General features: G+C 39.9%; 2 protein-coding genes across 2 annotated transcripts; both read left to right on the plus strand.

The window, feature by feature from the left end:
* Window positions 1-1,240: 1,240 nt before the first annotated feature.
* Window positions 1,241-2,149, plus strand: LOC145536015 (protein phosphatase inhibitor 2 family member C-like). Its single transcript, XM_081564380.1, has one exon. It carries the CDS (start codon window positions 1,324-1,326, stop codon window positions 1,963-1,965), a length of 642 nt encoding a protein of 213 aa, XP_081420506.1. The 5' UTR covers window positions 1,241-1,323; the 3' UTR covers window positions 1,966-2,149.
* Window positions 2,150-7,424: 5,275 nt separating this feature from the next.
* On the plus strand, window positions 7,425-8,333 carry LOC145535885 (protein phosphatase inhibitor 2 family member C-like). The gene has a single exon (XM_081564230.1). The coding sequence runs from the start codon at window positions 7,508-7,510 to the stop codon at window positions 8,147-8,149; it is 642 nt and encodes a 213-aa protein (XP_081420356.1). The 5' UTR covers window positions 7,425-7,507; the 3' UTR covers window positions 8,150-8,333.
* The last annotated feature ends 568,383 nt before the right edge of the window (window positions 8,334-576,716 follow it).

Below are 576,716 nucleotides of genomic sequence, written 5' to 3' on the forward strand. Positions count from 1 at the left end.
TCCTTTCCTGCAATGCTGAGTTTTGAACTTATTTGAATGAGGAATTGTAGACACTTTGTCTCAGAAGTGAAGCAGTTATGTAAAATGTGAACCATGCTTCCTTTTCTTTTTTTGGCTCCTGCTTTATGCCACTGTATTGTCCTCTTTTGGAACATTGGGGCTCATGGTTGAAACTGGGGGTTGGGGAAGGTGCTGGCTTTTGCTGGGAGGAGAGAGGGACCCATCTTCATCCCTTCATCCCTCCCCAGATGGCTGGGTAGGAGGGGTGGAGGAAACCCAGGAGAGTGGCAGCAGGAGAGGCCAGCCAGGCTGGAGCCTGACAGAAGGAAAACACTAAGGGAGGAAAACAGAAGACGAAAGACTCCAGTCGTGTAGGGAAAGACTGAGGTAGAAATGATAACATTCAATGCCATAAAGGTCTTGCATTTTTCTTCTGTGCTAAAAGTTTACGTCCCTTACTTGGGCCACTGAGCCAGCTCCTGTCTGTTTTACAAAGGAGTTCTGCCACTCCAGTGCTACCTTGGTGACAAATCAGGTCTTTGAGGAGGGCCCCCTGGCAAGAGGCTGGCAAGTGGGGACAAAAGTGAGGAGTGGGGAAGACCCAAGGTGGACAAAATGAGGTGGCTGGATAGGTGATCTGGGAGTCTCAGGGGAGTAAGATGATGTCCTGGGTAGGGCCACAGCACTCAGGAGCCACTTTTTTAAAATTGAAGTATAGTTGATTTACAGTGTTGTGTTAGTTTCTGGTGTACAGGAAAGTGATTCAGTTATATAACTATATACTATGAAGTAAAAGTGAAAGTGTTAGTTGATCAGTTGTGTCCGACTCTTTGCCACCCCATGGTTTATGTGGTTCACCAGGCTCCTCTGTCCATGGGATTCTCCAGGCAAGAATACTGGAGTGGACTGGCACGCCCTTCTCCAGATTTCCTAATCTTACACTTAAAAAAAAAAGAGGTCAGCTTGGGCGGTGCCCACTCTCCTGCCCACTTCCACTATGCGCTGACTGCGGTGCTGACAGCGTGCTGAAGGCGGCGCTGTCGGCGTGCTGAAGTCGGCGCTGTCGGCGTGCTGAGGGCGTGCTCTGTCGGCGTGCTGAAGGCGGCGCTGTCGGCGTGCTGAGGGCGTGCTGACGGCGGTGCTGACGAGGGGTGCGACCATTGTGGCGTCACCCACGGGGTACTTTGTGACTCAGGAGCTGGCGCGAGGCCTTTAGTGCAGGCGGCACAGTCCGGCAGCCAGACCGCGCAGCAGTTTGTGCCTGAAGCACAGCGGGCCGCTGTGGTGACCCGACACTCCGCAGCGGCCCTTCACTCTCCAAACATGTCAGGCTCCACCAGCTCTCGCCGACCCATCAAGGGAATCCTGAAAAAGAGAAGTCCCACGGCTTCCTCAGTCGCAGGCTCGGCCCAGCAGTCCGGTGCACCACTCCCGGAGGTCCATAGAAAGAAATCCCAGAAGTGGGATGAGTCGAGCATCTTGGCTACCTGCCGTCCAGAGTACAGAGACTGCGATTTCATGAAGGTGAATGAGCCCAGCACCCCCCAGTTCGGTCTGCAGGATTATGGGGAAGGAAGTTCAGAAACTTCTTTCGACGCGACTCTCGACAACTTAGCCAAGAGATTAGCCGCCATCTACACCTCCGATTCCGACTATCCAGCGCGGGAGCCCGAACTGGATGGAGCGCATAGCAGCAAACTCTACCTTGACAGGCAAGAGAAACATCGGCAGTTCGAAAGGAAAAGGAAACTTCACTACAGCGATGGAAAGACCATCAAACTCGCCAGACTACTGATTTCCACAGATCTACTGCATGACGACGAGGATGAAGAAAGTTGGCACGTCGTCAGCCACGACAAGACTACCACCCAGGAAGACGCAGAGCAAGGTGCCACCAGCGACGAAGGCCTGAAGACCCAGACCGCCTGGTACACCAATGATGATGACGAAGACGACGACAAGTAGACCGCATTTGATACAGTAGACAATGGTGGATCTCCACGCGGCAGTTGTTGCATCCACATCTTGTTCCTCTAGTCCACGGCTGCTTCTTCTGTGCAGCTCGGGCAAGTACTGAAATACTTAACAGTTACATTGCACTGTGATAATTCAATGGTAAACATCGCAAATAATAGCTTAACTGGAAAAATCTCTGCTTGGTACTCTGGTTCTTTGCCGTAAATACCGATTCTGGTATTCCTCTAAAACCTCATTACTTTGAGAAAAGTGTTCCTTAATGTAAATGTATATAGTATATAGCTTTTCATGTGTTAAAGGTTTCAAAGGGGTGCGGGGGGGGGCACTAATTTATATTCACTTCTAACCATACTACCTTTAATTGAAATGGTTTTGTTATAAAGGGAAAAGGCGATTGGTACAGTGGGGTATAAAGTCTGATGAATATTCAGGCTGTAAAACACTTGTCTTCAGGGTGATCGGCCTGTTTACTTGAGAGGGAATACATTATGTGATTGTTGCATTTTAACTTTAAATTTTATCTTACTTTGCTTTCAGTGTTTACAAGAAAAGGAGTAAATGTTTTGTTGATTAAAAAAAGTCCTTTTCCTGTGAATTATCAGGTTCAAATTGTCCCAATAGTCTACTCTGTGCACTATATGGGCAGATTTGATATCGATTATAACTCTTTCTTTCCTCATCCCCAGGAAGTCTTGCCCTCTCTATCCTTTATTACCACATGCCCCAGGAGGACTGAGGAAACAATGGGTGGAGAGAGTAAGACAGGTTTGAGAAGGAACCACCGAGATAATATTAGACTTTTAAGAATAACTGATATCAAGTCTGCCCATATAGTGCACACAGGCAGAGTAGACACTGGAACAATTTAACCTGATGATTCATGGAAAAAGGACTAGTTTTTATAAGAAAACATTTAGTCATTTTCTTGTAAACACTGAAAGCAAATTAAGATAAAATTCACTTTCACTTTTCTGGGGCATACACAGCACAGTTTTTATGGAGTATCATAGATGATCAAAACATCAGAAACACTTGTTGCCACAGTGTCACTTCCGTTTCAACCATCACGGCCCCTCCAATCTTCTAAGATGTAGTGAAAATAGACTGCATAGCAGAAGTGTAATAGTCAGGAAATAGAATTCAGTTGCTAAATTTCTACCCCTTTTTTGTTTACACCCTGCTAAACAATTTTCTATTATTAGTTCATCATTTGTTCTCATTACCTTTTAGAGAACAACTGAGATTTTTTTTTTCACAACAGACTCCTGTGCAACTGGTGACATGGTTACAGTCCCAGAATGTATGTGGACAGAAGACAGCACAAAGGTTTTGTGTGTGTGTGTGTGTGTGTGTGTGTGTGTGTATTTCCATTTTGCTCTTTGGAACATTACTGAGGTAATTGTGGGTTCACATGCTGTTGTGAGAAATCATACAGAGAGAGCCTGTGTACCCTTCACCCAGATTCCCTATGGTAACATATCGAAAAACTAGTGCAACGCCACAACAAGATATTGACATCATCACTACAATCAAGATACAGAACATTCCATCACAGCAAGAATCCCTCAGGTTGGCCATTTGCAGCCACATGGTCTCCATTTCTATAATTTTGTCATTTCAAGAATATTATATAAACGAAAACATGTAGCATGTAACCTTTTGGGATATACCAGATTTTTTAGCCTTTTATCCATTCAAGGACATATGGACTAGTTCCAGGTTTTGGTATTACAAATGAAGCTGCTATGAACATTCGTGTACAGGTTTTTGTGTGAGCATATGTTTTCACTTCTCTGGGATAAATGCCCAGGAGTGCAATTGCTGGCTTGCATGGTAGTTGCAGTTTCCTAAGAAACTGCCAAATTGTTTTACAGAGTGACTGTGCCATTTTACATTCCCACCAGCACCCAGCAACGTGTGAGCATTCCGGGTTCTCTGCATCCTCACCAGCATTTCGTGTTACCTCTATTTTTTATTTGTCATTTTTAATACATGTGTACTGCTGTCTTAATTTGCCTTTTGCTAATAGATAATGATGTTGAACATCTTTCCATGTGCTTATTTGCAATCTGTAGATCCTCTTTGGTGAAATGCTTTCTGCTCATTTTCTATTTTGATTATTTTACTATTCAGCCTTGAGAGTTCTTTGCAATTTTTTTTCACAATCGGTAGCTTACTATTATCCTCTTACAGACACTTTTGCAAAGCAAAAGATTTTTTATTTTGATGTGATTCACTTGATCAAGTTTTCCTTTTCTTTGTGGTGATTTTGGTACCCTTGTCAAATGTAATCTCGAAAGATTTTTTTTTCCAAATCATGATTTCCTAATTAAGTGACATGGTATTAGGATGCATAGAAAATGGACCTTTATTATTTAAGTTTGATTTTCCTTTGCAAAAATGTATCTGAAAATGTTCAGTTCCAGTTTCAACTTTTTATCGACATCACCTCCCCTGCTTAACTCCTTTGATGTCACCATTTGTTCACTCATTTTTAAGTAGGAAATTCAGCCAGGCTGGCTATTTAAAACCTGGGACAGAAAATGGTATAAATGGATTGCTAAAAAAGAGTAACTTCTACTTGAAGGTCAAAGCGAATCCATTTTCCCCCCTAGACTTTCAAATTGCTTCCATTGTTTCCCCTCTACGTTAGTACACTAAATAACATGCTCTAATAAGGCAGAGTATTATTTTTTTAAAAATGATAGTCACGAGCCAATAAATTGGTTCCTTGAAATTGCAACCTCAATTTGACAAATACTGAACTCAAAGGAGCAGAATTTTTTTCTCTTAAAGGATTTTGTTCTGGGAGTAACCCTATAGGTACTTATCATCCCTTCATACTTTAGAGTAAATGAAGAACACGGTATGAATATGGATGAAAGGGAGGGGACTATGAAAGTGAGACAAAGAGGTACCCAGAAGCAAAGAGCTGGGAAGGGAGGGGGAAAAATAAGAAAAAAAAAAAAGAGTGGAGGTTTAAGCTCACTAGTTTTAAAAGTTCTGACTTGCTCTCAATGAGTCATTAACTCTGAACCGTCATCAAGAGGACACAAAATCTTAGTGAAGAAATGATGAAGAAAAGAAGAGTTCTCCACTCAGCCAAATAATTAAAGCAATGCTATTACCCCTGCCACTACTAATCACCATTTATTGAGTATATGCAGTGTATCAGACAGGGTACCAGGGCTTTGAAAGCCTTATCTCTTTCAGTGATGCCAATGATCCTCTGAAATAGTATTTTGTCCATTTGAGAAAGGAGAAAATTTCAAATAAATAACATTGCATAGTTGGCCCAAATGTATAGCTGCTAGGTGGTAGAATCAGGATTCATACCCAAGCCTGTCTGGCAGACTCAGGCATGGTGTTTTCCCCACCGTACAGTACTGGCTCTGTGCAGGTCCTTAATGGTGGTGGAAGGCACCTCACCCCACCCCACCCCTCCCCCCTAATCACACACATCTGTCCTCACCTTGTAGCAGGGGCTGCTTTTCTGTACAGACAGTGCAACTGGTCTAAGGAGAATATCCTCCAGTCTATTCTAGGAGGGGCCTGTGACCTCTGCCACACTGCCCACGTCCTCCTGCTACCACCTCCCATCCCCTGCTCCGAGCTTGTGCTCGGCCAGGAGCCTGAGACACTCATTCATACAAAGATGCCACCAGGGACAAGTATATGTGTCAATTGCACTTTGAAGGGCACACATTTTTTGTGTGTGCATTTACCAAGTACAGCCCTGTGTCAGGTGCAGTAGCCAGGGAAAGAAAGATGAATGAAACACAATCTCTGCCCTCAAGGAGGTCTAAGTCTAGTGCGGGAGACCTGTATGGTTCTGAAATGTTCATTGATGGGAACACTTTCAAAGAAGAGGATGCCTGTATTTAAAGAGGGACAAGTCCTGACTTAGATTACGTAACGTCTTGAAGCAACGAAGGGATTTCCACATGCCTGGGAAGCAAGCCACACGCAGCCTTCAGAGGAGCTCCAGTCTCCTGAAGGTGAGGACAGAGGGAGCCTAGCCCTTGAGACCTGGTCTAGTTCAGCAGCAGCAGCCGCCCTGCTCACAGCTGGCTGGGGTTGGGGTGGCGGGCAGTAAAGAGGGATTATGGACCAACCATGGGAGGAGTCACAAGTAGTGAGCTGAACAGAGAGAGATGAGGACCCCTGAGGAAATAACAAATGGTTCTGCATTGTTTTCTGGCAGAATCCTTTCCTGCGATGCTGAGTTTTGAACTTATTTGAATGAGGAATTGTAGACACTTTGTCTCAGAAATGAAGCAGTTATGTAAAATGTGAACCATGCTTCCTTTTCTTTTTTTTTTGGCTCCTGCTTTATGCCACTGTATTGTCCTCTTTTGGAACATTGGGGCTCATGGTTGAAACTGGGGGTTGGGGAAGGTGCTGGCTTGTGCTGGGAGGAGAGAGGGACCCATCTTCATCCCTTCATCCCTCCCCAGATGGCTGGGGAGGAGGGGTGGAGGAAACCCAGGAGAGTGGCAGCAGGAGAGGCCAGCCAGGCTGGAGCCTGACAGAAGGAAAACACTAAGGGAGGAAAACAGAAGACGAAAGACTCCAGTCGTGTAGGGAAAGACTGAGGTAGAAATGATAACATTCAATGCCATAAAGGTCTTGCATTTTTCTTCTGTGCTAAAAGTTTACGTCCCTTACTTGGGCCACTGAGCCAGCTCCTGTCTGTTTTACAAAGGAGTTCTGCCACTCCAGTGCTACCTTGGTGACAAATCAGGTCTTTGAGGAGGGCCCCCTGGCAAGAGGCTGGCAAGTGGGGACAAAAGTGAGGAGTGGGGAAGACCCAAGGTGGACAAAATGAGGTGCTGGATAGGTGATCTGGGAGTCTCAGGGGAGTAAGATGATGTCCTGGGTAGGGCCACAGCACTCAGGAGCCACTTTTTTAAAATTGAAATATAGTTGATTTACAGTGTTGTGTTAGTTTCTGGTGTACAGGAAAGTGATTAAGTTATATAACTATATACTATGAAGTAAAAGTGAAAGTGTTAGTTGATCAGTTGTGTCCGACTCTTTGCGACCCCATGGTTTATGTGGTTCACAAGGCTCCTCTGTCCATGGGATTATCCTGGCAAGAATACTGGAGTGGGCTGGCATGCCCTTCTCCAGATTTCCTAATCTTACACTTAAAAAAAAAGAGGTCAGCTTGGGCGGTGCCCACTCTCCTGCCCTCTTCCGCTATGCACTGACTGGGGCGGCTGTTGGCCTGCTGAAGGCGGCGCTGTGGGCGTGCTGAGGGCATGCTGTGTCGGCGTGCTGAGGGCGGCGCTGTTGTCGTGCTGAGGGCGGGCTGTCAGCGTGGTGAGGGCGTGCTGACGGCGGTGCTGACCAGGGGTGCGACCATTGTGGCGTCACCCGCGGGGTACTTTGTGACTCAGGAGCTGGGGCGAGGCCTTTAGTGCAGGCGGCACAGTCCGGCAGCCAGACCGCGCAGCAGTTTGTGCCTGAAGCACAGCGGGCCGCTGTGGTGACCCAACACTCCGCAGCGGCCCTTCACTCTCCAAACATGTCAGGCTCCACCAGCTCTCGCCGACCCATCAAGGGAATCCTGAAAAAGAGAAGTCCCACGGCTTCCTCAGTCGCAGGCTCGGCCCAGCAGTCCGGTGCACCACTCCCGGAGGTCCATAGAAAGAAATCCCAGAAGTGGGACGAGTCGAGCATCTTGGCTACCTGCCGTCCAGAGTACAGAGACTGCGATTTCATGAAGGTGAATGAGCCCAGCACCCCCCAGTTCGGTCTGCAGGATTATGGGGAAGGAAGTTCAGAAACTTCTTTCGACGCGACTCTCGACAACTTAGCCAAGAGATTAGCCGCCATCTACACCTCCGATTCCGACTATCCAGCGCGGGAGCCCGAACTGGATGGAGCGCATAGCAGCAAACTCTACCTTGACAGGCAAGAGAAACATCGGCAGTTCGAAAGGAAAAGGAAACTTCACTACAGCGAAGGAAAGAACATCGAACTCGCCAGACAACTGATTTCCACAGATCTACTGCATGACGACGAGGATGAAGAAAGTTGGCACGTCGTCAGCCACGACAAGACTACCACCCAGGAAGATGCAGAGCAAGGTGCCACCAGCGACGAAGGCCTGAAGACCCAGACCGCCTGGTACACCAATGATGATGATGAAGACGACGACAAGTAGACCGCATTTGATACAGTAGACAATGGTGGATCTCCACGCGGCAGTTGTTGCATCCACATCTTGTTCCTGTAGTCCGCGGCTGCTTCTTATGGGCAGCTCGGGCAAGTACTGAAATACTTAACAGTTGCATTGCACTGTGATGATTCAATGGTAAACATCTCAAATAATAGCTTAACTGGAAAAATCTCTGCTTGGTACTCTGGTTCTTTGCCGTAAATACCGATTCTGGTATTCCTCTAAAACCGCATTACTTTGAGAAAAGTGTTCCTTAATGTAAATGTATATAGTATATAGCTTTTCATGTGTTAAAGGTTTCAAAGAGGTGCGGCGCTAATTTATATTCACTTCTAACCATACTACCTTTAATTGAAATGTTTTGTTATAAAGGGAAAAGGCGATTGGTACAGTGGGTTATGTAGTCTGACGAATATTCAGGCTGTAAAACACTTGTCTTCAAGGTGATCAGCCTGTTTAATTGAGAGGGAATATATTATGTGATTGTTGCATTTTAACTTTAAATTTTATCTTACTTTGCTTTCGGTGTTTACAAGAAAAGGACTAAATGATTTGTTGATTTAAAAAAAGTCCTTTTCCTGTGAATTATAAGGTTCAAATTGTTCCAATAGTCTACTCTGTGCACTATATGGGCAGATTTGATATCGATTATAACTCTTTCTTTCCTCATCCCCAGGAAGTCTTGCCCTCTCCACCATTTATTACCTCATACCCCAGCAGGACTGAGGAAACAAAGGGTGGAGAGAGTAAGACAGGTTTGAGAAGGAACCACCGAGATAATATTAGACTTTTAGGAATAACTGATATCAAATCTGCCCATATAGTGCACACAGGCAGAGTAGACACTGGAACAATTTAACCGGATCATTCATCGAAAAAGGACTAGTTTTTATAAGAAAATATTTAGTCATTTTCTTGTAAACACTGAAAGCAAATTAAGATAAAATTCACTTTCACTTTTCTGGGGCATACACAGCACAGTTTTTATGGAGTATCATAGATGATCAAAACATCAGAAACACTTGTTGCCACAGTGTCACTTCCATTTCAACCATCATGGCCCCTTCAGTCTTCTAAGATGTGGAGAAAATAGACTGCATAGCAGAAGTGTAATAGTCAGGAAATATAATTCAGTTGCTCAATTTCTACACCTTTTTGGTTTACAGCCTGCTAAACAATTTTCTATTATTAGTTCATCATTTGTTCTAAATACCTTTTAGAGAACAACTGAGATTTTTTTTTCACAACAGACTCCTGTGCAACTGGTGACATGGTTACAGTCCCAGAATGTATGTGGACAGAAGACAGCTGAAAGGTTTTGTGTGTGTGTGTGTGTGTGTGTGTGTGTGTGTGTATTTCCATTTTTCTCTTTGGAACATTACTGAGGTAATTGTGGGTTCACATGCTGTTGTGAGAAATCATACAGAGAGAGCCTGTGTACCCTTCACCCAGATTCCCTATGGTAACATATCGAAAAACTAGTGCAACGCCACAACAAGATATTGACATCATCACTACAATCAAGATACAGAACATTCCATCACAGCATGAATCCCTCAGGTTGCCCGTTTGCAGCCACATGTTCTCCATTTCTATAATTTTGTCATTTCAAGAATATTATATAAATGAAAACATGTAGCATGTAACCTTTTGGGATATACCAGAATTTTTAGCCTTTTATCCATTCAAGGACATATGGACTAGTTCCAGGTTTTGGTATTAACAAATGAAGCTCCTATGAACATTCATGTACAGGTTTTTGTGTGAGCATATGTTTTCACTTCTCTGGGATAAATGCCCAGGAGTGCAATTGCTGGCTTGCATGGTAGTTGCAGTTTCCTAAGAAACTGCCAAATTGTTTTACAGAGTGACTGTGCCATTTTACATTCCCACCAGCACCCAGCAACGTGTGAGCATTCCGGGTTCTCTGCATCCTCACCAGCATTTCGTGTTACCTCTATTTTTTATTTGTCATTTTTAATACATGTGTACTGCTGTCTTAATTTGCCTTTTGCTAATAGTTAATGATGTTGAACATCTTTCCATGTGCTTATTTGCAATCTGTAGATCCTCTTTGGTGAAATGCTTTCTGCTCATTTTCTATTTTGATTATTTTACTATTCAGCTTTGAGGGTTCTTTGCAATTTTTTTTCACAATCGGTAGCTTACTCTTATCCTCTTACAGACACTTTTGCAAAGCAAAATATTTTTATTTTGATGTGATTCACTTGATCAAGTTTTCCTTTTCTTTGTGGTGATTTTGGTACCCTTGTCAAATGTAATCTCGAAAGATTTTTTTTTCCAAATCATGATTTCCTAATTAAGTGACATGGTATTAGGATGCATAGATTATGGACCTTTATTATTTAAGTTTGATTTTCCTTTGGAAAAAGGTATCTGAAAATGTTGAGTTCCAGGTTCAACTTTTTATCAACATCACCTCCCCTGCTTAACTCCTTTGATGTCACCATTTGTTCACTCATTTTTAAGTAGGAAATTCAGCCAGGCTGGCTATTTAAAACCTGGGACAGAAAATGGTATAAATGGGTTGCTAAAAAAGAGTAACTTCTACTTGAAGGTCAAAGCGAATCCATTTTCCCCCTAGACTTTGAAATTGCTTCCATTGTTTCCCCTCTACGTTAGTACACTAAATAACATGCTCTAATAAGGCAGAGTATTATTTTTTAAAAAATGATAGTCAAGAGCCACTAAACTGGTTCCTTGAAATTACAACCTCAATTTGACAAATACTGAACTCAAAGGAGCAGAATTTTTTTCTCTTAAAGGATTTTGTTCTGGGAGTAACCCTGTAGGTACTTATCAACCCTTCACACTTTAGAGTAAAGGAAGAACACGGTATGAATATTGATGAAAGGGAGGGGACTATGAAAGTGAGACAAAGAGGTACCCAGAAGCAAAGAGCTGGGAAGGGAGGGGGAAAAATAAGAAAAGAAAAAAAAGAGTGGAGGTTTAAGCTCACTAGTTTTAAAAGTTCTGACTTGCTCTCAATGAGTCATTAACTCTGAACCGTCATCAAGAGGACACAAAATCTTAGTGAAGAAATGATGAAGAAAAGAATAGTTCTCCACTCAGCCAAATAATTAAAGCAATGCTATTACCCCTGCCACTACTAATCACCATTTATTGAGTATATGCAGTGTATCAGACAAGGTACCAGGGCTTTGAAAGCCTTATCTCTTTCAGTGATGCCAATGATCCTCTGAAATAGTATTTTGTCCATTTGAGAAAGGAGAAAATTTCAAATAAATAACATTGCATAGTTGGCCCAAATGTATAGCTGCTAGGTGGTAGAATCAGGATTCACACCCAAGCCTGTCTGGCAGACTCAGGCATGGTGTTTTTCCCACCGTACAGTACTGGCTCTGTGCAGGTCCTTAATGGTGGTGGAAGCCACCCCACCCCACCCCACCCCTCCCCCCTAATCACACACATCTGTCCTCACCTTGTAGCAGGGGCTGCTTTTCTGTACAGACAGTGCAACTGGTCTAAGGAGAATGTCCTCCAGTCTATTCTAGGAGGTGCCTGTGACCTCTGCCACACTGCCCACGTCCTCCTGCTACCACCTCCCATCCCCTGCTCCGAGCTTGTGCTCGGCCAGGAGCCTGAGACATTCATTCATACAAAGATGCCAGCAGGGACAAGTATATGTGTCAATTGCACTTTGAAGGGCACACATTTTTTGTGTGTGCATTTACCAAGTACAGCCCTGTGTCAGGTGCAGTAGCCAGGGAAAGAAAGATGAATGAAACACAATCTCTGCCCTCAAGGAGGTCTAAGTCTAGTGCGGGAGGCCTGTATGGTTCTGAAATGTTCATTGATGGGAACACTTTCAAAGAAGAGGATGCCTGTATTTAAAGAGGGACAAGTCCTGACTTAGATTACATAACGTCTTGAAGCAACGAAGGGATTTCCACATGCCTGGGAAGCAAGCCACACGCAGCCTTCAGAGGAGCTCCAGTCTCCTGAAGGTGAGGACAGAGGGAGCCTAGCCCTTGAGACCTGGTCTAGTTCAGCAGCAGCAGCCGCCCTGCTCACAGCTGGCTGGGGTTGGGGTGGCGGGCAGTAAAGAGGGATTATGGACCAACCATGGGAGGAGTCACGAGTAGTGAGCTCAACAGAGAGAGATGAGGACCCCTGAGGAAATAACAAATGGTTCTGCATTGTTTTCTGGCAGAATCCTTTCCTGCGATGCTGAGTTTTGAACTTATTTGAATGAGGAATTGTAGACACTTTGTCTCAGAAATGAAGCAGTTATGTAAAATGTGAACCATGCTTCCTTTTCTTTTTTTTGGCTCCTGCTTTATGCCACTGTATTGTCCTCTTTTGGAACATTGGGGCTCATGGTTGAAACTGGGGGTTGGGGAAGGTGCTGGCTTGTGCTGGGAGGAGAGAGGGACCCATCTTCATCCCTTCATCCCTCCCCAGATGGCTGGGGAGGAGGGGTGGAGGAAACCCAGGAGAGTGGCAGCAGGAGAGGCCAGCCAGGCTGGAGCCTGACAGAAGGAAAACACTAAGGGAGGAAAACAGAAGACGAAAGACTCCAGTCGTGTAGGGAAAGACTGAGGTAGAAATGATAACATTCAATGCCATAAAGGTCTTGCATTTTTCTTCTGTGCTAAAAGTTTACGTCCCTTACTTGGGCCACTGAGCCAGCTCCTGTCTGTTTTACAAAGGAGTTCTGCCACTCCAGTGCTACCTTGGTGACAAATCAGGTCTTTGAGGAGGGCCCCCTGGCAAGAGGCTGGCAAGTGGGGACAAAAGTGAGGAGTGGGGAAGACCCAAGGTGGACAAAATGAGGTGGCTGGATAGGTGATCTGGGAGTCTCAGGGGAGTAAGATGATGTCCTGTGTAGGGCCACACCACTCAGGAGCCACTTTTTTAAAATTGAAGTATAGTTTATTTACAGTGTTGTGTTAGTTTCTGGTGTACAGGAAAGTGATTCAGTTATACAACTATACTATGAAGTAAAAGTGAAAGTGTTAGTTGATCAGTTGTGTCCCACTCTTTGCAACCCCTGGACTGTAGTCCGCAATGGTCCCTGTCCTTAGGATTCTCCAGGCAAGAATTGTTGAGTGGTTTGCCATGCCCTCCTACAGTCGATCCTCCTGACCCAGGCAGGGATCAAACCCAGGTCTTCATTGCAGGCAGTTTCTTTACCATCTGAGCTACCAGTGAAGCTCTATATAGTATACTTCAATTAAATTTGCATATTCTTTCCATTATGGCGTATAATAGGATATTGACTCTAGTTCCTCGTGGTATACAGTAGTAGGTCCTTGTTTATCTATTTTATCTGTAGTAGTTTGTATCTGCTAATCCCCAGGAGCCACTTCTGTGCACTGCCCTTCTCCCCAACTTGCTCTGGCTTCTTTCCTGCCCCTCAACTCCATCTCAGTTGGCAGCCTACACTTTCCCCCAGGGGTGTTGTTGACTGATTACATTATTGTTGGCCCAACAAAATACCATGGATGCGTGCATGCTTGCGTGCTCACTGCTGTCTGACTGTTTGCCACCCCATGGTATGTAGCCTGCTAAGCTTCTCTGTCCATTGCATTTTCCAGGCAAGAATACTGGAGTGGGTTGCCATTTCCTCCTCCAGGAGATCTTCCCTACCCAAGGATCGAACCCACCCCTCTTGTGTCTCCTGCATTGCAGATGGATTCTTTACTGCTTGAGCCATCAGGGAAGCCCGACAATACCATACTTCAATCATTAAGATTATTAGGGAGAAAGGTGGGCAAGGAGAAGGATGAGGGTTGGAACCTCCAAAACCCAAATGTAAGGAAGAATACACCCAGAAATCTTGATAAGAAACTTGATCAAATTATCACTATCATTTTAAAATGGAAAAGTCAGTCCCTAAGCTGCAAGAGGCAGCATTTATATATATATTCGTAGGTGATGGGTTGGGGGGAGGAGAGGTTGAACTCTTTGCTGGTGTCCACATGGGTTGGGCTTTAGCAGCTGAAGCTGCATGTGCAGGGGCTTTTGGGGGATTTAAGGATGCAGGCTGCAAAAAGTCTGGGGAAAACTGAAAATTGCTGTTGTGTGTCTGTGTTTGTGGTGGGGAGGGGGACTGGGGTTAAAGCTGCCTTAGGCATTTTTTCTCACCAGTATAAACACAGTTCTCTAATATAAGGTTTTACATTATTAGCTCTTAAAAATATAAAAAATTGTTTCTATCATTGTGTAGGCAGAGCATATTTGCATCACCGAACCTGTCTATGCATGCTGGGTACAAATATCTTATTCTTTCCTCTTCTTTTTTTTTCTTGTTTTTTTTTTTGTTTGTTTTTTTTGTTTTTTTTTTTCACTTTACAATGTTTTTATTTTGTACTTTTTAGTGATATAGAGAATTATAAAGCTTCTTACATTTAATGCTGTATTTAAGTCAATAAAATATAGCAGACTTCATAATAGAATTCAAGAGAATTTTAGAGGCATTTCTTTTTTTTTTTTTTCACTTTACAATATTGTAATAGTTTTTGCCATACATTGACATGAATCAGCCATGGGTTTACATGTGTTCCCCTTCCTGGACCCCCCACCCACCTCCCTCCCCATCCCATCCCTCTGGGTCATCCCATTGCCCCGGCCCTGAGCCCTTGTCTCATGCATCGAACATGGAATGGTGTTCTGTTTCACATATGATAATATACATGTTTCAATGCTATTCTCCCAGAACGTCCCACCCTCACCTTCTCCCTCAGAGTCCATAAAATTGTTCTATGCATCTGTGCCTCTTATTCTGTCTCGCATATAGGGTTATCGTTACCATCTTTCAAATTCCATATATATGCATTTTTTCTTGTTTTAAAGCAGTCTCTGAAAGGTGCATATGAACCCAGTTTCCATAGCAATTGCAAGCATCAGTGATAACCCAGAGCTTCTAAGTTATAATATACAGGCTACCCTATTAATGAGTTTCAAACTGCATTTCCCTGAGACAATGGCTCAGCCATTGATAGATAAGGTCAAACCCCATCTCCAAACTTTAAATTAAATCAGGATAGATCAAAATGCAACAGAAGGAGTGTCCTTTTGGAAAGTGTGCTGTTAAAAAAAATACATTCTTTGTGGAGGCAAAACAGTTGCTTTTCTGGTTTGTAGTGCCCAGATGGAAAAATCCTAAAACAGATACTGCTTCTTCTGGGTTATTAATGGCATGTTGTCATTTCCTTATGCTATTTGTGAGTGAGTTTTTCCCATGGTAGCTCAGACTCTAAGAAAGCACATAATCCTTTACCCCAGGAAGAGCAGATATGATGGTTAATACTTGGTAGATCTGAAATAACACTAGTTCAACTGTAATTTATCAACCTGTTTATTCATGTACTTAGTGCCAAGACTCAGTGCCTGCCTTCAAGGAGCCCCTGGATTAGTGACAACTCAGCCTTGTCCCCAGACCATTTCTATACTGTGCAAGTGATCTTTACAGAGGCCTTCAAGGGGCATTGCCAAGGTCTTAAAAGCCCTTCTCATGGATTTGATTTCCAAGTCAAGTAGAACTTAGCCAAATGAAGAAAGGTGGGCCGGGCCAAGGGAGATTGGCATTCCAGATGTAGGTCAAAGGCAATGTGGTTTCTTTCAGGGACCTTCATGGTGTCTTATGAAAGAGAATGTGAGGGATTAAAGAGGTAAGAAGGGTGCTAAAAGGTTTCACCTACAGTGCCAAGGTCAAGGGAGCCACTGCCATTTTATTTATTTATTTTTAATTTTAGAAGACAATAATTTTACAATGCTGTGGTGGTTTCTGCCATACATCAACATGAATCAGTATACGTATGTCCCCTCCCTCATGAACCTCCCTCCCAACTCGTACGCCATCCCACCACTCTAGGTGGTCATAGAGCACCAGATTTGAGCTCCCTGCATCACACAGCAAATTTCCACTGGCTATCTAATTTTACATATGGTAATATATATGTTTCAATTCTACTCTCTCAATTCATCCCACCTTCTCCTCCCACCCCTGCCCCCACGTCCACAAGTGTGCCACTGCCATTTTTAAGAAGGAGGATGATGTAATCATACTCTTGCTTTTGAAACACTGTATGCTGCAAGGTGGGGCCTGGAAAGGAACAGGGCGGAGAGGGTAAAGCCAGAGACAGGAACACAGACCTGACATTGGTCTCAGGAAGCTGATGATTTTTAACCTTCTAATGTGGACCCTCTTCATTTCTCACTCACAGCAAAGGCACACCCCACTCTCCACCAGCACCAGGCAAAGCTTGGTCCCCAGGACAGCAGCATCAGCATCACCCAGAAGCTGGTTAGAAATGCAAATTCTCAGGGCCCACCCCAGACTTGTGAAATCAGCATCTCCAGGGCTAGTGCCCAGCAATCTCAGCAGGCTTTAACAAGCTTCCCGGGGGATACTCATGGATGTTCAAGTTGGAGAACCTTTGCCGTACTGTACAGCTTTTTAATGAGCTAAGCTCAACTCTCTGTGGGACAGATCTCACTGTTACTCTGTGTGTGTGTGTGTGTGTGTGTGTGTGTGTGTGTGTGTGTGTGTAAAGTGTATACAGTTTTGCAAAAATTCATCACATTAGGTGTCATGACAACACGCAGATTTGGTGAGAATGAACAGGTATGCGTCCTGATTCAGATTACAGCTCTACTCCAGCTGTCCCCAACCTATCCTTTTGTAACTCTTCCCCAGCCCCTCCTCCTCATCTTTCTGTATAAGCTCCCCCATACACATCTACACACTCACTTGTGCAGTGGATGTCCCTGTCGCCCCCTGCTCAGAGTCCCAGGATTTATATGTATTTTCATCTTCTCTTGGGCTATTCATTTGGCCCAGAATATGTGTCTTCCTGTTTTTATCACATATCTTATTCAGTCTTCCACATTTCGTATCAACCACACCTCAATCTCATAAGTCAGAATAGTAGGTGCCCACCTTGGGGGAATGCAGAAGAATATAGTAATTGACAGTGAAACATTTAGAATCAAAAAAATCTAGGTGTGCCCTATGTTCATAGCAGCACTATTCACAATAGCCAAGACATGGAAACAACCTAAATGTCCATTGACAGATGGATGGATAAACAAGATGTGGTTCATATACACAACTGAATACTCCTCAGCTGCAAAAAAAGGAATGAAATAATGCCATTTGCAGCAACATGGATGGAGCTAGAGATTATCATGCTAAGTGAAATAAGTCATAAAGAGAAAAACAAATGTCATGTGATATCACTTATTTGTAGAATCTAAAATATAACACAAATGAACTATCTACAAAACAGAAAAAGACTCACAGAAACAGAGAACAGAATTGTGGTTGCCAAGAGGAAGGGGAGAGATGGACTAGGACTCTGGGGTTAGTAGATGGAAACTATTATGTATAGGACAGATAAACAACAAGGTCCTACTGTATAGCACAGGAAACTATATTCAATATCCTGGGATAAATCATAATGGGAAAGAATATAGGAAAGAATTATATATGTGTATAACTGAGTCATCTTGCTGTACAGCAGGTTAATACAACATACAGTTCATTTCAGTTCAGTCGCTCAGTCATGTCCGACTCTTTGCGACCCCACGAACCATAGCACGCCAGGCCTCCCTGTCCATCACCAACTCTCTGAGTCCACCCAAACCCATGTCCATTGAGTCAGTGATGCCATCCAACCATCTCATCCTCTGTCATCCCCTTCTCCTCCCGCCTTCAATCCTTCTCAGCATCAGGGTCTTTTCCAATGAGTCAACTCTTCGCATGAGGTGGCCAAAGTGTTGGAGTTTCAGCTTCAACATCAGCCCTTCCAATGAAAACCCAGGGTTGATCTCCTTTATGATGGGATGGTTGGATCTCCTTGCAGTCCAAGAGACACTCAAGAGTCTCTCCAACACCACAGTTCAAAAGCATCAATTCTTCGGTGCTCAGCTTTCTTTATAGTCCAGCTCTCACATCCATACATGACTACTGGAAAAACCATAGCCTTGACTAGATGGACCTTTGTTGACAAAGTAATGTCTCTGCTTTTTAATACAACATTGTAAATTATAATTCAATAAAAATAGATTTATTTTACACATAGTATATATGTCAATACTACTCTCTCAATTAGTCCCACCCTTTCTTTCCCCCACTGTGTCCACAGTCTGTTCTCTATGCCTGCATCTCTATTCCTGCCCTGCAAACAGGTTCATCAGTACCATCTTTCTAGTTTCCATATATATATAATTTATTTCTCTATTTCTGACTTACTTTACTCTGTATAATAGGCTCTAGGTTCATCCAGTGAGAAGAGGCTATATGAGCACAGGAAGCTTAACCTGGTCCTCTGTGACAACCCAGAGGGGTGGGATGGGGTGGGAGAGGGGAGAGATTCAGGAGGGAGGTAACATATGTGTACTTGTGGCTGACTCACGTTGTTGTATGGTAGAAGTCAACACAACATTGTAAAGCAATATCCTCCAATTAAAAAAAAGAATAATTCATGCTTTAGCAGGATAGTTCTCAGACAAACAAAACAAAACTAATACATTTTAACAATCGAGGTTTGAATCCAAGCTTTACCATAAATTAGGTGAGTGACCCAAGGGAAATCATGTTACCTCTTTAAAACAAGTTTAATAATAACAGTGGCTTTCATGTATGATTGTTGGAATGATTAAGTGAAAAGAGGTTAGTAAAACACATGGCCTCTAATAAGTACTCCATAAATGGGGGCCGTTATTGTTATTTTTCTCATCTGCCCACACTCCTTTTCTCCATCTGTTAAACTGCCGATCATTTCTGGAAGAGTGCTGGACATACCCGAGTCTGTCTCTTATCTCCCCCTAGACTGAGGACCACTTGAAGATAGGAACTGTGACCACGTGTCTGATGCCCTCCAGCACAGTGCCTTCTACCCAATAGATGTGAGAGAACTGAGCTGAGAAGTTGCATCTGGAAATTTCTTCCTCCTGTCCAAATTGGATTCTCTCATTCACCTACCATTTACCTACTCAAACACAGTTTTTTATTCCCTGAGGCTCCTCAAGCTTTAGCACCATGAGCTGTGAGGGGCACAGGTGAAAACAAAGTGAAAATGTGGCAGTCCCCAAAGCCAGGCTTGAGTGGCAGCTGCTTCAAGTAACCTTCTCTTTGAAGATGTCCTTGGTGTTTTCATCACCACTAAGTCTGCAAAGTAGGAGATGAAATGGAAGGGCAGTAAGCAGGATTTAGATATAAAGCCAGTCTCAATTTTAACTTTAAAATGCATTGAAACATCTAGGACACAGCCAAGTTTATGAAATAAAGGAATTAATTCTGTCTCATGAATCCAAACCACTGGTAAGAACCACATTCTGTTATTAATAGCAATACCTGACACTTTATATTCTCAGGGTATTTCTAAATCTTTTTTCTTCTGAACTTGCTTTATTAATTGTTATCAACTTTGATAGCAACATAAATTTTTTAGAGCTGGGAGGAGTCTTAAAGTCCCTTTAGTCCGACTACAGGGTTACCTCTAGCTTACCTTAGAGGTTAGTTTCTCCATTTCATAAGTACTTACAGAGACCCAAAAGTCACCCAAGGCATATGAAGCCAAGGGGAAGTGATATTTGTATATAGCCACACAATCTCTCCCTTTATATCTGGGGAACATAAGTTGAAGACAGATTGAAGCATGTTTTCAAATTGATTGGGGCACCACTCTTGTATTTAGAACTCAGAAAAGCCTTCAGGGAGACTGTCCTTTCTCATAAAGCCTGACTCCAGACCAGCCCCTTATACATTCTCTACCTGACATTCTGCCTCTTCCAGCTGTGCAGGGAGGAGCACCTTGGTACTCTGGGAGTATCCAAGCATAAAGACAATGTGGGAAAATAAGAAATATGGGCAGTGCACATGGGACCATGCATGACTCCTGAATTCCTCATCTTCTCTGAGTGAGGGAAGAGGAGACACCCCTGGTCCCTTCCCTGCCTGTGTCCCTTCAACTTCCTTAACAAATGTGAGATGCAAAACTACCTGTGTCATGGGGTTGTGCAGAAGATTTGTGAAGTAACACCTGGAGATGGCATAGGACAGTGTCATACACCATTAGCATAACTTAATATTCTCACTGTTGTGAGAACTGTCATGAAGTGCTCCATGGAGCTCTGGGATCAGTCCCAGTCATCTGGGGCCCTACCTTTAGATGTGGCCTTAAACAAAGGCAAAGTTTGCTGCTCACAGTTAGGGCAGTGCACATCCCAGGAGCCAGTGTTAGTTAGAGTTAGTCGCTCAGTCATATCCATCTCTTTGTGACCTCCATGGGCTGTAGTCCACCAGACTCCTCTGTCCATGGGGTTTTCCAGGCAGGAATACTGGAGTGGGTAGCCATTGCCTTCTCCAAATCTTCCTGACCCAGGGATCAAACCCTGGTCTCCTGCATTGCAGGTGGATTCTTTACCATCTGAGCCACCAGGAAAGCCCTGTATGCTAATGTCTAAATCAGAATTTCCTTCCCCAGGGAAACCAACCTGGGACTGACCTCGACCACATGCTGAGCTGAGTATGATCTAATATCAAACCCGAAGCTCTGCCCAGTCCTCAGAAATGGGCCATCTGAAGTCCATTCTAGCTGCTGAAGTTTCAGAGGTATGTCTGGCTACTGGGTTTTTCATAGCAGAGCAGCACAAAAAGCTAGGACTAGAAGGTTGTTAGCAGCAGGAAACAAACAAGGGACAGATCACCCACCTTAAGCATTGCTACACTTAAGTACTACTTTGACAAGACCCTCCTGCCCCCAAATCTTGACATGGGATCCAGGAAAAACCAATACTGCTTTTTCCCAGTTGGCTCTGTTGGAGCTTTAATCAGTTTGTTCTCAGGACCCTCCACTTTCCTTTTATCCAGAATTTATTAGGGATTTCTGACCCATTAGTTCTTCAGACTCTGGTTGAGTTGTGGTTGTTAGTATGGACACTGTTTTGATGACAATCTTAAGTTCAATTGACAATAAATAAATACCAGCTACATTTTTAAAAATCCCTCCAACATACATAAAAATGTGGATGGCCATGCCATCTGTTAGAAAGTATATGCAAGTTATCATCATGAGATGGAAGCTCTTCCATGTTTTGAAATTTTAGTTTTAGTTTTGAAATTCACTAAAAGTTTCTCACCATATTTGAATGCTATTTATAGCTTTGATGTATCAATTCCAAGACTCTAATCTGTGCCCTTTTGATCCTCTGTGATAAGGAAGAAAAATTAGAAAAATTATATTCTAATGTTCTGTCTGCCTCTTCTATTGCTAAAAATGATCTTCTGTCTGTGACATAGGATTTAGGGGAAAATATGATGGAGAAGAGTGAAAGTAATGCGCGTGCTCTTTAGACATACTTATTTATTTTCATGCAACATCATTAATATCCCTGGAGTATCCAAACCTGTTTATACCCCATCTGTTTTCTTCCTGCCACAAACAAAACTTCCGTGCCCTGGAAAACTTTGATTCCACTGTTCTGAAGCTTCAGAGACAATGTGTGCAAACATTCTGTATTATATCAGCATCATGTGAGCAGAAGAAAAAAATTGGAAAAGAAAAACAATGAAAGCAAAAGAATTCTAGAATCTATAAAGTTAAGTCTCATCTTAGGATCAGAAATGAGAGCAAGCACAAGTGGAAGATCATACGTGCACTGGTGGGTTCTTGACCAGTTGAGCCTACAACCATTTTGTTTGCTTAAACATTAATCCTTCACGTATTGATGTGCTGCAAGTTTAGCTCATCTGGGTTCGTAGTGGCATGTAGTGGCATGCCACTTTCCTAAAGAACAGCAATGGAATGAACTTTCCTAAAAAGTCCACATAGTGAGTCTCACTTTTTTAAGTTCATTGTCTCTAGAGGGCCCAAGAATGTAGAAGTGAGTACATAGATTTGGTATTGTCACTAATGTCCCTTTGGCTAAGTAACTTTCATCAAATATCCTTAAACTTGAAATGTTATGTATGTTTTGTTTATGTGGCTCTGAGAATGCAAAAATGAATGATCAGATCCACGCTCTAAATGAGCTCCTTTAACTAGGGCAAAGGTTTGCTTAATAGATAGAGCATGTTGTGGCAAATATTTAATAGGTCAGTGTTGAGGAAGCACAGATAAAGGATATTGAATGTCTATTTCAAATAGACTACCTCCCCTCTCCCTAGCCAAATTTCTATCTGTAGCAGCACATCTTTGCTAAATGATTAAAGACAGCAGAATTTTCTGATCACCCCCAATTTCCATCTTTAATCTTCTTAGCATGTTGAAGCAACATGTTGTATTAGAAACAACTTGAATTTGGAGTCAGAACACATTAATTTGTATCCAGGATCTGTGTCTTATTAACTGAGCCTAAGACTTAACTGATGTCACGTAATTTTGTCATATGTTAAAGGGTATAAGAGACAATTATGAAGAAAAATAATAACAATAGGTAATATTTCTTGAGTGCTTACTATGTACCGGGCCCTGTTCTAAGTGTTTACAGGTGTTTGCCTTTCTTATCATAATCCTTTGAGGGAACTATATTAATCTAAATTTGCTGTGCTGGGTGCTGTACTTAGTTGCTCAGTTGTGTCTGACTCTTTGCAATCCCATGGATTATAGCCCGCCAGTCTCCTCTGCCCATGGGATTCTCCAGACAAGAATACAGGAGTGGGTTGCCATGTCCTCCCCCAGGGGATCTTCCCAAACCAGGGATTGAACCCAGGTTTCCTGCATTGCAGGCAGATTCTTTACCAGCTGAGCTACCAGGGAAGTCCAATCTAATAAGTTTACAGATGAGAAATTGGATGTAAGAAAAGTTAACTAATTTATAGGACATTAAGATAGTTTTCTGCAAGTTAACTGGCTACTCCAGGACTAGAAACAAGACAGTCTAATTGTCTTCACCACTATGCAGAAGCTAATATAACCTGATATACCTATCTCAAAGGCTTGTAATGATGCTCAACTGAGATATATGTAAATACTTTGTGAGTTATAAACTTTATAAACATGTGAATACAGATTTTAATAGTGAAGTATGCAGTATGAGTAGTTTAACAACAATTAGCATTTGCATACAATTGTTAAATTTGCATCATGTATAATTTAGTAATAGAGTATGCCAACCAGCATTTTAATATTTAGAATGCCACGGGACCTTCCAGAAACAGAATTTGAAAGATGGAACTACTACATAAAAATTAGCATAAATAGCCTGACTACTTTCTGTAATTCTCTTTCCCTTGGAGCAGACTTCAATAGAATGAGGTTTATCTAAAATTCATTCAGCTTGCTTCAGGATGGCAGGCTTTACTTCTTTTTTTCCCAAACCTCACTGAAATGATAGTAAGGAAGTATAAAAGGGAATACATTTATAATAGAACTAAAAAGGGGACAAAGGACCAAGGATTGACCAGAGATTTTGACAAATGTCTGAAAGACTGAAAACATATGGAGTTATTTAACAGATGAACTAGTTGTGGAAGTAACAGCTCACAACACAGAAGGCAGATGGGGAAGAGGCAGCTGAAGGTGGAGGAATTCTGAACAAGGAGCTCGTAGATACAAAGAGTTGAATTGAGAAATGGTACGGAACTCACAGTGATTAATTGAAATACTACGTCAAAAGTAGTTATACCATGTCCTTCACCCCCACATCCTCATGTGAAGAGGCTGTCTCTACTTTCAAACAGGAGAATAGTTCTATAAAGGAATTGAAAGGTCTGGAGTCCTATTGTGGTTCTTGGGTACCCTATGGTAAAGGTCTCTTTGTTTTGACTATATGGAAGACGTCCAACCTGCCTCCCTTATTTCTGTCCCTTCACCCTCCAAAATAAAGCTTCCCAACAAATGATGTGCCTTCCCTTTCAGGTGGAGAAATATCTACTAAGCACCAAAGAAAATCAATGCCAATTATTTTTTTTTAAATCAACCTATTTCTATACTTTTTTAAAAAATACTTTTTTTGGCTGCCCTGCAGGGCATGTGGGATCTTAGGTCCCTAATCAGGGATTGAAGCTGTGCCCCTTGCATTGGAAGCACTGAGTCTCAACAACTGGACTGCCAGGGAAGTCTCTATTCCCACATTTCTAAGTCCAAATATACAATGTAGGATGACATGACATTTGAAGAAACCAACAACTCACATTAGAAGAACCTAATGTAATGTTTTTAACCCAGAGGAGAGAATTGAAGGAATAGAAAATAAGTTAAAACAAAATCTATTAAAAATCCTTCAAGAGATTTGAGAAAATATTGCATAGGTAAAATAATAATAAGATGTTGTAAAGAGGAACATGCAAAAAGTAAACAGTCATGGAAGTTTAAAATATGATTTGTTAAATACATATTAGAAAAGAGAAAAAAGAAAAAGAAAACTAAGATATAAAGAAAATCACAAATTGGAGGCTGGATATCTAATCAGAGTTCCAGAAAGATGGAGCAAGAAAATGTAGAGAAGGAAATCACCAGAGAAATAATAGAAGAGAATTTCCTAGAGTTTAATTAAATATTATCAACTTTAAGGAGCCCAATAAATGTTCAGCAGAATAAGCACAGAAAAGCTCACACTGAGACATGTAACTAAAATTTTGTAATAACAGTGATAAAGGCATGATCCTAAAAGCTTCTGGTGATAAAAGTTCAGTGGGGAATGGAAAAAGAAACCATCGTGATAAATAATATTACAAACACCACTTGCTAGAAGACAATAGGACAATGTCTCAAAATTTCAAAGGAACATTCTTTCAACATACTATTCTTTATCCTAAATAAAGACCTTTTCAGACAAGCAAGGACTGAGGAAGTTTAACAACTACACACACTTCAGAAAAAAAATTAAAAGTTGCTTAAGAATGTGGTTCAAAAAAAAAAAAAAAAAAGAATGTGGTTCAGCAAAATCCGAAATAGAAGAGATCCAAGAATAAGAAAAATTAGCAAGACTTGAGAGCCAAGGATCAACACAACGAAAAGAAATTCCAGGGCAACAATTCTATAACAAACCTCTAACACAACAAGTCATTAAATACAGACATATGAGGGCTCTATAAAGAATTTCTAAGCACATGGATTTATTTTAACAAAGTGTATGATTTTGAAGTGGCTAGTCTTGTTGTTCAGGTGAAAACATGGGCTGCATTTGTGAACAAGGAAAAAACTGGACAATTAAAAACACAAAGAAAAAAAATCAAAAAGAACATGGTCAATGGGAGTTCCCTGGTAGTCTGCTGATTAGGACTCTGCACTCTCACTGCCGAGCGCCCCAGTTTAATCCCTGGTTGGAGGAAAGAAAAGAAAGTACCACCAAATTTGATATAGCTTTTACTAGGTGAGATAGGGAAGGCAACAGAGGGCAGAGGTTTTAAGGGTGTGTTTTGGTGGGAAGGGAAAAGTTGTGAAATAATAGTGTTCTAACAAGTGCTAATGCATTTCCTTTTATCTAAAATGTTATTAATAGGAATCAAATGTCCACTAGCTAGAAATTAACTACACCACAGTTGTGTCCGACTCTTTATAATCCCCTGTACTGTAGCCCCTCTGTCCATGGGGTTTCCCAGGCAAAAATATTGGAGTAGGTTGCCATTTCCTCCTGCAGGGGATCTTCCGGACATAGGATCAAACCTATGTCTCCCGCGTCTCCTGCATTGCAGGCGGATTCTTTACCACTGAGCCACTAGGAAAGTGCAACTACACCTCATAGACATTTACAACTTTGCAAAGAAGTGATATGTAGAAAAATGCATTTAACACTAAAACCACTTTGAATGTAATTTAGTCTTGGATAATGCAGAAGAAATTCTAAGATCAGGTGTTGATCAAAGGTCATGACTGTGAATGTATTATCCTGATGCAGTACAGACGTATTGGATAGTTTGTCTGGAGGATAAAAAGCTAGAAAGAGGTCTTTATTTTATGGTACATATACACACACACACATACAGATAGATATTGAGGAACAGCATTCAAGACTATCAGAGTTTTCTAAACAATGACTGGTGCTGTGAACACTCACACATGTTCTCCACAGACATTGCACTCTAGAATGTTCTAATCATAAATTCATCAGTGGCAGGAAGACTGGGAACCATCTGCTTCAACTCTTCACCCCACTATCACCTCCACAAATGCTTTCATCTGCTCTTGAGCAGCAGAGAATTTTTTTTTTCAAAGAATAACCCATGGAACATAGAAATGGCATAGAAGGGAGTCAGGTGCTCAGATTTTGGAATGGGTGGAGAAACACCTAATCTATTCATCTCTACTACTTCTTAATTAACAGGGAGGGAACACAGTCCCACCCATCAACAGAAAATTGGATTAAAGATATACTGAGCATGGCCCTGCCCATCAGAACAAGACCCAGTTTCCCCTGCAGTCAATCTCTCCCATCAGGAAGCTTCTATAGGTCTCTTATCCTTCTCCAACAGAGGGCAGACAGACTGAAAGCCACAAACACAGAAAACTAATCAGTCTCATCACATGGACCACAACCTTGTCTAACTCAATGAAACTATGAGCCATGCCATGTAGGGCCACCCAAGATGAACAGGTCATGGTGGAGATTTCTGACAAAACGTGGTCCATTGGAGAAGGGAATGGTAAAGCACTTCAGTATTCTTGCCTTGAGAACCCCATGAGCACTGTGAAAAGGCAAAAGGATAGGAAACTGAAAGAGGAATTCCCCAGGTCAGTAGGTGCCCAATATGATACTGGAGTGGAGCAATATGATACTGGAGAAGAGTGGAGAAATAACTCCAGAAAGAATAAAGAGATAGAGCCAAAGCAAAAACAACATCCAGTTGTGGATGTGACTGGTTATGGGAGTAAAGTCTGATGCTGTAAGAGCAATATTGCATAGGAACCTGGAATGTTAGGTCCAAGAATCAAGGCAAATTGGAAGTGGTCAAACAGGAGATGGCAAGAGTGAACACTGACAGTTTAGAAATCAGCAAACTAAAGTGGACTGGAATGGGTGAATTTAACTCAGATGACCATTATATCTACTACTATGGGCAAGAATCCCTTAGAAGAAATGGAGTAGCCATCACAGTCAACAAGAGTCTGAAATGCAGTACTTGGATGCGATCTCAAAAACAACACAATGATCTCTGTTCGTTTCCAAGGCAAACCATTCAATATCACAGTAATCCAAGTCTATCCCCCAACTAGTAATGCTGAAGAAGCTGAAGTTGAACAGTTCTATGAAGACCTACAAGACCTTCTAGAACTAACACCCCCAAAAAGATGTCCTTTTTATTATAGGGGACTGAAATGCAAAAGTAGGAAGTCAAGAAACACCTGGCGTAACAGGCAAATTTGGCCTTGGAGTACAGAAAGAAGCAGGGCAAAGGCTAATAGAGTTTTGCCAAGAGAACACACTGGTCATAGCAAACACCCTCTTCCAACAACAAAAGAGAAGACTCTACACGTGGACATCACCAGATAGATGGTCAATACCAAAATCAGACTGATTGTATTATTTGCAGCCAAAGATGGAGAAGCTTGATACAGTCAGCAAAAACAAGACCAGGAGCTGACTGTGGCTCAGATCATGAACTCCTTATTGCCAAATTCAGACTTAAATTGAAGAAAGTAAGGAAAACCACTAGACCACTCAGGTATGACCTAAATCAAATCCCTTACAATTATACAGTGGAAGTGACAAATAGATTCAAGGAATTCGATCTGATAGAGTGCCTAAAGAACTATGGACAGAAGTTTGTGACCTTGTACAGGCAGCAGGGATCAAGACCATCCCCAAGAAAAAGAAATGCAAAAGAAACAGCGGTTGTCTGAGGAGGCCTTACAAATAGCTGTGAAAAGAAGAGAAGCTAAAGGCAAAGCCTTACGTGGACATCACCAGATGGTCAACACTGAAATCAGATTGATTATATTCTTTGCAGCCAAAGATGGAGAAGCTCTATACAGTCAGCAAAAACAAGACCGGGAGCAGACTGTGGCTCGGATCATAAACTGCTTATTGCCAAATTCAGACTTAAATTGAAGAAAGTAGGGAAAACCACTAGACCATTCAGGTATGACCTAGGTCAAATCCCTTATGAGTATACCGTGGAAGTGACAAATACATTTAAGGGTCTAGACCTGATAGACAGAGTGCCTGATGAACTATGGACAGAGGTTCGTGACATGGTACAGGAGACAGGGATCAAGAAAATCCCCATGGAAAAGAAATGCGAAAAAGCAAAATGGCTGTCTGAGGAGGCCTTACAGATAGCTTGGAAGAGAAGAGAAGCGAAAAGCAAAGGAGAAGAGGAAAGATATTCCCATCTGAATGCAGAGTTCCAAAGAATAGCAAGGAGAGATAAGAAAGCCTTCCTCAACAATCAGTGCAAAGAAATAGAGGAAAACAACAGATTGGGAAAGACTAGACATCTCTTCAAGAAAATTAGAGATACCAAAGGAACATTTCATGCAAAGATGGGCTCGATAAAGGACAGAAATGGTATGGACCTAACAGAAGCAGAAGATATTAAGAAGAGGTGGCAAGAATACACAGAAGAACTCTACAAGAAAGATCTTCATGACCCAGATAATCACGATGGTGTGATCACTCACCTAGAGCCAGACATCCTGGAATGTGAAGTCAAGTGGGCCTTAGAAAGCATCACTACGAACAAAGCTAGTGGAGGTGATGGAATTCCAGCTGAGCTATTTCAAATCCTCAAAGGTGATGCTGTGAAAGTGCTGCACTCGATATGCCAGCAAACCTGGAAAACTCAGCAGTGGCCACAGGACTGGAAGAGGTCAGTCTTCGTTTCAATCCCAAAGAAAGGCAATGCCAAAGAATGCTCAAACTACCGCACAATTGCACTCATCTCACATGCTAGTAAAGTAATGCTCAAAATTCTCCAAGACAGGCTTCAGCAATATGTGAACCGTGAACTTCCAGATGTTCAAGCTGGTTTTAGAAAAGGCAGAGGAACCAGAGATCAAATTGCCAATATCTGCTGGATCATCGAAAAAGCAAGAGAGTTCCAGAAAAACATCTATTTCTGCTTTATTGACTATGCCAAAGCCTTCGACTGTGGGGATCACAATAAACTGTGGAAAATTCTGAAAGAGATGGGCATACCAGACCATCTGACCTGTCTCTTGAGAAACCTGTATGCAGGTCAGGAAGCAACAGTTAGAACTGGACATGGAACAACAGACTGGTTCCAAATAGGAAAAGGAGTATGTCAAGGCTGTCTATTGTCACCCTGCTTATTTAACTTATATGCAGAGTACATCATGAGAAATGCTGGGCTAGAAGTAACACAAGCTGGAATCAAGATTGCCGGGAGAAATATCAATAACCTCAGATATGCAGATGACACCACCCTTATGGCAGAGAGTGAAGAAGAACTAAAGAGCCTCTTGATGAAGGTGAAGGAGGAGAGTGGAAAAGTTGGCTTAAAGCTCAACGTTCAGAAAACTAAGATCATGGCATCTGGTCCCATCACTTCATGGGAAATAGATGGGGAAACAGTGGAAACAGTGTCAGACTTTATTTTTTTGGGCTCCAGAATCACTGCTGATGGTGATTGCCCCCATGAAATTAAAAGACACTTACTCCTTGGAAGGAAGGTTATGGCCAACCTAGATAGCATATTTAAAAGCAGAGACATTACTTTGCCAACAAAAGTCTGTCTAGTCAAGGCTATGGTTTTTCCAGTGGTCATGTATGGATGTGAGAGTTGGACGATGAAGAAAGCTGAGCGCCGAAGAATTGATGCGTTTGAACTGTGGTGTTGGAGAAGACTCTTGAGAGTCCCTTGGACTGCAAGGAGATCCAATCAATCCATCCTAAAAGAGATCAATCCTGGGTGTTCATTGGAAGGACTGATGTTGAAGCTGAAACTCCAATACTTTGGGCACCTCATGCGAAGGGTTGACTCATTGGAAAAGACCCTAATGCTAGGTAGGATTGAGGGCGGGAGGAGAAGGGGACGACAGAGGATGAGATGGTTGGATGGCATCACCGACTCGATGGACATGGGTTTGGGTAGACTCCGGGAGTTGGTAATGGACAGAGAGGCCTGGGGTGCTGCAATTCATGGGGTCACAAAGAGTCGGATACGACTGAGCGACTGAACCACAAAGGCAAAGCAGAAAAGGAAAGATATACCCATTTGAATGCAGAGTTCCAAAGAACAGCAAGGAGAGATAAGAAAGCCTTCCTCAGTGATCAGTGCAAAGAAATAGAGGGAAACAATAGAATGGGAAAGACTAGAGGTCTCTTCAAGAAAATCAGAGATACCAAGGGAACATTTCATGCAAAGATGGCACAATAAAGGACAGAAATGGTATGGACGTAACAGAAGCAGAAGATATTAAGAAGAGGTGACAGGAATACACAGAAGAACGATACATTAAAAATATCTTCACAACCCAGATAATCATGATGGTATGATCACTCACCTAGAGCCAGACACCCTGGAGTGCAAAGTCAAGTGAGCCTTAGGAAGCATCACTATGTACAAAGCTAATGGTGGTGATGGAATTCCAGTTAACATATTTCAAATCTTAAAAGATGATGCTGTGAAAGTGCTGCCCTCAATATGCCAGCAAATTTGGAAAACTCAGCAGTGGCCACAGGACTGGAAAAGGTCAGTTTTCATTCCAGTCGCAAAGAAAGGCAATGGCAAGCAATGCTCAAACTACTGCACAATTGCACTCATCTCAAAGCTAGCAAAGTAATGCTCAAAATTCTCCAAGCCAGGCTTCAACAGTACTTGAACTGTGAACTTCTAGATGTTCAAGCTGGATTTAGAAAAGGCAAAAGAACCAGAGATCAAATTGCCAACATCTGTTGGATCATAGAAAAAGCAAGAGAGTTTCAGAAAAACATCTACTTCTGCTTTATTGATTACACCAATGCCTTTGACTGTGTGGATCACAATAAATTGTGGAAAATTCTGAAAGAAGTGGAAATACCAGACCACCTGACCTGCCTCCTGAGAAATCTGTATGCAGGTCAAGAAGCAACAGTTAGAACTGGACATGGAACAACAGACTGGTTCCAAATTGGGAAATGATTACAGCAAGGCTATATATTATCACCATGCCTATTTAACTTATATGCAGAGTACATCATGAGAAATGCTGGGCTGAATGAAGCACAAGCTGGAATCAAGATTGCCAGGAGAAATATCAATAACTTCAGATACACAGATGACACCACCCTTATGGCAGAAAGCGAAGAAGAACTAAAGAGCTTCTTGATGAAAGTGAAAGAGGAGAGTGAAAAAGTTGCCTTAAAACTCAACATTCAGAAAACTAAGACCGTGGCATCTGGTCCCATCACTTCATGGCAAATAGATGGGAAAACAGTGGCAGACTTTATTTTAGGGGCTCAAATATCCCTGCAGATGGTGACTGCAGCCATGAAATTAAAAGCTGCTTACTCCATGCAAGAAAAGTTATGACCAACCTAGATAGCATATTAAAAAGCAGAGACATTACTTCACCAACAGAGGTCCATCTAGTCAAAACTATGTTTTCTCCAGTAGCCATGTATAGATATGAGAGTTGGTCTATAAAGAAAGCTGAGCGCCGAAGTATTGATGCTTTTTTTAAAAAAATTTATTTATTTATCTATTTTTTTACTTTACAATATTGTATTGGTTATGCCATACATTGACATGAATCCACCATGGGTGTACATGTGTTCCCCTTCCAGAACCCGCCTCCCACCTCCCTCCCCATCTCATCCCTCTGGGTCATCCCAGTGCACCAGCCCTGAGCACCCTGTATCATGCATCGAAAGTGGACTGGCGATTTGTTTCACATATGATAATTTACATGCTTCAATGCCATTCTCCCATATTATCCTGCCCTCGCCCTCTCCCATAGAGCCCAAAATACAGTTCTATACATCTGTGTCTCTTTTGCTGTCTCGTATACAGGGTTATCTTTATCGATTTACTAAATTCCATATATGTGTGTTAGTATACTGTAATGATGCTTTTGAACTGTGGTGTTGGAGAAGATTCTTCAGAGTCCCTTGGACTGCAAAGAGATCGAACCAGTCAATCATAAAGGAATTCAGTCCTGAATATTCATTGGAAGGACTGAAGCTGAAGCTGAAACTCCAATACTTTGACCACCTGATGCAAAGAAGTGATTCACTGGAAAAGACCCTGATGCTGGGAAAGATTGAAGGCAGGAGGAGAAGGGGACAACAGATGATGAGAGGATTGGATGGCATCACTGACTCGATGGATATGAGTCTGAGCATGCTCCAGGAGTTGGTTATAGATGGGGAATCCTGGTGTGCTGCAGTCTATGGGGTGGCAAAGAGTCGGACATGACTGAGAGACTGAACTGAAACTGAAATCATGAATTACTGTACTGTGAGTCTGTCTCCAACATGGAAATCTAGAACATATTGTTTGACTTAGGGCAGTATCTCTGCTGACTCTGGTCCTTTGAATCACATGGAGCCGCCCAGTTCCATAGGGGCTTCCCCTATAGCTCAGTGGTAAAGAATTTGCCTGCCAATGTAGGAGATGCAAGGAGTGTGGATTCAGGTTTGATTTCTGGGTCGGGAAGATCTGCTGGAGAAGGGCATGGCAACCGACTCCAGTATTCTTGCCTGGGAAATCTCATGGACAGAAGACCCTTGCTGGCTACGGTCCAGGGGCTTTCAAAAGAGTCAGACATGACTGAGAAACTGAGCATGCACTCAGTTCTATAAATACACAGCCACAGAGAGGATCATTCTGAAGATCGTACTATACAGGTTCCCTTTCCTTTGCCCCTTAAGACTGTCTCTTTCTTGAATTCCTTCTTGAGCACTTCCTACCATTGGCACTGTACATTGGTCTCAGGACCTACCTTTGGATTTCCTGCTATGACATCCCATTGAGCTGTTGTCAGCTCACATCACTCAAATTTCTCCTTTGCCCCAACAGTTTGGCATTGCTCCAGACTGGGGGTATCCCTTAAGAACCACAGACTCAACTCTGCCTCCCCTAAGGTTTCACTAAGACGGCTGATCAAACACAATGATGAGCTCCCTCTGAAAACTCAGTTTGTGGCAGGCATGGGAAGAGAACCAGAAAGCATCCATCCACATGGATATGAGAATTCTGCAGGCTTCCTTCTGCCTGACATAGTCTGGGATTCATGAAGTCATGCAGGCTGAGCATCCTCCAGGGGCCACAGGTCCGCCTACACGATCGCATTCCCTGAAAGGCAAACTCTGCCCTACTTATTCTATGACTCACTCGGCGCCTGTTCCCTCTTGGAATTCACCCAAGAAAAAGAGTCCTCTCAGCAAAACAAAGTTTGCCTGCTTCCTTGTGTGTGGCCTGCTTATGTTATTTTTTTGGAGCTTTACTTTAGAAGTGTTCGTTCAGCAGCCTGAGGGTCCTTTCTCTCCATTTTGTTTTGTGTATCTTCTTCAAATTGGATCTTGGCTAGAACTACTTTTTCTTCCTTGGTGGTTTTAAAACTCACAAGGTGAACTGTGACCCTGAAAGATCAAAAGGAATCCCCTCAGGATAAGTAAAAAGAGTATCAGGTATCTGATAAACATGCTTCCCAGGGCTAGAATGAGGACCTCAGGAAGAAGGATTCCAATTCTTTCTTAGTTATTGGAAAATTGGACCAAGAGGACTAGAAGTATTAATATTTCAGGGTAACCTCATGGCAGAGTTTAAAACCCAGTAGATACCTGAGGCCAGGGAGAAGCATATTTGAAAAATGCTCTGTGTGTGGGAATGAGATGACAAGACTATTTCCTCATTCCTCTGAATGGCAAATTCTGATGGTTGGATTTTACAGGTCTTAGCCTGGGCTATGTAGGGAACAGAATTTTAGGCAAAAAGCTTATATGGCGACTTTATCAGAGGGAGCAAATCCGAGAATCCTGGAGTGAGGAGAAAGGGAAGAAGTACTTCCCTGAAGTAGGGAAGACAGGACACAAATAAAAGAGATCATGTTTTCAAGCTAGTCACAGCTTCACAACTAGTAGAAGCAATTGCCTGATCTTATGAGGCCTCTTCAGAAAGGTTGTATGAGCTATTGCATTTCAGAACAGTTCATCATGATGGAAGAAAGGAAAAAAATGTATCCTCTGGACAAAGCAGACCCCTGTCATGTGAGAAGGTCTCAAACGAAGAGATACAGATGCTGGCAGTTGGAAGCCAGGCCAGGCAGGATGCACTAAAACTGTTTGCACATAGGGGAATACGAAGGAGATTTCATTAGTATCTGCCAGGCTGATTTGGGAAATGTGTTCATTTTCCATTTCTATTAGTTATGTTTTAGAGATCATTTTTGGGTTCTGGAACAATTGTGATGGAGAGATTCCAAGATGGCTCCCAATTTTCCCTGCTTCTTGCTATTCATATCTTTGTGTAACCCCCTCCACTCTAGTGAACGAGGGACCTGTGACTTTCTTCCGACTGCTGGGATCATTGATGGGCTGGCCCTTCCACAATCAGGCCACACAAAATTGTGACTTCTATCAGCTTAGCACATTTTCTGCCTTTCTGTATTTGATGGAGTAAGCCAGCATGTTGGAGAGGTCCACACAGCAAGGAAACATACGTGGTCTTTTGGCTAACAGCCCCCAAGGAACTGAATCCTGTCACAATACATGCACCTAGTGTTACACAGTGTTAACACCTAGAGTTACCGATCTTGGGACTGGTCACCTGTGCATAGTAAAGCCAACTGACTGACATCGGGCTGTGGTGAAGGAAAGTGCCATGTTTATTGTAAGGCGCCATATGAGTCATCTGGGCCAGCTAGTGCTAAAAAATCCCCAACCCCCCAGTGGCTTTCAGCAAAGCATTTTTAAAGGCCAGGTGAGGCAAGGGAGTCCCAGGGTATGAGGTCAGCTCAGGCACAATTCTCTGATTGGTCCATGGGGAGATAACCGGGCAGTTTCACAGGTGTTAACATTATCTACCCCTTGCCACCAGTAGGTCTACGGGCTCATAGTCATGACGTAGTTACCATCTTCCATTTAGTGGGAGTTTTAGTATCTGTAAAACAACTCAGGAAATGTGCATCAGATACTGTTATCTAGGTACTTCAGAGAGGAGCTACAGCGGAGGATCTGGGGGAGAAGTCTATCCAGGGAAGGCCCCCATAATATCCCGCTCAATTATACTAGAAGCAGATCCTTCCCATTTGAGCTTCAGATGAGACATTAGCTCTGGCCAACACCCAGGCTTCATGATGCAATGTTGTTGTTATTTAGTCGCTCAGTCGTGTCTGACTCTTTGCAACCCCATAGACTGTAGCCTGTTCTATCTATGGAACTTTCCAGCCAAGAATACTGAAGTGGGCTGTCATTCCCTTCTCCAGGGGATCTTCCCAACTCAAGGATCAAACCCACTTCTCCTGCATTCACAGGCAGATTCTTTACCACTGAGCCACCAGGGAAGCCCTTCATGACACACAGAACCCAGCTAAGCCGTGCTGGATTCCTGATCTATAGACAGTGAGATAATAAGTGTGCATTGTTTTAAGCTGCTAAGTTTGTGGTAATAATGTTATTCAGCAACAGATAACTAATGTAGAAGGAGGCATGGCTAAGAAGTTTGGTTACAGGACAAGATGAGCCTCTGGTGAATATTAGGAAATATAAAATAAAAAAGACCTGGAGAATGGAACAGGCTGGAGATCAAGTGAAGACATGATGATCCTTTCAGCAACAGGAAGGATCCTGAAATGCTACTGCCAAGTGGAAAGACATTTTTAGGACATTGTAATTAGCAATGCTCAATGGACAGAAACAGACTCACAGACATAGAAAACAAACTTATGGTCACCAAAGGGGGAAGGGGGTGGGGGAGGGATAAATTAGGAGTTTGAGATTATCAGATATACACTATTATATGCAAAAAAGATAACCAGCAAAATCCTACTGTATAGCATAAGAAACTGCATTCAATATACTGTGTAACCTATAAGGAAAATGAATATGAAAAAGAATATATGTATGTATAACTGAATCACTTTGCTATACACTAGAAACTAACACAACATTGGAAATCAACAATACTTCAATTTTTAAAAAGGAAATACTCAATGACAAGAGTGTTCAGTGAGAACGTGTGATTCATGTGTTAGAGCTCATTAGACACTGAAGAAGAAACAAGTTTGGAGGACTTCCCTGGTGGTCCAGTGGCTAAAACTGTGAGCTCCCAATGCAGGGGGCCCAGGTTCAATCCCTGGTCAGGGAATTAAAGCCCACATGCTGCAACTAAGAGTTTGAATGCCACAACTAAAGACTATACATGCCACAATGAAATGTTTACACCAAGACGTGCAAGTAGTAAGACTTCTACAGATGGTTTTAAGTTGACTGTGTCCCTTTGCTACAAGGAAATATAAGCTTACAGTAATGATGCAGCTGGGCTGGGGGTTCAATGAAGCAAAGATTTCCCAAAGCACATACCTTCTAGGAGAGACACTGAGAAAAGGGAAGTGCAGTAGTAAAAGGAAGACTGCACTTAAGGCTGAGTGTTGGAGAGTTGATGCTTTTGAACTGTGGTGTTGGAGAAGACTCTTGAGAGTCCCTTGGACTGCGAAGAGATCAAACCAGTCAATCCTAAAGGAAATCAAGCCTGAATATTCATTGGCAGGACTAATGCTGAAGCTGAAGCTCCAATACTTTGGTCACCTGATGAGCTGACTCATTGGACAAGACCCCAATGCTGGGAAAGATTGAAAGCAGGATAAGAAGGGAACGACAGAAGATGAGATGGTTGGATGGTATCACTGACTCAATGGACATGAGTTTGAGCAAGCTCTAGGAGATGGTGAAGGACAGGGAAACCTGGTGTGCTGCAGTCCGTGGGGTCGCAAAGAATCAGACATGTTTGAGCAACTAAACAACAACAACCTGTCCCAGGGGGACTCAGAAAAGAAGAGATGATGGAAGAGTCTCACTGGATGCATAGGACACAATATTGCAGCCCCGAAAGATGATGGTGCATGTGTGCATGCTCAGTCACTTCAGTAGTGTCTGACTCTTTGCGACCCTATGGACTGTAGCCTGCCAGGTTCCTCTGTCCATGGGATTCCCCAGGCAAGAACACTGGAGTAGGTTGCTGTGCCCTCCTCCAGGGGATCTTCCTGACCCAGGGATGGAACCAGGGTTTCCTGTGTCTGCTGCATTCCAGGCAGATTCTTTACGACTGAGCCACTGGGGAGGCCTGAAAGATGATGGTAGGATAATTAAAATTTTTTCCTGTATTTGATGCTGTAGTAAAATAATGCATACATGCAAAGGTTAATCTCTGGTCTCAGGAAGACATGGTATGGTAGTTAGGATCATGAGGGAATATTGTTTTATTCAGGCTTTCTTTAGCCACAGAATCCAGTAGCAATAAGGATTTTGTGTTCTCAGAAGGAGAGAAAGGGGAACTTTTTCACCTGTAATCCATATTTCCTACATATAGGCTGAAGCATCCTATTCTTTTTTCTCTGCCATTTTGTGATGGTTTGATTTCCTACAAACAGTTCTGAGGCTTAAGCTACAAAATAGTTGCTTTATAGCTAAATGAGGGATTTGAGGATTATCGAATATGGTATCCATGGTTGATTTGGGGCTAGGGAGTGGCCAGAGGGGGAGCATTCTAAATTCCAGAATACAGTGTTTTATTCCTTCCTCTAAGACTATGGCTGTTTATAAAATACTGTTGAAATTATAGAGTTCCTTCTATATTTGAAAGCACTGTCTTGGGCCTTCTAGAATAATCAAAGACATAGCTCAAGGTAAAAAAAAAAAAAAACAAGCGCTTAGCAAGCACCTGAAGCACTGAGCTAACACTATCAAATCACTTTGGGTTAGAACACTTGGTGGGGAAACCATCCCCAGAATAATTGATTTTTCAGTACATTCAACAACCGCCAAATAGTTATACCCATAAGCTTAATGGGGAAAATATACACTGCTGTATAAACTTTTGAATGTGTTTTACAATAGCTACAATTTGAGAGAAATGAGACCTTATTTAAAAGATGGATTCTTAAAACTGTTGCAATTTTTGAGTAACACAAATGAGCAGGGGAGGAGCTGGCTTCCATAATAGTGCTTTATTTAAAAAAAAATGCAACTCAACAGCCCACATCTTGCTTCTTGTTCTATACAATTCCTGTTACCCAAGGCAGGGTGCCAGGGAGAGGGGACAGATCTAACAGAAAGATCGAATCACAGAGGACCCCAGCAAACGGGACCCCTCCCGACACTCACCAGCCAGCCATCTTCCTATCCAATATTGTTTTTAGAATGTGAACAATGTACAGATGTCTCTTAAAGGGAAAGAAACAAAGACAAGTGTTATCTTCACTTATTTCTTCTTGTATTATTTAAATATGTAGGGAGATTATGCTAGGTATAAAAATCTGTTCATAAATATTGTTATTGTACAAATGCAAATCAAAACTAGCTTTACACATGAGATATGAGCAAAGCTACAAAATGACAAAATACAATTTAACAACATTAATGTGATAAATAAGGTAGATGTGATGAAGTCAAACTGGGACTCACAGTGCAGATATTCATTCACTCATGCATTTGTTCATTCATTCAACATGCAATCACAGAATACCTGTTTCCAATGGCATTCTCCTGGGGGCTGCAGATAAGTCAGTGAGTAAGACAAACTTTTCTACCTTCATGGAACTTACATTCTAGTGGGATAAGACAGATAATAAGCCAAATAAATGAGTGAAATATATAGTGTGTCTGATGAAAATGAGTGCTACGGAGAAAAATCTAGGGAAGGAGAGAGGAAGATGTGCGGGGCAAGGGAGTTTCAATATAAGAAAAACCTCACAGAGAAGGTGACATTTGTATAAAAACTTGAAGAAACTGGAAGAGTGAATATTTGGGTATTATTTGAGGGGGGGGCAGTGGTGAGTGTTATAGAGGGAATAGTGGGTGTGAAACTTCTCAGGCAGAGGTGAGCCTGTTTCTAAAGGGTTCTGTTATAAGGACAGGTGCTTTTGAGTTAAGCAATCTTTTATTGCCACTTGCCACAGGACAACTCAGTTTCCCCACAATTTTTCTTTTTTTTAAAGCTACTGTGAAACCTTTGCTTTTATTGGGTGGCTGTTAGGTCATTTGTATTTTACTGGAGGCTAAAGATGTTCTTATTACATCCATTTTTTTAAATTATGTAATGTAATGGTTGGGGCTTCCCTGGTGGCTCAGCCGATAAAGAATCTGTCTGCAATGCAGGAGACCCAGGTTCAACCCCTGGGTTGGGAAGATCCCCTGGAGAAGGGAATGGCAACCCACTCCAGTATTCTTGCCTGGAGAATCCCATGGACAGAGGAGCCAGGTGGCTACAGTCCATGGGGTCACAAAGAGTCAGACACGACTGGGTGACTAACACTTAATGTAATGGTTAATTGTGTGTCAACTTGACTGACCTCAAGGATGCCCAGACAGCTGGTAAAACATTACTTCTTGGTGCGTCTGTGAGAGTTTTTCTGGAAGAGATTAGCATTTGATTCAGCAGACTTGAGTGGAGAGATCCATCCTCACCAATGTGGGTGGGAAACATCCAACCTCCATGGGCCCAAATGAAACAAAAAGGAAAAAGAAAGGCAAATTCTCTCTTTTTAAGCTGGAATGTCCATCTTCTCCTGCCCTTGGACCTCAGAGCTCCTGGTATCAAATGATCAGACTCCTGGGATTACATCTGTGGCCCTGTGGTTCTCAGGCCTTTGGGACTGGGCTGAATTATATCACTGGCTTTCTCAGTCTTCCAGCTTGCAAATGGCATATTGTGGGACTTCTTGGCCTCCATAATTGCTTGAGCCAATTTCTATAATAAATTCCCTCTTATATCTATCTATTCCCTATTGATTGTTTCTCTGGAGAACCCTAATAGAGGTAATGACAGTACAGTGGTTGTGTAACATCAACATAAACTCTGTCACATATAGAGGCATTGAAACACAGTGACACGGCTCACCAGTAATTGGTCAGTGGGGTTATATGGATGATGCTTAATTTAATACTTTTTCATTACCATCAAAATTGAAATATTGAATTAGCAGAATTTCACAGAACATTCACAAACTTCTGATGATATGTCCCTGGATCCTCTATGATCTGGGGAGTCCCACTTTAATAAGCAAGGAGAGATTACTTTGAAGGTGGCCTTCTTATGGGCTAGATTGTGGCTGTGCATTACTCTAGTGAGTATGGATGATGATATGGGTGAATGATTCAACACATGGTTGGGGAATTTTCAGGTTGTGTGTCTAGAAAAGAAATCCAAAACAACATTCTTTGTTCTTTTTTGTCATACTCACCTGTGAGAAATGCTTCTGTGATTTAGACTATGTTATCACCCAGATCCTCTGTTCACAATCATTAGGGCAGGAAAAACTTCGTCAGTTTTTCAGCATAGAGAGATGAAAGTCTGGGCAAAGCAGCATCTGCACTTTTTCTATCGCACTGCAAATCTGTGGTTTAGACAGGATGGAGAGCCTGAAAGCAAATTTTGCCATGCTGCCCCATTAGTCAAATGGCAAGACCAGGTCTTGAGGGTGTGGGGGCAATGGCATGTCAGGTAATGAAAGCTCAGGCAGAATGTCTTTTTGCCCATATCTAAGGAGGCTCACAGTTCTGAAAAAAATTCTTTTCCAAAAAGCATAACATTAGAGTGGTAAGTAAGACCCCATCATTAGAAATGAATGTAGCTGGCAATATCTGTTACAATAACTGGTGCATATCTTTGACATTTAAGGTGAGATTGGAAGAACACCAAGATACTTTGTAAAGGAATTGAGCATAATTTAAAAAAAAAAACAATTTTTACCATAGTTACATGTTCTTGACCAAAGTTAACTTCACGTGAGAAGTTATTTTACAGATGAGTAAACTGAGGTACAGAGAAGGTTAAGTAATTCACTCAACTGTTTTTAGTAGCAGAGAATGGAGAAGCAGATTGTTTTGATAGGCTATTCAGATTAAACAAAACTGGATAGAACTGATTTAAGTTTCTGTCCTTAAATTTTTCTCATCAGGACTCATCTTAGACCAGTCCTCCTTAGACTAGTCCTTCTAACTTCTAGTGTAGGCTTCCATGATATTCTAGGGTATAATCTTGGCAGAACTATGTGATTATGGCCTTTTAGAATAAGAACATCAATTTTGTGGTATATATACACAATGGAATATTACTCTGACATAAAAAGGAAATTGTGCCATTTGCAGAGACACAGATGGACCTAGAGATTGTCATAGAATCAAGTAAGAGAGGGAAAAACAAACATGGTATATTAATGCATATATGCGGAATCTAGAAAAATGGTATAGATGAACTTATTTGCAAAGCAGAAATAGAGACACCAACATAGAGAACATATGGATATCAAAGGGGAAAGAGGGGTGAGATGGATTTGGAGATTGGTATCGGCATATATACACTACTATGTATAAAAGACATAATGAATAAGAACCAACTGTATAGCAACTGAATGCTCAAAAGACATAATGGATAAGAACCAACTGTATAGCAACTGAATGCTCAAACTACCGCACAATTGCACTCATCTCACACGCTAGTAAAGTAATGCTCAAAATTCTCCAAGCCAGGCTTCAGCAATACGTGAACCGTGAACTTCCAGATGTTCAAGCTGGTTTTAGAAAAGGCAGAGGAACCAGAGATCAAGTTGCCAACATCCACTGGATCATCGAAAAAGCAAGAGAGTTCCAGAAAAACATCTGTTTCTGCTTTATTGACTATGCCAAAGCCTTCGACTGTGTGGATCACAATAAACTGTGCAAAATTCTGAAAAAGATGGGAATACCAGACCATCTGACCTGTCTCTTGAGAAACCTGTATGCAGGTCAGAAAGCAACAGTTAGAACTGGACATGGAACAACGGACTGGTTCCAAATAGGAAAAGGAGTACGTCAAGGCTGTATATTGTCACCCTGCTTATTTAACTTATATGCAGAGTACATCATGAGAAACGCTGGGCTGGAAGAAACACAAGCTGGAATCAAGATTGCCGGGAGAAATATCAATAACCTCAGATATGCAGATGACACCACCCTTATGGCAGAAAGTGAAGAAGAACTAAAGAGCCTCTTGATGAAGGTGAAAGAGGAGAGTGAAAAACTTGGCTTAAAGCTCAACATTCAGAAAACTAAGACCATGGCATCTGGTCCCATCACTTCATGGGAAATAGATGGGGAAACAGTGGAAACAGTGTCAGACTTTATTTTTTGGGGCTCCAGAATCACTGCTGATGGTGATTGCCCCCATGAAATTAAAAGACGCTTACTCCTTGGAAGGAAGGTTATGGCCAACCTAGATAGCATATTTAAAAGCAGAGACATTACTTTGCCAACAAAAGTCTGTCTAGTCAAGGCTATGGTTTTTCCAGTGGTCATGTATGGATGTGAGAGTTGGACGATGAAGAAAAGCTGAGCGCCGAAGAATTGATGATTTTGAACTGTGGTGTTGGAGAAGACTCTTGAGAGTCCCTTGGACTGCAAGGAGATCCAATCAATCCATCCTAAAAGAGATCAATCCTGGGTGTTCATTGGAAGGTCTGATGTTGAAGCTGAAACTCCAATACTTTGGGCACCTCATGCAAAGGGTTGACTCATTGGAAAAGACCCTAATGCTGGGTAGGATTGGGGGCGGGAGGAGAAGGGGACGACAGAGGATGAGATGGTTGGATGGCATCACCGACTCGATGGACATGGGTTTGGGTAGACTCCAGGAGTTGGTGATGGACAGAGAGGCCTGGCGTGCTGCAATTCATGGGGTCACAAAGAGTCGGACACGACTCAGCGACTGAACTGAACTGAACTGTATAGCACAGGGAACTCTACTCAATGTTCTGTGCTCATTCAATCCTGTCGGACTCTGTGCAACCCCATGGACTGTAGCCTGCCAGGCTCCTCTGTCCATGGAATTTTCCAGGCAAGAATACTGAAGTAGGTTGCCATTTCCTCCTCCAGGGGATCTTCTCAACTCAGGGATCGAACCTGAGTGTCTTGCATCTCCTGCATTGACAGGTGGATTCTTTATCACTGGGCCACCTGGGAAGCCCTACTCAGTGTTCTACGGTGACCTAAATGGGAAGGAAATCCAAGGAGGAGTGGACATATGTATACATGTGACTAATTTATTTTTCTGTACAGCAGAAACTAACACAACATTGTAAAGCAACTATATTCCAGTAAAAAAAAAAAAAGAATATCAATTTCATCTGTGCAAAAATCTTTTATTTATATCCTCTGCTTATGCCCTTAACACCAGCACCACTTTCCTTCCAACACACACACATTGCATACACAATGTACATTTAAGAGATAGAACTCTCTGGGATCCCAAAGGATTAACATATCATTTGATCAGCTCTAAGAGGTGAGAAATGGAAATCTCATATTCAAGAGCTTACTTTTTCTTTCTTGTGGGGTATCAGAAGATACATGGCCTCAGCATTAGATATCATCAAGGAGCATAGCATAAGGATGAGGAGCAGGGACTCTAGAGATAGACTTACCTGTGTTGAAATCTCAGCTTTACTACTAACCAGGTGGGTGAGTTACTTAATCTTCTTTGTGCCTCAGTTTGCTCATCTGTAAAACGACTTTAATAATTTTACCTAATTCATCAGGTTATTATGAGAATTATATGAATTAATATTTGTGAAGAACATAGAGCAGTGCCTGGCACATCATACATACTATATAAGCAATACACACATGTAAACCCATGGCTGATTCATGTCAATGTATGGCAAAAACTATTACAATATTGTAAAGTAATTAGCCCCCAACTAAAATAAATAAATATATAAAAAAAAGAAAAAAATACACTGAAATAAATAAGTAAATAAATAATACACTGAAATAAATAAGCAAATAAATAAATGAAAAAAGTAAGGGAATTATTATAAATTGTGAATACACGACAGTGAGGTTGTCAGAAAGTGTCAGAAATACTGAAATAACAGTAGGTTTTTATTTTTCAATTTGTGTGGGGTTTTAGTTATGCAGATGGTATTGTTCTTGAGTAGAAAGCAATCAATGACCTCAGAACTATCAGAGATTTTTCCCCTTAAGGTGAAGCAAGAGTTGTAAGAAAAAAAAAATACATATTCATGAAAATACACTGATAGGCTGAGAAATCAACAATTGCTTGATATTCCTAAAATGTCTTCTTTCAGTATATCACAAAGGACCTCAGGAATGAGTAACATTTGTAGAATAAGAACTCAGTAGGCATTAAGATCCAGAAAGACCCAAATATCTTAATTGTTGCAGGAGTACTGGCTTTATACTTCATAAGAACTGTAGCACATGCTCTCATGCACTGCTAAGATGCTACCTGAAAGCTGAAGCACTTGTTCTCTCAACTTTTGGGACTGTTGGCAGCTAAAAGCCTTTAGCTGTTAGCCCACTCTAGAAATTGTCCTCTGCTGAAGATATCTGCCTCAATCAAGGTCACACCCCTTTCCTATGGGTCCTTCCTATGAGAGACCAGAATCCAATGACTGCTCAGATGGATATATAAAAACCTCTCCCACTTGATCCATTTTGGAACCATCCATTCTTCAGGGCCATCCTAGGTCTCCATCTCCCCCACAGGATTGGCTAAGGCCTTTGTTGTAATTGCTTCTCAATTCAATGGCTCCTTCTACCCAAACCTGCTTCTGTTCTCCCACAGTTGTTAATCCCCAAAGAACTCCCCAATAAACCTTCCTCATAGAAATCTCTGTCTCAGAGCCTAATTCTTGGGAACCTGACCTACAACAGGTACTTACTGAGTAGGGTGTATACCAGCTGCAGTGATACGAAGCCATGGGCATTCTGATATTTAATTTCCCTTTTATTTTAAAAGGATATCTTCATATTTTCAATCTTCTTTAAGGGTTTCCTTAGTTTCTTTAACCAGGTCATTATTTATTGGTCCCTGGATCAGATCTCATCAAAGCACCAGGCTACAGAATCCAAGAATGCAAGATCTCCATAGAACAATGGCCAAGTCCAGGGTGAATAGAATTTCCAATCAAAGGTCCTATACTTAAACTGATCTTTGATGAGTGAGTATTTAAGTGGTTCTGATTATGATTGTTAAAGAACAGCTAAGGTCCAATCATGCAACACCCTCCCCTCAAAAGTACACAAAGCAATTTTCAAATGGCCCAAAAAAGGGATAGTTCTGTTTAAATGCCTTGTTCTTTGAAGAGCTCACATAGTCACATCAAACTTACTCTTATCATTGAGCATAAATGGAAGGTATGATCAGTGTAGCTGAGAAAACTTGGACAATGTGTTTGGTTTAAAAACACCTTGTCTGAGTAAACGCTGAAGATTTTATTTTTCATCTTAGGCTTATAGAAACAGATATACTTCTATTCTTCATGTGAAGTGAGGCAAGATCTGCATCCAGCAGAAATGGATTTGTTTATCTTTGTGAGTTCCTACGTTCTCACACAGTGCCTTGAGAATGCTAGTACAAAATTCCTGAAGATACATAATTCTGACAGTAGTAATGACCTGAACCCTGATACCCAGTATGAGAAACCAGCCAGGTCACAAGTTTTCTGTAATCTTTTGAAACAACACATAGTATCAAACAGTATAAGTATATTGGATAAGTATCACTGTTCACTAAACACACAAAAGAATAGCAATGGTAGCAAAGTTAATTATGCCAATTTAGTGTAGATTATAGTCGCATGATACATTCATAAAGTTATGATGAATGATATCTTAGTATCTTGATGAATACTTGGTAATTCTAACAACACTGACAAATAACATTTTGTAAAAATAAGATTGAAAGATTGAAGATTACCAGTTATGGATTCAACACATCAGAGACACCTCCATTTGGAATCCAGAGCCGGTACTACACATTACTAAAAAATACCACATGGTGCAAAAGCATGCTGACAGTGAAGTGGGGTCATGTGACCTGCTCTCATACCTCTTGGACTGAATTTAACAGGTTTTGATTGGCATCATCTTTCAAAGACAGTCTAACTTCAGGTACAATCTGCATTTCACATCCTTGAAGGCATAAATATACACCTCCCTGTACCAGGATGGTTGATATATACCCAGGTTAATCAATAGACTTCCATGTTATGCCAGTCCAGATGACAAAAGGTCTAAGTCTCTGGCTTATGTACAACACTTACTCCATAAAACAAACTGTGTCTCATCTCTGACCCCTGCCCTCAATAGATTTTACATTCTGTTGAAAGTTATTTCAAATCTTGGTGAAGAATGAGTCTTCTCTCTTGCTGGATAATTTTGTTTAGCATCAAAAATTATAACATTTCCTTTCATCAAGAAACTCCATTGGATTGCTTTGTCGTCGACTCAATGTATAAGACATGCCTTTATATATTATGGAAGGATATTCTCTTGGATTACAGTGCTGAAATAAATGACACAGCACTGTGAGGTAAACAGCAATTCCTTTAGCAGACTGATTCTGTTTGTGACATTTAGGTCTCTACACCATGACTGATTGCACTAGGGAAGAGGGTGTGGCAGATTACATTTTTCAAAACTGGCCCACCCCACAGACTCTTCTGCAATGTGACCTTGCTCCTGCCTCAGCAAGAGGTGGAGTCTATTTCTTTACCTTTTAAATCTGTAGGCCCAGCGACTGTCTAGATCTTTAGAATATGGGAGAAGTGACATTGCCAATTCTAGGCAAAGTCATTAGTTGGCCTGGCAAATTCTTCTTCCTACATCCTGGAAGCCAGCCTCCAGGTTAGAAGCATAACAACACTGAAGGTATCATACTATGAGAAGTCGAAGCCACATGCAAGATGAAATCCCATGTGAAGACAGAGAGACGGAGAAAGAGAAAGAACAAAGCACCAAGCATGTATATGAAGAAGTCACCTTGGAAGTTTCTCTAGCACAAGTTACCCCAACTAATGCTGCATCGGTTCAGGAAGGGCCCAGCTAAACCTTCCCTGAATTTCTGACTCCTAAAATCATTAACAAAATAAAATAATTTTTTCCCATTCATGAAGTTTGGGGATAGCTTGTTACATAGCAACAGATAACTGAAGCAAAGGGCTTTGCTAATAACCTGATTAATGAAATGCTAAGGGATGTTGAACTGAACTAAGATCGAGAGACTGCCAACTTATTTTTTCCTGTGAACTTTTCACATATATTGGCAGCACTGATCTTTCTTTATTCATCTAACTTTGGGCCTGCTACCCAGTTTTCTAAAAATAAGCAATTAATTTACTTATGGATAAAAAAACCTGATTAATTGATTGGATATTCTGAAAAGTATAGGAGGTTAGGTGCATGATTGAGACAAAGAAGCCACATGCCTGCTTTTACATTCCGGCAGTGCCACTTGGAAGCTCTATGGTGTTAAGCAACTTGTGCTTTGCATCTATAAAATAGGGACAATAATAATAACTACTTCACAGGGTTGTTAAGAGGATTTAATTAATTGAAACTTACAATCATGTCTGGAACTTTGAAAGTGTTATATAGATTTTAGCTGGCATTACTTGTATATGTAGCTTGGCCTCTACAATGTTGACCACTGCAGTGCCCTTCTGTTCATCATTGTGGGAGTTTGTCTTCAGATTCAGACAGAGCTGAGGCTGAATCCTAGATCAACCATGTCTGTGTAAGTCTGGAACCCTGTCTGGGCCTCAATTTTCCCATCTGTAGTCTACGGATAGTAATATTAACTTCTCCAGGTTGTTGTGAAGATTAGATGTGCTCACCAGGCAAAGTACTGGGTTCAGAGCCTGACATGTGGGTTAGTGTGCCGTCCTTGTTGACTTCCTTGGCACCTCAACCTCTCTATTTGTTTACACATAGGATGAGACTCGAGGCTTTCCTGGTGGCTCAGATGGTAAAGAATCCTCCTGCAATGCGGGAGACCTGAGTTCAATCCCTGGGTTGGGAAGATCCCCTGGAGAAAGGAATGGCTACCCACTCCAGTATTCTTGCCTGGAAAATTTCCATGGGTAGAAGAGCCTGACAAGAAGAGGCTGACTGGTTTTCAATTTTTCAACCATGTTAGGCAGAGAGTGTATGTACTCAAGTCCATTCAGCCGTTTTCAAGAAAAACCTGGAAGCATACCTATTTCCAAGAGTAACCTGCTGATATCAGGTTTTCTTTTGACAGAACGCCATTCTTGTCATACAAAACTGTACCGTTTGAGTAGCAGTAACTGGCTGAGGATGAGCAGCATCAATTATCTATTACAACTCCAAGCTACCAATCAAAACACATGCTATTTCCTATGCCCCAGGCAACCAAAGGCATCAAACTAACAAGAACTCAGAGGAGCAAATAAACATGAATGTTGAGCTACAAAGTTCCCAGGAACACAAAGGCACAGTAGCAGTCTTTAGTCCCCATCAGCTCACTCTGGCTGGTACCAGATGCAGGTGGAAACAGAGGTATGGTGGTGGAGGAAGAATGGGGTGAAAAAAAGAAATCCCATGATGGGGGCTGGCATAAACTTAAAAGAGAATATAAACACTAACTCTCTGGCAGGGAATAAACAAAACCTCATTGAAATCAACTTAGGAGGGCTTGGCCAATGATTTCTGGAGACTTGCCCCACTGGACAAAAGCAGTAAGAAAACTGAGAATGATGTCTACTCATGAGCAAATAATGGCCAAGTCAGAAAAAATAGAGAAGTGGATCAGAATAAATCACCTTTTAAGTGAGCAGAGTCAGAGACCAGGAAGGGCAAAATTCCCAATACCTGTTTTGTATCAGCATGGGAAACTAGCTCATTTTAACCTGTCATGGTACATAAATCACTCTTAAAAGTTGGTGGAGGCAAGAATTCTCCCTCTAATACATCATATTTACCTGAAAATGGGCTTCCATAAAACTATAATGGCGATGTAAAACCTATAAGGATTAACCCCCAAGAGAAGATAATTTTGAGAGGAACAGGTGAAATATATTTTTTAAAGACATTAAAGCATGATCAAATTCTTGGTATAATGGGAAAAATAAAGAAAAATGTAAAATCACAGCATAGAGAGTTCTAACTAATAGTAGTAGGAGCACTAAATTCCAGATTCCTCCATCAGAAGTAATCTAGTGACCTCGACCCTACATCAAGATTCCAATAAATCATATAATGTAGTGTTTATTGAGGACCAATTGTGTGCTAGATTACATCCTCTTCTTTTCAAATGCCTGGCTTTATGTAATCCTTACAATAACTCTCTGGTGCAGGAAATGTTTCTAACTTTCATTAGGTAGGGAAATAACTGAGACAGAGAAATTAACTTACTTGCCCAAAATCACACCACTAAGTATCTAAGTCAGGATTTGAATTTAAAACTCCTTGATTCTACAGTCAATATTCTCAAGATCTGTGCTATACTACCTCTAGATAATACCTTCTAGATAATCTTTATATGCTTTATGAAGACTTCTCTAACTTGATTACCTAGATCATCCCATGTCATCAGATCACTTTTACTTTCTACATTCTATAACTATAGAGTAAATAAAACTAACTGTGAATATAAATTCCATGTATTATAACAGGAGAAGACAAGGCAAATGCTATAGGAAATATTCAAGCATATTTTATAGTATTCAAACACTTCCCACAAAGAAAAAATACACAACAGATATTGTTCACTGACCGACAAACCACTAGCTGGGCTTGGAAAAAATGTTTTTGCCAGGCTCAACAATGCAAACAGTGACAGATTTTATTTTCTTGGGTTCCAAAATCAATGCAGATGGTGACTGCAGCCATGAAATTAAAAGACACTTGCTCCTTGGAAGAAAAGCTACAACCAACCTAGACAGCATATTAAAAAGCAGAGACATTACTTTGCCAACAAAGGTCCATCTAGTCAAAGCTATGGTTTTTCCAGTAGTCACGTATGGATGTGAAAGTTGAACCATAAAGAAGATTGAGCACCGAAGCATTGATGCTTTTGAACTATGGTGTTGGAGAAGACTCTTGAGAGTCCCTTGGACTGCAAGGAGATCCAACCAGTCAATTTTAAAGGAAATCAGTCCTGGATATTCATTGGAAGGACTGATGCTGAAGCTGAAGCTCAAATACTTTGGCCACCTGATACGAAGAACTGACTCATTGGAAAAGACCCTGATGCTGGGAAAGATTGAAGGCAGGAAGAAAAGGGGACGACAGAGGGTGAGATGGTTGGATGGCATCATTGACTCAATGGACATGAGTTTGAGCAAGCTCCAGGAGATGGTGAAGGACAGGGAAGCCTGGCATGCTGCAGTCCATGGGTCTGTGGGACTCTTCACAATGGGGTTGTGAAGAGTTAGATATGACTGAGTGACTGAACAACAACAACAACAAACAAACAAAGTGAGTCAAGAGCCTGTGTTAGCCTCTAAGAAGGCCCCTAGTGACTCCTGTCTCCCGGAATGCATGCCTTTGTGTAACCCCTTCCCCTTGAAGGTGGGCTGGACCTAGAAGCTTTATTCTAATTAGTAGGGTATGACAGCAGTCATGAGATGTCCCTTGTGAGATGAGGTTACAGAAAGCCTTCTGTCTCTTTCTCTCAGAGTCCTCACCCTGGAGGAAGCAAACTGTCATGTTGTAAACTTCCCTATGGATATTTCCACATGGCAAGAAATTAAAGGTGGTCTCTGGTCAATAGCCAGCAAGAACCTGAACCATCATACAACTACCCAAATGGAATCTTGCCAAGAACTATGTGAGTGAGCTTAGAGTTTGATCCTCACAGAGGCAAGACACCTTGATTGCAGCCTTCGAGGGATCTGGAGTCAGAGGACCCAGTCTAGCTGCTCTGAGATTCCAGATCTACAGAAAGCAGGGGGTAATAAATGTTTGTCATTGGAAGCCACTAAGTTTTGGGGTAATTTGTTACTAAGCTATAGGTAATGAAAACGGTGCCCCTCTCTTCTTGTAAGTGTTGTGGCGCTGCAGATGTTTCCATCTAAGTAAGTCAAGTTAAGAAAAAAAAAAAAAAACACCTCTCAGAGGAAATCTTGTTGCCATGGCAACAGTTACTGTTTTTCTCTGTCCAGTGTAAACACTGAATAAGAATCCCAGTAGTTCTTAGCCCACGAATTTCCTCCATTAAAAGGGGAATTAAATGTTGAGGGAAGCATAACTAGTAGGCCTCTTATATGGCCTTTGGGCCAGGAATCATACCACAGTGGTTTCTCCCACATACCAGTACTTACTTCAGGACTGAGTAGAAGAAACAAACAAAGACTATTACTTAGTCTTTGGCCAGAAGAATGGCGGTAAATGCAAGCCAGTTAGATCTCCCACTTCCAGCCAAATAAAGAGGATATTGCTTTCAGAAGGAGAAATGGGAGTGGGGAAAACAAGCTGAATCCTTTGTATTTGTTAAATGCTCCGTCCACTGACATGATGCTGTCTCATTGGCCCCTCACTGATTTACACTTGAGGTGGTCAAAGTATATTTTTGTGATTTTGGCCTTGTATTCAAAATATTAAGAGTAACTATCAGAGAAGTGACCGTTCTGATACACAAATTTTGGGGCAACAGAAGTAGGGTGAGAACCGAGTGTTCATTTCCCCATAGCTAAGCCTTTCTTTTCCACGGCCCCTCTCTACTGAGTAGATATCTCTCCAACTAACATTTCTGTCCTTCTCTGGTAATACGGGAGTGCCACTTCAGGGACAGTGCCCCTGGGCCACCACCGACCCCACAAAGTTCATATGTCTTTCCCAGGAATTTCTGCCCTTACGTCCCAGAGGCTATTCACATTTTACAAATTGAGGTCATTCTTGAAACTTGTTTATACACCAGCACTTTTTAAAACTTGATGTGCCCAGAGCTACTCAGGAACAGAGTTAATGTTCAGAATCACAGGCCCTGCATCCCAGAGATTCTGACTCATTAGAACTGAAATGGGGCCCAAGACTGCATTTTTCCAAGCATTTCCATGCGATTGATACTGTTGGAGGTGATACACAGCCATCTTTGATGAATGTTGCCTGGAAAACTTCTTATCAGTACTGTGCTGTAACAAAGAGCTAAAAGATACACATGAGCATATATACGAACACACACACACACAGAGGAGTATCTTGTTATATGCAGTAAATTGTTTCTAAAAAGGTTGTATGTGTATCACATTTTACATATCAGTTCACATGTGAAATACTTGGCATTCACATGGCATTTCCTTTCAGGAAAAGGACTGTACCTTCAAGGTTATTTCATCCGTAGCACCTAGCATGGTGCCTGGCATTTGGTATTGGTTGAATCAGTATTCATTGAATGAATGAATGACTATCCAATTTGTTCAAAGTGAGGGTAAGTCCGAGGGTAATGGGAAGATAAGTCAGACACATTCAGCGTACAGCAGAATATCTTAACATCATCCACTCCTATCTCCATTTAATAATGGTAATGTACTGCTCTTATTTTATGTTTCAGAAGGGTGAAAACAAAATATAAGAGGGACACTGAAACAGCTCTATGAATGAGAAGCCTGCTTAGTGTCTTCTTTTCCTCTCTCATCTGAAAAGTTATAACCTAAGCCTTGCCAGGAGACTTTATGATCTATTATATTTGTAACTCCAAGGAGAAAGAGAAAGAATGTGATAAATGGAACCAATGTAAGGCCTCAAATTCCTCTTTTGCAAGTAACAGAGAGGACAAGCTTTCTTCTTTAACCAACAAATTACAAGATAGTAGAGAGCCAGGTGAATCAGATTCTCCCAAATAGGCATGGAACAGTGGTACAGATTCTAAAACAGAAACTGGTGAGAATTTTGCTAGCCAAGCATATGAAACTAAAAATTACCACAAAGAATTGCCTTTGGTTGGCCCCTGGAGCAGACTTTTTTTTTTAACTGCTAATAGGAGGTTTTTCAGCTAGTTTGTTTATGTGACAGCTTGCCTGTTAACAGAAAAATATTGATTCCTCTGGCTTAGCAATGAGGCCCCTAAAACATTTCATCCCCAAACTCATAAATTTGTAATAAAAAAATTAAGCTTTCCCAAGGAATTTGCTTGGCCTCAAATGTTTGATTGAACAAGGCACAGATATTTTTCCTGATTCTGCAGTTAAAAGCCAGAATTTCCACTTTCTCCGGTTTGACTTATTGAGTAAGCCTTTTGAAAAATGGAACTTGTACTCAGTGTGTTTTATTTTAACCTCACTGATGATCTGCATCTCAGCAGTAAATTTTTAAATAGCTGTGTTATATATGCTGAATAAATGATGAACCCGATTGTGCTTTGAGCTGTCCTCATAGAGCATCAGGCAGGGTCAAGATTGAGAGACAGAAAGAAAGGGAGGAAGAAAGATTTAATATATGGCATGTTCTGACAAGTGAAGAATTATTGATTGATGCCAAACTAGGCTCAAATAAACTAAAACCACCATATATGGTGCAATCATTAGTGAAATACTCACCACATGCCAAGAAGGGTCTTCTGAAAAATGTGTGTAAATAAACTTCATCGTCAACATTTAATAAAGGTGATCAGGTATAAGTGCAGATAATAACAGCTGCTCCCATTGTGTCCTTTCAAATAAGAGTTATGATCATTGTTTTTTTTTTTTTTTAATTTTCAACAGCTTTATTGAGACATAATTGACATACAATAGTCTGCACATCGGAGAAGGCAATGGCACCCCACTCCAGTACTCTTGCCTAGAAAATCCCATGGATGGAGGAGCCTGGTAGGCTACAGTCCATGGGGTCGCTAAGAGTCGGACACGACTGAGCGACTTCACTTTCACTTTTCCCTTTCATGCACTGGAGAAGGAAATGGCAACCCACTCCAGTATTCTTGCCTGGAGAATCCTAGGGAAGGCGGAGCCTGGTGGGCTGCCGTCTATGGGATCGCACATAGTCGGACACGACTGAAGCGACTTAGCAGCAGTAGCAGTAGCAGCAGTCTGCACATATTTTAAGTATATAATCTGATAAGTTTTGACATATGCACACACCTGTGAAGCTATCACCACAATCAGGAAGGTGAATGTATGTATCACCTCTGAAAGTTTTCTTATGCTGCTTTATAATCTCTCCCTTCACTCCTCCCACCCGTTGCTCAAGTAGCCATTACTCTGCTTTCTGTCATAATAGATTAGTTTGCATTTTCTAAAATTTTATTTAAATAGAATCGTATACTACATACTCTTCTTTTGTTGTTGCTGGGGCTCACTCAGCACAATTCTTTTGAGTTTCCACGTTGCTGTATGTATCAAATTTCATTAAGTTTTTTTTAAATTGTTGAGTAGCATTCCGTCATAAGGCCATATGACAATGTTTATACATTAACCTGTTGAGGACACTTGAGTGGTTTCCAGTTTGGGGCTATATTACAAATAAAGTTGCTAGGAACATTCATGCACACATCTCTGTAAGAATACATGCTTTCTTTTATCTCTTGGGTAAATGCTTGCTTGCAAAATACTTGCAGGAATCCAGACATGGCTTAGCTGGATGTCTCTGCTTCAGTGATTCTCATAAAGCTGTGATCAAGGTATTAGCTGTGTCTGTTGTTTAATCTGAAGTCTGAGTTTAGGGAGGATTTGTTTCCAAACTCACTCTTGTGGTTTCTGGCAGGTTCATTTCCTCACAGGCTGTTTGATTATGGGTGTAAGTCCCTCTCTGACTGTGGACCCAGGAATGCCATCAGTTCTTTGACACATGGGGATCTCCATAGGGCAGCTCATCTTCCCGTCAGAGCAAGCCAATAAGAGAGCAAGAGAGGGCAAGCAAGAAGGAAGTCACATTCATTTTATAAGCTTATCTCAGAAGTGTCATCCTATTGCTTTTGCAGAATTCTATTTATAAAAAGTGAGTCACCCCTGGGTCTGGCCCACACTCAGGGGAAGGGCTTATGTAGGAGATAAAGATCATTGGAAGCCATCTTAGAGTCAGTTGTCAGCCTACCACAATGCCCTTTATTGAGCTGAGAAAGTTTCCTCCTGTTCATTTTTTAAGGGGTTGCAGTTTTTATTTATTTTTAAAAGTTATTTACTTATTCATTAGCTTCAGATGTGCTGCTTGCAGGATCTTAGTTCCCTGACCAGGGAGTGAACCTCTGCCCTCAGCAATGAAAGCCTGGACTCCTAACCACTGCACTGTCAAGGAATTCCCAGAGTTTTTATCAGATAAGTATGTTAGATTATGTCAAATGAATTTTACTACTGTTGAAATAATCACTTTTTTTTTAGTTCATTAACATGGTGACATTTTGAAATTTGTTTACATTGACTGATTTTCAAATGTTACCAAAATGGAATCTCTGGGATAACATCACTCCATTGTGATGTGTTAGCCTGGAGAATCCCAGGGATGGGGGAGCCTGGTGGGCTGCCGTCTATGGGGTCGCACAGAGTCGGACAAGACTGAAGCAATTTAGCAGCCGCAGCACTATCAGTCTTTTTATATATTGTTTGATTCTACTGGATAAAATTTTGTTTATAGTTTTTTGCATCTATATTACTGCAGTATGAGGGATATTGGTCTGTACTTTTTTTTCTTGTAATATATTTGCCATGTTTTCATGAGAGGATGGTAGTTGTTGGCCCTATAGAACCAGTTAAGAAATTTAAGTGCTTTGTGCTTTGTCACTCAGTCATGTCCAACTCTACAGTCCATGGGGTCACAAAGAATCTGACATGACTGAGTGACAAAGCACAAAGCATCTCTTAAATTTTTGGGAAAAGTTTGTATAAAATTGATATTATTTCTTCCTTATATATTTGGTAGAATTTATCAGTGAAGTTATTTGGGACTAGAGTTTTCTTTGTGGGAAGTTTTTTCACTACAAGTTCAATTTTATTAACAGATATAGGCCCATTCGGGTCATCTATATCTTCTTGAGTAAGCTTGGTAGTCCAGATCCTTCAAGAAATCTTTTCATTTCATCTAGGTTGTCAAATGTATTAGCATAAAGTTGTTCATAACATTCTCTATTTGCCCTAGAGATTGTCATACTGAGTGAAGTCAGATAGAGAAAGACAAATATCTATGATAACTTTTATATGTGTGTCCTAAGTTGCTTCAGTCATGTCTGACTCTTTGCGACCCCATGGACTGTAGCCTGCCAGGCTCCTCTGTCCATGGGATTCTCCAGGTAAGAATATTGGAGTGGGTTGCTATTTCCTCCTCCAGGGGATCTTCCTGAGCTAGGGATAGAATCCGAGTCTCTGATGTCTCCTGCATTGGCAGGTGGGTTCTTTACCACTAGTGCCACCTGGGAAGCCAATAAATAAAATAGATAACCAATAAAAACCTGCTGAATAGCACAGGGAACTCTACTCAATACAATGTAATTATCTATATGGAAGGGCTTCCCTGGTGACTCAGTTAGTGAAGAATCTGCCTGCAATGCAGGAGACCTGGGTTTGATCCCTGGGTTGGGAAGATCCCCGGAGGAGCGCATGGCAACCCACTTCAGTATTCTTGCCTAGAGAAACCAATGGACAAAGGGGCCCAGCGGGCTATAGTCCACGGGGTTGCAAAGAGTCAGACACAGCAGAGCGACTAGGCACAAAGCACCTATATGGAGAAAGAATCTAAAAAAGAGTAGTATATGTATATGTTTAACTGAATCATTTTGCTATACACCTGAAACTAATACAACCTTATAAATCAATTATACTCCAATAAAAATTTAAAAAACAAGACAAAACATTCTCTTCTTACTCTTTTAATGTATATAAGATCTGTAATGCCACCTTTCTCATTTCTGATATTGGTAACTTGTGTCTTGTCTCTCATTTTCCTGAGTAGTCTGGGTAGAGGTTTATCAATCTTATCTTTTTTTTTCTTTAAGGAAATAATTACTGGTTTCATTGATTCACTTTTGTTTTTTGTTTTGTTTTCTATTTCACTGATTTTAGCTTTGATCTTTTATTAACTTCTTGCACTTACATTACTCTTTTTTTTCTAGTGTCTTAGGGTAGAGGCTTAGGTCATTGACTGAGGTTGCCTTTTCTAATATAAGCATTTAGTACTATACATTTATTGCTGAGAACTGCTTTGGCAGCAGCCCATGAATTCTAATATGTTGAGTTTTCATTCTCATTTAACACAAAATATTTTATAATTTCTCTTTTGCTTTCTTTTTTTAACCATAGGTTATTTAAAAGTGTGTTGTGTTATTTAGTTTCAAAATATCTGGGGATGTTACAAATATTTCTGTTATTGATTTTTAATTTAATTCCATTGCCATTACAGAATCTAATTTGTATGACTTAAATACTTTTAAATTTATTGACACTTGCATAATGAATGGCCCAAAATATGGTCTATCTTGGTAAATGTTCCTTGTGTACTTGAAAGAAAGATGTTTTGATGCTCCTATTGAGTGGATTGTTATATAAACATAAATCAAGTTGCTTGATAGTATTGTTCAAGTCTTCTATATCCTTGTTAATTTTCCATCTAATTGTTCTATTAATTATTGAGAGAGAAGTAGTTTTAAAAACTCCAGTTATAATTGTGTATTTGTCTATTTCTCCTTACAGCTCTATCAGTTTTTACTTCATGCATTTTAAAGCTGTTTTATCAGATTAATGCATGTTTAGAATTGTTGTGTCCTCTTGTTGAATTAACCCTGTTTTCATTGTGAAATGACCTTCTCTATCTCTGGTAATATTCTTTGCTCTAAAACCAAGTTTGCCACTACTGGACACTCCATTGCACTCCAGAGAAAAGAAATCCAGCTCCACCCACCAAAACACTGACACAAGCTTCCCCAACCAGGAAACCTTGATAAGCCACCCGTCCAACCCCACCCACAGTGAGGAATCTCCACAATAAAGAGGAACTTCAAACTACCAGAATACAGAAAGGCCACCCCAAATACAACAATCTAAACAAGATGAAAAGGCAGAGAAATACTCAGCAAGTAAAGGAAAATGATAAATGCCCACCAAACCAAACAAAAGAGGAGGAGATAGGGAATCTATCTGAAAAAGAATTCAGAATAATGATAATAAAAATGATCCAAAATCTTGAAAACAAAATAGAGTTACAGATAAATAGCCTGGAGACAAGGATTGAGAAGATGCAAGAAATGTTTAACAAGGACCTAGAAGAAATAAAAACGAGTCAATATATAATGAATAATGAAATAAATGAGATCAAAAACACTCTGGAGGGAACCAACAGTAGAATAATGGAGGCAGAAGATAGGATAAGTGAGGTAGAAGATAGAATGGTGGAAATAAATGAAGCAGAGAGGAAAAAAGAAAAAAGAATCGAAAGAAATGAGGAAAACATCAGGGACCTCTGGGACAATATGAAACGCCCCAACATTCGAATCATAGGAGTCCCAGAAGAAGAAGATAAAAGGAAAGGCCATGAAAAAATACTCGAGGAGATAATAGCTGAAAATTTCCCTAAAATGGGGAAGGAAATAGTCACAGAAGTCCAAGAAACCCAGAGAGTCCCAAACAGGATAAACCCAAGGCGAAACACCCCAAGACACATATTAATCAAATTAACAAAGATCAAACACAAAGAACAAATATTAAAAGCAGCAAGGGAAAAACAACAAATAACACACAAGGGGATCCCCATAAGGATAACAGCTGATCTTTCAATAGAAACTCTTCAGGCTAGAAGGGAATGGCAGGACATACTTAAAGTAATGAAAGAGAATAATCTACAACCCAGATTACTGTACCCAGCAAGGATCTCATTCAGATATGAAGGAGAATTCAAAAGCTTTACAGACAAGCAAGAGCTGAGGGAATTCAGCACCACCAAACCAGCTCTCCAACAAATGCTAAAGGATCTTCTCTAGACAGCAAACACAGAAAGGGTGCATAAACATGAACTCAAAACAACAAAGTCAATGGCAACGGGACCATACTACGCAATAATTACTTTAAATGTAAATGGGTTGAACGCCCCAACCAAAAGACAAATACTTGCTGAATGGATACAAAAACAAGACCCCTATATATGCTGTCTACAAGAGACCCACCTCAAGACAAGGGACACATACAGACTGAAAGTGAAGGGGTGGAAAAAGATATTTCACGCAAAAGGAGACCAAAAGAAAGCAGAAGTCGCAATACTCATTTCAGATAAAATAGACTTTAAAATAAAGGCTGTGAAAAGAGACAAAGAAGGACACTACATAATGATCAAAGGATCAATCCAAGAAGAAGATATAACAATTATAAATATATATGCACCCAACATAGGAGCACCACAATATGTAAGGCAAATGCTAACAAGTATGAAAGGGGAAATTAACAATAACACAATAATAGTGGGAGACTTTAATACCCCACTCACACATATGGATAGATCAACTAAACAGAAAATTAACAAGGAAACACAAACTTTAAATGATACAATAGACAAGTTAGATTTAATTGATATTTACAGGACATTTCACCCCAAAACAATCAATTCCACCTTTTTCACAAGTGCACACGGAACCTTCTCCAGGATAGATCACATCCTGGGCCATAAATCTAGCCTTGGTAAATTCAAAAAAATTGAAATCATCCCAAACATCTTCTCTGACCACAATGCAGTAAGATTAGACCTCAATTACAGGAAAAAAAAAACTATTAAAAATTCCAACATATGGAGGCTAAACAACACACTTCTGAATAACCAAAAAATCACAGAAGAAATCAAAAAAGAAATCAAAATATGCACAGAAATGAATGAAAATGAAAACACAACAACCCAAAACCTATGGGACACTGTAAAAGCAGTGATAAGGGAAAGTTTCATAGCAATACAGGCGTACCTCAAGAAACAAGAAAAAAAATCAAATAAATAACCTAACTCTACACCTAAAGCAACTAGAGAAGGAAGAAATGAAGAACCCCAGGGTTAGTAGAAGGAAAGAAATCTTAAAAATTAGGGCAGAAATAAATGCAAAAGAAACAAAAGAGACCATAGCAAAAATCAACAAAACTAAAAGCTGGTTTTTCGAGAAGATAAACAAAATTGACAAACCATTAGCCAGACTAATCAAGAAACAAAGGGAGAAGAATCAAATCAACAAAATTAGAAATGAAAATGGAGAGATCACAACAGACTACACAGAAATACAACGGATCATAAGAGACTACTACCAACAGCTATATGCCAATAAAATGGACAACTTGGAAGAAATGGACAAATTCTTAGAAAAGTAAAACTTTCTAAAACTGAACCAGGAAGAAATAGAAGATCTTAACAGACCCATCACAAGCACGGAAATCGAAAGTGTAATCAGGATTCTTCCAGCAAACAAAAGCCCAGGACCAGATGGCTTCACAGCTGAATTCTACCAAAAATTTAGAGAAGAGCCAACACCTATCTTACTCAAACTCTTCCAGAAAATTGCAGAAGAAGGTAAACTTCCAAACTCATTCTATGAGGCCACCATCACCCTAATTCCACAACCAGACAAAGATGCCACAAAAAAAGAAAACTACAGGCCAATATCACTGATGAACATAGATGCCAAAATCCTTAACAAAATCCTAGCAAACAGAATCCAACAACATATTAAAAAGATCATACACAATGATCAAGTGGGCTTTATCCCAGAAATGCAAGGTTTCTTTAATATCCACAAATCAATCAATGTAATGCACCACATTAACAAACTGAAAGATAAAAAACATATGATTATCTCAATAGATGCAGAAAAAGCCTTTGACAAAATTCAACATCCATTTATGATAAAAACCCTCCAGTAAGCAGGAATAGAAGGAACATACCTCAACATAATAAAAGCTATATATGACAAACCCACAGCAAACATTATCCTCAATGGTGAAAAATTGAAAGCATTTCCCCTAAAGTCAGGAACAAGGCAAGGATGCCCACTCTCACCACTACTATTCAACATAGTTTTGGAAGTTTTGGCCACAGCAATCAGAGCTGAAAAAGAAATAAAAGGAATACAGATAGGAAAAGAAGAAGTAAAACTCTCACTGTTTGCAGATGACATGATCCTCTATATAGATAACCCTAAAGATTCTACCAGAAAATTACTAGAGCTAATCAATGAATATAGTAAAGTTGCAGGATATAAAATTAACACATAGAAATCCCTTGCATTCCTATATACTAACAATGAAAAAATAGAAAGAGAAATTAAGGAAACAATACCATTCACCATTGCAACAAAAAGAATAAAATACTTAGGAATATATCTACCTAAAGAAACAAGAGTCTTATATAAAGAAAACTGTAAGACACTGATGAAAGAAATCAAAGAGGACACAAACAGATGGGGAAATATACCGTGTTCTTGGATTGGAAGAATTAATAGAGTGAAAATGAGTATACTACCCAAAGCAATCTATAGATTCAATGTAATCCCTATCAAGCTATCAACTGTATTTTTCATAGAACTAGAACAAATAATTTCACAATTTTTGTATGGAAATATAAAAAACCTTGAATAGCCAAAGCAATCTTGAGAAAGAATAATGGAACTGGAGGAATCAACCTGCCTGACTTCAGGCTCTATTACAAAGCCACAGTCATCAAGACAGTATGGTACTGGCACAAAGACAGAAATATAGATCAATGGAACAAAATAGAAAGCCCAGAGATAAATCCACACACCTATGGATACCTTATCTTCGACAAAGAAGGCAAGAATGTACAATAGAGAAAAGACAATCTCTTTAACAAGTGGTGCTGGGAAAACTGGTCAACCACTTGTAAAAGAATGAAACTAGAACACTTTCTAACACCATACACAAAAATAAACTCAAAATGGATTAAAGATCTAAATGTAAGACCAGAAACTACAAAACTCCTAGAGGAAAACATAGGCAAAACACTCTCTGACATAAACCACAGCAGGATCCTCCATGACCCACCTCCCAGAATATTGGAAATAAAAGCAAAAATAAACAAATGGGACCTAATTAAAATTAAAAGCTTTTGCACAACAAAGGAAACTATAAGCAAGGTGAAAAGACAGCCTTCAGAATGGGAGAAAATAATAGCAAACGAAGCAACAGGCAAACAATTAATCTCAAAAATGTACAAGCAACTCCTGCAGCTCAATTCCAGAAAAATAAATGACTCAATCAAAAAAAATGGGCGAAAGAACTAAACAGGCATTTCTCCAAAGAAGACATACAGATGGCTAATAAACACATGAAAAGATTCTCAACATCACTTATTATTAGAGAAATGCAAATCAAAACCATAATGAGGTACTATTTCACACCAGTCAGAATGGCTGCTATCCAAAAGTCTACAAGCAATAAATGCTGGAGAAGGTGTGGAGAAAAGGGAACCCTCTTACACTGTTGGTGGGAATACAAACTAGTACAGCCACTATGGAGAACAGTGTGGAGATTCCTTAAATATCTGGGAAGAGAACTGGCATATGACCCAGCAATCCCACTGCTGGGCATACACACCGAGGAAACCAGAATTGAAAGAGACACGTGTACCCCAATGTTCATCACTGCACTGTTTATAATTGCCAGGACATGGAAGCAACCTAGATGTCCATCAGCAGACGAATGGATAAGGAAGCTGTGGTACATATACACAATGGAATATTACTCAGCCGTTAAAAAGAATATGTTTGAATCAGTTCTATTGAGATGGATGAAACTGGAGCCCACTATAAAGAGTGAAGTAAGCCAGAAAGAAAACACCAAAACAGTATACTAATGCATATATATGGAATTTGAAAGATGGTAACGATAACCCTATATGCAAGACAGAATAAGAGACACAGATGCATAGAACAGTCTTATGGACTCTAAGGGAGAAGGTGAGGGTGGGACGTTCTGGGACAATAGCATTGAAGCATGTATATTATCATATGTGAAACAGAACACCATTCCAGGTTCGATGCATGAGACAAATGCTCAGGGCTGGGGCAATGGGATGACCCAGAGGGATGGGATGGGGAGGGAGGTGGGAGGGGGGTTCAGGATGGGTAGCACATGTAAACCCATGGTTGATTCATGTCAATGTATGGCAAAACCCACTACAATATTGTAAAGTAATTAGCCCCCAGCTAAAATAAATAAATTAGATTAAAAAAATTACCTACACCATTAAAAAAAAAAAAAGAGTTTGCTATTAATATAGCCCCTAAAGCTTTCTTTGGGCTTCCCAGGTGACTCAGTGGTAAAGAATCTGACTGCCAAGCCGGAAACATAGGTTTGATCCCTGGAGAAGGAAATGGCAAACCACTCCAGTAATCTTGCCTGGAGAATCCCATGGACAGAAGAGCCTGGCAGGCTACAGTCCATGAGGTCACAAAGAGTCGGACACAACTGAGCATGCACATGAGTTTTCTTTTGATCAGTGCTAGTATGATTAGTTTTCACTGTCCTTTTACTTTTAACCTATCTGTGTTATAACATAAAGCTGCATTTAAATTGGATTTTTAGACCCTTACATTTACGGTGATTATTGCCATTCTTTAGCTGATATATACTATCTTGCTATTAATATTTGTTTTCTATTATTTGTCCCACTTGTTCATTGTTTCCATCTTTCTTCTTTTTCTGCCTTCTTTATATTGTTTTTAAATTTTATATCTTCTGTTGACTTAGCAGCTGTGACTTTGTTTTTTTGCATTAGTAGTTGCTTTATGGTTTATACTATGCTTCTTTCATTTATCATAGTTTACCTTCATGTGATACTATGATACTTCACACACAATATAAGAATCTTACAATAGCACAGTTTCAACAATTCAACTTGATTAATTAATTGATTGATTAACTATTCTCCTCATTATGAGTCTTATTTTTCTGCTTCTTTACATGCCTTGCAATCTTTGACTTGATGCCAGTCATTGTGAATTTCACCTTGTTGGGTTCTGTATATTTTTGTATTCCTATAGTAATTCTTGAGTTTTGTTCAGGGATTTTTGTTATTCAGTCACTCAGTCGTGTCTGACTCTGCAACCACATGGACTGCAGCACACCAGGCTCCCCTGTCCTTCACTATCTCCCGGAGTTTGTCAAACTCACATCCATTGGGTCGGTGATGCTAGCTAACCATCTCATTTTCTGATGCCTGATTACATTATTTGAAAAGAGTCAAACCTTTTCAGGTAGTGCTTTTATAACTTGTTAGGCAGGTCTGGAGCAGTGTTCAATTGAGAACTAATTATTCCTTATTCCAGAGGCAAGAACTTCCTGAGTACTCTACCCAACACCCCATAAATTATGATTTTTCTCAGCCTGGCAGATGATAACACATTATCCTGGCTCAATGTGAGTATCAGGCACTGTTCTTCCTGATTCTTTCTGATGTTTTTTCCCCCAACCTCACTTCTACACTTATACCCTCCCTGGGGCTCTGCCCAGCTATCTCTAGTTGCCTTGAGCCCCCATACTCGAAGTTCTTTCTCTTCAACTCAGTCTCTGCCTGAGTTCCCCTTCCTGCACCACAGCCTGAAAACACTCTTAAATGGTGGGTTGGGGCTAATCACAGTTTTCACCTCATTTCTTTCCCTCTCTCAGGGATCATCATCCTTTACTGTCTGATTTCCAGTGACTTGAACAGTGTTGTTTCACATATTTTGTCTGGTTTCTGCAGTTGTTTCGGGCAGGAATACAAATCCTGTCCATCTTGTTCTTTCCTGGCTAGAGGTAGAGATATGATTGTTCCATTTTAAGATGAAGAAATGATCTCAAGTCTGAGAACTTCAAGATGACTTAGTGTGACAGTAAATGACAGTGCCGAAATTCATGTGCAGTTCTTTTGACCCCTTCTTTAAAAACATTATCTTGGAAGTATCTCTATGACCAGAAAAACTACAGGTTCTTTTCCTCCTAGTCTACAGTTTTTTGTTTGTTTGTTTTAATAATTGTTCACTTTATGCTTAACCCTTGGGTTGTTTGTTTTTAGGAATAAAGGTTAGTAGCTATTTGGGGCTGTTTATCTATTGTCCATCTTTCTTTTCAAGGAAAATAACAGCCTTAAGAGATCCATCCCTTAATACCTGGGGTTTGCTGTGAATCAATAGAGAAACTTTTCTATATGTGGACCTTGGGTAAAAGTTCAACCTCTGCTCTTACCTCTTAGGCTCCCTTATAGGTTATACCCTCGCCCAGTTCAGTTCCTTTGTTCATTCCTTCCACTGGTAGAGTACTCTTCTATCATTCTTCTCCACCAATTCCACCCATCACTTCAACCCCATCTGAAGCTCTATTTCTACTCTAAAGCTTTCCCAGCTACTTAGTCAAATCAGGATCATTTGGACCAGATACTATTGCGAGGTTCCTTCCAGCCCTGAAACAAGTTTTGTGAGGAGCTAATATGCTCTCCCCCTTCCTTAAATTACATCATGTGGCATTAATTGACCCTGTGCCGTGTGCTTAGTTGCTCAGTCGTGTCCTACTCTTTGCGACCTCATGGACTGTAGCCCGCCAGGCTCCTTGGTGCATGGGGATTCTCCAGGCAAGAATACTGAAGTGAGTTGCCATGCCCTCCTCGAGGGGATCTTCCCAACCAAAGGATAGAACCCAGGTCTCCTGCATTGCAGGCGGATTCTTTACCAGCTGAGCTACTAGGGAAGCCCTAATTGACCCTGAATTATATTCTAAAATTGAATCATGTATCTTTCCACTCTGTCTGGCAAACTGTGCATCATTAATAAGTTCTGAATAAATCTTGTTGAAAGAGTGAGTGAGTGACATTTATGTCCTTGTCATTAATTTCTTTTTTCCTTTTTAACCAGAAATCACATTTCCTGAGGGCAGATTTAGTGTCTCTTGCTTATTTTATGTTACATACAGGATCTACACTATGCTGGAAGTAGTGAGTGTCTGCGGGCGTGTGTGCTCAGTTGCTCAGTTGTGTCCAACCCTTTGCAGGCTTATGAACTGTAGCCCACCAGGATCCTCTGTCCATGGCAAGATTCTCCAGGCAACAATACTGGAGTGGGTTGCCATTTCCTACTCCAGGGGATAGTCCCAACCCAGGTATAGAACCTGCATCTCCCTCACCTCCAGGCAGATTCTTTACCACTGTGCCACCTGGGAAGACCATTGAGTGTCTTTGAGGATGCTAATTCCAAGAAACCACTGGCAATCTGATTTTCCAGAATTATGGTACTAAGCTCAACTGATAATATATAGTCCCAAAGTAAATATATGTTGAATGTACAATGAGATGGTTTTGGAATAGAGTTTAGCACGACATTCATGCTTACACAGAGAAACAAAGATGCAGATAGTGCAGACTCAGTCAAATTTTATTGTTTCTTTGATACATCTGCTGCTTTTAGGCTTATACTTAATGTGAGTCTGTTGAATGATTTACAGGTATACTCATGCACTGAGATGAAGGGCTTTATTATAAATCTTCCTCCTTGTGCTGTAGGATACTGTGCATTTTTCAATGCTGTAAACATAAATAGAAAAGTGTTTTGTCTGTGACAAGGACAAATGTCAGTTGGCAAAGCTCTTAAAAATGCAGTTTTGAATTTGAGTTCTCATTATTATAGTGTCCCAATTCAAGAGATAAGCATAACAAATGCCTTATTCTTATAAATTTTATTCCACAAACCTTTGCAATAAGAAAAATGTAATAAAAGTTATTATACAAAAGTAATACATGTAGAAAATAGTGTTAAGCAAAAATAAGAAAATCCATCTCTATCTCCAACACAGTTAACCATGGATAACATTTTAGAGCATATTCTCCCAATCTTTTTATATACATATTTCATTCAAAAATGTAATTATAGTGAACATATTATTTTGTTACATGATTTTTCATTTACTGACATGGAAACTATTCAGAATATATTCATAAAAATTCTCCAGATCATCATTTCTCACTGCTGCTTAGAATTTTAATGTATGGATCTACTGTAATTTACTTATCCAAACCCCTAATTTGGGTCATTTTGGTTGTTTTCAATATTTTTGCTGTCATGAAATTGGAGGACTATGTCCTTGCAGCTAAAGCTGATTATTTCCTTAAAATAAATCTCTAAAAGTAGAATTCTTGGGTCGAGAAATGTGCAAAATTCTAAGGCTTTTGACATCAAAACCACCCTCATTCCAATTTAATCTCCCAGCAATGCATGAAGCACCTTTTAAATGTGGGGAAGATCCTCTGGAGAAGGAAATGGCAACCCACTCCAGTACTTTTGCCTGGAAAATCCCATGGACAGAGGATCGTGGTAGGCTACAGCCCATGGGGTCACAAAGAGTCGGACATGACTGAGTGACTTCACTTTCACTTTCACGTGTATTTATAACCTTTATGCAGGAGAAGTTTAAAGCATTCACATTTAGTAGTTGGAGAAATCAGGGTGCAGAAGAATCAAGGGTACACAGCATCAAAAGTAGAACTATAACCCCACTTTCTACATTCCTTAGAATGTAGTCTTAGAACAGTGCTCATTGGATCTATCCAAGTAGTGCTTGGAAAAAGTGAGTTTTGGAGATTCTCTGAGCAAAATTAGGGTCTTTTAGTCAAACATGTATTGAAAAGTTAAACTAAGTTGCAAAGCCTATGGTGGTGATGATGGAATGAGTCATGTCTGTAGGGTAGTCTCTGCAATTTAAGTTATTTGCCACCAGGAGGCAGCAGAAAGTCACTTTTGTTCTTTTTCCAAGGATGAAGTGTGGTTTTCCTTTTTTTTAAAATAAATTTATTTATTTTAATTGGAGGCTAATTACTTTACAATATTGTAGTGGTTTTGCCATACATTGACATGAATCTGCCACAGGTGTACATGTGAAGTGTGGTTTTCCTGAGAAGATGGTCTCTTTTCCACCTTCCCACTTATGGCATAATCACAAGTTACAGAACTTGCCTTGTACCCATACTGATATTTATAAAATTAGGGCTTCCAGTTTGGTTCAGAAAGAGATATAAAAATAAGTTTATGTGTTTCCTTGTGAAATCTTAGCTCTTCTCAAACCTATTTTCTTTTAAATAAGGGATTATTTCACTATATGCTTTGCACTAGACTTAAGAAAGTTGATTTCTTTTTAAAAACAAGATTCTAACTCCAATATAATTTATTGCTCTTGATCTAGATAGTTTTATGACCTCTAATTTTCCTAGATGTAATGGCAAATGAAAAAAAAATGAAAATAAAAAGACACAGCATGAAATATAGATCAATGGAACAAAATAGAAAGCCCAGAGATAAATCCACCCACCTATGGGCACCTTAACTTCAACAAAGGAGGCAAGAATATACAATGGAGAAAAGACAATCTCTTTAACAAGTGGTGCTGGGAAAACTGATCAACCAACTGTAAAAGAATGAAACTAGAACACTTTCTGACACCATACACAAAAGTAAACTCAAAATGGATTAAAGTTCTAAATGTAAGACCAGAAACTATAAAACTCTTAGAGGAAAACATCGGAAGGACACTTTCTGACATAAATCACAGCAAGATCCTCTACAACCCACCTCCCAGAGTAATGGAAAAAATAAACAAATGGGACCTAATTAAACTTAAAAGCTTTTGCACAACTAAGGAAACTATAAGCAAGGTGAAAAAGCAGCCTTCAGAATGGGAGAAAATAATAGCAAATGAAGCAACTGACAAAGAACTAATCTCCAAAATATACAAGCATCTCAATACCAGAATGGAGAAGGAAATGGCAACCCACTCTGGTACTCTTGCCTAGAGAATTCCGTGGACAGAGGAGCCTTGTGGGCTGCTGTCCACGGAGTCACACAGAGTCAGACACGACTGAAGCGACTTAGCATGCATGCATGCATTGGAGAGGAAATGGCAACCCACTCCAGTATTCTTGCCTGGAGAATCCCAGGGAGAGAGGAGCTTGGTGGGCTGCCGTCTATGGGGTCACACAGAGTCAGATATGACTGAAGCAACTTAGCAGCAGAAGCAGCAGCAATACCAGAAAAATAAACGACCCAATCAAAAAATGGGCCAAAGAACTAAACAGACATTTCTCCAAAGAAGACATACAGATGGCTAACAAACACATGAAAAGATGTTCAACATCACTCATTACCAGAGAAATGCAAATCAAAACCACAATGAGGCACCATCTCACGCCAGTCAGAATGGCTGCTAGAATTGAAAGAGACACATGTACCCCAATGTTCATTGCAGCACTGTTTACAATAGCTAGGACATGGAAGCAACCTAGATGTCCATCGGCAGACGAATGGATAAGAAAGTTGTGATACATATACACAATAGAATATTACCCAGCTCTAAAAAAAGACCACATTTGAGTCAGTTCTAATGAGGTGGATGAAACTGGAGACTATTATACAGAGTGAAGCCAGAAAGAGAAACACCAATACAGTATATTAATGCATATATATGGAATTTAGAAAGACAATAATGACAACCCTATATGCAAGAGAGCAAAAGAGACACAGATGTAAAAAACAGGCATTTGTACTTCGTGGGAAAAGGTGAAGGTGGGACGATATGAGAGAACAGCATTGAAACAAGTATATTACCATATGTAAAATAGATGACCAGCGCAAGTTCGATGCATGAAGCATGGCACTCAAAACTGGTGCTCTGGGACAACCCAGAGGGATGGGGTGGGGAGGGAGGTGTGAGGGGCTTCAGGATGGTGGGACACATAAAAACCCGTGGCTGATTCATGTCAATGTATGGCAAAAACCACCACAATATTGTAAAGCAATTAGCTTCCAATTAAAATAAATTAATTAATTTACAAATATTTAAAAAAAGAAAAAAATAGGGGATTTTTTTTTACTATATACTTTGTGCTAGACTTGAGAAAGTTGATAGCTTTTTAAAAACAACAAGATTCTAACTCCAATATAATTTATTGCTCTTGATCTAGTTAGTTTTATGATCTCTAATATTCCTGGATGTGATGGCAAATGAAAAAATAAAAAGACACAGCATGATGCAATTCCTCACTAACAAACAATACCTTAATTATTTCCAACCTGGGAGACATATTCTTAACCTGAAAGGTGCATTTCAATATTAAACCTCCTATTCCAAGGTAGATTGATTGTAAAAATGGTACAACTATCCATGCCCCTCTTAATGCATGCCCCTTTCAACATAACTTTGAAACTTCCCCCATCAAGAAGTGGAGTTTATAGCCCACCCTTTGAAACTGTGCCAGCCCTGTGATTTGCTTTGCCAAGAGAATGCAGTGGATTGATGCAGTTCCAAGCCTAGTGGACCACATGGGGCCTTGCACACTTCTGATTGCTCTCTTGGACCCCAGAGATCTATGTGTATAAGACTGAACCAGCCTACAGGAGGAAGAGATCAGATGGAGGAGAACCGTTTCAAACAAGGCCATCAGAGATGTTCCAGTGCCCAAGAGATCAGCCAGCTAAGTACTGACACACTAATGCTTCCAGACAAGATCATCTTAGCCTGGTCTAGACCATAAGAACCACCCAACTGACCCATAGACCCAAGAGTTATAGATTTTTTTTGAGGGGGGAGAGAGTTATGCAGTATTATTTATGGTAACAGATAACTTTGAGTCTAAAACAATTGAGCTAATAATGATAATGTACCATTCTTACACCTGGAATTCAGGACAAAATAAGCCTGTGAGAAATAAGACTCTGTTTCTAATTTGGCAGGTTTTATGAACATAGATCAATGAAGTGGTTTGACTATATTTATATCGCTAGACACTTAGGACTTAATAATTCATTGGCCTGGTGTCCATCCATTCCCAATCATATGCCATGACTACATGAAACCAGTCCTTGTTCCCCAAACATAAGAAAGGCTATAACACTGGCACAGGCCCACATTTACACCTGATAATCTTTCCCTTCTTCTTTTTTTATCAAAATATTTTGGGTGATCTAAGGACCAGCTGAAGTCCTTAAGGTTCTTCTCCCCTGTGAAACATTCTTGATCACAGGTCTCCAACCTCCAGTACAATAAATTTCTCTTACTTCTCTGTTTAATAACTATTTTGTAGTGCCTATTTCAGTTTGACTTCACATCAAACATCTAAAATTCTACCAGTATTATCTAATCTGGGAGACTAAAAAAGAGTAAAGCAGGTTTTCAGATAGTGTTTTAAATATTTTCTTACAAAATATTGTCATGAATTTCTCCCAGGGTGGGGGGGGGAGAAGCAAAAGCATTTTAGCCATGTTTAGAGTTCAGAGAGTGAATATATTTTGCCTTAAAATATACCACAGAATCAGAATTAACTTAGTACTGACCATCATGACATTGCCAAAGAAGTGTTCTTATTTCTACTATTAAACTCTTATCTCCTTATGAAAAATGGAGCAGACCTCTACCACTAAACTACTGGCACTGAGAGAGAGAAACAAGAAAGACCTGGCTCAGTTCAAGTGGAGAGAAGTGACTCATGGAAACACTCATCAGTGTTTTGAATACTACAGCTGAAATTCCATCCATCTTGTTAATGAACCTAAACTCAAGGCTCTGACTCCACTGTAGTTCAAGGCCAGCACAGCTAAGCCTTGATCTTACAGAAAGACTTGAATGTCTCCATAACTGTGACCTACTTCTACCCTAAAAGTAAAAGGTCACAGTCTATAATCATATTTTGAAGTGAAAGTGAAAGTTGCTCAATTGTGCCTGACTCTTTGCAACCCCATGGACTATACATGGAATTCTTCAGGCCAGAATACTGGAGTGGGTAGCTTTCCCTTCTCCAGGGGATCTTCCCAACCCAGGGATCGAACCTCGGTCTCTGGCATTGCAGGCAGATTCTTTACCAGCTGAGTTATAAGGGAAGCCCAAGAATACTGGGTAGCCTATCCCTTCCCCAGCAGATCTTTCTGACCCAGGAATTGAACCGGGGCAGGGTCTCCTGCATTGCAGGTGGAATCTTTACCAACTGAGCTATCAGGGAAGCCCATAAACATATTTTATTGGTCATATTTTACCATATGACCAAGAGGAAAGAGTTAAGGGATGGATATTTGATGTTGATTTGTTTAAAACATACATCCAATTAAGTCTATTTTCCTTTGTTAAAGAACTTTTTATAAAAATGTTACATTTAATTGAAGCATGTTGGTTAACCAAGGAAGAATAAAATACATTCATAAATTGATAAGCAAAGCTAGAAGCCTTTTTGCAGGACAGAGTCAGGGAAACAATGTTTTGAAGTCCATTGGCTAGCATGATATAGTCCATAGTAAAGACTTAAAAAAGGTTTCTGTGTGCAAGTTTTAAATGATATCGAATAGAACATCAATAGTAAAAATAAGAAGAGAACTGATTAATATCACAAAGTCATTGTGGATCAATAATATACAATAACGTGGACATGAGAAGCAGTCAGTTACAGAAGACATTCAATGATTCATGAGCATATTAAGTTCCTGAAAATAATAAGCCCACACCATCACATATTATCATTTTCTGGACCAATAGCTATGCAATTGAATAAGTGAAAGTGGAACATTTTTTTAAAGGTACAACAATAAGGTTGACAAAGCTGCACAAAGCTACTTGCCTATATAGCATCATAAGTATAAAAATTAAAAGCTTTAGCATGGAATAAATCCAGAAATGTTCCCCATGCATGCAAGCTCAGTTGTTTCAGTCATGTCCAACTCTTTGTGACCCTGACTGTAGCCTGCCAGGATCCTGTATCCATGGAATTCTCCAGGCAAGAACACTCAAGTGGGTTGCCATGCCCTGCTCCAGGGGATCTTTCAGACCTATGGATCGAACCCGTGTCTCCTTTGTCTCCTGCGTGGCAGGCGGATTTTTTACCCACTGAGCCACCTGGGAAGCCCAGAAACATTCCCCATAACACAGTTATTAGTAGACACGTGGTTGGACCATGGTTAATTTTATGTGTCAAGGAATGGTTCTCTGCTTAAACATCTCTTTTACAGGACAGAAAAACTTCTGTTTATTTACCTACTTCTACTGGTTCATAAAGGAGACAGGGTGTTACTAGTAGTGCAAGTACCCCCAAGCCCCATCCCACTCCAGGAATTCTAACTAGTGTGAGACGAGGACAAACAGAGGACCGAGAAGATCTCCAAAGAGAGAAACGGCAGCTAGTGGAACCTATTTTCTGACCTCCACCACACAATGTTGTCTCTTTCAGCAACCAAATTTATTTTAAAAAGGGTACATTCAGAATCTCAAAATATTCCTTTCCTGAAATAGTCCTTACTCTGAATGAAGGTTTTCATCATACCTCTTATGTCAGTTCCTTTAGAAAGCCTTTCATTTTCTGTCTCTCTGTCTGTCTCTCTCATACAGATACACACACACACACACACACACACACACACACACACACACACACACACACACACACACACACACACACACACAGAAAACATCAGACTCTCAACTCCTAAACCAAGAAGAGATCATGAAGATCAAAAATGAAACATGATTTTAAAGAAATAGATACTTGTGTAACTGAATCACTTTGCTGTACATCTGAAACTAACACAATATTGTTAATCAACTATGCTCCAATATATATTAATATAAAAAATCTTTGCTAGATTATTCAGAAACAATACAAAACAGAGATTCTAAGCCACGGAAACCTATATCCAGGTCTTTATTTGGGTGTGTCTTTTTCTAGCTATTGTTTTACGTCCATGTGGGTTTCCATGTGTGTTCCTTTCTCTTCTGTTACTGTATTTAAATCCTTCCCCCAACCTATTTCTCCCTTTTTTAATCCCTTTTCTTATTCCTGTAACTATGGACAATAGAGAATGAAAATAAGAAAGTGCATATATATTTTATTTGTTCTATTTATTGAATTTTTAATATTCTCTATTCTTTATATATAATCCAGAAGATTCTAATGTTTTAAATTTCTCTTAAAAAATAAAAACCCATTTAAATTGTCTTTTTCATATTAATCATCAATGGTTTCTACCCTCTTTGAGTCACTGATCCTAAAAAGAAACAAAACTCATCTTCTGTTCTTAACTTATTCTTTTTAAATTTTTTTTTTAATGTGGACCGTTTTTTGTCTTGGCTGAATTTGCTACAATATTCTTTCTGTTTTATATTTTGGCTTTTGACCTTGAGGCATGTGGGATCTTAGCTCTCCAACCAGGGATCAAACCCATACCCCTTGCATTGGAAGGTGAAGTTTTAACCACTGGACTTCCAGGGAACTCCCTTAACTTATTTTTATGAAGTCAGAGTTTTCATTTTCAGAAAATAAAAAAAGTAGGGAGAACTTCCAGTTTTTTCTTGCACCCAGAATTTTGGTTATTACTACTTCTGGACTTCAGTTCTTGACTTTTCTTTCTTAAAAATGAGAATTAATATTTGTTTTTCTATAATTTGCTGCATACATCATTGTCTATGCCTAGCCTAAAATCCATTCTAGCCTTGCCATACTTTACCTCACCCTTTGAAATGAAGGATTCTGCTTAGGAGAAATTCTTTTCTCTCTTTTTACATTTTCATCCAGTCCAAACAATTTTCTTGCTTTTGAAGCTCTCATTCATTTCCTGATTTAAACAGAAAACAGCATGTTCTAAAAGTATAGCATCTTGGGGTTAGAAGGGATGAGTCACTATATCTAACTTTATTTTTATTTTTTTTTAATACCAAAAACATTTTGTATTGGGGTATAGCCAATATTGTGATAGTTTCAGGTGAACAGTGAAGGGACTCAGCCATACATATATACATGTATCCATTCTCCCCCAAACTCCCCTCCCATAAAAATAAAATTTAAAAAAAAACTTGTAACTTTCATAAAATTAAATAAATAAAAAATAAAATAATACATTTATGTATATATATGTATATACATATATCTAACTTGACTTAGTGGCCCCATAGTTTTAGCATCTTTGGCTTAAAGATGAGACAAGGAATAAGACCTAGTAATGATTTAACTCTACACACCTTTACAAAGCTAGGCACTGACGGACACTGGGGATGCAGAAATGAATAATACGTGGTTCCTATCTTCAGGAAGCCCATAATCTAGTGAGTGGAAAGATAAGTAAACACTCAATGTGTAAATAAAATCATTTCTATTAATATGAGAGATTTGGGGAGAATATAACCCAGGCTGTGGGATATTCTTAAGAAGGGGATGCCTGATCTGGGCCTTGAAGGATGAGGCCTCAAAAATCCTCAGACTCTTGAAAGACTATCTGTGTGAAAGCGTATGATGTTCAAAAAATGCAGTTGCAGTTGGAGAGGTTACTATAGGAAAAACTGTTAAAATGTCACCTTTATATTCAAGATAGCACGGCATGGTGTCTGTGTGGTTTATTGGCAATGGCAGGCTTATTACTTTTAATGCTGTAATTTTCCCAGGGTCACCGTTCTACTTTCCCTGTTATATGTGTTACATAAAACTGTACTTCTTTGCTGCTACTGGAAAAAGCAAAAATGCCAGCAGAGGAAGTTGCTTTTGGATAATAGCATACTTTCCATGAAGAAAATGAAACCCCCACACACTCCTTTTATTATGCTTTGCTCCCTCCTTCATGGCTGTTGCTCTCACATCACTCCTTCTTTCCTTCTCCCCTTCTCCTCAGCGGTGCCTTCCTGTTGCCCCGGTGATGCTGGCAGGACCAGGAAGCCCTATCCAGTGTTCTTGTTAAAGCTGTGACAACTCAATGTGTAGATGGATGATTTTCCAATTATCTTTTATGAATGGATATTTTAGCCAAAATATATCTACTCTCATTCAAGGCCATAAGAAGTGTCTGGACTTTTTGCAGGCTTTCTAGAATGCTATTCAGTGTCATAGGATACAGATGTTCTTGCTTACAAGCTTTGTACCAGCCTTTTAAAAAGTGAATTTATACAAGCAAGGACATTAGTTTCGATCAACTTTTGTTTTCATATTCACTAAAAAAAAAAAAAGAGAGAAAAGAAGTGACTGGAAAGCCAGGCTCGTTTCTGTGTCATTGGTGTCAGAGAGCAGGGGCTACCCAGATCAAACTTATTCTATATGTGGGATGTTAAGGACCATGAACCCATTCCAGGGCTGCGAAAAAGACAGAAGGATGTCATGGTGTAGGAAGATGAGTCTTGGGCACAGGAGTTTGAGTGGAATAGTGACTGGAAAATCGAGCCCTACTGACAAGGCTGCTGCGCTTATTGCAGCCTGGTGAGGAACAAAGATACTGACCAAGGTGGGAGATCAGGAGTGCTCACTAGGGGCGCTCGCCAACAGAGAACAGGCACGCAGGCTCTCTGGCACACCTCAGACGGCCATGCTGTCTGCAAAAGCCATCTTGCTCTCAACCATGCCAGTTTTGCATCCTCACACCCTCCTCGCTGGCAGGGCCAGGCACTGGACCCCATTCAAGCATAATGAGAAGGCTTCTATAATTATTGCTCCAGCCCTGGCATTTGCACACAGCTGCATTATCACACACTGATCGGCCCAGTCCCAGAGAGTGAGTTCCAAAGTACTTGATAATGCCCCTGTCTCCAGGGCCCTAGACCATGCCTGGTCCCCACTATGACCAAAGTGTGATACTGACCCAGGAACTGAGATGGTGGCTCTCTTATTTTGTATAGGGTTTAATTTGAAAAGAAAAAAAAAAAAAGAATAGTGAACTTGTCTAATATCCTAGAGAGCCAGGGATTAGCAGGCTGAAGGTTGGACGCTGGTAGAACCATTTCCTGGAACTCATTGTGGTCAGTGCCCTTCCTATGTCAGCTGGGGTGAGAGGAACGTAAACTCTAAAGCCCCATGTGTTCTCAGAGGTTCGAGTCTAGATGTGGCTCTGGTTTTCTAGGCCCAATAGGAGGGACTGGGAAAGAAGAAGATGCCTTTTTACTGCCCATTGTGAATGGTGGTGCATGAATTCTCAAACCTTTGTGTCTTATATCCCACTGTGGAACATGGGGGGCAGACCAGAGGGAATATCAGAATTTTCAAAATTTGATAGGATCACAGATGTCTCCCAGTCCAATTGTCCACTAAGTGCAGTCTTTCCCCTTGAAAACATCCTGGAGCTGTCACCCAGACTCTTTCTGCTTCCAGGAACTGGCTGCTCATGCCTTAGCAAGGCAACTTGATTTATATCTGAACAGCTTTGATTCTTAGACAGTCTTGCTCCCTTCCAGCTGTGATGGAAAAAGAAAGTCATACTGGGTGCCTCTTTTGCTTTAACACTTTCAAGGGGTTTCCATGGTCCTTGGGAACTTCCCTGGTGGCTCAGATGGTAAAGAATCAGCCTGCAATGCAGGAGACCCAGATTTGATTTCTGGGTTAGGAAGATCCCCTGGAATAGGAAATGGCAACCCACTTCAGTATTTCTCTCAGAGTCACTCAGTTGCGTCCAACTCTGTGACCCCATGGACTATAGCCCACCAAGCTCCTCTGTCCCTGGGATTTTTCAGGCCAGAAATACTGGAGTGAGTTGCCATTTCCTTTGCCGGGGGATCTTCCCAACCCAGGGATCGAACCTGCATCTCCTGTGTCTCCTGCACTGCAGGCAGATTCTTCACCCGCTTAGTATTCTTGCCCGGGAAATCCCATGGACACAGGAGCCTGGTGTGCTACAGTCCATGGAGTCGCAGAGTTGGGCAGGACTGAGTGACTAACACTTTCACTTTCACCCGAGATCCTTGGGATCAAGTCTGTGTTCACAGCAGCTCTGTGTGTTCGACCCTCCTCCCTCCCCCAGTCTCAAACCTTAATGTTCTCTTTCCAACTGAAAGTCAGAGAAACTAGACACTGGGGCTGTCTTTCACTTCCTAGAATAAGCCTCTTTTACTCTCATGTCTGGCCTTCTCATATATAAACTCCTCTTCCTGGAACATTCTGACCAAGCTCTCCTTTCTTTCCCCTTTAATCCTTACTCATCTTTTAGATCTTTTCCTGGGAGGCCTCCCCTATTTCTATCCAAGATTAACTCACTTCGTTATGAGCTTGTAGAGCACTACTTCATCCTTAACACAATTCTTGGTACATTGTAGAGGATTAATAAGATTAGATGAATGAATAAAGGAGCAGATGAATTCAATCTCCCATAGCTTCTACTCTCTCATCTTAATTCCACCCTCTTTCAGAGGACAGCCCTTGAAATATTTGAAAATAATTACCCTAATCATTCCAGCATCAGTATGAGTCTGGTCCCAGCAGGAAATAGATGACACACTCAGGCAGGGTAATTGAAGAGAGCATGATCAAAGGGTATTTATGAAGATGTGAGCAGGGTTAGGCAAACCCTAGCAACCTCCTCCCCACCACCCCTGCCCCAGAGCAAGCAAGGACAGGAGCTTAAGCCTGAAGGGTCATCTGAGATCAGAGAGGGTAGCTGAAGCTGGAGGAGAGAGCCACCCAGCAAGCCAGCAGGGAGGCTGCCAAGGGAACCCACCTTACTCTCCGCTTACCCTCTAATCTCCCTCAGTACCTTGCACTGGCAAATAAAGGGCAGGGAGCCTCCTAGGATACAAACCACAATGGAGAAGAATGGAGAATGAATGAACCGAGGGAAAGAAATGAAAAACATCCAGTATAATCATCTGCTCCCAACAGCCACCCAGAATCTACCGTTGCCAGACTAAACAGCTTGAGTTATTTCTACTATTGCTCAAAAGGTGGTGGTTGCTGGACTCCTTATTATCTAAGCCAATGCCATCTGGAAGGTTCTGGATTGCCTGTCCTGAAGCACACTGCCAGGAACATCACAGTGCTCCAGACACCCTCTGACTAGCATAGCGGCCAGGGAATGGATATGGATCTCTGCCACTCTGAACAGTACCCTTGTATCCAAGCAGAAGGCGAGGGTGGGATGATTTGAGAGAATAGCAATGAAACATACACATTACCCTATGTAAAACAGATGGCCAGTGCAAGTTTGATGCATGAAGCAGGGCACCCAAAGCCAGTGCTCTGGGACAACCCAGAGGGATAGGGTGGACACGACTGAGCGACTTAAAAAAAAAACAAAAAAACAGTTTTTAAATTAATTTATTTATTTTAATTGCAGGATAATGACTTTGCACTATTGTGATGGTTTTGCCATACATCAACATGAATCAGCCACAGGTATATCCTGAACCCTCCTCCCACCTTCCTGAACCCCCCTCCCATTGAAAGGGGAAAAAAATCACAATATTGCAAAGTCATTATCCTCCAATTAAAATAAATAAATTAATTTAAAAACTGGTTTTTTTTTAAGTTGCTCAGTCATGTCCGACTCTTTTCGACCCCATGGACTATACTACAGTCCATGGAATTCTCCAGGCCAGAATACTGGAGTGGGTAGCCTTTCCCTTCTCTAGGGGATCTTCCCAACCTAGGGACCAAATCCAGGTCTCCCACATTGCAGGAGGATTCTTTACCAGCTGAGCCACAAGGGAAGCCCAAGAATACTGGAGTGGGTAGCCTATCCCTTCTCCAGGGGATCTTCCCAACCCAGGAATCAAACTGGGGTCTCCTGCATTGCAGGCGGATTCTTTACCAACTGAGCTTGTACTTCCTTGCTTATTGAATACATTTCTATTGTTTCTTATTGTGTTTATGATCAATTAAATTCCCCAGGCTTCCTCACACAAGAACCTGTGAAATCAAGCTTTCTCCAAAATTGTACTCATATTATGGATTTTTGTTTTAACCTAACTTTCAGGTTTTAAATTTATCCCTGTCAGATGTATCTTTTTTTAAAATTTATTTTAGTTGGAGGCTAATTACTTTACAATATTGTAGTGGGTTTTGCCATACATTGATATGAATCAGCCATGGGTTTACATGTGTTTCCCATCCTGAACAGTTTGTATCTCATTACTCCTGTCCACCGTTCCAGGTTATTAAATCCTTATTTTGTTATCTAGTGCAGCAGCTTTTCTTCTCCACTTTGAGTCATGCGCTAATTTGATTAGGTCAGTCTCTTTGTTTACATCTGTATTGGTGATGAGTGAACAGAATCTCAGAGAGTTGGCCGTTGAAAACCTCCTCTGGTTGAGAGACTGAGTAGTATAGTACGGCAAGTGTGTGAAACAGAACACTATTTCTGCTGTCTGTTATTGGTACAGTGGAGAATAAAAGATCTATGATGAGTTGATTTGGGGAAAATCCTAGATTAAACAAGTTAAACAACTTTCTTTCCTAAAGTATCCCTCAGAGCTTTTAATATGCTAACATACATGAACGGTCTCTGGAACCAAATATTCAAGATTCTACTGGACTGATTTGACTATGGAACACACATGTGTTTGTGTTTATGTATATATTTGTACACATGTGTATGTGTAGTGTTTTGTGGGATAGTCTTTCATAAAACACACCTTGGAAAATGCTGGCTGTGGAATCTAAGAGAACTGAGTTTCAGTCCCAATTATACCACTTACCAGTCTAGGACAAATTGTTTAATCTCCCTAATCCTCAATTTTCTTATGTATTAAATGGGCATAAAATAAGATGTCATCTCATAGATTTGTGGTAAGAATAAAGTAAAATGATGCATAAATGAATGAATGCCTCTTACCATGCAAGAATAGTGAATACTTAATTGGTGTTAGCGAACATTAAACAATATCTTTAACATTATACTCATTATCATTAATGTTATTTTGACATTGATCCACTAATTAGACTTCTTATAGCAAGTATATAAAAATATAATAATCTAACCTAAAAAAGCTAAAATATACATAAAAACTAGAAATATGTTTCTAATTTATAACATATGACTGATAAATGATGAATATTAAGATCTGAAAAATTCTCATGAATCAACAGTAAGAAAAAAATATAGAACCTAACGAAAAATGGGAAAAGGACATGGGCAGATAATCTGCAAAGAAATATAAATGGCCTTAAGCAGAAATTTTTATTTTTAATGAAAATCCCCACGGGTAGCTATTGTGCTGAAAGATGGGCACTTTTATTTACTGCTAGTGCCACTGCAAAATGACAGCAACAATAATAATAGGCTGCTGGACTCCTTATTATCTAAGCCAATGCCATCTGGAAAGTTCTGGATTGCCAGTCATTGCCTGTCCCAAAGCATGATGCCAGGAACATCACAGTGCTCCAGACACCCTCTGACTAGCACAGTGGCTTGTTGGCTTGAGCTGCTACTGAGATTAGCATAAGATCCTAAGGTCCTACTGGTCAGTGGCCAGACCATGGACTCTTTGAATTGGAAAAACTCTATACTTAAAAAAAAAAAAAAATGTTTACAGAGTTCTCGTCACAAAGAATTGTCTGACTGGTACCGATGGAAAGATCAAATTTAAAAAAGGACACAAAAGATTATGATGGCTAGTCTTAAGGACTCCCTTCAAAAATGAAATTACAAATCTCTTTTTGCCTCCACTTTCAGAAGATTCTATCAAATTTACTGAGGAGTTAGAAAGATTATTGGCCATTCAGAAACCCTAGTCGCAGGTACCTTGATTGGCTGCTAAGGTCTGTTCTTCCTACCCTTGATTATACTATAGTTATCAGACAAGCAAAATGGCCCCTTGGGGAAAACCTCATTTCACAGAGGAAACAGATGACCAGAATTTACCCTAGGCCCTTATAGAAATGATCAGCTGAAGGATGATAAAATCAATAGTAGAGGTTTTCTCCCCTAAAGTGAGTTATTCCAAAGCTGAATTGCACTCAAAAAGGTCTTTGTTGAATGATTTATATAGACATTTTTAAAGGCATACTGCATCAAACCCTGAAGTTCTTGAGCATAGAAATATTTTGATTTACATCTTAGTTAGAAATCTCTCTGATATAAAGAAGTAAATTAAAGAAAATGTAGTTAGATGGGTGAATCAGCCTTTTGGTACCACTGAGGCTACAACTCAACTCTTTGAGAAACATGAAACAACTGTCTTTGTCTTGCACATCTGTATGAAACCAGAAATTCAATTCTAGAAGCAATTCAAAATCTACCTATCCTTTTGACCAATTCCCAAACCTTTCTTATTCATCTCAAAGTGTTTGCAGATATTGTAAAAGATTAGGACATTGAAAACAGAACTGTCCTGCACTTAAGAAAAATAATTAAAAAATTTAAAGAGTAATTACACTATACCTCTGATAACAGATAAATATATCTTAAAACTCCTTGGAAAAAAAACTTTCTCTGTGCTTCTTGAGATATAAATATTCTACCCCCATCTTCTCTAGGACCTACAAGAGAGCCATTCTTTGAAATGCAAACTGTAAAGAAATGTTTTTCAGCAGAAAAAAAAAAAGAGGAGCTGTTGGGCTATGGGCAAACATTCCAAAAATATTTATGGAAAAATATGGGAAAAATCTTAAATATCTTCTCTACAATTATTAGTTTAAACGAAACTTCAGCCCTCTGAGTGGGGAAGTTTATTCCAAACTGCCAGAAACAAAATTTGGATCCAACTATTACAGATAAACTAGTGAGTTTTGTATTATCCTACCTGAGTCATGACTAAAATTTTAGAACAATAGCTATAAGGTCTCTGTTGGCATCTGTCTGTATGTTTATTTGTGTTGATGTATATGTGATATTTTTCTACCTTCAGATGATATTGCCAAAATTAATTTTTAAAAGAGGTCTGTTTTCGTTGATTTGAAGGACAAGCTCTTGTAAGAAATGGGTGTCCCAAAACTCTCAGAAATAGAGAAACTAATTCAAATTTTTTGCAAGTTCACAATATCTGAGATAATCTTCAGTAAATAAAGCTTGTTTAAATTTGTTGATTAATTCAAATGGATACAAGGCAGGAGATAGATGGGCCCCAGGCTGAGCAGCTGGATTTTGTCCCCTGTGGACAGATATTCCAAAATAGCAAGAGTGAGAGAAGATCTGAGCTCTGCCAAGATAATAGATAAAAAATCACATATTCCTCATTCTCAAGGTCAAGGAGACCTTCCTAACTACACATGTGCAAAAAGGCTCCTTGGAGGTCAAAAGAAAGGGAGTATCACCTCATAGTAAATGATGTCAATCTACCCATAGGTCTCTTTGCCAGAATCCATCTTGGCTGAGAGATGCACGTGCACACATACACACACACACACACACACACACACACAAACACGGGAGGACGCTGAGATAAACCAAACATGGACTCAGAACCAGGCAAAGCAAGATGGTTAGACAAGGAAACCTGGAAGAAATGCCCCATGTGAGTGATTCAAACTCCCACATGGGTGCAACTCTCTCTGAATCTGCCTGTCCACACGTATATTTTTTCCTCCAAATAAACACTTTACTTGTTTCACTGCTTTCCATCTCTTTATGGAAATTCACTTCTATAAAGCCAAATGGGCCAGGGCCGTGTCACTGGCCAATAGTCTAGTGGCTAGGATTTGGTGCTCCTAGCCAGAACCTGACTTCAATTCTTTGACTGAGGAACTGAAATTCTGCTTCAAGCCACTATAGGCTGAGGCCACTTGAGATCGATACATCTTCAGAGGTATCAGCATCACATATAATGCAGACACACAACATTTATTCTGAGTTTACTAGCCATAAGTTCATATTAGCTCTGTTACAGAATCTATCAGGAAAAGAAAGAAAATAGCTCAAGATGATGGCTGACTTTGTCTAATGCCCCATGAAGTTTTTATGGGTAGTCTAAAGCTATGGTTTTTCCAGTAGTCATGTATGGATGTGAGAGTTGGACCATAAAGAAAGCTGAGCATCGAAGAACTGATGCTTTTGAACTGTGGTGTTGGATAAGACTCTTGAGAGTCCCTTGGACTGCAAGGAGATCCAACCAGTCAATCCTAAAGGAAATCAGTCCTGAATATTCATTGGAAGGACTGACGCTGAAGCTCCAATACTTTGGCCACCTGATGTGAAGAACTAACTCATTGGAAAAGACCCTGATGCTGGGAAAGATTGAAGGTAGGAGGAGAAGGGGATGACAGAGAATGAGATGGTTGGATGGCATCACCGATTCAATGGACATGAGTTTGAGCAAGCTCTGGGAGTCAGTGATGGACAGGGAAGCCTGGCGTGCTGCAGTCCATGAGGTCACAAAGAGTTGGACACAACTGAGAGACTGAACTGAATTGACTGAGACATAATTGTTAAGATCAGTGATTTAGCTACATATACGTGGGATAAGAATTTTTAGGTGAACTTTTCAGCAATAATTATGTTTTATGATATGTTTACTTAAAAATAGTTTCCCAAGTCTTTTGGTAATTTCCATCACCCAGAACTGTTGATATTGCTAAGTTCAGTTAAATGACAGCACTTATGCATGGAATCTAAAAAATGCAAAAACCACCATCTATGGCAAAAAACACCACAATATTGTGAAGTAATTGGCCTCCAATTAAAAAAAAAAAAAAACAGAGAGTAAAATGGTAGTTACCAGGGGTGGGGGTGTAAAAGTGATAGTGTTGAAGGTTACCAACTTGCAATGAGTAGTTAACAAGTTATAGAGATATAATGCATAGTACGATGAATACAGACAGTAATGTTGTACTATAACTATATAATGTGATAAATATTGCTTCAATGATAATCATTTTGCAATGTATAAATGTATCAAAGTAACAAGCTTAAATTTACAAAATGTAACATGTCACATTTATAAAAAAGAATGTAGTGTTTAGTATATTCTAGGTAATATTATAAGCATATTGTATTTACTCATTTAATTCTCACAATGAAAGTGCTATGAAGTAGATCTTTTTATTTCTATTCTACAGATGAAAAATCAGATATAAGAGATTAAGTATACCCTTGCTGGAACATTTTTTTTTTGGCTGTGCAGTTTGTGAGATCTTAGTTCTCTAACCAGGTATTGAACCTGGGCCCTGGGCAGTGAAAGCACAGAGTCCTAAACACTGGACCTCCAGGGAATTCCTGAATTGTGAAATTCTTGACAGTGGTCTATCAAGAGCCTTAAAATATGTGTCTGCTTTGATTCGGTCTATCAGAAGCCATTATACATTGCCTAGATCCCCTTCAGGTCTTATTTCTCCAGCCGCTCCCAGGTGATGGCCCTAAACAGCCCTCTCTAGATATTCCTCTCAGCTGGAGACATCTGGCTCTCCAATGTATGACTTTGGACCAAACTTCCACATGTTTATCTCTGTCTTAGAGTTTGTTTCCTAGAGAATACACACTGCAACACCTAGTAATCCAATACCTAAGGATATCAACTAAATAAAATCCAACTATGAACATGAATAATTATGTGTGGGCCCTAGTGGATAGCAAAACCACCAGAGAATGGAGCCTAGGTCTCTGAATAAATACATGTAAATTTTCACCCACCAGTTTAACCTTGGAGATGTAGAGGGCTGGAAAAAGTGTTGCTCCCATTCTTTCAACAACAACAAGGAAGGTGAACAAACTACAAATTAATGTTTTTAATTAAACACATGGGATGACTAAGGTTACAGGGCAAATGACTACCTGAAATCTAGAGATAGATGGATGGCTGTGAAGAAAAACAGGATGCTAGTACTAACCTGGCACAGAGGCTACCAAAAGCCATATGAGCCAGGAAGAGGATTTTGCCAGATTTTTAAAAAAATCAAATTGCTAAAGGCTGAATGTGGACTAGTATGAGAGTATGAGGTTCCCTGATGGCTGCAGATATAGAAAATTTCACACTTCCTAGTAGTACTTTTCCTATTGGAATCCTATAGGTGCTCACTAGGAAGATGGAGGGAATCCTGAGAAAGCTTCACCCTCTTCCTTGTGCTGCTGACTAGTGGAGAGGAGCAGCGGGCATTGCTGAAACTTCACCCAAATTCCATTCCTATCTCCTATAACAAACAGAAACAACCTGCAGTGACAAAGGCAACAAAAACTGTAGCCTGATGGCACCAATAGAAACCAGATTTCAGCTGGGAACAACTAAAAAGAGGACAAAAACTTCCCCTGGGATGAGACAAGAATGTGGGCTTGGCCCAGCATTATGTCTGAAAGAGAAGCAGGAATACTTCTGAAGGCCACACCCCCAACTCAGGTTCATAGCATCTGCCTAAGATTGGGGCTTACTCAGAATGTTGGAGAATAGCCCCCTCCCTCCTCAATACCATCACCACCATGCTAACAAGTGTCAAATAAAAATAACAAAGAAATAGAGCTGGACGAGAAGCACAAGAAAGATTCTCTTTGGGGAGCATGACAAGGAGAAGACCCAAAGCCAAGTGTAAAGCAAACTTCAAATCCAGCCCATCCCCTGATTATGTTACTACAAATATTCACACCAAAGGCATAGCAAAAGGAATGGCATGCTCCCCTCCAAGCATTAAAATATATATACCTTAGAATCTACTGTCTGATATAGCATTCCAAGCTTTCCACAAAAAATTTCAGAGGCATACAGAAGAAAGCTGGGGTAGCTACATTAATTACAACAAAAGTAAACCTTATAACAAGAAATATTATCAGGGATAAAAAGGGATATTACATAACGATAAAAAAGTCAATTCTCCAAATAGTCCTAAATGTTTATGTGCCTAACAGGAGAAATTCAAAATATATAAAGGGAAAAAGATGTTAGTCCTGAAAAGACAGATAGACAAATCCACAATTCTAGTTGGAATATATTGGTTAATATTTTACCTATAAAATACCAGTAAAGATATAGATGATTGGAGCAACACGATTAACCAACTTGACCTAGTTGACATTTATAGAATGCTCTAAATAAACAACAGCTGAATACACATTCTTCCTAAGTACACATGGAAAATTTACCAAGATAGACCGCATTCTGGGCCATAAAACAAACCTTATGAAATTTAAAATAGAAGTCCTACAAAGTATGTTCTTGGACCACACCAGAATTTAACTATAAATCAATAATGGAATGTTATTTATAAAATCATCAAATATTTGAAAAGTAAACAACATACTTCCAAGTAAGTTATGAGTCAAAGGAAGTCTCAGTGGAAGTTGAAAACATTTTGACTTAAACGAAAATGAAAATACAACATATGAAAATTTGTCTGATTCTAAGGTGCAGGTGGGAAATAATCCTGGAGCACCTTGTGATGATAACAGAAAGCAAGGGAGTTTATGAATTAATAAATAAATAAAAGTAAATAAGAAATAATTTAAGTGGAAGTATATCAAAAGGGCACAAGAGACAACCTGAAAGAGCTCCTAGAGCCCAAAGCTGCAACAGTTTGAACAACAAAATATAAATTTTGCATTATAAACCCAAAGAACAAATAAACATTCATGATTTCATATTGATATAAATGATTGAATAAATAAGTAAATGGGGAGATGGAAAAATGTGTTATAACATAACCCCAAATAATAATACATGTAGAAGGAATGAGAGAAATAGAAAGTCAGCATTAGAACAGCACAGTGATAATTTCTAAAGGCAGTCTCCTGATGAATGCAAAAATTAGCGGGAAAAACTTTCAAGGAGAAACAAAACATTTGCATATCTTCAAAGTGCATGTGTGCGTACTCAGTCTCATCCAACTCTTTGCAACCCCATGGACTGTAGTCTGCCAGGCTCCTCTGTCCATGGGATTTCCCAGGCAAGAATACTGGAGTGGGTCACCATTTCCTTCTCCAGTGGATCTTCCTGACTCAGGGATCGAACCTTTGCCTCCTGCATTGGCAGGTGGATTCTTTACCACTGAGCCACTAGGGAAGCCCAGCTTCAAAGTATCTTCCCCTAAATATTCAGTAATTATTGTGGTAGTTTTAACATATGTCCACAATTCCTTTCTGCTTCTTCCTCTAGAAAGTGGAGCTTAATTCTTTTCCCCTTGAACATGGGCTGGATTTAATGACTTGCTTGCAAAGAATAATGTATGGAATGGAAAAGGCAATAACTTTATAATGGAGAAAACCTGCAGACATTGCCTTAACCAAGGTGATGAAGGAAGCTGCTGCTGCTAAGTCGCTTCAGTCGTGTCCGACTCTGTGCGACCCCATAGACGGCAGACCACCAGGCTCCGCCATCCCTGGGATTCTCCAGGCAAGAATACTGGAGTGGGTTGCCATTTCCTTCTCCAGTGCATGAACAGGAAAAGTGAAAGCGAAGTCGCTCAGTCATGTCTGACTCTTAGCGACCCCATGGACTACAGCCTACCAGGCTCCTCCGTCCATGGGATTTTCCAGGCAAGAGTACTGGAGTGGGGTGCCATTGCCTTCTCTGATGAAGGAAGACATAATCAGTAATAAGTCATGTGGATATCAAATATTCCCTGATATGATGTAATGAGAAGTTATTCTTCTCCAAATTCCATAACCTTAGTCTAATCACAAGAATACCTCAGACAAACTCAAATTGCTGGATATTCTACAATCCATCTGTCTTCGAAAGTGCCAAGATTGGGTGGGGGGGGGGAGGGATAAATTAGGAGTTTGGGATTAACATATACACACTACTATATATAACATAGATAATTAAAAAGGACCTACTGTATAGCACGGGGAACTTCACTCAATATTTTGCAATAACCTATAAGGGAAAAGATTCTGAAAAAAAAAAAAAACAGGCATATATATGTATGTAAAAAAATGAAGTTTTTGTCTAGTTAAAAAAAAGATTGTAATTGAAGTAAAACTGTCACATGATCACCTATGTAGCAAATGTGATGAAGCCTACACCTTGGCTGAGTGATCCCCAGCCAAACAAACCACGCTGAGTTCAGCCCCATTAGCTGCTGAGGTTCCTTCCTGTTTCCAGGCATCTGTATAGCAGGCACCAGTGAGACTTTCTTCTGCTAACGCCATGGCCACAAGGACTGCCATAAGAATAGGGTTGGGGCATTTGGAGGATCCATAAACTCTACAGCACCTAGTAGCTGTTGCTCTCTGGGGGTATGTGTGGTTTCTATCCCCCTCCAGAGTTGGGACCAACATCCTAGAATTTCTCTCTCCTTGTATCTTTGTCACAGTGCCCAAGCATCCAGAGTCACAGACACAAGTAATTCAAATAGTAGCCATGCTTGGGAGAGATGCCCGCCTAACTTTGCAAAATGGCATTTTATGTTCCCCAACTTACACTCTACTCTGGCTCCCCTGGTTGCTCAGATGGTAAAGAATCTGCCTTGCAATGTGGGAGACCCGGGTTTGATCCCAGGGTTTGGAAAATCCCCTGGAGAAGGGGATGGAAACCTACTCCAATATTCTTGCCTGGAGAATCCCATGGACAGAGGAGCCTGGCGGGCTACAGTCCATGAGGTGGCAAAGAGTCAGACACGGCTGAGCAACTAACACTTTCACTTTCTTCACTTTTCTGCTACCTTGTCTGTCCACCTGCCTCTAAGCTAGCAATGAAGTAAACCATCACACATCCTTTAAACTTCTAACCACAGCTCTTCTTCCAACTTTCTAACTTGAACTTTTGCCTCTAGCTGGACATCAGTGGCCAGTGATCGGCCCACAGAGAGGCCAGCTGCTGTGCAGACATGCATCCCCATCTTTGCCACAGTGTGCCATGTGCAGCCCTTCCAACAAGCGCATCAATCCAGCTGGCTTTGGGAGTCTCTGTACTCACATGACAGTCCACAAGCCACCCCTCCCCAAACAGATATCAATGGTCAACTCAGGATTCCCCCCTTGCATGCACCTTTTTCAAAGCCCATGTCTTCTGTCTCCTTGGCTGGCTTGCCAACCTTTGCTTTTACAACCTAGCTCCTGCAAGGCAAAGAGGGACCAAAGAAGGAGGCAGATCACTCTAGATCAGCAGGTAGCAGCTTTAATAAGCAAGGGAACTTACCCAGGAGGCTTCTCTTGAGCAGCCGCAAACCAAGTAGATCTCTGCACTTGCCTGCCAGAATCTTAAAGTTTATACAGAGCTCTTGAAGGGGATTTCGGCTTCCCAGGTGGCACAGTGGTAAAGAACCCGCCTGCCAACACAGGAGACGCAGGAGATGTGGGTTTGATCCCTGGGTTGGGAAGATCCCCTGAAGTAGGAAATGACAAGTCACCCCAGTATTCTTGCCTGGAAAATTCCATGGACAGAGGAGCCTGGTGGGCTACAGTCCATGGGGTCGCAAAGAGTTGGCCAGGACTGAGCACGCACCCAGGTGCTTAATGGGATTCAGTCACGTATACCGTCCAGATGGTCTCAACATCACATCACTATCTCAAAGCTGGTTCCTAGAGGCAGCCTCTAATGCTTGGAAGGCAAGCAGAATGCATGACCTGGTCAAGCTCATGGGTCAACTGGCAGTCACGTCCTCTGTGTGACTTCTTCCAACAACTATTGATACATGAAACAGCAGGGATGAATCATAAAATAATTAGGCTGAGTTCAAGAAGCCAAATAAATAAAGAGGAATAGGAAGGAGAAATGACAGAAGGGCATAAAGAAATTTTTGAGAGTGATGGATATGTGTATTTCTTGACAATTCCATAGGGGTGTGTATGTGTATGTATCTATGTAAATACATATCTCAGATGTACCAAATTGTGCACTTCAGATGTGTGCAGTTTATTGAATGTCGAATATTCCTCATTAGAGATATTTTTTAGATATGGAAAGGCCAATTTTTCACCAAGTAACTGGCCCAAATAACTACTACTGTGTAGTATTTTTTAAAAAGTACCAAGATCATGAAAAACAAGTCAAGACTAAGAAATTGTCACAGATTGGAGGATACATGACAACTAAATGCAATGTGGTATTCTGGGTTGGACACTGGGACAGGAAAAGGATATAAATGGACAAACTGGTAAAATTTGATTAAAATCTGTAGTTTAGTTAATAGAGCTGTACCTATGATAATTCTATAGCTTTAATTAATGCACCATGATTATAAAACCTGTTAATATTAGCAAAAACTGAAGAAGGGTACCTGAGAACTCTCTGCTCGATCTTTGCCATTCTTCCATCAGCTTAAAATTCTTTTAAAATAAAAGATTTTTCAAAGTAATCCATATTCTAAGTACACCCACACAGGACCTGTATGTAAGAAATTAAATTCTATTGTGTCAAACCTTTGAAAATTTGAGAGTTTTTCTTAATTGAAATTAGTGTCATCTTAATATACTGCTGATTATGATTATTCCATGAACATATAGTTGGCCTCTCAATCAAGAAAAGATTGCATATTTGTTATAAGTTGTCATAAGACAGCCAGAAAATGTTGACCAGCTGTTCTCTTTTTTATAATTAGTTCTCCAAAATTAAACTTTAAGTTATTCTCCACTTTTTCAATTATTTTAATCTTTACAACTATATTGCAAGTATAAGAAGATCATTAAGATGAGAGGTACTAGGGAATTCTGAAAGCTAAATCTGAGCAGGACCTTGAATGACAGGTGACAGATCTAATATCATAAATTCAGATGCCTTTGGGGCCAGGGAAGTAATATGCATGCTTGACTTGAGTTTGAGTAAGTAGTAGGGAATAATAGGGCCTACCAGGAACTGAAGAATGCATGTTCATATATATATATATATAGTGCTAAAAGGCAAGAAGTCTGCCATTAAAATGGTCTAAGAGTGAGGGACAGTGACCACCAATAGAGATAAAAATGGAGAGGAGAAACCAGAATACCTTTCAAGTATGAGGAACCTCCAGATGAAAGTTAGGTATAAGGAGAGCAGGTTCAGAGGATGATGGAAATCCAGCCTGGATTTTTAAGGAGAGAAGGTAGCATGCCTATGGCATCAGACTCAAAAGGGATTTGGTGATCCTGTAATTGAGTAGTATGCAGTGTGACTTTTCATTGCCCAGGGGTTCACAGAACCCTCCCAAGCAAGGCCTGAGGAGAGGAATCCCACACTCACCTCTCAAATCTGTTTTTTTTTTTTTGATGGTATGTCCCTGTGAGAGGTTATTTGAATAAATAGTTCCATGGCAAAAAAAGGTTTGAAAAACATTAAGATCCCCTAAGTCTTTTCATCTGTTATAAGGAGGCCCAAGGAGTGACTTGTTCAAGGTTCCAAACTTATGTAGGTTTCCTTAGCCTTGACCTGCAAATCTGGCCCCAAGCCAGTGCTCTTTCTACTATTACAGGTCCAGATAGACCTGGAATAAATATGTTTCTTAGGAGGACTTTTATTTTACTATTCCTTGCTCTCTGAGTTCCACGGCAGGTGTTGATCAAGAATTTAGGAAGTAAGGTAAAACTTTGAATTAGTTTCATTTATTTTTTAGGCAAATGAAACATCTGAAAGCAGGTTTTAATAAATAGTAAAGAACAGTGGACATTTGCAGGACTGGCAATAACAACAACAGTAGTATCAATAATAAGTTAAATTTACTGAACACTTGTTATGCGTTCAGCACTATCTCAAGTACCTTATATTTCTTGTTTAATCCTCACAACAACCTTTCTAGGTAACAAGTGTTATCCCCATTTAATAGTAAGGAAATAACACCTAATCAGGGGCTTCTCTGGTGGCCCAGACTGTAACGAATTCTCCTGCAACTTGAGAGACCTGGGTTTGATCCCTGGGTTGGGAACATCCCCTGGAGGAGGGCATGGCAACCCATTCCAGTATTCTTGCCTGGAGAATCCCATGGACAGAGGAGTCTGGTGGGCTTTAGTCGGACTCGACTGAGCGACTAAGCACACAACACCTAATTAGAGAAGTTAAGAAATTTTCCCAAAGTCAAATTATATTATTATTAATTATAAAATTGTTAATATATTGTTGGAATTTGTTTGAAAGCAGCTCAGGGCCTGGATAAGCCTATTCTCCTTCACTGTTTTGTCCAGAGCTGTATCTACTGCTATGAGAATATTAGTCTTCTGTTAATGGGGCAGTTGCTCCCAGCCACCCCCCAGACACCCTCCTCCAGATAGCCTTTGGAAAATGGGCTCTTCTTGATTCCAATAAAAAGGGCTTAGCAGATATATGTGCAAACATTCCTATAGAGATAGCATGTCAATGTCAAGGCAATAAAGCCACAAGAACGCCAGGAAAGAGGGAACCCAGCTGTAGTTCGCCCTCATCAAATGACTCAGATAGTTTTCAGATGTGGTGGGTGGGATGAAACTCAAAGCTTGTTGAACATCAAACATTTCCCCCTCTGTTTAATACATCCCGTGTGTTCTCCAGCGGAAATGCAATCCCTTATAGTTCCGAGATTCAACACAGTTGTTGCTTTTAAGTATATTTGAAATCCCAGAGGCCCCTTGGGCAAATCCTTTTAAGTGAGAAAGCTACATTTTACTGAGTCAGATAACTCAATTTTGAGTTCCAAGAAGCTTGAGATGTGATTTGAAACTTCCAACCATTAAAGTATGAGCTGGTGTGAAAGGTGGAAAAGTGCATCTCATCTTTGTCTGACACCAGAAACTGGGAACGCCCCTCATCCACCTACCATTTCAATGTTTATGAAGCAAGAAAGGCCAATTCCCACACAGTCAGGATGGGAGACTTAGTTCCTGCTCCTTTTCTCTCATCCACTAGAGAAGGAAGTGGTAGGATTAGCACTCCTGGATCTAGATTGCAGCTTGATAGTGTCTGGACTACAACATCCTATGGTACACTGGTAGGGATTACTGTTTGAGGTGGAATCCAATTGCTGCCACTTTCAAACTGTGTGACTTAAAGAGTCACTGAACTCTCTGTACTTCAGCTTTCTCACATTTAAGATGAGGATAATAGTAGCTCCCACCTCATTAGGTTGTTGAGAAACTTCTATGAGTTAATCACATAATGTGCACAGGCCCATGCCTGGCACATTGTAGGAACTCAATAAAGGTTAATGATATTAAAGGTATAATAATCTATTTCTAAGAGGTTCTGGGGACACAGTGTGAACTAGGAAGTCACTGTAGGGTTATAAGCAAAGAAACGATATGTTCAGCCTATGCTTTATAAGACTACTTTGGCTACCATGTTTAGAAGACAAGGACAGAAGTAACAGAGGCTGTTGAAGCAATATAAGTGCAAAATAACAGTTGCTTGGGCTAGAGATATAGTAGTAAAGCTGGTAAGAACTGGTCAATTGGCAGATATATTTGAAAGAAGATCCATCAGGATTTTCTGATGAACTTGACATGCAGCGTGAAAAAGAGGAGTCAAGGATGCCTTCAAGGTTTCTGGCATGAATGACTAGAAGATTGCAACTGTCATAAACTGACTTTGATGGTGGAAGGGAAACTTCAGTAGGAAGAGATTAGGAGAAAAATATCAGAAGCTCAGTTAATTTGCATGGAGATGTCAGGCAGATGGACACATCTGAAGTTCAAGAGAAGTTCTGAGATAGAGATTCAAGGTAGAGACTCATAGAAAATTATGAGATTGAATGAGAACATCAAGGCAGTGAGCATATCCAGAAAGGAAAAGTTCAATGATAAAGCCCTGTGGCTTCATTTAGACATCAGTGGGAGGAGGACAAAGTAGCAAAAGGATGGGGAAGAAGCATCTAATAAGGTAGGAAGCAAGCAGGAGAGTGTGGTGTCCTGGAAACCAAGTGAAGAAAGTGTGTCAACAGGAAGAGAGCACTCGACTGGGTAAAATGCTGCTGATCTACCAAGTAAATGCAAACTCAGAATGGACCACTGGAGAATTCCATGGATTGTATAGTCCAGGGGGTCGCAAAGAGTTGGACACGACTGAGCTACCTCACTTTCACTTTCACGAGCTTCCTTAGTGGCTCAGTGGTAAAGAATCTGCCTGCAATGCAGGACACCCAGGTTTCATCCCTGGGTCAGGAAGATCTCCTGGAGAAGGGCATGGCAACCCACTCCAGTATTCTTGCCTGGAGAATCCCATGGACAGAGAAGCCAGGCGGGCTGCAGTCCATGGGGTTGCAAAGAGTCAGACATGACTGAAGCAACTAAACCAAGACAACAAAGGAAGAGATCATGGAAGAGATCATGAAGAGGAAGGATGACACCACCTCACATCTAGACTCAGTGATATGAAGGATCTGGGAGAGAAAACAGCCATCACTTGAGGAGGATGCAAGGAATCAGTGACCTCTGAGGAGAGCTAAGTTTCAGTTGGAGCAAGAAAATGAGGGGTCAGTCGAGGAAGTGTGAGGGGATATGGGGAATTTGCCTGATGATTGGTCCAGTACTTTCAGGAGATGGGGCAGAAGGAGGGGAGATGGAGTCTAGAGCAACAAGAAGGTTATATGCCACGGGATGGGGGTAGGGGGACTGAAGCTCTTGATTTATGCTGGTGACTGACGTGAGCAGGAATATAAAACTCGATGGTCCAAAGCAGATCGTGCTTGTAAGGTCAGGCATTCGAGAGGAGTGTTGGGAGAATACGAAATTTGGAAGCAATATCTTGACTCTTACTGGTTAAGGATGGAGCCTGCACAAATGAAACCTTGCTCTCAGCATGTGGGGCTTCCTCTCTCTGATGTAACTGAGGGACTAAAGGAGAGGTGATCTTACATCGAATTCACAGGAAATCTCTTGACCCCTGGTGATGGTTACTTGCTCAGCCAATACAAGAGCTGCATTTATTTCCTAACTTCAGCTGGTGAGGTGTTACCACTACAACGGGCACACTGGGCAGTCACTTATGCCCAATCTTCATTCTCAGACTTCTGACAAAAAGCCAATGTAGAACCATTCCCTTGATCATTGGACCTTATTCACTTCATAGGAATATTCCCTCTGGTCGTTCTCTGCCAGCTTTGTTCCAGACTTGTCCAAATGTATTTTCATGTGGCTGAAAGGGTTTAAACACTCTGACATTTCAATCTGGCAATATGGCTGAATGAACTTCCATAGTATTTGGCACAGAATTGTTTCTTAATTCTTATCTGACTCTGATCACCAAGCAGGAACCTAAGAAGTGCCAGGTACTTACTCCATAGGGAGATACAGAAAGCTAATGTTTGCTCATGATTACAGGGTACTGTGGATGCAGGGCTTCCCAGGTGGTGCTGGTGATAAAGAACCCGCCTGCAGAGATGGAAGAGACGCATGTTCGATCCCTGGGTCAGGGAGATCTCCTGGAGGAGAGCAGGGCAACCCACTCCAGTACTCTTGCCTGGAGAATCCCATGGACAAAGGAGCCTGGCAGTCCATAGGGCCGCAAAGAGTCAGACACAACTGAAGTGACTAGCATACAAGCACACACGTGGATGCAAAGATGTTCTGAGTTCAGTGGCAAATAGTGGGTATTACTTTGCCTGAAAATTATTAGAGATTCAGAATTTTGAGAGGTCTAAAGTCTTCAGGACACCAACACAACTTTTTGATTTTCCCCAAGATGTTCAAAAGTGCTTCACAGCTGACTCTCTCTCCTTAAGCTTCGACCCTATTATCAGAATACTGCTAACATAATACCAAAGCATAAAGTAACCTACTCAGAATATAATGGAGAACTTGCATGTGTCTAGCACATAGTAATTTAGAGTTTAAACAACTGAAGTATATTGTTTGGTAATAAGTGCAATATATACTAATCTTCATTTTACAGATGAGTAAATTTCTCTGTAACTCCTCAGGTGGGACTTACTTTCACTAAACTATACCATTTTTTCACTCATTCATTCATTTATTCAATATGGCTTCATTTAGTCTAATAAGGGCTCATCAATATTTTCATAGCCAATACTTCTGTTTAAGACTTGAACATTTAAACAAATAGCTACTCAATTCCTACTATTTATGATATTGTATTAAGAACTATTATTAGGAAGATACAAAGATGCCTAGAATATGGACTCTGTCCTAAATAAGCTCAAAGTCACATTTACAATGTTTATTCTAAACTTCTCAACTGAAACTCAAGCTGAGATGTATATCAGTTTTTTTTCAGGGCATCTGTATTGGTTAAAGTAACCCTAAATGCTGCAATAAATAAATCCAAACATATGTAATACTTCCAACATAATAGAAGTGAATTTCTTGCTATGTTAAGTACAAAATGGGTGGTCCACTTGGCAGGCAGCAATCCACCAAGTAGTCATTCAGAGATCTAGGCTTCTTCCATGATGGTAGGCACCTCAGCCTGCTGAGCTCATTTGTTTTAAGTTGGTTGAAAGGGAAACCACAGAGAGGGTAGCATGTGAGAGGATATTATGGGACGGATATGAAAGTGACACACAACAGTTCCCAACAAGCTATCAACTAGGACTTAGTCAAATGAGCATGCCTAACCTCAAGAGATGCTTGAAAATGTGATCCAGGGGTGTGCTCAAGAAGTCAAGGAAAAGGTTTAATGAATAGCTGATATTCTTCATGAGAGAGAGAATAGCTTTGGGCATGGGTGGGTTCATCTGGAGCAAGATGGATATAAGTGGGATAGCAGATATAGGTCAGTGGTCTTCTCCATAGACATCTCAAGTCTCCTGAGAGGAGTGAGTTGTGGTCATCTCCAGGATCAGGGAAATCTCCTCTTCATGAAGGTGATTCATGTTTGAGAAAGAATCCTCCAAGATGAAGGAACATTGCTGTAACTTCAAGTTCTTCTTGTCCCTGGTGCATTCATTCTTCTCTTGATATGATTTAATCTAATCTTTTGCCCTCCACCTTTGATACTCTTCTGGTTCCTGAAGGCTTTTACTTTCCATTCAAGGATGAAATTTCCAGACTTTCCTTGACTCTTCTGATCCTGGATCACAGATAGTCCTATCTTTCAGATCAACCTCAGCCTATGGGCCTGTGGGACAGACAGAAGTTACTAGGTTGAATTCATACATTTGTTAACAGGCATAGTCAGTTGGCTGATCACACAATAATAAAGACTTTTCTTTCTCAAGTTCTAGCAACTCATTAATGTCTCTAAGCAAGGTACTTCATCTTTCTCTATCTCTAGTTTTTTTATTTTTTTTTCTTGGGGAAAAATAGAAATGGCATTTTACACAGCATAGCTATCTTGAGGGCACATGGTGGTTTTCCAATAAATGCTGTCGACACACTAGCCTTCAGTAAAAAGTGACTCTGAAGCTTTCTGCAAATCCAAAAATACCAGAGAAGGGTTCCTTATTGCTGAGTCTGTGGGTTTTTCCAAGTGTTGGTTGAGGGAAAAAATAGCTTCTTCATACTGTTTATTTTGTAATTGGATGTTAAAATTGAAATTTCTGCCAAAACTCTAATAGATACCAGATACCAAAATAACTTGTGAGATAGACTTTTCTATAGGATTTGCTGAAAGATATGGCCCCAAACCAATTTTATGAGTTTTGTGACTCTCACATACACTATGGGCAAAAAGGGTTGAGGGTTAGAGTTTAGAGCAAGACTTTCTTAGGTATATTTTATTTCAGAAAGATCTATTGAAAAAGCCACAAAGTGCCTTGACTTCAAGTCAAGAGAGAGGGGCTTCTAGGAGACCCTTTGGTGGGGTAATAATCTGTTGTCTAACATTTAAGGGGGAGACCCAGTGGATTAATGTTTATCTCATATGTGGAATGAACAGACTGGCTGTTGTGGTGAGTGGTTACATTGGGATTGACCAATGCTCCTGGAATTTATTGGAGAAAAGGATGTATAAGTGTTTGCTGTGAAACATGTTTCAATTGGTGTGTGTGAGAGAGAGCGAGAGAGACAGAGACAGATGCAGAATGAACAAGCAGCATAGAATCAATTTAGGAAGTATTCAGGAGGACCTGCTTGGAAGAATGAAAGGATCTTCAGAGAATAAAGCTAACGATGAACCCAAGAGGGCAGCCAGCAACTGAGTAAACAGCAAAGAGATGAGACCACAGAGAGTCCATCACCTGGGATAAGAGGACTAAAGGTGAGAGATTCGCAGCATTTGGTCAGGGAAAGGATCTCCAAAAACCTCAGAAAAGCATTCAAGAAGAAAACAGTCAGTGTTTCATGCCAATCAGGCTCATAGAAGAAAGGGCTTATAAGTGTTCCAGTTGCTAAAGGGCTGTCTTTCTCTGTGTACTTCTCCTTCCCTGCACACCAGTGCAGGAGGGGTGAGGAGCCAGGTGAGCAGCTGCGGGGAAAAAAAAAAAAGAAGAAGAAGAAGAAGCACTGCTTTTTCTTCTCCAGATAAAAAGCTGACTATCTCTCCCTCCATGCAATCTCTGCTCCAGGCTTCCTATCAGAATCAAGTCATGTTTGGGAGTTCCCCAGTGGCCTACTGGTTAGGATTCCATGATTTCACTACCATGGCCTGGGTTCAATCTCTGGTCCAGGAACTGACATCCTGCAAGCCAAATAGTAATAATAATAGTATAAACTAAAATACATTAAAAGTTTTTTTACAAGAATAAAAAAATTCAGGCCATGTTTAAAGTTGTGATCATTACCTGGATGTAGAAATGACAGTTACTGATAATCATGGAAAAGAAAAAGTGCTTTGGGCTTAAAGTTGCCACAGGAATTTTTATTACCTAAGCACTCCAGAGGGCTTCCCATGTGGCACTTATGGTAAAGAATCCGTCTGCAATGCAGGAGACAGAGGAGATGCAGTTTCGAACCCTGGGTTGGGAAGATCCCTTGGAGGAGGGCATGGCAACCCACTCCAGTATTCTTGCCTGGAGGATCCCAATGGACAGAGGAGCCTGGCGGGCTACAGTCCTTAGGGTTGCATAGAGTCAGACATAACTGAATCGACTTAGCAGGCATGCAAGCACTCCAGGAAAGAAATCCAGCTTTTGTCTAGTGGCTAGGAAGGAATTATCCTTCTGAATAAATGTAAAGGAGTAGTGGGAGACCCAAAATAAGTTACCTTGTGTTTCTGTGATTACATGATTTCAATCCCTTCAGAATACATTGGTAGTGTTCATTATGACCTCCAGGACACAGATCCTGAATGGAGGCAGATTGCTCTCTTTTACAGCCATATAAATACCTCTCAACCTATATTGTATCATTTTTTCTCACCCTGATCTCCAAGGAAATGGAGATATCCTCATTTTTATTACCTGTGCTTATTATTATTTTGCTCATAGTGCTTAAAGGCATTATTTTGGAGTCAGTATCTAAATTTGGGGATGCTTAATTAAATAAATCCATGCAAATTTTAGGTTCATTGCTTCTGCTTAAACAAATGGCCACACATTTATTGCTGCAAAACTGTGCTTTTCTCCAGCATTTAACCATAGTTGTGAGCATCTCAGTATTGCACTCTAAAATGACACAATTATTTCAGCATCAGGCTCAATTTCAAACAATACTTCATATGCCAGTAGGTCTCCAAGGAATTATTTCCCCTCTCTCCTTATTTACTTATTTTATTTCTTTGTATTGCAGTAAAATTCAAGGCTGAGAAAGCGCTAGCTCTCTGAAGCCCAGGCTGGGAGTAAATAATTCAGCACAGTGTGGCACAGAAAATGCTTCCCTCTGTCTCATTTAAAAAAAAAAAAAAAAACAAATTTGTGTCTGTGTGGATTCAAGATCATGCTGAGCACTCTGATGTAGAGCAGGGCAGATGTCCTGGCTGCAATGGGGAGATACAGACTTAGTGAGGTGTAAGTCATGAGACGATTGGCTGTTCTGAAACTGGATGGAAAATGATACCGCCTTGAATGCTTTTGTTTTTAAGCAGAGTCAGGGCTTTTAGGTATCTTTTGCAGCCTGGTTAGAGCAATATACAGACATTCTATGCAAAGCAGCATGAGTTCTTTCTGGCTACTTTGCTTGGGTGTCCATGTTCCTCTTTTGCTTCTGGATTGAGAGTTTAGAATCCTGGGTGCTAATCATTTGTTAATTACCAACTGATATTTTGGCTACATTGCTCTCCCACCCACTTGGTAATATCTTTCCCCCTCACTCCCAGAACCTTAAAAAAGTACCCAAGTTTTTACCTCCTGTGTTTCACTACAAATTCCACTGTCCAATATGGTATTTGCCCAACAACGCTGTAACCTTCAAACCAACCATGTTGGCTTGATTTTGTGTCAAGTAGAATTCCATTTGGATTCAGCAATTTGGGGCACTGTATTAAGTGGGTAGAGACCATATGGATGATAAGTACTCTCCTGCAAATGACAATGTAGCAGGTGCTGCTGATGCCCCACCCATATCCAGTTCATCGCCCTCAAAATGACTTCTGACTACCAGCATTTGCATCAGGACCACAGTCAGGTGCCATTTCCAGAACTACACATGGTCACTCTGCCTGTGCACTCTTCCAGCCTGGGTACAGGCTGGAAGTGAGTTAATGTTAACATTAACGTTTCCCAAGAGTGACTGTCAACCAATGATGCTCAAGTGTTGATATACAAATACTCTAAACTGTCAACCAATGATGTTCAACAGTAGGCATACAAATATTCTAAATCCTTTGCCTCCTACATGGGAATGTTTCTGAGATGTGTATATTATACTAGTTCCCAGAATTTGCCCATGGAATTAGTGTCTGTCACTCAATTATTATTGATAGTTGGATTGATAATACCTCCTTTCTTGGTTTTCCTCCCTCACTTCACTCGAATTTCCATGCTGGTATTCTCTGAACCTCCCTAATAAATTACTTATACCCAAATTCTTCTCTCTTTGTGTCTGCTCTTTGGGAACTTAAACCAAAACCCAAAAGGCAGTTATACCCTGCTTAAAACCTGAAAAGGACTTCAAGCTCAATATCATTTAACCAGATATAGTAGGATAACTTCTTTAAACAAACAGGTCCTGGGGATGAAAGAGTGACTACCCTCCACAGCTCTTATGTGTCTTTCCTTGACCACTCTGTTCAGGACCACTGCAGTATGGACAGAAATGGAAGATGTTCTAAGTTCCACAGCATCCTTTTAACTGATCTCTGTGCCTTCAACTTCTCCTCCCTCTGATTTGCCCTGTATCACACTGCTTGGCCAATTCTTCTAATACCCCATTTTCATGGATTGCTCCCTGTTCAAACATCTGTAAAGACCTCCTATCAGACAGCAATGGTAAAATGTCTCCGCCTTATCCTAAACCTCTGTCATGTTTTGGGGAGAGAAGTTGGGTTGTTTCTAGCCCTACCCCCTTCCTCCTGGTCAGTGGGTTGGGAGTGGCTGCATTCTTCCAACGAAGGTCACAGCTCCTGATGGGTGTCCTTCTCGTGTAAGCTATAGCTGTAGCTACATCTCTCTTTCCAGGTGACATGAGCAACTATCTCCTCTTAACCATCCAGGCTAGTTTCCTGCCTCAAGGCACTTTACTACTGCTTGTTAGTTCTCTTCATTAAGCTCTCTTCAGTCATTCTTTTGACTGTGCCATCTGTTTCCTGCCAGAGCCCTGGGCAATACCAGCACTGATGTTCTGGGTTCCAGACTTACCTCTGCCACTTTCTACCTTGTGTCACTTTGCATCTTAATTATCTCTGAGTGTCTTTGAGGCTTGTAGTCATTTGTTAATGGGAATAATAAGGCCTCTGTAGCATGCCTCGTCGGAGAAGGCAATGGCACCCCACTACAGTACTCTTGCCTGGAAAATCCCATGGACGGAGGAGCCTGGTAGGCTATAGTCCATGGGGTCGCTAAGAGTCAGACACGACTGAGCGACTTCACTTTCACTTTTCCCTTTCATGCACTGGAGAAGGAAATGGCAATCCACTCCAGTATTCTTGCCTGGAGAATCCCAGGGACGGCGGAGCCTGGTGGGCTGCCATCTATGGGGTTGCACAGAGTCGGACACGACTGAAGCGACTTAGCAGCAGCAGCAGCATGTCTCGTAAAGTTGCTATGCTAATAAAATCCAGTTTTGTGATAGAAAAGACATTGTTTTATAAATGTGAAAAACAAGATAAATCTAAGGGTTTTTTAAAATCATAATATAGAGAAAAATCTTGAGTGAACCCCCAAAAGCTCATTACCAAAAAGGAAGGGACCAGGAATAAGGGCACAGGAGGAAACAGACACCTCGAGAGAAATGTACATGCCACTTACAAGTCACTTATAGCAGTGATTCATCTGGTATCGTCCTCACTCAGGGACTCAAGCACAGGGCGACCCTGTGTGTGTTGCCATAGCAACTACCAGCCAGAACCTGGAAATTCCAGCAGCTTATAATATCAATCACCATGAGAAAAGGGGTCACAGCAAACTGCAAAAAAAAAAAAAAATGTATATCACAGAGGCCACAGAAAGAAGAACTAGTAGTTCTCAAACACTGGCCCTGAACCAACAGCATCAACATCCCTGGGCATTTATTAAACATGTAGATCCTTGAATCACGCTCAATACCTACTGAATGGGAAACACTAGGGTCTCAAACAGTCTGTTTTAAAAAGCTCCCCAGGTGAGTATGATGCATGCTAAAATGTGAGAACCATGAATCTAAGGGTCAAGAAATTTGGCTTCAGCTCCCAATAGCCAAATGTGCAGAAGGTGGGTAGTAAAGAAACTAAAATAAAAGTTTTAAAATGGAAGGCAAATATGATCTCATAATTTCCCTGTGGTTTACATGACTAGGAATGGTGACTAAAATACAGCAATGGAAAATCTGACTGTATTAGTTTTCTATTTCTGCATAATGACCACACATTTAGTAGCTTAAAACAACACATGTTCATTATCTCATAGTTTCTGTGGGTCACAAGTCCAGGCACGACTTAACTGGGTTCTCTGCTTATTGTCTCACAAAGTTGCCATCAAGGTGTCGGCCAGGACTGGGTTCCCATTAGAGGCTTGAATGGAGAAGGATGTGCTTCCAAGTTCCTTTCAGTCGTTGGCAGAATTCATTGCCTTGTGGTCAAAGGATTGGTGGAAATTTGCTTCTTCAAAGCCAGCAATGGAGTGAGAGACTGTTAGCTAAATGAAGTCTTATATAACATAAGGCTTCCTGGGTGGCACTAGTGGCAAAGACCCCACCTGACAATACACCAGAAGACTTAAAGAGACGTGGGTTCAATCCTTGGGTTGGGAAGATCCCCTGGAGGAGGGCATGGCAACCCACTCTAGTATTCTTGCCTGGAGGGTTCCATGGACAGAGGAGCCTGGTGCACAACAGTCCATAGGGTCACAAAGAGTTGGACGCGACTGAAGCGACTTAGCAGGCACACATAACATAAGACAATCATGGGAGTGGCCATCCATCACCTTGCGATATTCTATTGATTAGAAGTAAGTCACAGGTTTCCCCTACCTGCAAGAAGAGTAGCAGTAGTAGCGTTAGCTGCTCAGTTGTATCTGACTCTTTGTGACCCCATGGACTGTAGCCCACCAGGCTCCTCTGTCCATGGAATTCTCCATGCAAGAATACTTGAGTGGGTTTCCATTCCCTCTTCCAGGGAATCTTTCTGACCCAGGGATCGAAGCTAGGTCTCCTGCATTGCAGGCGGATTCTTTACTATCCGAGCCACCAAGGAAGCCCCATATTCAAGAGAAGAGTAGGGGATTATCAAAGAGTATGAACATAAGGAGGTGGGGATCATAGGAGACACCTTCGAGTCTTCCCTAATCTGCCCTCTGGCATCCCACTGATGATCCATGTCTCTCTCACATGGAAAGTACATTGCAAATGTGTGCCCAGTCATGTCCAACTCTTTGCAGCCCCATGGACTGTGTAGCTCACCTCTGTTTCCTCTGTCCATGGGATTCTCCAGGCAAGAATACTGCCCATGTCCTCCTCAAGTGGATCTTCTCGATCCAGGGATTGAACCTGCATCTCTTGCATCTCCTACATTAGCAGGTGGATTCTTTACCACTAGTGTCACCTGGGAAGCCCCTGGAAAATACATTATCCATGTTCAAAGGTTCTCAAAGTCTCATCCCATTATAGCATCAGCTCAAAGTCCAACAGTTCATACTCTAAATCAAGTCCAGGTGTGAAGGAGGTTCCTGGCTCTAATTGTTTAAGTGCAGCTCCTGGGCTATAATTGCTTTCGACCTATGGACATGTAAAACCCAAGGGACCCATGATGTGCTCCCAATGCATCCAACATACAATGGTGCGATGAGCACAGCTTAACAGCTATAGATATTCCAGATAAAAAATGGGGGAAATGGAAAGTAAAAAGATGTCAATGAGCCACAACAGTTCTGGAGCCTAGTCAGGCAAATAATAGGGGTTACTTGATTCAATTTCAAAGTCTGGGAATCATTCTTCATGGCTCTCAGCTCCACCTGTTGGAGTTTTTGTTCTGTGTTAACAATCCTTCCATTTTCATGAAAGGTAGCATGTGTCTGCTGCTGATTCATTTTATTAGCCTGCTTCCTGTCACTATAATTTTGAAGATTCAATGGCCTCCCTTCATTGTATACTCTTTGGGTCCCCTTCAGTTCAAGCTGACAGTGTTTATTATAAAATAACTTTCTCAGAAACTTTGGGGGTCCCATGGATTTCAGTGGTCTTTACTCCTATGATCCCTATGGAGATTACCGGAATCATCTTAAGAATCTGTTTTCCACAATGACCCTTTTAAAGATAAACAGAACAAACAGAATTTGGAGGGAGAGAATCCCTTCAAGTTAAGAACACACGTAAATTGAAACCTAGGAACTCAAGGATGGAAGGAAAGAGAAAAGTCAATTATGTGTAGAAAGAAATTTTAAAATGTTTTCACTATAGACTGCTAAGAGAGGTGTGGAGGATGCTTTGCTAACACAGAGTCAAAATAAAGGAAAGATCATCAAGGATAACATGATTATGGAAAGATATATAGGTGAGGTAGAATTAAAATGTACTTAGAATAATGGATGGTATTTAGAGATGAAGAGACCATTCCATTACCTAGGGAAGGCATGAATGCTATTTAGAATTGCTAACAAGCATGGGATATACAGGAGACAACTAGGAGACCAAAGTGCCTCAAGGGTTTTCTACTTTGTCCACATATCAGAATCATCTTAGAAACTTTAGAAAATACTGATACCCAGGCCCATATCAGTTATTCTGTTTCCACTGGTAGAGGATGAAGCCCAGAAGTCAGTGGTTTATAAAAGCTCTTGAGGTAAACTTAGTGTACATCAGGGATGAGTCCCATAAGACTGATTAAAAGAGCAAACTCATGTGAAACAAAGTGGTAGGTTACACGTGTCAAGTAGTATTCATTGTCTATGACATGCATCATCTAGGACATGGAACACAAAGACTATTGTGGACGTACCCCAGTTCTTAATGATCATGGAACAGAGAAGTGTCAGAAATTTTGGAATTCCATTTCAGATTCTGTTGGCTTCATCAGTTTTGTTTTGTTTTCAGGTGCTGTGGGAATAGCCAGAGAGTTCCTTGCCTCCTACCTGCGCCTGAAGCCTCTTTCTTTGGTACTCTGTCCTGTACCCTCATCCTGGCCTGCATAAACCATCAGTGTAGGCAAGTTAATATCCTGTGGAGTAAACCTTTGTCCAATGGGAAGCAGAAACCAGTAGACAAATCATTTCCTCGTTATCAATACACTGTCCCCAATGGAGTCCTTGAGTGCATTTTATAGAGTTTCTTGGGCACTGAGTGCCAATTATCTAGCACTCTGTTGCACTTAGCAACAGCAAACAACAGCACAGTGTTATGTTTGTTCTCCATTAGCTGCTCCACTCTCTTTGTTCCTCTCCTGCTCCCCTGGAATAATATCCATGATAAAATACAAGCACACAAGCCTCAGGAGCCTCAAGCTCTTCTTTCTGCTAAAACCAAGTCACAAAGGCAGGGACCTTGAAGTAGGTCATTTGGGGGCTTATATGTCTATGAAGAAGGTGAAAGAGGAGAGTGAAAAACCTGGCTTAAAACTCAGCATTCAAAAAACTAAGATCATGGCATCCAGTCCCATCACTTCATGACAAATAGATGGGAAAACAATGGAAACAGTGAAAGACTTGATTTTCTTGGGCTCCAAAATCACTGCAGATGGTGACTGTAGCCATGAATTAAAAGACACCTGCTCCTTTGGAAGAAAAGCTATGACAAAGCTAGACATTGTATTAAAAAGCAGAGAGACATTACTTTGTCGACAAAGGTCTGTAGAGTCAAAGCTATGGTTTTTCCAGTAGTCAAGTATGGATGTGAGAGATGGACCATAAAGAAGAGTGAGCACCAAAGAATTGATGCTTTTGAACTGTGGTGCTGGAGAAGACTCCTGAGCATTCCTGGGACTGCAAGGAGATCAAACCAGTCAATCCTAAAGGAAATCAACTCTGAATATTCATTGGAAGGACTGATGCTGAAGCTGAAGTTCCAATACTTTGGCCACTTGATGTGAAGAGCCGACTCATTTGAAAAGACCCTGATGCAAGGAAAGATAGATGGCAGGAGGAGAAGGGAACAACAGAGGATGAGATGGTTGGATGGCATCACCGACTCAATGGATGTGAGTTTGAACAAACTCTAGGAAATAGTGAAGGACAGGGAAGCCTGGCGTGCTGCAGACCATGGGGTTGCAAAGAGTCAGACACAACTGAGTGAATGAACAACAACAATAAATGTCTATGTTAAAAATTATATTGAAAAAAATTTTTGCATTTAGATACTGGTAACATTTGAAAACAAAATACTGTGTGTGAGAAATCTTATGCAAGCTAAGTCACTTCAGTTGTGTCTGACTCTTTGCGACCCTATGGACTGGAGTCTGCCTGGATCCTCTGTCCATGGGATTCTTCAGGCAAGAATACTAGAGTGGGTTGCCATGCCCTTCTCCAGGAGATCTTCCCAACCCAGGGATCGAACCCATGTCTCTTAGTCTCCTGCATTGGCAGGCGAGTTCTTTACCACTAGTGCCACCTGTCAAGTTCTAAGTAACATTCTAAATAGTAGAATGTCATAATACATGAAGAAGACATTTTTAAAAGGACAATAAAAGGGATGTGAAACTAGCATATTGATACTAAGAAAAGCAAGGTAACTTTCAGGAACTCCAATTAAATGTGTATTAGTACACTTGCTGTTGTTACACAAATCATGGATGCTCTTTTCATTTCTATTCATTTTTTCCTCTGTGCTTTATTTTCTAGTTTCTTTTTATATCTTCAAATTTGCTAATTGTTTCTTCTGCAATGACTAATTTGCCATTAATTCTATCCTGCATATTTTGCATCTCTGACATTACAGGTTTCACTTCTAGAATTTTGAGTCATCTATTGTATCTTCCATATCTCTATTTAACTTTTTGAACATGGAATTCAATGATAATAACTGTTTAATGTCATTTTTTATTCTAACCACTTTATCAGTTCTGGTTCAGCTTATTTATTTATTTATTTATTTGACTGTGTTGGGTCTTAGTTGTGGCATGCAGGATTCTATGTTGTGGTACTTGGGCTTGTCTGTAGTTGTGGCGTGTGGGATCTACAGAGCACATGTTTAGTTGCCCCATGGCACGTGGATCTTAATTTCCCAACCGGAGATCAAACTTGTGTCCCCTTTGTTGCAAGACGGATTCTTAACCACTGGACCACCAGGGAAGTCCCTGGGTCATTTTTAATTGTGGGATCATTTTTGTCATTACAGACATACCTTATTTTATTGCACATCGCAGATATTGTGGTTTTTACAAATTAGAGGTTTGCAGCAACCCTACATCAAGCAAGTCTACTGGCACTATTTTTCCAACAGTATTTGCTCACTTCATGTTTCTGTCACACGTTGGTAGTTCTTGCCATATTTCAAACACTCTACCAGCAAAAAGATCACAATGCACTGAAGGTTCAGTTCAGTCGCTCCAACGTGTCCGACTCTTTGCAACCCCATGAACTGCAGCACGCCAGGCCTCCCTGACCATCACCAACTCCCGGAGTTTACCCAAACCCATGTCCATCAAGTCAGTGATGCCATCCAACCGTCTCATCCTCTGTCGTCCCCTTCTTCTCCTGCCCCCAATCTTTTCCAGCATCAGGGTCTTTTCCAATGAGTCAACTCTTCGCATGAGGTGGCCAAAGTATTGGAGTTTCAGCTTCAACATCAGTCCTTCCAATGAACACCCAGGACTGATCTCCTTTAGGATGGACTGGTTGGATCTCCTTGCAGTCCAAGGGACTCTCAAGAGTCTTTTCCAACACCACAGTTCAAAAGCATCAATTCTTTGGTGCTCAGCTTTCTTCACCGTCCAACTCTCACATCCATACATGACCACTGGAAAAACCATAGGCTTGACTAGATGGACTTTTGTTGGCAAAGTAATGTCTCTGCTTTTAAATATGCTATCTAGGTTGGTCATAACTTTCCTTCCAAGGAGTAAGCATGTTTTAATTCCATGGCTGCAATCACCATCAGCAGTGATTTTGGAGCCCCCCAAAAATAAAGTCTGACACTGTTTCCCCATCTATTTCCCATGAAGTGATGGGACCAGATGCCATGATCTTAGTTTTCTGAATGTTGAGCTTTAAGCCAACTTTTTCACTCTCCTCTTTCACTTTCATCAAGAGGCTCTTTAGTTCTTCTTCGCTTTCTGCCATAAGGGTGGTGTCATCTGCATATCTGAGGTTACTGATATTTCTCCCAGCAATCTTGATTCCAGCTTGTGTTTCTTCCAGCCCAGCGTTTCTCATGATGTACTCTGCATATAAGTTCAATAAGCAGGGTGACAATATACAGCCTTGACATACTCCTTTTCCTATTTGGAACCAGTCTGTTGTTCCATGTCCAGTTCTATCTGTTGCTTCCTGACCTGCATGCAGGTTTCTCAAGAGGCAGGTCAGATGGTCTGGTATTCCCATCTCTTTCAGAATTTTCCACAGTTTCTTGTGATCCACACAGTCAAAGGCTTTGGCATAGTCAATAAAGCAGAATTAGATGTTTTTTCTGGAACTCTCTTACTTTTTCGATGATCCAGTGGATGTTGGCAATTTGATCTCTGGTTCCTCTGCCTTTTCGAAAACCAGCTTGAACATCTGGAAGTTCACGGTTCACGTATTGCTGAAGCCTGGCTTGGAGAATTTTGAGCATTACTTTACTAGCGTGTGAGATGAGTGCAATTGTGCCGTAGTTTGAGCTTTCTTTGGCATTGCCTTCAGATGATGGTTAGCATTTTTTAGCAAATTAAGTATTTTTAAGTTAAGATATATACATCGGGGGCTTTTTCTTAAAAAAGATATAATGCTATTGCATACTTAATACACTACAGTATTGTATAAATATAACTTTTATATGCACTGGGAAACCAGAAACCTCATGTGACTCACTTTATTATGACATTTGCTTTATTGTGGTGGTCTTGAACTGAACCCACAGCATCTCCAAGGTATGCCTGTATAGGCCACGTATTCCTGTTTTTATGCCTGCCTGGTAATTTTGCATTAAATGCTATATATTCTGAGTTTTGCTTTTAAAATTCATTAGGTGGGACTGGAACAGTGCTGTCTGATAATAATTATTCTCCACTACTGAGATAAGACCCTTCTATGTCCCTTGCCTGATCCTTCATGCATGATGAAGTTTTCCAGTATAGCTAGCAGGATTATTCCTTACTCAGTGTGAGCACTGTACACTATTACTTGCAATCCTTTGGGGTGGTTCTCTCCTCAGCCTCCAGACTTTTCACATTTGCATGCACTGATCAGTACTCTGCTGAATACTCAAGAGTAATTGCTTGCAAATCATGACAGTTTTCTCTTTGTGCAGTTATCTCCTCTTTGATATTCTGTCTTGCAAACTCAAGCCATATTCTTCTTTCCAGACTCTCATGCACACCTCCTCAACTCAGGGAATCTTTTTGTTCCTGCCTTAGTCTCCACTCCCTGCATTTCAGCCTAGAAGTTCTTTCAAGTCAGTAAACTGGGCCAGTTCATTAAGCTTACCTCACTACTTTCTCATTCCTCAAGAAGCACTGTCTTTTGTTGCATAATGTCCAGTGTCCTAAAAACTGTTGTTTCATATATTTAGCCAAAGTTTAGGTTGTTTCTGTTGGGTGGATAAATCTGGTACCTGTTACTCCATTTCAGCTAGAAGTAAAAAGTCCAGTTTTTCATTGACTACACTGACTGTTTGCATGTCAGGAAGTGATAGTTTTGAGCATTTTACACCTCAACACAATTTATTGTTATTTACATGTTGGCATTTGACTGTGTTTTAGTTATGCTTTGAGAAATTTGTGAGCTGATTTTGGTTGACATCAACAATTAACCCATTTTTTTCCCTCATTTAAAATAATGGGAAATACGTTCCCAGTTAGCATTTTAATGTAGTATGTCTTAACTGCAATGGATTATTGATGTTAAGCGAGAACTGCTTATATTTAGCTTAGACTTATTTCTCTCACCTGAAAATAATCTAGAAGTAGCCTGTCCAGAGTTGTCATGGCAGGTCCATGAAGTTTTCAGAGACAAGTGCCTTCTGTTTTTCTGCTCCTTAGCGCATGAATTCTATCTCCCTAACTAACATCCATCAAGTCTACATTCCAGCTGCTCCTAGCTAAGCCAGCCACTTTTTAATAATTTTTTCTAGGAGCTTATCCAGTACTTTCTTCTTATGGGGATGAACAGGTCATTCATATCTTCAAAAAAGACTTATGTATCACTAGGCATCTTGCTGCCTGAAAAAAACTAGACCTCTCTTATTAAGGCACAAGGGGAAAAGAGACATGGATAAGTCATCAGGAGTGTCTGCCACATTTGGCAACGGACAGTAATGACAGGCTAGGTATTGTATATGCATTTTGAACATGGAAATGGCATAAGGTTTAAAGAAGATTTTTCTGGAAGCATAGGGTAAGAAACTGTGGACTGGGAGAGGCTGGAAACAGCTTTATATTTAGTATCTACGTGAAAATAATCCAGGAATTCAGTGCTAAGGACTGGCAATGGAAAAGATACAAGAAACACTTCAAAATACTTCTCTAAGGAAGAAACCTAAGAAAGAACTTGGTGGCAGATGGGATATAAAGAGCAGGTACAGCAAAGAGGGGATGCTGCAAGGCAAGAAAGGATTATAAAAGGAGTGTCAGAAAACTCATGGAAGCCACTAGTCTGTACAACTGGCAAGTTCAGCCCTGCTCAGGACTTGAGATAATGATGTTTGACTCATGCACTTAAGACTCTATTGGCCATAAGAGTGTTGATGAAGTCTGGCACCAACACATCTGGTGTCTTCAATGAGGTCAGATGGGCAGAGCACAATCTACTAATGTGTAGACTAACCCCCATCAAAGATGGTCAGCTCACTGGCATCTTGAATGCCCACGCCTTGCAGCCCTGAATGCCTTAGAGCAGATTAGCTTCTGTACCCAAAGCTGATTCTATCTTTTTCCATATCAAAGTAATAATAGGAAAACAATAAACATGCCATAGCAGAAGAGTAAGGAATCTTGGGTCAGACAGATCAGAACAGAGTTATTGTTCAGTATTTTGTTAGTTGGGTGATCTTGGGCAAGTTATGTTGTCTCTGAGCCACATTTACTGATCTGAAAAAAAAAAAGGAGAATTATTACAATTAATACCTGCCCTGTATAAATTTTTGTGAGGTTTAGTCATGTTTGTCAGGGGAAGGGAACATGACCATTAGAGAGCCCTGACTACCCTGGACTCAATTTATTTACTTCATGTGTCACCTTTCAAACCACTTCACCCCTCTGAATCTTGATTTTCTTATCTGGCCTTTTCCAGAGCTTCAAAACTAGTTTTGGGAATCTAGTATCTTCTCAATAATTATATGTTGAATAAAATTCTGTTGCATTATAAAATGAAGGGATTCATTTAGATTAGCATTTTCCAAAGTATGTGTTGTGAAAGTGAAAGTGTTAGTAACTCAGTCCTGTCCAACTCTTTGTGACCCCATGGACTGTAGCTCACTAGGCCTCTCTGTCCATGGGATTCTCCAGGCAAGAATACTGAAGTGGGTTGCCATTTCCTACTCTAGGGAATCTTCCTGACTCAGGGATCAAACTCAGTTCTCCTGCCTTGCTTTGCAGGTAGATTCTTTACCATCTGAGCTACTAGGGTTGTGAGATGTGTTCTGCTGCTGCTGCTGCTGCTAAGTCGCGTCAGTCGTGTCCGACTCTGTGCGACCCCATAGACGGCAGCCCACCAGGCTCCCCCGTCCCTGGGATTCTCCAGGCAAGAGTACTGGAGTGGGTTGCCATTTCCTTCTCCAGGGCATGAAAGTGAAAAGTGAAAGTGGAGTCGCTCAGTCGTGTCCGACTCAGTGACCCCATGGACTGCAGCTGGCCAGGCTCCTCCGTTCATGGGATTTTCTAGGCAAGAGTACTGGAGTGGGGCGCCATTGCCTTCTCCAGTGGAGATGTGTTGTGAGATGCTGATAAATTGATAACACATATTGTAAACCCATATGCTTGAGATGATGCAGCCAAAAAAGCCAAGGAGACAGTGTCCTTGACAACACCCACAAATTTGTCATACCTCTTTTTCTCTAGCTCTGAATTGAATGTTATCTGAAATAAAAATAAACCCCTTATCTTTGATAAGATGTTCTTATTTGGGTGCCTATTATTGCAGCCAAACCAAATTCTTTTTTTTTTAATTAGTTTATCTATTTTTAACTTTACAATATTGTATTTGTTTTGCCATACATTGACATGAATCCACCACGAGTGTACATGTTTTCCCCTTCCAGAACCCCCCCTCCCACCTCCCTCCCCATCCCATCCCTCCGGGTCATCCCGGTGCACCAGCCCCGAGTGCCTTGTATCATGCATAGAACCTGGGTTGGTGATTCGTTTCACGTATGATAATTTACATGCTTCAATGCCATTGTCCCATAGCATCCCGCCATCACCCTCTCCCTTAGAATCCATAATACTGTTCTATTTATCTGTTGTTTACTGATCCAAATTATTAATGTTTATCAATAGTATTTTACAAAAAGATTAACTATTTTCCCTCAACTTCTGCTCATTAACTTCTTTCGATCTTCAATCAATTTATTAATTAAATATCCTCAGACACTTATTATGTGTGTTATGTGCTAAATGGTACTGAAATGAAGCATAAAATCCCAATTCATGCCACTAAGAAACCTACAGTCTATTAGAATATAGGGGAATATTGACTCAGTTAAGTCATAATATTAGTTGATTACCGTAAATTAGACTGTAATTTTCCTGAAGGCAGTGACTGAGTTTTCATCAACCTATATGCTTGTCTATGCCCCTAATGTAAAGTATAATAGGAACATGAGACATGCATGCTCCACAGCTGTTTTAATTTGTACACCTTGTAGCCCAGTTGCTCAACCAATTGGCTTTCCTATTGAAATGACAGCTAATTTAAAAGAATAAATGGCTATTTAATAGAATGGAAAACCATTAAACTCAACCTTCTAATAAAGACTGATTCTTATGTAAGTCTTATGAAGTGCTAATTCTGGCTCCAGAGAAAAGAAAAGAATGAAAATTGTCTTTGAGAAAATTGTTACCTCCCTATGAAACCTGAAACTCTGAATAATACTGAAAATTCTAATCATAATAAAGATAGCGCTCAGGTTCCTTTATATTTCAGTAGTACTTTGTGGTTTACAAATGTTTTCATAAAAATTTGGAGAAATAACTGAATGTAAAGGAAAGTGAATAGGCTATGGATTCTGTTAGATCAGAGGTCAAATTCAACCTCTACTGTCTGTGCAATCAATTCTATCATCTGAAAATCAGAATGATAATACATATTGTCTGTGCTTTGGAACTAAATGGAAGACCCCCTTAAAAATTAGAAACCAGAAAAATTAAATTATAATCTAAAAATTAAGCTCTAATGTTAATACAATGACCCACTACCCAATAGCCCTAAAAAGAATGTCTGTAAGATCTGGTAACAAATGCCATCAGAATAGGACTCACAGTTAGCCACAGAAATATAGCAGAACATCACACACAATTGTCCTAATATTGGTAAATGGAGACAGAATGTAAGCCAACAATTTCTGAGTGTTCCTGGTCAACAGGATAGACCATTTCTAACATGGGTGTGGTAGATTGAAAGCTCCTTCCATAAAGAGGTAGAGTCTAGTCCTCCAAACTTGAATCTAGTTTTGTCAATGTGACTTTCTCTGACCAATATGATACTGGCATATATTACCCAAGTACAGGTACCCAAGCATAGTGGGGCTTGCCTTCCCTTGCTGCTGGGAACTCTTCCCCCATCATGTGAGCAAGCCTGGGCTAACCTCCTGGATGGTAAGAGCCTATCTGTACAGAGGCTTTAGCTATCTGGCCATCTCAGCTATCCAACTGTGAAGCACCTTATATGTGAGTGAGGCCATCCTAGACCATCTAGCACAAAAGAAGTTGCCAGCTCAGAAGAAGCACTCAGCTAACCTAAAGAATTATGAAAAATAATTGCTTATTGGTTTAAGTCACTAAGTTTTGGGATGGTTTCTTATGCAGCAATAAATACCAGAGGGCTTTTCAGCTTTCAGCATTCTAGTCCCAAGAATGAATTCATTTCTGTAATATGAATATATCAGGCAATCTTATATTGATATCATTAATTACTCCTATTTTCCCTTAGCAAATCCATGCTTACCAACATATTTCTAATTATGATCTGACCTTTCACATAGTCTGCCTACAGTGGGCAATGGGTTGACCACAGAAACTCCAAGGGTCCCTTGGTATGGTTATTGTTCATGATAAGTTGAAGTGAATTCTGACCAAGGTTTGGTTTAAGGAGAAGATATTAAATGCCTCTGAATATTTATTCTCCACCCTTCTCTACCATACTCTGTACTCGAGGCAGTTGACCTCCATAGATTGCCTCAAGGAAAAATCTTGCCTGTGGCTTCTTATTGGGCTTCTCCAATGAAGCCCTACCTGGAAACTGGAGAAGAGAAGAGTGATTTCAGAACATTTGTTTATTCCTACAGCTTTCTCCTTGTAAGATTGGTTTGTGTAGACTGAGTCCCTCAGGACAACATTGCGACTCCTGTCCAGGTGGTTCCTTCTCTAAAGCTGTCTCTTTAAGACCACTCCCTTCCCTCATCCTGTCAGGCCTAGAAGTGGAAATAGAGCAGTTTTTACTAGCCTTCAGTTCTGTACAATCCTGTATGGTTTTCCTATTCTTACCCACACTTTTGTAAGTAACTCCTTTATTCAACCCTCCTCCAATTATTGTAGTACCAGCATGCCATCTGTCTCCTGTTGAGCCCCTGATTGATAAATACATATGCTGAGCATGTGGGTTTGAGTATCTGGTGTGTCTCATGGTGATTTCTCTTTGGCTTATGATTTACCCCTGAAAGATAGCTCCACATTCATCGAATCAGTATAGTCAAGTTTATAGGCCAATGACCTGAGTCATGCTGAACTTCACAAAGGGAACAAATTCCTCTAGGAACCAGCTGGCTGACGTTTTCCCTCCGAAATGCGGAATAAGAACTACTTTTCTATATTTCTACAATACCTAATGCTATTAGGATTCGATAAACTACATGCCAATTGTTTTGTATCTTTGCATGTGCCTGCCACCTTGTGAGTTCCCAACATGTTAAGCATTGCTACTGTTTTGTTTAATATCCCTTTGATTGTATAATATAGTCTTTACTGATTAAACAATGTATAATATTTTTCTTGGACTTCTTTTTTGGATGTTTTTGTTAATTGAGATAATGGGAGTTGATGTAAAGAAAGAGAATATATGTGCAGCATGACTTATAAATAACAAACATAGCTTCTAAAGCCTTACAACAGAGCCACCAAATGGAAAGTATCCTGACTTAGCGATTGGCGCATAAACACATTTAATGAGTGCAACATGGAGCAGAAACGACACTCTAAGGAAAACAAATAGTCTTGCTAGTCCATTGAAACTAAGCCTTCAAGGGGCCTTTGGCTCACTTGTGCTCAGAAAGGTTGATATAAGACAACAAGGGGATGGCACCTGGGCACACTCTGGGTCACAGCTTGGTGGCAAGATGTGCAGGCTTCCTTGTTACCTACTAATGAGTAAGTCGAGTCAAGTAAAAAGACTCTCCAGCATTCTCTTCTTATCAGAGAAAGCCAGTATCCTGGATGACAAATTGGTGTACGCTATGGAGCGGGAATTATGCTTCTACCCTACCTCCCAGGCAGCCAGAGTAGATAGGTCCCTGGTAATATCACTTACATGTCTTCCCACTGGAGTTTCCGGTTAGTCTCTCCTCTGTGAGGTCCTGCCTCTGTTTCACTTCAGGCTGCAAATATTTTCCTACTCACCTACACACAGGCACACACCCTCCAGCATGTGTGGAGAGTCATTCAAAATAAATCTTAGGAGAGAGAACAAGATGGTGGAGTAATAGGTGGATATGGAGTTCATCTCTCTGCATGGATACATCAGGAATACACCTTCAGACACAGAAGTGCATGCAGAACACTAGCAGAGAGTGGACAGGAGGACCTGACCAGTTGAAAAGAATATATAGAACCACGCAAAACTTAGTAGGATGAAGGAACTAGAGGGAAAAACAGGAGTGTTAGTAGGACTGGACCTGCCCTCGGCAGGTGGGTAAACTGAAACAGGGGTTCGATCCCCACATTGGGGCAATTGTCTTAGTCAGAGGAGAAACATTTAAGGCTGAGAGTGAAGCAACTGATCTGTGGCAGCCTAAATGGAATGAGAATCAGACAGTCCTTGCCACAGCCATACATATCCCAGACAGGGACACAGGTCCCTTGGAAAGTGCAGCAGTTGGGAACTGGAGTTTAGGGATTGTGGAGTAATCCCAGGGTGAGGGCTGCTGTTGACTGTGGAGAGACAGATCGAGGGGAGGTTAGGAGGAAACCGTGGTGCGAAATGCCTGTGGAGGAAAGCCAGGCAGCCATGGAAGTAAGGCGATACTGCTGAGTCATGCATGGGGGTGGAGTCATCACCATAGAGTCTCTCTCTCCCTGGAAGCCAGCATCGGCAGTTGAACAATAGAGAGGCTAACCCATCAAACCTCTGATGCACTGAACTAATGAGTAGGACCCCACTCAGGGTGCCCCTTTAAGTGCCTGATGTGCCAATCTACACAATAGGACCCCAGCCAGGGGGGGCCCTCTATGTGCCTGATGTGCCAAACAACAGACAGACCCCAGGCAAGGGAGCCCTCTAAGTGTCTGAACAGGCAGAGCTATGGAGAAAGACTGCACAAAGAGGTCTTCTGATCGCCAGCTGCAAGAGGCTTGAAAAAAAAAAAAAAAAACTCTGATAGGGCCATTATTCCTGCGGCAGAGGCAGTCCGTGTTCCTGCACACTTGGCACCCCAGGGTCCCCACAAGCCAAGCAGCTGCACCACCTTCATGCTCAACTCTCACTGAGGCAGAGCTGCCACAGGCAAAAAAGTCTTGTGTCTATGCACACAGGGTCGCTTATGTTGTGTCTGGACTCATTGCAACCCTGTAGACTGTGGCCTACCAGGCGCCTCTGTCAGAGAGGGGGTTCTCCAGGCAAGAATACTGGAGCGTATTGGCCAATACTGGTTGCAATACCCTTCTAGAGCACTATATTACCCGCTGCCCTAGCCACCAACTCTCCTGAGTACCTGGTGCTGCCAGAACCCCTGCGACCCAAGCAGCTGCATCACCTCCACACCTGGCCCTCACAGGGGCAAACCCAAGTCCTCCAGGGCAGCCTCAGGAGCAAACCCCAGTGGATGACCCACATGCAGAGGTGGAAATAAAACCACAGTTGAAACCCAGGGGCAGGGTGGCTAAGGAAGAAGACCCAAAACCTTCCCACCAGATGTACAAGCTGCAGATTAAATCCACATGATCAACTAGGCAGACTCTGTGTCTATGGAATATATAAAAGGTCACTGAGAGCTCCCACAAAAGAAAACTCACTAGTTCTGATAGCTGTGGACAATGGAGGCAAGAACACACAGGAGTAGGACAAGATTAGAATCTGAGCTGCCTTCACAGCAGGTCCAGAGATCAGCACAATGTTGGAGGGCATCCTAGGGAGATGAGGTGGACTGTGACTCCCAGCAAGGGAAAGGCGTCTGGCAGCAGTGACTCAAGAAAAACATTTATTATTCTTCTCTTTTGACTTGTTCTGTAGATTCTTTTGGATTTTTCCCCGTTTTTCCCACCTCTGCTGTAGCTGTCAATTTTATTGGCACTATGAAATCGAATTAAGCTTTTTAGCTTTTTTATTTCTCAGTCACATTTTTTATTGTTGTTATAAATCTCAGTCTCTACATTGGACTTTTGCAGTTCTGTGGAGTTTTCCTCTTTTTTTTTCTTTTCTCTTTTTTTAATTTTAATTTGTTAAACCTATTATTAATTTTTTTACATTTATTCCTTTGTTTGCTTCTCCTACTGTTCCTTTTCCCTTGCAGTTAATCTTTAATGTATATAAATCTTCTTCATCTACCTCTATTTAACTTTGCATATCTATTCTTTCTTTTCTTTCTTCCCTTTCCTCTCAATATATTTGTTAGTTTTATTTTCATTGCTTTATTCTCCAGTTGGCACCTTACTTTAGTTTTGTTTTCAGTTTGTGCTTTAGTTAGTTTTGTTCTGGTCAATATAATTTGTGGTTTCCTTTGTTCACTAGGTCAATCTATTGTACTATATTTTTGTGGGACTGTTTTGATTTTGCTTATGGGTATATATGTATATGTGTATATTCAATCACACTTTTTATTGTTGCTAAAAACCTCTGCCTCTACATTGGGCTTTTGTAGTTCTGTGGAGTTTTCCTTTTTTTTTTCTTCTTTCTTTCTTCTTCTGTTTTATTTTTATTTTCCCTTTTTTATAATTTTAAGTTTTAATTTTTTAAAACCGATTATATTTTTCTATATTTATTCCTTCATTTGCCTTTCCTACTGTTCTTTTCCCTTTGCAGTTGATCCTTAATGTATATAAATCTTCTTCATCTACCTCTACTTAACTTTGAATATCTATTCTCTTTCTTTTCTTTCTTTCCTTTCCTCTCAATGTATTTGTTAGTTTTGTTTTCATTGCTTTATTCCCCACTTGGCACCTTGCTTTAGTTTTGTTTTCCAGTTTGTGCTTTAGTTACTTTTGTTCTTAACTGGTAAATATAATTTTTTATTTCCTTTGTTCACTGGGTAAATTGACTTTATTTTTGTTAGACTGTTTTGACTTTGCTCATGGGTGTATATGTATATGTGTATATTCCATTATTTTAATTATTATTTGCCTGATTTTGTAACTGCCATCTGTCTTGGGCTCATCTTTGGTTTCTCATTTTTGGATATTTGTTTTAATCTCACTTAATGCCATAAGAAACCACTTGTGGAATTTTCATTCCTGACTAGAGATCAAGCCCTGAGCCTTTTGAGTGTGAGCACTGGCTCCTAGACCCTAGACTACCAGAGAACTAACCCTAGGGACTCTCAAAGAGTGAGAACTCACACAAAGGAAACCACTTGAATATAAGACCTGGTATCACCCAACCACCAGTAGCACCCTGTGCAGGACGCATCAACTAAACAACAAACAGAACAAAAATACAAACTCAATCATGAGCAGACAGGAGTATCACCTCACTCAAACTTGCCCATCAGAGGAAAAACAAACATACAAACAAAAACTCAGCACAAATCTCACCCTATAGGGAGCCTACACAAACCACTGGACCAACCTTAGGAGGGCAGAAACTAAAAGGAAGAAAGAATTCAACCATGAAGCCTGGGAAAAGGAGACCTCAAATACAATCAGTTAAAAAAAATAATGAAAAGGCAGAGAAATACTACACAAATGAAGGAACAAACTAGAAACATAGAAGTTCAAATAAATGAAGAGGAAATAGGCAAACTACCTGAAAAAGAATTCAGAACAGTGATAGTAAAGATGATCAAAAACCTTGAAAACAAATGGAGAAAATGCAAGAATCAATTAAAAAGACATAGAAGAATTAAAGAATAAACATATAGAGACAAACAACACAATTACCAAAATTAAAAATACTCTGGAAGGAATCAATAGCAGAATATCTGAAGCAGAAGAACGAATCAGTGAGTGGGAAGATAAAATGGTGGAAATAACTTCTGAAGAGCAGAATAAAGTAAAAAGAATGAAAAGAACTGAGGATAGACTCAGATACCTCTGGGACAATATCAAACCCACCAACTTTCGAATTATAGGGGCCCCAGAAGAAGAAGGGAAAAATAAGGGTAAGAGAAAATTTTTGAAGAGATTATAGTTGAAAATTTCCCCACCATGGAAAAGGAAATAGCCAATCAAGTCCAAGAGGCACAAAGAGTCCCATACAGGATAAACCCAAGAAGAAACATGCCTAGACACATACTAATCAAACTAACAAAGACTAAACACAAAGAAAGAATATTAAAAGCAACAAGAGAGAAGCAACAAATAAAATACAAGGGAAATCCCATATGCTTAACAACTGATCTTTCAGCAGAAACTCTGCAGGCCAGAAGGGAATGGCAGGATATAAATATTGAAAGGGAAAAATCTACAGCCACAATTACTGTACCTGGCAAGGATCTCAATCAAAATTGATGGAGAAATAAAAAGCTTTTCAGACAAGCAAAAATTAACTGAATTCGGCACCACCTAACCAGCTTTACAACAAATATTAAAGGGACGTATATAGTCAAGAAATACAAGAGAAGAAAAAAGATCTACAAAATCAACCCCAAACAATTAGAAAATGGCAAGAGGAACATATATATCAATAATTACTTTAAATGTAAATGGATTAAATGCTCCAACCAAAAGACACAGACTGGCTGATTGGATATAAAAACAAGACCCATACATATGCTGTCTACAAGAAACCCACTTCAGACCTCAAGACACAAATAGACTGAAAGTGAGAGGATGGAAAAATATCTTCCATGCAAACGGGAAGCAAAAGAAAGCTGGAGTAGCAATCCTCATATCAGACAAAATAGACCTTAAAATAAGAAGGTTACAAGAGATAATTACATAATGATCAAGGGATCGATCCAAGAGGAAGACATAACAATTGTAAATATCTATGTACCCAACATAGGAGCACCTTAATACGTAAGACAAATACTTACAGACATAAAAGGAGAAATTGACAGTGACACAATAATAGTAGAAGACTTTAATACCCCACTCACACCAATGGACAGATCATCAAAACAGAAAAAAAAATTAATAAGGAAACAAAAGTCTTAAATGATATGTTAGATGAGATAGATCTCATTGATATGTTCAGGACATTCCTTCTAAATGCAGAAGAATGCACCTTCTTCTCAAGTGCACATTGAACATTCTCCAGGATAGATCGCATCTTGGGTCACAAATCAAGCCTCAGTAAATCTAAGAAAGTTGAAATTGTATCAAGCATCTTTTCTGACCACAACACAGTGAGACTAGATATCAATTACAAAAAAAAAAAAAACTGTAAGAAACACAAACACTTAGACATGAAACAACATGTTTCCAAATAATCTACAGGTTACTAAAGAAATCAAGAGGGAAATAAAACTATTTCTAGAAGCAAATGACAATGAAACAAGACAACTCAAAACCTATGGGATGCAGCAAAAGCAGTTCTAAGAGCAAAGTTTATAACAGTACAATTCTACCTCAAAAAAAACAAGAAAAACATCGAATAGACAACCTAACTTTACACCTAAAACAACTGGAAAAAGAAGAAGAAAAAAACACCAAAATTAGTAGAAGGAAAGAAATCATAAAGATCTGAGCAGAAATAAATGAAAAAGAAATGAAAGAAATAATAGTAAAGATTAATAAAATTAAAAGCTGGTTCTTTGAGAAGATAAACAAAATTGACAAACATTTAGCCAGACTCATCAAGAAAAGAGAGAATCAAACCAACAAAATTATAAATGAAAAAGGAGAGGTTACAACAGACAATGCAGAAATACAAAGGATTATAAGAGACTATTATGAACAACTATATGGCAATAAAGTGGATAACCTGGAGGAAATGGGCAGATTCCTAGAAAAGTTCAATCTTCCAAGACTGAATCAGGAAGAAATAGAAATTATAAACAACACAATTACAAGTATTGAAATTGAAGCTGTGACCAAAAATCTCCCAAGAAACAAAAGCCCAGGACCAGATGGCTTCACAGGAGAATTCTATCAAATATTTAGAGGAGAGCTAATGCCTATCCTTCTAAAACTCTTTCAACAAATTGCAGAGGAAGGAACACTTCCAAACTCATTCTATGAGGCCACCATCACCCTGATACCAAAACCAGACAAAGACAACACAAAAAAAGAATACTACAGGACAATATCACTGAGGAACACAGAAGCAAAAATCCTCAACAAAATTTTAGCAAACAGAATTCAGCAATACATCAAAAAGCTCATACACTATGATCAAGTTGGGTTTATTCCAGGGATGCAAGGATTCTTCAATATACAGAAATCAATCAATGTGATACACCATATTAACAAATTGAAAGATAAAAACCATACGAATGGCATTGAAGCATGTAAATTATCATATGTGAAACAAATTGCCTGTCCAGGTTTGATGCATGATACAGGGCGCTCAGGGCTGGTGCACTGGGATGACCCAGAGGGATGGGATGGGGAGGGAAGTGGGAGGCGGTTTCTGGAAGGGGAAAACATGTACACCCATGGTGGGGTCATGTCAATGTATGGCAAAACAAATACAATATTGTAAAGTTAAAAAATAGATAAATAAACTAATTTTAAAAAACCCATACGATCATCTCAATAGAGACACAAAAAGGCTTTGACAAAATTCAGCACCCATTTATGATTAAAACTCTTTAAAAAATGGGCACAGAAGGAACCTACCTCAACATAGTAAAGGCCATATATGATAAGCCTACACCAAACATTCTCAGTGGTGAAAAACTGAAAGTATCCCCCCTAAGATCAGGAACAAGACAGGGTTGTCCACTTTCACCACTATTATTAAACATAGTTTTGGAAGTCCTAGCTACAGCAATCAGAGAAGAAAAATAAATAAAAGGAATCCAGATCAGAAAAGAAGAACTAAAGCTCTCACTGTTTGCAGATGACATGATACTGTACGTAGAAGACCCTAAAATCAGTATAAGAAAATTGCTGGAGCTAATCAGTGAATTTAGCAAAGTTGCAGGATACAAAATCAGTACACAGAAACTACTTGTATTTCTATAAACTAACAATGAAAAATCAGACAGAAATTAAGGAATCAATCCCATTCACCACTGCAACAAAAAGAATTAAATATCTAGGAATAAACTTACCTAAGGAGACAAAAGAACTGTACACAGAAAACCAGAAGACACTAATGAAAGAAATCTGGCCTTCCCTTGTAGCTCAGTCAGTAAAGAATCTGCCTGCAGTACAGGAGACCCAAGTTTGATCCCTGGGTTGGGAAGATCCCCTGGAGAAGGAAGTGGCAACCCACTTTCAGTATCCTTGCCTGGAACATCTCACGGACAGAAGAGTCTGGTGGGCTGCAGTCCATGGGGTCGCAAAGAGTCGGGCACAACTGAGTGACTAACACTTACTTACTTACTTACTTAATGAAAGAAATCAAAGATGACATAAACAGATGTAGAGATATCCCATGTTCCTAAGTAAGAACCAGTATTGTGAAAATGACTATGCTACCAAAGGCAATCTACAGATTCAATGTGATCCCTATCAAATTACCAATGGCATTTTTTCACAAAACTAGAACAAAAAATATCATAATTCATATGGAAACACAAAAGACCCTGAATAGCCAAAGCAGTCTTGAGAAAGAAAAATGCAGCTGGAGGACTCAACCTTCCTGATTTCAGATTATACTACAAAGCTACAGTCATGAAGACAGTATGGCACTGGCACAAAAACAGAAATATAGACCAATGGAATGAGATAAAAAGCCCAGAAATAAACCCATGTACCTATGGGTACCTTATTTTTGACAAAGGAGGCAAGAATATACAATGGGACAAAGATAGCCTCTTCCATAAATGGTGATGGGAAAACTGGACAGCTACATGTAAAAGAATGAAATTAGAACACTTCCTAACACCATACACAAAGATAAACTCAAAATGGATTAAATACCTAAATGAAAGACCAGAAACCATAAAACTCTTAGAGGAAAACATAGGCAGAACACTCAGTGACATAAATCAAAGCAAGATCATCTATGACCCACCTCCTAGAGTAACATAAATAAAAACAAAAGTAAACAAGTGGGATCTGATTAAACTTAAAAGCTTTTGCACAGCAAAGGAAACTATAAGCAAGGTGAAAAGACAACCCTCAGAATGGGAGAAAATAATAGCAAATGAAACAACTGACAAAGGATTAATTTCCAAAATATACAAGCAGCTCATATAATTCAATGCCATAAAAACAAACAACCCAATCAAAAAGTGGGGAAAAGACCTAAACAGACATGTCTCCAAAGAATACATACAGATGGCTAACAAACACATGAAAAATGCTCAACATCGCTCATTATTAGAGAAATGCAAATCAAAACTACAATGAGATATCACCTCACACCGGTCAGAATGGCCCTCATCAAAAAGTCTACAAATAATAAATGCTGGAAAGGGTGTGGAGCAAAGGGAATACTCTGGCACTGTTGGTGGGAATGTAAACTGATACAGCCCCTCTGAAAGACCTTATGGAGATTCCTTAAAAAACTAGGAATAAAACCACCATATGACCCAGCAATCCCACTCCTAGGCATTTATCTTGAGGAAACCAAAATTGAAAAAGACACATGTATCCCACTGTTCATTGCAGCACTATTTACAATAGCTAGAACAAGGAAGCAACCTAGATGTCCATCGACAGATGAATGGATAAAGAATTTGTCGTACATATACACAAGGGAATATTACTCAGCTATAAAAAGGAACACATTTGAGTCAGTTCTGATGAGGTAGATGAACCTAGAACCTATTATACAGAGTGAAGTAAGTCAGAGAAAGATAAATATCGTATTCTAATGCATATATACGGAATCTAGAAAAATGGTATTGAAGAATGTATTTACAGGCTAGCAATGAAGAAATAGATATAGAGAATATATTGACTTATGGACATGGGGAGAGAGGAGGGGAGGGTGAGATGTATGTAAAGAGTAACATGGAAAATTACATTACCATATGTAAAATAGATAGCCAATGGGAACTTGCTGTATGGCTCAGAAAACTCAAACAGGGGCTCTGTATCGACCTAGAGGGGTGGGATGGGGAGGGAGATGGGAAAGAGTTTCAAAAGGGAGGGGATTATGTATACCTATGGCTGATTCGTGTTGAGGTTTGACAGTAAACAACAAAATTCTGTAAAGCAATTATCCTTCAATAAAAAAATAAATAAATAAAAATCTTGATCTTTTTTACTCTTGACAAATGCCATTCCTCTCTGATGCATGCTTGGGTAAACAGTTCCTTGTTGACTTTAGATGGTTTGTCATGGGGCCTCAATTTCATGTCCCTATCAATTCAAAACCAGATGTGACCTTGGAGGAACTCTAGGGTATCTCAGGAAGAGGCAGATAAGGAGCCTTCATGAATGGGAACAGAATGAGCAGAGATCCTCATGAAAATGTTGCTATAATTTGCATAGGGCCACAAGGTAGACATTGATCTGAAGTGTTCCTGTGAATGACCAGTGGACAGAACAGAGAAACAGACAGTAAATCAGAATGTGGTGTATAAGATGGAATATAAGCTTGGGGGAAGTAAATAAAGGGATGCCATGTCAAGGTCACCAGAACCTTGACAGATGTAGGTTAGAAAATTGATTCATAAATTCTGATACAAAACATAACCTCCAAAACTTGAAGTCAGGTGGGCACCAAGTGAAAAATAAAGAGGAATCTGATTCAGATAGGCAATTAAAAACTGGCCATGTTAAGGGGCCAAGAAATGTTAGCAACATTTATAAAGAAGAAAAAAATGAAAATTTTATAAAGAGTTTGAAACTGAGTGGGAACCTGTGGGGCCCCCCAGTGTACAAAGTCTTTCCATATCCCCTGTTTCCTATTTGCAGGATAAAGGTTTCAGCCTCTGGACCTTTCTGAATACCGAAGAGAAGATTCAGACAGTTACTAATCAGGGGAGTAAGGGAAAGCAGAAGCAAAGGAGGAGCATTCAAATAACAATAGTGCAGCCATTAAAGCACGATCTTGGTGCCTGCTCAAGGAGCATTCCATCACAATATCTCTGAGTTCTTCTACAGGACTAGGGCCCCCACTCAGGTGGAGGATGGTAAATTCAGGCTGAGAACAAGATTCCTAGAGCACCACTCTGTTACCTCACCTCAATGCATCAAGAAAGTCACATACCAAGCAGCCCTCACCCCAAATTTTGCCTAATAAAAAATTCTTCCTGAAAATCATCATGGAGTTTGGAGTTTCTGAGCATGAGCCACCATTTTTGCTTCGCCCTGCTATCAACCTTTCTCTACCCTGTGCATGCGTGTTCATTCGTGCCTGACTCCTTTGCAACACCATAGACTGTAGCCCACCAGATTTCTCTGTCCATGGGGTTTTCCAGGCAAGAATACTGGAGTGGGTTACCATTTTCTCCTCCAGGGAATCTTCCTGACCCAGGAATCAAAACCACGTCTCCTGTGTTTCCTGTATTGAAGGCAGGTTCTTTACTGTTTAAGCCATCGGGGAAGCCCTAACTCCTACAGTTTGGCTTGTTTGGCCTTACCGTGCATCAGGCACTCAAAGTTGCATTCAGTTACAAGTTAACTAGGAACCAGGTTAACCAAGGCAGGAAAAAAATATGAAAAAAGAAAAAAAAAAGAATACTATCAAAATTAATGTAGACTATCCAGTTTATAACACTTAATCCGCAGATGATCAAATGAACTTTTCTTTGAGGAATAAGAAGATAAGGGAATTCAGCCCTGAGTAGGTAAAATAACCTTAGCTAGTTATCTTGGTATCTTTTTAGCCTGAGAGGTATTACCTAACTCTAGAGTTCAGAGTCACAATTAAGTGGGGTTGTGAAAGTTAAATGAAAGTGTTAGTTGCTCAGTCATGTCCAGCTCTTTGTGATTCCATGGACTGTACCCACCAGGCTCCTCTGTCCATGGAATTCTCCAGGCAAGAATGCTGGAATGGGTTGCCATTCCCTTCTCTAGGGGATCTTCATAAACAAGGATTGAACCATGGTCTTCTGCATTGCAGGCAGATTCTTTACTGTCTGAGCCAACAGGGAAGCCCTAAGTAGGTTGTAGAGACACTGTTTTTTTCATTTCTTGAATTTCTTATTCCCTTCTTTTCTCAGAACTGTATTAACAACACAATTGCTCTGGAGAACAGGGCTCCTTTTCACATTTAAAATATGGGCTGCTGTTCTCTCTCTCCTTGCTTATTATTTCTAAGTCTGACCTGGGGCTCCATGGCTTTGGAGGAGCCAAGTGCTGACTCAGGAAAGGGAAAGGAGCCACGAGGCCAGTTCTCCAAGGAGCGGAAAGCACTGCAGATTAGGAAGGGCTTTGTCATCTGTAATCTGACTAAACCTACTTGAATAAGAAAGAACTGGAGGCCTTAGAGAAAATTTGTCCTCTTAAATGAACAATAATCATAGTGCAAAAGAGAAGAAGAAAAAAAAGAGGAAACAAAATGAGGATGCTTTTCTTTCTTTCTTTTTTCTCCACTGAGAATGCCTACGGTTTCATTAATGAAACTTGGATACTTTCTCAGTAAATAAGGTTCTGACTTGCTGGCAAAAGACCGATTCACAAATATCACATAATTAATAAAACCTTAAAGGGAAATGTGCTTTAGGTGTTTTATTCATTTAATGTGACTTTTCAATTATTTTTTATTTTTATTTTTTTAAATTGTGAAAGTACGATAACACATTTACAGGAAACTTGGAAAATAAAGAACAAGGTTACATATAGTTCCACTCTATATTAAAAATTGTTGTTTAAAATATATAATTAAGATTTTTTAGTCAGAACTTCAATACCAAACTCTCAAAAATTAACAGAATGAGTATACAGAGAAGTAGAAGGATATAATAGACCTGAAAAACACTGTGAAATAAATTATTTTTATGCCCACCTTGTTGTTGACTGATTTTAGGGTGACTTACATAAATACATTTAATAAGATAAGATGCAATTAAAAAGAAGCAAATAATAAAATCAAGGCAAAGGAAAAAATTCAAGTAGTTAAGGTATCATGGAGCCAGGGGTAATATTGGTACTGAAATGTATGTTCTAAGTCCTCAGAATTCCGACAGAGACATGAGATGTGAGAGACAAAACCAGACATGTGATTTACAACTGCCATAAGATAAAAATCAAACCTGATGCTCAGGAGAACCATAGGGAAATGTCTCCCTTGGGTCCTCGTAAACAGGAACATAATAGACAACTTCCTCAATAGCATTCTTACAGTAAGTATGGAAACAGGTTTCAGAGGGCAGTTTCTTATGTTTCCCTTGGTGCCACCATGGAAACATGATCCAGGAAGAGCCACTTGGCAAGGGAACCCACACACAACTCTAAGAGCCTGGCTTGCTTCGGGGAAGGATATTAGCATGTGCAAAGAATGGATGGATGCACTGCATATCACTGATTCAATAGCCCAGAAATATTTGTTTTTTCATTCAAGCTTGTGAGGAGCACAGAGTTCAGGCTGACACCCTGGACAAGAAACTGGAGAGCAACTGTTCTGTGTTGCCAGCTTGGCCAAGCTAGGAGCAAAGATGATTTCTTGGGGATGCTGAGGAACTCTGACTCCTGGGCCAACTTCCCTTTATGCATATAAGAAGCTTCTCCCTTCATTCACTCCACAATAAACCTGAATCATAAAACCAATTGGAGGAGAATCCCAGTTTATTAGGCCAAAAGCCTATAGAATTCTTAGAGTCACTTTAGAAGATGGATACAAAATCAACTACAAAAGTTAATTAAGAATAAGAAAAGGCAACATATTACAAAATTTTTAAAACCTGGCAAATATCACAAAAATCTCTAAAAATTAAATAATTTTTAAATGAATTAACTGCTCAACACACCTCTATAATATAATTTTCCTACATTTTCAGCCATACATTCCTTGAGTTTTTAGAGAATTCCTTTCTATATAGAAAAGAGAAAGATAACTCGTTCTCTCTTTCAGCATGGATGATAGAAATTTGGCTTTATCTTATTAATCTTTTAGGAAAAGTTTCTTTCCATTTCACAACTTTATTATAGACAGTCACATGTACATTTTAGGATTATTGTCAATTTAGGAAAATCTCTGTCATTTTTTTTCATAGATATTCATAGAGCAATTTTTCACAGATCAGGTTCAGTCTCCCTACATTTGTCTTTCCTCTATTACTTTCTACATACTTCTAGCTCCAGGCCCCACAACATATATGAAAGTCACTCAGTTGTGTCCAACTCTTTGAGATCCCATGGACTATATAATCCATGGAATTCTCCATACCAGGATACTAGAGTGGGTAGCAGTTCCCTTCTCCAGGGGACCTTCCCAACCCAGGGATCGAACCCAGGTCTCCTGAATTGCAGGCAGATTTTTTTTTTTTTTTTACCAACTGAGCCACCAGGGAAGTCCCCAGGCCCCACAGGGCAGGTTCATATCACAATATGGTCTTATACCTTTGTGTTACAATACGAGGTGAGTCAGCACCTTGGGGAGAAGGATTATTCTATCAGGATGCTTAGGAACAGCTTAACTGTACAAGGAAATGGGGCTTCAAATCTGCATAGATATATCCCACTAAGTATGACTAACAGTGTCCTATTGTAGGCTGAATCATGGGAACCAAAGGATATCAGGTCTTAATCCCTAGAATGTGCAGATGTTACTTGATAAGCAAAAAAGGCTCTAGAGGATATGATTTAGGATCCTGAGATAAGAAAATTATCCTGGACTATCCAGGTGAGCCCTAAAGACCATCACAAGTGCCCTTGTAAGAGACATCAAGATAGATCACACACACACAGAGGAGAAGGTGACATGAAGACAGAGGCAGAGATTGGAATGATGCAGTTACACTCCAAGGAACACCAAGGAAGACTGGCAGCCACCAGATGCTAGAAGAGGTAAGGAATGAGTTCTCCCCCAGAACCTCCAGAGGGTCCTGCTGCTGCCTTGATGTTGGACTTCTGGCCTCCAGAACTATAGAGAATACATTTCTATTGTTTCAAGCCACGAGATTTGTGACCATTTATTACAATGACCTGAGGGACCCAGGACGGATTCCTGGTTCATTTTCCTTGTAGCCAGAGCCAACACTGGGCCACAGCTTCTCCAGCACCGCTTTACATTAGGGCAAGTGGAGAAGAGAATTTGGAGAGGAAGGAGACAACGATCTTAAGCAATTGCTGTTGAAATATATACTTTTTGGAAACTGTATAAAATCATATGACAATGCCAGTCTATCATGGAGGCTCCTCTCAGTATCTTAGAAGGGGCTCCGGGGAATGAGAGGCTCTGAAACTTCAGATTCATGAGCTTTACAGTAAATCTCCTTCAGCTTCAGCACAGCCTCAGTGGTTGCGCTGAGGAAGGTCTAAAACAAAGGTTTTATATTTTTGTGGCAGGGAAGGATTGGTTTGGAAGAAAGCAGGATCTTCAGAGCCTGAGTATACTGGAAAGTAATTTATAGTGGGGGTGAAGATGACAGAATCTAGAAGAAATAGAGCGTGATAATAGCAAAGCAGAAATGGAGACACAGATGTAGAAAATAAGCATATGGACTCCAAGCAGTGGGGGATGAGATGGATTTGGAGACTGGGATTGACATATATACATCATATAGTATGGCATAGTGAAAGTCACTCAGTCGTGTCCAACTCTTTGCAACCCCATGGCCTATACAGTCCATGGAACTCTCCAGGCCAGAATACTGAAGTGGGTAGCCTTTCCCTTCTCCAGGGGATCTTCCCAAGCCAGGGATCAAACCCAGGCTTCCCACATTGCAGGTGGATTTTTTACCAGCTGAGCCACAGAGGAAGCCCAATATATACACTATTACGTATGTTAGGTAGTTAGAATAGGAAAAAAGAGTCCAGAATGGCAGTGGCTAAAAGAAGGGGAAAACCCGTGAAAATAGAACAAAGGAAGGTCTGAGGACTGGAGTGAGGACCTCAGGTAAAACAAACAGCCCTCCTGGCTAGCCCAATTTACATAGGGCAGGCTCAGGGGCAGGAGAAAAAAGCATATAAACAGAGGAGCCAAAATTGAGCCAGGGGCTTCTCTTCTCTTTTTGTCTTTTGGGTCAGCCCATCCTGATGCCTCAAGGATGTATTTTGCTTTGCTTTCTAAATAAAACTGAGCTATTACAATGGTCCATCCATCGCTTGAAATTTTTGCTGCAGTGAGACAGAACTGAGGAAATTACACACTCCTCTGACATATATGGTGCCATTTCTTGGATTTAAGGGACTTTCCCGGTGGCTCAGATGGAAAAGCGTCTTGCTAACAATGTGGGAGACCTGGGTTCGATCCCTGGGTCAGGAAGATCCTCTAGAGAACGAAATGGCAACCCACTCCAGTATTCTTGCCTGGGAAATCCCATGGATGGAGGAGCATGATAGGCTACAGTCCATGGGGTCGCAAAGAGTTGAACACGACTGAGCGACTTCACTTTCACTTTCTTGGATTTAACCTTGCTAAAACAATGTCAGCTTGGCCCCCACAAGGCGGAAGCCAAGCACAATAGAAGCCCAATTCAGTGAAAGTTCCCACGGTGGAAGCTGAACCTGAAGAAACCCCAGTGCAGGGAAAGTGACAAGAAGCCCAGCGTGTTAGAAACTGGGTCAGCAAAAACAAACTCAGCAGAAAGCTCACGTGACTCAGTCTCAGATTCCAGAAGACCTCCGGGTAAGGTAGGAGGTCCTCACTCCTATGGCTGGAAGGACATGTGGCTAGCAAAATCTTAATTCCTTTACAATCTTTTGTTTTATGTTTCCTTGAACCCCCACGAACAGGCAAGCGGCAGTGCGCGCAACTGAGGGACTCTAGCAGGGGCTACTTAGTAGCTGTTGCCCAAGTGTGTGGGGGTTCTTCTGTCCTTAATCTTTGTGGCAAGGATCAGGCCAATGAAAACTGTGAGCACAGGTCAGGTATTTACCAGATGTTCTGGCAGGTTACGAAGGGGATTCCTCAGCACATTTTTCCCACTGCTTTTTCCTCTCATCCTTCAGCTCCTCTCTCCATCTATGCCACTGCTTAAAAAGAATTGGGCAGGTCATCATCTTTCCATTTCTGAAAGTTGTGCTTGAAATCATTTACCTAAGATTGTAGGTAATCTTACCCACATGGTAGGGACTCTGTGTTATGCTTAGTCACTGAATCATATCTGACTGGGACTTGAGCCTGGCCAAAACCCATGGTGGCTGGTTTTAGGACCTAATGAAACTCAGGCTCTTGATGTCTCATTGCAAAAAGTTCAGTGAGAGACACAGCTATAGTTAAGAGATGGACTTGTTCGGATTCAGAGAGAAGCACACTCCACAGGGTGCGGGCCATTGCAGAGAGTGAGTGCAGAGGCCGTGGAATGTGGTGTGGTTAGTTTTCCTGAGTTGGGTGATTTCACATGCTAACTAGTGGGAGGATCATTCCAACAATTGGGGAACCACCCACTCCTAGGTCTTTTGACAGTGACTTGGAACTCTCCTGGCACCTTTGGGTGTGTCATTTAGCTTACAGATTGAGGATCAAGGTTTAGTTGAATTTGACTTGTCATCTTAGACTCATTTGATTTTACTTGGTTTATGTTATGCCCTTGGGCTATGTCATTCTTTCAAAAGTTGTGCCCTGCCCACTTCCCTCCTGTTTCAAGCTCTTCTCCTGAGCCACATCCGGGCCCACAATGTTGCCTTTACAATCTTCTTGAGGGATAACCAGAAAATAGCTGGCCCTTGGGAAGGAAATACTGTATAGTATCCTATCCATCTAGATATTCAGGCATTCAGCTTCCATGTTTCCTACAACATGTGCAAGGACAGCATCTCTCAGTGAACCTGCTAGGGTGGGTGGCAGGCACACAATGACTGCTAGAAGTCCATCTGTTGGTAGCATCCCTTCAAGGTCAATTGGGCTTCTGGGGATAATGTTTGCCACTTTGAGAGTTAGCCCTGCAGGCTGTTTGGGCCCAAACCCTTGCTAGCTTTCTCCTAAAGTTACAAATATACCCCCAGATCAAATCTCCACTCCACTTTTATGGGACATCTGGTCTATTGCCTCTTATCAATTTGTTCTTAAGCCACTTACTAACTCCTACAACCAGGACTTTGCCCCCTTGTAGGCAACATCTCTCCACCCCGCTTATTATTAAAATACTCTTAATGCCCCTAACAGGACCAGATAACCCACTCCTTTGTCATTAATTATGTTATTACCTAAAATGGGTCTATGACAATGAAATGTTTACCATTGGAAACCCCTGAACTGCTCTTATGGAGGACTAGGGGAAGAAATCAGTGATTTACATTCCCTCAGAGCAATAAGAGGGTAAGGCTTATGGCTATTTCACCAGGTTCCTAGTCTCAGGGCACAGGCTTAGATTGCTTCGCATCATGATATCTATTCCCATCTGTGGTGAACAAACTGGCAATAAGTTAAGATTACAATCTCTTAATCCTACCCAGCACTAGTCATGCTGGAGACCTTGGGGATGCCCAACTCCAGTCTGGAGGTTCTAGGAGGTCAACCTGCCTCTACCTGCCTAGGGATCTGGTCCTCGGGAGGTTGTCATGCCTTAGGCTGCTCGGGGATCCACCAGTCCAGGGGTCCCAGGAGGTCAACATGCCTCGACCTGCCCAGGGACCCAATTCTCGGGAAGCCAACCTGCCTCAACCTGCCCAGGAATTCGATCTCCAGGAGGCTGTCATGCCTTAGCCTGCCTGGGGATCTGCAACCTGACCTGGGGACCCATGGCTCTCAGGTTGCAACAGTACTGGGTAGAATAAGCTTCAGAAAGACTCATCCCTAAGGAAGTCCACTCATGGAAATAGAAGAAAATCTATTAGCTGTGGAACTATGCCTGGTCTCAGCAATAACTCAGGAGTCCAGTGAGAACCCCACTGCCTTTCTGGAAAGGCTAAAAGAGGCCCTCCAAAAGTTTACCAATCTGGACTTAGGCTCTTATGAGGGACAGGTGATTTTAAAGGACAAATTCCTGTCCCAGTGTGCATCAGACATCAGGATAAAGTTAAAACAGCTACAGCAGCAGGACCCTGCTGCCTCTTTGGATGAGATGGTCCAGACAGCCACCAATACCTTTTATAACAAAGAAGAGGAGAGGGAGGCCAAGGCCCAGGAAAGAGAGAAAAGAAAAGAGATAAGGCATGACCAGATGCTGGCCGCCCTCCAGGGAAGTCCTAGGGCAAACCCCAAGTCCCTGAAGGACAAGGCAAGAGCCAAATGCCTAATCTGTGGACAGGCAGGACATTGGTCCAAACAGTGACCAAGCCATGACAAGTCTAAAACAGCTTGCTACAAATGCCATCAATTGGGACATCAGGTGGCACTCTGCCCTCGGGACCCAAGAGCCTCAAGGTCAAGCGCCAAGCCTTCCCTCGTGATGGTTCAACAGGACTGAAGTGCCCCACTCCAGTCAGACTGCCTGTCACAGATAACCACCATGGGGCTGGAGACAAGGGTGCAACTGGATGTGGCAGGTAGGTCTGAGAATTTCTTGGTTGACACAGGGGCTACCTACTCTGTCTTGACCTCCTACTCTGGAATCTTCTCCTCCCAAACCTGTACAGTTTTGGGTACTAAAGGAAAAACAATTACAAAAAGATTCACCTGAGCACTTTGTTGCTGGGATGGACAAATATTCTCCCACTAGTTTTTGGTGGTTCCTGAGTTTCCTGTTCCCTTATTGGGAAGAGTTCTTTCCTGACTTTGAAATCTTGCAGCTATTGCAGTCCTGATAGAAGATGCTTTAAAACTCTCTGTTGGGGGCAAACTAACTATTTTTACCAGCCACTGAGTGAAACAACTCCTGAATGGGAGAGGCCATTTATGGATGTCTGATCAAAGGATCTGGAGAAGGCAATGGCACCCCACTCCAGTACTCTTGCCTGGAAAATCCCATGGACGGAGGAGCCTGGTAGGCTACAGTCCATGGGGTCGCTAAGAGTCGGACACGACTGAGCGACTTCACTTTCACTTTTCCCTTTCATGCACTGGAGAAGGAAATGGCAACCCACTCCAGTATTCTTGCCTGGAGAATCCCAGGGATGGCGGAGCCTGGTGGGCTGCCGTCTATGGGGTCGCACAGAGTCGGGCACGACTGAAGCGACTTAGCAGCAGCAGCAGCAGCAGATCAAAGGATCCTCAGATATCAAGTAGTGCTGATGGAAAATCCAGGCCTCACTATATCCCCTTGTGAGGTTCTTAATCCAGCTACCCTCCTGTCTACACCTGAGGGCTCTCTCCCATTTCACTCTTGCCTAGAAACCTTAGATCACTGGACAAAACCCTGAGAGGGATTGTCAGGAGATCCTCTGACCAATCCTGAGGAAATCTGATACACTGATGGAAGCAGCTTTGTCTTGGATGGAAACAGAAGAGCCATATATGCAGTAGTCTCCAATTTTGAGACCAGAGAGGCTAAACCTTTGCCACCAGGTACTTCAGCCCAATTAGCTGAGCTCATAGCCCTGACTCGAGTTTTAGAGCTGGGAAAAGGAAAAAGAGTAGCCATTGACACTGACTCCAAGTATGCCTTTCTGGTGCTACATGCACATGCAGCTATTTGGAAAGAAAGAGGCCAACTGACCACTCGAGTGTCCCCAGTCAAATATGATAATAAAATCCTTAGGCTCTTGGAGGCAGTCTTTCTCCCCTCTGAAGTTTCAGTCTCCCACTGTAAAGGACACCAAAAAGGGAGCATGGAAGTGGCACAAGGGAACCAAGCAGCTGATCAGGCAGCTAAGAAAGAAGCATTACAGAACAATGACCTAATATGGGTTGCCACCTTATTTCCACAGACTAATTTGCCAGAAACTCCTTCATATACTTAAGGTGAGACTCTTAAAGCTAAGAGTGAGGGCTTTCAAGAAGATCATATGGGGTGGTTCCATAAGGAGGGACTCCTTTTTCTGCCTGGGAACCTCTAGTGGAAGTTGGTTAACTCCTTACTTGCCACCACTCATTTAGGGGAAAAGGCCCTCCAAAGATTACTAGAAATGTCTTTCAGAGGAACAGACCTCCAAACAACTATAAGGCAAGTGGTCCCTTCTTGTCCCACTTGCCTATTAAACAACCCCCAAGGAGCTCAAAGACCCCAATTGGCCCAGCCCATTCAATGACGTGGGACCTATCCAGGAGAGGACTGGCAGATGGACTTCACCCAGATGCCAGTTTCTCAAGGGTATAAATACCTATTAGTCATGATAGACACATTCACAGGATGGGTTGAAGGCTTTCCCACCCAGACTGAGAAGACTGAGGAGGTGGTAAAAAAAAAAAAAATGCTCCATGAAATCATTCCAAGATTTGGTCTGCCCAGGTCATTACAAAGTGACAATGGGACATCATTTACTTCTAAGGTCACTCAAAGGGTCTCTAAAGCATTGGGCATTACTTATTATCTCCATTGTGCCTGGAGGCCTCAGTCTTCAGGAAAAGTAGAAAGAGCCAACCAATTCTTAAAATCAGTGATAAAAAAGATAGCCCAAGAGACTTCCCTGGGATGGAAGGAGGCTTTACCAATAGCTCTCCTCCGAACCCGTATTGCCCCTAAGGAACAGGTTGGTCTTAGTCCTCATGAGATGCCATATGGGAGATCTTTTGTTTATGCCAATGACCTCTTCCCAGATCTAGAGGCTCAGACCCTCTGGTCTTATACCATGGCCATTGGACAATTCCAACAGGATATATACTTGTGGGGTGTCAACCAGGACCCAAAAGATTCTAAAGAGTCACCACTATATTCTCCAGGGATTCAAGTCCTAATTAAAGTCTGGAAAGATGGGTCCCCAAAGGCTCAACTCCAGCCCACATGGAAGAGCCCCTACCTTGTAATACTTTCTACTCCCACAGCAGTCAAGGTACCAGGACACAACTCCTGGATTCACTACTTAGGAGTCAAACTGTGGAAGAAAATGGAAGAGGACACTCAATACACCTGTGAGCTCCTGGGAGATCTCAGATACCTATTCAGAACTACAAATGAGTGCCATTCTAATGAACACCCCCAAAATTAAGTTTCTGGAGATAAGATTTCTCAGGATAGTTCTAAAGAGCCAACACAGCTTGGCAGGGGTTGTACTCCAAAACAGACAAGAGATATATCTCCTGATACCTACACAAGGAGAGACTTGAGCCATCTTGAATGAGACGTGTTGCTTCTGTGTAAATACTTCCAGCTAAGTTAAAGAAAGTCTCGCAGTACTCAAGAAAAACATTCAGACCCTAGAGGATCTCAAAGAATGAGCTGGAGGGTTCTTGAGTGGCTACAATCTTTCTTTGGGGGATCCTCCTGATGAGGGGGAATTTGGAGTTGGCTAATGCCCCTACTAAGCCCTGTTATCACCATATTGATGCTGCTATGATTCCTCCATGTATTATCAATTGTCTAACCTGTTTTGTCTCTGCCCAGGTCAACAAGCTACAACATGCAGTGCCAGTTTAACAAGGATATATAAAACTACAGCCGGCCACAGAAAATATCACTCACCCTTAGATGATCATTGCTACAAGGACTCTGAGGCTTGAGACTAGCAAGAGGGGGAGGCCCAATGCCCCTCGCTGTTCCAGTTCAGCAGGAAGTAGCCAGAAAGACCTCAATGACCCTATTTCCAAAGAATTGGGCCTCCCATCTCTTGAAGGGGAAATGTCAGGTAGTTAGAATAGGAAAAAGGAGTCCAGAATGGCAGTGGCTAAAAGACAAAGAAGGGAAAGGCCTGTGAAAATAGAACAAAGGAAGGTCTGAGGACTGGAGTGAGGACTTCAGGTAAAACAAGCAGCCCTTCTGGCTAGCCCAATTTACATAGGGCAGGCTCAGGGGGAGGAGAAAAAAACATACAAAAAGAGGAGCCAAAATTGAGCCAGAGGCTTCTCTACTCTTTGCGTCTTTTGGGTCAGCCCATCCTGATGCCTCAAGGATGTATTTTGCTTTGCTTTCTAAATAAAACTGAGCTATAACACTGGTCCATCCATTGCTTCAAATTTTGCTGTAGTGAGACAGAACCGAGGAAATTACACACTCCCCCAACACGTATAAAATAGATAACTACTGAGAATCTTCTGTATAGCACAGGGAACTCTATTCAATGCTCTGTGGTGACCTAAATGGGAAAGAAATCCAAAAAAGAGGGGATGTATGCATACATATAACTGATTCACTTTGCTGTACAGCAGAAACTAACACAACATTGCAAAGCAACTATACTCCAATAAGATTTTTTTTTAAGTGCTGCATTAAAAAAAAAAAAAAGTCCTCTCCTTCCTGCTGGAAGAGGTGGGAAAGTTGAAGCTTTCTTCTTGTCTCTGCATGTTCCCAAGTCCAGGCTCATTCTGCTTGCCACATAACAGGACAATGAATCTGAGAGACGAGGTGTTGAGGCAAGGAAGAGACTTTAATCGGGGAGCCGGCTAGTGCCTCAAAATAATCATCATATTGGGGTCTGGATGCCAGGTTCTTTTATAGATCAGAGAGAATGAAGCAATGAGGAACTAAATTCAAAAGCCGGAATAGAGAGGGAGAGGCAGTGGGAAAGTAAAGTGAAAGGGTTTTCAGTCTTGCAAAACATCTACAAGGGAATGGCCAGCCTTTGGAAGGGGTGTATTAATCTCTTCTATTCACAGGTGGGCTGGGACAAAACTATCTCTCCAGGAGCTGAACAAAGGCACTTTAGTTTATAGTCAAGCAGAGGGGCAGGATCCTCCAGGTAAGCCATTGAGTGTGATTATAATCACAAGAGCAAAGAAACAGTTTTCAACATGAAGTCAGAATTGGCTTCCTCCCATCAAGTTGCACACCCTACCCACCCCACCCCCCAAGAGACACTGATTTCCTCTTCTTCTCCAGTAACAATTGCACTTCTTGTATTTAAATTTTAGCCATATGGTCTATAATTATTTCTTTGCATATCTATTCCTTCCCCAAAGGTTTTGAGCTCCAGGAGAATAAGAAATATGCCTGATTTACTTTGTTAAACTTGTTGAATTAAAAAGAATTGTAAGAGATTAAGAAAACCTGGGAAGGAGTCCTCAGTACATACTGAGACCACCCCCATCAGCCCATTTTCCATCTGAATGCCCTCTTCTATCACCCTGGCAATAGATTCTTTCTCAAGTCAGGGGAAGGAGAGCTGACCTTCTCAGCATGTATTATCACCAGTCTACTCTTTATAGCCTGAATATTAATCTTTGGTATTCAAAACACCATGCTGTTGGGACTCAAAATCCATTCTTTCAACTTACTGTTTCAGCTAGTAGCTTCAACCATCTATTTGGAAATCGCCCACCAATGCCCACCCCAGCTGAGGCATTATTCTTTTACTCTGCTGTATCTTTCCTTCACTGATTTAGTAACTCCTGGGTGGCCAAGGAGATGAGGTGAGATAGGAGTCATGGGCCAAAGGTACTTACAAAAAATTAAAACACATATCAGTTAATGTTAAACTATTACCCCACTACCATTATGTCTGTATATCAGATCATCTGTCCCCAAATCTCATACATCCAGCTGGTAGGCCAGCTTTGTCATATTTTGGAAACTTTACAATAGATCATGTGGAAGTTCAGGTAGTTTGTGATAGTTGTTCATGATCTTCACAAATGTTTCAGTTCTCTTTCCTTCCCAGTGCACATGACAAGAATTTTTTCATGCCACTTGAAATGAGTTGTACCCATTTGTGTTGCATTGGCCAGTGAAATGTGAGTGCACAGAGTGTGTCTGAGCTCAAAAAAGGAGCTCTTAGAGCTGCAGTGGGATTCACTGTGCTCTCTTTTCCTTAAGCCTGAGTAATGGAATGAGGAGACACAGAGCAGGGCTCCCAGCTGACTCTCAATAGTAGTACAAATGAGAACTGTTATTTGAGTGTTAGATTTCTTTCACAATCTTAGTGTCCCAGCCAGGGATGGAACCTGGCCCCTCAGTAGTAACAGTGTGGAGTCCTAACCACTGGGCTGCCAGGGAAGTCTCTAGACTCATTATTTGTACAGTCTCTGAACTAACTTCTCCTGATTATTACAAACATGAGAACACAGCTCTTCCACCAAATAGTCATAGCCTCAAGTCTTCAATACAGGAGACATTCCAATGCATTTCCAATGCAGGAGATGGGTTTGATCCTTGGGTTGGGAAGATCGTCTGGTGAAGGGAATGGCTACCCACTTTAGTATCCATGACTGGAGAATTCCATGGACAGAGTAGCCTGGTGGGTCCATGGGGTCGCAAGAGAGTGGGACATGACTGAGCAATTAACACACACACTTCCTTCATTTAAATGAAAAGACAGATATTTACAAAAGGTGTGCATGTATAGCTACTGGCACCTGGATATTACTGGAATTAAATAGATAACAAGGTAATTTGGGAGAAAAGGGGAAGCTGTGCTGCCAAAGAAACCACAAGCCTGGAAAAGAAAGTCTGTGACAGGTTGACATGACTGAGGAAAAACAGATTGAGAAAATTGCTCAAAGAAGGCATATTCTCTCATGTCTTTGTACATGAGGCCCAGGAGGATGACTAAAGGCTACGAAGTACAGTTAGGGCTGAATAATTATGACCTACCCCCCAATAGAAGCCTCCCACTGTCTGCCTGGTAGAATTTCTAAAGACCAAGGTCTTCCATGTTTCCAATGTTATTTATTTATTCATTTATTGGCTCCACCACACAGCATGCAGGATCTTAGTTCCCCGACCAGGGTTTGAACCCATGCATCCTGCAGTTGGAAGTGTGGAATCCTAAGCACTAGACCAGCAGGGGATTCTATTTTTAAATAAAAAGGTTTAGGGCTGTTAGCCTGCTTCTGTTCTAGCATATGGGTGGTCTATGTGTTTTAGTCGCTCAGTTGTGTCTGACTCTTTGCAACCCCATGGACTGTAGCCCAACAGGCCCCTCTGTCTGTGGGATTTCCCAGGCAAGAATATTGGAGTGGGTTGCATTTCCTTCTCCAGGGGATCTTCCCGACCCAGAGATGGAACCCGTATCTCTTATGTCTCCTGCATTGGCAGGCAGGTTCTTTAACACTGAGCTACCTAGCAAGCTCTAAGAGGAAAATTGGGGAGAGGAAATTCACAGAATTTTAAAATTTACAATAGAATGTTTCTTGGCTAAGACCAGTGTTTGATGTGTATAGAGGTTTAGCTTTATCTCTACTGGATGGACAAAGCCAAACAGGCTGAGCTGGGGGAGCATTGAATAAAGTGGTTTGCCATGCCCTCCTCCATGGGATCTTCCCAACCCAGGGATCAAACCCATATCTCCTGCGTCTTCTGCATTGCTGGTAGATTCTTTACTGCTGAGCCACTGGTTTAAGACATTTACCTTTGTTGGGATGGAACTCTACAGTTGTAAAATGGAGAAAATAATACCTCTCTTACAAGACTCTTATACGCATGACTCAGGTGACACTTATGCAAATTCTTTAGAAGCTTAAAGCCCTTGACCCTGAGCATGGATTTATTAGTTCTTCTGTCTCCCAAGAAAAAGATGGGACTAAAAAACTGTCTATTAACTCTTAAATTGGTACAAATATTCTGAGTGTTCCTTTTTCATAAAGATACATTTCATGTTACTGCAGTGAATGGAACATGTGATGCGTGCATAGTCTCTGACAGGTGTCTTTGTCCAAAACTTATGCCAGCTGATGTTCAATATTGGTTCTAAACCATAGGAAAAGACTTTCCCATTGATCTATCTCAATAAGGGATGGCGTTTTGGTTGGATCTCACCATAGCCGATCATTTCTGCTCTAGAAAAAACTATAAAAGGATTGAGAGTCCTGGTTTTAAAACAGATGCCCAGTGTAAGAGTAAAACTTCCTATGCTGTCCATCCACTCCATCAGGATGGCGATCTGCTTAGATATGTGACTAGGAGAACTCTCACATGCAAAAAGGCTGAAGCCACTAAGGGTCAGAGCCGGCTGTTATGTAATATTGTTCTAGTGGTAGTGTGCGTGCTCAGTCGTATCTGACTCTTTGCAACCCCAGGGACTGTAGCCCACCAGGCTCCTCTATCTATGGAATTTTCCAGTCAAGAATACTGGAGTAGGTAGCTATTTCCTCTTCCAGAGGATCTTCTGACCCAAGGATTGAACCCATCTCTCTTTGGCAAGTAGAATCTTTACCACCACACCACCTGAGAAACCCAATATTGTTCTAAGTAGATAATGAAAGACAATTAAAACACCTATCACCTATTGCCTATATTTTTGTTAGCCTAAAATTTCCATCTCCTTGCTTATCATAAAGATAAGCCCAGATTTCCAGTCCAGTATAGACCCCTTTTGCCTAGCTTCTCTCTATCAAGCACAACCATAAACCCTGGAGACTATGAAAGAAACCACTGAAGGAGAAGTTGGAAAGGTGGTAAGAAGAAGATAAACTCTTTTGAGACCCCTGGATTGGAGGAATAACTCAGTAACACAGTATCTTATGTGTTACTTCCTCCACCCCATGGAATAAGACAACCCAGAGCGAATATTTCCTACCCATGACCTAGCAACAGCAAATCGCCCAAGTAAGCTCCTCAGTCTCATTCCGTCCCCATATTGAAAGGGATTACATCTGAAAACATCAGTCAAGACATCATTCACAAGAGGTACCAATAGGAGTCTTACCAACAGTAAGCAGCCTGAAGAAGCCCTCTCCATCTTAACTGTGACTTTGATTCCCCTACCCCACAGAGAGATACTCAGGCTGGTGGGTGGAACCAGCAAGTGACAACTCAACTACAACAAGTGGCTCCATCCAGGAAGCTTCTTCAATCCCTCAAGCCTGAAACTCTCTTCTTTCACTCAGAGGGGCCCTGCAATTGAATTCTCAGGCATTTATTCTAGAGAAATGGACACTCATGTCCACACAACAACCTATACACAAATGTCAATAGCAGGGGTTTTTTGTTATATTCATGTATACTCTTCTTTTTTTATCAAACATTATCTTAGTGCAGTTAAGGTTTACAACAAAATTGCAAGAAAGGTACATATATTTCCCACATGCTCCCAGCTTCCACATGCTTTGCCTCCTCCATTACCAGCATCATTCAAGGGAATGGTGCTTTTTTTTTTAACAAGCTAAGTCTACATTGACATATCCCAATTCACCGAAGTCCACAGTTTATATTAATGTTCACCCTTGATGTTGTAAATTCTATGTACATGAACAATATCTTTTATCTTTAAGCTTTATGAATCATTCTAATGTAGATTTATCTGCTAAAGAGAATGGTGTCTATATGGCAGTATAATTGAAAAACGTCTTCTTTCCAGAAGTGCATTTACTATCATTGATGTAACAGATATGACTAATTTTATCTCATTTAAATTAATTTATTTATTTTAATTGGAGTCTAATTACTTCACAATATTGTGATGGTTTTTGCCATACATTGACATGAATCAGCCATGGATGTACATGTGTCCCCCATCCTGAACCCCTTTCCCATCCCCTTCCCCATCCCATCCCTCTGGGTTGTCCCAGGGCACTGGCTTTGAGTGTCCTGTTTCATGCATCAAACTTGGACGGGTCATCTATTTCACATATGGTAATATACATGTTTCATGCTAGTCTCTCAAATCATCCTACCCTCACCTTCTCCCATAGAGTCCAAAAGTCTGTTCTTAATGTCTGTGTTTCTTTTGCTGTCTTGCATATGGGGTTATTGTTACTATCTTTCTAAATTCCATATATATGTGTTGATATACTGTATTGCTGTTACTCTTTCTGACTTACTTCACTCTGTATAATAGGCTACAGTTTCATCCACATCATTAGAAATGATTCAAATGCATTCTTTTTAATAGCTGAGTAATACTCAATTCTGTTTATGTACCACAACTTTCTTATCCATTCATCTGCCAATGGACATCTAGGCTGCTTCCATGCCCTAGCTATTGTAAACAGTGCTGTGATGAACATTGGGGTATACGTGTTTCTTTCAATTCTGGTTTCCTTGGTGTGTATGTCCAGCAATGGGATTGCTGGGTCATATGGCAGATGTATTTTGAGTTTTTTAAGGTATCTCCACACTGTTCTCCATAGTGGCTGTACTAGTTTGCATTCCCACCAAAAGTGTGAGAGGGTTCCCTTTTCTCCACACCCTCTCCAGCATTTAGTGTTTGTAGACTTTTTGATAGCAGCCATTCTGACTGACATGAGATGGTACCTCATTGTGGTTTTGATTTGCATTTCTCTGATAGTGAGTGATGTTGAGCATCTTTTCATGTGTTTGTTAGCCATCTGTATGTCTTCTTTGGAGAAATGTCTGTTTAGTTCTTTGGCTCATTTTTTTGATTGGGTCATTTATTTTTCTGGTATTAAGCTGCATGAGTTGTTTGTATATTTTTGAGATTAATTCTTTGTCAGTTGCTTCATTTGCTATTATTTTCTCCCATTCTGAAGGCTGTCTTTTCACCTTGCTTATAGTTTCCTTTGTTGTGCAAAAGCTTCTAAATTTTGTTAGGTCACATTTGTTTATTTTAGCTTTTATTTCCATTACTCTGTGAGGTGGGTCATAGAGGATCTTGCTGTGATTTATGTCAGAGAGTGTTTTGCCTATGTTTTCCTCTAGGAGTTTTATAGGTTCTGGTCTTACATTTAGATCTTTAATGCATTTTGAGTTTATTTTTGTGTATGGTGTTAGAAAGTGTTTTAGTTTCATTCTTTTACTGTTGGTTGACCAGTTTTCCCAGCACCACTTGTAAAAGAGGTTTTCTTTTCTCCATTATATAATCTTGCCTCCTTTGTCAAAGATAAGGTATCCATAGGTGGGTGGATTTATCTCTGGGCTTTCTATTTTGTTCCATTGATCTATATTTCTATCTTTGTGCCAGTACCATACTGTCTTGATGACTGTAGCTTTGTAATATAGTCTGAAGTCAGGTAGATTGATTCCTCCAGTTCCATTCTTCTTTCTCAAGATTGCTTTGGCTATTCGAGGTTTTTTTGTATTTCCATACAAATTGTGAAGTTATTTGTTCTAGTTCTGAGAAAAATGCTGTTGGTTGCTTGATAGGGATTGCATTGAATCTATAGATTGCTTTGGATAGTATACTCATTTTCACTATATTGATTCTTCCAATCCATGAACATGGTATATTTCTCCATCTATTTATGTCATCTTTAATTTCTTTCAGCAGTGTTTTATAGTTTTCTATATATAAATCTTTTGTTTCTTCATGAAGATTTATTCCTAAGTATTTTATTCTTTTTGTCACAATGGTGAATGGGATTATTTCCTTAATTTCTCATTCTGTTTTCTCATTGTTAGTGTATAGGAATGCAAGTGATTTCTGTGTGTTGATTTTATATCCTGCAACTTTGCTATATTCACTGATTAGCTCTAGTAATTTTCTGGTGGTGTCTTTAGGTTTGTCCATGTAGAGGATCATGTCATCTGCCAACAGTGAGAGTTTTACTTCTTCTTTTTCAATCTGAATTCCTTTTATTTCTTTTTCTTCTCTGATTGCTGTGGCTAAAACTTCCAAAACTATGTTGAATAGTAGTGGTGAGAGTGGGCACCCTTGTCTTGTTCCTGACCTTAGGGAAAATGCTTTCAATTTTTTGCTATTGAGGATAATGTTTGCTGTGGGTTTATCATATATGGCTTTTATTATGTTGAGGTATGTTCCATATATGCCTGCTTTCTGAGAGTTTTTATCATAAATGGGTGTTGAATTTTGTCAAAGACTTTCTCTGTATCTATTGAGATAACCATATAGTTTAATCCTTCAATTTGTTAATGTGGTGTATCACATTGATTGATTTGCAAATACTGAGGAACCCTTGCATTCGTGGGATAAAGCATCATTTTTTTTAATATGTTGTTGGATTCTGTCTGCTAGAATTTTGTTGAGGATTTTTCCATCTATGTTCATCTATGTAGTTTTCTTTTTTCGTGGCATCTTTGTCTGGTTTTGGTATTAGGGTAATGGTGGCCTCATAGAATGAATTTGGGAGTTTATCTTCCTCTGCAATTTTCTGGAAGAGTTTAAATAGGATAGGTGTTAGCTCTTCTCTAAATTTTTGTTAGAATTCACCTGTGAAGTCATCTGGTCCTGGGATTTTGTTTGTTGGAAGAGTTTTTATTACAGTTTCTCTTTCCATGCTTGTGATGAGTCTGTTAAGATTTTCTATTTCTTCCTGGTTCAGTTTTGGAAGTTTATACTTTTCTAAGAATTTGTCCATTTTTTCCAAGCTGTTCATTTTATTGGCATATAGTTGCTGATAGTAATCTCTTATGATCCTTCATATTTCTGTGTTGTCTGTTGTGATTTCTCCATTTTCATTTCTAATTTTGGTGATTTGATTCTTCTCCCTTTGTTTCTTGATTAGTCTGGCTAATGGTTTGTCTATTTTATTTATCTTCTCAAGAATCAGCTTTTAGTTTTGTTGATTCTTGCTATAGTCTTCTTTGTTTCTTTTTCATTTATTTCTGCCCTAATTTTTAATAATTTGTTTCCTTCTACTAACCCTGAGGTTCTTCATTTCTTCTTTTTCTAGTTGCCTCAGGTGTCAAGTTAGGTTATTTATTTGATTTTTCTCTTGTTTCTTGAGGTAAGCTTGTATTGCTATGAATCTTCCCCTCAGCACTGCTTTCCTGAATCCCATAGGTTTTGCGTTGTCGTGTTTTCATTTTCATTTGTTTCTAAGCATAATTTTATTTCCTTTTTTATTTCTTCCATAATTTGTTGGTTATTCAGAAGTGTGTTATTTAGCCTTCATATGTTTGTATTTTTAATAGTTTTTTTCCCCTGTAGTTGACATCTAATCTTACCACATTGTGATCAGAAAAGATGCTTTAAATGATTTGAATTTTTTTGGATTTACTAAGGCTAGGTTTATGTCCCAGGATGTGATCTATCCTGGCGAATGTTTTGTGTGCACTTGAGACAAAGGTGAAATTCATTGTTTTGGGGTGAAATGTCCTGTAGATATCAATTAGGGCTAACTGGTCCATTGTATCATTTAAAGCTTGTGTTTCCTTGCTAATTTCCTGTTTAATTGATCTATCCATAGGTGTGAGTGGGGTATTGAAGTTTCCCACTATTATTGTGTTACTGTTAATTTCCCCTTTCATACTTGTTAGCATTTGCCTTATGTATTGAGGTGCTCCTGTGTTGGGTGCATACATATTTATAATTGTTATATCTTCTTCTTGGATTGATCCTTTGATCATTATGCAGTGTCCTTCTTTGTCTCTTTTCACGGCCTTTGTTTCAAAGTCTATTTTATCTGATATGAGTATTGCTACTCCTGCTTTCTTCTGGTCTCCATTTGCATGAAATATCTTTTTCCAGCCCTTCACTTTCAGTCTGCATGCGTCCCTTGGTTTGAGGTGGGTCTCTTGTAGACAGCATATATAGAGGTCTTGTTTTTCTATCCATTCAGCCAGTCTTTGTCTTTTGGTTGGGGCGTTCAACCAATTTACATTTCAGGTAATTATTTATAAGTATGATCCAACTGCCATTTACTTTGTTGTTATGGGTTCGAGTTTATAAACATTTTCTCTGTTTCCTGTCTTGAGAAGAGCGTTTAGCATTTGCTGAAGAGCTGGTTTGGTGGTGCTGAATTCTCTCAGCTTTTGCTTGTCTGTAAAGCTTTTGATTTTTCCTTCATATTTGAATGAGATCCTTGCTGGTTATAGTAATCTGGGTTGTAGGTTTTTCTCTTTCATCACTTTAAGTATGTCCTGCCATTCCCTTCTGGCCTGAAGAGTTACTATGGAAAGAACAGCTGTTATCTTTATGGGGGTTTCCTTGTGTGTTATTTGTTCCTTTTCCTTTGCTGCTTTTAATATTTGCTCTTTGTTTTTGATGTTTGTTAGCTTAATTAATATGTGTCTCTTGGGTGTTTCTCCTTGGGTTTAATCCTGTTTGGGACTCTCTGGGTTTCTTGACTCAGGTGGCTATTTCATTCTCCATTTTAGGGAAGTTTTCAACTATTATCTCCTCAAATATTTTCTTATGCCCTTCCTGTCTTTGTCTTCTGGGACTCCTATGACTCAAGTGTTGGAGCGTTTAACATTGTCCCAGAGGTCTCTGAGGTTGTCCTCATTTCTTTTAATTCTTTTTTCTTTTTTCCTCTCTGTTTCATTTATTTCCACAATTCTATCTTCCACCTCACTTATCCTATCTTCTGCCTGTTATTCTACTGTTGGTTATCTCCAGAGTTCTTTTGGTCTCAGTTATTGCATTATTCATTATTGATGGACTCTTTTTATTTCTTCTAGGTCCTTGTTAAACATCTCTTGCAACTTCTCAATCCTTGTCTCTAATATGTTTTTCTGTAATTCCATTTTATTTTCAAGATTTTGGATCATCTTTAGTATCATTATTGTGAATTCTTTTTCAGGTTGACTTCCTATCTCTTCCGTTTTTTTTTTTTTTGGTTTCATGGGCATTTATCATGTTCCTTTACCTGCTGAATATTTATCTGCTTTTCCATTTTGTTTAGATTGCTGTGTTTGGGGTGCCCATTCTGTAGGCTAGAAGTTTGTGGTTCCTCTTTATTGTGGAGCCTGCTCCCTGTGGGTGGGGTTGGACTAGTGGCTCGTCAAGTTTTCCTGGATAGGGGAGCTTGCATCTGTGTTCTGGTGGGTGGAGCTGGATCTTTTCTCTATGAAGTGCAATGAAGTGTCCAAGTAGTAAGTTTGAGGGTGTCTATGGGTTTGTCATGGCTTTGGGCAGCCTGTCTTTTAATGCTCAGGGCTGTGTTGCCACTTTGCTGGAGAATTAGTGTGGTATGTCTTGCTTGTCTTGCTCTGGAACTTGTTGGCTCTTGGATGGAGCTTTGTTTCAGTGTAGGTGTTAGGGTTTTGGATGAGCTCTTGTCTACTAATGTTCCCTGGAATCAGGAGTTCTCTGCTATTCTCAAGTTTTTGAGGTAAGCCTCCTGCCTCTGGCTTTTAGTCTTATTCTTACAGTAGCCTCAAGACCTCCCCATCCATACAGCACAGATGATAAAACATCTAGGTTAATGGTGAAACAATTCTCCACAGCAAGGGACATCCAGAGAGGTCCACAGAGTTTCATGGAGAAGAGAAGAGGGAGAAGGGAGATAGAGGTTACCAGGAGGAGAAGAGGGAGAGTCAAAAGGGGAGAGAGCAATCTAGCCAGTAATCAATTCCCTATGTGCTCTCCAAAGTCTGGAACAACAAGAGAGATTCACAGAGTTACATAGAGAAGAGAAGACAGAGGACAGAGATAGAGGTGGCCAGGAGGAGAAGAGGGGTTAGTCCAAAGGGGAAAAACCAGTCTAGCCAGTAATCAACTCCCTAAATGTTCTCCACAGCCCAGGACACCCAGAGAGATTAATAGAGTTAAGTAGAGAAGAGAAGGGGGAGGGAGGAGATAGAGGTGACCTGTGGGAGAAAGTTCCATTCAGTTCAGTCGCTCAGTCGTGTCCGACTGTTTGCGACCCCATGAACTGCAGCATGCCAGGCCTCCCTGATCATCACCAACTCCCAGAGTCAACCCAAACCCATGTCCATTGAGTCAGTGATGCCATCCAAACATCTCATCCTATGTTTTCCCCTTCTCTTCCTGCCCTCAATCTTTCCCAGCATCAGGGTCTTTTCAAATGAGTCAGCTCTTTGCATCAGGTGGCCAAAGGATTGGAGTTTCAGCTTCAACATCCGTCCTTCCAATGAACACCCAGGACTGATCTCCTTTAGGATGGACTGGCTGGATCCCCTTTCAGTCCAAGAGACTCTCAAGAGTCTTCTCCAACACCACAGTTCAAAAGCATCGATTCTTTGGCGCTCAGCTTTCTTTATAGTTCAATTCCCACATCCATACATGACCACTGGAAAAACCATAGCCTTGACTAGATGGACCTTTGTTGGCAAAGTGATGTCTCTGCTTTTTAATATGCTGTCTAGGTTGGTCATAACTTTCCTTCCAAGGAGTAAGTGTCTTTTAATTTCATGGCTGCAATCACCATCAGCAGTGATTTTGGAGCCCAGAAAAATAGAGTCAGCCACTGTTTCCACTGTGTCCCCATCTATTTGCCATGAAGTGATGGGACCAGATGCCATGATCTTCGTTTTCTGAATATTGAGCTTTAAGCCAACTTTTTGACTCTCCTCTTTCACTTTCATCAAGAGGCCCTTTAGTTATTCTTCACTTTCTGCCATAAGGGTGGTGTCATCTGCATATCTGAGGTTATTGATATTTCTCCTGGCCATCTTGATTCCAGCTTGTCCTTCTTCCAGCCCAGCATTTCTCATAATGTACTCTACATATAAGTTACACAAGCAGGGTGACAAGATACAGCTTTGACGTACTCCTTTCCCAGTTTGGAACCAGTCTGTTGTTCCATGTCCAGTTCTAACTGTTGCTTCCTGACCTGCATACAGGTTTCTCAAGCGGCAGGTCAGATGGTCTGGTCTTCCCATCTCTTTAAGAATTTTCCACAGTTTATTGTGATCCACACAGTCGAAGGCTTTGGCAGAGTCAATAAAGAAGAAATAGATGTTTTTCTGAAACTCTGTTGCTTTTTCGATGATCCAGTGGATGTTGGCAATTTGATCTCTGGTTCCTCTGCCTTTTCTAAAAGCAGCTTGAACATCTGGAAGTTCACAGTTCACGTATTGCTGAAGCCTGGCTTGGAGAATTTTGAGCATTACTGTGAGATGAGTGCAACTGTGCAGTAGTTTGAGCATTCTTTTGCATTGCCTTTCTTTGGGATTGGAATGAAAACTGACCTTTTCCAGTCCTGTGGCCACTGCTGAGTTTTCCAAATTTGCTGGCATATTGAGTGCAGCACTTTCATAGCATCATCTTTCAGGATTTGAAATATCTCAACTGTATTTACAGGGAGAGTCAAAAGGGGAGAGAGTAATCAAGCCAGTAATGACACCGCTAAGTGAAAATGGATACTGAAGATTAGATTCTTAAAGGTACAAAATTGATAAAAATACCAAAAAGCAAAGATTAAAAATCTAGAGTAGAGGTTAGACTCTCAAAAATGCAATATTAAAAATACAAAACAAAGTCAATCACAAAAATTATAAAATATATGTATATTTTATATATATATGAAATTTGCTTTAAAAATAGGGCCTTTTTTTGCAAGGTAATAGTAGGTTATAAAAGTGAAAACTAAAGGAGTAATAAAGAACTTAAACTTAAAAGAATTAAAAAGTGATAATAGTAAAAATATACCTAGCAATTTTTCTGTAGCTGTTGTGGGCAGTGTGGGGTCAGTTCAGTTTCAGATAGTTCCTTGTTCTAGCTTGTTCTTGTTCTTAAGGTCTATAGGCCCCTCCAATGCTTAGTCAATGTTAACTACAGGGTTTTAATCTGTTGCACCTGTCACTTCCAGAGCAGTTCCCTCTTCTTTTTTTATTTTGACTTCCTCTGTTTGCAAGTCTCTTCAGTGTCTAATTTCCGCCCTGACACAAGGGGGCGAAGGTGGTCACTTATTTAGGCTCACTTGTTCAGTTGTGTTGTGGGGAGGGAAGAACACTGCAAACAAATACTGCTGGCATGTGTGGGGAGTGCTCACAATGTATGGACCATATTGGGTTTTCCCCAGCTCACAGCGGTGTGTGCTTTCCGGGTTTATACTGCTCAGGCTCCAGGGTGCTCTGCAGGGCACTGTCCAAAGTGGGCCCTGTGCTTGTGCACTTCCCAGGTCTAAGCTGCTCAGATTCAGATTCTTGAGTACTCCACAAGGGCACAGACTCAGTTTGGCATGCGTTTTGTGCCCTTCCCAGGTCCGAGCAGCTCAGGTGACCAGGTGATTGGCGAGTGCACTGTCCCAGGTGGGCTGTGCATCTTAATCACCTCCCTGGTCCCAGCCACTTGGTTTCCTGGGTGCACCATAAGCGCACCATTTCAGGTGTGCCATGTGTGTCCTCTGGGGAGCTGATCTCAGGCTGTGACCCTCCTGGCAGATGTCAACCGTTGAAGATCCCAGGAAGATGTTGTTAGCAACTGGGAGCCTGCTCACAGTTTGGTGGAGGATACCAGTCTCTGGTGCTGAGATTGGAGCAGCCCCTTGCCTTCCAGCTCTGGCTGTCGCACACCTGCCTCTCTGCCTCTGGTAGAAGGGGGTGGGGTGGGGTGGAGGGGCCTATACGCAGCCGGCTAGCTCTCCTTTGGTATTTGCTCAATCTTTTGTTCTGTGAGCGGGCCAGACTGTGAGTTACAGCATTTCGCGGGAAAGTTCTCTCTCTCTCTTTTTTTTTTCCCCTCTCTGGTGATCCCACAGTTTGGGTTGCTATCTGACACTAGCTCCCTCAGATTGTCCTCAGGGCATTCAGGCCTGGTCCTTATCCTAAGGACCAATGATGCTGCTCACATCTCCCTGTCCAGCCCCCCCTCGCTGGTGGCAGATGCGAGCATCTGGGCTACTTCTCCACTGGCAATTGTGGTTAGGTAGGTGCCTATTCTGTGGGGTTTTTTTCCTTCCTCTCGGTGATGTTGCCCTGAGATTCCAAAACTCCCCACAGACCCGCCTGTGAGAGGGTTTCCTACTGTGGAAACTTCTCTTCCTTCATGACTCCCTCCCCAGGATGGGTCTCCATCCCTAACTCTTTTGTCTGTCTTTTATATTTTGCCCTATCTCCTTTTGAAGAGAATGGGCTGCTTTTCTGGATGCCTGGTGTCCTCTGCCAGCGTTCAGAAGTTGTTTTGTGGAAGTCACTCACCATTCAAATGATCTTCTGATGAATTTGTGGGGGAGAAAGTGGTCTCCCCACCCTATTCCTCCACCATCATGGGACTGCCCCCCTCAATAGCAGTTTTAATTGTGATAGCAAAGATTATAGAATTGGCCTAGATAACCTTCAACAGTTGAATGGCTAAACAAACTATGGTATATGTATATATATACATATGGAATACAATTCAGCAATGAAAAGGGATGAACTATTGATACCTGCAACAATTTGGATAAATATTTGAAACTACACTGAGAGAAAAAGCCAATCTCAAAGGGTTATATACCGTATGATTCCATTACTGTAACATTTTTTGAAATAACAAAATTTTAGAAAGGAAGGTTAGATTAGTCATTGTCAGGGATTCAGGAAAGGGAAGGATCTGGGGATGATATAAGAAGAGAACACAATGTATCCTTGTGTTGATTGAACTGCTTGTTCTGGGTCTTAACTGTGGTGGTGGATACACAAACCTATTCATTGAATAAAACTGCATAGAACCAAACACACACACACACACACACACACACACACACATACAGTTTACACTTTTTTATTCTCACTCAAAATCATGGAAGCTTATCAAATTGTCCTTCTCCCAGAATGCAATAAAACCAAGCCACAGAGTCCTGTACAAACTATAGCCCTAACACCCTTGCACTGGGTTGATTCCTGCTGTCTTCCAGGACTCTTCTACAATTAGCCTGATGCAGTACAGTCCTTGTAGCTGAACAGGTTACTGCAAGCTGCAAGGACCCTTGCCCAAATAGCCCTAGAGGTCACCAAGGAGCTCACTGCCAATAGACAAAAAATGACTCCTGTGTAATTAGAATAAATCCTATAAAAGAAGTTGATCATCTTTCAGAGGATGTATACAAGAAGGATTAAGGGAATGAGCTGTGGATTAATTCAGACCTGGGATTTAGTACTAAATCTATCTAAAATTATCAGAAGTGTAACTTCGTGTAAAATAAATCTCAGTTTCCACATAGGTAAAATGGGGAGGACAAGAGCATCTTCTTATCTCATGGAGCTGTTGAGAGGATTACATTAGATTTTTATGTAAAGTGGGTAATGCACTGTTCTGGACTAAATCATGTCCCTGCTAAATGCATATGGTGAAGTGGAAACCCCCAGAGTAACTTAATTTGGAGATGGAGCCTTTAAAGAAGCTATTAAGGTTAAATGTGGTCATAAGGGCAGGGCCTTAATCCAGTAAGACTGGTATCTTTATAAGAGGAGGCAGAGACACCAGGGATGAGCATGCACAGAGGAAAGACCATGTGAGGACACAGTGAGAAGGCAGCCACCTGCAAGCCAAGGAGAGAGGGCCCAGTAAAAACCAAACTGCTGGTACTTTGACCTTGGATGTCCAAACTCCCTAACTGTGAGAAATAAATTTCTATTCTTTAAGCCACACAGCCTATAGTATGTTGTTATGAAAATCCAAGCTGATTAATACATATACCATCAGACACAGAGTTACGTGCTCAATAAAGTGAAAGTGAAAGTGAAGTCACTCAGTCGGGCCCGACTCTTAGCGACCCCATGGACTGTAGCCTACCAGGCTCCTCTGTCCATGGGATTTTCCAGGCAAGAGTACTGGAGTGGGGTGCCATTGCCTTCTCCAGTGCATGAAAGGGAAAAGTGAAAGCGAAGTCGCTCAGTCGTGTCCGACTCTTAGCGACCCCATGGTCTGTAGCCTACCAGGCTCCTCCGTCCATGGGATTTTCCAGGCAAGAGTACTGGAGTGGGGTGCCATTGCCTTCTCCGATGTGCTCAATAAATATGAGCTTTAATAGTGATTTTTCTTGTTATAATTAATGTAAGTAAATTTTTAGGCCCTGTGGCAAAAGATATGTTTCCTACATTCTTAAAGGCTCAAGAGGCTTCTGTTGGTAGGTACTGGGCTGTGATCAAAAGAAAAGAGTTCAAAGGATGGAGAATAAGCAACATAAAGTGGGATGTGGGCTTTTCCAACATGTGCTCCTACAAAGAGGAGAAGACCACATAGAGCAACAGCAGAAGCTCAGTGGAAAGACAGACAGCTGGTGAAGCAGCCTCTAGTGGCAGGGAAGAGTCATGCAGGGAGGGCAGCACTGCAGCTGAGTTCTGGGACCAGAGCCAGTTTAGGGCTTCCTATGGCATAGCCATGAGCAGAAGGAGGAAAAGGCCAACATGAGTCAAAATTCCTAGAGAATGCTGAAGATCAATACTTGGAAGATCATGTTTAAAGGTCAAGTCCAAATTGCTGAGGCAGGGGAAAAATATGAGAGACAAGGACAAGGGTCAACATCAAGGAGAAATTGGAACACGTTCCACAGAAAACTGTGGAGAACAGCACTGACATATTCGCTGTTTGCTTTCGTTTGTGACTCCGTGCTGCACAGTGGGTATGACTAGTTGAAAATTACGAGGTTAGTGAGAGAGGTCCCAAGTCCAGGTTTTATGATAAGAAGAAACAACTAATGTGCTGCAAGGCACTACAATAGACTTTGAAATGAGCAAAAGGAATCACAGAAAAGGCGAGAATTCAATAGAACCTGCACACAAACTTACCTGAACAAAACTGACCCTAAATGATTGCTCATCACCTGGTAGCTAGCACAAACAATGTTAATGTAAGAAAATAGGCTACCAGCCCCACCAACATTAACTGGGCATTCCACGGATGACCTTTGGCTGTACTTCTTTGAGATAAAATGAGGGGTCAGAAAACTTTTTCTATAAGGACCAGCTAATAAATATTTTAGGCTTTGTGGGCTATATAATTTCTGTCACAATAAATCAACACTTAGAGACCGAAAACCACTGACTACATGTAAATGAATGCACAAGGCTATGTACCGATAAAACTCATGTGTGGACACTGAAATTTGAATTTCATATAATTTTTGTGTCCTGAAAGATTATTCTTGTTTTGATTCTTTTCAACCATTTAAAAATACAAAAACCATTCTTAGTTTGTGGACCACAAGAAAGCATGCAGCAGGCCAGATTTGTTTTATGGACTAGAGTTTGCTGATCTCAGATATAAAGAGTACACAGCCCACCAGAGATGAAACCAGGCAATCCTAAAGGAAATCGACCTTGAATATTCATTGGAAGGACTAATGCTGAAGCTGAAGCTCCAATACTTTGGCCACTTGATGCGAAGAGTCGACTCATTGGAAAAGACCCTGATGCTGGGAAAGATTGAAGGCAAAAGGAGAGGGGGAAGACAGAGGATCAGAAGGTTGGATGGCATCACTGACTCAATCGTCATGAGTTTGAGAAAACTCAGGGAGATAGTGATGAATCCTGGCATACTGTGGTCCATGGGGTCACAGAGAGTCAGACACCACTTAGTGAATGAATAACGACAAGCCCACCAGCATGAACTGGACACTTCACCAGGTAATTTTTGTTTCTGTGACATAAACAAACAATTCAGGTTATGAATATAAGAGGTGACTTGATTTTATTTGTAATTTAAACAATACTTGTGATTGTAAACTAGTTAGCCATGTGTATAATCAACTCTTTTGTTTCTGATGCTAATTGTTGAAGCTTATAGCTGCTTGGATGGGCTAAAGAGCATTGCTTGATCCTTTGAAGCTATGCTTTTAAAAAATACCCTGAACCCATTCATTTCTCATTTCTCTAGATTAATCATCTCTTGCCTAGATGACAATATCTTCGCAATTTTCTCTTTCCCCTCTACAGTTTCTTCTGCATACAAAAGCCAAGTAACCCCTTTAAAAGATAAGACTTTGAAAAAATGTCCACTTAGGTCTTCCATCCATTTTTTGATTGGGTTATTTGTTTTTTTGATACTGAGCTCTGTGAGCTGTTCGAATATTTTGGAGATTAATCCTTTGTCCATTGCTTCATTTGCAAATACTTTCTCCCATTCTGAGGGTTGTCTTTTCATTCTGTGTATGTTTTCCTTTGCTGTGCAAAAACTTTTAAGCTTAATTAGGTCTCATTTGTTTATTTTTGCTTTTTATTTTCATTACGCTAGGAGATGGATCAAAAAAGATCTTGCTGTGATTTATGTCAATCGGTTTTTTTCCTATGTTTTCCTCTAAGAGTTTTATAGTGTCTGGTCTTACATTTAGATCTTAAAGGGAGGGTAGGATGAATTAGGAGAATAGTATTGACATATATACACTACCATGTGTAAAATAGATAGCTAGTGGGAAGCTGCTGTATAGCACAGGGAGTCCAGCCTGGCTCTCTATGATGATCTGTAAAGGTGAGATTGGGGGTGTGTGGGAGGGAGGCTCAAGAGGGTGGGGATATATGTATACATGTCACTGATATACTTTGCTGTAAAGCAGAAACTAACACAACATTGTAAAGAAACTATACTCCAATAACAAAAACATAAGACTAATTGCATCATTCCTCTGCTTAGAATGGAGAAGAAAATGGCAATCCACTCCAGTACTCTTGCCTGGAAAATCCCATGGACGGAGGAGCATGGTAGGCTACAACCCATGGGGTCGCAAAGAGTGAGACACAACTGAGCAACTTCACTATCTTTCTTTCTTTATGCTTAGAACCCTACAGAATCTTTCCATAGTACTTCTAATTAACCTACATAAGTCCTTATCAAACTCTGTTGCAGTCTGGATTCCCCATCTGAGATGCAGTTTAGAGGGAGTGCCCTTGGGATCAGCACAAGTGGAAAGGAGGGCGACAAGGCAAATGTGGCAGAGGAAGACATTCAATTACAATAGTCCTGACCAATCTCATGGGGGAGCCCTGGAGCTGGAATGACCCTTTAGAGTTGTTCCAAGTTAGGCCAAGATGCCAGGCCTTTACACTCCAGTAATCACTCATCGAATGTAGACAGGTTGGGAAGGAGCATAGCCTTAGTTGACATGAAAGTGAAAAGTGAAAGTCACTCAGTCATGTCTGACTCTTTGCAACCCCATGGACTATACAGTCCATGGAATTCTCCAGGCCAGAATCCTGGAGTGGGTAGTCTTTCCCTTCCCCAGGGGATCTTCCCAAGCCAGGGATCAAACCCAGGTCTCCCGCATTGCAGGCAGATTCTTTACCAACTGAGCCACAAGGGAAGCCCAAGAATACAGGAGTGGGTAGTCTATCCCTTCTCCAGCGGATCTTCCCAACCCAGGAATCAAACTGGGGTCTCCTGCATTGCAGGCAGATTCTTTACCAATTGAGCTATCAGGGTTCTCAACAAATGGGGCAGTCCCCTAAAGGTCTGTCCATGGCACTCCTAGAGCTGGGGAAATGGGTCCATTAAAGAGGATTTGGTCAGCACTTTCCCTGATGGCTCAGTGGGTAAAGAATCAGCCTGCAATGCAGGACACAAAGGAGATGTGCATTGGATCCCTGGGTCAGGAAGATCCCCTAGAAGAGGAAATGGCAACCCACTCTGGTATTCTTGCATGGAAAATTCCAAGGACAGAGGAGCCTGGCGGGCTACAGTTCATGGGGTCATAAAGAGTTGGACACAACTGAGTGACTAAGTACACAGGCTTATAGTGCCCAACACACTGTTCTACCTCATCTCCCATCATTCTTCCCTTAGTCAGTCACCTCCACATAAAATAGACGTCTTGCAGCTGCTCAAGTCAGTCAAGTACAATATGTCTCAGAAACTTTTCCCTTGCTCGTCTTTCTCTGAAAGTGAAGTGAAAGTGTTAGTCACTCAGTTGTGTCCAACTCTTTGCAACCCCATGGACTGTAGCCCACCAGGCTCCTCTGTCCATGGAATTCTCCAGGCAAGAATACTGGTGGGTAGCCATTCTCTTCTCCAGGTGATCTTCCTGACCCAGGGATCAAACACGGTTTTTCTGCAGTGCAGGCAGATTCTTTCCTATCTAAGCCACCTGGAGCATCCTTATCTGCCTGAATTAACTTTATCCAAGTCTCTTCTCAAAAGAAGCCACCTCAGAGAGAAAACTTCTTTAACAGCTCTGCCTAAAACAGCAGGCCTTGTCACCCTCTGTCTTGCTATCCCACTTAATTTCTCTTCACAGTACTTATTACTATTTGATACCTAGAATATATTTTTGCTTCCTTGATGGCTTATTATCTCTCTTACTAGAATATAAGCTCCTTGAACAGACTTGTAGTTGCCAATGGGGAGGTGGGTGGGGGAGGGGGTTGATGCAAACTATAATATTATATATATAATGAATAAACAAGTTCCTATTATATTGCACAGGAAACTATATTTAATATCCTGTGATAAACTATAATGGAAAATAAAAAAATTAAATAAATAGAATATAAACTCCTTGAATTCAAGATTTTACCCATCTCATTCATTGTTCTATCTCCAGGGCCTAGAGCAATACATGACACAAAACAAGTCTTCAAACAATGATTGTAGAATGAACACAAAAAAGAATGAACTGCTTGACATTGATTCATAACACTGGCATCCAAAGGATCAGCTTCTGATTGTTTAAATGCAGATAATTGCTTCTCTGATGCTGGCCATTCTCCACCCCCTCCGCTGCAGCTGGCTAGCAGATTCCCCTCCCTAGAACACACAGTTCAGTCCATAGGTCCATTTTCATAGCCAACACAGTTTTCCAGATTTCTCTCTTACCATATTCTCTCCTCCATCTTTTCTTTAATCTCTTTGACACATAATCCCAAACCAACTTCCTCTGCCCTTATTGTATGAATGTGCTTGGGGAAGGAGAGAAGAAGGAAAGGAAGGGGGAGAGCATGAACTATTAGTCTAACAATGACATCAGATGAATGACATTGAAAATCCATCTTTTCATTCTTATTTTATCTAATTTTTGCCTGAAGGCTGCACCTACAATCAGTCTCCATTTTAGAACTGTCTAGTTCCAAAAATTGATTTGACTAAATTGAATTCAAAGCAGTCTGAATTCAGTAAAATCTTCAGTTCTTCTTTTATTACACTGATTTTAATTTTAAGTAACTCATGTATTTCCTACCTCAGTCCAAAAAAGAATAACATCTCTTTATTGAGCCATGTATGCACTGTGCTAATGACTTTTTTTCTGATGTTATTGAGATGATATCAATCAGTAAAATATTTATTCAGCATGTACTTTTTTTTAAGGATGCTACTATGTCCCTGGGGTTAAAAAGTATGATTTCTGCTTCAAGTCCAACACAACTGAAACAACTTAACACACACTCTGTATATAAGTTAAATAAGCAGGGTGACAATAAACAGCCTTGTCATACTCCTTTCTCAATTCTGAATGAGTCAGTTGTTCTATGTCCAGTTCTAACTGTTGACTCTTGATCCGCATACAGGTTTCTCAGGAGATCAGTAAGGTGGTTTGGTACTCCCATCTCCTTAAGAATGTTCCACAGTTTGTTATGATTCTTACCACTATTAGCATCTAATAGGTCTAACTAGGTCACCTGCCAGTACTCAAGCTACAACGGAGCCTGGGGAAACAAGTATTTTTGGTTTCAGCTTTTACAGTGGGCAATTTTCCAAATCAAGACTGGTCCATCAGATGCTAAGCATGAAAAACAAAAAACAACAGATACCTAAGAAATAGTGAATCCTGTCACTGCCCCTTAAGAAACTGGCAGTTTAGACGACGAAACAGGCTTTCACAATTTTACTGATCAATCAACATTCTAGCCTCTACTATGTGCAAGTGTTGTGTTAAGGGCTATAAGGCTGTGAATATTCTAAATAAGAGAAACACATTTCTTGCCTTAAATAACTTATTCCTCTTGGAAGGGTAAAGATAGTGTCAAGATAACAGAGTTCAGGAGCAGGGCTAACTCTTGCTGATTCGTAAATGCAATAAATACTGTTTTTAATTCTTGTTTGAGTAATAACTGTGAGGCAGCCATATTTTGAACGAAATTTGATATATTGTTGATGTCCAATAAATATTTTTAATAATGAGCGTTTCTGGAGGAATAACATCCAAGAGTATTCCAGCAGATGGTAAAACATTTTTTGCACATTTAATTTCTGCCAAAGCAACCCTCTATCTTACTTGTGAGTGGTGGAAAATCAAACAGAAAATTAGAGACAGCTAGACAAAGCATGAGAAATGTCTGGCATGGGCTGCTGAGGAGGCTTATTCATTTGCCATGGTTGGACTAACTGTATCTTTCCTTTAGCTTTCATGAAGAAGTGGAAGGGGGAAAATATCAGTATGTACAGGGTATGCATTGTATTATCTCTTATTTGAGTCTACAGGATCGTTGGGAAAAAATTATCAATCCAACATTTAAAATAAACTTGTTTCTTGTATGTCAAAGTAATAGCAAGAAATTCCTAACAAGGTTAAACTTCCATTAGGAAGTGACTAGACTATTCTGTGCTGTGTGCTGTGCTAAGTTGCTTCAGTCGTGTCTGACTCTTTGCGACCCTATGAACCATAGCCTGCCAGGCTTCTCTCTCCATGGAATTCTCCAGGAAAGAATACTGGAGTGGGTTGCCATTTCCTACTCCAGGGAATCTTTTCAACCCAGGGACTGAACTCACATCTCTTATGTCTCCTGCATTGGCAGGTGGGTTCTTTACCACTAGCGCCACCTATTGGAGAAGGCAATGGCACCCCACTCCAGTCCTCTTGCCTGGAGAATCCCATGGACGGAGGAGCCTGGTAGGCTGCAGTCCATAGGGTCGCAAAGAGTCAGACACGCCTGAGCGACTTCACTTTCACGCACTGGAGAAGGAAATGGCAACCCACTCCAGTGTTCTTGCCTGGAGAATCCCAGGGACAAGGGGGCCTGGTAGGCTGCCATCTATGGGGCCGCACAGAGTCGGACACGACTGAAGCGACTTAGCAGCAAAATGGCAACTGAGGCACAAAGAGTTTGAATCACTGTGTGGGCTAAACCATGCTGACTCTATTTCGTCAGTTCCATCTTGGGTCTGCACTCCTACTCCCTCCCCTTTTGCTCTTACTGAGCTTTAGCCCACTCACAAGGAATGCACCCACCTCAGATAAGTTCTCAATCAACTTTTACCTGTGTCTTCAGCTGATATGAAAACCAGAAGCATGCCTTTTGCTGATTAACCTTTAATGCCTTTTGCTGGTTAATCGTCATGAGACTCTCCATGGGGGAGGGGCAATCCCTGCTTCTGGTCGGTATGGATTGCTTTTCAACTTGGTAGTCAGATTCTGTTTTTAGCTTTGGCCCTTTCAAATTATTGTGTACCCCTTTTAGCCATGTGCAGTGTAGCTGTGCGGAGAAGGCAATGACACCCCACTCCAGTACTCTTGCCTGGAAAATCCCATGGATGGAGGAGCCTGGTAGGCTGCAGTCAATGGGGTTGCTAGGAGTCGAACACGACTGAGCAACTTCACTTTCACTTTTCACTTTCATGCATTGGAGAAGGAAATGGCAACCCACTCCAGTATTCTTGCCTGGAGAATTCCAGGGACAGGGGAGCCTGGTGGGCTTCCATCTATGGGGTCGCACAGATTCGGACACGACTGCAGTGACTTAGCAGCAGCAGCAGCAGCAGTGTAGCTGTGAATGCCTCTGGATCTTCCAGCTGCCTGATCCTTCCTGCCTATAAGTTATTGTTGGTGTTGAGTCACCAACTCGTGTCTGACTCTTTCGTGACCCCATGGACTGTAGCCTGTCAGGCTCCTGTGTCCATGAGATTCTCCAGGCAAGAATACTGGAATGGGTTGCCATTTCCTTTTCCAGGGGATCTTCCTGACCCATGGATTGAACCTGCATTTCCTGTGTGTCTCCTGCTTGGCAGGTGAATTCTTTCCCACTGAGTCACCTGGGAAGTTGACTGTGACTGTCAACTTGACTGTCAAGTTGACTGTGACTTGAATATAACTGCCTGTAAGTCACCCACAATAAACTTCATACTTACACTTTACAGAGTTGCCCACTTCATTTTTTGGTCTCAAAATTCTATCTCTACTTCCCAACAGTGGTTTACTAGAGACCAGAAATTACAACTGGATTTTCCGTCAGTCCAGTGCATGTCTTAGAGTTGTTTTAGAACATACATCGTGTTCAAACAATTCTAAAGGATGCTGTGGGATATGAGAAGATGGAAAAGATTCTCCACTCTATAACTCAAGCATTAGGACAGTTGAGACTCCACAAAAGAGCATATTTTGTTCTGGTTCTGTTCAACATGGTGCTGAAAGCATCTCTGTCAATCAGTATGGTACAAATGAAAATAGAAAGGGCCCTGTGTTCTTTTCAGACTATATGTCCACTGAATACAGTAAATTAAGGTGATAATGTGTGTGTATGTATGTGAATATGCGTAATGCGTGTGCTCGCATACAATATAGTGAAAATAACACAGACACAGTAAGTGTAATACTCTCTTACACACCAGGAAGCATGCATTATTTCAAACCTGGGAAAGAAAAGGAAACTTTCACCATGTTAATCCTGTCATTCATTTCCTACTTTGAGTTATCAGTTTCTGTGAACTTTTTGGCACTCACTTGAAAACAGGATGTAGAGTGAGGGACTGACTCCTTCCTAATTGCATTGCAGCAACCTTATGACATCTGAGTTTAAGATTCCTCCATAAGAACAGTTGCCCTTAGTACACTCCAGGATACTTATCTTTTTTTTTTCCCATATAAATCCTCTACTCCTTCATAATTGCTCCCTCTGATTCCCTTATCAGGATAACTGGACAATGTAAGATTTATATTTCTTAAGAATGTTTGCTCAGAGGCATCAACCTATTATCCATGAGTTTATTACCTCCAGACTTTTAAATTTACTGAATGGACCTCGCTCAGTTCACTTATCTAAAAAGTGGGAATAATCATTCATGCTCCACTTACTTTTTAGGATTATTTTGTTAGAAAAAATATCCATGAAATCTCATTTTCATTGTCAACTGTAATACGTGATTTATTCTAACTTGCTGTAGATTGGAAATGGCAACCCACTCCAGTACTTTTGCCTAGAGAATTCCGTGGACAGAGGAGCCTGGTGGGCTGCTGTCCATGGGGTCACACAGAGTCAGACACGACTGAAGCGACTTAGCAGCAGCAGCAGCAGCAGCTGTAGATTACCTGATATATTTCAAGATTGTAGGCATTTCTGATCACCCAAAAGAGGTGAGCACTAGGGAATCCTGTTGCCAATTGGCACAAAAAGTGAGGAAATCAATGTGTTTATTTCACTAGAAAGAAAGATTGGTCTCATCATTAGCTCCTTTGAGGCTCTCTGACTCAAAATTATTAAAATCCTCCCATACCACTTCTTTTTCCAAATTCAACTCTAAGCTCTTTGAAGGCAAGGGCTCGTCATCATGCTTTTCTTTGCCCCTTGCTAGTTTTTTTTTTTTTTTTTTTTTCCGCCATGTCACAGGGCATATGGAATCTTAGCTCCTGGAGCAGGGATTGAACTCACGCCCCCTGCACAGAGTCTTAACCACTGGACACAAGGGAAGCCCCTACTCATTGCTAGTTTCTTAACAAATATCAGTTGCCTTTAGAAAAATTAACACAAGTCACTGGAGATGAAAGAGCTAGATCTTATCAGTTCAGGCCTTTCCCCCTCCTCTTTTTATTATGTAAACCATGATTATCTTTTGTATTAAGGTTTAAATATACAATAACTCAAATCTCTTAAAGTGACTTTCCTTAAAATCACACAGTTGAGGAAAATCTCTCAAATTCTGATATGGTCTTAATCTGAAGAGAAAGGAAATTAAACCAAGAAATGAGCCCAAAGAGTATATTACAAGTACCCGAAACTGCAAATGACCTAGAGTCAGAGCAGTTGATGTGGTTGATGCAAATGAGTTTAGTCTGTTTGGGGTCTGTTGGTACATATAAAAGGACACTCAGTGGGCTGGCCCTCCACCACATTCACCCCTGTGCACCTGAAGTCCCATTCATCTCATCATTTTCATCTTCTCATATTTTGACAATTTTTCAAAGTCTCATTGACTTCACTAATGAACAGAGTGGTGAAAATTTGCTAATTTTCGAACCTGTGGTTTCATGGCCAAGCTGCTGCTATCTTTTCCCAGATGACATTTCCAGAATTGAAAGCACCTGCATACAGAGCAGCCCTCGTAGGATGCAAATACATTCATGGATGAGAAATGAAATTGCAAGTTTATGGAGTGTCATTTCATATCTAGGCAGCCACGTTGTGCCTGGGTCTTTGGTTCAAACAATTAGTACTATTATTGCTCTGATAGAAAAAAAATTAGTCAATTTCATGAATTTTGGGGTCTTTCACAGCAGGCTTTTCCCTTTCCCTGATGATGAAAAATATTTAATGTGAATTCATAGAACTGTCATCAGGACTTTGAGATACAGGATTGGGGAACACTCACTCATTCAATAACTGTGGACTTGGACAGAGTAATGAAACCTGAGGCTCATTGCTTTGATATTTATTTCAATTATCTATTGCTGTATAGCAAACTACTGCAAAACTTGGTAGTTTAAAACAATATTCATTTTCTTTTCTTACAATTCTGTGGCTTGAGCTGTGCTCAGCTGGGGGTTCTTTGGTTAGTCCTCCCATCCGTCAGTAGTGTGGCTAAATTCAGCAGGCCTAGTGACTGGGGGCTGAGCTCAGCCAGGATTCTAGAAGAGCTTTTTCTCTCTCCATGAGGCCTGTCCATATGATGTGTACACAGAGATAGTGTCTTCCACACAATAGTCAGAATTCTTTCATGATATCCCAGGCTCCCGAGAGTATAAAGCAGAAGATGGCAGACCTTCTTAAGGCTTAGGCCCTGAAATGGCATAGCAGCAATCTCACCATATTCTTTGGCTAATACCAACACAGGCTCAGCCAAGATAGAAGGTAGAAGAACATACAAAGGCATGACTACCAAGTGGTTAATTTGGGACCAGCAATGCCACAAACAAGCTGAACATTAGCACCAGGGTCTCTCTCTCTCTCTCTCTCACACACACACACACACACCATGTATAGGTGAATATTTGAGCTCCTCAGGCAATTTGAGATGCTTTCCAATGGCCACTATGTAATGAACATGCTCCAGTGGCTAATGGCTTCCCCAGTGGCTCAGCGATAAAGAATCTGCCTACAATGCAGGAGATATAGGAGACGTGGGTTCGATCCCTGGGTCAGGAAGATCCCCTGGAGAAGGAAACAGCAATCCACTCCAGTATTCCTGCCAGGAAAATCCGATGGACAGAGGAGCCTTGTGGGCTGCAGTCCACGTGATTGCAGAGTCGGACATGACTGAAGCGGCTGAGCATGCATGCAATGAATATCAATATCTGTGACCAGCAGAGAGAAAGAAAAAAAACACGTACTCTGAAGACAGGAAAAGTGAATTAAAGGTCTGACATTGTCAAGTTATGTAATCTCTTTGAGCCTCAGTACATTCATATGAAAAACAAAAATAATGGTGCATATACACCTACTTCAAAGGATTATTTTATTAATCAAACATCTGTGAAATTGTGTTTCAAAGTGTAAGGCATCATATAAATGTAAGTTGCTATTAAAACAGCTGATGAATTTCATGACTGTCATTTTGTGTTTTGTTTTGAGTCCTCTGTGATTTTTGAGTTATGTTTGTAATTTTGGATGAGAATTCTTATAGCTAACTTTTAGCGACACCAGAATATTATTAATGGTTCCACAGCTCTTAATATGTTTAGTTTCCTTTTCAGCAACCAATTTGGATAATGGCTTTAAAATCATGATAGAATATTTGGTTATTACATTACCCTGGATTGATTTTAGGGATAAACATTGTGTATCTTGTGATTAAATAATTTTTCATGCCATCTCCCTAATAGTGGAAGATTACGATAATTTCCTGCCCCAAGTATCAGGGAGATACTAATAAGTTATTTGCAGTGCTCTGATTCATTATTTTTCCACATACAAGCTTATACTATTTAAAAAATATCATTAAAAGTAAAAATGACAGAATTTTAGTCAGATCCACAGTATCAAATGTGATCTTTCTCTGACATTACAGCCCTCAAACTACTAAAAGTGGGAGAAGGGAGTACAGAGGCTAATTTAGGTCTTTCTCATGTGTAGTGTGGACAGATGGAAAAATCTGACCAGCATCAGAAAGTTCTGTAACTGGGAGACCAAATAAGAGTGGCAGCCTCTGCCTACATTCCTCCTGACAACCAGCTGGGCAGTAGTTCCTGCTGGAATCATGCTAATGCAGTCGCATTGGGATTCACTGCTGAGACCTGCAGGCCACTGCATTTGATGCCTCCTCCTGGTACAGGTTTCTTTAGTGACTCCCAGTGAAGCCTTAGATCCTGACAAGCTCTATGACTTGCTGCTGTCAGTTTCACCAAAGCAGAAATTTTTCGGTGTAATGTGCTTCCTAAATTTATACTGAATTACACATGTATTCATTTTGTTAATTACACATGTATTATTTTGTCATTTTATTGAAATATAGTTAATTTATAGTTAATGTTGTATCATTTCAGGTGTACAGCACAGGGATTTATATATATATATATATTCTTTTTTGTTATCTTTCCTATATGGAGCCACAAAAAACTTGAAATAGCAATATGGTGTATTACCATATTTAATATAGTTCTCTGGGCTATACAGTAGGACTTTGTTGTTTACATATTTTATAGATAGTAGTTTATATCTGATACATATTAACAAAATGAAGGATAAAAATCATCTGATCATCCCAATGAATGCAGAAACAGCATTTTTCATAATTTAACATCTTTTCTGATAAAAACTCTCAACAAACTGGACATATAAGCCGTGTGTGTGTGTGTGTGTGTGTGCTTAGTCACTTCAGTCATGTCTAACTCTGCGACCATATGGACTGTAGCCCGCCAGGCTCCTCTGTCCAGGGGATTCTTCAGGTGAGAATACTGGAATGGGTTGCCATTCCCTTCTCCAGGGGATCTCCCTGACCCGGGGATCGAACCTGTGTCTCTTGCGGCCCCTGCATTGCAGGAGAGTTCTTTACTGCTGAGCCATTGGGGAAGCCCATAGAAGCAATGTACCTCACTATAGTAAAATCTATACATGACAAGCTCACAGATAGCATTATAATCAAGGGTGAAAAGCTGAAAACTATTCCTCTAAGATCAAAACAAGACAAGAGTGCCCACTCTCACCATTTTTATTCACCATAAATAAGCCAAAGCAATTTGGGTAGGAAAAGAAATAAAGGCATCCAAAAAAGAAGAAAATAAGTAAAATTATTTCTGTTTGCACATGACATATTATATACAGAAACCGTGATGCCATAAAAATACTATTAGAACTAATAAGTGACTTCAGTAAAGTTGCAGGATACAAAATTAATATACAAAAGCAGTTGCAATTCTATACACTAATAACAAATCATCAGAAAGAGAAATTAAGAAAATGACACCATTTGTAATAACATCAAAAAGAGTAAAATACTTAGAAATACATTTAACCAAGGACATTAATGATCTCTATACTGAAAACTATAAGATATTTGTGAAAGAAATTAAAGAATATACAAATAAATGGAAAGATATTCCATACTGTGGATTGGAATAATTAATATTGTTAGAATGTCCATACTATCCAGGCTTCCCCGGTGGCACTAGTGGTAAAGAATTCACCTGTCAAGGCAGGAAACACAGAGACATGGATGGGATCAATCCCTGGGTTGGGAAGATCCCCTGGAGTAGGAAACAGCAACCCACTCTAGTATTCTTGCCCAGAAAATCCCATGGACAGAGGAGCCTGGCAGGCTGTAGTCCATGAGGCTGCAAAGAGTCAGACACAACTGAGTGACTAAGCACACCATATAACCCAAAGTGATCTACAGATTCAATCAATCTCTATCAAAATTCCAATGGTATTTTTCACAGAAATAGAAAAAAGTCTTATAATTCATATGGAGCCACAAAAAACTTGAAATAGCAAAACCAATCTTGAGAAAAAAGAACAAAACTGGAGGCATCACACATTCTTATTTCAAACTATATTACAATGCTATAGTAATCAAAACAGTATCAAATTGGCATAAAAACAGACCTTAGATCAACAGAACATAATAGATAGCCCAGAAACAAACACATCCACATGTGGTCAATTAATTTATGAAAAAGCAGCTAAGAATATACAATGAAGAAACTACAGTCCTTTCAATCAATGATGTTAAGTAAACCAGAAAGCCACAAGCTGAAGAATGAAATTGGACCTCTTTATTGAACCATACACAAAAACCAACTCAAAACACATTGAAGACTTCAACATATGCCCTAAAACCACAAAATTCCTAGAAGAAAACACAGGGGATAAGCTCCTTGATATTGATCTTGCTAACTATTTTTTGGATTTGATAGCAAAAGCAAAAGCAAGAAAAGCAAAAATAAGCATTGTTACCACATCAAACTAAAAAGCCTCTATACATCAAAAGAAACCTTCAATGAAATGAAGAAGCAAACTACAGAATAGGAAAAAATATCTGCAAAGTATATCTGATAAGGAGTTAATATACGAAATGTATAAAGAACTTATACAACTCAAGAGCAAAAAGAATCAAACCATCTGATTAAAAATTTACAAAGGGTGATTGACATATACACACTATCAGGTTTAAAATAGATAACCAACAAGGACCCACTGTATAGTACAGTGAACTCTGCTCAATATTCTGTAATAACCTAAATGGGAAAGAATTTGAAAAAATAATAGATTGATGTGTATAACTGAATCGCTTTGCTGTACACCCGAAACTAACACAGCATTGTTAATCAACTATTCTTCAGTCATGTTCTACTCTTTGCAATGCCATGGACTGTAGCCTGCCAGGCTCTTCTATCCATGGAATTTTCCAGGCAAGATTACTGGAGAGGGTTGTCATTTCCTCCTCCAGGGGATCTTCCCAATCCAGGGATCAAACCTGCATCTCCTGCCTCTCCTGCATTGCAGGCGGATTCTTTAATGCTGAGCCATTTGGGAAGCCTATTAATTAACTATACTCTAACATAAAATAAACATTATTTTTTAAATGTGCAAACAAATGGAATAGACATTTTTTCAAAGACATACAAATGGCCATCAAGTACATGAAACAGTGCTCAACACGAAAATGCAAATCAAAACCACAATGAGCTATCATCTCACACCTGTTAAAGCGGCTACAATTAAAAAGAAAAGAGATAAGAAGTGCTGATGAGGCTGTGAAAAAAGGGAACTCTTTTGCAATGGAAGTGGGAATATAAGTTGGTGCAGTCACTATAGAAAACAGTATGGAGGCTCCTCTAAAAACAGAGATGACTCTACATATGGATATTACCAGATGATAAACATTGAAATCAGACTGATTATACTCTTTGCAGCCAAAGATGGAGAAGCTCCATACAGTCAGCAAAAACAAGACCAGGAGCTGACTTTGGCTCAGATCATGAACTGCTTATTGCCAAATCCGACTTAAATTGAAGAAAGTAGGAAAAACTACTAGACCATTCAAGTATGACCTAAATGAAATACCCTATGATTATACAGTGGAAGTGACAAATTGATTCAAGGGACTAGATCTGATAGATAGAGTGCCTGAAGAACTGTGGAAGGAGGTTCATAACATTGTACAGGAGGTGGTAATCAAAACCATTCCAAAGAAGAAGAAATGCAAAACAGTTGTCTGAGGAGTCCTTACAAATAGCTATGAAAAGAAGTGAAGCAAAAGGAAAGGAAAAATGGAAAGATACACCTATCTGCATGCAGAGATCCAAAGAATAGCAAGGAGAGATAAGAAAGCCTTCCTTAGTGATCAATGCAAAGAAATAGAGGAAAACAATAGAATGGGAAAGACTAGAGATCTCTTCAAGAAAATCAGAGATACCAAGGGAACATTTCATGCAAAGATGGGCACAATAAAGGACAGAAATGGTATGGACCTAACAGAAGCAGAAGATATTAAGAAGAGGTGGCAAGAATATACAGAAGAACTATAAAAAAAAAATCTTAATAACCCAGATAACCACAATGGTGTGATTACTCACCTAGAGCCAGACATCCTGGAGTACGAAGTCAAGTGGGCCTTAGGAAGCATCACTAAAAACAAAGCTAGTGGAGGTGATGGAATTCCATCTGAGCTATTTCAAATCCTAAAAGATAATGCTGTGAAAGTGCTGGACTCAATATGCCAGCAAATGTGGAAAACTCAGCAATGGCCACAGGGCTGGAAAAGGTCAGTTTTCATTCCAATCCCAAAGAAGGGCAATGCCAAAGAATGTTCAAACTACCACACAATTGCACTCATCTCACAGGCTAGCAAAGTAATGCTCAAAATTCTCCAAGACAGGCTTCAACAGAATGTGAACTGAGAACTTCCAGATGTTCAAGCTGGATTTACAAAAGGCAGATGAACCAGAGATCAAATTGCCAACATCCGTCAGATCATTTAAAAGCAAGAGAATTCCAGAAAAGCATCTACTTCTGCCTCATTGACTACGTTAAAGCCTTTGACTGTGTGGATCACAACAAACTGTGGAACATTCTTAAAGAGATGGGAAGACCAGACCACCTTACCTGCTTCCTGAGAAATCTGTATGCAGGTCAAGAAGCAACAGTTACAACTGGACATGGAATAACAGATTGGTTCGAAATTGGGAAAGGAGGACGTCAAAGTTGCATATTGTCACTCTGCTTATTTAACTTATATAAAGAGTATATCATGTGAAATGCCAGGCTGGATGAAGCACAAGCTGGAATCAGGATTGTTGGGAGAAATATCAGTAACCTCAGATATGCAGATGACACCACCCTTATGGCAGAAAGGGAAGAGGAACAAAAGAGCCTCTTGATGAAAGTGAAAGAGAAGAGTGAAAAAAAAAAACTGGCTTAAAACACAGCATTCAAAAAACTAAGATCATGGCATCTGGTCCCATCATTTCATGAAAATAGATGGGGAAACAATGGAAATAGTGAGAGACTTTATTTTCTTGGGCTCCAAACTCACTGCAGATGGTGACTGCAGTCATGAAATTAAAAGATGCTAGCTCCTTGGAAGAAAAGCTATGACAAACCTAGAGAGCATATTAAAAAAGAGAGACATTACTTTGCTGAAAAAAGGTCTGTATAGTCAAAGCTATGGTTTTTCCCAGTAGTCATGTATGGAGGTAAGAGTGGACTGTAAAGAAAGCTGAGTGCCTAAGAATTGATGCTTTTGAACTGTGGTATTGGAGAAGACTCTTGAGAGTCCCTTGGACTGCAAGTAGATCAAACCAGTCAATCCTAAAGGAAATCAGTCCTGAATATTCATTGGAAGGACCAATGCTGAAGTTGAAACTCCAATAGTTTGGCCACCTGATGCAAAGAACTGACTCATTGGAAAAGACCCTGATGCTGGGAAAGATTGAAGGTGGGAGGAGAAGGGGACGACAGAGGATGAGATGGTTGGATGGCATCACCGACTTGATGGACATGAGTTTGAGAAAGCTCCAGGAGTTAGTGATGGACAGGGAAACCTGGCATGCTGCAGTCCATGGGGTTGCAGAGTCAGACACAACTGAGCGACTGAATTTACTTCTGACTTCAGAAACTAAAAGTACCACATCATCCAGCAATTTCACCTCTGGGTATATATCCACAGGAAATGAAAACAGGATATCAAAAGATATGTGCACTTTCATATTCATTGCCACATTATTCATAGTAGCCAAGATATGGAAATAACTTATATTTCTCTTACTTGATGAATAGGTTAAAAAGGTGTGATATAGATATAGATACAAACATTAATCAGCCTTGAGAAAGAAGATCATCCTGCCTCTTGTGGCAACATGGATGAAACTTGAGGACATTATACTAAGGAAATAAGTCAGAAAGAAAAAGACAAAGACTGTATGATATCACTTATATGTAAAATCTAAAACAGCTGAACTCATAGTACCACACTAGAATAGTGGTTACTAAGGGCTGGGTGGTGGAGGAAAAGGGGAGATTAAAAAGTGACAAATGATCCATGTTTAAGAATCCCAAAGAACTGTTTAAATAAATATTAAGAAAAATTTGCAGTACTTAAAAATTGAATGCTAATCTACAGATTCAATGTGATCCCTATGAAACTATCAATGGCATTTTTCACAGAACTAGACAAAAAATTTCATAATTCATATGGAATCACAAAAGACCCCGAATAGCCAAAGCAGTCTTGAGAAAGAAAAATGCAGCTGGAAGAATCAGCCTTCTTAACTTCAGATTATACTACAAAACTATAGTCATCAAGACAGCATGGTACTGGCACTAAAACAGAAATATAGACCAATGGAACAAGATGAAAAGCCCAGAAATAAACCCATGCACCTATAGGTACCTTATTTTTGACAAAGGAGGTAAAAATATACAATGGGGCAAAGACAGCCTCTTCAATAAATGGTGCTGGGAAAACTGGACAGCTACATGTAAAAGAATGAAATTAGAACACTTCCTAACACCACACACAAAGATAAACTCAGAATGGATTAAAGATCCAAATGTAAGACCAGAAACTATAAAACTCTTAGAGGAAAACATAGGCAGAACCCTCGATGACGTAAATCAAAGCAAGATCCTCTATGACCCACCTCCTAGAATAAGGGAAATAAAAACAAAAGTAAGCAAGTGGTACCTAATTAAACTTAAAAGCTTTTGCACAGGAAAGAAAACTATAAACAAGGTGAAAAGACAATCCTAAGAATGGGAGAAAATAATAGCAAATGAAACAACTGACAAAGGATTAATTTCCAAAATATACAAGCAGCTCATACAACTCTATGACAGAAAAACAAACAACCCAATCAAAAAGTGGGGAAAAGACCTAAATAGACATTTCTCCAAAGAAGACATACAGAAGGATAACAAACACATGAAAAGATGCTCAACGTTGCTCATTATCAGAGAAATGCAAATCAAAACTACAATGAGATATCACCTCACAACAGTCAGAATGGCCATCATCAAATGTCCACAAATAATAAATGCTGGCGAGGGTGTGGAGAATAGGGAACCCTGTTGCACTGTTGGTGGGAATGTAAATTGATACAGCTACTATGGAAGATGGTATGAAGATTCCCTAAAAAATTAGGGATAAAACCACCATATGACCCAGCAATCCCTCTCCTAGGCATATACCCTGAGGAAGTAAAGATTGAAAAAGACACATGTACTCCAATGTTCACTGCAGCATCATTTACAATAGCTAGAACATGGAAGCAACCTAGATGTCCATTGACAGATGAATGGATAAAGAAGTTGTCGTACATATACACAATGGAATATTACTCAGTCATAAAAAGGAACACATTTGAGTCAGCTCTAATGAGGTAGATGAATCTAGAGCCTATTATACAGAGTGAAGTAAATCCTTACCTTGGACGTGGGGATTCTCTTCACGGGTGCTCCAGCAAAGTGCAGCTGTTGCTCCTTACCTTGGACAAGGGGTATCTATTCACGACGGCCCCTCCTGACCTTGAATGTGGAGTAACTCCTCTCGGCCCTCCTGTGCCCATGCAGCCGCCACTCCTTGGACCTGGGATAACTCCTCTCGGCCACCGCCCCCGGCCTTGGGCACAGGGTAGCGCCTCTCGGCCGCCGCCCCCGGCCTCTGGCCCGGGCTAGCGCCTTTCGGCTGCCGCGAGCCCGGGCTAGTGCCTCTCGGCCACCGCCCCCGGCCTCCGGCCCGGGCTAGCGCCTCTTGGCTGCCGCCAGCCCGGGCTAGCGCCTTTCTGCTGCCACCACCGGCCTCCAGCCTGGGCTAGCGCCTCTCGGTCACACTTCTGCATGGACTGTCGCAGCCGCCTCACTTCTGCACGGCCAACAACATCCGCTGGATCATCAATAAAGCAAGAGAGTTCCAGGAAAACATCTATTTCTGCTTTATTGACTATGCCAAAGCCTTTGACTGTGTGGATCACAATAAACTGTGGAAAATTCTGAAAGAGATGGGAATACCAGACCATGTGACCTGTCTCTTGAGAAACCTGTATGCAGGTCAGGAAGCAACAGTTAGAACTGGACATGGAACAACAGACCGGTTCCAAATAGGAAAAGGAGTACGTCAAGGTTGTATATTGTCACCCTGCTTATTTAACTTATATGCAGAGTACATCATGAGAAATGCTGGGCTGGAAGAAACACAAGCTGCAATCAACATTGCCAGGAGAAATATCAATAACCTCAGATATGCAGATGAAACCACCCTTATGGCAGAAAGTGAAGAAGAACTAAAGAGCCTCTTGATGAATGTGAAAGAGGAAAGTGAAGAAGTTGGCTTAAAGCTCAATGTTCAGAAAACTAAGATCATGGCATCTGGTCCCATCACTTCATGGGAAATAGATGGGGAAACAGTGGAAACAGTGTCAGAGTTTTTTTGGGGGGGGGCTCCAAAATCACTGCAGATGGTGATTGCAGCCATGAAATTAAAAGACACTTACTCCTTGGAAGGAAGGTTATGACCAACCTAGATAGCATATTTAAAAGCAGAGACATTACTTTGCCAACAAAGGTCCGTCTCATCAAGGCTATGGTTTTTCCAGTGATCATGTATGGATGTGAGAATTGGACGGCAAAGAAAGCTGAGTGCCGAAGAACTGATGCTTTTGAACTGTGGTGTTGGAGAAGACTCTTGAGAGTCCCTTGGACTGCAAGGAGATCCAACCAGTCCATCCTAAAGGAAATCAGTCCTGGATGTTCATTGGAAGGACTGATGTTGAAGCTGAAACTCCAATACTTTGGCCACCTCATGCGAAGAGTTGACTCATTGGAAAAGGCCCTAATGCTGGGAAGGATTGGGGGCAGGAGGAGAAGGGGACGACAGAGGATGAGATGTTTGGATGGCATCACTGACTCAATGGACATGGGTTTGGGTAAACTCCGGGAGTTGGTGATGGACAGGGAGGCCTGGCGTGCTGTGATTCATGAGGTTGCAAAGAGTCGGACATGACTGAGCGACTGAACTGAACTGAACTGAAGTAAGTCCAAAAGAGAAAGATAAATACCATATACTAATGCATATATAGGGAATCTAGAAAGATGGTACCAAGGAATTTATTTGCAGGGCAGCAATGGAGAAACAGACATAGAGAACAGACTTGTGGACATGGGGAGAGGGGAGGAGAGGGTGAGATGTATGGAGAGAGTAACATGGAAACTTATATTACCACATGTAAAATAGATAGCCAATGAGAATTTGCTGTAGGTTTCAGTGAACTCAAACAGGGGCTTTGTGTCAACCTAGAGGGTTGGGATGGGGAGGGAAATGGGAGCGAGTTTCAAGAGGGAGAGGACATATGTATACCTATTGCTGATTCATGTTCAGGTTTGACAGAAAGCAAAATTCTGTAAAGCAATTATCTTTCAATCAAAAAATAAATTAATTTAAAAAAAAAGAAAGAAAGAACACACATACACACACACAAAGTGAATCTGGAGAAGAAAGGGTTGTCAAACTTGGTCAGACATTTGCACTAAAAATGACCCACAGAAGATCTATTAGTGTGTCTGGCCCAGCCTTATGGGATGTTCTGTGCACAAAGCAGATCAGGGATCACACAGGGCCTAAGTCCCACTGACTAAATGAAACTTTTAGTCTCAGAGATATGAGTTCAAGTCCTGACTCACAAGGTGCAAGACTTTGAGGAAGTTCACTAAGCTTCCTAAAGCTGTTTTATCTATAATAACATTATTAAAATTTTTATTTATAGAGTTCTGCTGAGCAGACAAGATAATATGTAGAAAAACCTTAACCAAATGTTTAGAATGATTTTTCTTAACCCTTGAAACTATAATGACTGAGTTTGTACAAGGTTATTTTTTTTTCTAGTTTAACCATCTTCATATTTTAAGAGTTTCCATCTAAAATTTTAAAAAACTATCTGAAATTACTTGGAAACTCTAAATTTCTGAAATGTGCTGCATTTTTTAAAAAAGAGAGTAAACCAAGCATGTTGCTACTCCTGACTGTTTCTGTCTTGCTTTTCATTATCCTTCCTTGATTTTACATTAAAGAACACTTGCTCTATTTTTGTCAAGTCTCTTATTTCCTAATTTTATTTATATTTGAAAATCAAATTTGTCTTATCCAGTGACCCAGATATAAATTAAATGTTTTCTCACAATTGGTTTATTTAAGCAGATTTCACCCCCTAAATCTCTTTTTACAAAAAGATTCTAGGTCTCCTGAAATATCATTCAGTATTAAATCCGTCTTTGTCAGAACTTTTGTTCTGGTACCTTAGGCAAAAATGATGTCTGCTTAAATATGTACATCAGCTACATTTTCTGCCTCTCAGCTCAAATAATTAGGTCCATTTCCCATTAAATACTTTTCAGAGTCCAAGATTATCTAGATAGATTTTTAGTAATGTAAGCTTAATTCTTACACTTGGCAAATTTCTCAAATGGTCCAATTTATCCTGTCACTCCTTTTCAACGTGACCTTATTAAAAGCCATTATTACATTTCCCCTTAATTTCATTTAGAGGACACTCATCTACTTTCAGCCTCTAGTTTCACCCCTGGACCTGTGGAGACACTTACCCTATCACATACATGGTCATTCCAAATCTTTTGGTTGCTAAGAAATGGAAGCAGAAATTAGTTGTAAAGTGGAAAGTACTGTAAAAACCACATGGAAAGGTGGATTCTTTGTTTGGCAGATCAATGATGAAGCATATACACATATAAGTTTAACTTGGCCTTGACAACACACAGACCCAGAGGAGCACTTTAGCAGTGTGTTACTCCCCAGGTCTCCCTGGAGACCCCTAGCTGAACCCAGCTCTGAGAGCCTTGGCCAAGCCAAGAAGATGAAATGTCCAGAGTCCTTGTTTGGAATGAAAAACTACCCTCAGGATTTGCTTACCATCTCCGGGCCTGTATTCTCTTTCCACACTCTGTGGGGGGCACTAGTGACACTGTAGCAGGAAATTTTGAACAATTTCCATTTATATGAACTTTCTTGGGCCATTGCCCTTTAGATTCTATGTCTTAGACCTCCCTGCCATGTAATATTGCACTCAACAACTTCTATCATATATTTGGGTAACTTTAATAAGACCAGATTCGACTTATAGTTGGGAGAATACACATACATTTGGATGTTTCTTTGATCACTGTCAATAATCATTTTTTACTGTTATTTTACCCCTGATTCCTTAGAAATCATAAATCAAGAATAGACCCCTATATTTTGCCCCTTAATTAGGGAGTGTAATCCCAAGTTCTGGAGAAGGGAATGGCTACCCACTCCTGTATTCTTGCCTGGAGAATTCCATGGACAGAGGAGCCTGGCAAGCTCAGCTATGACAAATCTAGACCGCGTATTATAAAGCAGAGACATTACTTTGCTGACAAAGATCTATATAGTCAAAGCTATGGTTTTTCGAGTAGCCATTTATGGATGTGAGAGCTGGACCATAAAGAAGGCTGAGTGCTGAAGAACTGATACTTTCTTTTTTTTTTTCTTTTTTTTAAATTAATTTATTTATTGTAGTTGGAGGCTAATTACTTTACAATATTGTAGTGGTTTTTGCCATACACTGACATGAATCAGTCATAGGTTTACATGTGTTCCCCATCTTGAACCCCCCTCCCACCTCCCTCCCTATTCCATCCCTCTGGGTCATCCCATTGCACCAGCCCTGAGCACTTGTCTCATGCATCAAACCTGGATTGGCATTCTGTTTCACATATGATAATATACATGTTTCAATGCTATTCTCTCAGATCATCCCACCCTCACCTTCTCCCACAGATTCCAAAAGACTGTTCTATGCATCTGTGTCTCTTTTTCTGTCTCGCATATAGGGTTATTGTTACCATCTTTCAAATTCCATATATATGTGTTAGTATACTGTATTGGTGTTTTTCTTTCTGCCTTCCTTCACTCTGTATAATGGGCTCCAGTTTCATCCACCTCATTAGAACTGATTCAAATGTATTCTTTTTAATGGCTGAGTAATATTCCATTGTGTATATGCACCACAGCTTCCTTATCCATTCGTCTGCTGATGGACATCTAGGTTGCATCCATGTCCTGGCTATTATAAACAGTGCTGTGATGAACATTGGGGTACACATGTCTCTTTCAATTCTGGTTTCCTTGGTGTGTATGCCCAGCAGTGGGATTGCTGGGTCATATGGCAGCTCTATTTCCAGTTTTTTAAGGAATTGCCACACTGTTCTCCATAGTGGCTGTACTAGTTTGCATTCCCACCAACAGTGTAAGAGGGTTCCCTTTTCTCCACACCCTCTCCAGCATTTATTGCTTGTAGACTTTTGGATAGCAGCCATTCTGACTGGTGTGAAATAGTACCTCATTGTGGTTTTGATTTGCATTTCTCTAATAATGAGTGATGTTGAGCATCTTTTCATGTGTTTGTTAGCCATCTGTATGTCTTCTTTGGAAAATAAACTCAAAATAGATTAAAGATCTAAACGTAAGACCAGAAACTATAAAACTCGTAGAGGAAAACATAGGCAAAACACTCTCCGACATAAATCACAGCAGGATCCTCTATGACACACTTCCAAGAATATTGGAAATAGAAGGAAAAATAAACAAATGGGACCTAATTAAACTTAAAAGCTTTTGCACAACAAAGGAAACTATAAGCAAGGTGAAAAGACAGCCTTCAGAATGGGAGAAAATAATAGCAAACGAAGCAACGGACAAAGAATTAATCTCAAAAATATACAAACAACTCATGCAGCTTAATACCAGAAAAATAAATGACCCAATCAAAAAATGGGCTAAGGAAGTAAACAGACATTTCTCCAAAGAACTGATACTTTCCAACTGTGGTGCTGGAGAAGACTTTTGAGATTTCAGGGAAATCAAACTAGTCAATCCTAAAGGAAATCAACTCTGAATATTCATTGGGAGGATTGATGCTGAAGCTCCAATACTTTGGCCACCTGATGCGAAGAACTAACTCATTGGAAAAGACCCTGATGCTGGGAAAGATTGAAGGCAGGAGGAGAAGGGGACAACAGAGGATGAGATGATTGGATGGCATCGCCAATTCAATGCACATGAGTTTGAGCAGACTCCAGGAGATGGTTAAGGACAGAGAAACCTGGCATGCTGCAGTCCATGGGGTCACAAAGAGTCAGACATGACTGAGCAACTGAACAACAACAGTCCCAAGTTAGCAAGAAGAAGGGAAAAAAATGGAAGTGAAGCTGGGAAGGAAAGAGGACAAATAAAAGATGGTGCAACATGGGACTGACCAAAGCCGCACAGCAAAATACAACTCACTCACATAGAATGGGTCCAGAAAGGCTCCAGGTCTTAAAACAGTCTATTAGGGGAAAAAGGAAGAACAGTAACTTCTTCCCATCTCAAGTTTCTTATTGGTCTACAAGACCAATTATCTTACTTACACTTCTGGGTTAATTTACCTGGGCCTCCTGGGAAACCCCTAGGAAAGTAGGTCTTTGGTGGGGCCCAGTCCAATGTGCCAGCATGGTGGTTTCCCTTTATCAGTCAGCTCAGCATGTCGGGGCTCCTCTGAGTATGGCAAGAGGGGCATCCACAGTGTTAAAGACGCCAGGAAAAACACAGGCCCTAAGAAAGGCCTTTCCTTAGGTCCACTCCTACTGGCAAGCAAGGGATGTGACAAGGTCCAGGAGAGACCTGGTAAATGAGAAGTAACATAAGCTGAGTACAGTATACTGAGTATCACATTGTACATGACAATGAGCTAGACACAGCAAGTGGAGCCCATGGGGATAATGGATCAAGGATGGGCTTATGCTTAGGCAAAATAGGCAGCTAGCTACATGGTGTGGTTTGAGGAAAACCAAGAAATCTCCTCCCTCCCACATAGTTCCCCAATCAAGCTTGTCAACTAAAAAAGACCACAGTTTGAATCTATCATTTGCTTGAGGCTCTGAGAGATTCTGTTAAGATGTAAGCATATTAGATAAAGTATAACATGTTGAGTCAATGTCCCTGATCGCTTTATTTATAAAGAGTAAGATTCTGGGGGAGTGAACTTCAGGAAGGATAGTTTCATTAGGGTAAAACTAAATGAGGGCTGAGGGTGAAATAGTCAAATTCCACTTGGTACTGCCCAAGGAGGATATATCTGGTTAGGAAACAACTAACTGAGGAGTCCTGAGTAATTGTAGGGCAGACTGATGTTGGAGAGCTTGAAGTGAGGAAGGGAGAGGAGAAAATGAATGGGCAGTGTTAAAGATCAATTTCTCTACCTCACCTTTGGCCTTGGTTCATTCAGTGTCCCCTTTTCCATGACTCAAATTACAGAGAGGTTGAACACTGTGTGGAACTCTGGCTTCAGGTCTCACTCTGCAAGTGCTTCTCTCAAACTTAATTAGCTCCGAATTTCATTAAGGGTCTTTTGCCCTATGGCATGTCTACATTATGTTGGTCTCTCCTTCACCCTCCAAAAATCTCTGGCAAAGACTCCTTCTCCCTACCCCCTTCCCCCTTCTCCTTTCTCCATTGTTGGAAAGCCAGGCTTCAAGTCTAGAGAGAAGTCAAACATTCCTAAAAGTGCTTTCAGAAGGAAATTCTACAAAGACGTCTCTTCAATCAAGCACCCCCTTCTCCATTTCCCAACACACACACACAATTTTTTCCATAGAGCATTTAAGGAGAAAACTAACTGTTGTTTGCATAGTTCTAGAAATCTTGGTGACCTCGTGGTGGCCCATCTATTAATGGTTTGGGGATGTGAAATTCAAGATCACGTTAAGTGTGAATATTTGGGATGATTTCTATTGCTGTCTCATATGGTTTTTAGACTCTTCTGTTCATAGATTCAAGTCAAGTATTTCCTCCTAAGATCCTGCCCCTGATTCACTGCACCACTTACATTCCACATTTAAAAGACATCTCCCTATGACACTAAAATGTTTGATGTTATTAAAATCATGCTATTGATATTCATATCAATTATGTCATGAGTGTGATGCTTAGTATATCTATTAATAAAACTTGGATTTTCCTCTTTTGGGGTTTCTGCAAAAATAATTTATAGAGACACAAATAGTAATGTTAAAGCTGTCAACCATAAAAGTCAATACTTGACAGCATCTTGTAATTTAAGAGTTGCATACATATGAATTCAGATCCTGTGCTTTCTAAATGTACATACATTAGCTGCACACCAGAAATTTAGAGTTTCAGAAGAAGCAAGCTGTCAAATGATAGAGCACTGGTGTTTTAAAAATGAACTTTTCAGCAAAGCAGGAAAATTGGCAAAAAGGGTTAGTACATAAAATACATATGTCTCTTCATTCCACTAAATTGTCCTTAGGTATATCCATTAACACTGTTTCTTTGCTGAATATTTCTTTTTGAAAAAGGTTGCATATTAGCTTTGAAGTGAGAATTTCCTGGAAAGGGGGAAAGCTATGCTTATGATTTTGGAAGCTCATTTGCAAATAATATAAAGCATAATCTTCAATTTAAAAATTCACAACTATATTAATAAGATTATAATCATCTTGTCACTGTATTTCTCAAGTCCAAAATATTTTCACAATAAAAAAGGATCAACAGAGAAAAATAATTTGCTGTTTCAGAAAGTGAGTTTATTCAAAATGATCTGCATTTTTGGACATGTTTGAGAATTCAAGTTCAGTTATTTGTAACGTAAGTTTCCCTACAACTTGCCAGCCAATGGGTACAAATGTAGGGGGAGCAGAGATGTTACTTCAATTGTAGCAACACTTGTTTCATTGACTTTTTTTGCTGGTTGTTCCTTTTTTAAATTAAAATATAGCTGATTTACAATATTGTGTTAATTTCATGTGTATAGCAAAGTGATGCAGTTTTATATATATATTTATATATATATATAAATAATACATATACATATATATATGTATGTATCTTTTTCAGATTATTTTCCCTTAAATTTCAAGTATAGTTCCCTGTGCTATATGGTAGGTCCTTGTTGTTTATCTACTATATATATAGTACTATTAAACACAAACTCCTAATTTATTCCTTTTCCCATTTTCCCTTTGGTAACCATAAGTTTATTTTCCATGCCTGTGGGTCTATTTCTGTTTCGTATGTAAGTTCATTTGTATCATTTTTCTTTGATTCTACATGTAGGTGATATCATATGTTATTTGTCTTTCTCTGCCTGGCTTACTTCTCTTAGTATGATAATCTCTAGGTTCATCCATGTTGCTGCAAGTTTCATTGACTTTTGCTACCCACTCTATGCAAAGTAGGCTTCCTGGTGACTCAGATGGTAAAGAATCTGCCTGCACAATGCAGGAGACCTGGGTTCTATCCCTGGGTTGGGAAGATTCTCTGGAAAAGGGAATGACTACCCACTCCAGTATTCTTGCCCAGGAAATCCCATGGACAGAGAAGCCTGGAGGGCTACAGTTCATGGGGTTCTAAAGAGTCAGACACAACTTTGTGACTGAACAACAACACTTTGGCTATGGGGAAACGGTACCAATATTGGTCATTGGTATAAAGCATATCACATCCTTGAGGACAGTTCCCCAGCCTCATAGATACAAGTTCCTACTGTAATTGGCATTATAGCCATATCTTCAATAAGCTATTTCAACCTTCAAGGAAACCATCTGCTTTTTGAGTAGGGGAGCACATGGCAAGAGGAGTGAATTTCATGGCCAAGAGGCCAAGCCATATTTCTTTTCCTGAAAAACTAGATGTTTGATGGAAAGCAATGTTATGTGAAAAAATGTGATAGTAAATAGTACATTATGTAAATCTATGAATGGTTGTACTGGCAATAGTATCATGGGCAGGGATGGCAATCTACATTCAGAACACATATATTGGCTGGCCAAAAAGTTCATTCGGGTTTAAAAAACCCCAAATGAACTTTTTGGCCAACCCAAATATACTCCAATAACAACAAATTGCTGCTCTCTCCATGATGAAAGAGGTTGAAGGTAATCAGTCTCCCACTAAGCAGCTGGCTGATCTCCCCTACCTGCCCCCTCCAGTGTTGGCAGACAAGCCACTCTATAGTGATGGTAGCCAGAGCAACCTGAGTAAGGTAAAATCAATGTGGTTGAGCCCATGCCCACTCCCTGTTCTTGCTGCCACAGTCACTTGGCACCTTGAGTAATCTGTCACAAGGTAGCTTGGGAAAGAAGCCGACTAAAATCCTCAGGATGGCTATTTGGAGTGACCAGCTTTGCCACTGGTGAAAGTGGAGAAAGTGAAAAATCTCCACTTTTTCACTGGAGAAAGTGAAAAAATTGATATTTGCATGAGCAGATGGAAAGGAAGAGATGCTAGTTTAAGCAAAAGAATAAAGGCAGGGATAATCATAGCATCTGGCAAAGCATGGGGAGTCCAGGCTAACTGCAGGCATGTTTGTGTTATAATGAACCTTTTGGGAAAAAAAAAAAAAAACAAACCACAAAGGTTAGAAAGGAAGAGTGTGGTAAAGTTCTATTAATAACAATAACACATAGTAATAGTATCTTACATTTACCAAGTCCTTAAGGTTTACTGTGCTGAGCACTTTATATGTATTATATTATTTAAACCTTAAAAATTATATGAGCTAAATAGTGATACTACTTGCAATGGACTGAATGCTTGTGCCTCCCCCCACCAAATTCATATGGTGAAACCCTAATTCTAGTGTGATGGGGTTTGGAGATGGAGCCTGTGGGAAATAATGAGGTCAGGGTGGTAGAGCCTTCATGTATGGAATTTATGTCCTTATAAGAAGAGGCCATAGAGCTAGCAAGTGCTCTTTTTACCCTGTGAGTATACAAGAATCCAGCACTTTGCAACTGGGAAGAGGACTCTTTCCGGAACCCAATGATGCTGACACTCTGATGTTGTACTTTCAGCCTGCAGAGCTGTGAGAAATACATTTCTATTGTAGATCAGCCACCCAGTTTTTGGCATCTTGTTATAGCACACCCCTAAATGACTAAGACACTATTATGCCCATTTTAGAGAACAATTCCATGAGGTTAAGTAAGAAAATATAGAAGCCCTCTTGACAGTGACACACGGAAGACAACAGAAGTTGTTTAAACTGGGCTATACCACCTTGTTATTCAAGCTGAGTAGTATTGACTCTAATGTTAGTTGAAGGGGAATAATTGGGGACATGTGAGCAAAAACAAAGCTTCAAGAAAATTAATCTAGCAATGTTACATAGATTAGTCTCTTTCTCTATTGGGGGACGATTAAGAGGAAATCAAATGGGAAAGGTTTGAGCCTTAAAGATAGTTCCAGGTTTGTATCTCAGGTATGTCTCATGGCCTGAAAAATTCTTAATTTTATGTTCCTCTATTTCCTCATCAGTCATAAGACTATTTTAAGGAATAAATGATGCCAAGGGTATTATGCTTGTACGTGACACAGAGTCAATAGCTCCTAAATGTTGATCCTCTTCTTTCCATTTCCTTTCTCCCCAGTACTGACGGTTGGAATAGGTTTCTGGAAGCTTTTCAAAATGGGAATCTCATTGTTCTAGAATTTTTTATATGACACTCTTTCAGAGAGTGGATAATAGCTTGGACACAAATCCATCCAACAAACATTTATTACTAGTTATGTACCTTTCTTAATATTGGGCTCTGGAGGGACAAAAACCCATGGGGTATGGTATTTTGCCAATGGATAGATAAGTCTAAACTAGTGATATAAGGGCCATAGGAAAGTTTGTACCAGGAAACACAGGAAAACAGTTGGGGGAGTGTAGGAGTCTATGATCAGTTCCCACAATGGAAATCAATTTCCATTGATTATATTTAAAGTTCATGAAATAACAGTATCACTCCAAAAGTCTTACATTATCCTCTTTAAAAAAAAGTTAACAAATTATCTCTCCTCTCCTCCTCAAAAGAAAGAAGATGATTGGAGAAATGAAGATCATCAGCGAATAAGGCGGTAGTCTCAAGTTTCTCTCTTGGTCACTAAAAAACTAGCTGGTACAAGGCAAAAAGCACAAGGGGCCTAATTATTTTTCCCAACAGATCCAATGGCAAATAATTGGGATGGAGAATAAAAAAGAGGACCTCAATACTCTTTGAATGCTAATGGAAAATAATAATTTGGTTGAGAAGGAAAGAACAATTGGAGAGAAAGGAAGATACTTCCTTTTCATCTTTTGAGAGTGCAAATGGGGAAAGACAGGTCAGGAACAAGGATGGAGTTGATAACTTGCCTGCGAGAAGTTCAACTTACCAGACTGTCTCACAAAAACTGGAAAAAAATCATGGTATAGCACTGAATTTTAAGTTGTTCCTATCATAAATCTATTTTCTTCCCTGATCCTTCAGTAAAATTTATCCTACCCTTTCTGCCTGTGTGGAGACATAGCATCAGTAACAAACAGAAGCACAGGACATCAAAGGGAAGTGTGCCTGGTCCCATTACAAACTAACGGTGGCTTTTCTGAAGTAACAGCCCTGAGAAAATGGCTTTAGGGAGTTCAGATATTGAACCAGCAGTCACAGAGCCACCAGGGAGGAGCGAGGAGGCTTGCACTGAGGGCTGGACAATTGAAACAGAAATGATATGAAACTTCCTCTGATCCCGGATGAAGATGAACTTTGAAAACTGAAGAGGCAACTTTGAAGAGGGTACCAAGTCCTGTCCCTTGACAGGACTCTATAATATACATATTATATCTGTAACAAGATTCATCCATCTTTTTGCTTTTCTCTCTAAACAGAATTTCTATGTACTGTCACTGTTTCATTAACTTCCCTCAGAAGAATGTCGTTTCCACTTCTGTGACAATCCAGGTATCCAAGTCTAACTCTGACACAAGGACTCCATATACTCAGCCTTCCATGTACTCACACAACACAAAATACTCTGCCAAGTGGTGCAAACTGGAAACGAAGATGTTTTAAAAAATAAACCTCACCTATTCACAGCTGACAGCCTTGTGCCTGCCCCATGGGAAATCTGGGCAAAGAAGAGCAGTGGCTGTTACTCAGCTTCCCCAAAGCTTCAGGGACTCACAGGAGTCTATTATCAGTGGTGATTGCTATCTGTCCAGAATGAAGCATTTTCAAACAAGGGCAAATTGTGATGCAGGTCCCCAATCTACTGATAAAAATTTCAATATTTTCTAAAGTTCAAATGAAACTTCATTTGGGTGTTATTGACGGGGTGATGATGCATCTTATGAAGTAGAAAATATGATTTGATATTTCTCCTCACTCCTACATGCAAGTAAAAGGAAAATTTCCATGAACCATCTTCATTCCTGTGATGTGTAGTTCCTCTTCATTATTTTAGCAGTGCTGGGTTTAAGACCTGTCAACACATGACCAAATTAAGCTAGAAACAAGTAATATGTATACATACACACACATATATATAGGGGCTTCCCAGTGCGCTAGTGGTAAAGAACCCACCTGCCAATGCAGGAGATGTAGGAGACATGGGTTCGATCCCTGAGTTGGGAAGATCCCCCAGAGGAGAGCACGGTCATCCCCTCCAGTATTCTTGCCTGGAGATTCCCATGGACAATCCATAGGGTCACAAAGAGTCGGACATGACTGAAGTGACATAGCACACATGCATATATATGTTATATATATATAAAATATGTAATGTATTTATAATTTATTTGTATATATTCATTGCTAATTTACAACATGTATTTATCATTGAAATAATCAATTATTAGACAACCATATACAACTCTCCTTTTCCTTCCTCATCTACCCTCAACCCCCGTCCCTACACACTACAACCTATACCACAACCACCAGGTTATTTGTTTTTTCTTGAACCCAACTAACATTTTCAAGCCTTGGATCAACACTTCTTCACCTTTGCCCCGAAGTGACACATATAAGGTATGTGTGCCCATGTGCAACAAAACAACTCACGTAGCCATGTCTAGATGTTGACAAACCCCAAAATTCTGCAGAGAAGTAAAACAGTGTCACAAGTCAAAACAACCCAGATATTAACTGGAGGTAACAGGCTGCTGGTGAGGCACGATTCCCTCTGAGCAAACTCTTGAGAACTAAGTTCTCTCCCACTCAAAGCAAGGGGGTGAGAATGAATATTTATAGGTATAACCTTGAATTTCCTCTAATTTTAAAAATATGAATCATATTCAAACTTTGGTGCTTTATTATATTTGCCATGGACCACACACATGCTGCCTTAGTCCTTCCTACTCTTGTATGCTAAAATGCTTATCCTCATATCACGACATCGTCTAAGGTTCAATTTAAATACCACCTCCTCCAGGGAAGCAGATGCTGTGTGTGCCTCAGCCAAAGTCTGTCTCCATGCACCACGCAAGTTTATAGCTCTCTGTCTGAGACCTTTCAATGGTTGGACAGGAATGGACTAGCCCATATGTGGTACAGTTCAGAAGTACTGGAAAGTTAACACCCCTGTGCAGAGCTCTCAAACAATGATAAGGATTGGTAAAACAATATCTCATCTTCCTTCCTCTTCAAGTAGAAAAACACTAACATGTGCTCTTCACCATCTCCCAGTATATCCCCAATGGGACTGGGCCCCAGTTGCCCATAACAAATGACATGCCTAGCACCCTCTTCAGCTTCCTGAGATCACCTCCCAAATAAACCTTGTGTTGAAATACTACTCTCGGTCTCTGCTTCTAGGCGAATCCAACCTAAGATTTCTTGGAAATCCTTCTCCAATGACCCCATAGAAAATAACTCCTTGGCCATTAAAAGGAATAGAATAGTGCCATTCACAGCAACATGGAAGGACCTAGAAATTGTCACGTTGAGTGAAGTAAGACAGACAGAGAAAGACAAATATCAGATGATATCACTTATATGTGGAATCTAAAAAAATGATAAAAATGAACTTATTTATGAAACAGAAACCGACTTACACACTCAGAGAATGAACTTACAGTTGTCATGGGGGAAGAATGGGGAAAACAGATAGGCAGTTTGGGATCAGCATCAACAGTCTGCTATATTTAAAATGGTTAACCAAGAAGGACCTACTGTATAGCATGGGGAACTCTGCTCAGTGTTATGTGGCAGCCCGGATGGATGGGGAGTTTGGGGGAGAATAGACACATGTATATGTATGGCTGAGATGCTTTGCTGTCCACCAGAAACTATCATAATATTGCTAATAGATTAGACTCCAATATAAAGTAAAAAGTTGAAAAAAAACCAATGAAAATAACTCCTTCTGGTCTCCCTTAAGACTTTTCTAAAAAGTGACAAATGGAATATAAAAAAGACACAGTGAATAATAGATATATCTGTCCCTCCTACTAGGCATTCGAAGGTAAGGATTTTGGTTTCTCTATACAGCTTCAAATAGCTGAGCACAGCACTTTGCACATTCTTAGTGCTTCATAAATATTTTTTTCATTTGAATTAATATCAATACAACTATAGCATCAAAGATAGCAATTCTTAATGTTTTCTTCTGCCTGGAATATTATTAAAGAACAAACATGGCGAAGATAGTGAAGGTTTAGAATCACAATGATAGCTAGCTAAAGCATTTGATTCAAACTCTTCTCAGATTCATTTAAAAAATGTATAGTAACTTAACAAAAGGGAAACATTATGGTAGCATGATAAATGAATTCTGAGAATAAGATAGCACGATAAACCAGGGAGAGGTTTCCAGCAGCGTGTGTAAGCAGGGAGAAACTTTCATCAATTTCATCACAGGTAGATGTGGATTAGGAAACACAATCAGTAATCAAGACATGCTCAAACTCTGAGCAGAAAAGCACAGCTTGGAAGTGAGCGGAAGAAGGTTAGGACCACCACCACTTTCTGCCTTCAGCTCAGAGCACAAAGCTACAGTAGGACAAAAGCCAGTGTCACTCTTTTAACTTCACAGGGACTATCTTCAGGTGGGGAGGAGGCATCATTCTCCCAACACCTTCTCCGGCCTCCTTTTATAGAGTTCCATGTGCAACATGATGGTTCAAAGCAGTGGGGAGGATGAAAAATGGACCAAGGAATCCTGGGATACCCTCTAGGGCAAAGCATGCTATGTGCAGACAGAGGACAAGGGTAGACTGGCATGAACCATTCTGGTCAAAAATAACTTCTACAGAATAAAGCATTGCATGATGGTCAGGAATAGACTGAAATCAGACAGACCTGAGGTAGAGTCCTACCTCTTCTTACTACTTGTTCCAAGATTTTGAGTTACTTAATTTAGACAAAACTTAGGGTCCTTATAAGTAATATGGAATAAGAATAGTAGCTCTCTCACAGAGTTCTTAAGAGAAGTAAATCAGATAATTAATATAAAGATGTTACAGAAGTGCCCAATAGAGTCACCAAGATTATTTCCTCCTCCTTCTCCTCCTCCTCCAATCCTACCATCACTCATGCATTCTGCAGAGTCAAAGAATGAGGCAGTTGAAGAGGGAAAGTTTCCCTTCCAGTTCAGTAGATCTATAAGAAATGAATGCTTACAGAATAATGGATTTGGGGCTCAGGGTTCTGCAAATCCAGCTAGCATCTGGCTTTATAGCTGAGGTGGGAATTCTCTCAGCTTCCAAGTAGACAGTCGAAGCAAATAAGGGCGATCAAGCCCCTACCTGTTACAAACATGGGGCCAGTATAGATTTCTTCTCATTTGGTATGACTGGAAATAAAACAATTGAAAATGCAGGGCCTAGGAAATTTTCTAGTCTACTTATAAGAAAATGTATTCTCTGGACAATTCAGAAAAGGGAACAGATTCAATGACATGTAATCACAGAAGAAACTGAAAGAAAATTTTAGAAAATTTCTGCTCTGATCTCAATAAAATTCATAAAATTCCTGCTAATGTTAATCTAGAACAGATTTATGATAAGAAAAAAGTAGGATAAGATAAAAAGAAAAGAAGTGTTGCATATGAAAAGTTTACTCAAAAGGAGTAATAGAATGAAAATCTACACTGGAAACCATAACTAGAAAAATTGACTAAGCAGAAAATTGAATGCACAATATAAGCAGAAAAAATTTAGAAATTCTCCCAGAACACAGAGGGAAAGACGTGTGTGTGCTCAGTTGCTCAGTTGTGTCCGACTCTTTGCAACCCCATGGACTGTAGTCGGCCAGGCTCCTCTGTCCGTGGGATTCTCCAGGAGAGAATACTGGAGTGGGTTGCCATGTCTTCCTCTGGGGATCTTCCAGACTCAGGGATCGAACCTGGGTCTCCTGCATTGCAGGCAGATTCTTTACCATGCCTCACACGTAGGAATATAACAAATCATATTGCTGATTCTTCAGGTCACACTTAAAATTATAAATTTACCCCAGGTTACAATACACAATCCCCTCCACAGAGCCAGAGGTGCTACTTCAAGTTCCTAACTTCACCTACTCTGCCTGGGTGAGAAGAATAAGAAGAGAAGGATCCACAGGCTTGTGGGGTTGCCCTGGCTGCTGTCTCTAGCCCTGGGCTGAAGCAGATTTCCTGTGTTGCTGCTGAAGATCCTACCTGTGGCCGAGATGCTCAGTCTGCACCATACCAGCTCAAATTTGGCAGATGTAGTCAGTGGCTGTATCCCCACCTCTGTTATGTCTGGCTTTCTCTTTGTATTACTATCTGAAGCACTGATTATCAAACTTGAGCATGTATCAAAATCACCCGGAGGGCTTGTAAAAACATAAGTCACTGGGTCAGAGGGTCTGGGGTAGGGCCTGAGAATTTGCATTTCTGAATATATGCCAGGGAATGCTAATGCAGCTAATTTGCATATCACATTTTAATAACCATTGGTTCTAGAGGAGGGGTTGGCAAATGTTTTCTGCATGGGTCAAGTAGTAAATATTACAGGCTTACAAGCCATACAGTCCCTGTCACTCTGCTACGGTAGCTTAAAAACAGCCAGAGACAATATATAGGTAAATGGGGATGATTTCAATAGAACTTTATTTACAAAAACAGGTGGTTGGACTGTGGGCTCTAATTTGCCACCCTCCTTGGTCACTGCTTGATCTAGAATACAACAGGAGATTCTGAGACCCTACTTCTTAGAACCTAATATGTAATTAGCAAGTAGAGGAGGATGATCTGCAAAAGAAACAAGATAGGGTCAAAGATGTAAGAAGAGAATCAGGAGCATTATATCATGGAAGCCAAAGAAAAAGGGACTGGTCAACATAGCAAATGCTCTGGCAATCAGTAAGCTGAGATGAACAACTTCTGTAGGATGTAGTGAGTCAGAATAATGCCTTAAAAAAAAAAAAAGAAGAATGCCTTATCATCACTGAGAGGGCTATTTTAGGGAAGGAATGAGGCCAGAACTCAAAGAAGATAGAAGAGTTAGTTGGAATAAGAAAACGCAGGAGCTGGGGACTTCCCAGGTAGTCCAGTGGTTAAGACTTCACCTTTTAATGCAGGGAGTATGGGTTTGATCCCTGGTAGGGGAGCTAGGCGGAGAAGGCAATGGCACCCCACTCCAGTACTCTTGCCTGGAAAATCCCATGGACGGAGGAGCCTGGTAGGCTGTAGTCCATGGGGTCGCTAAGTGTCAGACATGACTGAGCGACTTCACTTTCACTTTTCCTGTTCATGCACTGGAGAAGGAAATGGCAACCCACTCCAGTATTCTTGCCTGGAGAATCCCAGGGATGGCGGAGCCTGGTGGGCTGCCGTCTATGGGGTCGCACAGAGTCGGACACGACTGAAGCGACTTAGCAGCAGCAGCAGCAGCAGCAGGGGAGCTAGGACCCCACATGCCTCAAGACCAAAACAACCAAACCATAAAACAGAAGCAATACTGTAAAAAATTCAATAAAGACTTTAACAATGGTCCACATTTAAAAAAATGATCTTAAAAAAATGAGAAAAAAAAAGGGAGTTGCAAGAATGCAGCCCCATTTCAGATCTCTGAAATAGAAACATGTGGTCAATTTCAAATGGCCACAATTTCTTTGCTACTCCTCCCATTGAAAGGTGGAGTCTAACTTTTCTGCCTTTGAATCTTGGTGGGCTTTAGTGACTTGCTTAGCCAATAGAATATAGCTTAAGTTATATTCTGGGCTAAACCATGAGAAGTCTTGTGGTTTCTACCTGAATCTCCTGGGACACTCACTCTGGAGAAATTTGTGGACTCTGTAACAAAATGGTCTACTCTGAGACTACCATGCTATGAGCATGTGATAGATTTGGGGGAGCTGGAGAGGCCAAGAAGCACTGAGACACCAGAAATGTGACTGAAGAAGCCATCTTGGAAGTGGAGGCTCTGGCCTTAGCTGCTGCAGCCCATGCCACATATATTAGAGAAAAAATTCCCACCCAAGCTGGCCCTGAACTCCAGATCTACAATACCTTGAGCAAAATGAAAATGGTGTTTTAAAGTCTTCAGTTTTATGATAGTCTGTGATGCTGTAAGAGACATATGGTAAATTACAAAGATTCTTGAGAGTCCCTTGAACGGCAAGGAGACGAAACCAGTCAATCCTAAAGGAAATTAACCCTGGATATTCATTGGAAGGATTGATGCTGAAGCTGAAGCTCCAGTACTTTGGCCACCTGATGGGAAGAGCTGACTTATTGGAAAAGGCCCTGATGCTGGGAAACATTGAAGGCAAAAGGAGAAGAGGACAGCAGAGGATGAGATGGTTAGATAGCATCATCGACTCAATGGACATGAACTTGAGCCAACTCCAGGAGATAGTGGAGGACAGGGAAGCCTGTGTGCTGCTGGCCATGGGGTTGCAGAGAGTTGGATGTGACTTAGTGACTGAACAACAACAACATGTGGGCAGACAGGGTACCAGAAGAGTTTACTTTTTAAGTGGTGGGAAGATGGGGGACTTGGGTGGATTTAATGAACCTCAATAACCCAGTTGGAGGTGAAAACATCAGGACGTGGCCCTGTCAAATTTACAAGTTTCTCATGCATTGACATAGCACAAAACCTCCATTTGACTTTGAGAATAGGAAGAGAAACCAGCTCTTTTAATTGCCAATAATTTATTCAGAGTTTATGTGAGAGACTTTTAGGATCTGAACCCTTAAGAGTGGGGCAGTTCATGGTTGGTGGTTAACAAAAAAAGGGAAAACTCAGAGTAATAGAAAATCCCTCTCAAATCCTGCATCTCGAATTTCAAATCTTTCCCCGTCATTGGTTAATCTACAGAGTCTCTCCAGAGGTGCTTGGGATTTGTGTAAAAGCATAACACAATATTTTTTTTTTATTTCATTTTTGAGTCCGCCAAAGGAGCCAGAGACAACAGGAGAGAGTGTGCTGCATTATTAATAGAAAAAAAACATTTTACATATTATTAAGAGTATCTACACTCTTAAAGCTCCACAAATGCTAAATTTTGCCAGGTGAAAGACTGAACAAACCACCCAGATTTGTGCCACTGCCATGTGCTGGATTTCGGCACCCTACTCCAGTACTCCGCCTGGAGAATCCCATGGACGGAGGAGCCTGGTAGGCTGCAGTCCACGGGGTTGTGAAGGGTCGGACACAACTGAGCAACTTCACTTTCAATTTTCACTTTCATAGATTGGAGAGGGAAATGGCAACCCACTCCAGTGTTCCTGCCTGGAGAATCCCAGGGACGGCGGAGCCTGGAGGGCTGCCGTATATGGAGTCGCACAGAGTCGGACACAACTGAAGCGACTTAGCAGCAGCAGCAGCAGCAGACTCTTAAAACTCCACAAATACTAAATTTTGCCAGGTGAAAGACTGAACAAACCACCCAGATTTGCACCACTGCCGTGTGCTGGATTTCCAGAGTCATCTTGCTAAATGTGAAATTAACAGGAAGATGGTTTCCAGAGCCATTGCAACTTGCATCTGAATTGCACAAAGGATATCTCAGGAACTGTGTGGTGACAAACAACATATCTAACAGCAGGGTAATCCCTGGTTCAATGGAAGGAACCGAGTACGAGTACATGCAAGTGTGGAATCAGAATTCAGAGTCTTTCAACTCTCTGGATTGCCATGAAAATGTAAACTAGAGAACTAAGTCAAAAACCAATGACACCATTAGAACCATCTTATAGGCAGGATAAGCAAGACAGCTCCACAAGAACAGATATTGCAAGTAGGCAGGTAGGAAATAAAACCAAATTCCAGGTGCTGTTTGTTTCTCATGGGGGGAAAAATTTCATGACTAGAAGTTCCAAAGAAAAGGGCCAAGAACAATGTCTTCCTAACACCTGGCTTTGAAAGCAGATGACTTTAACAATTAAATGCCAACAGACTCACCTAAGTTAATAAATACATGGGTATTTAATTTCTAGGAATATTCCCTCATGAAAAGGTCTCTGCTCACTGAACTCTTAACCTTTTGTTATGAGATATCTGACAGAAATGTTGTCTTTTGCTCTTCTTCTGAACATTACTTCTTCTGAAATTACTTTAAGATTCTAGACTCTAATTCCATCAGTCAGTTTAATAAGCCAAGAGCCTTTGGAAAGAATGGGAGACAACATAAGACCAAAAAATAGAGTTCAAATTAGACCATATTTTCAGGTAGTTCACATACTTACAGTGTCAAATGCAAGCACAGTCTGAGGCCTGGATGCTAATTTATTTCTAACTGTAAGTTGAGAAAAATCATTGCCCTAGATGGAATATGCTAGGTTGCTATAGAAACAGACCCCTCTCCCACCTCGTATTTTACTGTTCACAGCTTTCCAAGTGAAGCTGTGCTATGTCGCTTCTTTGACTGACTAAAGAGGCAGTTTCTACAATTTTTTTTCCACCACTCATATTGCCCTTTGCAAAGTCTAAAGAGGTTGATATTTCCTCTTCCTTCTGGGTATGAAGTGAGATAATTCAACAGAGTAATTATAATAAACAATTTATCCCATTCAGGTTTACTGTCTCATCCGTGCTTTCTTTTCCAAGAGCATTAGAAATCCATCACCAGTTTGAGATCTCTTTAAAAATGCATGAAGGAAAGAGAATTGGCAGCACAGTTAAATGAATTTAATTCAGCCAGATTTTACATTATTAACTCACTTCCGAAGAGCTGAATGCAGGGAATGAGGGAAGAAGAAAGTGGAACTAAAATTGGACCATTGATCCTGGCAGTCTTGGTGCCAGGCAGACATGGGAAACAGGCTAGAAAAACTGTAAATGTCTTTTGACACCAGTTAGAGATACAGAGCATTCGTTTATTTTAATTAGTATGAGATATGTATTAGGTGGATTGTCCCTCCGGGCTCACTATCCAATGTACCCTGATCCTGACTTAACTGATGCCAGAGTTGGCAGCCTCACAGTCCAGCATTGTTTGGAATAGCATATTAGAGCAACAGGACTTCTCTCTTCCTCTGTTGTTAAAAAGAAATAGCAAATGCCTAAAAACCAATAGAAGAGGACACTCAGCATTCAAGTGATTACACTCAAGCTCTGAGATTGAGATTCTGCCTTTGGAAGGAAGAAGTCAATATACATAATAAAGTATTCAGGCAATGAAAGAAAGTTCTGAATGCATGTGCTTTACAGTTGTTCCATAGATAAAACAGCAGAGATGTTTATCCCCTTCAATTCCCATCTGAATGCTGAATGCTGAAAATACAGGCCTTCTGGTATCAAAGATATAACTTCTATCTTATTTGGTCTGTACCTTTAAAAATAGATTGCTTTTCTACAAGGATTAACACCTTTCTGGCTTCTAATGTACTACTCACTTGTTAAGTGACTCAATCTGTTTATTGTAAATGATTAAGAAGCCAGATGACCATCCTTTTTAAAAAGTCACTGAAATGAGACTTTTAAAATCTTAAGGTGTGCTAGTCATTGGGCAGTTCAGAAATAGCTTGCTCTCCTTCTGGCATAGGATAGGATTATACCTCCCTCCCTCATTTGAAATCAGGTAAGGCTATATGACTTCTTTGGTGAATGAAAGAGTGTTAAAGGGATATTTCTGTGTGGAAGCTTTAAGAGCTGGAACGTGATTCACTACATTTCTTTTTCCCTGCTGGAGTGATAAGGCAAGCAGTGATCAAACAGAATCTCCTTAAGCCTACAACAATGAGATTCCTCCAGATGACATATGTTGGACAAAGATTAAGAATGAAAAATAAACTTGTCTTATATAAAGCTCATGAAATTTTGGGATTGATTGTTGCTACAGCAGTACTTAGCCTGCCTCGACCCATGTTTTCATTAAAATTCTCATAAAAGAGTAAAATAAGATACAAAGCCATAAGAATGAAAATGTGAGTAATATCCAATTATTGGCTAAATCCTACAAGGAGTTTCCATGAACTGCAGTGGAGATGAGACTAAATTTAGAAAAATATTATGGATCTCTCTTCTGAAATAATAATAGGTTTTGAAGGATAGACTGGGCCTTTGACCCACCCTGACCGTCTTCTCCTAGAGATTACAAAGTCTGTGGGAAAAATACACTAGGCAGCCACTGCAAACCCGCACTGAATTTTTTTTGGGGGGGGGGTGGATCTTTTTTTTTTTAATAAATTTATTTATTTTAGTTGGGGGCTAATTACTTTACAATATTGCAGTAGTTTTGCCATACACTGACATGAATCAGCCATGGGTTTACATGTGTTCCCCTTCCTGGACCCCCCACCCTCCTCCCTCCCCATCCCATCCCTCTGGGTCATCCCATTGCCCCGGCCCTGAGCATTTGTCTCATGCCTCGAACATGGAATGGTGTTCTGTTTCACATATGATAATATACATGTTTCAATGCTGTTCTTTTTTTTTTTTTGAGCAGATAGGAGGGAGCCTCCCCAACTCAGTTTCCATCAATATACTTCTCTTCATGGTTGGTCAGAAGTGACCATTTTGGCCATCACTGAGGTGGTTTGATGTCAGGTTGTATGGTAGTTGATGACTGCAGCAGCCATCAAGAATAGCCTTACTGAAGACAATGTGAACAATGCATATGAAGAGGATCCCTAAACTTTATTGAAAGATTTTTTAAATGACTCAAATAAATGAAGGGATATATAATTTTGTATATAAATTCAAAATATCTTGAAGATTCTGTTTATTCCCAGATGATTGTGTTGTTTCAATGTAATTGTCAGTCAAGTACCAAATGGAATTTATTTTTGAAACTTAAAATAATTCTGAAGTTCAACTGCAAAGAAGTAGATAGATAAGAATATGGTTTTTAAAAAGGGTATTATAGGAATTACCAGTTATTAAAAATACATTGTAAACCTATAATAATTATAACATTTTAATTCTGGTGCAAGGATAGACAAATCAATTAATGCCACAGTAGAGACAGAAACAAGTGTGTGTATGTGTGTGTGTGTGAATTAATTCATCAGAAGAATTGAGATGCAATAGAAAAATTAAGGACTATTCAATGACAAGGGCTGACAAGATTAATGTAGACATCCCTCTCATACTATAGAAAATAAGTTCCTGATTTGATCAAAGAATTTTTAAAATTATAAATAAACACTCACATGCATAGACAAGAAAGTAGAAATTGTAGGTGACTAAAGACATTCTACGCTTAAAAATAATGTGGAGAAACAGAAAAGAATGAATGATACTTTTATATCTAAAAACTTTATAATACTTTCGCATAAATTAAATTAAAAGAAGCATGACAAAGATTTAATGATATTCATATATAGAGGAATATATAATTGATTTTTAACAAGAATTCTATAGAATAATAAACAAATATTCACAAAAGAGAAAATAAAAATCTGTAAAAGAGATGCCATTAATACCTGCAAACTAAGCAAAGATTTAAAAAGATATGCTACTTAATTCTGACAACAGTGAAATTTGCATATAGTATGATTGCAAAAATTTCATATATATGCACATATATTTGTGCATCTATATGCATGTTTAATATTAATACTTATATAGACATATTTAGAAAAAAGACTGAAAATAAATATATCCAAATACTAACTAATAATTTCTAAGTGGTGAGATTATAGTGGAGATTATTTTCTTCTTTATTTTTTTAAATTATTTTTCTTAACCTTTTTCTTGTATTTTCTAAATGTTCCACAATGAATATGGATTATTTTCATAATCAAGGAAAAATTTATGTCTCTTGAATCAAGATACAGAATCACAAGATTTCCAAATGAGCTCTTGGGAAATTTCTTGATAGAAATCTGTAGCACATTAGTACCCCACACCTTATAGTCTGACTTAATTGTATACATTCAGATAAAAATGTAGAGAGGACAAAATAATCTAATTTCAGGAAAAATTAAAAATAATCAGAACAATCAGAATTGCCAGAAGCTTTGAGCTGAATTTATTGTTTTGTGTTATGATCTTTGGATTTCAGGTATAGAAAGTTACATTCATCATACCTTTTATTTCATGGTATAAACTTCGGTTTGTGCAAGACTTAACTTTTATTTTATTTACTTCTTTATTCCCTTTGGTCTCTTACTCATGTCCAGTAGCTCATCCTTCAGCAACTATTTTTGATGGTTCATTTAAGCTCTTGTCAAATATGGATGGGTATTTCATACTGATGACATTTTAATTTATGAAACTGATACTTTGTTATCTATCTCTTTTTCCTTACTTTTTGCCCCCACTTTGCACTCCTTTTAGGATCCATACATATTCTAAATTCTTGCGTCTACTTCCTGTATGATACTCTCCACAATGAATATCCACTATTTTTCTTTTCTCCAGTCTCCCAGTGAATGGACACACAGGTAGCGTCAACTCATGACTGCAATAGAGTAGTTAAGAACCTCATGTATTTCTCTTTATGGAGCTGTGTGAGGACTTCTTACAGGTTAGTCCCAGATGAAGAATTGCTAGGTCACAGTGTATGTATATTGTTGCTTAGTCTAATGAGTATCAAATTGTTCAGAGTGGCTGCTTTTGTTCTTGCTCTCATTCAGCAATATATCCCTACATTCCCAGCAATACCTGGCATTACCAAATTTCCTTATTTTTTCCAGTCATATGTAAAGTGGATTCTCATTATTGTTTTAATATTAATTTCTCTAATTACTCTTGATTTTGAGTACCTTCACATATGCTTGTTGGCTTTTTGAATTTATCCTGCAAATTTTTTACTTATATTTTTGCCCAGTTTTCTACGAAGAGTATCATCTCTTCTTGCTTATTTGCTGGAATTGCCTATATATTCTAGATATTAATTCCATGTCAGTTTCAGGCAAATGCTTTCTCTCATTTTTTAACCAACCTGCTATTAACTTTGTCCATATTGTATCTAATTTTGGTGTCATTTTCCATGTGTTTGTGCTTTTATAAGAAGTTCGTCCCTGCCCCTAAGTCACAAAGATATTTGTGGCCAATATTTTCATTACCCTTGTCTAGGCCATTTACCTCAAAGAACTAATAAAATTCCAAATTTCAATAAATTCAATGAGGTTTGATTAAAATATGGCACAGTAATTCATGAATCACATTTTCTGCTTGGTTTCCCAGTCTCTGAACTAGATTCCATAGAGGTGGAGATGTCTCTTATGCAAAGCATCACTAGAGCTTCTAGGGTGATATCCGTTTCCCAGTTTTCTCTATATGCCATTTGTTCCAAGTATCTATTGCTATGTAACAAATTACCCTTAAATTAGTGGTGTGAAACAAGCATTTTCTCATGCTCATGGATTCTGTGGATCAGGGATTTGAAGAGGACAGAGTGGGAATGAATCGTATCTGCTTAATGATATATGTAGCCTCTGCAAGAAAGAACTGAAGGCTGGGGATGGTTTAATAGCTGCAGGCTGGAATCATATGCTGCTGCTGCTGCTAAGTCGCTTCAGTCGTGTCCGACTCTGTGCGACCCCATAGACGGCAGCCCACCAGGCTCCGCCATCCCTGGGATTCTCCAGGTAAGAATACTGGAGTGGGGTGCCATTTCCTTCTCCAGTGCATGAACAGGAAAAGTGAAAGTGAAGTCGCTCAGTCATGTCTGACTCTTAGCGACCCCATGGACTACAGCCTACCAGGCTCCTCCGTCCATGGGATTTTCCAGGCAAGAGTACTGGAGTGGGGTGCCATTGCCTTCTCCATGGAATCATATGAAGACGTGTTTATTCTGCAGCCTGCCACGTGGGCTAAAATAACGTGAATACTGGGTGGAGTTGGAACTGTTGGCTGGAGAGTCCACAAAAAGCCTCTATTTGTGGCTTGAGTTTTGTCAAAAAATGGCAGCCTGAGGTTTGGATTTCTCAGATGGTCCAAGAAAAACCATGGAGGAAGCAACATAGCCTTTTCTGACCTAGTGCAATTCTGTTGCACTTTGTTGGAAAATTCAAAATATCATCTCTACTTCTTGGTTGGAAGAATGTCAATGATTTTGTGAACATGTTTCAAAACCACTAAACCATTCATTTTACACCTAATCCTGAAATAATTCATTAAAGTTCAGCTTAGATAATACTGCCTTTCTCAACAAAGTCTCCAATGGCTTGCCTTATTGCTAACAATTGAGGAGATATGCCCAAACTCGTCAAGCCAAAGCCCTTTACAACTGTACCTCAATTCATATTTCAGCCATTCCTCCTCACTAATTTCTAGTATATAGCCTTTAAATCCCAACTAAACTAGACATCTAAATGCTAACTTCCTTAGTCAATCCACACTTTTCAATCTCCCTACATATTTATTCCTGAGTACCTTTTACCTGGAATATTCTCTCCAAATAATTCTCAAACTCTTCCCTCTTTTTTTTCATGTCTATTTCAAGATTCAGACTTCATGAAGATTTTTTCATTACACCACTCACCCATCACTTCCCTACTCTCCATATACTTATACACGTGACACACTACGTAAAGTAAAATTTCAAAGTAACACATATATAAACACTACATTGTCTTTTCTCATTTAGTCACAAATTAATGAGGGTATCTTCTCTGACTGACACCAGTCCAAAATTTAGAGAGTTTTCTGCTGTATACATCTATCTCAGGGTGTTAGCCATAGCACTTAGTATTTTTCTAATTGTAATTGAATAAAGGATCATTTAGAATGGAATACACCATTGTATTTATTGCTGAGCATACAGCACATATGAAATGAGCATCTCCAAGGGACAAGGGCCTGTACTAAGCACTGTGTAAAAGTGTTAGTTGCTCAGTCGTGTCTGACTTTTTGCAATCCCATGTACTGTAGCCTATCGGGCTTCTCTGTCCATGGGATTCTCCAGGAAAGAATATTGGAGTGGGTTGCCATGCCCTCCTCCAGGGGATCTTCCCAACTCAGGGATCGAGCCTGCATCTCCTGCATTGGCAGGTGGGTTCTTTACCATCTGAGGTACCAGGGAAGCCCTGTGTACAGAGTGGTAAATAAAACAGTTATAATCTCTGCCATCATCCAGCTTACAGTCTAGAAAGGGGACCAAGTAAATATATAGTAAAACAGATAGCATCAAATAGTAATCCATGTCAAGAAAAAAATAAAACAGGGTGATGAATAAAGGTTGTTCTTAATTTTGTTTCCAAATACAGAGATATTTATCGCATTTTAAAGTATCCATAATCTAAAATATCCTGTTTAAAATTCTTCCAAAATCCCTTTATAGCACACAACACCAAATATTGAAATAGTGTTCTCACAATATCACACTTGAAAATACAAATTAGGAATAATATTTTAGGAAAGAGAGGGTTTAAGGCAAGGTATTCATTTGGAAAAGTTAATTTCTCCCAGTCATCCAGATTGGCATAGTTAATTTTCCACTTCTTTAATGTCTTGGGATATGCAACATACATTCAGCAACAGGGCATGCATGAATAGTCAGAAAAGGAAGACTTCTTGGAGGAGGAGGCTACTGAAGTTGAAAAGATGGAGCAAAGTTTGGATGTGGGAAGCAAGTGAGCAAATTTAAGTGAATGAAGAGTCCCATGTAGCTGGATGTACCATGCAGATGTAGATGGTAAGTAGGAGGGTAAAAAAAAAAAAAAAAAGATGATATTGGAGAGGAATCTATAGTCAACTCATACAACTCATTAGAAAGATTTTTCATTTTTTTCCTAAAAAAAGTGGAAAACAGCTGAAGAGTTCTAAGCAGAAGAATGAAATAATATTTGTCATTGCAGAGTTTCTTCTAGCTGTGAAGTAGAGAATGAATAGGAGGTGGGCAAAAACAGAAGCATGGAAACTAGTTAGGAAGCTGTGGCCTTGGCTCAGGTAAATAAGTGATGGTGAGTTGGATCAGGGAAATGGCAATGGGGATGGAGAGATGTGGCGGGTTTTCCAAATATATTTTGGAAGTAGAAACAACAAGATTCATAGTTGAATTGGATGTAGGAAGGTGATGAAGTAGGAAGATTCAAAAATAATAATGCTAAAATTCCTGACTTGAGAACCTGGTAGAACATGGCAGTGATTACTGAAAGGGGGCAGCCTGGGAAAGAGGAGGTTTGAGTCAAGAGATCAAAGTTTCATTTTGCACATGAAAGTGTTACATTTGAAGGATATATGACAACCAAGGGAAGATTTCAGGTAATCAGTTGGATATATGAGCCTATAATCAGAAGAATGTTTTCTTTGGGGGGTGGTATTTTCTTGGTTGGGCTTCCCTGGTGGCTCAAATGGTAAAGAATTCGCCTGCAATGCAGGAAACCCAGGTTTGATCCCTGGATTGGGAAGATCCTCTGGAGAAGGGAATGGCAACCCACTCCAGTATTCTTGCCTGGAGAATACCATGGACAGAGGAGTCTGGTGAGCTATAGTCCATGGGGTTACTTTACAACTCTTTAGTTGGACATGACTGAGTGACTGACACACACACACACACACACACACACACACACATTTTCCTGGTTACTTTACACACACCGAAGTCTGCTCATTCCCCATTTTCATCACTTCAGTACATGTAAACTCCATTTATTCAGGCCAACAACCTTAGAGTCATCATGCCTCCTCTTTTTCTGTCATATTCCATAGGCATTCCATTAGCAAATTTATTTCTTTAAAATTCATCCAATATATTAATCACCTTTCTCTACCTTCATCACTACTATCTTGGTTCAGGCCATCATTATCCCTACCCTGAATTATTGAAAAATCCTTTTAAGAGGTGTCCTCACTTCTGCCCTTGTTCCCCACTGTCTATTTTACACAGAGTGTCCAGATTCATTTAAACTGAAAAAAGTCACATCTTTTCTCCATTCAAAACCTTCTAATGGTTTTCTAGCTTATTCTGACTTAAAAGCCAATGGCCTTAGAATACAAGACCTTAAATGATCTGAAACCCACTCCCATCTCTCTCACTCACACACACAAACTTCTTTGATCTCATCTCCTTTTATCTTTTCCTTCATTCACCTTTCCCCAGCCTCTCTGATATTATTTTCATTCATACCAAGAACACTCCCACCTTGGATCTTATTCTGAAGTGATCTTTTCCCTCCTCATAAGGAACCCTATCCTCATTCTCCATCTCTACTTATCTCTCTTACCCTGTGTCTTAGTCCATTTGGGCTGTCATAACCAAATACCACAAATAAGGTAGCCTGTCGTTGTTCAGTTGCTAAATTGTGTCCAAATCTTTACGATCCCATTAAATGCAGCACACCAGTTTTCCCTGTCCTTCACTATCTCCTGGAGTTTGCTCAAATTCATGTTCATTTAGTTGATGATGCTATCTAACCATCTCATATTCTGAAGGTGGCTTGTAACCATGACATTTATTTCTCATAGTTTTGGAGGCTGGAAGTCCAAGGTTAATGTGTTGGCAGATTAGGTGCCTGGTGAGGATCCACTTTCTGATTTGCAGATGGCCATCTTATCACTGTGTCCTCACGTGGCAGAAGTGACGAGGGAGTTCTTTGGGGTCTTGCTTATAAGGGCACTGATCTCATTCATGAGGGCTCCACCCTCATAACCTAATCACCTCTCAAAGGTCTCATTTCCTAATACCATCACATTGGGGGCTAGGCTTCAACATGTGAATTTGGGAAATTCCCTGGCATCCCACTGGTTAGGACTCCACTCTTCCACTGCCAGGGCATTCAGGCTTGATCCCTTGTCAGGAAACCAAGATCTCAGAAGCTATATGGTGTGGCCAAAAAATATGAATTTGGATGGCAGGATATAGGCATTCATACCATAACACCCTGCTTTATTTTTTTCCTTGGCACTTGACACCATCTGATATGCTCAAACTTTTCTTACTTTTTGTTTATTGTTTACCTCCTTCTACTAATGTAAACTTCTTGGCATTAGGGACTTTGCTTTATCTGCTACTATAGCTTCAGCATCTAAAACATTACTTGGCAGATGATAAGGATTTAATAAATATTTGTCAAATAAATTGATGAATACATGAATTAATATGTATTGGGGAATTATCAGAATATTGACTGTTTCTAATTGTTTTTACCAGGCTAGGAATCTCTTTGACCCAAAAAAGAATGGTAAAAAATGGAAGTTAAATTCTATAGTCTCTCTTCCAGAAGCATAACTCAGGGTCAGTTATAACTCAGGGTCATAGATTTATTTACTTTTAGTCCCCTACACCACAGGCTTCTCTACACTACACTTCAGTCCCAAAGGGGAAGATGCAAGGAGGGGCAATGAAGCACTTGAAAACCTTCAAGCTTTTTGAGCAAGAACTGTGTAGAAAATGTCAGTACTCATTTACTTGTAGCCTTTCTTCCTATTTGGAGGGAATCTCTCCCTCTCTCTATCTGGCACAGAGCATGTTCAAAATAGCTTTAGACAAAGCATACTCACACAAAATTACTGCCTTTGCCCAAACACTTCAGGGTTTAATAAATCCTGCTCTAGCTTTGAAGATAATCATTTTAGGTGGATGTGATTAAATCTCTAAAAATGCTGTAAAAAGGCAGGGACAGTGGGACAGGCATATGTCTTTATCTACACATACATAAAGGAAGGGGGTCTCCTTTCCCAACTTTAAATGAATAAGTCAGCATGATTGGTCCCTTTTCTGAGTTTAATTCCATTTTAATGTTTTATGAAGCTTACACCAAGGAATATTAATGCCGGATGCCAGAACAAGTCACTTGAGCCTTTCATACAAAGGCAGAATTTTTCATCTGATCTGAGAGATAATTTTTCTAAACAATATCAACATAGTCGATAGAAGTTATAATTAATTCATACATTGAGAATGTAATTAGCATTAAAATGAGATAAATGATTGCTGTACAGCTTTATATGAAACCGCCCCCCATTATTATATTTGATACAAATACAAAATGCTGAAAAATTTTCCATATTAGCTTTTGGCATGCCATGATCTTTCTCTTTTCCAGAGTCCCAGCAGTTTAAAACCAACAGATCAAATAAAGCAAATAGTATGGCTTTGATGGCAAGCTTGTCCTTTAATATTTAGTATTGAAATGCAACCTATCTTCCCTGCCTTCATGTCTTTCTAAGCAATCAACTTCATATTGCACCTTTCACTGATTTATAGGTAGGAAACATGAATAGCTGAAAGAGACTAACAGGGACACCTTTATTTATATCAACTAATATGTCATTGACTAAGGCAGGATTGTCCTCTAGTGATAAGAGTGTTTGTTTAGGAAAAAGAAGCAATATCTTGAAGCTTAATGTCATCCCATTCCCTGTGAAATATTTCTGCAATAATCATCTGGAGAAAACAGAAAGATACCAAGAGAACATGTTTGGGAAAAAGCAAAATCAGAGACTCAAGGCCAAAGAGTTTACTGATTCACCAACCACTTATCTGCTGCTTGATAAAAACCAAAAGGCAATCATTGATGTGCTATAAAACTGGAAAGAAAGGGGGAAATATGAAGGACATAAAATCACAAATATTGTGTGAGCCACCATATTTTTCAGTGAATATTTCTTACATTATTATTCTCTTTTTAGAGCTTCTAAAAATACTTAACAACTTCATATAGGTGTTTATTTCTTTCAATTTATGGGATGGGGAGGGAGGTGGGAGGAGGGTTCAGGATAGGGAACACATGTACACCTATGGTTGATTCATTTCAATGTATGGCAAAAACCACTACAATACTGTAAAGTAATTAGCCCCCAATTAAAATAAATAAATTAAAAAAAAACCTTTCATATGTATTATTCCACTGGCTCATCCCAGTAACTCTACAAAGCAGGCTGACCTGGTTATCACTGATCTTAATTATCAGATAAAGGAACTGAAGAATAGAATATATGTGACTTGCTTGCTGTTGCTGCTACTGCTGCTGTTGAGTCGCTAAGTCATGCTTGACTCTTTTGCGATCCCAAGGACTGTAGCCCGCCAGGCTCCTCTGTCCATGGGATTCCCAGGCAACAATACTGGAGTGGATTGCCATTTCCTTCTCTAGGGGATCTTCCTGACCCAGGGATCGAGCCCATATCTCCTGCTTGGCAGGCGGATTCTTTACCACTGAGTCACCTGGGGAGATCATGGCTTGCTTAAGCTCACTCAGATAATTTGTACCTCAAACCAGAATTAAATCCCATTTTTCCATCCTCCTAGAATGAAAGTTTTCAAAGTGTGGTCCTTGAAGAAGCACCTTCAGCATCACTTGGAACTTGTTAGAAATGTAAATTCTCTGGCCCACCTTAGAATCAGAAATTCTGAAGCTGTGGCCCAGCAATTTGTGTGTTAACAAATCATCCAGGGTATTTCTGCTACATGCTCAAGTTTGCAAACCACTTATCTGGAGTTATATTCTCTACCTACATGAGAAAGACAAAGCATTCACATGTTGTAAATTTCAGGTGAATTATAAAACACAAAACTGTTATGACATTACGTTTCACACCCTACTTTGTGAACATGGGTTATGTATAATCCTAAACTGAAAAGTAAAAACTCATTCAACCTAAAAGAAAGAGACAGAAGCAAAACAAATTTAAAAAGGTCAAAATGTTTATTGCCAAACTGCAAACTGAGGGACTAATTTTATAGTAAGTCTTATTTCAGACTACGTAACTGGCCAATAAAATTAATCATAAGTAGGCATTACTAAATCTCAGGGAAATGAAAGGCTGTGGAAATATTAATCAGCGAAAATATCCATCAGCAAGTATAGCCTTGGAAATTCAAAAAGGTACAGAATCGTGTGCACATGTGCATGAGTGCACACACACACGTCTCAGGCAGCCCAGCATTGTATTGGCAGAACTAATCCTAACCTGAGTGTTAAAAAGAAAAAAATGTGGTTTGAATAAAGACTTCAGGGCAGGTTAGTAATCATTTCCAGTGGATGACCTAATGCACCACAAGAACAGGCAGAAACTTGATTTAAAGACTGTGAAGATAAGAGTGCTCCTTATTGTCTCTTGATTCTTATGAGTCTTATGTGCCTATAATCCATGAGACATTCTGGAATGGTTTAATTTCAAATATTCTATTCTAGCAAATCCATAAACCATTGAAATGTGTGAGACAGTCAAAATTTTGATCTCCAACTTATATATCTATACTGGCTTTTCACATCCAGAAACAGTTCAAACTCTTGTCAAACCATATGTTCTGGAAAATTCTGGAAAATGTAATCAATAATAATGTATAGGTATATTAGCAATTGATTTGCCCCTTTTAATATAATAAGATAAAAACATTAAATTTAAATGTACTAGAATACTTACTGAAGCAATTCAATCCTTTTGGAAAATGAATAATTTCCTCTAATTTATCCTCACCAAAGTCAAATGTTCAAGTATCAGTGCATTTAAAACTGGGGAGATCTATTGCCCATTTTTTGATTGGGCTGTTTGTTTTGATAATATTAAGCTGTGTGAGTTGTTTGTAAATTTTGGAGACTAATCCCTTGTCAGTCACATCATTTGCAAATATTTTCTCCCAATCTATGTCTTTTCATTTGGTTTATGTTTTACTTTGAAGACCTAAGTAGACATTTCTCCAAAGAAGACATACAGATGGCGAAGAGGCACACAAAAAATGTTCAACATTGCTAATGATTAGAGGAATGCAAATCAAAACTACAATGAGATATCACTTCCCACCAGTCAGAATGGTCATTATCAAAAAAAATCCACAAACTATAAATTCTGGAGAGGGTGTAGAGAGAAGAGAATTCTCCTGCACTGTTGTGGGAATGTAAATTAGTGTAGCCACTATGGAAAATAATATGGAGATTCCTCAAGAAACTAAAAATAGAACTACCATATGATTCTGCAATCCCATTCCTAGGTATATACCAAGAGAAAAACATGGTTGGAAAGGATACATACACCCCAATGTTCATTGCAGCACTATTTACAATAGCCAAGACATGCAAGCAACCTAAATGTCCATTGACAGAAGAATATATAAAGAAGATGTGGTACATATATACAATGGAGTATTACTCAGTCATTAAAAAGAATGAGACAATGCCATCTGCAGTAACATGGATGGACCTAGAGATTGTCATATTAAGTGAAATATGTCAGACAGAAAAAAGCAAGCATCATATGATATCACATATATGTGGAATCTATTGTAAAAATGATAAAATGAACTTATTTACAAAACAAAAACAGACTCATGGACTTAGAGAGGGAACTTACGGTTACTGAGGGGAAGGGTGGGGAGTAGGGATAGTTAGGGAGCTTGAGATTGACATGTACACACTGCCATATTTAAAATGGAAAACCAACAAGGACGTACTGTATAGCACAGGGAATTCTGCTCAGTATTATGTAACAATCCAATTGGGAAAGAATTTGAAAAAGAATATATACATATATATGTATAACTGAATCACTTTGTTGTACAACTGAAACTATCAAAACATTGTTAATCAACTATGCTCCAACATAAAATAAAAAGTTTAAAAAAATAAAACTGGGTAGAAAAATTACATGATCATATCAATTGACAAAGAAAAAGGATTTTACAAATATTTAATAGCTATTCATGACAAAAAAACTCTCAGCAAACTAGAAATAAAGGAACTTTCCTAAACTTGATAAAGAATTTCTTTAAAAACTTTTACAGATAACATCAATCTTAATGATTAAAACAGAATGTCTTTAACAAGCAACAAAGCAAGGATACCCACTTTCACCACTCTTAATTAACATAGACGTTCTCCCCAGCTCCACAAGGCAAGAAAAGGAAATAAAGGGCATTCAAATTGGAAAGAAAGAAAGAAAACTCTCCTTCTTTGCAGATAACATGATGGTCTTTATTGAAAACCCCGAAGAATGTACCACCCCCCCAAAACAAGCAAAAATTCTCCTACAACTAATAAGTGAATTTAGCAAAATCAAAGAACCAAGATCTAACACATAAGACTCAAATATATTTCTATACATTAGCAATGAACACATTGAAACAAAAAATGTAAACACATTATCATGTACATTAATCAAAAACTGAAACAGGTATAAATCTAACAAAAATGTACAGGACTTATGTGCTGAAAACTACAAAATACAGATGAAAGAAATCAAAGAAGATCTAACAAAATGGTGAGACGTGTTATGCTCATGGATTGGAACACTGAACATAGGAAATATGTCACTTCTCTCCAAATGATCTATAGATTTCATGCAATTTCTATCAAAATCCCAACAAAATACTTTGTACATATATGAAAGTTTAAAGTATAAAAATTAAATTTAAACAACTTGAACTAAAATCTGGCTGGTAGTATAAGACATATAAATATTAGCTATTATTTTAATAGTAGTAATAGTACTATACTTACATGAAAGTTGCTAGGACAGTTCATAGACTGTAAGCTATAGATTGCATTAATGAAATGAGGAGAAAGATATAACAAAGATATCTTCTCAAAATGAATTTACAAAACAATGCTCCAAAACAAATATAAAAAACTTTTGGCAGTAAAGAAAACCAATATGCTCAATAATTAGCAAATGAATATCATACTATGGTACATTTCAACAAATACTTTAACATGTGTATGATTTAAAAAATAGGGTGGCAGTCTCTAGTGGTCCAGTGGTTAAGATTCTGCCTTTCCACTGCAGGGGGCACAGGTTCAATCCCTGGTCAGGGAAGTTCCACATGCCAAGTGATGCAGAAAAAAAAAAAAAATAAGATAAATGAGGTTCTTTTTGACATGGCAACCTAATCTCAATAACAGATCATCTCTCCTGATGATTACAACTGAAAACAGGACAACACACACACAATAAAAAACCTACCTGAAGACTCAGAATAAAGAATAGCAGGCAGAAGGAAGGAAGTCAAAAATTGGAGAAATGACTTGCAGAGAGAAGAGTTTCTGAATTTTTAAAATCTCTTTTATTGTATGGATTTGCCCCCAAAGTAAGTCTAATTTCTTGAATTGCCTGACTGAATCTTACTGGCCAGAAAAATCAAGAAACATAACTTTGTAGGCCATAGAGTGTAAGAAGAACCATGGCGAGAAGAGATGCAAAGAAAGGGATTCCCTAATTCTGTGTATGAACTCAAACAATCTCAGACTCATTCTTGGGCTATACATGTGTGGACTAGATCCAAACCAGCATAGCAAAGATCTAGGAAATTGAACTGAGATTGAAACCCACCACCAACAGCAGCTAATGCAGAGATTGTGGTTTAAACCTAACTGGGTTGATACCCTACTAAAACAAACAAAAATAAAATAAAAAATCTCTAGAGGATTATAACAGGACCAAGAGTCTGTATACCAGAACACTCACAATGCACATAGTATAATCCCAAATTTATTCAGAACACAGTCACAGAAATTATAGTCACTTCTGAAGAGAAATGAAAATCATTAGATAACAATTCCTGAAGGACCTAAATGTTGGAAGTGTCAGCAACAACAACAGATATTTAAACTATTTTTATAAGGAAAAGATAAACATGCTAACATGCTTGAAGTAAATGGAAAGATCAAGTACTTAAAAGAGAAGTATAAGCTGTGAAATAAAATCAAACAGATCTCCTAGAACTGAAAACTATAATATCTAAAATTTTAAGATCACTGGATGGAATCAATCATACAATGGAGATGACAGAAGAAATAGTTAATGATCCTGAAGGCAGATCAATAGAAAATACATAATATAAGTAACAAAGAGAAAGAACAATGAAACTTGAATAAAGTTTTGGGGATTCGTGGGATAATATCAAATGGTATAACAGGGATCATCAGGAGTCCTGGAATAAAAGCAGAAAACAACTGATACACAAAATGTACTTGAAGAAATAACAAGGAAACTTTCCCCAAATGTAGTAAAAGACATACATTTATAAATTTAAGAAAATCGTCAGACCCCAAACAGAAAAATTCAAATAGGGATAAATCTAGACACATCATAATCCAACTGCTGAAAACCAAAGATAAAGAAAAATCCTTGAAAGCAGATAGGTTAACATGACATGCAGAAGAATAAAGATTTAAATGACTTCAAATTTTTCATCAAAAATCATGGAGGTTGAAAGACAGTAGAACATCTTTAACATGCTGAAAGTAAAGAACTGCCAACCCCAACTTATATATCCAGAAAAAAAAAATAACTGTCAGTAATGAAGGCAAAATAAAGACATTCTTAGATGTGCAGAACAGAGGACAAGATGATTGTATGGCATCAGTGACTCAATGGACATGAGTCCGGGAGATGGTGAAGGACAGGGAGACCTGGCATGCTGCGGTCCATGAGGTTGCGAAGAGTTGGACACAACTGAGCGACTGAACAACAACAACAGATGTGCCCAGGTCATGTCTGACTCTCTGTGGCCCCATACACTGCAGCCCGCCAGACTTCTCTGTCCGTGGAATGTCCCAGGCAAGAATAGTGAAGTGGGTTGCCATTTCCTACTCCAGAGGATCTTCCCAACCCAGGGATTGAACCCACTTCTCTTGGGTCTTCTGCACAGGCAGGCGGATTCTTTACCACTAGCACCACCTGGGAAGCCCATTCTCAGATGAAGGACAACTAATAGAATTTGTCACCAGAAAACTGCTCTACAAGAAATGCTGAAAGAAATTCTTCAGGACGAAGAGAAATGATACCAGAAGAAAATCTGGATCTTCTGAAATGAAGCAATAGATAACAGTAAGTATCTGGGTAAATACGAAATGTATCCTCTTAAGTTCTTAAAATATATGATACATGCACCTCAATGTTCATTGAAGACTATTTACAATAGCCAAGACATGGAAGCAATCTAAATGCTCATTGACAGATGAATGGATAAAGAAACAAAAAAGATGTACACACACAAAGATACACACACAATGGAATATTACTCAGCCATAAAAAAGAATGAAATTACTATATATAAAATATATAAACAACAAGTATAGCACAGGAAACTATATTTACTATCTTGTAATAACCTAGAAGGAAAAAGAATCTGAAAAAGAATACATACATATATTTTTTTTTTCTATATAAGTGAAACATTGAAAATCACCTATACTTCAACTATACATGGCTACTGCCACAAGAAATAATCATGTTTTTAGCAGGATTTGTAATATACTCTATACAATGCTTAGTATGAGCTGCCTCCTCTCACTTTTCCCTGTTTCTCCTTACTGTTTTATGACACATGAGTCATTAGACCTTGTAGTTAAGTACCACGCTTTTAATTGCTGGTTTGAACCTACTATTCAGACTCTGCTTGGCTTCTTTCCTCCTGGCCACGACCTCAGTCAAATCTTCCTTCTCCCCCTCTCCACCCCCAACAACAAATGTCCTATTCTGCCATCTTGGGTTAACCATAACTATTTAAAATCCTTCAATACTCCACTTGATCAGCAGAATTACTCAAATATTAGAGCAAGGCAACCAAGTTCTTTCACAGTCTTACCCAAACTCCCACTTCCTGCCACTTCTTGACTCAGCCAAAGGTAGGTATCTCATCAAATTTCCCATTGTGTTTCACCCCAGGTTGCAACCAACATTCCTGTATCCTATTTCTACAGCCTACAACACGTTTCCTATCCTCATTAAAAAAAAGCTCAACTAAGATAATATTTCATAACAAATCTCTTCCTAACAAACTGAACATTCCTAGAGTTAAGCACCAGTGCTGTTTTTCTTTCACTTTCTCAGTGTTATTAAGAAGAATAGCTTCAAAAAGAAGAATAGCTATCAAGTTTCAAGGGCTTCCTTTGTTACAGGTACAGTGCTAAGATCTTTATATATGGTACCCCATTTTACCCTGAAAATAACCCTGTAAGAGAAATGGGTATTATAATTGCCATTTTTCAACTGGAATAATGAGAGTCAGAGGGGTAACTGACTTATCAATGATAATACAGCCAGTTAGTAGCATAACTGAGATTAGCAGCCTGATTTATTCCTGTGTTTCCTTCTGCCATTGCACATAAACAATAAGTAATTATAATGCTTTGAGATGTCTCACAAATATCAAATGGAAAGTTGCGTAGACTCTCTGAGCTTTAGTTTTTTCTCAATACAAATTAAGTTTAATTAAGAGGGGAACACATGTAAACCCATGGCTGATTCTTGTCAATGTATGGCAAAAACTATTACAATATTGTAAAGTAATTAGCCCCCAAGTAAAATAAATAAATTTATAAAAAAAAAAAAAAAAAAAAAGATTACTATATATTAACACCCAAAAAAGGTGTCCTTTTCATTATAGGGGACTCAAATGCAAAGGTAGGAAGTCAGGAAACACCTGGTGTAACAGGCAAATTTGGCCTTGGAGTACAGAATGAAGCAGGGCAAAGGCTAATAGAGTTTTGCCAAGAGAACGCACTGATTATAGCAAACACCCTCTTCCAACAACACAAGAGAAGACTCTACACATGGATATCACCAGATGGTCAACACTGAAATCAGATTGATTATATTCTTTGCAGCTGAAGATGGAGAAGCTCTATACAGTCAGCAAAAACAAGACCGGGAGCAGACTGGCTCAGATCATGAACTGCTTATTGCCAAATTCAGACTTAAATTGAAGAAAGTAGGGAAAACCACTAGATCATCCAGGTATAACCTAAATCAAATCCCTTATGATCATACAGGGGAAGTGACAAATAGATTTAAGGGACTAGATCTGATAGACAGAGTGCTTGATGAACTATGGACAGAGGTTCGTGACATTGTACAGGAGACAGGGATCAACACCATCCCCATGGAAAAGAAATGCAAAAAACCAAAATGGCTGTCTGAAGAGGCCTTACAAATAGCTGGGAAAAGAAGAGAAGCAAAAAGCAAAGCAGAAAAGGAAAGATATTCCCATCTTAATGCAGAGTTCCAAAGAATAGCAAGGAGAGATAAGAAAGCCTTCCTCAGCGATCAATGCAAAGAAATAGAGGAAAACAACAGAATGGAAAAGACTAGAGATCTCTTCAAGAAAATTAGAGATACCAAGCGAACACTTCACGCAAAGATGGGCTCGATAAAGGACAGAAATGGCATGGATCTAACAGAAGCAGAAGATATTAAGAAGAGCTGGCAAGAATACACAGAAGAACTGAACAAAAAAGATCTTCACGACCCAGATAATCACGATGGTGTGATCACTCACCTAGAGCCAGACATTCTGGAATGTGAAGTCAAGTGGGCCTTAGAAAGCATCACTACGAACAAAGCTAGTGGAGGTGATGGAATTCCAGTTGAGCTATTTCAAATCCTCAAAAATGATGCTGTGAAAGTGCTGCATTCAATATGCCAGCAAATGTGGAAAACTCAGCCATGGACATAAGACTGGAAAAGGTCAGTTTTCATTCCAATCCCAAAGAAAGGCAATGCCAAAGAATGCTCAAACTACCGCACAATTGTACTCATCTCACATGCTAGAAAAGTAGTGTTTAAAATTCTCCAAGCCAGGCTTCGGCAATACGTGAACTGTGAACTTCCAGATGTTCAAGCTGGTTTTAGAAAAGGCAGAGGAACCAGAGATCAAATTGCCAACATTTGCTGGATCATCAAAAAAGCAAGAGAGTTCCAGAAAAACATCTATTTCTGCTTTATTGACTATGTCAAAGCCTTTGACTGTGTGGATCACAATCAACTGTGGAAAATTCTGAAAGAGATGCGGATACCAGACCATCTGACCTGTCTCTTGAGAAACCTGTATGCAGGTCAGGAAGCAACAGTTAGAACTGGGCATGGAACAACAGACTGGTTCCAAATAGGAAAAGGAGTACGTGAAGGCTGTCTATTGTCACCCTGCTTATTTAACTTATATGCAGAGTACATCATGAGAAAAGCTGGGCTGTAAGAAGCACAAGCTGGAATCAAGATTGCCGGGAGAAACATCAATAACTTCAGATATGCAGATGACACCACCCTTATGGCAGAAAGTGAAGAAGAACTAAAGAGCCTCTTGATGAAAGTGAAAGAGCAAAGTGAAAAAGTTGTCTTAAAGCTCAACATTCAGAAAACTAAGATCATGGCATCTGGTCCCATCACTTCATGGGAAGTAGATGGGGAAACAGTGGAAACAGTGTCAGACTTTATTTTCTGGGGCTCCAAAATCACTGCTGATGGTGATTGCAGCCATGAAATTAAAAGACGCTTACTCCTTGGAAGGAAGGTTATGGCCAACCTAGATAGCATATTTAAAAGCAGAGATGTTACTGTGCCAACAAAGGTCCGTCTAGTCAAGGCTATGGTTTTTCCAGTGGTCATGTATGGATGTGAGAGTTGGACGGTGAAGAAAGCTGAGTGCCGAAGAATTGATGCTTTTGAACTGTGGTGTTGGAGAAGACTCTTGAGAGTCCCTTGGACTTCAAGAAGATCCAACCAGTCCATTCTAAAGGAGATCAGTCCTGGGTGTTCATTGGAAGGACTGATGTTGAAGCTGAAACTCCAATACTTTGGCCACCTCATGCGAAGTGTTGACTCATTGGAAAAGACCCTGATGCTGGGAAGGATTGGGGGCAGGAGGAGAAGGGGACGACAGAGGAAGAGATGGTTGGATGGCATCACCCACTCGGTGGACATGGGTTTGGGTAGACTCTGGGAGTTGGGGATGGACAGGGAGGCCTGGCTTGCTGCGATTCATGGGTTTGCAAAGAGTCGGACATGAGTGAGCGACTGAACTTAACTGAAACTGTATAGAGCTGATGCTGTGTTTATCATAAATCATATTGGTCTGTAACTTGCTTTTTCTACTTAACAATATATTTTGAAGATCTATCCATGTTAGTATTGATAGCTCTATTCATTCATTCAAGTTAGAATTAGACAATTTACCATTCTCTTATTATTAGACAATTAGTTCCTTTCCAATTTTTCATTGTTCCAGACACTGCTGCAGTAACCATTATTGTATATTCTTCTTTGTGCACATGGTCTTTGTGCAAGTAGGTCTCCAGGGTAGATGATGCTAAGAAGTGAAATTGCTGAGTCATGAGGTATGTACAGTTTAAGTTTTAATAGATACTAGCTTCAGTGCAGCTGATTCAACTTACACTGACATCACCTACCTCGGAGCTCTTATTTCAGGATTAAATTTGATAATTTACACACAACACTCAATTAATAGAAGTTATTATTACTATTTTCTTCATTTCCACTTTATATTATTAACTTGCAAATTGTAACAAATAATAAGAGGTTACTTTTTTTTGTTACTTTAGCTTGTATTTCCCTAATAGAGCATTTTTTCACTTATGCTTTGTTTATACTCCTGTTTCCATGAATCAAGTGTTAGCCTAAAATCTTCATTTTTCTACAGTGTATTTTTGTCTTCATATTCATTTACAGAATCTTACTGTGTATTTTCAGTACTAATGTTTTGCCCTTTACATACATAGCAAATATCTTTCCCCAGTCTATATCTTGCCTTTAAGTTTTGTTAATGGTATATTTCTCCATACAGGTTTTCATTTTTATATGCTCCAATGTGTCAAACTTTTCCTTTCCAGTTTGCACATTTTGTATTTTATTAAGGTTTTCCCAAACCCAGGACAGTTTTACCAAGCAGCGAAGCTTCTGAAGATTTCCATGTATTTTTCTTTTTAAGGGTCCTCAAATTCTGATCCAGATTCTGAGTAGGTAGGCAAGGGACTGATAATTATGAAAATTTTCATCTATATTTTCTTTACAAAATTAGATGTCCTGTTATACACACACACACACACACACACACACACACACACAAATAATATTGGGGAAACATGAATTAGATCAGTGGACTCTATCAATGTTAATATCCTGGTTGTGATATTGTACTTCAGTTTTACAAGATGCTATAATTAGGGGAAAGAGTATACAATATATCTCTGTATTATTTGTTTTTGCAACTGCATGTGAATCTACAATTATCTCAAAACCAAAACTTTATTAATCCTCTTGAAGAGACAGAGCATTCTAAATTACTGTGTCTTGAAGACATTCCCAAAAGAGAAGTCTTAGCCATGACAGTATCTCTGAAATAATCATATAGCTTTTAAAGGGCACTGCTTAGAAGAGGAAAATCATAATATAGTAAAATGAATCTCCTGGCCTCATTTTTTCAGTAAGTTCAGTATGTTTCTTTCTTTTCCTGGCCAACTTCACAAATTTCTTACAATATTTTTTTAATATTGAACATTTTTTCATACTTTTCATACTTAATCTCATCAGTTTTTCCCTCTTTTTTGAGGAAACTGTGTCTCAGAGAGGTTAAATGACTAAGAACACACAGCTAGTCTGGTCCCTCATTCTTTGTATCTTGGTTATTATGCCTCTGTCGGTCACTCATCTTGCTTTCCATCTTCAAGGTGAAAGCCACTGTCCTGCTTAATTTTCTCACATAGAAAAATCTTACTCGCCTTTCTTTCTTTCTTTTTTTCCTACAGCTATTCCAGTGGGGAGTTGTAAGGTAAATACTTTTTTACTCATCAATGCTGTATGCAGGTCCAGAAGCAATTATGAGAGATGCAATTCTGAAACTGAATAAGTAAGCAGGCCAAAAGTTCTCTGAACATGATGAAGAAAAGAGTAAAATTGATTACTCATTTAAATATCCCCTCTGGAGACACTACAATTGAGAGGTTTCTATCACCCCTTTCTCTCATACTTCCTTCCTTCTTGTCACAGGGCTTTCTTCAAATTCAAAGAATACTCTGGGCATTAAAAAGAGCTGAAGGAGTATGTAACAGAGATGAATAGGAAATAATATACTTAGGTTACAAGACAATTCTTGCAGGTCATGAGGCTTTCAAACTTTTATGCTAATGTATCTTTTAAAACTTTTATTAAACTAAATACTATTTCACGAATTTTAAGTTGACCTTTAAATGTTTTCATTAAAATGTTAAATATGTGCAAAGGAGATATTTAAAGTTTTGCCATTTTGAAACAAACTATTACATCACTCTTACAGGTACTGAAAGGAATATATTACTATGGTGCTACTCACTATAATTTACTTAAAAAATATGTGAATAAGTTCTTCTTTAACTGTCAGAAATTTTACATTATTTTTTTTTACTTTCTGTTTCTGGTGCCTTCTCTCTCAGAATTTTTAGGTACTGTAATATATTTTTCCCTGAAGACCTTCTACTAATTAACCTACTTTTCTTTTACGCAATAAATATTGTATTGAAACTGAAATCTATTTTTTTTTAATTTCCTTTGATCAGATAGTATTACATATTAAAATTTTCTTCAGGATTTAAATATCATTACAATCATCATTTTAAAGCTGATTGGAGACAACAAATATAGTTTTGATAAATAATTATTAAACATAAAAATATAATCTTAATGGAAATACACTTCTTAATAAGGTAGCTAAAATCATCTTTACATGATCATTTTATGCATGCATGAATGAATACACCTTATCCTTAGAATGAAACAAGATGCAATAAAAATTTGCTTCTTCTGTTCCATTCATATACTAAGAAAACTTTTCACTTAAATAAGAAGATGGGAATTGAAGTAGCTTTGTTATAAAATTGCCACCCCACTCTTAGAACGCCTTGTAAGTTACATGACAAAATTCAAATACTGATCTGTCATCACAAATCATTCTTAACAGTCTATCAGTTGGTAACCTGTTTAGGTCGTCCTTCACTTACACTGACAACAGAGAATTAGAAACCCCTGAAATGTAAAGAATATTGTTGCCCAGTCTTAAAAGTCACTCACTTTCTCAACACTTTTACCAATACTTTAAATTATCCTTTGGTTGGCACTCTGGAGTGTGTTGGACTCCAGGGCAATGAGCCTGGAGATAATAAGATTCAGTATGAGGACCTCTTTTCTGTAGAAAGAGAAAAGGGCTATTGCAAAAGGGAACCAGCCTCAATGACAGGTTTGCCCTGGGCAGTCTATTTTTAGGGAAGAAAGTTCTGTGCAGCTGAGAGTCTGGAAATGAATCCCCTAAAACTTTGCTTGAATTTGTAGTATTTCACTTCTGCCATAGTACACTTATGTAAATCTGAAGACCACTGCTCAAAATCACTATTACCCAAAACTTTGGGAAGTTTCTATAGTGCAACATAATGGGAACTACCTTAGTTCAAATCCTGGCTCATTCACTTTCTAGCTGTTCAATTTTGGACACATTACATAACCTCCCTGTGCTTTAGTTTCTTCCTTTGTAAAATGGAGATTGAAAGGGTATATATATCAGCTGAGCCTCCCTGATGACTCAGACAGTAAAGAGTCTGCCTGCAATGCAGGAGACCCAGGTTCGATCCCTGGGTCAAGAAGATCCCCTGGAGAAAGAAATGGCAACCCACGCCAGTATTCTTGCCTGGAGAATCCCATGGATAGAAGAGCCTGGTGAGTTCCAGTCCATGGGGTTGCTAAGAGTCAGACATGACTGAGCGACTAACACTTCACTTTATAGCTCAGTTACTGCTAAGAGTAACTGAATCAGCATGTGTAAAGTATTCAGAATAATGTTCACCTTCATCATTATCATCATTATTACCACCACCATCATCATTACCATAGAAATGACTGGTGATCTGGGATGAACAAAGAGAAAATATGATTAAAAGAAGAAGGGAAAATGGCAGATGTGAATATGTGTTTGTATATGTGCATGCATGCTGTGATATAGGTGCATCTCAGAATCTAGAAATAATTAGAAAAGTTCTATCATTCAGATGCAAGCTCCTCAAAGGTACTGTCCCCATAGCCTACCCCCACTTTATCCTCCTTCATATTTCTTAGCTCATTGCTGTATCCACAAAAACTCTCAATAAATGGATAACAGAATGAGGAGAGAAAAATCAGTGCTGGTTAAGTCACAAGTTATGAAAGCAAATTGTTAAAAGTAGTGCAGGTCCATCCACAGATAGTCATGGTTGTGGAAAACCAGTGTTTTCTCCTAAAACTGATTTTCAGGATCCTGCCCCACACTATTCATTTATTCTTGCCAATTCCATTTCTCTGACCTTAAAGCTCACTGCATATTTTGCAGGCCCCAGTGCAAAAGGAAAATGCAGAGCTCCCTGTTCAAAACACAGGAAAAAATGACTGTGTTAAAGGATAAAGCCTTTTTCTTTCTTCTTGCAGTTTCTCTTTAGGCTTGCCATGATTTTTTTTAATCAGCAATTTAATGCCATTCTAAGTAAAGAAAAATTAAAATTTTAAACTATTAACATAAATATTACTGTTTATTTGTGTGATGTTAGTATTAAATGTAGATATAAGAGTAGTTAACTCATGTAGGATTGCTGAAATCACAATTTGTATTTCATAGTTAGTATATTCATGTATATTTCTGTTCTTACCAGAAAAATGGAAACACTGTAAAAACTAACAACTGTTTTCATTTCACTTCTCTCTTTTTCTGAATTTTTAAATTGGAATGTAATTGCTTTACAATGTTGTGTTACTTTCTGTTGTACAATGAAGTATTAGCTATATGTATACACACTTCCCCTCCCTCTTGGATCTCCTTCCTAGCCCCTCCCCCCTTCCCACTCATCTAGGTCAACACAGCACTGAGCTGAGCTTCCTGTGCTTTATCACAGGTTCCCACTAGCTATCTATTTTACACATGATGCTAGGCAAGATTGAAGGCAGGAGGAGAAGGGGGTGACAGGAGATGAGATGGTTGGATGGCATCACTGACTCGATGGACATGAGTTTGAGCAAACTCAGGGAGAGAGTGAGGGACAGGGAAGCCTGGCATGCTCCAGTTGATGCTGCAGAGTTGGACACAACTTAGCGACTGAATAATAGCAACAGTGTATATATGTCAATGCTAATCTTTGAATTCATCTCACCCTCCCATTCTCCCACTATGTCCACATGTCATTCTCTATGTCTGAGTCTTTATTCCTAACCTGGAAATAAGATCATGTATACAATTTTTCTTTTCATTATACGGGACTGGAATGCAAAAGTAGGAAGTCAAGAAATACCTGGAGTAACAGACAAATTTGGCCTTGGAGTACAAAATGAAGCAGGGAAAAGGCTTAACAGAGTTTTGCCAAGAGAACACACTGGTCATAGTAAACACCCTCTTCCAACAGCACAAGAGAAGACTCTACACATGGACATCACCAGATGGTCAATACCAAAATCAGATTGATTATACTCTTTGCAGCCAAAGATGGAGAAGCTCTATAGAGTCAGCAAAAACAAGACTGGGAGCTGACTGTGGCTCAGATCATGAACTCGATATTGCCAAATCCAGACTTAAACTGAAGAAACTAGGGGAAACCACTAGGCCATTCAGGTATGACATAAATCAAATCCTTTATGATTACACAGTGGAAGTGACAAATAGATTCAAGGAATTAGATCTGATAGACAGAGTGCCTGAAGAACTTTGGACAGAGGTTCATGACATGGTACAGGAGGCATTGATCAAGACCATCCCCAAGAAAAAGAAATGCAAACAGGCAAAATGGTTGTTTGAGGAGGCCTTACAAATAGCTATGAAAAATAGAGAAGCGAAAGGCAAAGGAGAAAAGGAAAGACATACTCATTTGAATGCAGAGTTCCAAAGAATAGCAAGGAGAGATAAGGAAGCCTTCTTCAGTGATCAGTGCAAAGAAAGAGAGGAAAACAATAATGAGAAAGATTAGAGATATCGTCAAGAAAATTAGAGATACCAAGAGAACTTTTCATGCAAAGATGGGCACAATAAAGGACAGAAATGGTATGGATCTAACAGAAGCAGAAGATATTAAGAAGAGGTGGCAAGAACACACAGACGAACTGTACAAAAAAGATCTTCATGACCCAGATAATCAAGATGGTGTGATCACTCACCTAGAACCAGACATCCTGGAAAGTGAAGTCAAGTGAGCCTTAGAAGGCATCACTACGAACAAAACTAGTAGAGGTGATGGAATTCCAGTTGAGCTATTTCAAATCCTAAAAGATGATACTGTGAAAGTGCTGCACTCAATATGCCAGCAAATTAGGAAAACTCAGCCATGGCCACAAGACTGGAAAAGGTCAGTTTTCATTCCAATCCCAACGAAAGGCAATGCCAAAGAATGCTCAAACTACCACAAAATTGCACTCATCTAACAGGCTAGCAAAGTAATGCTCAAAATTTTCCAAGCCAGGCTTCAACAGTATGTGAACCATGAACTTGCAGATATTCAAGCTGGATTTAGAAAAGGCAGAGGAACCAGAGATCAAATTGCCAACATTCGCTGGATCATCAAAAAAGCAAGAGAGTTCCAGAAAAACATCTATTTCTGCCTTTGACTGTGTGGATCACCACAAACTGTGGAAAATTCTTAAAGAGATGGGAATACCAGACCACCTGACCTGCCTCTTGAGAAACCTGTATGCAGGTCAGGAAGCAACAGTTAGAACTGGACGTGGAACAACAGATTGGTTCCAAATAGGGAAAGGAGTACGTCAAGGCTGTATATTGTCACCCTGCTTATTTAACTTATATGCAGAGTACATCATGAGAAACACTGGACTGGATGAAACACAAGCTGGAATCAAGATTGCTGGGAGAAATATCAATAACCTCAGATATGCAGATGACACCACCCTTATGGCAGAAAGTGAAGAAGAACTAAAGATCCTCTTGATGAAAGTGAAAGAGGAGAGTGAAAAAGTTGTCTTAAAGCTCAACATTCAGAAAACTAAGATCATGGCATCTGGTCCCATCACTTCATGGCAAATAGATGGGGACACAGTGGAAACAGTGGCTGGCTTTATTTTGGGGGGCTCCAAAATCACTACAGATGTTGATTGCAGTCACGAAATTAAAAGACGCTTACTTCTTGGAAGGAAAGGTATGACCAACCTAGACAGCATATTAAAAAGCAGAGACATTACTTTGCCAACAAAGGTCCATCTGGTCAAGGCTATGGTTTTTCCAGTAGTCATGTATGGACGTGAGAGTTGGACTATAAAGAAAGCTGAGCACCAAAGAATTGATGCTTTTGAACTGTAGTGTTTGAAAAGACTCTTGAGAGTCCTTTGGACTGCAAGGAGATCCAACCAGCCCTTCTTAAAGGAGATCAGTTCTGGGTGTTCATTGGAAGGGCTGATGTTGAAGCTGAAACTCCAATACTTTGGCTACCTGATGTGAAGAGCTGACTGATTTGAAAAGACCCTGATGTTGGGAAAGATTGAAGGCAGGAGGAGAAGGGGACAACAGAGGGTGAGATGGTTAGATGGCATCACCGACTCAATGGACATGAGTTTGGGTAAGCTCCGGTGAAGGACAGGGAGGCCTGGCGTGCTGCGGTTCATGGGTTTGCAAAGATTCGGACACGACTGAGCGACTGAACTGAACTGAACTGAACCTCACTCTGCATGACAGACTATGTCCATCCATGTCCCTACAAATGACCCTATTTCCTTTTAGTGGCTCAGTAACATTCCATTGCATATATGTACCACATCTTTATCCATTTATCTTTTGTTGGACATTGAGAACAGTATGGAGGTTCCTTAAAAAACTAAAAATTTGAGCTATCCCATATAGTATTGCAATGCAAAATCCCACTACTGACCATAAACCATGAGAAAATCATAACTCAAAAGGACATGTACCCCGATGATCACTGCAACACTACTTACAATAGCCATAACATGGAAACAATCATTTTACTTCTTGATACACATACATTCTATCAACACTCTCACTTTAGTTTACTGATGAGTTTAGATCTGAGAGAAAAGAAAAAATAACTGTGGGCTGTTCCATCTTTTCTTTTCTATGTCATCATTTTTAGCATAAGTGGTTGGCTAATGCAGGGAAATAACATGAGTAAGAAAGGACATGGTAGAGCTCCTTGATCATCTGTATTTCTTAGAATGCCCCTATGTTCTTTCTGAAGTCAAAATTCTAGTTCAAGTATAAATATGTCCTTTGGGGGCTTATCAGTCATAGATGTAGTCTATGTACCTTCTATTCACTTTGAGTCTCACTTAACTCCCAGGTAGAGTTAATCCACCAGAATTCTGTGCTCATGGGGTATCTCAAACTTACCCATGAATGAGGACATAAGGAATGGCAGACAGTCATACTGTGTGTGCATGTCCTCTACTCACAGGCACACTCTGTTGTCCCATCAGATTTCACTAACAAAAGATCAAAGATAAAATGACTAAGAATTGTAAGACAGAAACTTCTAAGCAAGAAACCAAATGCAAAGCCTTCCTGAGCATGGGGCCCTGGGCGACTGCAGTAGTCACACATCCATAAAGTTGGCCCTGCTCCAAACTCCCCAGTTCAGATCTCTCTTCCATGGATATATTCTCAGCCTCACTGCTTTCACAGTTGACTGAAAAGAGCTTTGTTGTTAGCTTATTCATTTGAAGGAACAACATGAGTCCATAACTAAGCAGCAAAGTGTGGAGCTGCTGGAGTGCCTTTGTTAAAACCCTATCTGTAACTTTAAGTTTATGCTGAGACTTCACTTGGTTATGAATCTGTAGGGAACACAGATATAAGCCTCCAAGATCTCCCTTCTAGGAAAGGTTTGTTGCCCCAGCTCTCAGCTCCTTTAGGGTCTGCCTGAGAGAGGACAGCTTAAAAAGGATCTGCTGCAGAAAGCCATCTTTTCCAAGGTCATACTTTTCCTGGGCTGGCCCACAGTCAATGACTGATCAAGATTCAGGAATAAAGACTCAGACATCCTGATCCAATGAGAGTAGAGTTGGCAGACAAAATACTGCATGGGACAAATACTGCATGGGACATACTTATACTAAAAAGTTGCCTGTTATCTGAAATTCAAATTAACTGGGTATCCTGTATTTTTATTTACTAAATCTGGCAATCTTAAATGAGGGACAGCTCTGAGGGGTTGTCTCTGGGGGCACCTGTAAGTACCCCCAGGCTCTCCCAGGCCTGCTTTGCTGTTCAGTTTCTCTCTCAGCCAAATACTGCTCCTTTTCCTTTTTAAACAAACACCTCTCATGCCAAATTCCATCTCAAAGTCTGCTTCTAGAGGATCCAATGTGCATTAACACTGATATCCAAACCCTGACAAAGGTATCTTGTTATCTCTTGAGAAAGTTGCTCAGTCAAATCTGAGCACAAATTCAGGATTGTTCACCATCTACTGAGGCCTAGTAGAACTCCTACTGAAGCTGGAAGGACTCGGAACAAAGGCTTCAGAACAAAAAGAACAGATTTCACAATTTGATTTTATGACTTTCACATCATTATGAATACTTATTCAAACACACGCGCTAAACATTTTTAATGCTTGCATGCCTGCTAAGTTGTTTCCATCATGTCCTACTCTTTGTGACCCTATGGACTGTAGCCTACCAGGCTTCTCTGCCCATGGGATTCTCCAGGCAAGAATACTGGAGTGGGTTGTCATTTCCTCCTCCAAGGGGAACTTCCCGACCCTGCGATCAAAAACACGTCTCTTACTTCTCCTGCATTGGCAGGTGGATTCCTTACCACTAGCACCACCTGAGAAGCCCATCCATTTGTAATAGAAGTCAGCAAAGGATGTTAAACTTTAGCCTAAAGCAATTGATAATTGTACTTTTACTGATTTCTTGAGGGTTTTTTTTTTAATTGTGCAGGAAATCAATGAAGACTCATTACCTTAAAAAGCAGATACATGAACCCTTAAATATCTATTTGCTTTTGGTTATGAATCAATAAATGATCATGACTAAGAATTTGGCTTCTGGAGTTGAATGGAGATGAATGCATAGCCTGAGTTTGTCACTTACTAGCTGTATGACTTCTGGCAAATTATAACTTTTCTAAGTCTCGGCATACTCATTTGCAAAATGATGATAATAATCATACTTAGTCCAGAAGGTTATCATGAATTTTAAAAGAAATAAAGCATGTAAAACACTTAGCTCAGGGATTTTTCAATAATATTTTTATTAATAATATTTTTTATTGTTAAAAGAAAGGGAAAATATTTCTTAGTGCATGGTTCTTAACTGGCAATAACCATGAGGGGACCAAGTACATTTTCTCGGCTATATTAATATTTCATTTACCCTCTTTATTTTACAGGAGTCATGTTCTATTAATGTAAATCCTCACCTCTAGCAAAAATGCCGAAATACATATTGAGTTGAAAAGGTTATTAATATTACAATGATTATTCGTATAGTGACAATAGTTATGTTATTTTAATTTTCTTCTCAATATAACTGTAGGAACACTTTCAAAAGACAGGACACTAGTCTCATTAAGAAAATAAACCTAATCCAAATGATTAATGCCTAATAGCAACTAGGTAGTAGACTTGATTCTTCCTTTACGTTAAGGCAAAGATATATTTTTTCCACATCTTAGTATTTCTTTTTTCTTTACTTGATATATGCATATATTGTGAAAGAATTTCCCCCATAGAGTTAATTAACACATCCATCATCTAACAGATGTACTTCTTTTAGTGTGTGGGAACATTTAAGTTCTATTATCTCAGCAAATTTCAGTTATATAATAGTGTTTCCAACTATAGTCACCATGTTACACATTAGATCTTCAGAACATATTCATCTTATAGCTGAAAGTTTGTACCCTTTTAACAACCTCTCCCTAGTTCCTCCACCTCCTAGCCATTAGCAAGCACCATTCTACTCTGTTTCTATGAGTTCGACTATTTTTTGTTGTTCCACATGTAAGCGAGATGATGCAGTATTTGTCTTTCTGTGTCTGGCTTATTTCACATAGCATAATGCTTTCCAGGTTCATTCATGTTATGCCAAATGATAGGATTTCCGTCCTTTTTTAAGGCTGGAAGACATTCCATTGTACATATATACCAACAATTCTTGATCCATTCGTTCAGTTCGGTTCAGTTCAGTCACTCAGTTGTGTCCAACTCTTTGCAACCCCATGAACTGCAGCACGCCAGGCCTCCCTGTCCATCACCAACTCCCGGAGCTTATCCAAACTCATGTCCATTGAGTCGGTGATGCCATCTAACCATCTCACCCTCTGTTGTCCCCTTCTCCTCCTGCCTTCACTCTTTCCCAACATCAGGGTCTTTTCAAATGAGTCAGCTCTTCACATCAGGTGGCCAAAGTATTGGAGGTTCAGCTTCAGCATCAGTCCTTCCAATGGACACCCAGGACTGATCTCCTTTAGGATGGACTGGTTGGATCTCCTTGCATTCATTCAATGAGACATTAAGGTTGTTTCCATACCCTGGCTATTGTGAATAATGGCACAATGAAGATGGGAGTATAGTATCTCTTTAGGATAATGGTTTCCTTTCTTTTGGATATATACCCAGAAGGGGATTGTTGGATCACATGGTAGCTCAGTTTTTCATTTCTAGAGTCAATATTTCTTTCTTTTAAAAAATTGGAGAACAACTGCTTTACAATGTTGTGTTAGCTTCTGCTGCTCAACAAAGTGAATCAAGCTGTATATATGCATCTGTATATATCATGCAAGCTGTATATATGCATATATTTCTTCCTTGTTGAACCTCCCTCCCAAATCCCCCCTACCCACCCTTCTAGGTCTTTACAGACCATGGAGCTTTCTTAATTGCACAAATATGGTAGCTCATTTTCAGGGAAGTAGTAACAGACAAGGCAGAGTAGGAACTCTTTGTTAATGTGGCTTGGTCACAGTGACTATGGAAAGGTTACCTGGAAGAGTTGCTAAAAAGTATTTGTAAAACTGTGAATTGGTGCCTTTTTAAGTAGATGCATCACAATCTTAATGGATTTGTTATTGTCTTCAGGATAGATTTTTAAAGTTTGCATAAAATATGTAGGTTTGAAGATTAAAACTCTCATAATTCTCATAGAAATCCTTTGATGTAGTCTGGAGAAATATTGATATACCTATATTAAATAGGAAAAAAACAGAATCTAGGGGACAATTGCTATGTGGATAAAGAATGTTGCCTGAGATATCAATAAATAAAGGATGTTTCAGCCATAAAGCCATCAGCCACCACCACTGACACTGACAGTGCACCCTGAGGGACATTCAGGATAGAGAAAAACAAGCCATCAGCCACTGCAGATGCACCCCTCCCCCACCAGAGTGCACCCTAAAGAAATTCAAATGGAGAAAAACAGGATACTGGCCCTTGATAGTTAAGGTGCATATCAAATGAATAATTTCAGTAAGTGCAGAATTTGCATCTTCCCATACATAAAAAAAAAAAAAAAACATTAAAACCATTAACTTGAGATGTCTGAGTTTTTTTTTTTTTTTTTTTTTTTTTTTAGTAATTCAGTTCAGTTCAGTTCAGTTGCTCAGTTGTGTCCGACTCTTTGAGACCCCATGGACTATAGCACGCCAGCTTCCCTGTCCATCACCAACTGTCGGAGCTTGCTCAAACTCATGTCCATCAAGTTGGTTATGCCATCCAACCAACTGATCTTCAGTCATCCCCCTCTCCTCCTGCCTTCAATCTTTCCCAGCATCAGAGTCTTTTCAAATGAGTCAGTTCTCCACATCAGGTGGCCAAAGTATTGGAGTTTCAGCTTCAGCATTAATCCTTTCAATGAATATTCAGGACTGATTTCCTTTAGGATTGACTGATTTGATAGCCTTGCAGTCCAAGGGACTCTCAAGAGTCTTCTCCAACACCACAGTTAAAAATGCATTATTTTTATAATTAGTAGTAATCTTCTGATGTTTGTCTAGCAGGGTGTTATTTTTTTTCCCCAAAATTCCCATATATCCTGACTCTTCCCTTATCTCTTTAAAGCAGTCCCTCAGAGCTACTTGAGGGGCTATATCCCAAGCTTAAGTGCTCAGTAAGTCCACAGAATAAAACATAATTCTCAACTTTTAGGTCATGCTTTTATTTTTTTTTTCAGTCAATTGCTACCTCAAGTAAGCTCCATCAGTCTTCTGATAAGATGACAGTAATCCACTATCCCAGTCTTTGCCCAACCTGCTTGGTCAGAAGAAACTCTTGTTGTACCACCTTTGGAGATTCTCAGATGATGGCTAAGAATTTATATTTTTGACATGTGTTTCAGATGACTCTTATATGAGACTAGTTTGGGAAGCACTAACCTCCTTCATACTCCATTTTGTTTTAATAAATATCTCCCTTTGGCTCAAATTCAAGCTACCTTACAATCATGCAAAACATTTTTGTACCTCATAGAGACTACTTGTCAGACTGAATAAATTGAAAAAAGAAATAGAGAATCCAGTATTAAAGACACAGGCCTTTAAATAGGTCTATAAATCTAGGAAAACATTTGTACTGGGAAGTAGAGCTACCCTCATAAGCATTTATGGGCTTCCCAGGTGGCTCAGTGGTGAAGAATCTGCCTGCCAATGCAGGAGACCCAGGTTCAATCCCTGGGCCAAGAAGATCCCCTGGAGAAGGAAATGGCAACCCAATCCAGTATTCTTTCCTGGGAAGTCCCATGGACAGAGGAGCCTTGCAGGCTACAATCCATGGGGTCAGAAAGAGTTGGACACAACTGAGCACACGCACACATGCACAAGCATTTATAGTGTGTGACTCTTAATGCATTCATGATTTTACTTGTTCCTGGTCTTATTCATTCAGTTACTCATTCATTAAACAAATTTTTACTGGGCATTTACTCCATACCAAGCATTATAGTGAGAATTATACAAACATTATACTTAGAATTAGGGAACAAAATCAGGTGTATTAAAAGATTCTCCTACTTCAAGCCATTGCAAATGGCCAGATCCCTAAGATGAACTGCGTTTTCATGTATTCCTAGAAATTTTTAGCTAAAGTCCTCTGTAATTCTCAACTGTGATACCCAGCAAAAAAGGTATTTATCATAAGCACATGCACTGAAAATAATCTGTTGCTCTTTATCCCATTTTGTTCTTTTTAAAAAATAGAATATGCTAAGAAACTTATTGGCTAAAATAATATCTCTATTGTACTATAAAGGGATTGTTTTTCCAAGAAAATTGATCAAATGCTTTCATAACTTGTTACTAATAATACTAATATAGAATAATGGGTAAACTAGTTGGGATAACTTCCCAAAATAATTGGGTTTTCCAGGAACATTACAGAAGATAAACAGCAAGATCAATAAGTCCTGAGGTTGCAGGAGTCATTTTTGATTTATGACCTTGCTTACTTCCTAGCAAACTAATTGCTATAGAGCAGTTGGCTCTTGTTTACAAATCATGATAAACTTGTGAGAACATCTTTCTTAGCTCAAAGTTTAAACACTAGAAAGAACAAGTGATTTTAAAAGGTTATTATTGTGCTGAAATTCATAATTAGTAATACCTACCATTCATTGAGTGCTTATTTTATGGCACATGTTTATGTGAGTATAATATTTCTTTAAACTATGAAAACAATCCTACAAAAGCTATTATTATCCTTATTTCATCAATTAGAAAAACTGAAGTTCAAAGTAACTTGCCCAAGGGCACATATACCACCCAGAAAGTTGCAGAGTCGGGATTCAAACTCAAGTGTTCTTTTCTCATGCTTTGATGTTTCTAAAGATCATACAGGTTTGGCCTAGAATTAATAAACTTTAAGGTACTTAAAATGCTTGGCAGACACAACCAATTATTTGCATATTTATGACATCACTGCAGCTGTTACTTGACAGTGGAATTCTCATCACCATTTCCAGAATATCAACATTCCTGGAAAGATGTATCTGAAGACAGACAATGATCAAGCAGTCAAAGATTCATGAGAATAGACCACGTGTGGCTTGATTAATGATTGTTGATGCTAGTACTGACTCAATATTCAATATTAATGCAAATGTCTTCCTGACCAAGGATTTCCTTTTTAATTCATTCCTTCTTAGCTATGCATGACTTTGTATGGCTGTCCTTTCTTTAGAGCTCACTGAGTTCTGCTTAATTTCTCCCAACCATAGACAAGCCCTCTGGAAATGCCACTGATTCACAACTGTAATACTTAGATCAGTTTGTATCCCAGTAAGATAAGTAACGAATTTTTGTAGTTGACCTTGTTTGACTGATATGCATCTGATATGCTGAGAAATTAGATGGCTTTCTGAAAGTCTGAGGCAAGGGTGAACATAAAGTGAAGTCTTTATCTTTGTCTCCATTCAATAATGAGAGCCTTTACATAGTCTACAAATGCTTTGCAGCCATTATGATAGGAGTAATATGAGAGTCTAAAATAGAAGAAGCCTCACATGGTACCTATTCTCTTAACACTCATCACTGATGATTGGTTGAGTATCAGAGACTATACTCCTTTACATTATCCATCCAAAGGAGCACAAGATTGGACATTCCAAAAGAAAGAACAAAGGCTTGGAAATGGGTTGATTTCTCCGTTTCTACATTCTCCACTCCTTGAAATTCTTGCCTCCCTTTTCTCTCATTTTTCAGGGACAAGAAGAGACCAGAGTTACTAAGACCATGGACAGGACTTTAGAGAACTATGTAGCAAGAATATATACCAGTGCTTTGTACCAAGGTAGGAACAGGAGGGTAGATGAGTTACTCTATGATTTTTCATATCGCAGAATACATGATATACTCTACATAAAGATGTAAGTTGCTTGTCCTTCATTAGACTTTAAGATCACTGAAGAGAGATGTTGCATCTGTTGTACCTACCATTTTATTCCTATCATCTCAAATAGTGTCTGACACATAATGGACAATCAGTAAATACCTGTTTAATGAACAAATACAAGAGAAAGTTATCTTAGCCATTATCTATAAGCATTCTCCCCAAATACCTAAACCAAGAGAGGCTGAGTGGTAATTGGGAAGGATTCAGAACTTGAATTTCCAGATTTCATCATCATTCTATGGGAAAAGCAGCAGAATTAACTTGGCCATGGATCCTCTTCTTGTCACCTCCATGGGAGGAGGGTGAGGCACTGTGCAGTTTATTTCAATTACCTAACATGGGTTTATCATGAAGCTAATTGAGTTTACACAGTTCCCTTCCAAGGCCACAGAAGAGGCCTGAACAATATATTCACAGCACATATTCTTGTAAAAGTTAAAAAATAAGATATTTTAATAATAGTTGGTTAACCACTGACTACTTTTATGACAATGTCCTTTTGTCATATTTAAACTTGTGTCAGGGTAGCAATGACGTGGCCACAGACATTTTTGGGGATTCTGTTAAACGGATCTTGAGTTGAGTTTACTTTTCATGTAGAGTTAGTGAAGTATATTTACGTGGGAGACAGCCACTTCTGTGGAGAGTTAAGGTAATGTTAGCCAATCAAGAGTAAGCCTGGCTTCCAGAATACTTCTGTCACTCATTATGCCAACAAATCCAGCACCACTATGCCAGTGCAGGGTCAGAGGTTGTAATGGAACAAGGACATAATAATCTTTAGACCCTACAGATCCTAGATCTGTCTCTGGCTAATAACCCTTACACCAAGGTAATACACCCATGTCAGGATATGTTCCACAGTGATAGAAAGGTAGCATTCCACTGTAAGCACTTTCCCTTTTCTTATCAGTTTCCTTCATTGCAGCTGTCTGTCTTGCCCTCATTGGTCACTATCCAGGATTCCTTCTCCATCTAAAGATAGAATAATTTTACTAAAATTATTAATAATTATGGATATTAATTATGAAAATTAAATACTAGCATCAACACAGACATAGAGAACAAACTTGTGATTGCCAAGGGGGTGGGGGGGAGGGCAGGGATGGATTGAGAATTTGGGGTTAACAGATGCAAAGTCTTATATATAGAATGGATAAATAACCAGGTCCTACACACAGGGAACTATATTCAATATCCTGTGATAAACTATAATGGAAAAGAATGTGAAAAAGAATATATAATATATATATATATATATATATATATATATGTGTATATATATATATAACTGAACTACTTTGCTATATAGCAGAAATTAATACCACATTGTAAATCAACTATAATTTTTAAAAGTGTAAAAATAAATAAATATTAGAGTCAACAGTGATCAAGTGAATAATACTCCACTTGTATTTCATAAGGTATAACCTTTAGTAAACTTAAATGATGTATATGTCTATGGTTAAAGGGCAAGTATATGTGTACCATGAAACATTTGTATGTTTGAGAAATATAGTGTTTCAGGCAGGCTGTGAATTGATTGGTAGAAAAAGCACACAAACATACAAATATATACTTAAGATAGAAATTCTCAATTTTTTACCAAGGTGATAGAAAAAGGTGACTACACAGAGCATGAGTGGATGTCATATATCTTTACCAGATTTTGCCTTCATGCTGGCTTTCCTATGGGTTATGGAACTGCCTGTCATTTTCCATGCAGGTAGAGGCTTTCTAGAATGGAGAAATAATAGATTGCTATACTACTTTCTTCTGAATTTATGTATTTACCTTACTGTTCCAGGAGTACTACACCAATGACTCCACTTAAGGATTTTTTTTTATATATATATAAACATGAGGCTTCATGATGTGCTGGGTATTTTCCATTGCCTGACCCAGATCTCCACCTACTCTGTGCCCAAGGAAACTGGCTTGTGACAACAATAGCAGTGGGCTTCATTGCCCTCTGGTATCTGGTTGGGTTCAGCCAATGGGAGACCTGGCTGAGATGGGAATATGGGAGAAGAATGAGGTAAGGATATTTTTATTTTCTTGTCTTTCTCTCTACAGGATCACCATGGGTTGGCTACTTTTCTCTACTGAAGGGTACAACTTCTTTCAGTCAGTCTTCTTAGTATATATCTCCTCTCTGAGTTCTAACAAGTGTGCCCTTCTTTTGTACTTTCAGGACAGAGGGTGCTTATGGGTCTCACTATTGCCAGATGTAAAGAACTACATTGTCCTTTGTTGGCTTTTTTTTAATCCCTTGTGCCCATGCATTTGCAAATATTCCCTTTATTTGATAAATAAATACATGAATAAATTTAAAAAGTATAAACTTAAATAAACAATAAACTTAAAATAATAAATTCAAATAAATAAACAATACATTTAAAATAAACAATAAATTTTAAACAAATTCTAAAAACAAACAATAAATAAAAAATTTAAATAAGCAATATATTTATAAATAATGTGTTTAAATAAATACATTTAAAAATAAATAAGAAACTTAATAAATGTTAAAATGATAAAAATACATTTAAATAAATAATAAATTTAATTAAACTCTCCTCAAATTGCCCAGTTTGAGTAGGTCTTTTATTTTGCTGACATGCTATCCAAAACACCTAGTTTTTAAAACAAACTCAGCCCCAGCAAGGACACATGGTCATCCTCATGAGAGGGAGCAGAGGCAGTGCCTAGGGACCCCCAAACCCCATCTCGTCTCATAGTGCTTCAGGGTCACAAAAAGCCTGTACTCCCACAAAAGCACCCCTTGGTTCAGGGTTTTAGAGAATGTCAGATCTGTTTTAGAGAAAGCAGGAGGTACAATGTACAATTGTAGAAGAAAGTGTTATAACTAGGAAGCAAATATAAAGAAGAAACATGAAAGCCTTGGTTTTACATTTTGAGCATGAATGAACATACTTTATATTTCTTATGTAGCTTATTATGTAAAGTTTTTTATTCAAAACTGATGATTGTTTTGCAATATAGAAAAAAGGCAACTGACATCATTAATTATATTTATGTACTATACTGCTAAAAGGTTGTCCATCTCAGCAAAATTAGTTAACGGTTTAGTTAACATCACTGTCAAAACACTTTAAGCAAGCAAAACTATTTTTAAAATAGTGCAATTATCTAGCAATCAGTAAATGAGGCATTACCAGTAAACTGGTAAAAGGAATAAAGATGTGACATAGAATTGGAAGTCCCTCATATTGGAAGAAAATCCTTCATGCTTCCAGCTTCTCAAAGCCAGTGACCAGCAACGACTATGGTTGGAATTATTTTTGGAAAATAAATAATGAATATAAAATTAACCTTATACTCTAGAGTCTTACTTTTTAAAATTTATTTTTGACTGGAGGACAATTGCTTTACAATATTGTACTGGCTTCTGCCATACAACAATGTGAGTCAGCCAGAAGTATACATATGTCTCTGACCTCTCAAAGGGCTTCCCTGACAGCTCTGCTGGTAAAGAATATGCCCGCAATGCAAGCAACCTGGGTTCAATCCCTGGGTTGGGAAGATTCCCCTGGAGAAGGGACCGGCTACCCACTCCCGTATTCTGGCCTGGAGAATTCCATGGGGTTGCAAAGAGTCGGACACGACTGAGCGACTTTCACTTTCTTTCCTCCCTCTCCAATCTCCCATCCCACCCCTCTTGGTCATCACAGAGTACAGCATTGAGCTCCTGTAGAGTCTTACATTTGTAAGTCTCCAAATCTGCTTTTTATTCTTTTTCTTTTGCCTCTCTTTACCACACATCACCAGGTATTTAAGAAGAACATTCATCATGGAGCAGAGAGATCAGGGTAAATGCATAAAAATAAACTTCAGAGAAAAGAGACAAGTTGGAAAACAAAAGCACTTAGTATTTTAAAAAAGATTCATAATGTTACTATATTGATGCAACAGGAAAAGGAGGCTGAGAAAAAAACAAAGAATAAGAAAGAGCTTCATGAAATAAATGACTATGATGACTTCTGAAATTTAAAAAATATGTATAAGATGGAAGATAAAGTCAAGAAAATCTCCCAGAGATCATATCAAAAAGAAACAGAGACAGAAAAGGCAAGAATATTTACATGTATTTTTTTCTCTTCATATAATGATTCTTTCCTAAAGTCAGTTCCCTAAAAATAAATGCATCAGAGTGTGAAACCTCAACTGCATTTCCTGGATCTGCATTTTATAATATGACAAACTCATACTTTCTAATGATGTACTTCTCTGGCTTGTATCCATCTGGGCACATGGTCCAATTCAAAATTCTCTAAGATTTATTTTTTCTGTTGATCTAGTGACTTTTACCCAGACATAGAGCAAAGGGAGGTAACTGCTTTTTGACTGATAGGAAGAGTGATCTGTATCTCAAATGCTCTGAGCAGTCTCCTTTACAGCTCCTGGGACCACTCTCATGCTGGAAACACACAAGTGTCAGTATTCAGTCCTGAGATTTCAATAAACTCTCATCTCATCTTATTATGTATATCATTCCTATACTTTCCATTTTTCTATAAGAGGCTTCCAAATATTTAAAAACAGAAAACAATGGGCTATGATAGTTTCCTTTTTGAAAGTCATAAGCTTCCATTTTTTTACCCACTTGGAAGAAGTTGAAGAACATCTCTGAAGACTCTGAAATCAATCCTATGAAGGGAAAAGTGAAGCACTCTGGGGCTGGGATGTTTCCATCCCTTTTTACTTCCTTGTTTGGGTAGCAGCCAGTAATTTTGATAAGTCTTGAAAGATTCTGTAAGAGGTAGCGACAATACGCCATGTCAAATAGTACGTAAATATTTCTGTATTCCTCAGAAGAGAGGTGCCACTTCCTCATTCACCCCTTTGTTGAACTGACATGTATGGAATGTTTCTTATGTATAAAATTCTATTCAAGTGTAGGTTATCAGACGGGAGCAAAGAGGACATCATCCCCAACTTCAGAAAGCTTACAGTCCTTTTGGATGGCCAATGGATGATTCTCATTTGTTGCTGCCTATGCATCTTCTTTTGGGATTTCAGAACCCTTTACTGTTGTGTCATACTTCCCCGGTGGCTCAGTGGTAAAGAATCTGCCTGCAATGCAGGAGACTTGGGTTCAATCCCTGGGTCAGGAAGATCCCCTGGAAGAGGGCATGGCAACCCACTCCAGTGTTCTTGCCTAGAGAATCCCATGGACAGAGGAGGCTACAGTTCATGGGATCACAAAAGAGTCAGACATGACTTAGCAACTAAACAACAAATAAAGGTCATATATGTGAGTTTCAAGACTGTGGGAACAGAGGACTCTGGGTTAAGGAATGAATATAAGGCTGGAGTAAGTTTGGGAAGGCTCACTCTCTCTGTCTCTTTCTCTCTGTCTCTTTCTCTTTCACACACACACACACGCATACGGATATTTTTTTTTTTAAAAAATAACAAAATTACATATTTTTATGATCCTTGAGATATAAAATGCTTTGCCTCAGAAGGCATTCACTAAATATCTGCCTATTCAATGTCCTAAAGTTCACATGCCTGCTACAAAAGCATTGACTGATAGAATTTATGTAGATTTAATATTCACTTGAAAAATGTTTTAAGACAGATTCTTATTGCACTTTGCATTAGTTTTAAAATCTAAGTGGTCACTGTAGCTTTGTGGCTTTTAAATTAAGTCTATTTGTTACTCCTCATGAAGTGATTTTATAGGTCGTTGACCATTTTATGGGACATTCTTGCTATTATTGTCTGAGTGGCATGCTGATCCCTGTTGGGGTAGGGTGGCAGTAAGTATATTTTATTCTACTGTCATGTACTTTGATGTTGTAGACAGGCCCAAGCAAACCAAATCTGACTAATACATTTATAGGCTGAACAATTCCCGGGGCCCATGGCAATGACCAGGCTTCTGGGGTTGAAAACAGAATTTGCAACTTTCTCTAATATCTCTCTGTCACTCTCACTCTAGGAGGGGCCACCTCAGTAACTGCAACTGCATTATTTCTCTTTGTTTTTTTCCCTGATGTTCTGCTTATAAATCTTCTGCTATTGTGATCTGGCCTCTATACTTGACTCCTAAGCTCTGTTGCACATGGGCAGATCAATCCACCTCATGATATTCATGACAAATTAGAGTTTTATAAATAACTTTACCAAGAATTGAGAGAGTTGGACCATAAAGAAGACTGAGCACCAAAGAATTGATGCTTTAAAACTGTGGTGTTGGAAAAGACTCTTAAGAGTCCCTTGGACTGCAAGAAGATCAAACCAGTCAATCCTAAAGGAAGTCAACACTGAATACTCATTGGAAGGACTAATGTTGAAGCTGAAGCTCCAATACTTTGGCCACCAGGTGCAAAGAGCCAACTCAATGGAAAAGACCTTGATGCTGGGAAAGATTGAGGGCAGGGGGAGAAGGGGATGATGGAGGATGAGATGGTTGGATGGCATCATCGACTCAATGGACATGAGTTTGAGCAAACTCCTGGAGATACTGAAGGACAGGAAAGCCTGGCATGCTGCAGTCCATGAGGTCACAAAGAGTGGGACACAACTGAGTGAATGAACAACAACAACAATGGAAGTGAAGAATTTACAAAAGTATAGTAAATGTCTCAGCATACAGATTCCTGATCCTAACACTACAAGTCCGGCAAGACTATCAGCTGCTTTGACAACATGAATTCAGGACCTAAGCCTCATTCTTTCCTCTCTTCCTAATTTGAAATATTAGAAACCATACATCCAGAAATCTGCAAGATTAAGGTTAAGAGAGAGAGCTTCTGATAAGAACTTCCCTGAGACCCACTGGAATTCTTCCTCTTCCCCAAAGCCTGTTTCTAGATCTTGTCTCTGACTACAGCCAACAAGCCATCACTTAGGACCTGGCACTCTCATTGATTCATTTGTCCATTCCACAGATATTTTTCTTTGTTTGAAGCAACTGTAAAATATATCACAAGTATGGCCCTGAAGGATTTCCCAACCTAGTGTGGGTCTTCTTTGCATCCTAATACTTTAAGAGAAAGAAATTTTCTCTCCCAACTATCTCCAGGATCCCTTCCCTGGAGGCTTTAAAGTGAGCATGCATAAATTCTTTCTTGAATTCTCTCTGGCTCTGGGCACTAGGATTCTAGAAGTACAATGTGCATGCATGCAAAGTCGCTTCTGTTATGTCCAACTCTTTGTGACCCTTCAGACTGTAGCCTGCCAGGCTCCTCTGTCCATGGGATTCTCTAGGCAAGAATACTGGAGTGGGTTGCCATGCCCTCCTCCATGGAATCTTCCCAACCCAGGGATCGAACCCACATCTCCTGTGGCTCCTGAACTGCAGGCGGATTATTTACCACTGCACCACCAGGGAAGCCTAGAAGTACAACTCTCATCCCTAATTCCATTCCCTCTCTCATTGTCTAATGCCTGTTATTAAGCTAGTCTAAAATAATTTATTATGAAACAAATATAGATTCACAGGAAGTTGTAAAGGTAGCACACAGAGACTCTCCACATACCCTCACCCAGTTTCCCACAGTGGTTACGACTAATGCAATTGTAGTGCAGTATCAAAACCAGGAATTAACATTGGTACAACATGGGCATAGTTCTCTATCATTTTATCACATATATAGATTTGAGTAACCACTGCTGCAATCAAGTAAACTGTTCCATCACCACAATGATCTCCCTCATGCTACCCCTTTATAGTCTCATCAACCCCCTCCCCTCAACCATTCTTAAACTTTGGCAACCACTAATCTGGGCTTTATAACTTTGTCACACAAAGAATGTTATATAAATTATATCATGTAGTATGTAACCTTTTGAAGTTGCTTTTTTTTCTCTCAGCATAATACTCTTGCTAGCCATCCAAGGTGTTGCATGTGTCAATAGTTCATTTCTCTTTATTGCAGAGTAGTATTTCTTCTAGGACTTTTCAGCCCAACCTTATTTGTCCTCTCCTAACATTCTGATGACACAAATGTTAGATCTTCTGTTACAGTTCTACATGTCCCTGGAGTTCTATTATTTATTTTAGTCTATTTATTTCCTGTTCTGTTTGAGTAATTTCCACTGCTCTGTTTTCCGGTTCATTGATTCTTTCTGCCTCCTACTGAATATCAAGCTCTATTTTCAGCATCAGGGATGAGTTGCAACCCTTGCCTTCCAGGAGTTGACCATAGTAAGAAGGAGATCTTACCTCATTACATTAACTGTCAAAGGGCTTATGTGGTTACTCAGATGTGATGTGCACAGCATGCAAAGGGAGGGAGCAAGAAAAGCACCACTTCCCAAGGGAAGAAAGGTGCATCTTAGGGTACAGACAAGCTTCCTTGGAGTAACTTATAAAGGGTGAATAAGAACTGGCTACTGAAAGAAGGGGCTTACGGGCTTTTTTTGATAGTAGACAAAAGAAGAGGAATTTCAGAGAGAAGGTATAGTTCACCCAAAGGCAAGGAGATGAAGGGACTGTGGCAGAACAAATATTCTAAAACTATGATAACTATCCAGGTGGCGCTAATGGTAAAGAACTCACCTGCCAATGCAGAAGACTTAAGAGACAGGGGTTCGATCCCTGGTTCGGGAAGATTCCCCTGGAGAAGGAAATGGCAATGAATTATTGTATTCTTGCCTGGAGAACCTTGTTGACTGAGGAGCCTGGCAGGCTACAGTCCTTGGGGTCACAAAGAGTCAGACATGACTGAAGTGACTTAGCACAGCACAACACATGACAACTATACCTTGACAGATGCTTTCTACATTTAAGCATACAGAAGATTCTTCTGGAATATTTGTTACAATGAAGACTACTGGTGTTCCACCTCATCTGAGGATTGTGATTCAGAAGATCTGTTTAAGGGCACTCGAATTTTGAACACGTTCTGAAGTGATATTAATACTGATGATCTGGATACCATAATCTAGTAAGTTTGGGTACCAAAGACCTAGACCACAATCAGCCTGAGCTCCAACCACACCTCCAGGGGATACACTGAGAGACCTAATGTACACTCCAAGTAATAAAATGCAATCTGTAAAACACAATACAGAAATTCTGGCGAAAGCTTAAAGGTCACTTTACAAAGCAGGGGAAGAGGAACTTGTTGAACAAATGAATGTATTAATGGAGATTAGAGAAGAAACTATTCATTTACCTATTAAGGGAATGGATTGATTTTTGGTGTGGTTGCATTAGAGAAGCACGTATGGGCACTAATTATAAGTAATTTTTATTTGTTCAGTAAAGGAGACCGTCCACCAGATGATACATAATTAGTTTGTTCCTATTTCTACGTGAACATCAGAGAACTAAAATCATCTTCCCCCAGGGAAACAGAAATGATGAAGCTTGACCACCACACTAATACCTTCCCAAAATGGGAAGGGAGCACTCAGTCAAAGTCCTTGATCTATACTGTCTCTTCCTGGTTACTTATTGTTAAGGATAGTTTCAAAGAGATATACACACCATCTTTGTAGTTTGGTGTATTGCTTAAGAATTCATAGTTTCCTGATATTTCTCTGCAGTCTGAAGATTTTTCTCTCAGCTGATATTGTCAGGTGAATGCTGTGAAAATACGTTTAGGACATTGTAAATGATGTACCAGTGGGAAAACACAGCCTGAACTGATGAGTGCAAAGTGTTGTTAATGAGATAAACTGTTAAAAGAATCTTTATGAGACATATGAAAACTGGGCATTTTGAAGCCCCAAATTATGTGTATCTTTTGAAGGTGTTTCTATTTCCAAAGGCAGAATTTAGCACTTAGAGGTATTAAACATGATATACCACTTAAACCATCCATCCTTCAGTACTACTAAATATGATGGGTACTGGGAGACATAATTTCCATTTAAAAACCAAGCTCATGAAGAAACTGAAAGCTATTTCGTAGAACCTGCATGATACCAACAGGGCTAATGCTATATATACAAAGGACATGACCAAGTGGCATTTGATAGATGAATGTCAAGTAATTGAGTGAAACAAGACCCAACATACAATGTCATGCCTTGTAACTGTCCACATGTGCATGGCCTGATCATCCTATATATTAAAAGGTAATTTATAGATTAAAACATAAACATCTAATTTGTAATCATTGATCATTAAGAGAAAAACAGATTAGAAGAATACAAAAGTTTAAGAATTACTTCAAAATGTAGGATTGTTTTTTAGTTTTCCATGAACCCTGAAAAAATGTTTACTCTGTTAAACAGCTTTACCTCTCCACTGTTTCACAGAGCTATAAGCTTTCTTCAGAAGGAACTATATTTCAATGCCATCTAATTTTGGTGATACACTCCAAAGCATCAACTAGACACACTCCTAATTACAGTATATGTTGTTTAAAGCACTCAAAAATAATGATTATGCTAAGACTCCCAGATTCAAAGTAATGTTTTGCATTATGAAATATAATGGAAATTATCATGACTCTAAGTGGAAATCCCAGCATGACAGACCCTGTGCTTGATTTTCTTCTTCAACCACTCCCATGAGACTTGATAACAGCTAAAGATGCTGGTTTTAGAAAAGGCAGAGGAACCAGAGATCAAATTGCCAACATCTGCTGGATCATCGAAAAAGCAAGAGTGTTCCAGAAAAATATTTATTTCTGCTTTATTGACTATGCCAAAGCCTTTGACTGTGTGGATCACAATAAACTGGAAAATTCTGAAAGAGACCACCTGACCTGCCTCTTGAGAAACCTGTATGCAGGTCAGGAAGCAACAGTTAGAACTGGACATGGAACAACAGACTGGTTCCAAATAGGAAAAGGAGTACGTCAAGGCTGTATATTGTCACCCTGCTTATTTAACTTATATGCAGAGTACATCATGAGAAAAGTTGGGCTGGAGGAAGCACAAGCTGGAATCAAGATTGCAGGGAGAAATATCAATAACCTCAGATATGCGATGACACCACCCTTATGGCAGAAAGTGAAGAAGAACTAAAAAGCCTCTTGATGAAAATGAAAGAGGAGAGTGAAAAAGTTGGCTTGAAGTTCAACATTCAGAGAACTAAGATCATGGTATCTGGCCCCATCACTTCATGGGAAATAGATGGGGAAACAGTGGCTGACTTTATTTTTTTGGGCTCCAAAATCACTGCAGATGGTGATTGCAGCCATGAAATTAAAAGACGCTTACTCCTTGGAAGGAAAGTTATGACCAACCTAGACAGCATATTAAAAAGCAGAGACATTACTTTGCCAACAAAGGTCTGTCTAGGCAAGGCTATGGTTTTTCCAGTAGTCATGTGTGGATGTGAGAGTTGGACGGTGAAGAAAGCTGAGGGCCGAAGAATTGATGATTTTGAACTGTGGTGTTGGAGAAAACTCTTGAGAGTCCCTTGGACTGCAAGGAGATCCAACCAGTCCATCCTAAAGGAGATCAGTCCTGGGTGTTCATTGGAAAGGCTGATGTTGAAGCTGAAACTCCAATACTTTAGCCACCACATGCGAAGATTGACTCATTGGAAAAGACCCTGATTCTGGGAAGGATTGGGGGCAGGAGGAGAAGGGGACAACAGAGGATGAGATGGCTGGATGGCATCACCGACTCAGTGGACATGAGTTTGGGTTAACTCCGAGAGTTGGTGATGGACAGGGAGGCCTGGCGTGCTGAAGTCCATGGGGTTGCGAAGAGTCGGACACAACAGGGACTGAACTGAAGTGAAGTGAAGTGACACACTAGACAGTGTATTTGATTATGATTTTGCAAAAGACAAATATTATTTACTTAAATGTCCACATGTTGCATCATATTACCACTTAATTTTGAAGGAAAATTTTTCCTTCATTGTTCATTCTTCCATACAACATTATTTCCAAAGAATTTATTTTTCCAGAGCAATGTATTTTTTTCTTTTTTATTTAGCTATAAGAAAGCAAATAATTACAAGTATTATTTAAATCTTTTAAGTATTTACTGCTAGCTGTCTCTTAGTAAATTTTAATCCCTTTTTTGTATGTTCCATTCTATTACTCTATAGAGCTTTTAGCTTGAGAAATAAATATAGAAGGCACACATATTTGAACATGCCTATACATCTCTTTCTCTCTCTCATGCATATATACATCCATATACATAGAAATGGTAAATAAATGCCAAAAAAATCACCATAAAAAGCAGTTTATATGTACTTTTGTCACATGGGCTTGTCTTTAGACTTTCAATGTAAATTTATCTTAAAGATCTAAGTAAATGACTTCACATTTTTAGATAAGCTGCATGGGCCAAATATCCTGCTTAATAATTTTGTTGTTTATCTCATTGTGGCAGATGCCTGTCCTTGATTTCCAGCAGCTTTGTCAGGTTCTATGAAATGTAGAAGCTGGATAATAATAGAATTATTGAGAGTCAAACTAGCCATCATATGCTAGTTTGACTCCCAGCAAAATTAATATTTATCAAATTCCCACAAGGAGTGATGAATTTGTCTTAGAACATATATCACATACTAAAGTCTAATTTTGGCTATTTTTGCTATATAATTCAGGTTGACATGTCAATGAAATATTTAAACAGGTAATTATATTCATGGATTTTTGGAGAAACTTCCAGCTGTGAAGGAATATAAGATTTCTAGTCCAGGTTTGAGAGAGAGAGAGACAGAGAGACAGGAGAAAGAAAGAATAAAAAAAAATCCATGTGCAAGTTTTATGCTATTAATAAACAGTCATTTATTGAACATCTAATATGTACAGGGGATTCAATGAGATGGGTCACAAATCATCTGGTCTATGGAGCAAAAAATTAATTGGACAAGGGAGAGAATTATTCATTTGAGTCATAGGGGCAGGGGTGAGTTTGGTGTTAATATCATTGTGAGTCAAATTTCTAAATTTTCAACTTCTAATCTTTTTATCCTTTCACACCCAGCAGTGCCAGATTAAAACAGATAATTATAATTAGATTCTACTATCATTCTAATGACTCCTCCATCTGCTTTGCCAGCTTAATTTTCTCTGGCCTTGAAGTAAAGCTTTTAACAGGGACATGGGAAGAAGGAGCAAATTTGTGGGAAGAAACTATTAGTTCTATTTAAAACATATTGAATTTGAGGTAAGTACTGAGGGAAATTCAGGTGAAGGTCAAGTAAAATGGGAACACAGATATAGTAATCAATATTAGATTAACAGTGGTGACATCAGCAGGAAAGAGAACAAGGACCTCTACAAAACCAGCACTCCCCCCCCACACACATAAAGCTGTGAGATTGTGAGATTGCTGGCAAAAATATGTCAAGATCAACATGTTCAGAACTCTGAATATTAACCAAAGGATTGCAACAATTTGAGGAGTATTTATTAAAGAAAAATGATTAAATTTCATGAAGAATAGTGAGGTATTGTAACTTTCACTATTCCCATTCCAACAGCTCCACAGACACTAGAGGGGGCAGAATATGTTAGGAACCCCTTCAAAACATCATTCTCAGAAAATTGTCTTTAGTTTATCTGTCTAGCACATATATACATATATAGAAATCCAAGTTCTCAGGGTTTGTCTTTATTTGACCTGACTCAGATCTCACTAAGTGCAGACAGCCTTCTCTGTGGAGGCATCTGTGAAAATAATCTTTAGCAATTGTTAAACAATGCAGCTCCTTGAGGTAGTGATGACAACTGGAGCAAATAAAAACTAGCCAAAAAAAAAACAAGAAAGGAAAAGTTAGAGAATGAAATGTCCACAGGGAATTTTAAAAAGCTCCAACATATTCCTAAGAATCTAAAAAGCCATATACATGAATAGGATGGGGTATAATCCCAAGGTTGAGCTCTTGTCCGGGAAAGACCTGAGAAGTCTCCAAACACTCACCTTTAGCTGACATTGAGGCTCTGCAGTGGCAGGAAGTGAAAACTGTGATAGCATTATAAACCACATGACTGAATGCTGAAGGCATAACCAAAACACATACAGAATTTCTTGGCTAAGACTAGGAGAATTATTGATTTGAGGCATTTAATGGAATTTCAACCCAATTATTAGCTGAAAATTAAGCTAACAGAAAAGAAACTTCTATAGCCAAACATGCCAAAGAGTACAGACTTTACAGAATTAATTCATAAAAGTCACTAAGCAAGTAATAATAGAAAGTGGCAACAAGAAGAGAAGAAGAGGGTAGACCCATATTCCCAGAGTTTCCACAATCTATTATTTCTAATTTTCAACAAAAAAATTATGAAACATGAGAAGAAAATATGACCCATGCTCAGGAAAATGCAGTCAATAGAAACTGTCCTTGAACAAGCACAGACATTGGATTTACTGCACAAACTTTTCAATAAGCTATTTTCAACATATTCAAAGAACCAAAGCAAACTATGCCTAAAGAACTAAAGGAAAGTATGATAATGATGTCTACCAATTGGGGAAAATTAATAACGAGATAGAAACTATTTTAAAAGTAGAAATTATGGAGTTGAAAAGTACAATACTGAAATGAAAAATTCACTAGAAGAGTTCAACATCAGATTTGAGCTGGCATAAGGCAAAAACAGCCCACTTGAATAGAGGCCAACAGAGTTTCTCAAGTGTAAAGAACAGAAAAAAATAATTAAGAAAAATGAACAGAACCTCAAAGAGCTGTGGAATACCATCTTGCATACCAACATACACATAATGGGAATCTCAAAAGTAAAGGAGAGATAAAGAGGGAATGAAAGAATCTCTGATGAAATAACAGCTGAAAACTCCACAAATTTAATTAAAAAAACACTAAATTAAATATCCAAGATGCTCAATGAAATCCAAGTAAGATAAATTCAAAGAGGTCCACACTTAAACACACCATAATCATACTGTTAACACTCAACAGCAAAGACAGAATCTTGAAAGTAGCCTGAGAAAAGGAAATCATCACATACACAGATTTTCAGTAAGATTAACAGCTGATTTCTATCATAAAATATGGAGGCCTGAAGACAGTGAAAAGACAAAACTCAGGAGTTGATGAAAGAAAATGACTGTAAACCAAACATTCCATATTTGGCAAAACTATCCTGATAAAAAGGAAGAAAAATTAAGATAAGCAAAATTTGAGAGAACTAGTTGCTATCAGTGCTTCCCAACAATACATGCTAAAGGAAATACTTCGATCTGAAAGGAAATGACACTAGATAGTAGTTCAAATCATGAAGAAATGAAAAGCACTGGAACTTTTTTTTCTGATGTGCAGAATCCAACAAAGAGAATCAAGGAAAATGAAGAATCAGAAGGATATGTTTCAAACAACAACAATAAAGATAAATCTCCAGAATCTGATCTTAAAGAAATGAAGATAAGTGATTTATTCAATAGAGAGTTCAAAATAATGGTCATAAAGATGCTCATTGAAGTCAGAAAACAATGCATGAAAAAATGTTATTTCAACAAACAGAAAATATTAAAAAGAGTGAAGATAGCTTAAGGGACCTATGAGACACTATCAAATGGATCAATATATGCATTAGAGCATCACAAAATGAGAAGACAGAGAGAAAGGAGCATAAGGCTTATTCAAAGAAGTAACATCCCAGGTTGCTCAATGGTAAAGAATCCACCTGCTAATGCAGGAGATGAAGGTTCAACTCCTGGGCTGGGAAGATCCCCTGGAGAAAGCAATGGCAACCCACTTCAATATTCTTGCCTGGAAAATCCCATGGACAGAGAGCCTGGCAGGCTACAGTCCATGGGGTCACAGAGTTGGACACTACTGAGCATGCATGCACCAGTATAGAAAGATCCAGGAAACCCAAGAAGTCCCCCAAAAGATGAATCTAAAGAGACTCACACTGAGAAATATTATGATTAAGCTGTTGAAAGTTAAAGATAAAGTTAGAATCTTAAACACAGCAAGAAGAAAGCATCTTTTCATGTATAAGGGAAGGTCCTTAAGATTATCAGCAGCTTTTTCAGCAAAAGCTTTGTAGGCCAGAAAGGAGTAGAAGGATACATTTAAAGTGCTGAAAGAAAAAATCTGCCAACCAAGAATATGCTACCTGGCAAAGCTGTCCTTCAAAATTGAAGAAGAGTTAAAGAGTTTTCCTGATAAGCAACGCTGAAGGAGTTCATCACTTGTTGATTTGCCTTACAAGAAATGTTAAGGAATTCTTACAGCTGAAACAAAAGGATGGTAATGAGTAACATGAAAACAAATGAAAGTATAAAATTCAATTGCCAGAGGCAATTAGGCTACAAAAATGAATAAAAGGCATCTAAATCAGAAAGAAACAAAAATGTCTCTATTTGCAGGATGACATGATATTATATAGAAAAAACCTTAGAGACTCCATCAAAAACAAAAACAAACAAACAAACAACAAACTGCTGGAACTAATAAATTAATTCAGTAAAGGTGTACATCTCTAGAACATTCCACTCAACAAGAGAAGAATACACATTTCCCACATAAAGTATCTCCAGGATAGACCATATGCTAGGTCATAAAAGAAATCTCAATAAAGTTAACTGGAAGAAATTATACAAAGTATGTTCTCTAAAAACAGTGGAATGAAATTAGAAAGTAATTAGGAAATTTGAGGAATTCACAAATATATGGAAACTAAAATGCACTCCTAAATAACAAATGGGTCAAAAAAGAAATCACAGGGAAAATAGAAAACAGTTTGAGATTAATGAAAATAAAAATACATATACCAAAACATATGAGATGCAGTGAAAGAAGTGCTTAAGAGGAAATTTATACTTATAAATATTTATGTTAAAAATTAAGATAATGCTGTGTACATGAAACTTGAAGTTATAAACCAATGTTACCTCAATACATTTTTAAATTAATTTTAAATTTTTTTAAATACATAAAAGCTTATTTTTTAAAATGAAGAAAGATTTCAAATAAATAACCTAACCTTCTACCATAGGACATAAGAAAAAAAGAAAAGGAACCAAACCCAGAGCAAGGAGAAGGAAGAAAATAACAAATATTAGAAGAAAATTTAAATAGATAAAGAACAGAAAAGCAATGGTGAGAATCAATTGACCCAAACTTAGTTCTTTGAAATAATCAACAAAGTTTATAAGCCATTAGTTAGAGTGACAGGCAAAAAGAGATGCATCTCAAGGCACTAAAGTCAGGTAAGAATGAGAGGACATTACCACACACAATATCAAGATAAAAATAATTATATGGCAGTTACTATGGAGACCAGTATGGCAATAAATTGGATAAACAAAATGGGCAAATTCTTAGAAAGAAACAAGCTACAAAAGCTGACTCAAGAAGAAATAGAAAACATGAACAGGCTTATAACAAGTGAAGAAATTGAGTTTACAACAAAAATAAAGTTTCTGTAAAGAAAGCTCTGTTCCAAATGACTTCACTGGTGAACTCCACCAAACGTTTAAAGAAAAATCAACACCAACCCTCACAAACTCTTCCAAAAAAAAATAGAAGTGGAGGAAATATTTTCTTATTGAAGTCAAATTTGAGGACTCACAAAAATCAACTGGAAAGCTAAAATAATCAAGACCTTGGTCTTGACATAACAGACATATCATATTATACCACTTAAATGCAAAATCTAAAAGATGATACAAACAAACTTATTTACAAAACAGAAACAGATTCACAGACTTAGAGAACAAACTGGGGAGAGGGGAGTCAGGGGAAGGGATAAATTGCGAGGTTGGGATTTACAGGTACAACTGCTATATTTAAAATAGATAAGCAACAAGGACCTACTGCGTAGCACAGGGAACTCTGCTCAATAGTCTGTAATAACCTATGGATAATCAGCTAGTGAAAGCATATGTAGAGACAAGAGAAGAGCAGGGAGAACAAAAACTTCACTAAAGGAGAAATGGTGGAATTGGAACCAAAAACAGAGAAGGAGAAGGGAAATGACAATTAGTAGAAGAGAAACAGAGAGAAATTGTCATAAGAAGCCAAGAGAGGGGAAAATTGAATGAGGAGAAGATGGTCCTCAGAATAAAACTTCAGAGTGACAGAAGAGGAGGAAACGTGAAAAAAACATTTGATTTGACAATTCTGAAGTCTCTGGGAAACATCAAGAAAATAATTTCAGTGAAGTGTTGAGGTTGGTAGGAATGAGTGAATGAGGTGATGTAAGCAGTGTCAGTATTCTTTTTATGGATAATTTTGACTGTACCTTTTTTGTGTGCAAGAAAAAAAAATCAGCAGAGATAATTGTGGCATATAATAAATCCCAAGAAAACACAAATAGCCAATAAATATATGAAAAGATGTGCAATACCACCAGTAATTGTGGAAACATAAATTAAAATTATAATGAAAGAACATCTTTTACTCATCAGACTAACCATAATTAAAAAGTGTGGGGACTTCCCTGTTGGTCCAGTGGTTAAGACTCTGTGTTTCCGATGCAGGGGTTGTGGGTTTGATCCCTTGTCAGAGAAATAAGATCCCACATGCCACGATGTGGCCAGAAATAAATAAATAAATAAACATTTAAAAAATGTGACAATCACCAGTGTAGAGTAGGAGGATGGGTAAATGGATAATCTCAGATCATTCTTACAGGTATGTGAACTGGAACAGCCACGTGGGAGAGCAATGTGACAGTAAAATCTGAAAGGTGTTAACTCTATAACCTAGGATTTCCATTTCTGGGTATACACCCTAGATAAACATTTATATACATACATGAGGGGACACACAAATGGATGTTGATTACAGTACTGCCAGAAATAGCAAAACAAAAAGGAATAACCCAAATGTTCATTAATAAAGAAATGGATAAGATATGGTATTCTCATAGAAGGTATTGCTGTCTAGATAAAAGGGGTCAGAGCTATATGAGTTAATAAGGATAAGTCTAGAACTTTTAATATTAAATTTTTTAAATGTTTCAGAATGAAATGTATAGGATGATTCCTTACTTAAAATTTATTTTCCAAGCCCATAGAAACATTACATCTTATTTCTGAATTTCTACTGATGTATGTAAAAGTATTTAAAAGGATGACTATCAAACTCATATGGAGGAGGGCACAGCAATCCACTCCAGCATTCTTGCCTGGAGAATCCCATAGACAGAAGAGCCTGGTGGGCTACAGTCCATGGGGTTGCAAAGAGTTGGATGTGACTGAAGCAATTTAGCATGCATCAAACTCATAGTAGGTCTATCTCTGGAAAAAAGAGAGAGGGCAAAAAGTCTGGAGATGTGGTCAAGTGGGAGTTTTAAATCTTATTATTTTTTTCCTAAAAATAAGAGATGCATATATAATGTGTGAGTTTTTTCAAAATACACACACATCAAAGGTTAGAAGGAAATATAAAAATTGTTAATAATTTTAATATCTGGGACATGGTAATATGGGTGTTTGCTATAGATTATAGGTTTGAAAAGTAAGTGTGGCTTTCTAAAGGAAAATCAAGTCCCTTAGCATTTCCATTAGAAGCACTGTTAGTTTATTGGTTTCAGGGAAAGAGAAAAAAAAAGGCTTTGTTAGAAGTGGTGAAAGCTGAGCACCAAAGAATTGATGCTTTAGAACTGTGGTATTGGAGAAGACTCTTGAGAGTCCCTTAGACTGCAAGGAGATCCAACCAGTTCATCCTAAAGGAAATCAGTCCTGAATATTCATTGGAAGGACTGATGCTGAAGCTGAAACTCCAATACTTTGGCCACCTGATGCAAAGAATTGACTCATTTGAAAAGACCTTGATGCTGGGAAAAATTGAAGGTGGGAGGAGAAGGGGACAACAGAGGATGAGATGGTTGGATGACATCACTGACCCAGTGGGCATGAGTTTGAGTAAATTCTGGGAGCTGATGATGGACAGGGATGCCTGGTGTGCTGCAATCCATGGGGTCATAAAGAGTCGGACATGACTGAGCGACTGAACTGAAGTGAACTGAGAAGTGGTAAAGTGGGCAGATAACACACTGGATCTTCATGTTCTGTGATTTGTCCAGACATGTCCAGACCAGTGTGCGGACTCTCAAGCTAGCAATATGCACATATTCTGTGGCAATCTCACAGGAATCTTTAGAGAATGACTCCATTTCAAACTTAGACATTTAAGAAAGTCACCTTTACATAGTGGAATTTGAAGAAACTAGCCACTCCAATAAAGACCAGACAAAAGAAATTCTTCCTTGGGAGACAAAAAGCTCAGAAGATAATAGAATATTTAGGTTGCTTCTACTTCATACAATCCTCCTTCCAGCTGGGCAGGTTCTTCTAGCACACGCTGTTCTTGTCACCATTCTTGGAATAACTCTTGGGTCTCAGTCTGACGCTCTGTCTGTGACTATAAACAACTTTTCTTCCACAGTAAGCACAGCCATAGAATAATGACACTGCATTAGAAACATGAATCATAGCATAAATATTTGTTTTATTATGACAAAATAAATCACTGCTTGTCAGTTTCTATAGACATAGGCAGAAAATGCATCAGGCTTTCTATTTTTTTTTTTTATTATGCACTGGAACGGAGATCATCATTTGTTGAACAGTATGTGTTTAAAAAATGTCTCAATGCCTATAACGAAACAGATGATATGTGATCCTGCAGATCCTTAGGCCAAGCCTGGGTGACTGTTTTCCTACAGAAGAAAAGAGTCTTAACACCTCAAATATGATAGATAAAGAAGCATAGTAGCAAGGTAGGAAAAGAACGATGAGAGGGGAGGAGGAAAGGGGGAAATGAAGCTAAAGACATAATAGTTTCTATAAATATATCACCCTATAATGAAACTAAAGAACTAAAGGGGGTTGTCATGGTGGCGCCTCTTCAGTCATAAGTAAATTACACAATTCTGCACTCAATAGGAGAGTATTGAGCCTTTGTGCTAATCAGGATGAGCTAGGGTACACTAGAGTAACAAACAAGCTCCAGTAGCCTAAAGGTTAATTTCTCACTTTTGTGACAGTTCTAGAAGGCGACTTGGGACTGCGCTGCTGCCATCATTGTCCCTTTGAGTCTCAGGCTATTGGAGTAGCCAATATGGATGTTGCTAGTCACCAGAACAAAAGGAAAAACGAGCCTCACATGGGCTCTTGAACCTTCTGCCAAAGGTGACTCATTTCCTTTCTCCTAGTGAATCACTGGTCAAGACAAGCCACATGGCTAAGCCTGACAGCACAATGGGAAGGTATTCTCCTCCTATAGCTCCCAGCTTGCAGTACCATACTTCAGTGGATTTCATACTTATTGAGATATCCAGGTTTCAGGAGAGCATCTTCCCTTAAAGAGAGACAAAATGTGGGGCAGTCAAGTGATTTCAGTGGTAAAAGTGCCCCTGCTCAGTGATATGAAAGAATTACAGCCCATTCCATCCATGGATAGAGCAATGATATTGTCAGAGAAGAACTTTAAAGGAAAATTTCTGGGAAATGCCAGTGAAAGTAGAAAAACCTAAAGGGCTCCATCTTTCCAAGAATTGACCAAAGTGTCCTCCAAACCTATTCCTCACCCTTCCCAACATCAGCATAAATATGGAACTGCTTAAGTAGATAAAAACTTTTGAGACTGAAACCTTCTTTGAAAATATAAAGAAAACTGAGTCACTGAAGTGAGTCCAAGAACTCAAAAAACTGAAGCAGATACTGATGTGCAGAAGGTGGGAGAATGGTGTACAAGATGATAAGGCTTCACCACCCATAGGAAGGTGGTGGTGGGAGGAAAGCTGGAGGTTTTGCGGTGACTGGTATGTGAGCATTTTTACGTCAGTTTCAGCTGGCAACGTTGCCACCTCCTCCTACATCTGCTCCTCCTGCTGCTGCCCAGAGCCATCTTGACACTGCTTCCCTCCTTCTCTACCACCACAGGAAACTCCAGGACAGAAAAAGATGGGAAACTGAAGTTGTCACCCTGGGACAGCCCTGTCTACAGACCTCTTTCAAGAGTAACTGGAGTTGGCCCTGGAGCAGGCTTTCTCCAACCTCTGCCATCCTCTCAGTCCTCCTCATAAGTACCTCTTAAAGATAAAAGCAGAGCAATCAATAATGAATATGTAAAACTATGTGGGATAAGTAATCCTGGACAAAATGGAGTTTTCTATCAGTCCCAATGTCCAACAATTCATGCTTGGAATTTCTCAAGAGATCAGCTCTTATACAATACAGTGCTGATGCACCTACTGAATTCTCATTGTGTCACTGAATGTCATAAGTAGAGAAAATTCAGAATGGGTACATGAAGGTTGGGAAAAGAAATTACCACTTCTCTTAATCACCTTCCTGGCTTTGCTGATTCCCAGTGAAGTCTCATCTCTCCCTTCATTCTAAAACTCTTGAAAGCAAGCTCTAAGTAAGAAATACTAAAGACTTGCTTTGTTTGAAGTAAGAATAATAACAATAAAACAATAATAAGTGTGCATATGGCAGATGTTGTAGAGACATTATTCTAATCCTTTCACCGGTCCAGTGAAGGGGCAATATTATCCATTCCGTTTAGAGATGAGATAAACATCACACATAAGTCTCAACCATAGAGTCCCATGGCTGTGACAAGTAGAATAATCCCCTCCACTGAGCAATCATATCTACACCCTAATCCCTGGAATCTATGAATATGTTACCTTACATTGCAAAAGGGATTTTGAAGATGTGTTAAGGGCAAAACGTTTACATGGGGGAGATGGCTCAGATGGTAAAGTATCTTCCTGCAACGTGGAAGACCTGGGTTCAATCCCTGGGTCAGGAAGAGCCCCTGGAGAAGGAAATGGCAACCCATACCAGTATTCTTGCCTGGAGAATTCCATGAACAGAGGAGCCTGGCGGGCTACAGTCCACGGTGTTGCAGACTTGGACATGACGGAATGACTAACAACAATATCTGAACTGTCTGGTTCAACCTAATCACAGGTATTCCAAAAATCAGAGAATCTTTCCCAGGTGGGTCAGAGAAAGATGTGACAATGAAAGGAGAGTTAGAGAGATGACAGCATGAGAAGGGTTCAGCACTCTGAATTTATGGCTGCTTCTGAGATAAAAGGGGCCACATGCCAGGATTGGAAAGAGATTTTCACAAGCTTGGAATATCCCTCAGCTTCCAGTCAATGAGAAAATGGGAACCTCAGTTAGTCACCAAAGGGAACTGAATTCTGTCAAGAATCTGGATGAGCAGGAAATAAATCCCCTCCACAGCTTCCAGAAAGGAACACAGCCTGCCAATACCTTGACTTTTGTCCTATGAACCTGTAGCTGACAAACCTGCAAGATAATAAATTTGTGTTGTTTTAGGCCACTAAGTCTGTGGAAGTTTGTTAAAGCAGCAATCGGAAACTAATACAGGCATTATCTCTTGTTTGGATAGTCACAAAAGCCTTTTAAGTTGACTGATCTATCTGCTTCCATCGTTAGCCTCCCTCCATGTATTCTCAACACAGAAATCCAAGCGATCTTTTTTAAAACATATCAGACCATGTCAGTTTTCGGCACAAAATGTCCAATGGCTTCTCAGGTTGACCAGAATAAAAGTCAAAGTCATTACAATGGTCTCTAAGGTGACAATCTTATTGTTTTTTCCTGATCCTTACTGCTACTACTTTCAATCTTTCTTACTCCACTCCAGTCATACTGTCTCCATTGCTGGTCCTGAATATGCTGACCAGGGCCCCCGTCTAAGTGCATCTGCATTATCAAGCCTCTGCCTAAGACAGTCTTCCCTTAGATACCTACATGGCTTTCTTATTATTCAGTTTCTGCTTGACTCTTTCTTAGGCTTTCCAAGCTTCATAGGTGAATACTACCAAAAATTTAGAGAGGAGATAACACCTATCCTATTCAAATTCTTCGAGAAAATTGCAGAGGAAGGTAAACTCCCTAACTCATTCTATGAGGCCACCAGCACCCTAATGCCAAAACCAGACAAAGATGCCACAAAAAAGAAAACTAAAGGCCAATATCACTGATGAACATAGATGCAAAAATCCTCAACAAAATTCTAGCAAACAGAATCCAACAACATATTAAAAAGATCATACATCAAGACCAAGTGGGCTTAATCACAGGGATGCAAGGATCCTTCTATATTCACAAATCAATCAATGTGATACATCACATTAACAAATTGAAAGATAAAAACCAAATGATTATCTCAATAGATGCAGAGAAAGCCTTTGACAAAATTTAACACACATTTATGATAAGAACTCTCCAGACAGCAGGCATAGAAGGAGCATACCTCAACATAATAAAAACCATATATGATAAACCCACAGCAAACATTATCCTCAATGCTGAAAAATTGAAAGCACTTCCCTTAAAGTCAGGAACAAGACAAGGGTGCCCACTCTCACCACTACTATTAAAAATAGTTTTGGAAGTTTTAGCCAAAACAATCCAAGAAGAAAAAGAAATAAAAGGAATCCAGATTGAAAAAGAAGAAGTAAAACTCTCACTGTTGGCAGATGACATGATCCTCTACATAGACAACCCTAACGACACCACCAGAAAATTACGAGAGCTAATCAATGAATATAGTAAAGTTGTAAAATTAACACACAGAAATAAATCCCTTGCATTCCTATACACTAACAATGAGAAAACAGAAAGAGAAATTAAGGAAACAATCCCATTCACCATTGCGACAAAAAGAATAAAATACTTAGGAATAAATCTACCTAAAGAAACAAAAGACCTATATATAGAAAACTATAAAACACTAATGAAAGAAATCAAAGATGACACAAATAAATGGAGAAATATACCATGTTATGGATCGGAAGAATCAATATACTGAAAAATGAGTATACTACCCAAAGCAATCTATAGATTTAATGCAACCCCTGTCAAGCTACCAACAGTATTTTTCAGGGAACTAAAACAAATAATTTCACAATTTGTATTGAAATACAAAAAACCTCGAATAGCCAAAGCAATCTTGAGAAAGAAGAATGGAACTGGAGGAATCACCCTGCCTGGCTTCAGGCTCTACTACAAAGCTATAGTCATCAAGACAGTATGGTACTGGCACAAAGATAGAAATATAGATCAATGGAACAAAACAGAAAGCCCAGAGATAAACCCATGCACCTATGGACACCTTATCTTTGACAAAGGAGGCAAGAATATACAATGGAGAAAAGACAATCTCTTTAACAATTGGTGTGGGGAAAACTGGTCAACCACCTGTAAAAGAATGAAACTAGAACACTTTCTAACACCATATACAAAAATAAACTCAAAATGGATTAAAGATCTAAATGTAATACCAGAAACTATAAAACTCTTAGAGAAAAACATAGGCAAAACACTCTCTAACATAAATCAGAGCAAGATCCTCTATGACCCACCTCCCAGAGTAATGGAAATAAAAGCTAAAATAAACAAATGGGACCTAACAAAATTTAAAAGCTTTTGCACAATGAAGGAAACTATAAGCAAGGTGCAAAGACAGCCTTCAGAATGGGAGAAAATATTATCAAATGAAGCAACTAACAAAGAATTAATCTCCAAAATATACAAGCAACTCCTGCAGCTGAATTCCAGAAAAATAAATGACCTGATCCAAAAACAGGCCAAAGAACTAAACAGACATTTCTCCAAAGAAGACATACATTGCTAATAAACAAATGAAAAGATGCTCAACATCACTCACCATCACAGAAACACAAATCAAAACCACAATGAGGTACCATCTCATGCCGGTCAGAATGGCTGCTATCAAAAAGTCTACAAACAATAAATGCAGGAGAGGGTATGGAGAAAAGAGAACCCTCTTACACTGTTGGTGGGGATACAAACTAGTACAGGCACTGTGGAGAACAGTGTGGAGATTCCTTGAAACACTGGAAATAGAACTGCCATATGATCCAGCAATCCCACTGCTGGGCATACACACCGAGGAAACCAGAATTGAAAGAGACACGTGTACCCCAATGTTCATTGCAGCACTGTTTACAATAGCTAGGACATGGAAGCAGCCTAGATGTCCATCGGCAGATGAATGGATAAGAAAGCTGTGGTACATATACACAATGGAATATCACTAAGCTATTAAAAAGAATGCATTTGAGTCAGTTCTAATGAGGTGGATGAAACTGGAGCCTATCATACAGAGTGAAGTAAGTCAGAAAGAAAAACACCAATACAATATATTAATGCATACATATGGAATTTAGAAAGACGGTAATGATGACCCTATATGCGAGACAGCAAAAGAGACACAGATATAAAGAATAGACTTTTGGACTCTGTGGGAGGAGTCAAGAGTGGGATGATTTGAGAGAATAGAATTTAAACATGTATATTATCATATGTGAAATAGATGACCCGTCCAAGTTCAATGCATGCAACAGGGCACTCAAAGCCAATGGACTGGGACAAGCCAGAGGGATGGGATGGAGAGGGAGGTGGGAGGCAGGTTTGGGGTAGGGGACACATGTTCACCCGTGGCTGATTCATGTCAATGTATGGCAAACCCCACTACAACATTGTAAAGTTATTAGCCTCCAATTAAAATAATTAAATTAATTTTAAAAATAAAATTACAACACCTTTTAAGTACTTTATTTTATTTTTTCTCAATAGCACCTTTTGTTTTCAAATACATCCCTTATTTTGCTTATGACTTCCTGTACTAGAATTTGAGCCCAATGAGTGAGGGGGTATGTGATATATTTGGTTATATATATGATATATCTTTGGTTACTGATATATCCCCAACACCTAGTCTGGTGCCTAGGAGGCCCTAAATAAATATTTATTGAATAGGTGAATGGATAATGTGTGAATAAATAAATAAGAAAATAAATGAATTAATGGAAAGAACTCAGAGCTTCTGGGTGAATCATAGTAATCAGAATTTAGGGGCATAATGCTGGTGGGTCCTGACAGCCCACTACTGGGGGCTCCCACAGTCTCTGCTCATATCCATGTTTATACACAGACTCTGCAGACTCTTCCAATATTTGCATATCTGTATCTCCCGTGGCAAAAAATGTTCCTGATGAATTATTTCCAAATCCTATTTGTTTTAAGCAACATCTGTTATCATGATAATTTTGAATAAAGGGAAAAAAATCAGATCATGGCTATGGAAGACAAGTATAAGGTAGAGTGGTTAAGAATATGGTCATACCAGAATTTAAATCCTGTTTCTACCACTTACTAGTTACAAGACATTAGGCAAGGTTCTATGGGCTTCCCTCTTGGCTCAGTGGTAAAGAATCTGCCTGCAATGCAGGAGACCTGGGTCCGATCCCTGGTTGGGAAGATATCCTGGAGGAGGGCATGGCAACCCACTCCAGTATTCCTGCCTGGAGAATCCCATGGACAGAGGAGCCTGGAAGGCTATAGTCCATAGGGTCACATAGAGTCAGAAGCAAGTAAGCAGCAGCAGCAGCAAGGTCTGTATTTAGTCACTGCTAACCTCAGTTTCATCATGTGTGATTAATAATACTTAACTCACAGGGTTATAGAGGGAACTCAATAAGTTAATTAAAGCATTTAGTGTAGTCCCAGCACATAGTAGGTATGCTGTACCTGGTAATTATGACTGTGAGCACAAGAATATTTCTCATTCTTGACCATCTCAAGGTCTGCTTTACCTTCAATTCAAATCATGAGCTCTGCCTTGGAGCAGACCTACAGCCTGACATAAACACCTGCCTCCTCTGACCACCATTATGCCCTCTCTCCCCTCAATCCTAAACTTAAAACTGTTGATTGTTTCCCTTCGAAGTGTGGAGGCACACCTAGGCCTGAAACTCTACCATGTCCTGGAGGAAGCCTGATCAGAGAATCCCATAGAGATACAGATGAGAGGGTGGATGGTAGGATCCCAAGTTGTAATTTTATATTTCCTTCTCTTCCCTGTTTTACCCACTTGTGCAGGGACCCAGGAAGTCAGGAGATTCCTTTATTAAATTCTTAGAGAGAGCCTTACTAGAATTAAAGGAACACATCACAGAGCAGAGAATGTTAGAGTCAAAGACCATGTCACAGTATCAACCAAACAACCCCTTCTTCCCATGGGTGAAGCAATTTCAGAACCATTCATGGAGGAAACAGGACTCAAACCCAGATCACAGTTCTTCTGGTAGGAGTTCTTCTTAGATACTTCCAGTGTAGCAAACAGGAAGAGACCTCATTCATTTCTACATTTCCCAGAGCTATATTAACTGACCTTAACTTACACTGTTCTTTTTCTATTACCTTGGAACAGGAGTCAAGGCATAGTAATGAAGGAAGTAGCAATGTTTTTTTTTTTTTTTCAGAAGAGAACTCTAGACCCAAGGTACTGTGTTATCTCTTCTGAATTAAGTCCCAGCTGTTGTGTCAGACAGATTCTACTTTTAAAAATGAGAGGCTTGAATTTAATCAATTGCTTTTCTCCAACTCACTAGAAAATTTTCCTTCTTATTAAAATGTTCTCTTTAGTATTTAAAGGTAAACCAGACTGTTGAACAGGACAGAAGAAGGTGAATGACTCAGTACTATCTACCATGACTGTTTAGACTACAATTCAAAAATATCTTGCTTATTGTTGAAGACAGTGTTGTGTTAGTAGATAGGATAGGATTTACACACACACACACACACACACACACACACACACACACACACACACACACACACACACACCATGAGTTAAGCTAACACAGCAACCCCTCTGTAGCATTTCTGGATGAGGCAATGTCTTTAACGTTTTCAGCAGTCAAAGTTTCAGCGGACCCTGGAGAGTCTAAAGGCAGGGCTCAACCTCCAGAAGACTTCACAGTAGAATTTAAGAGGCTGACTCTTAAAACTCTGTTGATACATGAAAATGGTTATAATCCCCATTCTGTTAAAATAAATGTTTCCAAATAATCATCATAGAATGAAGTAGCAGGCTTCCATCAGTAGAAAAAACTTACTTTCATAGCTTCCACTTTCTCCAAGAAAGCAAGGAATTTTTTTCCCAAAGAGACAGTCTTTTCAGCATCTATGCATAGCAGTTTTGTAACTCTGTTTTCTAACTCTGTATTTGGTGGAGTAAGAAATTAAGATATATAAGATAGTGTTTTTCTAAACTGACTTCACTTTATAGAAATAACTAATTGATCATGCCCATGACTGTCCTATTTACAAATAACACACTGTAATTCATTCCTACTCAATCTACTTTTCAAAGCATAAAGGCCTGGAAAGCTATGCAAAAGGGCATCGAATTTATCCCATTAGTAATGAAGTTGGCAAAAGTTTTTGAAAAATAAAGCTTCTTTCAGTTCAGTCGCTCAGTCGCATCCAACTCTTTGCAACCCCATGAACCACAGCACGCCAAGTCTCCCTGTCCATCACCAACTCCCGGAGTTTACCCAAACTCATGTCCATTGAGTCAGTGGTGCCATCAAACCATCTCATTCTCTGTCGTCCCCTTCTCCTCCCGCACTCAACCTTTCCCAGCATCAGGGTCTTTTCAAATGAGTCAGCTCTTCACATCAGGTGGCCAAAGTATTGGAGTTTCAGCTTCAGCATCAGTCCTTCCAATGAACACCCAGGACTGATCTCCTTTAGGATGGACTGGTTGGATCTCCTTGCAGTCCAAGGGACTCTCAAGAGTCTTCTCCAATACCATAGTTTCTTTGGAGTAGAGCAAAAAAGCACGAGACTTGAAATCTGAAGATATGGATGAAATACTAGCTTTGTCATCTATAATCCTCAGCTTAGCCATCTGGGAATATCTTCATAGCATTTTTCTGAGAGTCACATTAAGCAATATATGTCATAGACTGTAAGTGACATGGACATACTTGTTGCGTAGCATAAGCATATCGGTTATCTGCAACGCCCACGAAGAAAAATGCATCTTTTTTCCTTGTCTTAAAATTTTTTCTTAATTTAGTACACATGGAGGGTTGAAAAAATAGTTAGCACTTGTAATTCTGAAATATGGTCAAAATAGTATTTAATAATTCCAAATATTTTCAGTAAGAATATATCAGTGAATAAGTAAAATATCCTAAGTTTTCAGGATCTATGTTAGAGAAATTCTACAAGTTCTTAAATTCGGGTTTTGGGTAGAGAGAGTTTTCATAGCTCAGTTGACAAAGGATGACTTTGAATGGGAATGAAAACCTTAATCTTATTTTGAAAACATCAATTGTCTAATTATTATGGGCTCTGTATGTTCTTTTTCAATAACTGTGGCAAAGAGAATTTCATAGTCAACGCCTTCTGCAAATATGCTTTTGTGGTAGAGAGAACAAATACATTTTGCAAGGGAAAATAACCAGATTTAGAGAATTAGACTGATTTGTTGACTCACTGGCTGAATTAAATAATTCCCCCCTCAGACAGTTGGCAGAATGAAAAATCAAGCCCTTCAACTTCATGGCTGCCTCTGTTTGCTTTTACTTGGTTTGTTTTCTCTTAGGTCCCAAAATGCAAAATAGAAGTGTTTTGCTACCTGATGACAGTTGTAAGTGACAAACTTCTTAAGTTTTAACTCTATAAACGTAGAAGAAGTCAGGATTCTGTCTGTCTATGGCTAGTATTCTAAATGAATACTTTCTTTACTGTCTTCCCCATGGTTATAAACAACTCAATTAAAAACAATAACTTCTATAGTAGACTACACTCAACTGTGGGCTTCCCTGGTAGCGCAGATGGTAAAGAATCTGCCTGTAATGCAGGAGACCAGGGTTTGATCCCTGGGTCGGAAAGATCCCCTGGAGAAGGGCATGGCAATCCATTCCAGTATTCTTGCCTGGAGAATTCCATGAACAGAGGAGCCTGGTGGGCTACAGTCCATGGGGTCACAAAGAGTCAGACACGACTGAGGGACTAAATAACAACAACATTGCATCATGAAGCCTGGGTGTTGGCCAGAGGGTGTGTGTGACTAACACACACACTCTACTGAAGAAAAGAAATGATGCAAAGGTAAAGAATACCATAACTGGGCCCAACTTATTTGCAATGACATTTAGAGGTTTTATAAAATAATCATACACTTAGTTGTAATTAATAATTAATTAGTTTCTCAAGAAAGTTATTTGCCTCATTTAGTAAACATTTATAGTATTTCAGTTATAAGCCAGGCATGGTGCTAAGTGATAGGGAGCAAGTGAAGATATTCCCAGCTCTAGCAGAGCCGTTCATTTCAATGAGGAAATAGACATTAATCCACTGATTATGCTGATGTGAATACATAATTACAAATGGAGAAAAAATGTTATGAAAGAAAAGGGTGTAAGCCTCTTATGTAAGTTACAAAGAAAACTGTTACAGCCTGAGAGTGCAGAGAGGGTGGGCTTTCTTTAGGAGGCAAAGTTGAAAGAAGGGACTTTCCTGGGGTGCAGTGGATAAGAATCTGCCCGCCAATGCAGGGGACACAGGTTCAATCCATGCTCCAGGAGGATTCCACATGCTGCAGAGCAACCACGCCCGTGAGCTGCAATGACTGAGCCCATGTGCTACAAGTACTGAAACCTGTGATCCCTAAAGCCTGTGCGCTGAAGCAAGAGAAGTCACTGCAATGAGAAGCTCGAGTACCACAATGAAGAGTAGCCCCCACTAGCCACAACTAGAGAATGCCTGCACAAAGCAATGAAGACCCAGCGCAGCCAAAAATAAAATGAAGATAAAATTTAAAAAGTAAAATAAAAGTTGAAGGAAGTGGTAAGAACTCATTAAGTGAAGGAGGACTACAAACTCAGACTAAGGAGATGGTGTGTGCAAAGACTCTTCACTGAGGGACTTCCCTGGAGGTCTAGTGGCTAAGACTCCATGCTCCCAATGCAGGAGGCCTGGGTTTGATCCCTGGTCAGGGAACTAGGCCCCACATACCACAACTAAGGATCCCACATGCAACTAAAAGATACTGCTTGCCACAATGATCGAAGATCCCAGGTGCTGCAACTAACACCCAGTGTAGCCAAATAACTTTTTTATAAAAAAAAGACCCTTTGGCAAGAGAGAGAAGGATTTGAGAAGCTTAAAGAAGCCCAGTTTGGTGGCCATGAGTTACTTTGTGGGTTACCAAGAGTAATAAGCCTCTGGGAGGGACACTGATGAAAGATGAAACTGGAGCACTAAGCAGGAAAAAGTGATGCAGTGTCATATAGACCATGTCAAAGATATTGGCTTTTAGCATCTAATAGGAGATGTTTGTTTGTTTCCAGTAAATACAGTGCTTCCTACTGCTAGTCTTCGAGACACTCAGGATAGAGTAATAAATTAAATACATGTTCACATTTATGTTTATCCTGTTTTCAGGATAAAATATGGATTGGGAGGTGTTCAGCACTGGTGTCTGGAGACTAATTTGTAAGCTTCTGTAGCAGTTCAAATGAAATATGATAAATGTTTGGCTTGTGGCAGTGGGTGGTGGAGAGAAGTGGACACAGCTATGACATGTCAAGAGGTACAATCAACAGGACTTGGTAATAAATAAGAAGCTGGCTTGAGAAAAGAGAGATATCATCTCTACCTCAGTGTTTCTTCCTTGAGACACTATATTGATAAAGGTAAATTTTACTGAAATAGGAAAGTCTGGAAGAGAAAGAATTACATCTACTTTTCTTTACTGGAAGATAGTGAGGAGTGACCATAAACTCAGGCTGATAAGTTTAGTCTTGGACATATTGACCATGAGGTGATATTCAAGTGGAAATATTGAGTAGATAGCTGGAAATACAACTTTGGAATTCAATAAAGAGGTCTTGGCTAGATAAATTTAAGAAAACATTAAGGGTGGAACTTGAAATCACCAGATTATGAACTTGATGAAAGGAGGGTCTACATCTGTTTTTGCTCACAATTGGAATTTTAGAAGAATGTATCTGACACATACTAGGTGCTCAATAACTATTCGTTAAATGATGACTACTCAACAGATGAACCTAGAACTCTTAAAATTTCTTATATAAGCTTACAAAATCACGCTTGTCGGGATTCCTCTAGAAATAGTATAGTACATTTTGCCTCTCCTGTGCCAAAAATGGTGAGCAAAATATCAACATAATTAATTTATAAAAGTAACAAACCCTTATCTATAAATAAGTCTGGTAAAAATATATACACCTGAATGTAGAAAACCAGGAGGTGAGCACTACATGTTTGTGGATATTTCAATAAAAATCCCAACAGTTGGGGAGAACAAGATAGCGGAAGAATAGGTGGACAAGGAGTACATCTCTCTCCATGGATACATCAGGAATACACCTTCAGACACAGAAGTGCATGCAGAACACCAGCTGAGAGCAGACAAGAAGACCTGACCAGTGGAAAAGAATATGTAGAACCACACAAAACTCGGTAGGATGAAGGAACTGGGGGGAAAACAGGAGTGTTAGTAGGACGGGACCTACCCTTCGCAGGTGGGGGAACTGAAGCAGGGGGTCTGATCCCCACAGCGGGGCAATTGTCTGAGTCAGAGGAGAAACATTTAAGGCTGAGAGTGAAACAGCTGATCTGCGGCAGCCTAAATGTAATGAGAATCAGACAGTCCTTGCTGCAGCCATACATATGCCAAGCAGGAATGCAGGTCTCCTCGAAGGGGCAGCAGCTGGGAGCTGGAGTTTAGGGATTGCGGGGCAATCCAGGTGCGAGGGCTGCTGTTGACTGTGGAGGAAGAGATTGAGGGGATGGACCGGAGGAGATCCTGGTAGGAAATGCCTGTGGAGGAAAGCAAGGCAGGCATAGAAGGCGATACTGCTGAGTCACGCATAGGGGTGGAGCCATCACCATAGCTTCTCTCTCTCCACACACCAGCATCCGCAGCTGAACAATAGAGAGGCTGGCCCATCAAACGCCTGACGCACTGCACTACAGAGCAGGACCCCACCCAGGGTGCTCCTTTAAGTGACTGATGCACCGATCTACAGAGTAGAACCCCAGCAAGGGATCCTTCTAAGTGCCTGAATGGGCAGAAATACAGAGAAATACTGACCAAAGAAACCTTCTGATTGCCAGCTACAAGAGGCTCAAAAAAAATCTCTGATAGGGCCATAACTCCTGCCGTGGAGGCAGTTTGTGTCCCTGAACACTTGGCGCTGCCAGGGTCCCTGCAAGCCAAGCAGCTGCACCAACGTCACGCTCAACTCTCACTGGGGCACAGCTGCCACACACCCCCTCCCCCCAAAAAAGGCTTGCGTTTATGTGCGCAGGGTCACTTTGGTCCTCTCTAACTCTTTGTGACCCTGTAGACTGTGGCCTGCCAGGCTTCTCTGTCAGAGAGGGGGTTCTCCAGGCAAGAATACTGGGGCATATTGGCCAATACTGGTTGCTATACCCTTCTAGAACACTATATTTCCTGCTGCCTTACCCACCAACCCCCCTGAGTACCTGGTGCTGCCAGAACCCCTGTGACCCAAGCAGCTGCACCACCTCCACACCTGGCCCTCACAGGGGCAAACACAAGCCCTACAGGGCAGCCTCAGGAGCTAAACCCTAATGGACGACCCACAGGTAGAGGTGGAAATAAAACCACAATTGAAACCCAGGGGAAGGGTGGCTAATGAAGAGGATCCAAAACCTTCCCACCAGCTGTACAGGCTGTAGATTAAACCCACATGATCAGCTAGGCAGACTCTGTGTCTATAAAATATATAAAAGGCCATTGAGAGCTCCCACAAAAGAAAATGCACTAGCTCTAATAGCTGTGGACATTGGAGGCAAGAACACACAGGAGTAGGACCAGATTAGAATCTGAGCTGCCCCTGCAGCAGGTCCAGAGATCAGTACAGTATTGGAGGGCATCCTAGGGAGGTAAGGTGAACTGTGAGTCCCAGCGCGGGAAAGGACTCTGACAGCAGTGACTCAAGAAAAACATTTTATATTCTTGTTTTTTAATTTGTTCTGTAGATTCTTTTGGATTTTTTTCTTTTTTTTCCCCTTTTTTTCCCTCTCTGTTGTAGTTCTTGATTTTATTGTCACTAAGAGATCCAGTTAGGCTTTTGAGATTTTTTTTTTCTTTTTCCTCAGTCACATTTTTTATTGTTGTCATAAACCTCTGCCTCTATGATGGGCTTTTACAGTTCTGTGGAGTTTTCCTTTTTCTTTTTTCCTTTCTCTTTTTAAGATTTTAATTTTTAATTTTTTAAATCTATTAGTATTTTTTCTACACTTATTCCTTTCTCTGCTTTTCCTACTGTTCTTTTCCCCTTGCAGTTAATCTTCAACATATATAAATCTTCTTTATTTACCTCTGTATAACTTTGCATATCTAGTCTTTCGTTCTTTTCTTTCTCTCCTTTCCTCTCAACATATTTGTTAGTTTTATTTTCATTGCTTTATTCCCCAATTGTCACCTTACTTTAGTTTTGCTTTCCAGTTTGTGCTTTAATTAGTTTTGTTCTGGTAGATATAATTTTTGGTTTCTCTTGTTTGCTGGGTCAATCTATTATACTTAATTTTTCTTGGGCTGTTTTGATTTTGCTAATGGATGTATATATATATAGGTGTATATTCAGTCACACTTTCTATTGTTGTTATCGACCTCTACCTCTACATCGGGCTTTTGCAATTCTGTGGAGTTTTCCTTTTTTTCCCCCTTTTTTCTTTCTTCTTCCTTTTATTCTCTTTTCTCTTTTTTATAACTTTAATTTTTAATTTTTTTAAACCTAGTATATTTTTCTATATTTATTACTTTGTTTGCCTTTCCTACTGTTCTTTTCCCTTTGCAGTTACACTTTAATGTATATAAATCTTCATCTACCTATATTTATCTTTGCATATCTATTCTTTCTTTTCTTTCTTTCCTTTCCTCTCAACATATTTGTTAGTTTCGTTTTCACTGCTTTATTTCCCACTTGGCACCTTGCTTTAGTTTTGTCTTCCAGTTTGTGCTTAAGTTAGTTTTGTTCTTAACTGGTAAATATAATTTTTGATTTCCTTTGTTCACTGGATTAATCTACAGTACTTTACTTTGTCGGATTGTTTTCACTTTGCTCATGTGTGTATATGTATCTGTGTATATTCCATCATTTTAATTATTATTTGCCTGATCTTGTAACTGCCATTTGTCTGGGGTTCATCTTTGGTTCCTCGTTTTTGGATATTTTACTCTCACTTAATGCCAAAACAAACCACTTGTGGAATCTTCATTCCTGACCAGAGATCAAACCCTGAGCCTTTGGAGTGGAAGCACTGACATCAAGACCCTAGACTACCAGAGAACTAACCCTCAGTTCAGTTTGGTCGCACAGTCGTGTCCGACTCTTTGTGATCCCATGAACCGCAGCATGCCAGGCCTCACTGTCCATCACCAACTCCCGAAGTCCATCCAAACCCTTGTCCATTGAATCAGTGATGCCATCCAACCATCTCATCCTCTGTCATCCCCTTCTCCTCCTGCCCTCAATCTTTCCTAGTATCAGAGTCTTTTCAAATGAATCAGCTCTTCACATCAGGTGGCCAAAGTATTGGAGTTTCAGCTTCAACATCAGTCCTTCCAATGAACACCCAGGACTGATCTCCTTTAGGATGGACTGGTTGGATCTCCTTGCAGTCCAAGGGACTCTCAAGAGTCTTCTCCAACACCACACTTCAAATGCATCAATTCTTCAGCGCTCGGCTTTCTTTATAGTCCAACTCTCACATCCATACATGACCACTGGAAAAACCATAGCCTTGACTAGACTGACCTTTGTTGGCAAAGTAATGTCTCTGCTTTTAAATATGCTATCTAGGTTGGTCATAACATTCCTTCCAAGGAGTAAGCGTCTTTTAATTTCATGGGTGCAATTACCATATGCAGTGTTTTTGGAGCCCAAAAAAATAAAGTCAGCCTTTGTTTCCCCATCTATTTGCCATGAAGTGATGGGACCAGATGCTATGATCTTAGTTTTCTGAATGTTGAGCTTTAAGCCAACTTTTCACTCTCCTCTTTCACGTTCATCAAGAGGCTCTTTAGTTCTTCTTCACTTTCTGCCATAACGGTGGTGTCATCTGCATATCTGACATTATTGATATTTCTCCTGGCAATCTTGATTCCAGCCTGTTCTTCCTCCAGCCCAGTGTTTCTCATGATGTACTCTGAATATAAGTTGAATAAACAGGGTGACAGTAGACAGCCTTGACGGACTCCTTTCCCTATTTGGAATCAATCTGTTGGTCCATGTCCAGTTCTAACTGTTGCTTCCTGACCTGCATACACGTTTCTCAAGAGGCACGTCAGGTGGTCTGGTATTCCCATCTCTTTCAGAATTTTCCACAATTTATTGTGATCCACACAGTCAAAGGCTTTGGCATAGTCAATAAAGCAGAAATAGATGTTTTTATGGAACTCTCTTGCTTTTTCAATGATCCCATGGGAGTATCAAATAGTGAGAGTTTACACAAAGGAAACCACTTGAATATAAGACCTGGCATCACCCAACTACCAACAGCATCCTGTGCAGGACACCTCATCTCAACTACAAACAGAACAAAAATATGAAGTCAATCATCAGCAGACAGGAGTACCACCTCACTCAGCCTTGCCCATCAGAGGAAAAACAATCAAACAAACAAAAACTCATCACAAATCTTACCCTATATGAAGTCACACAAAGCACTGGACCAACCTTAGGAGGGCAGAAGCAAAAAGGAAGAAAGAATTCAAACTTCTTCAAGGAAAGAAATCAACTTTCCTTGAAGCCTGGGAAAAGGAAATCTTAAACACAATAACTTAAAAAAAAATGAAAAGGTAGAGAAATACTGCACTTATGAAGGAACAAACTACAAACACAGAAGTCCAAATAAATGAAGAGGAAATAGGAAAATTACCTGGAAAATAATTCAGAATAATGATAGCAAAGATGATCAAAAACCTTGAAAACAAAATGGAGAAAATGCAAGAATCAATTAACAAAGACCTAGAAGAATTAAGGAATAAGCATACAGAGACAAAAAACACAATTACTGAAATTAAAAATACACTAGAAGGAATCAATAGCAGAATATCTGAAACAGAAGAACGAATCAGTGAGCTGGAAGATAAAATAGTGGAAATAACTTCTGAAGAGCAGAATAAAGAAAAAGAATGAAAAGAGCTGAGGATCGCCTCAAAGACCTCTGGAACCATATCAAACTCACCAACATTTGAATTATAGGCATCCCAGAAAAACAAGAAAATAAGAAAGGTTATGAGAAAAAATTTAAAGAGATTATAGTTGAAAATTTCCCCAAAATGGAAAAGGACATAGCCAATCAAGTCCAAGAGGCACAAAAAATCTCTTACAGGATAAACCCAAGGAGAAACATGCCAGGACACATAATAATCAAACTAACAAACACTAAACACAAAGAAAGAATATTAAAAGCAACAAGGGAGAAGCAACAAGTAACACACAAGGGAAACCCCGTAGGCTTAACAGCTGATCTTTGAGCAGAAACACTGCAGGCCAGAAGAGAATGGCAGGATATATTTAAAGTACTGAAAGGGAAAAATCTACAACCAAGATTACTATACCCAGCAAGGATCTCATTCAAAATTGATGGAGAAATAAAATTCTTTTCAGACAAGCAAATGTTAAGAGAATTCAGTACCATCAAACCAGCTTTACAACAAATGTTAAGCTGACTAATATAGTCAAGAAATACAAGAGAAGAAAAAAGATCTACAAAATCAACCCCAAACAATTAGAAAATGGCAAGAGGAACATATATATCAATAATTACTTTAAATGTGAATGGATTAAATGTTCCAACCAAAAGACAGACTGGCTGCATGGATACAAAAACAAGACCCATTCATATGCTGTCTACAAGAAACCCACTTCAGACCTCAAGACACATATAGACTGAAAGTGAGAAGATGGAAAAATATCTTCCATGCAAATGGGAAGCAAAAGAAAGCTGAAGTAGCAATACTCATATCAGACAAAATAGACCTTAAAATAAAGAAGATTACAAGAGATAAGGAAGGACACTACATAATGATCAACTGATCAAAAGAGGAAGACATAACAATTGTAAATATCCATGCATCCAACATAGGAGCACCTCAATACATAAGACAAACACTACAGACATAAAAGGAGAAATTGACAGTAACACAATCATAGTAGGATACTTTAAAACCCCACTCACACCAATGGATAGATCATCAAAACAGAAAATTAATAAGGAAACACAAATCTTAAACGATGTATTAGATGAGACAGATCTCATTGATATATTCAGGACATTCCATCTGAATTGAGAAGAATACACCTTCTTCTCAAGTGCACATGGAACATTCTCCAAGATAGCACATATTGGGTCACAAATCAAGCCTCAGTAAATTTAAGAAAATTGAAATTGTATCATGCATCTTCTCTGACTACAATGCTATGAGACTAGATATGAATTACAAGAAAAAAAACTGTAAGAAACACAAACACATGGAGAGTAAACAACATGTTTCTAAATAACCAACAGGTTACTGAAGAAATCAAAAGGGAAAGAAAAAAGTTTCTAGAAACAAATGACAATGAAAACACGACACCTCAAAACCTATAGGATGCAGCAAAAGCATTTCTAAGAGGGAAGCTTATAACAATACAATCCTTCCTCAAGAAACAAGAAAAAGATTGAATAGACAACCTAACTTTACACCTAAAGCACCTGGAAAAAGAAGAAGAAAAAAAAAAACAACAAAATTAGTAGAAGGAAAGAAATCATAAAGATCTGAGCAGAAATTAATGAAAAAGAAATGAAAGAAACAATAGTAAAGATTAATAAAACTAAACGCTGGTTCTTTGGGAAGAAAACAAAATTCACAAATCCTTAGCCAGACTCATCAAGAAAAAAAAAGAAAGAAGAATCAAATCAACAAAATTAGGAATGTAAAAGGAGAAGTTACAACAGACAATGCAGAAATACAAGAGACTATTATGAACAACTATATGGCAATAAAATAGATAACCTGAAAGAAATGGATATATTCTTAGAAAAGTTCAATCTTCCAAGACTGAACCAGGAAGATAGAAATTATGAAGAACCCAATTACAAGCACTGAAATTGAAGTTGTGATCAAAAATCTCCCAAAAAACGAAAGTCCAGGATGAGATTGCTTCACAGGAGCATTCTATCAGACATTTAGAGAAGAGCTAATGCCTATCCTTCTGAAATTCTTTCAAAAAATTGCAGAGGAAGGCACACCTGCAAAGGCATTCTACAAGGCCACCATCACCCTGATACCAAAACCAGACAAAGACAACACACAAAAAAGAAAACTACAAGCCAATATACTGATGAACATAGATGCAAAAACCCTCAACAAAATTTTACCAAACAGAATTCAGCAACACATCAAAAAGCTCATACACCATGATCAAGTTGGGTTTATTCCAGGGATGCAAGGATTTTTCAATATATGGAAATCAAACAATGTGATACACCATATTAACAAATTGAAAGATAAAAACCATATGATCATCTCAATAGATGCACAAAAAGCCTTTAACATAATTCAGCACCTATTTATGATTAAAACTCTTCAAAAAATGGGCATAAAAGGAACCTATCTCAACATAATAAAGGCCATATATGATAAGCCTACAACAACCATTATTCTCAATGGTGAAAAACTAAAACTATTCCCCCTAAGATCAGGAACAAGACAAGGGTGTCCACTTTCACCACTATCATTCAAAATAGTTCTGAAAGTCCTAGCTTCAGCAATCAGAGAAGAAAAAGAAATAAAAGGAATCCAGTTCAGAAAAAAAGTAAAGCTCTCACTGTTTGTAGATGACATGATACTGTACATAGAAAACCCTAAAGAGAGTATCAGAAAATTACTAGAGCTAATCAGTGAATTTAGCAAAGTTGCAGGATACAAAATCAATACACAGATATCACTTGCATTTTTTTAATTAGTTTATTTATCTATTTTTAACTTTACAATATTGTATCTGTTTTGCCATATAAAGAATTAAATATCTAGGAATAAACTTACCTAAGGAGACAAAAGAACTGTACACAGAAAATTATAAGACACTAATGAAAGAAATAAAAAATGATATAAACAGATGGAGAGATATTCCATATTCCTGGGTAGGAAGAATCAATATTGTGAAAATGACTATACTACCAAACACAGTCTACAGATTTAATTCAATCCTTATCAAATTACCAATGGCATTTTTCACAGAACTAGAACAAAAAATTTCACAATCCATATGGAAACACAAAAGATCCAGAATAGCCAAAGCAGTCTTGAGAAAGAAGAATGGAGCTGGAGGAATCAACCTTCCTGACTTCAGATTATACTACAAAGCTACAGTTATCAAGACAGTATGGCACTGGCACAAAAACAGAAATATAGACCAACGGAACAAGATAAAAAGCCCAGAAATAAACCCATGCACCTACAGGTCCCTTATTTTTGACAAAGGAGGCAAGAATATACAATGGGGCAAAGATAGCCTCTTCAATAAATGGTGCTGGGAAAACTGGACAGCTATGTGTAAAAGAATGAAATTATAACACTTCATAACACCATACACAAAGATAAACTCAAAATGGATTAAAGACCTAAATGTAAGACCAGAAACTATAAAACTCTTAGAGGAAAACATAGGCAGAACACTCGATGACATAAATCAAAGCAAGATCCTCTATGACCCACCTCCTAGAGCAATGGAAATAAAAACAAAAGTAAACAAGTCGGACCTGATTAAACTTAAAAGCTTTTGCACAGCAAAGGAAACTATAAGCAAGGTGAAAAGACAAACCTCAGAATGGGAGAAAATAAAAGCAAATGAAATAACTGACAATGGATTAATTTCCAAAATATACAACCATCTCATACAACTCAATACCATAAAATCAAACAACCCAAACAAAAAGTGGGGAAAAGACCTAAACAGACACGTCTCCAAAGAAGACATACAGATGGCTAACAAACACATGAAAAGATGTTCAACATCGCTCATTATTAGAGAAGTGCAAATCAAAACTACAATGAGATATCACCTCACACCAGTCAGAATGGCCCTCATCAAAAAGTCTACAAACAATAAATGCTGGAAAGAGTGTAGAGAAAAGGGAACACTCTTGCACTGTTGGTGGGAATGTAAATTGATACAGCCACTATGGAAGATGTTATGGAGATTTCTTAAAAAACTAGGAATAAAACCACCATATGACCCAGCAATCCTACTCGTAGGCATTTACCCTGAGGAAACCAAAGTTGAAAGAGACACATGTATTCCATTATTCATTGCATCACTATTTACAATAGCTAGAACATGGAAGCAACCTAGATGTCCATCGACAGACGAATGGATAAAGAAGTTGTGGTATATATACACAATAGAATATTACTCAGCCATAAAAATGAACACATTTGAGCCAATTCTAACGAGGTAGATGAACCTACAACCTATCATACAGAGTGAAGTGCACCATAAAGAGAAAGATAAATACCATATTCTAACACATATATACAGAATCTAGAAAAATGGTACTGAAGACTTTATTTACAGGGCAACAATGGAGAAACAGACATAGAGAATAGACTTATGGACATGGGGAGAGAGAAGGAGAGAGTGAGATGTATGCAAAGAGTAACATGGAAACTTATGTCACCATACGTAAAATACATAGCCAATGGGAATTTGCTATATGGCTCAGGAAACTCAAACAGGGGCTCTGTATCAACCTAGAGGGGTGGGATGGGGAGGGAGATGGGAGGGAGGTTCAAAACGGAGGGGATAAATGTATACCTATGGCTGATTCATGTTGACGTTTGACAGAAAACAGCAAAATTCTGTAAAGCAATTATCCTTCAATAAAAAGTTAATTAAAAAAAAATCCCAACAGTTTAGTGGGTATATGTGTGTTTCGATAAAATGACCTTAAAATCAAACAAATATAAAATAGGTAACTAATAAGAACCTCCTGTATAGCATAGGAAACCCTACTCAATACCCTGTAATGACCTATATGGGATAAGAATCCAAAAAAGAGTGGATGTATGTATATGTATAACTGAATCACTTTGCTGTACACTTGAAACTAACCCAACATTGTAAATCAACTATATGCCAATAAAAATTAATTAAAAGAAAAAAAGAATGAGTCCAGTTGTTGTCTGAAAATCTTCCATGGCCATTGTATTGTGAAATCAAACCTTACAGAATGTGTAGTATGCTTTGGAAGAAAATTATGAAGACAATAGAGCATCACACTTTTAAAAAACATTTGCATCATCACTGTGCTAGTTGGCACAGAGGATATTACTATGTGAAGAAAAAACACGGACATCAATCAATAACTTTTGAGCCAAGAAGTGAGTCAAAAGAGTCAGACTTTCTCTAAATGTGAAAATGTTTTAGGAATGCATTAGTCAATTTATTTCACTCATGTTTCCCTCTTTATATATGAATAATTGTGATACATGATAAAAATCTATATTCACATAAGTCTGAAAGACCTCTTTCAGGTGGTAGTACTGATAGAAATTCCAGGTGATAAGAAAGATTTATGCCATAGTTCAAATAGCTGTATTTTACTGTTACATAAAGTTATGGCATATCTGACAATCAATGGCATTGCAGCATCGATGAAATATAGTAGGATAAACGACACAGAGCACAAACCAGTGGCCATGACAACAAATAGACATCAGATCTCTTTACAAGGTTACCAGAAAAGCTGAAAATAAATCCAATTTAACAAAAATGAGATACAACTCAGAACAGACATGTTTGCCTTTAATTTGAGGCTGGTTCTTTTAAAATGAAATAAAAGTTTTCAAAAAACACTGGAGTCAATAAGGTTTATCCTAAGAGGTGTTCATAGAATATTGAGCTACTATTTTTTTTTCACTGCTGATATTTTTCCAGTCACACAAGCACCTTGGAGAGATTTTTGCCCAGTGTTATGCAATGACACTTGTTACTCTGAGCAACTTGTTTCCCCCTCCCCCCAAAAATTGTGTTCCCATATTCTGAAGTACTGTGTTGATTCACATGCATTAACCTTGAAAGTATTTTCTATAAACTATTTTCAGTATCCTTGCTCATGAGGAAAGTTATTTTATGCTTGGAGAACATAGTTTAACACAATACATAATGTAACCTTAAGTGAAGTGTTAGTAGTTCACTCATGTCTGACTTTTTTGCGACCCCATGGACTGTAGCCCACCAGGCTCCTCTGTCCAGGGGATTCTCCAGGCAGGAATCAATCCAGGGATCGAACCCAGGGTCTCCTGCATTGGAGGCAGATTCTTTATCACTGAGCTACCTGGGAAGCTCATAATATAATCTAGTAAATCTAAATTATAATATGTTCCAAGTTAACATTCCTGGGACACACTGTTTCTCCTCTATGTTGGGTATTCTAAATATTAACCAAAATAACTGAGACAATAAACAGGACATATTAAGAGAAATTTTTAAAGACATTTTTGAGCAATTATATAGTCAGGCAGTATATTAAGAACGTTCACATACTGTCTCACTTTAAACATCACGGTTCCCTAGGAAATGCATGATTATACTAGTTTTAGTTGAGGAAACTTAGCCTTTTGTGAATTGATTCGCACAAAATCTCCAGGGTGGAAAAAGTCAGAGCCGGACTTCATTGCAAGACAAGTTCAACTCCAGGTCTGGGAACCTTAGCTGCCAGGGAGTTCCACCTCACATTTTAGAGCCCAGCATCTAGTTTCTTGCTGAATTTGTTGTTGCTGTTCAGTTTCTCAGTCATGTCCGACTCTTTGCAACCTCATGGACTGCAGCATGCCAGGCTTCCCTCTCCTTCACTATCTCCCAGAGTTTGCTCAAATTCATGTCCATTGAGTTGATGATGCTGTCAAACCATCTCATCCTCTGCCGCCCCCTTCTCCTTTTGCCTTCAATCTTTTGTTTCTTGTTGAATAGCTCTCAGTAAATTATTATTTATTTAATATAGCTAAGCTTTCAACTTTTAGCAAAGGTGAATATCAAAAAATGATTAACCTTGTGACTCTTACTTCTGCGTGACTTGCTTATCACTTAATACTCCTACATAACATCCCCTGTGATGCATTGTTCCCTGAGACTGGAACCAGGGGAAAAAAAGAATGGCTTCTTTCAAAGAATTTAAAGCCTATTATTTCAACATACACATTTATCCATTTCCCTACTCATCAGATTTTTCCCTATTATTGCTTACATTTTTCTCTACATAAACCCTTTCAAGTACACTTGGAATAGGCAAGAAGTAAACAAATAGTAAGTTCAACAGCTTTCTTTCTAGATATTGACAAGCCCAGTCAATATAAGGAGCCCACAGTAAATCTGAAAGTGATAAGCTTGCAAAACAGCACTTAGAGTGACTGTGGAGAAGTTAAACTTCCACTCCCCAGCATTCTCCCACTTTAGATTCTTTTTCCAACTGCCCCCAATTTCGACCTTCACAAGATCAAGGATTTAGCCCAGATGCTCAATCTAGCATCAGGTAGATCCTGGGAACTTTTTGTATGGTTCTTGACAGCCCAAAACATTTGCAAGGGCTCTACATGTTTTCTGTCTAATATTCTTAACTACTGTTCAACTGACACAAGTGTTCTTATTGAACATCTTCTAAGTGGCCCTCTCTGGGCTACTGCCTGGCTTTACAGAGATGAATGAAACACACCCCTATCTGGAGAAGTTCACAGTCTGAATAGATAAATATATAAAAATAAAGTTACATTTATAAGAGATCATACTTTGTATCTGATTGTTTTTTCTTTGATTTAAAATTTTTGATTCCTCAAGGCTGAAACTGAATGGAGTTTCAAAACCCATCATCACAATAAACCCAAACTCAACTTCACTGAAGCCTTTGTTTCATTTGTCAGGGCACTGGTTCCTCTTTCACTGAGTGTGAACACCATCAGGGCAAATGAGATTGATCTTTTACAAATCACAACTTCTGTGCAAGAATTAAAGACTTTGGGAAGTGGCTCAGAGCATATGACATTATGAGTCATCTTAGGTCCAAATTGACTTGGATTTCTCATTTTCCCATTTTGGAGCCATCTCTCGAACTGCCTGACAGGCTGAAGCTCTCCTGCATCTGAGGTTCCCTCTCTAGAAGCTTCTTCTTTTAATGAAAGAAAGGAGGTACATTTGGTTGCATAGAAGCTGATTCATCAGAAGCACAACACATTATGACTGCTATAGGACATAGGGCAGTGCTGACTAAGAAAACAGTGGGTCTCATTCTGACTCCAGCCCCAAGATGATCATGGTTCTCTCTGGTTGAAAGTCCTCATGGAAGCCTGAGTGCTAGTTCCTGGCACATTTCTACCAGAGGAGCCCAGTCTATCTAGATGTCATTTGTCAGTGAGATACCTGGTAAAGCCACATAAATGATAGTACCAAGGTGATGTGCCTGGAAAGGATAAATAATTAAAAAAAAAAACAAAAACGCAGCACTTAAAATATTTGCATAATGGGCTCCAGTTTCATCCATCTCAATAGAACCAATTCAAATGTATTTTTTTAATGGCTGAGTAACATTCCATTGTGTATATGTACCACAGCTTCCTTATCCATTCGTCTGCTGATGGACATCTAGGTTGCTCATTATACAGAGTGAAGTAAGCCAGAAAGAAAAACACCAATACAGTATACTAATGCATATATATGGAATTTGAAAGATGGTAACGATAACCCTATATGCGAGACAGAATAAGAGACACAGATGCATAGAACAGTCTTATGGACTCTGAGGGAGAAGGTGAGGGTGGGATGTTCTGGGAGAATAGCATTGAAACATGTATATTATCATATGTGAAACAGAACACCATTCCAGGTTCAATGCATGAGACAAATGCTCAGGGCTGGGGCAATGGGATGACCCAGAGGGATGGGATGGGGAGGGAGGTGGGAGGGGGGTTCAGGATGGGGAACACATGTAAACCCATGGCTGATTCATGTCAATGTATGGCAAAAACCACTACAATATTGTAAAGTAATTAGCCCCCAACTAAAATAAATAAATTTATTAAAAAAAAATTTTTTGCAAAGCAGCCCCCAATACCCAAACACCCTCACCTGCTTCTTTTCTCTTTCTGAAGTCTAATTTATTGGCTCTTCTGAGAAAGGAAACAGCACTTGCCCAGTTTAAGCTTATAAAACAACCCCAGCCATTAGCTGCTCCTCCTTCTACCCTCCTGGCATTCCACAGCCCTCATTGATCCTTTTTCTTCTCCCCGTTCATAATATCTAATTTTCCAATTACACAGAGTACAACAATGTCTTTGAGAAAGGAAAAACAAACCAACCCAAGCAACCTTCCTTGAAATAGTTTCTTAAAATATTCACCTCTAATACCTATTAGTTATTTCCAAGACGAGATAGTCAAAATGAGCCCCTTGGGCGGTGGTTCTGAATGCTATGTGCATTTATTTTCACAAGTACTCAAACCCCAATAAAAATTATGTCATCTGGTGTCACTGTTTGAGTCTGATTTGCATGCACACCTCAGGAAGCCCTGAGGTGTTTAGGCAGGCCCTGGGGCTCCACGAGTGGAGGAATTTATTGATCCCAAAGGAAGGACTGTGTGTAGAATTTTGGAACTTACGGTTTACCACCACCACCCCCCAACACACACACACACACTGCAATCCTAGAAGCAGACGGCCAAAGAATACCACCTGCTTCAAATTATGCAACCAGATAGGGAGTAAAGATCAAACCAGTCCATCCTAAAGGAAATCAGTCCTGAATATTCATAGGAAGGACTGATGTTGAAGCTGAAACTCCGATACTTTGGCCATCTGATGTGAAGAACTGACTCCTTGGAAAAGACCCTGATGTTGGGAAAGATTGAAGTCAGGAGAAAGGGACGACAGAGCATGAGATGGTTGGATGGCATCACCGACTCGATGAACATGAGTTTGAGCAAGCTCCAGGAGTTGGTGAAGGACAGGGAAGCCTGTCATGCTGCAGTCCATGGGGTTGCAAAGAGTCGGACATGACTGACTGACTGAACTGAACTTGAGCCTTCCCTCGTGTAATCTCCAAGGACATGAATAAATCCCAAAGAATAACTGGGTGAGATAGTAAGTAAGTAGAAGTGAAAGTGTTAGTCACTCAGTCATGTCTGACTCTTTGCGACCCTATGGACTGTAGTCCACTAGGCTCCTCTGTCCGTGGAATTCTCCAGGCAAGAATACTGGAGTGGGTTGCCACTCCCTTCTCCAGGGGATCTTCCCAACCCAGGGATAGAACCCAGGTCTCCTGCATTACAGGCGGATTCTTTACCATTTGAGCCACCAGGGAAGCCCGAGTGAGATAAGGGAAGGGGAAAAAAGCTACTGGGAAGATAATGCATCTTACCAGCAGAGATGATCTAAAGGAGAGGTAAGCAGTTGGCTCTGGTCAGTAGGTGGATACCTGGCAAGCAAAGGGCTTGAGTGCTCAGAAACAAAATTATGAGTGAGGAAGTCAAAGAAGCCCTAGCAGTGTTTGTAACCCCGTAGAGAGATCTGAGAGCTCAAGGTTGCTGGTTTCCCTGCTTTGAAAATCCTAGCTTATCTATCATTCCATAAACACACTTGCATATTTCATATGTGTGTCTCTTGGCTGGAATATCCTTCAGACTATAGTCTGAATCCTACCAGCCTTCCTCAGCCTACCTTTCCTAAGACCATTCCAATCCACTGGGATCACTCAGTCTTCTGAGCTTCTTTTTTTTTTTTTTTTTTATAAATTTATTTATTTTAGTTGGGGGCTAATTACTTTACAATATTGTAATAGTTTTTGCCATACATTGACATGAATCAGCCATGGGTTTACATGTGTTCCCCTTCCTGGACCCCCCACCCACCTCCCTCCCCATCCCATCCCTCTGGGTCATCCCATTGCCCCGGCCCCGAGTCCTTGTCTCATGCATAGAACATGGAATGGTGTTCTGTTTCACATATGATAATATACATGTTTCAATGCTATTCTCCCAGAACGTCCCACCCTCACCTTCTCCCTCAGAGTCCATAAAATTGTTCTATGCATCTGTGTCTCTTATTCTGTCTCGCATATAGGGTTATCATTACCATCTTTCAAATTCCATATATATGCATTAGTATACTGTATTGTTGTTTTTCTTTCTGGCTTACTTCACTCTGTATAATGGGCTCCAGTTTCATCCATCTCAGTAGAACTGATTCAAATGTATTTTTTTAATGGCTGAGTAATATTCCATTGTGTATATGTACCACAGCTTCCTTATCCATTCGTCTGCTGATGGACATCTAGGTTGCTTCCATGTCCTGGCTATTGTAAACAGTGCTGCGATGAACATTGGGGTACATGCGTCTCTTTCAATTCTGGTTTCCTCGGTGTATATGCCCAGCAGTGGGATTGCTGGGTCATATGGCAGCTTCTTTTATTGTATTTTGCTTTTGCTATTGTCTTTTGGCTTCCCAGGTGGCTCAGGTAAAGAATCAGCCTACCAATGCAGGAGTCCCAGGAGACATGGGTTTGATCCCTGGGTTGGGAAGATCCCCTGGAGGAGGGCATGGCAAACCACTATAATTTCAGGTATTCTTGCCTAGAAAATTCCATGGACAAAGGAGCCTGACAGACTACAGTCCATGAGGTCACAAAGAATTGGACTTGACCGAGCACACACGCACTGTCTTTTATTGTATCATCATTTGCTTTTTTCATATAAATGTCTCATCTTTCAAAACAACTTAGAAGCCCCTTGAAGGCAGCAGAATCGGGCTGAGGTGCCCTGTATTTTTTTTCTTATTCATCTCCCCATAGCGCTTAGCACAGTGCATTGCATATAGTAGATACTCAATAAATGCAAGTTGAAGAGATGTGTAAATCAGTGAGAAAAGTACTGTAAGTACACTGTATTCCGGTATCTATACTCCTGGGTATATAAGAATATATAGGAATTTGTATTTCTCAGCAGCATTTCTCATAAATATTAGGTGATATTGATACTGCTGGTCTAGGGACCACATTTTGAGATCATGATGAAACCACATTTTGAGATAATGATGAAACTTAAGAATTGGTGGCAAGTAAGTCCAGGTGGCCTGCTTGATTTAGAGTACGACAGAAGAACCTGGACATACAGGAAGCCAGGTAAAGTCCTTTGGTGAGAGAACATCAGTAGGAGCCAGGCAAGATGGGCAGGTCCTAACCAGCCAATCTGGGTCCAGGACAGGCCTGCAGACCCAAAGACACCTTAGTGCATTAGAAAACCAATGCAAGGACTTCTCTGGACCTACTCGGGGTCAAAGTCATAGAGCAGGGAGGAAATGAGGTCAGGCCAGGCAGGGCTGTCAGCTAAGGTAGCACATGGTGGCTTATCCATCTAGCCACTGGGGCAAATTACCAGAAGTGCGATTTTAAAAATGCCAGGATGAAACAATAGCAAGTAATAGTGTAAGTTAGAGCACCCAAACGTTGTGGATGCCAGATGGGAAGACCTGAGAAATCAGGAAATAGGAAAGAGATGAAGAAACTGGTTAACATGCAACAGAGAAGATGTGAGGCTCAGTTCAGAAGGTCCAAGATTTCAGCTCCAGCATGGACACGGGTCAGTGTGCATTTTCTGCATTTTGCCTAAGTATTAATAAAACGTGGTTGAGTTTCAAACTAGCTAAGATAGCAAAGGTCAAAGGGAAAGGAGACAGCCCAGTGAGCATATTCTATGGCCACCAGGCTGAAGGAGAATTAGATTTCCTAATTCCCCAGGTTTTCTGAGCACTGACTTGGCAAGGGGCAGAACTAAAACTGAACATCAAGACTCTCAATCCCCACGAAAGACAGAAAGACAGGAAGGAAGGGCATTAAGGAGGGAATTAGTTTCTGCCCACTAGGAGTTTACAACTTATTGTTGTAAACTAAGTTATTCAGTTGCACTGTCTTATTGGTTTATCTAATTACACAAGTAATATATAAATATGTTCTTGAGACATTTCAAAAAATAAAAATATATCTAAGAAAAACATTAAAATTTCCTTTTTGCTGCCTCACCCCCAATCAAGTTTGTGTGTAAATATTTAAATGTACATATTGATGCTTATGGGTTTTTTCCCCCTGAACAAAAATAGGATCAGACTTTATATATTGATCTGCAACTTGGGTTTTTTTGTTTGCTAGTTTCACTTTTTTTACACAACCATATTTTTTGGATGCTTCCATATCTGCCCATATTGATTCTATCTTATTTTTCCTAATAGCTACATAGTATCCCATAACATGAATATACCCTTAGTATTAGTGGGCATTTAGGTCCTTTCTAGTTTTTCTCTATTCTGAAGAAATGCTATACTGATTATCTTTGAAAACCTGTTGAAATATTTCTTTAGAAAGCATTGTAAGAATAGGCTTGCTGAATCAAAAGGCATATGCATGTGCCAGTTGTTTCATTTGTACCTGAAGACTCACTCTCCATCCTTTAGAATCCTGCCTGAGGAGGATGACTCGTATGGACTGTATGGAGTTCTTTGCTTATGGGTTCTGGTCAATTTTGCTGCTGGGAGATGCTGACCAGTGACTACAAGAAGAGGAGAGAGTGAGTTTGAGGTATTTGTTTCTCCCAGCACTCCTATTACCAGCAGATTCTTCTACCAAAATATGGCTGCATCCTTCTGCCAAGGTCTCAGCTCAGGTAGGGTACCCTTCCATACAGCTCCAAGTTCTCTTAACCACTCCCTCCTCTTGCCCCTTCAGTCCTAAGGTGGTAATGGTTCCTCACCCTGGCTGGCCTCAGGTACTGTACCAGCCCTTGTCAGTTTCCCTAAGCTCTTACTGCATGCATGTTCTCAATACTCTGTTTAGAAGCTCCATCTGTTTTGTGCCAGGACACTAACTGATGCCATGCTTTTTAAATCTTGATTCATATTCCTAAATTGTCTACCAAAATACTATAGTCATTTATCCTCCTGCCAACAGTTCATAAGAGTGTCCAGTTAACTCACTTTGTGCCCACTGGAGAGGGAGTACTGTATTAATAAGAGCTTAACAAATGGCTTGAGAGTCAATGATGTACACAGTGATGGTCCATTCATCATGATGAATAAAAGGTCAGAGCTGCTCAAGATTCGTTCTCCCTGTGCCATGCAAGAACAATTCTTGAGCTGACCAAGGACCTTCAGGAAAGCTGTCTATGTGACTTTACTCTCAGTCAAAGTTCCTTCTTTAAATTCCAGTGCATCATTCCTGACTATTGGCAGGCTCAGCCAACATGTATTAAACAGAGCTATTACTGAGCCAAAAGGAACATCTCTCTTGGCATCAGTTGCTAGTTTCATGTGTTGGCTTAATCACAGATTCCATAGGTATCTCAAGAAAGGCTCTGAATAACCACTGTAACCAACAGTGCCTACTTTAGGGAGTATTCCTCAACATATCCTAGAAATAGAGCAAACCACAATGAACCCACAAATGGTCAAGTGTCAAAACTCCTTGCAGTGCTTGGCCTTCTCTCCAACAGTTTTGTCCGATTCTTTGAGATGCCATGGAACTGTACCCTGCTGGGCTCCTCTGTCCATGGAACTTCCCAGGCAAGAATACTGGAGTGGCTAGCCATTTCCTCCTCCAGGAGATCTTCGCAACCCAGGGATCAAACCTGAATCTCTTACATCCTCCTACACTGGCAGGAGGATTCTTTACTACTAGTGCCCCCAGGAAGCTTCTCTCCAACTTTGGTTTTTAATTATACCTTTCACCTTCAACTTCTCCAAGTGCTTTGTCTCACAAGAAGTAATCAACAAGTCTTCATAGCTAGTAACTACAAATTACATTGTAGAAGTTAAAGCAAAATTCAGGAGAAACTGTTGTCTTAATCTTATTATGATAGCATCACCGACTCAATGGACATGAGTTTGAGCAAACTCCAGGAGACAGTGAAGGACAGGGGAGCCTGGTATGCTGTAGTACATGGTGTCGCAGAGTTGGACATGACTTAGTAACTAAACAAACAACAACAACAGAAACATCTTATTGGGGCTACTGTTTCTCTCTGCCATGATGGAGAACCAAATGGCACTGAAGAGAACTTTCTGACTTTCTGTGAGTACAAGCTTTCATCTGGCAGCTTTAAAGCCAATGCTCTTCCCTTAGCCCCTCATTAATGCAGGATTCTTTCTCATTCTCTTTAACTGGTGTCTGAGGTTCAGACTCCATCTTATAATCTTCCCATCTTATAGTCCCTGTTCAGCTTGCAGAATTCTGATTTTTCTTCATTATATCCTCACCGTCAGAACAAGATAATCTTTTTCTGCAGTCTATTACAAATGTCCACTATCTATTCATATGTATATGTTAATATTACATGAATAATTTTTTGAATCAGGCTTACTAGAAGAAAAGAATCTCTCTTTATAAAGATTCTTAATTGGGGTATTGCCTTATACACTTTTTCCTGGATTTAAAAGCTACGGGAGGAGGGCAGTGTCTAGCTTTCAATTTGTAACAGAAAAACACTGTCACTTAGCTGTTAAAATAGCTGCTTCAGGTCTATGCCTTCTTTGTGGTGGGAACAGTGATGGATCAAGCAGCAAGGTTTGTTTATTTCAAATAAAATAGCAGATCTTATCACAATAATGCAATGGTCTGCGTTTCATTTATAAAGATGACACTATTGACCTACCACAAGGAGCCATGTGCCTTGAGTTGTTTTTTCCCCCAAATTGGGCTGACGTAGCTACAGTCACCTTTTTATACTTCCACATGGTCAAAAGCCAGCAAGATGGATGACTGGGGCCACAGAGACTATAAAAAATTCTATTTGGTTAGACCTCACAGCTGACAAGTGTCACCCTATGCTACTCTCATAAAAATTACTAACATTGCTGAGTTCCAACAACGTGCCAGACACTATGCTATGCACTTTCCAAGCATTGATCCCTTTAATCCTCCAACAGTTCTAAGAGATCAGTACTATCATTATCCACATTTTATCGAGGCACAATAGAGGGATTAGTGACTTGCCTAAGGTCACACAGCTAATAGATGTCAGAACTGGGATTTGAATTCAAATATCTTAAGTCAGGTTCATCAGAAGAAGATGATAAAATGAGATTCAGGTGCAGGTTATTTATTAAGCAGATAGTACCAGAAGAAAATGGGCTTCCCCAGTGGCTCAGCAGTAAAGAATTTGCCTGCAATGTGGGAGATGTGGGTTCGATCCCTGGGTCACGAAGATCCCCTGGAGGAGGAAATGGCTAGCCACTCCAGTATTCTTGCCTGGAAAATCCCATGGACAGAAGAGCCTGGTCAGCTACGGTCCACAGGGTCACAAAGAGTCAGATGTCACTGAGCACCAGGAGAAAACAAAGAGTGGAGAAAACAGTATGTATCCATTTTGTATTACTACATTAAAAAAGTACCTCAAAACTTGGCTTAAAATAACAACAAGAATTTTTATCTCACACATGTTCTGAGGGGCAGGGATTCGGGGGTGGCTTAAGATGGATAGTTTTTAGCTCAGTCTTTCATGAGGTTTCAGTTGCAGGGAAGCAAAATATGCCACCCCAAAATATTTATTTGGTATGTGGATTATTTCAAGCTGAAAATAATCAAGGTCCAAAAGACCCAGGAAGAAACTTTGGCCTTCCCTCAATCGCCAAAAAAAACCAAAAAAAATTTAGATAGAGAACATGTTCCCAGAACAGAACTACCATCAGAGATATTTGTAAAATACATGACATGGTGTGGTGGGGGAAACTCAAGAGATCAAAGTCTACTCTGTGGACCATTGTTTCTGCATGGCCCAGAAAACATTTGTTTATCAAACATTTACTTTTCCATCTTCATGTGAATTTCCTTCTGCATCTTTGAAATCCCAAACCATTACTCCCAACACCCTCTTTTGTCTTTAGCTGAATTAATATTCATGGTGAGGGTTTCAGTCATTTGAGGGAGTTACTTATTTTTCCTGGGTCTCTCTCTTGTATACAGTACACATTATGAAACTTTTGTGTGATGTTCTCCTGTTAATCAACCCTGAATATTCATTGGAAGGACTGACGCTGAAGCTGAGGCTCCAATACTTTGACCACCTGATGCGAACAGCCGACTCACTGGAAAAGACCCCAATGCTGGGAAAAGATTGAAGGCAGAAGGAGAAGGTAACGACAGAGGATGAAATGGTTGGATGGCATCACTGACTCAATGAACATGAGTTTGAGCAAACTTCGGGAGATGGTGAGGGACAGGGAAGCCTGGTGTACTGCAGTCCATGGGTCTTGCAGTTCTTGGACTCTTGCAGTCAGACATGACTTAACAACTGAACAACAACTCCTGTTAATCTGTTCCATGTCAATTTAAGTTTTAGACAAGCCAGAAAAACTTCAAAGGGTAGAGAAGAATTTCTTTTTCCTTGACACAGTCAAGATGTGAGCCAGGGCTGAAGCCATCTGAAGGTTTGATTGGGGTTGAATGAACCACTTCCTGAATGACTCACCCATGGGAATGGCAAGTCTGTGCTACCTAAAGGAGAAAGGGCTCTGTTCTTTGCCACACGGACCTTAGAGTTATTTGAGTGTCTGCCTCACATGACAAATGGCTTCCCTTAGAGAGGATAGCACAAAAGAGAGCAAGGTGGAAGCTACAATGACTTTAATGATCCAGCCTCGGAAGTCACACACCATCATCCTTATTATATCACATTGGTTACATAGGTCAGGGGTTCCCAACCCCCAGGCCACTGATGGGTAACAGTCTGTGGCCTGTTGTGAATGGAGCCACACAGCAGAAGATGAGTGGCAGGTGAGCAAATGAAGCTTCATCTTTATTTACAGCTGCTCCGCATTGCTAGCATTACTGCTTGAACTCAGGAAAACACGCTCGGGGCTCCCACTGATTCTACATTACAGTAAGCTGTATAATTATTTCATCATATATCACAGTGTAATGATAATAATAGAAATAAATGTAATGTGCTTGAATCATCCCTAAACCATCCCCCCTCCCCCAGTATGTGGAAAAACTGTCTTCCACAAAACCAGTCCCTGGTGCCAGAAAAGTTGGGGACCGCTGACATAGGTCAACCATATTCATTGTGGGAGAGGACGATGGCCATTTTGGGGGCCAGTTAAATATAGGATGAGAAGGGATAAGAGCTAAGCAAAAACAAGATTTCAGGCAAAGTCCCAGCCTCCAGCCTGATCCAGCAGCCAACTCTGGAGGTGTTAATTACACTTCAAAGTTTGTCTCACCCCAAGAAAAGGAATCTGACCTTTTATAATCCCACAACAGGAAGGTATTGAAATGGTATATGTGAACTCCCAAGTTTTTCTCTCTAGGCCAAGAAAACAGCTCCAGTAATACAAAAGACAGTACTAGGAAGGTCACAGACGTTAGCTGTTTAAAACACAGAGAAGCTGGAGAGTGGGCTCATATAATCAGTCAATGTCTCTCTAGTTCTGGTATGTCCTATTCTAGAATTCTCACTCATAATGCTTTCTGTCTTGTAACATTTGACTTTTGACTTTGTCAATATCCTCTAGTTTGCAACTGTGATCAAGAAATGGACATTTTGTCAACTATACCTCAATAAAAACAAGAATAGAAGCCCCCTAGATCATGGCAACCGGTCCCATCACTTCATGGCAAATAGATGGGGAAACAGTGGAAACAGTGGCTGACTTTATTTTTCTGGGCTCCAAAATCACTGCAGTTGGTGACTGCAGCCATGAAATTAAAAGACGCTTACTCCTTGGAAGGAAAGTTATGACCAACCTAGATAGCATATTAAAAAGCAGAGACATTACTTTGCCAACAAAGGTCCGTCTAGGCAAGGCTATGGTTTTTCCAGTGGTCACGTATGGATGTGAGAGTTTGACGGTGAAGAAAGCTGAGCGCCGAAGAATTGATGCTTTTGAACTGTAGTGTTGGAGAAGACTCTCGAGAGTCCCTTGGACTGCAAGGAGATCCAACCAGTCCATCCTAAAGGAGATCAGTCCTGGGTGTTCATTGGAAGGACTGATGTTGAAGCTGAAACTCCAGTACTTTGGCCACCTGATGCAAAGAGCCGACTCATTTGAAAAGACCCTGATGCTGAGAAACATTGAGGGCAGGAGAAGAAGGGGATGGCAGAGGATGAGATGGTTGGATGGCATCGCTGACTCAATGGACATGGGTTTGGGTGGACTCCAGGAGTTGGTGATGGACAGGGAGGCCTGGTGTGCTGAGGTTCATGGGGTCGCAAAGAGTCGGACACGAGTGAGCGACTGAACTGAACTGAATTAAAGCTTTTTTAGACTAGAAAAAAAAGGGAAAGAAATGCACACATTTTACACACCTCTCTAGGGAGAAATATGACTTTCTCAAAGTCCCAGTTGACAGAATGCTGATCGCAAACATTCTCTCCATCTTGGTTTCCTAGGTTTTTCTTTTTTTTTTTTTTTTTTAATATGTATTATTTACAGTCTGAGTTGAGCCTCAGCGAAACAGTTCAATAGACAAAATTTGCTTTTGGCAAACTTTGTTCTTCCTTTTGACTCTCCTTTGGGCCCCTCATCCTGACTTCTCACAAATTATTTATTCTCCATCCACTTCTAGCTCTGAGCCAACTCATTTCAACTATTATTTTCCAAGCTGAATAATATTCTAGTACATAATCCCTTTCAAGGGCATTTATTTTCAAAGTATTAATAGGAAGACTTTAATATTTATAGGTATTATTCTAAAAATTAGTTAGAATCTCATATCTGTGGGTGTTAGAGAAATTTAGTCCTAGCAAGCCCAAACCTGAGCTCACCAAAATTGGTAAGCAATCTCTTACACTTTAGTGTACACACCACACACACACACACACACACACACACACACACACACACACACGTACATGCGTAGACACTCAGAAGGCTAATAAAGGAAATTAAGTGATGCAATGGCCAAGCAAGAAAAATAATTTAAAGTACTTTAGCATTCTCATCCTCAAACTGCAGAGTCAAAGTTTTGTTGTCGTTTAGTCATTAAGTCATGTCCAACTCTTTTTCAACCCCATGGACTGTAACCCGCCCGGCTCCTCTGCCCATGGAATCTTCCAGGCAGGAATACTGGAGTGGGTTGCCATTTCCTTCTCCAGGGAATCTTCCCAACCTAGGGATTGAACGTGCATCTCCTGTATTGGCAGGTGGATTCTTTTCCATGGAGCCACCAGAGTCAAAGGTAGAGGTGTCCAAAGTCAGGCTTCATCTTCTTTGCCACTTTTTGTGTTTTCTTCCTTAGTGTTTGTGGGAAGGATATAAAAAGCAATACTCTAATGACTTGGCTTGTCACAGGAAATTTAGGTTCATTAAAAGCAAGTCACTCATCCACACAGTTCAAAATTGACTTCTGAGACTTTGGTGTATATTTTTCTTGTGCTTACTTCAGTAGTTGAGCTCTGGTTCTCTTTTATAACCCACAGTACCTCGTTATATTTGTTAAGCTGTTTTAATATAGTGTAGGGCATGCCTACAGCACTCTCACAATAATACTGCAAAGTTGTCTCCAGATTTACTCAGAAATCAATTGAATTCAAGTTGAAATAGTAATTAATGCTAAAGTTCTCTCCTCTGTTTTCAGCAAGTTGGCGTCTGTTTCCATGGAAACAGGCTTCTCTACAACGTGCAGTAAAAAACGCCAAGGATTGCTTATCAATTTGCTGAGCTCTGGCTGGGACCTGCTCTGACTAAAATTCTCTAACACCAACAGATAAGAGATTCCAACTAATATTTAGAATGAAGGGGTTTTTTTTCCACAAAAAGAAAATGTATAACCAAGGACTAGTTACCTGAGGCAAAGAGTATTAACAAATGACTGCTGACCCAAATGTTTAGCTGTAGCACCTATTTACATGTAACTGCCCAGTGCCTCCTTCAACAATTTTGTTTAAAGTTGATTTGTGTTATAGAAGTTACCTATTCGAATCTTCACCAGTGATGGGGGTAGGATGCTTCCAGAATTCTTTAATCATTTAAAAAGTCTTATCAAAACTGCAGTGATCTAACAGTTCCAATAGTCTTCTTTTCCTGCATTTATCATTTAAGTAAGCAGGTCCATTTATTTCAACAAATGTTTCTTGAGTGATCTAAAATTCTAGGCGAGGAATTGCAAGCTGTATAATTCCCTGGCTATTTTATTTAAAATGCAGAATCCTAGGCCTTACCCCCTAGAGCATCTGATCAGTGTATCTAATGTAGGACCCATCGCTCTAAAATTTACAGCCTCTGTTCTCTCTGCATGTAATTTTGATCTCAGTGGTCCCCAGACTACAATTTGAAAAACATACCCCTAGGTACTTTCACTAGGAGCTAAAGGAAAAGGAAAGCCAAATAAATATTATTAATTCATGAAATTATGCCCTTAAAAAGGTTAACAGTCTACCACATATGGAAAACATACCAAAGATACTTTACAATACATAGTCCTAAAATGCCTGGTACCCCAGGGACACCCAGAACACCCATATTAAAAGGAGACCCATTGGCTCCTTCTGTCTTGTTGCTCAAAACTGCATCACAACTTTGTTAGTACACAAGACTTCCAGTTAATATAAACAAAGGGAAATATTAGGACATATGTTCCTAGGCCTTAGGAGCCATCATTAGCCTAAGCAAAGTAAGAAAAGAAAGGAGATTGCAAAAGTAAGTAATAAAAGGACAAAATAGAACAATCCCAAGGTAAGAGAGAAAGACAAAGGAGCAAGGCCTATCAAGAGTGAATGTGCTCCAGGTTAAGACATTTGGATGTCTCAATCCCTACAGACTGCTCAGTGGAGAGAGAATGAGCTAATTTACTTTTCTCTGCCTCTATATCTTGAGCTTTTTCTTTTCTTTTTTTTTTCTTTTTATAAATTTATTTATTTTAGTTGGGGGCTAATTACTTTACAATATTGTAATAGTTTTTGCCATACATTGACATGAATCAGCCATGGGTTTACATGTGTTCCCCTTCCTGGAACCCCCACCCACCTCCCTCCCCATCCCATCCCTCTGGGTCATCCCATTGCCCCGGCCCTGAGCCCTTGTCTCATGCATCGAACATGGAATGGTGTTCTGTTGGTATATCAAATCAAGATCCCCAAAAGTGGACCATAAGATGAAGATTCATATGCAAACAATTTTTAGTGGAATATAATTGTTTTACAATGTTGTGTTCATTTCTGCTGTACAATGAGATGAATCAGCTATATGTGTGTATGTGTGTGTGTGTGTATATATATACCCCCTCCCTGTCAAACCTCCCTCCTACCCCTCTATTCCACCCCTCTAGTCATCACACACAAATATACACACAAAATATACAAATACACATATAATAAAGGTTGGAATCAACTCAAATGTCCTTCAATAGGGGCTGTACAAATAAACTGTTACAGCTACAACATGGAGATGAAACTATGCAAAATAATGAGGAAGAGCTCTATAGTTGAAAGGGAATAACTTCCAGGATATACTGTTAAGAGAAAAATGCAAGGCACATAACATATATAGAGCAGGCTGCCATATGGATAAGAAAGAAAGGGAAATAAAAATACATACAGAAAAATGAGTACTGGGAAGGTAAACCAGGAAACTAAAAAAAAGGCAGATTTCTCTGAGTACCTCTTTGCATATGTTTTGATGCATGAACTGTGTAAATGTTCTGCTGTATTCAAGAACAGAATTTAAAAAACCGTCAAATTGCAAATAAGTAGGAAAAAAATGATCCTGTGTGTCAAAATGGCTAAAAAAAAAAGAAAGTGAAAATTATTTCAAGTAATTATAGAACATAGTACTCTGATTGTACATCTTTATTGGCATAATAGTAAGAACAGAAATAACTGTACAGAAATTATGATAATCTTTCTTCAGTTAATAGTAGTATTTGAATAGTGATTTTGAAATCTTAATGCTATTAGAAACCATATTTTCTGTGTAAGAGAAAAGAAAAAAATAAAAGTCAAGTCAAATAAATTAAGTAAAAATTCTTATTGCTAAATTTGGATCAAAAAGTCTCACATGGACTTGAGAAATGGGGCCACTAAAAGGGCCAAGAAACAATCACACATCCAGTTGCAATGGGTACTTTTAGCTTTCACATCTCGTTTTCCCTCTAAAATGGATCAGAGCTCATTGGAGAAATAGTTAATTCCAGGTCTGGGTCAGGGAAAATTTTAAGTGACTATGGTTCATCACATGGCAAAAGTAAGGAAGTGCTCAAAGCTGACAGAAGCATGCCAAAAGTAAGCAGGGTTTTAAAAGTTCCTTTTGGTCTGGAATATTACTCAGCTGTACAAAGAATGAAATAATGCCATTTGCAGCAACATGGATGGACCTAGAGATTATCCTATCAAGGGACCTAAGTCAGAGAAAGACAAGTATTATATGATATCACTTATAAGTAGAATCTAAAAACAAATGTACTTACAAAACAGAAATAGAGGGCTTCCCTAATGGTCCAGTGGTTAGGAATCCATCTGTCAGTGCAAGAGACATTGGTTTGATCCTGGTCCGGGAAGATCCCACATGCTGCAGGGCAACCAAGCCTATGCACCACAACTACTGAGCGCATGCTCTAGGGCCTATGCTCTGCATCAAGAGAAGCCACTGCAATGAGAAGTCCGCACACAATAACTAGAGAGTAGCCTCCATCACTGCAACTAGAGAAAGCCCACATGCAGCAGTAAAGACCCAGCATAGTAATAAAAAAAAAAAAAAAAAAAAAGAAAGAAACAGAAATAGACTCACACACATAGAAAACAAATTTATGGTTACCAAAGAGGGTAGGGAGAGGAGGGATAAATTAGGAGTATGGGATTAATACATACACACTACTATATAGAAAACAGATAAGTAATAAGGATTTACTGTATAACACAAATGATAATATTCACTATCCTATAATAACATATAATGGAAAATGATCTTACAAAAATAATATATGTATTTGACTGGATCATTTTGCTGTAAACCTGAAATAAGATAATATGATACATCAACTATACTTCAATTTTTAAACTTTTCCATTGGTCAATTTTGGGGGGCTTTAAGCATCAAAAATCTTAACCTTAAGTGATGGTGTTCTACTGCTACCCCTTAGTTAGTGGACTTATGACTGTCAGCACCTGTATTTCTTGGCCTGGAGGCTTTTTCTGAATGTTGAAGCCCCTTTGGATGATGATGTCAGGGAATTAATGCTCCTTAGCAACAGTCTTCAAAGAATGACTGACAGAAGATGGTGGATAAATACCCCTCAAATGAGATAACTCTAAGACACATGTACTACACTAGCTCTCTGAGTTCTGCAAGCAGGATTAATTAATTAATTGCAGTGGTTAATTGCAGTGGTAAACAGCTAAGTACCCTGGAGAAGGAAATGGCAACCCACTCCAGTATTCTTGCCTGGGAAATCCCATGGACAGAGGAGCCTGGCAGGCTACAGTCCATGAGGTGGCAAAAGAGTCAGACACGACTTAGCAACTAAACAACAACAAAATAGCTAAGTAACACTCCCTGATTATTTTACTTCTCTCCCTGTCTCATTTCCTTACCCCTCTGCCAGTGGTTTTGGAATCACCTCGCAAGTAACTACCTGTACTTGAGTCTTATCTCACAGTCTGTTTCTAGGAAAACCCATAATTAGCCTATTATTCTCAAAATAAAAAAGGGGAAAATGAACTCATTTGCCATCACTAGAGATGATTTACTCTGAAAATTGCTAGTTAAAGGGAAAGAATGAAGTAATCACCCTAGATGAGGAACTGAAATTTATTCCCAGTTGAGTGAATGTTCTTCACAGCAGAATGGCAACTAATAAATTTAACTGACAGAATTAGAAAATTATCATTCCATAACCACAAATGATATCATTTATCCAGGCATCAATGTACATTAAAACCATTATGTAAAAGGGTGATGGGAAAGAAGAAACCTTTCAGTTTTCAGGATACATATTAAAGGTAGATGTTAAATGAAAACATGAGGAAAAATTCTGAGAAATCCAGATTATGAGATATGCTTCTAGTCAATTGTCCTGATCACTTTAAAAAGCCAATATCATAAGAATAAGTTGTAGATATGACTATTCTAGGAGTTTGAGGAAACCAAACCAAATGTATTGAGTGAAACTTGATTAGATATTGTGTATAAAAAATTGCTATAAAAAGAACATTTGGGGGAAAATTGCCATTTTTAAATGGGCAGAGCATTACATGAAGTAAGGGAACCATTTATTTTCCTAGTTTCAATAATGATGTGGAGGTTATATAAGAGTTGACCTTATTCTTAGGAAATGTATGTGGAAATATTTAGGGATAAATTGTCATGATGATGCCTGCAACTTAAGTTTAAATATTTCTCGTGTGTGTGTGTGTGTGTGTGTGTGTGTGTGTGTGTTGAGAAAGAGGTGGTAATGGAAGAAATGAGAGTGAGAGAATAATATGATAAAACATTAACAATTGTTTTAACTCAGTATTAAATATACTACCACGGGCTTCCCTGGTAGCTCAGTTGGTAAAGAATCTGCCTACAATGCGGGAGACCTGGGTTCAATTTCTGGGTCGGGGAGATCTCCTGGAAAGGGGAATGCAACCCACTCCAGTATTCTTACTTGGAGAGTTCCGTGGACAGAGGAGCCTGACAGGCTACTGTCCAAGGGGTCACAAAGAGTCAGACTTGACTGAGCGCGTGCACACACACACACATAAACACACACACACACACAAATATATGGGAGTTCGTTGTACTATTCTTTTACCTTACTATATGTCTGAAAATGTTCATCATAAAAACTGAAAAAAACATGCATCTGAGGTAAATATGGCAAAATATCAATATTTTAAAAACAGATGGTGGAGACATCCTTGTTTATTATGTTACTATCTCTGTTTCTCTTTATGGTTAAATGCTTCACAACATAAGTGAATACATAAATAACCAAAAGCAAAACAAAACACTAAAGAAATAAGTTGGAGTTTATGAGTTGAAGAAAGGGAAGACTGTATTTGAAGTTAAAGGAACAAAAGATGTAAAGCCTATGGCACATGGGACCATGGTTTCTTCATTCAATATGGCTACCCTGGTTACTGGGAAAGGGTCTGGAGGAATGTACCATGAGGCTAGATGGGCTAGCAGGAGAACCATGCAAGGCCTTGAAGATAAGCAAAAGGGCACGCGAGGGTGGGATGGTTTGGGAGAATGGCACTGAAACATGTATATTATCATATGTGAAATGAATCACCAGTCCAGGTTCGATGCATGATACAGGGTGCTCGCGGCTGCTGCACTGGGATGACCCAGAGGGATGGGATGGGGAGGGAGGTGGGAGAGGGGTTCAGGATGGGGAACACATGTACACCCATGGTGGAGTCATGTCAATGTATGGCAAAACCAATACAATATTGTAAAGTAATTAGCCTCCAATTAAAATAAATAAATTAAAAAAGACTTGCCCATTAAATGCATTGTAGCTCATAATACTGTCCAATTAGAAGAATCTAAAGAAACTGGATCAACACTAATGAGTAACCTCATTAGAAAGTAAATGCTTTCTAAATTCACTAAGATAAACACACAACTTATAACAAATGCATATTTATAGAGCTTGTGTGGGAGATATTTTGTCTGATCAAAAGAAGAATTTGAGCCAAGAGATATTTTCAATTGTGGTGGTTTATTTATTGAAATTTCTCTTTTTCAAAACCAGGCACATTCTAATAAATTATCAAGATGGAACTCTTATAAAACTGCACTATGATTACATTCTTGCAGATTTTAGTCACTTTCTGTCACTTCATAAATACACATCTATCACTTGGCTTACATTTTAGCACTACTTTAGCCAGAAAAATATAAAGAGGAAAAAAGAGATGGGAAAAGAGCTGCTACCAACCTGGGTGAGCCCTTTGTGTGAATTAGAAGGCTTTGCTTTCTCAATAATGCCTTAATAAAGGACTACATTGTAGCAGGCGGACGCTAAATGGCCCCATGATCTCTACCTCCTGGAGTTCACACCTTTGTATGGTTCCCTCAACCTGAGTGTAGGTGGGGCCTATGACTTGCCTCTAACCAATAGAATATAACAAAGGTGATGAGGTGCCACTCCCACAATTCCATTACATGACATGACTCCATCTTGCAAGCAAATGTGCTACCTTTCTCCCTTGTTGGCTTTTGAGAAGCAAGCTGCCATGTGGCAAGAGGACCTTTGGAGAGGGACACAAAGGAACTACTGGAAGCTTCTAGAAGCTGAGCATGGCCTCTAGCCAATAACCAGCACAAAGCTGGAGCCTTTGACCTTATAGCCATGAGGAAGGGAATCCTGCCATTGACCCCCAGAACCACTGCCATTAGAACCTCCAGATGAGAACCCGGCTCTAGCCAATACCTGGATTGCAGTCTGAGGACCCAGCTACACCATGCCCAGAGTCCTGATCCACAGAAACTGTGAGAATAAACATGTGTTGTTGTAAGTAATAAAGTTTGTGGTCATTCGACATGCAGCAACAGAAAACTAATACATATAGTAATACACAATCTCAGCAACCATAGACAGCAACCAGCTGTTGACCCTTGCAGCTACATAGGGGATTGTATCTGCCTCAAAACTCCCTCTGCCTCTCTCTTCTAAGAATACATGTGATTCCATATGGGCCCACCAGAATAATCCAAGATAAACTTCACATCTAAGATCTTTAATCATATCTTTTGCCTAATAAGTAATATTTACACGTTCTTGGGATTAGAAAGTACATATACCTCGAGGAGGTGGGGGCTTCCCTGTGGCACTAGTGGTAAAGAACCCTCCTGCCAATGCAGGAGACATAACAGATGTGGGTTCAATCCCTGAGTCAGGGAGGTACCCTGGAGGATGGCACGGCAACCCACTCCAGTATTCCTGCCTGAAGAATCCCCATGTACAGAGGAGCCTGACAGGCTACAGTCCAGGGGTTCGCACAAAGTTGGACACAACTGAAGTGACTTAGCATGCATGCATACCTCAGGTGGTTACTTTTACAGGCTACCACAGTGACCCCAACAGTGGCCTATGTGAAAAAAAAAAAAAACAGAAAGGGACAGGAGAGGAACACAGGAAAGCAGTGGAACCCTATCTCCAGGGCTAAAGCAATAACATCCAGTGAGGCTGTAACTTAAATGGCTTTGTAAGTGGCTGGCTAGAACACATCCATCTTACTACAATTTGAACCAGGCCTGTTCAAATGCACCCCATGTGAGTCCGAAGATCTTTTCAGGTCTGAAAGCAGCAGCTACTTGTGCCCAGATACACTACAGCCCTCCATCACTGCACACTTCTAACCTGCCCAACACACAAGCTCCACAGGCTACACAGGTCCCAGCCCCAGATGAGCTGACTGTGACAAGTGCAGAGTAAGGGAACTGCTTACTGAGGGAATCCAGACACTCAAAGTACAGTCAGGGGAGGTGTGACTGTGTACTCCAGGACTCAGCCAAGAGCCCTGAAATGTCTACACTCCCTGCAGTGCTCCCATGTAAGTTAATTCTGTGTTGTTGTTGTTCAGTCACCAAGTCGTGTCTGACTCTGTGACCCTATGGACTGGAGCACGCCAGGCTTCCCTGTTTCTCACCATCTCCCGGAGTTGGCCCAAGTTCATGTCCATGGAATCAGTGATGCCATCCAACTATCTCATCCTCTGTTGCCCCCTTCTCCTCCTGCCCTCAATCTGTCCAGCATCAGAGTCTTCTCCAATGAGTAATCTATTCTCATCAGGTGGGCAAAGTATTGGAACTTCAGCTTCAGTGTCCATTAATTCTGTCAATGTCCACAATGCCTCCGTAGATATGGGAACATTGTACCGTGCACAACCTAAGCAACTTTACACAGAGACTAGGGGAAGGTGTTGGAGAAGGCAATGGCACCCCACTCCAGTACTCTTGCCTGGAAAATCCCATGGACGGAGGAGCCTGGTAGGCTACAGTCCATGGGGTCGCTAAGAGTCGGACACGACTGAGCGACTTCACTTTCACTTTTCCCTTTCATGCACTGGAGAAGGAAATGGCAACCCACTCCAGTATTCTTGCCTGGAGAATCCCAGGGATGGCGGAGCCTGATGGGCTGCCGTCTATGGGGTCGCACAGAGTCGGACACAACTGAAGCGACTTAGCAGCAGCAGCAGCAGCAGCAGGGGAAGGTGTCATTTGGGAGCAGTGCTCATTCTAGGATCCTGAAATCACATTGCAAAACCAAATCTCCAGAAGATTTGGTTCAGCTGGCTGCCTCAAAGGAGATAAACATCTAAAAATAATAACCTCAATACGTGAATACCTCTCCTATTTTAAAGCATTCCATAATTGCTAGTAACGGGCAGCATATGGCTCTGCTAACATCTTCTCAGTGGTGTGTTGCTCTTACTCACATTTTATGTGTTTGTGAGAAGTAAGATGAATTCAAATATTGGCACTTCAGTCTATGGAAGACCCTTAGATATGGCTATCTCACAGGCAATGTAAGTCAATCACCGACTTTGGCTAAGCTTCAAAAGTGCTCTGTGGTTTTGGTATTGTATACATACAGCTCAATAACACCCAAGTCAGTGGGAAAAACTTGTCATGGTTAGTTGTGACCACTTGAAAGAAAAAGTGAAAGTGTTAGCAGCTCAGTCATGTCTGACACTTTGAGACCCCATGGACTGTAGTCTACCAGGCTCCTCTGTCCATGGAATTTCCCAGGTAAGAATACTGGAGTGGGTTGCCATTCCCTTCACCAGGGGATCTTCCCAACCCACTTAAGTCAGACTCAAAAGAAGATGACACTAATGCCATCTATGGAAACATCCTAAATTCATTTAGGAACCTATAAACCCATTCCCAAGTATAGTCATGCTGACTTCAACAAATCACAATTGATTTTAGGTTTTTCATGTATACACTGACTACCGTGATGACCCTTTACTTCCTATTAACTTCCTAGTAGATATCTAAGAATAGCAGATAAATCTTCCTGTCTTTTGGAGGAGGATATCACTTGAGTATAATCAACGCTGCACTGATGTCTGTGTAGATTACCTCTATTGTTTCCTTTATATCTGCAGGGTCTGTCAGTCTATCAAACAAAGATTCTTATCAATTCTAGCATGATCATTCCTGCTGCTTGAACTTGTCTAGTAATTGCCAATTTAAAAATAAATAGTTTTATTATCATCCCAGTTGTTGAAGCTAAGCTTACTCATTCATGAGCAGCAGGCTTAGGCACTTTCACAGTGTGCACTAGCCAGATACATATCATTTTCTTGAAGAGTAGATGAGTCACAAGACTGATCAGTCAGTCCCCAGGTCCCCAAACATATGTTGGTACCCTGCGATTTCATTCTAACTTAAAAAAAAAGCTCTAGAGAAAATGTCTTCCAAAATAGTATTCTTTCAGTACTCCACCTTGTCATTCTCAACCATAGTAAAATCAAAATAAGTTCTTCCAGAAATATTGTCCTGCATAGGGCACAAGTATGAGTTTTCACTAGGCCTCATAAAGCTCCATCTGACTAGAGAAAGGCTGATCCCAAATGTCTTCTCCCCTCAGAAGTCAATTCAAATTGCTATTAACTGTATTTTTATATTTTCCCCAAACGATCTATTTTACTTACATAGAGCCAACCTCAGGAGACTTAAAGGGTAATAGAACTGTATACCAAAATGAGAACAGAATAGTCTTAGCCACACCCTTTTCAAAATAAAGCGGAACCAAGCAAACTTCAGAGTTCGGTTATTTTTCTTTTTCTCTGTTCTGAGATTTTTCTTTTTTAATCACCTATTGCACTGTCAAACCTCTAGTACAATGATGAATAGAAGGGGTGATGACAGGCAACGTTATAGGGTTTTCAGTCACAAAGTAAAAGTTTTTAGCCACCATAATATTGTAAAGAAATTATCCTCCAATTAAAATAAATTATTTTTTTTAAAGTAAAAGCTTTCACCATTTCATGGTTAAGAATAGAACTTGTGCTCAGCTTGCTGTTCTGTGATGACTGAGAGTGGTGGGATGGTGGAAGATGGAAGGGAGATTCAAGAGAAAGGGGATATATGTATATGTGTTACTGATTCACTTTGTGGTATAGCAGAAACTAACACAATATTGTAAAGCAGTTATACTCCAGTAAAAAGAAAAGACAAGTACTCATGGTAGATTTTTTTCTGTAGATAACTTTATTAGTTTCAGAAAGTCTATTGCTAGTTTGCTTATCAGAGATTTTACCTCCATAGATGGACATAGACTCTTATCAATTATTTTCAGCATCTTATGGAGATGACTTTTGTCCTTAATCCTGTTATTGCCAGAATTACACTGATTAATTTTCTAGTATGAAACCAACCTTGCCTTTCTTGAATAAACCCAACTTGACACAGAGTATTATATATTTTATATATTGCTAAATTTGAATGATTATTAGATTGTTTGTATATTGCAACATGTTCTCAAGTGACATTGTCCTGAAGTATTATTTCTTATGATATCCTTTTTAGATTTTTATTAGCTTTGTTATACTGGTCTCATAAAGTGAGTTGGAACATGTTCCATTTTTTCCCCTATATTCGATAAGGTTTTGAGAGATAGGCATTTTATTTTCCTTAAATGTTTGGCAGAATTTACTAGTGAAGTAATTTAGAAATTTTCTTTGTAGAAAGTCTTCTAAATTCCATTTTTTAAAATGCATTATTCAGATTTTCTATTCTTGTGCTAGCTTATAAAACTGTTGTTGTTAGTTGCTAAGTCGTGTCTGACTCTTTTGTGATCCCATGGACTGCAGTCCACCAGGCTCCTCTGTCCATGGAATTTTCCAGGCAAGCATACTATAGTGGAGTGCCATTTCCTTCTCCACGGGAATCTTCCCGACCCAGGGACCAAACCTGCATTTCCTGCATCTCCTGCATTGGCAGGCATATTCTTTACCACTGAGCTACCTGGGAAGCCCAGTTGTATCTTTCTATAAATGTGTGTGGTTAATATAAATTTTAAAAATTTATTTGCATAAAGTTGTTTATAATGGTTTCTAACATATTTTTATATCTGTAGGATGTACAGTGACATTTTATGATTTTTTATTTGCTTTGTTTGATTCAAAGTACCAATTGTATCCTTGCTGATTCTTTCTATTGTACCTTTTCCCCATTTGATTAATTTCTGGTTTTATTATTTTCTTCTTTACACTTCCTCTGAGTTTAATTTGCCTTCCTTTTCCTAATTTCTTAAAATGAATGCTTAACTCATTCATTTTCAGCCTTTCTCTTATGATACATGGATTAAAACCTGCAGCTTCTGATGGCCAGCAAGAACTGAGGTTCTTGAATGCTGCCAGCAACCACATGAGCTTGGAAACAGACTCTTCCCCAGGAGAGCTCAAATGAAAACCTTGTTCTGGCTAACATCTTCACTGAAACTTTGCAAAGGACCCAGCTAATCCATGTCTAGTCTCCTGACCCATGTAAACTATGAGTTAATAAATACCTATTATTTTAAGCCACCAAGTATGTGGCAATATGGCTAAGGAGCAACAGATAACTAAAACAATGTGTTTGTGTCAGCTTAATTACTGAAGGAGATGATCATTAAGTATAGAATTCTAGGATGGTGGTTGTTTTCTTTCAATATCTTAAAGATGACATCCCAAGGTATTGGGCTTGTCTTTTTATGTATTAGGTTAATTTTTGTTTGCCAGATACTGTATTTATAAACTATTTATAGAAATAATATGAGGCATAGGATCATGTTAGCCTCCTTCAGAGTAGGTTTGCATTTCTTCCTGCCTTGGTCTGGGGACACTGGTAATTCAAGATCTCTTCAATCTACTCAAGGATTGAAATAAGTTGGACTGCAGTATCAGTCAAGGGTGCACACTCACGTCTAGGATACAGCCTGTCTATGGTCCCAAGGCCATAGAGCTCTGAATGCCATATCCTGTATCTCTATCCTTATAAAACTGTCAAAAGTGGCATTCAAGGCTGCTCAAATTCATGCATTTTAGGCTCTCAGTCACCTGGCAAGGAATTGGCAAATGTCCCAGGGGAAAAGTGGCCACAAACTCTGGTTTACTCCCTCGGTATCCATCTTCTTCCCTATTGACCTTGGCCTAGTAATTCTTGACTCTATTTTAGCTATCTGAACTGGCACTTTGCAGAATATTTTACAATATAATGTAATATATTAATAATTAATAACTATATATTGTTAATAACAATATCGATAACTATAATAAAAATATTAATGATTATATTAATAACCATATATCATTATTATCTTGTATTAGTAATACCATGGGATTCCCTGGTGGCTCTGTTGGTAAAGAATCCGCCTGCAATGTGGGAGACCTGGGTTTGATCTCTGGGCAGGGAAGATCCCCTGGAGGAGGGCATGGCAACCCACTCCAGCATTCTTGCCTGGAGAATCCCATGGACAGAGGAGCCTGGTGAGCTGCAGTCCAGTGGATCACAAAGAATCAGACTGAGTGACTAAGCATAGCACAGTAATAATATATATTATATATAAAATACATATAAATAATATATTTTATTATATAGTATATTAGTTATTATATATCTATGTATCTCCCAGCTTCTTTTTTTAGTTGTCTTCAGCAGGAGGGTTGGTCTTTTTTTATAAAAACTTTTTATTTTACATTGGGGTAGAACTAATTAGGGCTTTCCTCATAGCCCAGTTGGTAAAGAATCTGCCTGCAATGCAGGAGACCCCGGTTTGATTCCTGGGTTGGGAAGATGCCCTGGAGAAGGGAAAGACTACCCACTCCAGTACTCTTCCCTTGTGGCTCAGCTGGTAAAGAATTGGCCTGCAATGCAGGAGACCTGGCTTTGATCCCTGGGTTGGGAAGATCTCCTGGAGAAGGGAAAGGCTACCCACTCCAGTATTCTGGCCTGGAGAATTCCATGGACTATATAGTCGATGGGATCGCAAAGAGTCAGACACAACTGAGTGACTTTCACTTTCAGAGCTAATTAACAATGCTGTAATAAGGACTCAGCCATACACAAACATGTATCCATTCTCCCTCAAACTCAGCAGGGTTGGTCTTAATTAACTGGTCCACCCTTACCAGCCGAAGTTCTGTACCCAGGATCGGCACAATCATCACCTAAGTTCCTCTCTGACTGCCCCCACTGCGCCCCATGCCCCTGCCCTTCCCATTTAACAGGCATCACTACCCTGATGGTGTCCCTTCTACTCCATTCTCATTCTGCTTCCAATCTTCTAGAGCCTGTGGAAGATACAGGAATGCCGAGAGCATCATCCACAGAGGAGTTCATGCGTTTATTTACACTGAAGACTATCTCAATTCGAAACTCCAATGAAGGAAACCTTAATTTTCTCTTCACTAGCTCCACATCCAGATTTTATCAATTATCCAATTTAGCTAGCACTCAGAGACAGAATTTAGGCAGAACTAATTTGGTTCTATTTTTATTTTTTCTGTGAAATGGCAGTCATATATCCAGCTCTCTGACAAGTGAGGAACTGGATGTAAAAATGTCTTTTAAAATTGCAACACTCTATACAGAAATGTGGTTGCATATGCAATTCTAGGCCTTTTACATTGACTACTTTTGTTCCTCTGTCTCTATCTCTAACAGTAGTATGTAGTCTCTAGTCTTTCCTTCTCTCAATAGAAACTTGTTTAAAGCACCTTACCCCAAGCATATAATTTAACACATTTATTCCTCTGCCCTTTACCTCCTTAAATCTCCTTACCTCTTAAAATTTTAATAAGTGGTACTTCTAATATTATAATCATCACCTTCTCAGGATTATTTTTGCTATGTTGAAGCACAAAAAAGTGGACCAAGCTCCAGGTACAGAATTCATCTATCTACCAGCTAAATTCAAAGAACTAGAATTTAATAAATTTGCTATTCATTATTAAGGTGGATTCATATATAGTTCATATCATAAGCAAAAGAAGTTTTAAAGTCTCTCAGGTGTGATTGTTAAAATACTTTTAATGTGTTTTCTTTTCCTCATAGATATCTCTAAAGGTCAATAGGTATTGATCAAATTCATTTTTAATATCTGTGTAGTATGAAATATACAATTTATTTGATACTTTTCCTATGGATGTGTATTTGGATTGTTTACAGGCTTTTTTTGTCACTGTAAACAATGATACAATAAATATTATTAAGTGTAAGCCAACTTGTTCAAAGAGAATCAGTTTCCCAGGTAGTATAGAAGTGTTTCTCAGTCAAAAGTGTCAAGTACCTGCCCACTTTCAGTAGACCTTCATACACTTAACACAAGTTTGAGCAAACTATTTAGTCATACATCACTCTGGTCACAGGCAAAGTCATGCCAATAAACTCCCACATTATATAACCCTGTTGTCCTTGCCTCTCAGAGATGCCCAACTTTAAACCAACATCATCAATAACAACAAAATCCCACATTGTTTTTAATCAAAAACTTTAAATTGATTGTGCAAGATGCATTGTTCAGCATAAACACTGACCTTTGTTTTAACCGTCATCTCATTTTCAGCTAGGGTAGAAATTTTAGAAGGGGTCATAACAACTGTGGTCATGGCCTCTGCCTGCACTGCCCAGGTTTCATTTATCCAGGCCTGCTGCTGATTTACTAGCAATGTCAATTCCCTGGTGATGCGATGATTTCATTGGTTTCACATATCTAACACCTGTTGTCTTTCCTTAAACAGTGAGTTCATTCAGCCACGAGCCAATTATTGCTTGGCCCTGAATCTTCTGTCAGATATTTTGCATCCTTTTTCTTCCCTCCCTGGCCCTCAACTTCAATGCTTCTCCCTCATCATGGTACTGTTCTGATTGGAGGGGTTGTATTTTTTTTTTTTTTTAATTTTCAAAGAGTTGGTTCCATGACCCATGCCATTAGTGAATGCCAGTTAGCTTCTGTTTTCCACCACCATTAAACTGTTATTGAATAAACACTGAACTATTGAGACAACAGCACTAGTATTACTGGACCTTACACACGATCTTTGATCCGGGTCCTCAAATTGTGTGATAAGCCAATATTCTGGCATCCATTTCGCCAAAAGAGTCCAGAATACACCACTGTGACTTAAAAATTATTTTGAGCAGAAGGCATTTGAGTTCCTGAAATTCCTTCTCTGCCCAAAAGCAGAGCCTCCCTAAAGAACTCAGGCATTGTCAATTTCCTCCCCAGGAACAACCAAGGAAGACTGACTCATTACTGGAGATGAAAAGCCTTCACACTACACCTAAACAGACATTGTACAAAAATATCGTATCTCTCTCTCCTAAGGGCCCACTTATCGCTCCACAAAGTCATTCATTGTCCCCTAATGCTCTTTATCCTCTCCCCCTTCCCCTATTAAGATGGTATATAAGCCCCAAATTCTAAACACCCCTTTGAGTTACTTTTCTTTGTGAACTCTCCTATGTACATGATTGAAATCTGCCTTTTCTTTTTCTGATCTGTCTCTTGTCAGTTTAATTTGCAATCCCCAAACACTGAATAGAGAGGGAAGAGGAAAAGGTTTTCCTCCCTAGTGTTACTAATGGAGAGGAAGATAAAGGTGAGACATGGAAAAAGCAATGGTTTCATGGCAGAGAAAATAAAAGCTAAAAGCAGATTTGCTATATCCTCTCAATCTACTTCTATTATTATATTCCTGACATCCTTCTAAAACAGAAAATTTAAATAACTTTGAGTAGTGCAATTAGATAGGAAGAGAAACCAGAATGAATTATCAAAACTTCATAACTAAAAGATGTCACTTAAAAATACACATTTTTTTCCAGTTATACATATACAAGAGACTCATAGCTTAGCTTCTTTGAAGGAATCAGACAGGACAAATTGACACCTGCCTTGCTCTTTTCCAGAGAGAAACTGTTAACTTGATTTTTAAGAAATTTATTTTTCAACAAATATATTTTTTTTATTAAATGCTTCAATCATTCTCCAAAAATACTCTTGGCAGTGTTTCATTTCTTAGAAAATTCTATTGAATTCCACTCTTACAGAGGGTCTATTATGAGAGCCAGAGCAAGAGCTAACGAATATGAACAGACAATTCCTACTGGGGTAGAGCTTAACTTGGCCTGTCAGGGTGGCCATAGAGGTACCCCAAAGGCTCCCTTGAAGAGACTCTGCTTGGATGAGCATCAGTCACTGACAGCCCCTAGCTACTGTGCCTTTAGGACCCACTGCAGCATTCCTGCCAAGGCCACTCGTGCCCTAGGATTTCCCACCCAGTGGTGACAAGGTGGGGGCACCAGAGCTGGGCCATTCTGCCTGACACAGGACTTCTCTGATGGACAGTCTTTGCTTTGGGGCTCCCCATCTGCCTGGCTGAGACTTTCTCAGAGCTAGGCTGTGTCTGAGGCTCTTCCAATCCCACCCTTTGTCCTTCCTTTTTCTTTCTTAGGGGTCAGACCTGCATCATAGTCTGAAGGCTCTCCCTGCCTACTCCTGCCTCTTCCCCTTTTAACATTCACATGTATTTCTCCCTATAAATCTCTTTTGCATCTAATCCCATCTTCTATGAGGAACTGAATGGACTCAGTCCACAATCACTGCAAATCCTGAAGTACTATGGTTCGTTTTTGCATAGTATCAGGTATAGCATGGGCTCCCCAGGTAGCACCAGTGGTAAAGAATCTGCCTGCTAAGGCAGGAGATGCAAGGGGCATGGGTTAGATCCCTGGGTTGAGAAGATCCCTTGGAGAGGGAAATAGCAAACCACTCCAGTATTCTTGCCTGGAAAATTCCATGGGCAGAGGAGACTGGCAGGCTTCAGTCTATGGGGTCGCAAAGAGTTGGACACAACTGAGCACACAAGCACATAGGTATAGCATAGGCCAAACTTGTCTCTCTAGATACTACAAAAAGTCCGCAGAATAATATAAGCTATCATTCATTCATCAATTTCCATGTGCTAATCACTACATTCCATTCTTTTTGTAAGTAATTTCAGTTAAGCCTTACAGCAACCATATAAGTAATATTATCACAGTTTTACAGTAGTATGACCAAGGACACATTGCTACTTATGTTTAAAAAACAAAAATACACTGGGATTTAAATTCAATTCTATCAAATTTCAAAACACATGTTCTTCTCTATACTATACTGCCTTCCAGCAGTAATAATAATAATTACTCTAAATGCCAGCTTGTATTAGGTGCTGGGCACTCAGCTAAGAATTTTATGAGCATTACCTCATGCAATTCTCACAACAGCCTCACAAAATTGACATTATCATTATTTCCCATTTTGCTGCTGCTGCTGTTGCTAAGTCGCTTCAGTCGTGTCCGACTCTGTGAGACCCCATAGACGGCAGCCCACCAGGCTCCTCCGACCATGGGATTCTCCAGGCAAGAGTACTGGAGTGGGGTGCCATTGCCTTCTCTGATTTCCCATTTTACAGGACAGGAAACTGAAGCTTAACAAACAGATAACATACCACAGAGTGTTGTTTCCTGGGACAAACTGAAAGGGTTGTTCCGTTATAGCAAATCTTATGATGGAGGTAAATTGATAACATTTTATTGAACTGTGATTTTGCTAATGGCAATGTCATTGAGATGTCTTCTCCAAGATTCTTGCCTTGTTGGAATGCTTGTATACTGAGCATTCCAAAGCTCTTTCTTAGCTCTCTTGGGCCTCCTATTTTGAGCCTTCAACACTGTAGGTCAAGAGAACCTATGACTCATTGTTTATCCAATGTTACTTTCTAGCCCCAGGACATTTCATAAACAGGTTAAATCTTAAAAAAAACAAAAAAAACAAAAAACGTTCCCCAGCATACAAATCTAGTTTCCTAGAAAATACAGCTCTAAATTTGTTAACAAAGGGTATGATCCACACAGAGTTGATTTTGCTTTTTGCGTAGTTTGGAAGCTATTCTATTATGTTCTTTCCTGAGCTGCATATTAGCTATAAAGAATGTACCACCATGTAACAGTTAATACATTTTTTCCCTCAGAAACACACTTGGATTTCTTTCTCTTCCCTCTGATGTGATTGCCACCCACACCCACCCACCAGTAAGATTAAATATTCTTTAACAAGAAAATAATAAAAGCTGAATAAATGCCCTCCAGCATCAAAAAATTGCAGCAGAAGCAGTAGGGAAAAAATTCCGAGTTTGGCTTTTGTGATTATGTTTAAGACATTGAAGGAGGGCTGCTCTTGTTCTTCCAAGAGGCTTCTGGATGTTTTTTGAAAATCTAGCTCTCTACCCTGCCCAAACAGTGGCAGTGGGTGGATAAATGTGGAAGGGGTGGAAAAAAGGAACAAAAGTGCATTTCAAGACTGGGTGGGGGGGGCAGGGTTACTCAGCGGTGTGTGACTCGCTGTTCATGAGCTACCATATTCCTGGTTGCTATAGAGCACCTCTCATTTTGCATGGCTCAAGACATATCAAAACTGTCTCCACTAAAGCCTTTATTTATTTATTTTTATTTGTTTTGCCATACATTGACATGAATGTCAATGGTCAATGTCAATGTCAGTGGTCCACTAAAGTCTTGGACCAGAGTTCATAGATACTGTAGCAGGCAATCTGATCCAGCTGACCTACAGAATTGGAAACTATATAAATGGTTGTTAAGCTACATAATTGGAGTAGGAAATGGCAACCTATTCCAGTATTCTTGCCTGGAAAATCCCATGGACAGAGGAGCCTGGCAGGTTACAGTCCATGGGGTCACAAAGAGCTGGACATGACCAAGTGACTACACACAGCACAGCATTAACACATTGTACCTTTAATACATATTTATTAAATTTTGTATTAATAGTTTTTTTTTAGAGACCACAGTGAATTTGAAGTGGGGATAGGAACCTAGCTGGATGGGAGAGCAGTAAAGACAGTTCATTAAATTATGATCGCTCATGGCTTTTTACCCTCCACTCAAAAATCACTGTGTACATCAATCCCAAATTCATCATGCTGCAATTTAAGCTGATTTTCTCTTCTGTTGTCCTCACTGGAAACTGAGTAGGTTTCGTCTCCTTTGCTATGTTTTTTAAAGACATTTTAAAATTTCTCCTTCATCTTTCCTTTGGTTGACTAAAAAGCTCAGACTCCCTACCATGTTATCGTGTTTTATACATAACCTTTAAATCACCCTGTGGCTCTCTGTGAACTTTCTCCAAGTTCTTCTCACCTCTCATTATGGATGTCTACAACTGCCTAACAATCCACCGTGATCATAACAGCATTAAAACAGCAAAATTATTTATCAATATATCTCGTGGTTCTGGGAAGCTGACTGTGCTCAATGAGCCAGTTTTCCCTTGGAATTCGAACATGTGGTTTTAGTCCCTTACTGGGGCTGGAGTAGTCTTGAAAGCTTCCTTTCTTACCTTTCTGGAGAACAATGCTGCTTGTCAGCTAGGGCCCCATCTGGGGCTGCCAGCCAGAATGTGTCCCATCCCTGTTGCTTAGGTTGGGTTCCAAGAGACTCCCAAGAGATACGGAGAGTCGGACCAAAGCCATCTCTTCCTTTATGATACTGCATCAGCAGTCAGAGAGAGTCACTTTCACCACATTTTGTGAGTTAGAAGAAAATCACTATGGCCGGCCCATGTTCAAGGAGAGGGGAATTTAAGGGTCCACCTCTTAAAGGGAGGGGCTTCCCAGGTGGTGCTAGTGGTAAAGAATTCACCTCCCAATGCAGGAGATAAAAGAGACCCGGATTAGATCCCTGGGTTAGGAAGATCCTCTGTAGAAGGAAATGGCAACCCACTCCAGTATTCTTGCTTGGAGAATCCTGTGGACAGAGGAGCCTGGTGGGCTACAGTCCATAGGGTTGCAAAGAGTGGGACACAATGGAAGCAACTTAGCATTCTTAAAGGGAGGGGTAACAAAATGTTGGCAGCCATGTGTTAAGACTGTGACATACCTCTTTAGTTGGGAAACCCATTGTCCTTTCAGCATGTAGGAAACAAGTGGAGCTGGCCACGAGGGGCTAGAATTAGAACTCAGGGCATATGTCAGGGAGTTTAAAAGGCTGTTTGTGGCCATGGCCAGAGAAAATGTAAAAAGGAGCCCAAAAATGCCAGGGACAAGGTCCAGAATGGGTAGGTCAGTGGAAATTGCTGTGGGAAAATGCTGGCCTCAAAGGGAAACCAGACCTGAGGGTAAAGGCTGTTTAATGTAAGGTAAATGGCAACCCACTCCAGTATTTTTGCCTGGAGAATCTCATGAACAGAGGAGCCTGGCAGGCTACAGTCCATGGGGTCACAAAGAGTCGGACATGACTGAGCAACTAACACACATGTATGCAGAGAGAATGAACCCAGAAGAGCAGCAGTCAAAATGAAAGCACACTTAGAGAGCCACCCTTGATAAGTGCGACGTGAGTATTGTTTCCAGGGCTACCACTGTGGTATCACCCAGGCTTGACTCAGAGCTCTTCCCAAGAGCAGATCTGTGCTGAGTACACAGGAGGCTTCATGTCACAGCACCCACCTCTGGTCACTAACCCTGCCTCACTGATGAATGCCATTGCCCGAGAAGAAGGGCAGAACCACCCCAAAAGGAATAAGGCTGCTCTTAGTAGTCTGAGTTTCTAAGTTGCCACACAGAAAAGCATGATGACGTTCATAAAGTATGCAGCAGACCACAGCTTTGTAAGTTCAGCTACGTCTCCAGAAAGGGTTTGAAGAATGGGCCCCTGCTTTTCCATAGGAACAAACTGGATTCTGCTGAAATCCTTTGATTTCTTCATCTAAAAAGAGAATAAGATGAGGAAGGAGGCAGAGGCAGTGAGTTTTAACTTGAAAAGCAAGCAGACTGACTGGACCGAGGGAGGCTCAAGACTAGAAGCATGATATCTGCAAGTCAACCTCCAGGAAGACACCTGTTAGATACACACTGGTACCATATATAAAATAGATTAACAACAATGACCTACTGTACAGCACAGGGAACTATATTCAATATCTTGTAATAATCTATAATGGAAAGGAATCTGAAAAAGAATGTTATATGTATATGTATAACTGAATCACTTTGCTCTCTATACCTGAAACTAACACAACACTCTAAATCAACTGTACTCCAATAAAAAGAGAACAATAAAGCTCCAAAAACACACTCAGTGAAAACACCCCTCAAAAGAATGAAGTACTGATACATTCTACAACACGGATAAATCTCCAAACATGCTAACTAAGGTAAACCAGTCACAAAAGAAAAAAAAAAAAAATGAGACACCTGTTTGCTTAAGACCTGGCAGCCAGTGTGTGCTCACTGAATGCTTTTGCTAAATCCTACAGAACTGAGAGAAACCACCTTGACCCAGGCAAAGCAGGGGCCAGCTCTGTAGCTTCTTCTGTGTGTAGTGAGAAAGGGAAAAGCAGGAGAACTTTAAAACACAAAATGTGTCCTACCGCTCTAAAATTTCATGTCCATCCAAACAACAGAAATGACTCTTCACTGTGAGTTCATATTTAGATTGTAATCTCATGCCCAAACCTACACATGCATGCACTCATACACACACACACACACACACACACACACACACACACACACACACACAAGCACCCTGCCAGTTCCTTTCCCCATAACAGCAATTCCCTCTGTGAAGTATACGTAGCTCCTGGGAGAACTGGTGCCATGGTTACATCCATGTGTAAATGAGTTGTCACACTGATGGAACACGGTGGGACCATCCCCTTATTGTTCATTCAGACAGTGTTTACAGACCCCAGGCCAGGCAGGGCACTAGGCAGAATGGAGTTGGCAAAGATGGATAAGGTAGAGCCCTGCCCCCCAGGAGTGACAAATGAGCAACAGGACTTGAAAAATCCTTCACACCACAGCCTGCAAGCCTAGAGAAAATTTAGCTTCTTTGATCGTGTCTATAAGTAATCTCTTGCCCTCCTGTGAGTGAGCAGGAGAGTCAATGAGTTAAGGGCCCAGTCTGGTTCAAGTGTATGCCTATTCACCAGCATCTCAACCCGCCATCCTCTCTGAGATGGTGAGGCAGCCAGGGTCATGGGAGTACAACACTATCCAGACAGGATCCTTTAAGCGTGAAAGAAGGATGCTACAACCATCACACTGGGAAAATTGGAATCGACTGGGACCATCTGGGACAAACCAGGACAAAAAGTCATTCCACCCAGCAGCAAACCACATGCAAAGTGGGGTTGTTTAATTAAAAGACTGTTGTCACAAATGAACTTACTTATGAAACAGAAACAGACTTACAGACCCAGAAAACCAACTTAAGTTTACCAAAGGAGAAGAGGGGTGAGGGAGGATTGGATTGGGAGTTTGGGGTTAGCAGACACCAACTATTTTATACAGAATGGATAAACAACAAGGTCCTACTGTATGACACAGGGAATTATGTTCAATATCCTGTGATAAACCATAATGTAAATTAGTATGAAAAAGAATACATATATATATATATATATATTATATACATGAATCACTTTTCTATAAAGCAAAAAGTAACACAACACTTTAAATCAGCTATCCTTCAATTTAAAAAGAAAAAGATTATTGTTAAAGGTGTTGATAGGGTTGTTTGTACATGCTAAGAAGCTCCAGTCATGTCCGACTCTTTGCGACCCTATGGACTGTAGCCTGCCAAGCTCCTCTGTCCATGGGATTCTCCAGGCAGGGATACTGGAGTGAGTTGCCATGCTCTCCTACAGGGTATCTTCCTGACATAGGGATCAAACCCATATCTCCTGCAATGGCAGGCGGGTTTTTTACCCACTCAGCCACCTGGGAAGCCCAGAGTTGATAGGTTGATAGAGTTAAGAGAAGCCAAGGAGAGACGGGGAAGCACACAAGGTTCAGAAGTCTAAAGGGATAAAAAGAGGGAAGGGTTCTACAGCCAGATGAGACTTCTAGATTTGGGAGAGGGCTGCACATCAGTCCTTGGGCAGAGGAATGCAGTCACTTATAAGCCATTGCCAGACAGGGAGGGAGCAGAAGGAAAATAACCTGTCTCTCTTTCCACCCACATGCTGGTCCCCAGGTGGTGCCTTCCATTGGTGAAAGGTGCCCAGAAGCCAGAGGGCAAGCCAGCTGATGCAGCCTGTGAAAAGTCAGCCTCCTGAGACCCAGAACAAAATGCAAAAGGGTGGAAATGGATCTTGTGTTGGGAGATGTGCGTGCTAAATTGCTTCAGTTGTGTGTGATTCTGTGCGACACTATGGATTGTCACCTGCCAGTCTCCTCTGTCCATGGGATTCTCCAGGGAAGAATACTGGAGTGGGTTGCCACGGCCTCCTCCAGGGGATCTTCCTGACCCAGGGATTGAACCCATGTCTCTTATGTCTCCTGCGTGGGCAGTTGGGTTCTTTACCACTAGCACCACTGGGGAGATGGGGCGAGAATAAATAACACATGGTTCAGTGGAGAAAAGGAACTTATAGACCCTCATGATGACAGGAAAGGCGTGAGGTCCTCAGACAGGGTCATTTCTGCTTCCAAGGCAACAAGGGAGCCCTCAGTTCCCTGTGAGTGTCCTGCTCACCCTGCCTGCGCCATCCACTGAGGGCTGTGCATGGTAGAACCCCAGGCTGCTAACCCTCTTGGCTTATGTAAGGCTCAGTGGTGATTGGCCTCACCTCAACCATCACAGGTCACTGACCCATCCCTGGGTCTCCACCATGGGCTTTGCCCCATCTGCCAGCCCAGCAGCCCACCCTAAGACGCAGATGAAGTGTCCCTCATCTTCCCGCAGGGGGTCCTTACAAAAAGTCGATGGGTACTCAACTCTAAGTTTATGGCACATGGGAACTGAGAGCTGGCACTGCCACTAAATGAAACTCTGGGTCTTTCTGTGTCTGGCCATGCCATGCCTGATTCATTCTTGGAGTCACCCTTGTTGTTGTTAGGTCGCTAAGTCACATCCAACTCTTTGCAACCCCATGGACTGCAGCAGGCCAGGTTTCCGTCCACTACTATATCCTGGAGTTTGCCCAAGTTCATGTCCATGGAATCGGTGATGCCATCCAACCATCTCATCCCCTTTTGCCTTCAATCTTTCCCTCCATCAGGGTCTTTTCCAATGAGTCGGCTCTTTACATCAGGGGGCCAAATTAGGAGTCACCCTAATTTCTAACTAAGTCACCACCACCCCCATCTTCTCACTGAAACCTGGAAAGATAAAAATCAGAGATCCACACCAGCTTGGTTTTTTTCTCCCTTTTCTTTCTCTCTCTTTCTCTTTCCCACTTTCCTCTTGGAGGGAAAGGGGCACAGCTGTCTCTTACTTTTCCGGGGTCACATTCTCCTTGCACTGAAGCAACAAGACTCATCATTTTGCTATGGGAACTCAGTGTGTTTCTGTTCTGCTCTGGGTCCTTGATGCTGGAGATGCTGAGGTGCAAGAGGGGAGTAAGAAGAGGGGTCTGCTTTCAAAATTGAGCAAATCTTTTCTTTTTTAAATTTATTTACTTTACATTGAAGGATAATTGCTTTACAATGTTGTGTCGGTTTCTGCTATACATCAACATGAATCAGCTTTAAGTATTACATGTCCCCTCCCTCTTGAATCTCCCTCCCACCCTCTACTCCATCCCATCCATCTACATTGTCACAGAGTACCTGCTTGAGCTCCCTGAGTCATACAGCAAATTCCTACTGGCTATTTTACATATGGTAATATATGTTTCCCTGCTACTCTCTCCATTCATCCCACCCTCTTCTTCCCCGACCCTGTGTCCGCAAGTCTGTTCTCTATGTCTGCATTTCCACTGCTGCCCTGCAAATAGGTTCATCAATACCATCTTTCTAGACTCCATATATATGCGTTAATATATACTAAAAATTGAGCAAATCCTTTCTGAAGACCATAGCTGAACTTACAAAGCTGTGGTCTGCTGCATAATCATATTTTGTGAACATCCTCGTGTGTTTCTGTATTTCTTCTTTAACACTTCTTATCACTAATGTACACACACACACACACACACACACACACACACACACACACACACACAACCTCAAAAAATGTCTAGGCTGTCGAGTATCCTGGGCTGTCCAGGGTAAGATCACATGCTCAGGAAAGCAGAATAGAAAATGACATCAATATTTTTAAAATATTAATCCCCCTTAAAATTTTAATTTCCTTTCCCCAGCTACATTCTGGAAGGCTGAGCTTTCAAGTGAAGGACATGCAACACCTGGGCTAGGGAAGCAGTACACGAAGCAATATGTGAACTTGGGTGGGAACCCGATCTCTGTCCCTTCTTAGCCATGTAACCTTGAGCAGGACACTTCACCTCTGTAAGCTTCATTTTCCACGCATGTGAAATGAGGATGCTCACACCCACCCCTCAATGTCATGGTGAGTGATAAACAGAAATAAAGATAAAGAACTGGATAAAGAATTGGCAAAGAGCCTGGCCCATTCTAGGTGTTTCAGTGACATCCATTTCCTGCCCAGAGAGCTAACCCTGAGCAAGAGCAGAACTACAGTTCCCAGAGTTGTTTGAAAACACAGGGGCTAGAATTTCCAGACCTAAGATTCTTTATCTCACAGAATGGAGCCAGGTGGGACAGGAACTAGAATTGATGGAGTTGTCTCCTATGGGAAAGACACAGGAGTAGAGCTCTGTTAGTCCTTATAAATGATCTCATCTCTAGTGAACAGGAGAAAATGAGGCTCAGAGAGATTAAGTAATTTTCCTGAGTCGTTCGCTTCTTGTTAGTAGCTGTGGAAGTGCTTTTCATTAGAAATACATCATTCTTAAAACACGTTGTCTGCACTTTACCAGATACTGCGAGCTCTGTCCCAGGCCTCTTGTCAGGGCTGGTGCTCCCATCCCCAGCTGTTGTGATGATCAGTTGCAGACACAGCTGGGACCCTTAGCTTGAAGTGCTCTTGGCTCCAGGAAGCAGCCTTGTTTGTCCAAGTTTATGTCTCCTCCAGGGAGTTCAGCCTCAGTGTCTGATTTGGAGATTCAAGGTCTGGGCCCTCAACCTCAATTCGGGATGACTCAGGACAGCCTTCCTAGCTCCATCACTCCCTATATGATCAGCTGAGACCTCTGTGGCAACCACATGGAGGGTCAGATTCTGCCTCTCTCCAATCCTGCCCCCTTACTTCCTCATGGGCCTATCTTCCTAGTGTGTGTGCATGCTTAGTCACTCAGTCATGTCCGACTCTTTGTGACCCCATGGACTGTAGCCCACCAAGCTCCTCTGTCCATGGAATTCTCCAGGCAAGAATACACGAGTGGGTTGCCATTTCCTTCTCCAGGGGATCTTCTCAATTCAGGGATCAAACCCGTGTCTCCAGTGTCTCCTGCATTGGCAGGCAGATTCTTTACCACTGCGCCACCTGGGAAGCCATATCTCCTTAGAGCATCCCCTAATAAACCTTTGCACACAATGTGATCTCAGTCAGTTTCCAGGGAACTCAGCCTAAGGTGTACACTTAAACTTGAATGTTTGGGAAAACGAACAAACAAACAAGCACCCACTGGGCCTCCAAACCCAAATCTTATCTCAATTATGTTGACCAAATATAAAATCTTTACATCTTATTTATCTATTTGGCTGTGCCAGGTCTTAGCTGAGGCACTCAGGATATTTAGTTCCCTGACCAGGGATTGTACCCAGTCCTCCTGCATTGGGAGTACAGAGACTTAGCCACTGGACCACCAGGGAAGTCCCAGAATCTTTAAATCTTAAAGCCTCTTAATATAATCTTGTATATCTATGTACAAAACACACATAAATTTTACTTTATGTAAAACATATGAAAGAGAGAATTTCAAATCACACTAAACATAATAAATATAGAACTTGCTTTGTTAAAACTCTACAGTATACATTCAAGTAAAGGCTAAACTTCCAATGCCAACAATATATGACATAAAATTAAACATTTATAATAATCAGTTTCTTAAAGTGCTATTTTTAATACCTATAAGAGAAAACTCATTCTAATGTTTTTTTTTTTTCCATCTAAACCCCTTTACATTCCTTTACTTATAGAACCAGATGCTTCTGTAACTAATGGTGGTGTGAAGAGTGACTGGTGTAAGTGGAATGGAGCGAACACTTCTCGAGAGGAAGCAGGACTAAGAGAGGAAAAAGGATGCTCGAATGCTCCATACACGAGTGGTATGCTTAAGACTTTTGAAATTAATCAATTGGCTTCCTGGAAATGGCAGGCTCTGTCTGGTGTCCACATACAAAGGATTTAATTCTAGACAGGGTTCTCAGCTACAAGATAAGAAAGAAATAAAAATAATAGTAACTAGTGGTAATATTAACAGTAATATTAATAACTAACACTTATATAGCATTATTGTTCTCAGTCCTTTACACATATTAAATCATTTAACCTCTAAAATAACCTCACTAGATAGTCACTACTATTGTCACCATGGTAAGGAAATTGAGGCATAGAAAGGCCTACTAATTTGTCCAATCTCATGCAACTAATAAGTTGAGCTTTTACCCAGATTATTTGGCTTTGTGGTTTTTTGCTCATAACTATGCCTGCTGTGAAAGTACTGCACTCAATATGCCATCAAATCCGGAAAATTCAGCAGTGGCCACAGGACTGGAAAAGGTCAGTTTTCATTCCAATCACAAAGAAAGGCAATGCTAAAGAATGCTCAAACTACCGCGCAATTGCACTCATCTCACATGCTAGTAAAGTAATGCTCAAAATTCTCCAAGCCAGGCTTCAGCAATACGTGAACCGTGAACTTCCAGATGTTCAAGCTGGTTTTAGAAAAGGCAGAAGAACCAGAGATCAAATTGTCAACATCTGCTGGATCATCAGAAAAGCAAGAGAGTTCCAGAAAAAACATCTATTTCTGCTTTATTGACTATGCCAAAGCCTTTGACTGTGTGGATCACAATAAACTGTGGAAAATTCTGAAAGAGATGGGAATACCAGACCATCTGACCTGTCTCTTGAGAAACCTGTGTGCAGGTCAGGAAGCAACAGTTAGAACTGGACATGGAACAACAGACTGGTTCCAAATAGGAAAAGGAGTACGTCAAGGCTGTATATTGTCACCCTGCTTATTTAACTTATATGCAGAGTACATCATGAGAAATGCTAGGCTGGAAGAAACACAAGCTGGAATCAAGATTGCCGGGAGAAATATCAAGAACCTCAGATATGCAGATGACACCACCCTTATGGCAGAAAGCGAAGAAGAACTAAAGAGCCTCTGGATGAAAGTGAAAGAGGAGAGTGAAAAAGTTGGGTTAAAGCTCAACGTTAAGAAAACTAAGATCATGGCATCTGGTCCCATCACTTCATGGGAAATAGATGGGGAAACAGTGGAAACAGTGTCAGACTTTATTTTTTTGGGCTCCAAAATCACTGCTGATGGTGATTGCAGCCATGAAATTAAAAGACACTTACCCCTTGGAAGGAAGGTTATGACCAACCTAGATAGCATATTAAAAAGCAGAGACATTACTTTGCCAACAAAGGTCCGTCTAGTCAAGGCTATGGTTTTTCCAGTGGTCATGTATGGATGTGAGAGTTGGACAGTGAAGAAAGCTGAGCGCCGAAGAATTGATGATTTTGAACTGTGGTGTTGGAGAAGACTCTTGAGAGTCCCTTGGACTGCAAGGAGATCCAACCAGTCCATCCTAAAGGAGATCAGTCCTGGGTGTTCATTGGAAGGACTGATGTTGAAGCTGAAACTCCAATACTTTGGCTACCTCATGTGAAGAGTTGACTCATTGGAAAAGACCCTAATGCTGGGTAGGATTGGGGCAGGAGGAGAAGGGGACGACAGAGGATGAGATGGTTGGATGGCATCACCAACTCGATGGACATGAGTTTGGGTAAACTCCGGGAGTTGGTGATGGACAGGGAGGCCTGGTGTGCTGCGATTCATGGGGTCGCAATGAGTCGGACATGACTGAGTGACTGAACTGAACTGAAGGGGGAAAGGCCACTGCCCTCATAGAAGTGGGAATCATCCCAGAAGCCATACCTTGTCTAGAAGTCACCAGTCCCAGGAACTACTGTGGCAGCACAAAGACATCACTATCAATCCTCATTTCCCGAACCCACTGACAACCAACTACTTAGCTACTGAGGGTGTTCATTATATACCCTGGGTTGCTTTAGCTAGGTATTTATTTACATGAGATATAAATATATTGTTTTATATATAAAAATGCCATTTTAAAGAAATGGCTTTGTTACCCAGCCTAGGTTAACTGAGGGGACACAGTAGTAAATGGATACCTTGTGTTACTGTTGAGAACATCACTTCACACAAAATAAGTGAAGGCTAAGTTTTCATGGTAGTTTGGGTACTCACCCATAATTGGTAATAATCTCCAAGAAGTCCAGCAAAAACTCATAGATCATAGATCTTACATGCTAGTGAACATTGGTTGACCCACTTGTCATTTATATCAGTTAATTTGACCAAAGCTTTCTTCATTAACCTCTGCTGAGAAGTCCAGGAGGAGCACTACCCATTCAGTATGTGATCACTTAATGGTATATTCTCCTTACTGCTGTTGTTCCTGTTACAATTTTGAAGTAAACATTGATTTGTCAAAGGTCTGGAGCTAATTTTACATATACCAGAATATTTCAGTGGATGAAAAGTCTGAGACACTAGGAAGTAATAACTAAAAGTATGTATCAGTTATCTACTGCTATGTAACAAACGGCTCCAAAGCCTAATGGCTTAATACAAGAATCAATGATTTTGCTCTTGAATCTGCATGTTGAGAAGGGCTGGGGAGGGAAAGAGCCTTTCTGCTTTACGCAGCATCAGCTTGGGCAGCTCAACTGGAGGCTGGAGCATTCATTTATAAAATGGCTCACCCATATGGCTGGTAACTTGGTGCTGGCTGCCAGTTGAGAGCTTAGCAGGGGCTGGGGACAAGGGAGCACAGTTTCTTTCCATGGTGGGCCTTTCCACGGGATGTTTGGGCTTCCTTAGGGCATGGTAGTTTGGTTTCAACCATGAACATCCAAGAAGCAGAAGGAAGCTGTCAACTTCTTTGACTGGGCCTAGAAACTGGCACAGTATGACTTCTACTATATTTTCTTGAATAATCAGTAACAGAGCAGAGATTCAGAAGGAGGGAACATAGACCCCACCCCTCAGTGCGAAAACAGTCAGAGGATGTTTGGGTAACATTTCAAATCATCACACAATGGTAGCCACAGAATATCAGGCATATAACATCTCTATTCCACATTGTTTTTTTGACATACATGAAAAACAGTTTAGAGAGGTGAAGTTAATCCCCAAGAACACACAGCAAGATAGTTAGAGCCAAACCTGGAATGCAAGCCTTGATTCCTGGCTTTGTTCATCTTACTGAAAAGCAGAGCACTCTATTCAAATTGCCCTGACAGACTAATTCATAGACATTCTGAAGATAACTCTTTAAAAATTATAGCTAGTTGCAAATGGCTAAATTCCTCAAAGATACACATTTACCACTATTATAAAGCATTGACATGGTAATATATTATAATAATATAATCATATAATGGCCATAAAAAGATAATGATACATTAATAAACTTTCATCAGCCATTACAGTGCAGAGGCTACAGCAGTGAGCAAGAAACAGCCTCGCCCTCCTAGAGTATACAGGCCAATGGGAGTTACAGACAATTAAACAAGAAAGCAAAATGCAGTTTGATTGTGGACAATGCTATGATGAGGGACATCTATTTTGTTTTGAAAGCACACAGAATGGGAGAAGCGAAATCTTTGTTTGCAGGACAAGAAATTCTTCCTAAATAATGGGATGTTGAAACCAAAAGCAGAAGGATAAGTAGGGATTTTTCAGGACAAAGATGAGAATATTTCAGGCAGAAAGAATAACATGTATAAAGACATATTAAGAATAAGACTCTAGATTGCTTACGAGACTGAAGAGACTCAAACTATCACAGTCTCTAGCAAATGAATCAATGAATAGTCATTGAACTAAAGAAAATACAGGTGATTCCTTGAGTATCTCAAGTCACCAGGAAAGAATTAATCTTTCTTGGTTCTTTCTCAGACCTGACATAGGACTAGAGGTTGTTGGGTTGAGAGGAACAGGAAGACGTGGTTAATCCATCCATATGGCAACCATACCATACCACATATTATTGCCTGAGACAGCCTAGAAAGTCTGTTTTCTTCCTTTTACCATCAATGCTGAAGCTATTTGTTTCTCTTTGTAAATGCTTAACGCATTCTGGAAAGGATGTGGACAAACACTCTTGGTACAATTATGCAATCTTGGTTGTCAGATTGGAATAAATGTTTCGCTTTTCTGCAGTAATTGGTAATTATAAACTAGCAGATATAGCTCTCCAATGACCTTAATTTTCTCTCATAGCCTCTGTCTTTTCTGAGCCCTGCAAAAGTGATTCTCAGGAGTCTCAGCTAACATTCCAGTTTCCCCAAAGAGTTTCCCATGATTACTACCAAGGACTTCCAGAAAACATATATTTGACTTCAAGGGGAGATATTTCTTCATTGTGTAGCACCCACTTCCTCCACCCCACCAACATATACTGCTCACTTCTCATCTGAGCTCTTCAATTCATCTCTGCAAATAATGTGAATAAATTATGTTCAAGACACTGAATTGGGTACCATGAGGGTCCTGAGGATGAATAGCACATCAGGCTCCTCTGTCCATGGAATTCTTCAGGCAAGAATACTGGAGTGGTTTGCGATTTCCTTCTCCAGGGGATCTTCCCAACCCAGGGATTGAACCCAGGTCTCCTGCACAACAGGCAGATTACCATCTGAGCCACCAGGGAAGCCTGGATCTAGGAGACTTGGTCACAAAAAAAATGGAAATGTCTTCAGGCTACGGTGGGGTCAGAAGGAGAGGAAAGGCTTTGAGAGAAACTCTAACTTATTATCTCCTTTTCTCTTCAGTTCACCTCCTCTTGACTCTTTCCTGCCATGGATGTGGCTACCTACAGTTGGTGGTCCCTGATAGAGAAATCTATATTTCTCTTTTATCAAGAATCTAGTACATTTTTGGTAGTCTCTAGTTGAATTTTTCTTTTAAATTTTACGTATCACTTCCTAGGTATAGTTATCCCAACCACAATGTCAGGGGTTTTAGCTGATATTTGGAGGGATTTTTTATTATAGGTTAGCTAGCAGCTTTTATGTTTTGACATACACATATCTGAACCACACAAAAAGCACAGAAAGACACAAGAATAATGGGACATAAATCAGACACTGATCATGGAGTCTCAGGCCTTGCAGCTGAGTAGTTGATGGAAAGCCAGGTAAAAGGCAAGGGATAACTGGTGAGACAACCCATCAACTGAGCTGAGCAAGTGATGATGTAGAAATAAGATGCTAGATGTACCAACATGCCAGTGAGCATCCTTCATGCTTTTCCTGAAACTTATTTTCAATAATTTTGATTAAATGGTTTCTTAGCACCTTTCAAACTTTGACACCGAGATTCTTTACCTTGAATAAGCCATTATTTAAAGTTGATCAATTAGATGCCATTTGTTCTTTTTTTCTTTTGTTAAGATTTTAAAATTTTAATTTTGAGCTACTTAAAACATACACACACAACATGAAGAATATTGTAGAAGACACTCAGTTACCATTAACCTTCCTCACCCTGTAGCCTGCTCAGTGACATTACTTCATATAGGAAAACTAGGGTGAAACCCATAGCTTTTTTGCTCACTCTCAGATACACTGAAAAATTCTCTTCAATTCCCAAAACAACTTCATGTCAGTTATTTCCCTCTGGAATAATAGTAAAAAAGAATTAAATGCCCCCAGTATCGTACATCACTTCATCATTGTCGGTCCCATCACTTCATGGCAAATAGATGGGGAAACAAAGGAAACAGTGAGAGACTTTATTTTGGAGGGCTCCAAAATCACTGCAGATGGTGAGTGCACCCATGAAATTAAAAGATGTTTGCTCCTTGGAAAAAAAGCTATGACCAACTGAGATAGCATATTAAAAAACAGAGACATTACTTTGCCAACAAAGGTCCATCTAGTCAAGGCTATGGTTTTTCCAGTGGTCATATATGGATGTGAGAGTTGGACTATAAAGAAAGCTGAGGGCCGAAGAATTGATGCTTTTGAACTGTGATGTTGGGGAAGACTCTTGAGAGTCCCTTGGACAGCAAGGAGATCCAACCAGTCCATCCTAAAGGAAATCAGTCCTGAATATTCATTGGAAGGACTGATATTGAAGCTGAAGCTCCAATACTCTGGCCACCTGATGTGAAGAACTGACTCACTGGAAAAGACCCTGTTGCTGGGAAAGATTGAAGACAAAAGGAAAAGGGGACGACAGAGGATGAGATGGTTGGATGGCATCACCGACTCGATGGACGTGAGTTTGAGCAAGCTCCAGGAGTTAGTGATGGACAGGGAAGCCTGGCGTGCCGCAGTCCATGGGGTCACAAAGAGTTGGACATGACTGAGCGACTGAACTGAATACCGTACATCTCAAAGATGAAAGCATGAGTCCTTGGCCAAGAGCAGACAAGTTACCTATGATAAATGGTCTACTTTCCCACTGTCTTAATTTTATATCTATCTATCTATCTATCTATCTATCTATCTATCTATCTATCTATCGACTGAGCCACCAGGGAAGCCATATATATATATATATACTAATTTTTCCATTTTGCTTTTATATTTTTTAAAGTGTCTTGGTATCTCTGACTTTTTACTATCCTGTCTGAATTTTTTAAAATTTTTATTGGAGTATAGTCAATTTACAATGTTGTGTTAGTTTCAGGTGTACAGGAAAGTGAATCAGTTATACATATACACATATCCACTCTTTTTTAGATTCTTTTTCCATACAGGCCATCACAGAGTACTGAGTAAAGTTCCCTGTGCTATACAGCAAGCTCTCATTAGTTACCTATTTTATATCTGTTCGCATTTTAAGATCATTTTATCAAAAGACACACCCACTAAACTGTTGGGATTTTTATCAAAATATCCACAAACTTATAGTGCTCTCCACCTGGTTTTCTACGTTCAGGTATATATATATTTTATCAGATTTATTTATAGTTAAGTATTTGTTACTTTTATGAATTGCATTCTTAAAATTATATTTTCTAATTGGCTGTTGCAGATGTATTAGAATATTATTGATTTTTAAATTTTATTTTTACCCACTAAACTTGTTGAAATTTCTTAATAGTTATAATAGCTTTTTGAGTCTTTCAAATTTTCTATGGAAGCAACTCAGTTCAGTTCAGTTCAGTCACTCAGTCATGACCAATTCTTTACAATCCCATGGACTGCGGCACTCCAGGCTTCCCTGTCCATCACTAATTCGCAGAGCTTACTCAAACTCATGTCCATTGAGTCAGTGATGCCATCCAACCATCTCATCCTCTGTCATCCCCTTCTTCTCCCTCCTTCAATCTCTCCCAGCATCAGGGACTTTTCCAGCAAGTCAGTTCTTCTCATCAGGTGGCCAAACTATTGGAGTTTCAGCTTCAGCATCAGACCCTCCAATGAATATTCAGGACCAATTTCCTTTAGGATGGACTGGTTGGATCTCCTTGCTGTCCAAGGGACTCTCAAGAGTCTTCTACAACACCACAGTCCAAAAGTATCAATTCTGCGGCGCTCAGCTTTCTTTATAGTCCAACTTTCACATCCATAAATGACTACTGGAAAAACCATAGCTTTGACTAGAAAGACCTTTGTGGGCAAAGTAATGTCTCTTCTTTTTAATATGCTGTCTAGGTTGGTCATAGCTTTTCTTCCAAGGAGCAAGTGTCTTTTAATTTCACGCCTACAGCCACCATCTGCAGTGATTTTGGAGCCCCCAAAATTAAAGTCTCTCACTGTTTCCATTTCTTCCCCATCTATTTTCCATGAAGTGATGGGACTGGATGCCATGATCTTAGTTTTCTGAATGTTGAGTTTTAAGCCAACTTTTTCACTTTACTCTTTCAAGAGACTCTTTAGTTATTCTTTGCTTTCTGCCATAAGGGTGGTGTCATCTGCATATCTGAGGTTATTGTTATTTCTCTTTGCAATGTTGATTCCAGCTTGTGTTTCATCCAGACTGGCATTTCACATGTTGTATTCTGAATTTATAAGCAAGGTGACAATATACAGCTTTGATGTACTCTTTTCCCTATTTGGAACCAGTCTGTTGTTCCATGTCCAGTTCTAACTGTTGCTTCTTGACCTGCATACAGATTTCTCAGGAGGCAGGTAAGGTGGTCAAATTGTCAACATCCATTGGATCATCACAAAAGCAAGAGAGTTCCAGAAAAACATCTACTTCTGCTTCATTGACTACGCCACCACACATCTATGGAAGCAACTAGACTTTCTGAAAACAATGACAGTTTAGCTTCCTCCTTCTGATTCTTAAAATCATCTTACTCTTCTTTATTTGAAGTACTACATTAACTGCAATGGAAACAATCTTGTTAATTTTAAAAGAACACACACATCACTATTTAATATGATATTCACTGTAAATTTTTTAATTAATTTATTTTTAATTGGTAATTGCTTTACAATATTGTGTTTGTTTCTGCCATATATCAACATGAATCAGCCATAGGTATACCTAAGTCCTCTCTTTCTTGAACCTCCCTCCCACCTCCCACCCTTTCCCACCCCATCCCACCCCTCTAGGTTGCCACAGAGCCCCAATTTGAGCTTCCTGAATCATACAGCAAATTTCCACTGGCTATCTATTCTACATGTGGGAGTGTATATGCCTCCATGCTACTCTCTCCATTCATCTCACCCTCTTCTTCCTTCCCCTTGCCCTTGTCCACAAGTGTGTTCTCCATGTCCGATTCACTGTAGATTTTTAGAGTCACATTCAGAGGTTGCTGTTCTTCCAAATTACTCAGTGTGAATGGCCTTTGTCATGTATCAGAGGTTCTAATAAGCAGCAAAACTGTCCCTAGGTCACTGTTCTGGGAAACAGAAGCAGTTAAGTGACTTCCTGGAGGAGGGTCGTAAGCCAGTCTCTGGCAAAACTGTGGAGTCATTTTCTACTGTGCTTGTCTTCATCAACTCCATCTGAAATGCATCCTTTACTCATTGGCTCCATCTCTGCGTTGTTTTGAAATTTTCACTCAGTGCATTTGCTTGTTTCCTTCCAAGTAGATTATTGGATCCTTGAGGATAAAGGCTAAATAGTCCCTTTCTTTTATCTCACATAAACTCTTTAGAATATAAACCCTATGAGGAAAGAGACTTGGCCTATGTTGTTGCTGCTGTTTCCAGTGCCTAATACAGTGCCGAGCACTGTAGGCACTAATTTTCAATGAATGAGTCAGCCTTAGGCTTCAGTCCATGTTTTGCAATTTGCTGAATGCATTCAGAAATGGTGGTAGAATGAATGAGCCCTCCTAGCCCGTAGCCTTTCATTTTGATTCCACCATTCTTTCACCTGGACATCTCTATTTCTAAACAGCTTAAGTAAAGCTTGATGTTGAGGTTTTTGTCAATGCCAGTAAAAAAATGTTTGACAAGTGTGCAATCTAACTTCATGAATTTCAAAACAGATGACACCCATTTTGATAAATGCATATGATTCTGCAGCTGATGAAAAAGAAAAATGAAAATGGGGCCAAATTACAGTTTGGTACCTAAGACAATAATCAATCTTTCATCACACTAATGGTCTGTCATGAGACTGTAAAGCCAGAAGAAGACAGGAAACAGGAAAGACCTCACGCCAGCTCTCCAAGAGAGTCAACATAATTTGGTTAACAAGACATGCTTATCTGTGAATGAATTATAGCTAAGTGTGAACCTGGCAGTTCAATTATAAAATATGTCAAAGCTTTCCATAAACGATTACCACCATAGCAATGAGTAAGTTTACCATGGGCAGAACAGACTAATTGGTAGAGTTAGGTCTATTTTTAAATGTCAAACAACATCCTGCTCCTCTTCTAGTGCTGCTCTATGTATCTTAACTGGGAACACTAACTACCTTCAGGTTTCTCATTTCCACCATAATGATCTACCCATGTTTGTTTTTTAAATCACATAGTAGGGGAGAGATACACAGAAATCTGATAATAAAGTCCTGGTCCTGCCTTCTAAGGGGTGACAGTAACATAAGGAGAAATTAAAAGATGCTTGCTCCTTGGAAGAAAAGCTATGACCAACCTAGACAGCATATTAAAAAGCAGAGACATTACTTTGTCAGCAAAGGTCCATCTAGTCAAAGATATGGTTTCTCCAATAGTCATGTATGGATGTGAGAGTTGGACCATAAAGAAAACTGACTGCCAAAGAATTGATGCTTTTGAACTGTGATGTTGGAGAAGACTCTTGAGAGTCCCTTGGACTGCAAGGAGATCAAACCAGTTCATCCTAAAGGAAATCAGTCCTGAATATTCATTGGAAGGACTGATGCTGAAGCTTCACCTTATGTGAAGAGCTGATTCATTAGAAAAGACCCTGATGCTGGGAAAGATTGAAGGCAGGAGAAGGGGGTGGGGGGACGACAGAAGATGAGATTGTTGGATGGCATCACCGATTCAATGGACATGAGTTTGAGCAAGCTCCGGGATTTGGTGATGAACAGGGAAGCTTGGCATTCTGCAGTCCATGGGGTCACAAAGAGTCAGCCATGACTGAGCGACTGAACTGAACTGAACATAAGTAGGGAAAGGAGAGAACTTTTGTTGCCATGCCCTCATTTGCCACTGCCAAGTTCAAACTCTTTTCCTGCCCTTCAAGTTCTCCCTTTCAGCTGCATGAACTCAGTTACCTATTCACTTGCCCCTTTATTTCAAAGCAGAAAGCCTCCCCCCTTGATGCCATTACAAACTTCCTGAATAGTTGTTATGTTGTGAATCCATAAGGTCACTCATCATCATCCTCCCATGATCCCTTTATCGACTCTAGCTGTCATCCTCCCTCCCGAAACATACTTGTACAAACAGCCTCTAGATTCCCAACTGTCTCAGTTTGGATTGCCCAAGATGCCAACTCTGAGTCAAGGATTTGAATGAAAGTAGCTTTTTTGAAAGTGATCCAGAAAATAGCAGAAATGGAGTAAAGAAGTGCGACAGGGAAGAAAAGAAAGGCAATAAAAAGGGCACAATCATGAAGTCAGTGTGCTGCATTTAGTTGCTCAGTCATGTCTGACTCTTTGCAACCCCATGGACTGTATCCCACCAGGTACTTCTGTCCATGGGAATTCTCCAGGCAAGACTACTGGAGTGGGTTGCCATGCCCTCCTCTAGGGGATCTTCCCAACCCAGGGGTTGAACCCAAGTCTCCTGCATTGCAGGCAAATTCTTTAACATCTGAGCCACCAAGGAAGACCCATGAAGTCACTACTGGGGACAATGTGAGCTTAGTTCCACTGGTAACTCAGGGAAATGGTGTAGAACACACACCTCAGTGTCACACTATCCAAGGGGCAAAGGGGCCAAGGCATTTATTTATTCAGCTGTTCCTATCATCCATTGCTTGAAGACTGCTCGTAGGTGGCATGAATTTCCTGGTACCTTTGGCAAGGGCTGGAAAAGGAAATGGCGACCCACTCCAGTGTTCTTGCCTGGAGAATCCCAGGGATGGCAGAGCCTGGTGGGCTGCCATCTATGGGGTCGCACAGAGTCAGACATGACTGAAGCGACTTAGCAGCAGCAGCAGCAGCTGGCAAGGACAGAGTTGACTCAAGTTGCCAGAGGCAGCCCTGAGTTGCCATTTCTGACATCTGAAGTTAGTCCAGCATGCAATGAAATAGTTAAGGCTGAGGAAAGATGGGTGAGACCCTGATAGCATCTGCTATCTTAACCATTCGGTGGTAACGTGGTAATTCTGTATATCTAGGTAGAAGTCCTTTCAGCAGCCTTTACAACAGAAAAGAAACTTATATGCAAATCCCCATGCAATGTTCTAACTATTCCAACTATACTCGAGTCATTCCATGCTGAAGCACTAAATGGTAATACTCAGCCCACTGTACCAGCTCCCTATCTTCACACTGACAACCTTTGTCGTTTGCAGTAGGGATTAAATTCAGAGTGAAAATGTTCAAGCATACTTCTTTCTTCAGAAAAAAAAAAGTCCTATAGATAATATTTTATTAGAGCTAGGCAAATAGTTGTGTATGGACAAATGTTCTTATTTTAAGAATAAGAGGACTATAAATCCTAAGGCAATTATCTTTAGGAAAGCAGCAAAGTAAGAGAAGAAGGAGTATTATCTTACCTTTAATGACTTTTTGTAATATCAAAATAAATCATTACTGACTGAGCTGAGAGGTAATTTCAACATTATAAACACATCAGTATTAACAATTAAGTTATCCGGAGTGAAATCAAACTAAATATAAAAACTATTCTCCAATAACTCAAGATGGCTTTGCCTTTTCAGTAGGAGACTGAGTTCCAACTATCATATTTTCAAAAGAGTCTTCAATGTATCTCTTGGAATCTTGGGTTCCATTTTTCCCCAAATGTTCATGGACAGGAACAAGGAAATGGAATTTGCCATCTATAATAAGCTAAAACTAAATAAAGCTTAGTGGATTCTAAACAATGATGGAAGAGGGGTTCAACCAGAAGTCTTCATCAAAACACTGAAAGAAATGATGGCAGAATCCCAATGGCAACATTCTAGAAAGAAGAACCTTCATTAACATTGAGTTGAGCTCTTCTTCCAAGAAAAACAAAAATCTCACATTTATTTTGTCCTGAATTCTTTTCTTAATTGAAGTATAGTTGATGTACAATATTACATTAGTTTCAGGTATATACCATAGTGATTCAGTATTTTTACAGATTATACTCCATTAAAAGTTATCACAAGATAATGGGTATAATTCCCTATGCTATACAATATATCCTTGTTACTTACCTATTGTATACATAGTAGTTTTATCTCTTAATCCCATTCCCCTAACTTTCCCCTCTTCTCTCCCCTCTCCTCGCTGGTAACCACTAGTTTGCTTTCTATATCTGTGAGTCTGTTTCTATTTTGCATTCATTTGTATGAGTTTTTAGATTCCACAAATAAGTGATACCACACAGTATTTGTCTTTCTCTGTCTGACTTATTTCATCAAGCATAATGTTCTCTAAATCGATCCACTTTGCTTCAAATGGCAGAACAATATTGTTTTTTTATGGATGAATAATATTCAATTTATATATATATATATAAATACATATATATATACACACAAACACATATATACATACATACACAAATACATAACATCTTCTTTACCCATTCATCCTGAATTCTTTTCAAAGAGTTTTTCCATAAAAATCTTATTGAACCCCTGAAAAGTTCTGTAGAATAAAACCCAGCATATTATTGCCATTTTATAGATGAAGAAACTGAGGCATGGAAAGGGTCAAGAGCCTTCACTGAGATATCACTATAGCAACAGAGTATGAAGTCACTTTACCCAGCCACTGTATGACGCTCTTCCTGGACAACAGGATGAAACTTGCATCTGAAACGTAGGCACAGAAATACCCTATAAATCAACAATAGGCTGGCCTCTTTCAGAATATAAACTCAAGACAGTGAACCTTCAATGATGAAGATAGCTTTAATAAGGAAAGTAGAGACAGGAAGCATGCATGTGCATGCATGCACACACACACACACACACACACACACACACAAACACACAAAACTGCCAAAAACTATCTTCAGTGAATGCTAGGTCTGGGGTTGTGCAAATATATTCAAGCTGTTTAATGTTCAGTTCAGTTCAGTCACTCAGTGGTGTCCGACTCTTTGCGACCCCATGAACTGCAGCACGCCAGGCCTCTCTGTCCATCACCAACTCCCGGAGTCTACCCAAACCCATGTCCATCGAGTCGGTGATGCCATCCAACCATCTCATCCTCTGTCGTCCCCTTCTCCTCCTGCCCCCAATCCTACCCAGCATTCGGGTCTTTTCCAATGAGTCAACTCTTCGCATGAGGTGGCCAAAGTATTGGAGTTTCAGCTTCAACATCAGTCCTTCCAATGAACACCCAGGATTGATCTCTTTTAGGATGGATTGATTGGACCTCCTTGCAGTCCAAGGGACTCTCAAAAGTCTTCTCCACCACCACAGTTCAAAAGCACCAATTCTGCGGCGCTCAGCTTTCTTCACCGTCCAACTCTCACATCCATACATGACCACTGGAAAAACCATAGCCTTGACTAGACGGACTTTTGTTGGCAAAGTAATGTCTCTGCTTTTTAATATGCTATCTAGGTTTGCCATAACCTTCCTTCCAAGGAGTAAGCGTCTTTTACTTTCATGGCTGCAATCACCATCAGCAGTGATTTTGGGGCCCCAAAAAATAAAGTCTGGCACTGTTTCCACTGTTTCCCCATTTATTTCCCATGAAGTGATGGAACAAGATGCCATGATCTTAGTTTTCTGAACGTTGAGCTTTAACCCAACTTTTTCACTCTCCTCTTTCACTTTCATCAAGAGGATCTTTAGTTCTTCTTCACTTTCTGCCATAAGGGTGGTGTCCTCCGCATATCTGAGGTTATTGATATTTCTCCCGGCAATCTTGATTCCAGTTTGTGTTTCTTCCAGCCCAGTGTTTCTCATGATGTACTCTGCATATAAGTTAAATAAGCAGGGTGACAATAGACAGCCTTCACGTACTCCTTTTCCTATTTGGAACCAGTCTGTTGTTCCATGTCCAGTTCTAACTGTTGCTTCCTGACCTGCACACAGGTTTCTCAAGAGACAGGTCAGATGGTCTGGTATTCCCATCTCTTTCAGAATTTTCCACAGTTTATTGTGATCCACACAGTCAAAGGCTTTGGCATAGTCAATAAAGCAGAAATAGATGTTTTTCTGGAACTCTCTTGCTTTTTCGATGATCCAGTGGATATTGGCAATTTGATCTCTGGTTCCTCTGCCTTTTCGAAAACCAGCTTGAACATCTGGAAGTTCACAGTTCACGTATTGCTGAAGCCTGGCTTGGAGAATCTTGAGCATTACTTTACTAGCATGTGAGATGAGTGCAATTGTGCAGTAATTTGAGCATTCTTTGGCATTGCCTTTCTTTGGGATTGGAAAGAAGACTGACCTCTTCCAGTCCTGTGGCCACTGCTGAGTTTTCCAAATTTGCTGGCATATCGAGTGCAGCACTTTCACAGCATCACCTTTGAGGATTTGAAATAGCTCAACTGGAATTCCATCACCTCCACTAGCTTTGTTCGTAGTGATGCTTTCTAAGGCCCACTTGACTTCACATTCCAGGATGTCTGGCTCTAGGTGAGTGATCACATCATCGTGATTATCTGGGTCGTGAAGATCTTTTTTGTACAGTTCTTCTGTGTATTCTTGCCACCTCTTCTTAATATCTTCTGCTTCTGTTAGGTCCATACCATTTCTGTCCTTTATCGAGCCTATGTCGTTGACAATTTCCTTAAGCTTCATGATTGGCAGAAATAAATATATGCTCTCTCTAAAGCTCAACCCTCCAAGAAAATATCTAGTGCTGAAAAACAAGTCCTACTGAGATGGATGAAACTGGAGCCCATTATACAGAGTGAAGTAAGCCAGAAAGAAAAACAACAATACAGTATACTAATGCATATATATGGAATCTGAAAGATGGTAACGATAACCCTATATGCGGGACAGAATGAGAGACACAGATGCATGGAACAATTTTATGGACTCTGAGGGAGAAGGTGAGGGTGGGACGTTCTGGGAGAATGGCATTGAGACATGTGTATTGTCATATGTGAAACAGAGCACCATTCCATGTTCGATGCATGTGACAAGGGCTCGGGGCCGGGGCAGTGGGATGATCCAGAGGGATGGGAGGGGGAGGGAGGTGGGTGGGGGGTTCGGGAAGGGGAACACATGTAAACCCATGGCTGATTCTTGTCAATGTATGGCAAAAACTATTACAATATTGTAAAGTAATTAGCCCCCAAGTAAAATAAATAAATTTATAAAAAAAAAAAAAAAAAAAAAAACAAGTCCTGTAATGTCATGTGCTCTCTGAAAAGTAATGCCTCTCACACTTTAGAACATTCCAAGAGCTAAGTTAAGGAAATGTCAATTTATTTAGTGACTTTAATAAAACATGAATATGTCTGAAGCAAGCAAGTGTAACATGGTGGGAAATTTTCACTAGATAACACCTATTTGCAGATGTTATCTGATTTGTGTAGAACTGAAAACCCTACCAGATATGTCACTGATTTGGTTGAGTAGGGCTATTCCTCCATTTGAATACACTGGAATACTTATAAATTAGTTTTCTTATTGAGTATATACCACAGATCATGTGTACCCTGCCTTTACTTATTAGCGTCCATCTGAAAGAACCTCAAAGCCATTACTCAACAATGCACTGTTTTATATATGTCTGTAGATGTACAGCAATGCCTGGTCATCTATTCCATACATTTGTAGAATGCTAACTGTGTGTAGACACTACTTCAGGCATTTCATTGGAAACACAAGAACTATTTTAACTACTTCATTTTAAGAATGAAATGGCTTAGCACACAGAGTGTTAAAAAAAATGTGAACTAAATATTGAGTGAAGAATTAGCTGGGAGGAGAATGTGATAATCCAAGTTGGAACAGACCAAAATCAGCCACACACCCAAAATAATAGCTTTAATTAAAAAAAACAAAAACAAAAAACTCTGCTTTGCTTAAACAGCAGGCTCTCCTAATTTATATTCCAACTAACAATTGCTTTTCCAGTAATAAAACATCCAATACCTAACTTGTATCCCAAACTCTTCATTCCCTTGTTTATCCACCTCCTCCTTCCCTGTGCATACCTGTTCAGTCACTCAGTCATATCCAACTCTTTGCGATCCCATGGACTGCAGCCTGCCAGTCTCCTCTGTTCATGGGATTTTCCAGGCAAGAATCCTGGAGTGGGTTGCCATTTCCTTCTCCAGGGGATCTTCCTGACCCAGGGATCAATCCCACGTCTCCTGCATCTCCTGCACTAGCTGGAGGATTCTTTACACTGCACCACCTGGGAAGCCCATCCCCCCTTCCCCAGCACTGAATTAATTTCACAACTCACTTTTCATCTTCTGATAAAATTAATCAAAACAAGGAAATAAAGACCATTTCAAATAGCGGGTCTTCCTTTCTAGGTAGTTCTTCAATGCAGGTATACATCGCTCATACCAGCTACTTCCTAGTTGCCACTGACTAAATTCACCAGTGTCTTCTATCACAACATCTAAGCCACATTATTGGTAGCATACCACCTTGCCTCTTTTATCACAAGCAAAAAAAAAAAAAAAAAAAAGTGCAGCTGTCAACTCTTAACTCTCCAACATGAAATTCTACCACCACCCGCTCCCAATAACCAGCCTCATTATCTCAGGGAACCAGGTAATCTTTTCTCATGGTCAAAACTTTTCTTGCCAGTTGGACTCCAGCCCCTCCTCTTCCACTCTGCCAAACCCATTTATTTCTTGACCCGCTATTTTCTGTCTCCACTGTTGATTTGCCACAGAAACAACTCTGGATCATTTCTGGTAGAGTCTAAATTATCTAATCCATGGGACTTAAAACTCATGAGCCTTCCTTTTTTAGAAGGAAAATTTGAGGGGAGAATGGACACATGTATATGCATGGCTAAGTTGCTCTGCTGTGCACCTGAAACTATCACAATACTCTTAAATCAACCATACTCCAATATAAAATGAAAAGTTAAAAAATAAAAAGAATTTATCTTCCTTCATTTTCCATAAAAATTATCTCCTGATCTACCACTCTGCCACCCATCCTCAGTCACGGTTACCAACTTTTCCTCGGGGTTTTTCTGCTCAGAAAAGTAACATAAATGCATTGCAGAAATTTTTGAAAATATATGCAAAAGAGTAAAATAAAATTTTCTAAATATAAATAATCTGAGCATTGTAGAGTAGTTCTTTCTAGGCCATATGCTTTCATAATCAAATTCCAATCATGCTGTGTTCATTATCTTGATTGTGGGGATGGTTTTACAGGCATATACATATGTCAAAATGTAGCAAACTGCACACTTTAATGCATGCAATTTATTGTACGTAAGTCATTCCCAAACTAAACTGTTTTTAAAATGTAAACAATATAAGGAGAAATATATATTAATTAGAAGTGTAATTAAGGAAATAGAAATTGAATGTTTGAATCTACTTATAATTTTTTTAAAAAATTATAGCAAAGGAGAGTGATGAGGATAAAAATGATTCTGCTGTAACTGGAATGTAGGACAGAATTCCTTGTTTCCTTTTTGGGCAGAAACTCTTACACTTTGGGAAAGTTGTTTCTGTCTGTCTGTACGGAAAAAGCAGGATCTAACAGGCATAAAAACTAAAGTGATCAGAACCATGTTTGTAAGATATTTTTTAAATGAATTCATGCTATAAATAGTTTTGTATATGGCTTTTTTCACATAAGCACTTTTGTAATGCCAATTAAAATCCTCCAATAAATGAAATTTTGGGGATATCTCACAGACAGTAAAATCATCCAGTGGAGAGACTGATTTATTAACCTGAATACTCAATAATAGGATAATGGTTTATTTCTAATTTTTGATGATTATTTTGATATATAGGATTAATTTACCATTACAGGTTAGTACAAAATATTGACTATAGTTCCCTGTTCAATAAAAATATGATTACTATTCTTGTGAATAAATTGTTTTGGGCCTCCAAATGGTTCCCTGGGATAGATTCCTTTGAGCAGAACAGCTGAGTGGAAGAGAACTACTCTTCCACTCTTTAAGGTTCATTTTACATTTCTCTCAGTTGTTTTCATGAAAGGTTATGAAATTCATTCTCTCATCAGCTTTGGCTAAAAATGATCATCTCACTGTACTGTCCACATCTTTGTATATGTTTAAAACCTCTTGCTATTTTATGAATGGGAAGGTATCTTGTTGTTTATGTTTGCATTTTTTATTCCTAGGGAACTCAGATATGTTTCTGATATAATTCAGAGGCATGCAAACATTCTTACTTTTCTGTAAATGCACTGGCCCAGATTTCTATGGAGACATTACAGCTCTGGTTGCTGATTGGCAGCATATTTATGCATTAACTATAATAAACTTTTGTCTGTCCTGTTATACCAAAATTTATTTAACACATGTCAGGCAAGTGTATGCTCCTCGGTTCTGTCTCGTCACAACAAAGATTTGGAGTGACGGACATTAAAGCCCTCGGCAGGTCACAGCTCTCAGGTCTTGGACCGACTGTTATAGCTCTTAGACAAATCAGTGTTACAGCTCTATTTTATTTAGATAATAGCAGGAGAATCCATCCTCGAATCGTGAGGACATGCTGACCCAAAGACGCAAAGAGAAGAGAGTGGGGGAGCGCATCAGTGCACGGGAGAGAGAGAGAAAGAGACAGCGAGAGAGAGAAAGAAAGAGCGAGCGAGCGAGAGAGCACACACACACGAAAGCGGGGGGAGAGAGAGAGAAAGAGAGCACCCGCACGTGAGAGAGAGAAAGAGAAAGAGCGCACACACATAGGGGAGAGAGAGCAAGAGAAACAGAGAGGGAAACAGAGAGAGAGCGTGTTTTGGCTCTTCCTTTTATATGTTTTTTTCTTCCCCCTGGGCCTGCCCTATGCAAATTGGGCTTAGCCAGGAGTGCTGTTCTACCTGAAGTTCTCACTCAGGTCCTCGGGCCTTCCTTTGACCCATTCCTTTGTTCCAGGGCTTTTCCCTTCCTTGTCTTTTAGCCACCGCCATTTTGGACTCCTGTTTCCTATTCTAACTAGCAAACACATATCTCACTTGTCTCTATCTTTATGGAGTTTTCAATTTATCTATAAAATATTTGCATATTTGTTTGTTTTACACAAAGCTAGTAATATTTTTTCTTTGTGTTTTCTTTTTTTGTTTGTTTGTTTTTATTTATTTTAAATTAGTTTATTTATTGGAGAAGGCAATGGCAGCCCACTCCAGTATTCTTGCCTGGAGAACCCCATGGACGGAGGAGCCTGGTAGGCTGCAGTCCATGGGGTGGCTAGGAGTCAGACACGACTGAGTGACTTCCTTTTCACTTTTCTCTTTCCTGCATTGGAGAAGGAAATGGCAACCCACTCCAGTGTTCTTGCCTGGAGAATCCCAGGGACGGGGGAGCCTGGTGGGCTGCCGTCTATGGGGTCGCACAGAGTCGGACACGACTGAAGTGACTTAGCAGTTTATTTATCTATTTTTTAACTTTACAATATTGTATTTGTTTTGGTGCTTATTGGCTGAGAAATATTTTCCTCAATTCAGGATTAGTTCTAATACTACCTATTTTAACTTTAGGGATTTTGTGGTTAGATTTTTAACTCTCAGAGCATCTGAAATGTATTTTGGTGTATGATATAAGACAGGAATGTAACTTGATATTTTTCACCAATAATTTTCTCAGCACTTTTGTTGAATATGCCATTCCTTCTCATTCATCTGTGATATTTTCTTTAGCATATTACTAAGTTCTTTGATAGGGCTTCCCTGGTGGCTCAGAGGTAAAGGATCTTCCTGCCAATGCAGGAGACATAGGTTCAATCCCTGGGTCAGGCAGATCCCCTGTAGAAGGATATGGCAACCCACTCCAGTACTCTTCTCAGGAAATCTGATGGACGTAGCCTGGTGGGCTACAGTCCATGGGGTCACAAAGAGTTGGACATGACTTAACAACTAAACAACAACAACAATAAGTTCTTCCATATGCTAGAAACTGTTTGCAGGCTATATGTTCTTTTAAATTGATCATTCAATATTTCTGGTCGTAATGATCCTGTAGCTTTTTGTTTGTTTGTTTGTTTGTTTGATATCTAGTAAAGCAAGTCATTCCAAATGTCCACATTTTTTTTTGTATTTCATAACATTATTCATAAGTACATTCTTCACAAAGAACTTTCTATAATATCCTAAGGAAAAAAATTCACTGGGATTTTCAAAATTACATTATCCCCAGTTTATAAAGAAAAGGCCAGACAGAGAAAAAAGCAAGGCATTGCTGGAGTCCTGAGCCATGGGAGAAGTTAGGAAAGCTGCCAAATTCCCTTCCCCATCTCCCGCACCCCCAAATGACCCAGATTCTTGTTTCACCAGTTTACAAAATACAGTGAAAGTCAAGCAGAGAAGAGGCTCCAAGGGAATCACACATAGAGACATCGGGGGTCTCTGCAAGAAGGGGAGACTGGTACCAGGTCCTGTCTTGAAATGTAACTAGGGAAAGGACTTGCTGATCCTCCCGAGGGGGACAAGAATAGGGCTGGCCATGTAGCAGTCTACATGGCCAATGGTCAGATTGGCATTAAAGCCCAAGTTTCACTCGGGTTATCTGAATGGCTTGTAAGGAAGCCAAACCTGCGCAAATGTGCATGTATCCCTGCCCCCACTCTGAGGTGGCTATGTTGGCTGCAGGAGGCTGGTGGTTGGTCAGCAAGGCTGGAGAGGAGGTGGGGTTTGGAAGATATCAAAGAGTCACATGGTAAACATTTCATTGCCCCCTGTGAGAGCCAGTGTTTAGACCTGTCACCTGGAAGGCATCTGGCACCTGTCAGAGAAGCAGGAGCAACTAAGAGCTGATTGCCAGGGAAGTGAAAGTGTTAGTTGCTCAGTCGTGTCTGACTCTTTGCAAGCCCATGGACTGTAGCCCACCAAGCTCCTCTGTCCATGGGATTCTCCAGGCAAGATTACTGGATTGGGTAGCCATTTCCTTCTCCAGGGGATCTTCCTGACCCAGGGATCAAACCCAGGTCTCCTGCATTGAAGGCAAATTCTTTACCATTTGAACCACCAGATTGCCAGGAAATGCAGCTAAATCACTTACTCTTTTCCCTAATCCATCCTCCTTCACCCTTGCAACACAACAGAAGCCTGCCAAGAAGGGGCAGCACTAGGGGGCCCCGCTACACACCATGGTTCACTCCAGGGCCCTTGAGCCACAAACCTGGCAAACTTGGGGATAGAGAAAAGCTCTGAGAGTAGGTGAAATTGACAGATTTTTAATATCCTAAAAATGAAGTCAAGGAATCATCCCAAAATGTCCTTAAGTGATCTGTGACCCAATGGGTGGGACTTCTCATATAACACAGTTGTGGGAGTGAAGGCTGAGAATGGAGAAAAATAAAACATTTCCTCTTTGTACCCCACAGAGATGAGACAGTTCAATAAAGTACTTACATATGAATAAGCAAAGAGAAGAAAATAAAACTCATCTGTTATCCCACAGGGCAGCTACAACTAATATTAACTGATGTTTGCCAGGGATTTTTATGCGAATTTCTTTTCAAAACTGCAATTACAATGTATTTTCTGTTTTTTAAACTATCTTTTATTCTCAATAATATATTCTGAACATTTGTTCTTTTTTGACAAAAGTATAACATGATTTTCTTTTCTAGGGCATCCCAGACGGCCTGAGGGATCTTAGTTCCCAGACCAGGGATCAAACGTGGGGCCCCTGCAGTGGAGCACAGAGTTTTAATCACTGGACCACCAGGGAAGTCCCAACAACATAATTTTAACATCTTAGAATATTGCATCCTGTTGGTTGATTATAATTTATTCAGGAAATGACAAATTCTTTCATATTTAAAGTTGCTCCCAATGTTGTACTATTATATATAATCCTGCAATAAACATCCTATTATTTCCTTAGGGAATAGTAGCAGAGTTTCCTAGTAGCGGAGTTCCTTTATCAAAGGGTATATACATTTCAGAGTTTTTCCGATATGCTGCCAATTCACCTTCTTTCTACACACCCACCACTAGCCTGTGAGAGTCTGTTTTTCTGCATTTTGGTGCATACTATCTTCCATTTTCTGAGTTGCCTAATATCTATTTGTAGTATTATTTTTAAATGCACTTTTTCAAATATTACTGAGAACTGATGTTTTTCATTGTTTATTTATAATTTCTGTGCTGTGCAGTGCCTGTTTCTGTCTTTTGCCCATTTTTCTACTAATGTACAATTTTTCCCATTGTTTTGTAAAAGATGGTTACATCCATTTTGTTGTTGTTGTTGTTCAGTCACCAAGTCACGTCTGACTCTTTGCAACCCCATGGACTGCAGCATACCAGGCTTTCCTGTCCCTCACCATCTCCTGGAGTTTGCCCAAGTTCATGCCCATTGAATTGGTGATGCCATCCAACCGTCTCATTATATCCATATGTCTATCATATACATTGCAAATCTTCTTCCCATTTCCTTTTTATTTATGAGGTTATTTTCCATGCCAAAGTTTAAACTTCTTAGATTTGACCATATAAAATTGTTTTATGATTGATATCTGGAGTCAACAAACTTTTTCTGTTAAGGGACAGATGATAAATATTTCAGGCTTTGCCAACCAAATGGTCTGTCACAACTCTGTCTTTGTAGAGCAGAAACAGCCCTAGAGGATAGTCAATGAATGGACATATCTTCATTTTAAATTCAGCCATGGGTGGGCAGTGGGCTTCCCTGCCAATGCAGGAGAATCTGCCTGCCAATGCAGGAGACTCAGCTTTGATCCCTGGGTCAGGAAGATTCCCTGGAAAAAGAAATGGCAACCCACTCCTGTATCCAGTATTCTTGCCTGGGATGTCCCATGGACAGAGGAGCCTGGCAGGCTACAGTCCATGGGGTCACAAAGAGTCAGACACAACTTAACAACAACAATGGGTGGGCAGTAGTTTGTCCACCTCTGGTATAAGTTATCAGTGTCATGTTTGGAAAGTGGTTCTACACCACAAGGATATATTATTTTCTATAATCTATTCTTACTTTATGGCTTCACTTTTGAAATGTCTATCTTTAATATAATCAACTTTGTTATTTAATTTTTCTCAAATGGGTTAGCCATCTGGTCTAAAATCATTCCTTCAATAATTCATACATTCCCAACTGAGTAGATTTGCAAACTTTTCTAAGTTAAAAAAAATGGACAACTGCACACATACTTGGATTTTTAAATGCTATTACTCTTCAGGGGCTAGTCCAGTTCAGTCACTCGGTCATGTTTGACTCCTCATGACCCCATGGGCTGCAGCATGCCAGGCTTCCATCTCCATCACCAACTCCCAGAGTTTGCTCGAACTCACGTCCATTGAGTCGGTGATGCCATCCAACCATCTCATCCTCTGTCGTCCCCTTCTTCTCCTGCCTTCAGTCTTTCCCAACATCAGGGTCTTTACCAATGAGTCAGTTCTTCACATCAGGTGGCCAAAGTATTGGAGGTTCAGCTTCAGCATCAGTCCTTCCAATAAATATTCAGGACTGATTTCCTTTAGGATGGACTGGTTGGATCTCCTTGCTGTCCAAGGGACTCTCAAGAGTCTTCTCCAACACCACAGTTCAAAAGCATCCATTCTTCGGTTCTCAGGTTTCTTTATGGTCCAACTCTCACATCCATATATGACTACTGGAAAAACCATAACTTTGACTAGACGGGCCTTCGTTGGCAAAGTAATGTCTCTACTTTTTAATATGCTGTCTAGGTTGGTCATAGCTTTTCTTCCAAGGAGCAAGTGTCATTTAATTTCATGGCTGCAATCACCATCTGCAGTGATTTTGGAGTCCCCCAAAATAAAGTCTCTCACTATTACCATTGTTTCCCCATCTATTTGCCACGAAGTGATGGGACCTGATGCCATGATTTTAGTTTTTTGAATGTTGAGTTTTAAGCCAGCTTTTTCACTCTCCTCTTTCACTTTCATCAAGAAGCTCTTCAGTTCCTCTTCGCTTTCTGCCATAAGGGTGGTGTCATCTGCATATCTGAGGTTATTGATATTTCTCCAGGCAATCTTGATTCCAGCTTGGGCTTCATCCAGCCTGGCATTTTGCATGATGTATTCTGCATATAAGTTAAATAAGCAAGGTGACAATATACAGCCTTGACATACTCCTTTCCCAATTTGGAACCAGTATCTGGGGGTAGTATCATGCCTTTAATTATCAGTTTTTCAGTACATTTTAATATCTTGTATAGCAACTCTACATCCACCCCTCATACTCTTCTCTTTGTCTTTGTTGTTGACTTTATCTTCTTTTTCAAAATATTCTTTAGAATCGTTTTGTCAAGTTCTAATAAAAACTGTGCTATGACTGGAAGTGTATTACTTTATAATTTTCAGATAAACTGATAATCCAAGACAGTGGTATCCACACAGTGGAGGTGACTTTCTCATTATCACTGGCCTCATTAACTGATCTTATAATCAATAAATGCAACTAAAAAAGCACAGCTTTGTCATTTGGAATTAAACATAGCATTTTCTTTGAGAAAAGATTCAAGTGCTTGAAATTTTGAAACTCACTGATTTAACCTATTGACATTTGTCATTATTATGGTTATGTCATCTTATTCTATATTTTCATAAATTTAACACTTCTTTCTGGTTTCCTTTGTTTCCATTTTTTGATGATAACTGACAGTTCTGCTAGTGGTTATTTAAAGCTTATCTTTACAAACTATTTTTACTCATCTATATGAGTGAGAAATGAAATTATATCATTTGAGTCTCTTCTGTTTGAGACAAAGGATATAATACAATCTTATATTCCTGACCCTCACTACCTGGTCCCCACAACATTTTCAGTTTTATTAATAATATAACAAAGAATTTTAGATCCACCATCTTTTTTAATAATCACAGATCTTCTCATTTTGGAATGATTTTTGACATTTTTATTTGATTTTATAATAAGATTTTTTTTATTAATGTTACTATCCTTCTATTCTGCAGCTATGTTATGAAGACTATGTCTTCCTGTGCTCTGTTGTAAATCTCAAATAGTTTCTTGACGTTTTCCTCCAGATTCATTGGTAGATAATTATCAGAAGTCTGTTATTCTTCTGAGTCTTCTAGATACATCTCCTCCATTGTTCTATGGTGTTTTTCACAGGCCTAATTTTTACTTATTCATCTTAGTCCTTGATCCTGTACCCTGTTTCCAGCTAGTGATAGAATACACTTCTCCTACGTAGAGCAAAATGACAAGTCGATGTGAAAATTTAAGCAAAATTTACCTCTGTGTACCTTTGTCCCATGTGAGAGGATGTCTTCTTCCTACCTGATGGCCTGGTTCTCTGAATTGATGGATTACGTGAAAAATGATAATTCCCAGTGTGCACTACAACCTGGGTTCTTTCTACAATGGCCCCATGTAAATGATGCCCTAAAAACCTATTATCTGTGTATGTACCATCCCTCCCCATACTCAAGAGAAAAGAAAGAAAGACGCTCACATTTCTGGCTGATTCAAATCTTGAATCTCTGGGTGAATCTCTAGTGAGTAGAGAACAAAATACTTTTCTACCTTTTATGAAGCAATTTGTTTCCAAACCCAGCTCTTGTTGTCCTGAAATTAGTTCCAATTTCTTCAAGGTTCTGGCATTATATGATCTATCAGTTTTATTTTCCATGTTGGGAGGTTTATTTTTCCCCATAGGCCTTCATTAGTGTTTTCTGTTAGCTGTTGAGAGAGGCTTCCCTGGGGACTGTTACCCAGATGCCACTTTGAATAACAACAAGAGCCACAGCTAACATTTACTGAGCACTTACCATGTACCATCCAACCATTTTTTTCATTTAATCACCACTACAGCCCTCATTTAACCTAAGACTAATTTGCCCAAGGACACTCTGCTAAGGGCACACACTGCCATGTACATGTATTTAAAATCATTTGCAAAAGAAGCAAAATCATTTGCTGTCTGGGATTCAAACAGATATACCATCTTTCTCATGCTTTTCTAAATTTCTTAATCTTTCTGACCCTGACCTAACCCCTCAAATGCCAGTATTTCCTTCTCCTTCCCTTGCATGTTGATATGATACATATCCTCATTAGCTAACTCTGTGATTAATCATTCATTCGATATACATCTCATGTCAATCATGTCTAATAAATGGGCATTTTGTAATCAAATTTAAATAAATATTTTTTAATTTTTTAGTTGGAGAAATTATAGGTTTCAGGTATTTGAATGAATGTTTTACTTCTGTGTCATTTTTTTAAACTTTATGGAAGAAAGATCTCTTCATAATATATACACAGGTCATATATTTTTTCAGTATTCATGGGCTTCCCTGGTGGCTCAGATGGTAAAGACTCTGCCTGCAATGTGGGAGACCTGGGTTTGATCCCTGGGTTGGGAAGAGCCCCTGGAGGAGGGCATGGCAACCCACTCCAGTATTCTTGCCTGGAGAATCCCCATTGATGGAGGAGCCTGACCAGCTACAGTCCATGGGGTCGCAAAGAATCAGACACGACTGAGTGACTAAGCACACACATACCCTTTCAAATGTTAACAATTGTAGAGAAGTATTGTACACAAGCACCAGATTCGCTAATATATGGCCACAGGAATGTGAAGAAGGCAAAACACCTATACAAAATCATTATAAATGGATTTTCTGGAAAGCAGATCGGGATGGAGTTTAATATGCACAATGTTTTTTAGGGAGTGATCTTAGGATCAACACCTGTGGAAAGAAGGAAACAGCAGCACGACTGAATAGTAGAAGCTGGGTTGTGATGCGAGGTCAACAACAGTCTCAGATCACCCTCTTGAGCAGTGTCAGAGCCTCGGGAGTTCTCCTGCATTAGGTCAAGATAGTCAGATTGTTACACTCCCTTCTCAATCATGGATTGGAAAAAGGTCATCTGGGAAGGGAGTGGCCTTGGTGAGGCTGCTATTTGCAGCTAAGGCAATCTCTGAAGGTGCTGACATTGAAGGCTGACTGCTAGTAACAATTTGTCCTTCACTGAAGGGTGATCTGGGCAGAGGAGCTTCACAGGACCCACCACAAAGATCCTCTCTGAAAAGTCAGGCATTTTAGCGATGACCAAATCACTTCAGAATGTTTTCAATTACTTCAAGGCTTCCTGTAATTTTTCAGTACTTCTCAAAGTCCTAATAAAATGAAGATGATAAATGAATCACTACTTTCCATGGGACTTTAGCTAGTAATCACTAAATACTAGAGCACTTGGGAAAGAAAAAGAATTGACTTTCAGTGAGCCTGTGCTGGGGCTTCCCAGGTGGCACTAGTGGTAAAGAACCTGCCTGCCAATGCAGGAGACATAAGAGACATGGGTTCGATCCTGGGTCAGGAAGAACCCCTGGAGGAAGGCAGGGAAACTCGCTCCAGTATTCTTGCCTGGAGAATCCTCATAGACAGAGGAGCCTAGCGGGCTGAAGTGACTTAGCAGGTATGCACACACGAGCACTCTCTGGCTCAGATTTTAACATACATAATTTCATGTCACCAGCCCAACGGTGCTGTGAGTTTACAGAGGAGAAAAAGGAGACAGAAAACTTACCCACAGCTGTTCAATTGTATACTTAGAACTAGATCACCACAAAACTCTTGATCCACTATGATGGCTCATCCTGACAAAGTAGCTGTGATGTCAGACACATCCCACTCCTGGCTTTCAGGGTGTTTTGGCAAATGGTGGCAGAGCCTATGGCCAGGGAGCCTGGGCCAGAGCAGATGGTCTGGATGGTGCCCAGAACTGTCCTAGGAGAGAACAATGGGCTGCCATGCTGTCCCTGGACAAATGTATTAGGCATAGCCTTCTTGGAAATGTCCCATGAGAGAGCGTCTATTTAATATGTCCCCTCACAAAGGTCGTCAATGATCCCCACGTGTTGATGGATCTTTTATGCCTTGAAGGAACTTAAGCGACAGTACCCACCAATTAACTAACATATAATATTCCAAGAGCATGTGCATGAGCTTCTGCATCAGAGGAGACACAAAGACATTTAAAAACAGCATGTTATAGTCAAAAAAAACACTGGCTTTCCACTTCACTCAGAATAAAATTCTTTGTCATGGCTTATACTTCTTACCCTTATTTTCCCCCTATTTCTCAGATCTTCCCCTCCCCTTTGTTCACTTTACTCTAGCCACACTGCTTTTTTTCACTAACTATTCCATTTGCCTGGAACAAATCTTCCCCAAATCTCCGTGTAATTGACTTATTCTCTTCCTCCAGATTTCAGCTCATTTTTTTTTTCTGTTTCAGAGAGGTTTTCTCTGATTCCCATAGCTAAAGTCATTTTCTATTTAACACTGCTTTCTTTTCTTCATGGCACGTCTCACTTTTGGAAGTTATCTTCTTTGCTCATGTACTTGTTCATCATCTGTCTCCCTAGAATATGTAAACTGCCTGGGAGCCTGGGCCTTCTTTATCCCCACTACTTAGAACAATGCTTGACACCTGGGGCTTCCCAGGTGGCGCTAGTGGTAAAGAGCCTGGCTGCCAATGCAGGAGACAGAAGAGATGCAGATTGGATCCCTGGGTCAGAAAGCTCCCCTGGAGGAGGAAATGGCAACCCACTCCAGTATTCTTGTCTGGAGAATCCCCATGAAGAGAGGACCCTGGCGGGTTACGGTCCATAGGGTTGCAAAGAGTCGGACACGACTGAAGCAACTGAGCATGCATGAGCATGACACATAATAAGGACTCAAATACTCACTGAATGAATAAAGTAAACAGGAAACCTAGGTTCCATTTCTACTTCTATAAGTTGCATGAGATAGGGAGGATCATTTTAACCACTTTGAATGGAAGCTCTTTCATCTAGAACAAGAGTTAGCACACTATGGCTCATAGACCAAATATAGCTGGTCACCTAATTCTGTAAAGAAAACTTTATTAGAATACAGACATTATCATTCATTTATGTATCATCGCTACCTGCTTTAATGCTGTAGGAGCAGAGCTGAGTAGTTGAGACAGGCACCATATGGCTCCCAAAGCTTAAAATACATACAATCAGACCCTTTAAGGAAAAAGCTTGCAGACCTTTGGTGACCATAACATCTACAGGATTTTCATAAGGAACAAATGAGAAGATGTGCGTGAAAGATTTTTATGAAATGAAAAACTGCTACTCATGTCAGGAGGTCAACTTTATTAGCTAGGGAGATGATTGTCGTGAAGACACTGCAATCAGTCAATGATTGTGTAAAGAAAGGAACTGCCTTATAAGACCCAGACTATTTCAAGCAGACTTCAAAAAGTGTGAAATCATCCCTTTGGGCATAGACCAGCCAGCCCTACCTGAATATTAAGGCCAGGCTTGGAGTTACAAACACCTCATCACAGTGGAAGTAGAGAGGAGACAGACACACCTGATCAAATTTCTCTACTAATCATCAACTGTGTGCCTTTATAACCTCATCAACTCTACCCAGCAAGTTCCTCATCTATGAAACAAGGGTATTAAATTAACATATACACACTACTATATGTAAAATAAATCATCAAAAGGACCTACTGTATACCACAAAGAACTCTACTCAATACTCTGTAATCTGAAAAATAGATATATCTATGTTGATGTTGTTCTGTCACTATGTCATATCCGACTCTGCAACTCCATGGACTGCAGCATGCCAGGCTCCTCTGTCCTCCACAGTCTCCCAGAGTTTGCTCAAATTCATATCTATTGAGTTGGTGATACTATCTTACCACCTCACCTCATTCACTTCCACCCCTTTCTTCTTTTGCCCTCAGCCTTTCCCAGCATCAGGGTCTTTTCCAATGAGTTGGCTCTTCGCATCAGATGGCCAAAGTATTGGAGCTTCAGCTTTAGCAACAATCCTTGCAATGAATATTCAGTGTTGATTTCCTTTGGGATTAACTAGCTTGATCTCCTTGCACTCCAAGGTATTCTCAAGAATCTTCTCCAGCACCACAATTTGAAAGCATCAATTCTTCAGTGCTCAGTCTTCTTTATGGTTCAACTCTCACATCCATAAATAACTACTGGAAAAACTATAGCTTTGACTATACAGACTTTTGGCAGTAAAGTGATGTCTCTGCTTTTTAATATGCTGTCTAGGTTTGTCATAGCTTTTCTTCCAAGAAGCAAATATCTCTTAATTTCATGGCTGCAGTCACTGTCCACAGTGATTTTGGAGCCCAAAAAAAAAATAAAATCTGTCACTGTATCTACTTTTTTCCCCATCTATTTGTCATGAAGTGATGGGACGAGATGCCATGATCATAGTTTTTTGACATTGAGTTTTAAGCCAGCTTTTGTACTCTCCTCTTTCACTCTCATCAAGAGGTTCTTTAGTTCCTCTTCATTTTCTATCATTAGAGTAGTATCATCTGCATATCTGAGGCTGTGGATATTTCTCCCAGCAATCTTGATTCCAGCTTGTGATTTATCCAGCCCAGCATTTAGCATAATGCACTCTGCCTAGAAGTTAAATAAGCAGGGTGACAATATGCAGCATTGTCAAACTCCTTTCCCAATTTTGAACCAGTCAGTTGTTCCATGTATGGTTCTAACTGTTGCTTTTTGACCTGCAAACAGGTTTCTCAGGGGATGGGTAACATGGTCTGGTACTCCCAACTCTTTAACAATTTTCCACAGTTTGTTGTGATCCACACAGTCAAAGGCTTTAGTGTAGTCAATGAAGCAAAAGTAGATGCTTTTCTGGAATTTCCTTGCTTTCTCCATGATCCAGTGAATGTTGGCAATTTGATCTCTGGTTCCTCTACCTCTTTGAAACCCAGCTTATACATCTGGAGGTTCTCAGTTCACATACTGCTGAAGCCTAACTTGAAGGATTTTGAGCACAACTTTGCTAACATGTGAAATGAGGACAATTATATGGTAGTTTGAACATTCTTTGGCATAGCCCTTCTTTGGGATTGGAATGAAAACTGACCTTTTCCAGTCTTGTGACTATTGCAGTTTTCCAAATTTGCTGACACATGAGTGCAGCACTTTAACAGCATCATCTTTTAGGATTTTAAATAGCTCAGCTGGAATCCTGTTACCTCTGCTAGCTTTGTTCATAGTAATGCTTCCTAAGGCCCACTTGACTTCACAACCCAGGATGATCAGCCTTAGGTAAGTGACCACACCATTGTGGTTATCCAGGTCATTAAGACCTTTTTTGTATAGTTCTTCCTTGCATCTATATGTATAGCTAAATCACTTTACTATATACCTGAAACTAACACAACATTGTAAATTGAATATACTCCAATATAAAGTTTTCTAAAAGTACCTATTCTATAGAATTGTTGTGAGGATCAAATGAGAAAATGCATGGAAGGAGGTAGAATCTAGCTTATTGTCAACATCAATGGCAATTGTTATCACCATCTTCACTGTCATCATCTAGCTACCTCTCCTACATTTTGAATTAATTCTGTGGCTTAGAAAACAAATTGGTGTAGCTCTTCTTTTATACACTGGCAAGATCTGCACAGGATGCCAGTGGTCTCATTTTTCTTCCCTGTTTCTCCTGTATTCATCTACTCTCTCCAGGGCCGCACAACTCACTTCCCAGATGACCTTTGAACCCTAATTTCATCCTAGCTTCTTCTCTTCCTTTCTCCCTACATCTAATATACTGCTAATTTTGCAGTCTATTATCTGTGCTCTGTACTCTATTTTTATGGCCCAGATCCTATTTCACAGGCTCACCAGTTCCTGTCTCAACTCCTATCACAGCCTTCCAGGTAGGCATGTGACTCCAGTGAACCCCAGCTTCAGCCCACCTTCCACACAGCATCAGTGTTATTCTCTAGAATAAAATCATGCCACTTCTTTACTTTAAAAGTTCTGGGATTCCCCATGGTCTCCGTGCTGCATGAGGCCCTTCTAAACCTGCCACCTGCTTGCCTGTTCAATCTCATCTTCTTCCACTTGTTTCCTACTGACACCCTCCCCATGTGTTTCAATCACATGTACCTATTTGCTGCTTCCCTGGCCAACCTATAGAACTAAGAGTGAGGAAAAAATGCTTATTGTCATGAACTACTAAAATCTAAAAAGTTGCTTTATAAAAAGCAGCATTCTCTCAGCAGAAATATGACTAATATGTGAACAGAAATTGTAAATGAATAACTAGGTATTGAGCTAAAATGCTCTTCCCCTGATATAACATCTATAGCCTAATTTCACTCCAAAATAAAGTCATGGATTTAAAAATTCACACATAAACACATATGGAGAGGGAAACCATATTATGTTGTCCTTGGGAAACTTTTGCTAAATGCATATCTTATACACCCACAACTTAATCACCATTAGCAGAAGCAATTTTCTTTTTTAAAATACCATAGTAAAGTTTTAAAGAATAAAAATTATGACTGAAGAAAAATCAGAGGCAAGAAAAATGCAGAGAAAATGGTACTGCATAAAAAAACCTGAGAAGTAACACAAAATGGGGCCAATTTAGGTTGATTGAATGATGCGGGATAAAGGAAAGGAAGCTCAGAAAGATAGATAGCCACGAGGATCTCTGAATAAAAGGTCCTCAAAAGGGCAGGAAGAGTGAAAAGCTGAACAGCACCCTAGAAGTGGATCTGAGCCCAATGAGTCACCTAAGAGAGGTGAGTACTGTGGCTGGGTAAGAAGGTCTGGGTCATGGGAGAACAGTGTTCCCAAGTAGAGGTAGCCATTGAATTAATTCTCTTAGGCATTTATCTGAGAGCCTTAATGGATGCTAGAAGATCATTTTTCCCACATTAGCTACTAAAGGAGACTTGACCCTTAATGAGAAGCAGCATCGGGTACATTAATCATCCTGCTAATGGCCTAACCTCTTTGATAATGTCACATAGACAGTTCTTTTCCTGATTGGCTTTGAACTGCCCCTGCCCTGGCAATAACTGTATATTGTTTTTCTTGCCTTGTTTCTGGGAAGAAAGGAAAAGAGAGAGGGAGGGAGGAGACAGGAGGCAGCAAGAGCAAACTATAACTCACTCTTGGTAACTACTAGAGCCCATGAATGAGGCAGTGTTGGTATCTTGGGAGTTACCAGCAAAGTAAAGATGTCTCATTTAGTTCCTAGGACCATCTGTGCATACTCTGAATTACCTTGATCTTCAGTCTGAATGAGAGGAGTTGATGTGTTTCAGAACTTGGGGTCCATATCCAATTTGTAGGAAAGACTCCTTGGATCCTTGCTGGAAAAACAGAGAGAGCAGGTTAAAACCAGTTATCATTACTCATCAAAGGGAAAAATTAATTCATCCAGCCTTTCCAGGTAATTAACATGACACCATCTAAAAGACCATGGTGTGAAATGGGTGCTACCATGGAGGACTGATCTCAGCTCTTTAGGTTCTTCATTTCAATATAAACTTTGAATAAATAGAAGAAAATAAAGCAAATATGGTATTGTTTGTTATTTGGATAGTTTAAAACTTCCCATCCTGGAAATTACATCTAAGAATAATAAGATACCAATGTCTGTTGAAAAGATCTAATTCTGTTGAATTCGAAGTCTTCATGGGCTGCTGCTGCTGCTACTAAGTCGCTTCAGTCGTGTCCGACTCTGTGTGACCCCACAGATGGCAACCCACCAGGCTCCGCCCTCCCTGGGATTCTCCAGGCAAGAACACTGGAGTGGGTTGCCATTTCCTTCTCCAGTGCATGAAGGGGAAAAGTGAAAGTGAAGTCTCTCAGTCGTGTCTGACTCTGTGCGACCCCATGGACTGTAGCCTACCAGGCTCCTCTGTCCATGGGATTTTCCAGGCAAGAGTACTGTAGTGGGGTGCCATTGCCTTCTCATGGGCTATAAGGTGCTAAATCCTTGAGAATAGGTTTGTACGTCTGGTTTAAAAGTCCTTTGTATCCAGAACATGTAAATAAACAAATCTATCTCCCACATCAACAGGAAATTCCCTGGGTAATTTTGGAAATGGGCATTGATGGCACTAATGGCAGCATCCTGGTTTAGCATATGTAAGTTCAATTATGATAGAATAAGTTCAATTATGATGGGATAAGTTCAGTTATGATGGAATATGTTATAAACTGCAGTGGTCAATTTTAGAAAGCATTATTATTTGTATTAGAAAAAAATTTAATGGTAAAAATATAATAATTCAGGACTTTAAATGAAAAAAAAAATGCCCTAACATTCCAACAATTCCTAACATAATAGAATGAGTAAAATAAAATTGGGAAGAGAGTGAATCAGTTTCTCCTACAGGCCTTAGTCCCCAATTTTTAAAATAAAAGGCATGGGCCAGAAAACTTCTAAGTTGCTTCCTGGTGGCAAAAGATGAAGAATTCCAAGTCTCTGTGTGAACACAGATTAAGGGGAAACTCTCCTGCCTGCAGCCAGAGCTCCTGTAATTCTGGCAGTCCACTCTTATCCCCCACCTCCCTCCATTTTGCCTTAAGTCACACAGCTCACCAGGAACCCTTCCACTATACCAGGACCAGTTTTCTCAACCCATTTATGGACTTTCACCAGGTTACTCCTTTCATTTGGAATGTCATCCCTACATCACTTAAATTCCATTGTTTTCCTTCAAGGCACAGCTCGCTGTTTGCTTCTTCTGTGAAGCTTTGCCTGAATAGATCAGTTCTGGCTCTTTCATCTTTCTTAGCTATTGTTTGTCTGATCTACAGTGTTATGACATATAGTCCACTATTTACTGTGGATGTTTCATTTAGTTTAAGAGCTTGGGCTGTGGAACAAGGCTACCTAGATTCAAACCTCATCTATACCACTTATTTACCTTAAGACCTTGGGCAGTTGGTTAACCTCAATTAACCTCTTTATATCTTGGTTCCATCACTTGTAAACTGGAGATAATGTGATATATACTTCAGAAGTTCTGTGTCATGGAACTATTTCTGCCAAATCATCTTAAGTAAGTCCACTGATAATGTTTCAAGAAACGTGTTCACCATTCTACAGTGTCAACATTATATAACATTTTATGTGATCTATTTAAAAATGTATAGGTATACAGTATTATTTTAATACATCCATGTCTGTATAAGCAATTAAAATACAAATAAATGAATAACATAGTCTCACCACCTAGAGATAATTATCGTTTAAAATGTTGCATTTATTCTTACAGATATCCTTTCACAAGTTGTGGTAGTTTTAAAATACGTCCACAAAGTCTTTAAGACTACTGCAGAAGGCAGAGCCTAATTCCCTTCCCACTGAGAGTGGGTCAGATTTAGCTTGTCTAGCTGTTAAAAAGTGGCACATGTGGTGATGTGTGATTTCTGAAACTCGGTCATAAAAAGCATTGCATCTCTCTTGCTCTCTGCTTTTCTCCCTCTCATCCTCTTTCCCTCTTTATTTGTCTCACCACTCTCTCTGTGGGAACCAGCTGCCATATGGGGACATTCAAGCAGCACAATAAAGTGGCACATATGGCAAAGAACTGAAGCCTCCTGCCAACAGCCACATGAGTGCTCCATCTTGGAAGCAGATCCTCCATCCCCAGTCAAGTCTTCAGAGACTGCAGCCCTAGCCAACACTGTGACTCCAATAACATGAGCAACCCTGAGCTGGAACCACCCGGTCAAGCCATTCCCAAATTGCAGACACACAGAAATTATGAGATTATATTGTTTTAAGCCACTAAGTTTTGGGGTAATTTGTTGAGCAGCAATAACTAATACACACACACACACACCTACACACATACACACACACTGTGCTCTCCTGCCTCACAGAATTAATCACATACTGTATATATGTAGAAATCTCATGTTTACTGATCTTTCCACCCCTACAGTAGAAACTTCTTGGGAAAAGGGAATGTTTACTTCTTAGCTGTTATATCCAGTACCTAGCACACTGCCTGCCATATTGTAAAGTTAAGAGCCTTTTGATGAATAAATGAGAGTGTGACTAATGCAGAAATAGAAGGGAAAGTGGAAGACCGTTGTTGAAAGATGTGGCCATGAAAGAAGGGAAGTAGTAGGATCATACTGAGTTAGAAGATTAAAGTCAAGTGAAGGAGGACTGGTTGAAAACCTGGTCCTGAGACTGTCTAAGCTGAAACTAAGAATGGACCCAACATCAGGCTTTGAACTTGGTTATAAAGACAAAATTGGCATCTATCTTGGCCCTTGGAAGGCAAAAAATAAATAAATAAAACATATCATTTCTGGTATCTTTTTATTTACACTAATCAAAGGTCATACGAGAGTATATAGATTACCCTGATATTTAGTCAACATAACACTTGTGAATGAATAAGATATATAATTCTGATTTATTTTCATTATCAGAATGTTCACATTCAAATTCTGGATGTATTTGGAGAGAAGCATTCTAGATAGAACTTGGAGTAAAAAAAAAAAATACTCATGGGCTTTACATATTGAAATTCTTTCAAACTGTTGAAGCATAAATGTATATTGATCTTTGCAAAACTTAAATGCTATTACAATTAGTGATGTGAAAGCTGATAATTTTATATTCAAAGAAAATTATTAAGAATTTTTAAATAGTTAAATAAGTAGGGACATAGATTGACAGTTTATACCATATTAAATATGAGTATTCATTGATAAATTAATGAAGAAGATTAATTCCTCTCTAAAGCAGCAAGATTGGGAAAGACTAGAGACTTCTTCAAGAAAATTAGAGATACCAAAGGAACATTTCATGCAAAGATAGGCTCGATAAAGGACAGAAATGGTATGGACCTAACAGAAGCAGAAGATATTAAGAAGAGGTGGCAAGAATACACAGAAGAACTGTACAAAAAAGATCTTCACGACCCAGATAATCACGATGGTGTGATCACTCACCTAGAGCCAGACATCCTGGAATGTGAAGTCAAGTGGGCCTTAGAAAGCATCACTACGAACAAAGCTAGTGAAGGTGATGGAATTCCAGTTGAGCTATTTCAAATCCTCAAAGGTGATGCTGTGAAAGTGCTGCACTCGATATGCCAGCAAATTTGGAAAACTCAGCAGTGGCCACAGGACTGGAAAAGATCAGTTTTTGTTCCAATCCCAAAGAAAGGCAATGCCAAAGAATGCTCAAACTACCGCATAATTGCACTCATCTCACATGCTAGTAAAGTAATGCTCAAAATTCTCCAAGCCAGGCTTCAGCAATACGTGAACCGTGAACTTCCAGATGTTCAAGCTGGTTTTAGAAAAGGCAGAGGAACCAGAGATCAAATTGCCAATATCCGCTGGATCATCGAAAAAGCAAGAGAGTTCCAGAAAAACATCTATTTCTGCTTTATTGACTATGCCAAAGCCTTTGACTGTGTGGATCACAATAAACTGTGGAAAATTCTGAAAGAGATGGGAATACCAGACCATCTGACCTGTCTCTTGAGAAACCTGTATGCAGGTCAGGAAGCAACAGTTAGAACTGGACATGGAACAACAGACTGGTTCCAAATAGGAAAAGGAGTACGTCAAGGCTGTATATTGTCACCCTGCTTATTTAACTTATATGCAGAGTACATCATGAGAAACACTGGGCTGGAAGAAATACAAGCTGGAATCAAGATTGCCGGGAGAAATATCAATAACCTCAGATATGCGGATGACACCACCCTTATGGCAGAAAGTGAAGAAGAACTAAAGAGCCTCTTGATGAAGGTGAAGGAGGAGAGTGAAAAAGTTGGCTTAAAGCTCAACGTTCAGAAAACTAAGATCATGGCATCTTGTCCCATCACTCCATGGGAAATAGATGGGGAAACAGTGGAAACAGTGTCAGACTTTACTTTTTTGGGCTCCAGAATCACTGCTGATGGTGACTGCAGCCATGAAATTAAAAGACGCTTACTCCTTGGAAGGAAGGTTATGGCCAACCTAGATAGCATGTTTAAAAGCAGAGACATTACTTTGCCAACAAAAGTCCGTCTAGTCAAGGCTATGGTTTTTCCAGTGGTCATGTATGGATGTGAGAGCACATAGGGGAGTGATTACTGGCTAGCTTGCTCTCTCCCCTTTTAATTTCCCTCTTCTCTCCTGGCCACCTCTATCTCCCTCCTCCCTTTTCTCTTCTACATGTAACTCTGTAAACCTTTCATCATTGACCTAGATGTTTTATCATTGGTGCTGTGTAGATGGAGAAGTCTTGAGGCTACTGTAAGAACATGACTGAAAATCAGAGACAGGAGACTTAGTCCAAATCTTGAGAACACCAGAGAACTCCTGAATCCAGGAAGCACTAAACGAGAGGAGCTCATCAAACACCTCCATACCTACACTGAAACCAAGCACCACCCAAGGGCAACAAGTCCCAGAGTAAGATATACCACGCAAATTCTCCAGCAGCACAAGAACATAGCCCTGAACTTCAACACACAGGCTGCTCAAAGTCACACCAAACCCACTGACATCTCAAAACTCATTACTGGACACTTCATTGCACTCCAGAGAGAAGAAATCAAGCTCCACCCACCAGAACACCGACACAAGCTCCCCCAACCAGGAAACCTTGACAAGCCACCTGTCTAACCCCACCCACAGTGAGGAATCTCCACAATAAAGAGGAACTACAAACTGCCAGAAAACAGGCCACCCCAAACACAGCAATATAAAGAAGATGAAAAGGCAGAGAAATACCCAGCAGGTAAAGGAACAGGATAAATGCCCTCCAAAACAAACAAAACAGGAAGAGATAGGGAAACCACCTGATAAAGAATTCCAAATAATGATAGTGAAAATGATCCAAAATCTGGAAAACAAATTGGAGTTACAGATAAATAACCTGGAGACAAGGATCAAGAAGATGCAAGAAAGGTTTAACAAGGACTTAGAAGAAATAAAAAAGAGTAATTATATAATGAATAATGCAATAAATGAGATCAAAAACACCCTGGAGGGAACCAACAGTAGAATAGCAGAGGCAGATGATAGGATAAGTGAGATAGAAGATAGAATGATAGAAATAAATGAAACAGAGAGGAAAAAAAGAAAAAAGAATTAAATGAGGACAACCTCAGAGACCTCTGGGACAATGCTAAATGCACCAATATACGAATCATAGGAGTCCCAGAAGAAGAAGACAAAAAGAAACATCATGAGAAAATACTCGAGGAGATAATAGTTGAAAACTTCCCTAAAGTGGGGAAGGAAATAATCACCCAAGTCCAAGAAACCCAGAGAGTCCCAAACAGGATAAACTCAAGACAAAACACCCCAAGACACATAATAATCAAATTAACAAAGATCAAACACAAAGAACAAATATTAAAAGCAGCAAGGGAAAAACAACAAATAACACATAAGGGGATTCCCACAAGGATAACAGCTGATCTTTCAATAGAAACTCTTCAAGCCAGAAGGGAATGGCAGGACATACTTAAGTGATGAAAGAAAATAATCTACAGCCCAGATTACTGTATCCTGCAAGAATCCCATTCAAATACGAAGGAGAAATCAAAAGCTTTACAGAGAAGCAAAATCTCAGAGAATTCAGCCCCACCAAACCAGCTCTCCAACAAATGCTAAAGGATCTTCTCTAGACAGCAAACACAGAAAGGGTGTAGAATCTCGAACCAAAAACAATAAAGTAAATGGCAATGGGATCATAGTTATCAATAATTACCTTAAATGTAAATGGGTTGAATGCCCCAACCAAAAGACAAAGACTGGCTGAATGCATACAAAAACAAGACCCCTATATATGTTGTCTACAGGAGACCCACCTCAAAACAAGGGACACATACAGACTGAAAGTGAAGGGCTGGAAAAATATATTTCATGCAAATAGAGACCAAAAGAAAGCAGGAGTAGTAATACTCATATCAGATAAAATAGACTTTAAAACAAAGGCAGTGAAGAGAGACAAAGATGGACACTGCATAATGATCAAAGGATCAATCCAAGAAGAAGATATAACAATTATAAATATATATGCACCCAACATAGGAGCGCCACAATATGTAAGGCAAATGCTAACAAATATGAAAGGGGAAGTTAACAATAACACAGTAAGAGTGGGAGACTTTAATACCCCACTCACACCTATGGACAGATCAACTAAACAGGAAATTAACAAGGAAACACAAACTTTAAATGATACAATACACCAGTTACACCTAATTGGTATCTATATGACATTTCACCCCCAAACAATGTATTTCACCTTTTTCTCGAGCGCACACGGAACCTTCTCCAAAATACATCACATCCTGGGCCATAAATCTAGTCTTGGTAAATTCAAAAAAATTGAAATCATTCCAAGCATCTTTTATGACCACAATGCAGTAAGATTAGATGTCAATTACAAGAGAAAAACAATTAAAAACGCCAACATATGGAGGCTGAACAACACACTGCTGAATGACCAACAAATCACAGAAGAAATCAAAAAAGAAATCAAAATATGCATAGAAATGAACGAAAATGAAAACACAACAACCAAAAACCTATGGGACATGGTAAAAGCAGTGCTAAGGGGAAGATTCATAGCAATACAGGCTCACCTCATGAAACAAGAAAAAAAGCCAAATAAAAAACCTAAATCTACACCTAGAGCAACTAGAAAAGGAAGAAATTAAGAACCCCAGGGTTAGTAGAAGGAAAGAAATCTTAAAAATTAGGGCAGAAATAAATGCAAAAGAAACAAAAGAGACCATAGCAAAAACCAACAAAGAAATCCCTTGCATTCCTATACACCAACAACAAGAAAACAGAAAGAGAAATTAAGGAAACAATTCCATTCACCATCACAATGAAAAGAATACAATACTTAGGAATAAATCTACCCAAAGAAACAAAAGACCTATATATAGAAAACTATAAAACACTGATGAAAGAAATCAAAGAGGACAGAAACAGATGAAGAAATATACCATGTTCATAGATCAGAAGAATTAATATAGTGAAAATGAGTATACTACCCAAAGCAATCCATAGATTCAATGCAATCCCTATCAAGCTTCCAACGGTATTCTTCAGAGAACTAGAACAAATAATTTCACAATTTGTATGGAAATACAAAAAACCTCAAATAGCCAAAGCAATCTTGAGAAAGAAGAATGGAACTGGAGGAATCAACCTGCCTGACCTCAGGCTCTACTACAAAGCCACAGTCATCGAGACAGTATGGTACTGGCACAAGGACAGTAATATAGATCAATGGTACAAAATAGAAAGCCCAGAGATAAATCCATGCACCTACGGACACCTTATCTTTGACAAAGGAGGCAAGAATATACAATGGAGAAAAGACAATCTCTTTAACAAGTGGTGCTGGGAAAACTGGTCAACCACTTGTAAAAGAATGAAACTAGAACACTTTCTAACACCATACACAAAAATAAACTCAAAATGGATTAAAGATCTAAACATAAGACCAGAAACTATAAAACTTCTAGAGGAAAACATAGGCAAAACACTCTCCGACATAAATCACAGCAGGATCCTCCATGACCCACCTCCCAGAATATTGGAAATAAAAGCAAAACTAAACAAATGGGACCTAATTAAACTTAAAAGCTTTTGCACAACAAAGGAAACTATAAGCAAGGTGAAAAGACAGCCCTCGGAATGGGAGAAAATAGTAGCAAATCAACCAACGGACAATTAATCTCAAAAATATTCAAGCAACTCCTGCAGCTCAATTCCAGAAAAATAAACGACCCAATCAAAAAGTGGGCCAAAGAGCTAAACAGACATTTCCCCAAAGAAGACATACAGATGGCTAACAAACACATGAAAAGATGCTCAACATCAATCATTATCATTGAAATGCAAATCAAAACCACAATGAGTTACCATTTCACGCCCATCAGAATGGCTGCTATCCAAAAGACTACAAGCAATAAATGCTGGAGAGGGTGTGGAGAAAAGGGAACCCTCTTACACTGTTGGTGGGAATGCAAACTAGTACAGCCACTATGGAGAACAGTGTGGAGATTCCTCAAAAAACTGGAAATAGAACTGCCATATGACCCAGCAATCCCACTGCTGGGCATACACACGGAGGAAACCAGACTTGAAAGAGACACATGTACCCCAATGTTCATCACAGCACTGTTTATAATAGCCAGGACATGGAAGCAGCCTAGATGCCCATCAGCAGTTAAATGGATAAGGAAGCCGTGGTACATATACACAATGGAATATTACTCAACCATTAAAAAGAATGCATTCGAATCAATTCTAATGAGGTGGATGAAACTGGAGCCTATTATACAGAGTGAAGTAAGCCAGAAAGAAAAACACCAATACAAAATACTAACACATATAAATGGTATTTAGTCAATCGGTAAAGATAACCCTGTATGCAAGACATCAAAAGAGACACAGATAAATATAACAGTATTATGGACTCTATGGGAGAGGGTGAGGGCGGGATGATATGGGAGAATGGCATGGAAGCATGTAAATTATCATATGTGAAACGAATTGCCAGTCCAGGTTCAATGCATGATACAGGGTGCTCGAGGCTGGTGCACCGGGATGTCCCGGAGGGATGGGATGGGGAGGGAGGTGGAAGGGGGGTTCTGGAAGGGGAAAACACGCACACCCATGGTGTATTCATGTCAATGTATGGCAAAACAAATACAATATTGTAAAGTTAAAAAATAGAAAATAAACTAATAAAAAAATTAAAATGGATAAACAACAAGGTCCTACTACATAGCACATGGATCTCTGCTCAATGTCATGTGGAACCCTGGATGGGAGGGTATTTGAGGGAGAATGGATACACATATATGTATGTCTGAGTCCCTTTGCCATCCACCTGAAACTATCACAACATTGTTAATCATCTCTACTCCAATACAAAATAAAAAGTTAAAAAAAAAGACCCAGTGCAGCCAAATAAATAAATGAAAAAAAATATTTTGGTACATTTTCAGATTTATCCTCATCATCTGGAAGTTCATTTTATGATGGTGATTTTGAGCTTTGGCTTCAGCTTGGACTTACTATGATTTTTTAACACTGGCCTTTGAGTATTTGGCCAAAATGTGTATTCAGTGAAGTATAATAAAAACCACACATGATGGGAAATAGATAACCCCTGCAGTGTTTGGTAGAGGTTTGTGGCTCCAAATCTGAATAAAGGGAAATCTCAGTAAGGTTTTTCTTTTGCTGTTGTTGTTCCCAGAAGAGGGCTGGGATTGATGGGAAGGTGTAATTAAGGGAATAAGAGAAGTGAGATGGTGTCTCCCTGACAGACGACATGGGTCAGGAGATGGGGAAAGGGTATGATTATGGGGAGGCACATTTTGTATCTTCAACAGGCCAAGCAGCAATGAGAAGAGACCCAAAAAGGAACCTTATGATACTGCAGTAACAAAATTAAATCTCCTTCTTAGATAGGGTTTCAGGCAGGACCTCTTCATTCCAGATTTGTCTTTAGACCAAATGCTATCAGCATGAGGATTGGAGATGTTTGGGTATCTACTGACAGATGCAGGAATTAATTATGCATAGTAGTGGAGGTGTTATGGGGATGCAGGGATTAGAATCCCCAGGGTCACCACGTTGCCAGACCAAGCCATCACTGAGAGCCCAGATTCTGCCCTTTACAGCCACTTGCCAGCCTGTCTATCTTGCTCAGTGTGGAGATCAGCTGTCCAGACCCCTAATTGCTAACCAGCTGCTTACTTTTCCTCATTGTTCACAGAGATATTTGAAGCAGAATAAAATTTACCTTCCAATTACATAGCATGCCTAAATTGCTCTCTACAATTCCTAAACTTATCTGAGTATTTATTGAGCATTTAACATGAAAAAAAAACCTTATATTCAAAAGCACTTGGCATTATTGTAGAACAAGGTGGTTAGGAATATGAAATATGGATTCCAATAGGGCTTGAAATCCTGACTCCTTCAGCTCTTTGACCTTGAGCAAGCTATTAAAAAATTTTCCAAGTCCTAGTTTTCCTCATATATAAAATGAGATTAAAACTCTGACAGGACAGATGAACTGTAGCTACCCATTTTTTTTTCAGCTGGAGTTCTCGAGTCTCCTCAAACTCCTGGCCATTTAACTGGCCTCACCCACCTCGTTAAGGTCTTTGAATTGTTATCCTGGTAGAAAAGATTCAAATTGGAGGAGGGATGTCAATTTGTCATAAGCTGTGTTCATTCTGGACTCAGAATTCAGGCATATTAGGAAGCAACTAGGGCTTCCCTGATGGCTCAGACTGTAAAGAATCCACTTGCAGTGTGGGAGATCTGAGTTTGGTCCCTGGTTTGGGAAGATGCCCTGGAGGAGGGCATGGCAACCCACTCCAGTATTCTTGTCTGGAGAATCCCCATGGACAGAGAAGCCTGGCAAGCTACAGTCCACGGGGTTGCAAAGAGTCGGACACAACTGTACAAAATAAGCACAGCACAACACAGGGTCTATTTAAGGGCAGGCCAAGGAGATACAGGAAAGATCGACCCCCCCCCCAAGAGAAAGCAAAGTCCATACAGCCTGACTCAAGTGAGGGGCCAGTAGATTTAGAGAATCACCAGAATTCTGACCATAAATATTTTAGTTACATCTTAGTGCATTCAATGATGCAAAGTGTACCCTATTATAGTATTTGCCAATCTGGAGATTTATGAGGTTTTAGGGAGGTATCTGTCTCAGGTGTCAAAGGCTTAATGTATTATCTTATAGAGTCTCTCTATTCTTTTCAATAACATTTAAGTTGGTTTCCTAACTCTGGAATAACAGGAAGCTTACATAAGCTACTAAAGGCAACTGAAATCCATAGCAAATAATAAGTTATTTGCTTAGATTTCCTGGGCAGGGGATGTTTCCATCAGGTTATGTTAGAACAGCATCTACTTGAGCAGAGAAATTTATTTCTGTATTTACTGAGAGCTCCCTATGAGTAAAGTACTAAATAAACAGTGTGCTTAGACAAGGGGTTACAAAGACAGCAAGATATGAGTCCCACCTTCAGGCAATTTGTACTTTAGTTTGACTAAAAGTAACAATAATAGTTTATATCTCTGTGACAGTTTACATTTTTCAGAGTTTTAATGCCTATTCTCATTTTATCCTCAAAGATTCCCATGACCACTTTAAAGATCAGGAAACTGAGGTTCCAAGAAGTAAAGACGCTTTTTGAATGTCATGAATTGAATACATAACCACAATTCAAACACAAGTCTTCTGACTCTTGGTTGAACTGTCTCATGTATTATAGCTGCATCTTAAAAATAAAAATCTATGCCTTTGCTTTATCAAGGTAGAAGGGAAGGAGCAGAAAAAATTTTTTTGATTGATTTCCCCAATCAATCAGGGCCCAGTCAGGGGCTGTTATAGTCCATCTGGCTCTGACAAAAAAGCTATCAAGAAATGAGTAGAAAAAGAAAACTGTTTTTCTACCATCCAAAGGAGCCACCCGGGAAGCCCCAAAGAAGGAAGTGGAAAAAAACAGAAAGTATTAAGAAGACTTGAACTATAATCAATGGTGTGATAACATACTCTCTTAGAGTATCTTTCTTGTTTACCTTTATATGTCCCAGTGCCTGCCACAGGGCCTGGGACATAGTAGATAAAGGCACTCAATAGAAAATGTGTTGTGCTGGAGAGAGTGTGGAGAAAAGGGAACCCTCTTACACTGTTGGTGGGAATGCAAACTAGTACAGCCACTATGGAGAACAGTGTGGAGATTCCTTAAAAAACTGGGAATAGAACTGCCATATGAACCAGCAATCCCACTGCTGGGCATACACACCGAGGAAACCAGAATTGAAAGAGACGTGTGTACCCCAATGTTCATCGCAGCACTGTTTACAATAGCCAGGACATGGAAGCAACCTAGATGTCCATCAACAGACGAATGGATAAGGAAGCTGTGGTACATATACACAATGGAATATTACTCAGCCATTAAAAAAAATACATTTGAATCAGTTCTATTGAGATGGATGAAACTGGAGCCCGTTATACAGAGTGAAGTAAGCCAGAAAGAAAAACACCAATACAGTATACTAATGCATATATATGGAATTGAAAGATGGTAACGATAACCCTCGGAGAAGGCAATGGCACCCCACTCCAGTACTCTTGCCTGGAAAATCCCATGGACGGAGGGGCCTGATAGGCTACAGTCCATGGGTTCGCTAAGAGTCAGACATGACTGAGCGACTTCACTTTCACTTTTCCCTTCCATGCACTGGAGAAGGAAATGGCAACCCACTCCAGTATTCTTGCCTGGAGAATCCCAGGGACGGTGGAGCCTGGTGGGCTGCCGTCTATGGGGTCGCACAGAGTCGGACACGACTGAAGCGACTTAGCAGCAGCAGCAGCAGCAACGATAACCCTATATGCGAGACAGAATAAGAGACACAGATGCATAGAACAGTCTTATGGACTCTGAGGGAGAAGGTGAGGGTGGGACGTTCTGGGAGAATAGCATTGAAACACGTATATTATCATATGTGAAAGAGAACACCATTCCATGTTTGATGCATGAGACAAATGCTCAGGGCCGGGGCAATGGGATGATCCAGAGGGATGGGATGGGGAGGGAGGTGGGAGGGGGGTCCAGGAAGGGGAATACATGTAAACCCATGGCTGATTCATGTCAATGTATAGCAAAAACTACTACAATATTGCAAAGTAATTAGCCCCCAACTAAAATAAATAAATTTATTTAAAAAAAAAAGAAAATGTGTTGTGTAAATAAAATATCAATGGGAGCAAACAGATAACCATGAAACATATCTTAGTACATATTGTAATTTCAAACATGGTAAAGAAGGAATCACAAAGCAATAGGGATTAGGTGTTTAACACAAAGAGTTTGGGAAATTAACTATTTGGAGAAAATCAAGTTATAGTCTTATTTTATAATATAATCTCATGCTATGCTCAGTCACCCAGTTGTGTCCGACTCTTTGTGACCCCATGGATTGTAGCCCACCAGGCTCCTCTGTCCATGGGGATTCTCCACACAAGAATACTAGAGTGAGTTGTCATGCCCTCCTCCAGGGGATCTTCCCAACCCAGGGATCGAACTCACGTCTCCTGCATTGCAGGCAGATTCTTTACCATCTGAGCCACCAGGGAAGCCCAAGAATCCTGGAGTGAGTAGCCTATCCCTTCTCCAGTGGATCTTTCTGGCCCAAGATTGAATTGGGGTTTCCTGCATTGCAGGCAAATTCTTTACCAGCTCAGTGAGCTACCAGGGAAGCCCCAACATAACCTCATATTGTCAAGTAAATGCCAGATTAATCAAGGAGTCACATGCCAAGAACAAAACTATTCTTTTAAGGCAGAAACTAACTAGAAATTGTTATTTCATTAATTCCTGATTGATTTTCTAAATATAAAGCAAGAAATCATACTGTAAATAGCTAATAGCAAGATTACATAAAAAGAAGTTTTGGTTCTTGATTTTAAATTTTTAAATTTCTGTATGTCCAAGAACACCATGAATGTCATTTATGAGCTAGGAAATATATTAACAATAAATAAAAACAAATATTAATAATTTAACATATTTAAAATATAAAACACATGTAAAATGCTTCACTTATGTAAAGAACTAACAACTCAATAAAAAATAAATAAACTAAGAAAAGTGATCAAAGATATAAAAAACTAATTTATAGAAGAAAAAATGGAAAACAGCTGAAAAAAATTCAACATCACTGCTAATCAAAGAAATAAAAGAACACTGAAATATTCTTATGTATTTGTAAAAATTTAAATTATAATGCTCAATACTGTCAAAAGTGTAATGAAATGGCCCTCCTATAAATTGATGGAATAAATTAAAATGGCACAAATTTTCTAGAAGGCAATTTGGCAATTGTGACCAGATTTTTTAATGTACATAGACTATAAATCAGTACAGACATACCTCCCAAATATTGTGGGTTGGGTTCCTAACCACCACAATAAAGCAAATATCATGATAAAGTGAGTCACACAACTTTTTTGTTTCCCCAGTACATATAAAAGTTATATTTATACTATACTGTAGTTTATCAAGTGTGCAATAGCATTATATCTAAAAAGGACAATGTACATACCTAATTTTAAAATATTTTATTGCTCAAAACTACCAACCATCATCTGAGCTTTCAGCAAGTCATAATCTTTTTCCTGGTTGTCTTGCCTCAATGTGGATGGTTGCTGACTGATCAGAGTGATGGTTGCTAAAGGTTGAGGTTGCTGTAGCAATTTCTTAAAATAAGACAATAGTGAAGTTTGCTGCATCAATTGACTCTTCTTTTCATGAACAATTTTTCTGTAGCAGGCAATGAAGCTTGATAGCATTTTATATACAGTAGAACCTCTTTCAAATTGCAATCAGTCCTCTGAAACCCTGCTACTGCTTTATCAACTAAGTTTATGCAATATTCTAAGTCTTTTGTTGTCATTTCAACAGTCTTCACAGCATCATCATCAGGAGTAGATTCCATCTCAAGAAACCACCTTCTTTGATCATCCATAAGAAGCAATTCCTCGTCCATTAAACTTTTATTATGAGATTGAAGCAGTTTAGTCATATCTTCAGGCTCCCCTTCTAATTCTAATCCTCTTGTGGTTTCCACTCCACTGCAGTTTCTTCCTCCATTGAGTCTTGAATCCCTCAGTCATCTATGAGGGTTGGAATCAACTTCTTCTAAACTCATGTTAATGTTGATATTTTGATTTCTTCCCATGAATCATAAACATTCTTAATTTCAGTTCTTCTACCCACTTTTAATCAGTTTTTTTTTTTATGTTGAGTTAGTATGAGCTGTTTGTAGTGTTAGTGTGTTATTCACTCAAGTCATGTCCAACTCTTTGCATACTTTACTGTATATCTCAGAATAGTGACATTGTAAGGGATTTTTTATTTGTTATTTTGTTTTTGCTTTACTGTTTTAAAATCCTTTTCAAATGTTGGTAATTGAAAAATTATTTATTTAAGACTATAAAGGATACCCAGAAATCTCTGGGCAATAGGATTACAAATATTCTTCATTTTCTTCTTGATAACGTCTCTGTGTTTTTTCAGTATCTTTACAAAGAGCATGAATGATTTTTATTGAAACGAAAAAAAGTTCTTTTATACACAAAGAAGATATGGGTATCTCTTGAGTGTGACATTTTATTTCAACATAGTATTTGTACAATTCCATGAAATACATTTTTAATAATAAATATCTGGTCTGAATAAGCTAGAATAGATGAAGAGTTCAAAATGGAAACAAATTTGGCAGTGAGTCCCAGGTATCAAATATCCTTTCAGTTCCTTCCACAAGGAAAATGTGACAGAAATGAAGACTTATTCCCCTCATTTTCTGTTCAGCTTCCATGGCAGACTGTGGGATGGAGAAGGCTTAGCTGCAGGCTTGGTGTTTTGTGCTCAGAATTTGAGGGAGAAAGGAACAATAGTTAGGGTGTGGCTAAGTGGAGAGGTCTTAAGAGTAGTATTTATAAGGTCCGTACACATTTTTTTAAGATCCTACAAGTTCAAACAAAAAAAAAATGTTGCTGTAAATAATGTGTTTATTTCACCTTTGTTTGAAATTTAAATAATGGTGAGCAACTTTTCAATAAAAAAATATCAAAAGGCAACAGTGGCTGACATATTGAGGGCTTGCTCTATGTCAAGCACTGTATTAAATTTTGGCCATGCAGTTTTTCCTTTAATCTGAACAGCAACCCTACAAGATAGGAACTATTTGAATCTCCATTTGAAAGATTTTGGAAAAATGAGCTCAAAGAGATTAAGTAATTTGTCTACATTCCTAGTAAGCAGTAGATCTGAATTACCAGGTTTATCTGAAGTTAAGCTCCAAGCACTTTATAATATATTACCTAATATACCTACTAAAGCTAAAAAACAACAAAAATGCATTCACATGATCACCAACATACTAACTAAAAAGTTAAATAGTAACACTGTTCTTAAAAGCCCAAAACAAGAAACTACCCAAATGAACATCAGTCACTGTACAGATAAATTGCAGTATATTTACACAGTGGAATGAATTATCTACAACTACATGCAACTAAGAGATACATCACAAACAAATAGGCTATCACAAGGATAACTTTGAGCAAAAGAACTCAGGCCCCAAAGAGGACATAATGCATGATTCAATGTACTTATTTAAAACATGTGAAAGACAATCAAAACCAATCTATGGTTTCAAAATCAGGATAGTGATTACTCTTTGAGGATGGGAGGTGGTGGCAGGCAAGAAGAGTGGCACATGAGGGGTTTCTGAGATGCTTTTAATGTTCTATTTCTCGATCTGGGTCCTGGTTACAAGAACGTGCTTACCTTGTGAAAATAAATTGAGCTGTACACCTGCCATATATGTAGCTGTCTCTATAGCTAGTCATCCCAGAGAAAAACGTGGTTGGTGACAGACATCTAGTTTAGTTGCTACCATGGGGGAACCTAAAACACACTCCATGCACAAGAAAGTAGTACAAAGTGATAAAGGTGGGTTATGGAAATACTGATCTGATAATGATCAGTTTTCTGAGATATAAACAATTAGCCCTGGGGAGTGACAAGTAATACGCCACAACAAGCTCACTTGGTTACTTTTCCATCAGAATTCAGAACCACAGAGTGTCTGTTTGGACAGCAGGAAAGTGTTTGCTTTAATATCACCACCTGCAGAATGAAATTCAACCAATTAAGTTAGGAAATTGCCATTTGCAGATAATTATTATTTAGTTGGTTTCTAACTTCATAGCTCTGTAGCCATTTGAGGACAAGGTCTCAAAACTGCCACAGGGTGTGGTGTCGGAGTTGGTCTATTTTAACTTACTGATCTGGAAGAGGAAATAACCAGCATGGTAATGATATTGCAAACGATGCTAAATTGAGAGTGTTGCAAATGCTAATAAAGGCAAAGGAACAAAATGAGAAGACTTTGCTGATAAAATCTGGGCTTTAGTGAATAATACCAGTGCATTGAATTCCCAAATCTCTACCCTAACAATAGACTCCTGAACACACTCTTTTGTGCTCAAAAAAGTCTCATATCTAAAAAAATTGAATATTCTATTTCAGTATTGCAATCCTAAATAAACTTTTACAATTACAGGATAGTATTACATTTAAAGAAAAGTTGCAAAAATTGTAGAGAGTCCTCATATACTCCACACCTAGTTTTCTCTATTACTAATACGTTATAGTAGTATGGTACATTTCTCACAGTTAATGAACCAATATTGATATGTTATTATTTATTAAAGTTCATACTCTTTGCAGACTTCCTTAGTTTTTACCTAATGTTCCTTTTCTGTTCCAGGATCCCATCCTGGACACCATATTCTATTGGCAGTTTTGAAGACCACTGGTCAAATATTAGTATTTTGCAGAATGTCCTTCAGTTGGAATTTCTCTGATGTTTTGCTCATGATTAGACAAGTATTGCGGGTTTTGGGAAAGGAGATCACAGAAATAAAGTACCAATCTCATCACATCATTTTCAGGGTACATACTATCAACATGATTTATCACTGCTGATTTTGACCTTGATCACCTGGCTAAGAAAGTGTTTGTCAGATTTCTCCAATGTACTTACTTTCTCCCCAACCCCCAGCAAGATTTCATTTTTCTTATGACTGAGTAGTAAGTATTCCATTGTGTGTGTATATGTTTCTGTATGTCTGTGTATGTGTGTATTTCACATCTTCTTTAACCATTCATAATTAATTTATGACAAAGGAGCAAAGAACATACAATAAAGAAAAAATAATCATTTCAATAAAGGGTGTTGGGAAAACTGCACAGGCACATGCAAAAATTTAAATTAGAACACTATTTCACACCATACACGGAAACAAACTCAAAATGGAATAAAGACTTCAATGTAAGACCTGAAACCGTAAAACGCTTAGAAGAAAACATAGACAGTGTGCTCTTTGATACTGGTCTTAGCAATATTTTTCTAGATATGTATCTTCAGAAAAGAAAACAAAAGCAAAAATATACAATAGGGACTACTTCAAACTAAGAAGCTTCTGCTCAGCAAAGGAATCTTTCTGTTTTCTTTTGAAAGTGAAAGTGAAGTTGTGTCCGATTCTTTGAGACCCCATGGACTGTATAGCCTACCAGGCTTCTCCGTCCATGGGATTTCCCAGGCAAGAATACTGGAGTGGGTTGCCATTTCCTTCTCCAGGAGATCTTCCCAAACCAGGGATTGAACCCACATCTCCTGCATTTTAGGCAGATGGTTTACCGTCTGAGCCACCAGGGAAGTCCTGCTTTCTTTTGAGTCCTTTAATTAGTGTATTTTTGACCATTCACATTTAAGATGACTATTGATATAGCTGGATAAAGAATCCACCTGCAATGCAGGTGATGCAGGAAATGCAGGTTAGATTTCTGGGTCAGGAAGATCCCCTGGAGGAGGAAATGGCAACCCACTTCAGTATTCTTGCCTGGGAAATTCCATGGACAGAGGAGCCTGGTGGGCTACAGTCTACGGGGCCACAAAAGAGTCAGACACAACTAAGTGACTGAGCACATCATGTTGAGTATTTTGTATGATTTCATTTTGTCTCCTCTCAGAGTATAAGTCATATTCAATTTTTTAAAAAAATCCTAGTGATGATCCTAGAGTTTCTAATAGATTCTTTTAACTAATCTAATTTCATATCTAAATAACACTATATGCTTTAAGTGTGGTCAAGTACCTTAAAATAGAGTATTGCAATTCTCTCCTCCCATTTTTGTAACATTTTTGTCATTTATTCATTCACTTCATTTCAGATTTCATTTATCTATATGTTATAATCACTAAATGCATTCTTACTATTATTACTTTAAGTAGTCATTCTTAGATCAATTAAAAATAAAAAATTAAAAGATTTTACTGTGTTTTCAATTATTTATTTCCCAATGATCTTTCTTCTTTTTATAGATCCAAGTTTCTGACCTATGTTATTTTCCTTATACCTGAAGAACTTCTTTTGACATTTCTTGCAGGGCAAATCCGCTGGAAGTCAACTTTCTCAGTTATTGTTTGTCTGAGAAAGGTTTTATTTCTCCTTCATATCTGAAAGTTAATTTCTTTGGATATAGAATTCTAGATTGGTGATTACTTATTTTTAAAATTTTATTTTATGCCACCTTTTTCTTGCTTACATGGTTTCTGTTTAGAAGGCCACTATAATTATTATCCTTATTTCTATATAGGTAAAGTGTTTCTACTTCCACTGTAACCCCTCTATCCAAATTTCTGGCTTCTTTGAAGAGTCTCTCTTTGTCTTGGGTTTTCTGTAGTTTAAATAGAATATGCCAAGGTATGGGGTTCTTAAGGGGGTTGCTTTTGTTTTTGTTTTGGAGGGGGAACTATTTTTATTGCTGGTGTTTTATGAGCTTCCTTGATTGGTGGTTTATGTACATCATTAGTTTGGGAAGGTTCTCAAACGTAACTGCTTCCAATTGTTTTTCTGCCCCATTCTCTCTTTTCTATTAATAATATTCCATTTACATGTATGTTACAACTTTTGAAATTGTCCCACAGTTCTTAGATGCCCTTTTCTGTTTTTTTTTTTCCTGCTGTTTATTCTCTTTGCACTTCAGTTTGAAAAAGTTTTATTAACCTATCTTCAAGCTCATGGAATCTTTCCTCTATCAAGTCAAATCTATGGATGAGTCCATCAGTAGCATTTCCTTTTGATTCTTTCTAGAGTTTAAGTCTCTGTACTTAACATTACCCATCTGTTCTTGCATATTGTCTACTTTTTCTACTGGAGTCCTGTGGACAAAAAGAAATATTGTCTGCCATTTCAGTAAACAATGACTGTTGCCTGCCATCAAGCCATCAGCCACTGCAGACACCTCCCACAATGTACCCTGAGGGGAATTCAGGATAGAGAAAAACTGGATACTGGCCCTAGATAGTTAAGATACATAGAAAAGGAATAATTTCAATGAGCCCAGACTCTTGCATCTTCCCATGCATAGAAAAGAACTAAAATCATTAATTTGAGATGTCTGATTTTTGTGATTAGCAGAAATCTTTTGATGTTTCACTTCATGTCTTGTTTCTTCAACAAAAACTCCTACATACCCTGCTGCTCTCCTACCTCTGTGGAGTAGTTTTCTCAGAGCTATCTGAGAAGCTACCTCCCAGGCTATAGTCCTCAATAAAACCCTGAATAAAACATAACTCACAACTGTTAGGTTGTGCATTTTTATAGTCAGCAGTCCTTAAATATTAATCACTGCTATTTTAGGTTGTCTAATAAATAAAACATCTGTATCATATCTGAGTCTGGTTCTTATGATTGCTTTATCTCTTCAGATTCTTTTTTATCTGGCATCCAGGCATGCCTTGTAATCTATTGTTGAAAACCAGACATATATGTGTGTGTGTGTGCTCAGTCGTGTCCGACTCTTTGCAACCCCATGGACTGTAGCCCACCAGGCTCCTCTGTTCATGGGATTTTCCAGGCAAGAATATTGGAGCAAGTTGCCTTTTCCTTCTCCAGGGGATCGTTCCAACCCAGGAATAGAACCCGGTCTCTTGTGTCTGCTACATTGACAGGTGAATTCTTCACCATAGTGCCACCCAGTAATAAGTACTGAGGCAGAGACTTTTAATGTGAGTATGATTGTTAATCTGGCTGGAAACTGGGCTCTGTTTAATGCTTTCTGTAGCTATAAGTATCAAAGACTTCAAAATCCTCTAGTGTCTTTTCCTTCTCTAAAACAAAAACAAGGGTACTTTCTAAAGTACTCCTCAAAGAAAGTATTTCTTGCTGCTCTTTTGGCTATAATTCACCCTTACTATACTAGAGCCTTGTTGTGGTGGTGGTAAGTATGTTGGAGGTGAGCATTTTATAATGTTTTGCTTAAATCTCAGTGTTTTAGTGGTCCTGTGTCTCAGAGCTATAACCTTCACAAATATTTCTCCAGTGACATGGATTTTCCCCTGCCCCTACTCTCTTCTTGGCTGCAATATTCACAATCTATTTCCTAGGTGAATCTCTGACCCTTGTTGATCATGCTTTTCTATCCTAGGTAAGACAGGAGGGCTAGAGGAGCCTGGCTGAAGTGGGAGGAATGCTCTTCCTCCATTTGAGGTAAATATCAGGAAATGTCTTTTCCCCTCGAAGCTATAGGTTTTTGTTATGGAGAAGACCCTGGGATCATTTCACAAAGATTACTCTTCGCCGCCCCCTGCCAGAACCATGAGGGGATCTTTCTCCCATCTTCCCCAGGAGAATCTAGTGTGCCTCTGTAGGTAAATCCCACAAAATTGTGTGGCTCTTTAAAACTGCAACCCCAGGATTTTCTTACTCTCTAGCTAGTCCAAACTCAACCTTCAGCAATTCATCAAAAATTACCATTCAAGTATTCCTATTAGTCTATATCTCCAGAAGCTTCTGCTCCATGTTAGCAGATCTCAGTTGTAACTACCTAGATGCACCTTTCTATACAGATTTCAGAGTGATTTGCACCAGAAACTCACTTCTCTAGTGGGTCCAAAAAAAGTTGTCGATTTTCAGTTTGTCTAGATTTTTTTCCTCATAAAAACAGGAGTGAAGACTTCTAAGCTCTTTACATGTCAGAGCTGAAACCAGAGTCTGTCCATCATTGCATTTAAATCAACGAATATGACTAAAAGATTCCCGATGTTATATTTCTAAGAGGGGCATTGGGAAATGACATTTATCTAGTGTCTGAAATTTTATAGAGTAATCGTTTAATCAACAAATAATTGTTGAGTGCCTACTATGTACCAAGTACTATTCTAAGGGATGAGGCCACCTCAATGAATAAAACAAAGTCCCTTCCTTTGTGAAACTTTTATTCCAGTCAGTGGAAGACAAAAAATGATGATCAGTGCTATAAAGTGAAATAAGAGAGGGTAAAGGTGATACAGATTGATAGAGTGGAGGCTGGAGGATGCTGTTTTAAAGAAGATAGACAGATTTGCATATATAAAGTCCTGGGTCCCACCATCTCCACTACCCAGTTGTAAACAAAATGAAAAAGAAAGAGAAAGGAGAGGGGGGAAGAAGGAGGAAGAAGAAGACAGAAAAGCCCCTTTGATGAGAAAAAATTTGGCAATACTCAAAGGAAGTAAAGGAGTGTCTCTATAGGATATCTGAAAGAAAAGTATTTAGGGAACATAAAGAAGGCCACTGTGGCTGTAGTAGATTATTTCAAGAGTCACAGGAGAGGAAGTGGCAGGAAGCTTCATCATGTGGAGCCTCATTAGCCACCATAAGGATTTGAGTTTTCACTCTAAGATTCAAAACCACTGGAGAATTTTTCAAACAGAAGAATGGTATGAGTTCACACATTTTTAAAGAATTGATCTGGCTGCTGCACTGAAAACAGATTGCTGTGAGTGGGGAAGACAAGATGGAAGAAGCTACAGAGACTATTGTGGGATGCTACTGGAATAATCCAGGCAAGAAATGATAGTGACTTTGGAATAATGAGATGTTGTCAGATTCTGGAATTATTTTGAAGGTGGAGCCAAAGGAATTACTAATGGATTGATTACATTATTTAAGCTTCATAACAACCCTTAGTAGAATAAGGGTAATAATATTTATGAAACATGAAGAAAGTGACCAAGGATATCTTACCTAGGTCCCCGATCTAGTGAGTGTCAAATCAAAATTCAAAGCCTAGTCTGTTGGGCTCCAAATCCCTAACTCTGATCCTCCCATTTCTAGCCTATTAGGGTTATGAGGGATCTTTGAGTTAGCGCAACACCTCATTTTACAGAAGAGAAAAAGTGAATAGGTTAAGAGATATACTTTAGGTTCTACAAATAGCTAAGAGCAGGACTAAGACAAAAGACACTGCCTAGTGATGCTTGAATGGGTCACTTTCTACTCTGCTATACTGTCCTTTCCTCAGATGAGTGGGAATAAACACCCAAAGGTTGCAGGTAATTTTCAATTAAACCTCTGTTCACAGTAAAAAAGCTCTATTACAAAATCCACTGCATAGTGGTCATTTTTGAGAAGGCATTACAAGACAGGGGTGATATTTATCACACTGGACCCTGAACACTGCCTGTATTTTCAGTTATTGACAAAATTATGCAATGTCTACTGTAAGTCTTTTTAAAGAAGAAAAGGAAAGAAAAAACTAAGCAAATGAGATTTATGGAACCTACCAGTTCTAGCTGTCTAAGAAACATGCCAGGGCTGGCAAAACGGTTGACTTCCATGTGTTTTTTATAGGATTCTTTGGTGATTTCTGTGCCAGTGGTTTTTAGCAGTTACTGTGTGACACTGCCTGTGACATTGTTCTGTTCATATTAATTGGCTGTTTTCTCCTTGAAAAGATATTATTGAAGAAAAACAAAAGCAAGAATGGCAATCCTGGAAATAAACTGGGGGCTTTTCCATTTGTAAAATACTTTTTTCACCTAGTAAGATCCATTTGTCCTTCTAATTCAACTCAATCTACAATTTATTAAGCCCTGACTGTAGGCCAGAAACAGGAATAAGGGATTTATGCATTGTTTATTTAAATCCTCAAAAGAGCCTTATGAGGTAAGTATATTATTATCTCCATTTTACAGATGAAATTATAAAGGTTACTAAATTGCATGCCTTTCTTTGGTTCACAGAAAACCCTCGGCTTATCTCTACACTTTCAATTTCCACAAGTAAATCAAGGATTAGAGTGCTATGTGATATCTCTCTTCCACTATGCTTTGAATGCCTTGAGGGCACAAACTCTTGCATTTCACTTAGCTCCATTTATTCCTCACAATAACCCCATAAGATATTGTTTAAATAGCCTCCTATTTATCCCATTAGTGAGGGAGAAATGCCCATTCTAGGGTAATGGGGATGACTTATCACACAGTACCAAATACTGGACAGATGAGATTAACAGCAGTTTGCTTGTCACATGTATTTAGACCCCCCAAGAAGAGGACACCACACTATGCAGGCCCACATGGGGGATGCACTTGGGAGCAGAGTGAACCATTATGTGTTGCAGGAGGCAGGCTATGTAGTGTCAAGATGGTGGGATGGCCCCTGGTTCCCACATTACGATTGTGTAATCCCACAACTGTGTAATTCCATGGCTTGGCAGAGAACTGGAACCCACTAGTCATGGACAGGCAGGAACTTGGTCCCTGTGATAAAGAGCGTTGCTTGCCTAGGGGACCTTATCCACCAGAACAGAGTTGGGAGGGAATTTGCTGTTAGTCCTTTCAAAACCCTCACAATTTTATCTGATATCAAGGTAGTATGTAATACAGAGCCTTAATTTTAAGCCTGACACCACAGACAGGCATCATTATCTTCAATTTCAAAATGAGGAAATGGAGCTCAGAATGCTTATATCATGCATAGAGTCACATAGCTACTGAGAAGTTGAGGTTAAACTCTGGTCTGTCTAACCTTAAAAAGCACTTTTGGCTTGAAATTTGTTGATGGTACATCTTCAGTTTCTAACAAAGCTTTCAATGTGACTTCTGAGAAGTATGAGAGTGGAAAGGAAAGAATATATCATTTTCTGGCTGAATTCAATGCACAACACAGTTTTTTCACCCATATGCCCAAGTCACCAGCATTTGGTTGGAAGGAATCACCACAAATGCTTTGCAATCAGTGGGCAGAGAAACCCGCTGTTGGTTCATGCCAAGGTTCCCTCACCTGCCTGTTGACTATTTAGTCCATTTACTATGAATTGGTCCAGTCTAGTCCAGTCTCAGAAAAAATACAGGTATAGCTTAGCTAAATTAGCATGGAGATTTTAATATGCTTATTACTGTTCTTGAATGTTTTGACTGTCATTTACCCATAATAACTTCATCCTTTTTGTTTTAAATATTTTAATAGTTGTTGTTTTTCTTCTTGTATTCTTATTTTCTTAAATCTCAAGTTCTCCTAGACCCCATTTTCGCTTCAGTTTTGCTATCAATAATCAACCTAATTCCTAAAATATATAGTAGGGTTTCTTCTTTTTTTTCCCCTAAATTTACTGAGTCATTTAATTTCAATCAAGAAATGTGAGGCAGAATAATTGTTGTTCTTGCAAATTTCCTAGGAGCAATTATCTTAATTGTGATAACATTGGAGTAAGGGTAGTGACAGACAGGAGAAGGCAATGGCACCCCACTCCAGTACTCTTGCCTGGAAAATCCCATGGACGGAGGAGCCTGGTGGGCTGCGGTCCGTGGGGTCGCTAAGAGTCGGACACGACTGAGCAATTTCACTTTCCCTTTTCCCTTTCATGCATTGGAGAAGGAAATGGCAACCCACTCCAGTGTTCTTGCCTGGAGAATCCCAGGGACGGTGGAGGCTAGTGGGCTGCCGTCTATGGGGTTGCACAGAGTCGGACACGACTGAAGCGACTTAGCAGCAGTGACAGATAGGGGTCCCACAGGGCTGCTGTTTATGGATTTTGAAATATAAATACTAATTTATAGGCATAAAGTATGTAGAGATTTTCTAACCAAATGGGTAACATGCAGAGCTTAATAATGCCAAAAAACTGCATTATATGCGAGTTGGCTTTTTGGCTGTATACGGTCTTCAGACCCTGGTAACCATGAGGAACAAAGACCTCAAGAGTTTGAAGCTAGTCATCTATTCCAATGCATGAGAGTCACAGGGCACAAAAGGAAAGTGGGTGACAAGCAAAGCAGCAAGATAGTAATTGGCATCACTTCCCATAAAACACCATGAAAGTTGAGATAAAGTAAAATGTATTATCAAAGTACCAGAATCTCCTGATGATAGAGCAAAAATAAATATGCAGCAATATCTTCTCTACAAATCTATACCAAAAATACACTGTCAAAAATATACTATTTGTAATAGCTAATGACTAGACACAACACAAATAAATATCCATCACCAAGAGAAGGATTGAATAAAATATGGTATATCTACACAATGGAGTCCTATGCAACTTTAAAAAGGAATAAGACTATCTCTACACACAGCTAGATTGGGAAAAGTATTAGTATGTAATATACTAATAAATGGGGGAATAACTATCATAGAAGAGACTTCAGAAACAAAACAACCAAATACAATGTGTGAATCTTGTTTGTATTCTGATTTTATATACTACATAAAAGTAGTCTCATTTCATGAGACTACTAGGGGAAATTAAACACAGACTAAACATCAGATGAGGGCTTCCCTGTGGCTCAGCTGGTAAAGAATCCCCCTGCTGTGCAGGAGACCTGGGTTCAATCCCTGGATTGGGAAGATCCCTTGGAGAAGGGAATGGCTACCAACTCCAGTATTCTGGCCTGGAAAATTCTATGGACTGCATATCCACGGGGTTGCAAAGAGTCAGACATGACTGAGCAACTTTCACTCACTCAAACATCAGATAATAAAGAATTATTATTAACTTTGTGGGTGTGATAATGATATTTTGGTCATGTTTTCTTAAAACATGAGATACTGATATATTTTTTAATCAATTATCTGAAGTCTGGCTTTTGCTTTTGAAATACTCCAGTAAACAAAAGGGCAGTGGTGGCAGAGAAGAGTTGAAAGTAAAACAACAGGTGTTGATAAATGTTGAAGTTGGATGGGGAATACTCTTTTTTTACTTTTGTATATGTTTAAAAATTACATAATAATACGTTAAAAAAAATATTAGGGCTTCCCAGATAGCACAGTGGTAAAGAATTTGCCTTCCAATGCAGGAGATGCAGTAGACATGGGTTCAGTCCTTGGGTCGGAAAGATCCCCTGGAGGAGGAAATGACAACCCACTCCAGTATTCTTGCCTGGGAAATCCCATGGACAGAGGAGCCTGGTGGGCTACAGTCCATGGAGTCACAAAGAGTCAGACACAACTGAATGACTGAGTGCACGCACACACACACATACACATAAACATACTATATATGGAGAGATATAGAAATAGAGATGGATAGATAGACAGCTATCCTTTGGTCCCACCCAAGAGATCCTAAATCAGTTTATCTGGGGCAAGATTTGGGAATCTGAATGTTTTTAAAGGTCCAAAGTTCTTTAGTATTCTCATTAATCAAGTAATAGGATATAGCATTTGGGAGTTAAAAATCAAGGATTATGATTATTATAAATCCATACTTTTAAAGTCATGATTGATAAAATTTCTTTCTCAGATAATTCTCAAAACCCTTCAGGATTCTTAAGTGACTTAGGGTTACATGAATAACATGGATTTTTATCTCAGCCTACTTTGATGTTCACATCTGCTGATTAATAGAGAGTCATGGTTGACAGAACGCCAGACACAGACACAATATACTTAAGTCAACTTGAGGGCAGGGCCAGCATCATCTCTGTCTTTTATAAATGCCCATGGTCTCTGCCATTCTAAAGGATTATAGAGAGGTTAACATGTATACTTGTGCAAGTGTTTCTGAGCCCTCAAAGAAAATCCTTCAATAAATTCCAAGGTATTAGTGGTGAAAGTGAAAAGTAAAAATGTTAGTCACTAAGTCGTGTCCAACTCTTTGTGACTCCATGGACTGTAGTCTGCCAGGCTTCTCTGTCCATGGGATATTCCAGGCAAGAATACTGGAATGGGTAGCCATTTCCTCTTCCAAGAGATCTTCCTGACCCAGGGATCGAACCCAGGTCACCTGCATGGCAGGTGGATTCTTTACCGTCTGAGCCAACCGGGAGTCACTCACCCAGTGGGCTCATTAGTTGAGGAAGAAAAGCTTAGATTGGTAAATGGTATCATCCCCACCAGCACCAGAGAAAATGAAAGGTGAGAAAGGGAAGAAAAGGGAGGCTTGCTGGGGTGGAATTGCCCAGTCACCTTTCCCATGTTTGAAAGAAGAAAGACATGGAGTCTAGCAATGTTACCCACCCCTGCAGCTTCCTTTCACACACAAAGGGCAGGGTTTAAACCAGAAGTTTAACCACACCAACCTACAGAAAGAAGAAAAAAAAAAAAAAGAACTTACATGTATTTTTATTTTGCTGTGAGTTTTTTAAATCCATTTGTAATTATTTTTTTGAGCAAGGCTGAGCCAGCAGCAAAGTTTCTCTAAAGCATTTTATCAAATGGATTATTTTAACTCTCTTTCAAAATGAAACTGTAGAACTTTCTGTCTGGGAAATCTCTTCTTTAAAAAAATGTGGCTGGTGCTTGCAAGTCACTTTAGAAATCTCCACTGTCCTGGGGTGTTCCTCAGCAAACTCAGCCTTCTCAACGTCTTCAAGATGGTTTTATGCTGGATGCTACCTCCAATTAACAAAGATCATTAGGGATTGACATGTAAATTCAGAGTGCAAATTTGTTAATTTGCAATGAGAAATAAAACTTTTAGACGGATTGAAAAAACCCTTCAATATTGGTAGAACCAACAGCCATTCAACAAATATTTATTAAACACCGTAGTAAGCTGAATAACAACATTCAAAAATAACCCGTCTTAATCACTGGAATGTGTAAATGTTACTTCATTTGGGAAAAGGGTATTTGCATTTTGAGATGGCAAGATTAACCTGGATTTATCCAAGTGGGCTCTAAATGCAATCACAAGGAGAGAAATTTGACTACACATTCACAGAGGAGGCCATGTGAGGATGGAGTAGAAAAAGATTTGAAGATGGTGGCCTTTAAGGTTTGAGTGATGTAAGCAAGAGCCAAGGAATGCAGGCAGCTACCAGGAGCCAGAAGAGATAAGGAATGGATGCTCCCTGAAGGGAATGAAGTCCTGATTTGATATACACCTTGATTTCAACCCAGTAATACCAATTTCAGATTGCTGGCTTTCAGAACTGTCAGAGAATGAATTTCTGTAGTTTTAAGATATCAAGTGTATGATAATTTGTTATAGCAGTTACAGAAAACTAACACAGGCACAAACTGCATGTCAGCTATGTGCACATGAGGAATACAGTGGCCACACAAGCTATACAGTCTCTATTGTCATAGAACATCACAGCAGGTAGTGGAATGGTATATGATTGTATTCCTGCCACAGTGGGTTTATATAATTTGCAGGCAGACTGATGTCAAATGGAAGGGCCTTTATTTCCTCCAGACAATTCTCCAGTTTCTTCTTTCATGCACTAAGCTAATCATCCCATATACAATACGGTTTAGATTTTTACCTACTTACTGAGTTCTTGAGGCACCACCTCATATAGCTGTCTTTCACATTATATTTAATATTATAATGTTTACAATGAACAAAATCATAGATGTTGGGCACTGGAACAGGAATAGTTTTCACGTTTTTATGACACTTTTGGCTGAGACCTTCCATTCAGCAAAGGGACCTGTGACCTGGACAAACATTCTGGACATTTTGCAAATCATTAACTATAGTGTCCCGTTGACCATACAACAAACTGTTAGATATGGTGCACTGCCTTGCAAATTATGATACATTTCCGTATACTGGGTTTAAAGATGCTTTGTGAGTTATAGAATATCTAAGATGAACTGTGTTTATCACAGTTAACAAATAGAATTTTATTGAAGTATAGTTGATTTATAATATTGTGTTAGTTTCAGGGCACAGCAAAGCCAATCAGTTATATGTACACATATATCCACTCTTTTTTAGATTCTTTTCCCATATAGGTCATTACAGAGTGCTGAATATAGTCTCCTGTGCTATACAGTAGGTCCTTATTAGTTATCTATTTTATATATAGCAGTGTGTACATGACAATCCCAATTTACCCCTCTCTCCTTTCCCCGCTGGTAACCATAAGACTGTTTTCCACATCTGTGACACTATTTATGTTTTGTATATAAGTTCATTTGTACTACTTTTTTTTTAGATTCCACATATATGCGATATCATATTGTCTTTCCCTGTCTGACTTACTTCACTCAGAATTTTTTGCTTCAATTGATAAAGTCTTGGTGCCCGAGTCCAAGAAAAACCACTCTCCCTTGCCTCTGCCTTCAATGATGTAATCCAAACCAGGCCTTCTCCCCCAGTACAGGTACAAGGTTGTTTTTATCATCCAGTATCACAAACAGAAAAACTGCCCAGGGTTTATCCTCCACTGTCACTATCCAAATGTGGAGCTTCAAGGACGAAAGAGAACATAGGCAGCTCACACAGCTAACTTCACTACAAGCCTGGGAAAGGGAAAATTACCATATTCCTCTCTTATGGCTTCCAGTCTCCTATAGTTCCTGTCTTCTACCACCAGTCCACGTTCGCAATTAAAAAATGAGGTTAAGTCACTCATTTCTTTAATTCCCTCTTGGATTTGTAAGGTTTTCCACGGGTTTCAGATACTTATATTGGAGCCAGTAGGCCTAGAGAAGTGGTTTGAATACCAAGGTAAAGAGAATAGAGTTTGCCTTTTTGACTTTTCTGCTTTCATAGGCTTTGAAAAAGCATGGACTGAAGATGGCAGAATCCTCTTTGGATGATGCATTTATAGAATTCTTAAATACATTTTATGATTATAAAGTAATAATATAATCATTGCTTATAATTTAGAATATGAATTAAAGTATAAAGAAGAAAACAAGACCACCTAAAAAAATCTATCACTCCAAAGTAAGCAGTGTGGGCATTGACTATGGATATATTTCTTAATGAACTTATGATAATTCTCTGTATACAGTTTAGCATCCTGCTTTTTTCATTTTACTTGAATCATATGTTTCCATATCATTATATATTCTTCATAAACATGATTTTTCAGGGTTGTAAATATCCTATCATAATATATTTGACCACTTCACTACCATCTGACACTTCTATAACTTGCAATTTCTCACTGGTAAAAGTAACACGTTGAATGAAAAGTCTTGCGTATAAATTTGCGGAGAGTGGGAGAGGTGGGGTGAGGTGGTGGAACATCCATAATTATTTCACCAGGATAAAACGTTAGTTGTGAAATTACTAGTTGAAAGAGCATACAGACTTTAAATAATTTTTATTAAAGGATGCCATCCATCCCCGAAAGTTCACGAATCATAAATGTTAACAGTTGATGAGCTTTTAATCAAGTGAATACATCCATGGAATCAATACTCAGGTCAAAAATATTACCAACCCCCTGGAAGTCACCCTCCCAGTTCCTAAATGCCATAAAGGTAACAGCTACACTGATCTTTGGGCTTCCCAGGTGGTGCTAGTAGTAAAGAACCCACCTGCTAATGCAGGAGACCCCAGTTTGATCCCTGGGTCAGGAAGATCCCCTGGAGGAGAGCATGGCAATCCACTCCAGTATTCTTGCCTGGGAAATTCCATGGACAGAGGAGCCTGGTACAGTCCATAGGACTGCAAAGAGTCAGACATGACTGAAGTCACTTAGCACACATGATACTGACCTTTAACACAATAAATGAATTTTACCGGTTTTTCAACTTGTTATAAATAGAATCATTTGTACAGTATGTGCTCTTTTTATCTGGCTCCTTTCACTCAAAAGTATGTCATTAGTGGAATTCATCCACGTGGTTGGGTGTAGCAATCATTTGTTTATTCTCATTTGCTGGATGGTATTCCATTGTGTGCATATGCCAAATTCATTATCCATTCTACTGTTGATGGGCATTTTAGTTCCTTTCAATTTAAGGCTATTATGAATAGTACTGCTATGAACATTCTAGTACATGTCTTTTGGTGAACATATGTACACATTTCTGTTGGATATGTACCTAGGAGTGGAATTACTAGGTTGTAAAGATGGCGTATGTTCAGCTTCAGTAGATACTGTCAAACGGTTTTTCCCAAGTAGTTGTAGAATATGCACATTTTAAGTCTCTTGATGCAAACTGCCATTCACAAAGGTTTTCTCCCCTTACATTTTCTCAGCAGCATATGAGGCACCATGTGGAACCCTTCCCAACAGTCGGTATTCTACATTTTTTAAAAAACCTTTGCCACTTCAGGAGGCCAAAAAGTAGTTTCTGTGTGTGTGTGTGACTTCTCCGTGTTTATTTTATTTTATATTGGAGTATAGTTGATTTACAATGTTATGTTAGTTTCAGATGTATAGCAAAATGAATCTCTTACACAAATACATTTATCCACTCTTTTTTTTACATTCTTTTCCCATATAGGCTATTACAGAGTATTGAGTACAGTTCCCTGTGCTTACACAGCAGTTTCTTATTAGTTATCTATTAATATTTTATATATACTAGTGTGTATATGTCAATCTCAATCTCCCAATTTAGCCCTACCCTCCCTTAACTCCTGGTAACCCTAACTTTGTTCTCTATATTCATGACTTTACTTCTAAAAGGTGATTTCTTGCTATTATGTCCATCTGTATTTCCCTGATTGATATTGACAGTCAATAAACATTCCACAAAACAAAAACCAGAGGTTTGTAACAAGCATGTGGAAAAAAAAAACATTAACTTCATTTCCAAATTATCTATTAGAATGTTTTTCTTTTTCATGTTGTTTTGAAAGGTTTTGCTTTATATTGAAATCATGGATGATAACTTTACATGCATACTCATATTCAAACCAATCCAGGAGTCTATTTTATGACTCTCTAATGCCTTCTATTTCTAACCTTTGATTCAGTAGGCAAATTTTCTATGAACACATCTTGGTCAAGGATATGTGCTACACGCTTTAGTAGACACAAATTGTTCAACACATATAGACTCTGCCCTTATAGGCCATTGGCTGCATAAGACCCCCAAGTGGATATCTAGAGTGCAGAGTAGCAAGCTATGCAAGTCACATGGGCAACAAGGGAGTAAGAGGCTTAGAAGTGTAGAGGAAGGACTAAGAACTTTTGGCTGGAGTACTAGACTACATCAAAGGCCCAGCCTCCAAGCTGAAACTTGAAAAATGAGCGAGTCTTCTTCCCTACTTGAAGTTGGAGGGGAAGCATAAGCCAGGCTGGCAGTAAAGCCAAAAGATGGCCCAGGGCACATTGCAGACCACAAGTGTGTCTAAAACAAGAGGAGTAATGAAATGAATGGTGAGCTCAAAAGAAGATGAGAAGGCTGTTGAAAGCCAGAGAGTCACTGTTGTCACTGTTTTAAAAGATTTCATTGGCATCCAACTGTTCCTCCATGTTCAGCCTCATGCTCCCATTAGAAGAAATGCCTCCACTGGACTCTGAGTGCCAGGCTAGGCTGGGTGGACTTAATGTGCTCAGCCACATGTGCACAAAACAAGGACACCTTTGCCATTGAGGCAGGCAAGAATGTAAGCTGGGGAGGCACATTTATAATGCTGGAGGCAGGCTTAGTCAGTCTCAAATGTTCTCCTGTTTGAAAAGGGAAGAAAAATAAAAGCAAGGGGGGACAAAAGGGAATTATGGCTTAGAGAATCTGAGGAGAGTTTATTTGGAGTTGTCTTTTGTAAGACAGAAAAACAACTGGAGATGGGAGTGAAAAGCACAGACATAGTGCCTGAGGAGGCCCATGTGAATCGCAAGTATGTTGGCCAAAAGAACCCCAAGGTTCTGATGATACTTTATCTTAGGAGTATTACAAAATATTCAGGGCTTTTCTTCTGCTTGGCATTACACTTATATCCTAACACTGTGTAGCCAAATCTATTTTCCTGTGTTTTCCTCATTCCACTTAACACCCATCCTCCTTCCCCTGCGGCCCCCTCAACACAAGCACATGCACATACATACACACACACATACACTCACACACACACACAGAGACACAGACACACACACACACATGACATGTTGGGAGCACTCCCTTAGAACCACAAAAAGTCCATAAACCTACTCCCTGGCTTAGGGCCCAGCAAAAGGAAATGAGGGACTAACTGTCGGTTCTACTGAGATGGATGAAACTGGAGCCCATTATACAGAGTGAAGTAAGCCAGAAAGAAAAACAACAATACAGTATACTAATGCATATATATGGAATTTGAAAGATGGTAACGATAACCCTATATGCGAGACAGAATAAGAGACACAGATGCATGGAACAATTTTATGGACTCTGAGGGAGAAGGTGAGGGTGGGACGTTCTGGGAGAGTAGCATTGAAACATGTATATTATCATATGTGAAACAGAACACCATTCCATGTTCGATGCATGTGACAAGGGCTCAGGGCCGGGGCAATGGGATGATCCAGAAGGATGGGATGGGGAGGGAGGTGGGTGGGGGGTCCAGGAAGGGGAACACATGTAAACCCATGGCTGATTCATGTCAATGTATGGCAAAAACTATTACAATATTGTAAAGTAATTAGCCCCCAACTAAAATAAATAAATTTATAAAAAAAAAAAAAAAAAGAAATAGCTCAAAAAAAAAAAAAAAAAAAAAAGAATCACTATGCTGTGGGTCACAGGCTTATTTCCCTAATGCTATTCAAGGGCTCTAAACAAATTTTCAAAAAGAACTTGTGAAAGAATGGGAGTAATTTTCCTTCCCGGAATTTGATGATCCACAGGTGGGGCAGTGGGCAAGGTAAGACTCAGGTGTAGGCAATAAAAGGTTGTATTTTTTTGCGGATAATTGGAAAACAATAATAACTCCAGCTAAGCTGGTCTCCTTTCTTTTCATCATGCACTGGCAATGCTTCACCAGTCAATGACAAAATAGTCCTCCTCCAAAAACTCTCTGGTTGTTCTTGTTCCTTTCAAGCTTTAATACTATAATATGTATGTAAACTTCAAAAGAGCAATTTTTAGTGATTATCCTTCAATCACCATGGTATTCTATGAGGAAATGAATTCGGAGAACTCTCAGTCCTAGAGCCAGCCTGTGACACACACAGACCCAGCTACACAGTTCATTTCTAGAGAAAATCTAATTCCAAAAGACTCAGCTCACTCTGAATGCAGTTTCTGTCTCCAACCCCCAGGGCACTGCACAGCCCCACATTGAAACAGTAGATCCAAAATAAACAATGAGAGCCAAATGATTCTAAAGACAAAGGAACAGAAATTGAGCTACTTCAATTTTGTCATTCCAGGGATGAAATCTCTGAACTTAGTGGCAGTCATCCTCTTGGAAATGTTTCCTCATGTGTTTCTCTTTTTCTGTTGGCTTTTATTTGTTGCTTTTCAAAAATGACAGTAATGTAATTAAAATTTATCAAACTGGTACCTTTGTGTTTTTTTTTTTTGGTACTGTAATATTATTTATTTTGTAAGTGGCATAATATATTCATGGGCATCCCAGGTGGTGCTAGTGGTAAAGAATCTGCTGGCCAATACAGGCGATGCAGGAGACACAGGTTCGATCCCTGGGTCAGAAAGATCCCCTGGAAAAGGAAATGGCAACCCACTCCAGTATTCTTGCCTGGGAAATCCCATGGACAAAGGAGACTGGCGGGCTACAGTCCATGGGGTCGCAAAAGATTCAGACACAAATGAAGCAACTAAACAACAACAAACAACAACTAATGAAATCTGCCTACTCTATTCTACTTCATGGTTTTAAAATGTTAATTTTGACTCAGTAAATCGATTCCATTACCCACTACTGAGTAGCAACCTATAGTTTAAAAAATACTGACGTAAGAGAAGGAAATCTTGACCTATCAGCATTCAGATAATTAGTTGTTGGTCTTCTGTTAGTTGCTCAGTCAGTCAGTATCCAACTCTTTGCAACCCCATGGGGTGTAGCCCACCAGGCTCCTCTATGCATGGAATTCTCCAGGCAAGAATACTGGAGTTGGTTGCTATGCCCTTCTTCTTGACCCAGGGATTGAACCAGGGTTTCCCACATTGTAGGCAGATTCTTTACCATCTGAGCCACCAGGGAAGCCCATTGGTCTTTTACTCCAGAGCAGGGTTTGAAAAGCCAGACATCCCTTCTCTTTCTGTATCCTGGAGAAATCTGAGCTCAGCTTTCACTAAAAACCAGAAACAAGGATGAATCCAAGCCAAAATACAATTAAAACAGGACCAAAAAGCATGTTAAGAAACAGAAAGGACACCTGGGAATTTTCTGAAACTTTTAACTAATGAAATAAGCACTCTTCAACTAAGAATACCTCTGCAAGTCAAGGGACTAATTTATTGCTGCAATAGAAAAACAATAGAAATTTCAAGAAATAAATTTTGAAGAAAAGAATGTAATAGTACAGTACTACTTCACTGACAGTGAGCAATATTTTTGTTGTTGTTGTTTAGTCACTAAGCCATGTCCAACTCTTTGTGACCCCATGTACTGTAGCCCACCAGGCTCCTCTGTCCATGAGATTTCCCAGACAGGAATACTGGAGTGGGTTGCCATTTCCTTCTCCAGGGGGTCTTCTCAATCCAGGGATCAAACCTGTGTCTCCTGCTTGATAGGCAGAGTCTTTACGACTGAACCACCAGGGAAGCCCAAGCAATATTTATGTAGCCTCAATCATGTAAATGTTTTTGATTTTCCAACTGTAGACTTGACCCATAGAAAAAGGAAGAACTGATTTATTTGAATTTTGTATTTATTGTTGTTAACCTTCAAAAGCAAGAGTAAGTGTCTGGTGGCAAAAGTTAGGAGGTAGACATGTGGGAGAAAGGTTGAGAAAGGGTAGAGTCTCCAAGATCCTCATCTCTAGTTGATAAAATAGAAATTAAAGTATATTATAATACTTAAAGCTACAGAGGTAACAAATAGTGGAATCAAAATAGAGATGTGAATTTATTGGTCAGGTGAGAAGACAAGAAACACATAAGTGAGTGAAATTCTCATTTCCCATAGCAGGGAGTCAGTATAGAATGTATATAATTAATACATCAAGAAATAATAGAATTCTATATTGTATTTAGAGATATAGCAATAGCTACAAAAATGGGGAGGGAAGTAATTTAAAAGTAGATGAGTGAAGTAAGCCAGAAAGAAAAACAACAATACAGTATACTAATGCATATATATGGAATTTGAAAGATGGTAACGATAACCCTATATGCGAGACAGAATAAGAGACACAGATGCATAGAACAATTTTATGGACTCTGAGGGAGAAGGTGAGGGTGGGACGTTCTGGGAGAATAGCATTGAAACATGTATATTATCATATGTGAAACAGAACACCATTCCATGTTCGATGCATGAGACAAGGGCTCAGGGCCAGGGCAATGGGATGACCCAGAGGGATGGGATGGGGAGGGAGGTGGGTGGGGGGTCCAGGAAGGGGAATACATGTAAACCCATGGCTGATTCATGTCAATGTATGGCAAAAACTATTACAATATTGTAAAGTAATTAGCCCCCAACTAAAATAAGTAAATTTATAAAAAATAAAAAATAAAAAAATAAAATATTTTCCATTAAAAAAAAAAGTAGATGCAATCAGGCAAAGGTGATATCTGAGACAATTGCTGAATATTACACATACTTTTCTGTACAAATTGACTTTAAAAATCACTCTCATGAATTACTCTGAGTTAAAATAACAATAAAATTAAGAAAAACACTGATTATACAATTATTCCAACCTGGAAATACGTAGCTTTATACTCTTGACCTTCTGAAGTTGTAAATCAATGGCTGAGATAAAAAGGATCATGGTACTTTAGAATTCTTTCTCTTGCTCCTGGTCCAGTTTCCACGTTTCTAAAATGGTATTTTATATACCATTTATTCACAAATGACACTTAAATATAAGTCAGATAAAAACATTCCCCAGAAATTAATCAATTTCCATGGGATAGACAAGAATTCTATAGAATTTTGATCCTATTTTATGTTCCATACTTGGTCAATATGCTTCTTAATGCTACCAATGTTATCCTGCATAAGAGAAAAGCCATTTTCTTTTCTGTTACATTGTAACTTGCATTGCCAAGACCTCCAGAGAGAACTCAAACTTTATGAGTTGCATTGAAAGTGTTAGTTGCTCAGTCTTGTCTGACTCTTTGCAACCCCATGGACTGTAGCCTGCCAGGCTCTTCTGTCTATGAAATTCTTCAGGCAAGAATACTGGAGTGGGCAGCCATTCCCTTCTCCAGATGTTTCATTACTAATGTCAGATGAGGTGTAGCTGGGATTCCTAGCAGTTTGGTCAGGTATAAGATGGAACAGCAGGGACTTTCCTGGTGGTTCAGTGGCTAAGACTCCTAGCTCTCAATGCAGGGGGCCCAGGTTCAATCCTTGATTAGGGAACCAGGTCCCACATGCCACAACTAAGATGGAATGGCAGAGCTGAAATAGACCTCAGAGATGGTCAATTTCCTTGATCCTCAAAGTGGGGTCCTAGGGCCAGCAGCTAGAGAATCACTTAGTAGCTTGTTAGACATGTACAACCTCAGGCCCCAGAACTGCTGAATCAGCATGTGTATTTTAACAAGATCCCCAGGTGTTTCCGTTGATTCATGTTTACATTACATTTTAAGAAGCCAGGGTCATTCTAATCTGATCTCCTTCTCAGTGTAGGAGCACTCTCTCCAGCATCTTGACAGGTATCTCACATACTCACCTGTGTTGAGAGTAGTGGTTCTGATTGTTTGTTTATTTCTTAAGTTGGACATGCAATAGGCCATTTTGGTGTGGATGCTCATATTCTTGATCTTTTGTATTGGAATTGGTTTTCCTTTCCATATTGTTGATAACTTCCCCCTATCATTTTGTCTAGTCTCCCTTTCTGGAATCCCTAATTAGTCAGATGTTAGACCTCCTGAATGAATCTTCTTATCTCTTGTTGTTTTCATCTGTGATGGTCAATTTTGTGTATCTACTTGGCTAAGCTACAGTACCCAGTTATTCGATCAAATGTAATATATTGACTGTATTTTGAATGTGAATGTATTTTGTAGATGTAGTTAACAGTTACAATCAAATGACTTAAAGTATCCTCCACAATCTGGGTAGGCCTGACGAAATCAGTTGAAAGCCTTTTTTTTTTTTTTTATTTTTTTTTTTATTTTTTATTTTTATTTTTATTTTTTTTTATTTATAAATTTATTTATTTTACTTGGGGGCTAATTACTTTACAATATTGTAATAGTTTTTGCCATACATTGACAAGAATCAGCCATGGGTTTACATGTGTTCCCCTTCCCGAACCCCCCACCCACCTCCCTCCCCCTCCCATCCCTCTGGATCATCCCACTGCCCCGGCCCCGAGCCCTTGTCACATGCATCGAACATGGAATGGTGCTCTGTTTCACATATGACAATACACATGTCTCAATGCCATTCTCCCAGAACGACCCACCCTCACCTTCTCTGAAAGCCTTTTTAAAAGCAAATCTGGGGCTTCCCTGAGGAAGAAGAAATTCCACTTGTGGATGGCAGCATCAGCTCCTCTCCAAGAGTTCCAGGCTACCCTTTCTAATGATCTTGAACTTGCCTAGTCAGCCTTCATAGACCACATAAGCCAATTTCTTCATATAAATACATACATCAAGGTTTTGTTTTTCTCTGGTAGAGCCCTGACAGATATATCATCTTCTTGTCCTCTTTTTTTGAAGATTTCCTTTACCTTATCTTCCAATTCTTTTCCACATATTTTTTATTTTAGCAATGATATTTAAAATTTATTTTTAAAGGAGAGGAGGAGAAGGGATGAGGGAGGGAGAAGGGGGGAGAAGGAGGAGGGGGAGGAAGAGGGGGAGGATTTTTCTCAGATATTTCCCTTGTCATAGTATCCCATACTTGTTTCCTTAATACAATATTTACTTTATTTCTTAACTTTCAAACTCTCTTTTCTTGCTCAAATTATCTCTCATCTCTGGAACTGCTTTCTTTTCCTATTTATTTTTCTAAGTGTCTTTTCATATTGGAGTTTTTCCTTAAATGCCCACTGGAGGTAGGGAGAAGAGATAAAGAAAGGGGGGTGTCTACACATTTCGATGTTGTTTACCTGTACCCTCTGCCATTATACTGTGTAGCTATTAAATGCCAGAATGTAGAATTTTTTTATCTGGGGGTATTTAAGTTATTTTGAGATGAATTCTCTCATTTTGCTTGCATGAAAGACATCCAATGAGTGCTACATTCAAAGGGGATGGGTGAGTTTTGTGTTTCACAGAAACTAATCCTTCACATTTCTCCCTTCGTGCTAAGTCGCTGCTCATATCCGACTCTTTGTGACCCCATAGACCGTAGCCCACCAGGCTCCTCTCTCCATGGGATCCTCCAGGCAAGAATACTGGAGTGGTTGCCATGCCCTCCTCCAGGGAATCTTCCCAGCCCAGGGATCGAACTCTCATCTCTTATGTCTGGCAGGTGGGTTCTTTACCACTAACACCACCTGGAAAGCATGTCTCCCATAGCCCCCATTATAGCTGTAGTTCTGCAGGACAGGCTGTGCCCTCCTTAACAGTAACCCCTTCATGCATAGTATGCTCTATGGCATCTTTTGCCTGATTCATTAGTGCACACCCTTACATATATTTTCTGTGTTACAGAAATTTGTTGAAATAGTTCATCTGCTCCCAGCCCTCTCTATCATTCTTGTCATTGCCATGAGTTTATATATTTTTCTTCCATTGCCTTAATTTTGGTGTTGGGAAGAAGACAAGATAAATGCATGTGGCCAGTTGGTCAGATTTAACAGAAAATGTGGCTATTGTTATTTCTAATTTTAGTATTCAATATTGATTGAAGGTGATAACAGTGCTGGTGATAAGAATCATAAGTAGAAGACACAAACCGTGTAAAGTGAGATAAAGATACCTACTTATGGGGCTTCCCAGGTGGCACAGTGGTAAAAGAACCCACCTGCCGATGCAGGAGACTCAAGAGATGGGGGTTCGATCCCTGGGTTGGGAATCCCCTGGAGTAGGAAATGGCAATCCACGTCAGTATTCTTGCCTGGAAAATTTCATGGACAGAGGAGCCTGGTGGAATACAGTCCACGGAGTCACAAAGAGTCGGACATGACTGAGCAAGTGAATACACTTTTGTAAAACACCAGTTTCTGTCCTTTCTTTAAGAGTCCCAGATGGTTTCTCACTGATCATCAGATCAAAGCCAGATGGAGCCCTCAAGGCCTCCCATTAACTGATCCGACTTTACCTTTAGCTTCTTCTGTTTCCTTGGTCACCAACTCAGAACTTGTTCTCATGACCTTCTGTTTCCAACCTCAAAATCTAGCCTCTTTTCCTTTACCCTTATAGCTCTTTCTGCCTACTACACTGTTGTCTACATTTCAAAATTTTCACTCCCACCTATGCCTATCTCAAAAGTCCACGAAGCCTTCCTAAATCAACCCCAACTGTATGTTCTTTTCTTCCCCTGCAGTCCTCATATACTTAAACTCACCCATTACCTCCATGCATTTATTCATTCATGCTGCAAACATGTAATGAGCACCAACTAGGTACCAGACACTATGCTACATAGTGATGGAGAGATAAGTAAATTGGAGATGACTGTTACTTTTTCAATAGCATGTCCTCCTTCCACATAACACGTGCTCAACTTTTCTCCCCATATTCCATCATCTATTTTTTTATGTTGGCCTTGAAGCAGCTACTAACGTAGTAGGTGTCTACACACATTATTGGGTTAGATTAGACTTTTCCTATATTCTCTGACCCTTCAACACTTTAGAAGCAGTTATTGCCCTTCAATGTTTCCTCCATTCCATTTAGGAACCCCTTATCCTCTCAAATAAACCAGAGGTTTGATGGGCATTTCCCAATGCCATCTGCCAAGGACACCAGAACACATGTGCAATGCTCAAAACTAACAAATACGCCAGCCAGAAAGGCACACATAGGGTCCACATAGCCATAGGGCTTTTGGAGTCTCTCTGCTTGCAAGCAGCTACAGACATGAATCCAGCAAAGTTCTATATTCACACCCACCCCTACCTCCATCTCTATCTGCCAACGGTCATTCCACTGTGGAAAGGAAGTCATTAGCAATGGTCAGCTATCACCCCAGGACACACAGCCTTGAATATACTCATTTGTATAACACAGGTACACACCAAGGGCACACAGGAACAAAGAATACTTTGCTCACCTATCTCTTTTCCTATTTTGTCCTACATGGTCCTCAAGTTCTTTATGTAAGAGATTCATGATAGTAATTATCATGTTACTCATGATATCAAGATATCAACTTTCTTGTGTTCCTTTCCTACCTACTTCTAAATTCAGGCTATGTGAAGAAGTATTAATGTCACAGTTTCGGTTTCCAGAGTGCAGAATTTGAGACAGAAATTAGCATGCCAACACCTTTATTAGAGTATTTTAGAAGTTCATTTTGTGAAAGGGAGGGGAAGAAATCTGGAGTCAGGCAGAAGGAGAAACTGGGCTGTGCTGCCAGTTCATCAAAGGTTCAGCCAGTCCCACAGGTATCTGTGGAGCTGGGGTAGCCTTCCATGTTGTCTCATGTTAGGACGAGGGGGGCTGAACCTTCAGACTACATGTGGAGGGAGAGAATATCTTGAACAAGGGAATTTTCTTCAGTTGGAGGCGATCTCCAGAGAGACAGCTGAAGATTCTCCTACAGGCAGCATTTCCAATCGCTGAGGGAGTAAGAGCTTCGTTCCTGAAGGGGGATCAGCGCACCATGGCAACTGCCATGGTTGAGTTTCCCAAAAGACTGCGGTCTAGAGAATGGTGTATTACTGAAGTTGATGCGGGCACACGAAAATCAATTAAAATGCTTTCTGGACTAAAGTGGTACTTCTCATTCAGTTACCCTGAGGCCTTAGAGGACTGTTCCTGGTGAGGAGGCTCCCACCACTCTCCCCTCAGTACAAGTTCTAAGAGCTTCTTTGCCAAAGAAATAACAAGGGGATTAGGAGGCACGTCACAAGCTGTCACAAGTATATCCTTTCAGATCAATGAAGAAAAAGAATCAGCACAAGGCAAAGGCAGAGAGAAATAAGAATCTGTGCTCACCACTTTACATGTGCTGCTTGTCCCTTTTTCATATTTATCCATGTTCTGTTGTCATTTACATAAGGCCTAGGATAATCTTTTGTGTGTAGTGAAAAGGAAAGAAAGTGAAAGAGTTAGTCATTCAGTCATGTCTGATTCTTTGAGACCTAATGGACTGTACCCTGTCAGGCTCCTGTGTCCATGGGATTCTCCAGGCAAGAATATTAGAGTGGGTAGCCATTTCCTTCTCCAGGGGATCTTCCTGACCCAGGGATCAAACCTGGGTCTCCTGCATTGCACGCAGATTCTTTACTGTCTGAGCCACCACACTGGTCAATAAACATTTATTTAAAGAATGAGTAAAGCAATCTCAGAAACACTACTCCCCTACTCAACCATGGTGAAGAAAAAAAGTAGTGTTGGAGAATTACCAGGAAAAGAGTATTTCTTGACTTTATTGTTTTTATTTATGACTTATTTTAAATGTCCTGGGTGATGACTTTTTTGCTTGACCACTAAGAAGATATATGTGGTTAAACCCATTAAGCAGTAATCACACTGACTCCTACCTCTTATGATGGTGTCCATTTCAGATTGTGTTTCAGAAATGATAAATTATGGCATTGAAGCATGTAAATTATCATATGTGAAACAAATCGCCAGTCCAGGTTCGATGCATGATACAGGGTGCTCGGGGCTGGTGCACCAGGATGACTCAGAGGGATGGGATGGGGAGGGAGGGGGGTTCTGGAAGGGGAAATCATGTACACCCATGGTGGATTCATGTCAATGTATGGCAAAACAAATACAATATTGTAAAGTTAAAAAATAGATAAATAAACTAATTTTAAAATAAATAAATAAATAAATAAAATCCTGCTTTGGATTTAGCCCTTGCTCACTGTACTGTCTGCTTTTCCTATGGGTGACCAGTAACCAATGGTGAAGGTCAAGGTATATGTCTCTGACATTAATGATATTTTCAAAGCCTGCTATTTCAACAGTGAAAACAAATAAATACAGAAACAAAAAGGTCCACTGAGTGCATAGTATCTAAATGCTGTTTGGTATTATTTGTTAGACAACAGATGAGCCCTGTGAACAAGAGACTTCTAAACTGAAAGATTCCCCATGGAGAGCTCTCATCAGTTTCTTTGTCTTTCTGTCCAAAATGTTTAAGCAGCCTGCCCTGATAGCCAATTAACTACTGTAAGGCAATGGAGCCCATGTTCTTCCTACACTCTAAGCCTTAGTTTTCAGTTGTCTGGAAGAAATTACCCTGCCACGACTGCATTGATGCTCCAGGCTTGACACTGAGAAACATGACAAGAGCACAATGTTCTTTAGAAACACAAAGTGAAAATGGGCCAAACTGGAAACCTGTGTCATTTCTCTCGAGACTATTCCAAGCATTCTCCCAAGGTTCTTACCAACACATGAATCTCAAAATCACCAAGATTCTACTCAGTGGCCATCACCCATTTGCTCACACACACACATAAAGAGATGGGTGACACCTGTAAGATACTGCTGAGCATTCAATGCATTGTTTAAGCATTTTCCTTCGCTGCTGTTTGTTGCCACTGCCATGAATGCTGAGAAATTCTCATTCTATTCCTGTGGCCAGGCTGTACTCCTGATGCTGACTCACAAGAACAAACTACAGTCTGTATATTAATAGGTTACAATATTCTGGACTAAGGAAATACCTATAATCCAAAATTGGACCCTGGGCTTTCACTTCAGACCGCAAGACATTAAATAACTCCCCAAACATCCTCTCAAGCTGGTCTTTCAGAGAGATAATAAAAACAAAGAAGATAATTTGACTCTTCACAAAGTACAAGGGTATTTGCAATGCCCAAACTTATTTCCACAAAATTTGGCTTTAAATTACCAGGAACCATTCACGTCTAGAAGTTTAAGTTACAGAAATTTCCAAGATCCTGGTCTTTTATAAGTTAAGATCTAATTTTTGAGTCAAGTTCAGTTAATGTAATTGTATGGAAAAATTGTTAAAAGAGTGAAAAGGGTTCCTTATTTTTTTAATCGAAAAAAAATTTTATTTCTACCATGGGAGAATAGGAAGAGACAGTGGAAAGAGGAAAACAAAGGTGTAAGAAACGCGTTTAAGGATATCTATCCATCCCCAAATAAGCATGTTTTTCTGAGAACTGTTTTTGTCATCCATAGGGATGGGGCCCTGGCAACCATGTCTGTATTATGGGACCCTGAGTCTCAGGTCACAGCTGATTGGATCCAAGGCAGACTTGCCTCCATGCTGGACCAATCACAGTCTTTCTCCTTGGAATGTACAGGTGAGATTCTTTATATCTGGTTAGTCTCTTGAAACTGGAAGAAAGAACAGACAAATGTGAAAAAAAGTAGGGCAGTCATTACCTACCACTCATGGGGAGAAGCCAGCCTGCAAATAATCACGAGTGGGGAAGCCACAGTGGGAGAGATCAAAAAGTATGACAGACAGATAACCTCAACTTACTGTTTGAACTTTTAACTCATGGTTCCAACTCACAAAGAGGCTTAGCTCCATTCCCTGCATTTCCGTTCTGTGGTTGTCCTTGTATTCTCATAAAAAAATTCCTCTTTTCAGCATAAACGAGTTTGAGTGGGTTTCTATTTCTTACAACTAAAAGAACCCTGTCTATGACAAGCAGGATTATTCCATTAACATCACTGAGTAGTAACTAGGAATCACACTGTATCATTTCTTGTTTGTAGAGTCTCCAGTATATGTTAGCTACAGATCTGAAAACTGTAAAACCTCTACATTTTCCATCTAATCAGTGTGTGTGTGTGCGCGTGCATGTGCATGCTCAGTCATGTGTGACTCTTTGTGATCCTATGGACTGTAGCCCACCGGGCTCCTCTGTCCATGGAATTCTCCAGGCAAGAATACTGGAGTGGGTTGCCATGCCCTCCTCCAGGGGATCTTCCTGACCCAGGGATCGAACACACATCTCTTGCATCGCCTACAATGCAGGTGGATTCCTTACCACTAGTGCTACCTGGAAAGTCCAACATGAGACCAAATACACTGAGAGAATGGGCTTGGGAAACAGGCAGGACACCAAAGGACAGAGGTTAAAATAGTGTTTCACTCTCCTAAGATGGAGAGCATGGTTCAGTCCTCTAAATTATGAGGGTTGGAAAGGAGAAAGAGGAGAGAAGCTACAAGACCCCTGACAAGAGCACTAATGTACTGGGTCCAAAAAACGGAAATAATGTAGGAACTTCAGAATTGATTCAAGTGTTCAGTTTCTCTTTGTTCTGCTAAATAATCTTGCACAGGGGACTGGAGAAGCAGCCTGTTGTAAAGTTGTCTTTCTAGCTCTAAATGTAGTATTGAGCCATGCTGCCTCTCACGTGTTGGATAAGGGAATAAGAAGAAAGGATAATAATACTGATAACCACTATAATTGTAGCAGCTAACATATTCCTTAGCTTAGTAACATATATAACATATAGTGTAGTCCTTGTTGAGCTACTGTGAGCAGTTACACCAACTCATTTAATCTTCAAAACAGCCCCCAATGAGGCAGATAGTATTATGATCTCTATTTTATGAATAAAAAAACCGAAGCTCAAAATGGTTAGGTAAAATTTCAAGGATGAACAGCTAGCAATTGTGGAACTGGTATTCAGACCCAAGCGATCTGACTCCAGGGTCGGAGTCTTAACTTCTAAATTGTGCTGCAACAAAAGACAAATGGAAAAATTGGCCATTTGAAGTTCAATAATAGGTATTGAAGACCTCTTTACCCAAATGAATCCCTAATCTCTTTCACTGGGCTTCTAATTCAATCGTCTTCCTCCACTACTAAGTGGGTCTGGATGCTGACAGGAATTAGAGGGTATTTGCATGATTTTAAAGAGTTTAATTAAGGAACTGTTTACAAGGTTGGGTGGAATTAAGAGAATGCAACAGGAAATGGTGAAGCACTCCAAGCACTCCTATGATCCTCAGAGCTGAATGAGCAAGAGGAGGGAGCAGTTACCAGAACCTGGCAAGACCTGTGGCTATAGGAGAGGATCAATGGGTAGGAGCCATGGCTATTAGCAGAGAAATGGAACCTTACCAAACTTTGACCTTGACAGGGAGGCAACTCTGTGTATAAATATCCTAACCTCTCTCATTCTCTTCCTGCCCTCTGTTCTCTTATAAGTGCTTGCTGTTGGCCGAAATCAACCAGAACAGAGGCAAAAGGGTGCACCGTTGCAACTCATATAGTTCAGTTCCTGGGGAAGAGAGCAGAAGAGAGGGAGCATGGATCTAAAGAGGCAAGTGCAGAATATCCATGACACTGTCCTGCCAAGGTCCCCAAAGGCAGGTAAATGTGATTTTTTTTAAACATAAAACAGTGAAATTGAAACACAAGAAAGGAAGTCAAGAGAGGAAACTGGAAGTGAACTAAAAATTCTGAAACCCTGGAAGATGGAAAACTGATGCAATTAGTTAATGGAAAAAATAACTGGGAACCAGAAACTTAAAGTATCAGTGCAAGTATGTAGGTAGGTTTAGTTGCTAAGTCATGTCTGACTTTTGCAACCCCACGGACTGTAGCCTGCCAGGTTCCTCTGTCCATGGGATTTCCCAGGCAAGAATACTGGAGTAAGGTGCCATTTCCTTCTTCAGGGGATCTTCCTGACCCAGGGATCAAACCTGGATCTCCTTCATTGCAGGCAGATTCTTTACCAACTGAGCCACCAGGGAAGCCTATGTAACTATCTTCAAAGGTTTAAGATGAGTGTCAACTAATTTTAAGACTGAAAAAGGCTCTAAGGTACTTCATTAGAGAATTGTCTTAGGTACACACTGTCAGTGGGTTTTCACTACCTGCCCCCATTGTTATGTAGGGTGTCAATCTTTTAAAAGAAAAAGGTAAGTGATTTGGCCAGCAAAATCAACTTTGTTTGGGAATAGCATAAGAATTGCAACTAGGGGCAACCAAACTATGGCAAATGACAGGCAAACCCAGAGAACAGAGGATAATGTTCTTCTAAAGAGGAAAGGAGGAAGTTAGGAGGGGTTATTTTGAACAAAAGTTCATTGGAGGAAAACGAGAGTTTGAAGTAGTGATGGCTTCTCATTGGCTGCAGGCAAGAAGAGCTTGCTGTTGACTGCCAAGAGAAAACCTCCCTTATTCCTGCAGGACTATGCAAGTTTTTATGAATGGTACATGCATGAGAACCTTTCCTTCATGGCTTACAAACTCCAATTCTGAGTTAGATTTCCTTAACACATTTGCACAAGAGTATACGTAGTGGATACAGCATCAGGCTAAATATGAACTGACATCCAAGAATCACTAGAAATTTGAGGAAGGTCATATTTAGGTTAATGGTTCAGTGGGCAAAGAATCCGCCTACAATGCAGGAGACACAGGAGACTCAGGTTTGATCCCTGGGTCGTGAAGATCCCCTGAAGAAGGAAATGGCAACTCACTCCAGTATTCTTGTCTGGGAAATCCCACAGACAGAGGAGCCTGCTGGGCTACAGCCCAGGGGTTGCAAAGAGTTGGACACAACTAAGCGACAAGGCATACACACATGTTATGAATTAAACAAAAAAACAAAGATGAACAAATAGAACTGGACTAAAAGGAAATGGGCATAATTAAAGGAAGAGAGAAAAACATTTTTCCAGAATCAAGTGACTATTCAGATTCTTCTCTGCATGCAGGCGTCCCCCTGAGAATCAAACTCATTTTCAAATGCCAGCTGGACACACAGCAATGCGAAGTCCTAAAATAACTGGCTTTTTCCATCCCCAAACATTTTATCATTCCTGAGTTCTTAATCTCCATCCACAACATAACCATCCATGCAATCTCCAGGATGATAAATCTCACTTTACTTTTTTTCTATTTCTCACCCCTACTTTAAGTCTCATCTCTAACCCCCATTGATTTCATCTCAGAAATGCCTCTTAAAATACAATTTCCATCTCATTCCCACCATCCCAATAAGGGATGTCTTTCATTGTCTTTAATCTGAACTTTGTAAACCACCCTTGTGTCAGTCAGAGTTCTGACAGAGAAACAGAACTAATAGGAGAGAGATGTGCTGAGTGTGGGAAACGGACGAATCTAAAATACAAAGGGCAGGCCAGTAGGTGGTGAGCAAACTCTTAGGTGGTGAGCTTCTGCTGCCATCCAAAGGCAGAATTTCTTCTTCTTTATGAATAACTCAGTTTGCGCCTTAAGGCCTTTCAACTGATTAGGCCAGGCTCACCCAGATCACCTAAAATCATCTCCTCTACTTAAAGTTAATTGATTAGAGATGTTAATCATGTCTAGAAAATCACTGGGACTGTAGCCTAATCAAGCTGATACATAAAGTTGACCATCACAGCTCCTCACTGCTTCCTCCCTTTCAACAGCTCTTTCTCTCCCCTTCATCCTGTGTAACAATGGATGTCAAGTGAGGAGCCACATCAGAATCTCCTGGAGGGCTTTATACACACACACATATACACACAAATACATACACTACTATTCCCACCACAGGGCTCCAGGGTTATCTATCTCCAATGCCTATCTAATTATACTACTTTAAAATCTGGGAACCTCCCTGGTGGTCCAGTGGTTAAGAATCTGCCTTGCAGGAGATGTGGGTTTGACTACTGGTTGGGTCAACTAAAGCCTGCGTGCCACAACAAAAGGTTCTGCATACCACAACTAGAACCTGACACAGCCAAAAATAAATAAATATTTTTAAAAAATAAAATCTGCGCCTCATCATTAAATATAGTGTACAGTCCAAATCCCTTAGCTATACTTCCAAAGCCTCAAGATTTGGCCCTATCTCCTCTCCTAGTTTCAACTTTTGACGCTCTTACCTACAGCCACAACAATGACCTCTGGCTCCCACATTGGCAGGTGGATTCTTTACCACTGAGCCACCAGGGAAGCCCATACACATTATATACTCTTTCTTTGTATTCTTTTACATTACCTTTTATCCCAGGATATTGAATATACTTCCCTGTGCTATACAGTAAGACCTGGTTGTTTATCCAATCAGGGTCTGCTTTTGGGTGTGGTGGAAGATGATAAAAACCAAGACACTAGGCTAGGCATGCATAACAGTGGCGAGAAGGAGAAGTCTAAAAGAAGAAGCATTCCATAATATAAAAAGGTGGGAGGGTCAACACAACCCTGTTTATTGGAGTCTGTGGGACAGGAGAGAGGACCTACCTACCTTCCTCTGGGTATGTTCAGTCCAGCTGGACCCAAAACCTCAACAGAGGGCACCATACAGATGATTTGACTGAACTATTTACCTTACCCAACTTCCACTTAATTTATACTTCTACCTTAGAAAAATGTAGATAGAATTGAGGTTTAACTCTAAGAAATTTATGTTAAACAGACTCAAAACCTAACTTGATAGAGCTGAGCCATAAAAATATTGTTCCTGTAAATAAACAGCAACTTTTCCTTTCTCATCTGAAGTCAGATGGAGAGGAAATAAATTAGAAGGTGGTGAATGTACTGCATCCCAACCATTGTTTATGGCTCTCTTTACTTAGCTAATCTAAATCATGCATTGCAGCTAAGGGTCATAAAGATATCACATTCTCCACGCAGCAAGAGAAATGAGAGGTGAGGGAGGAGAATGTTATTTTGCAGGAAGGGAAACAGAGCTCTAGAGATTTATCTGGGCCTGCTATGGAGGAACTGGCTGACCAGGAAGTTTGCATTCAGAGCATCAGAATTCCAGGCATTTGCTTAAAAGCTAGAAGGCCCAGAAATGGATGAGCTGCCACGCCTTCTGCAAACACAGTCACAGCCAGATCCCTAGTATCTTCCAGTTAAGTGATGTTACCCAGCTCTTCCACACTGAGAAATGTTTAGGTTTGTGGTTGCTAGCAATCTCCAACCAAGACTTTTCTGAAAGACTGATATTAACAAAAATTCAGTTAAAACCATGGACACATTGAAATAGCATCTACTATGTGTAGGCAGTGTAGTAGTAGAAGGTGTGCGACATCCACGGGTGTCTAGGTGGTTAAGGAAGCTTTCCATGAGGAGACTGCTTACCTCCTCTGCCCCAAAGTCTTGGCAGCAATTGCAATTCTGGGACTTTCTTTTTGAATTAGCTATATTAAATGACCCCTGGAGAGGGAGAGGGCCACCCACTCCAGTATCCTTGCCTGGGAAATCCCATGGACAAAGGAGCCTGGTGGGCTACAGTCCATGGAGTAACAAGAGTTGGACACAAGTGAGCAACAAAACAACAAGACCCAGAGGGATTCATTAATAGAGGACTTTATGAAGAAAACCAAAGGTTCATTCAAATAATTGGATCCACCTTTAGTAACAATTAAAATATATGTGCTCCTCTATATATGCATGTGATAATATAAAAATCCTAGTCATGCCCATGCTGTGTATATTTGTGATATGTTCATCTAAAACTCTGAGAACTATCATAGCTTGATCACTTTGTATGGGCCAAGTACCATGCTAAGCATTTTGTATTCATGAACTGAGCTAATACTAACAAACCTCTCTGTGGTATTTATTATGGTCATCATCTTGAAAAATAAGACAATGAAGCTCGGAGAGGTAAATCAACTTGCCCACTGACACACAGCCAAGAAGTGGTAGAGATTGGATTTGAACCCATAAACAGTGATTCAAAAGCCCATGCTCTTAATTACTATATTAAAAAATTAATTTTCATGCTCTCTTCACATTATTTAACTGGATGCACACACTTGGGATTAGAGATTTACTTAATCTTTGAAATGAGACTATAAGGCCTTCAACAGAAACTATCTATTCATTCTTTTCTAATTAATTACCAGGCATTATGGAACTTTTGTTGATACAGAGAACACTAAACCATGTACCCGGGAAACAAAGGTAACTAGGACGGAAAGCCTTACTTACACTGAATTTTATTTATATCTATCCATATCTACATCTACACCTATACCTGTATCTATGTTGTTAACCACAGAAACTAGTGTAACTGACATAGAGTTGGCAGGAAATGGTCAAGCAACAAAACCTAGGTTCCCGGGGCCAAGGAAGATGTTAAATGCTTCCTTAGTACAGTACACCCTCTATATATGAAAGAGCTCCATTCTGAAAGCACTTCATAAGTCCAATTATTTGTAAGTTCAACAAAGCTAGCCTAGGCACCCAACTAACACAATCAACTATATAGTACTGTACTATATTACTGTACTGTACTAAGTTGATAATACATTTCACAGAAATAATACATAAAACAAACAAACAATCACAGTAAAGTACACTAAAGCACAGTCACTTGTAGAGGATACATGCACATGACAATGTATGCCAGACACGTGAACTAACTTACATGATTGGACATGCAAACACATGCTTGCATCTTTGAAAGTTTGTAACTTGAAGGATCATGTGTAGGTGACTTACTATATATCACAAAGGAGGCACTTCTGGGTAGTAGGGAGATGTTTTGATGTGGCACTATAGAGAAATCAGAGAGTATATTTGTTAAATATTGTCGCTCTGGAATCAGACAGACCTTGTTTCAAGCCATGGCTTCAACAGTGAGATCTTAGACAAACTACTTAACACCTCTGTATTAGTTTCCTAGTGCTGCTATAACAAGGGACTTTCCTGGTGGCTCAATGGTAAAGAATCCACCTGGCAATGGAGGAGACACAGGATCAATCCCTGGGTCGGGAAGATCCCCTGGCCTAAGAAATGGCAACCCACTCCAGTATTCCTGCCTGGGAAATCCCATGGACATAGGAGCCTGGCAGGCTGCAGTCCATGGCGTCACAAAAGAGTTGGACATGACTTAGCGACTGAGATGCTATAACAAACGATCACTAACTGAGTGGCTCAAAATAACAAGTTTCTTCTTTAATAATTGAGGAGGCCACAAATCCTAAATCAAGCTGTCAGATGGGTTGGTTCTCTTCTGAAGGCTCTGAGGAAGAAACGGCCCCATGCCTCTCTTTTGACTGGAGTTTGCTGGCAATGCTTAGTGTTCCTTGACTTCCTTGACATCACTCCAATCTCTGCCTCTGTTTTTACAGGGACTCTTCTCTCTGGGTCTCTGTGTGCCCTCTCCTTCTATAATGACGCGGGTCCTTGGACTAGAGGCCCATTCTACTCTTATGTGACCTCATCTAAACTAATTACATTTGCAAAGATCCTATTTCCAAATTAAGTCACATTCTGTAGTTCTGGGTGGACATGAATTTTGGGGTCATACTATTCAACATACTATATCCTCTAAGCCTCAGTTTCCTCACCTGTAAAATGTGGATAATAGTGTGCTTCTCTTTTGAAGCTATTGTAAAAAATTAAGTGAAAAATACATGTATAGTCCCAGTACATAGTAAGATGTCGACAAATGTGAGTTATAAATAACAGCTCTAAAACCTTAATGACCAGCCCGAAATATCTTCCTGCCATAAGACAGAGCAGGCTCCATGGCCACTGTGAGCAGAGTAAAGGTATAAGGCAGACAGATAGAGGAAATGGAGATGACAAGTAGCTGGTTGTATTCTATATATTTACTTTATTTCAGTGTGTCCTAGAAAGAGTTTCTGTACTGCATGAGCTAGGGGACAAATCATTTCAAAACAGGAATAGCAGAGTGATCTAAGTAAGGCATTGGTCAACTGTACAACAAGTATAGTGACTTAACAATTTCAGATAGACCAGCCGAGTTCTCTACAATTAATATAATAGCTCTTTCATAAGGAAGGGGCCAATTTGGACTGGCATGGGTTACAGAATACAAAAGAACCACAAGAAGAGAATGTAAGTGACTGAGTGTTTCAGTTATCTATGACTATGGGACAATCCATGTCAAAGTTTTAAAGTGAAAGTGTTAGTCACTCAGTAGTGTCCAACTCTTTTCGACCCCATGGACTGTAACCCACCAGGCTCCTCTGTCCATGGGATTCTCCAGGCAAGCATACTGGACTGGGTAGCCATTCCTTTCTCCAGGGATTCTTCCCAACCAAGAGATTGAAACCAGATCTTCTGCACTGCAGGCAGATTCTTTACCAACTGAGCCATGAGGGAAGCCCAGGTGGCTTAAAACAACCATAATCACTTATTCTCTGAAAGAAATTGTGTAAAACTGGCATTAGTTCTTTAAATGTTTGGTGGAATTCGCCAATGAAACCATCTATGCCTGAAGATTGCTGTTTTGGGAAGCTTTCAATTACAAATTCAATTTCTTTAATAGTTACAGATCTATTCATATTGTCTATTTCATCTTGGTGAGTTTTGGTAGTTTGTGCTTTTTGAGGAATTGGTTCATCCCAACTGTCGATTTCTTGAGTGTAAAGTTATTCATGGTATTCCCTTTTAATGGTTGTAGGGTCTGTACTGATATTCCATTTAATTAGTGATATTCGTGATTTGTATATTCTCACATTTATCTTTGTAAGTCTTGTTAGTAGTTTATTTTATTGATTTTTAAAAATAACTAGCTTTTTGAGTCATTGATTTTCTCTGTTCTCTTCCTATTTTCAACATCATGTATTTCTGTTCTTATCTTTATTATTTCCTTCCTTCTGCTTGATTTGGATTTATTTTGCTCCTGTTTTTCTAGTTTCTTGAAGTAGTTGTTTAGATTATGAAACAGACACTTTTCTTCTTTTCTAATGTAAAAATTTAGTGCTATAAATTTTAAATAATTTTCTTTGAGACGTCCTCTTTGATCCATCAATTACTCACATGTGTTGTTTAATTTATAAATGTTCTGATATTTTTCTGTTTTATTTCTATTATTTTTAGTTTGATTCTGTTATGATCAGAAAACATACTCTATATGATTTCAATTCTTTTAAATTTGTTGAGGTATGATTAATTGCCTAAGATATGGTCTATCTTGGCCATGTGAAACGTTCTGTGGACACTTGAAAAATATATATTCTATTGTTATTGGGTCAAGTGTTCTATTTATGTCCATTAAATCTTGGTTGATGATGTTTTTCAGTTCTACATGCTTTCCATTTTTCTCTCTAGTAATTCTATCAATTTTTGTGAGTGGACTGTTGAAGTCCCCAATTATAAATACGTGTGTGCTCAGTCACTTCAGTTGTCTCTGACTCTTTTGTGACCCCATGCACTGTAGCCCGCCGGGATCCTCTGTCCATGGGAATTCTCCAGGCAAGAATACTGGAGTAGGTTGCCATTTCCTTCTCCAAAAATTATAGAATTATAATTATGTAAAATTATTACAATTATATAAAATTATTATAATTACAGGTTTACCTAAATTTCCCTTCGACTTTGTCAGATTTTGCTTCACATATTTTGAAGCTCTGTTGTTTTGTTAGGTAGTTAGTCAGACATGAGTGGGTCCCCGCCCTAACCTGGACAGGGTTATCTTTCCCTCCCCTACCTGGACACTGGTGACCAGATCACACCCAGAGACCCTCCCTTTTTGTGGTCAAAGACCACGAAGTTGTCAGCCTTATCAGTACTAAACAAGCTAAAACTCACCAGCACAAGTTGGTGTAAGTGCACCAAGACCTAAACAAAGTAACCCGGGGTTCCTTATGTCAAATTGGTAATAAATGAGCATTTTGGTCTTTGCACCCCCACCCCTGTGGGTTTCACTTGGGTGATTGTGGGTAAGTGCCTGTGCACAAAGAAAAAAGTTATACAACCTAAAGCTGTCATTCAACTTGTCAAAACAACGATGCAGGACACAGGGAGGGACATTCCACCACTCTAAAAAGCCAGCCCTGCCCACATTGTGGAACTGCTTCTCGTTTCCAGAGAGCCTACTCTCATCCTTTCTTGGGAGTGTACTTTCATTTTGCTTAATAACACTCTTGTTACTTAAAACTGCTCTGTGTATCTCATCTGAATTCTTTCCCTCAAGAGAACAAGAACAGAGGAAATTGCCATTCTGCTGGTAACACTATTATACTTATATATATGTCTTACATATTATGTCTTTTTAGTGGATTGATTATTTTATCATTAGGTAATGCCCTTCTTTGTCTTGGTAATTTTCTTTGCTCTGAAGTTTATTTATTATATTAACATAGATACTCCTATTTTTTAAAATTAATGATTACATGCGCTATCTTTTCATTCCTCTTACTTTCAACCCATCTATGATGTTGTATTTAAAGTGAGTTTCCACGGTAGCTCAGTGGTAAAGAATCCGCCTGCCAATACAGGAGATGCAGGAGACATGGGTTTGATCCTTGGGTTGGGAATACCTCTTGAGGAGGAAATGGCAACCAACTCCAGTATTCTTGTCTGAAACATCTCATGGACTGAGAAGCCTGGTGGGTTACAGTCCATGGGGTCACAAAGAGTCAAACAAGACTTAGAAATTGAGCACACACATTTAATGTGAGTCTCATGTAGATAGTATTTAGTTAGATCATATTTTTTCTTCATTATCAGTCGCAGTTCAGTTGCTCAGTTGTGTTCGACTCTTTGCAACCCAACGGACTGCAGCACACCAGGCCTACCTGTCCATCACCAATGCCCAGAGTTTACTCAAACTCATGTCCATTGAGTCAGTGATGCCATCCAACCGTCTCATCCTCTGTCGCCCCCATCTCCTCCTGCCTTCAATCATTCCCAGCATCAGGGGCTTTTCAAATGAGTCAGCTCTTTACATCAGGTGGCCAAAGTATTAGAGTTTCAGCTTCAATATCAGTCCTTCCAATGAATATTCAGAACTGATTTCCTTTAGGATTGACTGGTTGGATCTCCTTGCAGTTCAAGGGACTCTCAAGAGTCTTCTCCAACACCATAGTTCAAAAGCATCAATTCTTCAGCGCTCAGCTTTCTTTATAATCCAACTCTCACATCCATACATTGCTACAGGAAAAACCATACCTTTGACTAGACAGACCTTTGTTGGCAAAGTAATGTCTCTGCTTTTTAATATGCTGTCTATGTTGGTTATAACTTTTCATCCAAGGAGTAAGCAACTTTTAATTTCACAGCTACAGTCACCATTTGCAGTGATTTTGAAGCTCAAAAAATAAAGTCTGCCACTGTTTCCACTGTTTCCCCATCTATTTGTCATGAAATGATGAGACCAGATGCCATCACCTTAGTTTTCTGAATGTTGAGCTTTAAATCAATTTTTTTCACTCTCCTCTTTCACTTTCATCAAGAGGTTCTTCAGTTTTCCTTTGCTTTCTGCCATAAGGGTGGTGTCATCTGCATATCTGAGGTTATTGATATTTCTCCACGCAATCTTGGTTCCAGCTTGTGCTTCATCCAGTCCAGCATTTCTCATGATGTACTCTGCATATAAGTTAAATAAGCAGGGTGACAATATACAGCCTTGACGTACTCCTTTTCCTATTTGGAACCAGTCTGTTGTTCCATGTCCAGTTCTAACTGTTGCTTCCTGACCTGCATACACATTTCTCCAGAGGCAGGTCAGGTGGCCTAGTATTCCTATCTCTTTAAGAATTTTCTGCAGTTTGTGGTGTTCCACACAGTCAAAGGCTTTGGCATAGTCAATAAAGCAGAAATAGATATTTTTCTGGAACTCTCTTGCTTTTTCAATGATCCAGTGGATGTTGGCAATTTGATCTCTGGTTCCTCTGCCTTTTCGAAAACCAGCTTGAACATCTGGAAGTTCACGGTTCACGTATTGCTGAAGCCTGGCGTGGAGAATTTTGAGCATTACATTGCTAGTGTGTGAGATGAGTGCAATTGTAAGGTAGTTTGAGCATTCTTTGCCACTGCCTTTCTTTGGGATTGAATGAAAACTGACCTTTTCCAGTCCTGTGGCCACTGCTGAGTTTTCCAAATTTGCTGGCATATTGAGTGCAGAACTTTCACAGCATCATCTTTCAGGATTTGAAATACCTCAACTGGAATTCCATCATCTCCACTAGCTTTGTTCGTAGTGATGCTTTCTAAGGCCCACTTGACTTCACATTCCAGGATGTCTGGCTCTAGGTGAGCGATCATAGCATCATGATTATCTGGGTCATGAAGATCATTTTTGTACAGTTCTTCTGTGTATTCTTGCCACCTCTTCTTAATATCTTCTGTTTCTGTTAGGTCTATACCATTTCTGTCCTTTATTGAGCCCATCTTTGCATGAAATGTTCCCTTGGTATATCTAATTTTCTTGAAGAGATCTCTAGTCTTTGCCATTCTATTGTTTTTCTCTATTTCTTTGCACTGATTATTGAGGAAGGCTTTCTTATCTCTCCTTGCTATTCTTTGGAACTCTGCATTCAAATGGGTACATTTCCTTTTCTCCTTTGCTTTTCACTTCTCTTCTTTTCACAGCTATTTGGAAGGCCTCCTCAGACAGCCATTTTGCTTTTTTGCATTTCTTTTCTTGGAGCTGGTCTTGATCCTTGTCTCCTATACAATGTCACAAACCTCCGTCCATAGTTCATCAGGCACTCTGTCTATAGGATCTAATCCCTTGAATCTATTTCTCACTTACACTCTATGATCATAAGGGATTTGATTTAGGACATACCTGAATGGTCTTTAGATCCTTAATGTCTTTAGATCCTTTTCATGTAAGATTATTATTGATAGGTTTGGACTTAAGTATGCCAGTTTATTTATTTTTTTGTTTTTTTCCTTTGTCTCTTGTCTCTGTTTTTATGTTTTCTTGCCTTCCTATGGGTTACTTAAATATTTTTTTGGATTCTTCTGTTCACTGTCCCCAAAACATGCCTTGAACCCTTTCATCAGTGTACCTTGGCCCTACTCTATTGTCCTCATGTACCTATCCTCTCTGCCTTCTCTAGTCTTCTCAAGTCAATCCATTAAGTCCTTTGTCACCATCAAGGCTGTTCAGCCCACTCCAGGTCACTGCCATCACCCGTTGTCTGTGCAGGCAATTTTGTATTTAAAGTGTTTTGTAATTATTTTTTATTTATTCTGAAATAAGAGCCCATGTGACTCTTATACTGCATCAGTTAGCTATAGAATATATATAATGTGGTTACATGTTGACTCTCCATAATTTTTATTCTTTTCAACAGATATCTGCCAAGAGTCCAAAGTGTGCAGAGTCTAAGTTGCACCAGGTGTTGGCCCAGGAAGGTGAACAGCGCACAATCCCGGTTTGCATGGAATTCACAAACAGAGGTACAGACCCTTTCATAGGCAACTGTAGCACAGTCTGACATGTGTCATGACCGAAGAAACGCAAAGTGGTGTGACTACTAACCTAGACTCAGATAGTGAGGAAAGACTTCCCAGACGGAGTGATAAGCAAGCTAGGACCCAAGACAGTAGGAGTTAGGCAATAAATCAAACAGTAGGCACAGAAGCATATTCCAGCAAGGGGTACCCAGAGGTGGGGCAGAGCAGAGTGTACCTGAGGGACAGGATTGAGTTAAGAGGATAGGAAAAGAAAACAGGCAATTATGATGGGGACCAAAGCCAAGGCCATATCATGCACACACACATGGTTAAATGGTATGCTTAATTTTATTTTATAGAAACTGCTAAACTGTATTCCATACCCACTAGCCATGTATGAGAGTTCTAGTTGCTCCACATCCTCACCAAGACTTGATATTGTCAAGTTTTTCATGTTTCGATTTTTGTTTTGTTCTGTCTTAGCCATTCTCACAGGTATGTAGTGTCATCTCACTGCAGTTACACTTTACATCTTAATGATTATGGATGTTGAGCTTACTTGCCATCCATATATGTTCTTTGGTGAAGTTTTTGTTACATAGTCTGCTTATTTTTAATTGGATTGTTTATTTTCTTATTTTGGGTGTTCAGAGTCGCTGACATACACTACTCTACATACAAGTCTTTTATCCAACCAGGACACTTTTGTGAGTGAAAGAGGGTAGAAAGGTGGATCCAGGGTTACCCACTTAAAGATTATACATCTTTGAGAGGCCTCTTTGAACAACAAAATACAAAAGTTTAGAGTTAGTTAAATGGCCTTAGAAAAGTCCATGTAAGTGAGTTTCCAATAGGCTCAAACTGAGATTGTTCTGGATAAACCAAGACACATGATCATCCCTAACTAGAAAGGAAGAAAACTGGAAGCAAAGAGACTTGTTGGCATTTGAAGAAGTCAATTAATCACATCCCTTTTCCCTCTGGGTTTTTGCCAATTAAGATCAGACACAAGAAGTAGATGTGAATTGAAATATTTTATCATTATCAGTTTTGTTGTTGGCAAGGCTGAACTGAAAGCAACTGGAACCCAAGTTCCAATAGCTCTTTCTACTCCTTCCTCTTAAACTGTGTTTATCCAGTTGGATGATCTGAAATATACAAACCACATTTCAAGGTGTGAAAGCCTTTCTCTGGTTTGCTTATCACATGGACACAGGAATGGAAAGGAAAAGATGCTGTCTCAAAGGCAGATAGATGGAGGGCTTTGACTGGGTGAGAAAAGAGAGAACACCATGCTGGACAATGACCTTTACCCCAATCACCCCGTAGATAAGTTTAATATTCTTTGGAAGCATTAAATTTGAGGGTATGAAGGAATGGAGAGAATGTCAGGGTCTCCTCTACCAGACTACCCAGGGAAGTAGCAGTGTTGGAATTAACCAGCATTTCCCAAAGACAGAAAAAGAGCAGCAGACACTCCCATCTCATAAGCTGAAGCAGGAATGCAAAGAGAAAAAGAGAATATCACACTCTTAAAATGAAAAACTTGAGGGGCCTGCTGTGGAACATCTGGGTAAAAGATAATGGTGGCTTGGACTTAGAAGAACTCAGATCATGGATTGCCTGAAGAACATCCATGGACTCCATATAAGAAATTGCTGTCAACAGGGAGGTGAAGCATGTCTAATTCAAAATGATGAAAAACCAGGAGAATGTGATGTCAAAAGAACCAACGTCAAAATTTTTCAGCGTCATACCGATCCACATTATAAATTTGACCAAGTAGATAAGCAAAGACTGAAAAATTCACACTGGATTTAGTAAGGTAAAGCATTCAGGAAGTTGTACTTAAGAGAAAGCTCCTATGTTCCTGTAGGTTTTTCTTCTTCCTATGTTATTCAACATCTGGGTTCCATGCCCTTCGCCAGTCTGTGTAGAAGGACTGTGTCTCCATTTCAGAGTCAGCACACTTAGAAAAATTCACACACTTTTTCTAACCTTTCAAAGATGGCATTTGGTTTGCATAGGTTTGACATTTGGTTTGTAAGTTTATCTAAACTTCGAGGTTCCTAACTGGCTATTGCACACATCTGTGTAATGCAGGAACTTCCAGTTTATGACCTACCAGGCCATTAGTTATCATGACCTTGATGACCCATATAACTTTTCAAATTTAGCCAAAAGGCAAAGCATGTGTCAGCCTAAAAACAAGCATCAAACAATTAAAAATGTTCTCAACAATTGCCACAAATTTCTCTGCTTTTCTCCCTGAATTCATTTTCTCCATCCCAACATCCTGGTTTCTGGATTCCTGGCTCTGTCTTTCAAAACTGCTTTGCATGTCTTGCCCCCTTCAGTTCAGTTCAGTTCAGTCGATCAGCCATGTCTGACTCTTTGCGATCCTATGGACTGCAGCACTGCAGGCCTACCTGTCCATCACCAAGCCCAGAGCTTACTCAAACTCAGGTCCATTGAGTCGGCGATGCCATCCAACCATCTGATCCTCTGTCGTCCCCTTCTTTTCCTACCTTCAATCATTTCCAGCATCAGTGTCTTTTCAAATGAGTCAGTTCTTTGCATCAGGTGGCCAAAGTATTGGAGTTTCACCTTCAGCATCAGTCCTTCCAATGAATATTCGGGACTGATTTCCTTTAGGATGGACTGGTTGGATCTCCTTGCAGTCCAAGGGATTCCCAAGAGTCTTCTCTAACACCACAGTTCAAAAGCATCAATTCTTAGGAGCTCAGTTTTCTGTAAAGTCCAACTCTCACATCCATACATGACTACTGGAAAAACCATAGCTTTGACTAGATGGAGCTTTATTGGCAAAGTAATGTTTCTGCTTTTTAATATGCTGTCTATGTTGGTCATAACTTTTCTTGCAAGAAGCAAGCGTCTTTTATTTTCAAGGCTACAGTCACCATCTGCAGTGATTTTAGAGCCCAATAAAATAAAGTCTGTCACTCTTTCCATTGTTTCCCCATCTATTTGCCATGAAGTGATGGGACCAGATGCCATGATCTTAGTCTTCTGAATGTTGAGCTTTAAGCCAACTTTTTCACTCTCCTCTTTCACTTTCATCAAGAGGCCCTTTAGTTCTTCACTTTCTGCCATAAGGGTGGTGTCATCTGCATATCTGAGATTATTGATATTTCTCCCGGCAATCTGGATTCCAGCTTGTGCTTCATCCAGTCCAGCATTTCTCATGATGTACTCTGCATATAAGTTAAATAAGCAGGGTGACAATATACAGCCTTGTCGTATTCCTTTCCCTATTTGGAACCAGTCTATTGTTCCATGTTCAGTTCTAACTGTTGCTACTTGACCTGCATACAGATTTCTCAGAAGGCAAGTCAGGTGCTCTGGTATTCCAATCTCTTTAAGAATTTTTTCACAGTTTGTGGTGATCCACACAGTCAACGGCTTTGGCATAGTCAATAAAGCAGAAATAGATGTTTTTCTGGAACTCTCTGGCTTTTTTGATGATCCAGTGAATGTTGGCAATTTGATCTCTGGTTCCTCTGTCTTTTCTAAAACCAGCTTGAACATCTGGAAATTCATGGTTCATGTATTGTTGAAACATGGCTTGGAGAATTTTGAGCATTACATTGCTAGCGTGTGAGATGAGTGCAATTGTGCGGTACTTTGAGCATTCTTTGCCATTGCCTTACTTTGGTATTGAATGAAAACTGACCTTTTGTAGTCGTGTGGCCACTGCTGAGTTTTCCAAATTTGCTGGCATGTTGAATGCAGCACTTTCACAGCATCATCTTTTAGGATTTGAAATAGCTCAACTGGAATTCCATCACCTTCACTAGCTTTGTTTGTAGTGATACTTCCTAAGGCCCACTTGACTTCACATTCCATGATGTCTGGCTCTAGGTGAGTGATCACATCATCATGATTATCTGGGTCATGAAGATTTTTTTAATATAGTTCTTTGTATTCTTGCCATCTCTTCTTAATATCTTCTGCTTCTGTTAGGTCCATACCATTCCTGCCCTTTATTGAGCCCATCTTTGCATGAAATGTTCCCTTGTTACCTCTAATTTTCTTGAAGAGATCTCTAGTCTTTCCCATTCTATTGTTTTCCTGTATTTCTTTGCATTGATCACTGAGACGAAGGCTTTCTTATCTCGCCTTGCTATTGTTTGGAACACTGCATTCAAATGGGTATATCTTTCCCTTTCTCCTTTGCCTTTCACTTCTCTTCTTTTCACAGCTATTTGTAAGGCCTCCTCAGACAGCCAAATTTGCCTTTTGGCATTTGTTTTTCTTGGGGACGGTCTTGATCACTGCCTCCTGTACAAAGTCATGAACCTCCATCCATAGTTCTTCAGGCACTCTGTCTATCAGATCTAATTCCTTGAATCCTTGAGTCTATTTCTCACTTCCACTGTGTAATCATAAAAGATTTGATTTAGGGCATACCTGAATGGTCTAGTGGTTTACCCTACTTCCTTCAATTTAAGTCTGAATTTGGCATTAAGGAGTTCATGATCTGAGCCACAGTCAGCTCCCAGTCTTGTTTTTACTGTCTGTACAGAGCTTCTCCACCTTTGGCTGCAAAGAATAATCAATCTGATTTCAGTGTTGACCATCTGGTATTGTCCATGTGTAGAGTCTTCTCTTGTGTTGTTGGAAGAGGGTGTTTTCTATGACCAGTGCATTCTCTTGATGAAACTCTATTAGCCTTTGCCCTGTTTCATTCTGCAGTCCAAGGCTAAATTTGCCTGTTACACCAAGTGTCTCTTGACTTCCTACTTTTGCATTCCAGTTCTCCATAATGAAAAGGACACCTTCTTTGGGGTGTTAGTTCCAAAAGGTCTTGTAGATCTTCATAGAACCATTCAACTTTAGCTTCTTCAGCATTACTGGTTGGGGCACAGACTTGGATTACTGTGGTGTAGAATGGTTTGCCATGGAAATGAACAGATATCATTCTGTTGTTTTGAGATTGCATCCAAGTACTGCATTTCGGACGTTTTTGTTGACTATGAGGGCTACTCCATTTCTTCTAAGGGATTCCTGCCCACAGTAGTAGACATAATGGTCATCTGGGTTAAATTCACCCATTCCAGTCCATTTTAGTTCAGTTCATTTCAGTCGCTCAGTCATGTCTGACTCTTTGCGACCCCATGAATTGCAGCACGCCAGGCCTCTCTGTCCATCACCAACGCCCGGAGTCTACCCAAACCCATGTCCATCGAGTTAGTGATGCCATTCAATCATCTCATCCTCTGTCGTCCCCTTCTCCTCCTGCCCCCAATCCTACCCAGCATTAGGGTCTTTTCCAATGAGTCAACACTTCGCATGAGGTGGCCAAGTATTGAAGCTTCAGCTTCAACATCAGTCCTTCCAATGAACACCCAGGATTGATCTCCTTTAGGATGGATTGATTGGATCTCCTTGCAGTCCAAGGGACTCTCAAGAGTCTTCTCCAACACCACAGTTCAAAAGCATCAATTCTTCGGCACTCAGCTTTTTCACTGTCCAAGTCTCACATCCATACATGACCACTGGAAAAACCATAGCCTTGACTAGATGGACTTTTGCTGGCAAAGTAATGTCTCTGCTTTTAAATATGCTATCTAGGTTGTTCATAACCTTCCTTCCAAGGAGTAAGCATCTTTTAATTTCATGGCTGCAATCACCATCAGCAGTGATTTTTTGTTTCCACTGTTTCCCCATCTATTTCCCATGAAGTGATGGGACCAGATGCCATGATCTTAGTTTTCTGAATGTTGAGCTTTAAGCCAACTTTTTCACTCTCCTCTTTCACTTTCTTCAAGAGGCTCTTTAGTTCTTCTTCACTTTCTGCCATAAGGGTGGTGTCATCTGCATATCTGAGGTTTTTGATATTTTTCCAGGCAATCTTGATTCCAGCTTGTGTTTCTTCCAGCCCAGTGTTTCTCATGATGTACTCTGCATATAAGTTAAATAAGCAGGGTGACAATATACAGCCTTGATGTACTCCTTTTCCTATTTGGAACCAGTCTGTTGTTCCATGTCCAGTTCTAACTGTTGCTTCTTGACCTGCATACAGGTTTCTCAAGAGACAGGTCAGATGGTCTGGCATTCCTATCTCTTTCAGAATTTTCCACAGTTGATTGTGATCCACACAATCAAACGCTTTGGCATAGTCAATAAAGCAGAAATAGATGTTTTTCTGGAACTCTCTTGCTTTTTCAATGATCCAGCAGATATTGGCAATTTGATCTCTGGTTCCTCTGCCTTTTCGAAAACCAGCTTGAACATCTGGAAGTTCACGGTTCATGTATTGCTGAAGCCTGGCTTGGAGAATTTTGAGCATTACTTTACTAGCATGTGAGATGAGTGCAATTGTGTGGTAGTTTCAGCATTCTTTGGCATTGCCTTTCTTTGGGATTGGAACGAAAACTGACCTTTTCCAGTCCTGTGGCCACTGCTGAGTTTCCCAAATTTGCTGGCATATTGAGTGCAGCACTTTCACAGCATCACCTTTGAGTATTTGAAATAGCTCAACTGGAATTCCATCACCTCCACTAGCTTTGTTCGTAGTGATGCTTCCTAAGGCCCACTTGACTTCACATTCCAGGATGTCTGGCTCTAGGTGAGTGATCACACCATCGTGATTATCTGGGTCGTGAACATTTTTTTGGACAGTTCTTCTGTGTATTCTTGCTACCTCTTCTTAATATCTTCTGTTTCTGTTAGGTCCCTACCATTTCTGTCCTTTATTGAGCCCATCTTTGCATGAAATGTTCCTTTGGTATCTCTAATTTTCTTGAAGAGATCTCTAGTCTTTCCCAATCTGTTGTTTTCCTCTATTTCTTTGCATTGATTGCTGAGGAAGGCTTTCTTATCTCTCCTGGCTATCTTTGGAACTCTGCATTCAGATGGGAATATCTTTCCTTTTCTCCTTTGCTTTTCGCTTCTCTTCTCTTCCCAGCTATCTGTAAGGCCTCCTCAGACAGCCATTTTGCTTTTTTTCATTTCTTTTCCATGGGGATTTTCTTGATCCCTGTCTCCTGTACCATGTCACGAACCTCTGTCCATAGTTCATCAGGCACTCTGTCTATCAGATCTAGTCTCTTAAATCTATTTGTCACTTCTACTGTATACTCATAAGGGATTTGATCTAGGTCATACCTGAATGCACTAGTGGTTTTCCCCATACTCACTCTTGCCACCTCCTGTTCGACCACTTCCAGTTTGCCTTGATTCATGGACCTAACATTCCAGGTTCCTATGCAATATTGCTCTTTACAGCATAGGACTTTACTTCCATCACCAGTCACATCCACAACTGGGTGTTGTTTTTGCTTTGGCTCCGTCTCTATATTTTTTTCTGGAGTTATTTCTCCATTGATCTCCAGTAGCATTTTGGGCACCTACTAACCTACGGAGTTCATCTTTTTACCTTTTCATACTCTTCATGGGGTTCTCAAGGCAAGAATATTGAAGTGGTTTGCCATTCCCTTCTCCAGTGGACCACATTTTGTCAGAACTCTCCACCATGATCCGTCCATTTTGGGTGGTCCTACATGGCATGGCTTATACTTTCATTGGGTTAGACAAGGCTGTGGTCCATGTGATCAGATTGGTGTTTTTCATTATGTCTGCCTCTGATGGAGAAGAATAAGAAGCTCATGGAAGCTTCCTGGTGGGAGAGACTGACTGAGGGGGAAACTGGTTCTTGTTCTGATGGGCGGGGCCATGCTCAGTAAATCTTTAATCCAGTTTTCTGTTGATGGGCTGTGTTCCCTCCCTGTTATTTGACCTGAGGCCAAACTATGGTGGAGGTAATGAAGATAATGGCAACTTCCTTCAAAAGTTCGTGCCTTGGAATTACAACTGCACTTAGTGCCCCCAACCCTGCAGCAGGCCACCACTGACCACGCCTCTGCCAGAGACTCCTGGTCACTCATGGGTAAGTCTGGGTTAGTCTCTTCTAGGGTCACTGCTCCTTTCTCCTGGGTCCTGATGTGTACATTGTTTTGTACAAACAAAACCATGGAGGGTTTTGGAGGGTTTTGTGCCCTCCAAGAGTCTGTTTCCCCAGTCCTGTGTAAGTTCTGGCAGCTCTATGTAGGGTTAATGGCAACCTCCTCCAAGAGGGCTTATGCCGTACCCAGGTCTACTGCACCCAGAGCCCCTGCCCCTGGAGCAGTCCACTGCTGACCCATACCTCCTCAGGAGACACTCAAACACAGTTCTGTCCCTGTCTCTGTGGGGTCTCTGGGTCCTGGTGTGCACAAGGTTTGCTTGAGCCCTCTGAGTGTCTCTGACGGGTATGAGGTTTGATTCTAAACACGATTTCGCCCCTCCTACTGTCTTTCTGGGGCTTCTCCTTTGCCTTTGGACATGGGTTATCCCTTCAAAGTCACTCCAGACCCGCACAGCTGCTGCTCCAGTGCCACAAAGCCACACTCCAGCACCTACTGTCTTGCTGGGGCTTCTCTGCCCTTGGACATGGGGTGTCTTCTCAAAGTCACTCCAATGCCATGCAGCCGCCACTCCAGTGCCCCCTTGGTTTGGCAAAATTTGTATTCCTCTTCTTGGTTTCTTTGCCATCAGCCTTGTGTTTAGCTTTAAGCCTAGTTTACTTCTCTCACCTCCACATCCTTGGATGAGAAAAATCCCTGCTCCAATTGTAGTCTAGAAGGACTCTGGCGGTGGTGTACGACAATGGAGTTCCACTGCTCACTGACTCACTTGAGCTGTTGTTCACTCTCTTCTCTCTCCCTTTCTTTCACACACTGTCTGTGACCTTTATTAGTCCTGCATGCTGCAGGAGAGGTGGTGCCTCATTGTGTTTCTCTGGTTTGGAGCAGGAAGAGTACTACTTCCAAGCTGTTTAAGTCCTAAACCAGCCCCACTGCCATACACACACCTTTCCCAAAGGACAGCTAGCATGGTCACGCATATTGGAAAGAGAATAAGAGATCCAAACAACCTCTTTCACCCTCCCCACCCCCACCTTCTTCATCCAAGTGAGAACAGTACAGAGCTTTGTTCTTTAGTCTTTTGAGTTTCAAGCCTGTTCCGTGGGGGCTACATTTGTACTCAAAGTAAATATTCATTAATGTATTTAATTCCCATCCTGAATATCTTTCTGTTTCATTATTGTCTTTCAAGTGGGCTGAGACTGAGTCTGACTTTTTTCTGTATATCTTTCCAGTTCAGCATCACATATAACTGGGCACTTAATAAGTGATTTTGGTCATGACAGCATAATTAAATCTTTTTGCATTGGAAATTACACATGACTGGACTAAAGGGCTGGTCTAGTCTAATTGTGTTTGTGTTCATTTTCTTGCTTTTTCCCTTATCTTGCTTAATCCTGTCTCATCAAAGTGGGCTTTAAATTCCAAGGAGGCTCACATGGAATTTCAGTCCCAAATTCCTTCTCTTGGTTGACTAAGGGCAAGGAATTAATATATATATATATAATCCGTCTGAAGTGGGTATAGAGTGATCCAGCCTTTAATGTATTCAAACCACTAATGCTGTCATTCCCAGTGCGAGCTGAAGGAAGGTTTGCTGTTATATCTACTTAAGAGGCCTCCACTCATTTCTACAGCCAGTGTCTAGAGAATGTCTTGTCTTCAAGGAAAGCTTTTATTATTTGGAAAGACTCCAACTTCTTGTCTTATTGAAAAAACTGATCCAGAGTTGGGAGGCAATGCTTATTGTCTCGAGGCAATAGCTCCTCAACATATTAGCCTCAGACAGAGGCTGAAAAAGAAGGCAAGGGGACCCTCCTTTGACACAAAATTTACATGTGGTAAAGAACCTGTGTGCCAATGCAGGAGACACAAGAGACATGGGTTCGATCCCTGAGTCAGGAAGATCCCCTGGAGTGGGAAATGGCAACCTACTCCAGTGTGGTTGCCTGGAGAATTCCATGGACAGAGGAGCCTGGAGGGCTAAAGTCTATGGAGTTGCAAAGAGTCGGACATGACTTAGTGACTAAATCACCATAAGGAAACACTGAGCAACATGTTAATCATGCAAACTCACAGAAACATGTGGCTACTAGGATAAACAGCTACTTAAATGGGTGACTCCAGGATACCAGGTTTCTCTTTTATGCTACAGATGAGCTGTGCTGTGCTCAGTCACTTCAGTCATGCCTGACTCTTTGCAACACTATGGCTATAGCCGGCTAGGCTCCTCTGTCCATGAGATTTTCCTGGCAAGAACACTAGAGCGGGCAGCCATTTCCCCCTCCAGGGGATCTTCCCATCCCAGGGATTGAACCCATGTCTCCTGTGTCTCCTGCATTGCAGGCATATTCTTTATCTGCTGAGTCACCTGGGAAGCCCATGCTTAAGATAAATGTTGCTAATTATTCCTTTTTATTATTTTCCATGGTTTACTTCTGCACTGTGTATAACACAGTAGCCACTAGCCACATGTGGCTATTGACATTTAAATGAATTAAAGTTACGCAAAATTTAAAATCTACTTTCTGAATCAAACTACTCCCATTTCACATGCTCAATAACATGTGGCTAGGGACTACACTCTGGAGAGCACAAATCTAGAATTCCATCATTATGAAAAGTTCTATTGAACAGTGCTGGTATACCTTAAAGCACATCAACATAAATCTATTCACTATAGACTGGAATTTGGTAGTTTTTATACCTCGCCTTGTACCCCAGAGTATAGATGACGAGTTAAGTGGTCACCTGACAAGGCGTTACAGGCATAGAGAGGCTCCAGGACAATCCATTGGATCCTGGAAAATTCTGGCAAGAGGCTAGCTTGGACTGAATGCTTTCCAGATTGAGTCTTATGCTGATGGTCAATGCAGATCTCACATTGTCGTAAAACTTGCAGCTTCTAGAAATGTCTTCATTCAAGCATGGGGCTGGTTAGACTTAGGGTGTTGGTAAGCTCACATATCTCTGCCATTCAGTCTTGTTACTTGCCTCTGTTATGTCTTTACACTCTCCTATAATAATATTTTACATTTGATACTTCACACATTTAAGGAATGTGATGAACAGTCCAACAGACACCTGGAGAGGGAAGTTTTTTGAACTCACAGCAAACGAATATGTGACAAGAATAAGAGGGGGGGAAATGTGGCTTTGACCTAACTAAGTTTACCACTCCCTTGTGATAAGTTATTCCTTCAAGTCTGCACCCCCCTTTAAATACAAATACACTACCTGTGCAAACAAACACAATGGCTGTGTAATACTCAGTAACACATCAGTGTAGCTTAATTCATCAGATGTCTTCATAAAGAAGCAAGAACCACAGGGAATGATTCAGTGAACAAACAAAGCTTAAGGATGAAGTGACAGAGAAAGGTCTGTGTTCCTTAACTGGTAACTCTTCCAGAAGTCTCGTGGTTCTTTCCTTTCTTTCTTGTTTGGTTTCCTTAACTTAAATAACAGCTGCAGTGTTCAAGCACAAATTCTTCTTAAAGACTCTGAATTAATAGCCTCCTATTCACTGTTATCCTCCTCAACTGTCCCTTTTCAGCTTCTCCTCTGCTAGCCCTGCCCACTGGAGTTGGCGAGGAGTACAGTTAGCTCCTTTTTCATAGGCTGGCCCTTTTCCAGCACTGGCCTTTATGCCCAGTGTTAGATGAGGCTTCTAAAGAATACTTAGTCATCTCTAATTTCCCTCACCAGGCTTTCATTTCCTGGCACTTCTCCTTCACTCCTCCTTGTACAGCAGGTGGAATCCTCATTAAATAAAATCGATGCATTCTTTAAATAAGAATTTCAGAAATAAAATTATTTTCTGTGAAATCAGGAGGCTCTGTTTGCCAGGGTTCCCTGTTTGACACTGAAGCTGTCATATGAAGATATCTATTATTCCCCTTGTGGGAAAACAACAACACAACTTTCTACTGTTACTGAGAAGGAGGAAGGTTCTTCTGAAAGGAGACATGATGAACTGAGCTATACTGATGTACTGTTGGATACTAAATGCATGTCTCTGCACGTGGCACATATTTCGATAAAAGGGGACAGGACTGCAGAGAAAATTCCAGTGGAGGAACAAAATCACTTGCCCACGCCTTGGCAAGCACTTGATTAGGAGCTCAAACCTAACTCATTTTCCTCAAGCCCCACCTCCCAACCTGGAACAATACTTTCCTCCAGTCAAAAGGGAAAGAAATGAAACATGGGTCCACAGTGGCCTGAACTGACTGGCTGTCAATGTCCCTGAGAGCAAGATTCAGAGTGCAGTTTGCCCTCAGTGTTATTAACACCTCCTTCCCTTGTTTCATGAAGCAAGGAAGGTCCTCTGTGCCAAAGAGTCTGGGAACGGAGAATGCGGATGGAAAGGGGTGTTTACGTCTTCCTTTCCATTTCTGATCTGCAGCACTGTTTCTACACTAGGTAAATAGCAGGTTAACAGAGCAGCAGTGGTTTGAGGCTGAGTGCCTCAGACAAAATGGCTTTCCTTTGCATGGCTTAAATAACATTTTCTGAGCACTGGCCAAAGATAAACAGTATGGCTCACTATATGCTGGACAGAGACAATCACTGATGCTAATAAAATCAGTATTTGAAAGCCAAAAAGTATTTGAAAGCAAGCTTAAGGGATTTTAGGAAATGCATCCATACCCTTAGAATTGCAGCTGTTACACTGTCATAAATAATTTGGAGGCTAGTGGCTTTTCACTTTCAACGTAAGGGAAGCCGCTTTGTAATGGTCAGCAGCTGCCTGGGAAATCATTTTTTCCTTCGTCTCAGTTCACTTCTGATACTTTTGCTTTTAGTTTTAAAAAGCTAACAAAGAGCTTTGCATACGAAGTTATCAAATGTGTGTTTAAAGTTATTGAATCCATCACAAAGGGCTTTAAAAATGTGACCCGCATTTATCCTCTTTTGCTGCCTAGTGGAGCCCTGTGTGCCCACGCCTCACCAGATTCTGTCAGGTACTTCAGAATTCTGCTCAACCTGCTCAATGCAAATTACAGAGGCATCATGCTCTTGGTTGGATCTGTAATTGTATTTTTTTCAATAAAGCAGAGAAACTTCTTCACTGTATTGTATATAGCAAAACAAGTACTCCTTTTACCTATTTTTCTTCTTCATGACAAAGGACCCTGAATGTCACAGAGAAAATTAAACCGAAAGATTGAGGTTGAAGCAAATTGTACTTCTCCTTGTAGCACTCTTCACACTTATCAGTACATCTGTCTCCCCCAACAGATTGGGCTTGAGCTCCCCAGGAGACCTTGAGATAAAGATCAGAGGACAAGGAGTTTATTTGAGAAGTAATCTTTGAAAACACCCACAAAAGAGTAGGGAAGTGAGACAGGGAAAAACAAGACAGCCTATAAAAGGTCTATTATCGAGCTAGTTCCACTGGGTTTCATCCATTGGAGACCCACCAGAGCCAGTATAGAGAGAGAGGGAGATGGGCTGTTTTCTACCCAACCTGTCAATCATGATTGAGCCCTGCACCTAGGAAGCATTGATTCCCAGCGTTTCCGGGATATCCTACACACAGGCAAGTGGGCTCTGACAGACAAAGAACCCAGGCAATGAAACACACATGTTGACAGTCATAAGTGGGACCCACACTCACTGAAAAAGTAAAGACACATTGCCACCAACACATTGCCTCCAGTGTAGGAGGCATCCTTTTATCTCCACAGCCTCTCCAGGATTTATTATTTGTAGACTTTGTAATGATGGCCATGCTGATTGGTGTGAGGTGATAACCTCATTGCAGTTTTCACTTGCATTTCTCTAATAATTAGCAATGTTTAACACCTTTACATGTGCCTTTTGGCCGTCTATATCTCTTCTTTGGAGAAAGGTCTATTTTGATCTTCTGCCAATTTTTTGATTGGATCGCTCATTTTTTTTTTTTATTGAGCTGTATGAGTTGTTTGTATATTTTGGAAATTAATCCCTTGTCAGTCATATAATTTGCAAATATTTTCTCCCATTCTGTTGGCTGTCTTTTTGTTTTGTTTAGAGTTTTTGTTTTGAGTTTTTTTTGATGGGGGGTAGGGTTTGCTGTGCAAAAGCTTTTAAGTTTAGTTAGGTCTCATTTGTTTATTTTTTTAATTTCCATTATTCTAGGAGACGAAGCCAAAAAAATTCTTGCTTTGATTTATGTCAAAGAATGTTCTGCCTATGTTTTCCTCTAGGAGTTTTATAGTATCTGGTCTTATCTTCAGGTCTTTAATCCATTTTGAGTTTATTTTTGTGTGTGTGGTATTAGAGAATGCTCTAATTTCATTATTTTAAATGTAACTGTCCAGTTTTCCTAGCAACACTTACTGAAGAGACTCTTTTCTCCATTGTATATTCTTGCTCCCTTTGTCATAGATTAGGTGATCGAGGTATGTGGGTTTATCCCTTGGCTTTCTTTCCTGTTCCACTGACCTGTATGTCTCTTTTTGTTACAGTACCATACTTATTTTAATCATTATGGCTTTGTAGTATAGTCTGAAATCAGGGACCCTGATTCCTCCAGCTCCATTTTTCTTTCTCAAGATTACTTTGGATATTTTGGGTCTTCTGTGCTTCCATACATATTTTTAAAATGCTTGATCTAGTTCTGTGAAAAATGCCATTGATAATTTGATAGTGACTGCATTTAATCTGTAGATTGCCTTGGATAGTATAGTAATTTTGACAATATTTATTCTTCAAATCCAAAAACACAGTATATCTTTCCATCAGTTTGTGCCACCATCAATTTCCTTATCAGTGTTGTATAGTTTTCAGAGTACATGCCTTTTGCCTCTTTAGGCAGGCTTATTCCTAGTTATTTTATTCTTTTAGTTGTGATGGTAAATGCACTTGTTTCCTTAATTTCTCTTTCGATCTTTCATTGTTAGTGTATAGAATGTAAATGGTACAGCCACTACAGAGAACAGTATGAAGGTTCCTTAAAAAAACTAGAAATAGAGCTGCCATATGATCCTGCAATTCCATTACTAGGCATATATTCAGAGAAAACCATAATTAGAAAAGATACACCACCTCAGTGTTCATTGCATCACTATTTACAATAGTGAAGACATGGAAGCAACTGAAATGTCCATCTACAGAGAAATGAATAAAGAAGATGTGATGTATATACATACATACATACATACATATATATATATATATATATATATATATATATACACACACACACATACATATACATATATGATGGAATATGTGTTGTTGTTTAGCTGTTATGTCCAATTCTTTTGGGACTCCATGGACTGTAGCCCACCAAGCTCCACTGTCCATAGGATTTCCCAGGAAAGAATAATGGTGTGAGTTGCCACTTCTTTCTCCAGAGGATCTTCCCAACCCAGGGGTCAAACCGACATCTCTTGCACTGGTAAGCATGGTCTTTACAACTGAACCACCAGGGAAACCCCAACAGAATATTCAGTTCAGTTCAGTTCAGTTCAGTTCCTTAATCGTGTCAGACTCTTTGCGACCCCACGAACCACAGCACGCCAGGCCTCCCTGTCCATCACCAACTCCCGGAGTTTACCCAAACTCATGTCCATTGAGTCGGTGATGCCATGTAACCATCTCATCTTCCGTCGTCCCCTTCTCCTCCTGCCTTCAATCTTTCCCAACATCAGGGTCTTTTCCAATGAGTCAGTTCTTCGCATCAGGTGGCCAAAATATTGGAGTTTCAGCTTCAACATCAGTTCTGCCAATGAACACCCAGGACTGATCTCCTTTAGGATGGACTGGTTGGATCTCCTTGCAGTTCAAGGGACTCTCAAGAGTCTTCTACAACATCACAGTTCAAAAGCATCAATTCTTCTGTGCTCAGCTTTCTTCACCGTCCAACTCTCACATCCATACATGACTACTGGAGAAACCATAGCCTTGACTAGATGGACCTTTGTTAACAAAGTAATGTCTCTGCTTTTTACCCAGCCATAAAAAAGAATGAAATAATGTCATTTGCAGCAAAATGGACAAATATCGATAATATGACATCACTTATATTTGGAATATAGAAAATGATACAAATGAACTTACATACAAAACATAAATAGACTCATAGAGAAAACAAACTCATGATTACCAATGGGGAATGGTAGGGGAAGGGATAAATTAGGAGGTTGAGATGAACATATACACACTACTAAATATAAAATGATAGCCAATAAAGACTTACAGTATAGCACAGGGAACTCTACTGAATATTCTGTAATATACATATATATATATATATATATATTCTGAAAAAGAACATATGTGTGTGTGTGTGTGTGTGTGTGTGTGTGTGCACGCTGTTGTTGTTTAGTCACTAAGTTGTGTCCAACTGTTTTGTGATCCCATGGACTGTAGCCTGCCAGGCTCCTCTGTCCATGGGATTTCCCAGGCAAGAATACTGGGGTGGGTTGCCATTTCCTTCTCCAGGAGATCTTTCCAACCCAGGATTTGAAACCACATCTCCTGCATTGGCAGGCGGATTGTTTACTACTACGCCACCAGAGAAACCCCATATATGTGTATGTGTATAACTAAATTACTGTACACCTGAAACTAATACAACATTGTAAATCAACTATACATGATGCTCAGTCATGTCCAACTCTGGAACCCCATGAACTATAGCCCACCAGGCTCATCTGTCCAAGGGATTCTCCAGGCAAGAATACTGGAGTGGGTTGCCATTTCCTTCTCCAGGGGATCTTCCTGACTTGGGGATCGAGCCCGCATCTTCTGTATCTCCTGCATTGGCAGGTGGATTCTTTACCACTGAGCCACCTGGGAAGCCCCTTTATAAATCAACTATTTTCCAATATAAAATAACTTTTTTAAAAAAAGGTAAAGTACAAATGGGTGTTTTTCAAAAGTTAACTTATTTGGCAAACAAATCTTGTGCAAAATATTTACCATATAAAACGTACACGAAAACCATTTTTCAAAAGAAAAAAAAGTGCATTCTGTGAATTTCCATTAACATAGAATCTCATTGTAATGTAAACTATCATAGTAATACTTTAATTTGTATAATTAAAGCAGTTGTAAATAAAAAAATCACAGATTGAACTTTTCCTGCAAAAAAAAAAATTAAAAAAAATTTTAGAACAAGATGAGGAGGAGTAGGTGGACGTGGATTACATCTCTCTCCATGAATACATCAGGAATACACTTCCAGACACAGAAGTGCATGCAGAACACCACCTGAGAGCGGACAGGAGGACCTGACCAGTGGAAAAGAATATATAGAACCACGGAAAACTCTGTAGGATGAAGGAATTAGGGGAAAAAACAGAAGTATTAGTAGGACTGAACCTAACTTCAGTGGGTGGGGGAACTGAAGCAGGGGTCCAGTCCCCACAGTGGGGCAATTGTCTGAGTCAGAGAAGAAACATTTAAGGCTGAGAGTGAAACAGCTGATCTGTGGCAGCCTAAATGGAATGAAAATCAGACAGTCCTTGCCGCAGCCATACATATGCCCGGCAGGAATGCAGGTCTCCTAGAAAGGGCAGCAGCTGGGAGCTGGAGTTTAGGGATTGTGGAGCAATCCCAGTGTGAGGGCTGCTGTTGACTGAAGAGACAGATCGAGGGGATGTAAAGGAGGAAATTGTGGTGGGAAATGCCTGTGGAGGAAAGCCAGGCAGGCATGGAAGCAAGGCGACACTGCTGAGTCGTGCGTAGGGGGTGGAGTCATCACCATAGCCACTCTCTCGCCACACGACAGCATTGGCAGCTGAACAATAGAGAGGCTGGCCCAACAAATGCCTGACGCCCTGAACTACTGAGTAGGACCCCACCTAGGGTGCTCCTTTAAATGCCCGATGCACCGATCTACAGAGTGGGACCCCAGTCGGGGGGGCGGGGGGCCTCTCTATATGACTGATGCGCTGACCAACAGAGAAGGATCCCAGCCAAGGGATCCCTCTTAGTGCCTGAACGGGCAGAGCCATGGAGAAAGAATTTGAAAGATGGTAACGATAACCCTATATGCAAGACAGAATAAGAGACACAGATGCATAGAACAGTCTTATGGACTCTGAGGCAGAAGGTGAGGGTGGGACGTTCTGGGAGAATAGCACTGAAACATGTATATTATCATATGTGAAACAGAACACCATTCTATGTTCGATGCATGAGACAAATGCTCAGGGCTGGGGCAATGGGATGACCCAGAGGGATGGGATGGGGAGGGAGGTGGGAGGGGGGTCCAGGAAGGGGAACACATGTAAACCCATGGCTGATTCATGTCAATGTATGGCAAAAACCACTACAATATTGTAAAGTAATTAGCCCCCAACTAAAATAAATAAATTTATTTAAAAAATAAAAAAAAAGAAAAAAAAAGAGAAAGACTGGCCAAAGAGGCCTTCTGATTGCCAGCTACAAGAGGCTCAAAAAAAGACTCTGATAGGGCCATAACTCCTGTCACAGAGGCAGTTTGTGTCCCTGAACACTTGGCGCTGTCAGGGTCCCTACAAGCTCAACTCTCACTGGGGCACAGCTGCCACAGGCAAAAAAATGTCTTATGCTTATGCGTGCAGGGTCACTTTTGTCCTGTCCGACTCTTTGCAACCCTGTAGACTGTGGCCTGCCAGGCTTCTCTGTCAGAGAGGGGGTTCTCCAGGCAAGAATACTGGGGCATATTGGCCAATACTGGTGGCTATACCCTTCTAGAGCACTATATTTCCTGCTGCCCTACCCACCAACCCCCTTGAGTACCTGGTGCTGCCAGAACCCCTACAATCCAAGCAGCTGCACCACTTCCACACCTGGCCCTCACAGGGGCAAACCCAAGTCCTCCAGGGCAGCCTCAGGAGCAAACCCCAGCGGACGACCCACATGCAGAGGCAGAAATAAAACCACAATTGAAACCCGGGGCAGTGTGGCTAAGGAAGAAGACCCAAAACCTTCTCACCAGCTGTACAAGCTGCAGATTAAATCCACAGGTTCAACTAAGCAGACTCTGTATCTATGGAATATATAAAAGGCCATTGAGAGCCCCCACAAAAGAAAACGCACTAGCTCTGATAGCTGTGGACATTGGAGGCAAGAACACACAGGAGTAGGACCAGATTAGAATCTGAGCAGCTCCCACAGCAAGTCCAGAGATCAGTACAGTGTTGGAGGACATCCTAGGGAGGTAAGGTGGACTGTGATTCCCAGTGTGGGAAAGGACTCTGACAGCAGAGACTCAAGAAAAACATTTATTCTTATTTTTTGACTTGTTCTGTAGATTCTTTTGGATTTTTTCTTTCTTTCTTTTTTTTTTTTTTGCTTTCTCTCCCTCTTTTGTAGTTGTTGATTTTATTGTCACTAAGAAATCCAATTAAGCTTTTGAGTGTTTTTTTTTCTTTTTTCTCAGTCACATTTTTTATTATTGTCATATACCTCTGCCTTTATGTTGGGCTTTTGCAGTTCTGTGAAGTTTTCCCTTTTTTTTTTTCGTTTTTATATTTTTTTAATTTAATTTTTAATTTTTTAAAACCCTATTTTTTCTACATTTATTCCTTTGTCTGCTTTTCCTACTGTTCTTTATCCCTTGCAGTAAATCTTTAACATATATAGTGAAGTTGCTCAGTCGTGTCCGACTCTTCTGACCCCATGGACTGCAGCCTACCAGGCTTCTCTGTCCATGGGATTTTCCAGGCAAGAATACTGAAGTGAGTTGCCATTTCCTTCTGCAGGAGATCTTCCCAACCCAGGAACTGAACCTGGGTCACCCACATTGTAGGCAGACGCTTTAACGTCTGAGCCACCAGGGAAGTCCTTTAACATATATAAATCTTTTTTTATCTACCTCTATTTAAATGTGCATATCTATTCTTTCTTTCTTTTCTTTCTCTCCTACCCTCTGAACATATTTGTTTATTTATTTTCATTGCTTTATTCCCCAATTGGCACCTTGCTTTAATTATGTTTTCCAGTTTGTGCTTTAATTAGTATTGTTCTGGTAGATAAAGTTTTTGCTTTGCTTTATTCACCCGGTCAATATAATCATACTTAATTTCTGTTGGATTCTTTTGAGTTTGCTTATGGGTGTATATGTATATGTGTATATTCAGTCACACTTTCTATTTTTGTTATAAACATCTGCCCCCACATTGGCCTTTTGCAGTTCTGTGGAGTTTTCCTTCTTTTTCCCTTTTTTCTTTCTTCTTCCATATTTTTCTCTTTTCTTTTTTTATATTTTTAATTTTTTTAAACCTATTATATGTTTTCCACATTTATTCCTTCATTTTCCTTTCCTACTGTTCTTTTCCCCTTGCAGTTAATCTTTAATGTATATAAATCTTTTTCAACTACCTCTAACTTTGCATATCTATTCTTTCTTTCTTTTCTTTCTTTCCATTCCTCACAACATATTTATTAGTTCTGTTTTCATTGCTTTATTCCCTACTTGGAGCCTTGTTTCAGTTTTGTTTTCCAGTTTGTGTTTAAGCTACTTTTTTTTCTTAACTGGTAAATATACTTTTTGATTTCCTTTGTTACCCAGATCAAGCTACTGTACTTTATTTTGTTGGACTGTTTTCACTTTGCTCATGGGTGTGTATGTATATGTGTGTATTTCAATATTTTAATTAGCATTTGCCTGATTTTGTAACTGCCATTTGTCTAGGTTGCATCTTTGATTTCTCATTTTTGGATATTTGTTTTACTCTCCCTTAATGCCATCAAATCCTGAAAGATGATGCTGTGAATGTGCTGCACCCAATATGCCAGCAAATTTGGAAAACTCAGCAGTGGCCATAGGACTGGAAACTTTCAGTTTTCATTCCAACCCCAAAGAAAGGCAATGCCAAAGAATGCTCAAAGTACCGCACAATTGCACTCATCTCACACTCTAGTAAAGTAATGCTCAAAATTCTCCAAGACAAGCTTCAGCAATACATGAACCATGAACCTCCAGATGTTCAAGCTGGTTTTAGAAAAGGCAGAGGAACCAGAGATCAAATTGCCAACATCCAATGGATCATCAAAAAAGCAAGAGAGTTCCAGAAAAACATCTATTTCTGCTTTATTGACTATGCCAAAGCCTTTGACTGTGTGGATCACAATAAACTGTGGAAAATTCTGAAAGAGATGGGAATACCAGACCACCTGACCTGTCTCTTCAGAAACCTGTATGCAGGTCAGGAACCAACAGTTAGAACTGGACATGGAACAACAGACTGTTTCCAAATAGGAAAAAGAGTACGTCAAGGCTGTATTTTGTCACTGTGCTTATTTAACTTGTATGCAGAGTACATCATGAGAAATGCTGGGCTGGAGGAAACACAAGCTGGAAGCAAGATTGCCAGGAGAAATATCAATAACCTCAGATATGCAGATGACACCACCCTTATGGCAGAAAGTGAAGAGGAACTAAAGAGCCTCTTGATGAAAGTGAAAGAGGAGAGTGAAAAAGTTGTCTTAAAGCTCAACATTCAGAAAACTAAGATCATAGCATCTGGTCCCATCACTTCATGGGAAATAGATGGGAAAACAGTGGAAACAGTGTCAGACTTTATTTTTTGAGGCTCCAAAATCAGTGCAGATGGTGATTGCAGCCATGAAATTAAAAGACGCTTACTCCTTGGAAGGAAAGTTATAACAACCTAGATAGCATGTTTAAAAGCAGAGACATTACTTTGTCAACAAAGTTCGGCCTAGTCAAGGCTATGGTTTTTTCAGTAGTCATGTATGGATGTGAAAGTTGGACTATAAAGAAAGCTGAACGCTTAAGAATCGTTGCTTTTGAATTGTGGTGTTGGAGAAGACTCTTGAGAGTCCCTTGGACTACAAGGAGATCAAACAAGTCCATCCTAAAAGAGATCACTCCTGGGTGTTCAATGGAGGGACTGATGCTGAAGCTGAAACTCCAGTACTTTGGCCACCTCATGCGAAGAGTTGACTCATTGGAAAAGACCTTGATGCTGGGGCAGGCGGGGGGGGGGGTGTTGGGGGCAGAGGGAGAAGGGGACGACAGAGGATGAGATGGCTGGATGGCGTCACCGAATTGATGGACATGGGTTTGGGTGGACTCCGGGAGTTGGTGATGGACAGGGAGGCCTGGCGTGCTGTGGTTCATGGGGTTGCAAAGAGTCAGGCACGACAGAGCGAATGAACTGAACTGAACTGAATGCCGTAACAAACCACTTGTGAAATTTTCGTTTGTGACCAGACATCAAACCCTGAGCTTTTAAATGGGAGTGGGAACACTGACTCCAAGACACTACTCCAGAGAACTAACTCTAGGGACTATCAAATAGTGAGAACTCACACAAACAAAAACACTTCAATACAAGACCTGCTATCACCCAACCACCAGTAGCACCCTGTGCAGAACACCTCATTTAAGCAACAAACAAAACAAAAATACAAACCCAATCATCTGCAGACAGGAATACTACCTCACTCAGCCTTGCCCATCAGAGGAAAAACAAACAAACAACAAAAACTCAGCACAAATCTCAACCTATACGAAGCGCACACACAAACCACTGGACCAAACTTAGGAAGGCAGAAACTAAAACGAAGAAAGAATTCAACCTTCTTCAAGGAAAGAATCCAACTTTCCTTGAAGCCTGGGAAAAGAAAACCTCAAACACAATAACTTAAAAAAAATGAAAAGGCACAGAAATACTGCACAAATGAAGGAACAAACTAGAAACACAGAAGTCCAAATAAATGAAGAGGAAATAGGAAAATTACCTGGAAAAGAATTCAGAATAATGATAGTAAAGATGATCAAAAACTTCGAAAACAAAATTGGGAAAATGCAAGAATTAATTAACAAAGACCTAGAAGAATTAAGAATAAACATACAGAGACAAACAATACCATTACTGAAATTACTCTAGAAGGAAACAATAGCAGAATATCTGAAGCAGAAGAACGAATCAGGAGCTGGAAGATAAAATGGTGGAAATAACTTCTGAAGAGCAGAATAAAGTAAAAAGAATGCAAAGAGCTGAGGACTGTCTCAGAGACCTCTGGGATCATATCAAGCACACCAACATTTGAATAATAGGGGTCTCAGAAGAAGAAGAAAAAAAGAAAGGGTATGAGAAAATTTTTGAAGAGATTATAGTTGAAAATTTCCCCAAAATGGAAAAGAAAATAGTCAATCACATCCAAGAGGCACAAAGAGTCCCATACAGGATGAATCCAAGGAGAAACACACCAAGACACATACTAATGAAACTACACAAAACTAAACACAAAGAAAGAATATTAAAAGCAGCAAGGGAGAAGCAACAAGTAACATACAAGGGAAACCCCATATGTTTAACACCTGATCTTTCAGCAGAAACTCTGCAGGCCAGAAGGAAATGGCAGGATATATTTAAAGTACTGAAAGGGGGAAATCTACAACCAAGATTACTGTACCCAGCAAGGATCTCATTCAAAATTGATGGAGAAATAAAATTCTTTTCAGACAAGCAAAAGTTAAGAGAATTCAGTACCACCAAACCAGCCTTACAACAAATGTTAAGCTGACTTATATAGTCAAGAAATACAAGAGAAGAAAAAAGATCTACAAAATCAACCCCAAACAATTAGAAAATCGCAAGAGGAACATATATATCAATAATTACTTTAAATGTGAATGGATTAAATGCTCCAACCAAAAGACACAGACAGGCTAAATGGATACAAAAACAAGACCCATAAATATGCTGTCTACAAGAAACCCACTTCAGACCTCAAGACACATATAGACTGAAAGTGCAAGGATGGAAAAATATATTCCATGCAAATGACAAGCAAAAGAAAGCTGGCATAGCAATCCTCATATCAGACAAAATAGAACTTAAAATAAAGAAGATTACAAGAGATAAGGAAGGACACTACATAATGATCAAGGGATCAATCCAAGAGGAAGGCATAACAACTGTAAATATTTATGCACCCAACATAGGAGCACCTCAATACATGAGACAAACACTAATAGACATAAAAGGAGCAATTGACAGTAACACAATAATAGTAGGAGACTCGAACACCCCATTCACACCAATGGACAGATCATCAAAACAGAAAATTAATAAGGAAACACAAGTCTTAAATGATACATTAGATGAGATGGATCTCATTGATATCTTCAGGACATCCCATCCAAATGCAGAAGAATACACCTTCTTCTCAACTGCACATGGAACATTCTCCAGGATAGACCACATGTTGGGTCACAAATCAAATTTAAATTCGATTTAAGAATTTAAATTTAAATTTAAATTCAAATTTAAATTTAAGAAAATTGAAATTGTATCAAACATCTTCTCTGACCACAATGCTATGAGACTAGATATCAATTCCAAGAAAAAAAACTGTAAGAAACACAAACACATGGAAATTAAACAACACATTTCTAAACAGCCAACAGGTTACTGAAGAAATCAAAAGGGAAACAGAAAAATTTCTAGAAACAAATGACAATGAAAACAAGACAACTCAAAACCTATGGAATGCAGCAAAAGCAGTTCTAAGAGGGAGGTTTATACCAATACAGTCCTACCTAAAGAAACAAGAAAAACATTGAATAGACAGCCTAACTCTACACCTAAGCAACTGGAGAAACAGAAGAATAAAACCCAAAAATTAGTAGAAGGAAAGAAATCATAAAGATCTGAGCAGAAATAAATGAAAAAGAAATGAAAGAAACAATAGTAAAGATTAATAAAACTAAAAGCTGGTTCTTTGAGACGATAAACAAAATTGACAAACCCTTAGCCAGACTGATCAAGAAAAAAAGAGAGAAGAATCAAATCAACAAAATTAGAAATGAAAAAGGAGAGGTTACAACAGACAATGCAGAAATACAAAGGATTATAAGAGGCTATTATGAACAACTATGTGGCAATAAAATAGATAACCTTGAAGAAATGCATAGATTCTTAGAAAAGTTTAATCTTCCAAGACTGAACCAGGAAGGAATAGAAATTATGAACAACCCAATTACAAGCACTGAAATTGATGTTGTGATCAAAAATCTCTCCAAAAACAAAAGCCTAGGACCAGATGGCTTCACAGGAGAATTCTATCAAATATTTAGAGAAGAGCTAATGCCTATCCTTCTAAAACTCTTTCAAAAAATTGCAGAGGAAGGAACACTTCCAAAGTCATTCTATGAGGCCACCATCACCCTGATACCAAAACCAGACAAAGACAACACACAAAAAAGAAAACTACAGGCCAATATCACTGATTAACATTGATGCAAAAATCCTCAACAAAATTTTAGCAAACAGAATTCAACAACATATCAAAAAAGCTCATACACCATGATCAAGTTGGGTTTATTCCAGGGATGCAAGGATTCTTCAATATACAGAAATCAATCAATGTGATACACCATATTAACAAATTGAAAGATAAAAACCATATGATCATCTCAATAGATGCACAAAAAGCCTTTGACAAAATTCAGCACCTATTTATGATTAAAACTCTTCAAAAAATGGGCACAGAAGGAACCTACCTCAACATAGTAAAGGTCATATATGATAAGCCTACAGGAAACATTATTCTCAATGGTGAAAAACTGGAAGTATTCCCCCTAAGATCAGGAACAAGACAAGGTTGTCCACTTTTGCCACTATTATTCAACATAGTTCTGGAAGTCCTAGCTACAGCAATCAGAGAAAAAAAAGAAATAAAATGAATCCAGATCAGAAAAGAAGAAATAAACTTTCCTTGTTTGCAGATGACATGATACTGTACATAGAAAACCCTAAAGAGAGTATCAGAAAATTACTAGAGCTAATCAGTGAATTTAGCAAAGTTGCAGGATACAAAATCAATACACAGAAATCACTTGCATTTCTATATACTAACAATGAAAAATCAGAAAGAGCAATGAAGGAATCAATCCCATTCACCATTGCAACAAAAAGAATTAAATATCTAGGAATAAACTTACCTAAGGAGACAAAAATACTGTACACAGAAAATTATAAGACACGAATGAATGAAATCAAAGATAACATAAACAGATGGAGACATATTCCATGTTTCTGGGTAGGAAGAATCAATATTGTGAAAATGACTATACTACCAAATACAATCTACAGATTTAATGCAATCCCTATAAAATTACGAATGGCATTTTTCACAGAAATAGAAGAAAAAATTTCACACTTCACATGGAAACACAAAAGACCCCGAATAGTCAAAGCAGTCTTGAGAAAGAAGAATCCAGCTGGAGGAATCAACCTTCCTGACTTCAGGTTATACTACAAAGCTACAGTCATCAAGAAAGTATGATACTGGCACAAAAACAGAAATATATACCAATGGAACAAGATAGAAAGCCAGAAATAAACCCATGCACCTATGGGTACCTTATTTTTGACAAAGTAGGCAAGAATATACAATGGGGCAAAGACAGCCTCTTCAATAAATGGTGCTGGGAAAACTGGACAGCTACATGTAAAAGAATGAAATCAGAACACTTCCTAACACCACACACAAAGATAAACTCAAAATGGATTAAAGACTTAAATGTAAGACCAGAAACTGTAAAACACTTAGAGGAAAACCTAGGCAGAACCCTCAATGACATAAATCAAAGCAAGATCCTTTATGATCCACCTCCTAGAGTAACGGAAATAAAAACAAAAGTAAACAAGTGGGACCTGATTAAACTTAAAAGCTTTTGCACAGCAAAGGAAACTATAAGCAAGGTGAAAAGACAACCCTCAGAATGGGAGAAAATAATAGCAAATGAAACAAATGACAAAGGATTAATTTCCAAAATATAGAAGCAGCTCATACAACTCAATACCAGAAAAACCAACAACCCAATCAAAAAGTGGGAAAAAGACCTAAACAGACATGTCTCCATAGAAGACATATAGAGGGCTAACAACATGAAAAGATGCTCAACATCACTCAATATTAGAGAAATGCAAATCAAAACTACTATGAGATATCACCTCACACCAGTCAGAATGGCTGTCATCAAAAAGTCTACAAACAATAACTGCTAGAAAGGGTGTGGAGAAAAGAGAACACTCTTGCACTGTTGGTGGGAATGTAAATTGATACAGCCACTATGGAAGACAGTATGGAGATTGCTTAAAAAACTAGGAATAAAACCACCATATGACCCAGCAATCCCACTTCTAGGCATATACCCTGAAGAAACCAAAATTGAAGGAGACACATGCATCCCATTGTTCACTGCAACACTATTTACAATAGCTATAACATGGAAGCAACCTAGATGTCCATCAACAGATGAATGGATAAAGATGTTGTGGTATTTATACACAATGGAATATTACTCAGCCGTAAAAAGGAGGAATGCATCTGAGTCAATTCTAATGAGGTGGATGAACCTAGAATCTATTATACAGAGTGAAGTGAGTCAAAAAGAGAAAGATAAATACTGTATTCTAACACATATATATGGAATCTAGAAAAATGGTACTGAAGATTTTACTTACAGGGCAACAATGGAGAAACAGACATAGAGAATATACTTATTGACATGGGGAGAGGGGAGGAGAGGGTGAGATGTATGGAAAGAGTAACATGGAAACTTACATTACCATACTTACATTACCAAAATAGATAGCCAATGGGAACTTACTGTATGGCTCAGGAAACTCAGACAGGGGCTCTGTATCAACCTAGAGGTGTGGGATGGGGAGGGAAATGGGAGGGAGCTTTAAAGGGAGAGGATATATGTATACTTATGGCTGATTCATTTTGAGGTCTGACAGGAAACAGTAAAATTCTATAAAGCAATTATCCTTCAATAAAAAATAAATTGATTTAAAAAAATTTTAAAAAACAAGATATGGGGCAGGGCATGGGCAGCATAGGCTACTGACTCTAGCCCCCTTGATTTTCTGTGTGTCCACCTTCAGACACTCAACGAATGTTTGTTGTCTGGCTGACTTTGCATCCTGCATTACCACATCCTACACTTCACAAAAATTAGTAATTTTTTTTCTTCGGCTCAAAGGCCATGCATTTGACCACTCAGTTCTCAATTCTTAATACTTATGTACAAAAGAATATAAGAAATCCATAAGGGATCGAAATGTGGGAAATACAATGCTGGAACTCTTCATTTGAACACCACTGTCTACTGCCACCATTTCCCTTCATTAAAGATAAGGTCTCTGAGATTTTCTTTGTTCTCCCTATTGTAAATGTTTACCAAGAGCAGTCACCTGCATTACCATGGGAATTGAAATGGTGGAAAATGACAGTGTCTTGCCTTCCTCTTCAGGCCCTTATTAACAGGCAGTCCTGGCCAGACAAATGCTTCTGAATAGCTTGAAAAGTATAAATCTCAGATAGAACAAGTTCATATGAAGGAGAAGGAAGGTGTAAGCTTGTGCCAGCTCCATGTTTAATCAGCAGCTCCAAAGATGGCGGGTACAAAGATGGCCACACCTACATTATTCCCAAACAGAGGCCCAATGACCAGTATTCACCCCACTGTTCCCAGGCCACCATTTCCATATGATACCAGCTGCTATGACCATCATCTCTGCCAGAACACTGACCTCCCTCCCCTGGGACCTACTGTGTCCTTCGGGTAATCCTTCCCCTCAAAAGTGCCTATTTCAATGCTATGGGAGAATAGCATTGAAACATGTATATTATCATATGTGAAACAGAACACCATTCCATGTTCGATGCATGAGACAAGGGCTCAGGGCCAGGGCAATGGGATGACCCAGAGGGATGGGATGGGGAGGGAGGTGGGTGGGGGGTCCAGGAAGGGGAACTCATGTAAACCCATGGCTGATTCATGTCAATGTATGGCAAAAACTATTACAATATTGTAAAGTAATTAGCCCCCAACTAAAATAAATAAAAAAAAAATAATAAATTAAAAAAAAAGTGCCTATTTCAGCTAATCTTCAGCATCTGTGGAAAACAATACAGAAAGGTCAATTCCCTCGTGGCTCTGGCTTATATTCTCTTCTGTTACAAGGAAATGTAATATTAAAAACACTGAACAGAAGAGACAGATAAAGCAAGACTGGGAGAGTGGGAAGATGGTTTGCAGGAAGAGAGAGAAAGAGAACAGTGTCTCTGGATTGTATTGAAGCACACATGTGCGCACACACACACACAAACAAATATTCTCAGAACTCTTCCATGGTACAAGGATGATACTGCTTCACAGGCAATAAATAGACCACTTGAATTCAGTTTCTGTCAGAAACCAAAGCACTGTGGAATGTCTTTCATTGGGATACTAGGTTGGTCAAGGTTCTCTTTTTACAAAACTGTACATCTATCATATTTGGGTAACTGATGAACCCGCCTCTCTTACATCTCCTGCATTTGCAGGCAGGTTCTTTACCACTAGCACCACCTGGGAAGCCTGACATGAAAATAACTGTGCACAAAGGATCAGGTGGCGGACATTCCGACCCCCCAGCAGGAGGGAGGAGGGACTATTGCCTTAGCTGTTGGTAGTGCTATCAGAAGGTGGCTAGTTTTCACCTGTCAACCCCTTTTGAGAAATGTCTCTCTGAAGTAAACTACCTCACTCATGGTCATGATTACTTTTGGGGTAGCCTGCATCAAATGTTTGATCAGCGCACAGACATAAAGGCTGAACCCCCTGGCTTCAACTCAAGACAACGCTGAGGGGGCAGCCAAGGCTCAGAGCTCCCCCATGAGATGGGCGTAGACTTCAATAGAGGCTGCATTGCAGCTTGATGCCCTCCTCTGTTCATTCCTGCTTCTTTAACCTTCCTTCCATTGTTGCTGACCCCAAGGGCTCTACCCCATAAATTTCCTGCATGTAAATTTCCATCTCATAATCTGCTTCATGGGGAACCCAACCTGTAACAGGGGCTTACACCCTCCTAATCCGACAAAGAGTAGATAGTATACAATAAAAAATCACTTTCTGCCCATCTTATTGTACTGTGCTGCTTTGGAAATTATTAATCAATATATGGCCATGATTTCTTAATCAAAATGGTTGATTAATTAAGGGACCCTACTTCTCAATGATGTTGGTATAAAAAGCAGGCCTGAGAGCAGGTCTAGTGTGCAAGTGGAAAGAGGCAATGAAATGAAATCACACTTTTTTCACATTCTTCCCTTTCCACATCAATACAGATAATAATAGTAGCAACAGCAAACAAGATGTATTAAGTGCTTACTGTGGGCCAGACATTGTTCTAAACACTTTGCGTTATTTCATTCAACTTTCACAGCAACTATTTGAAATACATACTATTATTATCTCCAATATGCAAATGAAAAAACTAAGGCATAAGTTTCTCTATTGCATAAGTTGTGCAATAGGGAAATTTCACAACTCTCATAAGTGATACAGCCTGGATTTGTATCCGGGAAGTTGTATTTGAGAACTCAAACTCTTATTGATTACAATATAGCTGCCCCACCACCACCACTGAAAAAGTGATTGTTTATTGAATGCCTTCCTTCCTGAATGGTACCCTGGTGAATTGCCCTGGAGTATAATAACCTCCCAAATGACAAAGGTACAACTGGGGTGACATTGAAAAAGTGAAGGATTCTCAAGACTGGGTTACAGACTTTAGCCAGTCAGGTAGTTACAGATGTCATCAGATTATTGAGCTGTCAGCTGACAGGTCATTTAAGACTATATTTGAAAATAGACTTCCATTTCCCATGTGAATTTTTGGTATATAACTTGGAAGGAGTTCAAACAACCTAGTAAAATTGATCCACAAACCCCTTCCCTTAATATTATTTATGACTGATATCATTTTAAAAAATAGGAATAAAATCATGCTAAGTGCCATTTCATTCCAGCAATAAAAAAAATTGTCCATAGATAAATGAAATATTTTTGAAGATCCCCATTTGCTTTATTAGAAAATGTATTTTCAATAAAATTTTACTTATGTTTAATGGTTATCAGAATTTGTAATATATTTGTATTATTTTAATAAGTTGGGAACAACTAAGCTTTATAACAATGACTCAACTCAGAAGACATTTTTAAACACTTAGCGCTTGTAGTAAAAGGAAATAAAAATAATAATGATGTTAATTTATATATATTTTATTGTAGAGAGTATAATACAGTGATTAATAAAATTCTCTCAACCACACAAATAAACTACATAAAAATAAAATCCTGTGAGAGAAGCAGAATGTAACAGGAGTTCAATGAGATAAAGGCAGGATGTAGAATTTCTGTCTGTTAAAGAAGAGCTTGTTTGTGTATTTTTTTAAAAGAGTGATAGCTGGTATGGAATCACTATGACATTTAGATTTCTTTGGATAATTCTGCTATAGACTGAATAATCCGAATTCATATATTGAAACCTAATTCACAATGTGATGGTATTTGGAGTGGGTCCTTTGGGAGATGATTAGGTCATGAAGGCAGAACCACCATGAATGAAATCTGTGCCCTTGTGGAGGTTCCAGAGAGCTCCCTCCTCCCTTCTCCATGTGAGGCCACAGCAAAACTGTGGCCATCTATGAACCAGGAAGGGGTTTCCCTAGTGGCTCAGTGGTAAAGAATCCGCCTGCAGTGCAGGAGATGCAGGTTCAATCTCTGGATTGGGAAGATCCCCTGGAGGAGGGCATGGCAACCCACACCAGTATTCCTGCCTAGAGAATCCCATGGACAGAGGAGCCTGGAAGGTTCCAGGCCATAGAGTCACAAAGAGTCAGACATGACTGAAGTGACTTAGCAGCAGCATGAACCAGGAAGTGGGACGTCACCAGACATCAAATCTGCTGGCATCTTGATCTTAGACTTCCCAGCTTCCCAAACTGTGAGAAATAAATGTTTGTTGTTTATAAGCCACTCAGTCTATGATTTTGTTATAGCAGCCCACATGGACTCAGGTTAATGTAAGAGCTTCATTTTTAAATGTCAATATTTATAATATACCACAAATCACATCCTTTATAGCTATTTAGGTTTAAGATTTAAAAATTTTAAATGTCAACTGAAAAATGTCCTAGGGGCTACATAGCTTTCAGTGAAATTACTTTTATCTTAGGAGGGATGCAAAAATTAAAATGTTGGAAGCCCATTTGCCAGGAACAGAGGTCTGGAATGGGGGCAGGCAGTGGGCATCTTAGCCTCGTGGGCCAGCTTGCTTCATTTCCCAGGATCTAAAAAAAAAATGAACTGCCTTTGTGACATTTCTCCTTCGTAGAGGATCTGGAAAAGGTTCTGTTATGAAGGGACTCTTACAGAGGAAAAATGTTTGGTTTAGAGTCAGTAGAAAAGGATGAATGACCAGTAGTGTTCTGAGTAGGATGGTTAATGCAGTCAAACACCCTAGAAATATGCAGAGCATGAGCAGCTCGTGTTCTGCTCAATAGGTCTTGTGCCTTGGCACAGAGCTACTTAGAGGAAGGAGCATCTTTCTGTTTTGGACAAAGGTCCTGGGTGGGTTAGCAGGAGCCAGGATTAGGTCCCTGCCCATGTAAGGAGTGTCATAAACAGAAAACTTCCCAGGCATGCAGATATCTGTCTGCATTCCTGAAGACATTGATTTGGCATGCTTCTGCAGATGAAAGAAACCAGCAAAATGTTGCAATGCCTCTGAAGAGGTATATAAAATAAATCACCAATTATTTCTATCTTTGTACCAAATGCAAGGTGTTCCCAGCTGGGTCACTACGTGCAGCCCTGTTCACAGCACTCAAGAAGTGCATAAAGCATCAGGAGGAGCTGCAAGGAAACAAAATGCTCCAGGTGGTGTGGTGAAACGGGATCCTGAATGAGCAACTCCTCGAAGAAGGTGAGGTTGACAAGTAATCCTTAGGCTGGTCAATTTTAGCCATAACGATGGAGCAAAACTTTATTGGTTATTCTGTCATTCAGCACTGACAAGAGTTTGGGTATTAGCTCTAACAGCAGGGCATTAACATCGGAGCAGGTTCTTAGCCCTCTGGCAAATGAGTGGCCTCTAAGCCTACCCCCAAATATATGATTTTAACTTTGATTTTTTTTAAGGTTCATGAGTTTTACTAATGGAAAACCAGCTCCCCCATTTTTTTTTAATATAATTGCTTCACAATCCCAAAGGAAATCAACCCTGGATCTTCATTGGAAGGACTGATGGTGAAGCTGAAGCTCCAATATTTTGGCCACCTGATGCGAGGAGCTTACTCATTGGAAAAGACCCTGATGCTGGGAAAGATGGAAGGCAGGAAGAGAAGGGGACAACAGAGGATGAGATGGTTGGATGGTACCACTGACTCAATGAACGTGAGTTTGAGCAAACCCCGGGAGATAGTGAAGGACAGGGAAGCCTGGTGTGCTGCAGTCCATGGGGACACAAAAAGTGGGACATGATTTAGCGACTGAATGACAACAATTGCTTTACAATGTTGTGTTAGTTTCTTCTTTCCAACATCATGAACCAGCCACATGTATACATATATTCCCTCCCTCTTGAACCACCCTCTCATTCCATCCCTCTAGGTCATCACAGAGCACTAAGCTGAGTTTCCTGTGCTATACACAATGGAGTATGTCATTCCATAAAAGGAATGAAATTGAGCCAGTTGAAGTGATATGGATGAACCTAGAGCCTGTCACACAGAGTAAAGTAAGTCAGAAGAGAAAAGGAAATATCATATATTAATAATAATGCATCTATATGGAATCTAGAGAAAGTGTACTGATGAACCTATTTGCAGGGCAGGCATTGAGGCACAGACACAGAGAACAGACTTGTGGACACCGAGGGGAAGGAGAGCAGGGGATGAATTGAGAGAGTAGCATTGACATATATACACTATCACGAGTAAAATAGATTACTTAGATTTAAGAATACTGAGTACATCTGTATTGGGGTTGTGCACATTTAAATTTCTACTGGTTATAACAGTTTCAAACAAGTTCACATGACTCCAGGATCCTATAGTAGGGCTCCTGAGGCTGAGTGTTTCCCAGGATTTTAGTAAAACAGCTCTAAGCTTTTCTTCCTTATAGCTTTTCATTCTTAAGTCTCAGCCATGAACTAAGTGCTGGCCAGGCTGGGCAAGCCCAGGCATAGGACTGCTCTGGGTCTCACTGGAACTGCCCCTTCCCTGCATTGTCTGAGACTCTCCTACTGGGTCATCAAGAGGAACATGGAAAGCTGTAAGAAACTGTGCTGAGAGTTACAAAACGCTGGGAATAGCCTCTGGAGTGCTGCTATGGGATTCTTGAACAGCATTTATCATCTCAGTGGTGAGAGGCACCCCTCCTGCCTCTAGCCAATGGTGTACTGGAGCTGGTTTATACCCAATTAGCTGGTTGACAGCATGTTGGCAGCTTGCACTTGGCCATAGTGGAAGTATTTGTATCATGAAAACTGTCAAATGTTACAAATCAGGGCTTTTTTTTTGAGAGAGAGAGCCAGTTGTTAAACATTTATCAGAACAGGGCAGATCCACCCAAGAAGAGACCATTGTGTACTCAACAGCAAGATCGAAGGTTCCAGTGAATCTGTAGAGACTGTTAATATCCCAACAACAGCTAAGCAGGAAGCATAGAGACTAGAGGGCCAGAGGGGCAGAAGTGGCAGCCAAGACCCCCTGAGGAGTAGAGTCGTAGTCAGGAGGAGAGATTATCTGTGGTCCCCCCTGGTTAGTCCCAGGAATTCCTGTTGGACAAGGGAAGTGGATATTTTGCAGGGCTTGAAGCCCTTAAGGCTTCCCAGGTAGTGCCAGTGGTAAAGAACTAGCCCGCCAATGCAGGAGACACAGGACACGTGCGTTCAATCACTGGATCTGGAATACATCCTGGAGGAGGGCATGGCAACCCACTCCAGTATTCTTGTCTGGAAAATCCCATAGACAGGTGCCTAACAGGCTACAGTCTGTGGAATCGCAGAGCTGGACACGACTGAAGCGACTTAGCATACACACACAAAGGCTTTAAATGAAACTGGGGCACAGGTGAGGAGGCAAGCAGGAGCAAATGAAATCTACATTCACCTTATTAATGTAACACAAGGTGTTAAGAAAAAATATCTAAACCTTGGGGAAAAGTCCTTTTAATGTCATATTGGGAAAAGCTTATTAAGCATTGTTTACTTATCTACAGGAATGTACCTTTGTTTGACTTGGCTGTTGACTGTTAATCACTGGCTCAGATTGTGTGAAGTTACATGTTAACTTGCAGATCTTTTCCAGTAACAATGCAAATGATTACTATCCACCTGAAAAGGAAGTCCCAATGGTTATGGTGTTTTATTGTCCTATAGGACATAAATCAGTTTTGTTATCTAATAGCAATTTATTTTAATATCCTTTTAAAATGCCTATAAATGCTCAGTCCCTCAAAAATGCTCTTTCAATCAGCCTTTGCCATGTTACCATTCTCTCATTCAGTTCAGTTCAGTTCAGTCGCTCAGTCGTGTCCGACTCTTTGCGACCCCATGAACTGCAGCACGTCAGGCCTCCCTGTCCATAACCAACTGCCAGAGTCTACCCAAACCCATGTCCATTGAGTCGGTGATGCCATCCAACCATCTCATCCTCTGTCGTCCCCTTCTCCTCCTGCCCTCAATCTTTCCCAGTATCAGGGTCTTTTCAAATGAGTCAGCTCTTGGCATCAGGTGGCCAAAGTATTGGTGTTTCAGCTTCAACATCAGTCCTTCCAAAGAACACCCAGGATTGATCTCCTTTAGGATGGACTGGTTGGATCTCCTTGCAGTCCAAGGGACTCTCAAGAGTCTTCTCCAACACCACAGTTCAAAAGCATCAATTCTTCAGCACTCAGCTTTCTCTATAGTCCAACTCTCACATCCATACATGACTACTGGAAAAACTATAGCCTTGAGTTTATAAATCTTCAACATGTGTTCATACTACATGCCTACGAGTTATGCTTCTAACTTTTTGAAAATTAAACTTTGGCGGTGTAACTAGGCTTTGGTAAGGTAAAAGAAGTTCATCTCAGCTGATCCTAGGGATAAATATAATTTGGAGCCTTGTCATGGGGAATTGCAATGGGCATAGTCTGACAAATTGATACAATTTCTGCTCTTTATAATCCTATATTGGTGGACCAGCTCCCCAAGGAATACAGAAGACATTGGCCAGGCTTGATGGGATTATAAAGTTGCCATAAATCATTAGTCCTGTAGACAGACTATCTCTCCCCAAACACAAGTATTGATGTCTTCAGTATCATAAAGCTTAAATCTGTAAGGGGAAAAGATTCATGTGCATTTGAATTGTTAAGCTGTCATCTGGTTTGTGTCTGGAAATGCCTTGAATGATGGTGTCTCACATAACCTCTAAAAGCAATCACTCTTTATAAACGGATTTGCTTGACTACAGAAGCCCAGAGAAAAATCTCCATAGTTCCACGATTCTGCCATAATGTTTGGGACATTCAGAAATCATAGGCAGTAGAGAAGCAAAGCTGGTGACAACAGAACGGTGCTGTGTCCATCCTGCAACTCTTTCTACAGGCTATTGACGAGGATGGATGGCTTTCACTGTAATCTGCTAAAGCCTACTCCATGTACAAGAGTGTCTAGCACTTATGTTCAGTGTTTTCCTTCTTCACAAGTATCCCGAGGCATGATAAACGGTGACAGAAGCCCTGAAAAAACATCGCATTCAGACCTGGGTGATGGCAAGTCCCAGTTCACATGCTCTTGAGATCCTATTTAATACAAAGCACAATATATTGTGTAGAGTACTGACAAGAATCTTGCCTCACATGCATCTTCAACAACAGCCCAGTCCTGTGGAAAAGCTTGAGCTGTCAGTTTGGTTCCCTATGGCACCTATCTCACACAGAAAGCTGGTTCAGTCTCTTTTTGTGCAAGAAGTTGGGCTTTCTCTCCTTTTAAATTTTTTTTACAAACATTTTGAGACCAAACTACTGTTTGCAAGAATACACTGTGACAAGAGATATGCCCTTGATCCCACTTGGGCTGGTGAACTCAGGAGCCCTGAGTTGGACTAGAGGAGTGGTCTGATGAGCACACAGTTCTTGGCATGTTGACCCACTGTGCGTGTCATCACTCAGTTGTGTCTGACTCTTTGCGACCTCATGAGGCTGTAGCCCACCAGGCTTCTCTGTCCATGGGATTTCCCAGGCAAGAATACTGGAGCAATTACCATTTCTTCCTCCAGGGGATCTTCCCGACCCAGGCAGGGATCAAATCCACATCTCCTGTGTCTCCTGCATTGCAGGTGGGTTCTTTAACCACTGGGCCATTGAGGAAGCCCCCGTTGTCCCAGAGTGGAGAATAATAAGGATTCTTGGCATCTCAACTGTTAGGCTAGATGGCTAGATGAAACTTTATATCTGAAAACCTACAGTCAAAGTCAGAGAAGCCACTTTGCTGAGACTCCCCCAGAGCTTTCTGAACTGGTTACCTCTGCCACACAAAATATCTACCTGACATGACCTGGAACACACACACCAGCAGTGCCCAGGGCCCAATCGAGAAATGCAAACAGCTGTCAGGATCCTAGTGAGCATAAGCAACTGAATTGGGCAGATCTGGGTAAGAATATCACATAATACATTGCAGAGTAATGTATGAATCATTAGATTACCATTGACTATAAGTCCTCACTATTTCAAAGGATAATTGGGAAGAAGTGGTCTGTCCTTACACTCGAAATTGCAGCACGAATTTTAAAAGAAGCCATTCAAAACCCATTAAAAATCATGCTAGCCATTGAGAGAAGCATACTGATAGTAGATTAATCTAGAAATAAGAAAAAAATCACGTGAAATAGTTGCTTCTACAGCAAAGAAATGCTTCCCTTTTTATTTGTGTGATGTCTGGTCCAGTTGCCACATAAAGGAATAAAATATCTAAAAGTTATTAATAAAGTACTGTGTGCTACTTTAAATTCAATGCATAACCTCAACTGAAAATTTATTTGCACCATAATTTATGATAAAATCTAGACAATAGGATTTTTTTCCCTCCCTCAAAGACTGACACAATAATGGAATCTTAATTTAGGTTTCATCCTTGGCTCAATTGGTTCCTTAATACCTGGATTTGGTACTTCAATACAAAATATCTCAGTTTAATTTCATTCTTATGATATGCACTTTTCAACCATGTTTAAAATTGCATACAAATCCACAAGTCAGCAAATGGCCTCCTTTTGATTAAAAAAAAAAATAGTTTGTTTCCTGCTATGGAAAAACAAGGATAAGCATTTAATTCACTGTGAATACAGACAATAAGAATGGGTTTTTGAAACATTATCACATTTCTATCCCACTCTGTAAATTTTTATTAAAGATTAAAGTTAATACACTAGTTATATTAATATAAAGTTTGCTCATATTTTTTTCAGTGAATGGTGTTTTTTATAATAAATTAATAAATGGAATCAAGAAGGATTATCTACTTCATTCTGAAGATCTAAGAAACTTCCAATAAAGATTTCTGGATTGAATCCATGGACCCAAAAGTGTTCTGTTAAGAAACGAGCAATAGGAATTTAAAGGGAGCCTGCTACTTTTGGAAGGAGGTAAATAGTCATTTCTTGGTTGTATGATCTCAGTACATTTTTCCACAGCTAGCTGCCGTCTTTTTCAACAAACTTGAAACTTGTCATAATTTCCTATATTTTCTTAAGGAAAAAAAGTCATCATTGTGGGCAGTACATTTTTAAAAGGTCAGATGCATTTTCTACAGAGATTGGACTGTGCCATTATTTCCAGATAATTTTGAAATTAACACACTTTGGCTGGACCAAGGCACACCATTAAAAAGGTTTTATTTTTAAAATCCTGTAGAATAGATCACCCTTTGTTTATAAACTTGTTTACTTGGCCTTCAGCCCATCTCCTCAGTGTTTTGAAAAGAGATAAAAAAGAAAGATGTCCATTGGCAGACAAATGGATAGGAGTGCTGTGGTACATATACACAATGGAATATCACTCATCTATTAAAAAGAATGCATTTGAGTCAGTTCTAATGAGGTGGATGAAACTGGAACCATTATACAGAGTGAAGTAAGTCAGAAAGGAAAACACCAATACAGTATATTAATGCATATGTATGAAATTTAGAAAGATGGTAACGATGACCCTTTATGTAAGACAGCAAAAGAGACACAGATATAAAGAATAGACTTTTGGACTCGGTGGGAGAAGGCAAGGGTGTGATGATTTGAGAGAATAGCACTGAAACATGTATATTACCATATGTGAAATAGATCACCAGCCCAAGTTCGATGCATGAAACAGGGTGCTCAGGGCTGGTGCACTGGGACAACCCAGAGGGATGGAATGGGGAGGGAGATGGGAGGGGGGTTCAGGACCAGGGGACACATGTACACCCGTGGCTGATTCATGTCAATGTATGGCAAAAACCACCACAATATTATAAAGTAATTAGCCTCCAATTGAAATAGACAAATTAATTAATTTTTTAAAATAAATGAAAACTGCAAGCTAAAATTTAATTGTTTTTAACATGTTTGCTTAAAGCAAGAGAAATGAAGGATTAAAAATAATACCTATTCTTCCAGGAAGCTGGGATTTCCATTTAGTAACAGATGATTTAAGTGCTGTGGAGAACTTCACAGGTGAAAAGTTATGCAGCAGAATGCCTTTAACCATGAATCTGAAGGATGAATTATAACCTCTTTTGGTTTAATCACTCTGCCGATTGCCCTCAGGCTAGACACTTAAGGATGACTGAAACTTTTCAGTCTCCATCTAAAGTAATAAGCATGTAGACATCAATGCCAGAAAGGCAATAAAATCTAGACTTCTGGAAGGTGAGGCAGAAGTTCAAAGTTTGCAGTCTCTCCAACACCTTCTACCAGAAATTTCTCTTTGCCTCTGAGTTATCCAGTAGTTTTTTAAAATGTAATGGGCAAAGAAATTACTTGGGAAGCTGATTAGAAGTATAATCTTAGACCCCACCCCTACCAATTTGGGTTTAGTCATTCTAAGTTAAGATCCAGGAAATTTACCTTATTGACAGTGCCAGTGAAGTTGCTCAGTTGTGTCTGACTCTTTGCGATTCCATGGACTGTAGCCTACCAGGCTCCTCCATCCATGGAATTTTCCAGGCAAGAGTACTGGAGTGGGTTGCCTTTTCCTTCACCAGGGGATCTTCCCAACCCAGGAACTGAACCCACGTCTCCCGCACTGCAGGCAGACCCTTTACCATCTGAGCTACCAGGGAAGCTCTACCTTATTGATAAGCAATCTCAAATAATTCTGTCATATGGGGGTCTACTGATCACATTCTGAGAAACAGTGATCCAGGGGAAATTCATCCTGAATTTGCTACTTTTGCCCTAACAGTATGGTGATAGCAAAGTTATTTTCTCAACTTTTCAAATTTTTAACGATTTAATGAACATTTATTTTATGCCAAGCATTTTGCTAAGAATTACACTAGCTGAGATTCACATCTATATGTCTTTTTTTTTTTTTTTAGGGCACCCTTTAGTCCTCACAAATATCTTGGATTTCGTTAGAGAAGAAATATTGAGTTTCATTGACCTGAAGATTTAGAGGACAGAGTTTAGACCTGACAGAACAATTGGGAATTGAGGAGGGAGAAATTCGAGAAAAGAGGGAGCTGCAAAGAGGGAAGCCACAAAATATGCAAACAAAGAGCAAGTGAAAGTGAATGTTGCTTAGTTGTGTCCGACTCTTTGCATCGACTATAGAGTCCATGGAATTCTCCATGCCAGAATACTGGAGTGGGTAGCCTTTCCCACCTCCAGGGGACCTTCCCAACTCAGGGATCAAACCCAGGTCTCCCACATTACAGGTGGATTCTTTACCAGCTGAGCCACAAGGGAAGCCCAAATATGCATACAAATACTGCTCAAATCTATGACTGATTTCTGAATTATAAAACATGGAATAAGAGTCCAAGGAGTCAAAAAAGAAACAATAGCTAGAAAGCTGAAAAACTGAATAGCAATTTTAACAACTGCCCACTGCAGAGGAGAGTTTGGAATTTAGGTAATCTCAGGTTAGAAAGACAAGTCACAAACTTAAACATGTCAATCTTTCCATTGCGATTTCATCAGGGCCACATTTTTATAAGAAATGCCACATGCCAGGATTAGGGGATTCATCCAAGGGCAAAAAAGCAAAACTAAAATGAGTGAGTGACTGAAAGTTTCTCAGTCGTGTCCAGCTCTTTGTGACCCCATGGACTGTAGCCCACCAGGCTCTCCTCTGTCCATGGGATTCTCCAGGAAAGAATACTGGAGTGGGTTGTCATTCCCTTCTCCAGGGGATCTTCTTCCCAAACCAGGGAATAAACCTTCCTTGCTGCTGCTGCTGCTGCTGCTGCTAAGTCGCTTCAGTCATGTCTGACTCTGCGTGACCCCATAGACAGCAGCCACCAGGTTCCCCTGTCCCTGGGATTCTCCAGGCAAGCACACTGGAGTGGGTTGCCATTTCCTTCTCCAATGCATGAAAGTGAAAAGTGAAAAGTGAAAGCAAAGTCGCTCAGTCGTGTCCTACTCTTAGCGACCCCATGGATTGCAGCCTACCAGGCTCCTCTGTCCATGGGATTTTCCAGGCAAGAGTACTGGAGTGGGTTGCCAGTGCCTTCTCCGAAACCTTCCTTAATGAGACCCAAAACCAAATTTCCAAAAGATTAAGGTGACCCATCAGTAATTTAGCCATCAACTAAAACAAAACTCAGCACTCTTCAGAGTAAGACAAGAGAATCCAGAATCTCTGTAATGTATCATGTACTGTACAAGAAAAAAAAAATTGGATTTGTAAGTGTAAAAAAATAAGAATATGTGAAAAAAAATCAGTCAATATAAACAGACCCATAGGTGATCTAGATGTTGTAATTAACAGACAAGGATTTTTAAATCACTGTGATAAATGTGTTAAAGAATTTACAGGGGAAAATTGAGTAAATGGTAGAGGAATAAGGGGTTTGGGAAAAGATTCTCAAACTATACAAAACAACAAAGACCAAGAGCATGAAATAAAAATTCTAGAACTAAAAAAATTTAATATCAAAATTAAAAATTCACTCAATGACTTTGATAGTAGATTGTACCCAACAGAATAAAGAATCAGTAAAATTGAGGACAGGACAATAAAATCAATCAAAGTGAAGCACAGAGTAAACAAAATTTTGAAAAAGGATGAAATGAACCATAGTAACATATAGGATGATACCCAACAGTCTAGTTTAAGTGTAATTTGAGGACAGGACAATAAAATCAGCCAAAGTGAAGGACAGAGTGAGCAAAATTTTGAAAAAAGATGAAATGAATGACAGTAACATACAGAATGATACCCCACAGTCTAGTTTAAGTGTAATTTGAGTCTCAGACTGAGAGGAGAGAGACAACTGTGCATAAAAATTATTTGAATAAATATTGACCAGATTTTCCCACATTTAATAAAAATCTAAATCCCACATATTCAGGAGCTCACTGACCCCCACCCAAGCACTGTAAATACAAAGGAAGTCAAAGATAGGCACATCACAGTCTAAATGCTGAAAACCAGAAATAAACATTTTTAGGTAGCCAGAAGGAAAAAAAAAGCACATTTATATACAAAGTAACAAAACTAAGAATGATGTCTGACTTCTGATAAAAAGCAGTGGAGGTCAGAAGACAACAGAAGCAACATGCTCCAAAATTCTGGACCTTAAACTAAAAGGAATGAAGTTCTGATGGTAACATTTCTGGTAGGTTGGCAGTCAGAATGGGATAAAGCATTGTTTGTTGGATATATTTTACATGCCCCTTCAAATTCTTTCAGAGAGCAGTAGATAGCCATTGTAGCTTCTTGAGAAAGTGACACAGGAGAACAAAAATTTGGGGCAAGAAGTTAGGTACAGGATGAACTAGATGGGAAAGAAACAAGAGGCAGGAACATGGGAAATTTTTTAGAAAAGTGATGTCACAATTTAGGCAAGAGCTTATTTTTTTGTCAAAGTTAACAAGCACTGGACAATAGCATCATCAAACAAGGCCTAGGCCTTAGGTAGCAGATCCAGGAACTTCATTTGTCTGGACATGGGTCACAGCCCCCATTCTGAGATGCATCCTCAAACTCATTAAGCTCATGGAACTAAAATGAAAGACCCAACAAAATGCTGACTCATGCATTTACCATGAGAAATACAAATGTCAAGAGTAACAGAAGATTCAAAATGGCAGATCAGCACATACCCTATCTTTATACATGGGAGGCCAGAGATCTTGATGACTATGGAGTCACGCAAGAAAACTTTAGTTGATCCTGAGAAACATTCCTCAGCTGAAGTAGCCTGAGTGCCCTCCCCTAGCACGGGGAGTCTGGCCAAGGATGCTCTACCTGTCATTCTCGTACATGCTAAGTAGCTTTGGTCATATCCAACTCTTTGCGACCATATGGACTGTAGCCCAATAGGCCCCTCTGTCCATGGGCTTTCCTAGGCAAGAATACTGGAGTGGGCTGCCATGCCCTCCTGCAGGGGATATTCCCAACTCAGAGATCGAACCCACATCTCTTACATCTCTTGCATTGGCAGGCAGGATTTTCACCACTAGCACCACCTGGGAAGCCCACCTGTCATTCTAATTGGCCCTAATTCCCTCTGTACTGTACTGCACTTGGAAGAAGCCACCACCACCCAGGCTGTTTTGTCCTTCACAAATGTTAACAGAGCACTTCCATTTGCTGTCCAGCTTTGCTGGTCTGAGAGCCCTGCTGCCTCTTTAAAGCACTAATTATTGCCCCCTGATCTACTGCATATGACCTTTACAGTTGAACTCTCAAAGAGAAAACTCATTTCAACTGTATAAGTTTCTAAGCTGACATCTCATTGTGGACTCTAAGAATGACAACAATGTGGAGCTGCATTACCGTAGATACAGGGAACAATGGAGAAGAAGGAGCAAAAGATGCTGTTAGCACAGAGTTCAATGCATAATGCAGAATCAGATAAGGGTTAATCAAGAGCAATAGATGGTGAACAGATTTTAGAACAGATTTTGTTTTTGCCAGCACCACATTAGTGGTACTTGCTCACTATCCCCAGTACTAGCTCACTATCCCCAGGACAGGGAGGATACACTATAGGTGAAGGAAGTTATGGATTCTGTTGGAGTAAAAAGAGTTGGGGTAAAGTGGGGAGAAGTGTAGATTAAAATCCTTTGGAGGCTCAGCATCATCTCCCAAGGGGGACTTTTAACAAAAAGCTAGTTATTACCTGGTTTTAACTAGGACATGGGCTTTCCTTGTGGCTCAGCTGGTAAAGAATCTGCCTGCAATGCGGGAGACTGGGTTTGATCCCTGGGTTGGGAAGATAACTAGGACATGTGTTTGAGCAAACTCCGGGAGTTGGTGGTAGACAGGGAAGCCTGGCGTGCTGCAGTCCATGGGGTCGCAGAGTCAAACACAACTGAGCAACTGAACTGAACTGAACTAAGACAGTCATAACTATTTTGCTATTCATTTTAAACAGTTCTAAGAACACATACGTCCAGATTGCATACAGTGCCTTTATACTTCTCATTCATTTATGTCCAATTCTGAAATAGTCATCTCTGTTTTACAGATGAGGAAACAGAGACTCAGGAAGATTAAGGATCTTTTCCAATATTAACTTGGGTTTACAAGTAACACAGTGAGTGGCAGAGCCAAGCACCTAAACCATGGCAATCTGGCTCTAGTGCCCATACTCTGATCCACTATGCTACACCTCTCTCACATTGTGCCAGACCCAAGACCTCTGATCCATAAACATTAAGCCCACACACCTCCGCTATCACCCCACCCAGAGCAACAGGGAAAGCTCTAAGGAAACATGAAAGCAGAGACAATGTCTAGTTTCGTCTGAAGCCCTTTCTCTAAGTGGACCAAATGACTTCTGCCTCCAGATCTGACTCCTGTCCCGAGGACCAACGTCATCTCACTATGTGTTCTGCACCTGGTATGACCAGGGCCAGGCTACCACAGGAGCAATGGAGGAAAGATGTGGTCCGTCTGCCTTTGTTATTATGTTAGATTGTGGATTTGAGGTCCCTGAACCACTAAGATAAAGTTTGTTTTTTCTTCACACACCTAACTTGGCAGATGCTAGCATTATAGCTGAGCAGATGTTTTCCCTAGAGAATCTGTTTCCAATACCTTATGATGAAGAATCACCTTCAGAGAATAAACAAATGTACATATGTGTAAGCTCCAGCAAGACAAAACCATCTATTACAGATGAGAGACAACAAATGCTCAGTGCTTTGGGAAATAGATACCAGACAGGCTGGAAGTAAGGATTTATTTTTTAGTGTCATTTCTACTTGAGGTTTTTCATTGTCCTCTCCTTCTCCCAGCAATTGCAATTTGGAACATTAATTCTAGATTTTACTGTTTATTTCCCTCAATGCAGTTTGCATCAAACTGACAAAAGGCATTTTCATAAACCAAGTATGCTAAATGTGCTTATTTAACATATTTCCACAGTGCTTGAATTTAAACCAGAGAAAAAGAGGGTAACTAGTATATAGCAATGTTTCTTTTTTAAAACATTTTGGAAGTTTTTCTATTGGTTTATTATTTTGTTGTCTTTTTTTAACGGCCAATTTATTCCCAGAGGTATGAAGATACTCATGCAATTCTTTTCAATGTTTATAAGTGGTTATAACTGATCAAGCTTATCTGTCTCAGAAGCACACTGTGGAGTTACTAACATCATTTTATTGAATAATGACATTTCACTCTTCACTTACATCGTCCAGTCAGTTGATATTTTACATGTTAAATAATTCTTAGTTTCATGAGTTTCTATGAATAAGGAAAAGGTGAGTAGGATGTACATATTACATGCACTAAGTCACTTCAGTCATGTCTGACTCTTTGCAATCCCATTGACTCCTCGGCCAGGCTCCTCGGTCCATGGGAATTTCCAGGCAAGAATACTGGAGTGGGTTGCCATTTCCTCCTCCAGGGGATCTTCCCAGTCTAGGGATTGAATCTTCATCTCCTGAACTGGCAGGCAGATTCTTTACCACTGAGTCACCTGGGAACAATTGGATACTAAAATTTAAAAACAACACCATTTACAATAGCCCCTCCATGAAATACATAGGTATAAATCTAACAAAATATGTTCAGGATCTATTTGTGGAACTAAATAAAAATACAACTTATCAAAATTGTAAGATTCAAGAAAAAGTATGTAGAGGGAAATTTGGACAATAAATAAACTCCATGAACAACTCTATGCCCAAATATTTGATAACTTAGATTAAATGGACCTACTCCCATTAAGATGCAAACTACTACCAAAACTCACAAAAGGAAAATTAGGGATGTTGAATAACCATCAACAATTAATAATCTTTTAAGAGAAAGCACACAAAAGCTCATTTCACTGGTGAATTCAACCAAATATTATAGGAAGAAATTATACCAATTCTCCAACATATCTTCCAGAAAATAGAAGCAAAGGTATAACCTCCTAATTCATTCCAGGAGGCCAGCATTATCCTAATACGAAAACCAATAACGGCGAAGGCAGTGGCACCCCACTCCAGTACTCTTGCCTGGAAAATCCCATTGATGGAGGAGCCTGGTGGGCTGCAGTCCATGGGGTCGCTAAGAGTTGGACACGACTGAGTGACTTCACTTTCCCTTTTCACTTTTATGCATTGGAGAAGGAAATGGCAACCCACTCCCAAATAAAGACATTAGAATGGAAAGCTGTAGACTAGTATCTCTCATGAACATAGATGCAAAAATCTTCAACAAAATATTAACAAATAGAATCCAACAATGTGTTTTAAAAAAGTATACATATGACCAAATGGGATTTGTTTCAGGAATGCAAGACTAGTTCAACATTCAAAATTCAGCCATTAAAAAAAATACATTTGAACCGGTTCTACTGAGATGGATGAAACTGGAGCCCATTATACAGAGTGAAGTAAGCCAGAAAGAAAAACAACAATACAGTATACTAATGCATATATATGGAATCTGAAAGATGGTAACGATAACCCTATATGCGGGACAGAATGAGAGACACAGATGCATGGAACAATTTTATGGACTCTGAGGGAGAAGGTGAGGGTGGGACGTTCTGGGAGAATGGCATTGAGACATGTGTATTGTCATATGTGAAACAGAGCACCATTCCATGTTCGATGCATGTGACAAGGGCTCGGGGCCGGGGCAGTGGGATGATCCAGAGGGATGGGAGGGGGAGGGAGGGGGGTGGGGGGTTCGGGAAGGGGAACACATGTAAACCCATGGCTGATTCTTGTCAATGTATGGCAAAAACTATTACAATATTGTAAAGTAATTAGCCCCCAAGTAAAATAAATAAATTTATAAAAAAAAAAAAAAAAAAAAAAAAAAAAATTCAATCAACATAATCCATAACATCAGCAGTCTAAAAAGGTAAAATCATAGATCATATCAATAGATGCAGAAAAAGCATTTGACAAATCCAGAACCCATTTGTAATTTAAAAGAAAAAAAACTCATCAAATTAGAAAGGGAGGGGAACTTTCTCAACTTGATAAACAATATCTACAAGATAGCTACCATCATACTTGAGACTGGACTCAAGTATGGACACTTTCCCCCAAAATCAGAAACAAGGCAAGAATGTCCTCTCTCACCACTCCTATTCAACATCCTACTGAAAGTCCTAAGTAGTACAAGAATAACAAATAAATGTATATAGATTTGGAAGGGAAGACAGTCTTTGCATATGACATGATTACCTGTGCATAAAATCCCCAAGAATCTCCAAAAAATCTCCTGGAAGTAATAAGCAAGCATAGCAAAGTCATAGGATAGAAAGTTAATATACAAAATTCATAGGATAGGAATTGCATTCCATATGTAGTGATGTTCAGCTACAATTTTAAATTTAAAGAAAATTATCATTTGTAATAGCACTAAAGGAGATCAGTCCTGAGTGTTCATTGGAAGGATTGATGTTGAAGCTGAAACTCCAATACTCTGGCCACCTGATGTCAAGAGCTGACTCATTTGAAAACACCCTGATGCTGGGAAAGATTGAAGGCAGGGGGAGAAGGGGATGACAGAGGATGAGATGGTTGGATGGCATCACCGATTCAATGGACATGAGTTTGGGTAAACTCCGGGAGTTGGTGATGGACAGGGAGGCCTGGCATGCTGCGGTCCATGGAGTAGCAAAGAGTTGGACACAACTGAGAGACTGAACTGAACTGAAAAATATTAAATACTTCAGTATAAATCTCTTAGAAACATATAGGATCTATATGTGGAAAACTACAAATCACTAATGACAGAACTAAAAAAGAGTTAAATAATGGAGAGACATCCATATTCATGTCTTGCATGCATACCTGCTAAGTTGCTTCAGTCATGTTCAACTCTGTGCAACCCCATGGATTGTAGCCTGCCGGGCTCCTCTGCCATGGGATTCTCCAGGCAAGAAAACTGGAGTGGGTTACCATGCTCTTCTCCAGGGGATCTTCCTGACCCAGGGATTGAACCCAAGTCTCTTATGCGTCCTGCATTGGCAGGCAGGTTCTTTACCACTAGAGCCACCTGGGAAGCCCTAAGTAGACTCAATACAGTTAAAATGTCAATTCTCCCCTAACTGGTGTTTATGTTTTAAGCAACCTTGTTGAAAATGCTATTAGGATTCTTTATACATATAAACAAGATGACTAAAATTTTGATGGTGAGGTAAAAGAAGTAGAATGACCAAAACAATATTTAAGAAGAACAAATTTGAAGGACTCACACTACCCAATATTACACATACTCTAAAGCTACAGTAATCAAGACAGATTGATATTGACCAAAGGATGGATGAAGGATAGACATATAGATCAATGCAAAAAATAGTCCTGAAAGAGGCCCATATTAAGTGTGGTTGACTGACTTTTGACAAAGTTGCAAAGGCAATTCATTAGAGAAAAGATTGTCTTCAACAAAACATGTTGGACCAATTGCATACCCATATGAAAAAAAAAATGAACCTTAACCTGTACTTCACATTGTATACAAAACACAAAACAAAAACAAAACCCTCAAAATGGATTAAATACCCAAACTCTTAGAAGAAAACAGAGAAAACTCCTTGTGGCCTTAGATGACACCAAGATTTCTTAGATATGACATCAAAAGCACCATAAAAGTACATAAAAGAAAACAATTGAAAAAGTGGACATCTTCCAAATTTAAAAATTTTGCTCTCTGAAAGTGAAAGACACAATAAAGTAAGTGAAAAGACAAGCCACAGACTGAGAAAAATATTTGAAATTCACATATCTGATATAAGATGTATAACTCAAAAGTCTGTAAGAAAATAACTAAATTTTTTAAACTGGGCAAAGATTTGAATAGACATTTCACCAAAGGTGATACACAGATGACAAATAATCACATAAAAAGATGCTCAACATCACTCATCATTAAAGATATGTAAATTAAAACTACAATGAGATACCATTATACCCCTATCAGAGGGGTTAAATAAAAAATACTGATGATACCCAGTGCCACTGATGCTTCAAAACAATTGAACTCTCATAGGAGTGAATGCAAAACGGCCTAGACATTCTAGAAAACAGTTTGGCAAAATCTTATAAATTTAAACATACACTTATCATTTGACCCAGCTTTCCCACTCGTAGGTATTTACTCTAGAGAAATGAAACTTATGTTCACATAAAAACCTATACATGAACATTTACAGCAGCATTATTTCTAGTTACCAAAATCTGGAAGCAAACCAAATATTCCTCATTAAGTGAATGGATAAATATACTGTTGTTCAGTTCAGTTCCGTCGCTCAGTCGAGTCCGACTCTTTGCAACCCCATGAATTTCAGCACGCCAGGCCTCTCTGTCCATCACCAACTCCCGGAGTCTACCCAAACCCATGTCCATCCAGTTAGTGATGCCATCCAACCATCTCATCCTCTGCCATCCCCTTCTCCTCCCGCCCCCAATCGTACCCAGCATTAGGGTCTTTTCCAATGAGTCAACACTTCGCATGAGGTGCCCAAAGTATTGGAGTTTCAGCTTCAACATCAGACCTTCCAATGAACACCCAGGATTGATCTCTTTCAGGATGGATTGATTGGATCTCCTTGCAGTCCAAGGGACTCTCAAGAGTCTTCTCCAACACCACAGTTCAAAAGCATCAATTCTTCGGTGCTCAGCTTTCTTCACCATCCAACTCTCACATCCATACATGACCACTGGAAAAACCATAGCCTTGACTAGACGGACTTTTGTTGGCAAAGTAATGTCTCTGCTTTTAAATATGCTATCTAGGTTGGCCATAACCTTCCTTCCAAGGAGTAAGTGTCTTTTAATTTCATGGCTGCAATCACTATCAGCAGTGATTTTGGAGCCCAAAAAAATAAAGTCTGACACTATTTCCCCATCTATTTCCCATGAAGTGATAGGATCAGATGCCATGATCTTAGTTTTCTGAACGTTGAGCTTTAAGCCAACTTTTTCACTCTCCTCTTTCACTTTCATCAAGAGGATCTTTAGTTCTTCTTCACTTTCTGCCATAAGGGTGGTGTCATCCGCATATCTGAGGTTATTGATATTTCTCCCGGCAATCTTGATTCCAGCTTGTGTTTCTTCCAGCCCAGCGTTTCTCATGATGTACTCTGCATGTAAGTTAAATAAGCAGGGTGACAATATACAGCCTTGACAGACTCCTTTTCCTATTTGGAACCAGTCTGTTGTTCCATGTCCAGTTCTAACTGTTGCTTCCTGACCTGCATACAGGTTTCTCAAGAGACAGGTCAGATGGTCTGGTATTCCCATCTCTTTCAGAATTTTCCACAGTTTATTGTGATCCACACAGTCAAAGGCTTTGGCATAGTCAATAAAGCAGAAATAGATGTTTTTCTGGAACTCTCTTGCTTTTTCGATGATCCAGTGGATATTGGCAATTTGATCTCTGGTTCCTCTGCCTTTTCTAAAACCAGCTTGAACATCTGGAAGTTCACGGTTCACGTATTGCTGAAGCCTGTCTTGGAGAATTTTGAGCATTACTTTACTAGCATGTGAGATGAGTGCAATTGTGCAGTAGTTTGAGCATTCTTTGGCATTGCCTTTCTTTGGGATTGTAACGAAGACTGACCTCTTCCAGTCCTGTGGCCACTGCTGAGTTCTCCAAATTTGCTGGCATATCGAGTGCAGCACTTTCACAGCATCACCTTTGAGGATTTGAAATAGCTCAACTGGAATTCCATCACCTCCACTAGCTTTGTTCGTAGTGATGCTTTCTAAGGCCCACTTGACTTCACATTCCAGGATGTCTGGCTCTAGGTGAGTGATCACACCATCGTGATTATCTGGGTCATGAAGATCTTTTTTGTACAGTTCTTCTGTGTATTCTTGCCACTTCTTCTTAATATCTTCTGCTTCTGTTAGGTCCATACCATTTCTGTCCTTTATCAAGCCTATCTTTGCATGAAATGTTCCTTTGGTATCTCTAATTTTCTTGAAGAGATCTCTAGTCTTTCCCAAACTGTTGTAGTCAGCAATAAAAAGGAACAAACTATTTATAACTTCAACAACATGAATGAATCCTCAGATACATTATGCTAATTAAAAGAAATCAGTCTCAAGAGGTTACATTGTATATGGTTCCATTTATAGGGTATTCTCTAAAAGGCAAAATTATAGGAACATAGAACCTCTCAGTGGTTGCCAGGGACTGTGGATAGAAGGAGTGTCTGAATGCAAAGAGGTAGCAAAAGAGAATCTCGAGGGGTGCAGGAATTTTTCTATATCTTGTTAGTGGTGGTTACAAAAATCTATGCCTGTGTTACAAATCTAAAGTGAATTTTACTATATGCAACTTAATACAAAATAATAAGTCTGAGGTACTGACATTTTACTAAATTTGATAAAGACAATTTAAAATAAACTCAAGAAAAGCAGGGAAAAGGCAGTCATGGGAGTATATAAAACCATGTACTTGGTCCCAGTTGTTTCTTAAAGAGAAAAAGTCTGTTTCCTTTTGGTTAACACGTCTTCCTCATTTTCAGGTAATAACAATTCTAAAGTCCTAACACTGCTGTTAGTGACTTAGATGTGTTCATAAATGATGGCTATGGGCTTATAAAAATCACCTCTAAAAACTGAATCAACTCTAAGTGAATTAACTCTATTGAACTGTCAATGTAATTAATTGTATAGAAACCCATCATTAAAGTGACTCTAAAACCCTTGAGTCAAAAAATGGCAAATTCAGAGGCCATGTATAAACATGACCTAAGATAAAATAAAAATTGTTCTGCCAGATATTCTCAGTTTTTCTCATATTTGTAATGATAATGATATTTTTTGTTCCTGTAGTCTTGATTTCAATTTCTGAAAGGAACCAAATATTGTGGTTTTTCAAAGGGTTTCCAAGCAACTATATGAATTCTTTCTGATCCAGAGGATGGGAATATTTGTAGTGAATCCAGTTTGAGTAACGTGGTGGCCTTGTTTTTGCATTTAGCAAAGATGGTTTCATCAATTACAGGAAATGACACTCCTGACAGAAAGAAAATAAGATGTAAATTAGCCAAAGGAGAGAACAGAGCAGTGACTATTCCATTTGGATAAGAATGGCTCAGGAAAGCAAATTGTCATGTGGTTTCATCACCTAATTTCCAAATGACTTGCAGCTTTCCTTCCAATTATGAAATCTGCATTATTTGACTTGTTAGAACTAGCCTAGAGGGGAGAGAATTATTCAGCAAAGGCTGAAAGGCAGCAATCCTTTAGGACCTTGGTGCTTCTCCTTAAAGAAGCACTGTCCAATAGAAATATAACATTAGCTACTTATGTAATTTTAAATTTTCTTGTAGTCACACCAAAAAATCCAAAGAAACAGGTGGGATTAATTTTAATAATATATTTTACTTAATATCTCCAAAATAGTATTATTTCAACATATAATCAAACATCAAAATTAATGAGAGTTTACATTTTTTTCATACTAAGTCTTCAAAATCCATTATATAGTTTAAACCTATGGTATATCTTAGTTAAGAATAGCCACATTTCAAATGGGGCTTCCCTGTTGGCTCACAGTAAAGAATACACCTGCAATGCAAGAGTCATAGGAGACACAGGTTCAATCCATGGGTCGAGAAGATCCCCTGGAGGAGGGCATGACAACTGAGTCTAGTATTCTTGCCTGGAGAATCCCATGGACAAAGGAGCCTGGAGGGCTACAGTCCATGAGGTTGCACAGAGTCGGACACAACTGAAGTGACTTAGCATGCACGCATGCACACACATTTCTAGTACTCAATAGCCACAGATAGCTAATGGCTACCATATTAAACAATACAGCTCTAAAGAGATTTTATATCCGTGGAAAATATGAGACACAATCATGTTTCAATTGGTCTTTGAAACTAAGAATAGATATTTTAGAAAAGAAGTAAAATTGGAAGAAAGTTGATTCAAATGTGTTCTTTTTAATAGCTGAGTAATATTCCATTGTGTATATGTACCACGGCTTTCTTATCCATTCATCTGCCTATGGGCATCTAAGTTGCTTCCATGTCCTAGCTATTGTAAACAGTGCTGCGATGAACATTGGGGTACACATGTCTCTTTCAATTCTGGTTTCCTCAGTGTGTATGCCCAGCAGTGGGATTTCTGGGTCATATGGCAGTTCTATTTTCAGTTTTTTAAGGAATCTCCACACTGTTCTCCATAGTGGCTGTACTAGTTTGCATTCCCACCAACAATGTAAGAGGGAGGAGATGATAAAATATATGATTGGGATTTAGAACAATTAATGTTTCAGTCTAACTTTATTAAATGTCACAACAAATAATAGGCCATATGTTGGCCTGGCCCTGGCCTTCAAAGTGCCTACTCATAGAGGCAATCAATGAAACAGGCAGGATATATAACAGAAGTCAGCACATCTATGGGTGGAACCTATAATTAACACTACTGGTAGGCATTTCACTGTCTCCAATGTTGGCCCAGTTGATGGCACTGGGCCAACATGGGAGTTCCACAGAAATCTGAAATTCTTCTCTAAACTCGAGAATAGCTCAGTGTCTAATTATTTCCACTGCTGTGATTCATAATCTAGAGTAGCTTCTCTCTTGATGCTGATTATTGCCTAAAGCATGCCCAAACTTGCTCTACCTGTCAGCTCCTGGGATCGGCCTATCTAGATACTCTTGCTGGGACTATTCCTTGCATCTGGTTCAGTTTTCCACACTTGCAATTCTTTCTCTTGGAGGTCCCAATCCCCTGACTCCACACTAGCCCACTAACAATATGAAAACTTACCAGATATATTACATTGAACAAGTAAATTAGCCTCAATATCCTTGTTTGCAAAGTGGGAATTAACCTGACAAGGTAATTATGAGTATCAGTGAGGAATGCATGAGGAAATGCTTTGTAAACTATAAAGAACTAAGTAGGTGTTAGTTATTAAGTTTTCTTAGTACCTACTATCCTCACATCATTGTACTCATAACTAACAACCAATTGTAGAACACCAATATTGTAGAATATAGAACTTACATTCCTAAAGTGTATATAACTCTCCTTGAATAGGAGTGTAGATTTTATTTAACTAATTATTATATAGAGAATTTTCAATAGTCTAACAGAGAGGCAGAAGCAAGATGAGAAACAAGATCACTGAAGTCTAGATCCATATATGACTTTCATACTTGGGTATTACTCATTTTGAAATTTTGTCCCTTTCATAATCTTCCTGGTCAAGTTTTATGTTCTGCAGTTAATGTTGCAGATGGTAAACCTAATAGAAAATGTGAAAATTATGTTTTAATTCTTGGGAAAACTTTGGAGCAACTTGGGTTATAGTCAACATTGTAAAAAATTCGTTTCTTCTATAATTTCCAGAGAAAGAAATTCCAGCAAGCACAGATTATCGGGATAGTGAGACAAGAGATTTGTAAGTCACCTCATCTGATAAAAACTGTAAAAAGTCAGATTTAGAGTTGCTGTCATAGCAGCCCCATGCCAACCCAAACCCTACAAGTCTAGAGAGAGACTCACTTGTGCTTCTGATAGTATAAGACTTGAAACAAGAAACTATTTCAACTTGTCTTAGAAGCAATTGATCTGGACATCAGCAGAGAAGTTAAAACCAGCTTAACTCATGGATATTCCTATACTCATCATATTTTACTAGAGAAAACTGTAAGGAGATTTACTGGCATCTTGTATATTACATACAAGACTCAATCATCGAGCATGCGAGGACTTTGAGGTTGGTTCAACAATCGCAAAAACGATAGAATGATCTCTGTTCGTTTCCAAGGCAAACCATTCAATATCACGGTAATCCAAGTCTATGCCCCAACCAGTAATGCCGAAGAAGCTGAAGTTGAACGATTCTACGAAGACCTACAAGACCTTTTAGAACTAACACCCAAAAAAGATGTCCTTTTCATTATAGGGGACTGGAATGCAAAAGTAGGAAGTCAAGAAACACCTGGCGTAACAGGCAAGTTTGGCCTTGGAGTACAGAATGAAGCAGGGCAAAGGATAATAGAGTTTTGCCACGAGAACGCAATGGTAATAGCAAACACCCTATTTCAACAACACAAGAGAAGACTCTACACGTGGACATCACCAGATGGTCAACACCGAAATCAGATTGATTATATTCTTTGCAGCCAAAGATGGAGAAGCTCTATACAGTCAGCAAAAACAAGACCGGGAGCAGACTGTGGCTCGATTCATGAACTGCTTATTGCCAAATTCAGACTTAAATTGAAGAAAGTAGGGAAAACCACTAGACCATTCAAGTATGACCTAGATCAAATCCCTTATGAGTATATCGTGGAAGTGACAAATAGATTTAAGGGTCTAGACCTGATAGACAGAGCGCCTGATGAACTATGGACAGAGGTTCGTGACATTGTACAGGAGACAGGGATCAAGAAAATCTCCATGGAAAAGAAATGCAAAAAAGAAAAATGGGTGTCTGAGGAGGCCTTACAGATAGCTTGGAAGAGAAGAGAAGCAAAAAGCAAAGGAGAAAAGGAAAGATATTTCCATCTGAATGCAGAGTTCCAGAGAATAGCAAGGAGAGATAAGAAAGCCTTCCTCAGCGATCAGTGCAAAGAAATAGAGGAAAACAACAGATTGGGAAAGACTAGAGATCTCTTCAAGAAAATTAGAGATACCAAAGGAACATTTCATGCAAAGATGGGCTCGATAAGGGACAGAAATGGTATAGACCAAACAGAAGAAGAAGATATTAAGAAGAGGTGGCAAGAATACACAGAAGAACTGTACAAAAAAGATCTTCACGACCCAGATAATCACGATGGTGTGATCATTCACTTAGAGCCAGACATCCTGGAATGTGAAGTCAAGTGGGCCTTAGAAAGCATCACTATGAACAAAGCTAGTGAAGGTGATGGAATTCCAGTTGAGCTATTTCAAATCCTCAAAGGTGATGCTGTGAAAGTGCTGCACTCGATATGCCAGCAAATTTGGAGAACTCAGCAGTGGCCACAGGACTGGAAGAGGTCAGTCTTCGTTACAATCCCAAAGAAAGGCAATGCCAAAGAATGCTCAAACTGCTGCACAACTGCACTCATCTCACATGCTAGTAAAGTAATGCTCAAAATTCTCCAAGACAGGCTTCAGCAATACGTGAACCGTGAACTTCCAGATGTTCAAGCTGGTTTTAGAAAAGGCAGAGGAACCAGAGATCAAATTGCCAATATCCACTAGATCATCGAAAAAGCAAGAGAGTTCCAGAAAAACATCTATTTCTGCTTTATTGACTATGCCAAAGCCTTTGACTGTGTGGATCACAATAAACTGTGGAAAATTCTGAAAGAGATGGGAATACCAGACCATCTGACCTGTCTCTTGAGAAACCTGTATGCAGGTCAGGAAGCAACAGTTAGAACTGGACATGGAACAACAGACTGGTTCCAAATAGGAAAAGGAGTCTGTCAAGGCTGTATATTGTCACCCTGCTTATTTAACTTACATGCAGAGTACATCATGAGAAACGCTGGGCTGGAAGAAACACAAGCTGGAATCAAGATTGCCGGGAGAAATATCAATAACCTCAGATATGCGGAGGACACCACCCTTATGGCAGAAAGTGAAGAAGAACTAAAGAGCCTCTTGATGAAGGTGAAAGAGGAGAGTGAAAAAGTTGGCTTAAAGCTCAACGTTCAGAAAACTAAGATCATGGCATCTGGTCCCATCACTTCATGGGAAATAGATGGGGAAACAGTGGAAACAGTGTCAGACTTTATTTTTTTGGGCTCCAAAATCACTGCTGATGGTGATTGCAGCCATGAAATTAAAAGACGCTTACTCCTTGGAAAGAAGGTTATGGCCAACCTAGATAGCATATTTAAAAGCAGAGACATTACTTTGCCAACAAAAGTCCGTCTAGTCAAGGCTATGCTTTTTCCAGTGGTCATGTATGGATGTGAGAGTTGGAGGGTGAAGAAAGCTGAGCGCCGAAGAATTGATGCTTTTGAACTGTGGTGTTGGAGAAGACTCTTGAGAGTCCCTTGGACTGCAAGGAGATCCAATCAATCCATCCTAAAAGAGATCAATCCTGGGTATTCATTGGAAGGTCTGATGTTGAAGCTGAAACTCCAATACTTTGGGCACCTCATGCGAAGGGTTGATTCATTGGAAAAAACCCTAATGCTGGGTAGGATTGGGGGCGGTAGGAGAAGGGGACGACAGATGATGAGATGGTTGGATGGCATCACTAACTCGATGGACATGGGTTTGGGTAGACTCCGGGAGTTGGTGATGGACAGAGAGGCCTGGCGTGCTGCAATTCATGGGGTCGCAAAGAGTTGGACACGACTGAGCAACTGAACTGAACTGAACAACAATGAAAAAGGATTAGCTGTTCTTAAGGACAAAGCCCGAACTGGGGACACTAACTCAGCAGTGAAGCCCACTGAGCTAGCCAATAGGCAAATCACCTTTACCCATGGCAGTGAAGATACTTTAATTAAGGTCTACTTATAAAACTGAGAATTAAGGGATCAAACAGGGGACATTGAGCCATGCAGAGTCTATCAACAGCAGGAAGTCACTACTACCCTTAGGCCTTCAGCTCAGGGAAAGCTGGAGCCTTGGAGGAGAGGTCTTCTATAGGAAACTCTAGCCCAGGAGAGGTGCTGCCAATTTCAGAGCTGAGCTCTGAATGCCAGAGGCTCATGGAATGCCAGAGCCTCCAATCTACTGCCTAACTTAGGGGTCAGTGAACATTTTCTATTAAGGGTCAGATAGTAAATATTTTAGGCTTTGTGAGCCATCCAGTCTGTGTAATAACTACTCAACTCTGCCATTGTAGCATGAAAATAGCCATAGATAATATGTAAACGAATGTGGCTGTGTTTTGATCAAACATTATCCATAAAAACGGGCAGTGGACTGGACCCACGAGCCAAAATCCAACCCAGAGGGAGCCCAGGTGAAGCAGTCCACCAGTGTCAGCCTCCTGTTACAGAGAACAGGGTAGACAAGTGGGGAGAAAATGGACCTACACCCAGGGGAAAGACATTAACAGAGAATAACAGGCACACAATTATTCAGGTGGTCCATTTCGGGGACTCAAGAACCCAGTTCCAGCATGGGATATGAAAGAGTAATCTCCAATGCCAAAGGCAGAGAAGGTGAACTGAGGGGGTTAAGAAAGCTGGAGCTCAGGATGGCATCAGACTTAGAATAGTAAAGCAGCCCCCAAATCAGGATTTGAGCCAGAAACTCAGCAACCCACCTGAGACCTACACGAGGGCCCCAACAAGGAAGGTGCTTGGGGTTTATGCCAGGCTGGTGTTTTTGAATTCCTAGGTTTTTAATCTTTGGAGTTCTGCAAGGAGAAATCAGAATTCTGGGATAATCTCAAGAATACTTCAAATCAAAGGCTGTTTTTAAAATACTTCCAACATTCCTCTTACTCTTTACTCATTATTGCTGATATCTGGAAAGAAATATTTAATAACTAAGAAATATTAAGTTTTGTAATATTTACAAGGGACTGTGGCCAATAGCAGATATTCAGCCTGGAAAATGCCAGCAAACATCATTGGATAGTATTCAAATAACATTTCTGTCTCTTAGCAAAGTTAACAGTACTACATGGAATCATATGGCAAAACTGTCAAGTAAAGGACTGACTTTGCTCCCCAAACTTGTTATTTCTTGGACTACAATTCACAGGATCTGTGTAAAGTATACTATGCATGGTGCTTTCCTGGTGGCTCAGATGGTAAAGCATCTGCCTGCAATGCAGGAGACCCGGGTTTGATCCCTGGGTCGGGAAGATTCCCTGCAGGAGGGAATGGCTACTGTCTCCAGTATTCTTGTCTAGAGAATTCCATGGACAGAGGAGCCTGGAGGGCTATTCTCCATGGGGTCACAAAGAGTCAGACATGACTGAGCAACTAAACTTTTGCTTTCTTTTCGCTTCATTCTATGCATACAAACTGACTAATATTCATTTCATTCATGAGCATGACTCACTGCTGGCAGCAGATAAGGCCACAAACACACATCAGGTGACAACAGTTGCAGACAAGACTGATTAGATCATGACCATTTTCTACACTGGTGTGTGTGTGTTAGCCACTCAGTCATGCTCTTTGTGACCCCGTGGACTGTAGCCTGCCAGGCTCCTCTGTCCATGGAATTTTCCAGGTAAGAATACTGGAGTGGGTTGCCATTTCCTCCTCCAGGGGATCTTCCCAACCCAGGAATCAAACCCGAGTCTCCTGCATTGCAGGTGGAATCTTTACTGTCTGAGCCACCAGAAAAGCACTGCTCCGAAAATGTCGACCAAAACCTCCCACTCGGTGTGTCAGCATTTCCTGCTCTCTCTTTCCATTTGATGTCAGTGGATTCTTTCCAAAGTGTAGCATCTTTTTTGTTGATTGTTAAGCATTAATTCCTGCAGGGGAATTGTGTTGTCTCATTTTCCTGATTTCTCTGCTGATTTTTCTAAAGATTCTCGATTTGAAAAATTTATTTCTTAGGAAATGTTAGAAAAAAATTCCCACAGGGGATCTTAACCAGGCCCAACATATATTGAGCTAATGATTACTATGCTTGTTTCCACCCTGCCTGCCCCTGGGACAGGTCTGAATGACTGCCAGGCTGGGCCTCCTGGATTTAGGATCAGTGAAGGACTGATGCTGAAGCTAAAGCTCCAATACTTTGGCCACCTGATGCAAAGAACTGACTCATTGGAAAAGACCCTGATGCTGGGAAAGACTGAAGGCAGGAGGAGAAGGGGACGACAGAGGATGAGATGGTTGGATGGCATCACCGACTTGATAGACCTGAGTTGGAGCAAGCTCCAGGAGTTGGTGATGGACAGGGAAGCCTGATGTGCTGCAGTCCATGGGATTGCAAAGAGTCGGACACAACTGAGCAACTGAACTGAACTGAAAAAGGTTAAGATCCTTCTGCTCCTGTGGAGCTAGAGCTGCTATGAAAGGACATGAATGAGGTTTATTTCAGGGCTAATCAGACTATGGATCTTAGACCTCTTGATACAGAAGCCCCTAAAAGGAGGTTGACAGATTGTTGAGCTTTCTGACAGTCATAATATCATAAATTTGGATAAAAATTCCCATCAAATTTAGTGCTAAAAAATAAAAGGGTAACTCTGACCAGGACTTCTTGCCACAAAAATGGCTGACCATATTCTAAATCTATGTTCAGTTCAACAGCATTAGGAAAACGATGATCTGATAAAAGTAGAATAATTTATATTTTTAATTTCTGCGTAGAAACAGATGCTTTATTATTGAAGAGTGGCTGTATGAACTAGTTTAACTCCATTCCATCTTTCCACCATGGCCTTTCTCCCACCTCCTGGTACTTCTTTCAGCACAACCTTAGAACCTCCAGTTTGCCTTTTCAATCATACATTTATTTATTCATTTAACAAACAGTTATGGAGTGTTTATTATATACTAGGCATGCCACTAGTCTCTGATGATAAATTCTGTCCAATTCTGCCTTCATCATGAAGTTTATAGTACAAATAATAGAGGAGATAAGCAGAACAATTAGTCAAAATAGTACAGATCACAGACTATGAAATGTGCTATGAGAGGTAACGAGGTATATAAGGAAGGGGAGTGCTTTGGAACAGAAATAGTAGACACAAAGGTAAGAAGTGAGAAAGTGCTCTGTGCATTTTGAGGAAGTGGGAAAATCAAGTATGACTGGAGTATGGGAATGGTATGTATGGACAAGGACCACCCAGAACCCCCTAGACCCTGCCCCTCCCAGGCCCGCCAAGGACTTGCCCCAGCTGTCTACTCTTCCAAGATCTGCCAGGGCTGCAGAGACACACTTTGCCAGAGTTTTTGCCTGGGGTCATGCCTGAGTTCATTCTAGGTAAGATGTAAAGGCCAGAGGTTTGACAAGTCTGATGTGCAAAACTCACTCTGGAGCTGCCCACTGGATTGTCTGAGGCTTTGGTGACCCTGCATCGAAGTTTGACTTCTTCCTCTGCCTTATGCTGCTGCTACTTCATTTCCTTTCACAAATACTAGTGTTTATTTGTAAACACTGTGTAGGCCAAACTTTGTCTCAGTGTCTGTGCCTGGAAAACTCAGAAGGAGATAAGTATGATGAGTCAGCAGGAACCAAGTCATACAAGTCTTGTTAAAGATTTGGGTCTTTACTCTAAGAGCCATTGAAAGCCATCGAGAGTTTTAACCAGACAAAGGTAATGATTTGATTCATGTATGGAAAGAACTGACTTTGGTTGCTATATGAATGTTCAGTTGGAAGAGAAGTTAAGAGTACATGGTAGGTAAGGGATAAATGATGACTTCTGCACTGGATACTTTGGAGTTTGAGGTGCCTTTGTACCCTCCAAGTAGAGGTCTTGGATGGGATTTGGATGTGGTCTGAAGTATAGAGAAGTCTAGGTTAGAGATCAGCAAAGTGACTGTGCTCCCAAAATCCTAACCTGCCAACTTCAAGTAAAGTTGAAAAATAAAAGGTTAAAATGAACAGCAAAATAGGAGGAAGAAAGACGGTAAGCTAAAAGTACTTCCCATTCTTGCCTTAGAATACATCCTCTCTTACAGCTTCTTTACTTCACCTGTGAACCCACAAACTTTTCAATGTTAAGCTTCAAGATATTTTTTAATGTAGAAAGGGAGTCTAATACTAGAGGCAGAACAAAGCAAGCTAACAGTCATTTTTATAGCAAGAATTGGTGCAAAAAATGATTCTTAGTTGTTGTTGTTGTTTAGTCACTAAGTCGTGTCGGACTCTTTGGGACCCCATGGACTGCAGCATGCTAGGCTTCCTTATCCTTCACCATCTCCCAGAGTTTGCTCAAACTCATGTCCATCGAGTTGGTGATGCCATTCAACCATCTCATCCTCTATTGCCCCCTTCTCCTGACCTCAATCTTTCTCAGCATCACAGTCTTTTCCAAGGAGTCGGCTCTTTACATCAGGTGGCCAAAGTACTGGAGCTTCAGAATCAGTCCTTCCAATGAATATTCAGGGTTGATTTACTTTATCCATCAATTTTAGAATTTGCTTCTGAATTAACTTTAGGAGGACTCATTTTTCTCAGTCCATACATTTCTTCATAATCAGGACAAAGCAGGTCTACAGTCTTTGATTTGGTAAATGAGGTGATGAAAAAAGCCAAATCAACCATTTTTTCAAGTTGTTGTTTTTCATCCTACTGAAATTGCTTTTTTTGGTGAGATTTCAGAAAGGGAAATACAGTGTTGTATTACTTAAAATGAATTATCTGTACCCTTAACCACAACTGGGATAATTACCACATTTTTCAACTCCTAAGGACTAGCTTTCTAATTTCACAATTTTTTTTCTTTTGGCTTCTAAGCTTCAAGGACACTCTAACCATAACATACGCTTTGAACATAATATCCCCTTGAATCTCATTTCCCAATCTACTTTATAAATTACAAATTTTCCTCCTTTAGACTATTCATAAATATTTTCCTTGGGGCTTTAAAGTTCTTGTTCAATCTTATCTTAAAGTTGCATTTTGGGCAGTGTTATGTATGTTGGTTGTAGCATAATTATATTTAGGAGTGTGAGACAAGCTTATGGCCCCTTAAAATAATTAGATTTATTTTTCCTCTTAGAGGTCCAAAATTAGTTTACAAATAGACAACTTCCTACCTAATTGGTTCTTAACAACTAACAGGATTCTAGCATTTTGGATGATTTTGGCAGTGAACCAAATCCCTTCAAAAATTGAAAATATTAAATATAGTAACGCAAAGTTATTGCATCTATCTGCATATTGTGTTCTTTGTGTTTGGATTTGCTTTAAAATGTTTTACTGCAGTAAAAGTCTCAATGTTGTGTTTTGTTTCTAGATGTTTCCTGGAAAAATCACCAAAGAATCAGAATCAGCATTATTTTCAGAGGTCACTGGCCAGCAATGCTAATGTCCCCTAGGGCTTCCCAGGTGGCGCTAGTGGTAAAGAACCCACCTGCCAATGCAGGAGACAAAAGAGACACAGGTTCAGTCCCTGGGTTGGGAAGATGCCCTGAAGAAGGGCATGGCAACCCACTCCAGTATTCTTGCCTGGAGAATCCCATGGACAGAGGAGCCTGGCGGGCTACAGCCCATAGAATCAAAAAGAGTTGGACACAACTGAAGCAACTTAGCATGTGCGCAAGTTTCTGCAGGAAAAGTATCAAACTTTCTCAGAGTTTTCTCCCATGTCTGTCAGTGGCAGAGACCACTCCGTCCTCTTTTGTTCCTCCTCCTTTAAAGAGAATTTAGGAAGGAGATTTTCATAAACCATAGTGACTTAATCTGAAGATCCATTGGGCTGTAAGCAAATGAAACTGAGAGTAACACCAAAGCGGTATTCACTGAGTTGAGCAGAACTCAGAGTGGGCACTCATGGGGAGAATAGGCTGATGACAGCCTTGCTCTGGGACACCTGCGGCAAAGGGTGTAGCATCACCTCCAGAGAAAGTGAGAACAAAAATGGGGTGAGTATGGAACAAAGGGCAAGGACTATCTCATACAAAGGCAAGATTAATCTCTCATTCATGACTTGAGCTAGAAATATGCAGCAGCACAAAGAGTGTGCATACCCAAGGTCTTTAAACAGAGCAAGTGGTACTTCAGTGACTCATGCCCTGAAGAACATCACGTAACCTGGGGAAGGACCAACTGTAAGTCTCCCCCTTGCAAGGTCTATTTACATGAATAGAACTTACAAATATAGAGAAAGTTATTGTGGAAGTTTTATTTTTATGACACTACCCATCAGGAGGCAGAATCTATATCTTCTCTCCTTGAACACAGGCAGGCTTATGACTCACCTGCCAATGGGCTTCCCAGGTGGTGCAGTAGAAAAGAATCTGCCTGCCTGCCAATGCAGGAGATGCAAGAGATGTGGGTTCGATCCCTGGGTGGAGATGATCCCCTGGAGAAGGGAATGGCAATCCCCTCCAGTATGCTTGCCTAAAAAAATTCCATGGACAGAAGAGCCTGGTGGGCTACAGTCTAGGGGTTTGCAAAGAGTCGGACACAACTGAGCACACACACACAATACAGTAATAACATAAAAGTGATGTGCGACTCCCTGAGGCTAGGCCAGAAAAAGGAAGGCAGCTTCTGCTTTGTTCACCTCAACACTCCTGTGCCCCCAGATAAGAAGTCCAATAACCCTGCGGCAGCCATACTGTGAGGGAGCCAAGCTACACGAATAGGGAGATGCTCCAGTTGATGACCTCAACTGAACTCCCAGCTGATAACCACCATCAGTCGCCAGCCATGTGAGTGTTATCACCTTGGACATCCAACCAAGTTAAGACCTCAGATAACTGCAACCCCAGATAACACTGGACTATAGCTGCGTAAGAGATCTCAAACAAAATTTCCTCAGCCCTTCGTGAATTCCTGACTTTAAGCAGTGTAGCTTTATCAGTACCCACTACTGACAATTACAAAAGCATAGTAAGTCTTAAACATCTCACAAAAACCTTTATCTACTAATTAGAATGTAAATGTTATTAGGCCTGATAATTTTTGCTTTGGCCTCCTTTGTGGTTTAACCATTTTCTCCCCATCTTCAGTAGAATCTATGCAACTTTTCTCTCTTGTATTTGAAGGAGCTGCTGCTGCTGCTGCTGCTAAGTCACTTCAGTCGTGCCCGACTCTGTGCAACCCCACAGACGGCAGCCCACCATGCTCCTCTGTCCCTGGGATTCTCCAGGCAAGAACACTGGAGTGGGTTGCCATTTCCTTCTCCAATGCATGAAAGTGAAAAGTGAAAGTAAGTCGCTCAGTCGTGTCTGACTCGTAGCAACCCCATGGACTGCAGCCTACCAGGCTCCTCCGTCCATGGGATTTTCCAGGCAAAAGTACTGGAGTGGGGTGCCATTGCCTTCTCCGTGAAGGAGCTGAGCTCTTTGCAATTAAAGCAGATCTACTCACAATGGCCCACTTCCTTTCTCCCTCAGTTGCCCTGGTACATTCATCAAAACTCTGTCAGTCTAAGGTAATAGAAACTTAACTCAAACTAGTTCAAGAAAAAACAGAGGAGGGCATTTATTGGTCTGCTGCTGCTGCTGCTGCTGCTAAGTCACGTCAGTCGTGTCTGACTCTGTGCAACCCCACAGATGGCAGCCCACCATGCTCCTCTGTCCCTGGGATTCTCCAGGCAAGAATACTGGAGTGGGTTGCCATTTCCTTCTCCAATGCACGTATGCATGCATGCTAAGTAGCTTCAGTCATGTCCGACTCTGTGCGACCCTATGGACAGGAGCCCACCAGGCTCCCCTGTCCACGGGATTCTCCAGGCAAGAATACTGTAGTGGGTTGTCATTTCCTTCTCCTTTATTGGTCTAGTATTTAGCAAATCCAGGGGTTGTGTTAGCTTTAGTTGACCCATATCCACAAGTTCAGATAATATTTGCATGTCTGCAGCTGTCTGTCCCTTATATTCATATTATTCATTCTCCCTCTCTCCCTCCTACTTTCTCTCCTTCTCTCCCTCCCTCCTACTTCTTTACCATACTTCTTTCATTACCAGAATTCATCTTCAGGTTTTCACTCTATAACATCAAAATAGCAACTAGCAGTTCTACCCTCAGATCCTGCCAGTTCAATCACCAGTGCAGAAATAACAGTCTTTCCTTAAACTTCTGGAAGAAAAAAAAAAAATCGCAGGAAAGACTTTTATCGCCCTGGCAAAGGCCCTGGAATTGAGACTGGACCAACCACTGAAGCCAAGGAGATGAACTTGTCTGTTTGCCAGATCTCTGAAACATGCACACCCCTGTATCCAGGGTTAGGCCCACCCACATTGTATGGACTGATTTCCCTCCAGTCAGGCAGGAATACATCCTTGGTTCAGTCCACTTTGTGATGAGCAGAGAGGAAGGGCAGAGTGATGTTCTATTAGGGTTGGCCACTTAGGATTCTGGTAGGGGGGTGGTATAATTTAAGCTGGAGAGGAAAGTTAGAAAAGGCGGTATGTTTTGCACAGGACCATTTTCAGAGCAAACATGGGGAAGGGAACCGGACACACAAAGCAAGCTCCTTGAACTTCCTTCCTTCATCCTTGGAAATTATTGATCCCCACCTGGAAGCCCAGACACTCCTTAGTTTTTGGACTGACTCTGTCCTCCATTAGAAAGATTTAAACTGTCCTGGTTTTCAGGTGACTCAGCTTTAAGACAACCTTGTAGAGACCATATTCTGACATGGCTCCTCAGTTTTACTGCTCATGCATGTGCGCTAAGTCGCTTCAGTTGTGTCCAAGTCTTTGCGAGCCTATGAGCTGTAGTCCACCAGGATCCTCTATCCATGGGATTCTCCAGGCAAGAATATTGGAGTGGGTTGCCATGCCCTCCTCTAAGGGATCTTCCTGACCTAGGGATCTGACCCATGTCTCTTACATCTCCTTCGCTGGCAGGCAGGTTCTTTACAACTAGTGCCACCTGGGAAGTCCCTCTACTGTTCGTACTTCTGCCTAACTTGAAGAAATAACATGATATCCCAGTTTCTTGCAGACAGGCCAATGATAGTCAGTCATCTCACAGGAGGAAATGCCTGCCAGGAAACTGAGCCCAGAGACCAGAGCCCTGCTACTTATTCTCATAACTTCTGCCTTGTAGAAGCTGAATCTAGAAAGCTGTTGAAAGTCAAAGAATTCTCTCTGCATGTGTATGTTATACTCCCTATCTAACTCTGTACACCAGCTTCCTTTACTCACACATTTGTGGCCCCAAATGGCAGACCAACCTATAAATCTACATAAGCTTCCAGCCTGAGCACTGGTCTTCACTCAAGTTAGTTGAAAACATGAGAAAATGTTAACCATTTATTCTCATGGTTCTGTATGTCAGCTGTTAGCTGACTTTAACTAGCTCATGTCGGTGGCTCTGCTTTACAGGTACACATGCTAAGATCCGGGCTAGAAGAGCAGAAATAGTTCAGGAGCAGTTCTTCTCAAGGGGTGACAGAGATCAGAAACACACAAGGTATCTTAAAGCCTAGGCTCAGAATGGCACGGTGATACTTCCTTCTATATGTCATTGGCCAACACAAGTCACATTTTGGCAAGCCCAAAGTCAGGGATGGGCAAATACTCTCTGCCCATAATGAGATCATGATAAGGATATGGATGCAAGCAAGGTTAAAAATTGGTGCTAATAACTTAAGTTATTAGAAAATCTGATTGGCCTAGCCCTGCTTTATAGGGTCAGGATCAAAGCATTCAATTTCAATCCAATAGCTGCAATCGGGGGGGAGATAGGAGCATCCTGTGGAAAGAGGTCAAAGGCTGAGTGTGGGGCTGTTGTTGTTGTTCAGTCACTCAGTTGTGTCCGACTCTTTGCAACCCCATAGACTGCAGCACAACAGACTTCCCTGTCCTTCACTATCTCCCGGAGTTTGCTCAAACTCATGTGCATTGAGTTGGTGATGCCATCCAAACATCTTATCCTCTGTTTCCCCCTTCTCCTCCTGCCCTTAATCTTTCCAAGCATCAGGGTCTTTTCCAATGAGTCGGCTCTTTGCATCAGGTGGCCAAAGTTTGGAACTTCAGCACTAGAATGCAAGATGGTCATGGGAAGAACATTGAGTGACATGACTGGTATGGTATTTTCTGCTTCTCTAATGGACAAAAGATATACAGTGTGTGTTTGAGCTACCACAGGTACTCTAATAGCTCAGAAAAAGTATCAAAAGAGTCACATCCACGATAACATCACTTTATTTACTTCTAAATTCATCTTAGGTCATTCTTTGACAGGCTGATTATACTCATCCTTTCTCCCTCATAGACTCATTGACCTAATCACACGAAATTCTATTACTTGCTTTGAAACAGGGGCTTTCCAAGTGGCTCAGCTGGTAAAGAATCTGCCTGTGATGCTTTGAATAATTAACAACAATAAACCAATGGGTAATTTTGTTCATCATTTCCCAACTAAAGAATCTATCTCTGGCTAAGATTCCAGAACTGGTTTTCCCTCTTTGATGCCAATTTTGGGCATAGTCTTACCTTAATACTGATTATCAATTAGTCAAATATGATTTGTCTCCCTTTAATTCTTCAGGCCTAGGTTAGATATCATCCCCTCTGAGCGGCCTTCCCCAGCCCCACTTCCAAGTCCAGTCTGATGCCCCTGGTATGGGATCCCACCCACCCTTTTATGTCTCCTTTGAACTGTTCTGTAATTGATGATTTATTCATAAGTTGCTCCCATTCCAGTATTTACTCTCCCAGTCCTTGAAGTAGGCAGTGTCCCATTCACCACTATATTGGACATGGGGCATGAGACACAGGGGAAGCTCAGTAAGTGTTTGAGAATTCAGTGACTGAGCCCAGAGTGAAGTGACTTTGGAGTCATCCTCCTCTGTGTGACCTTGAGCAACTGATCTCCCTTCTCCTCTTCTGTAAGATGAAGGGCTTGGGAAAGTTGGCTGGTTCTCAGTCCTGGTATCCATCATGATGCAGAGTCACTTCTGACATTTAGTGTCCATGTTCATCACTAATTATAAAGTTTCAACATGTTCAAAATGTTTGCTTTTTATAGGTAAGATGTTTACTTTTAATATAACTAAGAAAAGGTTCAAATGTATTGGTTAAAATAATGCCAGACTTATTTGCTGGCATTCACACGTGACTTCTTGAGGGAAAATGAAGTTTACAGTCCGTCAACACACAAGTAACTCTTGGGTGAGTCCATGGGATTGTGTTACTCTCATCAACATCAGTCTTCATATGTATCATGGTGCGAAAATAGATATTCTCATGGCCGTGGGATGCCAAAATCACTTTCAAATACGAATTTTTTCAAAAAGAAAACTTCTTCCATCTATTTGCATTTAGCCAGTCATGTTGGTGCACTAGAGATAACACCAGTAAGAAAATTTTGCTGAGATTTCCCTTGTAGCTCAGTCAGTAAAGAATCTGCCTGCAATACAGGTGATGCAGGTTCAATTCCTGGCTCAAGAAGATCCCCTGGAGAAGGAAATGGCAACCCACTCTAGTATTCTTGCTGGGAAAATCCCATGGACAGAGGAGCCTGGCAGGCTACAGTCCATGGGGTCACAAAGAGTCAGACATGACTTAGTGACTATACCACCACAATGTTATCGAGAATTTTTTAAATTAAAATTACAATAGATGCAGATAAAGCCTTTGACAAAATTCAACATCCATTTATAATAAAAACCCTCCAGAAAGCAGGCATAGAAGGAACATACCACAATATAATAAAAGCTGTATATGACAAACCCACAGCAAACATTATCCTCAATGGTGAAAAACTGTAAGTATTTCCCCTAAAGTCAGGAACAAGACAAGGGTGCCACTCTCAGCACTACTATTCAACACAGTTTTGGAAGTTTTAGCCACAGCAATTAGAGAAGAAAAAGGATTAAAAGGAATCCAGATTGGAAAAGCAGAAGTAAAACTCTCACTGTTTGCAGATGACATGATCCTCTACATAGAAAACCCTAAAGACTCCACCAGAAAATTACTAGAGCTAATCAATAAATATAGTAAAGTTGCAAGATATTAAATTAACACACAGAAATCCCTTGCATTCCTATACACTAACAATGAGAAAACAGAAAGAGAAATTAAGGAAACAATTCCATTCACCATTGCAACAAAAAGAATAAAATACTTAGGAATATATCTACCTAAAGAAACAAAAGACCTATATATAGAAAACTATAAAACATTGATGAAAGAAATCAAAGATGACACAAATAGATGGAGAAATATACCATGTTCATGGATTGGGAGAATCAATATAGTGAAAATGAGTATACTAACAAAAGCAATCTATAGATTCAATGCAATCCCTATCAAGCTACCAAAGGTATTTTTCAGAGAACTAGAACAAATAATTTCACAATTTGTATGGAAATACAAAAAAAACTCAAATAGCCAAAGCCACCTTGAGAAAGAAGAATGGAACTGGAGGAATCACCCTGCCTGACTTCAGACTATACAACAAAGCTACAATCATCAAGACACTATGGTACTGGCACAAAGACAGAAATATAGATCAATGGAACAAAATAGAAAGCCCAGAGATAAATCTATGTACCTATGAACACCTTATCTTTGACAAAGGAGGCAAGAATATACAAAGGAGAAAAGACAATCTCTTGAACAAGTGGTGCCGGGAAAACTGGTCAACCACCTGTAAAAGAATGAAACTAGAACACTTTCTAACACTATACACAAAAATAAATTCAAAATGAATTAAAGATCTAAACGTAAGACCAGAAACTATAAAACTCCTAGAGGAAAACATAGGCAAAATGCTCTCTGACATAAATCACAGTAGGATTCTCTATGACCCACCTCCCAGAGTAATGGAAATGAAAGCAAAAATAAACAAATGGGACCTAATTAAAATAAAAAGCTTTTGCACAATGAAGGAAACTATAAGCAAGGTGAAAAGACAGCCTTCAGAATGAGAGAAAATAATAGCAAACGAAGTAATTGACAAAGAATTAATCTTAAAAATATACAAGCAACTCCTGCAGCTCACCTCCAGAAAAATAAATGACCCAATCAAAAAATGGGCCAAAGAACTAAACAGACATTTCTCCAAAGAAGACATACAGATGGCTAACAAACACATGAAAAGATGCTCAACATCACTCATTATCAGAGATATGCAAATCAAAACCACAATGAGGTACCATCTCACGCTGGTCAGAATGGCTGCTATCCAAAAGTCTACAAACAATAAATGCAGAAGAGGGTGTGGAGAAAAGAGAACCCTCTTATAATGTTGGTTGGAATGCAAACTAGTACAGCCACTATGGAGAACAGTGTGGAGATTCCTTAAAAAACTGGAAATAGAACTGCCATATGATCCAACAATCCCACTGGTGGGCAAACACAATGAGGAAACCAGAATTGAAAGAGAAACATGTACCCCAATGTTCATTGCAGCACTGTTTACAATAGCCAGGACATGGAAGCAACCTAGATGTCCATCGGCAGATGGATGGATAAGAAAGTAGTGGTACATACACACAATGGAATATTACTCAGCCATTAAAAAGAATACATTTGAATCAGTTCTAATGAGGTGGATGAAACTGGAGCCTATTATACAGAGTGATGAAAAACACCAATACAGTATATTAACGCATAAATATGGAATTTAGAAAGATGGTAACGATGACCCTATATGCGAGACAGCAAGAGACACAGATGTATAGAACAGTCTTTTGGGCTCTGTGGGAGAAGGCGAGGGTGGGATGATTTGAGAGAATAGCATTGAAACATGTATATTATCATATGTGAAAAAGATCACCAGTCCAAGTTCGATGCATGAGAGAGGGTGCTCAGGGCTGGTGCACTGGGATGACCCTGCGGTATGGGATGGGGAAGGTTGTGGGAGGGGGGTTCAGGATGGGGAACACATGTACACCCATGGCTGATTCATGTCAATGTATGGCAAAAACCACTACAATATTGTAATTAGCCTCCAATTAAAATAAATAATTTTTTAAAATAAAATAAAATTACATAGAAGGAAATAAATTCTAAATGAAAATGGAACTTTTAGTACAAGTATAAGGGTTATCTCTACAATTTCATAGTGTGTAATCTCAACACTGATCTTGGCAATGCTTTTTTGGACTTCACACCAAAAGCAAAGACAACAAGAGTGAAAATAAACAAGTGGGACTACATCAGACTAAAAAGCTTCTGCATGGCAAAGGAACCCACCAATAAAATGAAAAGGCAACCTAAGGAAACAGATAAAACATTTGCAAGCCATATATAGGAGTTAATATCCAAAATATCTAAGGAAATTATATACCTCGATAGTGAAAAAAGAAATAATCCAATTTTCAAATGGGTAAAAGACCTAAACAGATATTTTTCCAAAAGAAGACATACAAATGACCAACAGGTACATGAAAAGGTGCTCGACATCACTAGTTAGTTTTTAAAAAAATGGAAATCAAAACCACAATGAGATATCACCTCACACCTACTAGAACAGCTATTATCAAAAAGACAACAAATGACAAATGCTGGCAAGGATGTGGAGAAAACAACCCTTGTAAACTGTCGGTAAGAATGTAAACTGGTACAGCCACTCCAGAAAATAGTATGCAGGTTGGGATGACCCAGAGGGATGGGATGGGGAGGGAGGTGGGTTAAGGATGGGGAACACATGTACACCTGTGGCGGATTCATGTAGGTGTATGGAAAAACCACTACAATGTTGTAAAGTAATTAGCCTCCAATTAAAATAAATAAAATTATAAAAAAGAAAGAAATTAAAAATAGAACTACCATACAATATAGTAATTACACATCTGGGTATATATTCAGAGGAAATGAAATCATTATCTTAAAGAGATATATGCATTCTATACTCATTGAAGCATTATTCACAATAGTCAAGGTATGGAAACAACCTAAGTGTTGTTTGGGTCAGTTTCATCCCAATCCCAAAGAAAGGCAATGCCAAAGAATGCTCAAACTACTGCACAATTGCACTCATCTCACATGCTAGTAAAGTAATGCTCAAACTTCTCCAACCCAGGCTTCAGCAACACGTGAACCATGAATTTCCAGATGTTCAAGCTGGTTTTAGAAAAGGCAGAGGAACCAGAGATCAAATTGCCAACATCCACTGGATCATCGAAAAGGCAAGAGAGTTCCAGAAAAACATCGATTTCTGCTTTATTGACTAGGCCAAGGCCTTTGACTGTCTGAATCACAATAAACTGGAAAATTCTGAAAGAGATGGGAATACCAGACCACTTGACCTGTCTCTTGAGAAACCTGTATGCAGGTCAGGAAGTAACAGTTAGAACTGTACATGGTACAACAGACTAGTTCCAAATAGGAAAAGAAGTATGTCAAAGCTGTATATTGTCACCGTGCTTATTTAACTTACATGCAGAGTACATCAAGAGAAACGCTGGGCTGGAGGAAGCACAAGCTGGAATCAAGATTGCCGGGAGAAATATCAATAACCTCAGATATGCAGATGACACCACCTTATGGCAGAAAGTGAAGAAGAACTAAAGGGCCTTTTGATGAAAGTGAAAGAGGAGAGTGAAAAAGCTGGCTTAAAGCTCAACATTCAGAAAACGAAGATCATGGCATACGGTCCCATCACTTCATGGCAAATAGATGGGGAAACAGTGGAAACACTGGCTGACTTTATATTTTGGGGCTCCAAAATCAGTGCAGATGGTGATTGCAGCCATGAAGTTAAAAGATGCTTACTCCTTGGAAGGAAAGTTATGACCAACCTAGATATCATATTAAAAAGCAGAGACATTATTTTGCCAACAAAGATCCATCTAGTCAAGGCTATGGTTTTTCCAGTAGTCATGTATGGATGTGAGAGTTGGACGGTGAAGAAAGCAGAGCATCGCAGAACTGATGCTTTTGAACTGTGGTGTTGGAAAAGATTCTTGAGAGTCCCTTGGACTGCAAGGAGATCCATCCAGTCCATCCTAAATATCAGTCCTGGGTGTTCATTGGAAGGACTGATGTGGAAGCTGAAACTCCAGTACTTTGGCCACCTGATGCGAAGAGTTGACTCATTGGAAAAGACCCTGATGCTGGGAAGGATTGGGGGCAGGAGGAGAAGGGGATGACAGAGGATGAGATGGCTGGATGGCATCACCGACTTGATGGACATGGGTTTGGGTAAACTCCGGGAGTTGGTGATGGACAGGGAGGCCTGGTGTGCTGCGATTCATCTTGTCGCAGAGTCGGACACGACTGAGCGACTGAACTGAACTGAACTGAAGTGTTTGTAGGCAAATGAATGGATCAAGAAAATGTGATATATGGATATAGACATAGAGATACAAATAATGGAATATTACTCAGCCTTTAAAATGAAGGAAATCTTGTCATTTGTGACAATATGGATGAATCTGGAGAGCACAATGTAAAATGAAGTAAGCCAGACAGAGAAAGACAAATACTACATGGTATCACTTATATGTGGAATACTGGGGGGAAAAAGTTGAATTCTTAGAAACAGAGAGGAGAAAAGTGGTTACAGGGGATGGGAGTAGGTGAGATAGGGAGAGGTTGATAAAAGGGTACAAACTTTCAGTTATAAGATGAGTAATGTCTCCTGAAACTAAAATAATATTGTAAGTCAATTATACTTCAATTTTAAAAAGTATTTTCACAGTCATTCATGGACATACACAAAGTGACAAAAAAATTTGAGTTGCCTAAAATGCATCTTCCCACGTGAGGTCAAACAAGGCAATACTTAACTCTGTCTTCTAGTTTTAGGTTTCACATGATAAACAAGTGTTGTTTTCACAGACTATTTAGTGTTACATTTTTTTTTAATTTTTGTTGGTGATTTTTCTCTTTAAAATGATCTCCAAGCAAAGTGCTATTGTATCTAAGAACAAGTCATAATGTCCCTTATGGAGAAAATACAATATTCAATGAACTTCATTCAGGCCTGAGTTATAGTACTGTTGGCTGTGAGTTCAATGTTGATGAATCAACAATATATATTAAATAAAGCATGCCTTTAAGCATAATCACACATAAAACAAGGTTTCATTGATTGGTTAACTAAAATGTGATCAGAGGCTCATAGGAACCTAACTCTGTACTTCCCCTAGGGAAAATGGTTCAGTATTTAGCAATTCAGTGTATGTGGTGTCTTTAAAGAATATTAACTACTGTGAAAAATGAGAATCAACTGTCTGTGTGTGTGTGTATGTGTATGTATTCACTAGTTAATAAAATGTCTCTTTTAATGAAATGTATTTGTAGAAAGAAAAGATGAATAAAATCTGAGGATCTGATGTATAATATGGTGGCTATAATAATTGAAATTTGCTAAAAGTGTAGAACTTAAATGTTCTCAACACCCTAAAAGATAAATATATGATGTGATGAATATGTTAATTAACTTGTTCAGAGAAGTCCTTCCACAGTGTGTATGTATATAAAATCATCACATTGCACACTTGAAATATCTTAAAAAAATTTTTCACCAATTATACCTCAGTAATTGACAGGCTTCTCAGGTGGCACTAATGGTAAAGAACCTGCCTGTCAGTGCAGGAGATGCAGGTTCGATCCCTGGATCAGGAAGATCCCCTGGAGAAGGAAATGGTAGCCTCTTCCAGTATTTTTGCCTGGGAAATCCCATGGACAGAGAAACCTGGTAGGCTATGGTCCATAGGGTTGCAAAGAGCCAGACATGACTAAAGTGACTTAGCACGTAGGCATACCTCAATAAAGCTGAGAAAAAAATTGAGCAAAGGATTTAAGTAGACATTTCTCCAAAGAAGATATACAAATGGTCAATAGGACATGAAAATATGCTCAACATCACTAATTATGAGGGAAATGTAAGTCTAAATCACAATGAGATATCACTTCACACCCACTACGTTGGCTACTACTTTAAAAATGAAAATAACTGTCGGCAAGGATGTGGAGAAATTGGAGCACTTGTATGCTGGTGATGGGAATATAAAATGGTTCATCCACTGAAAAATATTTTGGTGGTTTCTCAAAAGTTTTTTTTTTTTTTTTTCTCAAAAGTTAAACATACAATTACAGCAATACCTATGCTAGGTGTATACTAAAAAGAGTCAAAGACAAGTACTCAAGCAAATACTTGTACACCAATATTCACAGCAGCACTATTCACTATAGCCAAAAGGTGGTAACAATCAACAGATGAATAAACAAAATGATGTCTACTCAAACAATGGAGTATTATTCAGCCATAAAAAGGAATGTAGTAGTGACGCATGCTGTAACATGGATACACTTTGAAAATATTATGCTAAGCAAAAGAAACCAGACCCAAAATGTCCCATATTGTATGATTCCATTTCTTTGAAAAATCTAGAATATGTAAATTCATAGAGAAAGAATGAAAAATGGTGGTTGCCATGGTCTATGGGGAGGGAAGATGGAAAGTGACTGATTAACAGGTAAAGTTTCATCTTGGGATGATGAAAATGTCTTGGAATTTGACAGAGGTGGTGGCTGTACAACCTTGTGAATATACTAAATGTCAAGTGTAATTTTACACTTGAAAATGTTGATTTTATGTTATGTGAATTTCACCCCAACAATTAAAAAAGCAATATTTTTTTTTAATGTGGCAGTGTTTGGTTAACTTCTGGGTTTCCAGTGAAATACGATAATAAGCCAGATGGAATAAACACTTCCAGAAGAAGTGCTTCAACTAGTAGTAATGGAACACCAGAAATTACAGGAGACTCGGGAAGCAGTGCCCGTTAGCCATCTTGCACTCCAGGAGAACTGTCATCCAAGTGGCCATACACTCAAAGAAATGTTCTTTTAATGTAGTCTGTTAATGGTTCTTCTATTTTGTACAAGATGTATGGGGATGTTGGGACATTGAAAATGTATGCCATTCCAGTTTCTCCTCAGACTACTTTGTGACTAGTATATCCCATACCCTTTCAAATTCCACTGAGTTCAAACATCCAAAATTCTTACCAAGGGGTCATAGGACCTATGGCTGAGCAACAGTGCAGAAGAGCTCTTTTTTCCTTCAGGATGACATAGGTTCCCCAGTCATTGGAAGAGACTTAAGAAACTGCAAATTCTGGTTAATATTTTCTCAAACTCTGCAAAGCAGCCGCAGGTGCCAGTCTTGTTATATTTTCTAGATTAGACAATACATGCCTCCTGGATCCTTCCTACTAATGGCCTTCCTCCAACTGTAGCAGGTGAACATCATCTGCCCCCCTGGAGAGTCTCCCCACCTTCCAAGCTCTTATTTTCCAGTGTTTCCTAGCGAGATGACATAACTAGCTTCACAGCCTACTTTTGTGGAAAGAAAATGAGATGTAGACAGAGGCATAGAGGCTGCCTTTGAGGTCAGGGTATAGTGATTTTATCATATATTCACAAATTCCTTGACACTACCCCACTTCAAAGGATGGAGTCTAATTGTCCTCCTCTTGAGTGTGGGCTGTACTGAGTGACTCTAACAAACAGAATGTGGTGGGGATGATCATAAAAGGCATTTTCACTTCATTCCTGCTATCTCTCTTGGATCACCTGCTCCAGGGGAAACCAACAACCACATCATGAGGACAGTCAAACAGCTCTGTGAGAGGTCTATATGCAAGGAACTGAGGCCTATTGCCAACATCCAACAATGAATTAAGGCTTCCTACCAAGAACCACATGAGGGAGCCACCTTAGAAGATGATTCTTCAGCCTTTAAATGACCTAAGAAAACCTTTAAATGACCATATCCCTGACCAACATCTTGACTACAGCCTCATGGGAACCCCTGAGCCAAAACTAATAAGCTAACCAACTCCTGAATATTTGACCTTCAAAAACTGCATTAAATAATGAATATTTATACTTCTAAATCACTACATTTTGGAGAAAGTTGTTACACAGCAATAGGTAACTATTGCACAAAGCTAACTTGTCTTTCCACTTTCTAATACCAAATAACACGTTACTCTAAAACTTAGTGGTGAAAAACAATATCTATTCTGCTCACAAATCTTTAATTTGGGGAGGGTTTCAGGAGGGCAGCTCATCTCTGTTCCACTGTGTTCCACATCTGAGTCTTCAGATGAAAGTCTCAAAAGTTGGGGGCTGGATACTTCTAAAGCCTCATTCAGTCACATGTGTGTGCATGTGTATGTGTGTGTGAAATCACTTCAGTTGTGTCTGACTCTTTGTGACCCCATGGACTGTAGGCTGTCCCATGGACAGACTCCTCTGTCCATAGGGTTCTCCAGGTAAGAATGCTGGAGTGGGTTTCTATGCCCTCTTCCAGGGGATCTTCCCAACCCAGGGATCAAATCCGCATCTCTTGGGTGTCCTGCATTGTCAGGTGTGTTCTTTACCACTAGCATCACCTGGGAAACTCCATTCAGTCACATATCTAATGGTTAATACTGGATATCAGCTGGAGACTTAAGCTCCTCTCCACATGGGCCTTTCCATATGGTATCCCATATGGAACTAGCATAGCTAGTTTAGGCTTCCTTATACAATGGTGGCTGTGTTCTATGAAAGAGTGCCTCAAGAATGAGAGGGAACTAAATGGAACCCTTATTGCCTTTTATAAGCTAGCTTTGAAGGTCACACTTTTGCTGCATTCTTTAAGTGAAGGAGATTATAAAGGTTTTCTCAAGTTCCAGGAGAGGGAACACAGACCTTCTCTCCCAACAGAGAAATAGCAACATCATTCTTAGAAGAGTATGTGTGATGTGATATATATTATTTCAGCCACTGTTGGATAATACAATCTGCTCCTCTTGTCCAAGACTAACTCCTTGCAAACTGGCCTCTTACAAAAGGAGTTAGCCTCTAGCAATGTTCCATGGAAACCAGCTACAGCCCAATAATAAGCACAATCAACCCTGCTCAATTGCAGGCCTGGGCTCTAGCTCCACAATCATGCCAGGTAAAGTATAAGTTCTTCTTCAAAATGAATAGTGAAGTGGTGATCTTTACACTACTTTGCAATGCCATGTACCTACAACTGTAGATGTTGACCCAGAGCCCTTACACCAGGGGAGAGGCCAATGCTTCTGTAATTGTATCAGTTGTAATTCAACCAGATATACAAAACCAATAGGGGATAAATAGGTGATAGATAAATAGATAGAGATAGAGAGAGAGAGAGATGAATTTATTAGAGAGGATTTGTTTTTACTGTTGTGGGAACTTGCTGAGCAGAGGGCAAACAGTCAGGAAGGAAAGAAAATAAGCAGGCTGGAACCCCATGAGCACAAGCTGGAAACTGACAAAAATGGATGAAAATTCTTATCCACTCTTGATGCCTCTGAAATCAAGGTATCCTGGGAAAAGCAGGGCCCTTCATCAAAGGGTTAAAAACACATGTAGCCCCATCTCTGTTTCACTGCAATGAGGTAAGGAAACAGATCAGCAATGGGTGTTTGCAACAAAACAGCAGCTGCTCCCTTCTTAGTCTTCCAAATCTCTCTGGGAATCCCTCTGTGGCCCACTCTAACCAGAAAAACAGAAGAAAGGAATTCTCTGGGTAATGTAATTTAGCCTAAACAAGTTAACACATTACAAAGCCTTCTCAAAATGTTGATCATGCAGCCTAAAATTCCCACAGCCAAAGTAAGTCAGACAGAAAGACAAATATCATATGATATTGCTTATATGTGGAATCTGAGTTTGAGCAAGCTCCTGGAGTTGGTGATGGACAGGGAAGCCTGGCGTGCTGCAGCCCATGGGGTCAAAAGAGTCGGACGTTACTGAGCAACTGAACTGAAAAAAAGGGTACAAAAGAACTTATGTATATACAGAAGTAGAGTCACATATGTAGAAAACAATCTTATGGTTACCAGGGGTGAAGGAGGAAGGGATACATTGGGAGATTAGGATTGACATATAAACACTGCTATATATAAAATGGATAACTAATGAAGGCCTAATATATAGCATGGGGAACTCTATTCAGCACTCTGTAATGACCTATATGGGGAAAGAATCTAAAAAAGAGTGGATATATGTATATGTATAACTAATTCATTTTGCTGTATACTTCAAACTTACACAGTATTATAAATCAACTATACTCCAATAAATGTTTTAAAAATCCCCACAGCCAACAGTCAGGGCAACTCTTCTGGAATTGAATGTCTGGCTCTGCTAGGCCACCATGCACACCCGCTATTGATCCATGAGTTTCCCAGTGATCACTGATATGGCAGGTCCTAGCCTGTATGTTGTCTGGGCGTTTGCCCTTATTTATATGACAGCTACTGTAATAAAGTCAATGCAAAGAATCACTGAGAATAGAGGTAAAGAGCATACTGTAAGCTTGGCACACAGTATGTGCTCAACAAAAATTAGATATGATTTTCATTTTTTATAGTTATTATTTCTAACCAGATCTACCAACACAGCTTCTTAACTGGGTTATGTGTTTTGCAACTACTCCAACTCTTGTATGAAATTTTTCCCATTTTCCAATAATTTTCATTCTAATAACTCTGACATCAGGCATCCAACAGGTTGGTCACAGATAATTCCTGACCCAGTTAGGATCTGTAATGTACATGGCATATTGACATTTGGAATTTTACAATCTCTGAGAGCCAGAAAGAAAGGGGTTTTTGTGGAATCCGAAGTTCATGCAGTTTGAAACACCACATTTTAGGAAGAGAATAAAAAATTAAGAATGCAAATCTACATGTAAAGGTAAATACTTTTTCAGAATGAAAAAAATCACAATACAGTACACATTTTAAAAAGCTGAGAAATGCCATAATTAAAACATAATCCAGAAAAAGTAACACAATGTTTTTACTAATTGAAATCCTGACCCACCTCTATAGTACTTTCTCCATATTTTTGATACATATGTATTAACTGCCTTTTCATGTGATAATGATTTTTTAATATCATTTCAGTAGAGACAATAGAAAGATAATTGTTTCCTAAAAATGAATGTTGAAAATTTTTATACTAACAGTTTGGAAAAGCTTTAGTTTATAACTTAATACAATGTCATTTATTTTATTTATTTTAATATTATCTGTTAAATTTAGAGAAAGTCTCTTTCAAGGAGAGAACTTCCATTTTCAGTTAAGCATCAATAAAATCTGAATGCTCCATTTCGATTTTATATATTTGATGATTAGAAGAGTTTTCCACCGACTGAGAGGCAGTCTCTGGTCTGTTATGATAAATGCCATACTTTGAGGATCTTTAGGAGTCAGCCTGCCAGCCGGCCAGCCTGCCACTCCTACCCTTCAAAGGAGTTTGCAGTTAATGCATATTCTCCAGCCTCTTGTTTTACATAGTTCTCAAAGTGTCAGTACAAATGTTATTTGAGATGTAACACGATCGGCACAATGAGAAATACCACACACAAAATCTTTCTCAATTTTTCTTGTCCAGTTTTGATCATCTCAAGTCTGTACTAGAAGATTATTCTTTGCCATATTCCTGTTTCTTCTTTCTTTCTTTCAAAGCTGCAGTAAATATTTTTGTATACATTTCCAGAGGAATTGCTGGGTTCATGGGTATGAGCACTTTATTTCTCTGTTTTTATTGGAGTATAGTTGCTTTACAATGCTGTGTTAGGTTCTTCTGTACAACAAAGTGAATCTGCCACACATATACATATATTTCCTCTTGTTGGATTTCCTTCCCATTTAGGTTACCACAGAGCATTGAGTAGAGATCCATGTGCTACACAGTCAGTTCTCGTTATTTATTTTATACACAGTACTATATATATATGTCAATCCCAATCTCCCAATGCATTCCACCTCCTCTTAACCCTTTGGTATCCACACATTTGTCCTCTATGCCTGTGTCTCTATTTCTGCTTTGCAAATAAGTTCATCTGTATCATTTTTCCAGATTTCACATATATCAGTCAGTTCAGTCACTCAGTCATGTCCAACTCTCGTGACCCCATAGACTGCAGCACGCCAGGACCCCTGTCTATCACCAATTCCCAGAGTTTACTCAAACTCATGCCCATCGAGTTGGTGATGCCATTCAACCATCTCATCCTCTGTCGTCCCCTTCTCCTCCCACCTTCAATCTTCCCCAGCATCAGGGTCTTTTCAAATGAGTCAGCTCTTAACATCAGGTGGCCAAAGTATTGGAGCTTCAGCTTCAGCATCAGTCCTTCCAATGAATATTCAGGACTGATTTCTTTTAGGATGGACTGGTTGGATCTCCTTGCAGTCCAAGGGACTCTCAAGAGTCTTCTCCAACACCTCAGTTCAAAAGCATCAATTCTTCGGCGCTCAGCTTTCTTCACAGTCCAACTCTCACATCCATACATGACTACTGGAAAAACCATAGCCATGACTACACAGATCTTTGTTGGCAAAGTAATGTCTCTGCTTTTTAAAATGCTGTCTAGGTTGGTCATAACTTTTCTTCCAAGGAGTAAGTGTCTTTTAATTTCATGGCTGCAATAACCAACAGCAGTGATTTTGGAGCCCCCAAAAATAGTCTGTCACTGTTTCCACTGTTTCTCCATCTATTTGCCATGAACTGATGGGACCAGATGCCATGATCTTAGTTTTCTAAATGTTGAACTTTAAGCCAACTTTTTCACTCTCTTCTTTCACTTTCATCAAGAGGCTCTTTAGTTCTTATTCACTTTCTGCCATAAGGGTGCCGTCATCTGCATATCTGATGTTACTGATATATATATATTTGTTTTTCTTTGTCTGACTTATTTCACTCTGTATGACACTCTCTAGGTACAACCACATCTCTGCTAAACAGCCTCAAATTTATCTGACTTCTAGTCTTCCTTACTCTGCAACCTTAACTTCAAAGAAACATAGTATTCCGGAACTTTAACCAACAAAGATTTAGCTTTCACTTACCTACTCTAGTGCAGCCTTCTAATCCATTAAGTTCATATGGCCATGTTTTTGTTAATTTTGCAAATATAAGGTATTTACTTTTATTTGATCAAGACCACGGTCCAACCCAATTTTACAAAGTTCTGGACAAGTTAAAGGCTTTGTCCATGGTCCCAAATTTAACTGATGACAAAATCAAAACTGAGCCCCAGGCCTGCAGACTTCCCATGTTCCTTCTTTACTCATTCTACCTTGCGGCTAAGTCCTATCTTACTATAATTTTAGTTGCAACTTCATCTTATTTTAAATTTGAGAAGACTCAAATGATTGGAACAGTGCCCTCCCTGTAATAACTCAATTGTCTCTTACCTTTCTCTTTTGGAATTATGAAAGATTTAAGAAATATAAAAAGTCATCAAATTAATATAATGAATATTCGTGTACTCATGAGCCAGCCTAATTAAAACATAGTGAATAAAGTTTACACCCTATATGTCATCTCCCCCGCATAAGTTTCCTTCCCTCCACCGCCTCCACCAGAGGAATCACCCTCTAGAGTTTGATTAGTATTCTTATGAGATCTTCATACTTTAGTTACAAATGTTGGTATCACTAAACAAAACATAGTGTTGATTTTCATGTTTTAAGATTTCACATAAATGATATCATACTATACTATTCTGAAATTTGCTTTTTTTCCTTATTTTAAAGATTCATCCAGGTTGACATAGATACCACTAATTCATTTGTTTCAACTACTGCAGGCATTACACTGCATGAATATACTACACAACATTCATTCCTTTGCTGATGACCCAAAGCTGCAATGTACAAGTATCCACGGGGTAATTTCAACTTTACTAGAGAGGGCCAATTTGCTCTCCAAAGTAGGTTATACCAATTTTTACCACCAAATGTTGGTAGTGTAAATCTCAGGTGGTTTAAATCAGGTAGTATAAATCTCAGGTCTTTCAATTTTTATAAATGCAATGTTTGCAAAATAGAATCTCATTCCTCCTTGAAACTTCATTTCTCAAATTAGTAGTGAGTTTGAGCATCTTTTTATAGGTTCATTGGCCATTTGGGTTTCCTCCTCTCTGAATTGCCTGCTCATACTTTTGCCTATTTTTATTGTTTTTTTTTTAAATGTTTGTTTTGTTTTTATTTCATTTGTACATATTATCAGCTACATGAATTGTAAATATATTCTCTTAACATGATGTGTTTTTATTATTTATGGTAGCTTTGATGCATATAAGTTTTAAATTTTAATGTTGTGGAATATATCAGTATTTTCCATTATGCCTGTGCTTTTGCAGTCTTGCTTAAAAAATCATTTCCTATACAGATCATAATAATAATATTCTACATATTTTCTTCTAAATTATCTTTTTAACATTTATGTATTTTATCCATGTGGAGGTTTGCTTTGGATATGGTGTGATTTAGGAATGCAAATTTTTCTCTTGATAATAGCCAATTGCCTTAACAACATATATTGAACTATCTTTCCTTTACCTACTATAGTGGGTTGAATTGTGCCCCCCTCCAAGATATGTCTAGGTCCTAACATCTAGTACCTGTGAATGTAACGTTATTTGTATAAGAATCTTTGCAGATGTAATTAAATGCAGGATCTGGAGATGAGATCATCCTGGATTAAGCTGGTGAGCCCTAAATCTAATGAAAAGTGTCCTTATAAGAAGAGAAGATACAGACACACAAGAAAAGGTCATGTGAAGATAGAAGCAGAAATTGAAGTTATATTACCATAAGCCAAGCATCGGGAGGAACCAGAAGCTGGAAGAGGCAAGAAAGGATTCTCCCCTAGAGTTTTCAGAGGGAGCACAGCTCTGCCTATATCTTGATATCAAACTCTGGGACTCCAGATCTGTGATACCAACATTCTGTTGTTTTAAGCCATTGTTTGTGATAACTTTTTACAGGAGCCTTAGGAAACAATACAACGCCAGTTCTGTCATGTATCAAGTCCCCTATACATGGAAGCTGTTTCTGCACTTTCAAGTTTGTTTCACTGGTCTATGTGTATACTTCCAAGATAATACCATGTTATCTAATTATTTTAGCTTTTAATAAATCATGCTATCTGATAAAGCAGGTCCTCCCAACTATTTCTTTTTAACACTGTGTTGACTATTTATGGCCTCTTTTATTTTCTTTTATACAAGCTTGACAACTAAGCTTTAAATTTTCATGAAAATCATTTATTCTATTTGAATGACATTGAATTTGTCAAATAGCCTGGAAAGAATTAATATCTTCAAAATATTAAGTAGTATTATTGATAGTTCTTCATTTATTTTAGTCATCTTGTTTTTCATTAAAGGCTTTACAATTTTCTCCAAAACAATTATACATTTTAGTTAGATTTTTTCCTTGCATGTTTTATGTTTATCACTGCTGTTTTGTAGTTTGCTTAATTTTGGTGTTTGAAAATTCAATGTTTGTATAATGATCTTACTTCAAGCAACACTGCAAAATTCTGTAAGTTTTTCATAATTTGTAGATTCTCTTGCATTCAGTTCAGTTCAGTCGCTCAGTCACGTCCGACTCTTTGCAACCCCATGAATCACAGCACGCCAGGCCTCCCTGTCCATCACCAACTCCCGGAGTCTACCCAAACCCATGTCCATCGAGTCAGTGATGCTATCCAGCCATCTCATGCTCTGTTGTCCCCTTGTCCTCCTGCCCTCAATCTTTCCCAGCATCAGGGTCTTTTCCAATGAGTCAGCTCTTTGCATGAGGTGGCCAAAGTATTAGAGTTTCAGCTTCAACATCAGTTCTTCCAATGAACACCCAGGACTGATCTCCTTTAGGATGGACTGGTTGGATCTCCTTGCAGTCCAAGGGATTCTCAAGAGTCTTCTCCAATTGTTGCTGCTGCTAAGTCACTTCAATCGTGTCCAACTCTGTGCGACCCCATAGATGGCAGCCCACGAGGCTCCGCCGTCCCTGGGATTCTCGAGGCAAGAACACTGGAGTGGGTTGCCATTTCCTTCTCCAATGCACGAAAATGAAAAGTGAAAGTGAAGTTGTTCAGTCGTGTCCGACTCTTAGCGACCCCATGGACTGCAGCCTACCAGGCTCCTCCATCCATGGGATTTTCCAGGCAAGAGTACTGGAGTGGGGTGCCACTGCCTTCTCCGTCTTCTCCAACACCACAGTTCAAAAGCATCAATTCTTCGGCGCTCAGCTTTCTTTATAGTCCAACTCTCACATCCATACATGATCACTGGAAAAACCATAGCCTTGACTAGACGGACCTTTGTTGGCAAAGTAATGTCCCTGCTTTTTAATATGCTATCTAGGTTGGTCATAACTTTCCTTCCAAGGAGTAAGCGTCTTTTAATTTCATTGCTGCAATCACCATCTGCAGTGATTTTGGAGCCCAGAAAAATAGAGTCTGACACTGTTTCTACTGTTTCCCATTTCCGCATCTATCTGCCATGAAGTGATGGGACCGGATGCCATGATTTCGCATTATTTACGTAGAAAAAAGTTACAGTATGCAGTTTGCTTCTTTCTCTTCTTTCTTTCCAATTAATATAAATCAGTATGTAAAACAGAATTAGTGATGGTTGTTTGTCTTTTCCCTGATTTCAAAGGGAATGCTTATGATGCTGCATCAGTAAGTTTGATATTCAATGCAAGCATTTTTTCTTTATCTGCTGAGATGGTCAAGTCATCTTTCCTCTTCAGTCTCCTAAGGTGGTAAATTATTAGGTTGAGCAATATGAAGTTGCCGACATGACTGTTTTGCCATAATGATGAATTGAGCAACTTTATATGGCTTACATGCATACTCAGTCGCTAAGTCATGTCCAACTCTTTGTGACCCCATGGACTGTAGACCGCCAGGTTCCTCTGTCCATGGGATTTCCCAGGCCAGAATATTGGAATGGGTCACCATTTCCTACTCCAGGGAATCTTTCCAGCTCAGGGATCGAACCTGCATCTCCTGCAACTCCTGTATTTGTTGGCAGATTCTTTAACCACTGCGCTATTTGGGAAGTCATGGCTTACATAATAGAGTTGCTAATATTAAACTCTCCTTTAACCCTATCATTTCAAAAGGCTAATTTAGTCAATTATGTATGTTTTACTTTGTTAGAAAAGAATTATAAAATATGTTCTTTCTTTTCTCATATCCTAGATTCATTTGTATAAGATAGGTCTTTGAGTATATTGTGCAAATTATTCTGTAAAATAATCTTTGTCTGATACTTTTGTGTGTGGAGGAAAGGGGTAGACTTTACCTACTGATACAATTCCTTTAGTTTTATAATCTTAATCAGATTTTTATGTTGTATTGGATAAGTCTTGGTAAGTTATATTCTCTCAGAAATTTCTCATGTTGTTTTCAAAATCATCGGCATAAAATTTTTCATAATATTATCAGTCTCTGCTCTATTCCTTCATCGGTCCTTTTTTCATTCCTACATTTGTTTCCTGTGCCCACTTTTTTCTGAACCAACGTTGCTTGAGATTTCTCTGTTGTATCTGTCTTTTCAAAGAACTAGCTATTGGTAAGCATTACCAATAGCTATATATCTCTGTTTACTATTTTAAAGAGTTTTAGTTTCACGCCTTTTATTCCTTTACTTATATTTTCTTTGGGCTTACACTGTTGTTCTTTTTAAAAACTTCTTGAGTTGGATACATAACCCATTAATGTTCCAATCTTCCTTTTCTAACTTGAGAATTTAAGGTTATAAATATTCTCTTTAGTACTGCTGTGGACTGTATGTAGCAATATTTGGTACTTTCATTATCTTTCATCTCAGTTCATGTCAGTTCAGTCACTCAGTTGTGTCCAGCTCTTTGTGACCCCATGGACTGCAGCACTCCAGGCTTCCCTGTCCATCACCAACTCCCAGAGCTTGCTCAAACTCATGTCCATTGAGTCAGTGATGCCATCTAATCACCTCATCCTCTGTCATCCCCTTCTCCTTTTCTTCAATCTTTTGCAGCATCAGGGTCTTTCCAAATGAGTCAGCTCTTCGCATCAGGTGGCCAAAGTGTTGGAGTTTCAGCTTCAGCAACAGTCCTTCCAAAGAATATCCAGGACTGATTTCCTTTAGGATTGACTGGCTTGATCTCCTTGCAGTCCAAGGAACTTTCACCTCACATTATTCTATTCTTTTTTTTGACCATGCTACATAGTTTGTGGGATCTTAGTTCCCAGACTAGGGATCAAACCTGGGCCCTCAGCAGTGACAGCATGAAGTCTCAACCACTTGGACCACCAGGGAACTCCCCATTTTTCTGATTTTAATTTTGATTTTTTTTCTTTGACTCATGAATTACTTGGAAAACTTTTCTAATTTCCAAGTATTTGATATTTTATTAGTTATTTAACTCTATCATATATAAACCTGCCTTCTGTGCTGTGCACAGTCATGTCTGACTCTTTGCAACCCCATGGACTGTAGCCCACCAGGCTCCTTTGCCCTGGGATTTCCCAATCAAGAATACTGGAGTGGGTTGCCCAACCCAGGGATGGAACTCATGTCTCCTGCGTCTCCTGCATTGGTAGGTGGATTCTTTACCACTGCGCCACATGGGAAGCCCATGGTATATATTGTACTTTAATTATATAGTAGACCTCCTGGTCTGAAGCCCCATGATAAGCACACTATTCTTTGATAATATTTATCATGTTGTATTTTAACTGTATAGCTGTCTGTCTCCTAAGTAGGTAGAACATTCCTTGTGGACCAGGCTTGTGTCTTTTATCACTTTAATCTCAGGACTGTGATAGTCCTACTAAGAAATTCATGTTGACTGATAAAATAATGAGTGATTGAGTAAATTATTCCCTAACATCAACCCAATTTTAGGTTCTCCAGCTTCTTTTTTCCACCAAAGAAAAAACTATACTTCTCATTAAATTACCTTATAGTAATCTACAAAAAATGTCTATTTAAAAAATTACAGAAATGTAACATGAAATTAGTTAAGCTATAGTTAGTAAGCAAAAATTCAATGGCTGAGGAGCAGGTAATAAGATTTCTTACAGTTCCTCACTTATATTTTTGTCAATTATTACCTGTATAGTCAAGTAAAATATAGAAACTTGAAATAATATATGCTTCTGAAAATGATGAAGCTCCTCGTGTGAGAAAGCCCAGATTATTAGATCACACAATTGAGAAATGATCCAATAGTTTTGAAACATAAAAAGAGAAACTAACAGATCCTTAGCATATTTAAAAATATTTTTTCAATTAGAAAGTTATTTTCCTATTCATATACATTCATTTCTTAATATATTCATACATATTTATAATATGTTTTATAAATCTTAGACAAAGATATATATATGTATATATTTATACATATATATGTATATATGTATACAAAAAGATATCCCAGTGTCTAATAAAAAAGTTCTAAATGGATAATAATTAAAGAAATATGGAATTATCTATTTAATTTTTCTAATCATAAGATCGGAGAAGGCAATGGCACCCCACTCCAGTACTCTTGCCTGGAAACTTCCATGGACGGAGGAGCCTGGTGGGCTGCAGTCCATGGGGTCGCTAAGAATCAGACACGACTGAGCGACTTCACTTTTACTTTTCCCTTTCACGTGTTGGAGAAGGAAATGGCAACCCACTCCAGTGTTCTTGCCTGGAGAATCCCAGGGACGGGGGAGCCTGGTGGGCTGCTGTCTATGAGGTCGCACAGAGTCGGACACAACTGAAGCGACTTAGCAGCAGCAGCAGCAGCAATCATAAGATTTTATATGAGAAATCTTCTGTCTTAGGTATTCAGCAGAAATAGGTACAAAGAAAGTATTATTTTATTCATCAGATAAAGAACAAAAGCATGCTCTTTCAAACAGAGAGATCAAATACTTTTCACCTGTAAATGTCAATCTAATATATATATATGAAATTGAAAAAATTTTTATTACATGCAATCATTTCTCTCTGTATTTAAAAAATTCTTCCAGGCAACAGTGTCCTTTTTTACTGTCAAAGCCTTGTGAAATTATTATGACACAAAACTATTCTTTCCTACTGTTGCAAACAATAAACAACTGTGAGAACTGAATAAATAATATGAATCCCTCTAATGATCTACCTCAGTTCTAAGGCAAGAAAGATAGGATACCAGAGCCATTTTATTCTGCTTCTTTTAAAATTTTTTTCAGTAAAATGTTCATTTTGAAATGGGTTTAAGTAAAACACTAATTATTAAAATGTTTGTGAGTATGTTTGTTAGGGACGGTGAAGTTTACTTAAGTGTGTGTTTGTCTTCTAACTTCCTTACTATCATTACCACCAGAAATTCACAGACAAATATTTCATTATGGCATTTCATCAGGTTCACTAGGACTATTTTCTATTATAAATCACATTTGAGCACAAAATATACAACCTATCAACAAATACTTTGATTAATAAATGTAATATAATTAAAATTTACATAATGTGAATTCATAGCATATTTAACTCACTGGGCTACTCATTACCCATTATTGTTCTTACCCCATAGGGTCATAATCAATAATACCAGGAAATGTAAAAAATGAGTACAACAGTGGTTAATATTTTTATGAGTATTGTAACAACGTGATTAAACTGGACAAATATTTTCAACAAGCATTTATCAAGCACTTGAGTTTCCACTGTGATGAGAAGATAGTCTTTTCCCTTAAAACATTTATGGTACAGGTGCAGAAAAACTCTGGTTGGATGCTCTATGCTTTTTTGCATGTCATTTCGTTTCATAATGTTGTTCTGAGAATTATAGGAACCAATGCATATAATATCACTCGGGGCCTTACTAGTCATTTAGCTTGTTTCCCTACCATTTGGGCTTCCCTGGTGGTTCAGGTAGTAAAGAATCTGCCTGCAATGCAGGAGACCCAGGTTCGATTCCTGGGTTGAGAGAGATCCCCTGGAGAAGGGAATGAGCACCCACTCCAGTATTCTTGCCTGGAGAATCCCATTGTCAGAGGAGCCTGGCAGGCTACAGCCCATGGGGGTCACAAAGAGTAGGACATGACTGAAGCGGCTTAGCAAACACACACGCACACAGCAAGTCATATATGATCTGAGGACCACAAGTTACTCATCCTTGATTTAAAATCCTCTGTGTTTATAGAGAAATAATAGAATTTAAAGGCTACAACATCGGCTCTAGAGCTAGATAATCTGGTTTTTAGTTCTGGTTCTGCCACTTACAAGCTGTGTGACCCTGAGCAAGTCATATGACACCCTGCGCCTTTTACCTCATCTCTAAAATAGAGGTTATAATACTTATGCATGTATATGGAGTTTTGTGAGCTGTAAATGAGTCGATAGATTCCAATAAGGTTAGAAAGATGCCTGGTACATAATAAGTGTGAGGGTGAGCTGTTATCACAATCTGGCACTCTCTCTGCAATTTCTTATTCCAGATTTAATATATTGCTTCCTTACCAGGGATTCAGGAATTAAACAAGGGCTACAGATAGAATCAACTTTAATAGAAGTGTTAAAGAGCCTTCAAGTGAGAACACTGAGCTTAATTAACGTAAGGGAAAGGGTAGTCCCCTAAGAAAAACAAGGGAATAGGAACACAGCAAGAAGTAACCAGATGTCTTCAGTGAGGGATGCAACAAAAGGGAGATAAAGGAGAAAGGGGTAAAAAGGACAAAGAATGTTTTTTGAAATGACTGGTGTAGATAAAGTAGTAAACAACTTAGTAAAGGAAGGGAAAAAAGTAAATAACTTTAGTGTAGAATAGAGGAGAGAAGAGAGTCGAAATTATAGCTCATCTCTTGAATTCCAGGTTTCAAAATGGCAGGCTGCCAGTTGTTCTGGTTGCATGAAGATGCACTTGGTCTCATGGAATGAAAGTTGGGTATAAATGTCAAGACTGACAGTCGGTTCCTGGAAACCAAGATTTAAACTACAGCTAGACAAAGATAGCTTCAGGTTCCAGTGCCTGGATGAGCAGAGAATTCAAAATTAGCTGGGACCAAGTCAAGATGATGAACATCTGCCCTGAGACTCTTATTTGAAGTGGGTCACAAGGAATAATGCTTTTTAGTATGATGCTAGGTAGTGCTTCTCATATGGCTTCTGTATTATTTAGGGTTGGTGAGGTAATGTTTGCTTAATAAATAGCCTTCAAATCTCAGTGACTTAAAACAACAAAGGTCTATTTCTGACTCATGCTACATGGTCATTGTAGCTGTTCAGGGGACTCTGTTTCACGCAGCTCTCACTCTGAGACCTGTGTGATATCTGAGTGATAGATGAGATACAATCTGGAATGTTAGGGAACTCTAGAAGGCCTCACACTGGCAATTTAATGTGCCAGCCTGGAAGTGATACTCATGACTTTCAACTCACTTTATAGGGCAGAATTAACCCTGTGGCCTGACCCAACCACAAGTGGGCCAAGAAGGCAATCCTACTAAGCAGTAAGAAATTGGAGAACCAGAAGTATTTGATGAGCAGCAACTAATGCCTCTCATAGTTTTCAACCTAATATGGAAAGTATTTATCCCAGCTTTCTTCAGAGAAGAGACTTTGAAATCATTGAAAGAGTCAGTTTTGGGAGTCTACTGAAGGAACTGTAAACACTACCAGAAAGAAAAGCCCTCTTCCACACAAACAGCTATGTTAAGCTGAGCAAACACTAGACGTACTAACTTCTATGAATGTTACCACAGGTTGACATGGCATCCGCACTGATGACAGACAGAGAATGAGCTAACTTGCAGTTATCAAACATACCAGCCACATAGAACCCACAAGGAAAAAGTAGAAATGAGTGGAGAAGAGGACCTTGAACTCCCAGTGTTTCTCTTTGTGGGAATTTGAAACCACAGGTTGCCAAGATTACATCCATGTCCTTGAGGCTACAGAGGTCTGGGGCAAAGAAGGGTTTGTTAGTGCTGCCTTCTAGTGAAAACAGGACTACAATGATTTGTTTTAACAGGCTTGCATTTTTGCCTACAATGTGGTAGGAGACTGTAGAGCAAATATGAAGCATGCATTCTCTTCTTAAAAGTAAAGTGGGGAGAGATTTCCAGTGCTGGCCAAGATGGAGTGATCCTATTCATTGTAACTGAAAACTCTGGACATAATACAAAAAGCAACTACTTGACGACTCTGAAAAGTAAACAAAGGCAAGCAGATTGGGAAGAAGAACCAAATAAGTGACCCATATGTGGGAGTGACTTTCCCAAGTTTACTTCTCTCTTTTCTCTCATGGCTTTGACCCAAATATGGGCAGTGGTTGGGAGTTAATGGCAATGGCTCCATGGGCAATAAAAATAAAATCTACAGGAGAAACACCATCCTTCTAGCTGTGAGACTAAGAAAAGTATCTCTGCAAGTCAATGCCAGTGGCGGGGGTGGGAGTGGGGTGTGCAGGGGCCTAAGAATTCCAAAGAAGTGGGAGCTGGAGTAGATGATTTCTGAATTCTGTGTATCAACTCACACAAGACCTGGGCTCACACTTGAGCTATGGATGGCTGAAAGAAAGAAAGCGAAAGTGAAATTCACTCAGTCTTGTCCAACTCTTTGCGATTCCATGGACTATAGAGTCCATGGAATTCTCTAGGCCAGAATAGTAGAGTGGGTAGCCTTTCCCTTCTCCAAGGGATCTTCCCAACCCAGGGATTGAACCCAGGTCTCCCACATTGCAGGTGGATTCTTTACCAGCTGAGCCACAAGGGAAGCCCATGGATGGCTGGGATAGACCCAAATCGGCACAGCAAAGACTTTGAGAACTAAAGTAAAATATAAAAACTGAAGTAAAATTAAAAAAATCACTCCCAAGCTCCAAAATAATCCCTGAGTGGTATATGCATGGGAACAGAACAAAAACAATCACAAAAGCTCTGGGAAATGAAATACAATATAAACTACTTCTCAATTTCCAGACTGACTCCACAGTGGCACATGCATGGGACAAACCCAAAGAAGTAGCGAAGACTCTGAAAACAAACATTGGACCTACTGCTGACAGAAGATAAGAGAGAACTTATGGTCTAAACCTAACTGGGGTGATCTTCTGCTAAAATTATACACACAAACATGCACACACACTAAAATTCTCCAGATGACTTTAAAAGGTTTCAGTTTCACAGCCAAATGTTCAAAATGTCCAGGAGTTACAGCCAAATATTCAAAACGTCCAGAAGTTTTTCCTAAATCACTCCACATACAAAGAACTAGGAAAATGTGACCCATTTCCAAGGAGAAAACAATCAACAAATGTCACCTCAAGATGACTCAGATGTTAAAATTACCAAGAACTTTAAAGGACTGTTATGACTATGTTCCTTAAAGAAAAGGTAAAACATACTTGATGTGAATGAAAAGATCACAGCAGAGACATGGAAACTTTATAGGACAAAAATACAAGGTCTTTAAAAGTTCACTGGTTGAGCTCAATAAAAGAATAGAGACAACAGAAGAAAAAGACAGAGAACTCGAACATGAGTCAACAGAAACTATCCAATCTGAAGAACAGAAAGAAAAAGATTTTAAAAAGTGAAGAGACTCAGGAACCTATTGCACAATATCAAAAAATCTAACATTTGTGTTAATGAGTCTCAGAAGAAGATAATAAATAGACTGGTCCAGAAAAAGTTGCAGTAAAAATTACCCAAAATGTTAAAAGTTAGGTGATATATAAATTTACAGAAGCAAAAAGTTCATCAAACCCTAAGTAGGATAAAAATTACAAAGAACACTACAATAGAGACACAATAATCAAACTTCTGAAAACCAAAAATGGAGACAAAAATCTTAAAAGCTTCCAGAAAAAAAATGATACTTGGCATATAGGGCAACAATCATTTTAATTACTACAGATTTCACATAAGAAACCACTAAGATCATAAGACAGTGGAACATTTTTTAAGTGCCAAAAGAAAAGTAGGTAAACCCAGAATTCTATATAAAACAAAGACAGCCTTGAAAATGAAGGCAAATAAAAACATGCTCAGATGAAGGAAAACTAAAAGAATTGGTTGCCAGAAGATCTGCTCTAAAAGAAATGTTAAGAGAAGTTTTTTAGACAGAAGCAAAATGATACATCAGGGAAATCTGGAACTTCAGAAATGAGGAAGAGCAACAGAAACCATAAATATCAGGGTAATTATAAGGTACTATTTTCCTCTGCTTAAGTTCTTTAAAGTATGTATTACTGTGAAAACAAAAATTATAACAATGTCTGGTAGAGTTTTTAGTGTGTGTGCAGATGTAATATATAAGACAATTAGAAAGGGGGAAGGGTAAAGGAACATACATGGTTGTAATGCTTCTACATTTTCTTGAAATAGTGAATGTAGAACCACCATAAAAATTAATATAAAGAGACATAACAAAACACATAAAATAAAAGGGAATACCAAAGAAAACTGAAATAATCCAAAAGTAGGCAGGTAGGAAAAGGGAAATAGAAGCAACAACCAATGAGACCAAACAGAATACCAGATATGCCATGCAAACTCTAGTCAAAGGAAAGTTAGAATAATTATATTAATGTCAAAAAGAAGACTTCAGAACAAGGAAAATCACCAAGGACAAAGAGGGACATTAGCTAATTAGAAAAGAGTCAGTTCACCAGGAAGGCATAACAATCCCAAAAATGTATGCACTACCAAGAAAACTTCAAACACATGTAGCCAAAACAGATCAGAAAGGAGATATAAACTAATTCATAACTGTAGTCAGATTTTGACATTCATCTTGTAGTAATTAACAGAATAATTAGAAAATTAGCAAGCATGTTGCTATGGACTGAATTGTGTACTCCGCCAATTATATGGTGTAGCCCTAAACTCCATTGTGACTATAGTTGGAGAAAGGGCTTTTAGGAGGTAACTAAGGTTAACTAAGGTTAAATGAGTTCAAAAGGCTGGAGTCCAAATCCAATTTGATTGGAGGACTTATAAGAAAAGGAAGAGAGAAGTGTCTCTCTGTGCACCAAGCAAAGGCCATGTGAGCACACCATGAGAAGAGGACCACCTACAACCAAAAAGACTGCTGTTCCACACCAGAAACCAAACTGGCCAGCACCTTGATCTTGGACTTGCCAGCCTCAAGAACTGTGAGAAATCAGTTTCTGTTGTTTAAGCCACCTAGTCCATGGTATTTTGTCACAACCACCCAAGTTGGCTAATACAAATATAGAAGACCTGAACAGCACTATCATTCAACATGACCTAACTTTGAGAACATTTCATCCAACAACAGCAAAAATACACTGTTTTCAAGTGCACATGGAACAGTTGAGAAAGACCCTGTCCTGAATCAAAAAACAAAGCTACAGGGCTTCCCTGGTAGCTCAGCTGGTAAAGAATCTGTCTGCAATGCAGGAGGCCCCGGTTCAATTCCTGGGTTGGGAAGATCTGCTAGAGAAGGGATAGGCTACCCTTCCAGTATTCTTGGGCTTCCCTGGTGGCTCAGATGGTAAAGAATCCACCTTCAATGTGGGAGACCTGGGTTCAATCTCTGGGTTGGGAAGATCCCCTGGAGAAGGGAAAGGCTACCCATGCCGGTATTCTGGCCTGGAGAATCCCCATGGACTTTACAGTCCATGGGGGCGCAAAGAGTCAGACACGACTGAATAAAATCAAGTGAAACTGCACAAAGCATATTATCTGACCAAAATGGAATTGAACTAGAAGTTAATAACCTAATAATGGCACATTTCTAAGTAACCCATGGATAGAAAACATTTTGAAATGAAAGAAAATAAAAATACTACATAACAAAATGTGTAGCATGCAGGAAGCGGTCTTTAGAAGGAAATTCATAGTATTAAATGCTTGTATTAGAAAAGAAGATAGGTCTCAAATCAATGATCCCATATTCAAGTTTAAGAAACAAGAAAAAGAATTTAACCCAAAGCAAGCAAAGGAAGGAAACAATAAATTTAAGACCAGAAATCAAGAAATTTGAAAATGGAAAAAAGGAAACAGAAAAATCGATGCAGTTTTTGCAAGAAATGTAAAAGAAATTCTAAAGAAAAGTATATAGGTCAGAAAATCAGATCTGCAAAAAGAGAGGAAGAGCATTAGAAAATGAATTAATGAGGGTAAAAATCAGTTGTCTACAAATGTGTGGGTCTGGTTCTTGACTCTCTATCCTGTTCCATTGATTTGTCCGTCTATCCTGATGCCAGCATCACATTGACTTGATAACTGTAGCCTTATGAAGTCTTAAAATTAGGTAGTGTTAATACTCCAACTTTGATCTTCTTTTTCAAAGATGTTTTGGCTATTTTAGGTCCTTTACATTTCTATTGGATTTTAGAATCAGCTTATTAACACCTACCCCCCAACAAAAAAACCTGTTAAAGATTTTAACTTGAATTGCATTGGAAAGAATTGATATCTTACCAATATTGAGACTTCAAACCCATGAACGTGGTATATCTCTCCATAAAGTATTTAGTTCTTGAATTCCTCACAGCAATGTTTTGAAGTTTTCAGTATACAGGTTGTAGTTGGCAAGTTCAGAGATGACCCTGAGATTAGCATCTCCTATATACGTACCCTGTATAGTTTCCTCCTTTTGAGTGTAGAATTTCACTCCTATAATTATATTACTAATCAGTCAATTCTGAGTTAATCAAAAGCAGGGTTATTAGGGGTGGGCCTGACTTAATCAGCTGTGTTTGTAAAAGAGGGTGAAGCCCCAGAGAGATAGTCTCCTACTGGTCTCAAAGAAGATGAAAGGCTCCATGAGTTCTGCTGCTGCAAGGAACTTAATTCTGCTTGGAAGCTGAATGAGCTTGTAACATGTTCCCAAGCATCAGATGAGACCACAGTTCCAACTGACGTCTTGATTGCAACTTTGTGAAACCTAAGCAGAGTATTCAACTAAGCTATGTCCAAACTCCACAAAAACTGTGAGACAGTAAATGAACTAGTGCTTTTCCAAGCGAAAAAAGAATCCATGAAATCAAATCTGATTCCTTAAAAAGAGAGGTAGCACCTAGAGGGGTGGGATGAGGTGGGAGGCGGGAGAGAGGTTCAAGAGGGAGGAGACATATGTATACCTATGGTTGATTCGTGTTGATGTATGGCAGAAATCAACACAATACTGTAAAGTAACTATCCTCCAATTAAAAACAAATTTTTTTTTTTTAAGTGAGGTGGGTGTGGGGAGAGAAATAGGGAGATGTAGAAAGAACATTTCTTGACTCTGGGTTCTGTCACTGATTTTGATAATTCTTCTGACATCCCTGGATCAAAATTTCTTAATTTCTCTAATATTTGCTTTGCCTACCCTTTAAAATGGGATAATATTAATGTTGGGACTTCCCTAGTGGCTCAGTGATAAAGAATCCACTTGCAGTGCAGGAGACGTGGGTTTAATCCCTGGGTGGGGAAGACCCCCTGAAGGAAATAGCTACCCACTCCAGCATTCTTGCCTTGAGAATTCCATAGACAGAGGAGCCTAGCGGGACAGTCCATGGGGTCACAAAGAATCAGACATGACTTAGCGACTAACAAACAACAACAACATCAGTACCAATGATTTGAATACAGTAATAATGTACAAATGCAAGGCATTATTAACATCTATTATTAATATGCTTAAACATAACAGAGAAATGTGAGGGAAAAGGTGATCAAAATTACCTCAAACTCTTTTTGGAGGGTGGCACAAATTTATCTCTTAATTGCATAAATGATCACATTGAGTTCAAAAATAACTCCCAAGTATGCTTTGGTGATTTTTTTTTTCTCATCCATTTAATAAAATTCTACAACAAAGTCAGACAGTATTATTTACCATGAAATCATGCTCTGAATTAGATACTACTGAAATCAATTCAGCAGCCACCCTGAAATAAGAAATAAAAGAGTAAAGACCTTGTGACAATAAAGGTAAAAGTTTCAGCTAGGCCCTCCCTTCCTGTCTTCCAGAGTTTAAAATATCTTTATCTCCACAGAGTTCAAAGGAGAGAGAGTTTTACTTTTCTTCCTTTTCAGTAGTGGCTGGTGATATCTGAAACCGTTAACAGTTCCCCAGGTGACCTGCAGTCATAGGCAAAGAAAGACAAACACAAAAAGTATTTCCTGGGACCGGGGGTCATGGAGTACTAGGCTTTGTCATGAGAAGCACTTCAGAAGAAACCAGGGGATTGGCGGATTCTGTTTGAGATGACAGTGGGGCAGTCAAGGAAGAGATTGCTGATGGGAACAAAGGTCCTAGGAAGGTCAGGGATAAAAGAGTAGACTTGTATGCCATTTGCACAGAAAAGTTTTGCTTAGTAAAAGATGACAAATGAGCACTGTTTGCACTAACACCCAGCAAGACTTACAAAGAAATAAAGCACACCGTCTGCAGCAAATACAACTTAGCTAAAGCCTGAGCTACTGTCAACAGTGCACTCTGATAGGAGAGATAACTCGTGTGTACATATTACAATTGGAAATGTCACCTTTTCTAATAAGCCCAATGTTCCGGCTTGTATAATTCATCTCTAAATATTAGGGTAAATTCAGATTTTATATGGAAGCTCTCAGTTCTACTTGATAATTATAAGAGTCAAAAATGAGATAAAATGTATTTTGAAAATCTAATAAAGTCTTACCTTCCTTAAAGATTACTCATGAACTTTAAGCAGATTGTAAACTTTAAAGAAATTAGGACATTGCTTTCTCTCTGCGTGTTCTACTCTTCATATTTGTTTGAGACAATTAAGCCTATTTATCATGAGTTAGTGATGCCTGTTGGAGAAGGAAATGGCAACCCATTCCAGTACTCTTGCCTGGAGAATCCCAGGGACGGGGGAGCCTGGTGGGCTGCCATCTATGGAGTCGCACAGAGTCGGACACAACTGAAGCGACTTAGCAGCAGCAGCAGCAGTGATGCCTGTAGTCATCATATGGCTTCCCTGGTGGCTCAGCTGGTAAAGAATCTACCTGCAATGCAGGAGACCTGAGTTCAGTCCTTGGGTCGGGAAGAACCCCTGGAGAAGGGAACGGTTACCCACTCCAGTATTCTTGCCTGAAGAATTCCATGGACAGAGGAGCCTAGCGGGATACAGTCCATGGGGTCACAAAGAGTCAGACATCACTTAAATTAATAAGCCATAGCCAATCTTTTTTATCTTTTGCCCTCTACTTTTTAGAAAACTCAATATCAACCTTTACAAACACAGAGATGGAATGACATATAAGTTATCTCGGTATAATTGATACAGATATTTTGCTATCTTGTCTTTCATTTTTCCTAAAGTACCTTAAGGTAAATGCAGACATCAATGGCATTCAACTCTAAATATTTCAGTGAGCAGCTGTAAAAAGTAAGAACAATTCTCCTATGTGTGCTAAGTCACTTCAGTCATGTCCAACTCTCTGCGACCCTATGGATTATAGCCCGCCAGGTTCCTCTGTCCATGGGATTCTCCAGGCAAGAATACTGGAGTGGGTTGCCGTTTCCTTCTCCAGGGAATCTTCCTGACCCAGAAATTTCCCACATAACCACAAAGCCATTGTCACAACAGTAATACCTACTTTTTGGCTGAATTATTTTAAGGTAATTGGAGACATTATATTATTTCATCCCCAAATATTTCAGTGTGCCTGTCTAAATGATCAATATATTTTGCCACAAAATCACAATACCATTATGCCTCTTCACAAAACTAATGAAGACCCCATATTATCTGACCATCAGTCATGGCCAGTCTTATTTCTTTTTTAAAAAATTTATTTTAATTGGAGGCTAATCACTTTATAATATCCTGGTGGTTTTGCCATACATTCACATGAATCATCCATATGTGTACATGTGTTCCCCATCCTGACCCTCCCTCCCACCTCCCTCCCCATCCCATCCCTCAGGGTCATCCCAGTGCACCAGCTCTGAGCACCCTGTCTCATGCATCAAACCTGGACTGGCGATCTATTTCATATATGATAATACACATGTTTCAATGCTATTCTCGCCAATCATCCCACCCTTGCCTTCTCCCACAGAGTCCAACATTCTGTTCTTTACATCCGTGTCTCTTTCGCTATCTCGCATGTAGGGTCATCATTACCATCATTCTAAATTCCATATATATGCATTAATACACTGTATTGGTGTTTTTCTTTCTTACTTTGCTCTGTATAATAGGCTCCAGTTTCAACCACCTCATTAGAACTGATTCAAATGCATTCCTTTTAATAGTTGAGTAATATTCCATTGTGTATATGTACCACAGCTTTCTTACCCATTCATCTATGGCGAATCTTATTTCATCCACTGTCTCATTCACTGTCTTCCTCATCCTATGTGACTCCCTTATTTTGATGCAAATAAAAGATTTTTTATCATGCCATTTGCAGATATCTCAATGTTTCAGTTCGGTTCAGTAGCTTAGTCGTGTCCGACTCTTTGCGACCCCATGAACTGCAACACGCCAGGCCTCCCTGTCCATCACCAACTCCCTAAGTCCACCCAAACTCACGTCCATCGAGTCAGTGATGCCATCCAGCCATCTCATGCTCAGTCGTCCCCTTCTCCTCCTGCTCTCAATCTTTCCCAGCATCAGGGTCTTTTCCAATGAGTCAGCTCTTCACATCAGGTGGCCAAATGATTGGAGTTTCAACTTCAACATCAGTCCTTCCAATGAACACCCAGGACTGATCTCCTTTAGGATGGACTGGATGGATCTCCTTGCAGTCCAAGGGACTCTCAAGAGTCTTCTCGAACACCACAGTTCAAAAGCATCCATTCTTCGACACTCGGCTTGCTTCATAGTTCAACTCTCACATCCATACATGACCACTGGAAAAACCATAGTCTTGACTAGACAAACCTTTGTTGGCAAAATAATGTCTTTGCTTTTTAATATGCTATCTAGGTTGGTCATAGCTTTCCTTCCAAGGAGTAAGTGTCTTTTAATTTCATGGCTGCAATCACCATCTGCCCTGATTTTGGAGCCCAGAAAAATTAAGTCAGCCACTGTTTCCACTGTTTTCCCATCTATCTGCCATGAAGTGATGGGACCGGATGCCATGATCTTAGTTTTCTGAATGTTGAGCTTTAAGCCAACTTTTTCACTCTCCTCTTTCAATTTCATCAAAAGGCTCTTTAGTTCTTCTTCACTTTCTGCCATAAGGGTGGTGTCATCTGCATATCTGAGGTTATTGATATTTCTCCCGGCAATCTTGATTCCAGCTTGTGCTTCATCCAGCCCAGCATTTCTCATGATGTACTCTGCATATAAGTTAAATAAGCAGGGTGACAATATACAGCCTTGACATACTCCTTTTCCTATTTGGAACCAGTCTGTTCTTCCATGTCCAGTTCTAACTGTTGCTTCCTGACCTGCATACAGGTTTCTCAAGAGGCAGGTCAGGTGGTCTGGTATTCCCATCTCTTTCAGAATTTTCCACAGTTTATTGTGATCCACACAGTCAAAGGCTTTGGCATAGTCAATAAAGCAGAAATAGATGTTTTTCTGGAACTCTCTTGCTTTTTCGATGATCCATCGGATGTTTGCAATTTGATCTCTGGTTCCTCTGCCTTTTCTAAATCCAGCTTGAACATCTGGAAGTTCACGGTTCACATATTGCTGAAGCCTGGCTTGGAGAATTTTAAGCATTACTTTACTAGCGTGTGAGATGAGTGCAATAATGCAGTACTTTGAGCATTCTTTGGCATTGCCTTTCTCTGGGACTGGAATGAAAACTGACCTTTTCCAGTCCTGTGGCCACTGCTGAGTTTTCCAGATTTGCTGGCATACTGAGTGCAGCACTTTCACAGCATCATCTTTTAGGATTTGAAATAGCTCAACTGGAACTCCATCACCTCCACTAGCTTTGTTCGTAGTGATGCTTCCTAAGGAACACTTGACTTCTCATTCCAGGATGTCTGGCTCTAGGTGAGTGGTCACACCATCGTGATTGTCTGGGTCATGAAGAACTTTTTTGTACAGTTCTTCTGTGTATTCTTGCCACCTCTTCTTAATATCTTCTGCTTCTGGAAGGTCCCTACCATTTCTGTCCTTTATTGAGCCCATCTTTGCATGAAATGTTCCCTTGGTATCTCTAATTCTCTTGAAAAGATCTCTAGTCTTTCCCATTCTATTGTTTTCCTCTCTGTCAGGGGCAGCGGCCGAGAGGAGCTACCAAGAGTCCAAGGTACGGGGCAGCGGCTGCACTTTGTTGGAGCAGCCATGAAGAGAGACCCCACGTCCAAGGTAAGAGAAACCCAGGTAAGACGGTGGGCACTGAGAGAGAGGATCTGTGGGCAGACAGGTTGAAACTACAGTCACGGACAACTAGCCAGTCTGATCACATGGAATACAGCCTTGTCTAATTCAGTGAAACTAAGCCATGCCGTGTGGGGCCACCCAAGATGTATGGGTCATGGTGGAGAGGTCTGACAGAATGTGGTCCACTGGAGAAGGGAATGGCAAACCACTTCAGTATTCTTGCCTTGAGAACCCCATGAACAGTATGAAAAGGCAAAAAGATAGCACACTGAAAGATGAACTCCCCAGGTCAGTAGGTGCCCACTATGCTACTGGAGATCAGTGGAGAAATAACTGAAGAAGGAACGAAGGGATGGAACCAGAGCAAAAACAACACCCAGTTGTGAATGGGACTGGTGATAGAAGCAAGATTCAATGCTGTAAAGAGCAATATTGCATAGGGACCTGGAATGTTAGGTCCATGAATCAGGGCAAATTGGAAGTGGTCAAACAGGAGATGACAAGAGTGAACATCGACATTCTAGGAATCAGTGAACTAAGATGGACTGGAATGGGTGAATTTAACTCAGATGACCATTATATCTACTACTGTGGGCAGGAATCCCTTAGAAGAAATGGAGTAGCCATCATGGTCAACAAAAGCGTCCAAAATCAGTACTTGGATGCAATCTCAAAAACGATAGAATGATCTCTGTTCATTTTCAAGGCAAACCATTCAATATCACGGTAATTGAAGTCTATGCCCCAACCAGCAACGCCAAAGAAGCTGAAGTTGAACAGTTCTATGAAGACCTACAAAACCTTCTAGAACTAACACCCAAAAAAGATGTCCTTTTCATTTTAGGGGACTGGAATGCAAAAGTAGGAAGTCAAGAAACACCTGGAGTAACAGGCAAATTTGGCCTTGGAGTACAGAATGAAGCAGCGCAAAGGCTAATAGAGTTTTTCCAAGAGAACACACTGGTCATAGCAAACACCCTCTTCCAGCAACACAAGAGAAGACTCTACACATGGACATCACCAGATGGTCAATACTGAAATCAGATTGATTATATTCTTTGCTGCCAAAGATGGAGATGCTCTATACAGTCAGCAAAAACAAGACCGGACTGTGGCTCAAATCATGAACTCCTTATTGCCAAATTCAGACTGAAATTGAAGAAAGTGGAGAAAACCACTAGACCATTCAGGTATGACCTAAATCTCAGTTTTTACCTCAAAAAAAGGAATGAAAACCAATATTGTGTGCAAAAATTAACAGTAAGTTCTTAATATTATCAAATATTCAATATTCAAATTTCCCTGATTGTCTCATATTTGTATTTTGCATTGCATCGACTGACTCTGAATCCAAATAAGACATATACTTAGTAATTGATTTTCTTATTTTAAGTCTCTTCTTTCCCCTGTCTTTTTTTTCTTGCAATTTCTGTGGAATAAATTAGTTTGTGAGTGCCTAGTATTTTCCACAGTCTAGACTTCACTAATTATAGCTCATGACATTGTTTGTCCCTTGTATTTTGTGTAATTTTTCCTTTGTTCCCTGTATTTTCTGTAAATTGGTAACTGAAGTTTTGATCATACTCAGTTTCAATTTTTTGGCAATCCTTCTTAATAGGTGGTGTTGTGACCATCTGTCAGAAGGTCAAAAAAGGCTAATATTTGTGTGTGTTGTTATTAATAGTAGTCACTAATGACCACTATCAGGATTCAGTATTTCATTAGTGGGTGCAAAGTGATAGTATTATAGTTCTATCATTTCTTCTTCAATTACTAGCTAATATGCTTCTCTAAGGAAGAACTTCCCCTTATCAATTATTTGGTAATCATGTTGTGCCTTTTATGTAGAAAAGGCAAAAAAAAAAAAAAACCAACCAGGATTTCCCACCATTATACTCTAGTTTTCAAAATACCTGTTTTCCTCTAATACATCCAAAAGAGATCCAAAGCTGGCAAATGAGCTTTACTTTTTTTTAAATCAGAAAAAGCATGTGGATTAAACATATATAATTGTTTTGATCCACTTTGACTGTTATTTTTATTGATGATCAAATTGTCCTTCAAGTAGTTCCTTGTGTCCTTTTGAGAAGCCCACAGCAATCTTTGAAAGCTTCCCTGATTCTTAGTATAATAGGATGTTCCAGGCTTATCTTGTACATTTTCTGATGTGGTATCAACTAAGGAGCCCCAGTTCCTTTTAATGGAAAATAGTACTTAAAGATAACAACCTGGACACCAGGGATACTCACTGCCACTAGTCTTTGTTTTTAGATCTTTTCAGTGTTCAAAGTTTGCTAGATAGATTTTTTTAAGATGAAAAACAATACTAGTTTTCACTGATATTTTCATTTCAAATTCAGAAATACAAGGTATTTACTTAATCTCATCTATATTATTATATCTGTATCTCTTTTTTATGCTCCAAATCCCTATTGTAAATACCACCAACATAAATACTCATCTGCTTTATCCCACACTAACACACAGCAATGTCAAAATTACAACACCAACACTACCAAGATATTTTTACAATTCTGTCCTTAGCATATACTCCTCTAGGAATGTGAAATCAAATTACTGTGTTTAATTGAAATCATATGGAAGAGTTCCTCTCTGTGTGGTTATGCCAAGACTTTGTTACATGGTTTGTTTCAGCTGTTTCACATTGCTTTTTTTTTTTACTTTTAAGAATTGCTTTCTAAATTTCATTTTGTATTATACTCACGTAGAACAACCACGTTTCCACCAAATCTACAAAACAATGTATATTCAGAGAAATCTCACTACTATTCACTTCCTTTCATCTTGTTTTTTTGTTTCCTGCCTTCCTTCCCCATTGGTAACCTCTTTCTTAAAATTTTTATGTTTAGACTCACCCTTCCTTTTTAATATAGTAAATAAACATATTATATATGAATACACTTATGTGAAGAAAACTGTGTGAGTCACTTCAGTCACGTCCAACTGTTTGCGATCCTATGGACTATAGCCTTCCAGGTTCCTCTGTCCATGGGATTCTCCAGGCAAGAATACTGGAGGGGGTTGCCATGCCCTCCTCCAGGGGATCTTCCCAACCCAAGGATCAAACCTATGTCTCTTACATCTCCAGCATTGGCAGGAGGGTTCTTTACCAGTAGCGCCACCTGGAAAGCCTAAATACACATATATGAATATATAAATTCATAATCCTCTTTCTTAAATAACACATACACATTTCTTCACCTTGTTTTCTTCACATAATAAAATATGCTAGGAACCATTCCTAGCAATATATACAGATATAACGTTCCTTTTTGTTGCTACATAGTACTCCTTTCTGTAAATGTATGACAATTTTTCAACCTCCCATTGATGGAATTGGAATTATTTCCAATCTTTTGCTGCAATGTGTCATAATGAATAACTTTATATATAGATCTCCCTATAGTTTTTGCCAGTTTGTCTTTGGAATAGATTCACAGAAGTGGGACTAGTAATTCAAAAGATAAATGCAGGTGTAATTTTGTTAGAAATGACCAAATTCTCCTTCATAGGTACTATTAATATTTAGCATCGCCACCAGCAATGTACAAGGACAGGAACAAGTGTTTCATGTGGTAAAAATGTGTGTGCTAATTTGGGAGAGTAGAGGTAAGATAGACCAGTATTCTCTCTCAAGTTGGGTTTATAGTTGGAAAATAATCTCCGTTGTTCTTTCCTACAATCCGGTTAGTTTAATACTTGCTGTTGGCAGTCTCTGGGCCTTACCCACAAAGCCAATAAATTGCTCCCTTTGGTTCTGTGCACAGAGAGCAGTGGGAACTAATTATTTCAAGGGGCTGAAATTGGCCCACCTCAGACTTTCCCAGTGGGACAGGATGTGATACTAGCTGCACAAGCTGCACACAACTTCGAAGGCCAGACTCCGACGGAGCAGAAGCCTAGCAGGCAGGCTCTTAGAACGATTGCACCAGATAATGGGAGCTGCAGATATACACAGGCAGTAAAATAATCTGCTTTGAATGTGCTTGTCTTGATGTCACTCCCCTGCTGGGAAACCTACTTGGGACCCTTCCCATCTGTGTTGTCAAATTCAGGCTTGTCTGCCCTGTGTCCAGGCCCTCCAAACAAATCGGCCTCTGGTCTGTTCTCCCCTGCGTGGCTCCTCTGTGCTTGCCAAACTAAGCTGCTTGCCATTTTTCATATTTGCAAAGACGTTTCTCTTGCCTCTGCGCATGCAAGTACAGCATTTCTTATTCTAGAGCTGAGCCCTCGCGTTTGGTCAGTCCACTCCATTCATCTCCCCTGCCACCAGACCCATTCTCTCCTCGGCAACTATTTCTGAACTACTGGTCACTTGAGGACTGATGGCTCCCCACATTCACATGAAGCTCTCAATTAGCAGCTCATTCTGCCCGAAAGGCATGGTTGGAAGTCTGACGATCTAGCATTTAAGTTTCCGGCCAAATATGTCTTGGAATTAAATCTAAAACTGCAGAATTGGATTCACCATTCTCGTTGGAAAGAATAGAAAACGAAAGATCCTCCTTCACGCACACAGGAGAGCATTTCTTCACACACTATGAAGCCAGAATAAAAAAGACTCGGCTACGAAAGCTCCCTAAACAAAGCACCACCAAGAAAAATAATACATCTCACCACGGATACAACAAATACACTTAACTGAGCACCATCTAGTTCATCTGTTTTAAAAAGTAAAGTTCAGGCATACACACCGAGGAAACCAGAATTGAAAGAGACGCGTGTACCCCAATGTTCATCGCAGCACTGTTTACAATAGCCAGGACATGGAAGCAACCTAGATGTCCATCAGCAGACGAATGGATAAGGAAGCTGTGGTACATATACACAATGGAATATTACTCAGCCATTAAAAAAAAAATACATTTGAATCGGTTCTATTGAGATGGATGAAACTGGAGCCCATTATACAGAGTGAAGTAAGCCAGAAAGAAAAACACCAATACAGTATACTAATGCATATATATGGAATTTGAAAGATGGTAATGATAACCCTATATGTGAGACAGATTAAGAGACACAGATGCATAGAACAGTCTTAAGGACTCTTAGGGAGAAGGTGAGGGTGGGACAATCTGGGACAATAGCATTGAAACATGTATATTATCATATGTGAAACAGAACACCATTCCAGGTTTGATGCATGAGACAAATGCTCAGGGCTGGGGCAATGGGATGACCCAGAGGGATGGGATGGGGAGGGAGGTGGGAGGGGGGTTCAGAATGGGGAACACATGTAAATCCATGGCTGATTCATGTCAATGTATGGCACAAACCACTACAATATTGTAAAGTAATTAGCCCCCAACTAAAATAAATAAATTTATTAAAAAAAAAATAAATAAATAAATAAAAGTAAAGTTCAAAACTGTACAACCAATATAGTGATTAATTTTTAAGGAAAATGTATATACTTAAATAAGATTTACGTGTACCCATATTTATAAAAGTATATAGATATAGACGCTAGCAGTATTTCTGAATGGAATGCATACAGGTTTTTAATATTTTCATTATTTACCCTTTTTCTGTATATATAATAAGCATGCATTACTTTCATTATGAGAAAAAAACTAAAAGATAAAATATTTATCTGAAAAACAGTACAGCATTTGTTTGTCAAATACACTTCAGATATATAGATATAATGTGGAAATTTGAACTCAATCAGCATCTAACACACTCAAAGAAGAAAAGGGGGCTTTGGAAGTGGAAGAGTCTAAAAACAACTCAAAAGTGATCACTGTTTTAATCTTGAGTCAATATTTGAATAGGCATTCTTTATAGTCATGATTTTTGAAGATCAACGCAGCTTTCCCTTCTCCGTTGTCAAAACAGAGAGTAGGGATGAACCTGCTGAATCCACATTTTACATGCACACAGAGAATGAGCACATGGTGTCTTACCTCATCTGTAAGGGTATGTTGTTGACTAGAAGAAAGACAAGGCAGAGAAGTATCAGAGCTCAGTTGTCAATCTTTAATCTCCTGCCTCAATGTTAAGAAGGCACATTGTCATGCACACCCATTCAAAAGCAACCGAACAATTCCAGCGTGTTTTCATGGGAAAGAAAAGGACTTTGAGATAAATACATTGCAGAAATGGGCCTTTTTGAAGAATAAACTAACTTTTGCTCTGTAGCTGATAAAGAGGGAATGGTGGGAGGCAGTGGAAATTACAGGGGTTTCAGCACTGTAGTCAGGTGCTTTTTAATGAGTTGCCCTGGGCAAACATACCTAATCAGCCTCCACTATTCATTCTGCTACTGCCCACATCTTTGCAAATTGGTTTTCATTTTTATGCCTTAATAAGCTAGAAGCACTGAAAAACCTTTTTCCATTTTTAATTTTTCAAAGTCTGACCTAGCCATATGTCATTTCTAAAGACAACCTCTTCTTGTTTGGGCTATTGGTTCCTTTAGCAAGAATAGGAACAGCTCAGGGGCCATCCCAGTTTTTCCCTTCTCCTCCCCTTTCACTTATTCCATTTTCAGTGCCTGTTCATCTAAATGTGTGTGCTCAGTCATTCAATCATGTCCGACTCTTAGTGGCTCCATGAACTGTAGGCACTCTGCCTTGGGATTTCCCAGGCAAGAATACAGCAACAGGTTGCCCCATCATACTCCAGGGGATCTTCCCAACCCAGGAATCGAACCAGCATCTCCTGCACTGGTAGGCAGATTCTTTACCATTAGAGCCACCTGGGAAGCCCTCATTCATGTAAATGGATACCTAGAAAACTTGATGGGTGACTCGAAAGTAGTCATTTTCTTCTTTCTCATGAAGAGATAAAATGATGTATAAAATGGGACCTTATTTCCTCCCACCACTGCCCCAATACATTTAGGCTGCATCTATCCCTAAAGATAATGACTAAGATAGGGGTAATCTGGAACTGTTTCAGGTTCTAAGATTCCTCTCCTCCATCTCTCATTCCCAATCTATCATGTTATTAGCCAGCAATTGCTACAATAATTCTGTGTAATAAACAAGTCTCAAATGTAATAAAAACCACATGCCTTTATTTCTTGCTCACTCTGTGAGTTAGCTATGCTCTGTTGAGAATACTCGGGATTTGCTCCAAACTGTGGGTTGGGTTCAGGTATACGTCACAAGCCTCCTCATTCTAGAACTAGTACCTATTCAAAGCATGCTCTTCTCGTGGCAGGTGGCAGACATAAGAGATCAAGCCAAACATACAAGCACATTTAAAGTTTCTGTACATGTCTATATTAGTTTGCTAAGGCTGCCATAACAAATGCCATCAACTAGGTGGCCTAAAACAACAGAAATTTATTCTCTCAAAGTTCTGGAGACTAGAAGTCCAAACTAAAGGTGCTATCAAGGCTGTACTCCCTCTGAAGGCTCTAAGGAAGAATTTCTCCTTGCCTCTTCCTAGCTTCTGGTGGTTTCTGGCAATCTTGATTGTTCCTTGTCTTGTAGCTGCATCATTCTGATCTCTGCCTCCATCATTGCATGACCTTCTTCCTCGTGTGTATTTCTATAACCACACCCCGCTCTACCTTCTCTTATAAAGGCACCAATCTTTGGTTACAGGGTCCACCCTAATCCAGTAAGACCTTAACTAATCATCTCCCAAGACCCGACTTCCAATAACGCCACAGTCCCAGGTTCCAGGTGGATATGAATTTAGGAGAGACACTATTTGGCCCGGTATAATACCACATCTGCTGACAATCCTTTGGTCAAAGCAAATCACATAGCCAAGTCCAAAAAGGAACAAAGTGGAGAATTACACTCTGTATATTCAAATGGGGAGTACCACAAGTCACAAGGCAAAGTGAATGAATGTATCAATCTACTACAGAGTGGGAACAGAGTTGGAAGCAATAATCCAGCTTACCAGAGTTATAAATACATGATGCTTCTTCGAATATTTTACATGACCATGTCACATTTTCCAATTCACATCTGGATTATTCATTTGTGTTGAAGACTGCAGTAATCTGTTGGAGGAGAAAATAACATTATCTTATCAATTCATTTTTGTACACAAAGTGTAAGTCAGACACTTTGTTAAGCTCTCTACAGAGAATGACAAGTGTTTCACTCTGCCATGACAATAATAGAAAAAATCTAAGAGTCCCTCTGACATACTGCCTCCACTCAGCCAATTCCACATCTTAAGGTTTGTTACTTGATGTACCCCACTCCTGGTAACAAACTCAGTAACTGTTAAACTCCTTTAAGCTGCATAAAATTGAAAATTCAACTCAAACTATCTTTAACAATAATAAAGTATGGCATGCGTGGGTATGTGATCAGTGACTTCAGTCTTGTCTGACTCTTTGCGACCCCATGGACTAGAGCCTGCCAGGCTCCTCTGTCCATAGGGATTCTCCAGGCAAGAATACTGGAGTGGGTTGCCATGCCCTCCTCCAGGTGATCTTCCCGACCCAGGGATTGAAGCAGCATCCCCTGCATCTCCTGCATTACAGGTGGATTCTTTACCACTGAGCCATCTAGGAAGCCCATAATAAAGTATACTGTCTACCAAAACTAAATTCTAGCTGTAGAAGAGGCTTCAGGGTAAGTTGATCAAGGAGGTCATCAAAGACACATGTTACCCCCATCTTTCCATTCTGACACCTATACTATTGGCTTCACCCCAAGACTTATTGCTCTCATGTCTATAGGATGCCCCCTATAGGAACTAGGGCTCAATGGCTACTCATTCACATCCAGCGAGAGGCTGACTTCTGGTAACTGTGCTTCATAACAAAAAAGTTGCATTTGCAAACACTCAGAAGAGTTCATTTTGTTTCTCACTGGAATGAATTGATTTGGGTCAGACTATTTGTAAACCAGGGCAGAAATGACTAGATTGGACCAATCAGAGCTCCAAGAGCGGGGGTCAACCAGCTTTCCCTGAGGCACATGGGCCACATCTGGAAGTGAATGACACCTGGTGAAATATTTAGTTAGGAATCAAAAAGGAGGGGGTGGATGTCAAGATGACAAACAACACTTGCCACAACAGCTGGTTCAGATTCTAGGAGGTTGGTAGCTTAGGTGGAGATTAGGATCATCCTGCTCACCATAAGGGACTATTTCCCCCTGGAATATATGAATAATACATTGACATTCCATTTATACATCTGTCTCTTGTGATTTGTTTACATTAAGCAACTCCCATATATCAGAACCATGTCTGATAAAGGTAAGGGCCAAACCCAGCCACTGTACCAGGTTCTATTCACTCAGGTTAGGCATCTACTCATAATTGTGCCCTCTTCGTCTACAATACCATGGATTAACTTAATCTAAGAAGAAAAAGAAAACGCAAAACTCATGATTGTGCAATACACACTAACAAACTGCAGCCACAAATATGCAACCACAGAAGGGCAGAGTGATTCACCAGCCAATCCTGATAGTTATTTCTCATGTGTTTTGCTTATTCTATCAGAAGCTTCTTTATATCCAACTTAAATGTCTTATCCTCCACTTTAAACTTATTTCCTCTTGCTGTTTTTCCAACAGCGCCATCAAACAAAATATGTATTGTCATCTGTATCACATATGTACAAAAGGTTCCACTGAAGAAAAAGGATTCAGTCCCACATCAATGTATGGGCTCTCAAAATCCCTTCCAAGCCTAAAAGCCTATGAAACAGTGTTACCTTGATCATTAGGACAAGTAAGCTTGAAATATCCTTGAGTATAAATGTCAAACATTGAGCCTGTGGGCCAGCTTCAGCCTGCAGAAGGTCATCATTCAATGACTCAACCTCACTGTAAACAGCTTTACTTCAGTCGGCATATTTTTTGTGTAAAATATTAGTTCACCCCACCAGGATTTTCATGAGAGGAAATTGGTCCATGAGGAAATTTGATTTGACATTATTGTCCTGAGGAAATAAAATGGCATTTTTTGAGAATGTAAGATTAATGCACTAAATGATTATTACTGACCCCAAACTAAGCTCTTCGAAGTTCCAGAAAAACTGATGTATCAACTGTCAGAAGCTGAAAAATACTAAAGGCAGAATACACACTGCAACTCAGTGCTGCTTGCGTGTGTGTGTGTCTTAAACAGCAGAGTGCTCCAAACATACTACACTTGCACATTTAGCAACATGGTAATCTCATCCTGAATTTATCAATCTGCTTTTTATACACTGTTACTCATAGTTTTTCCTGAGACTCTTCTAAGTTAAGGAAGGCTTTTTCAAGAACCAATTCAAATTGAAGATTGGATTTTGCATGATGTCGTCAAAAGGTGATGTCACTTTCTTTTCTCTCCCTTATCTCAAAAAAAAATGGATACTAATGTTGGACTTACTTCACCCTTAACACACAAGCAGACAATCTCTGTAGAAAATGTCAGCCAATCTGAAGTTACCAATTAAATTGTCAGTAGAACCTTTAAACTTTGAGGGACAGGCTTCCTAATTTCCATGGGAAATTATGCATATTTTCAATTCTTTTTTAGACAATATTATTGTGACTTTTTTTAACATTCATACTAAAATATAGCCTTTTACTTTACTTAAAGGGAGCAAATCAAAATTTCTAGGTAAAAATCCAAAGGAAGTTTTGCTTCTGATAAAACCCAAATCTTACCCCTGAAATCTTTAGTTATAAGCAGTGTCTTTTTTTATCAACATATTGGCTATGTCAACATCAGTTGAATTTTCCTTGAGAGAATTCTCCCTATCCACAACCTACAGTGAGCCTTAGAACTAAAGGAGAGAAGCTTTCTCCTTTTCTCACCAAAGCCTGTGCTAGTCACCTACTGCTGAAATAAAGCTATATAAGCAATCACTCCAAACTCAGTGGTTTAAAAATAATAATCATATCTTTCTTACTCACAGCTCTGTCAATTGTCTGTGGTTATGCTGGACTTTGCTGAAATTAGTTGGCCTTGGCTCTAGGCTGTGAGCTGGATCTGGTTGATTCATGCATTTTCTCCTTATTGGACCAGCGTTTACACAGGCCATATTTTTCTGGTGGCAATAACAGAAGCCTAAGAGGGACCACAATTGCACTCATCTCACACGCTAGTAAAGTAATGCTCAAAATTCTCCAAGCCAGGCTTCAGCAATACATGAACCGTGAACTTCCAGATGTTCAAGCTGGTTTTAGAAAAGGCAGAGGAACCAGAGATCAAATTGCCAATATCCGCTGGATCATCAAAAAAGCAAGAGAGTTCCAGAAAAACATCTATTTCTGCTTTATTGACTATGTCAAAGCCTTTGACTGTGTGGATCACAATAAACTGTGGAAAATTCTGAAAGAGATGGGAATACCAGACCATTTGACCTGTCTCTTGAGAAACCTGTATGCAGGTCAGGAAGCAACAGTTAGAACTGGACATGGAACAACAGACTGGTTCCAAATAGGCAAAGGAGTACGTCAAGGCTGTATATTGTCACCCTGCTTATTTAACTTATATGCAGAGTACATCATGAGAAACACTGGGCTGGAAGAAATACAAGCTGGAATCAAGATTGCCGGGAGAAATATCAATAACCTCAGATATGCAGATGACACCACCCTTATGGCAGAGAGTGAAGAAGAACTAAAGAGCCTCTTGATGAAGGTGAAGGAGGAGAGTGAAAAAGTTGGCTTACAGCTCAACATTCAGAAAACTAAGATCATGGCATCTGGTTCCATCACTCCATGGGAAATAGATGGGGAAACAGTGGAAACAGTGTCAGACTTTACTTTTTTGGGCTCCAGAATCACTGCTGATGGTGACTGCAGCCATGAAATTAAAAGACGCTTACTCCTTGGAAGGAAGGTTATGGCCAACCTAGATAGCATGTTTAAAAGCAGAGACATTACTTTGCCAACAAAAGTCCGCCTAGTCAAGGCTATGGTTTTTCTAGTGGTCATGTATGGATGTGAGAGTTGGACGGTGAAGAAAGCTGAGTGCCGCAGAATTGATGCTTTTGAACTGTGGTGTTGGAGAAGACTCTTGAGAGTCCCTTGGACTGCAAGGAGATTCAATCAATCCATCCTAAAGGAGATCAATCCTGGGTGTTCATTGGAAGGTCTGATGTTGAAGCTGAAGCTCCAATACTTTGGCCACCTCATGCGAAGGGTTGACTCATTGGAAAAGACCCTAATGCTGGGTAGGACTGGGGGCAGGAGGAGAAGGGGACGACAGAGGATGAGATGCTTGGATGGCATCACCGACTCGATGAACATGGGTTTGGGTAGACTCCGGGAGTTGGTGATGGACAGACAGGCCTGGCGTGCTGCAGTTCATGGGGTCGCAGAGAGTCGGACACGACTGAGCGACTGAACTGAACTGAACTGAACTGAAGAGGGACCAACAGAAACACGCAATACCTCTTCAGGCCTTGGCTCAGAACTGGCACACTTAAACTTCTGCACACATTTCTTTGGCCAAAGCAAGTCACATGGCAAAGATTAACATGAACAAGATGGTGAAATACATTCTACTCATAGTGGACCATGACAATGGTGGAGGAGGGAAGGAAGAATTATAAGCAAATACAATCTACCTAGATAAAGGACTCTACTCTAGAGGGCCTGGTATAAGCTTTCAAGTCACTTGTATGCAACCTTTTATGAATGTAACCAAAATGTCCATCAACAGATGAATGGATAAACAAAATGCAGTATACACATACAGTGGAATATTATTCAGCGTTAAAGAGGGATGGAGTTCTGATACATATTACAACATGGATGAACCTTGACAACATTCTGCTAAGTTAAAGAAGTGAAGTGAAGTGAAAATCGCTCAGTCATGTCCAACTCTTTGCGACCCCATGGACTATACAGTACATGGAATTCTCCAGGCCAGAATACTGGAGTGGGTAGCCTTTCTCTTCACCAGGGGATCTTCCCAACCCAGGGATCAAACCCAGGTCTCCCGCATTGCAGGCAAATTCTTTACCAGCTGAGCCACAAGGGAAACCATAAGTTAATTAAAGAGGCCAGACAAAAAAGGACGCACATTACATGACTATTTATATGAGGTTCCTAGAATAGGCAAATTCATAGAAACAGAAAGTAAAATAGTGGTAGTCAGGGGAGATGGGAGAATGGAGAGTTATTGTTCAATGGGTACAGAGATTCTGTTTAGGATAATGAAAAAGCTCTTGAGATGAGCAGTGGTGATGCACAACAATTCGAATGTAGTGAATACCAAAAGACTATACACACAGAAATGGTTAAAATGGTAATTTTATGTTATGCATATTTTACCACGAAGAAAAGATGAATGTGAATAAGAGCAATTAATGTATTTGTGGCAGCAGGCTCATGCCTGAATTAGTTCATTTTATCTTCACGATCATCTTGGGGTAGGATTCATTCTCCCCTCAGGAAGAGGCCACGTGAAGGAATAGCCAAAACAGAGAAAGAAGCCCTCATCTTTCCCTTCACACCTGAGTAGAAAAGGTCAGAGTTGGCAATGACTTTGAATTAAGGAGTACTTTAGTACCACTCCACCTATAATTACATGTCTAAGACATTCAGTGCCACCTTTGCCAATAAGGTTACATTCCTTCAAGTAGTGTATGCTAAAAGACACCAGGTTGACCTACACAACTCTAAGGTGTTATTATTTTAAATCTGGCTTTAAATGTACTAGGTAACTAGAGTCTTAAAAAGGAATTTTACCTGAGTTCTAAGTTGAACAAAAAAGGCTGTACTTTATTAATTCTAAGGATTATTGTTCAAGTCACCAAGAAATTGGCATTTTCCTTAAAAGAGGAGGACTTCTGTTGAATTTTTTCCTCTTACTTCAATACTGAAGTTATTAGCAAACATTCTCTATTAACTTTTAGATCTCAACCTCACTGTGATTCAAAAAAGCATCTTCAGTACAGGTATAATGTCAGTGCTTGATGTTCTGGGAGCTGGTTGTGTAGCTATTTCTCTATTTAAAGGGCTGCTGTTTAATTCTGAGAGACTATAATGAGGCCAGAAACTGCAACTCCAGGGACTTCCCTGACGGTTCTGTGGTTAAGACTCTTGTGTTTCCAATCCTGGGGGTGTGGGTTTCATCCCATGTGCTCCATGGCCAAATAGTTAAAAAAAAATTTAAGTGTTAACTCCACACTTACTGATAGTTTTCTACACCTCTTTACCACAGCTAGCACAAAGGAAATGGAAGAAATTCTTATAGAAAGGGGAAGTAAGAAAGGATAAAGAGTACTTGGATTTCTATCTGAGCTTATACTTCATTCAGCCATCACTTAAGAGGTTTCTATTTCAACACAGCAGGGCAATCTCTCTGTTCTCTGGCCTTTTCATAACAAACACTGATGAAACTTTAGGCTAATTCCTAAATACACTGTACTGCAGGTCTGCTTATCGAATGAGTGTTTCATCATCCAGTTACACAAAGCAATATGCCAACAGATACCCGAATAACACAATAGCTGGTAGAAATCATAAATGGATTCTGACACTATCTTATGAATGTCTGGAAGAGATTTTATTTCATATATGACATAAAAGAGTGCCTTTCTGGGTTAGAAAGAGAGGTGCTGGCACTGATATCTTGATGCACTGTTAAATGCTCTCTACTTTCTTTACCTTCCAGCTCCATCCTTCTCTACTCAAACTGGAGCATGAACCCTTAAGAGACCCTGGGGTTTCCTCTCCCTAATGACAACCGACAAATTCCAGATAATTATATAGTTGTATACAACACTATAGTTCAAATGTAAATACCACAAGGCAAGACAGAAGTTGTATAGAGGAAGAAATGCACACTTCAGTCATGTCTGACTCTTTGCGACCCCCAAGGACCATAGCCCCCTAGGATACTATGTTCATGGAATTTTCCAGGCAAGAATACTGGAGTGGGTTGCCGTGCCCTCCTCCAGGGGATCTTTCCAACCCAGGGATCGAACTCGAGTCTCCTGTACTGCAGGCAGATTCTTTACCACTGAACCACCAGGGAAGCCCTATATAGAGGAAGACAGAAATCCCGATAATAGCATTTACTGACTGCTTACTATGTCGGGTACTATTCTAAGTGCCTTAAAGTTATTAAGTCACTGAACCTTCACATACCCTTTACTACTGTTATCCCAATTGTACTATTCCTGGGTCAGGAAGTTCCCCTGGAGAAGGAAATGGCAACTCACTCAAGTATTCTTGCCTGGAGAATTCCATAAACAGAGGAGCCTGGCAGGCCCATGGGATCACAAGAGTCGGACATGACTTAGTGCTACTATCTTTCTTTCTCTTCTTACTATGTTTGGTACTATTCCAAGTGCCTTAAAGTTATTAAGTCACTGAATCTTCACATACCCTTATGAGGTAGATACTACTTTTATCCCAATTGTACAAACAAAGAAACCAAGGTACACAGAAGTTAGGTAGCTTGCCTAAGGCCTCATAGCTCCTAAGCCACACAGCTGGAATGCAAACCCAGGTAGTCTAGGGTCCTGTTCTAAACTCCACACCACAATTACTGTCTAAGGAGCACGGCATTCTGTAACCCTCATACCCTGTGTGTATAGTCATGAAGCACAATCTCATCCAATGAAGGGAGTCACTATACAGTCAGCATTCTCAAAGCAATAATTCCAGTTACCCATTACATCATGTCAGCACCTTAGAATGAATATATATATATATATATATATATATATATATATACACACATACATGCATACATATACATAAAACTCTTCATCACCCATGAAATACTGGGGAAATCCATGACAGCATCAGTAACATAGTTTGTGGTCAACTACCTTAAGAATATGGCCACCCCTTCTGCATATTAAATGAAATGGGAAGAAAACACTAAAGAAGGAAGTTATGGTTTCTTTCTTTAATGTTTTCATGAAATTTTTAAAATTCTCTTTTAATTAACAGTCTTGGAAAGAACAAGACTGGAGGCGGTCCTAAGAGGGTGGAGGAATAGGATGGGGAGACGACTTTCTCTCCCACAAATTCACTGAAAGAACATTTAGATGCCAAGCAAATTCCACAAAACAACTTCTGAATGCTGGCAGAGGACATCAGACACACAGAAAGGCAGATCATAGTCTTTGAAAGGAGGTAGGACAAAATATAAAAGATAAAAAGAGAGACAAAAGAGGTAGGGACGGAGATCCGTCCTGGGAAGGGAGTCTTAAAAAAGAGAGAAGTTTCCAAACACCAGGAAACACTCTTTCTGGCGGGTCGGTGGCGAGCCTTGGAATCGCAAAGGGCAAAATAACCAGGAAGAAAAATAAATAAATAATTAAACCCCACAGTTTATGTACCTAACAGCAAATCCCAGCAGGCGTGCAGCCCAAACGCCCGTGCATCCCCAACTAGCAAGCCGGGGCTGGGCAGGGAGGGGCGGGCTGCATTGTTTTGGGTAAGGACTGAGCCTCAATGCCCCACGGGCAATCTGAGGGAACTAGACTGAGACAGCAACCTGGACCTTGGGATAGCTTTCCCGCGAAAAGCCTTAACCTAAGAAACCGCTAGGCCCGCTCACACAACAAAGGATTGAGCAGAGTAAACCAGCCATGGACCGGCCCATCCCCAGCAGGAGACAGGAAAGGGAGGGCAGCAAGAGCTGGAAGGGCGGAATCACAGCCCTAGAGAGGCATTCTATACCAAACTGCAAACAGACCTCCCTGCTTAGGACTCTGGAGGGTCGACACCCGCCAAGAGGGTGGCAGCCAGAGATTAGTTCCCCAGGGGAGAGCACGGCACACCTGGGAAGCTGCGCCCATTGTACACCCAGACAACCGAGTGGCTGGGTCGGGGGAAGGGAAAAAGGTGCAGCCCCAAACTGCGCTAGCCAAAAACCTGGTCACCGGAACTGCTCGGACCTGGGAAGGGCACAAAACCCAGGCTCAACCAAGTCTGCACCTTTGTGAAATACACGGGATCCAGAACGTGAGCGGCTTAGACCTGGGAAATACAGGCAACCCCAGGGGCCACTTCAGACAGTTCCCGGCAGTGCAACCTAGAGCCTGAGCAGTGCAGACTGGGAAAGCACACACGCAGTGAGTGGGGCAAACCCAAGGTGGCCGAAACATTGTGAGCACACGCCAGTGAGATTTGTTTGCAGTGTTCCTTCCTCCCCACAGCACGACTGAACAAGTGAGATTACCAAAAAAAAAAAAAAAAAAAAGTGACCACCACCGTCCCCCCTTGTGTCAGGGTGGAAATTAGACACTGAAGAGACCAGAAAACAGAAGAAGCTAAAAGAAACAGAAGGAATCCCTTTGAAAGTGACAGATGCAACAGATTGAAACCCTGTAATTAGCACCTACTACATAGGAAGGGGCCTAGAGACCTTAAGAAGTACAACCTGGACCAAGGAACCATCTAAAAATGAACTGACCCCACACAGTTCATAACAGCTCCAGAGAATGTCCAAGATACATTTTTACTAGTCAGTTCAGTTCAGTTCAGTTCAGTCACGCAGTCGTGTCCGACTCTTTGCGACCCCATGAATTGCAGCACGCCAGGCCTTTCTGTCAATCACCAATTCCAGGAGTCTACCCAAACCCATGTCCATCAAGGCAGTGATGCCATCCAACCATCTCATCCTCTGTCGACCCCTTCTCCTCCTGCCCACAGTCTTACACAGCATCAGGGTCTTTTCCAATGAGTCAACACTTTGCATCAAGTGGCCAAAGTATTAGAGTTTCAGCCTCAACATCAGTCCTTCCAATGAACACCCAGGACTGATCTCCTTTAGGATGGACTGCTTGGATCTCCTTGCAGCCCAGGGGACTCTCAAGAGTCTTCTCCAACACCACAGTTCAAAAGCATCAATTCCGCGACGCTCTGCTTTCTTCACTGTCCAACTCTCACATCCATACATGACCACTGGGAAACCATAGCCTTGAGTAGACGGACTTTTGTTGGCAAAGTAATGTCTCTGCTTTTAAACATGCTATCTAGGTTGGCCATAACCTTCTTTCCAAGGAGTAAGCGTCTTTTAATTTCATGGCTGCAATCACCATCAGCAGTGATTCTGGAGCCCAAAAAAATAAAGCCTGACACAGTTTCCACTGTTTCCCATTCTATTTCCCATGAAGTGATGGGACCAGATGCCATGATCTTAGTTTTCTGAACGTTGAGCTTTAAGCCAACATTTTCGCTCTCCTCTTTCAATTTCATCAAAAGGCTCTTTAGTTCTTCTTCACTTTCTGCCATAAGGGTGGTGTCATCCACATATCTGAGGTTATTGATATTTCTCCCAGCAATCTTGATTCCAGCTTGTGTTTCTTCCAGCCCAGCGTTTCTCATGATGTACTCTGCATATAAGTTAAATAAGCAGGGTGACAATATACAGCCTTGACGTACTCCTTTTCCTATTTACAGATAGCTGGGAAGAGAAGAGAAGCGAAAAGCAAAGGAGAAAAGGAAAGATATTCTCATCTGAATGCAGAGTTCCAAAGAATAGCAAGGAGAGATAAGAAAGCCTTCCTCAGCGATCAGTGCCAACAAATAGAGGAAAACAACAGATTGGGAAAGACTAGAGATCTCTTCAAGAAAATTAGAGATACCAAAGGAACATTTCATACAAAGATAGGCTTGATAAAGGACAGAAATGGTATGGACCTAACAGAAGCAGAAGATATTAAGAAGAGGTGGCAAGAATACACAGAAGAACTGTCCAAAAAAGATCTTCACGACACAGATAATCACGATGGTGTGATCATTCACTTACAGCCAGACATCCTGGAATGTGAAGTCAAGTGGGCCTTAGAAAGCATCACTACGAACAAAGCTAGTGGAGGTGATGGAATTCCAGTTGAGCTATTTCAAATCCTCAAAGGTGATGCTGTGAAAGTGCTACACTCGATATGCCAGCAAATTTGGAAAACTCAGCAGTGGCCACAGGACTGGAAGAGGTCAGTCTTCGTTCCAATCCCAAAGAAAGGCAATGCCAAAGAATGCTGAAACTACCGCACAATTGCACTCATCTCACATGCTAGTAAAGTAATGCTCAAAATTCTCCAAGACAGGCTTCAGCAATACGTGAACCGTGAACTTCCAGATGTTCAAGCTGGTTTTAGAAATGGCAGAGGAACCAGAGATCAAATTGCCAATATCCACTGGACCATCGAAAAAGCAAGAGAGTTCCAGAAAAACATCTATTTCTGCTTTATTGACTATGCCAAAGCCTTTGACTGTGTGGATCACAATAAACTGTGGAAAATTCTGAAAGAAATGGGAATACCACACCATCTGACCTGTCTCTTGAGAAACCTGTATGGAGGTCAGGAAGCAACAGTTAGAACTGGACATGGAACAACAGACTGGTTCCAACAGACTGGTATTCTTCAGAGAACTAGAACAAATAATTTCAAATTTGTATGGAAATACAAAAACCTTGAATAGCCAAAGCAATCTTGAGAAAGAAGAATGGAACTGGAGGAATCAACCTGCCTAACTTCAGGCTCTACTACAAAGCCACAGTCATCAAGACAGTATGGTACTGGCACAAGGACAGAAATATAGATCAATGGAACAAAATAGAAAGCCAAGAGATAAATCCACGCACCTATGGACACCTTATCTTTGACAAAGGAGGCAAGAATATACAATGGAGAAAAGACAATCTCTTTAACAAGTGGTGCTGGGAAAACTGGTCAACCACTTCTAAAAGAATGAATCTAGAACATTTTCTAACACTGTACACAAAAATAAACTCAAAATGGATTAAAGATCTAAACATATGACCAGAAACTATAAAACTCCTAGAGGAAAACATAGGTAAAACACTCTCCGACATAAACCACAGCAGGATCCTCTATGACCCACCTCCCATAATATTGGAAATAAAAGCAAAAATAAATAAATGGGACCTAATTAAACTTAAAAGCTTTTGCACAACAAAGGAAACTATAAGCAAGGTGAAAAGACAGCCTTTGGAATGGGAGAAAATAATAGCAAATGAAGCAATGGACAAACAATTAATCTCAAAAATATACAAGAAACTACTGCAGCTCAATTCCAGAAAAATAAATGACCGAATCAAAAAGTGGGCCAAAGAACTAAACAGACACTTCTCCAAAGAAGACATACAGATGGCTAACAAACACATGAAAAGATGCTCACCATCACTCATTATTAGAGAAATGCAAATCAAAACCACAATGAGATACCATTTCACGCCCGTCAGAATGGCTGGTATCCAAAAGACTACAAGCAATAAATGCTGGAGAGGGTATGGAGAAAAGGGAACTCTCTTACACTGTTGGTGGGAATGCAAACTAGTACAGCCACTATGGAGAACAGTGTGGAGATTCCTTAAAAAACTGGAAATAGAACTGCCATATGACCCAGCAATCCCACTGCTGGGCATACACACCATGGAAACCAGATTGAAAGAGACACGTATACCCCAATGTTCATCGCAGCACTGTTTATAATAGCCAGGACATGGAAGCAGCCTAGATGCCCATCAGCAGATGAATGGATAAGGCAGCTGTGGTACATATACACAGTGGGATATTAGTCCGCCATTAAAAAAGAATACATTCGAATCAGTTCTAATGTGGTGGATGAAACTGGAGCCTATTATACAGAGTGAAGTAAGCCAGAAAGAAAAACACCAATACAGTATACTAACACATATATATGGTATTTAGTCAATCGGTAAAGATAACCCTGTATGCGAGACATCAAAAGAGACACAGATAAATAGAACAGTATTATGGACTCTATGGGAGAGGTCGAGGGTGGGATGATATGGGAGAATGGCATGGAAGCATGTAAATTATCATATGTGAAATGAAAAAAAGAAAAAGAAAGTAAGAACCAGAATGTGAAAAATATCTATTTGATTTCTTCCACAGTAAATAATTCATTGGATTCATTGAAAATAAGAAAGCTGGAATGGTTGAATAAACAAAAAATAACATCACAAAATTACTTTTAATCATTAGACAGAGCCTATACTTAAAGCAAATAAATGTCCAGTAATTGTATCAATATTTCTGTAATACTTCAAAATCCCCAGTAATAGCCTTTGAATTTATATTACTCAACTTCAAAGTATAATCTATGTGAAACTGTTTCAGTGTTCAGTTCAGTTCAGTCGCTCAGTTGTGTCTGAAACTTTGTGAACCCATGGATGGCAGCTCGCCAGGTTTCCCTGTCCATTACCAACTCCTGGAGCTTGCTCAAACTCATGTACATTGAATCAGTGGTGCCATCCACCCATCTCATCTTCTGTCATCCCCTTCTCCTCCTGCCTTCAATCTTTCCCAGCATCAGAATCTTTTCCAATGAATCAGTTCTTTGCATTAGGTGGCCAAAGTATTGGAACTTTAGCTTCAGCATCAGTCCTTCCAATGAATATTCAGGACTGATTTCCTTTAGGACTGACTGGTTTGATCTCCCTGCTGTCCAAGGGACTCTCAAGAGTCTTCTCCAACACCACAGTTCAAAAGCATCAATTATTCAGCATTCAGCCTTCTTTATGGTCCAACTCTCACATCCATACATGACTACTGGAAAAATCACTGTGATTTACATAAAGATTATATTTTCATTTTTACATTTAAGGACAAGAAAATATATGTGTACATTTTTAATAAAATTGAACTGGAAATATTCTTTATAATCATAATATTAATATTTGCTCTTATAACAGTAATTGAATTTTAGTGAGCATTAATGTGCCAGTCATTGGACTGAGCTCTTTTCATACATGATTCGCCTACACGTTGCATAACAGTCTTTTGAAGGAGGCATTATTATCTCCATTTTACCAGTGGAGAAAAAAAGTGTTTGAAAAGTTGAGTCATTTTCTCAAAGGTCTTTGCCTTCACATGGAAAGAGCCAGGATTCAAGTTCATGCCTAGTGTCTCCAGAGACCCAGATATTAAATACTATGTCATACTGTCTCAGAAGCCATAAGAGAAAGATGTGATTAATAAAATTAAATATTTTGCATAATAAAAAAATCATTGACAAAATGAAAAGAGAAACCACAAACTGAAAATAAAAATATCTGAAACATATATGTCAAAGTATTATATCAGTGTCAACATATAAAGGGATTCACACAAATCAATAAAAAATAAACAAAAGGAAAGAAAGTTCAAATGGCAAAAATATTCATGGAAAGCCTTTACATCTAAAACAAAACATATAAATTATACTGATTCATGGGTCTTCCCTGATGGTTCAGATTGTAAAGAATCTGCCTGCAATATGGGAGACCCAAGTTCAATCCCTGAGTCAGGAAGATTCCCTGGAGAATGGAATGGCTACCCGCTCCAGTATTCTTGCCTTGAGAATTCCATGAAGAGAGGAGCATAGTGAGCTATATACTCCATGGGGTCACAAAGATTTGGACATGACTGAGGGACGAACTTTCACTTTCACACTGATTTATTACTTTTATCTCATAAGATGACTAAAGATTCCTAAGATTCATATACCAGCTACTGCTAAGAATATAAACAAATGAGTATGTTCAAATACTGCTAGAATAACATATGGAACAGTAAGCATAAAAGAAACACAACTCACCAAGATCTAGTTTACAGTTTTAGCATATCATTTAAAAACTCTGCTCCATGTGCAAAAAGCAAATTATGTCATACATACACATGGCATGATTCTCTCTCAATTCTGAGACAGAAAAAAAAAGAAAAAGGCTGATTTTAGCATAGAAAAATTCTGAAAGGCTTTAAATCAGAATGTTAATGAAAGTTGCTTATTTTGCAATTAATGGGATTTTACATTATTTTTATTCTATTGTCTCTTTCAATATGCAAACTCTTAATATTATGAACTAATTTTATAATTGCACATACATAGACACACACACACAGCAACCAATCAATATAGCTACTGAGGTAAACATTCTTAATGGTAACCACTCTTGGAGCTGTCAGTTCAAACTTATTCCACATTCTTTCTTCCCTAATTTATTTGGGTGGCACTGTGCCCAGTCCCAGGGATGAAAAATGATGGGTCAACACCAGCCACTGAAATCTCATTTTCCTTTGCTAGTAATTGGCTAATTACTAGTAATTGGTAGTCATGTGACCCAGTTTGGACAATGAGACATAGAAGAAGTTTGTTGATAACTTCAGTTTAAGATTTCTCCCTAATAAAGTGAATTGCAAATACAGAAAGCACTTTGGTTACTCATACCACCACTACTTGCTTTTCTGCTTGGAATGCTACTTATGAGAATGAGATATGTAGAGCTGTGGCAGCCATCTGGAGACCAGGAGGAGAGATGTCACTGACACACTGAAGAGGCAAGATGGAAAAGATGGAAAGAACTCAGCTCAGGTGTTTCAGTTCACTTCAGTTGCTTCCAAGGGCAAGCGTCTTTTAATTTCATGGCTGCAGTCACCATCTGCAGTGATTTTGGAGCCCCCCCAAAATAAAGTCTCTCACTGTTTCCATTGTTGACTCATCTATTTGCCATGAAGTGATAGAACCAGATGCCATGATCTTAGTTTCCTGAATGCCGAGTTTTAAGCCAACTTTTTCACTCTCCTCTTTCAATTTCATCAAGAGGCTCTTTAGTTCTTCTTTGCTTTCTGCCATAAGGGTGGTGTCATCTGCATATCTGAGGTTATTGATATTTCTCCCTGCAATCTTGATTCCAGCTTGTACTTCACCCAGTCCAGCATTTCTCATGATATACTCTGCATATAAGTTAAATAAACAGGGTGACAATATACAGCCTTGATGTACTCCTTTCCCGATTTGGAATCAGCCTGTTGTTCCATGTCCACTTCTAACTGTTGCTTCTTGACGTGCACACAGATTTCTCAGGAGGCAGGTCAGGGGGTATGGTATTCCCATCTCTTTCAGAATTTTCCACAGCTTGTTGTGATCCACACAGTCAAAGGCTTTGGCATAGTCATTAAAGAAGAAGTAGATGTTTTTCTGGAACTCTCTTGCTTTTTCGATGATCCAACAGATGTTGGCAATTTGATCTCTGGTTCCTCTGCCTTTTCTAAATCCAGCTTGAACATCTGGAAGTTCATAGTTCACGTACTGTTGAAGTCTGGCTTGAAGAATTTTGAGCATTACTTTGCTAGCATGTGAGATGAGTGCAACTGTGCGGTAGTTTGAGCATTTATTGGTATTGTCGTTCTTTGGGATTGGAATGAAAACAGACCATTTCCAGTCCTGTGGCCACTGCTGAGTTTTTCAATTTGCTGGCATATCGAGTGCAGCACTTTCTTTTAGGATTGAGTGCAGCATCATATTTTAGGATTTGAAATAGCTCAACTGGAATTCCATCACCTCCACTAGCTTTGTTCAGATGAACAAAGGCCCACTTGGCTTCGCATTCCAGCATGTCTGGCTCTAGGTGAGTGATCACACCATCATGGTTACCTGGGTCGTGAAGATCTTTTTTGTATAGTTCTGTGTATTCTTGCCATCTCTTCTTAATATCTTCTGCTTCTGTTAGGTCCATGTCATTTCAGCCCTTTATTGTGCCCATCTTTGTATGAAAACTTCCCTTGGTATCTCTAATTTTCTTGAAGATATCTCTAGTCTTTCCCATTCTATTGTTTTCCTCTATTTCTTTCATTGATCACTGAGGAAGGCTTTCTTATCTTTCCTTGCTATTCTTTGGAACTCTGCATTCAAATAGGTATATCTTTCCTTTTCTGCTTTGCCTTTTGCTTTTCTTCTTTTCATAGCTATTTGCAAGGCCTCCTCAAACAACCATTTTACCTTTTTGCATTTCTTTTTCTTGGGGATGGTCTTGATCACCGCCTCCTGTACAATGTCATAAAGTTGGAAGTGCCAACTTCCAAGTTTTGAATTAGGTAGGGTAGTCAAATGTCTTTCTTGTTTAATACTTTGTTGGTGGGGCATTGTATTCCTTGCAATCAAATATATCACATTTTAATAGTTTATATACAGAAAATATATATAAACATGTAAGTTTTAACTACATAAATACATACATGGATCCTATTACTTCCTGTTTTCTGAAGAGTCTTGGTCTTTCTTATGTCATGCCTCTCATATGATAATCTCGTCCTCTCAACTGGATACTTCGCATAAACTTTAAGTTCTCTTCATCATCCAAACCTCTTTTAGCTGCACTTCCCACTACAAATTCTGTCCACTTCAAAGCCAACATGTCCATTTTCTCAACTCCTACCCCTCAACACACTGCAATCTACATTCATCACTTCACCAAAACAGTACTTACTAACTTACTTCTGAGCTATCACCTTAATGTTACCAAATCCCATTTAATTTCTTCAGTCCTTGTTGTTGGGACTCAGTCGTGTCTGATTCTTTGTGACCCCATAGACTGTATGTAGCCTGCCAGGCTTCTCTGTCCATGGGATTCTCCAAGCAAGAATACTAGAGTGGTATGTCATGTCCTACTCCAGGGGATCTTCCAACCCAGGGATCGAACCTACATCTCTTGCATCAGCAGGCAGATACTTTTACCACTGCACCACCTTGGAAGCCCAAGAGAGGAGCATTCCTGGGTGGGCATGAACTTGGTTTTTAAGTCTTATTTCTATATTTGGGTTTTTTGGTTTTGTCTTTGTTTTGTGGGTTTCTTTTTATGCATCTCTGTTCTTTCTCAGCTTCCTTTGCCATTTCATAAGCTCATCCTCCCCTACTAGCTCTCTAACACTGGTATTCCTCAAGGCTTATTCCTAGACCCCTTACTCCTCCCACTTTATATACTCTTTTATTAATATCTTTGTCATCAATTACTATTTATGTGCAGATAACCCATATATCTCATACCTATAAATCCAATGATTATTTTTATGTATCTCAAAGGTAGCTTAAGTTGAACATCTGTACTTGTGCTTTTCCTGCTCAAACCTGGACCTTTTTCTGTATTCTCTGTCTCAATGATTGGTTCCAACATTGATCCAGCTACATAATCCTGAAATCTAAGGCTACTCCTTGATATCTATGTCCGTCACCACCTGTAAACATAATTCATCAATAGGTTCTATATTTACCTCTTAAATATTTCTAAAATTTAGTATTTCTAAAATCTTTTTGTCACTACCACTACCGTTCTAACTAAACTATTATCTACTCTCAGCTGAACTGTGTAATAAATTCCCAACTGACCTCCCTTCCAGTCATTCCAGAATCTCTTCAATCTGTCTACACACTGTAGCTAGTGTGACCTTCCTTTAAAATCAATTCTGATCATATCATTTCCTTGGTTAAAGCTCTTTAGTGACTTTCCATTGCTCTTAGGATGAAGAATAAAAGTCTTAACTTGATCTGCAAGGCCCTCAGTGGTAAGGTTCTTATCCTCTACAGCCCTGATTCCCATCATGCTTACCACCACACATTCGCATTTCTTAAGACTCCCATATCCCAAGCTCACTCCACCACAAAACTTTTATGCATATCCCTCTACCAAAAATGTTCTATGTATAGGTAACTCCTACTCATCCTTCAAATTTCAGCTTAATACTCATTTCCCTGACTTCTCTCTCCAAACTAAAGTTCTCTTGCTGTAACTGCTTACAGTCTAGAGCCCTTATGACAATCACACTAATACAATGAAGCAGACTGGTAAGACTATTAGTTGTCTTGCTAAATGCCATCTCAGCTCATTATTCATGTCTATATAACACCCATTTTGTTCAGATATTAGGCTCTTGTGTTTCAGGAACCATTCCCTAGCCCCAGGTTGTAAATGCTTTTTAGTGCAGATCAATCATGTCAATGTATTCTCCCTACCAGTGACTGAATTAGGAGTGGACATGTGAAGCAACCCTCACTAATGAGAAGTCAAAGAACATGAAGATGGGGAGTGGGATTACTGGCAAAGAACAAGATAGGACTCCTCTCTTCCTGTCTTTGGATAATCTCGTAAGAGAATATAATGCTTAAGAATGTTTCAGACATTTTGTGACCATGAGAAGAAAATATCAGTAACACTTTTGGCTGTGTGTTACATGGTAGGTTGAATTACTGATATCAATTCTTCATCTATAATAAATATCCACACCCTTACCGTGTTCTCATGGTGAGAGGCGTGATATTCCCTACCCATTAATTTTGGGCTTGTTCACGTGATTTGTTTTGGTCGATGGACAAAGGTTCACCATGTGCTTTCATGGTTTGGTTGGCTCTTGTTCTCTCCAGTGATCCACTATGGGAAAAGCAGCCCACCTGCAATTAGCTGCTTTTCCTTTAAGCCTGGTACCAGAATCAATATGTAAAAAAGTAGGCCTAAGCTTAACCGACAGCCTAAAACTGAGCAATTTCTGCCAGTTCATGGACCCACTCTCTAAAGCACAGTTGTCCCAAGTGACCCGCAGAATTGTGATCATAAGAATAAGTGCTTATTGTTGTATGCCATTGAGTTTGGGGTGATATATTATGGAGCATTACTGTGGTAATAGCTGGTTGATGCATCAGCAAAAACATCCTAACTGTTGCAGACATTAAATAATCATATAATTAAATATAATTCTTCCTCACTAGATTACAAGGTCCAGAGGGCAGCAATTTTGTTATTTTTGTTCACCACTGTCTCCCAGCACCTAGCACCATAGATTGCATGCTAAATATTTATTGAATGAATATTATTAATGAGAAAGAAAGGCTAAAGTAACATATTTCAAAAATGCTAAAATCAGATAAGATAATAACTAATGTTTATATCTTTATTCTTTTTTGTATTATTATAATACTTTACTGTAATAATACTTTGGTATGATAATCATGAATTGCTTTTATAATCAGAAATAAAAGCCAAAAAAAAGCTATTTCCACTAAGAAAATATATAATTACTTGAAAAGAAACACTAACATGGGTCAAAAAAGTAGTTCTTTTCATGAGTTAGATCTACATACGGTTCCAAATTCAGGAGGCAGTAAATTTACACAAGGGAGATGAATATTTAGGTATCAGGAGAGTAAATAAAGTCTTGGTCAGCACCACAATTTAAGAACCTGGCAAGATACACTGTGCTTTGCTTTGCTTTATTTCCTGGAATCAGAGAGAAATGTCTGAGGTAAGCCAATAAAAGGTACAGAAATTTAGGGAGACTGGACAAAATGGAAATGCTGGTAAGCTACTTGCTATTGATGGAATCTCTCTGTCATGCTCATTTTATTTTTTATTTTATTTTTTTTATCTTTTTTTTTTTTTTTAATAAATTTATTTATTTTAGTTGGGGGCCAATCACTTCACAACATTGCAATAGTTTTTGCCATACATTGACATGAATCAGCCATGGGTTTTATAAATTTATAGTGAAAGATTTCTAAGGACATCGCTCCAGTCATATTGCCTCACTTTTCCTCTCCTTCCATTTCCCATCTCCCTGCTCTCTGCCCTCACCCCAAGGTCTAAGGTAGGTCTAAGATTGCTCTCTTCTCAGGATCCTTCAGACCCCTCCTGGTTTAATTTGATTCCTTTGATGACTGGATCGCATGTTTCAAGGATGCATGTTTCAACCATCAAAAGCAAGGAACTCCAGTGCAGACAGCCACTTGGATCATTCTAAAAATTACAGCATTGGATGAAACTTAAAAACTAAGAAAAAATTCAATGCATTATAGAAGATAGCTTATATAAATTTAAAATGTGTACGTTCACTTGCATCTACTAGGCAAGTTACATATATGAAAGTGAAAGTCACTCAATCGTGTCAGACTCTTTCCGACCCCATGGAATATACAGTCCATGGAATTCTCCAGGCCAGAACACTAGAGTGGGTAGCCTTTCCCTTCTCCAGGGGATCTTCCCAACCCAGGGATTGAACCCAGGTCTCCTGCATTGCAGGTGGATTCTTTACCAACTGAGCTATCAGGGAAGCCCATTTAATAGGAGAGAAGATTGAGTGTGGGCATGGAGAATAAATGGCAGAAGAAAGGAAGGAAGAACAAAATGAGAAGGCACATTTGTAAGAAGAGTAAACAGATTTCACCCCAAATAGTTTAAAGGAAGAGGTGTTAGTGAATGGACTACCTACAGCAGTGTGGGGAGAGTGAAAGCTTAAAAAAAAAAAAAGAGGATAGGGAAGGTGTGCTGGTTTTCTATTGTTGCTATAAAAAATTGCCATAAATTTAGTGGCCTAAAACAACATCAATTTATCATCTTACATTTCTGTAGCTTCCCAGCATAGATCTGGCTAAAATCAATGTGTCCATCAATGTGGCAGCAAGGCAGCATTCCAGAGGGAGGCGTCAAGGGAGAACTTGTTTCCTTGACCTTTCCAACTTCTAGAGGTTGTCCACATTCCTTGGCTCATGGCCTCCCTTCTCCATCTTCAAAACTAACAACATCTGATCTCTTAGACCCTACTTCCATTGTCACATCTCTTTCTGACCACAGCTGCTTTTATGGACCTGGGTCATTAGATTGGGTCCACCCAAATAAAGTACGATGATCTCCCATCTCAAGGTTCACAACATTCATCGCATCTGTAAAATTCTGCTTACCACATAAGATAACATACTTATGGGTTCCAGGGATTAGGATGTGGGAATATTCAGGGCACCATTATTCTGCCTACCCCAGAAAGTAATAGCAGGAAACCATTAGCATTCAGTTCAGTTCAGTTCAGTTGCTCAGTCGTGTCCGACACTTTGCAACCCCATGGACTGCAGCACACCAGGCTTCCTGTCCATCACCAACTCCGGAAGCTTACTCAAACTCATGCCCATAGAGTTGGTGATGACATCCAACCATCTCATCCTCTGTCACCCCCTTCTCCTCCTGCCATTAGCATTTCTAGGCCTAAAGGAGCAGGGGGAGGACATCATATTAACGTAACCCTTGGGGAGTTGGAGAGATGCGGGTTCGATTCCTGGGTTGGGAAGATCTCCTGGAGAAGGAAATGGCAACTCACTCTGGTATACTTGCCTGGAAAATTCCATGGACAGAGGAGCCTGGTGGGCTACAGTCCACTGGGCCGTGAAGAGTCAGACATGACTGAGTGACTAAGCGCGCATATAGCAGGGCTGGAACCAAGGAACTGTCTGAAAGGTGCTGCACTGAGGAGGGAGGCAACCATTGCCAGACACTGCTCAAATACTCCAACTCCTCCCATCTCACCCCCATCCTCCTTCCAGTGTCTCTCATTGGCCAAAGCTCAACAGAAACAAAGCAGCCAGGGAGCTCCGATAGTGGAGTCTACAGTGGTTGGCTTCACCCAGCAGACAGAGAAAGATGGATATCTGATACTAGTGAGGGTGAGGGCTGGGAGAAGAGTTTGGGGAGTAAACAGGGAATAACCAAAAGGTATGCCCTGAACTGGGAAGTGTGATCAATTCAATTCTCTGCACCCAAAGTCAAAAAGAGACAAATGCTCTTCTAGCAATATCAGGTGATACTTCAAAGAAGAACCAAAAGTGTGGGAGGGAATGTTTGTTGTTTTTGTTTCTTAAAATGAGCAAAGGAAGATTTGGACTAAGAAAAATCCGTCTGCAGGCTACACCACATTCACTCAATGTCTCCTCTCACTCTTTACCTTGCTGTGCAGTGGAGCCAGGTAGAAGTCAGCAGAGCAGAAGAAGGTGAAGAGATGGGGAGATGTACAAGAAAGAGAATGAAGGCACGGCAAGAATGTAGTAGGCAAGTTAACTTTTTTTGGCAGGGTCGGGGGAGACTGGGCTTCCCTGGTGGCTCAGACGGTAAAGAATTCACACACAATGCAGGAGACCTGGTTTCGATTTCTGGGACCTTTGAAACAACTCTTTTCCAACATGGTGCAAGTAGCAGAAATTCTTCTTCACAATGTTGATGTGTGTATTTGACTTGGAGTCTGGTCCATATTAATTTATAAAGTGCTAAGAGTCCATGTAGCTGGAACAAGATCTCTTACTCCATGAACTGATAATTTAACTATGAGCTGGATTCTGTTATGAATCTCTCTCAAAGGTATTGCTCTAAGACCATTACTCCCCATCCTCTGATTTTGTTATTTTTAGAGGACACTTGGCCCCCCTTTGATATCCACTTCATTTTATAACCTGGCTATAAATTCTTCTTTAGTTGCAGTTTCTGTCTGGTTTTGAAACTCTGAAAAATCTCATCATGGCTAGCTACAAAGCAAAATTTGACAGACACTGCCCCCCCCAAAAAAAAGCAAAAGTTCTTCCTGTTGCATATACATCACAGGTCTAAGGCCATTCTCAAAGCCACTTTAGCTTCACCCAAAGGGCTTCCCTTGTGGATCAGCTGGTAAAGAATCCACCTGCAATGTGGGAGACCTTGGTTCGATCCCTGGGTTGGGAAGATCCCCTGGAGAAGGGAAAGGCTACCCACTCCGATATTCTGGCCTAGAGAATTCCATGGACTACAGTCCAAGGAGTCACAAAGAGTCAGACACGTGAGTGACTTTCACTTTTACAGGCTCTTAGGGTTTGGAACATTTCCCACATGCAGAACAGTGACTCTCAGGGGGCATCCAGCCTGCAACAGCTGGTTCTGAGACTTTTATACATCCAAACCGTCTAGGAAACTCAAAATCAAGACCAGGTTAAGGCTGGGATGGGGCAGGGGATGGGGGGCAAGATGGGTGGGGTGGGGAGGAAAAAACAGGGCATCCACTCTGCATGCTGGAATCTGAAAGGAAACAGAACAAAGAGCCAGAAGATCTTAGTTCCAGCTCAGTCTTAGACAAACTTGAGCAAGTCTTGTAATTAGTAAGTGGATTATTGGTTTATACCAGGGTGTCTACCATTCATCCCACAGAGTAGATTGCATTTATTCTGACTGAACACTTACAATGCACCAGACACCATAAAAAGCCTATTTAATCCTTCTCAATAAACATGAAGACATGTCTGTTGTTCTCTCCACTTTAAAGATGAGGGAGACTTTGAGAGTTTAAGTGATTGAGGTCCAGATTAACACAGCTAAGTGATGGAGGCAAAATCTCCAAACCCTGGAGCCTAAGGGTTTAACAACTGTACAACAAATGCAACCTATTTGACCCTGAGAAGATTCCTCCTGCGCTTTTAGTGGAAAAAAATAACCAACAAAGAAAGAAAGACAAATCCGACACCTAATTAGTTTGCTCTCACAAACAACAGACTAACACTGCGCAAGTAAAGAATTTTTCAAGTTTGGTCTAATATGAAAAAACTGAGTTCAATTGGCACACAAATGGCACTGGTAATAAGGGAATTGTTGCCAGAGAGTTATTTTTATTTTCTAATGCCTTTACTGAAGTATAATTTAAATAACATAAAATTCACTTATTTTTAATGTGCAACTCAGTAGTTTTTTAGTAAATTCACAGAGTTGCACAGCCACCACTATTTAATTCCAGAACATTTCATTAGCCCAATTATATGAATTAGCAGGCACATTCTCCAGTCCACCCCACTTGCCCACCCCCGGCAGCCACTAATCTGCTTTCTGTCTAGACACTTCATCTAAATGGAATCATACAATACATGGTCTTTTACTTCTGGTTTCATTCATTTAGCATAATGTTTTTTCAAGTTCAGTCATGAGGGAGCATGTATTATATTTCATTTCTTGTTATTGCCCCATGCTATTCTACTGTACGGATAGGCTATATCTTGTTTATCCATTCACCAGTTGATGAACATTTGGGTTGTTTCCCTGATGGCTAATCAGGTTGGGCAGTTTTTTATGTGTTCACTGGCTGCTTGTATAACTTCTTTGGAGTGGTATCTATTCCTATCCATTGTTCATTTTAAAATCAGGTTATTTTTACTGTTGAGCCACAAGAGCACTTTATATATTCTATATAAAATCCCTTCATTAGGATATAGGATTTGAAAATATTCTCCCAGCCTACCACCTGTATTTTCATTTTCTTAATGGCATCTTTTGAAGCATAAATGGTTTTACTTTAAGGAAGTCTGATGCAAGATCATGAAGATTTATTCCTATGTTTTCTTTTAAGAGTTGTGTAGTTTTAGCTCTTCTATTTAGGTCTAAATCAGTTTTGAGTTGATATGTGTGTGTGGTGTGAAGTAAGGGTCTAAATTTGTTCTTTGGCATGTGGCTATCCAGTTGCCCTTCTACCGTTTCTTTGATCTAAATGCCTGTCCTTATGGCGATACCACACTGTCTTGACTACTCTGTGTGCTCAGTCACTAAGTCATGTCCAATTCTTTGTGCCCCCATGGACTATAGCCTGCCAGACTCCTCTGTCCATGGGTTTCTCCCAGTAAGAATACTGGAGTGGGTTGCCATTTCCTCCTCCAGGGGATACTCCTGACCAAGGGATAAAATTCGTGTCTCCTGCAAGTCTTCTGCATTGGCAGGCGAATTCTTTACTGCTGAGCCACCGGAGAGGCCCCCTTGACTACCCTAGCTTTGCACTAGGTTTTGAAATCACCAAGTATAAGTTCTCTAAGTTTGTTCTTCTTTCTCAAGACTGTATTAGTGATTCTGAGTCCCTTGCATTTCTAAATAAATCTCAGAATCAGCTTGTCAATTTCAGGAAAAAAAAAAAAAACGCAAACTGGAACTTTGATATGGATTGCAGTGAATTTATAAGTCAGTTTGGGGAGAATTGCCATCTTAATAATATTGACACTTCCAATCTATAAACATGCAATGTCTCTCCATTTTCTAAAATCCTCTTTCATTTCTGTAGGCAATGTTATACAGTTTTCAGCATAGAATTCTTGCCATTTTCTTACATTTATTTCTAAGTATTTCCTTCTTTTTATGCTACTGTGAATGAGATTGCTTTCTTAATTTAATTTTGAATTGTTTATTGCTTACAAATATGATTTTTTGTACATTGATAGTATATCCTATGACCTTGTTTAAGGGGTTTGTTAATTCTACCAGTAACTTTTGTGGATATTATAGCAATTTCTATATACTGAATTGTGCTATCTGCTAATTAGGATTGGTTTACTCCCGCCTTTTCAATCTGGATGCCTCTTACCTCTTTTCCTTGCCTTATTGCATTAAAACTTCAAGTACATGTCCAATAGGAAGGGGTAAGAGAAGAAAGACTTGTCTTGTTCCCAGTCTTTAGGGGAAAGCATTTAGTCTTGCACCATTAAGTATCATGTTAGCTGTAGGGTATTTGTACAGCTTCTTTATCTGGCTGAGGATGTTTCCTTCTATTTCAAACTTGTTGAGAATTTTTTTTTACTATGAATGGATTTTGGATTTTATCAAATTGCTTCCTCTTCATCTATTGAGATAATCTTGAGGTTAGAAATTTTTCTTTTTCCTTTTGAGTGAAAATAGAAGGTAGTTGTGTACTGCTTTCACTACAACATTTGTAAGAAGAATGCATACTATTAAATTTGCAAATACGGTTCTCTGCATGAGAGATGGAGGAAATTAGGAAAAATCGTTAATTTATTCATGTCAGTGTCCTTACTGAAAAGCTATTTGATATTGATGGGAGCTAAAATCTTCAATAAATGAGGAGGAGAGTACACTGGAGGTTAATTGATGATCCCAAGGAAAAAAGGGAGAGGATGATACACCCTCAAAAGAGATGGGAAGGGAGCAATGGTCTAGAAGTGACAAATGAACCTAAAAGTACTTTAATTAAGCCTTCCTAAAGAAGTGTAGATCCTATTCAATCTGTAAAACGTCAAGTTTCACATCAACTTTATCAAAAATAGATCAATGACCAGACTTGACCTAGAAATGTGAGAGTTTGTAGGAATAAAGTTGATTAAACTACTTTTGCTCTGCTTTGGTATTCATCTCAAAATCTACATTTTTATATAGCTAAGAAAGGAGATTAGTCCTGGTGTTCATTGGAAGGACTGATGTTGAAGCTGAAACTCCAATACTTTGGCCACCTGATGCGAAGAGCTGACTCATTGGAAAAGACCCTGATGCTGGGAAAGATTGAGGGCAGGAGGAGAAGGGGACAACAGAGGATGAGATGGTTGGATGGCATCACTGACTCGATGGACATGGGTTTGGGTGGACTCAGGGAGTTGGTGATGGACAGGGAGGCCTGGCGTGCTGCAGTTCATGGGGTCACAAAGAGTCGGACACGACTGAGCTACTGAACTGAACTGAAGAATCTATACTTCACTGTTGTTATTTAATTAATTCTAAAAATGTGTGCAGCTGTACCCATTTAAACTGTGATCACAAGGGCACTGCATTCCTTGTGTGAACTCACTGTTCTTATTCATTGTCGCTCTCACTCAAGAAAGATATCAGAATAGGACTTCTCTGGCAGTCCAGTGGTTAAGACTCTGTGCTCCCAATGCAGTAGGCTCCCAATGACCTCTTTGTATCCACCTCTTCCCTTCCTGGTCAGGGAAGACCTTACATACTGCATGCTATGTCCAAAAATAAATAAATGAAAAAATAAAGCAGAGACATTCAAACATCAGGGAATATGTGTGTGTGTGTGTGTGTGTGTGTGTGTGTGTGTGTGTGTGTAATATCAGATTGCAAGGAATGCCCTTAACCTTTTTAGAATTTATAAGTACTTCTCAAAACATTTACTCTTGAAGTATGTACTAGTAATGCATTACTTGCTTCTAAACTTAAATTAAATATATGGCCCTGATTTGTGAAGACTCTTAGTGCTATTTATCTAGAACCCTCAGACAATTATTGTGAAACTCCTTTTACTGTTTTTGTTGCCACATACGAAGATGGAGTCAGATGAGGTGTAAAAATACTGCATAGGTAAGCTTTGTAGCTCAGCAGTAAAGAATCTGTCTGCCAATGCAATAGACGCAGGTGACCCAGCTTCAATTCCTGGGTCAGGAAGGTCTCCTGGAGGAGGAAATGGAAACCCACTCCAGTATTCTTGTTGGAAAATCCCAAGGAGAGAAGAGCCTGGTGGGCTACAGTCCATAGGGTCACAAAGAGTAGGACATGACTGAGAGAGCATCTGCAAGCTTTTATAAGGGTGTCTCTGTTCTCTAGAGCTGGCCTATGTATGCCTATGGTCCATTAATTATAATTATTATTTTCTTTACCTACAATAAGACAGAGGCTTAATTTCAAAATTTGCCTTTAGACATGGTTTCTATCAAGAAACACAGAAGTTTGGTCTGGCTTTTAATTGTGTCATTTGACTGTCATTTAATTTTATTTTCATAAAAACAAAATGATGAATTTGCTTTAAAAAGAGGAAGTCCTAGGGTAGTAATAGCTTCCTGCTGTTGCTATTCTCTTGGTGCTTCCCCATTCCCTGTTAGATGCTTCAACCTCATTCCCACCCCAATAAGTTCTCCATTAATCTCTCTTCTAGTTAAATCCCTTTGAAAGTGCCGCTTATTTTCTGCTGGGCCCTTGACTCTGACCTTACTAAAGAATTCAAACTGTATTGAGTGTTCTCCAGTTTCTACTGACCCAGGCAGTTGGGAGCTTACAAACAAGTAATGACAGATCAAAGTGTGCTCCACAAAACACTCGTTCTGGACTGCACCTTGGTCAGGTCTGTGGTGCTGTTGTTGTTGTTCAGCCGCTCAATTGTATCCAAACCTTTGCAACCCCATGGACTGCAGCACACCAGGCTTCCTTGTCCTTCACTATCTCCTGGAGTTTGCTCTAACTGATGTCCATTGAGTCGATGACGCCATCCAACCATCTCATCCTCTATCACCCCTTCTCCTCCTGCCCTCCATCTTTCCCAGAATCAGCATCTTTTTCAATGAGTCGGTTCTCCCCATCTGGTGGCCAAAGTATTGGAGCTTCAGCTTCAGCATCAATCCTTCCAATGAATATTCAGGGTTGATTTCTTTGTGGTGCTGAGTTTCACTTAAACCTCATAAAGAACTAAGTATATGTGCAACTTCCCTAGTGGTCCAGTGATTAAGAATCAGCCTTGCAATGAGGAGTCTCGGGTTCGATCCCTGCTTGGGAAAGTAAGATCCCACATGCCATGTGCAACCAAGCATGGGTGCTACAACTAAGATCTGATGCAGCCAAAGAAATAAATACTTAAAAAAAAGAACTAAGCATGTGTGTCCACAGACTGGTCTTCCTTACGTAGTTGCAAGGTCACTGCACACGGGTGATGTCTGCTCTTTACTGTATACACAGTGGACAAAGGAGACAGATGGTGCTGGTGGTGTAAAAATCATAGCCACATGACAGATGATGGTGAGGTGGTTTGCAAAAGACAATTTTTACAACCATACATACAAGGGGGGTGTTTTAGGGGGGTATATTTGGGAGTATGAAGAGCTCAGTCCTATGACCTGGCTGAATCTCTCCAAATATTTGATAACCACCAACCAGAGCAAGTGGCCCACTGGATACTGGGGAAATTCACAATTTCTTCACCAAACATCCCTCCTCAGCTTGCTGTCTCCTAGTATGTTCTGCCGGGGGTGTATCTTTTGCGCTTATATCAGCAAACCACGGCTTTTACAAGATTTAAGTGTCAGAGGGTTCATTTCCACAGAGCCTTCGACCCAGTCCTTTGTGAGACGTTGCAAGCTCGTTGGGAAGCTGTTAAAGTTTACACAGGAAAAATAGGCAGTATGGTCAGACATAAGTGGAAAACACTGTGTTAAAGAGAATGAACCATTTTCTGCAGAAATGCTCAGAAGCTTTGATATGCTCTGTGCATTGGTAATCTGGTGTATAGGGTTTCCTATCCTGCATATAACAAGGAATCTTTTTTGTCAAAAGCACACCCATGACACATTTGACAACACTCTCTTATGGTTTTGGAAACATGGTGGGTGATGGGGCAGCAGGGGGGGGGTGCTCTAGAAAAGAGCAGTACAGTAAGCAGGTATTCAAAGGAAGAGATTCAGTCCCCATCAAACTCGCAGCTCTTGCTGAACTATTGCTAGAAACAGGAGTCACTGTGAAGCTGACTGAATTGTACAGCTTATTGAATTTACTCTGAACACTTCATTTGAAATTTGGCAACATCCTTGATTGTCAGAGGTTTTTTAATCTGGTACAAAAGGTTATGGAGTAGTGCTGCTGCCCAAATCTGGCAGCCCATGGAAGGTTTTTTAATTAACTTTAAAAGGTCTGTGTGAGTCCTTCACATGGCAGGATATATAAAACACCCACACCCATCACTGGAGTGAGAGAAGCAACTGGAGCTACTCCAAAGACATTTCACTAACATTTTGGGGAAGAGTGAATTTCTTGTTTTGAAATTCAAGTTTGCAAGAGATTAGATTAAAAAATAAAATAAAATAAAGCCTTACCCACAACATGAGTTACAGGGTCAGTGGGGCCTTTATTCCAACTGGGTTGCCCTTTCAGAATCAAATCCACACTGAGCCCTTTGTTCTTAAAAGGAAGTGCTCTCCATGTATGGATGACACAGGCAAGAGAAGATCGTCATGGGAGAGATTATAAGTGATGACACTGGAACACAGTGACCTTAATATTTAACTAAATCCACTCAGTGAAGAGAAAACAGCACAAAGTCTTGCTGAGCGAAGGCAAGGGACTCTCTGGCAATGCAATATAGATGCAGCAGGGTGATACCAGGCTGGAAAACTTGCACAATGACCCCAGATGGGTCCTTCTTTCTTCCCTTTGCCACAGATAGGCAGGCTCCAGTAGTCATATGGAAGATATTCTTCCTACCTTATCCCTCCACCCTCAGAAGGCCAGTGTTGGCATTCACCAAACTGCATCATTGAGGGTGGAGGTAGGACTTCATTCTGGAAAGCCATCTAATTCAAAATTTCCAACCACTAGGCTGTGGGCTTCATGTGGGGAGAGGGAGGAGTTGAGTGAAAACTAGGAATTCATCTGTGAACTGGTTAAATCAACTATACACTTCACACATAACATGGGCTATCGAATTTTTTTATTGGTTCTAATGGAGGTTTTGGGGTGGAGTCCTTAGATTTTCTATATATAAATCATGTCTTCTGCAAGCAATGACAACTTTACTTCTTCCTTTACAATTTAGATGCCTTTTATTTCTTTTACTGGCCTAACTGCTCTCACTAGGTCTTCTGATACTCTGTTGAATAAAAGTGGCAAGTATGGGCATCCTTATCTTGTTTCTGAACTTATGGGAGCTTTCAGCATTGAGTCATTGAGTATAGTGTTAGCTATTGGTATGATACATATGGCCTTGATTATGCTGCGGTGCATGTGTGCCTGTGTGCGTGCATGCTAGGTTGCTTCAGCCATGTCCAACTCTATGCGACCCTATGGTCTGTAGCTCACCAGGCTCCTCTCTCCATGGGATTCTCCAGGTAGAGTATTGGAGTGGGTTGCCATGCCCTCCTCCAGGGGTTCTTCCCCACTCAAGGATTGAACCTTAAGTCTCCTGCATTAGCAGGCAGGTTCTTTACCACCAGCACCACCTGGGAAGTCCTATGTTGTGGTACATTCTGTCTATATCCACTTTGTTGAGAGTTTTTATCATAAATCAATGTTGAATGCTGTCAAATATTTTTTTCTGCCTCTATTGAAATAACCATATGATTTTTGCCCTTCATTTTGTTTATGTGGTATCATTGATTTGCAGATGTCAAACCATTCTTGCATTCCTTGGAATAAATCCCACTTGATCAGAGTGTATGTTGTATGTTGTATGTTTTCATGTATTGTTGAATTTGGATTGCTAATATTTTGTCAAGAATTTTTGCATCTATGTTCATTGGGGATTTTGGCCTGTAAGTTTCTTTTCTGTGTGGTGTCCTAGTTTGGTTTTAGTATCATGATTATGATGATCTTATAAACTGAATTTTAGAATGTTCCCTCTTCATCAGTTTTTTGGAAGAATTTGAGAAGGATAGGTATTAAATCTTTGAATGTTTGGTAGAATTCACCAGTCAAGCCACCTGGTCCTGAACTTTTTTTGGGGGGGGGGGTGGAGCTTTTGATTACTGACTCAATCTCCTTACTAGCAATTGGTATGTTCAGCTTTTCTGATTTCTTCATGATTTAGTCTTGGAAGATTGTACATTTCGAGGAATTTATCCATTACTTTAGGTTGTCTAATTTGTTTGGCATATAATTGTTCAGAGTAGTCTCCTATGATCCTTTATATTTTATAATTTGTCCTCCTTCATTTCTGATTTTTTATCTGAATTCCCTCTCTTTTTTTCTTGGTGAGTCGACCTAAATAAAGGTTTGTCGATTTTATCTTTTTAAAGAACCATCTTTTAGTTTTATTGATCTTTTCTATTGCCTTTTTTATCTCTATTTCATTTATTTCCACTCTGATCCTTATTATTTCCTTCCCTCCACTAACACTGGGCTTTATTTGTTCTTCTTTTTCTAATTCCTTTAGGTGGAAAGTTTGTTTATTATGGAATAAACAAGCCGTATGGACGGGCTTTCTTCAATATTCCTCAAAAGAGAAGTTCTCTACATCCAATGGTAGAGTACATCATTCAGTGTTGAGTTCTCATTGTTTATTGTATTGAAAGAATATCCAGAATTCAATAGTTATAAACCCCACTGTAATTAAATTTCATGGGTTTCCTGCAAACCTGTTGACAGAATGCATCACAATCCAAGGGGCTGTCTGGAAATGTATGGAAAGAATAACCCTGCCGACTATGGTGAGAATCCCTTGGACTGCAAGGAGATCAAACCAGTCAATCCTAAAGGAAATCAACCCTGAATATTCATTTGAAGGATTGATGTTGAAGCTGAAGCTCCAATACTTTGGCCACCTGATGCATTGGAGAAGACCCTGATGCTGGGAAAGATGGAGGGCAGGAGGAAATGGGGCAACCAAGCATCCTCCTGGTTGGATGGCATCATCGACTCAATGGACATGAGTTCGAGCAAACTCCAGGAAATAGTGAAGGACAGGGAAGCCTAGCGTGCTGCAGTCTATGGGGTCGCAAAGAGTCGGACACGACTGAACAACAACTATGGCGAAATCCAAGACTGCCTTCCAAATACTTCCCAGCACTGATGAGACAAGTTGCCCCTATGCTTAATACACCGAATAAATCATCATCTCTGGCAAACTGCTTGTGAAAGAGTGTGCTGAGAACTGCTACTTCCAAGCAGTGGTGGTTTTTGTTTAACCTGAATCAAGACATTTAGTGCTGACACAGAAAACTCCAAAGCTGTGCATCAGCAGGCTCCTTTCATAATCACTTGAAGCTCTCCTGTAGTTATTACCAGCCCAGCTCTCCAGCCTGACTGCTATTTGCCTTCATGTAAGGAATTGCCTGATAGATTAGCTAGAGCGAAATTATCCACCCTGAGATCCTTACTAATTTTCTTACATAACCAAAAGTAAGGGGTGGCCATTAAGACACGACACTACAATTTTTCCAAGGGGTTGTGATATGAAAGTGTTCAAGCCTGAAGTTAGATAAAAGTGAATTAAAGCCACAAAGGCAAGGAGCTGTTGAGGCAAGGATGAAAGGCCAGCCTCCTCCACTATCTGCAATTCCTTCTACTGGGCTCAGAGTTTGTATCATTGAACATGACTTGGCACAGTGGTAAAGAATTCACCTGCCCAATGCAGGAGACACAAGAGACATGGGTTCGATCCCTGGGTTGTAAAGATCCCCTGGAGGAGGAAATGGCAACCCACTCCAGTATTCTATCCTGGAAAACTCCATGGACAGAAGAGCCTGGTGGGCTACAGTCCATGGGGTCACAAAGAGTCAGACACGGCTGAGTGCTCACACACTCAGGTGGCTCCACAACACTTTCTAAAACCAAGGGTGTGTAAGAAGAAATGAGTGCCATCTTCCACTCAGGTTTCCTGCCTCCTTGAAACTGTAGCCCAGCTGTATTTATATTCTGTATTATAAATAAGTTTCACAAATACATACTACACAAATAGGAGTATAAATGTAGGTATAGATAAACTTAGAAATATATATTATATATAAAATGGACCTCATAATAGCTCCCACCATCACTTTAAGCACAGATGCACATGCCTCCACTTTCAAAACTAGCTGGGTTTGGCAGGTCAATTACAGACAGTTGCAAATGAAACTCTCCTGTCACCCAGAATTTTCTCTGTACCTACGTTTAGAACAGATGCTGTACCTAGGTTTAGAACAGATGCTGAATGCTAAAGGCACAGTCCCACTTCGGGGCACCTGTTTGATCCTGCTGGTCTTCAACCTGGAACTTACATTCCCCTAATTATCTGCACTGCTCACCCCCTCATCTCCTTACAAACTTGGTTCCAGTGTTACCACGGTGAAGGCTCCCCAAGTACCTTATTTAACACTGCAAACCACCCCCCATCATTCCTGCACTCTCTATCCACCCCTCTTGCCTTATTTTTCTCCATAGCACTTACCATCTTCTAATATACTCTGTAATTTATTTTATATTTAATGATGATTTACACACACACATACTGCATCTTACACACACACATTAGACTTCATGCTCCATGAAGACAAGAATTTTTGTCTGTTTCACTCACTGCTACATCCCGAATATCTGTAAGAATGCTTGACACATTGCTGATGATGAGTGTTTTGTGGGTGGGGAGGACAGAAGTAGACAATAGCTGACGACAGAGACATAAAAGATTAAAAGTCATCTTCCAGATGGTTTAAACATCTTTAAAATTTGTCTTCATAGTATACCCATGCAACACAGAGGCTAACAAAGGGAATGGCTGTTGAATAACTTCTCACGTTATGCCCCTTCATTTCTAAACCTGCCTACCTGGAGCAAAATTTGTTTAATTAAATCCATGGTTTGGCTGCTGAAATCATGGGTACAAGTGAATGATCTGAAATCAGACAGATAGTTCTTTGACATTAGCTCACATCAAAATCCCTGGAGGAGCTTGTGAAAGCACAAACAGTTGGGCCTCATCCCCAGGGTTTCAGATTCAGTAGGTCTGTGGTGGGACCCGATAATGTCCATTTGTTTTTTTTAAACTTTTATTTATTTATTTGGCTATTCTGGGTTTTCGTTGCAGTATGCAGGATCTTTAGTTGCAGCATGTGGCATCTAGCTCCCCGACCAGGAATTGAACCTGTACCCTTGCATTGAGAGCACAGAGTCTTAGCCACTGGATCACCAGGGGAGTCCAAATAATTTCTATTTCTAATAAGTCACCACATGATACTGCTGCTGCTGGTCTGAGGACCACGCTTTGAGAGCCACTGGCCTGAACACTTCAAAGTGGACATAGATTAGCCCCTGATGTTTTCTCAATTGGTTTTCTCCTGTGTATTTTTTTTTTTTAGAAAGCAATCTTATTTTCTCTTTCAATTCCTGAGGGTAAACACATCTTAACACAATTTTGATGTCCTAGGACTTCATATCAGTACCTATTTTTTACATGTCTAGCTTGACACAGAGAGAAGTGGGACCAATAAAATAACGGACTGCTCAACCAACTCAGCAGGCAAGTAAACAAAAGACCTTTTAATTGATCTGTTTTTGAACCTTTCTTTCCACTGATAGTTCTGTGCCATATACAGACACTCAGTGTGAAAGGATAGAGCTTCGCCCTGGAAATTCCCCCTGCAATGTAGGACCTTCTTGTTGTTGTTGTTGTTCAGTTGCTAAGTCGTGTCCTACTCTTTGCGAGCCCATGGACTGCAACACACCAGGCTTCCCTGTACTTCACTATCTCCCGGAGTTTGCTCAAACTCATGTCCATTGAGTCAGTGATGCCGTCTAACCATGTTGCCTTCTGTCATCCCCTTCTCCTCCTGCCTTCAATCTTTCCCAGCATCAGGGTCTTCTCCATGAGTTGGCTCTTCAAATCAGGTGGCCAATGTATTTTGGAGGTTCAGCTTCAGCATCAGTCCTTCCAATGAATATTCAGGGTTGATTTCCTTTAGGATTGACTGGTTTCATCTCCTTGTCATCCAAGGGACTCTAAGGAGTCTTCTCCAGCACCACAGTTTGAAAGCATCAATTCTTCGGTGTGCAGCTTTCTTTATGGTCCAACTCTCACATGCGTACATATCTACTGGAAAAACCATAGCTTTGACTATACAGACCTGTGTCGGCAAAGTGATGTCTCTGCTTTTTAATACGCTATGTTTTTCATGAGAATAGCAATAGGAAATAAGATGGTCTTCATAAATAAACAATGCAAAGAAATAGAGGGCAATGCAATAGGATGGGAAATACTAGACATCTCTTCAAGAAAATGGGAGATATCAAGGGAACATTAGGCTTCACTGATAGCTCAGTTGGTAAAGAATCTGCTGCAATCCAGGAGACCCTGGTTCAATTCCTGGATCGGGAAGATCCACTGGAGAAGGGATAGGCTACCCACTCCAGTATTCCTGGGCTTCCCTTGTGGCTCAGCTGGTAAAGAATCTGCCTACAATGTGGGAGACCTGGGTTCTATCCCTGGGTTGGGAAGATCCCCTGGAGAAGGGAAAGGCTACCCACTCCAGTATTCTGGCCTGGAGAATTCCATGGACTGTATAGTCCATGGGGTCACAAAGAGTCAGACACGACTGAGCAACTTGCACTTTTCACTTTCAAGGGAACATTTCCATGCAAGGATGGGCACGATAAAGGAGCTTCTTGAACTCCTGTCAAATAAAAATGCTGGCACTCTTTCCCCTGAGCAGCAGACTCTTTGAGAGCCCCACATCACCAACCTTCAGCCACCTCAGACTTTGGCTGAACTCTGGTGACCAATGTCCTTTCCAGCTACCATGCATCCCACCTCACATATCTGCTGGTCCTCTTTGAGTTTCTGTAACAAGATATTCTCGGATACCCTGAGAAATGGCTCAGTCATACACAGGACCACCAGATTAGTGTCCCTAGGGACAAACCTTTAATAGGGAGCAATAGCATGTGGATAAAAGCCCTCAGCTTCCCATTATTTGGTGAGGCAAATCTCAGCCACATTCTACATGATCCTCAGGCATCTCCAGAGAGATCCATCCCTGGGTGCCCAAGGCCATTACCAGCTCAATGAGACACTTTTTAACTGACTTCTTTCCTGTTTAACCCTCCTGCTCCCTCATTCTTGATACCGAGGGTCACCTCCCTAATGAACCACCTGCAACCAAGTTCCCCTCAGGCTCTGATTTCAAGGAACCCAATCAAAGATACTATCTTAGAGTGAGTTCCCCTGAGGTTCAACTCTGATGGAGCTGTGGCTGCTGTTTGTGTACTCAGTTGTATCTGACTCTCGGTGACCCCATGGCCTGTAGCCATCCAGGCTCATCTGTTCATGGGATTCTCCAGCCAAGGATACTGGAGTGGGTTGCCAAGCCCTCCTCCAGGGGATCGTCCCAACCCAGGGATTGAACCCATGTCTCTGGCATTGCAGGCGGATTCTTTACCCCTGAGCCATCTGGGAAGCCTGACTCTGATGGAGAGCTGTATGAAGAAGATTCAGTGAGGACTGACCTCAGGAGATACACATATAAGGGAGTGAGGTAGGGGAAACTGACCCAAAAGATATTTGCAACCGAAACCTCAGCAGATTCTATTGGGATTCTTGGAGCTGAGACGGCCCCTTAGAATTGTCCTCAACTGAGGCTTTGCCAATCTTTGACCCCATGTCCCACTGAGAGGCAGCCTCATCTCGGTTGAGGGAGTTCCCTGAAGCCCACTTAAGGTCTGTGAAGGGCTCATCTGTAAGCCAACAGTGGATGATATTCCCAGCAGTTGGAGTAGAAGCATACTGGCCCTGAAGAGGGGACTGGGCCAAGCACTAGGAATCCCCTACACCATTGCCTTGTCATCATCTCTTGGAAATTTGCAACAGCCTTGCAAGTCAGATCATCTCTGTCTCCTGTAGCCAGCCTTGACTTGGAGAGGAAACTTCCCTGTAGACTCGGTATTTAGAAAGATTAAGTTACATCCAGCATACTGAGTAAATATACTAAAGCAACCAAAAATCGCAAGTGTAAAAACTGGCTACAAGGTACTAAACTTAAGTGTTCCTATATAATTAAATTACATCAGCGATGTGAAGTTATATTCAAAACATCCTTTCTCAAAAGGGTGTTTCTTCTAAGCTGTGGTGTTTGCAGTTGTGGGATTTTTTTTTTTCCTAACACATCAAGGGAAGACAAAAGTGTCTGTCAAGCCACTTGTTATAAAAGGGCAATTAAAACGTCCTGGATCCGGTATGACTAATGGTAGGAGCCCTAGTGCTCCTGAAAATACTTCACTAATTACAGTCTTCTTCAGTGGCAGGCCCAAACAAAAGCAGACTACCTCATTTTTCAAATTTAAATAGAGAGCATTCAGTTCAGTTCAGTTCAGTCACTCAGTCATGTATGACTCTTTGCAACCCCATGGATTGCAGCACGCCAGGCTTCCCTGTCCATCACTAACTCCCGGTGTCTACTCGAACTCATGCCCACTAAGTCAGTGATGCCATTCAACCATCTCATCCTCTGTTGTCCCCTTCTCCTCAGGCCTTCAATCTTTCCCAGCATCAGGGTCCTTTCTAATGAGTCAGTTCTTCACATCAGGTGGTCAAAGTATTGGAGTTTCACCTTCAGCATCAGTCCTTCCAATGAATATTCAGGACTGATTTCCTTTTGGGGACTGGTTGGATCTCTCTGCAGTACAAGGGACTCTCAAGAGTCTTCTCCAACACCACAGTTCAAAAGCACCAGTTCTTCGGCGCTCAGCTTTCTTTATAGTCCAACTCTCACATCCACACATGACTACTGGAAAAACCATAGCTTTGACTAGACAGACCTTTGTTGGCAAAGTACTGTCTCTGCTTTTTAATATGCTGTCTAGGTTACAAATAACTTTTCTTCCAAGGAGCAACTGTCTTTTAATTTCATGGCTTCAGTCACCGTCTGCAGTGATTTTGGAGCCCAAAAAGATAAGGTCTATCACTGTTTCCACTGCTTCCCCATCTATTTGCCATGAAGTGATGGGACGGGATGCCATGATCTTAGTTTTCTGAATGTTGAGCTTTAAGCCAACTTTTTCATTCTCCTCTTTCACTTTCATCAAAAGGCTCTTTAGTTCTTCACTTTCTGCCATAAGGGTGGTGTCATCTGCATATCTGAGGTTACTGATATTTCTCCTGGCACTCTTGATTCCAGCTTCTGCTTCATCCAATCCAGCATTTCTCATGATGTAATCTGCATATAAGTTAAAGAAGCAGGGTGACAATATACAGCCTTGACATACTCCTTTCTCAATTTGGAACCAGTCTGTTGTTTCATATCCAGTTCTAACTGTTTCTTCTTGACCTGCATACAGATTTCTCAGGAGGTAGGTCAGGTGGTCTGGTATTCCCATCTCTTTCAGAATTTTCAACAGTTTGTTGTGATCCACACAGTCAAATGCGTTGGCATAGTCAATAAAGCAGAAGTAGATGTTTTTCTGGAACTCTCTTGCTTCTTTGATGATCCAACAGATGTTGGCAATCTGATCTCTGGTTCCTCTGCCTTTTCTAAATCCAACTTGAACATCTGGAAGTTCATGGTTCACGTACTGTTGAAGGCTGGCTTGGAGAATTTTGAGCATTACTTTACTAGTGTGTGAGATGAGTACAATTGTGCAGCAGTTTGAGCATTCTTTGGCATTGCCTTTCTTTGGGATTGGAATGAAAACCGACCTTTTCCAGTCCTATGGCCACTGCTGAGTTTTCCAAATTTGCTGGCATATTGAGTGCAGAACTTTCATAGCATTGTCTTTTAGGATTTGAAATAGCTCAACTGGAATTCCATCACCTCCACTAGCTTTGTTCATAGTGATACTTCCTAAGGCCCACTTGACTTGGTATTCCAGGATGTCTGGCTCTAGGTGAGTGATCACACCATCGTGATTATCTGGGTCATGAAGATCTTTTTTGTATAGATCTTCTGTGTATTCTTGCCACCTCTTCTTAATATCTTCTGCTTCTGTTAGGTCCATACTATTTCTGTCCTTTATTGAGCCCATCTTTGCATGAAAAGTTCCCTCTGTATCTCTAATTTTCTTGAAGAGATCTCTAGTCTTTCCCAGTCTATTGTTTTCCTCTATTTCTTTGCATTGATCACTGAGGAAGGTTTTCTTATCTCTCCTTGCTATTCTTTGGAACTCTGCATTCACATGAGTATATCATTCCTTTTCTGCTTTGCCTTTTGCCTCTCTTCTTTTCATAGCTATTTGTAAGGCATCCTCAGACAACCATTTTGCCTTTTTGTAAAGAACTCTCTTCAGGAGCAGGAAGTTGCGGCCACCTGCATCTCACAAGCTGTCAAGGAAACCTTCCCCATCACTATCCTCTCTAGGAGTGAAGAGTCACCCTGACTCCCTGGAACATCCGCTCTTCCTAGCGTCAGACTATGTGTCCACCACCTACTTCTTTGCTTCTGAAATGCCCTTCTTTTTTAACTGAACTTTTTATTGAGATAATCATAGATTCACATGCTGTTTAAGGAGATAATACTGAAAAAATCTGTGTACCTTTTACTCACTACTTTCCCTCAATGGTGCCATATTATGAAACTCTGGGACAGTATCAGGGTGGTGACATTAATACAATATATCCATCTTATCCAGATTCCCCCAGTTTTACTTGTACTCATTGTGTGTGCACGTGTTTTGTTTTAATACAATTTCATTCCCTGCATAGGTTCTTGTGACCACCCCCATGGTCAGGATACAAACCACCTCCATAACCACAATGATCACTCTCATTGTCCTTTCATAACCTCACCCACCTCTTTCTATAACCCTCATCTTTTCTCTCTCCATACCATAGTCCTTAACCCCTAGGACCCAGTAACCAGTAATCTGTTCTCCTTTCTAAACTGTATCATTTCAAAAATGTTATGTACATGGAATCACACAGTACATAGCCTTTGGGGACTGGCTTTGTTTCTAGAGATTCACCCAAGTTGTTGTGTGTATCAGTAGTTCATTCCTTCTTAATGCTGTGTAGTGTTCCATAGTTTGGATGTACCACAACTTACTTAACCATTTACCAGCTGAAAGACATCTGCCTCGTTTCCAGTTTGGGGCTTTTACAAACAAAGCTGCTATGAACATCTGCGTGCAGATTTTTATGGGAACATAAGTTTTCATTTCTCTGGGATAAATGTCAAAGGTCATATGGTAGTTGCAGATTTAGCTTTTTTTAAGAAACTGTCAAACTGTTTTCCAGAGTCATACAACCATTTTATATTCCCAATAGCATTGTGCGAGTGACACAGTTTCTCCACATCCTCACCAGCATTTGGTACCATGATTTTTCAATCTGTATTTCCCTGATGGCTAATGATACAAATATGTGCTTATTCACCATCTGTATATCCTCTTCTTTAGAGATGCCTATTTTGGGCAGAGATTTTTTATTTTTTCATTTGTGTGTTGCTTGAAGGGGCAGAAGGGGTTGCCTAAGCCAGGCAGGCAGGTGTCTGAGGGTGGGGGAGGGGCATCTTAGGCCCACAAGGACGAAGCATCTTCCTGGCCTGTTGGGCCACTTGTGCTGAGATCTCCTTTGCTGGTGTGGCCCACCTAGGCACTCAGATGCTCAGTCATGTTTGACTCATTGTGACACCATGGACTGTAGCCTGCCAGGCTCCTCTGTCCATGGGATTCTCCAGGCAAGAAGACTGGAGTGGGTTGCCATTTCCTTCTCCAGGGGATCTTCCTGACCCAGGGATCGAACCCGGGTCTTCTGCATTGCAGGCAGATTCTTTACCATCTGAGCCACTTGGGGAGTTCCATTGCTAAGTCGGGGGTCAGGAAAAAAAACAGGTCAAGTTGCCATCTTCTGTTGGTGGAGGGAAATCAGACATCCTGCAGCTACATGATTCTTTTAATTCTGGGGTCCCAAAACAGTTTGCCTTTCACTTACCACCTTTCAGACTTTTCCTTTGGTTGCCTTTTATGTTATTTCCAGGGTTTGTAATTATACTTAGCTAGGAGAAGTGTGTCTACACCATCCTGTCTGGACCAGAAATCTGAAATGTCCTTTAGAGGATGTATTTCAGCTCAGCTATAGCTTAGTTTCACCTTCGGCCATGTATAAAGAGAAAGGAGAGGATTGGATTTTCACCCAAGATTGTTCCTCTGTTACCTTAGATATTGTTCCCAGAACATTACTCATAGAAGTTAGGAAGAAGGCAATTTCTCTCATAGACTCCAAAAATGTTACAAAGTCAGAGGAATCTTAGAGATCATGTAGGCCAATGGGTTTTAAGCATTCCTATTCATAGAACACTTTCTTCTTCAAATGAACTCCAATAAAGAAGGTCAATAGTTAGACATCAGTGAAGCTGTCTGGGGACAGTCCACTTTTTATTCCTCTTTCCCTCCATCAAAAGATTCAGAATCTAGAGGATTGTAGGAGCACAGTTTCAAAAGATTAATCTAGTCCATCCCTTCCTTTTACAAATGAAGATTCTGAGGATCAGAGAAGGTATATAATGTACCTAACGTAACAAATTAGTGGCAGAACTGGTATCCAAATCTATATCTCTCAAGCCAGCAGGTCTAATCATAAATATTTACCAAAAGAGATAAAAATATATGTCTACCCAAAGACATGCACATCAATGTTCATAGTGGCTTTATTCAAAACAGCCAAAAGTCAGAGACAACCTACAGGTACATCAGCAAGTGAATGGATGAACAAACTGAGGTATAGCCATACAATGGAATATCATTCAGCAATAGAAAGAAATGTACTCTCAAAAACATTATTTGTATGGGACTTCCCTGGCAGTCCAGTAGTTAGGACTCTGCACTTGCATTGCAGTGGGCATGGGTTCAATCCCTGGTCAAGGGAACTAAGATTCCACAAGCTTCGTAGCATGGACAAAAAAAAAAAAAAAAAAAGCATTATTTGTAGCTAGATAAGCCAGGCACAAAAACAATCTATATTGTATTATACCATTTACATAAGGATCTTATACTGACCTTGACAATTACATATTTCTTCTTTGGGACTTCACTGCACCCTCCCTTCCTAAAATGTTTGACTTACAGAATTATTTTACTGTCATGGAAGGTGACCTCAGGATCCCAACTTACACTGTGCAGTTCTAAGCTCTACTCCTAGTTTCCACGTCTGTAAAATGGAGCAGCTGTAGAGATAGCTTCTAATGCTCTCTCCTGAAGTAAAATTGTAAGATTGTAGTGCATGGGAGGGGAGCTGCTAAATGTCCAGGAACTTGAATGGAAATATTAATATAATACAGGGATAGGACTGAAGGCACTGGAGCCCACCTGAAGGACATCACGGTGGGCTCTATAAGGGTGAAGCTCTGAGGACTCATGGGCCCTTCCATCATCTAAGGATAAAGGCAGCCCAAGAGGGCGGCAGAGGATGAGATGGTTAGACAGACAGCATCACTGACTCACTGGACATGAATCTGATCAAACTCCAGGAGATAGCAAAGGACAGGGAAGCCTGGCATGCTACAGTCCATGGGGTCACAAAGAGTTGGACACAACTAAGTGACTAAACAACAATAACCACAAGTTTCCTTCTCTACTTACCATCATCAAGGTGCTCTATATCCCTGTTCTAGCCACTAGATCCAATCTAGTAAGGGATTGGATCAGAGCCCAGATATGAGCTGAGGGCAAAAATATATGCGCTGAGCAAGAAATTCAGGGCACCCTTGGGAGGAGATCCTCCTGGGAAAACAACCTCTCAAATCCTTTCTCTGTCTACCTAATTTCTGTTCTGGAACTTGAACAAGAATGAGTCAGGCTCCTATACTCATTTGCAACCCCAAGCCATGTAGGACTATTCTCCAGGTTACCCACAGAGCCCCCAGCTCATCCCTCAGCCAAAAGAACTCAGTCCTCACAAGAGTATGTTGCTAAGGGGGAAAATTCCTCTGTGCCCTCAGTATCCAATTACTTCTGGTAATGGGTATTTATTGTATCCTCTCCCTGGGAGCCTTACAAATCTGGCTAGCTGGCCTGGAGAACCTTCAATTAGAGGTGAAATTTTTCCTCCAGCAGGCACAGAAAAATAGGAGAAGAGTGGAAGGATGAACTGAGAGCTGGCCAATTGATGCAACTCTAGAAACCTTCTGCTGACTTTAAGAGACAAGTAAGGCTTCCCTCTTATTTCCATCCTTTATTCCTCTTGGAAAGATGTATCAAAATCAAGGCTTTTTACTCAACCCAAAAGGATGAGGACTAATCTGCTTGGTCAAATTGCAAGATTCAGTGAATCATGTTTTCTAACTGGTGGAATCAGTGTGTATTAAAAGATCTCCTATAACTTACACCATTCAGGAGATGGGGCAGATCAAGACCAACTCCACTGGGAGGGCAGCAGAGGAGGGGGAGCAGGCCACCAAGTTCTCTTTCCTGCCTACAGCAGAGAGTTAGGAGTGAGGAGGCTCATTTTCTGCAACTTCTCTGCCCTTACTCCAGGCCAAGAACATCATCTCTCACTGAACTCTAGAGTGCACCCATAAGTAGGTTATGGGGGAGCCAGGAAGCGTTCTGTTGATGGATGGGGCTCTGTTCCCTCCCTATTATTTGACCTGAGGCCAAACTATGGTGGAGGTAATGAAGATAATGGTGACCTCCTTCAAAAGGTCCCATATATGCACTGCCGCACTCAGTGCCCCCAACCCTGCAGCAGGCCACCGTTGACCCACTCTCCACTGGAGACTCCTGGACACTCACAGGCAAGTCTGGGTCAGTCTCTTGTGGGGTCACTGCTCCTTTCTTCTGGGTCCTGGTGCACACAATCTTTTGTTTGTGCCCTCCAAGAGTCTGTTTCCTCAGTCCTGTGTAAGTTCTGGCACCTCTATGGTGGGGTTAATGGTGACCTCCTCCAAGAGGGCTTATGCCATACCCAAGTCTACTGCACCCAGAGCCCCTGCCCCTGCAGCAGTCCACTGCTGACCCATACCTCTGCAGGAGACACTCAAACACAGTTCTGTCTCAGTCTCTGTGGGGTCACTGGGTCCTGGTGAGGAGGCGGGAGAAGGGGATGACAGAGGATGAGATGACTGGATAGCATCAGTGACTCAATGGACATGAGTTTGAGTAAGCTCCAGGAGTTGGTGATGGACAGGGAAGCCTGGCATGCTGCAGTCCATGGGGTCACAAAGAGTCGGACATGACTGAGTGACTGAACTGAACTGAACTGCGGAAGCATTCAGAAGAGGAAGCACAGAGACAAGAATGATGTTTAAAATAAATTGTATCATGTCTGGTCCATGCCAACCCATAAGGTCAACACTGCTGGCTTCCTAATCTACTCAGATTATTAATAATTTGGGATTTTATCCTGTTCAGCTTCTCCTTCAGTCACAAGCCACAGATATCAACCCTGGCTAACTCAGAGTAAAATGACTTTGGAGAATTGAAGGAAAGGCTGAACAAGCAGGCCTGAGGAATGGTGCGAGCTTCAGTGGCTCTGGGAAGCTCAGTCACAAACTTCTAGAAAAATCTCTCTACATAAGAACATGCTGGGAAGTCACATCGTCACTTCTTCCACATTCTATTGGTCACAGTAAGTCACGAGGCCAGGCAGAATTCAAGGGAGGGAAAATCAACTCAACTTCTTGGTAGGAGGAGGGGCAAAGTCATATCACAAAAGGGCACATAGCCGGGAGGAATTCTGATGGCCATTTTTGGTAGCAACCAACCATTGAAGATTACAACCTAGAATGAAAGGTAAGAATCTCCACCATTCAACATAGCATCTTCTAGAAATGCTGTAGTTTAGGTGCCACATTTTATAAAGGGTTATTGGTAAGCAGGAAAATGACAAGAATAGTAAGTGCTCAAGAAACACAGGAAAGAATGCTCAATGTCAACAGTAATGACAGTTGAAAGTATGAGAGAATTTTTCATCTGCTAAAGTGGCAAGCACTTTAAAAATTATAAACCCTGAATGTAAAGGATATATATAGCATAAACATCTATGATTTCAGCTATGTGAATGGAACCTCAAAGGCTAGAGTCAACCGGTAGAAATTTGAAAGTATACTCAGGCCCAAATTTGAATACCACATGACAGGAATGAAGAATTGCATCACCAGAACAAGAAACGGAGCCCCAGAGAGCCCCTAGAAGACAAATCTCAATTCAACTTTGCTATTTTGTGCTACTTCTGCATGTCGGTCTACTTATATGCTGAAAGGAAATATGCCAAAATATCAGGAATACTTGAATAGTGGGTGATTTACACCATCTTCAAACATTTTTATATTTTTCCCATCCTTTGTCTCCAAATATTTTACTTTCATATTCAGCTAAAAAGAGTAAAGATTAGGCCTACGACTGAACACAATATTTCAATTAGGGCTTCTTTCATTTTTCTTGAATAAAACAAGCACATCTCCCATCAAGGTCTTTGCACTTGTGGGTCCCTCTGCCTGGAGTCTTCTTCCCCTAGAGATCCATGTCTCTTGTTCTTTACTGCTATCAAATCTTTGCCCAAGTCACTTTTTCAATGAAGCCACCCCTTTTCATCCTATTTAAAATTACAAATAATCCCTTGTACTTTAGCACTACCTCCCCCTTCCCTTTTTATTTTTTTCCAAAGCTCTCATCTCTTTCTAACAGTTCATGTAATTTATTTCTTCGTGTATTGTCTCCTCTCAATCCCCCTCCCCCATAGAATTTGAGCTACAAGGGGGCAAAGAGGTTGAATCCTCACAGCCTAGAACAAGGCCGGGCAAATCATATTATAGGTTTTCAGTAAATCTTGTTGTAGAAAAAAAATGAGCTTTTAAAAATTGGGATTTAGGGCTTTCCTGGTGGCTCAGTGATAAAGAATCCATCTGCCAATGCAGGAGACATGAGTTCGACCCCTGATCCGGGAAGATCTCACACACTGTGAAGCAACTAAGCCTGTGCACCACAATTACTGAGCCCCGGCTCTAGAGCCCAGGAACCACAATTACTAACGTCCATGCCCCTAGAGCCTGTGCCCCACAACAAGAGAAGCCACCGCAATGAGACACCCATGCACCACAACTAGAGAGTAGCTCCCACTCACCACAACTAGAGAAAAGTCAGTGCAGAAACAAAGACCCAGTACAGTCATAAATAAATAAACAAATAAAATTATCTTTTAAAAAAAGAAAAAAAAATGGGATTCAGTCCAGGGCAGGGCCCAGAGAGTCTATGGCCACATGAGACAAACATTCTACATTTATCTTCATTCAGCCTCCAACCACATCAGCTTCCTTAACAGTCACACTGTACAGCTGCCTCTTATTAAATTTGTTGTCAGTGAAACTCCCTGACCTTTTGCACAGGAACTACTCTCGTATCCTCTCCTAGTATAAATCATGACTCTATATTTATTTTTTATTACATTTTAAGTTCAAGTCCCCAAATTTATCTTGCAAGTGTTGGCCATCCTTCCAGACTGTCAAACTTTTTGTGGAATTTTGATTCTAACATCTGTTACATCAGCTATACCTTCCAGTTTTGTGTTTTTAAACTTGATGAATGTCTTAAACATCTTTACTAGGTTTTGGTGGCACAGAGCCTAATGAACAAATGGAAAACGTTGAATAAATGGCAACTTCTACCAGATAATTTTTTGATCCTCGCTTAATCCTCTCAATGACATTATTAAGTGGATGTTGTCTCCAATTTACAAGTGCAACAACTGAGGTTCAGATAAATGGTCAACGTGCTCAAGACCTCACCTGTAGTAAGACACAGGGTCTCTTGGGTCCTACTTGGGTCACCAAAACCCATACACTGTTGCAATATATAGGATGTACCACATCTTTATCCAGAAGTAGGTTGCTGGTTACGATCCTAATTGAAGTTACAAGTCCTGCACTTAGAGCAATACTTCTGGGCCACTGGGTAAATTTCTCTGTGCATCAGAACCACTTGGAAAGCTTTAAAAAAAATATGCCCAAGTTCCACTTCCCAGAATTTCTGACTTAATGGGTGTAGAGTAAGGCAACCTATTTTATAAAACTTCCCCAAGTGATTCTAATGTGCATATAGGTTGAAATCCACTGCATATAGACAGAGAAGCAGAAGAAATGCAAAACTGCCACTATCCAACTATTTATAAATGAGAGAAACACTACATTTATAGACCCTCCTGGTCTGTCTGTCTGTTAGTTGCTCTGTCATGTCTGACTCTTTGCGACCCTGTCCATGGGATTTTTCACGCAAGAATACTGGAGTGGGTTGCCATTTCCTCCTCCAGGGGATCTTACCGACCCAAGGATGGAACCCACGTCTCTTACTTCTCCCGTATTGGCAGGCAGATTCTTTATCCACTGAGCCACTGGGGAAGCCAGATGTTCTAAAAAAAAAACCCAGCCATATATTACGTATGCAGATATAAGCAAAACAAAAAACTCCTCTTTTTTTTTCCTTGTCTCGACTCCATGCAGGTTTCCACCACCACCCCTCAGCGTAGTCTCTACTCCTCTCATTCTCTCCCTGACATACACATAGACACAGCAGGACCTTCTTGTTATCCTGTGGGGATAAGTCCTGGGCCAACTCTTTTGATGCCCTTGAAGACCTTCCTTGGGGAAAACCCTAATACCATTTGGTTTTCTTTTGAGATTGAATAAAACATACTATGCTTTTGTGTCTAAATTATGCAGGAGAACCAAAAATTTACACCAATGGGTGTTAAATGAACAGATCTATTTCTCCACTATTTTTGTACTTTTGCTTTTCTATACAAATTGTATCCCTCACATGCTTAAATCTGCATGTGTGCTCAGTCACTCAGTCGTGTCCAACTCTTTGCGGCCACACGGATTGTAGCCCGCCAGGCTCCTCCTCCTCTGGATTTCCCAGGCAAAAACACTGGATTGGGTTGCCATTTCCTTCTCCAGGGGATCTTCCTGACCCAGGGACTCAACTCACGTCTCCTGCGTTGCAGGCAGATTCTTTACCACTGAGCCACCTGGAAATAAAATGCATAAGTATGTTCAAATTCAAAAGGTATTTTAGAACTAAGTAGATTTAAGCATGGCTTCCTAGGTGGCACAGTGGTAAAGAATCCACCTGCCAATGTAGGAGACACAGGAGGTGCGGGTTCAATTTCTGAGTCAGGAAGATCTCCTGGAATAGGAAATGGCAACCTACTCCAGTATTCTTTCCTAGGAAATACCATGGACAGAGGAGCCTGGCAAGCTACAGTCCATGGGGTCACAAAGAGTCGGTTATGACTTACTGACTAAACAACAACAACAAATATATTTTATCACTCTTACTTTATTTTATCCCTTAGCTCTACTTCTCTAGGCCACACTTCTCACTCCATTTTATACTGTGACCCTCAGAGCCAAAAATCTAAAAGAGCAAGGTAGAGAAACTTACATTTTTGCAAACAGTGAACTGACCCAGTTGTGAAATAATAACACAGAGAACAATTACCAATCCCACATTAGTGGGAACGTGTTTCCCAGGGGTTGTTTCATTTTGTTCCTTCACTCTCGTGAAGCATCAAATCCCCAACCAGGTTACTTTAAAATGGTCAATCTAAAACTACAATAAACATGTTCTGAGGTGAGTAAATAAAGGCCTTCATAGAATGCAAAGAAACTACAGTGAACATCAATAAAAATCCTCTAAATAGTAACATCTTTAATACATCTTTCCTTTTGAGGATATCAAACTCGAATACTCTGTAATGTTGAGACTTCAACCATGCATTTTTATGTTGTGGGGACTATAGAATGTAAATGGTGTCTCACTTCACTCATCTGTCAGTACAAAGCAATTAGACCAAATACTATCTGATGGAAAGGAGATAAGGTAGTATTAGGTTAGCCAAAAATCTGTTCGGGTTTTTCTGTAAGATGATGCTGAAAAATCCGAACAAACTTTTTGGCCAACCCAACAATTCGATGTCTTTTTCTTAGACTTTCTTGCCTCTCCATTGAGGATCAGGCACAATCTTTGATGGATTTTCTGTTCAAAAATGTGTTTTGGGGGGGAAACTCCCCTTTTTTTCAAACCTTGCTCCTCATCACAGCCCCTCTAGCAGACAAATACATGGCATCTCCCCATTCTCTAGTTGGTCCCTTGTCAAAGTCTGCCTCACCAGCTTAACAAACCTTTCATTCAATCCTCTCTTTAAAGGAGCTGTCATTGATACACACTAAGTGCAGAGTACTGGAGTAGTTAGTTAGTTCAGTTGCTCAGTCATGTCCAACTCTTTGACACCCCATGAACTGCAGCGCACCAGGCCTCCCTGTCCATCACCAACTCCCGGAGTCCATCCAAACCCATGTTCATTGAGTTGGTGATGCCATCCAATCATCTCATCCTCTGTTGTCTCCTTCTCCTCCTGCCCTCAATCTTTCCCAGCATCAGTGTCTTTTCAAACGAGTCAGCTCTTCACATCAGGTGGCCAAAGGATTGGAGTTTCAGCTTCAACATCAGTCCTTCCAATGAACACCCAGGACTGATCTCCTTTAGGATGGACTGCTTGGATCTCCTTGCAGTCCAAGGGACTCTCAAGAGTCTTCTCCAACATCACAGTTCAAAAGCATCGATTCTTCGGTGCTCAGCTTTCTTTATAGTCCAACTCTCACATCCATACATGACCACTGGAAAAACCATAGCCTTGACTAGACAGACCTTTGTTGGCAAAGTAATGTCTCTGCTTTTTAATATGCTGTCTAGGTTGGTCATAGCTTTCCATCCAAGGAGTAAGTGTCTTTTAATTTCATGGCTGCAATCACCATCTGCTGTGATTTTGGAGCCCAGAAAAATAAAGTCTGACACTGTTTCCACTGTTTCCCCATCTACCTGCCATGAAGTGATGGGACCGGATGCCATGATCTTAGTTTTCTGAATGTTGAGCTTTAAGCCAACTTTTTCACTCTCCTCTTTCACTTTCATCAAGAGGCTCTTTAGTTCTTCACTTTTTGCCATAAGGGTGGTGTCATCTGCATATCTGAGGTTATTGATATTTCTCCCAGCAATCTTGATTCCAGCTTGTGCTTCCTCCAGCCCAGCATTTCTCATGATGTATTCTGCATATAAGTTAAATAAGCAGGGTGACAATATACAGCCTTGACGTACTCCTTTTCCTATTTGGAACTAGTCTATTGTTCCATGTCCAGTTCTAACTGTTGCTTCCTAACGTGCGTACAGGTTTCTCAAGAGGCAGGTCAGGTGGCCTGGTATTCCCATCTCTTTCAGAATTTTCCAGTTTATTGTGATCCACACAGTCAAAGGCTTTGGCATAGTCAATAAAGCAGAAATAGATATAGGTATAGGACACAGGTAATAAAAGCAGACCCCTGGCCCTTTACATAACTGTTGTAAGGATTTGAGACAAGTATGTTGTCTCTGGGCTTCCCTAGTGGCTCAGATGGTAAAGAGTCTACCTGCAGTGCAAGAGACCCAGGCTCAATCCCTAGGTTGGGAAGATCCCCTGGAGAAGGGAATGGCAACCCACCCCAGTATTCTTGCCTGGAAAATCTCATGGACAGTGGAACCTGGCAGGCTATGGTCCACAGTGTCTCCATTTGCCAAATACTTGCCCAAGGTCACACGCACACACCCACACAGATACACACACACACACACACACACACACACGAGTCATAGGTGGTCTTTGGGGCACCTTCAAGCCCCCAAACCATCCCATAATGATTGGCAGTCCAATATAAGTCCACACACAACCCTAGTGATACTCCCACAACTATCCAAATACATTACAGGGCTGTTCATTGCTGTATGATTTGCACTTGAAGAAAAGGAGGAAATAACCTAGGTAACCATCAAGAAGGGACAGATTATATAAATTATAGTATATTCATACTTGTAATACTATGTCATCATTAACAAGAATAAAATGTGTAAAGATGAGCTGATAAAGAATAATCTTCATGATACATTATTAAGAGAAAAACCAAGGTATGGAATAATATGATTCTATTAGTTTTTTTTTTCAAAGAAGAAATAGAGAGAAATACATTTAGAGGTGCGTGCTTGTGTCCAAAGTCACTTCAGTCGTGTCCAACTCTTTGCAACTCTGTGGACTGTAGCCTACCAAGCTCCTCTGTCCATGGGATTCTCTAGGCAAGAATACTGGAATGGGTTGCCATGCCCTCCTCAAGAGGATCTTCTCAACCCAGGAGTCAAACCCATGTCTCTTGTATCTCCTACATTGGCAAGCAGGTTCTTTACCACTAGTGCCACCTGGGAAGCCCTACATTTATAGGTGCATCAAAAAATTTTAGAAGGGTTCCAAAAATGGCTAACAGGAATATTTCAGGAGGGTAGGGTGGGGGGTGGTGGTTAGAGAAAAAAACTAGTCTACACAGCAGCTTTCATTTTATAAAGTCATATTCTTCTTGAACTATTTATTGTATGAATGTATTAGTTTTATGCTAAAAAAGGAAAAGTTTAAAAAACAAACTCCATGGTTCTGTCCCAGTATTCTGGCCTGGAAAATTCTATGGACAGAGTAGCCTGGCAGGCTACAGTCCATGGGATCACAAAGAGTCAGACACAACTGAGCACACACACACACATGGTTCTATGAAGTCCTGCAGACTGAAAACACACCATCAAATCCAACAGCTTAAATTGAGGAGACAGATGTGGCTCTTGCCCAAGTTGATCACTGACTTTGTATTCTCTATGCTATTAGGTGATTGTTTTCCTCTAGAGGAGCTTTATTTTATTTTAAATTAGATATAAGTGAGTTATAGTCATAGGGCTATTGTACTGATACCCAGTGCGGGAGCTGAATACCTGTTGGCAAAGGCAGCCTCATTGGGTATCCCAAGCAGATTTCTTTTAAGATGTCTGAATAGTAGGATCTACAACATAACAACCACAGTATTAAGAGTAAGATCTAATTTAGGGTAATAACTCTCAAAAGCTCATCTTTGGGGGTGTCTAACGTGTGTCCCACAGTTTCCTAGAGGTTTTTGTCAGCATTATCTCATTTAATTCTCACAACCTCCTTGCAAGGCAGGTATTATTAAAGTCATTTTTGAGATGAAGCCAACTTTTACCTTCTTAGCTAGAGAAGACCTTCAAATAGTTTTCTCAAATGTTTTCACTTCCAAGTTACTAAAAGCTCATTTAGAAGGCATGCTTCATTCTCATGACAGTGTTGAGGACTTGGCACATCCCTAAGGCCCCAAGCCTTCGGACATATCTACTTGTCCAGGAGTTCTTCCTCCCAAAAATCAACTTCCAGGGGCCCTGGAAATTACACAGAGCATTTGAGTAGATGACTGAACCCCTCTTTCCCTCAGTTTCTTCATCTCTAAAACATGTACAGAAAACTCGGCTGAGAGAATTCAGAAATCATTCAGTTCAGTTCAGTTCAGTTCAGTCACTCAGTTGTGTCCAACTCTTTGCAAACCCATGGACTGCAGCATGCCAGGCCTCCCTGTCCATCACCAACTCCAGGAGTTTACTCAAACTCATGTCCATTGAGTCAGTGATGCCATCCAACCATCTCATCCTCTGTCGTCCCCTTCTCCTGCCTTCAATCTTTCCCAGCATCAGGGTCTTTCCCAATGAGTCAGCTCTTCACATCAGGTGGCCAAAATATTGGAGTTTCAGCTTCAACATCAGTCCTTCCAATGAGCATTCAGGACTGATTTCCTTTAGGATGGACTGGTTGGATCTCCTTGCAGTCCAAGGGACTCTCAAGAGTCTTCTCTAACACCACAGTTCAAAAGCATCAATTCTTAGTAGTTCAGTTTTCTTTAAAGTCCAACTCTCACATCCATACATGACTACTGGAAAAACCATAACCTTGACTAGACAGACCTTTGTCGGCAAAGTAATGTCTCTGCTTTTGAAAATGCTGTCTAGGCTGGTTATAACTTTCCTTCCAAGAAGTTAGCATCTTTTTATTTCATGGCTGCAGTCACCATCTGCAGTGATTTTGGAGCCCAAGAAAATAAAGTCTGCCACTGTTTCCACTTGTTTCCATCAGAGGGCAGACAGACTGAAAACCACACTCACAGAAAACTAACCAATCTAATCACATGGACCACAGCCTTGTCTAACTCAATGAAACTATGAGCCATGCCGTGTAGGGCCACCCAAGATGGACGGGTCATGGTGGAGAGTTCTGACAAAATGTGGTCCACTGGAGAAGGGAATGGCAAACCACTTCAGTATTCCTGCCTTGAGAACCCCATGAACAATATGAAAAGGCAAAACGATAGGACACTGAAAGATGAAGTCCCCAGGTCGGTAGGTGCCCAATATGCTACTGGAGGTCAGAAATCATTAAAAAGGATTAAATAAGGCAATTATGTGAAAACTCCAAGTATGTGG

The sequence above is a fragment of the Giraffa tippelskirchi genome, chromosome X (assembly GCF_054371585.1).
Source record: "Giraffa tippelskirchi isolate mGirTip1 chromosome X, T2T-mGirTip1v1.2.pri, whole genome shotgun sequence".
NCBI classification, from domain to species: Eukaryota; Metazoa; Chordata; class Mammalia; order Artiodactyla; family Giraffidae; genus Giraffa; species Giraffa tippelskirchi.

Bases quoted from the DNA above. Each gene is read 5' to 3' on its own strand.
- LOC145536015 (XM_081564380.1), top strand. From the start codon at position 1,324: ATGTCAGGCTCCACCAGCTCTCGCCGACCCATCAAGGGAATCCTGAAA.
- LOC145535885 (XM_081564230.1), top strand. From the start codon at position 7,508: ATGTCAGGCTCCACCAGCTCTCGCCGACCCATCAAGGGAATCCTGAAA.